Source organism: Bos indicus, chromosome 21 (genome assembly GCF_029378745.1).
Source record: "Bos indicus isolate NIAB-ARS_2022 breed Sahiwal x Tharparkar chromosome 21, NIAB-ARS_B.indTharparkar_mat_pri_1.0, whole genome shotgun sequence".
NCBI lineage: Eukaryota > Metazoa > Chordata > Mammalia > Artiodactyla > Bovidae > Bos > Bos indicus.
The window spans coordinates 45,286,140-45,862,855 of record NC_091780.1 but is presented as its reverse complement, the minus strand read 5'-3'; the positions used below and the strand labels follow the sequence as shown (position 1 = coordinate 45,862,855).

Below are 576,716 nucleotides of genomic sequence, written 5' to 3'. Positions count from 1 at the left end.
GCTTCTTCACCTGCATACAGATTTCTCAGAAGGCAAGTAGGGTGGTCTGGTATTCCCATCTCTTGAAGAACTCTCCACAGTTTGTTGTGATCCACACAGTCAAAGGCTTTGGCATAGTCAATAAAGCACAAGTAGATGCTTTTCTGAAATTCTCTTGCTCTTTCGATGATCCAGCAGATGTTGGCAATTTGATCTCTGGTTCCTCTGCCTTTTCTAAATCCAGCTTGAACATCTGGAAGTTCACAGTTCATGTACTGTTGAAGCCTGGCTTGGAGAATTTTGAACATTACTTTGCTAGCATGTGAGATGAGTGCAATTGTGTGGTAGTTTGAGCATTCTTTAGCATTGCCTTTCTTTGAGATTGGAATGAAAACTGACCTTTTTCAGTCCTGTGGCCACTGCTGAGTTTTCCCAATTTGCTGGCATTTTGAGTGTAGCAGTTTTACAGCATCATCTTTTAGGATTTGAAATAGCTCAATTGGAATTCCATCACCTCCACTAGCTTTGTTCGTAGTGATGCTTCCTAAGGCCCATTTGACTTCACATTCCAGGATGTCTGGCTCTAGGTCAGTGATCACACCATTGTGGTTATCTAGGTCATGAAGATCTTTTTTGTATAGTTCTTCTGTGTATTCTTGCCATCTCGTCTTAATATCTTCTGCTTCTGTTAGGTCCATACAATTTCTGTCCTTTATTGTGCCCATCTTTGCATGAAATGTTCCCTTGGTATCTCTAATATTCTTGAAGAGATCTCTAGTCTTTCCCATTCTGTTGTTTTCCTCTATTTCTTTGCACTGATCACTGAGGAAGGCTTTCTTATCTCTCCTTGCTATTCTCTGGAACTCTGCATTCAAATGGGTATATCTTTCCTTTTCTCCTTTGCCTTTCACTTCTCTTCTTTTCATAGGCCTCCTCAGACAACCATTTTGCCTTTTTGTGTTTCTTTTTCTTGGGGATGCTCTTGATTACTACCTCCTGTACAATGTCACGAACCTCCATCCATAGTTCTTCAGGCACTCTGTCTATCAGATCTGATCCCTTGAATCTATTTGTTGCTTCCACTGGATAATCATAAGGGATTTGATTTAGGTCACACCTGAATGGTCTAGTGGTTTTCCCTGCTTTCTTCAATTTAAGTCTGCATTTGCCAATAAGGAGTTAATGATCTGAGCCACAGACAGCTCCCAGTCTTGTTTTTGCTGACTGTATACAGCTTCTCCATATTTGGCTGAAAAGAATATAATCAATCTGATTTCTGTATTACCATCTGGTGATGCCCATATGTGGAGTCTTCTCTTGTGTTGTTGGAAGAGGGTGTTTGCAATGACCAGTGCATTCTCTCGACAAAACTATATTAGCCTTTGCCCTGCTTCATTTTGTACTCCAAGGCCAAATTTGCCTGTTACTCCAGGTATCTCTTGATTTCCTACTGAATACACATGTACCCAGGTGAAATACAGACAGATGAGAATGGATAGACCCCTGAGGGTAATATGTAGGAGACCTGCAGCCTGCCTAACAAATATTCCTAATTTTTTGGTAGGCTTCTCTTGAACGAACTTGGAGAAACCCAGAGTCCAGCCCAATTCAGTGAAGACTAAAGGGAGAGACCAGGGGTGAGACCCCCGAAAGTGAAGACCATATAAAAAACATGCTACAATTAGGAGTTGGCATTCATTGCATGCTTCCCAGGTGGCTCTACAAGTAAAGAAGCCACTTGCCAACGCAAGAGATGTAAGAGATGCAGGTTGATCCCTGGGTCTGGAAGATCCCCTGGAGGAGGACATAGCAACCCACTCCAGTATTCTTGCCTGGAGAATCCCATGGACAGAGGAGCCTGGCAGGCTATGGTCCATAGGACTGCAAAGAGTTGGACATGACTGAAGCAACTCAGCACACACACATCCGTTACATGCAGTCCTGTTATGGATCACACCCTTCTCAGCCTGCTTCAAGCTTGATTATATCAGTAAATACCATAATTGCTTTAGCATAAAGTGCTTAGACAACCTTAACCAGACTTTGAATATCTCTCACCATTTTAACTTCCTAGGTCACATTTCACCTATTGACACTTCCTGGCTCGTACATCTAGACCAACCACACAGAAACTGACCACTGTCTTATTTAAGGACTTGCCTCTTGGATGGTGATTCCAGGAGTAAACCAATTGGGGAGTGGTTAGCACACTCAGGGAGAAGGCAATGGCACCCCACTCCAGTACTCTTGCCTGTAAAATCCCATGGATGGAGTAGCCTGGTAGGCTGCAGTCCATGGGGTCGCTAAGAGTCGGACACGACTGAGCGACTTCACTTTCACTTTTCAGTTTCATGCATTGGAGAAGGAAATGGCAACCCACTCCAGTGTTCTTGCCTGGAGAATCCCAGGGGCGGGGGAGCCTGGTGGGCTGCCGTCTATGGGGTTGCACGGAGTCAGACACGACTGAAGTGACTTAGCAGCAGCTTAGCAGTAGCACACTCAGAAGTTCCCCTGTCTAACCAAAGACCTTAAAGAAAGTATTCGAAGGTTTTGAGCAAGAGAGTGGCACAATGAAATTCATGTTTTAAGAGGGTTAGTTTGACATCTGCAAGATGGATTTGAAGACAAAAGTTACAGAATTCATGGGAATGTTATTATAACAATAAAATGTGAGTGTCTAAGCTTGCACGATGGCAATGCAAAGAAAGATACATACATTAGAGATATTGTAAAGGAAAAAAAAAAAACAATGAATTTCATGAATGAAACCTTTGCCCAGAGAAAAGGGTCTAAGAGAGATTGCTAGGGGTCTGACATGACTTAAAGGTAGAGGCAGGGCAGAAGAAAATTAGATATTGAAGAAAGCTGGTATTCCTGAGGGGTGAGCAATTTTAGGGATTATTTAGATAAAGCAAATCATTAGCTATATAGACAACACCAAGCTCCATGCACCAATAGGGAAATAAAGTTTGATTTCCTTTGTGTATATGTGAATGTGCTTACTGTTTTTTAAATTCAAAAACAGCTCAGCTGAGAAAAACAATCTGAATAGACAATTCACAGAGGAAGAAATTCTAATGGCCAATAAGCATTTGAAAAAAAAAAAAAAAAACGTTCAATAGTGGAATTGCTAATACAGATTGATTTCTAGAAACAGAATGTAAGGCAAAAATCAAGTGCAGTATAGTTGGAAATCTTTTAAATCTCCCAGGAAATAAGTATACATGATTTGGTGCACAGAATCCTACCTGTACATATAAATATATAACATACTGCATCAAGGGGATTCCCAAGACCACCTCAGTTTCAATAATTCACTAGGGGGATACACAAAATTCAGAAAAGTTGTTATATGTATTGCATGGGGGACTATACTCAATATTTTGTAATAAACTATAAGGGAAGATAATCTGAAGAAGAATCTATGTCTAGACAGATAGATATAACTAAACCATTGTTCTATACACTTGAAACACTTGCTTCTTGGAAGGAAAGCTGACAAATCTACATAGCATATTAAAAGGCAAAGACATCACTTTGCCAACAAAGGTCCATATAGACAAAGCTATAGTTTTTTCAGTAGTCATATACGGATGTAAGAGCTGGACCATAAAAAAGGCTGAGCACCAAAGAATTTATGCTTTCGGACTGTGGTGCTGGATAAGACTCTTGAGAGTCCCTTGGACTGCAAGGAAATCAAACCAATTAATCCTAAAGGAAATAAACCCTGAATATTCATTGGAAGGACTGATGCTGAAGCTCCAATATTTTAGCCATCTGATATGAAGAGCTGACCCACTGGAAAAGACCCTGAGGCTGGGAAAGATAAGGGGCAGGAAGAGAAGGGAACAACAGAGGATGAGATGGTTAGATGGCATACTGACTCAATAGACATGAACTTGAGAAAACTCCAGGAGGCAATGAAAGACAGGAAAGCCTGGTGCGCTGCCGTCCGTGGGCTTGTAAAGAGTTGGACACAACTTAGCAAATGAACAACAATACTTGAAACTATACACTGAAGTTCAGTTCAGTCGCTCAGTCACGTCCAACTCTTTGCAACCCCATGGACTGCATCATGGCAGGCTTCCCTGTCCATCACCAACTCCTGAAGCTTGCTCAAACTCATGTCCATCAAGTCAGTGATGCTATCCAACCATCTCATCTTCTGATCAACTATTATGCTTCAATTTTTAAAAAGAAAAGCTCTTATACTCATGGTTATGATTTATAACAGCAAAAGAAAAATTTCATAGAGCAGAATCAGGAGAAATCAAGTGCAAGCTTCCAGGTGTCCTCTCCCAGGAAAGATAGCACTTATTCTCCCAGCAACATGTGTGACAACATACTGCCAACCAGGGAGACTCACCTGAGCCTTGGTGACCAAAGTGTTTATTACAAATCAATCATATGGACATGGAGCAGAGACATGACTAACTTCAGCTAGTCAGTCTCCAGCGCCCCCAGAGGTCTACCTAATACAGTGTGGCCCAGAACCTCAGCTGAACCAAAACAGGTATTCACCATAGATCATATGGTCAACATAAACTATCTGGCATGGCCTATGATCACTACGCTTCCCAGAAGGCTCAGTGGTAAATAATTTGCCTGCAAATTCAGGAGACATGAGTTCAAGCCCTGGGTTAGGAAGATTCCCTGGAGTCGGAAATGGCAACCTGCCCCAGTATTCTTGCTTGGGAAATCCCATGGACAGAGTAACCTGGCAGGCTATAGTCCAGGGGATTGAAAAGAGTCAGACATGATTGAGAACTGAGCTTGCATGCATGGTCATTGTACAAAGACACTCTTATCAGGCAGATATTCCAAGGGCTTAGAGGCCTCCTGAGTTAACCCTTGACTACACATGTACATAAAAATATAAGCCATGTACTAGATTATCTGTGCAAAACAGAACTGTATAACATTCTGTCTTTAGAAACTAGAATCACAATTCCACTTAGAAGACAGTGTCCAAGTAAATAACAGGTATGAATAAAGCTCAGCATTCTAGGACGACAGTAAAAGAGCAAAAATTCAAAAACAAACTCAGTGTCTAAGACTAGGAAAATGGTTAAATAAATCATGGTGTACTCATAGCCTGGACTACTATATACTCCTAGTGTAGTAGTAGCTCAGTTGTGTCTGACTCTTTTGCTACCCCATGGGGTGTAGCCTACCAGGCTCCTCTGTCCATGGGATTTTTCAGGCAAGAATACGGGAGTAGGTAGCCATTCCCTTCTCCAGGGGATCTTCCTGACCCAGGGATCAAACCTGGGTCTCTTGCATTGCAGACAGACTCTTTACCGTCACCAGGGAAGCCCTATATCTTAAAATCCATATATTGTAAGGTGAAAAACAAGATATATAATTAACGCTCATCACTCATGAATTTTGCATTGTGAATTCACCTCATTTCTAAAATTTACTTGTAATCTCAAAATCAATCATTGAGGTGCTGTTTGTGGTCATTTGTGGACTTGCGCAAAGTGGCAAAAAGTTTGAGTTGCCCAGTGGGCACATTCCCAGCTGAGGTCAAACAAGGAGACAACCGCCTTCTTGTTTATCCTTCTCATGATCTACCTCCTGCCATGCATTTCACGTTTCTGTGCTTTTGTCGGTGACTTCTCTGTCTAAAGTGGCCCCGAGCACAGTACTGAAGTGCTGTCTAGCGCTCCCAAGGCCAAGAAGCCTGTGGTGTGCCTTACAGAGAAAACATATGTGCTAAATAAGGTTCATTCAGGCATGAGTTTTAGTGCCATTGGACATGAGTTCAATGTTAATGAATTAACAATGTTTTAAACTGTCTTCAAACTGAAGCACGTACTAAACAAGGCAATGTATTAATTGACTGACGAAAATGTAGTGACCAGAGACTCACAGGAACCTAACCCAATACTTTTTCTAGGAGCAATGGTTGGATATTCGCTAACACACTGTTTGTAGTAACTACAGAACATAACTACCACTAATAATGAGAACTGTTTATGTATATACAACACAGAAAGACATATATCAAGATAATGATCGTGGCTATCTTTAATAAGAAGGTGGTTGATTTTGATTTTCTTTTTTCTAGTATTTTGCAATATTTGCCTCATTTTCTATCAGCAACATGTGTAATATATACAGTTGAGGAAAAGTTAGTTATGCAATAAATAAATGTAAGACCATGAGAAATAGATCACACCAAAAAAAAAAAAAAGAAAAGACCTTAGTTACTGAGGAAGCCATTAAGGGTGGACCCCAATATTTCTAAAAGTACCAGCGGCATAAGTTACCATATGAAAAACCACATAGATGAGTGCACAGGCTCACCTACCGAAAGGTAAGTGGGGGCAAGTAGGGAAAGGTGATTGAATAATACTATGCTTCCTCATAAAAACAAAATAGAACAAAATTTCATTCTACTCATTGTCAAACACGTGGAGGGAAAATTCTTGTTGGCTTCCCTCTTTCAGCCTGTCTCCAAACAAAGCTTATTTATGAGCAGGGAGCTGAAAAGGACCTAGAATTCCTGATTTGTTTCCACCCTGATGCTTGGTGGTAGAGATAATAAGGCTGCTGTGGGTGGGCTTTGCATAACCAACCCATCCTGCATTCGTCCATGGTCAGTTGGGCTTTAAGTGAATGTGTTATTTGAAAATCAATGCTAAGACCATGAAAACAGCATTGCAGTATCATGAGGGTCTCACCCTCCAAGTTTTCTCTGGGGATCCGTGTGTTATCAACACTTCATCCTCACATTACTCACAGGCAATAGCAGCTGTGGCAGCATTTTCTCATCTTTAGTTTGTTTCAACTCCCCTGAGAACCATACAGAATACACCTCCCATTTATGCCAACTCTTCCTTTGTGAAGGATCCCACAAGGCTTCATTAATTTCTCAGGCTAGCCCCAGAGGTCACTGTTGCTGCTTCTGGGGCAAAGCAGAACCCGATAGCACACAGAAACCCAGGACAGTCATTTGAATTAAGAAACAGAGAAGCATTCGCACTATAGGGAGTTCAGGGAAATTACATATGACCAGGAATCTAGGCATTCTCACCCTGACAAAGAAATAATGGCTGTCACTGGCTCCGAGGCGAGGTGGGAGTCCAAAAAGCTTTAGAACAGGTGGACTCCAAAGAACAAAGTTTTGATCAAAGGGGATTCTTTGGTCCAGACAAAAATTTGACACATCTTGAAAGAAATACTGATACAATGGAGTTTTCTTATCTAATGCACTCAAAACTCCAAAGGAATTTTCCTCTGATATAATACAGCTGGATATTAGCAAGAAAGAACTACATGAAAAACCTAAGGTCAAATCCATCAAGCAGGGAGAACATAAAGCAATTAACGTGAGAGAAAAAGATGTTGGCTCTAAAAGAAACGGAAACTGGATATTATCATCCTTTTGATGATCAGAGACCAAGCCCTCTTGAGCAGGAAAGGGTTTCATTAACTAAATGGCCTGGAAGCTCTTACCACAGATGAACCAGAGAATGTGTTTCCAGGGCAGAGAAGGATAATAGTCTACTGAAAATAAGAACCCCAAAGATCTTTCAAAACAAAAATTTATTAACTACCTAAAAATCAATAAGGAAAAGAAAAACACCTCGAATAGAACTATGGACAAAGAGCATGAATAGGCAAGTCACGCACACCAATATTGGTAACGAACATTAAAAGCTATTCAACTTCCCCTAAAATTAATCAAATAGAATTAAAGCAATAATGTGATTATTTCTACCTATCAGATTGCCAAAGATGGAAACATTAATGATATTCAGTGTCAGCAAGAAGGTAGGAAAATGGGACTTCCCTGGTAGTCCAGGGGTTAGGAATATGCTTTGCAATGCAGGGGATACTGGTTCGATCCCTGGTCAGGGAATTAAGATCCCACATGCCACAAAACAGCTAAGTCCAAACACTTTAGAGTCAGTGTGCCTCAACTAGAGCATCCAAGTGCCACAATGAAAGATCACGAGTCCCAAACCAAGACCAGAGGTAGCCAAATAAATAAGCTTTTTTAAAAGATGGTAGGGAAAAAATAAATAAAATTTTTTTAAAAAAGAAAGTAGGGAAACATAAATGAAGAAATACTCCTGTTGTACATATATTTATATTACACTTTAAATGTTCATCTCCTTTGACTCAACATATCTACTTCTAATAATAGAAAAATTCGTCTCATGGAAATGTTCAAGTAGTTAAGGGTGTTTAGCATAGCATTGTCTATAAAATTTTTAAAATCTAGTATAACTCAACTGTCCTTTCATTGAGGTTGGTTAAATAACTACAGTACTTATAATGGAATACTTTAAAGCTATGAAAAAGAATGAGACATATCTTTACATAGCACGTGCGTACGTGTTCAGTCGTGCCTGCCTTTTTTAGACACTACGGACTGTAACCCACCAGGCTCCTCTGTCCGTGGGTTCCCCAGCAAGAATACTGGAGTGGGTAGCCATGCCCTCCTTCAGGGGATCTTCCCCACCCAGGAATCAAACCCACATCTCTTATGTCTCCTGCATTGGCAAGTGGATACTAAAAATGGGGAGTTGATACTAAATAAGGTAACAAAATTATGTAAGAAACCAATAAGCCAAGCAAACAGTGTACTCAAAAAAATTTCATCTAGGGCAGTGCATATTATTTTACACAATCTTAGAAGAATCTGTTAAGGCGACTAAGCGCAGAGTTAGACTAAATATGCATGTTTGTGAAGACTGCCAATAGACTGCATGTTTAAAAGCCTGGAACTGAGGCAGCTATCAAAGGCTGCCTTTATAGGATACCTTATAGAGTGCCTTACGTGTAGTGCAGTCCTTTTCAAAAGAAATGTTTGAGCCTTCTAAGAAGAAAAGTTCATTCTCATTCAACTAACCTAATGTTCTTCTAGCTCTAAAGATGCATGATTTTGCAGACAACGGAAAAGAATTGTATTCCTTGCTGCCCCCTTGTGAGTTTTAAGGAAACTGTTCCTTGGTTTATTAATGTTTTTAAATTCAGGAACCATTTATGAAGTATTTACCTTGTGCCAGGTACTTTGCTGGTGTTAACACAAAAATTAAATAAGACATGATGCCTACTTTTAAGGAACTCACAGATAAATAAAAGTTACGAGTGAACTAAACATTTCTAATTCAGTCTTTCAGCATAGTCTCTGTGAACTATTTTCTATCAGTATCCCAACCACATTTCATATTTATTCTACTTCTAATCTCAACTATACTTTTCAGGATTTTATTTGTGCATTGTAATCATCATTTTATATTTGATAACTATAAGGCTGGGTAATATTCAAACCATAATCACACAAACTCTAGTGTCATGGAAGAATTTTTCACAATAAACAAAAGCATAAGCAGTGTCAGGAAGCAAGTTTAAATTTTCTTCTAATTTCTCACTTTTGCAATCTCCAGGGCCATCACAGAACCTGTGCATAGTTGGTTGAAATAATAAATTTGAACGAATGGATACAGAGCAAAGGGATTTGAATGAATAAGTGGTTTTGAAATCAGCCTGTGAAGAAAGGGTAAGACCTGGATCACTAGAAAGGACAGAGAAGAATATTTGAGAAAGGGAGAGCCACAAATAAACCAAGACCATTTATCAAAGAAAACATTAGTACATGGGTTAATTATTAATTAGTGCTGACTAGTTCAGGGGGCTCCTTGAGGTCACAAGTGTCCAGATACAGACACAATCTTACTTGGGTCTTTTCCCTCAGCCTCAAGGGATTGTTTACTGTACGTCTATTCTTAGGAATATGAAGAGATTGAAACAGTGGAGAGTGAAGGCTTAGTTAGGCCCAGGTCTCTCTCCACCACTTCCTCCCAAAATGCTGGCCTCTGATACCCTCAGCTTCAACCACTCCTTTTCAAGACCTAGTTATAAATCTTGTTCAATAAAACAATTAGCAAAAGAAAGAACATTCAACAGCTGTAATTACCTAAATGTCCCACCATTACCCATTTGAATGACTAAATCCTCTACATTGATCGTGTTAACGAATGATAATTAAAACCAAATAACCTCTAGGCTCATTTGTTTTCTACAATGACAAAACTGAACCTCTAGACATTATATCATGAGGCCCTGAATTGAGGCCGGAAGAGCAAAGCAAAGCACAAGGAAAAGTGGGTGGAAAGGTGCTGGTGCCCTGGGGGGAGAGGAAGGCCACAGACCATGGTAGCAAATACTTGTCAGTTACCAGTAGATGGGAGCCTCCCGCCCCCGCCACCACTCTGCTGTGTTGAGTCGCTTCAGTCGTGTCCAATTCTTTGCAACCCTATGGACTGTAGCCCACCAGGCTCCTCTGTCCATGGGATTCTCCAAGCAAAAATACTGGAGTGGGTTCCAGTATTCCAGTAGTCCAATGACCTCCTCCAGAGGATCTTTCCAACCCAGGGATAGAATCCACGTCTCCTGCATCTCCTACACTGCAGGTGGATTCTTTACCCACTTAGCCACTGGGGAAAGAGTATATAGAGTTGACTCACTGGAAAAGACCCTGATGCTGGGAGGGATTGGGGGCAGGAGGAGAAGGGGACGACAGAGGATGAGATGGCTGGATGGCATCACTGACTCGATGGACATGAGTTTGAGTGAACTCCGGGAGTTGGTGATGGACAGGGAGGCCTGGCGTGCTGCGATTCATGGGGTTGCAAAGAGTCGGACACGACTGAGCGACTGATCTGATCTGATATATAAAACTCAATCACCTTGCTATACAGTAGAAATTAACACTGCATTGGAAATCAACTATACTTCAATAAAATAAATAAGTTTGATCTCTATCAGAAAAGTATTTGAAGACTCCTTCCTAATTAACAATAAGTTATCCCCAAATCTTCTGTTTTCTTGGAATTTGTATGAAGAACCTCATATCAAAGAATGTATAATACCAAGTTCACAGGTAAATTATTAATTAGTCCCAACTAATGTAGGGGCCACTAGAGGGCCTAAGTATTCTTGCCTGGAGAATTTCATGGACAGAGGAGCCTGGCAGGCTACCGCCCATGGGATTACAGAGTCAGACACAACTGAGGGCCTATCACTTACTTACTCAGAGGGCTTAAGGATCCAAATATAGACAGAAAGCAATGTAGTATTGTAAAATAGTATAATTTTCACAGCTTGTGTTTTTTAACAAGACCCCATGTACAATGGCATCTATGATGCATGAAAACAAGCAAGCTCAGGAAATACACAGCACTATAAATAAAACAATCATAGAAAACACAGCTCCAGCTTCTCCCCTAGTGATCTTAAATTCAACTAAATCTGTGTTTTTCATTATAGTAAAACTTTTGGCTCTTTACATTTTTTTCACCATGTACATGTATTCCCCACACCACCATCCACCCTACCCTCATCAAATATTTACCTATAATGATATCTGTATCTTTGAGGCAACTGTCCAGGTATTTTAAAGTTGGCAAAAGCCCTATTTCTTTAGCGCAAGTCAGAAAAAAGCACTACTATTTTTTCATTAATTTTAGAAAATTTAAAGGCCTAAATGGGAAAGGTAAAACTTTTAAATGATCAGAAGGCCATGTAGGATACTCTATCTAACATCCAGACACAAATAAGACCAAAACCACAAAACACAAAGAAAAATTTTAATAAATTCAGTTATATTCCAATGTAAAGCCTCTGTATGGCAACATTTATCATAAAAAAAAAAAAAAGATTAAGAAAAGCTACAGACTGTGAGATGATATTTAGGAATGTAAATTAGCCATGATTACTTTCAAGGCAATTTGTCTAAATTGCATAAATTTGGAAACGCACCTATCCTATAACCCAGCAATTCTACTGTAAAAATGTACACCTCGAGCAGTAATTCTCAAACTCAAGCTTGCATCAGGATCACTGGAAAGCCTGTTAAAGTAGTCTGGTGGGTACCACCCCTAAGTTCTGACTTAGTAAGCCTGGGTGATGGTCCTGGAATCTGGATTTCTAACAAGTCCCAGGTGAGACTGATGCTGCTGGTTTAGATACTGTCCTTGGAGAATCACTGCCCTAGAGAAACCATCATACAGGTACCTAAGAGGACACATACAAAAAATGTTCACCATAGTATTGTCCACAATTGTGAAAACCTAGAAACCACTAATAAAGAAATGGATGAGTAAATGGAGAATATTCAAGCAATCCAGTTACATGAATGAACAACATGTATCAATATGAATACATCTCAAATCAGAATGAGGAGTGAAAGAGCAAGTTGCAACAGAATACATTCAATATGCCATTTGTGCAAATCTTTTTTTTTTTTCACTGTGCCATGTGGCATGTGGATCTTAGTTCCTCAACCAGGGATCAAACCTCCATTCCCTGGATTAGAAGAACGGAATCTTAACCCCTGGAACACCAGGGAAGTCCCCCATTAATGTAAATCTTTAACAATAATCTGTTTATGGATACACTTACAGATACCAGGAGTATGAAAACGGGGATAGGAAGGATACACATGAGTGAGGAAGTAGGGAATTGAGACTGAGAAGGGTTCAAAAAAGAGCTTCAGTTGTATCCAACATATTTTGTTTAAAACTGACCTCAAGTTCACTCCTTCCCAATTTCCTCCTCCTCACCTTGGAAAAGAGAGCAAAGGCGCAGTGAAAAAGTGAGATCCCCCATCCGGTCTAGAGGAAAGCTGCAAAGGATAGTTCAGTGGGAACAGCCCTGTCTGCAGGGCAAAACGGTGCAGGATTAAGAATGGTCTATGTCGCTATTTTTTGTTTCTTTTTCTCTGGTCTTTCAAACAACTTAGATATCAGTACCTACCTAAATGGGAAGGATGGAAGGACAGGATGGAGAGGAGGAGGGAAGAAAGGAAAGGAAGAAGACAGGAAAAAAGAACATGAATCACACCAGTACTTGTGGGAAGGATAATTCCTCTCTTTAGAGAAGAGATACATCTTATCATCATGGTGTGTGCGAGGCACAGGAGGGGCCACGATATCATTAATAACAACACAACTTGTATTTCCATAGTACTTTTCCATTTTCACACTGTTTCACTGGAGTAAAAAACAGCAAAACGGTTACATAAAGGAGAGAAACGCAACTTGCTCCGATTTGACAGCCTCAGGTTTGGGCTCTGACAAGGGGAAAGAAAGTTTCCTTCTTCCTGTGAATGCAAAGTTCAGAGCACCTTACCCTAAAATATAGTGCCTTAACATATGGACTATTTTGAGTTAAAGGCACTTAAAAGAAGATATAAGAGAAAAGCTTATGACCTTCCTTCTTTTTCTTAAAAGCCAAAGATGAAATTCCTATATGAAAGGGGTCCTCCCCTCCTCCTCTCACCAAGGATGAGAAGCTGAGACCAAGAGAATTCTACACATTAGACCTTGTTCAAGTCATTCTTCTCTTCCTTTGGCCTCCTCATGTAGGTCACTTTTCCACACTTGCTTCTCTATGTTCAAATAGAATGTAAATGCTTTAATAAAAATAATACAAATGCAAGTTGGAGGGCCATTGTTTTGGGTCTTCATTCCTTATGAGGGCTGTGGTGTCATATAATATATATCTGTATGCTTTCCTCTCATCACTCTCTTCTATGTCAGTTTAGTTCTCAGACTCAGCTGAAAACCCCTAAGAGGGTAGAAGTAAAAACATGCCTCCCCTGTACACAATGTATCTGACAACTTCCTCTGAACCAAGTCTTGGCGCAGTTCTTATCTTCCAATGACCTCAGCTCCCCAGAAACATCAAAAGTAATCATCTCCTTGAAGACGACTTCCTGAGTGTACATTCTGAAAGAGCAACTCCAGTCTCTCTCCAGTTCCTTCCCCTGGAATTCCTTTCCAGTTCTTTTACTGGTGAGGAAGTAGGGAATTGAGAAAGGAGTTTGTTCATAGTATTTATCACCACCTGACATTATCTTGGAGAAGGCAATGGCACCCCACTCCAGTACTCTTGCCTGGAAAATCCCATGGACGGAGGAGCCTGGTGGGCTGCTGTCTATGGGGTCGAACAGAGTCGGACACGACTGAGCGACATTATCTTATATATTAACTTGTTTACTGCATTGCGCTCTGTCTAGCATATAAGCTTCATCAACGCAGGGACCCTGCCTGGTAGCGAACATCACTTTGTATCTAGGGTCTTGCCTAATGCGTGGCAAACAGCAGGGGCCCAGTAAATATTTGTTGAATGTATGAAACAATCTCTCTCTGTCCATCTTTCTTCCTATTAATACTCCCTCTTGAACTGTGGGTATCCTGCAAAGGCTGGTGCATCACCAATGTCCCAAGATATTTCAACATTTTGTTTTTACTTCAATCCCACATTTCCATTGTACAAAAGGCTGCCCCAGAATCTAACACCTTCTGTTACCTGACAAATATCATCTTATTTTCTCCAAAAGAAAAAGCCCAAAACTGGGTTCACTCTTCCCATCCCATCTGCCACCAACTCTTATCACCTCTTTTCCTATATTTTTTTCAGCCTTTTATCACTATCTATCATGATTAATACAACTCAGAGTAATATGCCTTAAGTTTAAATTGAGCACTGCCATTTACAAAGTACCTTAACATTAATGATCTTGCTTAACCCTTAAAAATCTTATAAACCTGAGTATTTATCATGGAGAAATGAAGCTATGGTCATAAAAAATACACATGAGTTTTATACAGGCATACCTCATTTTACGGTTTTGCTTTACTGCACTTCACAGATAAGTGCATTTTTTATAAATTGAAGATCTGTGACAATCCTGTGTCAAGCAAGTCTATCAGCACCATTTTTCCAACAGCATTTACTCACTCATGTCTCTACATCACATTTTGGTACAACTCGCAATATTTCAAACTTTCCATTATCATTATATTTGTTATAATGACCAGCGATCCAAGATCACTGATGTTACTACTATAACTCACTGAAGGCTCAGATGACAGTTAGCATCTTTCAGCTAAATAGCATTTTTTAACTATTTTTTAAATTAAGATATATACATTATTCTTTCAGACATAATGCTACTGCATACTGAATAGACCATGGTATAGTATAAACACAACTTCTATATAAGCTGGAAAACCAGAATATTCATGTGATTTGCTTTATTGCAATATCCAGTTTATTGTGGAGACCTGGAGCAAAACCTACATACCTGTAGGTATGCCTGTAGCAGTTTTATTTGTAAGAGCTAAAGACTAGAAACCAAATATCCTTCATTAGGTGGATGGATAAACTGTGGTATACCCATATAATAGAATATTACCCATTAGTAAAAAATAGAATATTACCCATTAGTAAAAAAAAAAACAAAAACAAAAAAAAGACCATACTAGTGACAAACGCAACAACCTGGATGGGTCTCAAGGGCTTTAAATTGAGTGAAAAAGAAAAGTCAATCTCAAAATCTTACATATAATTCTATTTATATGATATTGTTGAAATGACAAAATTATAGTGATGGTGACCAGATTAGTCATTGTGGGGGGCTGGTGACAGAGGAGAGTGTGACTAGAAGGGGTATAAGGGTGTTTCTTTGTGGCAACAGAACAGTTCAATAACCTGATTGTGACAGTGGTTATACAAATATATACATTCTATAGAATTTCACAGAATTGTACCACAAACAACAACAAACAAAAAAAACCAGTATACATAAGGACTGTGAAATCTGAGAAAACTCTGCAGTTCATTATTGTTAGCATTGTACCAGCATCAATTTGCTGGTTTTGATAATGTTATCATTGGAGGAAGCCAAGTAAAGAATACATGGGCACTCTCTCTTCTACTTTTGCAACTTTTATGACCACAAAATTATTGCATAAGTTTAAATTATGTAAAATTGTACACACAAAACAAAACGACAGACTTCCAATTAGAAGGGCTACCAAGTAAAAACTTCACATCAGGACAATCATCAATTGTAAACATTAGAGCCATATTTAATATCCTATGGATCTATATGTTCTGCTGCTGCTGCTGCTGCTGCTAAGTCGCTTCAGTTGTGTCCGACTCTGTGCGACCCCATAGATGGCAGCCCACCAGGCTCCCCCATCCCTGGGATTCTCCAGGCAAGAACACTGGAATGGGTTGACATTTCCTTCTCCAATGCATGAATGTAAAAAGTGAAAGTGAAGTCACTCAGTCGTGTCTGACTCTTAGCAACCCCATGGACTGCAGCCTACCAAGCTCCTCCGTTCATGGATTTTCCAGGCAAGAGTACTGTGAACCACTCCAAAAACTTAAGAAAAGAGCAACACTCTACACTGGTACCTGGTAACCATGATTATGGAGAAGGCAATGGCACCCCACTCTAGTACTCTTGCCTGGAAAATCCATGGACAGAGGAGCCTGGTGGGCTGCAGTCCATGGGGTCTCGAAGAGTTAGACACGATTGAGCGACTTCACTTTCACTTTTTGCTTTCATGCACTAGAGAAGGAAATGGCAACCCACTCCAGTGTTCTTGCCTGGAGAATCCCAGGGACGGGGGAGCCTGGTGGGCTGCCATCTCTGGGGTGGCACAGAGTCGGACACAACTGAAGCGACTTAGCAGCAGCAGCAGCAGCAACCATGATTAAGAAGAAGTAAACTTCATTTTCCTAGCCTGGAGCTGTAGTCACCAATTGGGCTTTAAAGGGTAACTGCTTCCACTGCGATGGTCTGGTTTTCCTGTCTGGACGGCAGGAATCATCTCACCTGAAATGGGGTTAGAAGTAGGGCAGGTTTAACTGAATGTTCACTTAAATAAAACCTTGTTATACACAAAATTCTAATATAATTTTAATCTGTACTACTTCACATGGAAAGTGAATTTTGGCTACATATGTATATGTTATACAGATAATTTTGTAAATAAACACTGGTCACTGAAAAACAAAAAAGACATATAAAAGTTACCAGGGGGACTTCCCTGGTGGCCCAGTAGCTAAGACTCCGCAATCCCAATGTAGGGGCCCAGGTTTAATCCCTGGTCAGGAAACTAGATCCCACAAGCCGCAACTAAGATCCTGTGCAGCCAAATAAATTATAAAAATACATACATATATATATTTTTTTTTTTAAACTGTGAGAGTAGTGATAGCAGCAGCAGCAGCTCATATTATTAGGACTTACCAAAGGCACTGCCTAAGTCTCCCATAGATTGCCTCATCTCATCGTCACAGCAGCCATGTAAGGAGCTGCTATTACTATTGCTTTTTATAGATTAAGATATAGAGACACAGACAGGCTAAGTAACTTGATCTGGCTCACACAGATGGTATTTGGTAGAGCTGAGATCCTCAATTGGTTTACTGCTTTTGCCCCTGTAATAGTGGCCTTGATCTTTACTGCCTCCTCACCTTCAGCTTTCCTTCCTGTCCATCCTCTTTTAGTTTTCCTGAAGCTGCCATAACAAATATTACCACAAATTTAGTGGCTTAAATAATACAAAGATATTATCTAACAGTTCTGGAAGTCAGAAGTTCAAAATGAGTCTCACCGGGCTCATGTTCATTGTGGACACCCTAGTAGAGAATTCATTTCCTCACCTCTTTACAGTGTCCAAAGGCTACCTTTTTCCTTGGCTCTACCATCAAAGCCAGCGACATCAGCCAAGTTCTTTTCACATTGGCATATCTCTGGTCCTCTCTCTTCCATTTATAAGTAACCCTGTGATTACATTAGGTCCACAAGGGTAATCCAGGTTCATCTCCCCATCTCAAGATCATCTGCTTAGCAACCTTAATTCCATCTGAAAACTTAATTTCCCCTTTACCATGTCATCTCAAATTTTCACATGGATCTGAGAATTATGGACATCTTGGGGTAGGGGTAGGCACTGTTCTGTCTACCACAAGCCATAATGCTGGCATTGAAATAATCTTTTCTTATCACTTCAGGTGACCTTTCTTTTCCTTTCCTATCAATTCCAAACTTTTTCATTTATATTTTTATACTCCTGCCTTGTTCTTAAAAATTTGGTATGATTTCAGAATATGTACTACGGGATAGTAAATTGCAATTTAAAAAATCAAATCTGAAGGGAGGATTCTGAGAAGATAATAGATACAAAGCACCAGGAATATGTCTCCCCACCTGGACAACAATTGTGCTAGTAGAATCTGTCTCATGTAACTATTTTGAAACTCTAGAGTCCACTGAATGTTTGTAACTTCCAGGAAGCTATTTTCATCAATTTCAATTCTCAGCATAGCACAGACTATTTATCCTCCATTTTGGGAACCAGACATTAAACACCAGGACATTCAAAAGCAACTGTATATATAGGAGAAATGAGAAAGTCACTTCACATGCCTGAGGAAAGACACAGACTTAAGAAGATCTGAGAATTGCAATAACATACAAGGAAAAAGAACCTGAATAAGGATACATATGTCTCAATCATTTTGCTATACACCTGAAACTAACACAACATTATAAATCAACTATACCTCAAATTTTCTAATTAAAAAAAAATTTAAATTATACTCTAGGGAAAAAGAGACCCAAGACAACCACATGTCTACATTTCAGGCTGATCTTTGGCAAAGACAGACTAGAGCAATTTTTTTGCCCTTTCTTTCTAAAATTAACTTATTTTAATTGGAGTATAATTACAATATTGTGATGATCTCTGCCATACATCAACATAAATTGGCCAAAGGCATACATGTGTCCCCTCCCTCCTAGACACCCATCCCACCTCCCTCCCCATAAAAACCAAAAGCCATCAAACCTTGGGGAAGGGAGAGAATCTGATTTCCAGAGTTATCATATCATTATATTGAAATGTCCATGTTATCAACAGCAACAGAAAAAATATCACAAGGCATACAAAGAAACAGGAATGTTGGCCCATTCAAAGAAAAAACCCACACCAACAGAACTGTACCAGAGAAAAAACAGATGGTGGACCTACTGTACAAAGACTGTTTAATAACTATCATAAAGACGGTTAAAGAACTAAAAGAGGACACACAGAATGTCAATATGGAGATAGAAAACCTAAAAAGAAACTCTAGAGTTACGAAGTGTAATAACTAAAATGAAAATTTCAAAGGCAGATTTGAGCAGGCAGAAGAAAGAATAAGCAAACTTAAAGATAGGATGATGGAAATTAGCAAGTCTGAGGAATGGACTTGTGGCTTCTCCAAGCCAGGCTTCAGCAATACGTGAACCATGAACTTCCAGATGTTCAAGCTGGTTTTAGAAAAGGCAGAGGAACCAGAGACCAAATTGCCAACATCCGCTGGATCATCAAAAAAGGAAGAGAGTTCCAGAAAAACCTCTATTTCTGTTTTATTGACTATGCCAAAGCCTTTGACTATGTGGATCACAATAAACTGTGGAAAATTCTGAAAGAGATGGGAATACCAGACCACCTGACCTGCCTCTTGAGAAACCTATATGCATGCAGGTCAGGAAGCAACAGTTAGAACTGGACATGGAACAACAGACTGGTTCCAAATAGGAAGAGGAGTACGTCAAGGCTGCTTATTTAACTTCTATGCAGAGTACATCATGAGAAACACTGGGCTGGAAGAAGCACAAGCTGGAATCAAAATTGCCAGGAGAAATATCAATAACCTCAGATATGGAGATGATACCACCTTTATGGCAGAAAGTGAAGAGGAACTAAAAAGCCTCTTGATGAAAGTGAAAGAGGAGAGTGAAAAAGTTGGCTTAAAGCTCAACATTCAGAAAACAAAGATCATGGCATCTGGTCCCATCACTTCATGGGAAATAGATGGGGAAACAGTGGAAACAGTATCAGACTTTATTTTGGGGGGCTCCAAAATCACTGCAGATGGTGACTGCAGCCATGAAATTAAAAGACACTTACTCCTTGGAAGGAAAGTTATGACCAACCTAGATAGCATGTTCAAAAGCAGAGACATTACTTTGCCAACAAAGGTCCATTTAGTCAAGGCTATGGTTTTTCCAGTGGTCATGTATGGACGTGAGAGTTGGACTGTGAAGAAAGCTGAGTGCCGAAGAATTGATGCTTTTGAACTGTGGCATTGGAGAAGACTCTCGAGAGTCCCTTGGACTGCAAGGAGATCCAACCAGTCCATTCTGAAGGAGATCAGCCCTGGGTGTTCATTGGAAGGAATGATGCTAAAGCTAAAACTCCAGTACTTTGGCCACCTCATGCGGAGTTGACTCATTGGAAAAGAGTCTGATTCTGGGAGGGATTGGGGACAAGAGGAGAGGGGGACGACAGAGGATGAGATGGCTGGATGGCATTACCGACTCGATGGACATGAGTTTCAGTGAACTCAGGGAGATGGTGATGGACAGGGAGGCCTGGCGTGCTGCAATTCATGGGGTTGCAAAGAGTTGGACATGAATGAGTGACTGAACTGAACTGAACTGAGGAATGGAAAGAAAAAAGATAAAAAAAAGTTAACAGAGCTAAAGGGAACTGTGGACACCTTTAAGGAAACCACCACACACACATTACAGGAGTTTCAAAATAAGGGAAAGAAAGGGGAAGAGATTATTTGAAGAAAACAACAGCTGAAAACTTCCCAAGTTGGATAAAAAGCAACCAAGTTGAATATAAACAACCAAACTCAGTGAACTCCAACTAGGTGATCTCGAAGACAGCCACGCCAAGGGACATTATAATCAAACTGCTGAAAGACAAAGACAGAATCAGGAAAGCAGCCATAGAAACAACACATCACTTATGTACAAGTGATTCTCAATAAGTTTATCTGCAGATTCCTCATCAGAAATCTTGAAGGCCAGAAGGCAGTGGACTGATATAGTCAAAGTACTAAAAGATAAAAACTGTCAACCAAGAATCCTATACCTGGCAAAAGTAACCTTCAAAAGTGAGAGAGAAATTAAGATATTCCCAGATAAACACAATCTGAGAGAGTTTATTAACAGTAGCCCTGTCCTACAGGAAATGCTAGAGTTCTGTGGGTAGAAATGAAAGGACATTGGACAGTAACTCAAAGTCATATGAAGAAATAAATATCTCACTGAAGGTATATACATGGGCTAGTATTATTATAAAAGTGCTTTGTAACTCTGCTTTTAATACATTGAAAAAACAATTACTAGTCTAAAAGCTAGCATTATTATAACTTTGCTTTGTAAATCCGCATTTTGTTTCCTATTCAATTTAAGTGATGAATAATAAATAAAAATTATTACTGATTTTGGACACATAGTGTATAAAGATGTAATTTTGTGACACCAGTAACTGAAAGGAATGGGGATGGAGCTGTACCAGAAGAAGAGTGCTTGTATGTTATTGAATTTAAACTGGTATAAATTCAAATTAGAATGCTGCAGTTTAGGTTATCAAATGTAATCCTCATGGTAACCACAAAGAAAATAGTTAAAGAATATACACAAAAAGAAATGAGAAGGAAATTAATATGCTTTACTACAAAAAAAAAATCAGCTAAACACAAAAGAAGAAGTGTGGGAAGTGAGGGACAAAAAAGTATAAGGCATATAGAAAACAAACAGTAAAATAAAATTAGCAGTTATTACTCTGAATGTAAATAGATTCAGTCCCTGGGACCCCTGTATTGGGAACATTGAGTATTAGCCACTGGACCACCAGGGAAGTCCCCAAGACTCACTTTAGATCAAAAGACAAAAATAAGTTAAAAGTAAAAGGATGGGAAAAGACTGCAAATAGTAACCAAGAAAGATTAGAGATGGCAATACTAGTATCAGACAAAATGCTTTAAATAAAAAAAGTTTGCAAGAGTTAAAGAACAGTGTATATTAACAAATGTTGAATATATCAAGATATAACAATTATAAAATTTTATGCACCTAATAACAGACCACCAAAATACATCAATTGACAAAATTGAGGGGAAAATAGTTCCACAAAAACAGTTGAAGACTTCAATACTCCTCTCTCAATAACTGATAGAACAAATAGTAGAAGCTGGGTAAGAAGAGGACTTGAACAACACAATAAACAACTAGATCCAACAGATATATATAATAGAACACTTCACCCAACAACAGTAAACACATTCTTCTCAAGTACACATGAGACATTCTCCAGGATAAATCATGTTAGGCCACAATTGTCTCAATAGACTAAAACAATAGTATTACCTAAAATATCTTCTCCGAACAAGGAAAAATTTGAAATCAATAAAAGCAGCAAAATTGGAAATTCAGTAAACGTGTGGAAATTAAACAACACACTCTTTTAAAAATAAAAAGGAATCACAAGGAACAATAGAAAATACTTGCAAACTAATAATGAAAACACAACATACCAAAACTTATGCAACGCAGCAAAAGCAGTGCAAAGGGGAAATTTTATAACTATTAGCAGTTACATTAAAAAATAAGAAATTTCTCTTGTTAGATCAATAACCTAACTTTACAACTTACAAAACTAAAAAAGCTAGTGGAAGAAAGGAAATAATAAAGATTAGGGTGGAGATAATCATAATAAAGGGTAGAAAACAGTAGGGGAAAAAATAAATCAATGAAACCAAAAATCCCTTTTTTTAAATACCAACAAAACTTACAAACCTTTAGCTAGAATGACTAGGACAAAGGAGAGAAGACACAAATCACTAAAACAAAATAAATGAAAGTGGAGACACTATTAGTGAATCTACATAAATAAAAAGGACTGTAAGAAAGTACTATGAATAATTGTATGTCCAAAAACAGTATAACCTAGATGAAATGAACAAATTCCTAGACACACAAAACCTACCAAATCTGAATCATAAAGGAATAGAAAAACTGAATAAGGAGACTGAATCAGTAGTCAAACCTCCCCTCCCAACAAATAAAAGTCCTGGGCTTAATGGCTCAGTGGTAAATGCTACCAGACATTTAAACAAGAACCAATACCAAACATTCTCAAACTTTTCAAAAAATTGACAAGGAGGGAACCCTTCCACACTTATTCAATGAGACCAGTATTACTACAGTACCAACGCCAGAAAAAGACACTGTAAGAAAACTACAGGCTAATATCTCTTATGAACACTGATGCAAAAATCATCAATAAAATACTAGAAGCCAAATTAAGCAGCATATTGAAAGGATTACACAGCATGACCAAGTGGAATTTATTCCTGGAATACAAGGAGGGTTCAACGTATGAAAAATTGACCAGTATAAACACACCACATCAACAGAAGGAAAAAAACCTTCATGATCATCTCAATGATGCAGAGAAAAATCATTTGACAAATTCAATGCCCTTTCACTATATAAAGAAAAACCTCTCAAACTAGGAATAGAACGAAAATAAATAAATAAAAGGCATCCAAATCAGAAAGGAAGAATTAAAATTATCTTTGTTCACAGATGATACGATCTTATATGTATACAACCCTTAGAGTCCTCAAAAAACCTGTTAGAACTAATAAATTCAGCAAATAGCAGGATACAAACTTAACACAGAAAATTCAGTTGCATTTCTATTAATACACTAAAATGAACAGACTGAAAAGGAAACTGTAAAATAAAATATTTAGGAATTAACTTACTATGGAGGTTAAAGACATACAATAAAAACTATAAAACATTGCTGAAAGAAATTAAAGAAGCCATAAATAAATAGAAACACATCCCAGGTTCATGAATGAGAAGACTAAATATTAAATTTTTAATATTTAAAATGCCTATTGTACTCAAAATGATCTACACAGTCAAGGCAATTCCTATCAAAATCTCAATGACAAATGACAAATCTCAATGACAAATGACAAAATCTCAATCTCAAAATCTCAAAAATATAAAAATCTCTATTTTCAGAAATAGAAAAATCTATCCTAAAATTCATATGGAATCTCAAGGAACCCAGAATAGCCAAAACCATCTTGAGAAAGAAGAACAAAGTTGGAGGTCTCACACATCCTGATTTCAGAACTTACTACAAAGCAATAGTAATCAAAAAGTATGGTACTGGTCTATAGACATACAGACCAACAGAATAAAATAGAGACCTGGAAATAAACCCTTGCATATATGGCCAATTGATTTTCAACAAGGGTAGCAAGACAATTCAATGCGGAAAGGACAATCTTTTCAACTAGTGGTGCTGGGAAAACTGGGTAGCCACATGTAAAAGAATGAAGCTGGACTCTTACCTAATACCATACAGAAAAATTGCAGAACTAAACGTAAGACCTAAATCATAAAACTGTGAGAAGAAAACAGCAAAAGCTTTACTACATTGGATTTGGCAATGATTTCTTGGGGATGACACCAAAGACATAGGCAACAAAAGAAAAACTAGACAAGTTGGACTTCATGAAAATTGACAACTATTGTGCATAAAAGGACATTTTCAACCATGGTTTCCTGCTTCAACAATGCTTGGGCAGGGACTTCCCTGGTGGTCCAGTGGCTAAGACTCCACACTCCCAATGCAGGAGGCTTGGGTTCAATTCCTGGTCAGGGAACTAGATCCCACATACAGCAACTAAGATTTCAGTTCAGTTCAGTCGCTCAGTCGTATCCGACTCTTTGCAACCCCATGAATCGCAGCATGCCAGGCCTCCCTGTCCATTACCAACTCCCGGAGTTCACGGAGACTCACATCCATCGAGTCAGTGATGTCATCTAGCCATCTCATCCTCTGTCGTCCCCTTCTCCTCCTGCCCCCAATCCCTCCCAGCATCAGACTCTTTTCCAATGAGTCAACTCTTCACATGAGGTGGCCAAAGTACTGGAGTTTCAGCTTTAGCATCATTCCTTCCAAAGAAATCCCAGGGCTGATCTCCTTTAGAATGGACTGGTTGGGTCTCCTTGCAGTCCAAGGGACTCTCAAGAGTCTTCTCCAACACCACAGTTCAAAAGCATCAGTTCTTCGGCGCTCAGCCTTCTTCACAGTCCAACTCTCACATCCATACATGACCACAGGAAAAACCATAGCCTTGACTAGATGGACCTTTGTTGGCAAAGTAATGTTTCTGCTTTTGAACATGCTATCTAGGTTGGTCATAACTTTCCTTCCAAGGAGTAAGTGTCTTTTAATTTCATGGCTGCAGTCACCATCTGCAGTGATTTTGGAGCCCAGAAAAATAAAGTCTGACACTGTTTCCACTGTTTCCCCATCTATTTCCCATGAAGTGGTGGGACTGGATGCCATGATCTTCGTTTTCTGAATGTTGAGCTTTAAGCCAACTTTTTCACTCTCCTCTTTCACTTTCATCAAGAGGCTTTTTAGTTCCTCTTCACTTTCTGCCTTAAGGGTGGTGTCATCTGCATATCTGAGGTTATTGATATTTCTCCTGACACTCTTGATTCCAGCTTGTGTTTCTTCCAGTCCAGCGTTTCTCATGATGTACTCTGCATATAAGTTAAATAAACAGGGTGACAATATACAGCCTTGACGAACTCCTTTTCCTATTTGGAACCAGTCTGTTGTTCTATGTCCAGTTCTAACTGTTGCTTCCTGACCTGCATACAGATTTCTCAAGAGGCAGATCAGGTGGTCTGGTATTCCCATCTCTTTCAGAATTTTCCACAGTTTATTGTGATCCACACAGTCAAAGGCTTTGGCATAGTCAATAAAGCATAAATAGACGTTTTTCTGGAACTCTCTTGTTTTTTCCATGATCCAGCGGATGTTGGCAATTTGATCTCTGGTTCCTCTGCCTTTTCTAAAACCAGCTTGAACATCAGGAAGTTCACGGTTCACATATTGCTGAAACCTGGCTTGGATTAGTGCGGCCAAATAAGTAAAACAATGCTTGGATAGAACAGGTGTTAATCTCCCATGCCTGCTGGTGCTCAGAGCCAGCCCTTCAACCCTCCTTACAGAGCCCCAAAGCCCACACCCCACCGCACCCCCACGGCCCCTGCTGCTGCTCTAGCGCTGGGCAGCCTTCACTTCCTCTCCTTGTCACCTGCCCTGACCACTGAGGTCCCTCACTGGAGGGCCAGAACCACCAATAGGACTCAGAGGCCACCATCAACTGCCAGATCAACCTAGAGCCCTACACTTCCAACCTCTGCCTGTCCATGTCTCACTACTTTGGCTGCAATCGTGTGGCTTGGCAGAACTTTGCCAAATAGTTTCTTCACCAGTCTCGTGAGGAGAGAAAACATGTTGAGAAACTGATGAAGTTGCAGAATCAATGAGGTGACCACATCTTCTTCCAGGATACCAAGGAACCAGATCCTAAGGACCAGGAGAAGGAGCTGAACACAGTGGAGTGTGTGTTACACTTGGGAAGCGTCAATCAGTTGCTACTGGAGCTGCAAGAACTGGCCAGTGATAAGATCAACCCCCACTTGTTGACCTCATTGAGACTCATTACCTGAATAAGCACGGTAATACAAAGAACTGGGTGACCACATTTACACACGATGGACTTCACAATACTCTGAAAGTGTTTTTTGGGGGGTAACCTTTACTTTCTCTATAGGTTGTACCCAAACATCTACTTAAGTTCTTTTGTACCATTCTTTCAAATGAAGCAATTTGGTACCCCCTCCAAAAAAAACACTTTCAGAATGAAAATGCAACTCATGAAAGGAGAAAATACTTGCAAATCATATATCTGATAAGGGATTAATATTAAGAGTCTATAAAGAACTCTTAAAACTAAATAAAAAAAACAAATTACCCTATTCAAAAATGGGCAAAGGACTTGAATAGACACTTCTTCAAAAAAGATATTCAAATGGCCAATAAGCACATGAAAAGATGTGCAACATCACTAATCGTTATGTAAATGCAAATCAAAACTACAGTGAGGTACCCCTTCACATCCATTAGGTGCTGCTGCTGCTAAGTCGCTTCAGTCGTGTCCGACTCTGTGCGACCCCATAGACGGCAGCCCAACAGGCTTCCCCGTCCCTGGGATTCTCCAGGCAAGAACACTGGAGTGGGTTGCCATTTCCTTCTCCAATGCAGGAAAGGGAAAAGTGAAAGTGAAGTCGCTCAGTCACGTCTGACTCTAGCAACCCCATGGACTGCTGCAGCCTACCAGCCTCCTCAGTCCATGGGATTTTCCAGGCAAAAGTACTGGAGTGGGGTGCCATTAAGGTAACTACTATTTAAAAAAAAAAAATGTTGGCAAGGATATGGAGAAATTAGAACCTGTGTGCATTATATGTGTGACTAAAACATGATACAGCCACTGTGGAAAGCAGCATGGTGTTTCCTTAAAAAAATTTAAATATAGACTTGGCATAAAACCCAACAATTCCACTTCTGGATATATGCCCAAAGGAATTAAAAGCAGTGTCTCAAAGATATATTTATACACCCACATCCACAGCAGCTTTATTTGCAAAAGCTAAATTTTGGAAACAACCCAAGAGTTCACGGACAGATGAATGAATAAGCAAAATGTGCTATATGCATAAAGGGAACATTTTTCAGTCTTAAAAAGGAAGGAAATGCTGACATACTCTACAGCATGAATGAACCTGGAGCCTGTTATGCTAACTGAACTAAAAAGTGACGTTGCTCAGGCGTGTCCGACTCTTTGCAACCCCATGGACTATAGCCTACCAGGCTCCTCCATCCATGGGATTTTCTAGGCGAGAGTACTGGGATGGGTTACCATTTCCTTCTCCAGGGTTATCTTTCCTACTCAGGGATCGAACACGGGTCTCCCGCATTGTAGGCAGATGCTTTACTCTCTGAGCCACCAGGGAAGATCTAAGTCAGTCACAAAAAGACTAGTACTATATGATTCCATTTGTAGGAGGTACTTGGAGTAGTCAAAATTATAGTAAGTAGAATGGCGGCTGCCAGGGACTGAGGGGAGAGGGAAACAAGGAGTCATTGTTTAATGGCTGTGGAGTTTCAGTTTTGTAAGATGAAGAGAGTTTTGAAGATGCATTGTGGTGATGGTTGCTCAACAATATGGATGTAATTCATACCAATGAACTGTTACTTAAACATGATTAAGATGGCAATTTTTATGTTATGTGTATATCACAATTTTAAAAATTTGAAAAAAGATCAGGGCTAATTCAGGTCAAATCCAGTATGCAAATATCTAGACCTTAAGTTTCTAGGCAGTTAGTAAATTAAGCAACAAATTTGACTTACCATCCCTCTACTACCTCTCAAATTCCTGGGGCATATATTTTACAAACAAGCTTCCCTATGTATTCACCGAGTGAGAGAAAAGTATACTTTATATGGGCAAACTGTCTTCAGCTTGAGTGTAGAATAAATGTATTTCACACATGTAAAGTCTCAAAAAATGTACACCCAACTTATTGTTACCAAAGGGATAGCAGGGGATGGGGGAGTGTAAATTAGGATCCTGGGATTAACATACATACATTACTGCATATAAAATAGGTAAACAACAAAGACCTACAGAATAGCACAGGAAACTATACTCTATATCTTATAATAACTTACAATGGAAAAAATATGAAAAAGAATATATGTATATACATATATATGCATATATATGTGTATATATATGTATATAACTGAATTACTTCGCTGTACACTAACATTGCAAATTAACTATACTTCAATTTTTAAAAATTTACATCCCAACCATTCTTTCTTAGCAGACTACTATATGACAAAAGTTAGCCCTTAATTGCTACTATGAGGTATCGTGTATTTTTTCCAAACTCTTCACAGAACTGATTACAAATCTCCTGAGGAAGGGACCACAGTTTATATTTCTATTACTCAACAGGATTTTGAGACTGTATTTGTATCATGGCAGAGATTCAGTACATGTTGTTTATTCCAGAGGTATTACAAACATAAGTCAATCTTCCGTTAGCAGAGAAAAGGGGAGGAATGGAGTCAGTCAGGACGTGGGGAGTGCTAAGGCTCATTTCTGCAGCTTTTCACCCAGCGGCGCTCCATTAACTGGTCTCACCTAGTCCCGCCAATTTTACCTCTAGTTCTTGCCAACACACACCTTCCCAGAAATAATCACTATTAATATTCTCCATGATCACTAGTCATATTTAATTATAGAATTAAAAACGTGGGCAGTATCTCTTGCTTAATTTTCAAAAATCTTCTTGGAATCAGACAACAAATAGTTGTGCCCCACTTCCAAGGAAAGATGGTCTCTGCAGTTCCACTAAATCCCGGTAGGTGGCGCCGGCACAGTACAAACCAGTTCCAGTTTGCCCTGGTTTATGGAAAGAATCCATCTCCTTTTGCCATTAAGGTTATAAAATGTATTTTTAGTGTGACTTGATGGGTCATAGCTGTAACTTAACAATATCGGAATCAAATTCTGATACCTAATCAAACGGATGTAAGCTCTATTAGATTTCGATTAGCATTCATTCTGATTTGATTATAAGGCTTCAACCATTCAAATGGCTAATAAGGAGACATTTAGATAATTACAGCTGTCTGGGGTTATTGCATTTGCTATCATTTCCACAGAGTGATTCATGTACAGACTGGGCCATAAAATTTGTTTTTGTTGGTGGAGACAAGAAACGAGGGTTTATTGGGGTGGGGGCACTGTGAAACATTTTGCTGTTGTGGTCTGGCATTTGCAATTGTTTTTTCTTTTTCCTTTTTTTTTTTTTTTAAATGGCATTGTTTTTTAATTAGAAGGGAAATACGAGTGTAGGGTGCTTGCCATTTAGCTATTTTCCAAAAAGGTAGTCTTGATTCTGCATCCACAATACTGTTTCATTTGGCAAAAGAAGAGAGACATTGGCCAAGTTTCCTTTTCCTCTCTTTTAATTGAACTGACTTTCATTTGAACTGAGCAGATTAACCACATCAAAACTCAGCTCCCGCACAAAGGTCTTCTTCAGTAAGTAGAACTGGGGTCTCTCCTCTCACTTAATGTCCTTCCTAGGTACAAACACTAGAGGTGTTTTACCAAAGTTGCTAGACCACTTAGGATACTGAGACACACTTTAAACATAAAAGGAGCACTTGAACTAACTGACCTTCAAGGTCACTTCAGCCCCGACCACCTAAGATTCTAGAGATCAACAAAAAATGCCCCTGTGCCAAAGAGTCCCCAGACTCCAGGAGTGGGACAGGTCATCTAAGTTCCTAGAGCAGCCCACATGTGGTATATTTTTCTGGATGGGACAGAGTTGCTGTTCCAGAGAGGTGGTGAAACTCACCCTTTACGCTACATGGGCCACTAAGAGCCTGAAATTCAAGTCTGGAAAGAAAAGTCATCAGTGAAAACTCATTTGTTCTTAAATCCAATACTTTATCAATTTAACCCACAGATAACTTACTGATTTGTCGATATTAGTATTAGCTTCGAAACTATTCCACTCAAAGAAACAGATACGGTCTCTGAAGACTCAAAACCAAATTGTGAGGGGAGCTTAGAATTCTCTTTTGTTCTGCTAGAAAATACGTCTCATGTCCCAACATGAAAACATAAATTATCATAAATACTCCTCTATTCTCAGAGGCCTAGGATATAACCCCCCAGACCCCAGGACTACATCTTTTTGGTCCTATGTGTTGGGGCAGGACCTAGCCTGAGACTTCACAGACCACAAACACCTTGCTGTGTTATAGATCCAATCCTGTTCGAGGTCAGACTGTGTGTGTGAGAATATAAGAAAATACAAAGCTTTCTTAGCACAATGTTCCATCAAGCCTAATAGTTTGCCTTCTATACATTTGAATATAAATTCAATAATCTTCCAGAAAGACAAAGATCCTAGGCTGTCCTTTAATGCATTGGGTTTTTTCTTTCCCCAGTACAGGTGGTTGTGGGGTGGGCCAGGATCCAAAAGTCCTGACCATAAAAAGAATGCAGACTGACAAACTGAAGGTCTGAGCCACCGCCCAAGACTCATGTGGGTGGGGTCCGTTTTTCCCAGAAGTGCGGACAATGTCATTTGTAATACAGAAAAAATGTGGCAGACACTGCCAGGGCAATTCTCTCAGCATTGAGTGAAGAGATGGGGGTGGGATGGGGCATGGATGAGGAAGCGGGGATGGGGTCGTGCATATACACACGGAGAAGGTGATCAAAGAAACACATTTCCTCCTGGGTCTGTCTCTGCAGATGGGCCTGGGGGCAACTGTTTGGAGAAGAAAACAAGCAGCTGAGCAAACTCCTTAGCCAATCTGTGGAGGGAATTTCTATAACCCTTCAGTAGGGTTATAGGGAGAGCCAGAGCTCAAGTTTGGGACCTAATGTTCCCTTAGCAGTAGATAGTACGGTTTAGTACAAGAGAAATGGAGTAACTTTTTAAGGAGGAATTTCCTAAATGTGAAAAATCCATTCCTAAGATCCCGGCATTGACCCGGCTTTCTGAGATCTCTGACTTCATTTCCTATTGCTCTTCCCCTGACTCACTCCATTTCACCCACACTGCCTCCCTGCCATGTCTCCAAGAGGGCCCACCTCAGGGCCTCTGCACTCACCCAGCTCACTCTCCCCCTTCCTTCAGGTCTTTGCCGTTGCCTTCTCCTCTTCCCAGCCACCCTGCTTAAAATTTCAATATGTCCTCCTGCCCTGACATTTCTACTCCTTTCTCTGACTTCATTTTTCTCTTAAACACTCTCACTAATATATTCTATATTTTCCTTATTTATCTGGTATATTTCTGTCTCCTAAACAAGGTAAGCTCCCTGAGGGCAGAGTTTTGGACTGTACTCCCATGCCAAGAAAAGTGTCTAGAACAGCGTGGGCACTCAGGGCAGAGCTTTGAATGAATCAAGTCCAGTTCCATATTCATACTTTCCGCAGGGACACTGACTCACATGAATTTCTTTCCAAGTGAATTACTATCCTGAGAGTTTCTTAGAGAATGGTCAAGCATCCTGGGAAACCCAGCTGCTTTCTAGAATCCTCCCTACTTTTAAGGGTTTAGAAGCATCTAGAATAGTTCTGTAGTGTGGTTTTCTGCTGCTGCTAAGTCACTTCAGTCGTGTCCGACTCTGTGTGACCCCATAGATGGCAGCCCACCAGGCTCCCCCATCCCTGGGATTCTCCAGGCAAGAACACTGGAGTGGGTTGCCATTTCCTTCTCCAATGCATGAAAGTGAAAAGTGAAAGTGAAGTCGCTTAGTCGTGTCCAACTCTTAGCGACCCCATGGACTGCAGCCTACCAGGCTCCTCCGCCCATGGGGTTTTCCAGGCAAGAGTACTGGAGTGGGGTGCCATTGCCTTCTCCGAGTGTGGTTCTCTAGTGGTTCTCAAAGTGTGGTCCCCGGCCAGAAGCAATAGAGGACCTAGAGCTTGTAAGAAAGACATTTTCAAGCCCTACCCAGGACCTACTGGATGAAGATCTCCAGAGGTGGGGGCATGGGAGAAGTGGGGTGAGGCAATATAGTTTTAAAAGCCCTCTGGTGACTCTAAGGCAAGCTGCAGTTTGAGAACTAATCAGAGTAAACAGTGAAGGGCTAAATTATCTAGAGATACGGATTCTAGTCCTGGTCAACTTAGTTGTGTGACCTAAGTTGGTCACATCCAATATCCCTTAGTTGGGTACATCCCTTAACCTCATCTACCTCGTCTCTTCACCTACAAAATGAAACAGCTGCTAAACTTTTCTTCCATGCTTTCAACGTACTACTGGTAAATCTTGCAATCACAGCCCTGAAGGACCTCTTTACTTAACCTTATAAATGTGTATTAATTCAACATTCTATCATAAGGAGAACTTTCTTTTCTTTCAATCTGGCCTTTTCTCAAGTTTCCTGAATTGGTGAGCAATCTGTACAGTCACACAATCTTGCCACACTGGACGCCTCTTCTGATGACCATCTTCTCATACCTCTCACCTTTTTCAGCTTCTGGGACAGCCCTCTCTTCTGATTTCCCTCCTGTCTCTTGAGCTGGTCTCAAGTTTTTTTGCTGGCTTCTTACCCTCAGCTTCTTAAGTGCTGGTGTTCGCATCTTGATTCTTAGAATCTACACGCAATTCTGGGTGACTTTGTCCTCACCTTGACTTCAGCTATTTCTCAAGTAAGCTGACAACTCCCAAATATTTCATTCTCTTAGAAATCTCCACATTCAGCAGATGAATGGATAAGAAAGCTGTGGTACATATACACAATGGAGTATTACTCAGCCATTAAAAAGAATACATTTGAATCAGTTCTAATGAGGTGGATGAAACTGGAGCCTATTATACAGACTGAAGTAAACCAGAAAGAAAAACACCAATGCAGTATACTAACGCATATATATGGAATTTAGAAAGATGGTAACGACAACCCTGTACGCAAGACAGCAAAAGAGACACAGATGTATAGAACAGTCTTTTGGACTCTGTGGGAGAGGGCGAGGGGGGGTCATTTGGGAGAATAGCATTAAAACATGTATATCATCATATAAGAAACAAATCGCCAGTCCAGGTTCAATGCAGGATACAGGAAGCTTGGGGCTGGTGCCCTGGGATGACCCAAAGGGATGGTATGGGGAGGGAGGAAGGAGGGGGGTTCAGGATGGGGAACACGTGTACACCCGTGGTGGATGCATGTTTATGTATGGCAAAACCAATACAACATTGTAAAGTAAAAATAATAATAATAAATTTTAAAAAATAAATAAAACATATTTAAAATTTAAAACAAAAAAAAAGATTTAATGTCCAGTACCTCAGAATGTGGCTGACTTTGGAGACAGAGCCTTTCAAAAGGTAATGAAGTTAAAATTGGGTCCACAGCATGGGACCTAACCCAGTCTGAAGGGTGTCTTTATGAGAAGAGGAGATTAGGACGCAGACACACACAGAGGAAAAGACCATATGCAGACACATGGAAAGCGTCTCCAGCACCAAGAGAGGCCTCAGATGAGCACAGACTTGTTGATCCCTGGATCTTGAACTTCCAGCTTTCAGAACTGTGAGGGAACAACTATGTTGTCTAAACTACCCTCTATGTGGTATTTTGTTACAACAGCCCTAACACACGAATGCAGCCACCAATTAACATCAAATCCTTTCAATCCAGAGGCAAATTCAAAATAACTATATTTTAGACTTAGAGTGAACTGGTTATTTTATTTCACTGTAACCAATTAACCAATTAACTAGGTAATTGTCTGACTAATGGCTAGATGATAAAGATATTTTATGCGATCTCTCATCAAACTTCAACCAAAAATGTCAATGCTCTGGAATGACTCTGAACATGCATCTTTGTCACAAAAAAATCATTTAATCCAAAATAAATAACAGATTTTAAACTGGTAAAAATAAAAAAAGAAAAAGAAATCTCCACATTCAATCACCTGTCATGTGTTTCTAGGTCCCCTGAGATTAAAACATCCAACAGAGAACCCATCACTTCCCCCACCCACTCTTCTTCCAATTTCCCCTCTAAGCAGCCCAGGTCAGGAACTAGAAGCTCCTGATGCCTCCTTCTCTGTCCTTGCCCCTCATCCTCTCTGTCCCCACTCTGGGATCTCTTTAGCCATCTCTCTCCTCACTTTCCAGTCACTGCCTTTCACCGGCCACCAGCTTCATGCCTAATCCACTCCAGTCTGCTTGCCACACTGTCCCCCAAAGCACACTGATGGCAGCCACCACGTAAAACCCCCCAGGGACCTTCCTGGTGGCCCAGCAGTTGGGACTCTGCGCTTCCACTGCAAGGGGCCTGGGTTCAGTCCCCAGGTGGGGAACTAAGATCCCTCATGCTGCTCGGTGCAACCAAAAAAAAAGAAAACAATTTTTTTTTTTTAATTTAAACAAAATCCCCCAGGGGCTCTCCATAGGTTTCAAGGCACTGTTCTAGCTTCTCTGCTCGGTCACATGGATCTGCCTCATCTCCTTCCTGCCCACACTCTTGTCTCCCCACCCGACACCAGCCCACGTGCAACAGCTTGTTTCACACTTGGGTGCTTCACCACAGACTCCACCTTCTCCTGGCATGTCCTTCTCCCCGCTTTCCTAACTGACTTTCACTTGTCCCTTAAAAGCTGTCCTTTATCATCTCACACCTGTCAGAATGGCCATCATCAAAAAGAACACAAATAACAAATGCTGGGGAGATGTGGGAAGAAGGGAACCCTTTCACACTGCTGGTGGGAATGCAAATTGGTGCGGCCACCATGGAAAACAGTATGGGGGGTTCCTCAAAAAACTACAGACAGAGTTACCATATGACCCAGCAATTCCACTCCTGAGTATATATCTGAAAGGAAGGAAAACACTAATTTGAAAAGATACATGCACCCCGATATTCACAGCAGCATCAATTACAACTGCCAAGATTTGGAGGCAACCTACGGGCCCACAACAAATGAGGATAAAGAATATGTGGTGTGTATATATTTGTTGTTGTTTAGTCGCTAAGTCTTGTAGGACTTTTTGTGACACCCAGGCTTCCCTGTCCTTCACTATCTCCTGGTATTTGCGCAAATTCATGTCCATTGAGTTGGTAACGCTAACTAACCATGTCATCCTCTACTGCCTCCTTCTCTTTTTGCCTTCAAAATTTCCCAGCATCAGGGTCTTTTCCAATGAGTTGGCTCTTCATATCAGGTGGCCCAAATAGTGGAGCTTCATCTTTAGTCCTTCCAATAAATATTCAGGTTGATTTCCTTTAGGATTGATATATATGTGTGTGTGTGTGTGTGTGCAAATATATATATTCCATATATATGGAATACAACACAATGGAATACTACTCAGCCAGGAAAAAAAAGAATGAAATTTTGCCATTTGCAACAACATGGATGGACTTGGAGGGTATTATGCTGAGTGAAATAAATCAGACATAGACAAATACTGGATGATATCACTGATATGTGGGATCTAAAACAATACAACCAACTAGTGAATATAACAAAAGTAAACAGACTCACAGACACAGAAAACAAACCAGTGGTTACAGTGTGGAGAGGGAAGGGAAAGGGGCAATATAGGGGTATGGGAATTAAGCAATCCAAATTACTGTGTATAAAATAAATAAGCTAAAATAAATAAATAAATAAGCTACCAGGATATATGTACAACACAGGGAATACAGGCAATATTTTATAATAACTATAAATGGGGCATGACCTTTAAAATTGTGAATCACTATATTTTACACCTGTAACTTTTATAATACTATACATCAACTATTTCAGTTAAAAAAACAAACAAACAACTCTCCTTGACCAACCCTCACAGCCTGCCTTAATTTCCCTAATTCTATGCTCCCAGAACACTTTGTTCTTACTTCAACTTCAGTCTTTATCACTCCTTACTCAAATCATTCCTGGATCTGATTCTCTCCCCAACAGCCTATAAGTTCCCAAACAGCCAGGAACCTATTTTTTTTTTTTTTTGTATCTTCAGACACCAGCAGTGCCTGGCAGAAAAGTGCTTAACAAATGCTTGACAAATTAATGTTTATTTTTTTATTTATATACACAACACTTTTTCTCTAGGGATCTGCTTTCTTCGTATTAGTCAAGCATGTCAATATGTCACATTTCCTTTAGCATAACCAGTCCTTTGACTAAACGTAGCTGCAGGCAGTTAGGGACAGATGTCCGTGCTGGATCCTGGATCATGAACTAAGAAAGCGAATTTGCTCGGCAGGAAAGACTCTGATGGGAGGCCTGGGGTAAGAAGGAAGGCCAGCCTGTCTGTGGGGGCTGTGACATTTTAAAAACACCAAATTCACTGTCACCTCGAGCTTTTCCTGTGGGGCAAAAGGGGTGACAGGGGCGGGGGCTTTTGTCTTCTCTTGTGGGCAGATTTCCCCTGTGAGTTTTCCTTTTGTGGTGCCTGTGGCCACGAAAGAGCCTTCCCCAGGAACCCCCAACTATTTTTAGCCTCACTTCAACACCCTACAGACAGCACCCCTCTCATGCACCTCTATGCTAATTTTCACTCCTGCTGCTGCCAAGATGAATCACCCAGGGCTGGCCTGATGAACTGCAGACCTGAAGTGAGAAGACAGACTTGAAGTGAGAAGGTAAAAACCTTTAACAGTGGAAAGCTGCAAAGATGCCCTGACACCTAACGCATCTAAGCCTCCCTGTGCTTCTTTTACAAAACTGTTTTGTGTATGGTCACATGTGGTATTTGAATGAAATTCTCTGTGATCCGACTCTTGAGATTTAGAGCCTGCACTGAATGACCTGAACTCCTCACTAGGATTTGCTCTTGAAGGAAAACTCATCTGGGAAATGAATTGTTCTAGATGTTGCCTGAATGAGGTATATGACACACCATCTATGGCTCTTGGGCTTTTAAAGTACTGATTATGTTGGCTGGTGCTCGCTTCCACTGTACATATACTAAAATTGGAATGATACAGAGAAGATTAGCAGGGCCCCTGTGCAAGGATGACACATAAATTTGTGAAGCATTCCATGTGTTTTGGGCTTCCCTGGTGGCTCAGCTGGTAAAGAATCCACCTGCAATGGGGGAGACCTGGGTTCGAACCCTGGGTTGGGAAGATCCCCTGGAGAAGGGAAAAGGCTACCCACTCCAGTATTGTGGCCTGGAGAATTCCATGGACTGTATCATCCATGGGGCCGCAAAGAGTTGGATGTGACTGAGCGACTTTTTTTAAAATAGTTGCTGTATGCTTTGTGATACAAGGTCAAGCTCTTGAGATATATTTTGTGTTGAAAATGTTCCTGCTTCTAATAGATCACCCTGGAAGGACAGCTACCCCTCCACTGGGTCCAACCCAACCACGTGTCCATGGGCCTTCAGCCTTGCAATCCATTGATGGGAGCTCTGATGAGGCACCGTCCTGCTGGGCAACCTCTCAATCAACTAGGTTGATTCCCATTCAGCCTTCTTGTCCTCATTCCATTATGTCCCCCAAGGATTTCTGCCATGGGAAATACTCTAGGCAAATGCTTATCTTTCCTCTAACCTAGAGCTTCTGCCTCAACTTACTCTTTGATCTCTTATGCTGAGGAACTGGACTAAATCATAAGCAAGCTTCCAGGACCTCATCTGTCTCTGTACTGAAGATATCTCTGTACCTCATCTATCTCTGTACTCCTCTGAGGAGGAGTCATCTGCCTTCTTATTTATCCTGGGTCCTACCTTAGAGGGTACCCTCAGGGAGCAGAGAGGAAAGAAGAGAAGTGAGGCACCATCTAGGTCTATTTGCAGTCTCTTCACTCCTCTTATTAATGCTCCAGTCCCCCAATGGGCTGAGTTCTAGAGTGGCTCTGGGTTGGCCCCCTGTCCTCCTCATAGTCTTTATTCCTCAACGCTTCCTTCCCCTGTAAAATGAGAGTGGTAACACCGTACTCCACGGCAGAAGCTGGACCAGATGGGCTCTTGAGATAGTTTCCAGACAGAGAAGAGTTGATTGGATGAAGAATGAGGTATTAACAAAAGAAGAGTCAAAGAACAAGTATCGGGACTTCCCTGGTCACCCAGGGACTAAGAACCTGCCTTCCAATTCAGGGAAAGGGGGTTCCATCCCCAGTCAGGGAACTAAGATCCCACATGCCATGGGGCAACTAAGCCTGCGCTCCACAGGTACTGAGCCCAAAGTGCTCTGCAGCCCACACACCACAACTGGATAGAAGCCCCAGTGCTGCAATTAAGACCTGACACAGGCAAAATAAATAAATAAGATTTTTAAAATTACCATTTAAACAGAATCATTATGATAGCTCTGAAAAGAGGATACTTGCACTTTAAACAATGGACTGAACAAAAGAAACACAGAAGACATGAATTTTCTCCACCCCTCCCAGCAGGGCTCATGCCACCCCCATCTTTGTGTCCAACTAGAGTCGAAAGGGGACACCAAGCAATAACTAAGTAGTACAAATCAACGTGTGACCTCAGACCCCATGTACAAGCCAAGCCATAAGAATCAGAAGGATTCAAAGCTGGGCAGAGTACTGTGGGGAAAGGAACGGAGGGAAAGTCTCTTGGAAAGGGAAGGTCCTGGCAAGGAAGTAGTAGAAGGAAGCCAGTCCCTGGGCAGGGAGGGACAGCAGAGGAGATATCTCAATACAGACCAGATCCCCAGCAGCAGAATGGTGGTGCTGGGAAGAAATGGGGACCACGGTGGCCAAACTGGGCAGACTCTAACTCTGGAGGGCTGTGAATCCTGCCTGAGGAGCTCAAGACTCTGTCCTGCAGGTCATGGTAAGTCATTAGAGGTCCTGTTACAGGAAATAACTGGACAAAAATGTGTGTTAGTGAAAGGAAATGTAATTGTCTCATTGTAACCCTCTGATACTATTTGAATTTTTTAACCACTTTTTCAACCAAGTGCAAGTTCTGTGTTTATGTATTTTTATTACTACAGAAAATATAACACATAATTTGTGCCATTACCTTTGAAAAAGTTCTAAGTAGGAACAGTCAAGCCACGTTGTCAGAGTGTGTACAGGGGACGGGTCTGAATGCTGGCTTGGCTTTCTGGGTAAGTGACTTAACCTTTCAAAACGGAGAACGATCCCCATCTTGGACAACGCTTCTGAAGATTAAATAGGATAAAGTACATCAAGTGCCAGCCGTGGTAAGTGTTCAGTAAATTTAGTATACATAACTTGAGAGGCTACTGTCATTAAACAAGGCCTACAGTAATGTGGGGACAATGGAAACGGAAGGACATGGGTTGGAGTCATATCAAAAGTAGGATACACTGAACTGATCAGCTAGAGGAATTTCAGGAGCAGGAGTATGCACAGCTTTCCGGGGAACTGTGATAAATGATGCACTAGTCACACCTAAATACCCAGTCTCTGGGCACATCTTCCACCCAACTTGCCCAAAATCCCATCCTTAAGAAAATGTGGTTCCTCGGAGAAGTTATTCCACAGATGGCCTGAAGATGTCGCTGCAGACAATACCATCCATACTGAGCACCTCATCCTGTCTGGATTTTGCCATTCCAGCAGGAAAATTCCACTGTGGCTCTGTACCCAACCCTGAACTCCAGCTGCTGCTCCTCTCTCTCCTGTGAACACTCATCCTTCCCTCTCCCTCCTGCCCTGATGCCCTGGCCACCTGGGGGTGACTCTGAGCCCTTCCAGACAGCAGAGCCTACCTTGTCACCAGGCTGGACGTGGGCTTCCCTGCGTCTCTCCATCCTCACATTTGTATAGATTATTTACCGAGACCGGCACCCCTGCTCTCACCCCTGAGCACGTTCCCCCAGCCTCCTGAGTTTCAATCAGTGAGCGTAGGGGTACACCGATTCCCTGTCTCCTGTGCTCTTTATATTCTCTTCTAAATGGCCCATTTTTCAAATATTAGCATTAAAGATTTGGTGACGCATAAATTTACCTCATTTGCTGAAAATGTCGGTGTTCTTGGTTAAAATAATCCTTGAACTGTGGCCTATATAAACAGCCGTGGGATATAGGAAATGATGAGCATTTCGGAGCCAAGCTGAGTGATTTATCCAGAGGGAATATGTCACAGTCATGGGACTGGATTCTGATGGCTAAGACTCAGCAACAAAGGGAAAATGTCCCACATCAGTTTCCCCCTTTCTCCCTGCTCACGGCTTCTGTTTGGAGCCCTTCCTCTTACTCTGTCTCATTTGTTTTCAGCATCTAAAAATCAGCCTAAAGAGTATGAGATTAACAAAAATACACTACTACATATAAAACAGATAAGCAACAAGGATTTACTGTTTGGTCCAGGGAACAATATTTAGTATAATAAATATAATAGAAAATAATATGAAATATATACATTATACATGTACATATATGAATCACTTTGCTACATACCTGAAACTAACACAATATTGTAAATCAATTATACTTCAATTGAAAAATTAAAAATAAAAAGCCTAAGAGTAACATTCAGAATTAATTTTTTTTATAAGTATCCGTCATTAACAGCCTCAGAGAGAAGACTCCAAGACACATCTTGATTTTTAATACTTATCCAATACTTAGCTGGGGCTCTACTCCAGAGAACAGAGGGTCAAAAAGGAGGTTTGGGCAAGACATTATCTTGGTGATTACAAGAAAGGGCTAAGGATTAAGGTTCCTAACTCTTCACTCTATTTATAAACTGAAGCAAATCTATGATTATCTGTGATGCAGCTATGATTGTTTACCTTTGACCTAAACCATTCCCAAAACTTTAGACCACACAGGAAAAAAAAAAAAAATGTCTACATCCCCATACAGCTTCTGGAGGTGCTTTGACATTGAGAGGGATCATGACCTCCTCCCCTGATTATGTACCAAGAGCGGGAACCTCCTCTCTCTTAGGTCCCATGTCCTGTGGAGAGGCCCCGGTGCTCCGCCGACTTGTGCCCTGACTGAACTCAGAGTGAATTTACACACGAGAAACAACAGCAAACATACAGGCGCGCAGAAGAAGCAATGTGCTTTTAAACCTCCACCCCCTCCCTAATCCAAGTCCTCCTCCCTGAACACAACAGAACATGAACCACCCTCACACCTGTAGCTTGGTTACTGCCAACAAACAGCCGAAAGGGAGAACCAGGAATTCTGGCCACAGATAACATGTGCCGGCCACCCCCACCCCCATCCCTGGCAGCAGCTGGTTATCCAACAGGCAGACCTGCCGAGCAGGAACACCTCAAGGAGAGGTTTATTGAAACCATATGAGTATTTTTTAAAAACCTAAGTAATCTCTGTAAGAAAAATAGGAGTTTTGTTGAACTCGTTACACTTATTTTACAGGATAGTGTTGAAAGTTTTGGGGGAGAAGACAGAACTCTCTTCCAGTGATTCCAGCCCTGCCTGCAGGGGCAGATGGAGCTTCCTGGAGGGACACACTCCACTCTCAGCCCCTGGTTACAGTTACACAGAAGAGCAGAACCCTGATGTTGCCAAGGGAGGCGAAGGCAGGTGCCTTGCCCCAAAGTACCCAAAGTAACATCATACCTTGGCTGAAAAAGAGGTTATAAACTCAGGGCCTATACGCTCGATTTAGTCAAAGGATACAGAAATGCATTTTGCTTGGTTTTTTACAATGCTTTGAGATTTTTCACATTAAAATCCATTTTCTGATTTTTTTTTTCTTTAATAATGGAATTCCAGTGCTGAACTTCAAGTGCAGCTTGGCAAAAATTATCTGAGCTGAGTGTGACAGACACTTTCAGTCAGAGATGTCACCATTCCCTCTCGGACTCCTGTGGCCAGCTTCACGCATCTACAAAAATTGCCTGGGCCCTATTGGAAAGTAGGGGGAGGAGTTTAAGACCCTTTCAAACTTTGAGTCCCGTTAAACTGCAGGATTTATAGCTAAAGAAACCCCTAAAGGCTTTGACAGTCTTATTTTCACATCACTGCGAAAGTCCTGACAGCTGTTTTTCTATGAAAAATGCTCCAGAGCATGGGAGCCCCAGGTTCTGAGAGGGATGGACAGAAGTGGTTGCTAACCACCACAGGAGGAAAGAAGACTGGGATTCGAGGCAGAATATAAATTCAGAATTTCACAGCGGGGCATCCATCAGCAGCCTGCCTGTCTTGCTTGCCCTCCAGGGCTCTTGTCATAGCTCTTCCCTCTTCCAGCCTGGCCGCAGTAAGCCATGGACAGCCTTCTTCAGGAGCTTGGTTTGCTGGAGCTAAAACAAGTTTTGGCAACTGACACAGGACACCCTGCCCATGCTGTTAAGAAAAGTCAAATATGTTGGACCACCTGGTTGAACTTATAGAAAAATCCCTATGCTGCCAGGCCACTGGACACTTCAGGCAGGAGGTTCAGTCCACACTGTGCATTCCCCACCCAGGAAGAGCACATGAAGTGCCTGCAGCCAGCCCCCAGGCCTTAACGGTGTTCCTTTTCCCATGGGGGTGGCTCCTGCTGCCAGTGAAGCAAGCAAGCATCACTGGCCATCCTGTCCATGATGCTTGCTTCCCCAGGGCTGCTCCTGAGCCACTTCAAGCCTAACTTATTCTTTTGCCTTTTATATTAAAAAAAAAAAAGAAAGAAAAGAAAGGAATTCCCTGACAGTCCAGTGATTAGGACTTCACTGCTGGGGCCCAGGTCCAATTGGAGAGGTACTGCTGCTGCTGCTAAGTCATGTCAGTCGTGTCCAACTCTGTGAGACCCCATAGACGGCAGCCCACCAGGCTCCTCCATCCCTGGGATTCTCCAGGCAAGAACACTGGAGTGGGTCGCCAGTACCTTCTCCATTGGAGAGGTGGGGACAGAACTAAGATCCCACAAGCTGCCTGCCACAGCCAAAAAAAAAAAGGCTTTTATATGACTTTAAGAGGTTTTAACATCTTTAAAATGGTCAAGATTAGCTAAAATTCTTCACAGTGAGGTAGGGAGGACTCTTAAGTGTATAAAGGTCTTTCTAAACCAAAAGTCAGTTTTTCTGTCTTCTGCTCCATCTGTTGCTGTTTTCTGACTTCCCCAGTATGTTCTCTGTCACCCAAACTGTAATGTTTGCTGATTTAAACCCTTTAGAGCATATGACAGAGAAAACCGTTTGGATCACATTACCCAAAACTGTCTCCCTGGTTTCAGGAAAACAAAAGGTACCTCCTTGGGAATCCCCACTAGAGGGACAGATCATCAAGGCTCAGCACCTCCCAAGAGTTCCAAGTTCAGTTCAGTTGCTCAGTCATGTCCGACTCTTTGCAACCCCATGGACTGCAGCATGCCAGGCCTCCCTGTCCATCACTGGAGTTTACTCAAACTCGTGCCCATTGAGTCAGTGATGCCATCCAATCATCTCATCCTCTGCCATCCCCTGCTCCTCCTGCCTTCAATCTTTCCCAGCATCAGGGTCTTTTCAGAAGTTCCAAGGCACCATGACAAATCACTGACTACTAGGCCTGAATCTACCACTAGGTGTCACACTAAACAATCAGGAATAAAGACCCCCCAGTTGCCCAAGGCTGCAGCAGCAGCAGCTGCAGAAAACCACCGCAGGAGGTGCAAAGAAACATATTCCTGAAATACTTTGGACTTATGCAGTTTTTTTCAATGATCGTTTTCAAACCTGCAGCTGACAATTGTCTTCTAAGGTACCTTTGTAAGTGGGGCAGTCAGAGTTTGCTATTTCTGTACCTTTTAAATGTATTTTTTATATATGAAAATAGAGAGTTAGATGGGGGAACATCTACTCTCTATTTTACCTAACAATTGGAGTAGAAAATACTTTGCATATTTTTCAAATTATAGTGTATTCAGTCTCATTTTCACAAAGTGTTTTCAAAAGTGTTAATATCATGACTGTTTTGGCCAAACAGGTTGGGATAGAAACTAGATAAACTGCCATGGAATGTCAAGGTAAATTTATCTGCACCTGTTTCTTTTTAGGAAAGTGGGAACAATAGTTCCTTACTTACAAGATTAGTTCTGAGAACTAACAATGTACAGCAGAAATGTTGGAGCCCTTCAAAAATTTATACCATGATATAAGAGCCGTGGTCACCCTTAAGCAAAGATACATGAGCATTTGTGATCAAGTAATACAATTTTTAATCTGGAAAAAAAATCTAAACAGCATTAAACCCAATCTTATTATAAAAGCAGGTATCCCATAGCAAAGGCAGCTAATTTCTCCAACTAATATGCAGGTAATTAGAGGTAGAGCTGGGAACTGAGGTCTCCTCAGTTGCACCTCGCCTAATACGTATTTGTGTATCACAGGCCTGCAGAGGACATGTGGATTCTACCCTGAGAAGTTTTCATTTTAATATATGACCATTACTACCCCGACAGTTTTACTTTTTTTTTTTTTTTTTTTAGTTTTACTTCTTGATTTTACTTTTTTCTCCCCCTCATATTTTGTCTCTCACTCTCATTGACCCAGATTCCCTACATTCAGACCCTGGGGGTAGGGGAATGGAAAGGGGAGATGAGGAACAGATAAGGCTTGGTTAGTACATGGTCGGAGAAGGCAATGGCAACCCACTCCAGTACTCTTGCCTGGAAAATCCCATGGACGGAGGGGCCTGGTGGGCTGCAGTCCAGGGAGTCGCTAGGAATCGGACACGACTGAGCGACTTCACTTTATTTTTTCACTTTCATGCACTGGAGAAGGAAATGGCAACCCACTGCAGTGTTCTTGCCTGGAGAATCCCAGGGACAGGGAAGCCTGGTGGGCTGCTGTCTATGGGGTCGCACAGAGTCAGACACGACTGAAGCGACTTAGTAGCAGCAGCAGCAGTACATGGTCAGTTAAGCTGAAGATGATTGCAATGATCACCAGAAATCTTTGCAAAACTACAGAGGCTTCTTGGGACCTATTCTGAAGAACTCTGAGCCAAGTTTCTTTATTTTGCCTGGACCAATTCTAGAAATAGATGAATGCATACCGCTCACTGACTAGGAGGTGGGGGTGGGGCAGGGAGCCTAGGTTCTATTTCTGCAGGTGAGAGGAGGGTGGTGAGCCTGGAGTGGCTACCCATAGGGCAAGCATGGGGCCCATGCAGGTCTCTCCCAGGCAGGAGAGCAAGGAGCCAGCAGAGGCAGGATGAAGGGCACCATGGGCTGCCTTGAGCCCCCTGCACTATGCGTGGCAGCTAATTTCTTAGCCATCCATAAGGCCCCATCTTGGATAAGGCACTACTCTACCCATTCTTCAGCTACCTTCCCCAAATGCTTCTGCAAAGTCGCCCAGCGGAGCACCCAGAAGTAGGTTCAGGGTCTGTTCCCTGCAGCAGCACAGCGCAGAGCGGGGAACCCGACCTCCATAATGATTTCCTTATTGCAAAGGATCTACAACCTCTGCTACAAAGATTCATACCTTGCTTTCCTTGAAAAATACCATGGTTGTTTTCACCGTTTTCCTGCATACAGGGCAGAGTGCTTGCTTCTCCCCCAGTCAACAGGATTGCTAATCCCGAAGAAATGATTTGAGGGTTCCCCAATCATTTAGGTTTTTAATGCCAAAAGCTTTAGAAACTTCTACCCGACGGTCGGGGTGGAGAGTGGGCTGGAGGTGGCTATTCAGCCGGTGCCTACAATGCTAAAAGCCTGGTACTGGCAGGAAGGCAGAGGCAGCCGACCTTCCACCGACCAGTGCGTCCTCCCCGCAGAGAGCTTTGGGGAAGTGAATCCCTACACCCGGCCAACATTTCCACTCGCGTTTTCAAAAGATTAAAAAAAAAAACGGAAAAGACCTGCAGGTCGGTAAACCCCAGTGAAGAACCAGCCTGCAGGCCTGCGTCTTTGGGATCTCAGCAGCTGACGACCCTAAATCAAATCGATCAAATCGGGAAAACCCAGGGAAAGAGCGCTTCTTGCAGAGGGCCAGGATTACTGTGTGCAGGTTGCAGGGAAGTACCCGGGGAGGGGGCCCGGTCAGGAGGACTTTCCAGCCACTCAGCGTTCATCAAAAAGTTCCCTGTACATGACCCCAGTGGCTCATCACAGGGAGTTTCTCTGATGAACCCGGGCGCGGGGTTTAGGCTTCTTTTTCCCCCTAGCAGAGGACGAGGCCAGTTCTCTTTTCTGGTCTGACTGGCTTGGAAATTCCCCGCGCCTGACCCCGCCCCGGAGAAATCCCCTGCCAGCGTTTATAGGGCGCCGCGGCGGCGCTGCCGAGCCCACAACAGTCCTAGCCCGTCGTCCCGCCCGCCCGCGACTCCGAGAGCAGCCAGCGCGCAGCGCAGCCCGCGGCCCGTGCACCTGGGGAGCAGCGCCCGAGCCTTCACCGCGCCATGTTCCAGCCTGCCGAGCCCGGCCAAGATTGGGCCATGGAGGGCCCCCGGGACGCGCTCAAGAAGGAGCGGCTGCTGGACGACCGCCACGACAGCGGCCTGGACTCCATGAAGGACGAGGAGTATGAGCAGATGGTGAAGGAGCTGCGAGAGATCCGCCTCGAGCCGCAGGAGGCGCCGCGCGGCGCCGAGCCCTGGAAACAGCAGCTCACCGAGGACGGAGACTCGTAAGTGTCGCGGGCCCGGGTGGCAGGGCCGGGTGGAGGCGCCGGGCCTGCAGCCCCAAGCGCGGGGCCCGCGCGGCGGCCGCGCACCGGGGTTCGTGCACCGACCCCGAGGCTGTGCAAAGGTGCACGGCTGCCTGCGGGGCCGGGTGATGGCGAGCGCAGGGGGGGGGGGGGGGGGGGGGGGGGCTCGGGGGTTGGCACTGGTTCCCGGGGCCGTGGTCCCGCGGCTCTGCGTTGCAGCCGCGCGCACCCCGCGCGCGCACACCCCCGTGCGGGTCCCCTCGGCCGGAGGCGGGGCGGCGGCGGGGACGCGAAGTCCCCGCTTGCATAAGGGGGGCGGGAGTTTCTGCCCCGCTGGCGGGCGCCGCGCAGCCGGGAGGGGAAGTACAGGGCGTTCCGGCACGGCGAGAGGGCGGGGCGGTCTGGCCGGCGCCCGCCGCCGAGCGCGGGGGGGGGGCCCGGAAAGTCCCTGGGCGCCTGCCAGGAACACTCAGCTCATAATAACCTCGCGGAAAACACCGCGGCCTCGGCCTCCAGAAACCCCGGCCTTGCGCAATCCCCCGCGGGGCGCGCCTCCCCGGGCCCCACGCAGTGCACTCACCAGCCCTGGGGGTTTTCCCTCTCTTCCTCTCAGGTTCCTGCACTTAGCCATCATCCATGAAGAGAAGGCGCTGACCATGGAAGTGGTCCGCCAAGTGAAGGGAGACCTGGCCTTCCTCAACTTCCAGAACAACCTGCAGCAGGTACTGCTCTCCCGCCGCGTACTCTCTCTACTGCTCTGACCCTGAGATAAAACCGGGTCTTGCACATGATTTCTAGATTAACAAAGATTTGGTCATTATCTACCCTGATCTTTTACACCTGCGTCAGCCAGTATTCTAGAACAGAAAATTCCATTGATTTGGAGAGGCCTTTATGAAGCCCATCTGGGGCCTCTGGTATTTTGCCTTGCCCCTGATATGCGCCTGGGAAAAGCAGCACCCACAACCAGGATCTCTCTGGGGTTCAAGGGAACACAGATGGTGGGTTGGATCCATGGCTCATCCTTTTTGTCCCTCTTCTGTTTGTAGACGCCACTCCACTTGGCTGTGATCACTAACCAGCCAGAAATCGCTGAGGCACTTCTGGAAGCTGGCTGTGATCCTGAGCTGCGAGACTTTCGAGGAAATACCCCCCTACACCTTGCCTGTGAGCAGGGCTGCCTGGCCAGTGTGGGAGTCCTGACTCAGCCCCGGGGGACCCAGCACCTCCACTCCATCCTGCAGGCCACCAACTACAATGGTAAGTCTGGCTGCCCTGCCCATCAGAGGGCAGGTGAGGTATACACAGGGGAGGCAGGCACTTAAGGAGTCCAGGCAAGGCCTAAGCTCTCAACATGTGAAAGATGGAGAATACATATATAAAGGCCTAGTTGATGCCTTTCTAAAGTCCATTCAGAACCCAGATTCTGGGCTCTTCAAATGAAGAAGAATGTGTCCCTTAAAAGAATAGGGACATATGTATACCTGTGGCTGATCCATGTTGATGTATGGCAGAAACCAATACAATATTGTAATTATCCTTCAATTGAAAATAATAAATTAAGAAAAAAAAATAGGTGAAAGCTTCTGCTTGAGAAATGAGTGTTGAAACAAGTGGTTATAATACTGTCTTACTTTTGGTCTTCTAGGCCACACGTGTCTGCACTTGGCCTCTATTCATGGCTACCTGGGCATCGTGGAGCTGTTGGTGTCCTTGGGCGCTGATGTCAACGCTCAGGTGAGTGCCTCACACCTTCAGATGGGGTACATCAGGCCAGCCTGGTCCTCAGTGCGAGGGCTTTTGCTGCAAGCAGAACTTCCAAACTCAGCCGTAAGCATCTTGAATTCCTTATGGTTCCAGGAGCCCTGCAATGGCCGAACTGCCCTCCATCTGGCAGTGGACCTGCAGAATCCCGACCTGGTGTCACTCCTATTGAAGTGTGGGGCTGATGTCAACAGAGTCACCTACCAGGGCTACTCCCCGTACCAGCTCACGTGGGGCCGCCCCAGCACCCGGATACAGCAGCAGCTGGGCCAGCTGACCCTAGAGAACCTTCAGACACTGCCGGAGAGCGAGGATGAGGAGAGCTATGACACCGAATCAGAGTTCACAGAGGACGAGGTGAGTCCCAATTAACTTGTTCATGGCTCTGCAAGAAGGAAGAAGAGAGGCCATTCTCCCTCCCCCTTCTAAGGCTCCTAGAGTTCCTCCTTATCCTGAGGGTCTCAATGTAATGAGCCTCTCAAGCTTGAGTATGTGTAAGCAGAATCCCAAGAGCATGTTTTTTTTTTTTTTTTTTGCTCTTCTTGAAGGAGAGGATCCTTAAAGGAAAGCTCCCTCAGCCCAGAAAATTCATTTACATTCAGTGTATAGAGAATGGAGTCCAAGAACACTTGAGTTATTTCCAGTAGCAGCCCTCCCCATCATCCCAGCACCCTTGGCAAAGCCCTGCGAGTTTAACCTGCCTTTTTTTTCTCTTTTTAGCTTCCCTACGATGACTGTGTGCTTGGAGGCCAGCGTCTGACGTTATGAGCTTCAGAAAGAAGCTAAAAGAACATGGACTTGTATATTTGTACAAATAGAGAGTTTTATTTTTCTAAAAAAAAAAAGAAAAAAAGAAAAAAAAAGGGAGGGGTGTACTTATAACCACACTGCCTGGTCTGGAACATTTTACTCTGGATTAACCCTCAGTTTGTCATTTTTGTGAACTCTGGAAGAGGGGGCAAGAAAGATCATTGGAATTCAGAGAAAACCTCTTTTTTAAATGTCACCTTTGGTGGGGTTTCAGGGGGAAGGTTATTCAAAATTTGATGAAAGGACTCTTATTTATTATGCTTATTGGTTGAATCACCATGGATTCTGTGGCTGCGCCAGTTGAGTGACATGTAACCATCAGGTGTGTTGTTAAACCGGTCGGGGGGGTGGGGTTAAAAGTCACTACCTGTCAAGGTGTGTGTTCCCCTCCTGTAAATAGTGTACATAGTGTATTTTGTCAGTAATTATTTTGGTACTTTTAAGATGTATATTTATTAAACAGATTTTTACAAACAGAGTTATCCTGATCGTTTTCACTGGGCTGCTGTGGGTCTCCTACACTGAGAGTCATTCAGTTCCTAGGCGGAGGCGGAGGTGGAGAGCATGTGGGAGAACTCACCACAGCCACGGAACCCTCTCACAGAGCAGCTTCTCACACTGTCGACACCAGCCTCCCAGCTGGGCTTTGCAGGCAGCCCCGGCCCAGTGCGTGGGAGGGAGGCTGTTCTAAGGTGATAGGAAACATCAGTCTCAGGCTTGGGGCGGGCAGGCTGTTTGGCCTACAGCTGGAAGGCTCTTCATTGTCGCCTGCTTTCATCTTCTTGGTTTAAGCTATTCCAAGACCTTCCGCTTTAGGAAATTATTTTGGCCAAGAGTAGTATTGTGAAATTTACATTTTCTAGAGCCGGGAAAGATCTCCTCTATGAGAAGTTCCTGAGGACGGGGGCTTAGGAATAGGGCAGTGCTAATGTGTGTTAGCAGGTGCCCACCTCTGGGCCTGTGTTTCCTCGCTTACAAACTGGACCATCTGAAGACTGTACAAGACTATCCGCACAAAAATCATAACAGAGTGCCAGGCACCTAGCGCTGAAAAAAAAATGCAAGCCGTTGCACAACATCCTGTATTTCACACGGGAAGGAACAAGTCCACAGAGAATGTCCTGTTTGGGGTCACCTTTCAGGACAGACAGGTGGTTAACTTAGTTAATGCACTCTTATCTTCAGTGGTTAACAGCTTTTAAGCACCATCCACCTGCAAATCAGCCTATAGTACTGTTAGCAGCTGCAGGATAAAACTGACAGAGTCTGGGTCTTTTCATCAGTTCAGTCTGATTTTCCTGAATGATCCTACAGAAGATGATTTCACAAGAAATCAGTAACTTGTGAAGTTTAGGTTTATTTTATTTATTTATTTTTTTTTTTTTAATTTTTAAAAGAAAATCCATCCTGAACCCTCCTCCCTCCTCCCTCCCCATACCATCCCTCTGGGTCGTCCCAGTGCACCAGTCCCAAGCATCCAGCATTGTGCATTGAACCTGGACTGGCATCTCGTTTCATACATGACATTTCACATGTTTCAATGCCATTCTCCCAAATCTTACCACCCTCTCCCTCTCCCACAGAGTCCATAAGCCTGTTCTATACATCAGTGTCTCTTTTGCTGTCTCGTATACAGGGTTATCGTTACCATCTTTCTAAATTCCATATATATGCGTTAGTATACTGTATTGGTGTTTGTCCTTCTGGCTTACTTCACTCTGTATAATAGGCTCCAGTTTCATCCACCTCATTAGAACTGATTCAAATGTATTCTTTTTAATGGCTGAGTAATACTCCATTGTGTATATGTACCACAGCTTTCTTATCCATTCATCTGATGGGCCTCTAGGTTGCTTCCATGTCCTGGCTATTATAAACAGTGCTGCGATGAACATTGGGGTACACGTGTCTCTTTCCCTTCTGGTTTCCTCAGTGTGTATGCCCAGTAGTGGGATTGCTGGATCATAAGGCAGTTCTATTTCCAGTTTTTTAAGGAATCTCCACACTGTTCTCCATAGTGGCTGTACTAGTTTGGACGCTATCAAAGTTTTTATCCCTAAAATGCATCTCTTGCCTAGACAGAAAGAGGAGTAAAGGAAAATTTATAGCATTGCATAAAATGCAGAATGGTGTATCAATCAATACAACTCATGTACTTGGCTTATGCCTAAGAGGACATTATTCTTCCCTTATGTTGTCCTTTTCTGGACTCATAAATGATGTCACAGTGAAGTGAATATGATAATTATCTTCTTAAACCAAAAAGGGGCCAATACCCCCTGAATCTTTCATATGTAAAGAGTATTGCTGTAGACTGGACCATATGGTCAAAGCCGGCTCTATCCCCCTCCTGCAGCCTCAGTCGTCTGGAGCTGAGCACTGTGGTGGCCCCTCTACCTGTCTCATCTTCTTTCAGGTGCTGCAGGGCCCTCACTGAAACTCCTTGTCCCTCTTAGAGCACCTGAACACAGGTATTACATGGTCTAACACATGAATGTCAGGCTCAGCCCTCCGCTGACGCACACAAGCGGTCAGAGTGGTGAGGGGTGGGGACATCCACCTCCAACCTCAAAGAACAAAGGTTGGAAATTGGCTCCCAATTTTGGAATGATTCCCTTAGCAGGTCTCAGTCAGACGTGCCTCTTTGCCCCCCACGGTTGAGTGTACAAGTCACTCCAGTTCTACACTAGAGGGTTGGAGAGATGGGACAGATGTGGCCCACCTGTCCTTGGCCTCCTTGGGGACGGGCTTATGCGTAGAGGCATGACCTTCCAGGCTCACAGCACAGAAGGGCCTCTTCTGACCCAGTTGGGCCCGGCCTTCCACCTTCTTGGCTTCATTCAATCTTTCTGCTTTTCTGGATCCTAATCTCCAAAGTGGATTCCATTGTCTGCATAAACCGGGAAGTAGCTGGCCTTAGTGGATCATCTTCCTGTTCCTCCATCTCCTTTCTTTCTTTTTTTTTTTAAACCTACCCTACCTTCATACCACTGGTTGGTGGCTGGAGCCTGGAGTTCCCTAAAGAAAAATTTTAGAACTGAAACATTCTAATCCATGGAAAATCTTCCTTAGACTTTCTCCGTTGCAAATTTCTAAGCACATGAGAACCCAAGTTTTCAAAGAAAACAATTCAACAGACTGGCAGCCTTCTGTGCACTCTGATTTTCTCCAAGAAGCCAAAGGTCCTGTCAAGACAGGTAGAAGTATAGGAGCCTTGGGGAGAAGGGAAGTGGTATGAGAGAGGAATAAAAATCATGTCAGCAACTTCCTTGAATTTAGTTCCTTGATTCCTTTTGCCTGCCTCATCCTCAGGATAAGTCATTTCCAGAAGGAAGGGTTTTTCTTTAAAGATGGGACAAACTCCAGTCTGAGCAATTTGAAGACTTTCCTTCACGTGGGGCCTAGAGATGTCAAGGCCGGGTGCTGGGGGGCATTTGCATTGAAACTTCATTTGCTACTGGAAGTGATTAAGTGCTTACAGTTAGAACTGAGTCAGTGAGATGTACTTGCTTCGCCCCCTCTCCTCCCGATTTTCATCAACTCGCCCTAGGTAAAGTTGAAGTTTCACTTGGCAAGAAAGGTCAGAGTGGAACTACAGTCAGAAACATACCCAAGAAGCATTCCCCAACCTCTGGGACCTGGACGAGAATATCCCAGTTCATTTCCCCATTTTAAGGGAGCATCACAGAGACTGAAACTGGATGGCTCACGTGTGTTTCCCTCCTAGAGGGAATGCATGATGAAGCATTATTCTCCAGGCCCTGTGCTAGGTGCGAGAGACACAAAAAGGAACCCGTCATGGCCTCTGCCTCAAAGAGCTCCTTGCTCAAGTGGAGAGAAAGATAGTACATAGAAGAGAGGATGACAGGATGAGGCACAGAATGTGATGTGAACTCAGATCAGAGGCCCCCAGGGCAGAATGCGGCAGGGTAGGCAGACCAAGAGATTACACCCTAGTTAGCTATCTGCTCCCCAGGCCAGAACTATCCTCTTATATCCCAAGTGATCAGTGGGCCCCTCTCAACAAGTACAGGAAACAAAGCTGTGCTCAGAACAAAACTAACTTCTGGGATGGGATTAAACCAAGCATCCACAGCACGCTGTACTGTTCATTTTTGCATTTATGTGAGCTCTGAGATTCCAGAGCTGAGCCTGAAAGCAATGGAATGAATGACAAATGATCCGCCTGCCTTAGTCTGTTGTTGTTCAGCCGATCAGTCGTGTCGACTCTGTGAACCCATGAACTACAGCACGCCAGGCTTCCCGGTCCTTCATCTCCCAGAGCTTGCTCAAACTCATGTCCATTGAGGCGGTGATGCCACCCAATCATCTCATCCTCTGTTGCCCCTTTCCCTAGTCTAGCACTTCTCAAACTCAACGTGCGCGCGAATGTGCACTTTCGTGCCCTGGAGATCTTGCTGAAGCACAGTTTCTATTTCATTTGGTCCCAGGCTGGCCTGACACTTGCATTTCTAACAAGTCCCCAGACAAGGCCTGTGATGCTGGCCTGGGGACCACACTCTGAGGAACATTCTGAATACAATGTTATGTTGGTTATTTATTAAAGCCAGCACTCTCGGCCATCCCTCTGGGTACCACCGATAAACCTAGACAAGCGTTTCTGCAGCTGCTCCTGAGGATGATCTGGCATCCGGCAATGTGAGTCTTTTGAAAAGAAGGGCTGGATCCCGAGGGCTGACATTAAAATAGGAGCCAAGGCGAAAAAATCTGCCATCGAACCAGGTAGGTGTATTAATAATAAGGAAAGCAGCTGATACAATGCAAGGCCAAAAGTGTGATCACCTGAGGTCTAAGAAAAGGACAAAAGCATGAAGGAAATGCACTTGGTGAATAATTCACTAATTAAGAAGAAGAAAGTGAAAGTCGCTCAGTTGTGTCCGACTCTTTGCAACCCTGTATACATGTACACATGGACTGTATAGTCCATGGAATTCTCTAGGCCAGAATACTGGAGTGGGTAGCCTTTCCCTTCTCCAGGGGATTGAACCCACGTCTCCAGCATTGCAGGCAGATTCTTTACCAGCTGAGCCACAAGGGAAGCCCAAGAAGAAGAAAAGCTGGCTTTAAAAGAAGGTTATTTGTCCCTTTCATGAGGTTGCTGCAGCGTGTTGGGAGGGGCCCTGACCAGGCCTCCTTCGAGACGATGGGAGGAGGGGTTGGCTTCCCTATGACAAAGTCCCCACAATATCCTTATCAGAATATGAGATACCTTAACAAGAAAAAAAATCAAACAAGGAACAAAAAAATAGAAAAAAGGCACATGAGAAGCTTTAACAAGTACTGACTAAAATGCATCCGGGAAGACCTTAAAGAATCGCTTCCCCTTAAACATTGCCAGCGTTTCGTGTTTCCTAATTTCAGAAATTCACTGAATATAGTCTATGTGTAAAACATTCAGCCATTTGAAGATAAATTTTTGGAAAGCTTTTAAGTTGCTATAGTTTCATTTTGTACCCTCTGCTCCCTGCAGTGGAAGCTCAGAGTTCTAACCATTGGACCACCAGGAAGTCCCTAAATTTACTTTTATGTATTCAGTATTACACATGTACACAGTACTTGCTCTATGCCAGACATTATTCTAAGTGGTTTATAAATATTAAGTCCTGGAATCCTCAAACTATTCTGTGAGGTAGGTATTATTATTATTTTCATATTTTTTGTAAAGGAAGCTAAGGCACAGCCATGTTAAGAAACTCAGCTCAGGTCACACAGCCAGTAAATGGAAGCTCCAGGCTTGGGTGGGCTCTGGGTTCACACTCCCAGCTTGTGGTATAAAGCAGCTCCCAACATGCATGGAGATTCCTATTAATTAAATGACTTCAGGTCATCAATTCTGATTTTATTTCTAACACCTTTGCTACTTTTGTCCTTTCAAAATTGGAAAAATATTACTTAAGGATGGTTTGAACTTCGATGGGCTGCTTAATGAAAGATTATCTGATAAAAACTCCATAATAATGCAGAGCATATAAGATAGATTTAAGACCTTGGGAAACCTCAGTAAACCAAACAATCGCATGGGACTGAGGCAGATTTGGACCCGAATCCTAATTCATCTCCTCTGGATGTTCAGTATCAAGTTTCATATGATTCTAAATAAAAGGAAATGAGGCATGTCTCTCCTTCCAGGAGTTTCCAGTTGTGTGGTCTATGTTTGTTCCTGACTGAAGCCAGGTCTACCCAAAGTCACCACATTAGATATTTTGGTCAGACATTTAAAAACTTCGCAGTATTTTAATGTTCATCTCCAGGGGAACCCAAAACAAACAAGCAAACGCAACTTTCAAAAACCAGTGAATGATCTTCTTTCAGGTGAAACGCTCTAGTGTTGATTCAATTTTAAGCTGATTTTTAAAGTTCTCCTTTGAATGACTTTCCACCTCCATCCTTAGCAGGCAACTGTCCAGGCAGCACATTGCCACATGGCACGTCACATGGGGCCTAGCCAGTGGGGTAGCTCGGGCTCCAAAAACCTTTATGTGTATTTGCAATTAACTCAGTTGCTCTCTTCCGTGTTTTGTAACACTGAGTAAACCTCTGGCTTGGTGAGGTCTAAACTATAGATATGTAAATATCATGTAATTAACAAGTCATATGGAATAGAAAGCTGTTGCCTCTTTGAGGCTAGAACTAGGACTCTCCCACCGGCAGATTCACCGGGGAAGGGTCTGTATGGGGTGTATGCAGCATTTCCCAAGGCATGCAGCAACAGTGTCCCCAGGGAACTTCTGTACTTGGCTCTCTACCCGTGTTCCCACTGCACCCTGAGCGGGGAGAGGCAAGGGCATATATATCTCAATGAGAATTTCAAATGTGGCTTAAAACAGGTCTTTCCATTCAGGGGCTTGACTAGGATTGGGGCAACTTCCTGATATAGCAGTTTGCGGTTGAAAACAGCAAGGTGAGGATTTCGAGGTGAGGGTTTTGAAGTATCTCCAGCATGCACTATCTGTTGATGCTTCCTGTTAAAGAGCTGATGGGTCTTTCAGGAAATTTCTGTAATTTAACAACCAAGTTTATTTGTCTGGGCAAGAGTGTCCTAGAATAGCAAACTTACTGCAATGAACAATAGAAGAATAAAGTCATGTTAATGTAGACAGTAAACTAGAGGCAGGAGCGGGTAATTTCAGCCTCCACTGATTAGCCATTAGGCCTAGAGGTCCTGAGGAATACAAGGACACATGACAGGCACATTTTGATAAATTAAAAAGACTAAAAATCCAGGACATGAATCTATGAGCATAGTGAGTGTTAGGGGTGGGCCAGTAGGGAGTTTACAGAGGAGACTGTACCCAGGGAGCCCAGAGGAAGTGGAGGGGGATCAAACAACAAGTTTTACATGTTCCATCACTTCACCCATAATTGACAAGTCTTAGATACAATCACAAATCCCCACTACAAAGTACCCATGTAATCCAGCTACTGCTGACTAATAATAATAGATATACTGTCTCAATATGCCAGGCATTTTATATACATGATCACTACAGGGAGAAGGGTGACAGCAGAATTATTATCCCGATTTTGTAGATGAGGAAACTGAGGTTCAGAGTTTAGTAACTTGTTTGAGGTGATGCAACCAAGAAGAGGGGCAGCTCTGGGACCCAAACTTCACCCCTTCTGCCTCCAAAGCTCTTTCTCATCAGACTGGTCCGGGTGCCTCCTCATCTGCTGAAGACACTTGAAGATCCTCAACCACTTGAAGATCCTCAACCATTGGCATTGCCCACTGCTGCTGCTGTTTAACCTCAAGTAGCTCCACCAGCCACGTAAACCCCTATTACCTCTGAGAAGTTACTTGTTACTAGTACTTTTATTTTAGAGAACTTCCTTATCAGAAAAGTAGGAAAGGTACCTCCTAGGAGTGTTTGAAAAGTAACTGACAGAGCGCATAGGAGACTCACCCAGAACTGTGCACACAGTCTTGGCATGCCAGGCTTAAGTGTGGGTGGCCTCCAGCTGCCAGGGAGGCTTCAGACACCGGGTCCAGCTCAGGGGCTGTTCCTGAAGATTCTTGAGACCAAATGGCAGGCACCCACCAGCGAAGGAGAGAGAAAGCTCTGCCTCCTCCAAGCCTGCTAGGAAACCCTGTCCAAAGCAATTTAGGATTAAGTTTAGAACACATTTCCAGCTGACTCGGGGTAGGACATGGGTACAGTGACCAAACGCCTGTGAGGCTCCAGGGAAGGGGGCTTCAAGGATCACTTTTCAAAGGACCAGCAGATACCACCTTCGGTGGCTGTCAGCTCAGAGGCCACCCCCAGCATGACTGCCTAGCCGTTTGAGGTTCAGACCAGCCTGGATCCCACCCTGGGTCTATACCATCGCGCGACCCTGGGTTAGTGCCGAACCTCTATGCTTCTGTTTCTCACTGTAAAGTGGGGTGATGCAGCTGCCTCAAAGAGTTGCTATGATGCTTAACCATCACGAATGGTGTCCGTAAAGCTTTGGAAAAGTGCCCCATGCGTAGCAAGGGCTCAGGAGCTGACAGCTCCTGCTATTAGGATTACTCATACCAGCAGCATTGAGAGGCATCTGACAACCCTCCCTATGGCAGGGTGTCCCCTCCAAGCAGGACCCCTCCTTCCTCCGCCTCTCAGGGTCACCCAGGACCTGAGGAACCAGATCCTATAAAGACAAACTGGGGTATCCAGTCTTCCCTCATGCCCCTCCTGAACTTGTCCCTTGCCCCAGGGTTCCACCCTCGCCCAGCCCGTCTCATCCTCAGGACATGGTCCCCTGATGGGAAGGGGAACTCATTCAGTGCAGACCTGACCCACAAAAGCTGCCATAGGGCTGGACTAGGAGACACCTTGAATTAGGTGCCTGACCTGAAGTGGGAAACTAAAGGTTCTTGTGGGCACAGGCCTGGATGTGAGCTGGAGGCTCCTGATTTCCATCAGCCTCATGGAGCCATGGAAAGCGACACCTCTGCTCCCATGGTCAGCAGTGGGCCAGGCTGCCAGCTGCTCGGGGCATGAGCACAACCTGCCTATACAGTGTGAGGAATACCCCTCTCCTGGGGCCTTGCCAGGAGCCCATATGAGGGGCGGCAGCTGACCGGGCACACCGTCCAGCTGTCCCAGTCCCCACCCTGCCTCACTGAGAGGAAAGTGAACTTATATTATGACGACCCTTCCTTTCCCTCTACCAACCCACTTGCAGCAAAGGTGAGAAGGAGGAAACACTTGGTCCTGTAGCAGCATCAACTGTGTTTGTAAAAATGAAGGAGGGAGGGGGTCTGTGTACTCTCAAAGACACTTCCACATGCTATCAAGTAGAAGAGGAAAAAGACACCTCACAGAGCAGTTTGCACAGTAATCCCATCAGTATGAACAGTCAAGAGAAAAGAGCTGGTGAGCTCATCACTGCAGCCTGGCCTGTTCCACTCCAGCTGGAATGGATTCCACACAATCCCTCCCATCATTATTAGCCTGTGATTCAAGGTCTAGGCAGAAGGGTGTGATTGCTGGAGGCTTGGTCATGCGCCCGTGCAAGGGAGGCTAGGAACGTGAGTGCCTGGCATTTTTGCTTCAACTTAGGGCATCCCCCAAATGTAAGAAGTGGGTTCAGATGTCAAAACTGAGAGACAAATGTCCCAAGAAGTTAATAGGGCTTATCTCCAGGGGGGTTGGATTCTAGGGTGGTTGGGTTTTTTAGGGGTTTTTGGTAACTTATTATGGAGAATTTCAAATATATACAAATGTAGAATATTAAAAGGAACTTTCATCTCTAGCTTCAGTTATCAGCTCATGGGCAATTTTGTTTTCATTTATACCTCTCCATTTCCTTACCTCCATCTCATTAGAAGTAACACCAGTCATCGTATTATATGTCCATCCTTAAATATCTTAGTATTTATCCCTGAAAGATAAACACTGTATATTTAATGTATAACTCGAGTGCCATTATCACACTTTAAAACTTTCAGGAGAGAGAGTTCTTTTACTCTCTACTTTGTGCATTTATTACTTTAATTATCAGGAAAAGAAAAAACTATTCCCATTTTTAGTTTGTTCTCAAAAACATTAACCCCTAGTTGAGCATGCCTTAAAATTCTAGTACTGAGGAAAAAGGCATGGAGAAAGGAAAAAGGGCCTCAAGAAGAAAAATGGTGAACAACGGAGCAGGGGAAGGGGTCTTGAATAGTATTGCTTCAATTCAGAACTGTGAGGAACCACCAGCAACCATCCCAGGCCTTCTACAGATAACAGGAGCACCCCCGGGGAGGGTCAGTGACCACCCCCTCACCAAGGCAAGTTTCTGAGGGCATTGAACCAGATCCAGAGAGCCAACTCTCAGCCCCAAATTCTTGCCAGGGTTTGGACAGATGAGCAAGGACAAGGCTTTCCAGCAGCAGAATGTGCCAAGGTGGGTGCCCACCTGGCCTGACCACAGAGCTCCTATGGGCAGATGGCACAGGCAAGACCAGATTACAGAAGGCTATGCACATCTGGACTGGACCTACAGGCAATCAGGAGTCACACTAGGTTCCTGAGCAGGGAAGCCACAGGGTGAAGTGCAACAGTGATACTTAGTAGAGTTTAGGATGCACAATGAGCTGTAAGGGAGCCCAGCTAGCAAGCTGCTGCAGTTGTCCAGCGGTGAGAAAACACAGATCTGGCTGGAGGTGATGGGGGATGAATTAGGTACGAGAAGTACTGCAAAGAGAGAAGTGTGGGGTACTCCAACCAGCTCCCAATTACCAATACATCAACACATCAGATGAGTGGTTGATTCGGGCCCTGTTCTCTGTCTGTAAGCCATTAACCAGCTCTAGCTAATTTTGAAGCAAAGGAGAATTTAGTGGAAGCCCACAGGGGATGGAAGGATCACAAAATGGACAAGAGACCAAGGAGTCCAGACTTGGGGAAGCCAGGAATCGAGGGCTCTAGTCAGCCAGAAGGTCACAGCCAGGACGCCAAAGCTGCAGTCAGCTCTCCTGTAGCTGCTTCCCTAAATGACTTCTAACCACCTGCTGCCCTCAGCTCACTCACTCAGGATCTGAAGTCTTGGGCAAGAACATCTGATTGACCAGGCAGAGGCCACATTCCTGTCAAGACTGGGCTGGGGTAGGGGTGGAGCTGGAAGGATTTGGCCCCCGTGGCTCTCTTTGAGGGAAGTAGGGATGAGGCAATCTCCAAAAAGGGGGTCAGAGTGCTCTTAGGACGGGGCAGTGGACACCCCCAAAATGACAACTAGATTCCCCTTGCTCCATGTTTCCAGCCCACTGACTGCAGTTTGCCAAGACCTCTGACCATCACTATTCCTCTCCTGATACTGCTCTCCAACGTGACCGCCCAGAAGCTCCAGGACCTTCCAACTGGATCTGATGCTCCTGCCCATGAGGGAGAGCCTGCCGTGGGCAGGTGAGTGACTGGTGGGCTGACCACCGAGCTTCCAGGACTCCTCAGGATGGTCCCTGCCTCCTTGGGTCCCTCTCTCCCCCAGTTGACCTTCATAGAGCCCCCGACTGAGCCTTCCAGCATCCTCAAGATGCTTCATAAGGTCCTTTGGGTGAGCACAAGGCCCTTTATAAGCGGACCCTGGCTGCCCGACCTCCCAGTCTGTCTGTGCACCCTTGCTTCTTCTGGTCCCTCTGCCCAAAAGGCCTCTGTCCCCCACCCGGCAGCCCGCTCATCTGGCTGCAGCTGGCCAACTCCTCTTCAGCCTGCAGAACCCCTTCCTCATCTTCCCCAGGATTCTTAAGCACGCCTCCTTTGATTCCATCACACTGGTACATCTCAATCAAAGCATTTCCCCTCCAGGCATATCACATTCTGTGATCTTTACTGGCAATCCTTTCCTCCTTTCAGAATGAAATAGGACTCTGGACATAAAACAGAAACCCCCTTTAACCACCACCTGTGGCACCCGATGCATCATGTACACTTTCATATACTTAAATGGCACGTACCCAGCGCCTGGTACCAGTCTTGGCAGAGTTGACTTCATTCTCATTTGTATAACGGTCATCACGCTCTAGGCTTTGTTCCATGCTTTCATTTCTCCTGCTCAGCATCATCACAGTCAGCAGACTGTGTTGCGTAACATTCAACAAGTGACTATTGTAATGGACCTGATCACGTCTCTAACATTAGATATTTAGTTTATTTCCTTCTTTGAGTACTTGAAATGATGCTGAATATAGAGGACCTTACGCATTTAAGGTTATATACTTAGGGAGGTGTTTCACAAGGCCAAGTACTGGGTCAGAGGGCATGTGCTTGCTCAGTTCTTACATCTATTGCTAAATCAGTGCCCTCTCACAGAGCCAGTCTCCCTTCTCCAGGCAGTGGGTTAGTAAGAACACTTGTGCTGCAACAGCACTTTTTTTTCCTAATCCTGGATGGGATACATTTTTGAAGTCAGCTAATTTGATAGATGGAAAAGTATGTCTTCTTTTAAATGTGGATTTCTTTGATTATCATATCTTTTTTGATTATTTAATAATAATTGTGCTTTTATTTCTTCTAATAAAATGGAGTAGCCCTCATAGTCAACAAAAGAGTCCAAAATGCAGTACTTGGGTGCAATCTCAAAAATGACAGAATGATCTCTATTCATTTCCAAGGCAAACCATTCAGTATCACAGTAATCCAAGTCTATGCTCCAACCAGTAAGGCTGAAGAAGCTGAAGCTAACAGTTCTATAAAGACCTACAAGACCTTCTAGCATTGCTGCTGCTGCTGCTAAGTCACTTCAGTCATGTCCGACTCTGTGCGACCCCACAGACGGCAGCCCACCAGGCTTCGCCATCCTTAGGATTCTCCAGGCGAAAACACTGGAGTGGGTTGCCATTTCCTTCTCCAATGCATGAAAGTGAAAAGTGAAAGTGAGGTCACTCAGTCGTGTCCAACCCTTCGTGACCCAATGGACTGCAGCCTACCAGGGTCCTCCATCCATGGGATTCTCCAGGCAAGAGTACTGGAGTGGGGTGCCATTGCCTTCTCCCCTTCTAGCATTAACACCCCCCAAAAATGTCCTTTCCATCATAGGGGACTGGAACACAAAAGTAGGAAGTCAAGAGATACCTGGAGTAACAGGCAAATTTGGCCTTGGAGTACAAAATGAAGCAGGGCAAAGGCTAACAGAGTTCTGCCAAGAGAACGCACTGGTCATAGCAAACACCCTCTTCCTACAACACAAGAGAAGATTCTACACATGGACATCACCAGATGGTCAATACCAAAATCAGATTGATTATATTCTTTGCAGCCAAAGATGGAGAAGCTCTATACAGTCAGCAAAAACAAGACGGGAGCTGACATGATCTCCTTATTGCCAAATTCAGACTTAAATTGAAGAAAGTAGGGAAAACCACTAGACCATTCAAGTATGACCTAAATCAAATCCCTTACAATTATCCAGTGGAAGTGACAAATAGATTCAAGGGATTAGATCTGATAGACAGAGTGCCTGAAGAACTATGGACAAAGATTCGTGACATTATACAGGAGTCAGTGATCAAGACCATCCCCAAGAAAAAGAAATGCCAAAAGGCAAAATGGTTGTCTGAGGAGGCCTTGCAAATAGCTGAGAAAAGAAGAGATGTGAAAGGCAAAGGAGAATAAGAAAAATACACCCATTTGAATGCAGAGTTTCAAAGAATAGCAAGGAGAGTTAAGAAAGCCTTCCTCAGTGGTCAATGCAAAGAATTAGAGGAAAACAATAGAATGGGAAAGACTAGAGATCTCTTCAAGAATATTAGCGATACCAAGGGAACATTTCATACAAAGATGGGCAGAATAAAGGACAGAAATGATACGGACCTAACAGAAGCAGAAGATATTAAGAAGAGGTGGCAAGAATACACAGAAGAACTTTACAAAAAAAGATATTCATGACCCAGATAACCATGATGGTGTGGTCAATGGACTAGAGCCAGACATCCTGGAATGCGAAGTCAAGTGGGTCTTAGGAAGCATCACTAAGAACAAAGCTAGTGGAAGTGATGGAATTCCAGTTGAGCTATTTCAAATCCTTAAAGATGATGCTGTGAAAGTGCTGCACTCAATAAGCCAGCAAATTAGGAAAACTCAGCAGTGGCCATAGGACTAGAAAAGGTCAGTTTTCATTCCAATCCCAAAGAAGGGCAATGCCAAAGAATGTTTAAACTACTGCACAATTGCACTCATCTCACACGTTAGCAAAATAATGCTCAAAATTCTCCAAGCCAGGCTTCAACAGTACGTGAACCGTGGACTTCCAGTTGTTGAAACTGGATTTAGAAAAGGGATCAAATTGCCAACATCCGTTGGATCAAAAAAGCAAGAGAATTCTAGAAAAACACCTACTTCTGCTTACTGATTACACCAAATCCTTGACTGTGTAGATCATAACAAACTGTGGGAAATTCTTAAAGAAGAGAATACCAGACTACCTGACCTCCCTCCTGATAAATCTGTATGCAGGTCAAGAAGCAACAGTTAGAACTGGACATGGAACAACAGCCTGGTTCCAAACTGGAAAAGGAGTACGTCAAGGCTGTATGTTGTCACCCTGATTATTTAACTTATATGCAGAGTAAATCATGCAAAATGCCCAGTCTGGATGAAGCACAAGCTGGAAGAAATTGCCAGGAGAAATATCAATAACCTCAAAACCAATATCAATAACCTCAGATATGCAGATGACACCACACTTACGGCAGAAAGTGAAGAGGAACTGAAAAGCCTCTTGATAAAAGTGAAAGAGGAGAGTGAAAAAGTTGGCTTAAAACTCAATATTCAAAAAACTAAGATCATGGCATCCGGTCATATCACTTCATGGCAAATAGATGGGGAAACAATGGAAACAGTGAGAGACTTTATTTCTGGGGAACTCCAAAATCACTGCAGATGGTGATTGCAGCCATGAAACTAAAAAACGCTTGCTCCACGGAAGAAAAGCTATGCCAACCTAGACAGAATATTAAAAAGCAGAAACATTACTTTGCTGATAAAGGTCTGTCTAGTCAAAGCTATGGTTTTTCCAGAGTTGGACTATAAAGAAAGCTGAGCGCTCAAGAATTGATGCTTTTGAACTGTGGTGTTGGAGAAGACTCTTGAGAGTCCCTTGGACTGCAAGGAGACCCAACCAGTCAATCCTAAAGGAAATCAGTCCTGAATATTCATTGGAAGGACTGATGCTGAAGCTGGAAGTCCAATACTTCGACCAACTGATGTAAAGAACTGACTCACTGGAAAAGACCCTGATGCTGGGAAAGATTGAAGGCAGGAGAAGAAGGGAGCAAGAGAGGATGAGATGGTTGGATGGCATCACCAACTCAATGGATATGAGTTTGAGCAAGATCTAGAAGTTGGTGATGGACAGGGAAGCCTGGCCTGCTGCAGTCCATGGGGTGCAAAGAGTCAGACACGACTGAGCAACTGAACTGAACTCTGCTTTTATTTGTAATTTGTCTACTTGTATCCTTTATTTATATTGAAGTAATACTGTTTTTTCTTTCATACTTATTCATACTGTAAGAATTTTAATATTTTGTCACTTTGCTTATCAATATCTTTTACCAGGCTTTATTTAAATTCTTAAAGACTTTATAATTACAGCATCAGACTTAGTTGAAATGTTCATTTCAGGTGTACCACATATATTCTCAAACTGGTTTCCAAGCAGAGTGGCACATTACTTCTGTGATGTTCCTGGAAAGGGATTTTTTTCATTACCTATATCTCAATGGAATGCAGAGGACATCAGCCTTTGCTTGGAGGTGTATTTCCCTCATTGCCTCAGGAAATGGTCTTTACTCAGCTCAGTGTGGCTTAAAATATTTTTTAAATCAACTCTATCAATATTTTCTTGCATGATCATTTCCTTTTTAGACTTAGAAAGTCTTTTCACTTCCAACAATTATATTGTTTTCTATTGTTTTCCTTTAGATTTCATGAGGGCTTCCCTGGTGGCTCAGATCATAAAGCGTCTGCCTGCAATGCGGGAGACCCAGCTTTGATCCCTGGGTTGGGAAGATCCCCTGGAGAAGGAAATGGCAACCCACTCCAGTACTCTTGCCTGGAAAATTCCATGGACGGAGAAGCCTGGCAGGCTATAGTTCATGGGGTCGCAAAGAGTCGGACATGACTGAGCAACTTCACTTTCACTTAGATTTCGTAGTGCGGGTGGGGGTGTTTGTTTGTTTCATATCTGACTCCAATATATCTGGAATATATTTGGGTGGCTTGGGTCTAGGAACAGTTTGGAAATAAGCAACAAGAACTATACATATATACTCCCTGACCCACTTTAGAGGTAAGTGGGTCAGGGAGTATAAATTTATTACTTCAAGGAAATCATCTAAAATAAAAGACTTGCAAAGATGTTTAGAGCAGTACTATTTATAACAGCAACAGTGTAGAAAGCCTAGAGAGATGTTCTCCTGCAGAGGAAGAGTTAACCAAACTGTGATATGGAATAGGAAAAAGAAAGGTATGATGAATTTTTAAAAGAACAAAAAACGTACCTAGCCCATGTTTACACTTACAATATATCATGCAGGAATATGGCCACAGCCTGGGAAAAACACAGTGACAGGGCAGTGAATCACCGACTGCTGCTGGGTCGGTGAGCGGTCCTGGCTGTGCGTACCTTCTCTGAAAGGTGTTCAGAAAGGAGCTCTGTAGATGGGAGAGTTGCCACTGGGTGAATTATTTTCCTTTTTTATTTAAATTATATTCATATCAGCAAAAGATTAATTATTTATTATTGAAGTATAGCTGATCTAATATTGTGTTCCTTTCAGGTACACAGCAAAGTGATTCAGTTATATATATATATATATATATATATATATATATACATACATACATACACACATATATATACATACTTACATATACACACACTCTCTCTTTTTCAGATTCTTTTCCATTATAGGTTATTACAAAATACTGAAGATAGTTTTCCATGCTATGGAGTAAATCCTTGTTTTTTATCTATTTTATATTTAGTAGTGTATATCTGTTGGTCCCATACTCCTAATTTATCCCTCCCCCCTACACCCCCTGCAAAAACTTATTACAAGAAGACAGTTGCTACTGCTGCTAAGTCGCTTCAGTCGTGTCCGACTCTGTGCGACCCCATAGATGGCAGCCTACCAGGCTCCCCCGTCCCTGGGATTCTCCAGGCAAGAACACTGGAGTGGGTTGCCATTTCCTCCTCCAATGCATGAAAGTGAAAAGTGAAAGTGAAGTCGCTCAGTCGTGTCCGACTCTTAGCGACCCCATGGACTGCAGCCTACCAGGCTCCTCCACCCATGGGATTTTCCAGGAAAGAGTACTGGAGTGGGGTGCCATTGCCTAGCCACCCAACATTTGCAATGGATATGTTTCAAGACCTTTGCTAATCTCCAAATTTGAACATTAGGAAACAGCCAGCTCCTCACCCCTGGAATCATGTCATCACCGAGAGGTCTTGTGCTTACTCTTGCACCTTTTTCACCATCACTATCTTTACCTCTCACATGAAGTCCTCCTTCCCCAGCCGCACAAATAAAAAGGTATTGATTTCTCCCCTCAACCCCTGTCACAACTTTACAAGAGCTACCCTGTAACCAAGACAAATGGAGGCCATCCCAGCCTTGGTAAGAGTCGGGTGCTCTGTTGACAGCCAGGCTCACTCACTGGTAAGTGATTCTTACTTCTGCACTAGCCTGGAGGCACGAGTCTAATGTCATCCCTGCAAATTCACAATGCCAACATCAGGTCCGCTCTCAGAGAGTTGAGCCTGAAAATGTCAAATCCATAACCATTACTCAACTGCTGGAATAAGAAGGAAGTGGTGGCAGGCTATTCCAGCGTGGCAGATAGACTGTGCCCTCCCAGGAAGCCTGTCTTCTAGAATCTGTCCCCTTGTGTGGTCCCTCCCACATCCTCTCTGGCCTTAACCAGGTGCCTGATGATGGCCAACAAGCCCAAGGAAGCATGATAAGACAGCAGCCTTTATCAGTGCTGATGCTTTAGATCTGTTCTCTTGGAAGGTGTCTCTCTTAGGACCCAGCTGCCATGCTTCAAGGAAGCCCTGACTAGCCAGTGGGAGGAGGAGACACCTGTGAATGAGGCAGCTCAAAAAGAGGAACAGAGGTGCCCAGGAGAACTCCTGGCTGAAGGAGCCACTTGAGTAATACTATATGGCACAGAAGAACCCCCCCCCAACCCACAAGATCTTGAGGAATCATAAATCAAGGATGCTTTCAGGCACTAAATGTTGGGATAGTTTATACTACATAGTAACAAATAACTGAATCACATGGAAATGTGTGCTGTGTACACTGTAGGATGTTAAGACAGAAAGGACAAAAACACAGGATTCAGTCTATATAAAAATACATAAACATATCATGAACCAAGACTAGGGGACGCTTTAAAAGTACTGAAAACATTTGCTGCTCCCCTGGTTACTTTTAAAGTATATATATTTTTTGAAAGTGCTATAAGGAGTTTCCAAAAGTGTACTGTGGCTCCTGTTCTCGAGAACTTCCAATCCTTGGGGAAAACCAGTGCCAGGCTGCTCTTGGGAGCAATGCTTTGACTCCCAGCCCAAAGAGGGGGCAGGACGAATGCGAGAAGTTCTGGGGCCAACTAAAGGCCAGTATGGCTTCGAAGAGAAGTAACTGACATCCTCTTTTTATAGAAAGGTGGTTCTCAGTAAGGAAGAAACTACACTTGATAAAGAGCTTGCATCTGTGCATGTGCGTGTATGTGAGCAAGAAGAAATCCAGCCTTAGAAAACCCCCCTGTCCTGAGTCCCGGGGTTTGCAGCAGTGCTGGGCTCAGTTCCCTGGCTCAGGGAGATTTGGGGGGACTCTCGGACAAGTCTTGAACTCTCTCAACTCTTCCAGTCAGCTCCAGACCAAACCATGCTGTGGTTGCCATCTGCAAGCAGGTGATATGATGTGGCATGTACAGCTGGGATGTTCTAAAGCTAATTGAACTCTCACTGGCTACATCATATGTGAGGCCTGTGCAAAATTAGGAAAATTACAGCACTGGTAAGGAGGGCATGACATCTGGGAAAGTACTTTTTAAAAATAAACAACTTAAGTAACTTGGCAAAACAAGCTACTACAGAAACATAAAACTCTATTTCCACTCATCTAATTTCTTGATGAATTATAGTTAATGTTCATATACCTGTTACAAAACACATTTATAAGAGCAAATGTCATAGTGAACAAACTAGAAAACCACTGACCATGCGGTCATTAAAAGATTTTTTTGGACACTTGCTTTTGATTGGGATTTCATGTCCTATTTGGGCCTCCCAGTTGGCACAGTGGTAAAGAATCTGCCTGCCAGTGCAGGAGAAACAAAAGACTCGGGTTCGATCCCTGAGTCAGGAAGATTCCCTGAAGAAGGAAATAGCAACCCACTCCAGTATTCTTGCATGGGGAATCCCATGGACAGAGGAGCCTGGTGGGCTACAGTGCATGGAGTCGCAGAGTCGGACACAGCTGAGTATGCATCCATACTCTACACACAGGCTCATGTCCTATTTCTAGGAAAAGTTTCTGTTGGCACTCTTGCTTCTGGTCTGAGAAATGGATCAATAGTTCAACAATCTCTGGTGTTCCAGAAAAACACGCTGGCTACCAGGCCTGAACCAACTTGTGATCCTTGGCTGAATCGAGTCTCTCAGCCATTCCAGACTCAACCATCTTTGAAAAGGTGAGAGCGCTCCTCCTGCCAACAATGAATCTTCTAACTGAGCCCCAGGGGCACTTAGCAAAAAGTTTAGGTGTCAGGTTCCTGGTTCAATCCCCTTATTTAGCAAGAACAACGTTGTATTTGCGAAACTTCTGGTTCCCTTTGTGAAATGGAGAAGTGCTGAGTCATCTTTCTGAGGTATTCCTGCAATGAGCTTCCTAGATTTCCCAAGACTTTTTCTATTTCATTTTTCCTAAATTAAGAAATTAGTACAATGAGTGGGCTAGTAAATGTCACAGAAGGTTGGAAAGCACAGGTGTTGACGGCTAGGGCTGCTTCAGGTTCAGTAAGTTCTAAGCAGGACGTGCCCTTTTTCTGTGCTGTGGGCTCCATCCACAGACATAGGAAAGATGGCCCAGACCCTGCCCTGGGAAACATGTTCTTTCCTCCAACACCGTCTCCTTCAGTGGCTGCTTTGAGTTTTCATTGGAACTTTTTGTTCCAGCTGCTCCCTGAACAGAGCCTCTGTGATCTTGATAAGGGAGGTACCTTTCCTATTTTTTCTGGCTTTCCAGCCCTGCATCTTGGCTTGGTTTCCAGCCTTATTGTTTTGCAGTCTGTTTCAATAACCAAGCTCTCTGGTGAGGGTTCCATGACGACCCTCCCCCCCAACCCCCGCTACAGTAGGCAGTGCCACGGATAGGGCTGGGGTGGCTGGATGCATTCCTCATGCTGTCCTCTCACTTCTGAACTTTCACCTCAGAGGCCCACTGGGCAACCATGGGTACAGGCTGGGCAAGGACTTCTCACAGCTCAGGGGTCATGGAAGAAACACAACAAAGAAAAGGCTTTTTGATTTTGGAGTCTGCCTTGCCTGGGCAGCCTTTGTGACTCTCTGCTCAGCGGGTACCTCAGTGCCCTCAAAAGCGGGGAGGCCACCGTGGATATCACTTTGGGGAGGAGGGAGCAGTAGAACGGAGTAGTTAACAGAGGCCTCTGAGCCTCACCGCTTGCCAGCCATGAGGCCTTGAGCACACCACTTAACTTTTCTGGGCCTCAGTTTGATCATCTTTAAACTGGGGCTTTGGTAGTTCCAACCTGCAGGGTTGAAAGAAGCAATCCAAACATACAGGATCCATAAGCTCTCAATAATACAACCACTGATACTAGTCGTAGGGTAGTGGGGACAAGAGGAAGTCTTATCTGCTTTGCTTCAGAAAACAATTCCTATTAGCCCCGGCTCATCCGGCACCCACCCTCATCCCTGTCTGGGAGGTAGAAGGCCCTGTCCTAGCTGGGATGGTCTGGGCACCGGCACCTAGTCCTTCTTTAATCCCAGTCCTTGGATTGCTGTGGCTTCTGTCCTACGATGACTATGCAACCAAATTCAACACACACTGCTCAGGCTGGGTATGAGGCAGGCTGGAATGTTGCCTAGGAAGCATTGCCAACATTGTACTGTGCAGGAAGAAGGAGAACTGAAATTCTCCAGGAAATGTGGACTGACCCAGGTGAAGGTTAGAGCTTACAGTTTACTTTGGGAGATCCCGATTAACAGAAGATTTCAGAAAAGGTATGTATTCCTACAAGGCTCCTCAGGAAGGGCTTCAGGAGGCGGCATCTACTTCCCTTAATGTGCCAGGGTCGTCTCTCCCCAGCTTCTGAGCAACAACTTTTCAACAAAGCTTCTTTGACCTGAGCCTGTGGGCCTTCAGCAAGAGGTTTAGAAAAACTGCTCAGAAAACAGCTCAGTGCCAGAGAGGAGGGTTGGGTGCAAAGGTGCTGCTGGGTGCTGGGAGTCCGGGTTTCCAGACTGATTTTGCAATCCAGGTCCCTTCCTTGTCTACAATATAAGGTGATTAGGGAGGTGGTCGGAAGCTTATCAACCTCTCCTCCTGCTTGCAAAGTCTAGGACCCTTTACTCTCCAGTCCCTGCCCCCACCTGTCAAGCCATTCATCTGGGCACCTGGGGGAGAAGCCCCAACAGGACAGAACTGACTCATACATTACCATAACAGGGTGCGTTTGATATTGCTTTCTGGACCTGGAAAAAGACCAGAGTGCCAAGGAGGGACCGGCCTATGAGCACTTCCTGTTTCTTTTAGAGCTGACAGGCCGGCGGTCAGTATCCTGGCCGCAGCCCCTGCCAAAAAGGACCGCGTTCCCTGGAGCGCGGGGCGTAGCCTCCCGGTGGCTGGTCTCCGGCTGAAGCGGGAGCTGGGCGGCGGAGTCCCCGCCCTCGTGTCTGCAGAGCGGGTGGGGGAGGGGTCGTTCTCAGCTTGGACGCTCCTGGAGGTCACGTGCGCCCTGCGGCCCGCAGCAGGGCCTCCTAACTGAGCGGAGGTCTCAGTCCGACCCGTGGATGGCCCGACTGACCCGTGCCTCCCGAGGCTCCACACCCTGGAGGACTGCGCTTGGGACATCCATCTGTCAGTTTTCTGCGGCACCTCTCCCAGGAAGTAACCCGGCTTCCAGTCGCCAGGCCCATCAGTTCCATTAAACCCAATGAGCTGGGATCTCCCGGGCTCCGGGCCCCTCAGAATGGAGGGTGGAGAGTTGGTGGAGGTCACTTTGACTTGATACAGTGGGCGTGAGGAGTGGATGAGAGGAGATGGTCGGGATAACTGTTGTGCACATTAGAGATGTAACAGGCGGCAACCAGCCCTCACCCGCAGGTGGGTAATTGGAGAGCTTAATAAAGGGGCTGTTTAGAGGTGGCTCAGATGGTAAAGAATCTGCTTGCAATGCAGGAGACCTGGGTTCGATCCCTGGCTTGGGAAGATCCCCTGGAGAAGTAAATAGCAACCCACTCCAGTATTCTTGCCTAGAGAATTCCCATGGATAGAGGAGCCTGGCAGGCTACAGTCCATGGGGTTGCAAAGAGTCAGTCACGACTGAGCAACTAACACTTAGAAAGATGAGGATCATGGCCCAGGCCTCGAGGCAGCCTTCGTGTTCCCTGAGGCCTGGCCTGGCAGGAGTCTGGGCAACCTGGTGAGACCTGAGCCCAGAGAGCCTGCAGTGGGGTAAGGGAATAGGCCAGCCTCACTCGCTCCTGTGCACATCTCTGCTGTGTGCCCCCAGGCTGAGCCCAGCCTGGCCCTCTACAGAGAAGGGCGGACTGGTGAGAGGAGCCCCAGGGACAAATGTCCAGGACTGCAGTGTAGAGATAACTGTTACAAAGAGCTGCATCCAGATGCAGTCAGTTATCCTAATAGCACAGAGAACTATAGTCAATATCTTGTAACAACCTATAAAGGAAAACACTTTGGAAAATAATATATGTGTATATGTATAATGGACTCACCTTGCTGAGCACCTGGAACACTGTAAATCAACTCTACTTCAATCATATATATATGAAAAGTAATTAATTAAAAAAAAAAGTTACCCTAAAACACCGGGCCTCATGCTGGGTTGGGTTTGTGTTCTCCAGCCATTCACTGAGGCCATAGTCCTGAGGGCAGTGCTGACTGCAGCTGGTGCATGCCAGGTCTTCTGGCCAGAAAAGCCCTAGATCACGTGTCCCTTTTCCAGGTCAGGCTTGTACAGAGTCTCAGCTGATGGAAAGCACCTATGACTGCAAATAGCTGAAAAATGAAAACCCCTGTACTTCTTATCCCAACAACACAAAATACTAAAAGGAATTTTGCTTTTACAAAATCCAGTAAACCACCCTCCATTGTACCTGCCAAGCAAAAGTGCACCTTCATAAGCAGAGGGATGATACAACAGGTTAGGGACACTTGTTTTCATGTTCAGGGCACAGATGTAGGGACCAATCTCATTTTCTGCCCACAGGAGTCAACAGTCCAAAAAGAGTTGAGGGAAAGCCACATTCATTGGCTATTTTCTAACTGTGTAACCTCGGACATGTTTCTTAACCTCTCTATGCCTCTGTCCTTTTATCTGTAAAAGGGAATCGGATTTGCCTTCTAGGATTTTATGAGGATTCAATGAGTCTATCTCTGGAAAGCATGTGAAGTCTGGGACATTGTAACACGGTCGTTACCTCACTACTAGCTATGATCACGTGTTGGCCCAGAGGTGGTGCAGTTTCCCACCGTTTCCCACCCCAGGAGACCACAGCTTCTAGGCTTTCTCAACACCCAGAGCAGACCAGCCATTTAGTGGAGCCAAGGGTCTCCTGGCTTGTGTTCCCTGGGAAGAGATGTCCCCAGAAACTCTTTCTGAGCCCTGCCTCTTCTAGCCTGTGTGCCAGGCACCTGCTTCTGTGTATACCTGGTGGTAAAAAGTGGCTCTGAGTTGGGATTCAGAAGACAGAGCAATAGTTGAGTGACCTTAATCTCTGGACCTCAGGGTTCCTATCTGTAAATTACAGATAATAAATGTCCTCCCCATGTACTCACATGCAGGCTGGTTATAAAGATCACATGCAGAATAACTACCTTTTCCCAGATGTAACCATCGTGCCTCCAATTCCAAATTGCATTATTGATTTAAAAATTAATTTATTTGGCCGCACTGGGTCTTAGTTTTGGCATGCAGCCTCTTAGTTTTGGTATGTGGGATCTAGTTCCCTGAACAAGGATCAAATCTGGGCCCCCTGCATTAGTATTTGAGTCTTAGCCACTGGACCACCAGGGAAGTCCCCAAACTGCATTCTAATGCTCAACTGGGCATAAAATGGATTAAAATAAACCAACCTCGAGGGGTGTGAAAGGGCCTTAGAGTTGCTCCTTTGCTACATGGAGTTGTGGGCTATTCCCACTGCCAGGCTGATGCAGGGAGGGGCCACTAGTCCAAGAGAACCCTTGCTGGGGATGGGGGAGAAGGAAGGTGTCACATCTCAGCTGGTTCCCAGGTTCCAGGAGGAAGCAGGGATTCTACCCCATCCAGCCCAGCTTTGGTCTGGGGGTGGGGTAAGAAGGAGGGTCCTCGGAAGAAGTGACGCTGGCACTGGGGCCCCATAGGGCTCAGAGGGAGTGGGTGAGGTGAGTGGATGTGAAGCAACCAGTTCCTTTTACAAGCAAAGTTTCTAGTTGCAGCTGCATGTAGGGGAAAGTGCCAGGGGAGGAAAGGGGCCCTGTGAACAGAGCACCCTTCAGTGGGGGAGATAAAAATAGAATAGAGCTCTCCTCACCCCCACCCCTGCTGAGGAATGTACATGAAAAGCCACCCTCAAAGCAACTACACAAATGACCAAATGACTTGATGAAATGAGATACCCTGTGTAGCAGGTGCACAGTGAATCTGCATCCCTTACACACCCCCTTTACACATGTATGTGCATACACACAACTGCTTTCGGCCTCCCCACCAGACTTTCTGCAAATGCCAAGCACCCACTGTGTGCTGGGCACTGCACAAGTTTCAAGGGACCAGGCACAAGAGCTGGCCTCGGCCTCTGGGAACCCCAAGGCTGCTGGTTAGGACCGCCCTGAGCCCAGGAGGATGAAATGGCTGGATGGCATCACGGACTCAATGGACATGAGTTTGAGTGAACTCTGGGAGTTGGTGATGGACAGGGAGGCCTGGCGTGCTGCAGTCTATGGGGTTGCAAAGAGTCGGACACGACTGAGTGACTGAACTGAACTGAGCCCAGGAGAGAATTGGAACCCTGACCAGGGCCCTGGAGACACACTCCAGACCCAGGGGTGCTGGTGGATGGGCCTTCAGGCTGAAGGAAGAACAGACACACCACGAGGGGGAGGGAGCTTCAAAGTGGCGGTGGAGAGCAGGTAGGGAGGAGGCAGGGTCCTGGGCTGTGTTTTCTTGTTAGACATCTACTTGATCTATTCCTTTGATACCTCCTGGAGAGGCGTACCTGGGCCGCCCACCCTGCAGGTATCCCCATAACTGGCACTTGGTAACCCCAGCATGGGGCCCCTGTCATGGACTGGCAGGGTGCGGGCAGTGCAGCCCTTGCCCCGAGTGACAGCACAGGTGGGCTAGAAGAGTCCATAAGACAATCCTGCCCTCTGGGTTCCAGGGGAACATTCTAACCCATCAGAGTCCTCATGGGCTGAAGGCTCTCCCAGAGGTGGCTCCCAGGACTAACTCCAGACATAGGGCCTGGTGCCGCCCATTACTTCTTTCCTCCTGCTCTCTGGTCACCCTTCTCCTCCAGCTTCTGGGGGCAGGGAGTCAGTTCCCCCCACTCCAGAGTTTTCTGAAGGATGGCCCTGGGGGGTCAGATAGGAGTGGACAAGAGGAGTTTGGTAAGAACCCTCCCCAGTGGTTCGCCCCTTGCAGAGTGTCTCAAGCAAGGCCACCCCTTCACACTACCCAGAAGAATCAACTCCTTTGTGATGTCTCCTCCTCTAGCCACATATTTGCATGAAGAGTTGGGAGCCTGGATATGGGGGAGGGGCAGCTCTGAAAGTTGAGCCCTGGAGGTTGGGGCCAATCTGAAATTTGCCTCAGAGCAGACTGAGAACAAGGGCCAGGTATTAGAGCCCGACACTGTGCCGGGCCCTTTGCATACAGTATCTAATCCTCACCACAGCTTATGGTAGGCATTCTAGACCCACTTGATAGATGAGAAAACTGAGATGCAGCAAGTTTGATTTAGTTGTCCAGAGTCACACAACCACCTGAGGGGAGCGGCCTCTGGTTCTACTGGCACTGTCCTTTCTGACTGAGGGCCCCTTGGCAAGCTCCCAGGGCCTGTGTAGATTGTGGGTGAACGACTGAGGCTGTACTGGGATCTGCCACCCCAGGAACTGTGTGTGGAAGGCTGATTTGGGGAGCGTGGCAGCTCTGTCACAGATGGGCTGGGGTTATGGGTGCCCCACCTGCCAGCGGGGCACGATGGAAGGGGTTTGCACAGGCCATCTCACTCCTGTGGTCACCAGGACTAACCTGAAGTTAGTGGGGGTCCCCAAGCCTGAGCTTCCAGCGTGGGTGATGGCTGCTTCCCAGTTGATGCACTTGGAAAAGCCCCTGCCTCTATCATGACCACAGAGTGCTGTGTAATTTCCTCTGTGGGTCAGTCTGCCACCAGGAGTTATGACAGGGCCATGAGTCAGGCTCAGCTTGTCACTGACAAGCCACCAGCTGCCTAGCTTCCAGCCGACTCGGTGGATATAAGTGGCTGCCCTGCCTTCTCCCACCTCTGCCCCATCCTGCAAGGGTGGTCAAGTAGACATCCACTGGGGTCACACCAGACCCAGGGCATGTCAGGAGCTGGAAGCAGTTCTGGGCTGTGCCTGGCATGACTGTGACTGAGGCAGACCATCACCAGGTCGGCCATGAGCTTCCAGGGTCAGGAATCGAAGTGCCCCCAGCCAGCTGTTTGAACTGATTGCCCCACTCAAATCCCTCGTAAGAACATTCGTCACCTTCCCCTCAAGTTCAGAAGTCCCACAGAGGAATTTGGGCTTCCCAGGTGGCACTAGTGGTAAAAAAAAACCTGTCTGCCAATGCAGGAGACATAAGAGATGTGGGTTCGATCCCTGGGTCAGGAAGATCCCCTGGAGGAGGGCATGGCCACCCACTCCAATATTCTTCCCTGGAGGATTCCATGGACAGAGGAGCCTGGCAGGCTACAGTCCATAGGGTCGCAAAGAGTCGGACATGACTGAAGCAACTTGGCACACACACAGGCATTTACTCCTCTCAGAAAAAGGCACTTAACCTAAGTAGGTTAAAAAAAAAAAAATTAGTGGTTACTTCAGCTGCCTTCAAGGAATTCACCACGTACGGAGAAGGCCTTGAAACTCAACAACTGGCTTTTAGAAAACCAGAAGGCTCATCTTTGGATCCCTTGCTCTGTGTTGACAGTGGGTCCTCCTTTGGGGTGCGGAGGCACAGGCTGGGGTGCCAGTCATACTTCTGGGCAATTTGACGCCACGTGCTCTGTGTCACCAAGACTGTGATTCAGCCGCACGCTTGCCAAGGCTCGTTCATGTTCACAGAGGGGCGAAACTGCTCTGTAGGCACTTTTCAAAGCAAGGGCTCTCCACCTCCTGGAGGAAAAACCAGGATACACCAGAGATGGGGCCGCCCATCTCTGGTGTATCCAGCCGCCCAGGGAGGGGCTGTCAGAGCCAAGACCGGGCGGTGTTCAGCTCTGTGTCTGTTAGATGACTAAAGGAATAACAGAAAAACCATGAAGCAAAGCTGGTATAAACCCTAAAGCCCATACTTTCCCATGTAGGTGCTCCCTGCTCTCTTGCTTCTGAGTACAAAGGAGTGATGCTTGTGGGGTCCTCATGAGGAAGCCTGGACTTCCACAGAGGTCGGCCGGGGACAAAGAGGCCCGGGCACCCCAGGGGCTTGCCCTCCCTCTGCCTCTATCCACAAGGTAGGGGATGGCCTGGCACCCTTTGAGGGAATGATATCACCGTACCTGGGCTATTGCTGGAATTATCAAATTTGTGTTGGCTGAGACCCTCAAAAGAGTTTTTGTGTTTGTTTTTTTTTTTTTCTTTTCACTGTGCTCTGTACAAAGAACAAAAGCCAGCCTGCTGACAGGTGCTAAGGGTCCAGGCTAGATGAGCACGGTCCAGCTGCCCCGACAGAGTGGACAGGCAACTCCCCACACTGCGGGCTCCACAGTGCCATGGCATCCTCTCCACCTTCAGCTGGGTCTGTGGGTTGGATAGCAGCTGCCAACACAGTTCTCCACCCCTTCAGAGAGAGGGCACAGGCATCTTGGCTTGGGATGGCTTTTTTTTTCTCTTTCCTTTTCCCTTCCCTTTTCTTTTTTTTTTTTTTTTTTTGCCTTCTCTTTACTTAATCTATGTGTCAACCTGGCTGGTGGAGACCAGAAGCCAGAGAGGGTGTGGCTCACCAAGTTGAGGTGGGGTGAGGGCTCAGCAGGGAGGCCTGGGTGAGGAGCGGCTCCCCGACCAGCCCACAAGGCAGGCAGATCCTGCTTGTCTCCCTGACACTTGGTTCCCCAGGATCCAGCTGGGAGAAACCTATACGGCAGGAGGGAACAGAGGCAGGGGGAGACAGCAACATCAAGTGTATGAGACTGATTACATTCATGGCTAAAACACCAGAGTCTGTTGGGAATACAGAAATACAGAAGGTGTTGGAGCCCAGCTGGATAATTCAAGTTTGCTCCCGTGCTGGGGGCCAGGGCGTCCCCATGGTGGGATTTTTTACTTGCTGGGACCTTCCACAGAAGTGTGTTTTGACCATTCTCTGAACCATAAACAAAAACTCTCATGGTAAACAGCTTTCAAAGACAGTTATCTCTAAAAGGAAATTGGGACTTTATTTTCCCACAAGAAGTTCAAGGAATTGTGATTACTCAGAACTCCCTCTCGACATTCTTGTGAACATTTGAGAAATTCCCAGCGCCTCCTGTTGCCCCAAGAGCGGGAAGCCAGGGACGCACCAACTCACACACAGCCACGCAAGTGCTTTTGGGCTCATAGCAACTGCATAAATCATTGCATAACTGCAATTGTGAGTGTGTTTACTTTGATAATGGGAGGAAATGCAAATAAAGAAGTAATGACTTCAGGTAAAATTATGCCTAGAAAATGACTTTCTATTCTCTATCTCTCCTGTGCCCTTAAAAGTCCTCTTCTCAAGATCTCTTCTCCAGGAACTTAGCTCCCAGAGCGGTTTTCCAGGATTGCTAAGGGACATGTGACAATCTCTGTCATTAACTCCATGAGACCTCTACTTGGGGGCTCAAAGTTTCCCTCAGGCCCAGAGATGGATGCAGGGACTCTCCAGGCTAGAAGAGTCTCTGGCCAGCAGCCAACTTCCAAGGCAAAGTGCAACTCCAGTCACGAAAAAGACCTGAGAAGTCTTGCCAAGTGCTAAAGACTCTGCCAGAAAAGACGAAAGGGCTTGCATAAGCCTGCCCCCATCTCCTCATGGAGAGAGCCAGCTCAACTTGTTCACCTATAACCATGGAGGATGAGCATGTGGGGGCTGGATGTGTCCAGGGGAGTCTGATAAGGGGGCTGCCAGGAGCCTAAAGAGGGTATCTGCTCACATGTCGGCTGCAGCAAGCAGGAAGGAACAGCCCCTGGACAACAGAGAATTCCAAAAAATAAGGCTTTCCAGGATTTTCTGCGTAGGTGAGCATTGTAGGCAGGTAGGCATATGCCTCAATTTCTTAAAAATGGTATGCTTTTAAAAAGAAATATAGATGGAAGGAAGGAAAGAAGGGAGAGAAGGAGGGGAATGAGGAAGGAGTGAAAAGAAAGAAGGGGGAAGGGATGGAAGAAGGAAAGAAAAGGAGACATAAAAGTTCTAGATCTGTGCAGTTTGATATAGTAGCTTCTGTTCACATGTGACTGTTGAGCACTTGACATATGGCTGATCCAAACTGAGATACGCTGTAAGCTGGATTTCAAAGACTTAGCATGAAAAAAGAATGTTAAAAAAATTTTTTTTATCAAGTACATACTGAAATGATATTTTGGAGATTTTGGATTAAGCAAAATATATTAATTATTTTAATAATATATTATTAAAATTAATGTAACTTATTTTCCACTCTTTTTAATGTGCCTCCTAAAACCCTTACATGCGTGGCCTGCACTCCGCGTATACTTGCTGGGGGGCGGGAACCATCCGGTGCGCAGCACGGCAGTGGAAAGGAGGCGGGGCCACAGACCCACCGCTAGTTCCCACCAAACTGTTCAGGTCTTTAGCCCCGCCCCTTTCCCCAGACCGAGAGTAACTGGCCCGGGCTTGTGATCTTTGATTCCTACATTCTCCACGTGAGATCCGAGCATCTCCCTGGAAAATCCTTTCTCTTTTAAGCTGCTAATTTCTGACCTGCTTGACCTTTTAAAATCCTCAGCTTCATCTGAAGGCGCGCAGGGGCTTTCTTGCACTCTTGTTTGAGAAAGCCGGTAGGTGGCTGTGTGATAGTAACGGAAACTTTGAATAGGATGTGTGAGTCGTGGGAGGGTTTGGTTAGGTCTCAGTGGAGCTGAGGCACTGGCAGACCTGTTCAAGTTTGAATCCAGGTTCAGCAGTAAATATTTAGGAAAGTTTTTAAAAGTGGTACTGGAGAACATCATAGCAACATTAAGGAAACATTTCTTCCAAAAGCATACCAGTTGAGCGCCCTATACCTGACAGTTCATTGGGTGAGGATTTCCGCAGGCTGTGTTGGGCCCTGGAGGCGGGAGGAATGGCTGGGTGTGTGAAGCAAATGGAAAGGATCCAGGTGCCAACAGCCCAACTGCTCAGCTTCCCAGACCTCCAGCCCATGTGTGTACTCAGTCATAATTACAGTAGTACAGTTACACATTTTGCGTTATACTTCTTTCTCGAAAGTGCTCATAAGCATTTTCCATGTTACTTCTCATATACGTTTAGTACTCAAGTAAGATTCCACCAAGTGACTATCACTTTGTAAACTTCAGTGGAACATTTAAACAGTTTCAAGCTTTGTTCATTTGAATAAAATAGCAAGAAAATGCAATTTGTTTTCCCTGCTGTCTTTTCTCTGGGATTTATTTTTCTTGTGATTAATTTTCAGGAAAGAAAGAAACTACCGTGTTCAAGGGTCTAAATGTTTTTCTACTTCTTCACAGATATTGCCAAAGTGCTGTCCAAAAGGCATGTATGAACTTATGTTGCTCACAGTGATGGATGTCTGTGCTGAAGTTTCTTACAGCTTTGCCAGGATTGAAGTGTTACAGCATATATATTTATATTTTTTACAGCGTTTAAATTTGTAAATGTATATATAAATGTGTATATATTTTTTCAAATGTAAATGCTATAAAAATGGAAACTGAGATTTTTGAAGCTCTTATAAGCAAAATATTTATAGACAAGTAACGCAAAAAATACATATTATGTGTGTGTGTGTGTGTGTGTGTGTGTGTGTGTATTTCCTGCCTGAAAATGCCAAGATATTGACTTGAGCATTTCTGGACTTTACATGCATTTCTATTTTTAAATTGTTCTGCACAGGGGCTTCCCTGGTGGTCAGTGGTAAAAAATCTCCTGCGATGCAACAGACATGGGTTCGATCCCTAATCCAGGAAGATCTCACATGCGGAGCAACTAAGCCTGTGCGCTACAATTACTGAGCCTGTGCTCTAGAGCCTGAACCGCGACCACTGAGCCCCTATGCTGCAACTCCTGAACCTAGAGCCCTACTGAGCTCACGCACCCTAGAGCCTGTGCTCCATAACAAAAGAAGCCACCAAGATGAGAAGCCTGTGCACCGCAACTAGAGTAGCCCCTGCTGGATGCAACTAGAGAAAAGCCCACACAGCAACAAAGACTCAGCACAGCCCAAGATAAAATTGCTCTGCACAGAAGATATGTCTCCTATCCATTTAGGGATATATTCAATCATTTATTTATATCAATATGGACTTGTTTTAGACTTTGGGGTATAGTCAATACTACTTTATTTATTGTACTGCTCAAAATCTTCCGCTTAGCCATTGGGAACTCTGTCAGTTGACTCCTGTGCCCCTTTGCCATTTCTCTATCCATGTGTTTGTTTTGTGAGCACTTCCTTTCTCTCTGGCACTACAGGATGCTTGTTTCATCTTGTATATTTCCCACCTCAGTCCTGGAATCAGACCATTCTCCAGGGAGCCCTGGTTCTGGTTATGAGAGAATGATTCTAGAAACCAAGATTCAGGTACTTGGTGTTGCTCATTGCTACTAGAGTGTCATTTCCCAGGTAACAGAACAAAGATAAAAACCTGTTTACTAGTCTATAGACAGACATCCATAACTATTTCTATATGTAACCATCTGTGTCTATATTAAGATAAACATGAATTCTTACTTTGCCTTACTCTACTCCAGTACCACGTGGATCATTCTAGCCTTGCTTATCTTTCCACTCGGATTCGGATGCATTTTAAAGACCTCATCCCAGGGAGGGCTGATCACCCCTTTTGAAGAATTTCTTTTCTAGAAGCATGTTGTCTGTGAAGGGGGAAAGAAAAGTCATACCTAATTTCTGTCAACTGAGAGGGGGAAATATTGTCTATTGGCAAAAAGTTTTAAATGTCCTTAAAGTTATCAGTTGAATCTGTTGCTGATGGAAACACAGCAGTCTGCATAAGTCCCCAAAGCACAAGGTCTACACAGGTGATTCCAGGTCCAAGGCCTGGCTGACTTTGCTCCCAGCATCTCCCTGTTAGCACAGAGTGCTAGTGGCTCCTGACCAGAACCCACAGGACGATCCCAAACACAACTGTCCACCTTCCAAAGTCACTGCTTCTCAGTGTCCCCCTCAAAGAGGTCGTGTCTCAGACCAGAGGGGCTCCCCCAGCTTGGCTCACTGACATTGGTCACCTCAAACTGAAGCTTACCAGCATGATGACCCACAGAAAGACTGTCCACGTCAGCCCAGTGGTGCTCAGGGAGCACCTTCAGTGCCTTCTTGGCCTGGCTCCTCACCCTCCAGGAGTTGTGACTCTCCCTTTCACATAGACATACGCAGCAAGTTTCTCCCTCCCTTCTCAAGCCCTTCATGGAATACGCTTGGCCATATTGGTGTGGGATTCTCCATCCAAGCAGGCACAGACTCCTTGTGAAACAAAGTTTATGTTTAATTACATAAGTAGTGATAAATTGGAACATTTTCCATGGGTCGGCTCTGTTCAGAGCATTTTGCTTCTATGAATTTAATCCTCATTCAGTTCAGTTCAGTTGCTCAGTCATGTCCGACTCTTTGCAACCCCATGAATTGCAGCATGCCAGGCCTCCCTGTCCATCACCAACTCCTGGAGTTCACTCAAACTCATGTCCATCGAGTCGGTGACACCATCCAGCCATCTCATCCTCTGTCGTCCCCTTCTTCTCCTGCTCCCAATTCCTCCCAGCATCAGGGTCTTTTCCAATGAGTCAACTCTTTGCATGAGGTGGCCAAAGTACTGGAGTTTCAGCTTTAGCATCAGTCCTTCCAATGAACACCCAGGACTGATCTCCTTTAGGATGGACTGGTTGGATCTCCTTGCAGTCCAAGGGACTCTCAAGAGTCTTCTCCAACACCACAGTTCAAAAGCATCAGTTCTTCGGCGCTCAGCCTTCTTCACAGTCCAACTCTCACATCCATACATGACCACAGGAAAAACCATAGCCTTGACTAGATGAACCTTTGTTGGCAAAGTAATGTCTCTGCTTTTGAATATGCTATCTAGGTTGCTCATAACTTTCCTTCCAAGGAGTGTCTTTTAATTTCATGGCTGCAATCACCATCTGCAGTGATTTTGTAAGTCCAAAAAATAAAGTCTGACACTGTTTCCACTGTTTGCCCATCTATTTCCCATGAAGTGATGGGACCAGATGCCATGATCTTCTTTTTCTGAATGTTGAGCTTTAAGCCAACTTTTTCACTCCCGTCTTTCACTTTCATCAAGAGGCTTTTTAGTTCCTCTTCACTTTCTGCCATAAGGGTGGTGTCATCTGCATATCTGAGGTTATTGATATTTCTCCCGGCAATCTTAATTCCAGCTTGTGCTTCTTCCAGTCCAGCGTTTCTCATGATGTACTCTGCATATAAGTTAAATAAACAGGGTGACAATATACAGCCTTGACGTACTCCTTTTCCTATTTGGAACCAGTCTGTTGTTCCATGTCCAGTTCTAACTGTTGCTTCCTGACCTGCATACAAATTTCTCAAGGGGCAGGTCAGGTGGTCTGGTATTCCCATCTCTTTCAGAATCTTCCACAGTTTATTGCAATCCTCATAACAAGCCATTATTAGCCCTATCTTTTTAGAAAAAAAAAAAAAGTAAGGCTCATTGAGATTTAGTTCTGTGCCTCTCACACAGCTAATAACTCATAAAACCAGGATCTACACTAACCATGGCCATACCTACTGCAGCTAAGCAATACACTGATGCGGGCTCATTGTCTACAAGTAAGTAATTAAAAGTCCCCAAGCACAGAAATATATACTCTCTTTTTGTCACACCCTTCCAATTCTTCTCCTCCTCTTCCAATTCTTTTCCTCAGAGGTAACATCCTTCTAGAACTGTTTCTTTTCTTTTTGTCCATTTGGCTTGTGGGATCTTAGTTCCTCAACTAAGGATGGAACCTGTGGCCCCTGCAGAGGAAGCATGGAGTCTTAACCAATGGACCCACCAGGGAATCCCCTAGACCTGTTTCTATGTATGATACAGTCTTAGGATTTGGGAGGGTCTTTAAATACATGTATTACACTATATGTGCCATGCTTTTGACTCGTTAGTTTCATTTTTCAGTATGCCTTAGAGGTCATGTCCTGCCAGCATACGTAAATCTGCCTCAGCCCTTCAAGCATTTTAAGGATTCCATGGTGTGACTGTCCCATAAATTATTTATCTGGTCTCTGATTGATAGCCATTTGGGTTGTTTCTAACATTTTGCTTGAAAAACCACAGTGTGTTGAACATTCTTGAATATGCCTTTTTCAGAATGGCAGAGGGCAGATTCCGAGGAGCGGAATTTCTAGCTCAGGGTGAAGTGTTAGTGACTCACTCTTTGTGACCCAGTGGACTATAGCTTCCCAGGCTCTTCTTTCCATGGAATTCCCCAGGCAAGAAAACTGGAGTGGGTTGCCATTCCCTTCTCCAAGGGATCTTTCTGACCTAAGAAAGATTGGCAGGAAGATTCTTTACAGTCTGAGCTACCAGGGAAGCCAACTTAAGGTAGTGTAGTAATATCAAGCTCAGGGTGAATCCACATTTAAATTGTTGCTACTGCCTAACTGTTCTCCAAAACGATTGGGGTGATTTTTCACTTCCCTCAATGGTGTTTGAGATCACCTGTCTTTCCACATCCCCACCAACACTGAATAGCAGCGATCCTGAACATTGTTTACTAATATGATGGGTAGAAAATGAGATCTTCCTGTTTGAATTGGAATTAACTCTGCTTGAATTTATGTTTCTAGTTCCCTCATTGCTCATCTATTACTAGGCTTTAGATTTCTTCTCTTATCCTATGCAAGCATTTGCACCCTCCCCAGTAATAATCTAAAATGACTCTTTAAAACTCTTTGCTGATCTCACCTTTGAGCTTATGTACATTCTGCTAAGAATGCTTATCAGTTCTTCCCAGCCCTTCCTGGAGCCCCTTTGGGGCTCCTTTCTCAAGGATGAACTGTTCTGGAACATGTCAGCAAAGCTTGCCTTTGGAGGGTTGTGGACTTTTGTCACAGTGACTCAGCCCCTGTCCCTGCAGTCTGCGGCCATCCACGTGGAAAACGCTAATTCCCTACGCAAGAACCCGCCACCCACTAGGCCCTCGGCCAACAGAAGTACTTGCTCGGCATTCCTCCCACTGCTCCTTTCTCCTGCCTGCCCTTTACCTCAAAATGCTGGTGTAAAGAGAAGACACCCACGGAAGCTGAACCATTCAAACACTACAAAATTATCCCATGAGAACACGGATATTTGCTTAACCTCTGCAACCTCTTTAGAAATGTTCATGCATAAGCATGCATATATTTACATAATCTTTTTTTAATGCAAATGGAAGGAAACTATACATTGTATTCTGTACCTGGCTTTTTAAAAAATATTTATTTATTTATGTATTTGACTGCATCATGTCTTAGTTGGGTGCTTGGGCTTTAGAGTGCGCAGGCTTAGTAAGGGTGAGCTGGCTTAGTTGCCCCTCAGCGTATGGAATCTTTGTTCCCCAACCAAGGGTCAAACTCACGTCCCCTGCATTGGAAGGCAGATTCTTTTAACCACTGGACCACCAGGCAAGTCCCTGTTTTTTTAAGTAACAACATATCTCCAAGTTCTTTCCCTGTCAGTATACATAGACCTTTTTCATTTTGAATGGTCTTAGTATTTCATTGGTGTCATTATTTATTTATTTATCTAGTCTCCTATTAATAGACATTTGGGTCCTTTCCACTTTTTTACAAGGCTACTACTGTGAACGTTCTCGAACAAACATCCTTGTGGACATGTGAAGATGGACCTGCAAGGTCAATTCCTAGAACTGGAACTACTGAGTCAAACAAAAGAAATGTGTACTTTGATAGATCTGCTGTGCCAATGTACCCAACCATCTAGAGTCATGAGAGGTACTTCCCAGATGGTCCAGTGGTTAAGACTTTGCCTTCCAATGTAGGGAGTGTGGGTTCAATGCCTGTTTGGGGAGTTAAGATCCCACATGCCTTGCCCAAAACACAAAAACATAAAACAGAAGCAATATTGTGACAAATTCAATAAAGACTATAAAATGGTGCACATCAAAAAAAAAAAAAAAAAAGAGTCATAAAGAGAGGACTGCCTGTCTGCTCTCTCATAGGGCTTCGTTAAACTTACAAACCTTCTCCCATCTCGTAGGTGAAAAATGGTATCTCATTGTAATCTTTGCATTTTTCCAGTTATGGCTTAGGAATACATTTCAAGCATTAACAAGTCATTTGTATTTATTTTTCTGTAAACTGCTTACTTATATCCTTTATGAACTATCTTGTTTGTTAATAGGACTTCCTCATATATGAAAGAAATTAGTATTTTCATTATATATGGTATATTATTATACCCTCCAGTTTACTATTTATCCATTATTTGTAGGCTTTTTATTATATATTTGTTGTTTAGTCGCTAAGCTATATCCAAATCTTTTATGACCCCATGGACTACAGCCCTCCAGGCTCTGCTGTCCATGGGATTTCCCAGGCAAGAATACTGGAATAGGTTGCCATTTCCTACTCCAGGGGATATTTGAGAAGCAGGGATCGAACCTGCATCTCTTGTGTCTCCTGCAGTGACAGGCAGATTCTTTACCACTGAGGCACCTGGGAAAATTTGCTATCTTATAAAAGGTTAGATTTTCAATATGCACATTTGGGTGGACAAGGATTGATTTCTGTACCTCATCCTCATTTTTGCATTTCAGTCCCCACTCCCTTGAGGTGGCAGACACTTGATCATGGCAATCAAGAGATCCGCTGCTTCCCTCATCCCCTCAAGGTTCCTGGGGGATCCTGAGCCCAGGTGGGCTTACTCAGGATGTGGGAGGGGGCCTGAGCTCATTCGATCCCTCAGGCCCACTGTCCATCTGGCATCCAGAGGGATTCCCTGCCCTTACTTCTTGTCCGCAAGGCCCTTCCGAGGCTGTGCTCTCCTCCCCAGTCCCGCAGTATAGGTGGAGTGCACAGGACTCCTCTGCCGCCCACAGGGCTGCAGGGGCCCAACTGCCTGACACCCCACTTGGCCCTTCCTAACCTGGACCTTTGCCGCCTCCTCTTGGCTCATCCCAGAAAACTGGGTCAGGACCCCTTTCTCAGGGCCCCACCAACATCTCCGTATATCTCACAGACCCCCGACTCTGCTCCCAAGCCCAGGATGCTGACAAGCCTAGCTGCTCCTCCTCAAACAGTTCCCCAAATCTATTCCTGTGTCTTCCATTCCTCTGAGGAGCTGGAATTCTGGACCACAGAGATCAGGAAGACTTTTTATACTTTTTTCTCCTTTTTATATTCCCTTCCCTGAAGGGAATTCACTTCCCTTCCCTGAAGCAGTGCACACAGAGAATGGCCAGCAGTGTGTGAGAGTGTGTGTGAGAGTGTGTGTGCATGTGTGTGGCTCCCAGAGACAGGAGAGGTCAAAGCTTATCAGGAACTGCCAGGAGGAAAGAAAGCAAACGGGTATTAAACCCTGCCTCTCCTGACAAGTGCTGCCGGCCCCTCTGGCTGCCTCAGGCCTGGACTCCCTCAAGCCCCCAGCTGACTCCATCTGGGGCTTCTCTGGTCTGTATGCTCGCAGTGTCCCCTTCCCTAGAAGCCCTTTGCGGGTGGTGGGGGGGTGGCCTGTCTTCCTCTCCTCGGTGGCATCTAGCCCCGTGGGCCTTGTACATCTGGGCGCTCGGTCAGGTGCATGGCACTGAATCACCTACTGGTCATAACAGGCCGGGCTTTTTTCGTCCTGGGAGCTCTCCAAGAAGGCCAGGATGGGCGGGGTCCCAATGAGGAGGGTACTTAGGGTATCCCCCCCAAACGAACTCCCTGGCTTCTCCTCAAGGCTTTCTTCAGTGGAGCTCCAAGGAACCAGGAAAAAAGCTTTTCTCCAGAGAACTCTGTCTGCAGATAGGCCCTCCTCGCTCATCTGCCTCCCCAGCCTCTCCCCCTGCTTTGTTGGGGTTTCATCAGGCCAGGGAGCTGGACAGTGTAAAATAACCTCAGACCTGGGCTGCTCAGGATGGGGAGCCGCAGGGGCCGAGCCACAGGGAAGGTACCAGACACGAAGCTCCCTTTGAACACAACTGAAATCATTCCTCACAGGGTTTTCACCCAATGCTACTGCAGCCCTGGTGCCGCCATCTTTACTTTGCCTCCAGCCAAACCAAAGCTCCACCTCTAAGCCTTCTGGTCCTAAGGGACAAGGTGTCACATTTCCTGAATCTGGTGATTGCTGTAAAATCCAGCCATCTGCACACAAGGGGCTCCTCCCCACCCAGCACCCCTTCTCCTTGCCCCTCTTTCACTTTTCTGGACAGCACCAATTCTCAGGATAGTACAAACGTGTCCTCAGCTGTCTCCAGGCCCCCAGCCATTTCTAATTGTCCCCTCCAGCATCGTCCACGAGCTCAGCCCCCAACCTGATCTAATTTTGCTGGTGCATTACCCACCTCAGTGCCTACTACGTCCAAGGCCTTGAGGCCTATAGATCTTTCTTTAAAAAAAAAAAGTAATTGGAGGATAATTGGCTTTACAATATTGTACTGGTTTCTGCCATACATCAACATGAATCAGTCACAGGTATACATATGTCCCCTCCCTCTTGAACCTCCCTCCTACCTCCCACTCCATCCCACCCCTCTAGGTTATCACGGAGCACCGGTTTGAGCTCCCTGGGTCACACAGAGAATTCCCACTGGCCATCTATTTTACATATGGTAATGTATAGGTTTCCATGCCACTCTCTCAGTTTGTCCCACCCACTCCTTCTCTCGCTGTGTCCATAAGTCTGTTCTCTATGCTTGCATCTCCATTTTCCCCCTGCAAATAGGTTTATCAGTACCATCTTTCTAGAATCCTCTCCTCAGTAGCATCTCTGAGCAACATCATCCACCAACAGGCTTGACTTAGGGCTGAAGGTCAAACTCAGGGGTAAATGCAGGCATTAGTGGAGCCCTCGGAGAAGGCAATGGCACCCCACTCCAGTACTCTTGCCTGGAAAATCCATGGACAGAGGAGCCTGGTAGGCTGCAGTCCGTGGGGTCACTAAGAGTCGGGCACGACTGAGCGACTCACTTTTACTTTTCACTTTCATGCATTGGAGAAGGAAATGGCAACCCACTCCAGTGTTCTTGCCTGGAGAATCCCAGGGACAGGGGAGCCTGGTGGGCTGCCGTCTACGGGGTCTGACAGAGTCAGACACGACTGAAGCGACTTAGCAGCAGTAGCAGCAGCAGCAGTGAAGCCCCACCTCTGGCACTTCCTGGATGGTCCCTTGATCTCCCTGGACCTCTTTCTTCACGAGTAAAGTGGTGAAAAATACAGTACTTGCCTCGCAGGGCAATGAGGGGTCCATGGGTATCATATGGGTGCTTATAAAACACACACTATTATTCATAGTATTTTGTGAAGAGCATTTTTCATTGTAAGTGATCCTGCCCCATCTATCTAGCGTAAATCTTGAGTCTTTCTTTCTTTTTTTGGAGGGGAGATTTCTCTACTATTTTCTTTCTCTTTTTACTACAATTTTTATTTTAATTAGAAAGTGGGGATGGTGGTAGCAGTGTCAGGAAAAATAGTGTAGGATGTGGATGGAAAGACAAATAGGCTATATGGCAGCCTCACCTCCCAAAGTAGGTGTCAACAGATTCAGCTAGGACCAAATAAAGTTTGGAAACCTAGTGCTGAATTCCTGGCCCCTGCAGACACTGACAGAAGTCAGGCCTCCACCCCTGCAGGTGTAATCTGGGTGCGCTCCAGCAGCCTGTGTTAGGAAGGCACCCCCACCCATGGGCACCCTCTCCAGTTACCTTACGCCACATCTGATACACAGGCTACCAGGAGAGTACTGGCTCCAAGAGACATGCGCTGGGGTCACTGCAGAGCCAGGGTGAAGGAGCAGGTAGTCTCCTGAGAAGGGACAGCAAGTCGGGAGCCCAGAGGACTGGAAGGCCCTGAAGTCATGGGGGTGGTTGGTCTCCATGCGGGGAAGCAGAGCAAGAGATGCAAGGTCATGAACCGGGAGAGGAAACAGGAGGTTAGGAACAAACCGCAAAAGATTGAAAACACCCTCGGTTTCCATCAGTGTGGGAAAGGCTAAGCTCATGGGAATATCCAAACAAGGGAAAGCTGAGCAGAAGGATGAGAGCTTGTATTATGGATGGATGTGAAATGATATTCAAGATAGAGTATAAAGTGAAAAAAGCAAGATGCAGGTGGTACATAAAATAAGCTACCATTTGTGGTTTGACTATGCATAAAATGTCTCCGGAAGGCGTCACAGAAAGTCATTTTAGGAATTTTGTGTTTAATGGTGATGGGGTTCAGGGAAGGCCATTCCAAAACATGACACTATGGTATATTGGTTATTGTGAATTAAAGTTACTTAAGAAGTAGCCAGTGCAAGGACAGCTACTCTGACTTTCCTTTGTGCCTCTGAGAGCAAGAAAAAAAAATGCCCCATTTTGGAGATTTTGTGCCTACTTTAGTCACTTTTTTGGGTCTCATATCTTTGGGACCCTCAGAAATATAAAATTAAATTAAATCTGTTTTTCTCCTGTTAATCCCTCTTTCATGAAAGAGGTATCTTAGACAAGAACCTCAAAGAGTAGAGGAAAAAATTATTGTCCTTCCTGACAATGGGTACAGAGTCTCAGATGGGCAGGATGAAAAAGTTCTGAAGAATGATGATGGTGATAACGTGAATGCACTTAATTCCACAGAGCTATACACTTAAAAATAATTAAAATGGAAAAATTTTATATTACTTTTAACTACAATTTTAAACAACCCAAACATTTCATGAGCTGCCTGTGGGGAGAACTGGGTGTTCAAGAAAGAAAGGAAGGGAGACTTCACTGCACGTCCTTTTGTAACCATGGAAATCTTTTCAAAAAAATAAGGAAGGGAGGGACTTCCTTTGGCAGCCAGTGTTTTAAAGACTCTGTGCTTCCACAGCAGGGTACACAGGTTCCATCTCTGGTCAGGGAACTAGATCCTACAACCACGCAGCCAAGAGTTCCAATGCCACAGTTAAAGATCCTGCAGGCCGTAACTAAGATCCACTGCAGCCAAATAAATAAAAACAAATATTTTAAAAAAGAAGAGGAAGCAAACTGATAGGGCCCAAGACAAGGTAGGCCTTGCAGGATGGATGGCTGAGAGGCAGTACAGGTGGCGAACACTTCACTGACAAAGGAACTATTTACGAAGATTGTAAAGGGGGGAAGATGGTTGGATGGCATCACTAACTCAATGGACATGAGTTTGGGCAGAGTCAGGGAGATGGTGGAAGACAGGCAAGCCTGGATTGCTGCAGTTCATGGGGGTCTCAAAGAGTTAGCCACTACTGAGCGACTGAACAACAAAACCGGGAAGAGCGGTGAGGGGTGAGAGGGTAGGGGGTTGGGTGAGGCCGTGGTACAGCACCTGGGCTTAATAGCAGTGAAGCCCCATGCTCGGACAACTTACTGGAATCAAAGAGAGAATCAGTGCAAGGGGCTACCTGACAGAGGCTGCGACTTTCCTTCCAGGGTCACAGCCAGCCTGGGTGACCTGGCAGGGAGGGCATCGGTGGAATTAACACAGACCTCCCTTTCTTCCCTCCCTTTGATCTCTCCTGGCCGCTCCACTGCCCAACGGAAAGGCAGCCTGTGGGCAAGGGCGCTGGGTGAAGCAGGATTGGACGCAAAGGTCACCCTCCTCCTGACACAGGAAAAGGGTGGGGATAGTACGTAAGGGGACAGCGGGACAACCTTGGAGGCAGCCTGCCAGCGGAGGAGCCGGCCTGCCTGGGCGTGTAGCCTGGTTCGGCCACTCACCCCCTGGGCCTTGCGGGGTAATGACTGTAGGGATCCTAGATGCCGCTGCCAGAAGTACATTTGTTAATGTTGACGCAAAGTGCTTAGAACACAGTGCCGGGCGCAGGGTACACAATGTACACGCGAATTGTGACTTACGTGTGACAGCCTGCCGAGTGGAACCTCGAGCTCCCCGCGGCTCCGACCCAGGCAGGATGCGGTGGGCGGGGCGTCCTGGGAGGCAGGAGGCGGAGCCAGCCTCGAGGGCCCAGGGGAGGCTGCACTTGGTGTAGCAGGACTGTAGGTCCACTGAGCGCCTCCACGTGTCAGCCCTGAGCTGCGCCTGCAGTGTTCACTCTCACGAGACCCTCACCGCACGTGCCAGCTGGGTGCAACCGGGTGGAATCCTTGCTCCTTACAAATTGGGGAAACTAAACTTTTGAGGGGAAGCCCCGGTCAAGCGCCAGCCGCCGCTAATGAAAACTACTCCCAGCTGGGCTCTCACTGCTCCACCCCTCCCAGTTGCTAAGTGTTCCCGCAGCAACTCAGCGCTGCAAGAGTTGCAGATTGTAATATCAGAATTTAGAACAGCCATTATGTGCAGAATTTTCCTAAGCTCACCGGGCACTTATACAAAGGGTAAATTCTCATTCAAAAATATTGTGGTCAATTGAAAGAGTCGATTAAAAGTGTCCAAAATATCAAATTTATTAACTTCAAAACACAACTTTAAAAGATTTCAGGCAATTTTATGAAAAATTAAAAGTGCTAAGCCCATATTGAAAATAATGCACTTTTTTTTTTTTCTCAGAAAAATACCAGGGGCGTGGTACTTAGAGATAGACATAGTTAACGTACAGGATTAATATTAAAGTGATGAAAGTATCAAGAATAGTATTTTTCTTTTGTTATTTTAAAATACTGGACTAATTGATATAAATAAGTTTGTTATTTGCTAGAATGTACCTTATCTTTTTAAATAATCTTATTTTGAAAAAGTTTTAAAATAAATTATTTTATAAACCCAATATAATAAACACAACTTCTCAGTCAATAAATACTTAAAAATTTTTAAAAATCCGAGGCCACCTCACATTTCAGTGGAAGTGTGGATCCCTTCTTGCTCTCTGTCCCTGCTCCTTCACAAAACGAAAGATTATTTTCATCCCTATAAATCACTGTTCATGGTAAATATAAATGAACGAATGAGTGGATGGACGATTGATGTATTTGAAAGACAGACAGACCTGGCTGGAGTGGTGATGAGGTTGGGAAGACAGTTTGGGCTGCATAGGAAAGGCTGAAGAGAGGATTGTACCCAAGAGGCAGTACTGTACGCTTTGGGGTTTGGGGTTTGGGACAGAAAAATGTTGTGATGTGACCAAGACTGTAAGGAAGATTTATCTCACCAAGGGATGAGAGAGGTTATAGAAGGAACCATGTCATGGTCACCATTTGGGGGCTCAAGGTGACAGCATTTTTATTTGTGTTTATTTTTGGCCATGCCACATGGCTTGTGGGATATTATTTCCCCAATCAGGGATCGAACTCAGGTCCTGGACCCTCGGCAATGAAAGGGTGGAGTCCTAACCACTAGACCACCAGGGAATTCCTGACATTTTTAGAAGGGCCTGGAAAGGGAGGCAAGAGGTGGTAAGAGGCCTGGCAGGATCTGGTGGGTGCCTGTGTTCGGGGCCTGGGAGAGGGAGGGGTTGGGGGCAAGCTAGCCCCTTGGCAGCACCAGGGAAGTCAGGACGTGGGGAGGAAGTCTTTTCTCTCTGCATTTCTGTTAAGCCCCCTGCTTCCTGAGGGAGGGGGAAGGGTTTCCATCATCCACAGGTCCATGACTCAGGTCTGAGGCTGTCACCCCAGCACCCAGAATGGAGGACCAAGGCCACAGCACTATCACCTCCTCTGATCCTGGTGCTGTTTCCAGGAAGAGGCTCTACCCTGTCTTGAGTGGCTGGTGGGGAGCATCAGGCCCTATCTTACAGTCTCAGGACTTCTCCTACGCAGGTGGACCCTGGCCAGGACACCTGTCCAGACATGGTTTTTTGTCTCTCAGCATATTTCCAGGATACCCCGTGGAGAACTTCTCCACCACCTGCCACCGTCCTGCTGTGCTGGAACCTGAGGGATTGAGGCAGCACTGGGAACCATCCCGAGATGATTCTAGATCATCTCTCCCTTGCTCCCTGCAGTCCTGCCTCAGGTGTCAAAGTTCAAGAACTGGACATCAGGGAGAAGTAAAACAAACCATAGAGGAAGTGGCCAGCCTCCTGTTGGCGCACACAGAAGGCATGCAGGGAAAGAGGGCGAGGGGCCACCCAGGAAGCTTCTGATTCTGGTCTGCAAGGCCAGTGCTGGCCAGATGGGGTCTTTATCAGCAAGAATGTAGACCAAGTGGTCAGCAGCCCCTTCCCACATCACATGGATAATCTATGATACATGTGAGCTTCAGGCTGCTCCTCCGGCCCAGGGGTCAAGCCCCTTGCCTAAGGCAGCCTCAGTACTAATTTTCAAATGAACCTCCTGAGTGATCAAAGGACGAACACCTGTCCCTGGCAGAGAGAATGGGGCTAAACCATGGGCATTTCATTCACTCAACACATTTATGGAGCACCTGTTAACACACCACGCATTGTGTAGGAGAGGGGTGGGGGAGGAGGGGCAGAAATCCCAGTGAACAGAAAAGAGAAGGTCTCTTATGGAATGTACGTTCTTGTGGTAGAAGATACGTGATGAACAAATATCTGCTCAGTCACTTCAGTCGTGTCCAACTCTTTACAACCTATAGATTGTAGCCCACCAGGCTCCTCTGTCCATGGGATTCTCCAGTTATCTAAGATAATTTAAACAGTGGTGTGGAGGAGAGAAACGAAAAGTGTGCAGGGAGTACTTAGAAATGATGGTCGAGGAATGAACTTTTGAAGGAGATAAAGATGTCACTGGTGGCTCAGTGGTCAAGAATCTGCCTGCCAATGCAGGAGACACAGGTTCAATCCCTGGGTCAGGAAGATCTCCTAGAGAAGGAAATGGCAACCTACTCCAGTATGCTTGCATGGGAAATCCTATCATGGACAGAGGAGCCTGGTAGGCTACAGTCCATGAGGTCACAAAAGAGTCGGGCACGACTGAGCCACTAAACAGCAACAACAACATACTGTGAACTGTGAGAACTACCTAGATTTCTAGCAGTAAATTCCTCAATGAACCCTTGCAGGAAAGACCATTGTGTTAAGGGTTTATGATGCACATGGGGTCAAGAGTGCCAGAAGCTCTGACGTTCCAATGGCCTTTACTTTCAGGCTGGATGGCTGGGGAGGAGAAAGGAAATGGTGGTGGGTCCTCCTACCTCAGGGGGTTTGAAGATTCGGCCTGCGTGGGTTGTGGTACTCTGGCTGCCGGAGGGGAGACCCTAGCCAGAACCCAGATGGACCCCTTGACCGTCCCCAGTTGCCCCCAACAGTGGGAAGGGTTTGCTCCTGTTCCTTTCTGCCTAAGCACTGAAGTCACGAGCTATGGTCCAGTGTTTCTCTAAGTAGGGCATGGTCCTCGGGGAACACTTGAGGAGATGGTGTATACTGGGGGCCTCCAGGGGTTTTGGTGTCATTGCTGGGGAGTGAAACAGTATAACTGAAAGTGGGGTTTGGCTGCTTGCTGCTCAAAAACCGATAAAGAGGCAAGGTTGGTGGAAAGGAAAGTTTGCTTTATTTTGGGTGCTGGCAACTGGGGGGAGGGCAGACACTTGTCCAGAAGTTGATTGAATCCCCCTGCACTGAGAATCAGTGGGTTAGAGTTTTTACAGGCTGAGGGGGCAACATGTAGAAACAGCACAGTCAGCTCAGTTATTTTGAGATTGGTCATTGGTGGTCTGATCAGCATCAAATACAATTAGTCTTTAGTTCCAGGGTTGTTTTGTTCCCATTTCCTTGAGGCCAGTTCTGGGAATTGTGGCAGCTAATGTCCCGCCTACAGTCTGGTCATCATAGAGTTAACTTCTTCCACCTGGTGGGGCACTCAGTCTATATAGGACAGCTCCTAGGAAATGGCTCAGAATATTATCTGTAACCCTTGAGAAGGATCTAAAAGGTCCTTGACTTTGCTTAATGACTATAGTAGTATTTGATCTCCTTTGATAGTTTTGTTTCTTCACCTCTCTGATTAAACTTATTCTTTGACTCAAGTTTTTCCGCTGACAAAAGGCAGGCTGAGGATTGGGAGGGTGGGCCCATAGGGTCCTGGCTCTGTTTAAACAGGTTGTTATTGGAAGCTTGGGCTTCAGAGTAACCCCTGGCTCTGCCTGCCTTCCAGAGTTTCAGCAGAGTCTGGAATCATTCCAGGGTCAAGGGCAATGCACCTGCCAGTGCCTGTGCCGCTTTCCTGGCCACTGAAGCCCAGGGCCAGCAGCAAGGAGGTGGGAGCCAGGGGTGGGGTGGAGAACGGGGCCAGCGAAGGCCTTGGGACAGGCATGGGCAGGGGAGGCCCTTGAAGTGCTGGGCAGCAGGTTCCTCAAAAGCAAAACCACTTGAAACACCTCATCTGGGCCAGCTGAGGCCCCTGTGGCCAAGTCCCCCACAGCCCAGGACGCTTCTGTTGTAGAAACCCTCGGCCAGCGAGGGCAGCCGCTGGCCGGTGATGCCCAGAGAGGCGTCTCCCCACCTACACCCTGCACAGGGTCTGGGATGGCTGAGGGCAAGGGGCTCAGGGGCTGATGGATGAGGGGGTGACTCTGGAGTGACAGCCACTCCAAGGCCTGCCCCGGGCTCCGGGACCCAGCCCCGAGCTCGGGCCTCCCCGACGTGGCTCTGTTTCCCTCTTCTCTATCTGTTCTCAGCTCTTCCTTCCCCCCCAGTGAAGGCAGACTGGGAGGCTCGCCTATCCTGGGTGGCTGCCAACATGCTGTAGAAGGCAGGGGCTTGGCAAGCACACAGTGTCGCCTCTGTGGGAGCGGCAGGCTAATTATATTTCAGCTGGCGGCCGTGGCTTGGAGGTGGCCGGGAGTTTCCCAGCTCACTGGCTCGCTGGGCCTCCTGTGTGGTAAACACCGCGAGGAGGTGTGGGGACAGAGGGCGGGGAGGTGTGGGCCGGAGCTCAAGACAGGCCTTGAAGGGGAGCCAGGTGGGGCAGTCTGACCAGTCCCTGGTTCCAACTAGGAACCTCACTTCGAATCCTGGGCCATGGGGCAGGTCCAGCCCCGTCCAGGGCCCAGGGTCCTACTGAGGGGGTGGGTAGCCCAAGATCCGCCCAGCTGGGATATGGTAAAGCCAGATGGAATGGAATGCTTGGGGAAGGCCCGGAGAAGAGGCCTGATGGAGAATGTACTGTCCGCCTTTCCTTTTCCTACAAATCTTGGGGACTTTCCTGAGGTCAGGACTATTGTGTACAGCCATGCAGGTGTGGGCGGAGGTATGAGTGGGGGCCCATCCAGCTGGTTTGGGCTGTGACCATCTGGATGGGGGGGTCGCCTTTATTTCAAGTTCACCAAGGCCCTGTGCCCGCTGGTGCCTGGTGCCCATGGGTCAGGGTCAGAGGGGGTTACTCATCAGAGAGGAGCCCTGGGCACTGGGTAACCCATCCCCCAAGGCCAGTGTGGCACTTTCAGGACCGAACATCTGGCTTGGTCGTTAGCGCTTCAGGCTCCTGGGGTGAACTCTCAGCCTAGGTGGTGAGTGGCAGGTTGACTGAATAGCCGGAGGGCCCTTGGTGAGAAAGCCCAGACCCCACCCTAGGCTGTGTGCTTCCACAACCTCCCCTTGTTGTTGTTTAGTTGCTAAGTCGTATCTAACTCTTTGTGACCCCATGGACTGTAGCCCACCAGGCTCCTCTGTCCATGGGATTTCCCAGGTAAAAATACTGGGTGGGTTGCCATTTACTTCTCCAGGGGATCTTCCCGACCCAGGGATCGAACCCACGTCTCCTACATTGGCAGGCGGATTCTTTACCACTGAGCCACTAGGGAAGCCCCATTCCTCCCCTACCTGTGAGCTAACTTCGGCCACTGTGGCAGGTCACATCCTAACCAATCGTATTTCATCCCAAGTGGCTTGAGTCACACACGATTGCCATGAGGGGTGAGCCTGTGGAAGTGAGGTCAAGAGTCGCTGTGGTACCTGCGTCTGACCTGGAAAATATAGACCACGAGGCTAAATTACCTGTCAGATGAGTCTGCTGGGTAGGACCAATGATTTAAAGTCATGCCTATCCTTACACAATTCACAAACATGTTTAGGTTTACAAACACTAATCTCAAAGCCCTATGTACTCAGTCAACAAACATTTAGTGAACACTTCCTGGGTCTCGCTTGCCATTGTGTCTGAAGACTCAGTGGGGAAGCAAATACACCCTGTCCTCACTCACACTCTGGAAAACCAAAAAAACCGAGAAAGCAAACCAACAAAATAATGGCAAATGGCAATAAACATTAGGGAGGAAATAGCCAAAGTCGAGAGCCATGATCCTACTTGAAGTGTGGAAGGTGTGACTGAGCTGGTCTTGCTTCACCTCTGCAATGAGATAATAGAGAACCCACCCAAATCCTTGTTAGGAGGGGAAAAAAAGAAGCTTTCAACTACCTCCAGACCACAAGCCCAATTAAGAACCACCTTCCCCACACACCTACTCCCACCTGTGGCTGCTCACAGAGGCACGCCTGCAGGGGCGCTCTGTGTGCTGATGTGAGGCCCACGGCGTGAGGGACATGAGGGACGTGCCACCTCCCCACGGGAAGGGAACATCAGGGCTCTGTCAGCTTGGCAGGAGGATTAGCAGAAAAGGTGAGGGGGCGGAGGTTGATTTTGAAAGATGAATCCAAGTCTGCAGGTTGGCCAGAGCAGGCCTCCCTGGCTCTGAGTGCAGAGGAGAAAGCAGGAGGGGGCGGGTGCCACGGGATGGGGCTCAGCGGGCACCCCGAGGTGGGGAGGCCTTGGCCTGGGGCGCCAGCAGCACCCCCAGGGGAGGTGGGGTTCCCAGCCCTCACTGGCACCTCCTCTCCACCGCCTCTGCGGCTCCCACGGGGCTTTCCCATGCTGTCAACCTGGCCAGAAGCCCGCGGGGCAGGGACCAGGTGGGGTTACAAGGGTGGAAGGCTCTGGAGAGGGACTCCTGTGAGGACTGGCTGCTTCTCTGGCCTAGCCACCGGCTCCTTTGTGGAGAGCACCAGGAGAAATGCTGCTTTTCCGGAATTTCTGGCCGTTAACCCAGAAATCCGGGGGTGGGGGAGCCTCCAAGGAAGAGGAAACAGGCTGTGTGTGTGGAGCTGCCCCTGGTCTGGGTTTGGCCTGAGCACACAGGGAGATGGTTCCTAAATTGAGAGTCACCTGGGTCAGGGGGCTGGGAGCCACAGTCCCTGTCCTTCCTCCTCTACTTTGAGATCAGAACATCTAGGCTGGAACCTAGCATTGGGCAACTGTAACAAGCACCTAGGCGATTCTGATGCAGGCAGCCAGGGGCTTCAGAGCCCTGAAGTGGGGCCTACTGGGGCCTGGGAGCCACTGGGAGGCTGGGAACTGGAGGCTCACTGGGGGCATGGCAGCTCCCAAGAGCCCAGGACTTGTCCTTTGATCCTTATCAGTTCCATAGCCAACTCTGCCTCAAGTTCTCAGAAAGGGTCTTTTTCTCCCTGCCATCCCCACCGGCTCCAACTGCATGTCAACAGATAGACTCTAGACCCTGGAGTCTCGAGAGGCCCCACCCCAATACTCTCAATAACATTTTTCCCAACCGAAAAACAGCGCGAACAAAGCAGACATGAGGATCTGCGGTGGTCTCCGGTCTGGTAAGCCAAGGCTGAAACGCATTTTGCCTACCCATCAGTCCTCAGCCTCTCGGCACTCACAGCTGATAGAGATGGTGTCAGCTGAACATTCCTGAAGAAAGGCTGGAAACCACCAGGCAACAGAGAGAGCTCCCAGCTGCTAAGAACCTGGAGGCATTAGGGCTTAACGTCTCTGCTCACCCTCACAGCTGTTAGACCACAGATGCGGCAGGTGGGGGTGAGCAGCCCGGGGGGTGAGAAGGTCAGAAGAGTATGGAGCGGTCCCAAGGGGGATCTTGGCCGGGTCAAAGACATTGCCCTCTCTTCAGGGTCACAGGCACACAGCGCTTGTCTGAGGGCAGATGGGCCTCATTTCAAAAGCTTTCCGGCCTCAGTTAAGTAACTCATCTTCTCAGTTAAGTAACTCATGTCTCCTGGGTTCTGACCTGCAGTCTGAGGGCTGCAGGGCCTGAAGGCAGACAGGCCACAGGCCCATAGGCTTGGCCCCAGAGCCCTAAGCCCCTTCCGGCCTCTGGCTGGTGAGAGCCAATAATGGGCCACAAGGATAAATGTAGCTCATCCACCATGAGGTCAATTCTTCCTTGAAATCAGAAGGCACAATTACTTTGGCTTGCTTCTTATTAGGCCTTATACCTCATTTGGTCTATGTCCCAATTTGGAGGCTTAAGGTGAAAATGGGCTTCCCAGGTGGCACGAGTGGTAAAGAACCTGCCTGCCAATGTGGGAGACATAAGAGATGAAGGGTTCGATCCCTGGGTTGGAAAGATCCCCTGGAGGAGGGCATGGCAACCCCCTCCAGCACTTCAGTATTCTTGCCTGGAGAATCCCCATGGACAGAGGAGCCTGATGGGCTACAGTCTATAGGGTCACAAAGAGTTGGACACGATTGAAGAGACTTAGCATGCACACACCCAAGGTGGACATGGGACCTTTTCACCTACTTTATGTCACTTTTTTTTTTTTGGCTACTGCACATGGCTTGCAGGATCTTAGTTCCCCAATCAGGGATTGAACTTGGGTCCTGGGCAGTGAAAGCATCAAGCCCTAACCACTAGACTGCCAGGGACTTCTCATTGCCATGTAATTCTCCATTCAGCCCCAGGCCAATCCAGAAAGCCGAGTTTTCAAACACCTGTCTCTTTTAGGGGCATCCAGGGAGTCCCTGGGCTCCCCTTTGTAGGTGCAAAGATGCTATGGGACTTGGAGTTTGGAGCTGGGTGAGACTGGATGTGCTGGGTTTCACAAGGTGAGGGCTGTGTCTTCTGGTTGATGGCAGCCCCGAAACTGGGAAAGATTCCACAGCCTGGCTTTGAGTCACCAGCTACCACCTGTGTGACCTCGCTCATCTCTCTGAGCCTCAGGAGCCCATGTCAAATGGGCATGAAAACATCTACCTCATAGGATTGCAACTGAGAGAGTCGACGGGGTAGAGTTCATCTGCGGCGCTGGTCTGAGGGCTGGTACACAGGAGACGGTAGGGGAGTGCTCCCACCACCTCTGCTGCACCAGGAGCCAGAGCCCCTGGGATCCCACTCCTCTCCTGAGCAAGCATGGTGGCATCACGGAGGCGGCGGCCGTAGGAGAGGAGAGCTGGGGACGGGCCACATTCTCCTCAGCCCCTCACCCGAGTGGTGGTGAGGGGAGGGGCGGGAAGAGCTGAGGGGTCAGGCCACTGAGAGGCTTTGGGCATCACTCGATTCTGCCCCGGACACTTCCCATGCCCCCACCCCACCGCCGTTCTCCTCTGCAGAGGGCAACCCTCACCCCTGCCTTGTGCCCTGTGCCCCTGGGCGTGCAGGGCATCAGGCCACTGTGACCAAGGGGTGTAGATCAGGGCATGGCCCGCAGACACCGCCCAGCCAGGATTCGTTGCCCTCTGCCGGCCCCACCTTGGGCGCTCCCCGGGACTGTGGGGCTTGTGTGGTGTCTGTGCCCATGTCCTCCCTTTCTGCTCCTGCCAGGGCAAGGAGTGTGAATCAGATAAACAGAAACAAACGCTGAGCATGATGAACACAAACTTTTTCTATTATTAAACAGACAGAAAGGGCCTGGGAGCGTCTGAGGGTCTTGTGTGGCCTTTCCCTGGCTGAGCCTGGTTCCCTTAGACAGTGCGCCAAGGCTTTGTCTGGTCCCCAGGCCCCGTGGTGGCTGTGGCTTGTTCTTGTCCCCATCGGGGTGTCTGGAGAGGGGGGACCCAGGGGCGCCAACCTGCCTCTTCCTCCCTCTCCAGTCTCCGGAAGGCCAAGAACACTGTGGCCCAGGTAGCCTCAGGAGCATATTTGCATTATTTTGTGGCAACAAGCAAATTTCCTGGAGGGGGGTTTTGGAAGAGTCGGGAACCACCCAGAGGGAAAGCGGAAGGAAATAAGACAGCAGAAGGCTAGGAGGGAACAGGCCTGGGCAGAGGCTGCAGGCGGGGGGCGGGGGCGGGAAACAAGGCCTTGGTCTGAGGCTGGGTGCAGGTACCTGGGGCCCGAAACCGCTCCTGCCCTTGTGAGCTGCAGAGCGGAAGCCTGGGCTGAGCAGGTCCAAGCCCTGCAGGAAAGCTTGCCCAACCAGCCTGGTGTCAGTGGCAGGATAATGATCTGAGGAGGAGCCGACTGGGCTGCAGAGTCAGATGGAAAATTCCCACAGCGCTCTTGCCCCTGAGCCGCACCGGGGAGGGGGCGCTGGGCTCCAGGCAGGCCCTGACTGCATGCGGGTGGGCAGGGCACACACTGGGAGCAGCAGAGCTGAATAACTTCAAGGGGAGGGGAATGGAGACCAGGCCTCCCTCCCTTTCTCTTTATTCTTGGGAACTGGCCTGACTGTGGGCTTGGGTGATGTGTTCATTGGGTAGGACGTGGACGGTGCTCAGTCGTGCGTGCTCAGTTGCTCAGTCATGTCCGACTTTTTGTGACTCCATGAACTGTAGCCCTCCAGGCTGCTCTGTCCATGGGATTTCCTAGGCAAGAATACTGGAGTGGGTTGTCATTCCCTTCTCCAGGGAAGTTTCTTGACCCAGGGATCAAACACACCTCTCCTACATTGCAGGCAGATTCTTTACCACTGAGCTACCAGGGAAGCCCAGGATGCAAAGGCCATTAGGAAATGAGAGAAGACAGACCTATTTTCTGCATATAAAGGAGGTCCAACAACCCTCTAAAATAGGCTGAGAAACTGAAAAAACTGAAACGACCCACGTTTGTTTAAACAAATCAAGCAGCATTCCACCAGCATATCAAGATTTTAAATTTGTCACTAGTAACACTCAGGTGCAGACATTCACAGGCAGGATTCATACTGATGGATATAGTCCTTTGCTGGGCCCAGGGCCTTGAGGGAGCACATTCATGGGCACCTTTGTGTTGCCTACTGTTCAGTCCTAAGCTGGGAACAGCCCCGCCAGCAGGACATGCTCCATGAAGTTCAAAACCAGACTGGAATGCCCCTAACCAACGTTACTCCTCGGCTTCTCGCAGGATGTTTTGAGGCCCTGCAAATACAGGTGTTTTCCACGTAGTCTCCAGAGCAGGAGCCTCAGGTTCCCTGTGCCCCAGGAAGCCGAGAAGGAACCAGGTGGCAGGAAGGGTGTCCCCTGGACACCTGGCAGGGAGCCCAGCAGCCTGGGTGCCAGGTCCAGAAAGGCTGCCCCGCCCCTGTGAGGTCCAGTCAGAGGGGGTAAGGAAGGAAGCCATGCTAGCTGGGATTTCCCCACCCCAGGCCTGCGATCTTCTTGGCTCCAGTCACCTGATAAGCAGGCTGGTTTGTAAGATACCTGTGTAGTTTCCCACAGGTGACAAAGCCATGGGCAATCTGCAAAATTCTCCTGCACAGGTAGGCTTCAAGAGGCCAGTCTTCCGACAAGGATGTGAAGAGAAGGTGGAAGATCCCTGGCCATTCTGTCAGGGTGACCCTCTTCAGGGTCTCCTGGCTCAGCCCAGAGAAAGAGCTCCAGAGGAGCTGGGCAGCCGTGGAGAAGGTTCCATTTCCCCTTCCTTCCTGCTGTCCCCAGAGCTCCTCCCTCAGCCCCGCCCTCCCAGCTGGCCTTGACTCACACTCGCTGGGTGAGGCACCTGTCCTCTGGCCCCCTCCATCGACCCCACCCGGGTCCTCAGGACACCCCGTGTGAGGAGAGGGGGGTGGGGGGAGGGAAGCAGGCTCCGGGGACCTCCTAGCTGGGGGGCAGGCTGAACCAAGCACAGCTTTGCAGGCCCTGCCTGGAAGGGGAGGTGAGTGAGAGCCGACAGGAGTTCCCCTCGAGCTCCAGGAGGCTTTGGGTTCATGCAGGGTCAGAGAGGCTGGCTCCCCGGTGCCATTTTGTTCAGCAGGAGAAACTGGAGCCAGGTCAGCCCTCGTTCTGAAGGCCAGGGTCCTGCCCAAGGAAAGGCTGCGGCCTGTGCATGTTGTGGGCAGACGAGCAATGGGGGGTGCCCAGGAAGGAACCTCTTCATCCAGAAAGAAGCAGGGATTTGGCTCCCAGGCTGAGCAGCAAATGTGGCTTTGCAGGTTGCTCAGGGCCACACTGGCTCTGCTCTAGCTGAGGAGGGAGGCTCTGTAACCGCAGGCTGGCTTCTGCCTTGTTGATCCCATTACCTGGGTAAAAACATTCTCATATTTTGGAAGGTCAGGACACTTTTGAAACTTTTGAAAGCATTTAAGAGGAATGTGAAGTCAAGTGGGCCTTAGAAAGCATCACTATGAACAAAGCTAGTGGAGGTGATGCAATTCCAGTTGAGCTATTTCAAATCCTGAAAGATGATGCTGTGAAAGTGCTGCACTCAATATGACAGCAAATTTGGAAAACTCAGCAGTGGCCACAGGACTGGAAAAGGTCAGTTTTCATTCCAATCCCAAAGAAAGGCAATGCCAAAGAATGCTCAAACTACTGCACAATTGCACTCATCTCACACGCTAGTAAAGTAATGCTCAAAATTCTCCAAGCCAGGCTTCAGCAATATGTGAACCGTGAACTTCCAGATGTTCAAGCTGGTTTTAGAAAAGGCAGAGGAACCAGAGATCAAATTGCCAACATCCGCTGAATCATGGAAAAAGCAAGAGAGTTCCAGAAAAACATCGATTTCTGCTTTATTGACTATGCCAAAGCCTTTGACTGTGTGGATCACAATAAACTGGAAAATTCTGAAAGAGATGGGAATACCAGACCACCTGACCTGCCTCTTGAGAAACCTAGATGCAGGTCAGGAAGCAACAGTTAGAACTGTACATGGAACAATGACTGGTTCCAAATAGGAAAAGGAGTACGTCAAGGCTGTATATTGTCACCCTGCTTATTTAACTCCTATGCAGAGTACATCATGAGAAACACTGGGCTGGAAGAAGCACAAGCTGGAATCAAGAGTGTCAGGAGAAATATCGATAACCTCAGATATGCAGATGACACCACCCTTATGGCAGATAGTGAAGAGGAACTAAAAAGCCTCTTGATGAAAGTGAAAGAGGAGAGTGAAAAAGTTGGCTTAAAGCTCAACATTCAGAAAACGAAGATCATGGCATTTGGTCCCATCACTTCATGGGAAATAGATGGGGAAACAGTGGAGACAGTGTCAGACTTTATATTTTTGGGCTCCAAAATCACTGCAAATGGTGACCGCAGCCATGAAATTAAAAGATGCTTACTCCTTGGAAGGAAAGTTATGAGCAACCTAGACAGCATATTTAAAAGCAGAGACATTCCTTTGCCAACAAAGGTCTGTCTAGTCAAGGCTATGATTTTTTCCAGTGGTCATGTATGGATGTGAGAGTTGGACTGTGAAGAAAGCTGAGTGCCGAAGAATTGATGCTCTTGAACTGTGGTGTTGGAGAAGACTCTTGAGAGTCCCTTGGACTGCAAGGAGATCCAACCAGTCCATTCTAAAGGAGATCAGCCCTGGGATTTCTTTGGAAGGAATGATGCTAAAGCTCAAACTCCAGTACTTTGGCCACCTCATGCGAAGAGTTGACTCATTGGAAAAGACCCTGATGCTGGGAGGGATTGGGTGCAGGAGGAGAAGGGGACGACAGAGGATGAGATGGCTGGATGGCATCACCGACTCGATGGACATGAGTTTGGGTAAACTCCAGGAGTTGGTGATGGACAGGGAGGCCTGGCGTGCTGCGATTCATGGGGTTGCAAAGAGTCAGACACGACTGAGCAACTGAACTGAACTGAAGAGCCATTCTGGAAGAGCTCACGAACCCCTGTTGAGAGACAGGAATACTGTTCTTTTCTGCACTTTAAATGTGTTGTGTCATGTAGTTCTCACTGCATCTCATTGAGGTGGATTCTATGATTGTATCATTATCACGCAAGAGAAAAGTGAGGCTGGGACGCAGTCAGCAGCGGGTGAATTGAGTGAGGTTCTTCGTTAGAGAGCTAAAGTCCCTGGCACTCGAGTCAGGGATGGAAGCCCGGGGATGCAAGCAGCCCTCTCCCCACCTCTCCAGTCAGTGTCTCAATCACCTCGGTCTCCCTGAGGCCCAGTCTGGAATGGAGCAGATGCAGAGTTGGGAAGTTGGTGGGGGTGTGCCACTTTTGGGACCTGCTGTTGTTCAGTCGCTCAGTCATGTCTGACTCTTTGCGACCCCATGGACTGCAGCACACCAGGCACACCGTGTCCTTCGCTACCTCCCGGAGTTTGCTCAGATTCATGTCCATTGAGTCATTGATACTATCTATCCATCTCATCCTGGGTTATCCTTTTGCCTTCAATCTTTCCCAGCATCAGGGTCATTTCCGATGAGCCAGCTCTTCGCATCAGGTGACCAGAGGTTTGGAGCTTCAGCTTCAGCATCAGTCCTTCCATTGAATATTTAGGGTTGGTTCCCTTTAGGATTGACTGGTTTGATCTCCTTGCAGTCCAAGGAACTCTCAAAAGTCTTTTCCAGCACAATTCAAAGGCTTCAATTCTTTGGCACTCAGCCTTCTTTAGGAAGTGGCAACCCCCTCCAGTATTCTTACCTGGAGAATTCTATGGGCAGAGGAGCCTGGTGGGCTACAGTCCATGGGGTTCCAAAGAGTCGAACACGACTGAAGGACTAACACTTTCATACTTTTTCACTTTCTTCTTTATGGTCCAACTCTCACATCCGTGTATGACTACTGGAAAAACCATAGCTTTGACTAGACGAATCTTTGCTGGCAAAGTCACGTCTCTGCTTTTTAGTACGCTCTCTAGGTTTGTCCATAGCTTTCCTTCCAAGGAGCAAGCAGCTTCTAATTTCATGGTTGTTGTTGGCTGTGACCTTTTCAGCAGGAATTTCCCCACTCCCAGTTTTGCTATGTTGTCCTGCGTCCAAGTTTTTGGACAGAGGTTCCTGTGACTATTTATCTCCTTCCCTGGAAAGCCCCTCCCTCCAAGGCCATCAGCTGCCTCCCTCCTCCACTTTGGGTAAGGGAGACTTAGGACTGGGGTTTTTCAGAAATGGGAAAGGAGCAGTGAGCACCTGCGGCCTGTTCTGCTTCAGAAGAAGCTGCATGATTCACTGTTTTACAATGATGTTTTGTTTTTTAAGAACACAGAGGAGAAAAGAAAAGCCATTCCAGAAGGGATGTCCACATAGTGTATGGCAGGAAAGGAGCGTACTATGCATGTGACAATCGGAGTTGTTAGAGGCATCTGCTCGCTCATCCTGGGCAGGTGGCCGCTGGTCCCCAGGGATGCCCCTTGCAGAGCTTGTCTAGAAGGGGGCTGGAGCCTGGTTTTACACAAGAGGCCTCTGTACCCAATCTGCTTCTGTGAAGGGGAGCAACCCCCTGCCCTGCTAGATGCAGACAGGAAGTGAAGCTGCCACAAATCTCTCTCAGCTTACTTGGAGGAGACACTCTGCAAGAGATGCAAGGGCCAAAATTCTTAGTCCCTGGAGAGGCTTAGCTCATGAGGCCTTGTTCATTGCCTTATCCCCAGGCCTCAAGGCAGGGTCTGACTTGGAGGCCCCACGTTTTTGGTCATCAGTAAGAACTAAGGGGATTTTCCTTGCATTGACAGGAGGAGATGGTACAATCCCATGGCCCTTGCAAAACAGCACTCCTCCCCTGGTCCTCTCAGAGCTCATTTTCTCAGGAGACTGCTGGACACAGAGGCACAAAGAAGCTGGTGGCCTTCTCCAGGTCACCCTGCAACAGAGAGTCTCTCCAGACATTCTGTCAGGATCAAAGAGCTACTTTTGCAGAGGGAGGTGATTTTGTCTGCTGCTGCTGCTGCTGCTAAGTTGCTTCAGCCATGTCCGACTCTGTGTGACCCCCATAGACGGGCAGCCCACCAGGCTCCCCCGTCCCTGGGATTTTCCAGGCAAGAACACTGGAGTGGGTTGCCATTTCCTTCTCCAATGCATGGAAGTGAAAATGAAAGTGAAGTCGCTCAGTTGTGTCTGACTTCTAACGACCCCACGGACTGCAGCCTACCAGGCTCCTCCATCCATGGGATTGTCTGATGAGTCCATCCGAAACTTAGAGCTTGACCTATATTACTTAAGGAACACCAGCATGGCTATCTTCAGCTTTTTTGCCTTCAGTCTTGGCAAGAACTTATGACAAGAACAGTTCCCCAGTGACTGTCAGGCCCCTGGAGTCTGCCTAAGGGGAGTGACTCCAGTTATACGACCAAGGCGAACGTGGCTCTGACAGGGGTTACCAACTAACCAGCTAGATCCAGATGATAACCAAGGTGCTGTTCTCAGCTTCTATCCCTGGAAAACCCAAGCTCAGGCGGGCACTCTGAGTCTCTTAGATGGGGCTGCCCCTGGTTTATCCCTACGCTGACCAGGGAAACCAGGTCTGTCCTGTTCTTCTTCTGCTTCTCCTTTTCACCCTCATTCCAGTAGTACCCAGTGGAGGATTAATCACTGCAGTTCTCGGTAAAAACCTACCTAAATGATTGGATTAACTCTGAGACTTGCAGGTCAACTCCTGAAATAAGGTTAGCTGTTGATGTCTGTCATGCAGACAATCTTGTGGTAGCTGCTCAAAAGAAGCATCAACAACTTCATCAAAATTTCGGTAACACCACTTGCCTTCTGGGACAATGGCACGTTCCCTTCTCCTGCAAGCACTTTCCCCTATGTTCCCTCCATGTCCCCCCGGATCTGGAGGAGCCCTAATATTGCACAGGAGTGGGTGGTCTGCAGAAAGCCCTGCTGGAGCTGCTTGGAGCCTTTGCAAGGGGCCCCCAGGCTGAGGTTGCCACAAGCTGGGCTGCCCAAAGAGGTTAATTATTGTTGAATATTTGCATTTTTTGTCCCCTGACTGGCTTTAGGAGTCAAGGATGAGATCAGCAAAGACAAAGATGACAAGAATCTAAGGCATATGGGTCAGTTCCTGGAAACCTGCTTGCCTCCTCAGCACACTAGTAAGCTGCCCACTGACCAAAAGAGGGGTAAAGGTGGGATGAGCCCCAAATACCCTTGACTATGACCAGGCCGCCTGCAGTTACCTCTTAAAGCGTTTCCTAAGATTAGCAAACACCAGACCTGACTGGGGAGCGTCCTCAAAATACACATGCCCAAAGCAGCCTCCTGGGAACCCTCTGTGATGTGAGAGATCAAGGCAGGGGGCCAAGCTTGTACACTTGGGGAAAGTTCCTCTGGTGGTTCTGATGTGAAATTCTGGCTAAGAACAGTCAATCTAGCACATTTCAGTTTAAAAGTCTTCACTGCTTACTCTCATGGGATGTGGGCATAGGTAAGTGGTATTACACAGAATTTCAAACCACACGAGCTCAGTGATTTCCTTCTTGTATAGGGGTATCATTGAGCAAATCGTGCTTATCGTTGCCTTGGAGGTTCTTTTTGAGTCAGAAGCAAGCACCAACACCCATCTGATGGTGTGCTTTAAAACCAAGAGAAGCAGGACCCTCTCTTTTAAAGGAAGGGTCACTCAAGCTGGGGTCAGTCAGATGCACAACGAGTGAGAAAGGTGAGAATGTGCAGCAGGGAATTCTGGAGACTCTGTTTCCCCTTCGGAGGCACCTGCATTACGTGTAGCGTTCACAGTTTTGCCCGGGGGAATGGGAACACACTTCACGCACGTGCCGAGTTTAGGCCACCTGGGTTAGGGCTTTCCTGTAGTCTGGAACTGAGAAAAGCCAGTGTCATACACAGGGTTCGCACGAGAAGGCTTGACCAGCACATGACCAGCTGAGCAAGGCTCCTCTCCAGGTAATATGCTAGGATATGTGAACACTTCATATGAAGGTATGAATACCCACACCTTCACTTTTGGTATTTTACTGGGAAAATTTAGGCTTGTTTGCTCTTAGTAGGACTGAAACTTCAAGTTAAAAAAAAATTGTGCTTTTCAGTATAGGGTTTTTAGAATTCAGGGCTTAATTTTTGTCTGATTCTATGAATAATAACTAATCCACTGGAAAAGACTTTGAAAATACATTAAAAATAAGTGAGAAATTATTTATAAATTTGTTAAAATTTATGAACATTTTACATTTAAAAAATTAGTAAGATTTATTTTTTAGAAAGTTTTAGATGTACAGAAAAATCTAGTGGTAATTGTACTGAGTTCCCATTAACATCCAGCTTCCCACATACACGTTTTCCCTATTATCAATATCCTACATTAGTGTGATATATGTTACAATTAATGGACCAATATTGATACATTATCATGATCTAAAGTCCATACTTAGAGTTAGGTTTACCATTACGTTGTACGTTTCTTTTTTATATTTATTGTTTGGTGGAGCCACACGGCTTGCAGGATCTTAGTTCCCAGACCAGGGACTGAACCCAGGCTATGGCAGAAAGCTCCGAATCCTAACCACTGGATTGCAAGGGAATTCCTTGTGTTGTATATTTCTATCGGTTTTGACAAATGCATAATGTCCCGTATCCATCATTACAGTATCAAATAAGTTTCACTGCCCTAAACCTGTTCTCCACCAGTCTTTTCTCCCCACTCTCCCACATACCCCTTCCAAACTCCTGGCAACTACTGGTCTTTTTACTGTCTCTATACAGTTTTGTCTTTTTCAGGATGTCTTATAGTTGAAACCATACACTATGTAGCTTTTCCAGACTGGATTCTTTCACTTACAAGATGCATTTAAGTTTCCTCCATGTCTTTTGTGGCTTGATAGCTCGTTTTCTTGTTACCACGGAATAATATTCCGTTGTCTGAGTGTACCAGTTTGTTTTCCATTCATTTAATGAAGATTATCTTGGTTGCTTCCAGTTTGGGGCCAATTATGGATAAAGCTGCTATAACATTTGTGTGCAAGCCTTTGTGTGTGGGGGCACAGCTGGATGTTATAGTTAAGAGTGTGGTTACCTTTGTAAGGAACTGCTGTACTATCTCCCAAAGTTGTTGCATTTTGCATTCTTATCAGAATTCTTACTGCTTACTGCTCTGTACTGCTCTTACATTCTTACTGATGCTCTGAAGCCTCACCAACAGTTGGTATTGTTGATTTTAAAAAAAGTTTTCCATTCTAAAAGATGTTTAGTGTGGTATCTCATTGTTTTAACGTGAAATTCCTGAGGACATAGGATGTTGAGTGTATTTCACATGCTTCTTTACTATCTATATTTCTTCAGTGAGGTATTTGTTAGATTTTTTGTGAACTTTTAAATTGGGTGTCTGTTTCCTTATTGTTGAGCTTTGAGAATTCTTTGTAACTAATATGCACACACATACACAGAACTCTTAATGTATTTTGGATACCAGTCCTTGGTATCCTTTGGATACCAAACACGTGTGTGTTCTAGTCTGGCCTTGTCTTTTTATTCTCTTAAGTGTCTTCATAGAAGTTTTCAATTTTAAAAGTCTATCAATTTTTTCTTTCATGGATTGTGCTTTTGGTGTTTTATCTAAAAGCTCATTGCCAAACACAAGGTCACCTAGATTTTATGTTATTGTCTAGAAGTCTTACAGTTTGGTGTTTCACATTAAGTGAAGTTTAACTTAAAGATCCAATGTAAGTTAACTCTGTGATAGATAATGGTCTGTATCTATTAACAGATACATGTTTTTGCATGTGGATACAGAATCGTTGCAGAGCACCATTTTCAGAAAGAGTATTCTTTCTCCAGTGGATTGCTGTTCCCCAGTGGATCCCCACAGTCAAAGGCGTTGGCATAATCAATAAAGCAAAATTAGATGTTTTTCTGGAACTCCCTTGCTTCTTCGATGATCCAGAGGATGTTGGCAATTTGATCTCTGGTTCCTCTGCCTTTTCTAAATCCAGTTTGAACATCCGGAAGGTCACGGTTCATGTACCGTTGAAGCCTGGCTTGGAGAATTTTGAGCATTACTTTGCTAGCATGTGAAATGAGTGCAACTGTGCTGCAGTTTGAGCATTCTTTGGTATTGCCTTTCTTTGGGATTAGAATGAAAACTGACCTTTTCCAGTCCTGTGGCCACTGCTGAGTTTTCCAAATTTGCTGGCATATGGAAATTGTGAAATGATTCTTAACAAAATTGCGTTTAGAATCAAACCCATACCCACCAGAGATGTTCAGAGGGTTCAAACAAACCTTGTGCACACCAGGACCCAGAGATCCCACAGAGACTGAACCAGAACTGTGTTTGAGTGTCTCCTGCAGAGGTACAGGTCAGTAGTGGACTGCTGCAGGGACAGGGGCTCTGGGTACAGCAGACTGGGGTATGGCATAAGCCCTCTTGGAGGAGATTGCCATTTACCCACAATAGTGGCGCCAGAACTTACACAGGACTGGGAAACAGACTCTTGGAGGGCACAAACAAAATCTTGTCTGCACCAGGACCCTGGAGAAAGGCGCAGTGACCCCTCAGGAGACTGACCCAGAATTGTCCATGAGTGTCCAGGAGTCTCCAGTGGAGATATGGGTCAGTGGTGGCCTGCTACAGGGTTGGGGGCACTGAGTGCAGCAGTGCATGTATGGACAGTCTGAAGGAAGTCGCCATTATCTTCATTACCTCCATCATAGTTTGGCCTCAGGTCAAACAACAGCCCCGCCCATCAACAGAAATTTGGATTAAAGGTTTACTGAGCATGGCCCCACCCATCAGAACAAGACCCAGTTTCCCCCTCAGTCTCTCCCATCAGGAAGCTTCCATAATAAGCCTGTTATCCTTCTCTATCAGAGGGCAGACAGACTGAAAACCACAATCACAGAAAACTAACCAATCTGATCACATGGACCACAGCCTTGTCTAACTCAATGGAACTATGAGCCATGTGTAGGGCCACCCAAGACAGATGGGTCATGGTGGACAGTTATGACAAAACATGGTCCACTGGAGAAGGGAATGGCAAACCACTTCAGTATTCTTAAGAACCCTATGAAAAGGCAAAAAGATAGGACACTGAAAAATGAAATCCCCAGGTCAGTAGGTGCCTAATATGCTACTGGAGATAAGTGGAGAAATAACTCCAGAAAGAAGGAAGAGACGGAGCCAAGGCAAAAACACCACCCAGTTGTGGATGTGACTGGTGATGGAAGTAGAAGTCTGATGCTATAAATAGAGCAATACTGCATAGGAACCTGGAATGTTAGGTCCATGAATCAAGGCAAATTGGAAGTGGTCAAACAGGAGATGGCAAGAGTGAACATCCACATTTTAGGAATCAGTGAACTAAAATGGACTGGAATGGGTGAATTTAACTCAGATGACCATTACATCTACTACTGTGGGCAAGAATCCCTTACAAGAAATGGAGTAGCTCTCATAGTCAAAAAAAGAGTCTGAAATGCAATACTTGGACGCAATCTCAAAAATGACAGAATGATCTGTTCATTTCCAAGGCAAACCATTCAATATCACAGTAATCCAAGTCTGTGCCATGACCAGTAATGCTGAAGAAGCTGAACGGTTCTATGAAAACCTATAAGACTTTCTAGAACTAACACCTAAAAAATATGACATTTTTAATTATAGGGGACTGGAATGCAAAAGTAGGACGTCAAGAAATACCTGGAGTAACGGGCAAATTTGGCCTTGGAGTACAAAATGAAGCAGGGCAAAGGCTACTAAGAGTTTTGTCAAGAGAGCACACTGGTCATAGCACGCACCCTCTTCCTACAACACAAGAGAATACTCCACATGTGAACATCACCAGATGGTCAATACCAAAATCAGACAGATTATATTCTTTGCAGCCAAAGATGGAGAAGCTCTATACAGTCAGCAAAAACAAGACTGGGAGCTGACTGTGGCTCAGATCATGGACTCCTTATTGCCAAATTCAGACTTAAATTGAAAAAAGTAGGGAAAACCACTAGACCATTCAAGTATGACCTAAATCAAATCCCTTATGATTATCCAGTGGAAGTGACAAATAGATTAGGGATTAGATCTGATAGACAGAGTGCCTGATAAACTATGGACGGAGGTTTGTGACATTGTACAGAAGGCAGTGATCAAGACATCCCGAAGAAAAAGAAATGCAAAAAGGCAAAATGGTTGAGGAGGCCTTACAAATAGCTGAGAAGAGAGAAGCAGAAAGGCAAAGGAGAAAATGAAAGATACACCCATTTGAATGCAGAGTTCCAAAGAATAGCAAGGAGAGATATTGAAAGCCTTCCTCAGTGATCAATGCAAAGAATTAGAGGAAAACAATAGAATGGGAAAGACTAGAGATCTCTTCAAGAATATTAGAGGTACCAAGGGAACGTTTCATGCAAAGATGGACAAAAAAAGGACAGACATGGTTATGGACCTAACAGAAGCAGAAGCTATTAAGAGGTGGCAAGAATACATAGAACTACTACACAAAAAAGATCTTCATGACCCAGATAACCAAGACGGTGTGATCACTGGACTAGAGCCAGACATCCTGGAATGTGAAGTGAAGTGGGCCTTAGGAAGCATCACTATGAACAAAGCTAGTGGAGGTGATGGGATTCCAGTTGAGCTATTTCAAATCCTAAAAGAAGATGCTGGGCAAGTGCCTAGAAAATACCATAGACAGAGGAGCCTGGCGAGCTACAGTCCATGGGGTTGCAAACAGTTGGACACAACTTAGCAGCTAAACCACCATGGCCCATTCCAGAAATGCCCCACAAGAACTTAAACACTTACTCACCAGTTTCAGCAGATACTCTTTATACAATTTCTGGTGTGTTAGGCTTGCACACAGGGTTTCCTGTTCAGAGAAACCCCTGAGACAGGGAAGCAGAGAAATGTACAAATTAGTTGGATTTTCCAGAATATAAAATAAATGAAGGTTAACAGTCATCCTAGGATCATTCATGGTTTCAGTCGGAGTGCCATTATCATGTTAGCTGTTAGGACTTGTTTCTTGTATTTTGTGATTATTGATCGTCAGAATATATTTCACCTTAGCATTTCTGATTCTTTAAGAGACCCTAAAGATCCTTAATATAGTAATTTGATTGTGGCACATATCTGAATGCTAGATTTGGGGCTAGTGAGGGAGCTGAGTACCTAGTCCGTTGTTCATGTAATCTAAATGGTAAAAGATGTTTCTTCATGTGGGTACCAAAAGAAGGAAAGCTGTATGTTTACCCAAAGAGCTTCATATTCATGAATGTCTGGACATACCCCTCTGAATGTCAGTATTCAACTGCATATTTCTTACTAGGAGTTGATCAAAATGCCCTTTGGGTAAAAATGTTTAGTTTTAACATTTTTTTTTTTTAGCATTTGAATAAGACTTCCATGTTAACCCTGTTGTCAATCCAAGACTCTGTTAAAAACAGAATTAGAGCACTGAATGTTTACATACTTAAAACTCATCTCTGTTTCTTCCAGTTCTTTTAAGTATAAAATAACCAATTTAATATTGGTTAACTTAAAACTACTTCTTAAATTCATCTAGATTTTGTATTAACATTTTCTTAACAAATGAGTAAATTTCCATTTTCTACACCAGAAGATATTTTCTTATAGAAAAATCCAGTTATTGCCAGTCTCTCACCCATGATTCCAGGAGGGTGAAGCTACTCAAGGCCGTCAGGGTACAGAAATTCAGAGTCTTTTCAGGGGAGCAGTTCTTCACACAGACTCCACTTTCAAACTGAAAGCAGCACTTTATAGAGCCTAGTTGATCTGGATGGGTAATCCCAGGGCAGCAGCCTCAGAATCGGAAGAACTCTGCTTCCCTTTTAGGACACAGTACAACTCATGACTCAGTTCTGAAGAGGATGTGGTCGGTGAAGTTTCCTGCATCTGGTGGTCACAAGTTCACATTGCTCCCGCTCTGCAGGCCTGTTGGCTGCAGGAATAGGAGCAACTGACTACAGGGATTGGTATTAGACCAGCAGCCATGCTCACCTGCCTGAGGTAACAACATCAACAGCACCAGACTTACCCGGTGCAAACAAGAATATGGAATGTATTGGCCTTAGACATTCCAAGATTTTTGGATCCTCTGTAACAATTAGTGAAGCTTCCTAGGTGGCTCAGTGGTAAAGAACCCACCTGCCAATGCAGGTTTGATCCCTGGGTGGAGATCCCCTGGAAAAGGAAATGGTAATCCATTCCAGTATTCTTGCCTGGAAAATCCCATGGACAGAGGGGCCTGGCAGGCTACAGTCCATGGGGCTGCAAAGTTGGACATGACTGAGCTACTAACCACATACTTACATAACAATTAGTGGCTGAGGTCACCAGGGATCTACTCTGGCAAGTTTAAATACTTAATTCAAAAAAAGATTATTCAAAATATAGTTTGCTCTTTTTCCCTTAGTGTTGTTTATGGTGGTATCTCTCCTTTACTATAGACCAATTTCTTAAAGTCTGCTTTAAATAATCAATCTTAAGGCAGCAAAGAAAATACACTTTCTACAACTTTCTAACCCTATTGTTTCCCAAAGGTAACTACAATTTCTGCTCTTAAAAATACTGGTTCTTATTGAGTATAGATTAAATGTGTACCTCAACTACTGAAGATCAATAAAGCTAATCATTTTACTATAGTTAAAACCTCCAATGGTACTTGGAATTCAAGTTCAGGAATGAATGAGGAATTGTAAAAAAGACGGCTTCCCACGCCAAGTTACTACAGTCAGAGCAAGTTTTGAAACCAGAGTTTTAGTTTGTGATTTATTAATTATGCCATACAAACTACAGTTTAAATTTCTGGCTATTAAGTTCCTTAAGCCAAAGAAACGTGGATCCCTCAACAAAGATGAATAAAAACTACCATGTGAAGGTGGTGAACATTAATTTAACAGTGTGCACGTACCGAAGACTTAATACTCTAAATTCGAGGTAAAAAAGACAGGATGCAATTATTTTCCAAAAGCATTGGTTTTATTTATACAGACAGAGTCCTAACCATTTCAGTGGCAGCAAGAGTGGGAGAAGTTCCTTTTTCAATCGAGGGGCCCCCAAAATGTTGGTCTGTTGTTACCAAACACACAGGCAAGTGGCGTCACGGATTTGGTAAACTAACTACAGTGTCTAGTCTCTCTCTGCTAGAGCAACAAGGTGAGCGTCAATCTCTGCTTCTGTAAGAATCCTGGAAGGCAAAGGGAAAAAAACCCCACAACTATTTACTTTTTGAAAACCTTTTATTATGCAAAATAAACACACACATACAAAAGTAGGATAGCAATGACCTTTTGTGTACCTATCACCCAATTTGATAGGTTGATACCCACCTGATTCCTGATTTAGGAAGATGCCCTGGAGGAGGGCATGGCAACCCACTCCAGTGTTCTTGCCTGGAGAATCCCATGGACAGTAGGAGCTTTGCGGACTACAGTCCACAGAGTTGCACAGACACAATTGAAGTGACTTTGTGTGCATGCAAGTAGTTTATACAGTTGTTTATGCTTATTATTTAAATACTTACTATCTAGCTATTATTTATATATATAAATATATATATATTCTATTTATTATTTAAATACTATCACAATTTATAAATGATACAAGAGTTTTCTGAAGACATAGGCTCTTTGGTTTCTTATTTATTTAACTAGTAGATGAAAATAAAGATTTTAAAGGTTATAGCAGGGTCTCAGAATAGAACACAAGAACTAATTGGAGGTCCTTTAGAGAAATTGCTCCCGCTGGAATTTTACTGCTTTAAAAAAAAAGAAAGTAAGAAAAAAAAAAGGCAATCTTTTCCTCCAGGGGATAAAGGGGAATTCAATTATGTTTTTTAAAAAAGTTCTATAAGTTTTTCTTAAATCTTTCAAGTTTATATCACTTACCCGAAGGCAACAAAAAGGACAAACTAGAAAAATGTACTAAGGAAGCTCTGAAAGGTCTGGTTAAGCTTAGTTTACTACTTTTGTTCCCCAGCCCTAAACTTGACATGTGTTTTTTTAATTCTGACCTAAAAGTAAATACACGTAACAGTTAACATGCCTTCCAGCAGCTTCCTTGCATCTGTGATTTAACAGAAACATTCTCTATTCACAAGAGTATCAGGTTCATGGTAAAAGTCTGCTCGGAGGATTAAGTGAGCTGATAACATGTTAAGCACCCAGTACAGACCTGACTCATGGAAGCTGTGAGTAAGAACAGACAAGCATCCAGTCCAGCATCAGATATTCAATTAGCTGTATGCAAAATCTGGGGGTTTCAAAGATACCCAGATAGGGTCTGATGTACATCAGTATTTCATATTGTTCTTCAAAGCTCCATTTAAATAACCACTAAATAATCAAAGCTCCATCTGAAAACTACTAGTTTGGAGCTGAATTTCTATTGGCCTTAAGCTAAAAAAAGAAAAACTCTTATACTTACTTTACTCCTTATATAAAAGAGGTTATTATATATCACCTCTGGTATTAGGTATAAAATAAATAAAATGAGAAAAAAAGCAGTTATGTCTGTTTTAAGGAGACATCCAATAAGTTTTAAAACAGACCTCTCAGGACCTTGCTGGTGGTCCAGAGGTTAAGAATCCCCCTTGCAGTGCACGGGGACGCGGGTCCAATCCCTGATGGGGGAACTAAATCCCACAGGCTGTGGAGCAACTAAGCCTGTGCGCCGCAACTACCGAGTCTGTGAGCTCTGGAGCCCACACACAAGCAGAGTGTGCAACAAGGATGCTGCGTGCTGCAACCAAGATCCGACGCAGTTAAACAAACAGTAAAATAAACGACAATAACAACAAAACCAGATCTCTCAAGTGCTAGGGAAAAACCTAACTCGTTCAAAAAAGTGTTTTTTCTTCAAGTTGTAGGTCAATGAACCAACATACCTCCGCCTTTCTACACCAGAATTTATCACCAGGCAAACTTCTTTAAGTACCTTACCCAACAATATATCTCACCTGAATTTAGGATTTTCGACTGTAACTACTCCAACTTCTATTTCTGAAGGTTTGAAATCAATTGATAGAACAGTAGACAGGCATGTAATCGCAGTCTGAAAAAAAGTATCAATATTTAAAATAATATAGAATTTTTCAGAGATTCCAAGATTTTTCTCATCCTAATCTTTTTCAACTCATGAATTAACCACAAGCTATTCATTTTTGAGGTGGTAGTTCAACAGCCACACAGATTGCTTAATTCTAAGATGTTGCCTGCCAATAACAAGAAACTTGTTTATACCAAGTTGAGCTATAAATGAAAGGCATCTCACAAGAAAAACAGGGTGATTAAGACAAAACAGTCTGTTTACCTGATGATCACTACATGCCACACAATAGGCTCAGTACTTGGAGTAAGACGTGGAGAGGATAAAAGATAAATATAGCCTTCTTTTAAGGAATTTACAGTGATAATACTTTAAGAATGTTTTAAGTGGCTTTGTACGTGATGTGATTAATTAATTCACGTAACTATGAATTGCAATTAAAAAAAAAAAAACTTAAGAGACATTTAAACAGTACCTCCCACATAAGAACGAGATTCACATTTCCTGTTAGTATATGATAATACTGCCAACCAAACAAAGTATTAGATGATAATTTTTCCTTTCTTGTTTATCAGAATCATGTTAGTCTTCAGAATTGCTGTATCCCAGACCTTCTTTTCAACAATTTACTAAAATTTTGTTTTTAACTTCTTGGCAATAAATAAGAAGCTTCTTTAGTCTAAGGTTGTTACTAAGTACTTGTATAGGAATTTTGGCTTGTCCTGTCAATTTAAAACTTCCCAATTATAACCAACAATCCCCTCAAGAATACTGCTTAATGCTGACTCTAGGCATTCCAGTTATAATTTCTCTGTCAAGTTCTCCTGTGAGCATACTATTTTACTATGAAGATATCTGCTTCCCTGAAAACTTGGTGTGTGACTGCTTTTCTTTTAGGACCGTAAGAGCAACATTACTGACTCAACTTTCTCACTTCTGCTTCCGGTTAGCTTAAGTCTAATTTAAATCCCAGCCATGCAGGTTTTCGGCCTGGTCTTGACTTGACTCTCAGTTATATTTTCCCATTTTATGTGTTTTGCTGAAAGCAGTCTCAAATACAGTATGAGACAGAGAATTAGATGAATAAAGCAGTCCTCACGGTTCCCATGTGACACCAATTTTACTATTAACCTGACAAATTTGGATATCATGAATATCCCAGGAATAGCTTATAAAGATTGTCAATTATGCAACCATCTTCATTATTCTAAATAGCATTAAAAAAAAAGGTCAGCTCCTTTCAGTTAACTTACTTCCACTGTCTGTTCAAAGGTCCAATCAAATTTCTTCTTTACTTTTTTTTCAAGGAAGCTGGTTGACTCAGTTTGTTTAACTCCTGCTGCAGTTGCTTTAAACCCACAGTAGTAACCTGCAGGATCACACTTGTACACCTGAGGGCCTTGTTCTTCATCTATACCAATTAAAATCATACCTAAACAGAAAGAAAGACCCTCATTAAATATCTTAAACCTTCATACAACCAGATTTCATCTTATCTTGGTGTTGTCACATATCTGTTAATTACTCTGGCTTTTTTAGGATATATACATATATGTAATTCCTGAGAACAGGTTTTTTAATGGGTGACAGATAGTAAGTGCTCAATAAACGTGGAAATTAAATGATGTTATATAGAAAAGGAAACTCATGAAAGCAAAGAAAATCAAGTTAGCCAATTTCAGAATTCTTTAAAAAATTTTTAAAAAAATGTTTTGCTTTAAGAAAACTAGTAACAAAACATAGTTTATCTCCACAGATAAATTAGGTAATAAATCTCCACTTTGCAAAAGGTTTTATCACAGAGTTTAAAAGGTCTAAATGATCACAAATGTAACATACAAACAATCTTCTAATCCCTGCTACTACCTAAAGCATGTTCCTCTGAACCCCAACCCCTCAAGATGTTAACTGGTCAGATAAATTTGGAAAATAGACTTTTCACATATTATTTTTAGAAAATATACAGAAGCATATTAAGTGTTCTAAAATCTTCTGCTGTAAGCTGATCTACTTTACCTCAGTAGTTCTTAAATTTATTTGACCATAGAATACTTTTTTTTTTTAATTTAGGAACTACCTATTAAGGTTCCAGAGAACTCAAAGTGTATGGAACTCACCTTGGGAATGCTGGCACTAAATGAAATAAACCTAGGGACTAGTTGCTCACCTCTATCTATAATGCCCATCTTTGTTACTGTTGATATATATTCCTGTACTAGTCAGTATAAACCAAATTCTAAATTCTGTACACATAACATATTAAATGTTATTATAATGACATACAATTAAGATAAACACCACCGCCAAACTTCTCTCTACTCAGCAGAACAGGTAACAAAGAAGGGCTTAACCCCATCTGAACCTTTTTAATATAGTGTCTTATGTTATCCATAACATTTCTTTACATTTTACACTTGACATACAATAGAAAGTACCAAGGACACCACAAAAGAGATACCCACTTACTGCCTGGGGGGCGGGGTAGTTAACACTTCCTTACTCCAGATGAGCAGGGTTTAACACATGATAAGGAACCGAAGGGCAATCAAGGCAAAAGGAACACACACAAAGGGACACAATGGGTCAGGACACACCCAGGAACGACAAAAAGATCCATGTATTACAGCAGTTTCAGGACAGAGAAATGCAGCACAAGAAAGAGGCAACTTGGGAATACACTGTAAGGGACCCTGCACATCATATAACAACAAAACAACAAAACTCTAGGATGACAACTCAGGTAGCAATATGGAACAGTCTAGGAAAGAGTAAGAAGGGAGAAAGGTGGTAAAATAGGTGGCAAAGGCAAGAGATGATGGAAAAGTGACACAGATATTCTGCAGTAAAGCTTGATAGTCTGACTAAATAGAAGACCAGGGAAGGTGAGCTGGGGGTAGGAAAAAAGTTGAGGATGAGAGTAGGAAAAGAGCAATGATTTCAAGTTTGAAGTATCTGTGGGACATGAAGGAAGAGACTGGGATAAAGCTAATGAGGGAGTGACTGACATATAGATGAGATAGTAAAATAAAGCCATGAAAGCAGATGAGATTACCCAGACAAAACAAAGAGGACAGAAGGACCAAGGAGAGAAACCTGATGAACAACATTTAAGGGACCCGTAGACGAGGATAAACTAAGGAAAGTGAGGAGGCAGAGGAGAAGAGTATCACTGAAGAAATCAAGGCAGACTTTTTTAAGTAATAGGTCAATCATTACACTGACTGCTTTAATTCTCATAAATAAATGACATGCTGTCTGAAACAGACATGTTGAATTTTCCAGGCTAACTTATTCCATTAAGTTTAAATCAATAAATCTTATTTCTCTCCCAATAAAATTTTACTTGTTTTTTAAAAGAAGAAATTTATTCTTCTTTATATGACTATAAAGTATATAAAATATAAAGTATATGAATCACAGGCATACGTGTGTGACCCTGAATCTTTAGGGTGGTCAAAAGAAACAACTACAATGTTAAGATGCCTAATTTAGGCATTTTCACTCAACTAGTAATCTAGAGTTGCAGTGGAATCTCCACTACAAAAGCCTAATAGTGTCTCATGTTTAAAGGTGTGCCTAAAAGACTGCTGTGAATCCTATCCTTCCAACACCCATTTATTATAAAGATTTTTCTCACCTTTCATGATTTTCCAAACCACATGTTCAAAACCCAAGTCTTGCTGAAATAACTTTCTTAATGTATGTTCTCTAAAAAACAATCTGAATTCATTAATTATTTGGGAGACTTGTTTGCATACTTACAACAACCAAGAGGCCGCATTTCAGCATTCTGTGTGTAGACCTGAGAAATATCAGCAATTCTTTTACACAGCATGTCCACGGGAATTTCGTAACCATACTTGTATTTCCAATTAGCTGCCTCATAGCGTGCCCTCTGTACCTGGGATCTACTGTCAGCTTAGAGCATAAGAAACAAAGGTTTATTTCGTTAGAAGGAAAGCATGAACCTCAAAGCCAGGTAACTGTCACAACATATGCATGTATCTCATTATGACTTAAGGAAAGCAGAAGTGGTCCACAATGGTTTTTTCTCCCACCAACATACAGTGAATGACTCAGCAATAAGTATGTGACAAGGAAAAAAATGTAAAAGATGAAGTCCTATACATAGATAGCTCTGCTCTTTTATGCTGAACTCTTCTTCATCAGCCATCACAATAATTTCTAAAAGTGTCTAATAATCTCCCAAAGAACAAGGTATAAGGAGAAAGAATAAGGTTTCTCTCCACCTTTTTGTAGACTTGAATGTTCCCTTGATTTCAGAAAACAGAAACCCAAAGTTATTTTCACAATTGTCACCTACTTCTAACCAGTGTCACTATCACCAGGTTTGAGATATACTGACTTATGTCCCCTTAAATTAAGAACCATATCATAGATGAAATAAATTACTAAACCATTTCATAGATGAAATCAATCATTTTTGAGAGGGGCCTCGCTCAGTTTCCCTGACAGCAGCATAGATATCTAATTCTATTAAACTTACGGTTTCAAAAAAGCACACAATACTCCGAAGACTGATACTAGCCTTGGAAGACTGCAAATCAGATATGCAGGGAAGCCTTTTAAAATTAAAAATAATGTGAAGAAAATAACAAATCTAAGTAAGTATCAGCCAGTCACCTGTCATTCCTGTCATCACACAGCCAATGTTTTCAGTTATCTTGAATAAGTGAGTCACTGTGCTGGAATCCAGTAATTTGTCCTAAAGAACAAATCAAGATAATTAAAAACAAAAAAATCACAGGTCTCTGTGTAGTGATAAAAAAACATTATGGAATTATAACAATGAACTATAAATGTCTTCTGTTCATTTTACAGTTAAAACCAATAAAAAATGGAGGTGTGGGCACTACTCTGTTTTCCTTTTTAAGATGATATGTTTTCTGTGGACAAGAACTTTAGCTCACCAAAGTATGTTCTGAGGTACCTGAAGACAAAAGACCTAGAAATGCCATTTTGCTTATAGAAATAACATATACAGATAATAATATACCCTTGTACAAACTCATGAGACATTCTTACATTGCATTCTGCAACAACTGCCTATCTGGGCAGTACTACTTACAGGTACTTTCTTCTGTGTGACAATTACTGCACAGTCTTTCCCTCTGACAGCTACTGATGTAAGGCCACCCTGGTTAATAGCCTTAAAAGCATATTCTGGAAAATAGAACAGATTTTTTAAAATGTAAAATAAATGATCATAGATCCATGCAATTCAGTAATAAACAGTCATTAAAAATAAACAGCTTGATTAACATGGAATGCCATCTGAGATATGCAAAATCAAAATAATAATGATAATAATAAACCATGATTAAACCAACTGTATTTCTTTTCATTTTGATCATTTTCATCAGGAGCAAACACTAAATTTCCAATAATCAATTTTTATCATATCAAATCTTTATCAATTGTTTTATCATTAAAAAAAAAAAATCTGTTTTATAGCCATTATTCCTACCACGTCTGGTTTTCCTGGGTAAAATTTAGGTGCTTTACATTTTCTCAAAATTTATTATTTCTGTTAACTTTCGGTCAATAACTAATTGATTGTATGCAGCTTTAATTGTTGTTATCTTTTTTACCCTCTCTACCAAGGTGAAAATTTCTGGATCATGTTGTTTGCAACTTTCACGTTACTTACACTATTGGATTCTTTAGTTTATCTATAACAAACTACAGCTTGTGCACTTCTCTAGTTGCTGTCAAACCACTCCCACGTTAAAACAGCTGATCAAAGTGATTTATAAAAACAAACTACTTTGGTACCACATGGTTTAGTTGAGACTGCCTATGGAGAGCAGAATTACAGATGAGACTATCCCTTTCAATGTTATTTATTTCTGTAATATTTAAACTTAATAAAAACGTATTTTGTAAACAGGAAAACTGCAACAAAATTTAATATATGCTCACTGTAGAAAATACAGAGGAAATATAGAAGAAAAAAATCACTCACTACTCCAGTTGTTATTTACATCTGACACATAATAAATGCTTTCAAAATTCTGTCAAGTATTACTCTGCACACCAGGTCTGAGGCCTGGTCTCATTTGGTTCAAAAAGCCGCTGTGATGAGGCTCATCTAAGGAAGATATTACCTATGACACCAAAGAACTTACCTTTAATAGGAGCTGTGATAAAAATCCTTTATCAAATTATAATAACTTGTTTTTACCATCTCATTATACCACAAATAATTTCTAAAATATGTTTCATAATGCTTCTCAGTTCTGTTTCTCATATGATCAATAAAGCCTGTACCAGATCAATCCTCCAGATAAACTATAAACTCTAGCCAAAACAATAACTAGCCCAAAGATACCAGAGAGAGGCCAAAAGTACACAGATTCTAGAGAGGGAGTCCGTGCCTGAAGAAGGGAATGGAGTGGGGTCAACCTCCCATTTTCATGACTTACAGCTTGCCTGCAGGCCCTAGTCTGGGCTAAACACCCACAGAAAATTCAGTCCTTTTGACCTGAAGAGCTAGAGAACAGCTTGGGGGAGTAATCACAGCTGCTGGAGAATGAGGGAGAGAAAGGAGAGAGGGAGATCCTCAATGTCTTTATTGCCCAAATCTCTGGCTGATTCCATAACCACACATAACAAAAGACAGACTCCAAGCATCTTAGCTAGGATAAAAGAATTAAGGTGAGATTTAAGCTGCCATCAATTAACTGCCTGCTAGAAGGAGGAACATAACAAAATCCAGTCTTTACAACCCAACATTTACAAATGCCCAGGATATAATCCAGAATTGCTCAACATACTAAAAAAGAAAACAAAACATAGTTAAATGTGATCTACTTATAGGAGACCAACCCTTAGATGATCCAGATGTTGTATTAGCAGGCAAAGTTATTAAAACTATGTTCAGTGACATAATAAAAATATTCAAGATGAAGAAAGAAATTTCAGTAAAGTACAAAAGAACCAAGTAGAAATCACAAAACTAAAAAATACAATTTAAAATTAAAAAATTCACCAAATGGACTTAACTGCAGAATGGAGATAATATAGCAGAGAGTATGAAAAATGAATCAAAGTATACTTTTTGTTTTTTGCCTTGCTGCATGACAATGTGGGGTCCAGTTCCTGGACTAGGGATAGAATCCGTGCCCCTGCAGTGGAAGCACGGAGTCCTAACCAGTGGTCCACCGAGAAAACAGATTTAAAAATACAAGTCTGCAGATTAATATCAACAGGTATAAGTGTGTTAACTGGAGAGGAAAGAATGAGACCCAAAACAGACACAAAAATTTGAGAAATAATGGTTAAAATGTTCCAAATTTGGCAGAAGACATAAAATTCCACACTGAAGATCCAGCAAACTCCAAGCAGGATAAATAAAAAGGCCCTGACTCATTACAGTCCAATTCCTGAAAATCAAAAGCAGGGAAAACGTTGAGAACAGAGAAAAAGAACAGATTACATACAAGAGAACAATGATTTAAATTCCATGGATTTCACCTGAAGATAGTGGAACATCCTTAAATTGTGGAAAGAAAAACCATCAATTCAGAATTCTATTTTCAACAAAAACATCCTTCAAGAATGAAAGTAAAACAGACACTTTCAGATCTGCAACAAAAATGCTAAAAGAAGTTCCCTGGGCTGAAGGAAAATAGTACCAAGAGAAACCCAATCTTTAGAAGTAAGAAACATCAAAAAATGGTAAATACCTGGATAAATATAAAAGACTTATTCTCTTTAATTCTTTAAAAATACATAACAAAAATTATAACATTTATGGAGTTTGTAAAATATGGAGATGTATTACTTACAGAAGGAAAGGGAGTAAGTTGACTTACAATGTTTTAAGGCTTGTACATTTTTTGTGAAATGATAAACATTAACTCTAAGAAAGATGGAAAGAAGTTAAGCATATATATTATAATTCTTAAAACAAGACTAAAAAATGCTAAGATGTAGCCAAAAGGCTAATAGATTAAAATGAAATTCCAAAAACTGTTCAAATAATCAAAAAGAAGGCAAGGGAGGAGGTACTGAGGAAAAAACAAGCAAACAAAACAGAGACAAACAGAAATAAATAAAATGATAAGTTAAAATCTAGCCATGTCTTCCATGTCCTGGCTATTATAAACAGTGCTGCGATGAACACTGGGGTACACGTGTCTCTTTCCCTTCTGGTTTCCTCAGTGTGTATGCCCAGCAGTGGATGAATGGATAAGAAAGCTATGGTACATATACACAATGGAGTATTACTCAGCCATTAAAAAGAAAACATTTGAATCAATTTTAACGAGGTGGATGAAACTGGAGCCTATTATACAGAGTGAAGTAAGCCAGAAGGAAAAACACCAATACAGTATAATAACGCATATATACGGAATTTAGAAAGATGGTAACAATAACCCTGTGTACGAGACAGCAAAAGAGACACTGATGTATAGAACAGTCTTATGGATTCTGTGGGAGAGGGAGAGGGTGGGAAGATTTGGGAGAATGGCATTGAAACATGTCAAATATCATGTATGAAACGAGATGCCAGTCCAGGTTCGATGCACCATACTGGATGCTTGGGGCTAGTGCACTGGGACGACCCAGAGGGATGGTATGGGGAGGGAGGAGGGAGGAGGGTTCAGGATGGGGAACACATGTATACCTGTGGCGGATTCATTTTGATATTTGGCAAAACTAATACAATTATGTAAAGTTTAAAAATAAAATAAAATTTAAAATTAAAAAAAAAAAAGCAGCCAAAAGAAAAAAAAGAAAACTAAAGCTTTAAAAAAATGTATTGATTTTTAAAAAACTATTAAATAAGCAATTAAAAAAAAAAGAATTGATTAAAAAAAAAAAAATCTAGCCATGTCAAAAAAAGAGAAATCTAACCATGTTAACAATTGCATTAAATGTTAATAGATGAAATACTCCAATGAAAAGCATAAACTGTCAGAACGGATAAAAAAGCAAGATTCAAATATATGCTGACAACCGGAGACACACTTTACAAAATGGATGAGAAAAAGTCGATTAGCCTGGGATGGAGTGGGCACACAGGGGAAATGGATGGTATTGTAAAGTGCTAGAAACCTTATATTTTGGAAATTTTTTAAATTTGAAAATTTAAAACCATACTTCTAAATAATCCATAGGTCAAAGAAGTAACCACAAAGGAAATTTTAAAATATTTTGAATTGAGTAGTAATGGTAAAATATAACAAAACTTGCAGAATGCAGCTCAAAGTGTTCAGAAGGAATTTTACCACTATGGTGGTAGGATCCTAAGGTGGCCTCCCCTCAACAATACCTGCCTCCTGGTGTTCACATCTTTGTGTAATCCCCTCTCCTGAGCAGTTAGTATCTCTAACTCCCTTCTAACTGAATACGTCAAAGGTGATGGGATGGCACCTTCCTGATTACATTATATAAGACTATCTTGCTAGCAGACTCACTCTAGACCTTCTTCCTGCTGGACTGCTAAGTGGCTCCGTGGCAAGAACCACTGGTGGCCTCTGGTGAAGTCAGTCAGAAAGCGGCTAGGGCCCCCAGTTCTACATTGCAAACCTAAGTTTCTACTTTAAGAAGCTAAAAAAGGCAAAATAAAACTAAATTAGAAAAAAGAAATAATAAAGATCAGAAATCAATGAAATGGACATAAAAGAGGACATGAGCAAAAGTCAAAAATTGATTGTTTGAAAAATACCAATAAAATTATAAATCCTTTGGTATACTGAAAAACAGTCCCCAAATGATATCCATGTACTAATTCCTAGAACCTGCAAACATTACCATGTATAGCTCCTTTCCCCCCAAAAAACTCTCTGCACATGTGATTAAGTTAATCTTCAGATGGGGAGATTATTCTGGTGGTCTCTAAATGCATTCCTATGTATCCTTATTAAGAGAGACAGATGGAAATTTTACACACAGAGAGAAGCAGGTGCTATGAAGGAGGAGCAGAGAGATTTGCAAATGCTGGTCTTGAAGATTAGAGGGATGGAGCAGGAGCCACAAGCCAAGAAATGCTGGTAGCCTCTTGAAGTGGACAAGAGGAGGGAAGCATTCTTCCCTAGAGCCTCCAGAGATAGAATGGCCCTGCTTGAGACTCTGATCTTGGTCCAATGATACAGATTTTAGACTTCTGGCTTCCACAACTGTGAGAGAATAAATTTCTGTTGTTTTAAGCAACCAGGTTTGTAGTAATTTGTTATAGCAGCCACAGGAAACTAATACAAACCTCTAGCCATACTAATCTAGAAAATGACAGAATACAAATGACCAGTTATCAGTAATAAAATGATTATCACTATAGGTATTACAGAGATAAATATTAGGAACAACCTTTTCTATACAGATGTATACCTGGGTCTAATAACTGGGTCACTATCCTTGATCTCACTTAATTTCAGTACATTTTCAACTGCCAGCTGTTATTACCTGATTGTTCAGAACACAATTTTGGCCTAAAAAATACTCCCATCTATGGGTGTTATTGTTTAGTTACTAAGTCGTGTCCGACTCTTTTGCAGCCCCATGGACAGTAGCCTGTCAGACTCCTCTGTTCATGATATTTCCCAAGCAAGAATACTGGAGTGGGTTGCCACTTCCTTCTCCAGGGGATTGTCCCGACCCAGGGATTGAACCAGCATCTCCTGTACTGGGAGGCAGATTCTTTATCACTGAGCCATATGGGAAGCCTGTCTATGGATATGGAGGGCTACTAGTTTGCCATTTTTACCACCTCTCCTCTTACAATGTACTTTTTGCTTCTTCAAGTCCTCTCTGGACTGCGCTATCACTCTTATTTCCACCTAGCCTGTCCTTCCCCTCAAGTGTCCTCCATTTCCCATGGATACTTTCTCTGATTGTCCTAGAAGGGATTCTTCAACCCTTTCTCTGAATTCCCATAGCATTTCCTATTTCACTAGTAATTTTAGCATTTTCAACTGTGTTATTTCCCCCTCTACCGCCAGACTGGATAGTCAAAGAAAGTAGGAACCAAGGAGCTTTAAACTAAAGACCTATATATAGAAAACTATAAAACACTGGTGAAAGAAATCAAAGAGGACATTAATAGATGGAGAAATATACCATGTTCATGGATTGGAAGAATCAATATAGTGAAAATGAGTATACTACCCAAAGCAATTTATAGATTCAACGCAATCCCTATCAAGCTACCAACTGTATTCTTCACAGAGCTAGAACAAATAATTTCACAATTTGTATGAAAATACAAAAAACCTCGAATAGCCAAAGCGATCTTGAGAAAGAAGAATGGAACTGGAGGAATCAACCTACCTGACTTCAGGCTCTACTACAAAGCCACAGTTATCAAGACAGTATGGTACTGGCAAAAGACAGAAATATTGATCAATGGAATAAAATACAAAGCCCAGAGATAAATCCACGCACATATGGACACCTTATCTTTGACAAAGGAGGCAAGAATATACAATGGATTAAAGACAATCTCTTTAACAAGTGGTGCTGGAAAATCTGGTCAACCACTTGTAAAAGAATGAAACTAGACCACTTTCTAACACCATACACAAAAATAAACTCAAAATGGATTAAAGATCTAAACGTAAGACCAGAAACTATAAAACTCCTAGAGGAGAACATAGGCAAAACACTCTCCGACATACATCACAGCAGGATCCTCTATGACCCACCTCCCAGAATATTGGGAATAAAAGCAAAAATAAACAAATGGGACCTAATTAACCTTAAAAGCTTCTGCACATCAAAGGAAACTATTAGCAAGGTGAAAAGACAGCCTTCAGAATGGGAGAAAATAATAGCAAATGAAGCAACCGACAAACAACTAATCTCAAAAATATACAAGCAACTCCTACAGCTCAACTCCAGAAAAATAAACGACCCAATCAAAAAATGGGCCAAAGAACTAAATAGACATTTCTCCAAAGAAGACATACAGATGGCTAACAAACACATGAAAAGATGCTCAACATCACTCATTATCAGAGAAATGCCAATCAAAACCACTATGAGGTACCATTTCACACCAGTCAGAATGGCTGCAATCCAAGTCTACAAATAATAAATGCTGGAGAGGGTGTGGAGAAAAGGGAACCCTCTTACACTGTTGGTGGGAATGCAAACTAGTACAGCCACTATGGAGAACAGTGTGGAGATTCCTTAAAAAACTGGAAATAGAACTGCCTTATGATCCAGCAACCCCACTGCTGGGCATACACACTGAGGAAACCAGAAGGGAAAGAGACACGTGTACCCCAATGTTCATCGCAGCACTGTTTATAATAGCCAAGACATGGAAGCAACCTAGATGTCCATCAGCAGATGAATGGATAAGAAAGCTGTGGTACATATACACAATGGAGTATTACTCAGCCATTAAAAAGAATACATTTGAATCAGTTCTAATGAGGTCGATGAAACTGGAGCCTATTATACAGAGTGAAGTAAGCCAGAAGGAAAAACATAAATACAGTATACTAACGCATATATATGGAATTTAGAAAGATGGTAACAATAACCCTGTATACGAGACAGCAAAAGAGACACTGATGTATAGAACAGTCTTATGGACTCTGTGGGAGAGGGAGAGGGTGGGAAGATTTGGGAGAATGGCATTGAAACATGTAAAATATCATGTAGGAAACGAGTTGCCAGTTCAGGTTCGATGCACAATGCTGGATGCTTGGGGCTGGTGCGCTGGGACGGCCCAGAGGGATGGTATGGGGAGGGAGGAGGGGGAGGGATGGGGAACACATGTATACCTGTGATGGATTCATTTTGATATTTGGCAAAACTAATACAATTATGTAAAGTTTAAAAATAAAATAAAATTAGAAAAAAAAAAAATTACATTTGCAACCAGTAGACACTAAGTCAAAGGTTGGCCATGGACCCAATCCAGCTTACTCAAATTGGTTTAAAATACACAGTTTTCTAGGAAAATTTTAATTAACTAAAACTTTGATTAAATAAAAGCAGGTTTATTTTTTTGTAGAAAAAAATTCTGGTATCATTTGACCCTCATAGCAACTGTCCAGCAGAGCAAAAACCATTTAGGGCTGACATGTGTTCTGTAGTTTGTCACAGTTCCCATCACTCCTCCTCCTGTCTCACCAGCTGGTTTCACTCATGTGCATTACCTACCTGTTCTGCTTAAATAATGCAAAACATAAGAAGCCACCAAGGAAAAGAGCTACAGCTCTCACCACATATTAAAATTTGCTCCCACAAAATATAAAAAAAATTTTTACATATAAAAAATGTTTCTCAACAGAGAATGTGCCTATGAATCAGCAAAGATCCATTAAAGGGGTCCTAGTCCTCTCTCCCTCTCTATATAGACTACTGCTGTCAAACAGAACTTTCTGTGACGAAGGCACTGTTCTATATTTGCAAAATCCAATATAATAGGCAATAACCACGTGTGACTACTGAGCACCTGAAATATGGCTAGTGCATCTGAGAAACTGAATTTTTAAAGTTCTTAGTTAAGAATATCATCCCTGGACTTGCCTGGTGGTCTAGTAGTTGAGACTCCACACTTCCACAACAGGGGGCTCAGGTTTGATCCCTGGCTAGGAAACTAGGATCCCATGAGATGCGGCCCCCCCCAAAAAATTACTGCTATTTATCTCCTACTTTTCAGTCTCCTTCACTGCTTCCATCTCTTTAGCTGGCTCCTTAAATACTGGTATCCCCAAGGATTCTATCACTTCTCCCTATCACTGGGTGATCTTCCTATATAATCACTACTAACTGTCATCTTTAGCTCTGAATTTAGTATTTGTAAATGCTCATTTCTCCCAACTCTTGGGCTTCCCAGGTGGTGCAGGGGTGAAGAATTCGCCCTGCCAATGCAGGAGACGCGGGTACGATCTCTGGGTCGGGAAGATCCCCTGGAGAAGGACTCCTTGCCTGGGAAATGTCATGGTCAGAGGAGCCTGGTGGGCTGCAGTCCATGGGGTCACAAAGAGTCAGACTGAGCATGCACGCAGTTATCTCTGCAAACCTGCTTCTTACAGTTATCTCAGATTACTAACCACTCAAGTTTTCAAGCTACAAACCTGGGTACCATTCCTGACTCTTCACTTTCCTCTTATCAGAGAAATGTCCACTCTTGTATGTAGGATTTGCTTTAAAACACTCCAGCAGAGAGGGCTAAGTGTTTGAGATTGACAAATGACAACTGAGACTGACAAATGCAGTCATCAAAGCTGGGTTATGAATACATGTGTCATTGTACTATTCTATCTACTTTTGTTTGCATGGATTACTGGAACAACCCTCTCCAAAACGGTCTTCCTGTCATCTGTCCCTTTCTACTCTTAACTCTAATTCTATACCCAACTCTTCTGCTATCTTACTTAATAATCTTGTTCTTAACGATTTTTACTGGCTATGTCCAAAATCCATGGGACAAAGTCCAAACTGTAGCATGACATCCAAAACTTTTCAAAATTTTGCTACAATCTTTTTCCAGTTGTCACTGTCTGCTCCAGCCACAGCTGACTGATCAATACACAGGTCTCCCTAAGTTTCCTTATCTAATCTTCATGTAGATCAATTTATCTCCCCTGAGGAAACATTCCTGGCTCTATCTGTCAGTGTCACTTCCTAAAGTACCCTTCTCTGTATCAATATTTTGGTACTTACCATGTGGCATTACAGTGTAATTTTCAGTAAAATTCTGTGTAAATGAATCCCCATTATAACACTACCACCAGCATAAAATAAGCTATAAAGACACACACTGTACAGCACAGGGAATATAGCCAATATTTCATAATGACTAAAATGGGGTATAACGTTTAAAAGTTGTGAATTACTATGTTGAACACTTGAAATTTATATAATATTGTACATCAACTATACTACAACTTAAATTAAAAATAACACCACCATAAAATATATTATAGTAATTTCTATAAAAATTTCTATAAAAAATTCTATAGTAACTTCTATATTATAGCAATTTCTCTAGTAATTTCTATAATTTCTAGATTCAATTAAAGAATCTAGACAGTAATTAAAAGAAACACTGGTAGGGTAAAAGTAATATCACAGTTTACAGCAGAGGAGAGCATGAAGGCCAATTAAAAAACAGAAGTTTATAGGCAGTATTTAAAAGGCATATTTAGTTTTGAGTCAGAATTTAAATGTCAGAAACAGTAATTAAACACTTTATTTCCATCACTAAAAATTTTGCTTTTTGGATAAATTTCAGAAACTTACAAAACTAGCAAACACTGTTATGTTTACCTCAGTAATCTGTTTTTGAATGTCCAAGATAATGCAAGAAAAGAACTGATAGCCCATTTCCTATTTTTTAAATAGGAAAAATTATAATGGATTATAGTTCATCTCAAGTCCTCAATTTCTTAATCTTTAATTTAAATACATAATAAGTTACCAGTATATATGTGTGTGTGTAAATATATATATTAGGTTATATACATACATATATATGTATCTATCTTAGGTTGAACCACATGAAAGAGCTAGTTTTACAGGTAAAAAGCAGTCAAACACCAGCAGGTTCAAAGGGCTCAATCTAACAACAAACCGTTACGTTAGAATGAAAACTGCATCCTTGATTATAAATAAAATAGTTAATAAACAGTTGTCTGTATATAGAGACCTCTTTCCATAGTAATCTCTCTCACACACTTTGCTTCCTCCCCTACAATTTTTCCCAACACTTTTCAACTTTTCCAGGACTGATTTGTATAACACTAGGAAAAAACAAGGGCTAAATATAAAAGGTACTGTGACAACATGTTCAGGACAAGCGCACAATGCCCGACAGTGGCTCACAATAGGAGCTGCTCGTGTGATGCCAGCAACAGCCCAGATGCACATCCCATTTATGGGCACTCATTGCGAAGCATCTACAGGTGATTCTGAAATTCTGATAATTAAAGGAATGTAAGTCAAGATTTTTTCACCCATAATTTTGTCTAAAACGCTGTACTGAGATGGAAACTAAATTTTTGGTGGCGATCATGATGTAGTATGTTTATAATGTTATAAGCCAATGTTACCTCAATAAAAAACAAATCTAAACTTAAAGTTTAAAAAAGAATGTAGCCTCCTTGTGATTTTCAGCCTGTGTGACCCTAAGCCTACCAGACTTCTAACTTACAAAACTGGGAGAAAATAAATAGATGTTGCTTTTGAACTGTGGTGTTGGAGAAGACTCTTGAGAGTCCCTTGGACTGCAAGGAGATCCAACCAGTCCGTTCTGAAGGAGATCAGCCCTGGGATTTCTTTGGAAGGAATGATGCTAAAGCTGAAACTCCAGTACTTTGGCCACCTCATGCGAAGAGTTGACTCATTGGAAAAGACTCTGATGCTGGGAGGGATTGGGGGCAGGAGGAGAAGGGGACGACAGAGGATGAGATGGCTGGATGGCATCACTGACGAGATGGATGTGAGTCTGAGTGAACTCCGGGAGTTGGTGATGGACAGGGAGGCCTGGCATGCTGCGATTCATGGGGTTGCAAAGAGTCGGACATGACTGAGCGACTGAACTGAACTAAAAAACAAACAGAAACCTGTGTGAGATTCTGGAAAATATTTTTCCCCATATAAACACTGGCTGGAAAAATATGGCTCCTACATTCTTCAAAGTTTGGTTATCAAAAAAATAAGGTGTTCTACTGGGACAAGGCAGGTATTCTGCATGATGTGTCAACATCCAATTCGAATGCTGTACAATTAGAATCTTATTGTTAAGATTTTTTTTGAAACTGCCATTCTGTCTTTCCCTAACCTTTAAACTTAAGCAGGAAGTGCTTCTCATTTCACAGTGCCTCCTAATATTACATTCCTCAAAATGGTGATTTTTCAAGCAGGTGGGGTCATTAAAAATATTGGTGGTGTGTGTGTGGAGGAGCATGTGTGTGTCGGGGCAGATGTGAGATTGAGAACATAGCAGAGTTTGATCCCATGACTTTTTTGTATACTTTTAGTATGTGGAAAATTCTGAAAGAGATGGGAATACGAGACCACCTGACCTGCCTCTTGAGAAACCTATATGCAGGTCAGGAAGCAACGGTTAGAAGTGGACATGGAACAACAGACTGGTTCCAAATAGGAAAAGGAGTACGTCAAGGCTGTATATTGTCACCCTGCTTATTTAACTTATAGGCAGAGTGCATCATGAGAAACGCTGGGCTGGATGAAGCACAAGCTGGAATCCAGATTGCCGGGAGAAATATCAATAACCTCAGATATGCAGATGACACCAACATTATGGCAGAAAGTGAAGAACTAAAAAAAAAAAAAAAAAAGAAAGTGAAGAACTAAAGTGTCTCTTGATGAAAGTGATTAAAGTGAAAGAGAATGAAAAAGTTGGCTTAAAGCTCAACATTCAGAAAACTAAGATCATGGCATCCAGTCCCATCATTCCATGGCAAATAGATGGGGAAACAGGGGAAACAGTGTCAGACTTTATTTTTTTGGGCTCCAAAATCACTGCAGATGGTGATTGCAGCTATGAAATTAAAAGAGGCTTACTCCTTGGAAGGAAAGTTATGACCAACCTAGACAGCATATTAAAAAGCAGAGACATTGCTTTGTCAAGGCTACGGTTTTTCCAATAGTCATGTATGGATGTGAGAGTTGGACTATAAAGAAAGCTTAGTGCCGAAGAATTGATGCTTTTGAACTGTGGTGTCGGAGAAGACTCTTGAGAGTCCCTTGGACTGCAAGGAGATCCAACCAGTCCATCCTAAAGGAGATCAGTCCTGGGTGTTCATTGGTAGGACTGAAGCTGAAACTCCAATACTTTGGCTACCTGATGCAAAGAGCTGACTCACTGGAAAAGACCCTGATGTTGGGAAAGATTGAGGGCAGGAGGAGAAGGGGACGACAGAGGATGAGATGGTTGGATGGCATCCCCGACTCAATGGATATGGGTTTGGGTGGACTCCGGGAGTTGGTGATGGACAGGGAGCCCTGGCGTGCTGTGGTTCACGGGGTTGCAAAGAGTTGGACACGACTGAGCAAATGAACTGAATATGTATGTATTATATATATATATACACACACACACATATATATGTATACATGTACACATTCAATTTCAAATCCGATTGAAGGAGGGCATGAGAAGTCTGGGTTGAGAAACACTACTTTAAAACAAGAATTCTTATGGTTATTGTTATTTTTTGGCTGTGCTTGTCTGGGTTGTGGCACATGGGGTCTTCTATCTTCGTCGTGGCACACAGACTCTTTTAGTTGAGGCGTGCAGACTCTTAGTTGTGGTATGTGGGATGTAGTTCCTTGACCAGGGATTGAACCCAGGCCCCCAGCATTGGGAGCATGGAGTCTAAGCTACTGAATCACCAGGGAAGTCCCCAAAACAAGATTTTCTTTTTTTTTTAAACAGCAAAAGAGGCAAACAGTAAGTAAGTAAGTGGGTTTACTTGTGAAACTCCTGAGGTGAAAAAACTTCCATTTTTATCAGCCATGTTTCTGTGAGGGATTTTAACAGCATTCCTCACAGAAACATTTACTGACTGCTTATTAATACTATGTGACAGACACTAAGTACTTTACATCTATAGGTAAATGGGATTATATTTTACATATGTAGTATTTGTAAAATTCTATACTTCCTCTAGTTGGTGTGGAGTTAGGACTCCCCAGGAATCCTGGCTTCAATACACATTACCACTTTCTAGATTAGGAAACCATCCTCTCCAGTCTGTCTCTACCAGTCCATTTCTTTTCCGTTTCTTATCAGCATGCTCCCTTCTCAGGAACAACCAGGTAGCACTCACTTCACCTGGGAGGCAAATTCAAGTGACTGCTCCCATCTGCCTTGCCAGTCATACCCAGGAACAAGGCAGAAGACAGGGGCTCTAAAGTAGCCAGGCTTACGGACCTATTTTCCCACTGATAACATATGAAATTCCTGAAGTTGGATTTCAGACCCAAATACTCTTTATATAGCTCTACAGTTTACACACACACACCGTCTTGAACACATTAAAAGAAAATTTTCAACAATTATTAAAGTGTACAGGTAAAAATAAAAAATTTCCCTATTCCTTGAGAACAAACACCATCAACAGTTTGTTTATAATTAATATTATAACTTTAAATTTATACCTGTATTTTTTAAATGTATCAACTTTAGACCACATTTATTTTTTGAAATCCAACTATAGAAGACGAGAAACATCTTTAATCCTTTCCACTAACCTTTCCATTCCCTTGTCATCTCCTATTTTTCTTCTACTATTTTTCCACTGTCACCGTTAACAATTTGCACTCTGTCTTACATGTTTTGTCTTTGGCAGATTCTAAAGTTTAGAAACTAACAAACAATATTCACAACACTGTGACAATATATGTATATTTCATTAGAGAATCAAGCATGGATGGACCATAAAAGAAAGAGTCCATGTCTACAGAGCTACTATCTGACAGACCACACACACACACACACAAAAGGCCAAAGAATCAAATAAAAAATAGCATTTACTGAAAACTTAATGTGTTAAGCACTATACATATATTATTTATTTAATCCTCAAAACCACCACAAAGGGGAGGAATTATTAGGCCAACTATGAAAACAGAAACTAAGGGTAAAGTTGTATCACTTGCCCAGGTGAGGACTATCTATGAAGCAGAGCAGGAATCTGAATCCAATTATGGCTCCAGGGCCTGAACTCTTCACCACTATACTGCTTAATCATACTGTTCTTTCACTTTCCCTTTCCTGCTGCTTCTAAGTCACTTCAGTCGTGTCCGACTCTGTGAGACCCCATAGACAGCAGCCCACCAGGCTTCCCCGTCCCTGGGATTCTGCAGGCAAGAACACTGGAGTGGGTTGCCATTTCCTTCTCCAATGCATGAAAGTGAAAAGTGAAAGTGAAGTCGCTCAGTCGTGTCCGACTCTTCTGGACCCCATGAACTGCAGCCCACCAGGCCCCTCCGTCCATGGGATTTTCCAGGCAAGAGTACTGGACTGGGGTGCCATGGCCTTCTCCGTTCCCTTCCCCAGCAATGCCTAACCAGTGCTCTGAGGAGCAGAGGGAGTTAGCTACAAAGACTAAGCTTAGGGGGTTAACTAATAACAAAGCTTAAAGTTCTTCTGTCTAGATAGTTAACCTGTTCTGAATTGCATGCTCTACTCCAAGTCTTTTTAAACTATTAAAATGACACTATATTCAGCCTTTCAACTCACCAAATCTGGGAAGCATTAAAGCCTACTGCTGGACTTTATAGTATACAAAAGTCTAGTTTAAGTGACTTTCCCTGTTTGCATATAAAAACCATGAAATAGAACATTCAAAGCACAGCCAATACAGAAGTCTTTAAAACTCAGGGATGAAACTTTTAAAATGAAACTTCCTTGAAGATACAGGTATCATCTCAGATCATATTTTTCAACTGGGGATGAGTTAAAAGGGTTAGCGAATTACCCTATATGATGTTGTTTCTTACTACATTATATCCAATATATAGCCATAAAGTAGTCTGGTTTCATTCCAAGTTATCTTTATTTCTAACATTTACACTGTGAAGAGAACCTCATTTAAAGGCCAACTCCTCCTTATGATTTCCAAGCACAGACGATCACTGACCTCACCAAGGCACTGGGGTGCTAAATTCACTCAAAAAAAAAAAACCATCACCGGCCAGTTGTAAACCAGGTTCTCCTAATACTGACTTCTCCAATCACAGCCTAAACCCTGACACCTTTTTGATCTACCAAAATGTACTGCTATACTGAATAACGCTAACTACTTTAGGGTTTATCTCCAGTGAAGCTATTCTTCAGGAAACAGCTAGTTCACTATACCTCACCTACAATTCAGAACCAACTTTTAAATTACAGTAGCACCCAATCAGACGTGGGTTAAGACAGGATGTTAGTTTCAAGAGCAGCTCTAGAGCTGACGGCCACTCATCCCGTCTACCAGTTTTCCACAGATGTCCTGAACTCCAGTAATTTGTTATTTGGCGCTTTTTATCCATTTGTTTACGTATGTCACTCCCTTTAAGCCGCGAGCTTCAGGATAAGTGAGCGTGTGACATCTTTGCGTCCCCTAGGACCAGCACAACGTCTGACACACAGAGGTTCTGAAAGTCTACGTGTAATTAACCACAGGACCAGGAAGTCTATACTGCAAAGGAAAACGAAGAGGAAACGTTTTCACTAGAAGGTTAAGGAATCAATTACCCTTTAGATGACTACAGACGTTGGGCCCATTTGGGCTAAACAGCCCTGCTTTCCTGTAACTCTTTATAGTGACCAGGCAATGCGGCCGCTTGCCCCGGACAGCCTGAGACCTTCCGCCTTCAGGCTCCCATCCCAGCCTGCGGATAGCGCTGGGAACATCAAGGGACCTCCATATGGACTCGGCCCTCTTCCAGTCCCAGCTTCGGCAACGCTTCAGCCCGGGACTAAACTCCGGCCGCGTCTTCCTGCTGCAGGCCGTACCATGACAGAGCAATTCGAGTGGACCAAAGGCAAACGCGATTCACTCACCTACTTGGTAGAGCCGTCCCTCGGGAGAAAAAATGGTAATGTGCCGGTCAAAACCAGCGCTGGAACCTCGGGACATGGTGCACCACTAATTCCAAGCACAATCTCGGGCCCCGTAGCTCCCGCACCAGGCGTACAAGCCCCTCCGGAAGTTGCTACGACTGCTTCCGGGGCATTGGCTAGCTTCTTCCGCTCTTGCGCACCGAAGTTAAGACCCCAGCGCGGGGAGAGCTCCAAGGCCCCGCCTCTGGTGGGGGTGGGGAAGAGCGGGTTCTTCGACTTGAGCTTGCGCCAGCCCCAGTTGTGGGCGGCTTGAAGATTGCAGGTGAGGTTCGGCTTGTGGCGGTTTAGAGCTTTCATCTGGAGAATGAATTGACTGTAGCAAGAGCAGAAAAGCTTTCCGGGGTCTCGAGTAGTGATTTGCCTCCCTGAGTAATCGCGTATTGAAGTCTCTCGTTAGTTTGGGTACCTGTATATGTAGCCTGCATCCGGCTTGCTGGCGTTCTTAATGTTTACCCACTGGCTTTCTTCCTTCCTTCTTTCTTTCAACTGGAGTATAGTTGCTTTACTTTGCTGTGTCAGTTTCGCTGTACTGCAAAGTCAGTTAGCCCTACGTATACATATATCCCCTCCTTCTTGGATTTCCTTCCCATTTAGTTCACCACGGAGCACCAGGTAGACCTTGCCTGTGCCGTACAGTAGGTTCTCATGAGTTATCTACTTTATACACAGTGAAAAAAGTGCGAGAGAAGTCGCTCAGTCGTGTCCGACTCTTTGCGACCCATGGACTGTAGCCTACCAGGCTCCTCCGTCCATGGAAGTTTCCAGGCAAGAATACTGGAGTGGGTTGCCATTTCCTTCTCCAGAAGATCCTCCCAACCCAGGGATTGAACCCAGGTCTCCCGCATTGCAGGCAGACGCTTTACCGTCTGCCTGGGAAGCAATATACACAGTAGCAGTGTATATATGTCAATGCCAGTCTCTCAATTCATCCCACTCCCCTCCCTCACCCTTTGGTATCCATACCTTAGTTCTCTACGTCTGTGTCTCAGTTTCTGCTTAACAAGATCATCTTTACCATTTTCCTATTACCACATATATGCGTTAATATACAATATTCGTTTTCCTCTTTTCTGACTTCATTCTGACAGTCTCTGGGTTCATCCACGTTTCTGCAAATGACAACTTTCTATCCAACCACTTTCTTTCCTGCTATGAGAGGGAGAAATAAATGGATCGCAGCTGCTCTGGCAGTGAAAGTGAAGTCACTCAGTCATGTCCGATTCTTTGCAGCCCCATAGACCGTAGCCTACCAGGCTCCTCCATCCATGGGATTTTCCAGGCAAGAGTACTGGAGTGGGTTGCCATTTCCTTCCAGGGGAATCTTCCTGACCCAGGGTTCAAACCCAGGTCTCCTGCATTGCAGGCAGATGCTTTACCCTCTGAGCCACCAGGGAAGCCCTGGCAGTAGCCAGTTAATTTTAGGTACAGAAGGGAAAGGGTGTTGCTAGCCACTCCAGAGCAGAATTTTATTCTGGCCAGGTAAGATCTTCCTTTGGCCAGGAGCTCTGGTCAGTTTTGTCTTAAAAGTGGAACTTAAGTTGAAATATAGGTGTAATGGGGCTTCCCTGATGGCTCAGACGGTAAAGAACCTGCCTGCAATGCAGGAGACCTAGGTCTCTGGGTCTGGAAGATCCCCTGGAGAAGGGAATGGCTACCCACTCCAGTATTCTTGCCTGAAGAATTCCATGGACAGAGGAGCCTGGTGGGCTACAGTCCACAGAATTACAAAGAATCAGACACAACTGAGCGGTTAACAATAGGCAATATAGGTGTAATAAAGGAATCAGTAGCCTTGATTGATAATGAACAAGAACGGAAGGGACAAGGCTCAAAGCAGGCTTGTGGTAGATGAAGTAATGAGAATAATTTCCAAACAGGCAAGGTAGCTCTGGGAGAACAGCAAGTGACTTTTGAAACTGTAAAATGTGCCTGTTTTGACCTACCCCAAGACACACACTTCTGTTTAGTGACTGTAAAATGCATATCAGATGTTAAACTAGTGTAGCTGGCCCAACAGCTTGTGTACTAGGAAAGCCAGCTATAACAAGAGTCTGGCACTTCAATACCAGTTGCAAGTAATATTGAAGAAGGAATCTTACCTCTTTAATGTATTTCCTCTTAAACTCACTTTCCATTTAAAGGAAAAAAATTTTAAGAGCCTCCTAAGGAGTTTCTTAAGGAAGTTCTAGTTTCTCAAGAGTATTTTTTAAAAAATAAACTTGTTTCATTACTAAAAAAGAAAATCCAAAACTGAAACTCAATTAAGAAAATACTAAGTGCAGACATCATTTCTGGCACACAGGGTACTTTCCGGCTCCCTCTGATTCCCAAGTGTCCTGATGAAAGGTGTTCCTAGGTTTAGGTCCCTATCCTCAGGACCAACTCCTCCTGACACTGAGTACTTTTTTATCTTAGACTCTGAGCAAGCCCCTTAGACTATAACTCCAAAAGTTCACCTGAATAGTCATAGATAAAACGACCTCTCTGTAAGGTTGCTTGGAGGGTGAACTCACTCAACAACCCCCTCTATGATGATATTTCCTCAAAACTAGGTCTCTGGCTGTATCAGTCTCTAGTGCTGAGTCTTCTCTAATCGCCTATGGGGTATTTTTCACTTTGAGACACACAGTACCTCCAAACCTAACATGTTTAAAACAGAACACACCTCATTCCATCTCTTTTCTCCCAAGCCAGTTAGTTCCCTTCCCTCCCAACACATTTTCCAAGTCCTCAGAGTCAAACCCTTGCAATAGTTGTCAGTTCTCCTAAACCTCCCCAGGTAATTCTGATCCTTCTTATTCTGCTCTCCTCTTTTCCATCATATAATTCATAATTTTTCTCACTGTTTATTGTCTCTCCTCACCCAACCCAAGGGCCAAGAGGGCAGGAATCTTTGTTTTGTTCACTTGTACAGCTCAGGCAGCTTGAACAATACCTAGCATATATTAAAGTGCTCAATAAGTATTAGCTGAATGAATGAATTCCCTTATAGCACAGGGGCTAGGAGTGCATCCCTTTCTATTTAAACTTGAATTTAAATCCCATTTGTGACAGTTACCAGATATCTGACCTTATGCAACCTCCTCAAGGGTGGATTCTCTTTATGGGGGCTGTTTAGGAGATTAGATGAGAGAAGGCAATTAACTGAGGTACCAGACAAGATACCTAGCACATAATAAGCACTCATTAAATGATGACTGTGATTGCAGCCTTCCAGTAACCAAATCCTGTTGATTCTCCCTATGAGATAACTCCTGCTTCTCACTCCCACTGCCACTGCCTGGATTAAGACCAGTTGGCATGGTCTGGCACAGTAGAGTCTCTTCCTGTTGATCACACTCTTGGAATCATTTTCCTGAGCAACATCTCATTGAGTTGCTTCTCTGCCCAGACTTCTTTGAGGTACTCAATAAAATTTAGTCTTGAACTTAGCTGACCTGTGCCTTTCTTTTCAGCCTTGTCTTGCAATTCATCCTCCTATTTCCACTGCAGGGCTACATTCCATGGCACAGCTCTGAGATACACTGCCTGATCCCTCCTCAAGCTCTCCAGTTCCCTCACACCCCTATTCCTCCTGTAAGGATACTCATTCCCATCTCCTCAGCTAAGAAGCTCCGATTCACCGATCTGCCTCTTTCCCCCTATATGCCCAGTGCATATAATTTGAATTTTTATTACTCTGAACCAAATAAAATGGCCATTTTTATAGGTCAAAAGCATCACATATTGGTAATCATGTGATTTAACTTAAAAGAGCTCTAATAGGCTTCACTAAAGATTGCCAAAGCAGGACTTCCCTGGTGGTCCAGTGGTTAAGAATCTGCCTGCCAATGCAGGGGATATGAGCTCGATCCCTGGTCTGGGAAGATTCCACATGCTGTGGAGCAAGTAAGCCTGTGCATCAGAGCTACTGAGCCAGCAAGCCTAGAGCCTATGCTCCACAACAAGAGAAGCCACCACAATGAGAAGCCCTCACATTGCAACGAGAGTAAGCCCGTGCACAGCAGCAAAGACCCAGTGTAGCACAGAAAGAAAGATGAGCAGAGCCTGAATACCTTTTATCTTTGTATTCTCTACGACCCTTGCTATGGGGCTTGGCTCATAAAAGTTCAGTAAATGAACTGAAAACTGTAGAAAGACAAGGGAACAACTGAGAAATTTTTTCATAATTGCCTTTCCTTCCCACATAGACATGACTCTCAGTGAAGCACCCTGGGTGTACCCTGCCATGCAGTGATGGAATATCTAAAATCACACACACATTGGCTATGAGAATTATTTCATAGGTTCAAATAAATTCTGATCCTCTGTTGAGGTTGCATTTAAGCTGGGCCCTAAAAGAGGCCTAGGATTTTGCACGGCATATACTTATTAATGGTGAGGGACAGAGAGGCCTGGTGTGCTGCAGACCACGGGGGTCACAGAGTCAGACAAGACTTGGTGACTGAACAACAACAACACAATTACCCTAAAGGATACTTCCTGCAAGGAGGCAACTTCATTTTCAATACAGTGCAAACTGAAAGCTAGAATTAGAATATCAGGCTCCTTGAGGGCAGTGGCCATATCTGCTCCTGAGTGTATCATCAGTGCTTGGCATGAAGTAAGCACTCTGATCATTCACTGAATATGCATTCTCACCACTTGGGTTTTGTACTATGTTGAACCGTTTTTATTCGAAGAGATTTGTGAATAAATGAGAAATCCGAACTCAAAAACCTAAAAGGCCAGAGATTTTATATTAGAATTTGAGGTTTTTTTCACAGGCAAATAGATTTCCTCTGGGAAACCTTTCAGAAAGACGAACCCTTTGCTAATTCCATTGCTAAGGGAAATCCCCAGGAAACAGAGACTTCAAGAATATGTGCCTTGGGTGTCAAGCAGCAGCTTAACTGCTCACCCAGGTGGACTTCCCCCTGGGCTGGGGAGCTTTCATGAAAGTCTGGGTACGAATACTCCTGCAGCTTTAACACAAGCCTATGGGGGCAGACTTGCTGTGTCTGTGTGGAAAATTTGATCTTCCTCTCTGTGGGGCCACTAAGTTAGACATTCTGAAATGACTTTCTGGTTTTTTGAAAAATTTTAGAGATGACTTGACATCTCGTGAGTCTTGGAAAATCTCCTGGGGGCCTCCATTTGGCAAGGCCCACATTCTCCCCTGGGGGTGGAGGTAGGTGGAAGGTAGGGGTTACCCACAAGGCAAAGGTAAAGAAGCAGCGTAGATTCCCAGGGACTGCAGACACGCTGAATCACATGGTGTTTAAAGGCAATATAAGAATTTAGCCCTTGGCTTAGGATGCTCTGCTGGTGGTTTCAGTGAGCCAGGGAATATACAAATGAAGCGTATCTGTGTTTCCGTGTGATATGAGCAGGTGTTGAAACACTGGTAGGTAGAGTATCTTAGGAGAGTCAGGATGCCCCAGAAGTCCACTGTGGCCATGAAAGAGCTGGACACATAGCGGCTCTGGCTGATCACCTGAAGCGAGGTAGCTCCCTGGTCAGACCATCACCAATCAGGTGCCTCAGTAGAGGACTGAGGGCAAGAACCTGGTTCTATTTGTATCTTTCTCATACCAATCAAAGTCCTTAAGTTCTTTCTGTACCCCAGCAACTATGGTAGGGTACCTAAGAGCTGTCATTCTGGCTGAGTCCTGGGGAAAGAGAAAACGGTGATTTCTCTGTACTCCAGTTCTACTATACAATTTATGGGCAAAGGAGAGCGACAAATGGAGCCTCAAATGTGGTGTGGGATGTGCTACTGTGACTTACATGGGGCACATGGTTATGCTTCTGCTCAAAATCTCTTCAAACCACATTCCAGTAAAGTAATATTCCCCAGTGCTCTTGGCCATAACACCCAGCGTGTGGTTCTCTCACTCTCCAGTACCAGTGGTGGGTACAATATGGTGTCTGTCGACACAGCAGTCACAAATTATCATTGCCCTGCTACTCCGCCCTTTCCTTACCAGTCTATATAATTCTGTGCCTGGAATTCGATCAGTCATCTCCAAAAATGGTAACAATGTCCTTTGATTTGAAAGGGAATAAACTTGTATTGGCTCAACCCAAAGGACATTTTACTTAACTATATCTATCCAGGAACTCCTTCTAGAGAGCCAAAACCTTTAGCTTTCAGGTCACCCTTGATTTTTAGCTGTAACAACTTTAGAATTACCCTCTTACAACTTTTGATGCTTCTCTTGTTTTTCCAAACTCCCCCTTTAAAGGAAGACCCAATGCTTGACGGATGACTGAGCTCATTTCTGAAAGCCAAGGACTTAGAGAAACACTAAGAATTCTCATGGGTCTCCCCAGAGTACTGGAAGCAGCAATGGAAGACCCCAGCTGGTCTGGGCTTAACCGTTGGTGGTTTTTTAACATACAACTTCCCCTTAGGCATGATAACACAGGAAGCCCTTCAGAGCTTGAGAGAACAGCAAATGTTCCAGTGAAAAATAAGATTGGGGAAGGGAGGGGCCCGAGTCCTGAACAGGGTCGGGCTTTGCTCCAAGTGTCAAGCACTGGATTTGGATCTGACGCTGGCCAGAGATCACCTGGTGACCACCACCTTGATGTCTTCTCTCAAACAGGTGAGCATGCTGTACCTACCCTTAAAGGCATGGAGGAAAAAAATATTAAGCACTACAAAGAAAATAAGTCACCTACTAAAGACTTGCTTCTGCCTTTGTGAAAGGAGGGGACACTGGTGAATAAAGCCTGGATCGGTGGTTGTTTTGCTCTTTCTCTAGCAAGAAGGAAGCCAAGTACTGCACCAGGCTACACTGTATGCTGCGACTGTTCAGAAGTGAAACTCAGTCTGTTTTGTTAACTTTGAAAGCAGCCAGTTCTTACCCACCCTGTCCTGCACACATGTAGCCTCAGCCATGAATGTGGACAGAGGATGGGAATTGTAAGCATCAGTCAGTTCAACGAGACTTTCACACCCATGGCGCATCCCTATATCTTGGGGTCTTTGTGAATGTTATTTGACTTCCTTCACTCTACTAACTCCAATTTCACCTCACACCCATTCCAGCCCCCTGATCAGGTGGGGAAAGGGGGGTGCAGAAGTTGGTCAGGCACTGAGAGGATGAGTCAAGAACAGAGAGGAAATAAGACTCAACAGCCTTCCCTTCAGCCTGGAGATACTTCCTCTTCCTTGAGGTTTCCTAATTGGCTTCCTCTCATTCCTATTTTCTCACCGCAAAATTAAGTCATCGCTGGTGCTCAGAATAAGCCCAAGTTCTCTTGAGATAACTGGGGGAGAGAGAGCAAATGAATGAGGTGTCTAATCATTATAACCAATATTTTCAGTCACTAATTTAGGAACTAGTTCTTGAGAACCCAGGTACCGATGGGAAAGCAGCAGAGTGCTCCAGTTTTATTTTCTGCTTGCTTTGATAAACCGCAGCTGAGATCCGCAAACTTCTCCTAGTGTGCAATTCATCCATCGTGGTGAGAAAAAGGCAAGTTTCAAGAATTAACCATAGACAACAGATTAAACACTTTTCCAGACTAGAGACTCTGAAATGATATCTTACAGGTGCAGAGCAAATTTTATTCCAGTTTTCATAGTCTATGTAGATGCCTAATAAATATTTAATTCTTTTAAAACATGGAGGGGGTTAAATAGTATGATCAAAGAGGGTGGCATTGAGAGGTTATCATTATTTCTTGAAGATCAGTCAAAGCACCAGACGCCAAAGACTATGCTCCTGAGCTAGCCAGCACACACACAAAATACCAAGGAGCAAGAGGGGGAATTCACTCAAAGGAGAAGTGGGAATCAGAGGTAAAAATCAGGAAGACATTTTCAAACAACTTCTCCAAAATAATTCAACCAGCATTTATTGAGCCTCTTCTATGGGCAAGCAGCTGGACCGGTTGCTCTGGAGACACACAGATGAGACAGATGGGGCCCCGCTGGAATTCAGTGGGCAAGAAAGATGAAACAAATGAGAGCAATGCTAAGTACGGGGCAGCTCATGATACATAAGGTAGTGTCCAACAGAGCACGGCAGATGGGAAATGACCATGGCCACAGGGAATGCAAGCTGCCTGCTGAAAGAAATATGTCTTAGCTCAGCCTGGGGGGACAAGAACTCTGACAGATTTGTTAGCTGTTAGGGGCAGTTTGAGTGGCACCATGATGCAACGTGGACTGGGAGTGGCCAAGAACAGGGAGACAGAGGAAGAAAAAAAGAGTCTGTGTTTAGGTCATGGCAATGGCTTAGCCTGACTGGGACACAAAAATGTTCTGGAGTACAAATGCAGGGAGGAGGCCTTGAATGCCAAGTAAAGGAACTGCCGTGGCTGGAAGGTAATGGGGAGACATTTAATGTTTCCGAGTAAGGAAAATGGCATGATGAGCATTACACTCCCAGAAGATAAACTTGGTATATTTATGAACTGTAGATGGGGATATCAATCAGGAGGCTACTGCTATTAGTCCAAGTGAAAGTTTGAGAAGGTGTGAACTGGGGTGGTAGTTAGGGGAATGGAAAGGAAATAAGATGCCAGAGATTTTAAAATAGCTCTCTGCTCATTAAACATGATAAACTATTCATAGCACTATTTCTAATAGGCAAAGCCTAGAAGCTATCCAAATGCCCATCAAAGCAGAATGGATAAACTGTGGTATATTCACACTGGTGTTAGTCACTCAGTTGTGTCCAACTCTTTGTGATCCCATGGACTGCAGCCCCCCAGGCTCCTCTGTCCATGGGATTCTCCAGGCAAGAATAGTAGACTGGGTACCCGTTCCCTTCTCCAGGGGATCTTTGCGACCCAGGGATCAAACCTGGGTCTTCTGCATTGCAGGCAGATTCTTTACTGTCTGAGCCACCAGGAAGTCCATATTCAGACTATAGAACATTACAGAATAATGAAAATGAATGAGATACAATTACATGTGACAATACAGATGAACCTCCCACAATACTGAATGAAAGAAGCCAGGCACAAAAAAACACATCCTGAATGATTCCATTTACATAAAACATAAAAACAGGCAAAAAAAAAAAAATCTGTACTATTAGAAGACTAGACAGTGGCTACCTTTATGAGGGCAAGAGATGATGGAAGCGAGCACAAGGGGGCACCTGGGTTCTGGTGACAAGCATGATGAACAGGCTGATAAAACTACAATCTGACTTTCGTTCTCCCACTCTTCCTTTCATTTTTCCTGCCTTAGACAAAAACTCTGGAAAGCCCCCTTACTTTTCTGTTCCTCTTAGATAATATGCAGTGCTATGGTCACTTTAAGTCACCAATGCAGTATCAGTTCAGAAATTAGAATACACAGTTCTATACCAACAGATTCTAAGCAGTACTGTATCATTTTTTTCCTGCCAGCTTAGGTCAGTTTCACACTAAAGCTTCCAGTGGAAAGGGGTGGGGGCATGGTTGACTTTTCCTTCCTGACCACTCCTGGCTCAATTTTACACCTACTTCCCTCATACCAGCCACCTCCACCAGCCAAGGTGGAGGACAGGTAAGGCTGGGTGTCTTAATGCTTTCTAGGCCTAGCAGCTGTTTATAGCTGGTGTCTCTGGTGAGCCTGACAGATAGTTAAAATGGATGCTTCCTGCTTGGCCACTTTTCTAGGCTTTTTGGTGGTTCTCTGCTGAGTCCATCTATTTTTATATGTAGGTGGCTACCTGTACTCTTTCCTCAACCCCTGGCCATCTAGAAGTTCCCCTCCAGGCTAAGAAAAAGTAAGGCAACTCTCTTTCCACCCAGCTGGCCTCCATCTGGCCCTTGGGGCAGCTTTAGGGCAGCAGCCCTCTCTGGCTCATTTCCAGTGTCCCTCGTCAGCTCTGCTATCATCTTCTAGCTTCGCTGGCAGAATCAGGCCCATCCAAAGAGGCTTCAGCTTTCACTGAGGTTGGTGACTTCCCCAGACTGCTGAAGGAGCCCCAAGTCTTCCTATTGAGGCGATTTCCCAGGGTCCTAAGGTCAGAGGGCACCAAGGAACCGGAAACCTGGCCACAGCTCTCTATAAAGAAACATCTTTATCTTTTTCCTTCTTCTGACTCTCTTACATCTTTGGCCTGGTTGAGGGGATTTCAAATCCTAAAAGATGATGCTGTGAAAGTGCTGCACTCAATATGCCAGCAAATCTGGAAAACTCAGCAGTGGCCACAGGACTGGAAAAGGTCAGTCTTCATTCCAATTCTAAAGAAAGGCAATGCCAAAGAGTGTTCAAACTACTGCACAATTGTACTCATCTCACACATTAGCAAAGTAATGCTCAAAATTCTCCAAGCCAGGCTTCAACAGTCCATGAACCATGAACTTCCAGTTGTTCAAGCTGGATTTGGAAAAGGCAGAGGAACCACAGGTCAAATTGCCAACATCCGTTGGATCATTGAAAAAGCAAGAGAGTTCCAGAAAAACATCTACTTTTGCTTTATTGACTACGCCAAAGCCTTTGACTGTGTGGATCACAACAAACTGTGGAAAATACTTAAAGAGATGGGAATACCAGACTATCTGACCTGCCTCTTGAGAAATCTGTATGCAGGTCAAGAAGCAACAGTTAGAACTGGACACGGAACAACAGACTGACTCCAAATCAGGAAAGGAGTATTTATTTAACTTATATGCAGAGTATATTATGCGAAATGCTGGGCTGGATGAAGCACAAGCTGGAATCAAGATTACCGGGAGAAATACCAATAACCTCAGATACGCAGACGACACCAGTCTTATGGCAGAAAGCAAAAAACTAAAAAGCCTCTTGATGAAAGTCAAAGAGGAGAGTGAAAAAGTTGGCTTAAAACTCAACATTCAGAAATGAAGATCATGGCATCTGGACCCATCACTTCATGGCAAATAGATGGGGAAACAATGGAAACAGTGAGAGACTTTATTTTTTGGGGCTCCAAAATCACTGCAGATGCTGACTGCAGCCATGAAATTAAAAGACACTTGCTCCTTGGAAGAAAAGCTATGACCAACCTAGACAGCATATTAAAAAGCAAGACATTACTTTACCAACAAAGGTTCGTCTAGTCAAAGCAATGGTTTTTCCAATAGTCATGTATGGATGTGAGAGTTGGACTATAAAGAAAGCTGAGCACAGAAGAATTGATGGTTTTGAACTGTGGTGTTGGAGAAGGCTCTTGAGAGTCCCTTGGACTGCAAGGAGATCCAATCAGTCAATCCTAAAAGAAATCAGTCCTGAATATTCATTGGAAGGACTGATGCTGAAGCTGAAACTCCAATACTTTGGCCACCTGATGCGAAGAACCAACTCATTGGAAAAGACCCTGATGGTGGGAAAGATTGAAGGCAGGAAGAGAAGGGGACAACAGAGAATGAGATGGTTGGATGGCATCACTGACACGATGGACGAGTCTGAGTAGGCTCCAAGAGTTGGTGATGGACAGAGAAGCCTGGCGTGCTACAGTCCATGGGGTTGCAAAGAGTTGGACATGACTGAGCGACTGAACTGAACCGAGGGGCCGGATCTGTGAGGCAGAGTCTTCTTTATTCCTTTTGTAAATTCTGCATGTGCAGTGTCTGCCTCACACTCACCTGGGAATCTTGGTATGTACTGACATTTGTGCCTCAGTGGAAATGGAGACAGAGAGAATCCTAATGGTCTGTTACTCAAGTATCTGTTTCAAATTGTGCAGAAGACAAAGAGAACTAAAAATCAACTACAATCCCAGAACCCAGAGATTGTGGAATCAACAAAATGTAACACTGTGGAATCAACAAAATCTTAACCCATGCCAAGACACAGAGTATCATTTTAATCACTGTAACATTTAAAATTATATTTGTCTCTTCCTTACCTTGTTTTGAACATTTCATTATTCCCAATTTTGTTATTCTTCTCAATAACATTATTATGAAGAATATCTTCATGTACAAACCTTTTTCAAAAAGAATTATTTCCTTTGGAGAGGTAGTTAAGAGTTGAATAACTAGCCTGTGACAGATATTTTGAAGGTAAAATCGACATGATTTGCTAATTGAGTAAATAAGTAAGTAAGTAAGTAAGAGGTAAGGAGCAGGAAAAATAAAGTAAGGCAGGAGATCACTTTGTGGGGGTGAAGAGGAGTTGTTTTCATAGTGGTTGAGGGTCCACAGGCTACCAAGGTAGAAATGCTCAGCTGCAAATGGAGAACTGGAAAGAAACCAAGGGTAGAGATGGCTCCTTCCTCTGAGAAGTCTGGCTGTTACACTATGCCTAGGGAAGTACATGTCAGGCTAGAAGCCCAAAAGAATTTGTAGTTAGATGAGGGAAAAGTGAAAGTGTTAGCTGCTCAGTCGTGTCTGACTCTTTGTGACCCCGTTAACTGTAGCGTACCAGGCTCCTCTGTCCATGGAATAGGTAGCCAATCTCTTCTCCATGGGATCTTCCAATCCCAGGGATTGAATTTGGGTCTCCTGTATAGCAGGCAGATTCTTTACCATTTGAGCCACCAGGCAAGCCCAAAGATGAGAGAAAGAGCCCATGAAAAGAGATTACCTGAGAGGACAAGTTCTGAAGTTAGCAAGAAAGGATAGTATGGATGCAGGTAGAAAAACTAACCTAGAAAAGTAAGAAAAAGGTGAGGGCAGAAAGTTGTTGGAAAGAGCAAAAACTGATGAGGCTCTTAACAGATGGTTCTTAGTTCCTGCTAAGTTCATCTGCCGAGAGTGAGAGTGAGGCTATGACTCAGGACATAGAATCCTGAGTGTTGTATTATAATTATTTTTAAATAACCTTGGAGCTCATTTGAGACTACTCAAAACATGGTCTGTAGCATTGGCATCACCAGGCACATGAGACCTGAACCAACTTTTTAAACAAGATCCTACATCCATCAGAGTGTGAGAGGTATGCTGACTATCTTCCCCACTGAACAGAAAGGAAATGAAGGCTGCAGGAGAAGAGCTACTTTTCAAGTTAGGATGAAGAAGATTGGGAGAGCTCCTTCAGGAAATTAATGGGAATTCACTGAAAGATGAAACAAAGAACCTTCAAATGGGAGTGAAGTTCCAGCAGTGTAATTTCATGACTTTTGTAGCAACACTGTGGTGTGTAGGAGCAGAGGAAGTGGACAGATCTCGGGTTACCCAAAGTTAGGTTTAAAATTGGTAAGATGGACACCACAGGAGGTAGAATGAGTAAATGAATCTGAAGTGTTACTGAAAGTGAAAGTCGCTCAGTCGTGTCCGACTCTTTGCGACCCCACGGACTGTGCAGTCCATGGAATTCTCCAGGCCAGAATACTGGAGTGGGTAGCCTTTCCCTTCTCCAGGGGATCTTCCCAACCCAGGGATTGAACCCAGGTCTCCCACACTGCAGGCGGATTCTTTACCAGCTGAGCCACAAGGGAAGCCTTACTGGAAGCACAAGGGAAGTGTTACTGAAGCATTCATGCAATGAATAGTTTAAGGGTAGGGTGGGATGAGAAAGAAAGCAAGCAAAACCAGATGGGAATGGATGAGAGAGGCCTCTAGGTGAGGAAGGAAGAGGCTTAAGAACAGGTCTAGGAACTGAAGGTAGAGATGAAGCAGTGGGACAGGTAAGGAGGGTGTGCTCAAAACGAAGAGCTTGAAAGTCTGACATCCTGAAAGTGGAGCACTTTTACATAGTTTAAAAGATCCAGGTTGGCATCTCCCAGGGGGCATCATCAGAGCTTAAGTGGTTAAGAAACCATGAGAACAAGGACTTCCCTGGTGGTCCGGATGGCTGAGACTCCACACTCTCAATGCAGGCAGCCTGGGTTTGAGCCCTGGTCAGGCAACTAGATCCACATGCCACAACTAAAGGTCCCATCGGTTGCAATTAAGACCTGACACAGCCAAATAAATAAATACAAGTATTGAGGAAAAAAACAAAAGAGAAAGAAATGATGAGACCAGAATATGGAAGCTGTTGAAATCTCTGGGGGTAATAGTAGTGGAAATGGGAGAGAAAAAAACTGCCACTTATAAAGCACAAACTGTTCAATACTGATTTCCTCACAGAAACCTCCCGATCAAAGAACAAAAAGAGCCACATGATTGACTTTAAAAAATAAAAAGCTCTCTTAGTTGTGTAAAGCAGCAAAACTTCCTCAGGCTTTGCCTTCAAATAATTGGTCTGACCAGAGTTTATTTCTTTAGGAGTTGGAGATCAGAGGGCCTAATTTGGAAAAGACCCATTTCTTTAAGGATTTGATTATTCCTGCCAGAACATGGCTAAGGGCCAAAGGACATGATCTTTAATTTGACCCAGTAGCTATCATCAGGGTGACAGTTTCCTGGAACACAAATTTCCTTCTGAACACAAGGAAACCTTGATTAGTGTTTTGTGAGTACACCACCACGTGAACAGGATTTTATGGTGTACAGCAATGCCCTAGCTTAACTTGACTGCCTCGTTTTATGAATTTATATTATGATGTTTGAAGTACATGAGGAAAAAGTGCTAGAAGACTATGAGAACAAGGAAAAGTTTGTTTTTTGTCTGGTGGGAAAAAAAAAAGTATTACAAAAGAGCTTACAGAGAATGAATGATCTTTTAAAAATTATGTGGATAAATGTGTAATATATGGGACTTCCCAGGTGGCTCAGTGGTAAAGAATTTGCCTGCCAAGGAGACTCAGGTTCAATCCCTGGGTTGAGAAGATCCCTGGAGAAGGAAATTGTAACCTACTCCAGTATTCTTGCCTGGGAAATCCCACAGACAGAAGAGCCTGAGGGGCTATAGTCTGTGGGGTCCCAAAGGTCAGACACAACTAAGTGACTAAACCACCAACATATATATATGTATATGTGTATATATATAAAACAGGCATAGATATGTATAAAAACTTAATAGTGTTAGACTACTGAGCTTTGCAGCAGAGGACAGAAAAAAATGAAGCTTTGGATTCTATGGCACGGTCACTGGAAAGAGGAAGAAAATACAACGATTTATTTTTAAAGAATTAATAATACAGTACATCTTAAGTAATAAGTCTGGGTGAGGAACTTACCTTTGGTTTGACCTGCCATATCTACTTCCAGAGGAACCTGTTTCAGGAAGGTGGAGGCCCCATACTATCCTGCCTGGCCAAGATGTCACTCTGCCCCTGAGAGCCAAATGAGGAGCGGAACTGTCAGGGAATTCCAGACATTGACATTCTTGGTTCTGATGCAGTCACAGAAGACACAAGAGAGCTGTATTATTAATGGACTTTCATAAACAACAAAGATCTACTGTATAGCACAGGGAACTATATTCAGTATCTTGTGATAAACTATAATGGAAAAGAACCTAAAAAAAACACACACACACATATATATTTGAATCACTTTGCCGTACACCTGAATCAATGTAATTCAACTATACTTCAGCTAAAAAAAAAACCCTTTTTTAATAAAAAAGAAAAAAGTGGAATTTCAATATTCAGATGTGAACTAAACTTGATATGTAGTAATGTTCTAGCCCAGCTGAGAGTGACAGGATGATCTTAACTGATCTCCTTAAAATGAATTTATGTGTCTATCATATAACAAATTATGATTTCTCAAGCCTTTGCTTCTTGGGTTGGACTTTAACACTGGAAACATTAATGTTGTGATCATTTAAATGTGGTTGAAATTAATCCTACATTGTCAGAAGCTACCAAAACCCTGTCACATAACACTGCTATTTACAATAAATTAACAAAGGTCCATCTAGTCAAGGCTATGGTTTTTCCAGTGGTCATGTATGGATGTGAGAGTTGGACTGTGAAGAAAGCTGAGTGCCGAAGAATTGATGCTTTTGAACTGTGGTGTTGGAGAAGACTCTTGAGAGTCCCTTGGACTGCAAGGAGATCCAACCAGTCCATCCTAAAGGAGATCAGTCCTGGATGTTCACTGGAAGGACTGATGCTGAAGCTGAAACTCCAATACTTTGGCCACCTCATGTGAAGAGTTGACTCATTGGAAAAGACCCTGATGCTGGGAGGGATTAGGGGCGGGAGGAGAAGGGGACGACAGAGGATGAGATGGCTGGATGGCATCACCGACTTGATGGATATGAGTTTGGGTAAACTCCAGGAGTTGGTGATGGACAGGGAAGCCTGGCATGCTGTGATTCATGGGGTTGCAAAGAGTTGGACACAACTGATCGACTGAACTGATCATTGTTATTTGAATAACTTAATCCATTTGATAAGAGTGTACTTTTTAAAGTACTATGGTAGCAAAACAGATTATTTTTAGCTCTTATCTGTGACTAGATAATTGGCTTCCTGTTTACTTCAATTCCTGGTTGAGAGCAAGTTGTATATATGTAGTCTCTGGAAGTATCTGTCAGATACTGCCAACAGAGACAAAATGTGGGGACAAAAGTCTTCAGGGAATCTTGAAACACCATAACAGAGGCATGACAAGAGAAAATTGAAGATTATTTCTCAAGATTTATTGCATTTATTCATTGGTGATCCCATCTCTTTTCTTTTGTGGCATTTATTTTCATTAAATACTGTGTGGATCACAATGGAACTGCAGAAAATTCTGAAAGAGATGGGAATACCAGACCACCTGACCTGCCTCTTAAGAAACCTTAATGCAGGTTAGGAAGCAACAGTTAAAACTGGACATGGAACAACAGACTGGTTCCAAATAGGAAAAGGAGTACGTCAAGACTGTATATTGTCACCCTGCTTATTTAACTTATATGCAGAGTACATCATGAGAAACGCTGGGCTGGATGAAGCACAAGCTGGAATCAATCACTACCGGGAGAAATATCAATAACTTCAGATATGCAGATGACATCATCCTTATGGCAGAAAGTGAAGAAGAACTAAAGAGCCTCTTGATGAAAGTGAAAGAGGAGAGTGAAAAAGTTGGCTTAAAGCTCAACATTCAGAAAACAAAGATCATGGCATCTGGTCTCATGACTTCATGGCAGATAGATGGGGAAACAGTGGAAACAGTGGCTGACTTTATTTTTTGGGGCTCCAGAATCACTGCAGATGGTGACTGTAGCCATGAAATTAAAAGATGCTTGCTCCTTGGAAGGAAAGTTATAACCAACCTAGAGAGCATATTAAAAAGCAGAGACATTACTTTGCCAACAAAGGTCCGTTTAGTCAAGGCTATGGTTTTTCCAGTGGTCATGTATGGATGTGAGAGTTGGACTATAAAGAAAGCTGACGGCTCAAGAATTGATGCTTTTGAACTGTGGTGTTGGAGAAGACTCTTGAGAGTCCCTTGGACTGCAAGGAGATCCAACCAGTCCATCCTAAAAGAGATCAGTCCTGGGTGTTTATTGGAAGGACTGATGTTGAAGCTGAAACTCCCAATACTTTGGCCGCCTGATGCGAAGAACTGACTCACTGGCAAAAACCCTGATGCTGGGAAAAATTGAGGGCAGGAGGAGAAGGGGACAACAGAGATTGAGATGGTTGGATGGCATCATCAACTCAGTGGACATGAGTTTGGGTAGGCTCTGGGAGTTGGTGACGGTCAGGGAGGCGTGGTGTGCTACAGTTCATGGGGTCACAAAGAGTTGGACACAATGGAGCAGCTGAACTGAACTGAACTGAATACTGAGAGAATGTTCTGTCTCCTATATTTTCTTTCATCTCACTGATCTGTATGGCTTCCTCTAAGTAGATCTGTGAATGGAACTTACTTCATTTGTATCATGTAGACTCAAGATTGTCATTGGCTGGGATAAAGCAGAAAAAATCTGGTCTTCTCTCCTCTGCCCTCAGCCCCACCTCCTGCTCAGGCTGCCTTTTACTTACATCTTTTCTTATCCTTGCTTCCCTCCAGTCTCCTGTGGTGCTATGGGCTTTATAGATGCCTCATTTCCCACTACCCCTCATCTTCCCATCTAATTCCCACCTAGAGTTTCCATATGGAGCAAATAAAAATGTAAGATGCCCTGCTAATTGTGAATTTCAGATAGGCAGTAAGTAATTTTAGGGTAAATAAGTCCCTGCAATACCTGTGACATATTTATACAGAAGAACTGTCATTTATCTGAAATTCAGATTTAACTGGGAGACTGTTAAATTTCAGTCCCAGCCCTGAAAGAACTCAGACCTAAATCCCACAATGTCATCACACTGGTCTGTGTTCCTCCACTCCCAGTCATTCCCACAAGGGTTCCCTAGATGTTTATCACTCTAGAAATTCCAGGTTGCTGAAAGATGGGCAAAAGTATCAGGCCCAGGACTCCGTTTAGCTTTGCCCTCAACTATCCTGGTAATTTTGATTTTTAGCAAAGACTCACCATGATGGGCCAGAATTCAGGTGCCTACCTAACATATCCTTCCTTTCTATGCCTCCTTTAGAATGAAGTTATCAGGGAAAAATAAATCTATTAATAATATGAACACATATGCATTATATAATATCTTAGGACAGTTTTTTTTTTAAAAAGCAAGAAACCTGCTAGAGGACCAGGGAAACTAATTATATTTAAGTACAAACTTGAAGAGAAAAATTCATTTAATGTGAAGAACAAGGCATCTGAGGTGAGACAGTCCCAGCGGAATCCTAAGAGAATGAACTCAGGCTTCTCCTTTGAGATGTTCTCTTTATTGGGTCTGAGAACAGCAGGAGGAAAAGAGAATATAAATTCAGGAGTATGCCAGGGGGAAGTACAAAGCACTTTAGAAATACTTTTCAGTGGCAGAGTTTCAAAGCCTTCGTTGTTCACGGCTGGCTGACTCTAAAGATACTCTCAATCCAGGGCGCAGGTTTTAAAGAATTCCTTCTTCCCACAGTGTCTGGGACTTTGAATTAGACAGGTAGCTTTTGTTTCACTCAGGTGATCAGAATACAAAGGTAGCCTAAGTGCTGGGTACCAGCTGTCTTCATTCAGAGAAAAATCTGTACTCCCCAGGGTTCCATGTCAGTGCAATTGACCCTGAGCAGCCTAGAATTCCCCTCCTTCTAGACAAATGACAGATGCACCTCAATTTACCTCCAGCAGAGATTAGGGGTTTTGTTTTGGAATGGCATCAAAGAGTTCAAAAATCATATAATTTCCCTACCACAATTTTCTACCCTGATGAGCCGCTATGGAAACATGGGCCCTTTAAGAGATTGTCCTCCCCGTTCCCTTTCTCTTGTTTCCTACTTTCTCTTTTATAGCTAACAAAGTTTCTAATTCTACACACCGGATGCTCTACCATTCAGGCTGAGTTTTTATGAACTACTCTAGCCTAAATCACAGTGTACAGTACAAGAAAGACTATTTGGCTGAGAATCAGAAGAGCTGGATTATAGCTGAAATGTCTCCACTAACTAGCTGTGGGATCCAGGGGAGCCATCCCATCTTCCTCATCTATAAACTGCAACTGTTTGGCCTTACATCATTCTTCAAGGTTCACTTCTGCTCCAAAGTCCTACATTCTTTCTGCATCCTACCCTGTCCCTAGGAGCAACTTGGTAGGAATCTGCATTAAGCTTTTAGACAGGCTTATTTAACAAATGCATTTCCCCCTAATTTTCTTAAAACTAGGATAGTTCCTTTAAAAAAAAGTTTAGCTCACTGAAAGCCCAGTGTTCTAAGTATGTAGTTCATGAAATTTAGGAAAAAAGGTTGCATTTGAGAGCATTCTGACTCTTAACATCTTTCAATGCCCTCAATTTATCAGACCCTCGTCTGGAGAGCTCCTTCCTCTGGGGGCAGCAGTGTTGAATCCAATAATGGGTAAGGAGATCAAACATCCCTGCCTCTGTTTTTCCTGGATTGTTTCCCTGTGCATAATATATACCCTACTTATATCTGTGTACCTGGTCTTATGTAAATTAGGTCACTGTTCATTTCACGTAAATAACTTTTTAATGCTAATATACTTTTTTCAGTTATGTTGTAAATGCATCAATTTTAAGTGTTTAGTGTGATGAATTTTGACTAACATTATATACACTATGTTAGCACCACCCAGAACCTTCCATCACCCCCACAAAGTAAGTTCTCTTGTGCCCTTATCCTCAGGCAACTACTATTTTGATTTTTTCTAGCATAGATTGGTTTTGCCTATTCTTGAATATGAAATCATATAGTATGTACAAGGAAAAATCTGTTGTAGTGTTGCAGACATGAATTTTTTCAGTTAAAATCAAGAAGTACATTGCCAAAAAAGGGGGAAAAAATACACTGCTGAGCAAGCAAGTAAAACAGAAACGCAATTATGAAAATTTACTCACTTTGGTAAAGTAAGCCAAACTTGATGAAATGAAACAAATCTATATGATTTAGAAAACCCTCATCCCAAGTGATGGAATTAATCAAAGTGAAAGTCACTCAGTTGTGGCCATCTCTTTGCGACTCCATGGACTATACAGTCCATGTAATTCTCCAGGCCAGAATACTGGAGTGGGTAGCCTTTCCCTTCTCCAGGGGATCTTCCCAACCCAGGAATCGAACCCAGGTCTCCCACATTGCAGGTGGGTTCTTTACCAGCTGAGCCACAGGGCAAGCCCAAGAATACTGGAGTGAGTAGCCTATCCCTTCTCCAGGGGATCTTCCCAACCCGGGAATTGAACTGGGGTCTCCTGCATTGCAGGTGGATTCTTTACTAACTGAACTATCAGGGAAGCCCGATGGAATTCACAAAATGCTGAATTAGTCCTGAAAAGGCATTACAGGATGAAGAAAAATGATCATAGTCTAAAAAGAAGGAAGTGCCCCCTTTCCTCCAACCCAAATCATTGGATACTAAGTAAAAGTTGCTAATAAGCCTTTGACATCTGAGCCAGTTCATCACAGGATCATAAGTGATTCAGTGTGGGTAGGAGATAACATGTAGAGGATGAGATGATACCAGAAATGGAGAAGGGGTTTACAAATAACCTGGAGCCCAACAGCAGATGGACTGGTTCTGCTACTGATGGACCTGGAAGGGCAGCAAAAAGGATACCAGAAGACCCTGCTGCCCATGTAAGTGGAATGGCTGGCCCAATAAGAGAAAGGCAGGCATCACTCTGTCTTCCCTGGTGGCTCACTAGTAAATAATCTGCCTGCAATTCAGGAGTTGGAGGAGACTCAGGTCCGATCTCTCGGTTGGGAAGATCCCCTGCAGGAGAGCATGGCAACCCACTCCAGTATTCTTGCCTGGAGAATCCCATGGACAGAGGAGCCTGGTGGGCTACAGTCCACAGGGTCACAAAGAGTCGGACATTACTGAAGTGACTTAGCATACACCAATGCAGGCATAACTTCGTATTGAGTTCCCCAACTTCAGATAAGCCTCAAATCCTAACAAATGTTAGGGGGAAAAATGCAACGAGTTATGAAAAGATATTATATCTCATTTAATTAAAAAGTCAACTTATTGATATATAAACCAACTGGACCAAACAGGAAAAACTGAATCAAACAGAACAGAAGCAATGCTCTAAAAAGCATCAACTTAAGAGCTCTGATGCCAACCAGGAGGACACCCAGACACAAGCTTAGCATGGGATAAGAGTCTTTACGTCTTCCGGTGAAGGCAAAGCCATTTGGTTGGCACTTCGTAGGAATATCTTTCCACCAGGTCGTCATCATAAGGTATGTGCCACGAGTCTCCAGTTGTTTGCACCACGGTGTCATAGCTGAGAATATGCTGTTGAATTAAAAAGGGAACCACACATTGAGAACAACACTATAGGAATATCTGGCCATTTCCCTTTCTTTTCTGACGATTTCTTAGTTTGCTTCAGAGATGTATTCTTTGTCTTACTTTAACAATGGATTTTCAAAGAGCAGCCAGCTCTGTGAAGATGAATCCTGGTGGTAGGAACGGTGGGGGTTGGAGGGTAAAACAGGAGTTAGGATTAACAGATACACATTACTACATATAAAAGAGAAGACTTCCTTGGTGGTGCAGTAGATAAAGAATCTGCTTGCCAGTACAGGGAACATGGGTTTGATTCCTCATCTGGGAAGATTCCACATGCCAAGGAACAACTAAGCCCATGCACAACAACTGCAGAGCTGTGCTCTAGAGCCCTTGAGCCCCAACTACTGAAGCCTGCACGCTCTAGAGCCCAAGAGCCAAACTAATGAGCCCCTGTGCCCCAACTACTGAAGCCTGTGCATCTAGAGTCTGTGCTCCACAACAAGAGTAGCCCCCACTCTCCACAATTAAGAAAAAACCTGTGTGCAGCAATGAAGACCCAGTGTAGCCAAAAATAAGGAAAAAAGAAGAAGGAAAAAAAGGACTTCCTCACTTAAAAAAAAATAGGTAAACAACAAGAACCTACTGTATAGCACAGAGAAAGATAAACAGTATAATAACCTATAATGGAAAAGAATCTGAAAAAGAATATATATATATACATACGCATATACAAACATCCACACACACACACATATATATATCTACCATTGTATTACTGCTGCATACTTGAAGTTGACACATTGTAAATTAACTATACTTCAATTAAAAAAAAAAAGAACCCTATTGTTAGGAGTTCCTTTTTGGGGAGGTTTCATTTTTAAGGTTAAAGATCTCTATAAGAAAAAAAAATGTATATTCCTTTTTTGTCTTTAATGATTTTGAATGAAACAGAGAAAATTTTCAAATATACAAAAATAAAGAAACAGCACAATTAATTCATATATACCCATTACCCGGCCTCAAAAATCATCAAAATTCATGGCTAATCTTACTTAATCCATTCATCCAAAACCCCTCAGATTATTTTGAAATAAATCTCAGATTATCATTTTTTATATAATTCAGTATGTATCTCTGAAACATAAGAACTTATTTTGTAAATATAAAAGGAATATTATTATTATACTTAAGAATTAACAACTCCTTAACATCATCAAATTTCTACTGTTTACATTTTTCCAATTATTATATGTGTGCAATTATATTTTATAGTTTGTCTGAACAGGAATTGAAATAAGGTTGTTACATTGTGACTGCCTAAACTCTCTCTCAAGTCTCTTACAATCTAGACCTTCTCTTTTCAACTCTATTTTTCTTGCAGTTTTTTGTTGTTGAGGAAACCAGGTCCCATACTGTTTCTGCTGATTGCATTTCTGTGGTATCATTTGATACCATATCTCCTACAAATGCTGTTTTTGTCTGTTTGTTGAGCCCTGGACTGTATTTATCATTGGCTAGTATATTGGCAACCCACTCCAGTACTCTTGCCTGGAAAATCCCATGGACGGAGGGGCCTGGTGGGCTGCAGTCCACGGGGTCGCTAGGAGTCAGACACGACTGAGCGACTTCACTTTATTTTTTCACTTTCATGCGTTGGAGAAGGAAATGGCAACCCACTCCAGTGTTCTTGCCTGGAGAATCCCAGGGACTGGGGAGCCTGGTGGGCTGCCGTCTATGGGGTCACACAGAGTCGGACACGACTGAAGTGACTTAGCAGCAGCAGCAGCAGCAGTGTATTTTTCTGTAGTAAATTGCCTTTAGATTTTCTCTTTGCTTTTAAACAAGAGACATCCTTGTACTTACAGGTATTTCAACTAGAATCAAAAAAGAACTCAATTGAGACTGTGCCACAAAAGTGGATTAAACAGGAAAAAGAGTTATTCAGCAGAACAGAAGTATGATGAGACATAAGACAGAATTTTGAGCTATGGCAAATAAATAGGAAAATAAAAAACACATATAGGGATTTGTAACTGATAACATAACTGAAGTCACAACTGATGACACTTCAGGGGTTTTCAATACGTCAGTTAACCTGGGGTTGGCCTAGGAAAACATTGCTCTGGCAGACTCTGTGTTTTTAGGATCTGGCTAATTCCGAATACCAAACTGCTGCTGCTGCTGCTAAGTCTCGTCAATCGTGTCCGACTCTGTTCGACCCCATAGACGGCAGCCCACCAGGCTCCCCCATCCCTGGGATTCTCCAGGCAAGAACACTGGAGTGGGTTGCCATTTCCTCCTCTAATGCATGAAAGTGAAAAGTGAAAGTGAAGTCACTCAGTCGTGCCCAATTCTTAGCAACCCCATGGACTGCAGCCTACCAGGCTCCTCCGTCCATAGGATTTTCCAGGCAATAGTACTGGAGTGGAGTGCCATTGCCTTCTCCGAAATACCAAACTAAAGCTATGAAAAACAAAACATGGAGAACTAGTTGCACCGTTCTTGGACTATGTCACATTCTTACTATATAGTTGGCTCTGCTGATGTTATAGAGAGGATGGATAACATACCTGAAAGGTTATTTTTGCTCCTGGATGCTTACTAACAATTGCCAGCTGATGTCCCTGCTGCCACTTAAAGAACAGGCGCTGGGTCTTGGCATCAGGCAGACAGGCCTTGTGGTCTCGCATCAGGTCTTTTGTGATAAACTTGCAGTGGTTTCCCGAGTGCAGTGTGGCATACAGAAGGAACGGATCATCCTCAGAGCTGAGCCGGACAGAAGAATGGACACAATCAAACACACGTCCAAAGAGGCAGAGAACAGCATTCTTCACCGTGCTGTTTACTTCTTTCTCTACTTTCCTCAGAATTATTCTTTGCTCTTAACTGATATGATCAATCAAGGATATTTATGAACTACCTGCAAGTCTTCAGCTGGTAGACAACATGATCGAGAAAACAGATGGACAGCTACAGGGAAAGGAATGCTAATGCTTAGGATTCTTAGCAGTTCAACTGGACTCTACCACTAGAACGGAGAATTCTAACAGTAATTCTCTCTTCATACTTAAAAGCTGGTTCTCTGTGTCCCCACGGAGTTTTCCTCATCTGCCTCATCCACTACAGAGCACATCTTTCCCCTACCCCTTTCTTCACCTGAATTCAAGAAACATTCATAATACTAACAGGGCAAGAGCACACTTTCTTGCAAAAGTAAGGGGCTAACCTCAAAGCTGAAACTGGTATCTCCAAGTAGCTTCTGGGTAGCCATCCTGATCAGCACCCAAAGGTACCTCCAGTCTGAGAAGAGCCAGGAGCTCAAAGTCTCCAATGAGCCCCCAACATCAGTAGTGAGTACTTGAATACATGTGCTGTAAAAACAGCAGTAGTTATCTTGACTCAGGAGATTCAGATGGCAACATGTGATTAAGTCGTATACCTTGATCCAAATGACCCAAAGTGGATCCTTTACAGGATGCTGCTACTGCTGCTAAGTCACTTCAGTCGTGTCCGACTCTGTGCGACCCTGGAGACGGCAGCCCACCAGGCTCCCCCATCCCTGGGATTCTCCAGGCAAGAACACTGGAGTGGGTTACCATTTCCTTCTCCAATGCAAGAAAGTGAAAAGTGAAAGTGAAGTCGCTCAGTTGTGTCTGACTCTTTGAGACCCCATGGACTGCAGCCTGCCAGGCTCCCCCGTCCATGGGATTTTCCAGGCAAGAGTACTGGAGTGGGGTGCCATTGCCTTCTCTGCCTTTACAGGATACCTTATACTAAAGTATTTCAATTTCAAGTGAAATGATAAAATAACTGGAATCTGTCTTTAAAATAATCTTCAGGAAAAAGAAAAAAATGTGGGGGTTACATGGAACAACATTAACAAATGAGAGTAGTTACGGGAGCTGAGTGACAGTCACGGGGGCATTCACTATACTATTCTCCCTAGTTTAGGTTTGAACACGCTTCTTTGGCACATTAGTGGCAAACAGAGTTAATGTTAAAAATTTAAACACTCAAATCCAAAGCCATAGAAGGTGGCTGAATCAATCTTTACCACTGGGTTTGGAATTTCAGCATATACAATAAATACAGGCTCCAAACCAAGCACAAGACCAATTTCCAACAGGCTTCTTGGTTATAACACTACCGTTACTCAGTTCTTCTACCTATGAAAAATAATGATGATGGTGACAGCAACAAATACAGATGCTTTCCATGTACTTGGTGCTGTGCCAAGAGTTTCACATGTACTATTTGCAAGTATTTTCTCACTGAATCCCCATAGGGTTACCTATGAAGAAAAGAAGACACAGAGAAGGGAAACACTTCCCAGACAGGAAGTGACAGGGCCATGATCTGAACCAGGGTAGACTCATTCTCAAGCCTGCGATCCTCAGGTTTAGCCAATGCTGCCTAACATGACTGAAGGAAGGGCATTACTATTATCTTAGAATCTTGGAAAGATGGAAGTACCCACTCCATGAATAAATAAAAGAACTTAGCTACAGAAAAATGAGATTTGATTTGGGATCTGAAGGAGGGGTTAGTTTCCAGCCTTATGCATTGAGTGCCATTTGACATTTTTTTTTTTTTTTTGGCTGCAGTGTTTGGCCTGTGGGATCCTTAGTTCCTTGACCAGGGATTGAACCTGGGCCACAGCAGTGAGACTGCCATCCTAACCACTGTACTGCCAGAGAATTCCTCCATTTGACCTTTTAAAGAACAAACGGTTTGGACAATACTGACAAATCTTGAAGTTATCACATTCAACCCAACGAAACCTAGACTCAGGACTGAGGTTCGCTCATGATCCATGCTAAGTTGTAAATAAACCTTTGTCAGCATAAACAGTATGAGAACCTAAATGCGTGCTAACAGTTAATACGTGCTAACAGTTAATACTCGGTGTTGTAGATCTGTGCTCATCCTGACTAGCTACTTTCTGCATACTCTATGGACACTGTGTATTTCCTTGCTGATCATGTTTTCCACGTTCCTTTGGTTTCCTGGGAAGCTGTAGCTCCTAACAACATTCCCTTTATATTTAGAATAAAATCCAGAGCCCATGAGGTCCTCTGTAATGCGGTCCCTGCCTTCTCTGCGACCTCAGAACTGACCATCCACGCTGGCCTGCCAGCTCCCCTCATTCCTGACTGACAGCCCTCTTTTCCCCCTCCCCATCTGCAGTGGGTCTTAGTTGTGACACGCAGGATCTTTAGCTGTGGCATGTGAACTCTTAGTTTTAGCATGTAGGATCTAGTTCCCTGACCAGGGATCAAACTTGGCCTCCCTGCACTTCGAGTGCAGAGTCTTGGCCACTAGACCACCGGGAAGGCCTTTTTTGGTGGTGGTCTTTTTTTCAAAAGGTGGGCCTTTTGAACACCTCCTGTTCCTTCTGCCTGGTAGTTTCTTCCCACTACCTCTCGTCCTTTCTCAAACAACTCACTTGTTCCCTTCAGCTCTGCACCCTCCCCAAGGCCTTTCCTGATGATCTCTCCATTCACCCACCGTGATATCAGACCTAGTCCCCTTCCAGCTCCCCACTCTGCCTCACTGTCTTCACAGCTTTGGTCACTGCCTGTTTATCTGTTTACCTGTCTACCGTTACGTTCCAAGATGACAGGGACTTGGTTTTGTTCACTAGTGTTTCTCCGAGAACACAGATGGTGCTCGTATTTGCTAAATATTTGTTAAATGATCTGTTCAGGAATTTATGGCATGCATTCTGTGTACTAATCTCATTTGGGCTTTAACTTATTTCTTCTTTAAACTGATTTTTCATCTATTTAAGTTTATCCTGCTATAAAAACTATATTTTTATAAGCTGCCTCAAATCTTTTTTCCTTTTTTTTTTTTGGAATGAGGCTGAGTATACATATATACTCACACACACATGCACTTTAAAAATAGAGAACAGGTAACAAGCAGATGACTGGAGCCTAGTGTAATTCACTTAATAACTTCAATACCTACATGTTGTCAGCAAAAAAAAAGCTGGCTTGCTTTTGCATCTTTTCCATCTCAACTCTTCTCCACCGGGAATTTTGCGTTAACATGTGCTTCCGGCCCAGGACCAGCACTTGAAGATTCTGCTTGGCGAGGTGAGAGACCACATTCAAGAGCTGAAAAACACAAAGCCAGTCCCCAAGAAAGTCAGGGAAGAATCTCAAGTAAGGGGAGTGATTCTCCCAGATGGTAAGCTCAATGGGTCAAACAGTCTTTTCTGGTAAGAGGTGAGAAAACATTCCTAAAATCTTTTCTGGTAAGAGGTAATTGCCCATCTTTGTAAATAAGCCCGAGGAAAATGCTTCCTTGTTACAAATGATTATCTAACACCTGCCAGGCTACATGGGATACCTGGGGAGGTTTCTAAGCATAGACAAGATGAGCTATTTTTAAACTGTGTTCCGTAGGGCCCACTGGGAGAGAGGTAAGAAGGATGGGGTTTGGTTCCTATACACTCCCAACCCTGTTTCAACCCAAACAGCTCAGTTTTTGTCTACTTATATATTGGTATTCTGCACAGATTTTTATTTCAATAAAGGATGGCTCAGATGGTAAACAATCTGCCTACAATGCAGGAGACCTGGGTTCAATCCCTGGGTCAGGAAGATCCCCTGGAGAAGGGAATGGCAACAGAGGAGCCTAGCAGGCTACAGTCCATGGGGTTGCAAAGAGTCAGACACGACTGAGAGACTAATGCTTCTTTTATTAAAAGTTTGTAAATGGCTGGAATAGATACTTCTTTTTTTTTTTTTTACTTAAAGTTTTTTAACTTTTAACTTTGTATTGGGATATAGCCGATTAACAATGTTGTGATAGTTTCAGGAGAACAATGAAGGGATTCAGCCATATGTATATATGAAGATACTGAATTTTCAGTCAACTTTTCCACATCATGATTCTGCTAAGACTGCTACTTTTCACTGAAATCCCTCTTTCCTTCAAAAGGTCTGTCAGTTGTCATCCTCCAGCTTATTTTCCACTCAGTGAATGTACCCCATATTCTTTCCACTTCCCACATGTCTTGTGTGCACATGGATTCCTCTTGAAAGTTTAAAGAGGGATTTTTAAAATCCTGCAGTTTGGTGAGCTTGCTTACATTCAATCTTTCATAAGTAAAAGTCTATGGACTACTTTCATGTACAACCTATTAAACTAAGCTATAAATGAATATTACTAAGTATAATATGTAAAAGCTAATAACATATTTTAACTTAAGTTATACAACAGTGTATCAGAAATATAAAAGTTCTATAATTTATAAAAACTCCAGGGCCTATGAAAATCACAAGTTGAAAGTCATTGAAGAAATCCTTAATTTTCTTGGGTCTTGGTTAGAAAGGCATTTATTTTAGCCTAGCTTTCCTTAACTCATAAATTTCTTCCCATGTAGACTTTCAGGATATTAGTTAAAATTCTTTACTCAATAATTTTTCATTCATCTGGTCAGTTGTCAAATACTGCTTGAGTACCTGTTAGTCTAACACACATGGATTTTCTCTGTTAGTCTAATAATGAATTAGCGAGAGCTAAACTTTTAAGTACTATTTAATGCTTTGGATTTATATGTATTTTTAGCCCATTCTACCCATTCTACTCCATTACTAATCTTATTATTTTAGGAAACAGTAGTTAGTTATAGGATCTCTAATTCTTAGTTCTAGAATGAATGGACAAATGGACACAAGTTGGCCACTGAATGACAGCAGAGAAGTGTACCAATACCACTGTGAGGACTCTGACCCAAAGCTTTACAACCAGAAAAAGTTATGAGTAATGGCTTCTGTTCACTCAATAGTTATTTCCCAGAACTCTCCATGTATAAGGCACATGGTAGGTATCATAGCTTACAAAGTTTCGAAAGATAGGGCCCCTGACTTCAGTGAAGGAGTGCCTAATAATTTTCTTATCCAACTCTCAAGCCTGGAAAGATGTATATGCTGGTTCCACATATACTGGATGGTTAATAGACATTTTCTGATTAGCTGAAGAAAATGCATACCTCTATTTTTAAATAGAAAATGCCTACCTCTATTACTGAAAACTTGAAAAAGATAGGCAAGAAGAAAAGTGAAAGAGGAAATCACTCATAACCTCACTACCCAAAGATCTAACTCTATTTGCCAGTCTATTTATCCTAAGCATTTTTATATAATCTTATAAGGTTTTACTTTAAAAGCTGGGTTGGTAATCAAACATCTTCACTATGGAAGTTTAGTTCAGGGATTCAAACACCTCAAAACATTGAGAGTGAATCTCTTTCTAAATGCACTTATAAACTTCCTTTCTTAAAGCTATGCTGAGATTACAGATTATTTTCAATGAGCCCAGATACAAAATGGCAACTGAATTCATTAAAAGGAATGACAACTGCTTTCTAAAAATTCCTGTATGAATTCCCATAAAGTTACTCTCAATACCAAAAAAACCCCAAAGAAAACCAATTTTTGATACTGATTCCATACATATGAGAAGACATGGCTTAAAGAAAAACAACTGGGTCTTCACATCTGTGTGTGTGTGTGTTTAGTCACTCATATCTATACCTCGGTTTAAATAAATAGCCTTGAGTTTACTAATATTAAGTTAAAGACAGGGGCCCAAAGAAGAGCAGAAAGGGCTTAGGTTAGCTTGAACAACTCTGGGGCACCATCGTGTGGCTGAAAGGTCTCTGCTAGTGGCAGCTCTCTGGTAATGATGCAAACAAGGGAGAATAAAGACACAGGAAAGAGAGATGAGTGTACAGGATGGAATAGAGGCATTTGCCTGAAACTCTGTAACAATCTAGCTATGAGCCTACTTCCTGTGAGGTAAATTCCAAGACTGGATCCAATGGGCTGGCCCAGAGTCATAGACAGAATAGTAAAGAAAAAGAAAACTGACCTTAATTCTATGTTAGATCAAAAATAAAACTGGGAGAAATTTCCACTTCTGGGAAGATGGGGTGGATGTACTTTTCCCTATTTCTTCCACTATGTACAACCAAAACCCTCAGATGTTTTATATATAAAACAAATGCAAGACTTTGTAGAGATAAAAAGGCAGACTGGCTAGGGACCTTGGGATTTCCTTTTCGCCTCGTATATCCTATACTTGGAGACCAAGAAGCCAGCAACCTGGAAATGCCATGGATGCAGACAAAAAAAGACCAACAAAGGCCAGTTCTCTCTAGCCAAAGGACTAGAAAAGATGAAGTCTAGCAAAACAGAAAACCTGTTAAAGTGATAACACCAACAGACTGATGTTACATGTGTGTGTGTGTGTGTGTGTGTACATATGTGATGCTTTCAGCAACCATTAAAAATGCTATACAAAGATACATATTCAAAAACACTATGATTTTTTTTTTTAAAAAAGCCAACTTATAGACACATAAAAATGGAATTCTAAGAAAAATTCAAGGAACCCACAGGAAGGCAGGAAAAATAAAACAGAAATAGGAAATAACGGTGATAGAAAACAAAAAATAAAATGGCAGACATAACGCTTAACATATTAATAACAACATAAAATATAAAGGATTTTAATACATCAATGAAAAGACAGGGCACACCTATCAGAATTTTATTCATTTTTAAGGCTGAATAATATTCCATTGTATCTATATACAACATTTTATCTATTCACGTCCATGGACATTTGGGTTGTTTCTAAAACTTTCCTTCCTGAACTTATCCTATAATGAGGAATATCGATCATAGCTATCTTGCTTGGGAAACTAGCATAGGACTTCTATAATGTCTGTAGACGTCAGATCCTAAAGGCTTTAGAGTTCTGAAGATCTACAGTCCATAAAACCCAGGAAGTGCCAGAGACTGCAGAGGGGAGGTAAAAAGTTAAAAGACTAGGGAAAGGAAGTTACACTTGCTATTTAGGTTTACTCAGAATAGCTCTTGCTCTCATGACCCTCTCCCACCTCTCAGGCAGCTTTTCTACTTCCTGAGCATCCCTACCCACTTATTTCCAACACATGTAGCTCAGCCAATTGTATTTTTACCCTAAGCTCAGGAACTACTTTTCAGGTTTACACCAAAAGTAAGTCATGTATGAGTAATGTCACTTATGAATTAAAAAAAAAAAAACTTTATCTATTCCTACTGGAGACAAACCAAATTAGAACAGAAGCCAAGCCAGAAATTGTACCAAATATTAAGCTGCAATCTGTGTTTACTCTTCTGGTTTTTGGAGAATTATCCTTTAGACATCATAAAGAGCAATGTGGGAGGGAGCACGGTGAGAATGGATCTCAGCTTAACCTTGAGGTGCCAAGTACCTGGAGTTCTGGAAGCAATTTGGAATTTGAGATATTCTCCAGAATCAGCTGTACTATGTATTTTGCTCTGCTGTGTGGTTCAGACTCCAGACCCCTTGGGCAGGTCCAGAACTGTCCTTACCATCCCTGGATTCTCCAGGTTGAGAACTTCCCAGAGTGGATCTCAGCTTCTCTTGTCAGAACTGCCCTGAGCTCAAGGAAACTCTTCCACAGCTCTCTCATTTAAACCTAATCCCTGTTCAGAGTCTCAAGGGGAGAACTGCCTCTTCTACGGTATCGACCATTCTGTACACATGGATATTTGTCACATACTCCTTGATCCTTCCTATGAAGGCCTAGTTTGGTCTTGGATGAACCTTGAAGATAAGTCAACACAAAAGGACAAATATTATATGATTTCATTTATATGAGTTACCTAGAGGAGTCAAATTCAGAGACAGAAAACAGAAGGGTGTTTGCCAGGGGCCAGAAGAGAAGTGAATAAGGAGATACTGTTTAACGGTACAAAGTTTCAGTTCAGGTGATGTTCTGGTGATGGGGATGGTTGCCCAACAATGTAAACTGCTTAATGCCACTGAATGGTACACTTGAAAATGGTAAAATGATATATTGTATGTTATGTACATTTTACTACAATAAAAGTTTTATTACCAAAAATTTTAAATATAAACAAAAGTAGGCAGAATAGCATAATGTGCCCATCACCCAGCTTCAATAATTATCAGCTCGTGGCCAATCCAATTTCATCTATATTTCTACCAACTTCTGCTTTGGATTATTCTGAAATAAATCCTAGGCATCACATCATCTGTGAATATGTCAATATATTTCTAAGTATAAGGACTCTTAAAAAAATAAGCATGACACCATTATCACATCTAAAAATATTAACAATTCCTTAATATCAAATATACAATCAGCATTTATATTTGTCTAGGTTATGTTGCTTTTTAGTTTTAAAAAAATCAAGATTTAAAAGAACTCAATACACTGTGATAGCCTGACTACCATTAAAGAAATGTGGCTGCTATTCTGATGGAAGTTCCCACATTTAGACTTTGCCAACAGCATCCTTGTGGTATCATGTAACATATTCTCTAGTCTTCCTTGTTTCCTATAAATTGGCAGCTGGATCTAGAGACTTCATCAGATTCAAGTATGTATGAGTGTGCATGTGTATATTTTAAATTGTGGCCCTGACAAAGTGAAAAGGGTAGTTTATTCATTAAAAATGAATGACAACCTTCTCTGTCAGTCATTAGGCAGAGGGTACTGGGGATGTGAATACCAATATGAAGACACATTATTCCCAGCTCCGGGAGTTTGCCGTCAAATGACTGTAATGTGATGTAAAAAGTGCTAAGACAGAGGTTAAAGGACGGGCACCTAAATGAGACTGGAGGTGGGGATGGTGGTCAGGGAAGTCACCACTAAGGAAGCGATGACTGAGCTGAGTTTTCAGATGAATTATTCAGGCAAAGAACGGGAGTTTCCAAGGACAAGAAGCAGCATGTAGTTTTTTTTTTTTTTTAAAGCAGCAGCATATTGGTTGAAGGTGAGGGCTCTTTATTAATGCACTGAATTCAGGGAACTGCAAGCTGTCAAATGGGGGAGGATGACACAGGGAGTCCCAAAAGAAGGCTGGAAATGACTACAGGAGTCAGATCATGAAGGTCCTTGTAAGTGATAAGGAATCTTTTACCAGCTGAAAGCAGTGGAGAACAACAAAGCATTTAAATAGGCGCATGACATGACTACCAGTTTAGAGAGATCAACCCTGTGGATTGCAAGGAGGCTGGAATAGGGAAATCAAGTAAGGGAGCTTCTGCAGTATTTCAGGTAACAGATGATGAGAACTGAGATGCTGGTGGTAAGGATGGAGAGAAGAGAGCCTTCTGGAGTAAAGCAGAACTGAGCAGACTTAGTCACTGACTGAATGTGGGAAACAAGGAGAGAAATAAACCAGAGAAGAACTGGACAACTGGATAGATGATGGTAGCAAGCCAGGGTCTGTGAGAGGAGGAGCTCATGATATGTACCAGGGGGTAAACAAGCCAGTGGGCAGCCAGTCAGGAGACCCTATCCAGGAGAGGGCTTTGGGATGAAATAAAGATTTGAAGTCATCAGGAAACACACATTGGCAGGAGCCATCAGCAAGTGGAAGAGGTCTCCAGTTCAGTTCAGTCACTCAGTCGTGTCTGACTCTTTGCGACCCCATGAACCTCAGCACGCCAGGCCTCCCTGTCCATCACCAACTCCCAGAGCCTACCCAAACTCATGTCCATTGAGTCAGTGATGCCATCCAACCATCTCATCCTCTGTTGTCCCCTTCTCCTCCTGCCCTCAATCTTTCCCAGCATCAGGGTCTTTTCAAACATCAGGTGGCCAAAGTATTGGAGTTTCAGCTTCAACATGAGTCCTTCCAATGAACACCCAGGACTGACCTCCTTTAGGATGGACTGGTTGGATCTCCTTGCAGTCCAAGGGACTCTCAAGAGTCTTCTCCAACACCACAGTTCAAAAGCATCAATTCTTGAGCAGTCAGCTTTCTTTATAGTCCAACTCTCACATCCATATATGACTACTGAAAAAACCATAGCCTTGACTAGATGGACCTTTGTCAACAAAGTAACGTCTCTGCTTTTTAATATGCTATGTTGGTCATAACTTTCCTTCCAAGGAGTAAGCGTCTTTTAATTTCATGGCTGCAATCACCATCTGCAGTGATTTTGGAGCCCCCCAAAATAAAGTCTGCCACTGTTTCCCCATCTATTTGCCATGAAGTGATGGGACCAGATACCATGATCTTAGTTTTCTGAATGTTGAGCTTTAAGCCAACTTTTTCACTCTCCTCTTTCACTTTCATCAAGCGGTTCTTTAATTCTTCTTCATTTTCTGCCATAAGGGTCGTGTCATCTGCATATCTGAGATTATTGATATTTCTCCCGGCAATCCTGATTCCAGCTTGTGCTTCTTCCAGCCCAGCGTTTCTCATGATGTACTCTGCATATAAGTTAAATAAGCAGGGTGACAATATACAGCCTTGACGTACTCCTTTAACAAACCCAAAAGGAGCAGAGGATGAAAACTGAGGAATCCTATTCTTTAAAAGATACAGAGCTATAAGAAAAGCCATTAATGGAAGCTGAGGAATGGCCTGAGTGATAGAAAGAAAACCAGGAGAGAGTGATGTCTCAGAAAGACTATAAGGACCACTTCAAGAAGGAAGGGAAAACTAAGTAACAGCACTACAGAAACACCAAAATGTGGCCTGCACCCCAGAGGAGACATCCTGATGATGCCATGGTGGCAGGAGGGAGATGTCACTTGCCTTCCTTAACTCTCTTCAGCTAGTTACAGCCCAGCACTTGTGGACACTGTACCCAGCGTCATTCCCTGACAGGTTCTAATGCTGTTATTAGATGTGTGAAATGAATGTCAGTTGCTCTTCAAGAACCAAGGGAAGTTTGAAGATAGTTTTCTTTAACAGATCTGATGTAGAAGGGGAGGCTTGATAAAGTAGAAAAAATTATTCTCCCTGGAATTGTCAGATGCTGTTATAGGTGCAAACTGCAACCAGGTAAGGGTGTTTGAGAAGCAAGGCCTCATGTATTTGATAAGTCTAAGCTTTTGGAGGCTTCACTTTTCTCAGATAAAACCATGCAAGTGTTCACACCAAGGAGGCTGTGAAGTGATTTCATCTTTGACGTGCCCTTCTTTACACACACACACACACACACCCCCCTGCAGTTCCACACCTGAGCTGAGAAAGGAGATCAAATTAATTTTAAACAGAATGCTGACATTAAAGAAACTATTTTTATTTATAGGTGGAAAAACTTAAAATTCCATTAAAGAAAAGAAGAGAAATTCTTAAAACAACCACAAACAGCCTGCGTACTGTTCCAACATGAAAAGATATCGATTTCTCATAAGAGTAACACACTGGTTGTCTGGAACACTAAAGCCAGGAAACACGTCCACTTTTTATGCCATTGTTTTACTAAAGACAACCCCATGGTAATGTGGTACTTGATCTAGGATGGAAGGTGGGGGGCTTCCTATTTGAGTCTGGGTGGATTTCAGGATATGATGAGATTAAGTCAGAGACAGACAAGAGAAAGCAAGAAGGGAAACGAAAGACCCTGGATCCTTTAAAACCACTTCAGGTCACAATGACTGATGAACTCTATGGAAGGCAGTGTTCTCAGATTCAAAAGACCACAAACACAGTGTTTATAACTGATGCACTGTGCTTTCCACCAAGTTTACAGCAGAAGAAACACAGGAAGTTATAACTTACACTACATCCCTGGAGTTTTCTACTTGTTTCTATGTTCCTACAGTCTGCAGGTAAGCTAATATTCAGTTTCAATCCCTTCTTTGTCTTTGTTTCTACCATTTTTCTCCTGAACTACGTTTTCAGAAGAGAATCCGTGTTTTAGAAATAGTCCTTGAGTGACTGCTATAGTCAGCATTTTTCCGTGCAGCTCTGGAAATGCCAACTAGGAAGAGAGTGCAGGCAACCCACCGCCATTGTGGCTCAAGGCTTCTCATCATGTTTTCATCTGCCAGCTACCCACTGGTACTGTTTCAGCCTCAGTTCTACGTTTGAGAATTATTGCTGCTTGCTAGACAGAATGGAAGGGAGTAATATCACTTTCTATTTAAAGAATGTTAATGACACTTCCTTTTAAATAAAAAAAATAATTTTATGTATTTCGTTATTTGGCTGTGCTGGGCCTTTATTGTTGCAGGGCTTTTCTCTAGCTGCAGCAAGTCGGGGCTACCCTCCAGTTGTGGTATGCGGGCTTCTCATTGTGGCGCCTTCTCGTGTTGTGAAGCATAGGCTCTAGGTACATGGGTTTCAGCAGGTGCAGCTCTGAGGTGCTAGAGCACAGGCTCTGTAGTTGTGGTGCATGGGCTTAGTTGCTCCAAGGCATGTGGGATCTTCTGGGATCAGGGATCGAACCTGTGTCTCCTGCACTGGCAGGAAGATTGTTTACCACTGAGCCACCAGAGGAGCCTAGAGATACTTCTTTGCTGGACTTGTTTAAGTGTTGTATACCATGTAAGATCCAGATTAACATCTGTTGAGGATGAGAGTATTGGAAGAAGGTAAGAAAAGGAAGTGTTTTAGAGAAGCAACAGAAGCTGGGGCAAGGAGGGAGACGGAAGCTTTCACTGGGTGGTATTCAAGGAGTGGAACCTCGTAAGCCTGATGGCGTAATTTCAGAGAGTAGAGACTGACACTGAGATGGAGTCCTGCTCTCACCTCTGGGACCATGTGCTTTAAGTACAGCTTTAAAACTCTGATTATTGACCAATATATAAAGCTCTTTGAATCTGTTGGGAGAAATTACATACACAAAATACTACTACTTTATTATGTCATAAATGATCCCATTGGTTTACATGAGACTCACCATGTCTTGTATCCTGCTTTCGTCAGTCATTGGTATTTTAGGGAGATTTCAATGATCTCATGTTGTCTTTAGTCAATGAAACAATTCTACCGAGGAAGAGAAATGCCCTTCCTGCCTTGGGAACATCCTGCCAAGTGTGGGATGTGTTTCCTGCCTGCCATGTCTTCTCTGATGCCATTAGCACCCACACAGTTATCCAGCCTTTTAGAAAATGATTAAATTATTGGTCTGGATGGATTTCCCCACTCAGCCGAGAGTCAGAGCTGTCTAGAAGACAGAAGATTTGGCTCCTGACTCATAGTGTGACTTGTCTGCAAACATTTACACACATTCTTTGGTCTTTCTAGTTTTTCTGTAAAATATCTCTTTCCTTTGCCATTGTAAGGCAGGAAAGCATAGTATTTTGAAGACTGAAAACTAGTTTCAAGACAATTAAATTAACTTATTCTGATACATATTAATTTCCACTTTTTTTTTTTACTGCTCTGCACGGCTTGTGGGATCTTAGTTCCTCAATCAGGGATTGAACCCAGGCCCCTGGCATTGGAAGCTCAGAGTCCTAACCACTGAACCACCACAGAATTAATTTCCACTTTTAAAAGTTTATTAAAAACTTCTCCCAGGGTTCTAGATCCAGTCCATGTACAGGAAATAATTTGCTCATTCTGGGAAAGTATATAACCACTTTCAGGCTCATAAGCCACCATTTAATGACTAAAAGAGAAAGAATATGGTGAGCAGGGCTCTGGAGGATTGAAAACTTATGTTTTCTCTTCATGGCTGCACAGCTTCACACAGCTTTTGTCTTGGCAGAGAGTAACACACAACTGTACACTATGGCTGTGCTTAGTCGCTCAGTCATGTCCGACTTTTTGTGACCCTGTGGACTGTACACTGCCTGGCTCCTCTGTCCACGGGGATTCTCCAGGCAAGGATACTGGAGTGCGTTGTCATGCCCTCCTCCAGGGGATCTTCCTAACGCAGGGACTGAACCCAGGTCTCCCACATGGCAGGCGAATTCTTTACCATCTGAGCCACCAGGGCTACTGGTTTTGTTTTCTGGAAAAACCGTGTCAATTCAAAATATATAATAGACCTACATATATAAAAAGACAACTTGGACATGCCCAGTTAATGCTCCAAGCCATCTATCTATCTGTGCAGTAGAAGGGCTTACACAGTGTGACTCTAACAGACATAAAAAAAGACTTTTCCAATTTATATCTACTATTTAATAGCATAGTGATTAATAAAATAGTAATAACAATAGTAATGAAGAGCACAAGCTTTAGCAGCAGGCTGCCAGGCTTCAAATTCTAGTTCTCCTAGGACAGAGCTGTGTGACCTCTGATACATTTCCTCTTTGAGCCTCTACTTCATTGTTGGTAAAATGGTGATGTGATTCCATGGTGGCTCAGAAGGTAAAGAATCTGCCTGCAATGCGAAAGACCTGGGTTCAATCGCTGGGTCGGGAAGATCCCGTGGAGAAGGGAATGGCTACCCAATCCAGTATTCTTGCCTCAAGAATTCCATTGACAGAGGAGCCTGGTGGGCTGCAGTCCTTGGTGTTGCACAGAATTGGACACAACTGAAGCGACTTAGCACATGCACACAAAATGGACATACAAATTGGGTTATTGTGAGGATTAATTCAGATGCATGTAGATACAAAGCACATGGAAAAGTATTCAATAAATATTAGCTATTACTAGACGGTACAGCCTGGATTAGTAAATTTAGACCTCAGAAGCCTGGCTGTTCTAATGCCCCCTGCTCCCCATCAAAATAAATAAATAAATAAAAGGAAAATGGAAGGAAAGAGAATAAAATTTAAGAAGAGAAAGAAAAGAAAGATTCTTTCAGTATTATCACAGACTTGGATGATTTTTGTGTTACTCTCTCAACATGTTAACAGTAGAACATAAACTTTCAGGATCAGATGGCAAAAAGAACACGTGCCTCTAATCTTAATCCCACTTGAAACTCCTATTAAAATTATCATACAGAGTCTTTCTAAAATGACAAACCCACAGAAACCTGAAGAATAAGAGGGGGGGGCAATAGCAATAAAATCTGGAAGCTGGCGACACAGGTGGCAACTACCTTGCAGATCCAACAGTCAAATCTGAAGAGGGGTCAGTTAAGATCCAGTCCAGCCTCTCAAGACCCCAGGATTGGAAACAAAGGGGTGAGGCCAAATGGGGGTGTGAGGTTCACTAAGGAGAAGCAGGTAAACACTGCTGAAGAAGCATTAGATTCCTAGACTGGTGTGCCTTCTGCCTCCATCCAGCTTCCTTGATGGCTCAGCAGTAAAGAATACGCTTGCAATGCAGGGGATGCGGGTTCAATTTCAGGAAAATCCCCTGGAGAAGGAAATGGCAAGTGACTCCAGTGTTCTTGTCTGGGAAATCCCATAGACAGAGGAGCCTGGTGGGCTACAGCCATGGGGTCAGAAAGAGTAGGACACGACTGAGTGACTGAGCATGCAGGCACGCCCCTATCCATGTTGCCTCTGATAGGTGGGAAGGGAAGTCTGAAGATTCATTACTTGGATGCGGTAAATGAGAGGAAATCTAGACTAAAGCACCAAGCACATGTGACAGTGTGGTCACCACACTGAAAGTAGAGATTGCATGAATGCACGCATATTGAATACAGAATGCAGAGAGACTCAGATTATTTCCCCCTGTACTTGGCTCTCAGAACACTGGCAGGAAGGCCTTTACCTTGCAGTCAAGAGACTGAAAACTCTCCTATGGGGAATCTGACCAGTGAAAGAGGAAAAAAACCCTAAAGAGTCTGATTACTGGGAATTCCCCAACAAATGATCCACCAGTTCACCTGGCTGGTAAAGTCAACCGCAAGAAGCCCCATCTACATACATACTCAAGAGCTTCCAACGAGCTCTTGAGATCATGTTTAATGGTAAGCAGACAGTAGAGTTATCAGAAAGCTGTGAAGAGAACTCCGAAAGGGAAGAGTCTAAAACAAAGAAAACCAACCAAACAAAAAAAAACTGAAATAGCAAGGACTGTAAAGGGAGAAGGCAAACCCCCTGCAAAAACCTCTTGTAAAAATCCTATGAGGGGCTTCTCTGGTAACTCAGTGGTAAAGAATCTGCCTTCCAATGCAAGAGACATGGGCTCAATCCCTGATCTTGGAAGATCCCACATGCATGGAGCAACTAAGCCTTGTGACACAACGACTGAGCCTGCGCTCTAGGGCCTGGGAGCCACAAGTGCTGAGCCCACGTGCTGCCACTACTGAAGGCTCACGTTCCTAGAATCCGTACTCTGCCACAAGAGAAGTCACTGCGAGGAGAAGCCCGTGCACCACAACTAGAGAGTAGCCAACACAGCAAGGAAGACCCAGCACAGCCAAAAATAAATAAATTTAAAACAATCCTATGAGGTAACAGTGCATTCATGAAACAGACTCTTTTTAAAGGAAGAGAATAAAGAAAAGCCCTTGGGAATTAAAATATACCTGCCATCCTTAATGATAATAATAAAAGTAATACACAGAAGACCCTGAGGAAGTCTGCCATGAAAGGAGCAAAGAGACAAAGAATAAGAAACTCAGGAGGGAGGGGGGTTCGGGATGGGGAACATGTGTATACCTGTGGCGGATTCATGTTGATGAATGGCAAAACCAATACAATATTGTAAAGTAATTAACCTCCAATTAAAATAAATAAATTTATATTATAAAAAAAAATTCAGAACTAGTCTGGGAGGTCTGACATCTGAGTAACAGAGAGGAAGGAGTCATCAAAGAAACAGCCAAAGAACACTTCCCCAAACAAAAAGATGTCAGTTTCTAGAATAAAACAGTCCACTGCATATCCAACTTCATGGATGGCAAACAGACAATACCAGGTTGTTCTACTGTAAAATTTCAGAATACCAGAGAAAAAAATTTTCTAAAGCTTCGAGAGAAGGAAAAAAAGAAAAGCAGATCATACAAAAAAGATAAGGAATCAGAACAAACTTCAAGGGTAATTCTGGAAACACGATAACACTGTCTTCACAATTCTGAAAGAATGTATCTTCAGGGAGCTGTCATCTAATAGTGACAACAGAGCCCTTTCCTCACACAGCTGGGGTTAAGTTTGCTATTCAGGTTTCCAAATCTAAACAACGAAAAGCAAGACAATTGTTTATACTATAGTCAAGGTGGTGTTACCTGGCTGGGTTTGGGGGTGGGTAGGGGAAAGGAGAGGTTTAGATAAAGAAAAGATTAGTCAGGGCACATGGGCTTCTCAGGTGGCCAAGCGGTAAAGAATCCGCCTGCCAATGCAGGAGATGGAAGAGATGTGGGTTCAATCCCTGGGTCAGGAAGATCCCCTGGAGTAGAAAATGGCAACCCACTCCAGTATTCTTGCCTGGAGAATCCCATGGACAGACGAGCCTGGTGGCCCTTGGGGTCAGACATGACTGAACACACAGGGCACATAAGGAGCTTCTTAACTTGGTGGGTACAGGGGTGCTAAGTTTTATTGTCAGTCTTTACATTATACATTTCCATTTAAAGTCTTCTTTATATGTGATATGTTTTACACACACACACACACACACACACACACACACACACACACACACACTTTGTACTATGAACTGTATGAAGTTACCAATATTCTACCATTTTTGAAGTACAAAAAATAAGCCCAGAGGTTTAAACCAAATAGTTCAGGCTCAGCAATGTAACTTGTGCTCTTGAGGCAATTAAGAGTCTAAGTTTCCCCACAGGCAAAGTGAAAAAAAAAAAAACCCAGAGGATTTCTTAAAGCGTCATGAGCTCTCATAACTATATAACTCTCCTATTGTGTATGTGCGATACAATAATTCCTGTCCTCTAAAATGTTAAAATGTAAGACTTGAATGGGGAAATTCCTTTGTGTTTCCCAGAGAAAAGATCTGGCAAGTACTATATTCGCATAACTACAGTTTAGTATAATAACAACAATGAGGACTTAGGAACAGCTTTTAGAAATCCCCAAGCCCTCACATTTCCCTCACTTCTGCTTTTCTTAGCAGAAATGGGGACACAGAAACTGGAAATGACAGGAAGCAATAAAGGGGATGTGATGTGAGGGACAGATGTGAGAGGAGGAATTAGATAGAAAAGGAGACAAGGGCACTTGCTATTCTCTAATCAAAGTAGAGACACGGGTGGACCTAGTGGGTTTGGGGAGAAGAGCTGTTTTGAGGCTCTTTATTTCAGGCATATTGATTAAAAATTAACATAAACCAAAAAGTAGAATCTTTGTCTCCCTTAAGCTCTGATTTATCTGGCAATTATGATGCATCAGAAGCACCTTATAAATCTTTGTATATACATTATCACTTCATCCTCATAGGTGCCCTATGAATTTGAATCATTGTTACCACCCTGCTTCAGACACCCTTTTAATATGAGGTAACTGAGGCTCAGTAAGGTTAAGGAAGTAGCGCAAGGTCACAGGCCAGTAAACAGCAGAGGTAGCCTTCTACCCTGAAACCCACCTTAGTAATCCGTAATCTTATGGTGATTCAGATGGTAAAGAATTTGCCTGCAATGCAGGAGACCTACGTTTGATTCCAGGGTTGGGAAGATCCCCTGAGAAAGGAATGGCAACCCATTCCAACATTCTTGCCTGGGAAATCCCATGGACAGAGGAGCCTGGCGGGCTACAGTCCAGCAAGTCACAGAGCCAGACACAACTGAGTGACAAATGCTTTCACTTTTCACAATCTTATGCAATAAACTCTCTATCCTAACTCCTTTCTTTTCAAAATGTTCCCTTCTTAATCTTGCTCCTTATTCTTCAGCTATCTGTAACTATGATTTTTCCAGCAGCATCTACTGCCCCATCCTTCCTAAGTGAGTTGTGGGAAATGCCTAGGTACTTTTGTTTGAAAGCCTAACACTGTATTTCTCACACTGGGCTATATATGAACAGCACTTGGCAATATCCTCCTGAAATGACAATTTACTGCAGGTTTTATTTTGCGGGAGAATCTTGGTTATAACAAACACAGAGATGCTGTGTTATCTTTAAATGCAAGATGTGCACTAACTTTTAGGATAAAACAAGTAAGGCTGCAAGATACTTTGTATTACTTCCACATGACTTGAGTCATGGGAGGTCAAATCTTCCTTTACGTTCATTCAGTACGAAATACCTTCACACAGACATGTGTCAAAAAATAAACCAAAATAAACCCTCCCAAGTATGTGAGGTTGTACATTCCAATTCCAAGGTAACAGTTTCTTCCATTAATAGTGCAGCCATAATCTTCAATATTTTTGAAGATAATAAGATTTTTTGAAATGTTCCTAATTTAAAAACTGACGTAAAAAATATGGTCTCCAAGGCATTTTACCCGCATTTTACCCTATTTTGTAAATACAGACCTAAAGTGGGATTTTAAAATTTAATCAAAATTATGTCCATACTGTAGGTGAAGATATTAATTTCTAAGAATAATCTAATAGAAAATTCCCAAAACCTTCTGATATGCTAAAGATTCAAAAAGTGAAAGGATCCAATCTGATTAGTCTGATTCTATAAACTAATTCCAGAATATTTACTTGAACTTAATTTTGGTTTCCCCTCTAGCAGCACAGGAAAAATTATACCCTTTAAAGGGTAGGTGACACCACAGCTGTCCCTTAGATTATCTGCCATCTCAAAACACAATCGGTTGCCTTGGAAATGGCTGTGATTACACACACACACACACACACACGTGTATGCAGACATGCAATAAAGGTATCCATGTACGAATTGGAATAAACAAGCAAACACAAAAACCAAAAAACCCAAAATCTGTTTTTAAAGGAATGATCTTCCATAATAGAAACAGGTAAACTGAAAAAAAACACCCACCTGAGTAAATTTTAAAACAAAGGAAAAAATGGTTGAAAAGTTGACCACTATCTAGGAAGTAGGAGCCACGATATTTTTAAAGGACGCTAAAATTAGAATGTATATATACAGAATGCAAGGAAAGACTTTTGAGGAGTCACTTCAGGGGCAGTGAAATGATTTATGAACCATCAATTCCCTGCCAGTTCATATAACATTCCTGGTTCAACATTTTGTTTCAAAAACTTTTTTTTTTTTTTTAAACAGAGGCCAGAGCAGAAGATCCTTGGTTTTCCTTAGTTAGACAAGGCATGACAATTCATGTGAGTAGGAAACTTGCTTCAAAGTGACATGCCACAGAGTTAATGTGATGCTGATATGCCTTCATTTACATACTGCTAATAGGCAATATGAAATGCAGAAGAAATAATGTGTCATGCATGCATCAAAGGGAATGTGTATCCTGTTTATAAGACATAGACCAGGCATCCGGAGAAGGTACTGGAGACCCACTCTGGTACTCTTGCCTGGAAAATCCCATGGACGGAGGCGCCTGATAGGCTGCGTTCCATGGGGTTGCTGAGAGTCGGACACAACTAAGCGACTTCACTTTCACTTTTCATTTTCATGCATTGGAGAAGGAAATGGCAACCCACTCCAGTGTTCTTGTCTGGAGAATCCCAGGGACGGGGGAGCCTGGTGGGCTGCTGTCTATGGGGTTGCACAGAGTTGGCCACGACTGATGCGACTTAGCAGCAGCAGCAGACCAGGCATCTAATTCTTGAGTATACTGCACTTGGGAGTTATCACGAGAAAATAATCTTATGAACTATCTTATTAGCTCAGGCTGCTGTAGCAAAATACCATGGACTAGGCAGCTTAAACAACCTGGACGAGGTTCAGGTGAGGGCTCCCTTCCTGGCTTGCAGATGGCTGCCCTTTGCTGTGTCCTCACATGGCAGAGAGAGAGAGCTCTGTGTCTCTTCCTCTTCTTATAAAGACACTAATCTCACCAGAGGGCTTCCCTGGTGGCTCAGATGGTAAAGAATCCACCTGCAATGAGGGAGACCTGGGTTTGATCCCTGGGCTGGGAAGACCTCCTGGAGGACATGGCAACCTCACTCCAGTATTCTTGCCTGGAGAATCCCTATGGACAAAGGAGCCTGGCAGGCTACAGTCCATGGGGTTGCAATAAGTTGGATACTACTGAGAGACTAAGCACATACAATCTCTCCAGAAGAGCCCCATCCTCATGTCCTTATCTAAACCCAACCACTGGGGGTTAGGGTTTCAACACACAGATTTGGTGGAGGTGCACAACTCAGTCCATAGCATAAATCATAAACACTTCCCTGTCCTCACCTATTCATTAGCTGATCTAACAAAATTATAAGATGCTGCCAAGCTGGCATTCAAATGCTGAGAAGAGGCTTCAATTTGATCATATGCTTTAAAAAATACTTTTGTTTTCAGCAAAGCAGAACATCTCTGACAGAAGGATGTGGATTCAGTGTAGTACTAGAGAGCTGTTGCTGCTGCCAAGTTGCTTCAGTCGTGTCCGACTCTGTGCGACCCCATGGACTGCAGCCTACCAGGCTTCTCCGTCCATGGGATTCTCCAGGCAAGAACACTGGAGTGGGTTTCCAGAGAGCTGTTACCACCCTGAAAATACTTTTTGCTTCTAAGCCAGTTTCCTCATACATAAAATGACAAAAATACATAGAGATATGTGAGGGTAAAAATGAGATAATATCTATGAAAGGGCTTATAGAAGACTACACCATTATTGTTAGGCCATGAAAGCACAAATGTGGTACATTTATATATAGCTTTGATATGCCCTAAAAGATTAAGATTTTAGGACACTTAAGTTTTCATGAAAACAAAGTTGACACATATTTTCAGAGATCCTTTCCTTTAATTCCTTGACTTAAGCACATTCATCTTTTTTAGATTCACTGTCATTACTTTGGTTCAAGGTGCCATAAGGTCTCCAGATTGGTCTCCCAACCAGGTTCTTTCTCCCAACACTTTCTTCCTACAACACTGCTTTATTTGATTCATTTTCCTATTCACTCCAGCTTCTGGGATTTGTAGGCTGTCTAACCTGCAAGTGGGAACAAATCCAGAGAACTACCTGGCTAGATATGTGGGTTTGGAGATTATAGCTGCATACTACAAGTCATTATAATGTGACAGAGTGGGAAGACCATGGACTTTAAATCAGATTGGCTTTGAATTCTGGATCTAGTACTGTAGTTTTGACCACTGGGAAGTGAGTTAATTGCACCTCAGTTTTCTTATTTGTAAAACAGAAATGTAATCATTTACTTCATAGGGTTGCTTAAGCACAATCCACCTCATGCGAAGAGTTGACTCATTGGAAAAGACTCTGATGCTGGGAGGGATTGGGGCAGGAGGAGAAGGGGATGACAGAGGATGAGATGGCTGGATGGCATCACTGACTCGATGGACATGAGTCTGAGTGAACTCCGGGAGTTGGTGATGGACAGGGAGGCCTGGCGTGCTGCGATTCATGGGGTCGCAAAGAGTCGGACACGACTGAGCGACTGATCTGATCTGATAATATGTTTTAGTTTCTGACCCTTCACATAAAACAGAAACATAAGATGTGTTTTGTGGGAATGTAAATTGATAACAGCCACTATGAAAGACGGTATGGAGATTTCTTTAAAAACTAGTAATAAAACCACCATATGACCCAGCAATCCCACTCCTAGGCATATACCCTGAATAAACCAAAACTGAAAAAGACACATGTACCCCAATGTTCATTACAGCACTATTTACAACAGCTAGAACATGGAAGCAACCTAGATGTCCATCAACAGATGAATGGATAAGGAAGCTGTGGTACATATAGACAATTGAATATTGCTCAGCCATAAAACGGAGAAGGCAATGGCACCCCACTCCAGTATTCTTGCCTGTAAAATCCCATGGATGGAGGAGCGTGGTAGGCTGTAGTCCATGGGGTCGCTAGGAGTCGGACACGACTGAGCAACTTCGCTTTCACTTTTCACTTTCATGCACTGGAGACGGAAATGGCAACCCACTCCAGTGTTCTTGCCTGGGGAATCCCAGGGACCGGGGAGCCTGGTGGCTGCCGTCTATGGGGTCAACACAGAGTCGGACACGACTGAAGTGACTTAGCATAGCATAGCATAGCATAGCAGCCATAAAAAGGAATGCATTTCAGTCAGTTCTAATGAGGTGCATGAACCTGGAGCCTATTACACAGAGTGAAAGATAAACATTGTATACTAACACATATATATGGAATCTAGAAAGATAGTACTGATGAAATTATTTGCAGGGCAGCAATGGAGAGACAGACATAGAGAACAGACTTATGGACATGAGGAATTGGGGAGGAGAGGGTGAGATGTATGGAGAAAGTAACATGGAAACTTACATTACCATATGTAAAATAGATAGCCAACGAGAATTTGCTGTATGACTCAGGAAACTCAAACAGGGGCTCTATATCAACCTAGAGGGGTGAGACGGGGAGGGAGATGGAAGGGAGGGGACATATGTATACCTATGGCTGATTCATGTTGGTGTCTGACAGAAAACAACAAAATTCTGTAAAGCAATTATCATTCAATTAAAAAACAAATTAAAAAAAAACCAAAATGGTTATATGCATTATATGCATAGAATTTTCTTTGCTCTGCTTAACGGGTAGTTATTATATCTAATTCAATATGATAAAAAGGCCAAATTGGAAGGGGGAACTATTTAACAAAAAACTCATACCAGTGACCAAAATAAATCTTTTAATATATTCAGCTATCTCCATGATCAAAACCTAAAATGTAAATCTATAGTCAAACTATAAATCCATTTCAGTTTCAGAGTCAGATGGATCATTCTGGCCTAAGGAAAACAATGGATTTGAAAGACACAAACTGGAGATGAGAAACCATTTAGGAGGGTATGGAGCTAGTAACATTCAGAAAATGAAGATCATGGGATCCAGTCCAATCACTTCATGGGAAATAGATGGGGAAACAGTGGAAACAGTGTCAGACTTTATTTTTTTGGGCTCCAAAATCACTGCAGATGGTGACTGCAGCCATGAAATTAAAAGATGCTTACTCCTTGGAAGGAAAGTTACGACCAACTTAGATAGCATATTCAAAAGCAGAGACATTTGCCAACAAAGGTTCATCTAGTCAAGGCTATGGTTTTTCCTGTGGTCATGTATGGATGTGAGAGTTGGACTGTGAAGAAGAATTGATGCTTTTGAACTGTGGTATTGGAGAAGACTCTTGAGAGTCCCTTGGACTGCAAGGAGATCCAACCAGTCCATTCTGAAGGAGATCAGCCCTGGGATTTCTTTGGAAGGAATGATGCTAAAGCTGAAACTGCAGTACTTTGGCCACCTCATGCGAAGAGTTGACTCATTGGAAAAGACTCTGATGCTGGGAGGTATTGGGGGCAAGAGGAGAAGGGGACAACAGAGGATGAGATGGCTGGATGGCATCACTGACTCAATGGACGTGAGTCTGAGTGAACTCCGGGAGTTGGTGATGGACAGGGAGGCCTGGCGTGCTGTGATTCATGGGGTCGCAAAGAGTCGGACACGACTGAGCGACTGAACTGAACTGAACTGGAGCTAATAAAGATCTCATGAGAGGGCTACAGAATAGAGGGAGAAAAGAGAATTGACTTAAGAAATAATTAGAAGGAAAAACTAGCAAGACTTGATAAATGACTGGATAGAGGGAAGAGTCAGAGATCATTCCCAGGTTTCTAGGGTGGATAGCTGGAAGAATGGTGGTACCATCTGTGGGTGGAGAGGGCTGGAAGAAAGACTCTGAGTTCAGCTTCGGATATACTTAGCCTTAAGTACTTTAGAGCAGAGATGAAGATCTTGGCCTTGATAGCATACAAAGTGGATGAGGTCCACCACAGTGGAGCCTGAGACAGAGCCTCAGGTTAATACCAACATTTAGGGGGAAGAGGAACTAACAGATAAGCCAGAAATGACAAGGAATGGTCAGAGTATAATGAGGATAACATGGACTTACAGAATTCAAAGACAAGTAGTTTCACGAAGAAAAGAATATATAACAAACACTGAGAATGGGTCTGAATGTTATGTTTCCTCCTAAATTTACATGTTGAAACTTATTTCCAATATGAAGGTACCAAGAGGTGCGGGTTTTGGGGAGATGGTTAGGCATGAGGGCAGAACCCTCATGAAAGGTTTTGGTGCCCTTTATAAAAAGTGGCCCAAGAGAGCTCTCTTGCCCCTTCTGCCATGGAAGATGAAAAGATGACTATTTTTGAACAAGGAATCAGGCCTTCACCAGACACTAAATCTGCAATGACGTGATCTTGGACTTCCTCAGCCTCTAGAACAGTGAGAAATAAATGTTTGTTTTTCATAAGTCACCCAATTTATGATCTTTTTCTAATAGCAGCCCAAATTAATACAAGGACTAAAATTTGTCCACTGGAAGTGGTGATTAGGAAATTATTGATGGCTTCAGTGAAAACAGTTATAATGGAGTGATGGAGGCTAGGCTATCCCTTAGGGGTTAAGGAACAAATGGGTAGCAAGAAAGAAACTGTATGCCAGTCTTTTGAGAAGTTTAGATGAGGAAAGAGACTAGAGCAAGCTAGCTGTTTAATGACTAAAGCTGTTTAGTGATTAAGCTAGAGTTAGTGATTAAAGCAGTGGTGATCCAAGAGATCAGAGAATCAGAAAAGCATGTCTGCAATAGCCCAGGGTGGTATTTCAACAAAGAAGGGATAAGCAGATCTGCTACAGAAGAAAGAATTCGGATTTTGGAAACAGGTATGTCTAATCCTGTGACTCTGCCACTTATTGGCTATGAGGCAAGTTACTTAACCCTTTTTGAGCCTTAGTTTTCTCATCCTTAAGAAGGAAACACCACTATCTATGGGACTGTTGGGAGAACTAAAATGAGACTGCGTATCAAACTGCCCAGCATACTTGATCCACAGAAGGTCCTCAATAATATGAGCTCCCATTTTCCCATAGAAGTCACTGATTATCACTGAAGAGTGTTATGCCAATGTAAGCAGTAAAAATATATGCTGAGTTGCCCAGGATTAAGGCATTGAGTTATGAAATATTAAAAACAGGAACAAGAATCGAAAGAGGAAAGGATGTGAGAGCATTAACCATGTTTGAAGTCTAAAAAGGATGCAGCAAGTGAAGTACCAAGAGGGAAGTGAGGCCAGGGGAACAGCAGCCTTCGTGTTTTATATGTGATTCATATACATCCAAAAATTACTTGAAACAGAGGTCCCTCATAGGCCTATAAAGGATGAGATCTGCAACAGAAGTGAAGTTTTAGAAGGCTGGACATGGAAAAGACCAAAGGACAAACTTTCTTAGGGAAGAAAGTTGGTAGAGGTGATGTCTGATGTTCATCATTTCAGTAAAGATCTAGGAAACAAAATATTTGGGAAAATTAGTTTCCAAAGCAGATTTGAATCCCAGCATACTTGAGCCTAATTATTAATGAACGTATAGTACCCAGCTAGTGAATTTGTGGATAGAAAGCATTCCCTAATTGCACAATCTCTAAACCTTTCCATCTGACCATGGAAAGGTTTGTTATTAAAGGGGTATTATTAACAGGCATTTTAACTCCATATTTTGATCACAAGGAAAACCTGAGCTTTAAAGAATTTAGAACTGAGCTGTTACAAGGCAAGATAATGGTATAACGAAATTCAATGCTATTCTTTTCTCAAATCTCTCTTCCTAATACATACATAAAATGCAACTTTGTCTTCAAAATACAGGGTACAGACTCCTTACCAACTGCACATTTACTGGCCACAAATCAAAGTGGCAGAACCACTACACAGCTCAGGAAAAAAATGCTGTAATCATTGTGAGGGAAAAGAAGTTAGAAAAAACACTTCATGTTTCATGATACAAAGAAAAAAAAAAAAGAACTGCTCAAAGCAAAGGAAAAAAGTCCTTCAATTACTACTGAAGGTAAAGAAAGAAGTAGTAAGTGTATTTTAGAGTGGCTCAACACAGGTAGTCTGAGGAAAAGACAAAGGCTGGTTCCCCACAAAGTCCTCTTCTACCCCACAGGAGAGGAATGCGTGCTTTCCTTTAGGAAGGGGTTGCATTCTGGGCGCTGTTGGAACACGGCAACTAACTGACTTTACCATAACAAATGAATTTTGACTGACAGTCAATTCAGCAGGGTAGACAGGACCACTGTGTGGAGCTGAGCTGGCCATGCATTGCACAACTCTGGGGGCAATATCCACAGAGACGAAGATGTGAGAGGAACTGGGAGGTTATCCACAGCAGCAACTCTGATGGTAGGCATGCAGTAAAAACAAGGTGAGCTTCATGAGGGCAGGGAGTCCTCTCTATTTCGTTGACTGCTACATCCCTGGCACAAAGAACAGGACCTGGTGCTTAAGACGATCAATCAATATCTGCTGACTGGGTGAATGAATTAATGAATCAAAGAAAAGAGAAAACAACTTTGAGAGCAGAGAAGAGAAAATGAAGTATATGTCAGAACAGGATTCCTTACGATTGGAAGATATCAAGCCGGTCAAAAAAATTCCACCACTTTAAAAAGGAATCCTACCTGCTATGAAGGAGCAGGAGGAAGGGGTGGCAGAACCAGTTTGGAGAGTCTTGCCATAAGTTACAGTGTTCCGGCATGGACTTATAAAGGGCAGAGCTTAAAGTATATAAAAAAGGGGTGGAAAGATGGGATGTTACCGTAGATGTGAGTTTTTTTTCTCAGTTAATAGGGTGAGTACATCAAGAAAAGTCCACTCAGGTGCCTTTTTTTTTTTTTTCTGTCAAAAGCACCTGCATGGTCATAACCATATAGAGAGATGGGAGTCAGATGAAAAAATATGATTTTCATTACAATATGAACCTACCCCAAATAAATTCCTTAACACATGATCAAGTGAGATAAACACTGCAAAAGTGATCTGCAACCTGTTATATGCAATCATAATGTTAGCGGTTTTATTATTCAATTAGTAGTAACACAGTTCTTAAAGATTAACCAGTTAATGTCCACCAGCCATATCTTGAGCTTTAGCATATATGCATTTATATAAAATATGTAACTTGTACTATTCCTTGTATATACTTTTCATTCTGTTTTATTTATCAGGTTTCATCTAGACCTAAAGTTGTTTCTTTACAACCCCCAATATCATCTTTACATGAACCATAAACATACACTGAATTTCTAAGGACATGGGCTATGGCTTCTTCAATGGGATTTCTTTTAGAATACTCAGTATTTGAAAAATCTTTCAACTACAGAAATTTATTTCAAGAGAGCTGATGCTGCTACACATCCTATTATGAGTCCTCCAATGACATATCCCAAACAATTCATCTCAAGAAGGAAATCTGCTAAGCTGCTCCAAATTCTAAGCAATGCATAGGGACTTAACCACATTTTTCTGTTTACAATCTGTTTTGTGCCAGGGATTCTGGGCCCACACCATCTGCAATTTCCATTAAAACACAACCAAACAAAAACACACAGCTCTTCACTACATTAAAAAACAAAACAAAACTCTAGTTGGCTTCTCTGGGAGGAACCACTCCCACTCAGCCACTTGATGTTTATCAGGATATACTTACTAGTTGAGCTCTATGAAAAGTAAGAGTGGGAAGTTCCCTGTAACCAAAACAAAAAATGTTACAGATGCCTAAGTGATCCTTAGCAAAACTTTTTTCTCCTGTCCACTACATGTTTAGGAGTTTAGCAGGTTACACAACCCACCAAATAAAAGACAACTAGTATATATTCTCCTCAAATATGGTAATGCGATGTACCAAAAAAGGAAAGCATTAACTTTATTTTTGTCTGGGTAATAAATTCACATGGCTCAAACTCTAAAAGAAATCAAAGGTACTCAATTAAAAGTTTCTCTCTCATGCTATGTCCCAGCCACCTAGCTCCTCACCCCAGAGGCAACCAACATTGGCCATTTCTTAGGCAACCTTCTAGAGAGTTAAGAACAAGGAAGTGTGTGTGATTCCCTTACCTCCTTTACACAACCGGTCGCCTAACTTACGGGCTTCCCAGGTGGTGCAGTGGTAAGGAATCTGCCTGCAATGCAAGACTCAAGTTCAATCCCTGGGTCAAGAAGATTCTCTGGAGTAGGAAATGGCAACTCACTCCAGTATTCTTGCCTGGAGAATCCCATGGACAGAGGAGCCTGGTGGGCTACAGTCCACAGGGTCATAAAGAGTTGAACACAACTGAGCACACATGGCCTAACTTATACCACTTGTAGTTAGACTCTTAGGCACTTCTCCCTCTGTGCTATGGACAGGAAATAGGCTTCTTCTTGTGTGTCTTTTTTGATAGAACAATAGTAGCTTCCTCAAGTGCTGTGCTTTGAAGGAGTTTGACGCCAGCAATCTTGGAAGGACAGTATTTTGTGATTATTTTTATGTCTGTTACACCCATCTATTTCTCTTCTATGTCTTATTGTATCTTCTACATGCCTCTAATATAAGAATTACCACACTTTATACTTGGGAAGGGTGTCTGAGGGTAGGTACCCTGTCCTTTCATGTACATAATGCACGATATGCCTACCCAGCACAATGCACAGCATATAATTAGCATTCAATAAATATATACTGAAAGAATCCGGCAGCAGAATTCCCAATGCTTAGGGAGAACAAGAGAGCTTTTCATATTCCTGAGTCAGCTTCTTCCCCTCCATGCAAAGACAGACTTCACTGACCCTGGAACTGTAGATTTGTAATGAACGTGTATTTGAAACACATGTGACAGTGTTTCCCTGTCCCTGTTAGAATTTACAACAATGCCATCTGTTACTTGACCTGCTTGAGAAAAAATACTCAGGACCCCATCATGGGCCCGATCAACTAGTTTCCAATCACTGCCATCTAAAGAGAAAATGGTTGTATAAGCATGTGATTTCTGAAACCAAAGTGGGGTGAAGAGGGAGGTCAGGTGATGGTGGGAGAAAACTTGAACGAAAACAGTATGAGTGAAAAAGAAAGTTTATGATTGTTTAAAAAAAATCCAGTGAGTGAGAAAAATTAACAAAGAAAGAAAATTTCAATTGAACGTTACTCATTAAGACACCCCTGCTAATCATTCTCAAATCTCTTGTATTGCTTATATTTCCACCCAAGTACTGCCATCTATAGTACATGGAGGAATTATGGTTTTCTTAAAGGGGCCAAATAACTGAAATGAAAGCATGGCATATTATATAGGCTTACATTTCTGTACCCTTTAAACATATGCATTCATCAAAGTTATATGCTATATTTTCTCTTTATCACATGTAAAAAAAGGCAATAATACTCAATGGGCTGGTTATTAACTTTTAAAAATTAATGTTGTAAAGCTACAGCTTATGGACTAAGTCTTCAAATAACACGTTATGTATCTATGAACAACAAAGAAAACATAATTTATAATTTGAACTATAATTTTAAGAAATGTTTTAAATATGCCCCAATTTCCATTTATTTCATTTTGCTGTGAGATACAAACTGGGACTCTCTAAGAAGTAAAAAGAATCTCTTATTTTTGGTGGGATTCCTCTTTTCTGACCAGTAGGTTAGCCTAGGGATAGACAGGACATAAGAGGAAGAATATAAAAAGCAAACAGACTAACTCAGATTTACAGACAAAAGCAGAAAAACCTAAATGAAGATATCCCAGACCACAGATGGCTTTCATGCTCCCAAGAGGACTTTATACCAATGTGTTATGTTATTATAACAGAACTTTTAAGGTAAATAAGCAGACTTCATTAAAACTATTTTTTAGAGTAAAAAGAAAAAGAAAATGTGATTTTGGAGACAGATAAACATACTAGTGGGCTTCCTTGGTGGCTCAGTGGTAAAGAATCTGCCTGCCAGTGCAGGAGACACAGGTTTGATCCCTGGGTCAGGAAGATTCCCTGCAGCAGGAAATGGCAATTCACTCCAGTATTCTTGCCTGGAGAATTCCATGGACAGAGGAGCCTGGTGGGCTGCAGTCCATGGCATGGTGTTGCAGAGTCAAGACATGACTTAGCAACTAAAACAAAAAGCCAATAATATTAAGAAGACAATGAAAAATTTTCTGCTTTGTTTAACCAACTATTCTCAACTGGGTATAAAATTTCATATTTCCTCTCAAATTACATCACATTAAGGTTGCCATGTGTTGATAAAAGAAAAAGAAATTAGGTGCTATTTATTACTTTCTCTCGACTCTTTACCCTGTATCTCCTAAGTACTACTTGGCTACATGGTGCTATTTGAATAGTGTGGATGTGGAATCAGCCTCTCTTCTTTCCCATCTCCTAACTCTAGCTCTCAAAACCTAATTGTGTTGACTCAAATTAAATGCCTATGTCTCCATAAAGCATTCTTTGATTCCTCCTTAGCTAGAAGTAGTTTTCTTTAGCCTATGCATTTTTTTTTAAAGCTCTTTCCTTAAACATTTCTTAAGGTCCTTATAAATATTCTACATATTAAGAATTTAAATATTTACAGGATTATAAACTCCGTGACAAAGAAAGAAATGCATTTTGTTCATCTTTGCATGTCATAATACCTAGCACAGTGCCTGGCACAGAACAGGAAGTCAATCTAATAAATAATAAATGTTTACATTTGAAAGTTAAGATGGCTCATAATAAACCAAACAGTTCTTTTGAGAAACATCATAGCACAAAAATCAACAATAGAGGGTCTTCAGTAAATACTTCTTGTACAAGTAAAGCTAAAACTATGGCAACTAATGTAAAATATACATATTTAAATTCATAGGTTTTATGAGAGTAATAATTAAGTCATAATAATTGGCATTAAGTCACCAGCATTCTAGTGACAATGCTGCAGCTTGTTAGAACTTTGGTCAGGCTAAGGTATGTGATTCACCAGGAGCTAAATTTCTTAAGCTCTTTTCTAATCATACTTTAATTTATAGATTAGGCAGGTTGTACTGTTGCCAGAGAGATGTCACAACTACCAAAAAGGAAAGCATAAACAAATGTAAAAATATGTGAAATGTTGAGAGGAAAGGCAAGTATTAAAAAGAATCCTTAGCTTAACGTTGACTAACTTTGTTTCTTGGGGCTCCCTTTACTGAAATAGAAAAATGGCCTATCAAAGTAGCCAAGCCCTTGTAGATTTATTCAGAATACCTGGTAAGTTTATGTATGTGGTATGTGATACTCTATGAAAATAACTGTAAGAGTTTCCATTAAAACAATTAAGATTAACACACTTAGAAAAGAGGAACAGAAAACAGATGCAGAGACATATAAAAGAATTAATTTCTGATACTAGCAAAATCTACATGAAAAGTAAATTAGATGTGAACATGGATATATACAAAAATTAGCCAACAAGAATTACAATTAAGCTAAAAGAGAAACAGATGAAAGGACATTATTCCTCTAACCCTGAACATAATCAATTTCACACAATCCCATAATATACCACAACCTAGAAAAAGGAGCTTGTGGTCAAAAACACCCACAAAAGAGCTAGATATAAATCATGTCATTTGAAAACTGGGATACACGTGGAAGAACCAAGCAGACAACAAACAACAGGGAGGGAACATTACTGTAATTAGCAGCTTTGGGGGAAGTTATAACTACAAAGATAAACGCACTACACAGATGACAAAGTCCTTAAGTGGTTTGTTTTTTAAATAATGTTTCATGCTCATCAGTATTTTCTGATATAGGCTATAACATTGTTCTCCATTGGAATTTTAGGAAGAAAATAAATTGGAGAGGTTACATTATACAGTGTTTAGGGCACTAGACTCAAAGTCAGATTTCCTGAATTCTAATTTCAGCTCGTCTACTTACTAACTGTGTGACCTTAGAGATGTTACCTAACCCAAGTCTCAGTTTTCTCAGCTATAAAATGGAAACTAATACTAGCTCTTCCTTGAGAGGAGGATTTGTTATGATGATTAAATACCAATTTACTAAAATATCATTTATAAAGCACCTTTGATATATATCTCACAATAAGCATTAAATAAATGTTTGCAATATAAAATCTGTTGTAAATAGTTGAGATTTCATCTGATTTAGGAAAAAGTTTGGCCCCCATGAGTGAGAAGGTCCCCAGATATCATGATAACACTAGGCAGAACTTTCAAAGTTCTTTATTTTAGAAGAAGCTCTGATTTGGAAAACTCAGCAGTGGCCACAGGACGGGTAAAGGTCACTTTTCATTCCAATCCCAAAGAAAGGCAATGCCAAAGAATGCTCAAATTACCACACAATTGCACTCATTTCACACGTTAGTAAAGTAATGCTCAAAATTCCCCAAGCCAGGCTTCAGCAATACGTGAACACTGAACTTCCAGATGTTCAAGCTGGTTTTAGAAAAGGCAGAGGAACCAGGGATCAAACTGCCAACATCCGCTGGATCATCGAAAAAGCAAGAGAGTTCCAGAAAAACATCTATTTCTGTTTTACTGACTATGCCAAAGCCTTTGACTGTGTGGATCACAATAAACTGTGGAAAATTCTGAAAGAGATGGGAATACCAGACCACCTGACCTGCCTCTCAAGAAACCTGGATGCAGGTCAGGAAGCAACAGTTAGAACTGGACATGGAACAACAGACTGGTTCCAAATAGGAAAAGGGGTACGTCAAGGCTATATATTGTCACCCTGCTTATTTAACTTATATGCAGAGTACATCATGAGAAACGCTGGACTGGAAGAAACACAAGCTGGAATCAAGATTGCTGGGAGAAATATCAATAATCTCAGATATGCAGGTGACACCACCCTTATGGCAGAAAGTGAAGAACTAAAGAGCTTCTTGATGAAAGTGAAAGAGGAGAGTGAAAAAGTTGGCTTAAAGCTCAACATTCAGAAAACTAAGATCATGGCATCTGGTCCCATCACTTCATGGGAAATAGATGGGGAAACAGTGGAAACAGTGTCAGACTTTATTTTTTTCGGTTCCAAAATCACTGCAGATGGTGATTGCAGCCATGAAATTAAAAGACACTTATTCCTTGGAAGGAAAGTTATGACCAAACTAGACAGCATATTCAAAAGCAGAGACATTCCTTTGCCAACAAAGGTCTGTCTATTCAACGCTATGGTTTTTCCAGTGGTCATGTATGGATGTGAGAGTTGGACTGTGAAGAAAGCTGAGTGCCGAAGAATTGATGCTTTTGAACTGTGGTGTTGGAGAAGACTCTTGAGAGTCCCTTGGACTGCAAGGAGATCCAACCAGTCCATCCTGAAGGAGATCAGTCCTGGGTGTTCATTGGAAGGACTGATGCTGAAGTTGAAACTCCAATACCTTGGCCACCTCATGCGAACAGTTGACTCACTGGAAAAGACCCTGATGCTGGCAGGGATTGGGGGCAGGAGGAGAAGGGGACGAGAGAGGATGCGATGGCTGGAGGGCATCACCGACTCGATGGACATGAGTTTGGGTAAACTCTGGGAGTTGGTGATGGACAGGGAGGCCTGGCATGCTGCGATTCATGGGGTCGCAGAGAGTCGGACATGACTGAGCGACTGAACTGACTGCTTTGACTTTATTTTCTGCCCTTCTTTTTCTTTTCCCCTGTATGATTTCTAACTCTGCCTCTATAATGCAAGTTAAAAGACAGTTATCCAGGAAATAGCACTATTCTTGATCAAGTTTCCTAAGTGTTCATTTCCTCAAAATCTGCCACACCCCCACAGGAAATGAGAGAGGAAAAGAGGATATGTATCATTTCATATTAGGTATATGACAGGAAGTGTTAAAGTAGATGATTGGGTGGTGTTTGAAGTCTCAGTGTGCTCAGCCATTCAGTCCTGTCCAACTCTGCAATCCCATGGACTGTAGCCTGCCAGGCTCCCCCATCCATGGAATTTTCCAGGCAAGCATAATGGAGTGGATTGCCATGCCCTCCTCCAGGGGATTTTCCTGGCCCAGGGATTGAACCTGCATCTCCTGCACTGGCAGGTGGATTCTTTACCACTGTACCACCTGGGAAGCCCCTAAGAAGTCTCAATAAAATAATGTAAAATCAAGAAGAGCTCCAACATAGAGGTGCTGGTGTGATACGTAAAGAATACTATAGTGAAAGTGAAAGTGACATCACTCAGTCGTGTCTGACTCTTTGTGACCCTGTGGACTGTAGCCCGCCAGGCTCCTCTGTCCATGGGATTTTCCAGGCAAGAGTATTGAAGCCATTTCCTTCTCCAAGGGATCTCCCCAACCCAGGGATCGAACCTGGGTCTCCTGCATTGCAGGCAGATGCTTTACTCTCTGAGCCACCAGGGAAGCATGGACTATACAGTCCATGGAATTCTCCTAGTCAGAATACTGGAATGGGTAGCTTTTCCCTTCTCCAGGGGATCTTCGCAACCCAGGGATCGAACCCAGGTCTCCTGCATTGTAGGCAGATTCTTTACCAGCTGAGCCACAAGGGAAACCCAAAGAATACTATGGTAGAGCCTTTAAATAATTTATCAACAAAAATATCAAGTAGAGAGCAGGCTATGGCCTCATTCCTAATTAACAATCTCTAGAACATGAATAATAAGAAAAGTAAACTTGAAAGGTTAACACAAGGAGGCAAGTGTCACCGAGACCCACGACATTGGAAAGGTATGTTCTGTTCTAATGATGCTATTGTGGTCGACACACAATGATGCTTTCCTAATACAGATTACAAAACAGATACAGACACAATGTACAGCAGTAACGGGAAATGTCACCTCTCCTGGCACTGGGGAGAGGTTTCATTCTGGTAAAAGTAGAACACCTGATAAATTGATACCATATTGACAATTTCTCAGAAAGCAGAGGAAATGACAGAGAAAACTGCTATTTAGGACTGACAGGGAGGAAACTGTAGGTGATGCAGGAGTGACAAATGCTTGCTTGCTTGGACTTTGTAACAGCAAAGGAAGGAAATCTTTCACATGTGAGGACCTCAGACTCAGACAGAGTAAACGTCAAAGTGTTCACAGATTAGATGGAGATATGGGTTGGAGGTGCAGCAACGGAGACCCAGGACAACCAAGAATAATAATTATAAATTTAAAAAACAGTAAATAATAGGGTCATGCTAAGTTGGACTGAGGGTGCCAAATGCTCTACAGAAGTCAGGGAGTCAGGACAGGCCTCATCAGTGAACCTGGTGAGGAGTATCGATATTTCTCTTGACCTTTCCCTCAGGTAATTGTTGTTAAGCTTCTTGTTGCTTTTACCAAATATGTTTGAATTTTTATTTTCTGAGTTTTGCTATGAAGTTCCTGAACCAGACCTGTAGTTACTGCTGAATATATGACAGCTTGGGGACTATTCTTTGCCAAGACTGGAGTTTGGACATAAGTTCTTACTGAATAATGTCTCTAAATCTTCCAGCTGTTTCTTAGTAAACATTATTGTTTCCTCTATGGATGCCTCTGGCACTTGTGAAATCCTCTGAGTCTGGAACTCATTAATCTCTGCTGTTCACATATTCAGGGCCAATGACTAGCTGTTATTATTATTTTTAAGTTATAGACAGCAAAAAAAAGTCATTTTATTTATGTTTCAACAGTTAGTATAATGTTATGAAATGATGACTAAAAATAATAAATGTTCAAAATTATGTTCCAGCTGGAAATTCTGGTCAAAGACTGAATGAGAAAAGAAGTACAAGGCAAGGGGACGTGACTGAAAAAAAGTCATCTCAAATGAGTTCGTTTCTCCAGCCCTGGCTGAATTTCATCCTAAGGTACCAAGAAAACTTATATATACAAACAATCATGCAACCATTACTGGTTTTCTCTAAAGAAGGGAGGATAAAAGTCTGGAGATAAACAAAGATGATTGTGATTTTCAAAAAGGAAGGGAATATGGATTCTGAACACAACACCACCAGCTCAGAAAAGGAGCAAGACCAAGAGGGGGCCACAGTAGTACATGACCAAGATCATGGCACAGGAGGGGCGTTACACACGGCCTCCGGGACAGCCTCTAGAGGTGTGCCCGAGCATGCACATCACACGTCACAACAGAGTGGAACACAGATGTCCACTGCCATTACTGTGAGGTATATCTAACCACATCTCTGTCTTTACACCCTCTAGACTCAAGCCCCAGAAGAGACTGCCCAACAGGCTAAGCATGGATCCTGTGTGTGTATCTTAGTTACAGGGCTGGGACCCGGGTGAGGTGACTGAGGAACTTATTAGCCTTGAACACACAATATAAAGGGGCACCAAAACACTCACTAATCAAGATAAGTAGTATGTTAATGCAGTATTTTTAAAAGTCAAAATTGATGCAAAAATCTATGATGAACAAAATATTAAAATTTAAAGAAAGCCACAAAACAGTACCATGCTGAAGAATTGATGCTTTTGAACTGTAGTGCTGGAGAAAACTCTTGAGAGTCCCTTAGACAGCACGGAGATCAAACCAGTTATTCCTGAAGGAAATCAACCCTGAATATTCACTGGAAGGACTGATGCTGAAGTTGAAGCTCCAACACTTTGGCCAACTGATGTGAAGAGCTGACTCATTGGAAAAGACCCTGATACTGGGAAAGACTGAAGACAAGATAAGGGGCAACAGAGGATGAGATGGTTAGACAGCATCACTGACTCAATGGACATGAGTTTGAGTAAACTCTGGGAGACAGTGAAGGACAGGGAAGCCTGGCATGCTCTAGTCCATGGGGTCACAAAAAGTCTGACACAACTTAGCAAATGAACAACAAAGAACAACAACAACAATGCCAGACTGTATTGGTGCCTGAGGCAAAAGAGAAAATCAATACTACTGATCCTTCTTTCTTTAAATTTTTGTTATTTTCTTCATGGATTTTTTACATTAATTGTAATTCTTAAAAATACTGCACTAAAATAGTCCTTAATTACTGAGGTTTTCTGGCATTCCCTGAAATGCTACAGATGAGATGAGTGACTCATTCTCTTCACCCCAAGCTCACACCTGCCCCTACTTGCTAGGGAGCAACAAGAGGAACTGTCAGCTGCCATTTTTGATTTCTCCTGTAGGAGGTGTGGCTCTAAAACAGGAAGTGAGTACGGATGCTCCTTTCTGCCTGGAACACTAATCTAGCCACCTCCTTTCTCTCTCCTTCCTTTTGATCTTTTGGTTTCAGTTTAGATATCACTTCTTCACTACTGATTTAAGTGTTCCTTCTCTGTCTTTGGAGAAGGAAATGGCACCCCACTCCAGTACGCTTGCCTGGAAAATCCCATGGATGGAGGAGCCTGGTAGGCTACAGTCTATGGGGTCGCAAAGAGTCGGACACGACTGAGCGACTTCACTCACACACTCACTCTCTGTCTTAGCATTTAATACAGTTCAGTTCAGTACTCAGCCATGTACAACTCTGTGCGACCCCATGGTCTATAGCACTCCAGGCTTCCATTTCCATCACCAACTCCCAGAACTTGCTCAAACTCATGTCCATCGAGTTGGTGATGCCATCCTACCACCTCATCCTCTGTCATCCCCTTCTCCTCCTGCCTTTAATCTTTCCCAGCATAAGGGTCTTTTCCAATGAGTCAGTTCTTCACATCAGGTGGCCAAAGTATTGGAGTTTCAGCTTTGGCATTAGTCCTTCCAATGAACACCCAGGACTGATTTCCTGTAGGATTGACTGGTTTGATCCCCTTGCAGTCCAAGGAACTCTCAAGAGTCTTCTCCAACACCACAGTTCGAAAGCATTAATTCTTCAGGGCTCAGCTTTCTTTATAATCCAACTCTCACGTCCATACATGAGTACTGTAAAAACCATAGCTTTGACTAGACGGACCTTTGTTGGCAAAGTCACATCTCTGCTTTTTAATATGTTGTCTAGGTTGGTCACAGCTTTTCTAAGGAGCAAGTGTCTTTTAATTTCACAGCTGCAGTCACCATCTGCAGTGATTTTGGAGCCTCCCCCCGCCAAATAAAGTCTCTGTTTCCATTATTTCCCCATCTATTTGCCATGAAGTGATGGGACTGGATCCCATGATCTTAGTTTTCTGAATGTTGAATTTTTAGCCAACTTTTCCACTCTCTTCTTTCACTTTCATCAAGAGGCTCTTAGTTCTTTGCTTTCTGCCATAAAGGTGGTGTCATATGCGCATCTGAGGTTATTGATACTTCTCCTGGCAATCTTGATTTCAGCTTGTGCTTTCATCCAGTCCGGCATTTTGCATGATATACTCTGCATAAAAGTTAAATAAGCAGGGTGACAATATACAGCCTTGACGTACTCCTTTCCCGATTTGGAACAAGTCTGTTGTTCCATGTCCAGTTCTAACTGTTGCTTCTTGACCTGCATACAGATTTCTTAGGAGGCAAGTCAAGCGGTCTGATATTCCCATCTTTTTATAAGAATTTTCCATAATTTGTTGTAAGCCACATAGTCAAAGGCTTTGGTATAGTCAATAAAGTACAAGTAGATGTTTTTCTGGAACACTCTTGCTTTTTAACACATCAGCATATCAAAATACTTATCACCAAATACTTATCAATGTTTCACAATTTGTTAGCATGCTGTAAAATGAACCTGGCAGAATGTGGAGTGAGACTGGGAGTGCAGTACTGAATAGTGAGCCTCAGAAAGACATATCCATGGCCTTAATCAGTGAATGAGATCTTATTTGGATAAAATTTCAAGTGTAATCAAGTTAAGGATCCCTGAGATGACATCATTCTGAATTATCCAGGTGAGTCCTGCATCCAATAACCTTGCAAGACACAGAAGGAAAGAAGCCAGGAGACAGATAAGGCAATCACATGAAGACAGGCAGGGGGAACTCAGACAAGTAGACTTTTAAGATCTTCTAAATCTAAGAATCTTTATTCTAGTCACTTCCTGCCTAGTGGAAAAAAGTAATAACAACAGGGTCCATGTGGAAAGCCACCACTTAGGAAAGTTTTTCTGCAGTGTTTCTAGAAACTGATACCTCTACTTTCCAGGCAATAGACAAAAGGAGATACATTTTGATACAAGCAAGTAAGCATACAGAAATTTACCAGTATATTCACTGTGTATTATAAAATTCATAGTACCAGCCTGTCTCTAGAAAATACATGAAGCTGTGTCTAGATGTGGACTCCATTCAAATGTCATGGTCACACAGGAAATCGTAGCTGAGCCAAATTATGCAGGTAGGGTCCAAACTATCTTCTGAGTGGCCATAAAACACTTTTCAAATGTAGAAAACACTTTCAAATGTTACAATCTGTTTACACCCAGAGTCTAAACACTTTTAAATGTAGGCCCTAGCTTTCAAATATGTTTTATGTCACTTTGTAGAAAAAAATGTCACTATAGGTCCATCTCACTCTATCCTTAACTTGCTGTTAATTTACAAAAGGGGCTTAGAAAAGTCTGTGAGTAGTACTTCACGAGTTCTTGAAGAAAATGTAAATATTCCAAAATAATGAAGTTCCAATTTAATACCTATTTCCTAGTGGCTAATTAAAAGGGGGGACAGTACAACTAAAACAAAGGGATATATCTTGATTGTATGGCACCAAAGAGTGTTATTTACATCGCTAAATTACTTTTATAAGACAAAATACTTTGGATAAAAAGAATTTTTTTTCCTACTAAAGTTTTATTTGCTGATCACAAAACTATTTTATTGAACACTCCAGTATATGGTGAGTTGGGTTGCACACAGATAATAAGTGGTAGATCCAAACCCCCAAGTTACTATTCTGCTGGTGTTAAAATAAGTTACCTTTGTAATAGGGAAGAACAAATCTAAATCCTTATTGTATTTGTTTCTTTTACATTGACCTCTGTATTCTATTGCTTTTGCTGCCTTCCCTAAAGGGATGTTGCCTGTAGCTTAAAGTATATATAATGGTCTATTTCTGGGAACCCTGCCTCCCACGCCTATATTAAACTAAAATCTTTAAGTTCACAGGAAACATCCTGGCCAGGCCCACCTGTGAATGGCTGCAAGAAAGAAAAAATTAGCACATCCCCTCTAAAGTCTGGCTAGAACCAGGAAATATTTGCAACAACTTACTATTATGCAGATGACACCATTCTTATGGCAGAAAGTGAAGAAGAACTAAAGACTCTTGATGAAAGTGAAAGAGGAGAGTGAAAAAGGTGGCTTAAAGCTCAACATTCAGAAAACTAAGATCATGGCATCCAGTCCCATCACTTCATGGCAAATAGATGGGGAAACAGTGGAAACAGTGGCTGACTTTATTTTTCTGGGCTCCAAAATCACTGCCGATGGTGACTGCAGCCATGAAATTAAAAGACACTTACTCCTTGGAAGGAAAGTTACAACCAACCTAGACAGCGTATTAAAAAGCAGAGACATTACTTTGCTAACAGAAGTCTGTCTAGTCAAGGCTATGGTTTTTCCAGTGGTCATGTATGGATGTGAGAGTTGGACTATAAAGAAAGCTGAGTGCCAAAGAATTGATGCTTTTGAACTGTGGTATTGGAGAAGACTCTTGAGAGTCCCTTGGACTGCAAGGAGATCCAACCAGTCCATCCTAAAGGAGATCAGTCCTGGGTGTTCGTTCATTGGAAGGACTGGTGTTGAAGCTGAAACTCCAATACTTTGGCCACCTGATTCGAAGAGCTGACTCATTTGAAGAGACCCTGATGCTGGGAAAGATTGAGAGCAGGAGGAGAAGGGGATGACAGAGGATGAGATGGATGGATGGCATCACCAACTCGATGGACATGGGTTTGGGTAAACTCTTGGAGTTGGTGATGGACAGGGAGGCCTGGAATGCTGCAGTTCATGGGGTAGCAGAGTCGGACACGACCAAGCGACTGAACTGAACTGTTTTTGGGGGGTTTTTTTGGCTTTACTTCTTAATCCTTCTCTCTGTTCTATAAAAGAACTAGCATCCAAACTTGGAAAAAATGGCTTTGGGGACACCAGTCCACTATCTTCTCAGTCTGCTGGATTTACCAACAAAGTTGCTATTCCTGGCCCCAACACCTCATCTCTTAATTTACTGGCCTGTTTTGTGTGGCAAGCAATAGAGCTTGAATTCAGTAACACCCTGAGCTTGTTCACCAGTTCAGTTTCTAAATTTATTTACTTATTCAAAATATTTACTACTACTGTACCATGTGAGAATGTGTTGGATAGACTATGAGGGTAAAAGATACATTGAGAACTGTAAGGAGTAGAATGACAAGTATAAAGAAAAAACATGTACATTAATAACTGTAACATAAGGTAAAGAGTGCCAAGGGATACAAGAAAAAGAGAAAATACTTTTCCAAGGAATTCCAAGGAGGAGAGACTAGTTTTAGCTTGAAAGAATAGCGTGGTGCAATCAGGGACAATTTTTGAGATATGCCTATGTGCCATCTCAAAGTCAGCTCAATAGAGGATGTGAGCAATGGAGTAGTGATGATGGTAATACAACATCTACTCTTAATTGAGCATTTACAATGTGGTCAACAATTAAAAAGCATTGTTTTATTTTTGTTGCTGTTTAATCATTAAGTCTCACCTGATTCTTTTGTGACCCCCATGGACTGTAGCCCACCAGGCTTCTTTGTCCATCAGATTTCCCAGGCAAGTATACTGGAGTGGGTTGCCATTTCCTTCTCCACAAGATCTTCCTGACCCAGGGATCAAAACTATGTCTCCTGCATTGCAGGCTGATTCTTTACCACTGAGCCACCAGGGAAGCCCATTCTTTTGTTGAATTCTCATTAAAATCCAATGAGTAGGCAGCCATTAAAAAGAATGAAATAAGACCATTTTCAGCAACATGGATGGACCTAGAGAGTGTAATACTAAGTGAAGTCAGACAGAGAAGAAATATCATATGACATCCTTTAAATGTGGAACCTAAAAAGAAATGATACAAATGAACTGACTTACAAACAGAAAGAGACTCACAGACTTAGAAAAGAATTCATGGTTGCCAGGCGGAGGGATAGTTAAGGACTTTGGAAAGGTTATATACACACTACTATATTTAAAATGGACAAGCAAAAACTGATTGTATATAGCACATGGAATTCTGCTCAATGTTAATGTGCCAACCTAGATGGGAGAGAGGATTTGGGGCAGAATGGATACATGTATGGCTGAGTCCCTTCACTGTTCACCTCAAACTACCACTACACTTTTAATTGGCTATATATACCCCAATACAAAATGCTTTTGGTGCTAAAAAAAATTAAATTAAAAAAATCCAATGAGTAGGTATTTATCCTCCTTTTATAGATGAAGTTATCAGAGAGATGTAAGGTCACTCAATTAATAAATGATCGCTCATGGGTCAAGTACATAATGCCAAAATGTATGCTATGGCTAATATAAGGGATGCTTCTGATAGAGCATCAAGTTATAGATCTAATGGGTAGCAAGGAAGAATTTTATTTGGCTCTAGTTGGGGAATAGGTAAGAAAAGGTAGTGAAGAAAATACAGTTGAGATAGGAATTTACATTTTGGAACTAGAATAGTGGTTTGCTTTGTCAATTACAGGATTCTTAACTGAAGGATAGTCTTGCCCCATGATATCTGGCAATGTCTAGAGACACTGGTATTCACAACTGAGAAAGGTGGGGAGGCAATGCTACTGGCATTTAACTGGGGAGAGGCCAGGGATCCTGATAAACATCCTACAATGAATAACATAACCCCACAACAAAGAATTATCTGGCCTAAAATGTCAGTAGTACCAACGTTCGTTAAGATAGAACCAGGAATGATATACTTTAGAAAGTGAGTCAGAATGAAGGTGAAAGGTCAACACATGATGGACCTAGAAATTATCATACTAAGTAAGTCAGACAAAAAAAAAAGACAAGTGTCACATGATATCACTTATATGTGGAATCTAAAATATAATACAAATGAACTTGCAAAACAGAAACAGACTCACAGACACAGAAAACAAACTTATGGTTACCAAAGGGTAAAGAGGGGTGAGGGGTAAATTAGGAATTTGGGATTAACAGATACACATTACTATATATAAAATACACAACCAACAAGTACCTAATATACAGAACAGGGAATGATATTCAGTATCTTGTAATAATCCATAATGGAAAATAACATGAAAAAAAATATACTACATATAAATGAATCACTTTGGTATATACCTGAAACATAAATCAACTATAAGTCAATTAAAAATTAATTTTTTAAAAAAAGAATGAAGATGAAAGGGGTAGTGGGTTAATTCAGCACACAAAAAAGAAGAAACTCTGTAGCTCAAAGCTGGCCAATTAGAATGAAAAGCAAAAGGAAAGAACAAGAGAAATAGAGAAAAAGAGAATGAGAGAGAAAGAAAAGGCTGTAGTTGGGGGGTGGGGGGCGGGTAGAGAGAAGAATACTCTTCTTTTTACAGTTTCCAATGCATGGAAAGAAGTAAGAACAGAGTGCATAGGAAAAGAAAGCCAAATGAAAGTCTTTTTTTCAGAATTAAAAGTATAAATAGGAGAATCAAGAATATACTCTTCCTAAAGGAGGCTAGATGTAAGAGCTTGAAGTTACACTGTTGTGCTGAATGAACAATAACAGGAATGTGCATAGAATACTCTTTTATCATAGCAAATATTACAAATAATAGCAAGATATTTTGGTGAGGTTTGTGGGAAAACAAAAATAAGACAAAAAACCCAACCCAAGGGATTAAAATAGATTGATCTATTATAAATTATTTAAAAAAAATTTTTTAATACTAACAAAACATGTCTATTACATATATTTTAAGAATAAGTGAGTTTAAAAATATAATAATCTAACTTTAAATTGTTTAACTAACCTGGCTTTCTGGACCAAGGTGGCCAAGGTTCACCTGCTTTACTAAGAATAAATTCAGGAAGAAGCAAGATTTTCTAAACTTAAAAAAAAAAAAAAAAACTAAGGAAAAAAAAATGACCTGACTTCTTAAAAAACTCAAAATTTCTATATACCAAAGTTCATGAAAAAAAGTGAAGTGTTAGTTGCTCGTCATGTCCAGCTCTTTGCAACCCCATGGACTGTAGCCCGCCAGGCTCTTCTGTCCATGGAATTCTCTGAGCAAGAAGACTGGAGTGGGTAGCCATTCCGTTCTCCAGGGGATCTTCCTGACCCAGGGTTTGAAGACCTCTCCTGCATTGCAGGTGGATTCTTTATTATCTGAGCCACCAGGGAAGCCCTAAGCAATAGGAAAAGGCAAATTGGGAAAATATCTACAATAAATATCATAAGGGCCAATAAGTTAATCTACAAAGAGTGCATACAAAGTAAATAAATATTAATAAGCCCAACAGAAAAAAGCATAAACATATGAACTTCGAGAAATGATATGAATTCAAAAAACTGTTAACAAACATATAAAAATGTCAGTCTCATCATTTATTTTCTAAAACACCTAAAAATATCTAGATTCAATGCAATCCCTATCAAAATCTCAGATGGCTTCTTTGTAGAAACTGACAAGCTGATTCTAAAAATTCACATGGACTCAAAATAGGCAAAACAATCTTGAAAAAGAAAAAGTTGGAGGACTTATACTTGCCAATTTCAAAATCTACTACAAAGCTACAGTAATCTCCTCAGAATAAACATTAAGATCAATAAAACAGAACTGAAGGACTGTTAAAACCTTCACTTTTGTGGTCAATTGATTTGGGGAGGGTGGGGGTTGGAGGGAGGGTGTGGTAAACTGGTTTTTAAAAAGAGTTCTAAGGTAATTCAATTGGGGAAAGAATTGCTTTTTCAACAAATTATGCCAGACAACTGGAAATCCATAAACTAAAGAATGAAGTTAGGTCCATACTTTATGCCATATATAAAAATCAGTTCAAACTGATCAAAGATCTAAATGTAAGAGCTGAAACTATAAAACTGCAGAAAACAAGGCACAAATTTTATGATCTTAGATTAGGCAATGGTTTCTTAAGATATGAAAACAACAGGAAAATAATAGATAAACTGGACATTATCATCATTCAAGATTTTTGTGGTCCCAAGGACACATTAAGAAGGTAAAAAGAACCATAGAGTGGGAGAAAATTTTTACAAATTCTATATCTGATAAAAGTTCAGTACCCCCCCCCCCCAAAAAAAAAAAGTTCAGTACCCAAAATATATATAAAAAATTCTTACAACTCAATAATAAAATTAACCCAATTTAAACATGGGCAAAAGATCTGAATAGCCATTTCTTCAAAGAAGATAAGCAAATAGATAATAAGCATATTAACAGATGATCAACATCATTAGCCAACAGGACACATCAAAACCACAATGAGATACCACTGTACACCCACTAAGATGACTAAGACAGTAACAACTGTGAGTGAGAATATGGAGAAATTAGAACCCTTATATATTTACTAGTGGGAATGTAAAATGGTGTGGTCACTTTGGAAAACAGTCTGATAGTTCCTCAAATGATTAAACAAAGAGTTACCATACGACTTGGCAATTCAATTTCTAGATATACAGCCAAGAGAAACAAAAATACATATCCACACAAAAGTCTGTACACAAATATTCATATAATTGTTATTCATAATAACCCCAAAGTAAAAATAATAAAATTGATAAATGTATAAACAAAATGTTGTGTATCTATACAATGGTGTATTATTTGATGATAAAAAGAAATGAAGAACTGATACATGCTATAACATGGATAAACCTTGAAAACATGCTAATTAAAAGAAGCCAATTGCGGTGATCATTTCACACTGTATACAAGTATCCAATCATTTCATTGTACACCTGAAACTATGGTGTTATATGTCAATTATACTTGAATTTAAAAAAAGAGAACGAAGCCAGAGACAAGAAGTCACACATTGCACAATTCCATATATGATTTGATCAAAGGGGCTATATTTCAGGAAAGCAATTTGACAAATGTATCAAGAACCTTAAAATGTTTATTGCTTTTGATTCAGAAATCTGAACATATTATGTCATAGATTCACATCCAAGATATTCTTCACACCACTATTTTTAATATTAAAATATGAAACAACCTAAATATTGAATAAGAGTGTGGCTATATAAACAATAGTTCCCAAAACAAATTCCATAGGAAGTCTCACCAGATGGGAAAAGCCAAAAACAAAATAAAATCTCTACTCCTTCTCCCATTCTCTCTAGATATAGATATGGGAAAAATTAAATGATACCAAAAAAAACCTCAGAAATACACCAAAATGTTAATACTGAGTGGTAAGACTGTGTATTTTTTATTTTTTCTTAGAAATTTTATTTGCCAGATTTTCTAAATCAACATATTAAAAAAAGCTTTAAAAAGTATCAATAACATCAAGAATTAGTTTACATCACCTCAACTAAACAACTAAATAAATTTAAGGAATCAGTATTTCTCAAAAGTGGAAAGTCTAAAGACAGGAAATTAAGCTGAGATTGCACCTCTCTTCAGTTCCTCTCAAGAAAATGCTAGAGCACTGAGAAAAACCACAGCACCCTCTTTTGGAAGAAAGGCATTGCTGTTCATGGGGAGCCTGATGGAATCCTTAAGTTTTTTAGAGCTGAGAGTCTTTAAAGAATATTAAGCCTGGTCTTCTCATTTTATAAACAAGGAAATTGGGGTTCAAAAAAAAGAGATCACCCAAGATCACAAAGGGAGGTAGCAGCAGAGTTGGGAACAGAGCCCCACATCAGATCTTAACCAGAGTTTATTTTTCCTGATCTTTCCATTTTTTAGTCAATAAATTTTTTTAAAGACAAAAAATAATAACTCTTACAATCTTTAGTAAGTATGAAGGCCTATACTCATTAGGCAATCTAGGCACCCAGCCATTTAAAAGTATTGTTTTAGAAAGACATGTCCATTCTTGCCTATTGCTTGACACAAATCAGAATAAGAATTTATAAAACTTCACAACTTCTGCATTTGTCTACTGATAATAGACATTTGTCTATTGATAATACCTTCTTCTAAAACAGTACATAACTCTTTCCCAAAATATAAAATACTATAGGTGTTGCTATTTTGGCTTTTCCCAAAATAATATAGGTATTGTTACTTTGGCTTTTATCATTTTCCTACTTCTAGATGTGAATAGTACCCTGCTTCCCTGACAGACAGTATTCTTTGAAATACCCTGTTTTTCTCATCATCTAAAGATGATTGACAAAAGAAACAAATGAATATTTTGATAAGTGAAAAGGATAAGGTATAGCTTTTATCATGAACAACACTGACAGTCGTTAAAGTATACAGAGCAGATATCCTGGCGATATTTTCTCTTGGCTGACAGTTTTCTACTGAAGAATCTATAAAGATAATCACTCATTCTTTTGACAATATTTACTGAGTAGTCATTATGTGCAAGGCATGGTTTTAAGTGCTTGGAATACAGCAGTGAACAAAAGGGGTAAGGTCCTTAATCTCATGGAACTTACATTCTTGGTAGGTGGGAAACTGTTAGGAAACAAAAACAAGTAAATGAATAAGGTGATTGCAAAGCATGAATAAAATGATTATCTAAGAAAAACATTAAAAAATAATCTTTTCAGTGTTATACACCCACTAAAAATGCTCATCAGTTTCATGGTGGCATCTGAGCCAGTTCTATTAAGATGTAATGTGAGTGCTCGCTTTGGCAGTACATATACTAAAATTGAAATGGTACAGACAAGATTTGCATGGCCCCTGTGCAATGATGACACACACATTCGTGAAGTGTTCCATATTTTTACCAAAAAAATAAAAAGATGCAATGTGATGTGGTCATGAAGCCTACAGTGTGTGACTTGCTCTGCTCAAGAAAACTGGAGGAGGGGAACTGTTTTGCTCTTCTTATCAGAAACTCAGTAGGCATGTCTTAGTCTTCCAGGGATTTAAATCAATCTATTTATCCAATACCTGAATTAGGCAACATTTAAGGTGTTTCTAGATAGTCACACATGTATATTTTTCAAGACAATTAATACTTATTAACATGAGCCTCTTCCTCCAAAACTGTGTCACTGTCAGAATTACTAGTTATTTTTGCTACTCCTGCCAAATTCCCAATCTAAGTTTTTGCTATGTGCTGGTCAACACATAACTAGAAGCTAAAAGTTAAAAATAAAAACCACCCAGATGTATCTGAAATCAGATAAATTTTGTATGACCTATGTGTGGCTTCTCCTCACCCACTTTCTGGATAAAATATACTAACTGAAATCAGAGAATGAGATGAAGCATCTTCATGATCCAAAATTAAAAACATTCTGTGAATGGTGAAAGAAAGCATACAGCTGTCTTCTGACAAATAATTAAGAGACCCTTTACTCTTCATAAATAGGAACATCTTTCCAGTTACTCAGACAAAAGTCTTTCTTCTAGCCAATAAGGTAAAAACTTCAATTTATAACAACTAGTCAATTTCTTCATTTGCGCATGTGTATGTGTGCATGCATGCATACAGGTGCACATACACAATTTTACAACTTTTAATTAATACTGCAATCAGGATATAGAAAAATTCCACCAGAGATCAGTTTTTAATTTTTATAACTAGACTCATTAATATTTTAATACTAGCATGTAGTTTTAATTTTTACAAGTGAAATTTAAAGATCTTACCTGTTCTAGAAAGAGTGTTCTAGCAAAAAATGAGAGAAGACAAACTGGTAAACCCTGAAATTAGAAGAAGGGCAGCAGAAAAGTAATAAAATACACTCGATATTGGTATAGGGAATGTAACTTAACTCTGAGTGTAGATGAGAAGTGATTGAAAGAAAAAAATTGGGAAGTTTCTGACAAGGAAATGAATAAAAATGGCCTCAATGTGAAAGGGTATAATTAGGGTTTGCTGTGATGAATATCACTACTTCTTTCACATTCATTAGGAAATTTGACTGCTCTGTCAGCACTTTCAGACACTAGAAATTTAGGAGGAGGAATGATATAGCCATTAAGTTTGAAGGTCTAGAACTATACTGTTCAATATATTGGCTACAAGTTACTACTGAGCACTTGAAATAGAACTAATCAGAAATGAGATGTACTGGATTTCCATGAAAATTACTATATAAATAGAATATAAAATATTTCATTAGTAATTACTAAAGTATTATTACATGTTGAAATGACATTTTGGATTACGATGGGTTAATAAAAAAGCTAAAGTTATTTTACCTAACAGGTGAACTTTTTACTTTTAACATTTTTAATGTGGCTACTAGAAGATTTTAAATAACATTATATTTCTATTGGATAGTGCTGATTAGAATGTCCCTCTAGAATGTCACTGGTCTGTTCTGTGAAAACCACTTCATACAGGCCAACAGCACTGTAGGAAAAGACTTGTGATATTCAATAGCCTTGAATGAGTCAGGCAGAAGTGGTCATGCCTACACACTAGAGTTCAGTCAGTTTTGGCAGAAATGAAAATACTGATCAAGAGAGAATAGGTATAAATATAGATATCTGTAGTCTATTTTGAAATGCATAAAAAGTCCACATGAACTTATAAATGGACAAAAGACAGAAAAACAGACACCTAAAGAAGAAAGTATAGTAAAATGGTAATGGTAGAACCAAAGAGCTGAGTATGTAGATATCCACTATAAAATTCTTTAAACTTTGATGTATTTTTTAAATTTTCATAATAAAATGTTAAAAAAAAACCCCAACTAACAGGAAGGTTGCAGTTGTATGGAACAGAAGAATAAGGATAGAGTTGGGGGGGTTAGGAGCCCATTGACAGATACTCTCTCTGTTAAAATGTTGTATACTTTGCATTTCTTTCTTGGTGGAGAACAATGATGTCCTTGGTGGAGGACAAAGATCTATTTATGTATTTATGGTAATACCGAAGGAGATACTTTTTTTCTGATGACTATAGTTCTTAACTCTTAAAATCTGATTTCTGTTTTCAGGAAGTAAGGCTTTTGGTAAAGTGTAAGGGCTTTTATATAATGCTCAAGAACTTTTTTTTTAAGAGTAGAGAGTTGAAGGGCCGTGACAAAAACATTTCAGCCTTTATCTCATGTGTTGATTGATGTAACATGCCCCAAAGGTGCTAGGTGTCCTTAGGTAAATAGTCTGGCAGTATATTCTTGCTTAGCATATTAGGCCCTTATCCCTAAAGAAAAACAATCACCATAAGAGGCCTCCATGTGATATTAATAATCCTAATACCAGGAAACTTTGGGGTTAAAAATAACACACTAAATGCAATACATTCATGAGTTAGAATTTGAGCACTGCTAAATGGCAAACAAATGGCAAATACATAATCTCTAGAGGGGAAAAATGTTTTGATCAACCCTCTCAGTGAACAATGGCACACTGATAAGTAATTCATATAAATTATGTATCTTAAAATGGATAGGGAATGGACCTTGAGAAATAATCCAGTTTAGTTCCATGGTCTCAGGAACACAAAAAACTTAGGACTCTCACTTTCAAAAGGAGAGGACTGAGGCCCAAAGAAGCTCCACTGTCTTACTTACAGTCATCCAGTCAATAAATGGTGGGGGAAGGGGTACAGTTTTCCTGCCATCTGATAGATGATGGTGCTGCTAGTCTACAAACTTATGATAAAGATGAGAGGGATTTCAAGTTAGGGGTAAACACTTAGGAATGATCTTTACAATGAGCTACAAAGGTTCAAACTTGATGCTGATTGGTGGGGATATAAAGTTGCATTAAAAAACTATGGGCCCGAACACTGTGGACCTGGCCAGTACCTGCCAGAGGTCCCAATCAGTCAACAGTGAGCTACTGAAAGACTCTGACGTTACATGTTGACACTATCTTACCCCTAACTTTAAAGCATGGCCCTGTTCTCACTAGGGAGGGAAGGAAGCAGAACACTAGTATCCTCCATCCCACTCAGAGAATTCACTAGCAGCATTCCCTCCTTCCTCCGCCATCTATGACCTCAAGGCTTCAGGGAAATGAAAAGCACTTGTTATTCACCAGAAACCCTGGAGAATCAAATGGTACATTGTCCCCAATAAGCACCACTATCAAAGTGATGTGAGATGGCTTCCAGAGTGTTTTGCACAAGCCTCAAAACACTTGAGTCAAACATTCATCCATTCAACAGTTTTTGCATACTCACCACAGGCCAGACACTGTGTTGGACACTGAGATTGCTAAAATGAAGAACAGTCCCTTCTATTAAAAAACTTAAAGACAATTCAATCACATGACTGGTGCTATGACAGGGATGAAAGCAGGCTGCTTGGAGAGCACACAGACGAAGACAACGTAGTGGGAGAAAGAGGACCTCCTGGGCGGTGGGGCAGACAGAGAGATGGGGGAACTTCCTAGAGAGGGTTCCGAAGCTGAGCTATGAAGAGCGAGAAGAAAGAACCACACTAAAGAGGCTGTGTGTACAAGGACACACAACCACGGTGATAGTAAGTGTGAACTCTTTGGCAGAGTATTTTCTGTTTTAAGATCACGTCAACAGCTAATTAAAATAAATGAACAGACACTGTTGATGGCTTTCCTTTCAATCCTGAAGCTGTTTTCCTCTGTTAAAAGAGCAGAGGTATTGGCAAGGTCCATAGAGAGAGAATGTAATAGAGTCTTTTAAGATAAGCCTCTGGCATTAGACAACCTAGGTCTGCAGCTCAAATCTGACATTTACTGGTTGTAAATTTATCACAGGCAAGTTTCTTGAATTCTCTAACCCTCAGTTTCTCCATCTGCAAGGTGAAAATAATAAGACTCTTATGAGGATTAAATGAGATAATGTATGTACGGTACTCAAGAGTAGTTCCTGGCATGTGTGAAATTCTTAATAAGTGTTAGCTAAAACTAAGAAAAACAATATTAACAACATTATAAATAAACTGGAAACACCATAAATGTTTATTACTTCTGAGTAACTGGACAGAAAGAGTAGTTTGAACAATTAGGAAAATCTAAGAAATGTTACTTGCAGTTTCTGTGCAGAGTTATTGGTACAATTAACATGCTGATCGTATTCTGTCTGTAGACATTTATCTTTTTCTCTTATTTCCCCTAAGAGACTATAAAATCCTTCAGGAAATAGACTATGCCTCTTTCACCTTTGTACTTTGGATACACTCTGTACAGGGCCTTAAAACAAGGAAGCTTTGATGAGTAATTGAAGAATAAAATGATTACAACATTCTGATTAATATAATTGGAATAAGTGGAGACAGACTAAATGATAACTGAGTTTGGTATCACTACTCCATGCTTTAAAAAATATACTGAAGTCATAAAGTGATTAGAATGTGATTTATTAAAGAAAAGAACAGTATTCTTAAGAAGTTACTTGGTGACTAAGAAGGCAGGAGACTTAACATATGCCTTTACTGTGAGCACAGAATTCAACATTACATCTTGTGGTCTATTGACCCATTTCTTTTTCAGTAGAAAACACTTTTTTTTCTCCTTTCTTTCACAAATCTCCCAACATTACTTTCCAGTAACATGATCATGTGGCATGAGCATCACCTTTAACAAAGGTTTAGGGTAGAAGAAAAAAAATTAAAAAGCACAAATGTAAGCAAGCAAAATGCTAAAATGTAAGTTGTTTCTCTGCAGGAAGTTTTTTGTGGTTGCCAGATTAAAGGAGATAACAGATACTATTTATGAACTACAAAGCTCAAGATTTAGTGGTTCAGAACTTAATGAACCAATTCAATTAAAAAAAAAACTTTAGGTGTTCTAACTTTATTTTCAAGGTAAAATTTTCTTTTAACCTCAATATAAAATAAATTCTATCAAAAGAACATCTTTACACTAAAATCTATGTTATTTAAGAATCAAGCAAAAGTGAATAAAATGTAAATCTACATTAATATATAATTTCTTTGCTCTTGTAGACTAATCTTAAGAAAGTACAAAGAGCATTTCACTATTTAAAATTACTCTTAATTTACTCTAAAAAGAATTCAGGATTAAAATGCACTAAGGAAAAAAAAGAAACAATTTTCAGTATCTGTTACAGCTTCTTGTGTAACAAGTGAACAGTAACTGATGCCTTAGAAAGTTCAAAAGATGGTTAAGTTTTAGGGTAGTATTTCCCCAAGTATATTTTGAAGGACTGCTGCTGCTAAGTCGCTTCAGTCGTGTCCGACTCTGTGCGACCCCATAGATGGCAGCCCATCAGGCTCCACCATCCCTGGGATTCTCCAGGCAAGAACACTGGAGCGGGTTGCCATTTCCTTCTCCAATGCATGAAAGTGAAGTCGCTCAGTCGTGTCCGACTCTTCGAGACCCCATGGACTGGAGCCTACCAGGTTCCTCCATCCATGTGATTTTCCAGGCAAGAGTACTGGAGTGGGGTGCCATTACCTTCTCCGTCTGAAGGACTAGTATGTCCTTCAAAATGCTCTGTGAATAAAAGTTCCGTAGTCAAATAATAGATCCTCTTTTGGAAAATATATGCTGCATACACTGTATTCTCCTTCCCTCCATACCTCTTGTTTTGGCTAATTCCTCCATCTATGAGGTGGACCTATCGCTTTCTACCCTCTCAGATACTCTACACTCCCATTCACTCCTTTTCTCTTACACAGTCAGCTTCAACCCTTCATCTGGATCCTCTCCTACCTGACCACACACCTCATTCCCCCTTCAGATACCACCCTATTCCTATACTCCTTGCCCCACTGTCCTGCCTCAATTTCCTTTACTCTTTGTAAAATAAGAAATTATATATTGTTTTCTGCCTTTGGTTCCTGTCACAGAGCTCCAAAAACCCTTATAATTTCCTAAGTGATAAAGGTACTAAGGTCATCTTTTGTTCTAATACTTGGACTTTGATCCCAGCTCCTGAAACAGAGCTTCTAAATCCCTTGGAATTTCCAGGGTGTTAGACGCATCTTTTATTCTCATGAGATAGGCTCCTAGAGTGCTTCAGGATGGGGGCTGGTCACCAGAAAGACCAAGCCGTGTTTAGAAGCTTGAGATTTTCAGCCCAGCCCACTTCTATCCTTTAGGAGGGCAAGAGGAGCCAGAAATTAATTCTATGATGATGGATCATGCCTGTGTGATGAAGCCTGCACAAAAATCCTAAAAGGATGGGGTTTAAGAAAATGTTTGAGCTGGTGAACACATCCAGGTGCAGGGAGGGTGCTATATTTAAAATGTATCAAACAAATGTTATAGTAAAACAAACTTCTTTGGTTTTGAGTTATATAAATGTTTGGTTGTTCTGTGCTGTACTGACATAAAAATAAGAACACATGGAGAGGACAAAAGGGCATATTTTATGGTTTCTAAAGTGACACAAATAAACGTAAATAAAGCTCTATCAATATTTTACTTTTTCTTTCTACTATTAAATCTTGGAATATCTTAGTTTCTAAATGGGGTAGCAACAGCCTAAACTTTTAGATTTTTTTTTTTGGCAGGGGGCAGTGGGGCGAGGTGGAGAAATAAAGAGAGTGGAGTTGTTTTGTTCTGGAGCCTGAAAGCACTTAGGTAAGTGGCCACAGGGCACTCTCATTTTGAGACCAAGCCATATCCCATGAAAATCTGGAAAACGCTTTCCTTGGGTTGGCAAGTAAATGTTGGAGAGTTAAAGGAGAGAGAAAGGACACAAAATGTAAGTAATTTCAGGGTGTTAAGGTTCAGCAGGTATGGAACAGAAAAACCAATGGCTATAAATAAAAAAGAAAACAAATCTCAGGACAGCATGGAAAAGCAGCAAAACAAAGAACCAGTAGGAAAGATTCCTACCTATTCCTTTACAGCAACACACCAAGATTACTGTCTTTTTATGAGAAATACATGAAGAATGGTCTCTACATGTAATGTATTTATAACCTTGCTAAAGAGAAGCCTTACATACTTGAGACAATCATCACAGAATTTCAAGTAATCTTTAAATCTAAATATAATCTTGCAGTTACATAAAGTAACTGTGCAGATGTGCCAGTTTCACTAATACAGCTAAACTAGTGAAAAAACACAGGTAGAGCTAAAGAAAACTCATGCAAAATAACCAAGTGTTCAATATATCAAGTGTGGAAAAAAGTTAAGTTCTAAAGCTCTTCAAACCACAGAAAGGGTAAGTTCTTTTCTTTGCATTTCCACTGACTCTAAAAATAAACCTCTATTATTTTCCAGATTATAAAAGAAATATAAGCTCATTATTTAAAAAATTCTAACACGACACAAATGCATCATAATGAAAACCAACATTCTATATAACTATTCCCTTTGGAGGTAACAAGTGTTATCAGTTGGGAAATAGCTCCTGTGGAAACACTTGAGACACAGGAACAGGAGAGCCACTCTGAACAAGTGGATACTATTACTTCAGTTTCTCCTTTGACTTGGACCCTTCATACTCCACTGCTAAGAAGAAAGAAAAGGAAAAAGAACATCCAAAACACATGCTGATCCTCCAAAACAGGCAAACCACAAAGATTAACCCGTGGGGGAAAAAAATCAAAGGTGACTGGGTAAAATCATTATACTACGTGGCAGAAATAAATATTACTTGATTTTGAGAAATGAAGTAAAAGTACAAAAAATACTACCCTTTCCTTTTCATTGTCTTCAATAGTCAAAAAAGCAGATAGCACATTTTTCCTTCAAAGAAAATTGAAGCAGCCTACCTAATTAGCTAAGTTTTTAGTTTTTTAAAAAATAACATTGTACCAGCAACGAATTTTGCCAGAAGAAAGAAAGTACTTGAAAAAACATACAATTATGGGGTTCTGTCAAAGGAACATGGGAGAAAACAAAAAGCTTGTAGTTGCCAAAGCTAAAATAAGTGAGCAACAAAATAAAGTAATATTAGATTATAAACCAAGTATAAAATAAATATCCATGAGTTCATAATACTATAAATAAATTACTAAAGAAATAAGTAAGTAGGGGAGAACAGACAAATTTCTGGATCAGAAGAATTCCAAACAATTTGTGTAAATATTTTGCCCCCAAAGAGATGGAGTATGACCGCTCGCTCTTTAAGTGTGGGCTGCACACTGACTTCTTTCCAAAGATTACAGTATGGAAAGCGGGAAAAAAGAATAACTTCACAGTGGAGAAACCTGACAAACACTCGCACAACCAGGTGATTGAAGTTAACATCAACAGTAGTTAAGTTATGTTGATAGTGTCTACTTTCACTACAATGCTGTGGCAATGGCATTTTATCTCTGCAACCTTCTTCCCTCAAACCCATACCCTAGGCTAATCATGAGAAAAATATATAAATCCCAACTGAGAGACAGTCTACATAATACCTGACCAGTACTTCTCAAGACTGTCAAGGTCATCGAAATCAAGTAAAGTCTGAGAAACTGTCACAACCAAGAAGAGTCTAATGAGATACAACAATTAAATTTAATTTGGTTTCTTAAAAGGGACTCACGACATAAAAAGGACAGCAAGTGAGAACGAAGGGAATCTGAGCAAAGTATGACCTTTGGGTAAAGAAAATGTAGCCACACTGGTTCATTAATTGTAACAAACGTACCACACTAACAGCGGATGTTAATGGTGGAGAAAACTAGATATAGGCATATGGGAATTTCCTATATTCTTTTTAACTTTTCTCTAAATCTAAAAATACTCTAAAATAAAACCTTATTCATAAAAAGCTTTAAAAAATCTAAAAAAGGGGGGAAGAATATCTTTTTTTTTGTATGAAGAGAATAAATGTCATATCAATTTTTTCTGAATAAAAATAATGCCAATAAAAATAATATTTACATGAGATATAAGATGATGCTATACTTCTGAGTTGAATCAATAAACAGCCAATCTTTACTTTTTTTAATCTCTGTAACTTAATCCTCCTTTTTATTACCCAATAAGCTTAAGCTTCCCATAGACTGTGTAACCAATTTCTTCATTTTCAAAATATATTTAAAAGAATTATATAGCAGCTTGAGATCCAAGCTGGGTGTCAAGTCATGACGGCAGTAAAGGAGAGTCAGGATATGAGCAGACTGTGGAAGCAACTGACTACTTTGAACACTGACCCTCTCGTTATTAGCAATGTGACAAGCTAACTTAATCTTTCTGCTTAGTTTCTTCACTGTAAAACAGAAATAATAATAGTATCTGCCTTATGGAATTATACAGATTACATGAGATAATGCATTCAATTTTTAACACAGAGAGAAATCAAAGTATGTTAGCTCCACCTGTTGTAGTTCTCATCTCCAGGGTCAATGTTTACAATGAATAGGTTAAAATCATGAACAGAACCTGTAATTAGACACTACCCTGTGAGCATGAGTGACTGTGTGTGTGGGTGTGTGCGTGGGGATGGGCAAGGACTGGCTAAGGCCTGCAGCCTGACATCCTAGCACAAAGTGGCTCCCTAAAGCTAGGACTTAATTAGAATCAAAGTGTAAGGAACCAAATATTATAATGTCTATATGTCATTCTTTCTCTCTGATGACAAGTCAAAGTGATAACCAACCAGGTGATGGACACTGAAATGTAACTGATAAAACACTGCAAACAAGAATTTGGTATACTTAAAATGTTTTTACAACCATAGAACTACACAGCTTTGTGATTTTCCCTTTCAAGTTCTTATTTTAATAAAAGATTGATATCGATAAAACATTTTATGTATATTTTGTGGGGTCATTTTGGTCCATTTGAAGAGGAACTACTGTTTCCATTTCTCTTCCAAGCTTAAATCCAGTAAGATTTGCCTATTACCTCTTCCCTAAACAGATGAGAAATTTTTCAAGAGGTTTTCCTGCTATTCATAACATAATGTGTATATATCTTTTTCTGGAGTTGTAGACCTATTACATATAACTGCAAAGCTTCAATTGGAGAAGGCAATGGTACGCCACTCCAGTACTCTTGCCTGGAAAATCCCATGAACGGAGGAGCCTGGTAGGCTGCAGTCCATGGGGTCACTAAGAGTCAGACATGACTGAGCGACTTCACTTTCACGCGTTGGAGAAGGCAATGGCAACCCACTCCAGTGTTCTTGCCTGAAGAATCCCAGGGATGGGGGAGCCTGGTGGGCTGCCATCTATGGGGTCGAAAAGAGTCGGACATGACTGCAGCGACCTAGCAGCAGCAGCAGCAAAGCTTCAATTAAGACTAATTCTATAACTTTATACACACAAGAAAGTTCTTGGTATTTATAGTTCAGACAAGACTGAGAAAAATGCTCTACTGATTGAATGATGTCATGTTGAGTTTGTAAGTTTCTTTTTTCACATTAAAGAAATGGTACTTGCTTTAATCACTTAACAAAATCCAAAGGCAATTCTGATACTCAAACTCACCTATGTCTTCAAATCTTATTTACTACAAATGAGATATATTAAGGATATCTGCTTTCCGACCAGATTTTTTTAACTGCAATGAAATTATAACTATAAAAATTTAAAACAAGATTTATTACTGCTATGAATTACTGTGGACCAGAAGTGAAAAATCAGCTTACCCATTTCCCAAAGAGATCAAGAAGCATGAGTCCTGTCACCAGGCCTTCTGACCAACTGGAGAGAGCATCAGTGATACTGAATTACTGAATCAGAGGCCTCTCTTAAGGTCATACATGTCTGATTGCTTTACTGCTGATGTTTATACAATTCATTCACAAGGATGCTGTGAAGGGCATGCACTGAACCATTAGGGCCCACAGGAGTAATCTGTTTGGCTTATGTTAATACATTAACAGTACCTGTCCTAAACAATTTGTTTCTATTTGAATTTATGAATTATGTGAATCCTACAAATCAATGAATCCTATAGTGGAAGTAACTTCCTTGGAAGAAATCTTGGAACTGGATGTCTTCAAACTTCTCCACTTTCTGCTCTCTCTCTCCCTCCTCGTCCCTAGCCTAGCTCCCTTGAGTGTCTCTTTAGGAAAAAAGAAATGTTATAATGGGGTTATGGGGTGCTTATGAATGATGTGCAGGCAGATAAAAGTTTGGATCCCTGCTCATCAAGGATTGTGTTTTCATCTTCAAGTTTGTCAACCGAATTTACAGTCAAATTAATAGAGCACTTACTTCATGGTACGAATTTCGTGCACCAACTTCAAACCTCTTATTTTTCCTAAGCTTATTTTCCTTTTGCGCTCTTAAGTTTATTTTATTTTCTGTATGTTATTATAAGCATTTTATATCTCTTATAGAACATAGTTGAGCAGAAAATAATCTATAAATAAATAATCTCCACTTCAGAGGGCAGTGAATACTTCATAAAAATACCCAGGGAAAAAAGCCACATCTAAATGAAACAATGCAATAAAACCTAAGATCTGAATCGACTGATCTTAATTGTATCTGACTGGGAGAAAAATCAGCCTTTACAATGATGAAAGGTCTGAAATAGAAACTATTTTAAAAAGAAAACCATTTTTATCTTAAAATAAGTATCTTAATACAAAATTAATAATGAATAAAGTGGTATCACTGTAACAATAATTAAGTAAGAATAATTTATATAGCTTCAAAAACATATTTAAGTAAATTTACTACTCACTCTGGAATTGCTGCTCACCAGACTTAACAAATATTTAAAAATTTTCTTGGTTAAAGTGAGTACTCTACCTACCACATTCCTGAGATGCATGTTTTAAAATACTGTCATAGAAGTAAAGTACACACAATAATGATTCACAAAGACAATCTCACCACATCCTAAATAGTTATCACACAAAAATTATCAGTGACACAAGAGGAGAGTCAACTCGCCATTAAGATTTTGCCAGAGAGAAAACAGATACAGGAACGTGGCAACACTGTTTTCCTAACAATGACGTTTTCAGATATGTGATCACTTGACTAATGCAATTGGGGAAATTTCTGTTTCAAACACTATGCAGAGTATATCTTTTAGGGATATTTGGAAAGAAAATGACATGAGGCCAATTCATTACCGAAATTTTGCCTGATTTCCTCATCTTTCTACTTGCTTCCTTGATCACTTCACTAATAATATTACCCACTTTTCTGACAATTGATCATTCGCTTCATTAGCAATTGGTACATGTAAGAATAATTCTGAGTGGTGCATACCATTCTAGCGGTCACATGACAAGACAGAACTCTTATACCTATCAAGCAGGTGAACTGGGCGGAATGGCACGTGGATGAAAGGAAGCACCTCCTCAGTTTGGTACTATTTGACCTAGGGCAACGTGACTTCTCTGACTTATCAAGTCATGAAAGATAGATAGTAAGAAAAAAACCCAAGAACCATTTTTTGTGTTCAGTGAATTCTGGATTGGCATCATCCAGTAATGCCTATTTATTTCCCCAAGTCACTTGGGGGAGTCACTCCTGACTAGCTAAAAGTAACTTAAAAATGAGGAGTCCAGATTAGGTCTATCACCCATGCCCAAGTAATAAATTTGGGCAAAGAAATAGGACTTCTTAAAATCCAAAGAAATAGCACTTAAATGCCACTTAAATCCCAATGAAATAGGATTTAAACGCCACCAGATGAGTTGCCTTGAGTTTCAGTCCAAGTTTATGGTTTCCACTGATTAACAAAAAATCTTCAGGCTTATAAATACATACTAACAGTGACTTATTTGGGTGATTATTTCAGATGCCTTATAAAGAAACATGCAATTCCAGTGCTTTGATATTCCACATAATTACTTTCAATCTCAGGTTTTCCCCAATTAACATATTCTCTTTGGATCATTTAACAGAGTTTTCTTTGAAGTTATTCTCTAGGCACAAAATGACTTTAATCATTATAATGCTAATATAACTACTTGATAACATAGCTGTTGGTTATGGAAACTTGACAAACTTCTATTTTGAAAGTGGAAGAAGTATATTATTCTTAGGACAGGTTTCAGTACTGTAAAATAAGTTTCATATATCTAGTTTAAAAAATAGATTCCTACTCGAAGAATCATTTAGACATCTAATAATTTTGAGTATGTGACTTCTATAATTGCTTGTTTTTGTAAAGCAGTATGAGTGCATTTCAGAAGAAATGTCTTTCTATAACAGTGGATCTCAAAATGTGGTCCCCAAACCAGCAGCATTAGCATTACCTAGGAACTTTTAAGAAATATGAATTCTCAACCCTAACCTAGAACTTCTTAATCAGGAACTCTGGGTGCAGGGTCAGAAATCCTCTAGGTGAGACTGATGCACATTAAAGTTTGAGAATCAATATTCTAAAATATAGCAGAAACATTAGTAGTTAAGTTTAAAGATTTTAAATTTTCTTTTCTTTAAAAATATATGAATTTAAAAAAGAAATCTAATGAGTACTCATAAATATATATAATTCTATAAAGTAAAAAGTGAAGTCCCTTCCTGGATTAGAAATAACTGGATTAATAATTGTTCCTGTAATCCTTCACCTTAAAAACACTGAATGAATCACTTTTTAAAATTCACTGGAAAGAAACTATGGTTAGGTAGTTAACTACGATTAAAATGTTTAGATGTAACCTCCAATCACTTATTTCCAATCATTAGCAATGAGCAAAATGTATGAAAGTAAACTGGGAAAAATGACACGTTCTTGATTCCAGATTTCAATACAGGAAAAAAATCACTCAAACACCTCAGAGCAGACATGGGTCAGCCTTCTTTGAAGGCAATAAAAGCAGCACGACCCCCAAGTTCTGAAACCCCAGGAAAAACACCTTCTACCTCTAAAGGCAGTCCTTAAGAGCTAGCCTTTAAGCAGGAGAAACAATTACATAGAGAAGAATATTAAAAGTTGAGGAGGTGTAATAAAAATTTTACTTCAATACTTAATCTAACATTTGCACTTACAAACATAATAAGGAGTTTCCTTGTCACTATAACATTATTGAAACATAATTTCAAGCACAGCTGGTGTCAAACTCCAAACATTTCTATAATTTGGTTAAAAAAAAAAAAAAAAAGCACAGGTTTTATAAACGCATACCAAAAAGCACTGAGCATAGTTTATTTTATCTTAGGTTCTTTATGGTATTGAAACATTTACAAGGGGTTATGTAAATCAATAGAAAGAAATAAAATAACTTGGGTGGCAGGAAAAAAATGAGAACTCACTGCCAAGTAAATGCTACTGCCGAATGACTTTTAATGGCTAATACCCTTTCTTCCATTTTTCTCTCACTGTAGTAAAACCAAAAGACATGGCAATCAAAACAAATTTTGCAGTGCTTCTATCAAACTACTTTCTATTCAATGCCCTAAGCATGCTGAAAAATGAACGCATTTGGTGCTGATGCCTGAACATAATTCTTTTAAATTACATTATAAATTTTCTTTCTGTGGAAGCTATTTTAAACCAATTCTCTGTTATCTACAAAAACAGGGAACAGAGTTTGGAACAGCTAGCAAGATTAACTAAAATGATGTACTTTTTCCCCTATACACCCTCCACTAGAGGAGCTTATGAACAACTGAAAACCCTAAATGCAACCTGCAAAAGGAGCAAGAAACAAAAACATTAGAACTAAATCCTGGGTAGGTACGTTTATGATGGTGACGGGGGAAGTGGTTAACAAGAGGGGAAAATGTAGGGGGAAAAAAGAGGAAGTTTTCTACTTTATATCCTTTTGTTTTCTGGGTGAAAGCTCAGTATTTCCCTGTCCCTGCAGGCAAACTTACGTCACCAATTATGAACAATGACTTGATGGCTCAAAAGTTACGAAAGTATGTGTAAAGTATGAGTTACACAGACTTTAGAATTCCTACTTGATCATTCTAGGGAAAAGGATCAATAAAAGCATCAGTTCTTCTCACATAAAACCACAGTAAAGGAATCTGATACTGAAAAAAAAAAAAACTAGGCACAGACAGGTTGCGTGGATAAGATAAACCTCATTTCTGGTTCCTGGACTTGACCATTGTAACAGGCAAGACATCACTAACTTCAGTGTGGTAGTCATCAGAGCTGTGAAAAAATACTAATCCTCTTTCTCCTTCTACATGCATGGTAGGACTGTCTTTCCTATCATGCTGAACTCAGGTCAGCTATGTAGCTGTGTTTGCTGGAATCACAACTAAGCAGAAGCTCTGAGTCAGTGTGTACTTCACGACTTTCCCTTTTCCCTCTGCCACAGTGACTGGCGATATTCCAGTAGGTACTTAGTGAATGATATTCAGAATGGTGATGACAAAGATGACCTAAAATGGACATACAGCATGAACAAAAAGTGGTTCATTTTAAGCCACTGAAAATTTGAGTTTATTACTGCAGCATTACCTAGCCCATCCTGACTAATATAGTCAGTCTTTTATTTTCTCTATACTGTTGGTATATTTCTTATTTACTACTATACAGAGAAGTTAGCCATTTATTTACAGACTAAGTTTAGGTTCTAAGCATCAGTTCAAAAAGAATGAAGATCTCAAACTGAAAAAACTACTAGATAGTCAGTTATTTAAATTAGGAGACTAAACACATTATAGAAGAAAACTATGCTTTTATTTTTATAAAGTTAAGACCATGAAAGAACTAAATACACTCACAGGGTTGTTATGGCTTTTTCCCTTTTTCATTTATTGGAGTAAATGCCAGGCGCTGCAATAGTGCTTTTCAAGAATTAGCTCATTTAATCATTACAAAGGAACCAGGAGGTTATGTAACTTAGCCTAGGTTCTATAGCTACTGCGTGAAGTAAGCAGCCAAAAGTAAAACTCAAGAAGTCTTTCAGTTAATCCTGAAAAGCAGGTAAGTAATTTCTAACAGGTTATATGAATTCCTTTACATTCATTTGTTCATTCTTTCATTCATTCACTAAGCACCTACTGAGTACGTATTATGTTTAAGGCCCCTTTCTCAGTGCTGAGGATACGACAGCAAGCAAAGTACACAAGACATTGAATCTCAGGGTATTTGCATTGTAATGGAGGACACTAATAAAGTAAATAGAGAAATGTATAGATAACTATAGATATACTAAGTGCTATGAAGGAATTAAATCAATTATCTACTGCTGTGTGATAAACCACTCAAAAACTTGGGTTAAAATAATCACTACCTTTCTCACAACACTATGGGTTGGCTCAGCTGGATATTATTCTGTTCCACATATTATAGGCTAGGCTAATTCATGTGCTCACAATCAGCTGGCAGGCTGCCTGGACGTTGTCTGGTCCTAGATGATTTTACTCATATCATCCACCACAGAAACAAATAAGTCTGTATAACTGAAAATACAGGGAGAGGTCGGGTGAGTAGCGTAATGTTACTTCAGAAGAATCAGGGAAGACCTCTGGTATGTTTGAGAAATAGGAAAAGTTATACTGTATCTTTAATTCAGTGAAAGGCAAAGAAAAAACACAAGAAATGAGGTTAAAAACAGAGGTAAAAATAAGATGATGAAAAATACTACAATCCATGAAAAGGAACATGGCTTTTATTCTAAGTATCCTGCAAAATCAGTGAGGCAAGGATGAAGAAGCAAGGAGGACACTTGGGGGTTTAGGTGAGAGATGATGTTAATGGAGATAAGATTATAGGATATACTTGGCAAGTATGATCATTAAAATTTGTCAGTCAACTGGATGTTGGGTTACTGAAAAAAGTAGCTGAGGTTACAATCCTTGGAGGATAGTGGTGCAAATCACTCACTCACTGAAGTTTTAAAAAAATGGCTACAACTTAATTTCTACATAATTTCTAACTTAATTAAATTTAATTACTTAAGTTTAGCTAATTAAACTTAATCTCTAAGCATCATTTTTGCAGTGTTTTTCCTCAAAAGTATCTGTAAGAGCCAAAATAACATGTTGTTGGGAGATGACTGTTTATAAAATAATCCATGCTGCTCCATAAACGTAGTTTATTAAAAGAAATTGAATTCAAGAAAATCCAAAACACTACATCTTGCAGCAGATAACAAAAAAAGAGACGTTAGTCTAAGTGCTACATAAAGGCTGGCTCAAGTGCTACACAAGGGTTCATACCTAACACTTTCTAATCTAGTCATTCTTTCTCCAAAATTACAACATGTTCTGGAGAAAATGTTACAAAACCGTTTTGTAATACTTGGAATTTTTTAAAAAAAATCTTACCCCATGTATTTTGGGTAAACATTATTCTCCATTCTGACATTCCAAGTAAATTTTTAAGAAAAGAGTTATATATAAACACAAGAATCACGGTCATGGACAAAAGGATTCAAAGTATACTATGACTTTCTTGTTTACATAACATAAGCGTTAGCCTAGTCATGTTCCAGCATTCATAGCATTTATCAGCCTGCAGACACATCTTCACACTTCAAAACCTTTTACCTGGCACTGAACAGTGCTCAGTAAACAGTAACTGATTCTACACTGGCATTCCCTGCTAAGATGCTCTGTTCTTAAAATGAAAGCTATATAATTAATCTACCAGTTACTCAGAACCCTTCCTTCTTCCTAAAAGTAAAAATGCAAACCAAAACCTTTCTTCTGAAAACGTGCAACAAAAAAAGTACTGTTTAAAAGTAGAATACACTTAACCCTTGAAAAACATCTAAAAGGTGAGTAGCAAGTTTTATTAAACAAATGAATTGGGCTTCCCTCATATTTCAGTTGGTAAAGAATCTGCATGCAATGCAGGAGACCTCAGTTCGATTCTTGGGTCAGGAAGATCCCCTGGAGAAGGAAATGGCAACCCATTCCAGTATTCCTGCCTGGAGAATTCCATGGACAGAGCTCTGGAGCCTGGCAAGCTACAGTCCATTGGGTCGCAAGAGTCAGACACAAGTTAGCAACTAAAGAGAGAAACGAATTAGAAAGGGTTAAGGCTAGTCCCGTCTAAATCTCACTGTACACTAAATTATGTTGGTTTATCATCTATTTAATATTGTTTCCCTAAAAGAGAACCCTCCTACACTGTTGGTGGGAATATAAATTGGTATAGTCACTATGGAAAACAGTATGGAGGTTCCTTAAAAAACTGAAAACAAAGTTACTATATTATCCAGCAATTCCACTCCTGGGAAGATATCTGAAGAAAACTCTAATTTGAAAAGATAAGTGCACCCCAATGTTCACAGCAGCACTATTTTTTTTATATAATTTATTTTATTTTTTAACTTTACAATATTGTATTGGTTTTGCTACATATCAACATGAATCCACCACAGGTATACACGTGTTCCCCATCCTGAACCCTCCTCCCTCCTCCCTCCCCATACCATCCCTCTGGGTCGTCCCAGTGCACCAGCCCCAAGCATCCAGTATTGTGCATCGAACCTGGACTGGCGACTCGTTTCATATATGATATTATACATGTTTCAATGTCATTCTCCTGAATCATCCCACCCTCTCCCTCTCCCACAGAGTCTAAAAGACTGTTCTATACATCAGTGTCTCTTTTGCTGTCTCGTATACAGGGTTATTGTTACCATCTTTCTAAATTCCATAAATATGCGTTAGTATACTGTATTGGTGTTTTTCTTTCTGACTTACTTCACTCTGTATAATAGGCTCCAGTTTCATCCACCTCATTAGAACTGATTCAAATGCATTCTTTTTAATGGCTTAGTAATATTCCATTGTGTATATGTACCACAGCTTTCTTATCCATTCATCTGTTGATGGACATCTAGGTTGCTTCCATGTCCTGGCTATTATAAACAGTGCTGCTATGAACATTGGGGTACATGTGTCTCTTTCAATTCTGGTTTCCTCAGTGTGTATGCCCAGCAGTGGGATTGCTGGATCATAAGGCAGTCCTATTTCCAGTTTTTTAAGGAATCTCCACACTGTTCTCCATAGTGGCTGTACTAGTTTGCATTCCCACCAACAGTGTAAGAGGGTTCCCTTTTCTCCACACCCTCTCCAGCACTTATTGCTTGTAGACTTTTGGATACAGCAGCACTATTTACAATAGCCAAGACATGGAAGCAGCCTAAGTGTCCAATGACAGATGAACAGATAAAGAAGATGTGATGTACATATACAACGGAATACTACTCAGCCACAAAAACAATGAAATAATGCCATTTGGAGCAACAGGGATGGATCTAGTGATTCTCACATTAAGTCAAACAGAGACAAATATCATAGGATATCACTTATATGAAGAATCCATTATTCCACAGAAAAAGGCTGGAAGATTCTGCACACAAAGATGAAAAAATCAAGAATTAGGACTCCTAATCCTTTCCTTTGTGCACACTTAAAGGCAACCATATTAAGAGACAGAAAGGACAAATAAAATGGTCAAGAATATTTCCTTTCCCGGCTATTTTATTAAACTTTGTTTACAAATTTTAAAAATGTTTCAGCTAAGGAATCTGGGTTAAAAACTGTCCAGCTCTATTCACTTAGCAGATTCATAGCACAAATGCAACTAAGTAGTTGAAGCAATCATGTAATGAGCAACTTTGAATAAATGTATTTTATTTGGGCACTTTTATAACTGTTGGTGGGAATATAAATTGCTTCAATCATTTTGGAAAGCAATTTAGTAATATATAGTGAGACCTTTCGGAGAAGGCAATGGCACCCCACTCCGGTACTCTTGCCTGGAAAATCCCATGGGCAGAGGAGCCTGGTAGGCTGCAGTCTATGGGGTCGCTGAGGGTCGGGACTGAGCGATTTCACTTTCTCTTTTCATTTACATGCACTGGAGAAGGAAATGGCAACCCGCTCCAGTGTTCTTGCCTGGAGAATCCCAGGGACGGGGGAGCCTGGTGGACTCCCCAATGAGTGAGCAGCAGTGAGACCTTTAAAATTATCCATACCCATTGACTCAAGAGTCCTATTTCTGGGAATCTATTCTCAAAAAATCATCTGAAACATCCTGAGATCTTCTTCCAAGCATTATTTACCATAGTGAAAAATGAGAAACAATCTAACATGCCCTGCTGCTGCTGCTGCTAAGTTGCTTCAGTCGTGTCCGACTCTGTGCGACCCCATAGACGGCAGCCCACCAGGCTCCCCCATCCCTGGGATTCTCCAGGCAAGAACACTGGAGTGGGTTGCCATTTCCTTCTCCAGTGCATGAAAGTGAAAAGTGAAAGTGAAGTCGCTTAGTCGTGTCTGACTCTTCGAGACCCCATGGACTGCAGCCTACCAGGCTCCTGCGTCCATGGGATTTTCCAGGCAAGAGTACTGGAGTCAGGTGCCATCGCCTTCTCCGCTAACATGCCCACCAACAGGCAAATGATTAAAAAATTGTGGTACATCCATAAGATACAGTTGTTTTAGAATATTTACCAAGAATGCCTTTTTACTTTTCCTAATGATAAGTTTTAAATTTTAAACATATATTATGAAAAAAATTTTTTTAAATAAAAATAAAAAATTGAAATTCTCTTGTTGTCTTATACTATATCCCCAATTCCTAAAGTTAACTATCCTAAAGTTTTTATGTGTAACTTCTGGAATTTTCCAGTCATATACAAATTTACCTAACAAACATTTATATACGGGTAACCCTTTGGTTTGCTTTTAACACAAGTGGGGCCATACAGCTGCTGTACAACTAGTTTCTTACACTTACTTTGGCTATCATTCCATGTCAGTACATATAGATCTATCTCATTCATTTAAAATAGATGTTTCAATATATTTCAGGTCCTAGACTGATAGATATTTAAGTTGATTAGATTCTCTGCTTACAAGCAATGCTGTAACTAACACATTGGGACATAAAATTTTACATACTAGTATGAATATAACAGTTCCTAAGAGAAGAATTTCAGCATTTTAGGCATTCAAAGTTATTGCCAAATTACCCACCAAAAAAACACTGTGCCTAACAGCATCTAAAAATGCTCAAACATTTTTAAAATTTGTAAATAAAGTTTAATTAAATAGCCCAGAAAAGAAATATTCTTAACCTACCCATTTGTCCTCTTTCTCTCTCTCTCTTAATATAGTTGTCTTAAGGTGTGTACAAAGGAAAAGATTAGGAATTCTAATTCTTGTTTTTTGTTTTTGAATCCTAACCCTCCTCTCTACGTCTCTAAACCAATCAAAATATAGGATACTATTAACTTTTAAATTTCTGCCAGTCTAGAAGACAAACATTTTCATTTGCATAACTATAATTATGAATAAGGTTAAACCATTTTTCTACTGCTTGGTTCTTTTTCTTACAGACTTACTTATAAGAAACCTTGGTACAGTCAGGAAATTAGCCCTTTGTCATTTGTGTTACAAATTTTTTTCAGTTTGTTTTTATGTTTAAACAATGTTATAGCATTTTTTACTGTCCAGCAAATTTCTCTATTCTTCCCATTAGGGTTCCTGAATTTTATATATGCTTCAAAGGTCCTTTCATCTTAAATATTTTAAAAACAGTCCTGATTTCTCTTACTCCTTTTATAGTTTCACTTTTATTGAGAGTTTTCAAACTATAAATTAAAATATAGATATATAAGCTCACTTAGGTTAAAAAAATAGAAAAATACTGCAAGGAAATAAAACATTGACCGTGATTATAGTTGAATGTTAGGATTATATATAATTTTCTTTTCTGTAACTTCCAAATTTTCTATAATGAACATGCATTACTTTTATAATCATAAGAAAATAACATTTCTTAAAATCATATTTTAAATTTTTCTTAAGTTTTTGATGGAACTGGCTTCAATTCTCAATCAAGTATTATTTGAGTACCTCACCTAGAGTCTAACACTAATACTAAATCTAATACTAAGGCAGAGATTTGGTATTTCCTTTTAGCTCCATTGACATGGATGACAAAACAGGAGAAAATCTTAAACTGCTCAACAGGGGATAGCTGAAAGCAAGAATTACAGTTCCATTTGGGAAGTTACTTTGAATAGTAATCAATAATAGTGACACCTATTAGGAACTTAGTATATACCAAGTATTCTTCACAACATCTTTAAGAGATAGGTACTATTATTAGGTCTGTTTTACAAATTGGGAAAATAAGGCACAGAGAGGTTAAATAAATCACTCAAACTATGAAAGCAATTTAAAGTGGTAAGTTGATTATAAAGAGCCTGGTTCCAGAATCCCCGTTCTTAACTTCTAATCTAAAATGCTACTTTAAAGCTATTTAAAATGTTATTAAATGCTTTTCAGGTTGTGTCTCTTAAGCTGAGTCTCCAAGCTGAAATTTCCCAAATATAATGCCAAGTGCACTGCCACAAGTTCTCTGAAAAGTTGGGTAATAACAACTACTTGTCACATAAGCTGTTGCTTACATTAAATTATTTAAAGAGTAGAAGCTAAAAGTAGTGGCAGACATCATGATTTCCCTGGCCTGTCATTTGTTCTCTGCCTCTGTACTTGCCAAAATCTGCTAAAATCTTCAAAAATGTGCACGGTTTTCTCCCACAAAGCTGGAAGATGTGTCCACTACAACATCTTAAACATGGTACTGGCAAAAGTGAGCCCATTTGGGCTACATATTTCTGGCAAGCTAATCTTTTGCTTCGTTTGAAGCTGAAAGTCAAACAAAAAGTACACAAACAAGAAACTTTTTATTCTCACAGATTAGATGGGAATGAACCCTTCTGATTCTGAGCTCTACCATGCCTTAGTGATAATAGTTTCATGTTTCCTATTCTGGCTTTGTCTTTGTCAATGTTACTGCTTCAAAAGGCCCTTCAAGTACCTAAGAGACAAAAATGATGTCAACTTACTTTTGTGCTTTTTAAAAATAAAGCAGTAAAAAGTACATACCTGACCATAAAAATGCAGCCACAAACAAAGAAAAGGCATATAAAGAAATTTCTATAAATCATCCTTGTCCTTTGTGAGTACTTATAAGCTTTTCTGAGTATAAATGGTCAAATTGGACCAGTATTGATAGCATCTCTGAGAAAAAGCTTTTAAGTTGGCAGCAATTTTTACGAAATAATAGTTTAACTACAGATAAATGGCCATAGATTGCCAGTGGTAAGACCCACAAGTCTGAAACCCAGAAGCCCTCTACAATCAAATTTTGATGTTATGACTGCTTTCTAAGGGTGTACTGTACAAAATTGGCCTTCATTTTCTAATCTGTAAAAATGAGAATGAAAATAATTGCTCACTGCTAAGTCACCTCAGTCGTGTCCGACTCTGTGCGACCCCATAGACGGCAGCGCACCAGGCTTCCCCGTCCCTGGGATTCTCCAGGAAAGAACACTGGAGTGGGTTGCCATTTCCTTCTCCAATGCAGGAAAGTGAAAAGTGAAAGTGAAGTCGCTCAGTCATGTCCGACTCTAGCGACCCCATGGACTGCAGCCTACCAGGCTCCTCCGTCCATGGGATTTTCTAGGCAAAAGTACTGGAGTGGGGTGCCATTGCCTTCTCCGAATTGCTCACTATGCTATAAAAAAATCCTTATATTCCTATTAAAAACTACTACGACACTTAGAAATTGATAGAACGAACGATTATCTTACCAAAAAAAGAAATGCTTAGTTTAATTTATGAACATAGTATGTCTGCTACGCTATGCTACGCTAAGTCGCTTCAGTCATGTCCGACTCTGTGCGATCCCATAGACGGCAGCCGACCAGGCTCCCCTGTCCCTGGGATTCTCCAGGCAAGAACACTGGAGTGGGTTGCCATTTCCTCCTCCAGTGCATGAAAGTGAAAAGTGAAAGTGAAGTCGCCTAGTCATGCTCGACTCTCAGCGACCCCATGGACTGCAGCCTTCCAGGCTCCTCTGCCCATGGGATTTTCCAGGCAAGAGTACTGGAGTGGGGTGCCATTGCCTTCTCCGTAGTATGTCTGGAAGAACACAAATGTGAATAATGGATAGCCTATCCCTTCTCCAGTGGATCTTCCCAACCTAGGAATCAAACCAGGGTCTCCTGCATTGCAGGTGGATTCTTTACCAACTGAGCTTTCCAGGATGCCCCAATGAGTGATTAACACCTCTTAATAGTATAAGTTGATAAATTTCAAGTGGAGGGATGTGATCCATGGGGACAAGATAGAATAACCCAAAGATTAGAGACCTATAAGGTTAGCTAAAGGTTACACAAAAAAGGCTGAACTGGCCCTTTATTACATAGACTTTTGAGTCTCTCACTTTTGCCCAGCCAGTAAGAGCCACTTACTTGTCAGAAACAAAAACACTGATTGATTTGCGGATATTGAATCCTTGCATCCCTGGGATAAAGCCCACTTGGTCACGGTGTATGATCTTTTTAATGTGTTGTTGGATTCTGATTGCTAAAATTTTGTTAAGGATTTTTGCGTCTATGTTCATCAGTGATATTGGACTGGAGTTTTCTTTTTTTGTGGAATCTTTGTCAGGTTTTGGTATTAGGGTGATGGTGGCCTCACAGAATGAGTTTGGAAGTTTATCTTCCTTAACAAATTGAAAAATAAAACCCATATAGATAAAAACCATAAAAACCATCTCAATAGATGCAGAGAAAGCCTTTGACAAAATTCAACAACCATTTATGATAAAAACTCTCCAGAAAGCAGGAATAGAAGGAACATACCTCAACATAATAAAAGCTATATATGACAAACCCACAGCAAACATTATCCTCAATGGTGAAAAACTGAAAGCATTCCCTCTAAAGTCAGGAACAAGACAAGGGTGCCCACTTTCACCATTACTATTCAACATAGTTTTGGAAGTTTTGGCCGCAGCAATCAGAGCAGAAAAAGAAATAAAAGGAATCCAAATTGGAAAAGAAGAAGTAAAACTCTCAGTTTGCAGATGACATGATCCTTTACATAGAAAACCCTAAAGACTCCACCAGAAAATTACTAGAACTAATCAATGATTATAGTAAAGTTGCAGGATATAAAATCAACACACAGAAATCCCTTGCATTCCTATACACTAATAATGAGAAAACAGATAGATAAATTAAGGAAATAATTCCATTCACCATTGCAACGGAAAGAATAAAATACTTAGGAACATATCTACCTAAAGAAACTAAAGACCTATATATAGAAAACTATAAAACACTGGTAAAAGAAATCAAAGAGGACACTAATAGATGGAGAAATATACCATGTTCATGGATTGGAAGAATCAATATAGTGAAAATGAGTATACTACCCAAAGCAATGTATAGATTCAATGCAATCCCTATCAAGCTACCAACAGTATTCTTCACAGAGCTAGAACAAATAATTTCACAATTTGTATGGAAATACAAAAAACCTCGAATAGCCAAAGCTATCTTGAGAAAGAAGAATGGAACTGGAGGAATCAACCTACCTGACTTCAGGCTCTACTACAAAGCCACAGTCATCAAGACAGTATGGTACTGGCACAAAGACAGAAATATTGATCAATGGAACAAAATAGAAAGCCCAGAGATAAATCCACACACATACGGACACCTTATCTTTGACAAAGGAGGCAAGAATATACAATGGATTAAAGACAATCTCTTTAACAAGTGGTGCTGGGAAAACTGGTCAACCACTTGTAAAAGAATGAAACTAGATCACTTTCTAACACCATACACAAAAATAAACTCAAAATGGATTAAAGATCTAAACGTAAGACCAGAAACTATAAAACTCCTAGAGGAGAACATAGGCAAAACACTCTCCGACATACATCACAGCAGGATCCTCTATGACCCACCTCCCAGAATATTGGGAATAAAAGCAAAAATAAACAAATGGGACCTAATTAAACTTAAAAGCTTCTGCACATCAAAGGAAACTATAAGCAAGGTGAAAAGACAGCCTTCAGAATGGGAGAAAATAATAGCAAATGAAGCAACTGACAAACAACTAATCTCAAAAATATACAAGCAACTCCTACAGCTCAATTCCAGAAAAATAAATGACCCAATCAAAAAATGGGCCAAAGAACTAAACAGACATTTCTCCAAAGAAGACATACAGATGGCTAACAAACACATGAAAAGATGCTCAACATCACTCATTATCAGAGAAATGCAAATCAGAACCACTATGAGGTACCATTTCAGGCCAGTCAGAATGGCTGCGATCCAAAAGTCTATAAGCAATAAATGCTGGAGAGGGTGTGGAGAAAAGGGAACCCTCTTACACTGTTGGTGGGAATGCAAACTAGTACAGCCACTATGGAGAACAGTGTGGAGATTCCTTAAAAAGCGGGAAATAGGACTGCCTTATGATCCAGCAATCCCACTGCTGGGCATACACACTGAGGAAACCAGAATTGAAAGAGACACATGTACCCCAATGTTCATCACAGCACTGTTTATAATAGCCAGGACATGGAAGCAACCTAGATGTCCATCAACAGATGAATGGATAAGAAAGCTGTGGTACATATACACAATGGAGTATTACTCAGCCATTAAAAAGAATACATTTGAATCAGTTCTAATGAGGTGGATGAAACTGGAGCCTATTATACAGAGTGAAGTAAGCCAGAAAAAAAAACACCAATACAGTATACTAACGCATATATATGGAATTTAGAAAGATGGTAACAATAACCCTGTATACGAGACAGCAAAAGAGACACTGATGTATAGAACAGTCTTTTGGACTCTGTGGGAGAGGGAGAGGGTGGGATGATTTAGGAGAATGGCATTGAAATACGTATAATATCATATATGGAACAAGTCGCCAGTCCAGGTTCGATGCACGATACTGGATGCTTGGGGCTGGTGCACTGGGACGACCCAGAGGGATGGTATGGGGAGGGAGAAGGGAGGAGGGTTCAGGATGGGAAACACATGTATACCTGTGGCGGATTCATTTCTATATTTGGCAAAACCAATACAATATTGTAAAGTTTAAAAATAAAATAAAATTAAATTAAAAAAATAAATAAATAAAGGTATTGAGCCAGAAAAAAAAAGAAACAAAAACAGTGCATCTTAGATGACTGGTTGGTCACTGTGGCACTTTTGAGAACTTATTTTTAGAGGAAGGGAAAATGGGGAACTAAGAGAACCAAGAAAGATCACAAATGAGTCCAGTAAATATTTCTAGAGATGTGGAATAACAAAACTTGTACTTACAACTTGAGATTCACGAGCTTTAGGAAACATCTTGGCAACATTGAGCCCATCAATGACAACATCAAAAGGAGGATGGTATTTTACAAAGTTCTGAAATCTCTTAAGTTCCTAAAAAAAAAAAGTCAGATAAAATAATAAGAACCTACTAAGGTCTTTATCATAAACATACAGCCATAACTTTCATTATTGTTCTGGAAAATCAAAATACTCATTCCTTAAAAATAAACAAATACACACACATACCGAAATATGCTTTCAAAATGAAATCTGTAAAGACCAGCCTACCAGGTGCAACTGCATGTAATTATCTGATATCTCTTATAATCTCATAGTGCTTTACACTTCACAAAGTACATAACATGGTATTTCAACTGAGCTGTAATCAGTTATCTAGCCTGCTAAACTGACACATACAGCAGTAATGAGAATAAAATGTCAAAATCTCTATGCTCTATTCTTTAAGCCAAGGAGAAATGGATCTGAGATATGCCAGTCTACCAATGTAACTATGTGGAAAGAACAAGGCTCTATAATTTGTACTCCTCTTTTATCAAGAGGATTTGGTTACTCATGGCTGTTTTGAAGAGCTGAAAATTCATTCACCATTCATTCAACAAAAATTTGTTCAGCGCCTACTCAATTTTTTGCCTAGCAGTTACCAAAGAGAGAAAATCCCAACTTAATGGAGCTTGCATTTTAATGGGAAGAGACACAATATAAACAAGTTAATATATGAACGGCAAAGGTGATGAGTGCTATGGGTGGAAGAAATGTAGGAGAGGAAGTTCTACTCCCGGTAATGATGAAGTAGTCTATAATGGACTACCAGATAACATGATGTTATCTACATAAATAGTAATTATTTGAAGGTACTAGAGAATGACCAAAAGCAAGGAGAAATTGAAGGGAACACAACATTTAAAAGAAGGTTTGATAGTTTTAAAACATGTCTGAAAAATTCTTTGACACTCCTCACCCTCAAAAGTGTAGTTGCTCAGTTGTGTGTGACTCTCTGCAATCCCATGCATGGTAGCTTAGCAGGCTCTTCCATCCATGGAATTTTCCAGGCAAGAATACTGCAGTAGCTTGCCATTTCCTTCTCTAGGGGAGCTTCCCGACCTGAGATTCAAACCTGGGTCTCCCAGGTTGCAGGCAGATGCTTTATCCTCTGAGCCACCAGGGTGGAGTCTAATTCCCTCCACTTGAGTAGAAGCTTTTCTTTGTGACTGCCTCAATGCATGAATGTGGCAAAAGTGACACTATGTGACTTCCAAGGCCAGTTAATAAAAAGAAATACAGCTCCATCCGGCTCTCCCTCTTGGGATGCTTGCTCTTAGAAGCCAACTAGTATTAAAAAGCCCAGGCAGAGGTCATGCACAGGTATTCTACCTGAAAGTCGAACCTAGTCCCAGCCAAAAGCCAATATCAACTGTCAAACTGATGAGAGTGAGGGAGATTTCAAGATGACTTTAGCCTCCATTTGATTACAACAGTAGAAGAGCCAAGCAAGAACCACACAACTGAGTTCAGTCAAACCCTAGAACCATAATAATAATAGGTGATTGTTTCTGTTCAATGCCACTATATTTGGGGTGATTCGTTACGCATCTATGGATAACCAGAAAAGAAGTGAACTGCAGCAGGAGAAATTTGCCTGTATACAGCTTTTTGCCAGAGGGGCACTCTATTCAGCATGGTAGGGAGGGGCAACTGAAAATCAACCAGAAAACTGTAGACTGATTGGTTTGAGAAATCATAATCAATTGGTTTGAGAAGATAAGAGTTTCAGGTTGTCAGAGAGGCTGGAAAGTTATAAAAAGAATATTAGAAAAGAGGGAACTGCAAAAATCTGTGTATAAATCTGCTAAATCCTTAGCTCTTGATCTATTCATGTACAGAAGAGACTCCAAGGAGCCCGGGGTGGGGGGTGGAGGGAGAACAGGTGAAAGACTTGAAAGATTTGAACAAAAATTTCAATTACTATCCACTGCAAAAACAGCTTCCCTGGTTGCTCAGATGGTAAAGAATCTGCCTGCAATGCAGGAGAGTGGGATTTGACCCCTGGGTCAGGAAGATCCCCTGGAGAAGGGAACAGCAACCAACTCCAGTATTCTTGCCTGGGAAATTCCATGGACAGAAAAGCCTGGCGGGCTACAGTCCACTGGGTCAAAAAGAGTCAGACAGGACTGAGCGACTACACTTTCACTTTCAGCAAAAGCAGCAGAGTTTAGACTTTTGAGTCTAACCAAGTTTAACAGTCTGGCAAAGCAAAAAATGAACAATCTCTAGAGGAAGATAATAGAATCCAGAGCCTTTGAATTTTACAACATGCCCCTCACAATGTCCAAAACACAATGAAAAAATTAATAAACAAGAGAGAAAATAGGAAATTGTGACCCACAGTCAAGAGAGAAGAAAGTCAAAAGAAATCAACCCAAAGTCCAACCCTGCTAACTGTTGGAGTTAGCAGGCAAGAAATTTAAAGTAGCTATTATAAATAGATTTAAGAATTTAAAGGAAAATATAGTTATAAATGAATTCAAAGCAAGGACCTAACAGAAGCAGAAGAGATTGAGAAGATGTAGCAAAAATACACAGAAGAACTATACACAAAAGATCTTAATAACCACAGTGGTGTGGTCACTCACCTAGAGCCAGACATCCTGAAGTGTGGAGTCAAATGGGCCTTAGGAAGCATTACTATGAACAAAGCTAATGAAGGTGATGGAATTCTTGCTGAGCTGTTTCAAATCCTGAAAGATTATGCTGTTAAAGTGCTGCACTCAATATGCCAGCAAACCTGGAACACTCAGTAGTGGCTATAGGACTGGAAAAGGTCAATTTTCATTCCAATGCCAAAGAAGGGTAATGGCAAAGAATGTTCAGACTACAATACAATTGTACTCACTTTACATGCTAGCAGGATAATGCTCAAAATCCTTCAAGCTAGGCTTCAGCAGTACATGAACTGAGAACTTCCAGATGTACAAGCTAGATTTAGTAAAGGCAGAGGAACAACCAGAGATCAATTTGCCAACATCCACTGGATCATAGAAAAAGCAAATGAATTCCAGAAAAACATCTACTTCTGCTTCATTGACTATGCTAAAGACTTTGACTGTGCAGATCACAACAAGCTGTGGGAAATTCTTAAAGAGATGGTTTAATTCTTAAAACCACTTTACCTATCTCCTGAGAAACCTGTATGCAGGTCAAGAAGCAACAGTTAGAACTGGACATGGAATAAAAAATGGACTGGTTCAAAATCGAGAAATGAGTTTGTCAAGGCTGTATATTGTCACCCTGCTTATTTAACTTATAGGCACAGTATATCAGGCAAAATGCCAGGCTGGATGAATCCCAAGCTGGAATCAAGACTGCCCAGAGAAAATATCAACAAGTTCAGATACACAGATGGTTACACTCTAATGGCAGAAAGTGAAGAGGAACTAAAGACCCTTTTGATGAAGGGTGAAAAAGAAGAGTGAAAAGGCGTTCTTAAAACAACATTCAAACAACTAAGATCACGGAATCTGGTCCCATCACTTCACAGCAAATAGATGGGGAAAAAGTGGAAACAGTGACAAATTTTATTTTCTTGGGCTCCAAAATCACTACAGATGGTGACTGCAGCCATGAATTAAAAGATTCTCACTCCTTGGAAGTAAAGCTAGGACAAACCTAGACAGTGTATTAAAAAGCAGAGAGATCACTTAGCCAACAAAGGTCCATATAGTCAAGGCTATGTTTTTTCCCATAGTCATGTATGAATGTGAGAGTTGGCCTATAAAGAAAGCTGAGTGCCAAAGAATTGATGCTTTTGAATTGTGGTGCTAGAAAAGACTCTTGAGAGTCCCTTGGACAGCAAGGAGATCAAAGCAGTCAATCCTAAAGGAAATCAATCCTAAATATTCATTGGAAGGACTGATGCTGAAGCTGAAATACTTTGGCCACCTGATGCGAAGAGCTGACTCATTTGAAAAGACCCTGATGCTGGGAAAGGTTGAAGGTGAAAGGAGAAGGGGGAAGCAGAGGATGAGATGGTTAGAGAGCATCACTGACTCAGTGGATGTGAGTTTGAGCAAACTCTGGGAGAAAATGAATGTAGGCAAGTCTGGCGTGCTGCAGTCACAGTACTGCAAAGAATCGGACATGACTTAGCAACTGAACAAATAATCTACACTCTAAGTGGACTAGATTAAGAATTCATATTATAACCCCAATTCATATATTTAAAAATATAGAAAAAGTATAGATAATAAGCCAACAAAAGAATTCAATGAAATTTTTAAAAAAACATTTGATTAACCCAAAAGAACATAAAAGTAGGAATCACCTAAGTCACTTCAGTCGTGTCCGACTCTGTGAGATCCCATAGACGGCAGCCCACCAGGCTCCCCTGGGATTCTCCAGGCAAGAACACTGGAGTGGGTTGCCATTTCCTTCTCCAGTGCACGAAAGCGAAAGTGAAGTCGCTCAGTCATGTCCGACTCCTAGCGACCCCATGGACTGCAGCCTACCAGGCTCCTCCATCCATGGGATTTTCCAGACAAGAGTACTGGAGTGGGGTGCCATTGCCTTCTTTGAAAGTAGGAATAAAGGAGCCAAAAATTTTTTGGATAATAGCAAAATAAAATATTTAAATTCAACATTATCAAAAATGCTGTATATAAGACATGTACTTTGTTTTTTCTTCCAATTTCATTGCAATATAGTTGAAATACAACACTGTATAAGTTTAAAGTATATGGCATAATGATTTGACTTACATATATTATGAAATGATTACCACAGTAAGTTTAATGAACATTCATCAATGAGAACTGTTAGGACTTACACTCTTAACAACTTTTATGTATGACACACAGTAGTGTGAACTTGATAAACAGAAAATATAAAATAAAATAGATAATAAAACAATTATACTTGTAAAGTTTTACATTATATCCCTAGTACTTATCTAAATAACTGGAATTTTGTGTCTTTGGACTAACTTCATCCAATTTGTCCTCTTTCCATTTCATGCCTTTGAAACCACAAATCTGATCTTTTTCTTAAATTTGTTTGCTTGTTTTTGAAATATAGTTGACCATAATAAGTGTAGACAGGTTGACCACAACCTGTCTATTCAGGTTACTATCTGTTATTGATTATATTTCCCACACTGGGAAGTGTGTACCTCTTAATCTCCCTCAACCTATTCCTCTCATCCCCACCTTCATCCCCTCTGGCAACCACCTGTTTGTTCTCTGTATCTATAACTCTGTTTTTGTTTTGTTATATTGGTTAATTTGTTTTTTAGATTCCACATATAAGTGAAATCATATAATATTTGTCTTTCTCTGTCTGACTTATATCAGCATAATACCCTCTAGGTACATTCATGTTGTTGCAAATGGAAAATTTCATTCTTTTTTAAGACTGAGTTAGTATTCTTTTGTGATACACATACATGCCACATCTTCTTTATCCATTTATCTACTGATAGGCACTGAGGTTGCTTCCATATCTTGGCAATGTAAATAATGCTGCAGTAAACATGGGTGGGCATTTATCTTTTCAAATTAGCGTTTTCATTTTCTTCCGATAAATACCTAGGAGTGAAACTGCTAGATCATATGGTAGTTCTAGTTTTAGCTTTTTGAGGAACTTCCATACTGTCTTCTATAGTGGCTGCACCAATTTACATTCCCACAAACAGTGCACAAGGGTTCACTTTTCTCCACATCCTGCCAAACTTGTTATTTGTTGTCTTTTTAATAATAACCATTCCAACAGTTGTGAGGTGATATTTCACTGTGGTTTTTATTTTCATTTCCCTGGTAATTAGTGATGTTCAGCATCTTTTTATGTGCCTGTTGATATCTGCACATCATCTTTGGCAAAATGTCTATTCAGGTCTTCTGTCCTATTTTTAATTGGGTTGTTTTTTTAATGTTAAGGTGTATGAGTTCTTTGAGTATTTTGGATGGAATTCTCTGGGTAAAAATACTGGAGTGGGTAGCCTTTCACTTCTCCAGGGGATATTCCCAACCCAGGCATCAAACCCAGGTCTCCTGCATTGCAGGAGGATTCTTTACCAGCTTAGCCACGAGGGAATACCAAGAATACTGGAGTGGGTAGCCTAACACTTCTCCAGTGGATCTTCCCGACCCAGGAATCAAACCAGGGTCTCCTGCATTGCAGGCAGATTCTTTACCAACTGAGCTATCAGGGAAGCCCCGTATAGTTTGGATATTAACCCTTTATCCGATATATCCTTTGCAAGTATCTTCTCTCATTCAATAAGTGGCATTTTCATGGTGTCGACAGTTTCCTTCACTGTGCAAAAGCTTTTCAGTTTGATTAGTCCCACTTGTTTTAAATCTGAATTCAATCCTATTTAAAAATACTGCTTATAAAAGATGTACTTTAAATATAGTGATATGGATAAGCTGAAAGTGAAAAGTAGGAAGAAAATACATAGCACACATGCAGTGGCATGCTTGAGAAAGTTGAAGTAGCAATACTAATTTGAGTCAAAATAGATTTTTTTTAAAAGGGTATTATAAAAAATAAAAAGGGACACTTTGTAATGACAACAAAATCAATATATAAGGAAGTCATAGTCATAAATAAGAACAGAGCTTGGAAATACAAGAAGCAAAACTTGACAAAACTGAAAGGAGGAACACAAATGTCTATAATTATAGATGGAGACTTCAACACTTCTCTCTCCATAATTGATAGAAAAGGTAGACAAAAATCAGTAGGGATACAGAAGAGCTAAACTATAGTATTAACCACTTTGACTTGATCGATACCTAAAAGAGAATACATCCAATAATGGCAGAATATTTCTTCCTTTCAGGAATACATGGAACATCAAGACAAACCACAGCTTCAGGTCATAAAAGAAGTTTCAATACATTTCAAAATATTAAAATCTGAAACATGTTTGCTGATTACTCACACATACACACACAAAAGTGAAGCCCTGTATACTGTCGGTGGGAATGTTAATTGATGCAGTCACTATAGAGTGTCAACAGCAGCAAGATACCTAGAAAAGTTCCAAATATTTCTGAATAATAATTCCAAATAACCCAAGGGTTAAAAGAAAATTACACAAAAAATTAGAAAATATTTTGAACTAAGTGATAGTAAAATATTCAGTTCAGTTCAGTTCAGTCGCTCAGTTACGTCTGACTCTTTGCGACCCCCATGGACTGCAAGCACGCCAGGCTTCCCTGTTCATCACCAACTCCCGGAACTTGCTCAAACTCATGTTCATCAAGTCAGTGATGGCATCCATCCAACTCATCCTCTGTCATCCCCTTCTCCTCCCACCTTCAATCTTTCCCAGCATCGGGGTCTTTTCTAATGAGTCAGTTCTTTGCATCAGGTGGCCAAAGTATAGGAGTTTCAGCTTTGGCATCAGTCCTTCGAATGAATATTCAGGACTGATTTCCTCTAGGATGGACTGGGTAAACCTCCTTGCAGTCCAAGGGACTCTCAAATCTTCTCCAACACCACAGTTCAAAAGCATCAATTCTTCAGCATTCAGCTTTCTTTATAGTCCAACTCTCACATCCATACATGACTACTGGAAGAACCATAGCTTTGACTAGATGGACCTTTATTGGCAAAGTAATGTCTCTGCTTTTGAATATGCTATCTAGGTTGGTCATAACTTTTCTTCCAAGGAGCAAAAGCCTTTTAATTTCACGGCTGCAGTCACCATCTGCAGTGATTTTGGAGCCCAAGAAAATAAAGTACCTCACCATTTCCATTGTTTCCCCATCTATTTGCCATGAAGTGATGGGACCAAATGCCATGTCCTTAGGTTTCTGAATGTTGAGGTTTAAGCCAACATTTTCATCAATATTTGTCAGTTGCTACCCCTATCTTGTCCCTTCCCTGCTTCCCTCTCCCCATTGGTAAACACCAATTTGGACTCTATATCTGTGAGTCTGTTTGTGTTTTGTTATAGTTATTTCATTTTTTAGATTGTATATATATAGTTGTATATATAAGTAATAACACACACACAAATATTTGTGGACTGCACTAGACTAATACTTAGTTTTAACTGATTACACGAAAAGAAGAAAGGTCTAAAATCACTGATCCAAGTTTTCACTTTAAGCTAGAAAAAGAAGAGCAAATACATTTCAAAGATAATAGAATAATGAAGAACAGCATCAGAGAAACAGAAAACAGAGAAGAAAATTAATAAAACGGTGGGAAAAAATGCACCTCAATCTCTAGCTCACATCACAGTTAAAAATTAGTTATAGATCATAAAAGGTTAAAAAGTGAAAGTCTAAACCCAAAAGCCAAAACTATGAAATCTAAATGTAAGAGCCAAACCTAGAAGAAAATAGAATTCCACATAACATCAGGATAGACAAAAATTTCTTGGGCAACACAGTCATTACCAATATTCACATAGTATGCCTCCTGACACGATGCCTCTGACAAGAAGTATTGTTGTTTAGTCACTAAGCTGTGTCCAACTCTTTTGCAATCCATAGACTATAGCCTGTCAGGCTCCTCTGTCTATGGGATTTCCCAGGTAAGAATACTGGAGTGGGTTGCCATTTCCTTCTCCCGAGGACCTTCCCAACCCAGGGATGGAATCTGAGACTCCTGCATTGACAGATGTATTCTTTACCAGTGAGCCACCAGGGGAAGACCCTGACAAAGATACAACAGCATTTTTGTGATATCTTGCCAAAAATGCATGAATCTAATCATAACGAAATATTAGGTAAACCCAAACTGAGAGACATTCTACAAAACACTAGGTCTATAGTTTTCAGGGAAAAAAAAAAGGTCAAAGTTCAAGAAAGACAAAGAAAACAGAATTTTGTTGCAGATGAAAAGAGACCAAAGAAACAAGACAACTAAACTTAATGTGTAATCCTGGACTGCATCTGGGTAAAGGAGAAACTTACAAAGGACATTATTGTGACAAGTGACAAAACCTGAGTAATCAACTGTGGATCAGATAATATCACTGTGTCAAAATTACAAAGAGGAAGTTTCCCTTTTAGGCCGATAAGCACATGATCAGATACTCAACACTGTTAGTCATTAGGGAAATAAAAATTTAAAACCACTGTGAGAAATCATTAACCACCCACCAGCATGGCTAAAATTTAAGAGACCGACCATAATAAGTATATGGAGCAGCTGGAACTTCCAATATTGCAAAATGACACAACTATTGTCGGGAAGGAGATCTAACCAGTCCATTCTAAAGGAGATTAGTCCTGGGTGTTCTTTGGAAGGAATGATGCTAAAGCTGAAACTCCAGTACTTTGGGCACCTCATGTGAAGAGTTGACTCACTGGAAAAGACTCTGATGCTGAGAGGGATTGGGGCAGGAGGAGAAGGGGACGACAGAGGATGAGATGGCTGGATGGCATCACCGACTCGATGGATGTGAGTTTGAGTGAACTCCGGGAGCTGGTGATGGACAGGGAGGCCTGGCGTGCTGCGATTCATGGGGTTGCAAAGAGTCAGACATGACTGAGCAACTAAACTGAACTGATAGTCAGGAAGACAATTGAGCAGTTTCTTAGAAGATTAAGGGCTTCCCTGGTGGCTCAGACGGTAAAGAATCTGCCTGCAACACAGGAGATCTGGGTTTGATCCCTTGGTCAGGAAGAGTCACCTGGAGAAGGTAATGACAACCCACTCCAGTATTCTTGCCTGGAGAATTCCATGGACAGAGAAGCCTGGTGAGTTATGGTCCATGGGGTCTCAAAGAGTTGGACACAACTGACCAACAAATACTTTATAAGGTTAAGCATATATTTATCCTACATCTCAACAAATCTACCTCTAGTATTCAAAGAAGAGAAATGAAAACATGCATCCACGTGAAGACTTAAGTGTGACTGTTAATAATGGCTTTATTTGTAATTACCCCAAAGTGGAAACAACTCAAATATCCATTAACTAGTGAATGAACAGAAAAACTGTGGTATATCCAGACAATGGTTTACTATTCATCAATAAAAAGAAACTATAGATACACAAAAACATATGAATGGGTCTCAAAAGAACTATGCTAAATGGAAAAAAAAAAGGCAGACAAAAAGGGCTAATCCATACTGTATAATGTCATTTATATGAAATTTAAGGCAAAACTATACCAACAGAAAGGAGATTAATGGTTCCAGAAAGGAAGGAGAGGGAACTGACTGCAATGAATGCAAGGGAACTACTGGGGGTGATATATCCCATATCTTGTTTTTGTTTTTATTTGGCTGTGCAGCATGGCATGCAGGATCATGGTTCCCTGATCAGGGATTGAACCCATGTCCCCTGCAGTGGAAGTGGGGAGTCTTAATCACTGGACCACCAGGGAAGTCCCTAAACATACCATATCTTAATTGTAGAGGTTATGACACAACTGCATATATTTGTCAAAACTCACTGAATTGTACATTAGCAAGTTTTATTACATGTAAAGCTGATTAAAAAAAACAAAAGAAAATCCTAATAGTAACATGCATTTCATCATTAAAATAACCACTGATCTATAAACATGCTTTCATATGTCACTTGGCTGCTTTAGCTTTTCTATCCCTGCCAACTCCAATTGTGTGGGACCATCCTCTTTCCTTTCTACTCAGCAAATACTTTGTTTAAAATTTCTCTGCTCAAATATATTTCCTACACAATGTATAGAAAGTTTCAATTCATATCAAAACTAACTAAATATTGGTTGGAATACTATTTTTTATAAATGGAAATAAAACTACAAGGAAATTAAAAGTTTACATACAATGTGACCATTTCCTATTTAAGTCTGAATAAACCAAGGAAAATAAGTGCATTAAATTTCTAAAATTCAAGTTTCACTAGTAATTCACATGAAAAATATTTCCCATTATATTTCCAATTTATCATCTTGGTGCTATATTTGGTACTCATTATATTCACTTCAGGAGTAATGATAAACAAAGGTAGTTCAGTATTACTGGAAAAATGGACATTTGTAAAAATCAAGAGTTAAACTAGACAACGTATAAAATCCCCTTCCAGTTCTGATATTCTATGTTAACAACTTTTGGAAATCCCTTAAAACCACAGAATGGAAGAGGGTATACTTGAGAAGCTTTGTTTGAAAGGTGAGTCTCTGGAACCTCTGTGCAATCACAGAATGTGTAATATAATCTCAGCCAAAGATTATCCTCCCAATCCACGTCTTCTAATAAAAACCAGAAAAATCTAAGATGTTGGGTTGTTTTTTCTCCCATTATGAAAGTTCTGCTTAGTAAATAAATTACTAGTCAGAGAGTAATACTTTCAATTACTTTGTAATACTTTTGATGGGTCCCCAGGATGTTGCCTTTCCAAACTAAACAAATTTATATCATTGCACACAAAAGCCCTTGAATACCTGCTGAGAAGGCATGAAAAAGAAAGAGTTAACCCACTGAGACAGCGCACTTACTTACTATGGCATGTGCTGCACCATGCTACGTCGCTTCAGTCAAGCCTGACTCTTTGCAACCTTGTGGACTGTAGCCCCCAGGCTTCTCTGCCCCTGGGATTCTCCAGGCAAGAATGCTGGAGTTGGTTGTCGTGCCCTCCTCCAGGGGATCTTCCCCACTCAGGAACTGAATCCTGCACTGGCAGGTAGGTTCTTTACTACTAGCACCACTTGGGAAGTTTACTATGGCATAGGGCAATACAAATATGAATGCTTATCTGTTTTAATGGGTGGTACATTAAAGCGAGAAACAATTATTTCTTTCTAGGGCTACTGCCAAAATTGTAATTGATAGATGATTGGCTCATGATCTGGGGTATGAAAATTCACTGATCCTTTGAACATCTGTTTCTTGGCTATTAATAAAAGAAGTTCTAACTAAAAAAAGAATTTTACAGAGACATAATTCATATACCGCACAATTCACTAGTTTGAAATATACCATTCATAGGTTGTACCACATCACCAGTTTAAAACAGTCTGTCCCTCTTAGAGAAACTCCAGGAATTCCCTGGAACTCCAGGGATTAGTACTCTGCCCTTTCATTGCCAAGGGAGTGGGGTTCAACCCCTGGTTGGGGAGCTAAGATCCTGCAAGCTGTAGCACTGCTCCCTCAAAATGAAAGAAGAAAGAAACTCCATACTCATTAGTGGTCAATCTTCATCCCCAGTCCCTGCCCCCCAATCACTCAGTAACCACTAATCAATCTACTGTGTTTCTATAGATATAACTATTCTGGACATTTCAGATAACCAAATCACACATTTATGTGACATTCTATGATTGGTGGTGGTTTAGTCACTCAGTTGTGTCCTGCTCTTAGCGACCCTATGGACTATAGTCCGCAACACTCCTCTGTCCAAGGAATTTTCCAGACAAGAATACTGGAGGAGGTTGCCATTTCTTTCTCCAGGGAAACTTCCCCATCCAAGGATTGAACCCGGCTCTCCTGTACTGCAGGCAGTCTCCTACACTGCAAGTGAATTCTTTACCAACTGAGCCACCAGGGAAGCCCAACTCTATGATTAGCTTCTTTCATTCAGCATAAATCTTTTCAAGGTCTATGTTGCAGCACATATCAGTACTTCATTCTTTTTTATTGCCAAGTAATATTTCATTGTATGGATATTGTGCTGTGCTGTGTCAGTCACTCAGTTGTGTCCAACTCCCTACAGCCCCATGACTGTTACCTACCAGGCTCCTCTGTCCATGGAATTCTCCAAGCAAGAATACTGGAGCAGGTTGCCATCTCCTACTCCAGGGGATCTTCCCAACCCATAGATCTAATCTGCATCTTCTGGTACAAGAAGATGGTACAAGAACCTGTATCTTCTGGTATCATCTTCTGATACAAGAACTTTGTATCTTCTGCATTGACAGGATGGTTCTCTACTACTTAGCACCTTCTGGGAAGCCCCTGTATGAATATATCATATTTTATTTACTTATTCATTAATGGATGAACTTCTGGGTTATTTCCACCTTTGGGCTATTATGCAAAATGCTGCTATGAACATCTGTGTACACGTTCTGCATGGATGTATGTTTTCATTTCCCTTGAGTATATGGATCTAGGGAATAAAACTGTCAAGCTACCATATGTGGTAATTCTGTTTAATTCACTGAGGAACTGCCGGACTGTATTTCAAAGTGGCTGCACCATTTTATTAATATATCCTGACTGCAAAGTATGAAGCTTCAAATTTCTCCATATCCTCAACCAAAACTTGTTATTGTATGTCTTTTTTTATTACAGTCATGCTTGTGGGTGTGAAGTGGTACCTCACTGCAGTTTTGAGGTACATTTTCTTCATGACAAATGATGTTGAACATCTTTTCATGTACTCATTGGTCCAAAGGGAGTTCTTCATTTTTGTAACATACAGGTTTTATAAATTCAATATATATCTCCTTCAATAATAGGCACAACTTCTATTATCTTTACTCATTTTATAATTTTAAATTTAAACCTGAGAAGTTTAACTGCATAGGAATTGTAAAAACTATAATTTTTTACTGTTAGTCAACTGTTAGTCACTCAGTCGTGTCCTATTCTTTGCAACACCATGGACTGTATGGACTGTAGCCTGACCAGGCTCCTCTGTCCATGGAATTCTCCAGGCAAGAATACTGGAGTAGGTTGCCATTTCCTTCTTCAGAGGATCTTCCCAACCCAGGGATCAAACCCGGGTCTCTTCATTAGAGGCAGATTCTTTACCATCTGAGCCACCAAGAAGTTGTAAACTCAGATGTCTACAGGGACTAGACAGGTGGTATAAACAGGTAAAGTGAACAAAGCTGAAGAAAGCAGAGCAAGCAAAATCATAATTAGCAAATAACATAGATCTCATTGTCCAAGATTGTACAGAAAGAGGTGACAACTGTGACAAAATGGGAGAAAGTAGGTCCATTAAAATAGAGGAAACAGCCCAGTGTTCAGTCCAGATAATTGTTGCCACATAAAAATACAGATGCAGAGTTAGCAGGTTTGATTTTTTAAGGAAAATAAAAAATTTGGCATTTTGAAATATGTGAAATAACTTTTTTAAAGAGTAAAACACAAAAATGCTCAAACAAAAAAAGAAACTTATAAGGGCTAGATCTCACCCTTAGGCCACAAGTTCATAATATATTCACTTGGTCAGTGAGTCAACAGATGTTCATTGAGCACCAATTGTGTGTGTAAAATAATGTACATATTCCTAGGAACAGAAAAGTGAAAACATTTCCTGCCCTCAAGGAACTTACAGTATATTAGCTAAGGAAACAAAGAACACCAAGGTCACAAATACTTAATTTCAGGTAGAGGAAAGTGCCTTGAAAAAAAATTAAGACAGGGAGGGTATTAGCATCATTGTGTGTGTGTGTGTGTGTGTGTGTGTGCATGCGCATGCACACACACCTGACTCTTTGCAACCCCATGGACTGTAGTCCACCAGGCTCTTCTATCCATGGGATTTCCCATGCAAGGATACTGGAGCAGGTTTCCATTTCCTACTCCACAGGATCTTCCCAACTGCCTAGCCTCTATTTAAGATTTGGTGAAAGGGCCTTTCTAATGAGGTGACATTTGAACAAAGATCTGAACAAAGTGAGAGAGTAAACCATGTTCCCCCCCTGGGAGAAGAGTCTTCTAGGCAGAGGAAAGAACCACCAAGGTCCTTAAAAAACACCAAAGAGCTTGGCATGTTTGAGGATTAACAACTAGGCAATTTGGAAACTCCAAAAATAAGTATAAAATCTTCATGTAATTAAAGTTTGAGCTTAAATTAAAAAAAAAACACTGCTTATTACTACAATATGGAAAAGAGTAAATAAAAGTTTTAAATTCTTTCTTATCCAACCTCTTATTAGAAACAATTATGAAGAACTGATATTTTTTGCTTTGTGGTCATCACCTAATCACAAATGAGTAGCAGAAAGATCCAAAGATGCACAGTAACAAAGAGAAATAAAAGACTGGCCCTTACACACCAGCTTTCTACTCAGAAGAGGTTAAGATTTTCAAATTTGGGGGATGATGATCCATATGTTTATGACAGTTTACTTCTCTTCTAAGACTTTCATACAGGTTTCACAAGGAAATTAAAAACAGATCTCTCATTTATTTAATTTCCTACTTTAAAACAGCAACTAAAGGGAAACAGAACTATAATAATATATACTCAAAATTTTATATCTTAAAAGAAATAGTTATCTTAACATGTTAATTATATCCAATGTGCTGCAAACATCAGACAATATTTTCCAAAGATCAGAAGAAAGGGAGTGTTAAAACAACTGGCTTTAGTCACAGTGGATATGGAAAAACAGGGGAATACCAGTTATTTTGGTTGGAAGCACTGTTCTAAACATGGGAACAACAGTAAAAACCAAATTTCTTAATGTGCCTTCTTTAAACCATGGGATCCAAATAAGTCTTCAATAAAAGGAATACTAGTATGACTGCCTTAAATTAGCCAGGGAAAAATGAAGTCACATGTCTGGAAAATGCCACTCTAACTAATAATTTTAGAAAGTTTATACTCATTTAATAGCAAGTTATATTCTAGACGTTTTTTCATTCAGTAATTATAGTTATAATTACTATTGTATAGACTCCTATTTAAGAACAGTTATAATTTTATGTGAATTTTCTGATTCCACTAAGATGAAAACACAAACCAAAAAACCTTCCTGCTACAAATATGTAAAAAGGCTGGATAAAATATGATAAAAATACTTAATACATGGTGAACTTTTAAGAAAATAAGTGAAATAAATCTCTAAATGCCAGAGATGAAGCCAGATCTGAAAATCAGAATGGTACAGATAAGAGTTGATGCGAATGTTATCCAGGAAGGAAGTTAAAAAGTAGAAATGGACTGGGTATCAGCAAACAGGGAGAGATCTATCAAACCTCGGGCTCAAATGAGAGGGGGAGTCTGGAAGTCAACTCTACAATAAAAGAAGAATCTTTACAAATGAGCACATTGATGTTCAAACACAATATATCAGCTTCTCCACCTTTACCAGGAGTCTGTGTGCTTGCTCAGTCATTTCAGTCATGTCCAACTCTTTGCAACCCTAGGGACTATAGCCCACCAGGCTGCTGTGTCCATGGGATTCTCCAGGCAAGAATGCTGGAGTGTACTGCCATTTCCTTCTCCATTACCAGAGGTCTAAGTAGGAAAAAAAAAAATCTCTTCAGAAAAAGAAATTCCAAGAATTCCCTGGTGGTACAGTTGATTAGGACTCCATGCTTCCAATGCAGGAGACATGGGTTCAATCCTTGGTCAAGGGACTAAAATCTTGCATGCCATGTAGCATGGCCAAAAATACAATAAAATTTAAAAAAATAACAGAAACTCCAGGCTTACATCTTAAGTAAGTTTGAAGTACAAATTTAAACAAACGGTATGATACAAATTATCATGCTCCATTAAAAAATTACGTAACAAAGGGTTCTGGTCCAATAATATCTCTTGGGCACTTGGCAGAAGTAAACACAAAACTTCCCTGGAGAGACACCATCAACAATCCAAACAATAACGGTAATCTCATAGAAAAAGCAAGCTCACCAATTAAGAATTGTAAAACACAAGAGAAAATAATCCACCCTGTGTGAGAGTCCTCTAACACAACAGAAGGATTAGAGCCCAAAGAACTCAGGATAAAGGACAACAGAAAAATCTAAGACACAATATAAAATAAGTACATAAAAATAACTAAAACATAAAAGAATCTGAACTTAAGACAGAGACCATGAAAAAACAAAGGAAAAAACTGCAAAGAGAAGTTCTAAAATTAAAATTACAAAGTAAATGGAGTTGGATGGACATAAACTCCAATATCCGTGAGCTGGTAAATAAACAAATTGTGGTATATTCATCCACTGGAATACTATTCAGCCATGAATAGGAACTATGAATAGATGTAACAGCATGAACTCAAAAACATTCTGTTTAAAACTAAATATAATATACTGCAAAAGAATTATGTTAAGTGAAAGATGATAAACCAAAAAAGTAAAGATTATATGATTCTATTTATATTAAATTTTTAATAAAGGCAAAACTACAGAGACAGAAAGCAGGTCACTGGAGCTGGGAGGAGGAGTAGGGATTGACCTCAAAAGGACATGATGAAACTTTTGGGGGTAACAAATATTCTAAAACTGAATTGTGTGATGGTCAGACAAGGGACAGATTTACTCAAAATCACTGAACTGTATACTTAAAATGGGTCAGTTTTATGGTCTGTAAATTATTGAAACATTAGGGGGGAAACCCTCAACAAATGGGTAAGGAGAAGAACAGACACATCTCAGATGAGAAATGGTGAACTTGAAGATAGATCTGAAGATGTTACCCAGAATGCAATTCAGAGAGATAAAGAGATGAAATATATGAAAAAGAGTAAGTGACATGAAGGAGAGTAAAAGGATCCAATAAAAGTCTATTAGGAATTTCAGAAGTAACATTTAAACATACAAGGTCTGAGAATTATTCAGAATTGATTCAAGACATGAAACTTCACATTCAGGAAGCTCAGTGAATCCCAAGATGGAAAAATACATTCATACATACCCATCACAGTGAAACAACAGAAGTGAAAAAAAAAAACAAAACCTTAAGAGCAACAAGATGTATGGAGATGGAACAAAGACTGGACCAAAAGCAAACTTTTCAACAGTGACTAAAACAGAGGCCAGAAGACAATGGAATACTATCTTCACAGTGTTGAGGGAAAATACGTAGTTAAGCTGTCATTCAAGTAAATACTTTCAAAAAAGAATAAAATAATTTACCACCCTTATCCTGTTACTGAAAGAATGTTATTCAGGAAGATGCCCAACAGGAACTTTGGGGTTCAGTGAGAATGCACGGGCTGAAGCTATAAAGATCTGTGAATCACCAGCATACAGGTGCTAAGAGAGGCATACAGAGAAGAGGGTGAAAATGAACAAGGAGAGTGGGTTGAGTAGGAAAAGAGGAAGGAAGCTGTGGGAAACTGGAGCCTTGGGAATCACCAAAAACTCAAAGGGTAGGCATAGGACAAATCGTACTATTGTCCTTTTAACATACGGGGAAAACTCAGTTGCATCTATAAAGAAAGAGCAATGAACTTTAGGGAGAGAATGACAACAGATGGAAAGGGATCTGACAAAAACAAAGTAGAAGAGCAAGAAAAAACAAAATGCAACAGAATTAAAATCTTCATTGAAAGCATTAAAAATAGTTAAACACTAGGATATGGATTCTGTGAAATCCAGCACAAACTTAGAAAAATTCTACTAGAATGAAGAGAACAAAAGATAAGAGAAAAAAACATTAGAGATATGAAAGAGAATAGAAATCCAACTTAAGCCTCATAAGGGTGTTACGGAATAAATCAGAACAAAAAGATGAGAACAAACCATTTTTTAAAATTTTCTGAAGATAAAAGTATGTCTTTAGGAACTCACAAGTTTCAGGGAAACAATGAAAAAATTCATCTAGTCCTCTTCCCACAAAATTTTTAATACTGAAACTGAAGAAAAATTTCTGTAAATATCCAGGCCAAATAATAACAATAACACAAAGACATTTATAGTGCTTTCTACATGCTATGTAAATCACAAAAATATAGAAAAATAAGAATTTTAAGTGCTTTCCATGGATTTCCACAAAAATCCATGTTCTCACCAGAGGTACAGTGGAATAGAGCAACAACAATCAAGCTGGGAGCCCTAAAAGCCAGAACACAATAAAACAACTCTGTTTAAAGATGGTAGAATCATCCTCACATGGGCCTGAACCTCCTGGCACCGGCAGTCTAACAGTTTTTCCTTTTCCTGAACAGTACATATGAATAATCTGTGGCCTATGTTTTTAAGAAGGCATGCCAATCCAGACTACTGTCCTTCCTTACAAGGTACTTGCAAAACGGGAGAGAAATGCAAATGCCCTTCATGAGTTCTTTAGTTGAGAAGTCCTACTTGCTTTGATGTGGTCTTCCTAGTTTACATAGGAAGAGATAACCCTTTTTCTCCTGCTCCCTACTCCAAAAAAGACTGATAAGGACTACTGGGATTTCGCTGAAACAGAAGTCCAATGAGTTATTTTTCAACTGCAGGTCACAACCAGTGACTGGGTCATGAAATCAATTTAATAGGCTACAATCAGCATTTCTGAGGTTTACAATGAAATAACAGTTAAAATGCAGTCCAACACATGTATCAAGAGCAGGTAAATGTTTTTATTGGTTATCAAATGAGTTGTTACCCAGAGTGTATTTTATACTTGAGTTGTGGTCAAAAAAGTTTAAAAGACATAGGACTGTCATATTTACAAAACACGATTTTGCCCCAGGGAACATTATCAGTACATTTTATCCTGGGCCTATAATATTTACTCCTTGAAAGTTTATAAAGAAAGGGCCAGAACCCCAGTTCTAAGGATTAGCTTCACCAGATATTAAGACATATTATAAAACTACAATAGTCAATATAGTATGATCATGTAAACAGATTAAAGGATGAGAATAGGTAAGTCCAGAAGCAGACCCAAATATACTGGAAATTTGATGTTTGATGTAAAGTGGCAACCCAAACTCAAAGGAAAAAAGATGGGTTGTTAAATAAATGGTGTTGACACAACTGTGTAATTAACTGAAGAGAAAAAAAAATCAAATTGGAACCCTATCACATTTACTTCAGAAAAAGACCCAAATGTATCAAAAATGTAAAGGAAAAACAACAAATGTAATAGGGGGCAACAGGAAGCTTTTATTTGTATTTATTCATTCTTAAATAATCTTATAAAGGAAAAGGTCTTTCTAAGTATGGAACCCAGGAGTCATAAAAGTTTAATAAATTTGACTATTTTAAAATGTGCAGAAGGAAAAAAATTATAATTCAAACCACAGTTTTTCAAATAAAGAGCTTCTACAAATCAACTAGGATTTTCCTAGGAGTTCAGATGGTAAAGAGTCTGTCTGCAATGCAGGAGACACAGGTTCTATCCCCGGGTTGGGAAGATCCCCTGGAGAAAGAAATGGCAACCCACTCCAGTATTCTTGCCTGGAAAATCCAATGGACAGAGGAGCCTGGCGGGCTACCATCCAGAGGGTTGCAAGGAGTCAGATACAACTGAGCAATTTTCACACAATTCAACTAAAAAACCTCAATAACTCAAGTGAAAAGTAGGTAAGACAGAAGCAAGCACTCTGCAGAAAAGAAATACAAATGAATTTTAAACCTAAAGATCCTTGACTTATCCATTAAGAAAATGATAAATTAACCCAATACTGAGGTTTCATTTTTCACTTAAGATAGGCAAAGATCCAAATGTTTGATGACACACTGGAACACAAAGATGTGGAGAAACAAGACTTCTCATACTTTGCTGATCAGTATGTGTGAATATGATCAGTATGTGTGAATACTGACAAAATTTCCACAAAGGCCAATCAAAACTGACACAATCTCCACTGCCCCAGCAATTCAATCTGCAGGAATCTTACAGCTGTGTTAGAATATGTGAGAAATCACAAATGTGTAAGGTGATTCACTGTTGCATTTTTGTAATAGTAAAAGACTAAAACAACCTAAATATCTATTAACCAAAGACTGAATAAGTAATTAAATTATGGTCACTCGACAAAATGGAAAACTATACAGCTTACAACAGAAAAAAGAGGAGGAAAAGGAGGAGCAGGGGGAAAGAAGGAAGAAGATAATCTATTTTGGTCTTGAAATACAAAATGATAGCCCAGTATCAATTACATAAAAGACTGAAAAGTTTCACTAAAGAATCCTCAGCCATTCAGAATCACAAGTTAGAGACAAGTTCTCTAGCAGCCAGTTATATTTCCAAGTAGATTTTTCTACTCAATACCCCAGGCAGAATATAATTTACTCACAGGATAAAGTTATTTCTTAAATTTTGCTTGTGCTTTATGGAAATAGAGGTTATTCAGGTAAAGATAGTTTAGAAATTAGATGAAGAGGTAGAACAAAAAGCTATGTTCTTTTTAATCCCACTCTCCTTCCCTTTCATATCATATCCTGAAAGACAGAGAACAGTTAAAAGAAAGGCAAAAAGACAACATGTTTTTCATCATAGAATCTTGCTCCCAAATTAGAAAAGAACAAATCAGGCAAAGAAAGGCAATAACGTGGCTTGGATCCTGGAAACCCAGAAATCCTGTTAACCACTTTTTAAAAAAAATTCTGCTTTCAGTTCAAGGAGTGCATCCACACTTGCACACCCTGGAAATCCCCACTGGTTCACAATCAACCAAGAACCGGCTCCGAAACACCAACTCAAGGCCTAACTTCCCCCATTCCTTGGAAGCAAACATGCAAAATATTTAACTCCTTTCACTGGATGATCCCAAAACAAAATAAAAATATCACACCAATAAACCTCACTGGGAAACTCCTCCTCCCCAAAATCTGAAAGTAAATACTTATTTTTCAAATACAAGAGAGAACAGTCTTATAGAAAAATTGAGCACTATACACAGATAAAACTTAATTCAGAGTCCTCAAAAAGAATTTCCAAAGAAAAGCAAATATGGAGAGCTGCCCAAGGCTCTTTTTTTAAGAGTCTTTATTGATGTTTCATTGTTCACCCTGAAAAAGTAACCAAATTCAAAATGCTCCTTTTAACAATAACTTTGGATACCATATTATTATCCTCCTCCTCAGGTACACAGCACAAGCCCCTGGGTGCTAAAGGAGCCTGGGCTAGTCACGATAAGCCAGTTTGGGTCTGTATTATCTCTGCTGGGGCATGTACAAACTGATATGACTTTGGTCAAGTCTCTTCACTTTTCTGGGCTTCAGTATAAAGTGGGGCTAGTACTTACTGAGAAGGGCTATTATAAGGACTCAGTAAAATTAAATGAGCTGACTATAAAAAGTCTATACTCCAAAGCCTCCACAGGTGCCATGGTAAGCAGTTAAGAGTACAAGTTGTACCAAGAGTTTGTCACCATCTCTAACTCTTTCGTTTTCAAAACAGGACACCAGGAAAATGACTTTCCCATGCTTTCTGTTCCTGACTCAGAAATGGGTTTCTCTCTTCATATGGTGGCAGGATATTTGAATCCCTAAAGTAGTAATAACCCAACTGCCTCTATATGTGACAGATTTTATTTTCTTGGGCTTCAAAATCACTGAGGACAGTGACTGCAGCCACAAAATTTAAACATGCTTGCTCCTTGGAAGAAAAGCTATGACAAACCTTGCTGACAAAGGTCCAAAGAGTCAGAGCTATGGTTTTTCCAGTAGTCATTTACAGATGTAAGAGTTGGACCACGAGGAAGGCAGAGCACCGAAGAATTGATGCCTCTGAACTGTGGTGCCAGAGAAGACTCTTGAGAGTCCTGCAAGGAGATCAAACCAGTCAATCCTAAAGGAAATCAACCCTGAACATTTACTGGAAAGACTGATGCTAAAGCTGAAGCTTCAATATTTTGGCCACCTGATGCAAAGAGCCAACTCACTGGAAAAGACATTGATGCTGGGAAAGATTGAAGGCAAAAGGAGACAAGGGTAGCGGAGCTCAATGGACATGAATCTCAGCAAATTCTGGGAGACAGTGAAGGACAGGGAAGTCTGGCGTGCTGCAGTTCATGGGGTGGCAAAGAGTCGGACGTGACTTAGCTACTGAATAACAACTTTATATATGTAAGAAAGGTATGTTTACATATCATTCATTTCCATGTATTCTGATTCAAAGGCCAAAGAGACAATTCAGCCCACCCTCTTCAGAAAGGCTAGATCCACTGCTCTTGCAGTACATATGTATGTACAGATGATTCATAAATCAAGTGTTCTCTGCTGGGGATTGCTTGAAGCACATGCTTGCAGATTACACTTTACAACATGTATATATCTTCAGATATATCCTCAAAACAATCTTGTGAGAAAACTGAGATGCAGAGGGGGAAAAAAAGGGCCACATTAATGACGACATAAAAAATATACAATCTCTAGTTCTGACTCCTACTTAATTCATTACTTCATTGAGCTGAAAAAGTTATTTATTTTGTTTATAAAACAGAAAAGAACAATTTATCAGTTGTACCTGCAAAAGTCACCAAAGTTTAAAATTTTCTCATAGCAATGAAGCAGAATCTATTATCATCCAAACTCAGTTTTACTGCTAATATAAAAAGAAAATGGTTTACACTGTCTTTTCATCCTCTTTTAATGAAAAAAAGAAAAAGAATAGAAGAGAGAGAATAGAGAAGGAAAAAATTTAAATCTTGGAATTTCCAGTGCTTAAGTTAAACAATACTAAATCTGCCTCATATTAAATAAGCATATTACTTACTGTCTTTGTGCACTGCAGGAGTGAGAAAGTAGCCAATGGAAGTTGTTCACGTGGAGGGCAGGGAAAAAAATGGGAAGTGATTTTACTCTGAAAGAAACTCAGAAGGCCAAAGAACCAAACAGTAAATGGAAACGGCAAGAAGACAGGTAGAAATCTTGGGGATATCCCGGGAACACTCATGAACTCAGATGACGTGTCCTGTACATCTCATCAGTGGTTTTCCCTTCCATGTCTAACTTATATAAATATTGAATAACTTAGCAGCAATGTACAACTGGAAGATGAGTCATCCCACCAGTAATAAAGGAGATTAAGGGAAATTCTATCTTCCTGTGAACTTTGATACAGTTTGCATCTGTTTCATTATTCCGGCTAGCAGTTACTGCTAATTCATGTCTGCACACTTTCCCTTCTGCTGCTGCTAAGCAAGTAATAGCAAGCTAAATATTAAGCAACATCATGCTCAAAAGTGTACACCAGACTATCAGCGACATAAAAGTACTGTGTACTTTTTACAGGTACAGGTATATGCTGTTTACAGGTACAGTGTAAACAGCATGGGTGAATGGAATCCAGAGATCAGGGTTTGAATCCTGGCTCTGTAACTTAACCCATGTGGCTTTAGCAAGTCAATGAACTTCTTTGACCCTCAGTTTCCTCTCTGTAAAGTATATAAAATACTCCTTCCTTTAAAGTTATTGTAATGATTAAATGGTATAATTAAATAAATGGTAACTATGGCATAGGTAATATAAACCTTGGATGACTTAATGTATAAATAATACTTACTGCACATCTACTGATGCCAAACATTGTGGAGAATACAGAGAAGGGTGTCCTGCTCCTCAAAGAGGGAGAGAAATGTACTCCTGCACATTTGAGGTGAAGGAGAAAAGCAGACAAAGAAAAGAGCAGAGTAGTCCACAGCCAATGAGTAGCCAGCTCTGCCTGAAGCAAGTGTTTGTAAAGGATAGTAAGAGGAGATGAGGCTTGAAAAGTTGGTTGTAGCAAAACTGTGGAGAAGGAGTTACTTTCAGGGTAGGAAGGAAAACTGTAGGTTTTTGGGCAACGGAATAATATGATTAAACGAATGTTTTAACAAGACTGATTTAGGAAGAATATTTTTTTTTAAATGAAAGGAATAGACACAAGAAAACCAGTTAGGAGGTAACACAGACATTGAGGCTCAGATGCAAAAGGCTTACACAAGATAGAAGGAGTAGAAATTGAGCAACAGGAGCAGATACAAGAAGTGCTGCACAATAGGGTTACTGATGGATTTGACACAAAGGTTACGGATACGAGAGGTCAAAAAGTTAGTTTTAATTGCCTCAGTCTGGGCAGCAAAAAGGAAAGACACAAAAGGAAACTCAATGGTATGTGATCAGAGACTAGAAAAAAAGAAGCATTTATGAAGAACTTGACTTTTGACACCTTGAATTTGAGTTCATAATGACATATTCAGAGACACCACTTTGCCAACAAAGGTCTGTATAGTCAAGGCTATGATTTTTCCAGTAGTCACATGTGGATGTGAATTGGACCATAAGGAAGGCAGAGCGCTAAAGAATGGATGCTTTCGAACTGCAGTGCTGGAGAACTCTTGAGACTCCCCTGGACTGCAAGGAGATCAAACCAGTCAACCTTTAAAGAGACCAACCCTGAATACTCATTGGAAGAAACTGATGCTGAAGCTCCAATATTATGGCAAATCTCACGTGAAGAGCCGACTCAATGAAAAATACCCTGATGCTGGAAAAGACTGAGGGCAAGAAGAAAAGGGGGCGATGGAGGACATTATGACTGGATGGCATCACTGACTCAATGGGCATGAGTTTGAGCAGACTCTGGAAGATAGTGAGGGACAGGGAAGCCTGGTGTGCTGCAGTTCATGGGGTCACAAAGAGTTGGACACGACTTACCAAGTGAATAACAACAACATCATATTCACATAGAAATGTCTCACAAGCAGTTAGCTGTATTGATCTAGCATTTAAAAGAATAGCCAGGATAAAAAACAAAACAACAACAACAATCCGGGAGTCCCTTGGATAAGAAGGGACTAAAGCTGAGGAAGAAATCCCACCAGGGTCACTGAAAGGCCCTGGGTATTCTTTCAGGAGAAAAATACACCTGCTCATTGTAGGAAAATGGATTTTCTCTGGTGAGGAGAGGACATGGATTCCAAGAAAGTCCAATATTCATAAAAGAGGCACACAGATTGTGGCTTAAATCTCTGTGAATGCTGGTGTCAGTCTAACTATAAAAGGTATGTGATCCAACATGAATTAAGATAGAGAGCTTACCTTGAGTGGACACTGTTACTAGCTATTCAGCTCCACTGGGGACTCCAGGGGCTTGAGAAAACACACTGAAATATACTGCACCTGCTTCTTCTCTAACTGGCCCCCTTCTGATATATGTTTTACTTTATAAACTAGGAATTAAATCTAATTTTACCCTGGATGTAATGTATGGTGTCTGCCCGCTAGTCCATAACCCAATTGAAATACTGCCCATGAATTTGCACAAAATGTTGCCAACATTTCTGGGTGTTCAGAATCCCATAGAACAAAATCTGAAAATCACCATGACTTATCGTAAGACAAGGAAAGGAAGAAATGTGGACCTTGCCTCTTCCCAGTAAATCCATTATTGTTCCTTTACTTAGAGGGGTATTCTACTTTAAAAGTTTTACACAATAACAAGAAATACATTTGGATTGAAATACCAGCTTTATTGTTGTTGAGTCGTCAAGTTGTGTCCAACTCTTCACGACCTCAAGGACTGTACCACGCCAGGCTTCCCTGTTCCTAGCTCAGCTTCACTGGTAACATGGCTGACAGTCAGGACCAAGAATGCTGTGCTTCAGCTGTGTTCTGGAAGTGGTCTGTCAGGTTATTTTGGTACATAACAATAATCAGTTTCTTACAGATAGCATATCATTTATTGTGTTACACCTCAAACTAATACACTTATATGTCAATTATACCTCAGTGAAACTGGAAAAATAAAATTATAAACATTTACAAATAATAATAATAGTCAGTTCTTATTTTCTGATAATCATATGGAGTTTCTCTGAAAGTCCAGAAACCTTGTACCATCAACAAAATAGTGAGCAAACTTGGAAGAGGTCACTTCAATAATTTCTGTCTTCAAAGGTCTGGCCCATGTGTAGACGTAGTCCTGCCTGACTGCTAAGTTGCTTCAGTTGTGTCCGATTCTGCAACCCCATGGACTGTAGCCAGCCAGGCTCCTCTGCCCATGGGATTCTCTAGGCAAGAATACTGGAGTGGGTTGCCATGCTCTCTTCCAGGGGATCTTCCTGACTCAGGGATCAAACCCGAGTCTCTCTCCTGCACTGGCTGGCAGGTTCTTTACCACTACCTCCACCTGGGAAGCCCCATGAATGTAGTACAGGCCCCTAAATGTATTTTGAAAAAATGAATCACAGTTATCAGGCCATGAGACATTGACAATGACTGAAGAGGAGGTATTAACTTATAATAAGTCCTTTCATCTTTCACCTAATGTTGAATAGCTCCTAAGCATTTACTAAGTTCTTTTCATTTCCCAGTGACACTGCATGTGGGCACTGCATGATAAGGCTGTCCCTGAAAAAAATACCTCCTGCTCACTACTCTCATGCTGGAGAATTTTACAGGTTAAATAATCAATTCAACCCAAAACATAAGCATTTATATGGCATGAATCTACAAAGAAAATACAGTATTTTTATTAATATAGGAGAATGTAATTTTTCAATTCTTTGTTTTTTAGTCAGCTTGCAAAGAATCACATTTCTAATTACAGCAATGGTCCATCAAGACGGACATCTGCCTTTGAGAAAGCCTGAGTTTGTCTGCTAATTCAAATCATCTGAGCAGATCTACCACTGACACAAATGCAGGGAGTCAAGTTTTAAAAAAAAACAGTGTTTAAATCATCTGTGTAGCTAGCTCAATCCACACACATTCCACTCTTCCAATTATAAATCTCCAAAAAAAAAAGCCAGCACTCCTAAGTGCAGGAAATCACATTTGACTTCCCTGCAGCTGCTGCACAGCTGAGGAAAATGCAAAAACAAAGAGGAAATGTGTCTGGAGATCTTATTAACAAAGAGTGGAAATCCCCTTCCTCCACATCTCCCAACCAGCACTGCTGAGGATGCATGAGCTCTCAGGTTCAAATTTCCTTTCACGGAAGGCCTCACCACCCAGAATCAAGCTGCAGCTGCTGCCTGCACTAAAGGCAGGAGTGGATGCACATCTGAGCACGCCAGATTGCCACTTCAGCTACAGTTTTCACTACAAATTGGATTCACATGTACAGGATTTTTTTTCAACTGCAGAAAAAACATTAATAACAAAAGCAATGTGGTTCAGTAGGAAATCTCTCCAGCTCTGATCTAAATTTCACCTCTCACGCGTTTCGTGAGTGGAAAAAGAAATGTACTACCATGCGCAAATGTTATGACAATTTTCAGTATTTTTAAAATATTTTTTGACTAAAGAAATGGACTTTCACTTTCTATGACGACATTTCTAAACTATTTTCATCTTTTATAATGATTATGTTTGTTTGGGGAAAATACACTACAGGAGGATTTGCCTGCCTCTGCATGAAATTCACTAAGGATGCATTATTTTATAATCTCCCTCTTCATAACTTCTCCTGAAAACATATAAGCATTTCTTTAACATGTTGTCATTTTGAGAAGATTTTTACAATGGAAATTTCAGACATATACTAAAGTATACAGAATAATATAATAAGAAATCTCAGTGAATCCATACTAACTTTATCAATTCATGGCCAGTCTTGTTCCATATGTAACCCTACCTACTCCATCCCCCAATTTCCAGTTATTTTTGAAGCATATCTCACCCATCACATCATTTCATCCATAAATATTTCAGTGTGTAGCTCTGAAATACTTCTGGTTTTGGGGGGTGTTTTTGGTCATGCCGTGCGTCTTGTGGGATCTTAGTTCCCTGACCAGGGACTGAATCCAGGCCCTCAGTAGTGAAAGTGCCAAATATTAACCACTGGACTGCCAGGGAATTCCCTAAAATCCAGAGTTTGAAAACAACTCACTGGCATTATTACATCTTAAAAAAAAAATCAGCAATAATTTCTTATCATCCAACAACTACGTTCAGACTTGATTGTTCAAATGAGGAATATAAGGCACAATACAGTCCATACACTGCAAATGATGGATAAATCATAAATTGCTTTGATCTACAGGTCTTTTCCTTCTCCCTCTCTCTGGTTCTCTTTCTCTCTGTCTGCAATTCATTTATTGCGAAAAACCTGTTTGTCTTAGTTTCCTAGTTTGGATTTGGTGACTGTATTCTTGAGGTATATATGGCCCATATATTTCCTGTATATGGAATTATATATGCAGGATTATATATAAATTAGTGGTTGGGCCCTAGAGGTTGATCAAAGTTTGATATTTTCACATACCAAATCTTTAACTCTTCTATTTCCTATTTCTGGAAACCCCAAAGGAGAGAACCACTTCACCCTTTAGATAACAAGTACTGCTGGATTCTAAGGACGTGTTATGTGCTCTGTTCAAGACTTCGTTTATACTCTGTAATGACCTATATGGGAACAGAACCCAAAAAGAGTGGACATATGTATATGAATAACTGATTCACTTGCTGTACAGCAGAAACAACACTGAAAAGCAACTATATTCTGATAAAAATTAATTTTAAAAAATATATAAAGGAAAGGCAGTGAGGTAGTCTAAAAAGCTTCACACTATCAAAACCACAGCAATGATTTGATGTCCTTTTCTTCCTTTCCAGACTGACACCATGCTAGACACAGATTCTGTACTTTTATTCACCTAAATCACAACTTCCTCTTCTACCCTGCACTGTCTTCAGGGCTCTACCCTCATCTCTGCCCCCACTAGGAAAAGATGATCTTATCTGACTTAAGACATAATTAGGTTGCCTGGCAACAGTCAGAACAAGAATCATGAAGTAACTTTCTCATGGTTATTATAAAGATGATATTAAATGAGCTAACAGTTGTAAGGTACTTATAGTAGTGATTAGTGTACAGTAAGCCTTATACAAATGTTTGCTTTAGAAAAAAAGGAGTTAAAACAAATCAAGCAGAATTAATATCTGAAAAGATCTCTCAAACTTCTTCAAGAATACAAATATACTTCTTTATATCTTGTATTTTGGTGGAATAATGTGTTCTACATACAAGTAAACCGCATTATTCCACCAAAATAAGGGCTTCCCTGGTGACTCAGACAGTAAAGAATTTACCTGCAATGCGGGAGACCCAGGGTTCAATCCCTGGGTCCCCTGGAAAAGGGAAAAGGCAACCCACTCCAGTATTCTTGCCTGGGAAATCCCATGGACAGAGGAGCCTGGCAGGCTGCAGTCCATAGCGTCACAAAGAGTTGGATACGACTGAATGACTAACGCAACAACATAGAGGTAAACACTGCAGATAACGAAGGCGTGTTCTTTTAGACGTTTAATTTTATTTCATTTTAATCTTTTAAAAGTCTAGATAATGCAAAATGGAAACTATTGTTAGAAATGCACTACATACTTTCCTTTATCAAATGAATATCAAACAGTATCTTTGAAAATTTCTTAGGGACCCAGTACATCATTATGAACATAAGGAAACTTAATGAACAAAACTCAGATTCTGGAAACAAGAGAGACAAATCTTAGCTCTGCTACTAACAAAGTTGGCTCAGGAAAGCCACTTAACCTCTCTGAGGCCTAGCAAAAATGAGATGCTGCCTTCCCTATAGGATTAACTCAAGGATTAGAAATAAAGACCCTTGGGGAATCTCTGGTGGTCCAGGGGTTAGGACTCCATGCTCTCACTGTAAAGAGTGTGGGTTGACCTCCTCGTTGAGGAACTAAGATCCCACAAGCTGCCCAGTGAAGCAAAAGCAAAAAAAAGAAATAACAAAGATCTTAGCACACTGCCTGACATACAATAAGCATACTGCAAGGTTCAAACAGACAGAAATTTCTACTCTCATGGAGCTTCTAATATGGAGAAAAGATTAATAAAAGCATATAAAATACATAATATGTCAGATGGCGGTAAGTGTTATGGAGAAAAATAAAGCAGGGACCAAAAACAGAATGCTTGGGTGAGGGGATACAGGCAATTTTGAATAGGGTGGTCAGGAAAAACCACTCTAAGAAGGCAATATTTAAGAAAAGAGCTGAAGCAAGTAGATGAATAATCACACAGATATCTGGAGGAAGAGGAAACAGCTAGAACAAAGGTCCTGAGGCAGGAGCATATCTGGTAGGACCAAGAAACACCAAGCAGTCCAGCCAGCTGAAATGGAATGCAGTAAGATCCGAGAGGCTAACAGGGGTTTTAGAAGTCACTGGAAAGATTCTGTGTTTCAGCCTACTGGAGAGTTTTAAGCAAAGGGGTAACATGATCTGACATGGATTGACAAAAATCACTCCAGCTGATAGCAGAGTGATGGGAAACAAGAACGATTAGATAGATGGCTATTGTAGTTGTCTAGTCTAGAAATGATGTGCCTTAGATCAAAAAGTGGTAGCAGTAAAGGTGATGAAAGTGAGTTGCTCAGTCGTGTCTGACTCTTTGTGACCCCATGGGCTATAGAGTCTATGGAATTCTCCAGGCCAGAATACTGGAGTGGGTAGCCATTCCCTTCTCCAAGGTATCTTTCCAACTCAGGGATCGAACTCAGGTCTCCCACATTCCAAGCAGATTCTTTACCAGCTGGGCTACCAGGGAAGCCCAAGAATACTGAGTGGGTAGCCTATCCCTGGAGAAGGCAATGGCAACCCACTCCAGTACTCTTGCCTGGAAAATCCCATGGATGGAGGAGCCTGGTGGGCTACAGTCCATGGGGTCACAAAGAGTCGGACACGACTGAGTGACTTCACTTTCCCTTTTCACTTTCATGCATTGGAGAAGGAAATGGAAACCCACTCCAGTGTTCTTGCCTGGAGAATCCCAGGGACGGCGGGGCCTGGTGGGCTGCCGTCTGTGGGGTCGCACAGAGTTGGACATGACTGATGCAACTTAGCAGCAGCAGCAGCCTATCCCTTCTCCAGCAGATCTTCCCGACCCAGGAGTCAAACCAGGGTCACCTGCATTGCAGGTGGGTTTTTTACCAGGTGAGCTACCAGGGAAGCCCAAAGGTGATGAGAAGTGTCATATATGCCCTGGAGAAAATTGATATATTTTCTGGTAGACTGGAGGTGGGTGGGGTATGATGCAAAGAGGGAAGTTAAGGTTGACTTGCATTTTTGATACCTGAATAACTAAAAGAACAAAGTTCTATTTACTGAGATAAGAAAGACTGCAAGACGGACATCATATAAAGATCAGAAGTCTGGTGCTGGAGAGAAGGGAGGAGGCCTTTGCTGTTATTCTCAACATCTCAGCAGCTGCTCTTTCACATTGGTAGTTTTCTCTTCCCTCAGAAGCAAGCTCTCAGACTTCAGTACCCATGTGTTACCGTTTTTATTCTTCTGTCTTATTCACACTATTCTATTCGCTTGGAAGAACAAATGAAAAGGCAATGGAAATTGATACCTTTAGTCAACACTGAAAGAAAAACTGAATCAGAAATCTGAGGCAACATTTTCTAAGCAAAACAAAAACTTAAAACTGTGGCCACCCTGGTACTACCTCACCTCACTCCAACACACTGCTTCTATAATTCATTTACAAAATGCTCACTTAGAACTCACTTTTCTCATAAACACAGATTTATAAAAAAAATGACTTGGTTTTCAAGCCAAACTATGTCACGGGGCTATATTATAAAAATAAAAGTACTAGCCTAGATCTGAGGGAGGAAAGATCACAGGATATAAGAAAAACCAGACCTTCTTGCCCTTGGCTTAAGAAAAAAATTAGTCAAGTTTCTCTTCGCACACTCCTACCTTGTCCAAACCTCCTCAACTACAGGTGCCCTGTCCCTCTGCTTCACCACTGCCACCTACGTGAGACCTACCACTTTAGCATCCGACTCAGAAGTTGCCCCCCAAATGTCCTCCATGTCTAAAAATCACCCACCCAACTCTAAAACAGCAGTTACCACTACAGTCGCACATAATTCTCCTTCCCTTATAGAACAGAACTCAGCTAGCCATCAGGAGGAAATGCACTGCTTCAAGCTAATTCTCATAAAAATGACTGGATCCCAGTTGGAAGAATTTCAGTAAGTGCTATCTCAGAGCAAATGAAGAAGGATGAAAAAATGGAGATGTTTGATGTTGAGAAGGCCACTGAAAGGAGTCAGCTTGCTTTTCTTTTTACATTTTTACCCTTCCTGGGCCTCTGAACTCATTGATCTTTCTAGAAGTTTCACATTTTTAACCACAACTCTTGCACCAAACCACCTGGATGATCCAGAGATCACATGCACAGTTTTTAACTGTGGAGCTGAAGAAAATGAAATGGGGAATAACATTAGTGATTAAGTATACATTGGGTAAAATGTTCGTAACTTGAGGACCATTTGTCACAGTACATGATTTTAAAACTACACCTGGGAAACAATTACATTTCTCAGGTTTTTTTTAAACTACCAAATCCCCAAAGTTTGCCATTTACCACTAGACTTTAAAAAAAAAAAAATTCTGGGGGAAAACCTCCTATGCATCTTAGAGATAATCAAATCTTCAAACCCACAGAAGATGAGAGTGGAAGGTTCTGAACACTGTGATGAAGAGCTCAGTTGGTTCACATCTTTCATGGTTTGCAGCTGCAACTCTCAAATTAAAAAAAAAAAACAAACCTACATTAGATCAGTTTTATACAGACATTTCATTTAGGTCACGTGTGCTGTTTTAAATCTGTAGTTAGAGAAACACCAGAAGGCCTCCCTTTTGTCAATTAACTGAAGAGATATTATCAAGCAGAACAAATGGTTTGATTTAAACTTAACCCTAAAAATTCAATTAGGTGGACTACAGGCAATTTGCCTTTCTCCAATTTCTTTTCTAGAAAACAGAATCCTAAGTCATTAAGGTTTTAACAAGTTCTAAATCACAGGATTATGGGGAACTGTTATCATGATTAAAGTTTCATTAAAAGTTACAAAAAAAAATAGCTTCATTAAAAGTTCAAAATGAGAGGACCATGGTGGGCTATTCTTTCTTTCTTTAGAGCTATCTATTTCAACTGCAAATTTTTTATAATTAACAAATTATTTTTATTTTCCATTTTAGAAAGTGAAAGATGATGAAATAAGAATAAGAATTAAAAGAAGAGATGAAACTAAATACAAGACACACTGGGTAGTAAGGCTGCTGTCTTTGTTTTGTTTTTAACTTCCTTTTTAAATGCCTAATAAAGTTGAGGAAAATAAATATTACTGAAACTTTTAAAGAGAAAGAAAAAGCAAACTACATCTAAAGCAGAGTATTTCTAGAGCAGTGGTTCAACTGTGGTGTGAGGACCCCTGCACATCTTTAAGACTTTTTCAAGCTTAAAAATTATTTTTAAGGCTTCTCTGGTGGCTCAGTGGTGAAGTATCCACCTGCCAATGCAGGAGACACAGGTTCGATCCTTGATAGGGAAATATCCCACAACCCCCAGAGCAATTAAGCCCAAGCGTCACAACAATTGAGCCTGTGCTCTAGAGCCCGGGAGCCACAACTACTGAGCCCATGCGCCCTAGAGCCCATGCTCCACAACAAAAGACGCCGCCACAATGAGAAGCCCACGCACTGCAACCAGAGAGTGGCCCCCGCTGGCCACAGCCAGAGAAAAGACTGAGCAACGACAAAGACAAAGACCCAGCTCAATAAATAATTTTTTTTTAAAAACTGTTTTAATAATAATACTAAGATATTATCTGCCTTTTTCAAACTCATTTCCTCACAGGTGTACAGGGGAGACTGGTATAATATCAAAGAAGAAAAACTATCTGAAAATGCCAATAAAATACTTTCACCCTTTCAGACTATCTCTATGAGCCTCCATTGTCTTCATATGCTTCAACCAAAATAACAAACCACAAGACTGAATACAGAAGCAGATATGAAAATTCAGCTATCTTCTAGTGAACCAGGTAATTAGAAAAATTTACAAATATGTAAGATGGTGCCTCTCTTCTCCCATAGCGTTCTTGTTTTAGATGATAGAGCTATTATTGAGAAAAGATATTATTTATGTTCATGTGATAGTTTTTATTTTGTTATTTTAAGTTAATATTACTCTTAAAGGTTCTGGTTTAAATTTCTAGCCTAGTAATTATCAAAAGATACAATACCACATGAACAAAAGCTCTCAGGAATCCTTCATTTTTAAGAACATAAAAGGGTCATGGGACCAAAAAGTTTGAGAACTGCTGTTCTAAAGGGTTTCCTACTCTGTCAGAAAAATATCACTTTACGAAGGAATATTTCTTAAGATAAGAGATACAAAGAAAGTTGCTTAAAATTGAATTTATAATTTATAGGATAAGTGATTAAGCTCAAATTTGCTTTACAATGATCTGAGCGGCAAGGGAGGGATGGTGGGAGTTTAAATGAAATAAGAGTGGCCATGAGTTAATAATCATTGAGTAGGAGTTCGTTATTCTAATCTTTCTACTTTTGCATATGTTTGAAATTTTCCCTAGTAAGAAGATTAAAGACAAATTCATACCTGGACCACTGAATATGAAAAAAAAGGTGTAATTTAATATTATCACTATAAGAATGAAGGAAAATGAGAGGGAAAAAATATTACTAATATTAAACTAACACTTTCCTCATAGCTCCAAATTTTTTATCTTTATTGATGTCAATGAATTTCACGTAGTTCAATCAGTAGTACATGGATATTATTTAGAGTTCTGCCTCATTCACTTAAAATTTACATATTCGGTTCCTCTCTTTACTATAACTAACTTGACAAAGAAAAATTATACAGCTATCTTTCAGTTTAATATTAAAAGCTCATCAAATCCTTTTAACCTGACTGACCTGGCCATAATCTAGAATTTTTTTTATTAATACATGTTACACTATTGCCATCTGCTGGTTGTGATGTGGAAGTACAGTTTTAAAACATAAAAACTGACGATTTACCTATAACTATGGTTTTATCCCAAAATTATCCTGTAGAAAAGAAGGTGTCATACACACATTAGAGTTCTTCAAAAGCTCAGATTAGAAGCAGTGGTTCTGAACCCCACTTGCACTTTAAAATCATGGGAGTTTTTGAGAGTCCTGATGCCTGGACCCCAAACCAGAGCAATTAAATCAGAACCTATATTCTGTGAAAATGAAAGGCAAGCCAGACTGAGAGAAAATATTTGCAAAAGATACATCTGCTACTGCTCAGTCGCTTCAGTTGTGTCCAACTCTGCACGACCCCATAGACGGCAGCCCACCAGGCTCCACCGTCCCTGAGATTCTCCAGGCAAGAACACTGGAGTGGGTTGGGACTTATACCTAGAGTCCACTTTTCAGTTCAGTTTAGTTGCTCAGCTGTATCCGACTCTTTGTGACCCCATGGACTGCAGCATGCCAGGCTTCCCTGTCCATCACCAACTCCTGGAGCTTCCTCAAACTCATGTCCATTGAGTCGGTGATGCCATCCAACCATCTCATCCTCTGCTGTCCCCTTCTTCTCCTGCCATCAGTCTTTCCCAGCATCAAGGTCTTTTCTAATGAGTCAGCCCTTCGCATCAGGTGGACAAAGTATTGGAGCTTCAGCTTTAGCATCAGTCCTTCCAATGAATATTCAGGACTGATTCCTTTTAGGATTGATTGGTTTGGTCTCCTTGCAGTTCAAAGGACTCTTAAGACTCTTCTCCAACACCAACTCAATAATAAGAAAAAACCCAATCTTTTAAACATGCAAAAGATCTAAATACTGCCTCACCAAAGAAAATAAATGGATGGCAATTCAGTACATGAAAAGATGCTCTACATTATTAGTTAATAGGAAACTGTTCATTAAGACCACAAGAGATATCACTTCATATCCATTGTTGTCTAGTTGCTAAGCCGTTTCTGACTCTTAACAACCCCACAGACTGTAGTCCCCAGGGGATCCTCCTGACCCAGGGATCAAACTCGTGTCTCCTGCATTGGCAGGCAGATTCTTTACCACTGAGCCACCAGGGAAGCCTCTTCACATCCAAAGAATGGCTAAAAGTGAAGAGACTGACCTTAATATTAAGTGTTGGCCAGGATGTGGAGCAACTATAAGCCCTCTCACACCGCTGACAGAAATGTAAAATGGGACAACCACTTTGGAAAACAGCCTGGCGGTTTCTCAAAAAGCTACACACATACCTACCATAAGATTCAGCCATTTCACTCCTACATATGTACCCAACAGAAAGAAAAGTTGTAGTAGGTTAAACAGTGTCCTCTCTAAAATTCACGTCTACCTGGAATGTGACCTTATCCAAACAGGGATCTTCACAAATGTAATTAGTTAAGATGGGGTCATACTGTAAAGTAGGTCCTATGTTCTTACAAGAAAAGATGACACCCAGAGAAGAGGAGGCAGAGAGTAGAGTGATTCAGTTAAAAGCCAACAGACGGCAAGGATTGCCAAGAGCTGGGAGCTTCTGAAGCCAGGGAAAGGGGATAAGCTCCCCCAGAGTCTTCAGAAGGAAAATGGTCCTGTCAACACCCTGATTTCAGACTTCTGGCCTCCAGAACTGTGAGATAATGAATGCCAGTCATTTTAAGCTACTCAAGCTGAAGAACATGGTTACAGCACCCCTAGGAAACAAATACAAAAGCTGAAAGTGCACAGACATGTACAAAATGTTATTAGCTTTATTTTTAAAAGCCTCAAACTGGAAATAACCCAAACACCCATCAACAGGTCAATGACTATACACAACTGTGGTATAGCCACACAGTGGAATTCCATGTAGTGGAACTCCTCCATCCATGGGATTCTCCAGGCAAGAATACTGGAGTGGGCTGCCATTTCCTTCTCCAGGGGATCTTCCCGACCCAGGGATCGGACCCAGGTCTCCCGCATTGCAGGCAGATGCTTTAACCTCTGAGCCACCAGGGAAGCCCTTTTCACAGTGGAATACTGTTCAGCAATTAAAATGAATCAATGATTGAGACATAAAATATAAGTGAAATCTCAATTATGAATTAGAGAAGTCATACAAAAAAGATTATATAATATGATTCCTATGGTGTTTATCTGAGGTGGCAAGAGTGAACAGTGGGTGGGTACAGAAGGGGGTCATTATAAAGTGGCAGCACACTTTTGCATTGACAGATATATTCATTATCTTGATAGTGCTGACAGTTCCACAGGTGTATACGTGTGTGTGTGTGAAGTTGCTTCAGTCATGTCCGACTCTGCGATCCTATGGACTATAGCCCACCAGGCTATAGGAATTCTCCAGGCAAGAATACTGGTGTGGGTTGCCATGCCCTTCTCCAGGGGATCTTCCCAACCCAGGGATCAAACCTGTGTCTCTTCCATCTCCTGCATTAGGCAGACAGGTTCTTTACCAATAGCGCCAGCTTCTCCATGTGTCAAAATTCATCAATTTGAAGAGAAGATGGCAGAGAAAAGTGCACCAGAAATCAGTCTCCCTAGAAAGACTAGACAACAGTGCATTAACAGAATCTCTGTCTGATTCTGTAACCACTTGGCAACTCTGAAGCCTGTTAAATGCTTGCAACTTTCAGGGGAAGCCTTAAATGATGAATTGTGGTTAATTTCATCAGTTTTACCTCTCTGAAAAGCAATAGCTACCCATCTCTCACCCCAACCCACATGGTATGTATACATGTTCCTAAAGCAGTCTGCACACAGCTTATGGGAGCCAGGGTGAGCAAAAAGGACCTTGTCCTCCAAATATTGGGGATTTGATATTTGTGCTCTGATTGCAGACTGCTGCTTCTGGTCACAGAAGTGCAAACAAACAGGCATAATCATCAAGAAAAAGAAAATTTGAATATACACTATAATGAGAAAGTAGAGTGAATTATTAATTTAAAAAATCTCTCAAAAAAATGTCCTGGATCTGATGATTCACTGGTGAATTTCACTAAACATTTAAAGGAGAACAAATACCAATCTTCTTAAACTTTTCCAAAAAATTAAAGAGGAAGGAATACTTCTCAACTCATTCTACAAGGCCAGCACTACACTGATACTACAGTGTCTTTATGCTACAAAAGGAAAACTATGAACACTGATGCAAAAATCTTCAACAAAATACTAACAAGCAGAATTCAGCAGCATGTTAAAAGGAGTTATACACCATGACTAAGTGGGATGTATTCCTGGAATGCAAGGCTGTTTCAATATATGAACACTGATCAATACAATACACCACATAAACAAAATGACAGAATAACACATGATCATCTCAAATAACGAAGAAAAAAGCATTTAACAAAATTTAACACTCTGTAAAAAAACTAGACAAACTAGCAATAGAAGGAAACTAACCCAACATAAAAGCCATATATAAAAACCAACAGTCAACATCATGGTGCTGCTATTGCTAAGTCGCTTCAGTCGTGTCCAACTCTGTGCGACCCCATAGACGGCAGCCCACCAGGCTCCCCCGTCCCTGGGATTCTCCAGGCAAGAACACTGGAGTGGGTTGCCATTTCCTTCTCCAATGCATGAAAGGGAAAAGTGAAAGTGAAGTCGCTCAGTCGTGTCCGACTCTTAGCGACCCCATGGACGGCAGCCCACCAGGCTCCTCCGTCCATGGGATTTTCCAGGCAAGAGTACTGGAGTGGGGTGCCATTGCCTTCTCTGAGTCAACATCATACTCAGTGGTAAAAGACTGAAAGCTTTTCCTCAGGAACAGATCAGGACCAAGGGAAGGATGTCCCTGCCCCTTGTACCACTTCTACTTATTGCAAGTTCAAACTGGAGCAATTAAGCAAGAAAAAGAAATAAAAGGTACCCAAATTGGAAAAGAAGATGTAAAATTATCTTTGTTTGCAGATGATATGATCTTTTATACAGAAAACCATAAAGATTACACACACACACACACAGAAGTAATAAATCAATTCAGCAAAGTAAGACGCTATAAAGTCAACACACAAGAATCAGTTGCATTTCTATAAATAGTGAACAATCTGAAAAGAAAACTACAGAAACAATTCTATTTATAACAGCATAAAAAAGAATAAAATTCCTGGGAATAAACATAACCAAGGTGGTGAAAAACTTGTACAATGAAAACTACAAAACACTGCTGAAAGAGTAAAGGCATAAATAAATGGAAACAAATTCCATGCTCATGGATCAGAAGACTTAATATTGTTAAAAGTCAACACTACGAAAGCAATCTACAGATTCAATACAATCCCTATCAATATCCCAATGACTTTTTTTTTGCAGAAAAAGAAAAACCCATCCTAAAATTCCTATGGGGGACTTTCCTGGTGGTCCCCCAGGTTGACCCTTAATCTGGTTAATGATTAAGAATATGCCATGCAATTCAGGGAAAGCAAGTTTCCATGGAAAGGGATGGAACTGAGATCCCACACGCCGTGGGACAACTAAGCCCATGCGCCACAGCTAGGGAAGACAAGCACTGCAATTAGAAAGTTTGCCAACTGCAAAAGAAGACTCAGAACAGCCAAAAAATAAAACGCATTTGTTTTAAAATAACTAACTAATGTTCATATGGACTCTCAAGGGATCCTGAAGAGCTGAAACAATCTTGAAAAACAAAACCAGAGGATCCATACTTAATGATTTCAAAACTTACTACAAAGCCACAGTAATTAAAAATACTGTAATTTTGGCATAAAAATAGACATACAGGCCAATGGAACAGAAATAAATTCAGATCCTCCTATATATGTTAAGAATGACTTAACAAGAATGTTAAGACCATTCAATTGGGAAAGGACAGCTACGAACAGTGCTGAGAAAACTGGCTACCCACTCACACACACAAAAAATAAGTTCAACCCTTTCCAAATACTATATACAAAAATTAACTCGAGATGGATCTAGGACCCTAAATATAAGATCTAAAGTAATTAAACTCTTAGGGATGAAAACAGAACAAAAGCTTTACAACACTAGATTTGGCAATGACTTTCTTAGATATGATGCCAAAGGCACAGGAAATGAAAAAATAACAAACGGGACTTCATGATAATTTAAAAAATTTTGTTCATCAGAAAACACTATCAGAATAAAAAAAGGCAACCCACAGAATCGGAGAAAATATCTGCAGATAGTATATAGGGATCAATATATGTCAAAATATACAGAAAAACCTACTCAACAAAACAACTCCAACTCCCATTCAAAAATGGGCAAAAGACTTGAACAGACATTTCTCCAAAGAAGATGGATGAATTGCCAATAAGCACATGAAATGATCACTAATCATTACAGAATGCAAATCAAAACTATGAGATACCACCTCACACTCATTAGGATAGCTACTACCAAAAGGAAAAGAAAAACCACCAGTGTTGGCAAGGATGTGGAGAAATTGGAACCCTTGTGCTCTATTGGTGTGAATGTAAAATATCTATAATACAGCTACTGTGTTATGTACAGAACATAGTATGGAGATTCCTCAAAATATTAAAAATAGACATAACATATGATCCAGCAATTCCACTTCCCAGTATATACCCAAAAAATTGCAAGCAAGGTCTCAAACAGGTATCTGTATACGCATGTTTATAACATTACTCACAATAGCTTAAAATGTAGAAGCAACCCAAGTGTCCATTAATTGATGAACAGACATACAAAATGTGATATAAGCATTATATGGAATATTATTCAGACTTGAAAAGTAAGGGAATTCTATAATATGCTACAACATGGATGACCCTTGAGGACCTTATACTAAATAAGACAGTACCAAAAGACAAACACTGTATGATTCCACTTATATGAGGTATTTGGAGTAGTCAAAATCATAAAGACAGGAAGTACATGGTGGCTGGCAGAGGCTGGAAGGAGTGGAAAATGAGGAGTTCCTATTTTATAGAGTTTCAGTTTTATAAGACGAAGAGAGTTATGGGACTACATGATGGTGATGGCTGCACACTAATATGAATGTATTTAATACCAGTGAACTGTACACTTAAAACCAAAACTTCTAGGGGGTAGGGCCCAAGCATCAGTAATTAAAAAAAAAAAAAATAAGCATAACTCAACATGGATTTTGTTTTGTTTGTTTTTTGGGGTTTTTCTGGCCACAGTGCACAGCATGCAGGGTCTTAGTTTCCTGATCAGGGATGGAACCTATGCCCCCTGCAATAGAAGCTCAGAAGCAATCAGAACCACTAGATTGCCAGGTAAGTTTCCATCAGTGATTTTTAAACATCCCCTAAACTATTCTAACAAGTAGCCATGGATGAGAACCATTTCATTAAAGGGTACCATTTCATTTATTTTCTTTTGAACAAAAGAGTACTTCTTGGTAAAAACATATAAACCTGAAATCATTTTTTTTTACTTTTTATTATGTTTTGGGGTATAGCTGATAAACAGACAATGTTGTGATAGTTTCATTAACCTGAAACAATTTTGATAATGCTCTTTATGGATACTGATGGAGATCAGCTGAAACTATAAATTTTTAAAGCAAGCAAACTCAACATGGATTAGTACTTACTCCATGCTTTATACTCACATTCCCAAATTATAAACAAGCTTTTAAAAGTAATATTGAAAGACGTTCCAACTGTTTACTCCTAGTACAAAATAATTTAAAATGCTGAACACAATACAGTTTTAATACATATTTGCAATGAATGGTATTTATAGACTGAACTATGGCCTCCTCAGAATCCTCAAATTGAAGTCCTAATCCTTAGCACCTCTTAAGGTGACTGCATTTGAAAATAAGGACTTTAAAGGAGATTAAGATGAAATGAGATCATAAGGATGAGCCCGAATCCAACCTGACTGATGTTCTCAAGTGAAAAAGAAATTCGGACACATAAAGACACACCTGGGATGCCCTGGCACAGAGGAGGTCTTTATGAGAACAAACCAAGAACCATCTGCAAGCCAAGGAAAGGAAAAAAACTTCAGGAGAAACCAAACCTGTCTATACCTTGATCTTGCAACTGTGCAGAAATAAATTTCTGTTGTTTAAACCACTCCGTCTATTGTATTTTGTTATGGCAGCTCTAGCAAATTAACACAAATAGTAAGCAAAAAAAAAAAAAAACACACACAAGATGAAGAACCTTTGGGCAATGACACTCTGCAGCTGAACTTTATCCTGGGGCACAGGCCACACTCTTGGAGAGCACCCCCTGGATCGGGACGGGGCTCAGGATGGCTTGTCCTCTGAAATTTTAACCTCATATTTTTATTCACCTGCTCTCTGATTTCAGCCTTCTAGCTTTCATTCCCTTACTGGCACAGTATCTCCTCTTTTGCTCCACATGAGACTGCGAGGCCCTGGAGCCCTCCCAGACAAGTGTTCTCTGGCCTGCCTTCCTTTCCTATCTGGTCTGGGTCCCATGATGATGGTGTTCACTATTCTATCAGGACTACCGTCCCTTGCTCCCTGTTACGTTGCCACAACTAACCAACAAAACCCAAAATCTGAACCAACGGTGCATTTTGTCTTTACTACTACCACTCTAGATGAGTCAAGCTCTGTTGGCAAAGTACTAAACCACGTACTTATGCACAGTAATGTCTACAAATTCACTGATTCAAATCTCAGCACCCACCCCTTGCCACATCCTTCTGCTGGAGTTGGCATCTCTCAAGGACCACTCCTCTCAAGAACCACCCCGAGCCTCTTCATTCTCTTTAGTCCTGCATGGATGCCCGTCTCTCACCATGCACCCGCTTTAACACAGCAGATGTCATTTCCTTCCGTCTTCTCGCCTCCTATCTATATATTTATCTGTATCTACACCCATCCTGACTTTCTTTTCTAGTCTCAAAGAAGTTTCTTCCATTTCTAACCTATCTGTGCTCTTTTTGTCAACCCTTCCTACTTCTGAACCTTTTCATCCATTCTCTCCCTACTTGCCCTGCTTATTCAACACTTATCTTTACTAAGAACTCTTACTTCATTCTATGAGTATGCACATCTCTCTCACCTCCCTAAACCCTTCCTTGACCTCTATCAAACTCGAGCCACCACTATCCCATCTGTCTTCTTTTCATCCAAGCTTCTCAAAAGAAGAGTTTACCCTCAATGTGTGTTCACTGAGTTACAATAACCTGGATGGCTTTGGCCCCCAGTGTACTACTGATATCCCTCTTCTTATGGTCATCAATGACTCCTTACTTATTCTTAAGTGATATCTAATCATTCTCTCAAAGCATGCTATAAGAGACTTCCCTGGTGGTCCAGTGGTTAAGACTCTGCACTCCCAAGGGGGCAGGGGTTTGAGTCCCTGGTCAGTGAACCAAGTTCCCACATTAAAAAAAAAGGCACGCTATAGAATTGAGAGGGAAAGAGAGGCCCTCTTCTAGTCCCTGCAAACCTTCAAAGTTGCTACTTTTCCACCTCAACTGAGGTTCATGAGGTTCATCTAGACCAGGGGTCAGTAAATTGTTTTCTGTAAAAGGCCAGATGGTAAATAGTTTAGGTTCTGTGAGCTGGTCTCTTTTGTACCTTCCCAACTCTGCAGGGCACAGGAAGCCACAGAAGAGACCAGCATACCTGTCTGATTTGGTCCTAGATCCCCACAATAAAGCAATATCACAATGATGTGAGTCATACAAATTTTCTGGTTTCCCAGTATGTATTAAAAAGTTACATTTACATTATACTTTAGTTTATTCAGTGTGCAATAGCATATCTTTAAAAAATGATGTATATACCTCAATTTAAAAATACTTCATTGCTAAAAAATGCTAACCATCATTTGAGCCTTCAGTGAGTCATCTTTTTGCAATAGTAACATCAACAGATCACCCTAACAAACACAATAAAAATGAACAAGTCTGAAATATTGCATGGCTTACCAAAATGTGTCACAAAGACATAAAGTAAGCACATGTTGTTGGAAAAATGGCACCAGTAGACTTGCTCAGTGCACTGCTACCACAAACTTCCAATCTGTAAAAAGACAAAACACAATAAAGCAAAGAGCAATATACTGATATACACCTGAACCTAAGTGAATGAGTGTGGCTATGCTCCAATAATACGTAATTTACAAAAACAAGCAGTAGGCTAGTCTTTGTCTGTGGGCCATGGTTTGCTGACTCCTCTTAGCTGTGATCTGTGTTGTTCCCGTGACCTGTACATTTATCAAGAATTTGGCCTCCAACTCACAGTCTTCATTGCCAGCCTAAGGGACAAAGTGCAGTGCCAGGCACCTGATAAGCATTCTATAATGTGGTTGCAATTATTATTTTTTAAACTTATCCCATGGACACTGTAATTAGCTTTGTGGATGACCACCTAGCACGTTAGGCCTCTCAGTTTCTTCATCTGCTTAACTCTCATACTGTGGCTTTTGTCATCTAGAGCCCTCTATCTCTCAGATCAAATACTTAGTGGACACTGATCACTCTCACTCCCTTTATACTTGCTCTCCAACCTCAGTGAGTCTCCAGTCCACTTGTCTCTCTTGTCTCCTAAATCCTGAATACTCACTGGAAGGACTGAAACTGAAGCTGAGGCTCCAATGTTTTGGCTACCTGATGCAAAGAGCAAATTCACTGGAAGAGACCCTGATGCCGGGAAAGACTGAAGGCAGAAGAGGACAACAAAGGATAAGATGGTTGGATGGCATCACCAATTCAATGGACATGAACTTGGGCAGACTCTGGGAGATGGTGAGGGACAGGGAAGCCTAGCATGCTGCAGTCCATGGGGTCACAAACAGTCAGACACAACTTGTCGACTGAATAACAACAGCAGCAAAGAGTTGGGCATGACTGAGCAACTAATACTTACTTACTTACTTTGTCTCAGAAAGAGTTGGTACTACTTCAATCTACCAGAAATGATCTGGATCCATGTCTGTCCCTTCTGCTTCACCAATACTATTGTACAAAAGCTAAATTCTGAACTAATCCAGCCGTATGTTTTCCTTCACTGCCTGTTAACCATGGATATGGTTCTGATCCTGAGCTTCCCCATCTTCAAATGGGTGATATCCTTTCAAGACTGTTACGTGCTATGAGTTTAACAGGTCTAAAAGTGCTTGACATAAGGTAATCATTCCATAAATGGTGGCAATGTTCTTATGTTAAGATGAAAGGTGGATGACAAAAAATTAAATATGGGATACAGATTTGGAGAGCTACAGGAGGGAAAGGGGAGAATATCTGGAAAGAGAAAGGGAGAAAATTTCCCTTGTCATAAAATGTCCCAATCCTTCTGTGAATATATTCAGTTACTTTGTGAATTACTGGTAACCAAATGTATGATTATTCTTTACTAATCTCACCAGTCTGGAGCCTGAAGCTTCTGTAGTACAACACTCTCCAAGGAGAAGGTTTGCTCCAGAGTCTCAGTCTCTGTAAGGAAAAAAAACTAACAAATCTTCCTTCTATTAATCTAGACTTATAGTGATATCGTTAAAAACGAATTATGATGGGGGACTTCCCTTCTGGTCCAGCTAAATCCAAGGTCCCAATGCAGGGGGCCCAGATTTGATCCCTGATCAGGGAACTATATCCCACATGCTGAAACTAAGAGTTTAGCCATGGAGAGTGTTAAACAAAAGTATTCAACTAGTGATTCCATGACTGAGGCAGAAGCTATTCAAGGCAAAAGCCTAGGACATCTTGTGCCAGAAAGCATAGAAGTGCCCCCAAACTGATGTGTATATTGGGGGGGAGTGCATGAAAGGGTGTCAAAGAGACAGAGAAGCTGGATTGCAAGAGGTTCCCACAGGCCACATTTGGGAAAATTTGAGCAACAAAAAGAATGATGATGGTAATGGAATCTAACCCCATTCATTTTTTTTTTTTATGAAATAACCAGAAAATCATCACTTTGCATCCTTCCAAAGGCAGAGTTCATTTTCATGTTGCAAAAAACACCAGGTGAGGTGTTAACGGGTTACAGAATATCTACATAGTTTCGAACTATTATTCCACAGATTACTTAACTTTTAACCACAAAAATTACAAAGGGAAATTATAAAGGGGAAAAAATGAGCCTTTACAATGGAGATATCTGGCAGTCGCCTCCTTAATCAAGTGCTCAAACAGCATCAGCAAGAGAGAGCAACCTGATATTATGTGGCTGCTGTAATGCACTAAGAAGCACATAGCATCGTCTATGTAATACACTCCGAAAGCTTATAAACTGAATTAATGGAGAGAAAGCAATCAGACAATTAATCCACAGTCCTGTTACTCAAAAGTGGTCCAAAGACCAGAATTCCATCACCTGGGCGCTTGTTCAGAAGACAGAATCTCAGATTCCTCTTGGGACAAGTGAATCATAATTTGCATTTTCAACAGATCCTCAAGTGACTCTGAGGTACAAAGTATGAGAAGCCCTGAACAAGACAAACCATCTAGACTTTATAAAAAATCAATGTCATAAAAACAAAAAAAGGCAGAGAGGCCAGCTCTGGATTTAGAGACATGAACAGTCAAAAGCAGTGAGTGAATCTTGATTGAATCCTGGGTAAGAGAAAAATGTTTTAAAATACATTTTGGGGGAACTGGAAAAATTTGAATATGTGGTCCTTACTAAAATGACACTGAATTAATGTTAAGGCTCTTAATCTGATAACAGCATTTAGTTATACAGAATGTTCTTATTCTTAGAAGATACAAGGAGTTCCCTGGTGGTCCAGTGTTAGGACTCTGCTTTCACAGCCATGGCTCGAGTTCAGTCCCTGGTTGGGGAACAGAGGTGCAGCTAAAACCAAACAAACAAAAAAAGATACATACTGATATATTTAAGGTAATATGTCTACAACTTACTTTTAAATGGTTTATAAAAACACACAGAGAGAAAACATATGTGGAATAATAACTGGTTATTCTAGATGAAGAGTATGTGTCCATTGTGGTTTTTTTGTTTTTTTTTTTACCTTTGTTTTAGGTTGAAATTTTTCTTAAATAAAAAGTTGGAGGATGGGAAGAATATTCAACTAACCCACAACAGAAATGGTTAAGTCTTTAGGAGCAAACAGCATGATTTACACAATCCTATATCTATCTTAACATTTACTTCAGAAGATACACATAAGTGTTCAATAGATGTTGGATGAGAGAAAGAAATTTGTTTAAATCAGTTTAGCTGCAGAAATTCCCAAGGCATTAAGAGCTGCTACAGCCAGTCAGCTGTCAAGTACATAGAGAACTACAAACTAAATTTTCATTCAATGAGAGGCAGCAGAATGTAAAGGCAAAAATGTGGGGGTCACTATGACCTAATTTTATTAGTGGAGCATCCTAGGGCAGATTTAACCTCGCAAAGTCTCAATCACTCTATCTGTAATACAGAAATAAACCAACATCTTATAGGGTAGTGTAAAGATGAAATACGATATAATGAATATAAAGCTCTAAGCATCATTTAATAAATGTTAACTATAATTTTATCAATAAAGTCAGCTAAAAGGTATTCCATAAAATGAACATAATGTTTTCAAGGACCCAATTTTGACTTCATTCTCAGGATCAAAGGTCTTCATATTAGCATTTTCTAACAATTTTAAGTCAAAGTGAGAAGGCAGAACACTTTACACTTCTTTTTATTTGGTATTTGGAGAAAGAGCATTCAGTAAGATGACAGGCCAGCCTCCCCCCAAGGTAAAAGCATTTTACTTCAACTTAATCTTAGTAAACCAGCATAAAATACTGAAGATTAGAAAAATACATCTATTAAGAATGACTTCAAGAATAAACAAATTCAATATGAAGAAGAAGAGTCAAGTTATCTTAGACTCTCTTGACTAGAAAACTTATGAGAAACCTGTTTTCATGGAATTTTATTAAAAACATCTTTTGGAAGCACTTACACAAAGAATAACCATCTATTGAGCACTTGTGCCCAGATGAAATAGAACTGAACTCAACAGATGGATGATAGTCTAACCCAATTATTCTATGAAAGTCTAAAGCAATCTCTCCTAAGGGTTGGCAACTATGGCCAGCCGAAAAACCCAGCCCATGACTTATCTTCATGATACAGTTTTACTGTATTCATTTATGTACTGTCTGTGGCTGTTTTCACTACAACAGCAGAGTAGCAAAGTTGCATCAGAGACATTATGACCCACAAAGTCTAAAACATTTACTATCTAGTCTTTTAGAGAAAAAAATTGTCAACCTCTCCTCCAGACAAGCAATCCAAGAATGAAGTTAAGACCTGTCCCAGACTCACCTGAGGTGTCGTCTTTTTGTATTGGTCACCTCCATCTATAACATCCCTCATGATTTTTGCCTTGAGAAATTCATACTCTTCTGAACTCAGGTGAATAGACTCTACAGTTTTTCCACAGCCCAAACACTGACCACTGTAATTACAAATGAATGTGTTAAAGAATGTCCCGGGAAATAACTTTTTCTAAAATGAATAATTCTAGGACACGAGAAAATTTGAAGGTAATTTAGAAAAAGAACATCATAACCTTTGCGATTATCATACACATCTCATTTTTTGTAACCCAGACAATATAACAAATTAGTGTCCCAGAAAAAGCCAAAAGAGTAGACTGCTGACCTCCAGATAAAGTTTTTAAAGTCATTCTTAAAACACAACTGGGCCCAAATTTTAGGGAAAACATGTCAGAGAAATCACACCAGGCTCACAGCACCTACCAAGAAAACTATTTTGGATACTGCAAATTCTCCAAATGAGAAATATGACCTTTTTGGCAATCCTAAGTAACATAATCTATCCTATTTCTAAGATGTTCTTAAATTCTTTTTAACCAGTAGCAACACAACCTACTAAACCTGAATTGAACAGATTAAAAATAAAACATTCGTCTTTACCTTTGCTGGATTGTGGTAAATTGTCCTTTCCATTGTTCTCCAGGAATACTACAAAAAAAATTGCAAAACCAAATCACCAGAGGGTCAAATCCCTACTGAAAGATATTAATTGTAGGAAAGAACTCTGAAAAGTTTGGGATATTTTCTTAGAACAGTTCAATTAGAAGAGTGGATGCTTAGCGATGGGACACTACTCTGGATCTCCTCTTTGCTGCTTCTCTCATCATCTGACCCTCATCTTTAAGTCTAAATTTACCTTCACAGGACCTACCCAGAAAGGAGCTATAACTTCTACACAAAACTCAACTCTAGGGACTTCCTTGGTGGTCAAGTGGCTATGACTGGACTCCCAATGCAGGAGGCCCAGGTTCTATCCCTGGTCAGGGAACAAGTTCCCACATGCTGCAACTAAGACCCAGCACAGCCAAATTAAAAGAAAAAACTCAACTCTAACCTTCTCCATAAAGCTGCCAGAGATTGTTTGTGACCCAGAATCATTTTTTCTCTTACACTATCAAATTTTATATACCACTCTTAGATAACTGACTACTATTGCATTCCCAATTAGCTCATGAATGCCATTATAATAGATCTTACATCACAGAACACCCACAGTGCTTAGTCTAAAACTGGAGGCATTCAAAACTACTTATTCATTTATTTGCTCAATCAACTTATCCTTTCTTCTTTCCTCTTTCATACACTGCTGTTGCTGCCAAGTCGCTTCAGTCGTGTCCGACTCTGTGTGACCCCATAGACGGCAGCCTACACTACCATCATTTTTTTTTGGCAGGGGGGTGGGCTGTGCTGGGTCTTTGATGCTGCATGGCCTTTTCTCCAGTTGCAGCGAGCACGGGAAACTCGCTAGTTGCAGTGGGCAAGGACTTCTCGCTGTGGTGGCTTCTCTTTGTGGAATGGGCTCTAGAGTGTGCAGCATCAGTAGTTGCGGCTCATAGGCTCTAAAGCATAGGCTCTAGTTAGTCGTGGTGCAAGGGCTTAGTTGCTCTGCGGCCTGTGGGATCTCCTGGATCAGGGATCCAATCCGTGTTTCCAGCACTGGCAGGTGGATTCTTTACCACTGAGCCAACAGGGAAGCCTCATGGATTCCTATCAATTCTACGGCCTTCTCTTCTTTCTCAGTTCTTAATTCAAGATCTCATCATCCCTTACTCAAATCTACAATTGCCTCCAAACAGATCTCCCTGTTTCAAATCTTAATCCCTCTCCAATCTTCTTTTCTCACTGCTTTGGCACCGTCTTTTAAAAACTACTCCTAGACCAGCATTCTTGATAACAGAATAAAATTCAAAATCCTTGGCCTTCAAAGACTGTCATTATCTAGTTCCTCTGCAGATATTCAATAAATGTGGTAAGAAAGATAATTAAGCATGATTGCTACTGCAAAGCTCTGTAAAAATAACATATGGTAGAAAAGCAAGAGAAAAACAGAGATGAAAGGAAAGAACCTGGAGGAAAAACCCTGAGGCAAATTAGCAGTAAAGAAATAAAGACCAAAAGACCATCAAGCTGATAACATGAAGGAAAGCAAAGGAGAGAGTTTTGGAGAGAGCAGTCACATATGGTATGATCAAAACCAGGACCGGAGAAGGCAATGGCAACCCACTCCAGTACTCTTGCCTGGAAAATCCCATGGACGGAGGGGCCTGGTGGGCTTCAGTCCATGGGGTCGCTAGGAGTCAGACACAACTGAGCGACTTCACTTTCACTTTTCATTTTCATGCATTGGAGAAGGAAATGGCAGCTCACTCCAGTGTTCTTGCCTGGGGAATCCCAGGGACGGGGGAGCCTGGTGGGCTGCCGTCTATGGGGTCGCACAGAGTCGGACACGACTGAAGCGACTTAGCAGCAGCAGCAAAACCAGGAAAGATGAAGATTTTCTTTTTTAATGCATATGAGGTTTAAGCAGGATCCCTCTCTCTGCTCTAACTACTCAAGTTGGTGAAATGCAGACAGTAAACAGAATATATATGTGCATTATATACATTATACCAATCACAATTAGGTTTCAGAAGAACTTCTGAAAATAGTAATACGACCCAAAGACAGCTCCAGTTTTCTTGCTATGAACTCCAGCCACAAGTACGTAAATACTCATATACTAGACACCTCAGAAAACAAATGAACCTTCTAAAAGGAAAAAATACATTAAAAACAACAAGTGTTCTATAATCTCCCTTTTCTGTGATGAGCAGAGATTATCACAACAGGTTTTTCAAAGAGAAAGAAAACTGTCTTAAACGGGAAACAACCTTACTAAGAGAAAAAAATATATAATCTGAATAGAACAATCCTCAGCAACTAATTTTAAAAAAAAGGAAGAGGCTACTTTTAGGTATCAGTATTAAAATAAAAATACACATATAAACAGAAATCAGAATTACCTCTCAAACCATGTTTTTATACTATGTGCAAATGACTCCCCAGGATAAAGTTGATTATTTCTTAGATACAAAAGAATGTTGTGCAGTTTGTTTGAATACTGATCATCTTTCATGTCTTTTCCAAAATCAAAGAAGGCTTTTAAAGTTTCCAACATAGGAACAATATCATGACTTAACAACTCCTGATACAAATTCCAAGCTACATTTACATCTTGATGAAACAGGGCTCCCTGGATACAGTCATCATAGTTCTTTTTTGAAGGAATCATGACTTTTTTGAGGTCCTCTAATAGCAGCAAGGCCTCTCTCCATCTGTCTGTATAGATTAATCCCCGCATGAGAAGAGTGTAGGCTCCAGATTCTAAACGCTTGTATCTGGCTTTCATGATTTCATAGACATCAATAATTTCTGATGTCTGCTTATGAAAAACACAGAGATACAAATACTTGACCAGTAAATCATAACCTACAATACCACTGTTTTTTGCAGCTACCCAGGCCAGCACAGATTTGGCCACATCTACAGAGCTATGGCATTTAACCATCTGCAAAATAATCCAATTTTCAAAGTTAGCCTTTTCTTTGAACTCTTCCTTAAGTTTATCCCACTCCTCTGAGTTCAAAGGTTTTGTGGGGAGCTGAATAATGTTCTCCACAGGTGGCAAGACAGGATCTTTACTAGAAGGATTCATCTGTGATCTCTTCTTAGCCGCTCCAGCTGCAAACATATGAGAAGAATCAGCAGAAACCTGCTTATTACTACTCTCATCTAGTTTCCTGACACATCTGGCCTTGGCAATCAGCAGGTTCATTGCTTTGGTATTTTGTGCAGACATCGTTTTAACAGAAAAGCACTTCTCTTGATTCCTGATGCCATAACAGTCTTTGAGAAAGAGAGAGAGGTAAGAGTGACTTGAACTTAGCCCAAAGTATGAGTTGCTCTTCCAAAGCTTAGGAAAGCTTCGAATACCAGTGAAATAGAAAGTCATTATGCAGTTAAATCAGCACTAGATTGTGAGAAAAATGTTCAAAAAATCCCAACTTCTGCAGGCTGGTGGCTGGGGGCGGAGAATCGAAGGGCAGCTTTCTACAAGGTGATTTTCAGCTTCTCACAAATCAAATGCTTTGGGAGCTAGCAGCAACGAAGCTTGGTTGAGTTCTTTCCATTAAACAAAAGTATGGGGATATCCAACCTCTCTCGCAAGTTCCAGGACTAGGAGACAGAGCAGGAATCTTCTGCTGCCTCTTATATTCCAGTCAGCGAACCTGAGAGAAAAAGCACAAAGACCCGCCAGCTGACTCACGCAGAACACCCCTCTTCTTGAAAAGGGGCAGGAACCCATGGGAGATAGGCTGCATAAGGGGCGAGGAGTCGGAAGCCTCCTACCTCAGGCCCACCCGTAGCCAAGGAAGAAGCTAAAGTCTAAGTCTAAGGGCCCTGGCCGCCAAACTCTTCAAATGGGGGGATGAGAGGGGGCGGTAAGAGAGCCGAGCCAGAGACACAAGGAAGAGAAGTCCACGAGGGCACCCCCTCTGTGTACGGGTCGGTCACAAACGAAGTTCACTAGATTCAATCACCCACCTCATCACTCACGCTGTGTGCAACCATTAGCGGCGAAACTACGGCGTCCACAATGCACCGCGACGGCCCCTGCCGCGGAGGCGTGGCTAAGCTGGTCGCAGGCGTTCCGTCCCGCCTGGAGGCGAGAAAAAGGCGACTTGTGAACATTTTAGTGGCAGGAGGGGGTACAGGCGGCTGCTGAGCCCACCTATTACATTCAGGGAGCATTTAAAGCCTCCAGATATCCGCAATAAACAATGAAAAGAAACTGAAATTAGAAAGCTCTTCCATCCAGCCGCAGGAGCCAAAGGAACCCCTGGGTCACGTGGTGCACATGTGCCAAAGGGCCAAGATGAAATAAAAGCGCGCGCTCCCTTATCCGGCGCCTTTAGAATCAAGCATGGTGAGGCTGGGAAGCTGCTTTAAGGAAGCAGCTTATCTTTTTCACGTCTGCCCTCCCTGTTGTGACCGCGTCCCTACCTTTAGCCTGATCGTGGTATTCTCCGCAGTGGCCTCTGGGATCGATTTACCACCACTTCCGCCCGCGTCCAAGATGGCAGTTACGCGGCCTTCATGACTTTTTACGGGACTGGGCGGTGTTGACGCCGGAGCTGGCAGGGGGTGGAGCGGTTAGTAAACAGCAAATGCGGGAACTGGTGGGCCGGAATCGGCCATGGACTGGAAAGAAATTCTTCGCCGGCGGTTAGCGACACCCAGCACCAGTCCACACAGTGAGTTTGGGAGGAGCCGCCTGCTGAGAGATCCTGGCCCCAAACACCGGGAACTGGGGGGACGATGGATGGGGAGGAGCAGCACCTTTGGTAAAACCTCTCGACAAAAGAGGCTGACTGGGATGTGGTTGAGCGATCCAGAGGGGTTTGACCTACACTTCTCTGGGAAGGGATTTGCAGGAATGAAAAGCTACCTAGAAACTCACTTGCTTGGTCCTAACCTCGACTTGTGAGAGATAATTCAAAGTCGCGGGGCCAACAACCGTTCGATCCTACCGTTGCTCTTACCGCCTTTTTATTGTCACACTTTTTACTTCCCTCCTTGCCCATTTTAGACTTCATAATCCGTTTTTCCTTGTCTCTTTCCCTCTGCTTCACACTTGTTTGTTAATCAGTCTGGTTAAAACTATCATTCCTATTCCACACCTCCATCCAGGGCAGCTGAATTGTTTCACTTTTAATTCATGTCCACTAACCTAAAGTAGATGTTTCAGTCATTCAACTACACTTCTTTCGTGTGTCCCTAGACATTGACTCTCCTACACTCCAAGGCAGTTCCTTCTGTCACCTCCTAAACTGCTGCTGCTAAGTCGCTTCAGTCGTGTCCGACTCTGTGCGACCCCATAGACGGCAGCCCACCAGGCTCCTCTGTCCATGGGATTCTCCAGGCAAGAACACTGGAGTGGGTTGCCATTTCCTCCTCCAATGCATGAAAGTGAAAAGTGAAAGTGAAGTCGCTCAGTCGTGTCCGACTCTTAGCGACCCCATGGACTGCAGCCTACCAGGCTCCTCCGTCCATGGGATTTTCCAGGCAAGAGTACTGGAGTGGGGTGCCATTGCCTAAACCTCTAATCCTCCAGTATTTCTTATCTACTCCTTTATCTGCTCTCCCTCATCTGCTATTCCCTCTGGCTCATTCTGCTGCAGCTCACTCCCGCCTCCCCCTTCCCTGCATACACCAGGCATAGTCCCATTTTCGTGCCTTGGCACTGGCTGTTTCTTTTGCCTGGAATGCTCTTCTGCCTGGATATCTGTATACCTTCTTCAAATTTGTTGTTGTTCAATTTTATCTCAGTGAGAGTCAGTATCCCTGACTCTGGAAAGATGCATGTGTGTATATCCCTAGAATAGGTGAATGGTAGAATGAGAGTGACTCTTGGGATTTGGGCTCAGGTGATCGTAGTACCACTTACTGAGTTAGAAGAAGAGTAGTAAGGTGAGGGAAAGTAGGTAAGGTAAGGAAATCAATCCTGAATGTTCATTGGAAGGACTAATACTGAAGCTGAAGCTCCAATACTTTGCCCACCTCATCATGCAAGGAGTAGACTCATTGGAAAAGACCCAGATGCTGGGAAAGATTGAGGGCAGGAGGAGAAGGGGGTGACAGAGGATAAGATGGTTGGATGACATCACCGATTCAATGGACATGAGTTTGAGCAAACTCCGGGAGATAGTGAAGGACAGGAGAGCCTGGCGTGCTGCAGTTCGTGGGGTCACAAAGAGTCAGACACAGATGAAGCGACTGAGGACCCAGGCATGCCCAGGATACTCAGTTGTTGGTGAACTGAGCGGGATTCTCATCTGTTGAGGGTGAACACAGCACGTTTGAGGAATGCAGTGAAAGTTTGGAACAGTCATTCACCAAGAGGAATAAGCAAGAGGACATCAAGGGCAAGTAAAATATGTATTGGTGGTTTTGAGCGGCTGAGTTATTAACTACCATGAAATAAATTTGTGGGACCAAATGTTTACATAGTTCGGCAGTTTTCTCCAACAGTTATTAAAAACAAGGCAAATCCAGGTAGAGGAGAAACGCTGGCAGAAGAGTTTCAGGAAAAGAACTACGGGCATATTGAGAAGGAAGTGAGACCAGGAAGAGGAAAAACTTTTGAGAAAATAAATCATAGAATCAAAGACCTCAGGTTGAAGTGCAGCAAGGTTTTGGTAACCGTAAGTTTGTTTCCTATGTCTGAGTCTTTCTATTTTGTAAATAAGTTTATATGTATCTATTTTTAAAATATGCCACATGTAAGAGATATAGTATGATGTCAGGCGGGCCTTAGGAAGCATCACTACGTGCAAAGCTAGTGGAAGCGATGGAATTCCAGTTGAGCTATTTCAGATTCTAAAAGATGATGCTGTGAAAGTGCTGCACTCAATATGTCAGCAAATTTGGAAAACTCAGCAGTGGCCACAGGACTGGAAAAGGTCAGTTTTCATTCCAATCCCAAAGAAAGGCAATGCCAAAGAATGCTCAAACTACTGCACAATTGCACTCATCTCACACACTAGTAAAGTAATGCTCAAAATTCTCCAAGCCAGACTTCAGCAATATGTGAACCGTGAACTTCCAGATGTTTAAGCTGGTTTTAGAAAAAGCAGAGGAACCAGAGATCAAATTGCCAACATCCACTGGATCATCGAAAAAGCAAGAGAGTTTCAGAAAAACATCTATTTCTGCTTTATTGACTATGCCAAAGCCTTTGACTGTGTGGATCACAATAAACTGGAAAATTCTGAAAGAGATGGGAATACCAGACCACCTGACCTGCCTCTTGAGAAACCTGTATATAGATCAGGAAGCAACAGTTAGAACTGGACATGGAACAACAGACTGGTTCCAAATAGGAAAAGGAGTACATCAAGGCTGTATATTGTCACCCTGCTTATTTAACTTCTATGCAGAGTACATCATGAGAAATGCTGGGCTGGAGGAAGCACAAGCTGGAATCAAGATTGCCAGGAAAAATATCAATAACCTCAGATATGCAGGTGACACCACCTTTATGGCAGAAAGTGAAGAAGAACTAAAGAGTCTCTTGATGAAAGTGAAAGAAGAGAGTAGAAAAGTTGACTTAAAGCTCAACATTCAGAAAACTAAGATCATGGCATCTGGTCCCATCACTTCATGGCAAATAGATGGGAAAACAGTGGAAACAGTGGCTGACTTTATTTTTCTGGGCTCCAAAATCACCGCGGATGGTGATTGCAACCATGAAATTAAAAAGACGCTTGTTCCTTGGAAGGAAAGTTATGACCTACCTAGACAGCATATTAAAAAGCAGAGACATTACTTTGCCAACAAAGGTCTGTCTAGTCAAGGGTATGGTTTTTCCAGTAGTCATATATGGATGTGACAGTTGGACTATAAAGAAAGCTGAGTGCAGAAGAATTGATGCTTTTGAACTGTGGTGTTGGAGAAGACTCTTGAGAGTCCCTTGGACTGCAAGGAAATCCAACCAGTCCATCCTAAAGGAGATCAGTCGTGGGTGTTCATTGGAGGGACTGATGTGGAAGCTGAAACTCCAGTACTTTGGCCACCTGATGTGAAGAACTGACTCATTTGAAAAGACCCTAATGCTGGGAAAGATTGAGGGCAGGAGGAGAAGGGGACGACAGAGGATGAGATGGCTGGATGGCATCACCAACACAATGGACTTGGGTTTGGGTGGACTCTGGGAGTTGGTGATGGACAGGGAGGCCTGGCATACTGCGGTTCGTGGGGTCGCAAAGAGTCAGACAGGATTGAGCGACTCAACTGAACTGATGATATTTATTTTTGTCTGACTTATTATGATAATCTCTAAGTCTATTCTTATTGTTGTAGATGTCATTATTTCATCCTTATGACTAAGTAATATTCCATTGTATGTATGTATGTGTGCATGTATATACACACACACACACCCCCACATATTTAGCTGTACATCTGTTGATGGACATCTGGGTTGCTTCCGTGTCTTGCCTATTGTAAATAGGGCTGCAATGAACTATAGAGTGCATGTATCTTTTCAAATTATAGTTATCTTAAGATACATGTACAGGAGTGGGATTGCTAGATCATATGGTAACTCTATTTTTAGTTTTCTAAGGAACCTTAATACTGTTCTCCATAGTGGCTATATCAGTTTAAATTCCCATCACCAGTGCTGGAGGGTTCCCTTCTCTCTATACCTTCTCCAGCTTTTATTATTTGTGGCCTTTTTGATGATGGCCATTCCAACTGATGTGAAGTGAGATCTCATTGTAATTTTGACTTGCACTTCTCTAATAAGTAGCAATGTTGAGCATCTTTTCATGTGCCTGTTGGCCATCTGTATGTCTTCTTTGGAGAAATGTCTGTTTAGATCTTCTGCCCATTTTTTAATTGGATTTTTTTTTTTGATACTGAGTTGTATGTGCTCAATGAGAACTTTTGATTAAATGAACTAGAACATGTCAGGTCTATAAGAGAGGCAGTGACTTGAGGAAGAGCAAGTACAGTGATAAGAAGAAGTGGGAGCATCTGAGAACTGGTTGAAGATGTAGAAGAGGCTATTTCAGGGGAAGGTAGTGATTCTTGGTGTTTTAAGAAAGTTAATAGATGCTCAGTATCTAAACAGGAGAAGGCAATGGCACCCCACTCCAGTACTCTTGCCTGGAAAATCCCATGGCGGAGGAGCCTGGTAGGCTGCAGTCCATGGGGTCGCAAAGAGTCAGACACGACTGAGGGACTTCACTTTCACTTTTCACTTTCATGCATTGGAGAAGGAAATGGCAACCCACTCCAGTGTTCTTGCCTGGAGAAGCCAAGGGAGCCTGGTGGGCTGCCGTCTATGGGGTCGCAGAGAGTCGGACACAACTGAAGCGACTTAGCAGCAGCAGCAGCAGTATCTAAACACAATTGTGAAGGCCTTTTTTGTGCTATAATTAGAGCATAGTGTATAGATGTCTTGAAAAAATGTTGTCTGATTTTAAAAGTTCTTTCCCTCCTTAATCTGTTTTGTTACCAGAAAAAAAAAGTGAACAAGAGTTAAAAGATGAAGAAATGGATTTATTTACCAAGTATTACTCAGAATGGAAAGGAGGTAGAAAAAACACAAATGAATTCTATAAGACCATTCCTCGGTTTTATTACAGGGTAAGTGATATCTAAGCAAATGTCTTGCAGAGTTTATAAATTAAGTGTAATTTTTTTAAATGGGATAAAAATCTTTTATTTTATAAACAGATAAATTGATTATATTTAAAATTTTGTATATTGTTTTATTATAGTTGACCTTATTATTTTTGACCTGGTTAAATCTTAGTTTTTCATGTAAATTGGCATAAGAACACAAAGTTGTTACTTGCCACTTTTTTAAAGTTCTTGCTTCCTAATTTTTATTATGGATATTAGTTGTGGTATTCTATTGGATTCTGTTGTCAGGCTTTCTATAAGACTTAGATTTACTTGGTTGGTCACAATTTTTAACTTTGTCTTTTACTCATATGGTGTAAAATGTTTTGCTCAAGGCTAAACTGAAAAATAGATTGAGAATGGAAAACTTTAAGAATTATACTTAATTATATGTTTCTTTGTGCCAGAATGGTAAAGAAGGCTTTGAAGAGCATTGTAGATAAAACAGTAAGACTTTCAGAAAGTTATTTACAGCTAAAATCGAAGGCTACTGAAAACAATAAGACCTATTTAGTATTGTGGAAACTGTAGCTACCATAATAAAGTTAACTTTGGAATTTTAGCTGAATGTCTCTTAAACCTGTTGTCTTCTAAACTCAATTAATTATAACATTATTTGCAAAGAAAGTAAATATTATGTTTTACTTGCTATTATGTTTTACTTGCATTAAGGAGTGAGGTATTGATATAAGTGGATTATCCAGATAATTTTAACTTATTTCTTCAAGTACAAACTTTTTCATTTGAATCATTTTACTGCAAACTTTTTTGTAATACTGTGTCTCCCAGCCTTTGAAAAATTATGAGACTAATCCATATATGTTATGGAAAAGAGAAAAAGCAGCTAATGCCAGAGACATAAATAAAGATTTTTATATGTGTGTGTTTAACAAAAATGAGGTCACAGCATACATACTTTTCTTTTTGCTTTTTTGCATTTCATAGTTTTCTTAATCAGAGGCAGTTAGACAACTGAGAATTTTTTGTAGTCTGAGGGAGTGGGAAGGGAATTGACATTTATTGAGTATCCACCTACTTCAGAACATTTTATATTCATTATCTCATATAATCAGGATTGTGAAATTGTTATCTTACTAACCCAGAAGCAGCCCTCAGATGCTGACGTCACTCCATTCCCAGGACTCCACTTTCCTGTACTTCCAATACCGGCTGTCCCCTTGTGGTTCCTGAGGGAATCCCCTTTTCCCTCATTTCTGTCTCTTCTCTGACCTCTTCCAGATCCCAAATGGTTGCTGGTCTGCAGATGTGGACTTGTGGGATGTTCTTTCCCTGGTTTCTTCTTCTCCTTCCACTCTACTGCTTCAGAGAAACTACGTGTCATCTTTGGTCACCACTTCTCTCCTTGGCTGGTTACCCACTGGCACATGGTTCCTGTCTCAACCCCAGCCTCACCTCCTGATGCTTATTTCTTCTCCATCCTCTTTGATGGGAAAGGATGGCATCTTAGTTCTTAGAAATAAAGTAAAATCATAGCCCCGAATTTGGATTATGGATTACACAGCTACATTTGATGGGGCAAATAAAAGAAAAGATACATAAAAGAAAGAAGAAATTCTCAAAGCAAATTATTTGAAGTTGTTGGGATGAGTCATTTTAAAGCCCAGCTTAGGGAAATCACCACAATAAGGAGAACCTCTGCCTTGGAGGCCAATTAGTAGATTTTGTCTTGACCATCTCTGAGAAGTAAGGTGATCCAATCTCACCAGGCATACTTGGCTAAAAGTCGCTCTTCAGCTAGTCCTGATTTAATTCTCTGTCAGGCTAAGGTTACACTGGGAACAGTTCTATGAATATAAATTGAAACTTGGGCTACATTGAGAACATAGAAAAAGTGGTGGGTCATAAAGGAAAGTAAGAGCATGACACATTCTGATACATTTAGTTTGGGGATGGTTATCTTCCGTTGATTACCTGTCTTAGTACTTTACTCCTAGCAGTCACTAGTAAGTAGCATTGAAGTCTACTTAAGGGAGAGATAACCTAACTACCCAGTAATGGAAATGAGATGGAGAAGAGAAAATACACTGAATCCCTGATGTCAGAAGACCCAGATGCATGTTTTTACTCTAGTTGCACAACGTTGGGCAAGTCATTAACATTAGGACATGAGGACATAGGGGAACAAGGAACCAAAGAAAACAACTCATAAAAAATTAAAATAGACTGGAACCCCAAAGATTTAAATCTTGGGTCTGGGACTGACTAATGGCATATGCATTCTTGATAGTCATCCATCTCTTGATTTCCTTACCTCTAAATTGAGTGTGATGAAATCTATCTCACAGGGCTAGTAGGATTAAATTAGAATGTGTGTATTGATGTTTGATATATTGTGGACACATACTAAATGTTGTGTTTATTTTTAAGTAAACTCTGAATCAAAAAAAGAAACTTGGGCTAGATGGTTAGCTTTTTCCAGGCAGAACTGGCCTTGTGATCACTGAATTCTCTGTGGATCTCTTTTTGTTAAATGAACTTTTTAAATAAATGATGACTTGAAGTTAAGCAAAATTGAGATACAAAAAAGTACTTTTGAGACAGTGGCATATATAGTTTTTTAGACCAAATCGGTTCAGTTCAGTCACTCAGCTGTGTCTGACTCTTTGCCACCCAATGAACTGCAGCACGCCAGGCTTCCCTGTCCATTACCAACTCCTGGAGCTTACTCAAACTCACGTCCGTCGAGTCAGCGATGCCATCCAACCATCTCATCCTCTGTTGTCCCCTTCTCTTCCTGCCTTCAATCTTTCCCAGAATCATGGTCTTTTCCAATGAGTCAGTTCTTTCCATCAGGTGGCCAAAGTATTGGAGCTTCAGCTTCGGCATCAGTCCTTCCAATGAATATTCAGGACTGATTTCCTTTAGGGTTGACTGGTTTGATCTCCTTGCAGTGCAAGGGACTCTCAATCAAGAGTATTCTCCAATACCACAGTTCAAAAGCATCAGTTCTTAGGCGCTCAGCTTTCTTTGTAGTTCAACTCTCACATCCATACATGACTACTGAAAAAAATCATAGCTTTGACTAGACAGACCTTTGTTGGCAAAGTAATGTTTCTGCTTTTTAATATGCTGTCCAGGTTGGTCATAGCTTTTCTTCCAAGGAGCAAGTGTCTTTTAATTTCATGGCTGCAGTCACCGTCTGCAGTGATTTTGGAGCCCCCCAAAATAAAGTCTGTCACTGTTTCCATTGTTTCCCCATCAATTTGCCATGAAGTGATACATTTTAAATAATCCAATGGTCTAGAATTTAAGTGTAGAAATTAACTGCAGTGTATTTTTAGCTGCCAGCTGAAGATGAAGTCTTACTACAGAAATTAAGAGAAGAATCCAGAGCTGTCTTTCTGCAAAGGAAAAGCAGGGAACTATTGGATAATGAAGAATTACAGGTAAGAATGGAATAATTCTTGGCCATTTCCTATTTGTACTACGTGTGTCATGTGGGATCCCAGGGCGCCTAAATGGAGACAGTAGTGCAGAGTGGCTGAAAGCACAGGCTCTGAAGTGACGATTCCCACAAGAATCAACTGCAAAGCTTATGTGTCCCAAGGAGAGTTTTGTCTTGTTTTTTAAAGTTCATAGGTAATTTTAATGTGAGGCCAAAGTTGAGAACCACTATTGTAGGGAGTCATATTAAGAAGAATATCATCTTCTATTATCCTTTGATTACTAATAACATAATAAAAATAGCTGGCATTTATTGAGTGCTTACTAAGTTCTAAAATTTTCATATACAGTTCCCCTTTAATCCATATAGCTGTATGATGTAGGGACTGTTATCCCTACTTTACAAATGCGATTTGAAACACAGGAAGCTTAAGTCCACCATCCAAGATTAAAGACAGGGCTGGGATTTTAACCCTTGCAGTTTGACCCTACAGTGAAAGTGAAAGTTGCTCGGTCATGTCCAACTCTTTGTGACCCCGTGGACTATACAGTCCATGGAATTCTCCAGGCCAGAATACTGGTGTGGGTAGCCTTTCCCTTCTCCAGGGGATCTTCCCAACCCAGGGATCAGACCCAGGTCTCCCACATTGCAGGTGGATTCTTTACCAGCTGAGCCACAGGGAAGCCCAAGAATACTAGAGTGGGTAGCTGATCCCTTCTCCAGCAGATCTTCCTGACCCAGGACTTGAATTGGGATCTCCTGCACTACAGGTGGATTCTTTGCCAACTGAGCTATCAGGGAAGCCCCAGTGATAGATGGTAGTCTATCATTTTAATGGAAATAACACATTTTTAAACTATTTTTAAAAATTTTGTTCTGTTGATAAAAACATCTTAAATATCTTAAAATTTTGCAATTCTCCTAAGAACTTATGGTTTTTGCTGGACAAGCACCAGACACCACCCATGATTGGAGAAGAAGCAATGATTAATTATGAAAATTTTTTAAAGGTTGGTGAAAAAGCTGGACCAAAGTGCAAGTAAGAATAATATAATTAACATAAGAGTATGTTACATTAAGCATTTTAAATGCATCAAATAAATGTTAATGAAAATTTAAGTCAATGATATCATTTAAGTCAACTTTTCATTAAATAAAGTTTAATAAAATTACTTATAGTCAAGACTATTACTTAGTATAAAGTTGTTAAAAGAAATAATATAGTTTATTTACAACACTATAGTCCCTCATTCTTAAGGCAATAGAATTTAAAGATGTATGACTTAATATTTTAAGTTTTGAACTATAGTTCTCACTTTGATTTTTTCCCTCTACTTTGATTTTTAGTTGTTTGAATTTATGCTATTTTCTGCTGAATCATATAGAAATCATTTTTTTATTGGCAGATGATTTAACATTTATTTTCTTTTCTTAGGCAATTTTTCACAGCAAAAGTCTTTGCTAAACTCCTTCATACAGATTCTTATGGAAGAATTTCCATCATGCAGTTCTTTAATTATGTCATGAGAAAAGGTGATTCCATTTTCATTTTGCTTCAACTCCTTCTATCTGAGAATAAAGAATTTGGGTCTTTGCTTTTATAATATCCCTTCCATGTCAAACATCTCTTTTATTAAATTTGAATAGCAGAATTTCTTGTCTTTTGACCAAGATTTGTTTTCCTATTATTATGATTCTCTCCTGGAACTTACTAGAACTGAAATTTTCTACCATACATTTGGGTTCACTATTATAAAAAAGTTTATAAAAAACAAAACAAAAACCTCTTCTGAAGATGCTAGCTAACTAGACATATCAAAAGCTGAACCAAGAATTTTAATAGATTGTTATTTGAAATATTTTAATTCACTGGTAATTCCATTTCACCAATATATTACAGGTTGAGTTGCCTGAGAGGATAGTTTCAAACTCACAACTGTAGCCGCATACTCAAGGAGCTTTTATTAAACAACATGGAGTTGTTATGATTCCTATAAGTTCCATAATGACTTGTCAAATGCTGTGTGTACCATCTTTAACTGATATTTGGTTGCAGTAATTAACCTCAGTAGAATAAAATCTGCTTCACTGAAGGCATAACATTACACTGCTTTTTGGTGGAACACAAGGATTCTCAAGGGCATCAACTTTAGTGTCACTTTAGGCATGGTAGAATTGTTGATATCTGCAGTTAATTCTATGGTATATTTATTTCAAACAGTTTTTGGATTAATGAATAGTATATGTGAGAAAACAGATGTTTATGGAGTTATAAATTAGCTTGTCCTTCTAATCTCTTTATCTCCTTTTATGCGTATACATACCAAAGGATAGATCTTAATAATTATTGTATTTCATTTTCTCGTTTACTGTCAGTTTGGCTTCATCAAACAAGAATAGGACTCAGTTTATATGATGTTGCTGGACAAGGATATCTTCGGGAATCTGTAAGTATTAACCTACTTTCATAACTACTCTAGACACCAAAATGCTAAATAATAGTTATCACTGGATGTTGAGATTACAAATAATGTAAGGGCAAGGAGTTTTTCCTTTTTTAAGAGATATAAGAAAAATAACGTGACTGTATTCCCACCTATAGGTTTGGGTCGTAAGGTCAGTTACCAAGAGGATATTTATTACCCATTAGGTGGTTGCGAAGAGTTGGACATGACTGAGCAATTGAGCACGCACAGACACACACACATATACCAATGTAGTTAAGCCAGGTTATCAGCAAAGAATTATATTACAGCCTCATGATACAAATCATTATTTTTCTTGTAAGTGTAACTATCTTAATTATATGGACATGTTTCTTTTCAGTTCAGACTTTTTTCCCAAATATATATAAAATGGGAATGGAGTTATGCATAAATATGAACCAAGATAATTAATCACTTAGATATATGTTCAAATATAAGATTTAAAGAAATGCAGATTCCCTGTTATAGTTTGTTTCCTGTTATAATTTGTTACACTCTGTTTTATCCAGATTTATATAGATAGAATCTGTTAGCTCATACTGAACATTTACACTTAAAAACCTTTCTAGGGCCACAGTACTGTTCTTGTCCATTAAGGTTCAGATCGACTTGACAAAAGGTTCTTGGTTCTATCCATTTCTCTATAGCAAGGAAGATATATTAACCATTTGTTGATACTTACTCAGGTCAGATATTGGAATACTTCTATATCTCTCAGGATTCTCATCAGCCATTAGCTGGTTTACAAAACACACTATCTCTTCTTGCCTCTTGCCATGAATGGAAACAAAAATTTAAAAAGGGATGGGGAGAAGGGAGAAAAAAGCAACAGTGTATCGCTACAGTTGTGATTAAAAGGGAATAATCTTCTCTTCTGTCAGTGAAAGGAAACACTTCTCTCAAAGGGAGAAAAACCTGTCTCCTAACCTTGGTGCTTTGCCTTTTGAAACCAGACCTTGTGTCTCCCTTATTTAAAAGATAGTGATTTCCAGTGCCAACATCTGTAATTTGAGTAGTATAGGCAAACTTTCATTCAACTATTAAATCTTAAATAACGAATTACCAAACACTTAATTTATGCCAGGTACATTGCCAAGCCTTACCCTTATGTATAATAAGGTGCTTTTTTCCTAACAGAGTGAGGAGGCAGACGCTAAATTATCTGCAATATGATTTCAAAGACTGACAAGTTCTAAGGAGAAAATAGGGTCCTAGAAAGAGTATGACTGGGGTTGCGGAACTATTTTAGATAAGATGAAAGGTGCCTCTTTGAGCTAGTGACTGAGTTTCAGCCATGAAGGATGAGAAAGAACCAGCCTTATGAAAATGTAGTACAAAGGGAATAGCAAGTTCAGTGTCCCCAAGGCACAGTTAAACCTGATCTGTTTTAGAAGCAGAAGGAAGCCAGTGTGTCTAGAGCATATGAGCAAGGGTTAGTGTAACAAGAGGCTTCCCTGGTAGCTCAGCTGGTAAAGAATCCACCTGCAAAGCAGGAGACCCCAGTTTGATTCCTGGGTCAGAAGATCCCCTGGAGAAGAGATAGGCTACCCACTCCAGTATTCTTGGGCTTCCCTGGTGGCTCAGACAGTAAAGAATCTGCCTGCAAGGTAGGAGACCTGGGTTCGATCCCTGGGTTGGGAAGGTCCCCTGAAGGAGGGCATGGCAACACACTCCAGTGTTCTTGCCTGGAGAATCCCCATGGACAGAACAGTCTGGTGGGCTACAGTCCACGGGGTTGCAAAGAGTTGGACATGACTGAGCAACTAAGCACAGCACAGCACCAGAGTTGACAGAAGGGGAAGTTGGAGAAGTAGGCAGAGCCACTTGTATTAGGGTATGGTAGGGAGTTTGAGTTTTATTTTGAGACTAATAGGAAGCCACAAGAACTTTTAAGCTGACTCTGTCAGATATGGTTTATATTGTATTTATTTATTGGCCACAAAGCATGTTAATCTTAGTTCCTTGACCAGTGATTAAACCCAGGCCACAGTAGTAAAAGTCCAGACTCCTAACTACTAGACCATCAGTGAACTCCCTGGTTTACATTTTAAATTTTCTTTTTTTTTTTTTTGGCCATGCTGCTCAACCTGTGTGGGATCTTAGTTTCCTTACCAAGAATCAAACCCATGACCCCTAAGAATCAAACCCGTGGCCCCTGCAGTGGAAGTGCAGAGTCTTAACCACGAGACCACCAGGGTACCTCCCTGGTTTACATTGTAAAAGATGACTGGATATGTGGAGAATGAATTGTAAGGAGTCTAGAGTCAATGAATAATTAGGAAACTACTGTAGTTGTCCAGGTGAGAGATGATAGTGGCCCAGACCAGGATGATGTCTGTGAAGAAGCCAGTAATAGATCAATTTAGTATTTATTTTGGACACACACCCCCCAACAACAACAAAAATTTGCTGCTGGATTAGATGTTGGGGGTAAAGTATTGGGGCCTTCATAAAGAAAAGGTAGGAACCAAGTTTAAATTTTTTACTTTGAATAAATAGTGGAATAAGGGGAAATAGGTGAGGACTAGGTTTGGGGATGATAAGAGTCCTGTTTTGGACTCACCATGTATGAGATGCCATTGGTTATACAACTTAGATTATAAAGTATCTCAGAGGAAGTAGAAACATTATATATCAGGAGGGATAAGCAAAAGTAACAAAATTATACAATATAAGAAACCATGAGAGACACTTAAATATATAATCTTGGAATAGGGAAAGCTTTTCTGAATATGACAAAGCTGAAAAGTCTAAAAAACAAGTTCAGCTAATTTTTAAAAAAATCTGTAAAGCAAAGACCATCATAAACAAAGTAAAAACAAGAAGCTGGGACTTCCCTGGCGGTCCAGTGGTTAAGACCTTGCCTGCCAGTGCACGGGGTGCAGGTTTGATCTGTGGTGGTTGGGAAAGTGGTCTGGGATCTAAGATCCTACGTGCCTAGCAGTCAAGAAGACAACATACAGCAGAAACAATATTGTAACAAATTCAATGAAGACTTTTAAAAACAGAAAAGAAAACAGTAAGCCAAGAAAAATATCTGCAACTTACTCACAGACAAATGACCAAATTACTCTAGTGGAGAAAAAGCTCCTAGAAATAAGAATAAAATGGCTGTTAACCCAGTAAAAACTGGGCAAAGGATATAAATAGTTTGCAGAAAGTAAATACAAATGCTTCTTAATCACAGGGAAAAAAATGTTAACCTCACTTTATATGAGAGAAATGCCAAATAGATCTACACTAAAATATCATTTTTCACCTATCAGATTGGCAAAGATCAAAAAGTTTGATAATGACTTTAATGAAGGAATGTAAAATAGACCATGGGTTCCCAAACTTTTCCACTTCACTGAGGTGCCCTTATTGTCTCAGTAATTTCCATAAAAAAATGGCCAAAAGAAATACCTAACAACTCCATTTATTAACCAGTTGATTTTGTCGTTTAGTCACTGTCGTGTCTGTGTTGTAACCCCTACTATAGCCCACCAGACTTTTCTGTCCATGGGATTTCCCAGGCAAGAATAGTGGAATGGCTTGCCATTTCCTTCTCCAGGAGACCTTCCCGACCCAGGGATTGAATTTGCGTCTCCTGCATTGGCAGGCGGATTCTTTACCACCGAGCCATCAGTGCTGTGTGCTCAGTCATGTCCAACTCTTTGCGAGCCCATGGACCATAGCCCACCAGGCTCCCCTGTCCAGAGAATTCTCCGGGCAAGAATACTGGAGTGGGTTGCCATTTCCTTCTCCAAGAGCCACCAAGGAAGCCCATTAACTGTTAGTTTTAGCTGGCACTGTACAGTTACTCAGCCCTGGGTTGGACACGGTCATCTTTGATTCCTTTGCCACACAAATTTTCACGTGATACTTGCTTTATCACAGCAACCACCAAAAACCTAGCTTTGCAAAGATGAAACGGAGTCAAGTGAAAGTAGCTCAGACATGTCCAATTCTTTGCGACCCCATGGACTATAGCCCGCCAGACTCCTTGGTCTATGAGATGTGGCAGGCAAGAATACTGGAGCAGGTTGCCATTCCCTTCTCCAGGGAATCTTCCCGAACCAGGGGTTAAACCCAGGTCTCCCACGTTGTGGGCAGATTCTTTACCGTAGATGTTATCAAAAGGAATAAATTTCAATCTAATGTGATTGAAATGTGAATGACCTTGAATTCATAGCTCTAGCCCATGGTGATATGTTGTGCGGTATCCAATAGATGTCGCTGTGTTTCCTTTAATTTATAGTATCTTGCTGCACCCCCTTGAGTTTAGTGTATCACTCCTGGGGCACAATTCGGAAGCTGTTGATAAAGCCATCACAGTGCTGGTAGTAGTGTGAAATCAATATATCCTTCCTGGGGAAGTGTGAAGTTTGCTGTTGTCTATCAAAATTATAAATGTGCACATGCTTTTGACCCAGCAGTTCAACTTACAGAAGTTATGTCCTGTATTCTCCCATAGTCTCTATGAGTGAAAAATTACCTTGGCCCCTATAGTATGTTATTTATTTATTTATTTTTGGCCATGCTGAGTGGCATGTGGAATCTTAGTTCTCTGACCAGGGAATCCAACCTGTACGCCTTGCAGTGGAAGCATGGAGCCCTAACCATTGGACTGCCAGTGTATTCCCTATAGTATTTTAGTGTCGCAAAAGATTATAAACAGTGTAGATGTCCGTTAGTAGAAGACTGGGTCAATAGATTGTTACATTCATACAGTGAAATAATAGACAGTTACTATTTCTTTGCACAGAGTAGAGTAGAAGTTCTTTGAGAGCCAAAATGGAATGACTGCAAAGTATATTGCTAAATGATAAAGGAAGATAGAGAAGAATTTTCATGGTATGCTGCTACATCCTGTGTAAAAAAGGGAAAAAAAATATACATATATATGTATTATCTTATATGTGCATAGATTATCTTTGGAGAGATGTATCAAAAACTAATAATGTAGGTTACCTCTGCGGAGAAGAAATAGGTGGGAAGGAAACTTTTCAATGAATACTTTTTTTGTTTCTTTTGTATTTGGAACTATGTAGAATGTGTTACCTATTCAAAAATATATTAAGATGTAAATAAATGGCATATATAAAATAACTTCACCACTAATACAGTTATCAATTTATTTCATTATTATAGTTTCAATGCTGAATAATTTTAGGACTGAAATTGTATTTTAGTATCTAATGAAAAATCAAGATCAGACATTTAACACTGTAAAATTGTATTTTGTTTTGTTCTTTCAGGATTTAGAAAACTACATATTGGAACTTATCCCTACTTTGCCACAGTTAGATGGGCTGGAAAAATCTTTTTACTCCTTTTATGTTTGTACAGCAGTTAGGAAGTTCTTCTTCTTTTTAGACCCTCTAAGAACAGGTAAAAGAAAATCTTATCTCACTTAGACATTTTCTAAATCTCAGTAACTAGAGATAAGTCTTTAAAATGTAATTTATTTTCCTAACATGTCATTAACACTGATATATAAATATTTTGATATATAGATCTTTTGATTTACTTGCACCAACCACCATCAGCTATGCGACAGTGGACATGTCACATAACCATTTACAATTTGTCTTTAAAATGAAGTATCAACTAGGTGACCTATGGTTCTTTCCAGTTTAAAGAAGCCAGGTATTGATATATTTGCTAGCCCTAATAGGTAATATACTGGAAAATTATTCTTTTTGATGAAAAATATGAATTGGGAGATAGGAGGACCATTTAGCCATAATGTATTTTTCTCATTCTCAAGTTAACCATCCTATGTGAGGATCAGATTTGTAAATTTTGCCTCATGTTTAACAGTACACTCTATCAACTGTTCTAACCTGCTAGACTGGGACAGAGAAAGGGACAGAAGGCCCAAACCAAAGTCCTTGGTTCTTTTAGGTCCTTGAAAGTGGCAGCTGTGTGAATCCATCACAGTATGGGGTAGCTGTCAGTCTTTTTTAAATGCCTTTGTTAAAGACATACACATCTTTTCCCTTTGAAATTTACAAAATAATAGCCAACAGTTTTGACTGTTTATTATGTACTGAGTATTGTGCTAAGCAGTTTACATAGATTCTTTCATTTCCTTCTCAACTCCATAAAGAAGGTATTATCCAGATTTTATGTGTAAAGCAACTGAGACTTAGATAGATTGCATGTCTAGAAATGGTATTTAAATCCCATCTCTCTACTCTTAACCATGCTTTATATTGTTTTCTATTCCAGAACCTCCAAAGGAAAATGGAGACAGTCTCTTTATTTGACTACTAACAGTATCATATCCATAACCACAAAAAAAATTAACTTTTTTTGGAATCTTGTATCACTGTAATTTTGGAATTTATCAATTGGACATATATTTGGTGGTATATAGGTAGACATATCTATATGAGATTTTATTAACTATTCCCTGCAGATTTCCCTTTTAACATCAATATATAGTGAGGACTTTGGAACATGAGAGCTAGGAAGCTTTAAAATACCAATTGTGTGATTGTTCTTCTAAAACAACATTTTTATAAAATTGAGTTGCTCTTGTTTTTAAAATTAAGTAATTGTGTTTCTCTTCTTTAAAGGGAAGATAAAAATTCAAGATATTTTAGCATGCAGCTTCCTAGATGATTTATTGGAGGTAAGTATGTTTTTAAATTACTTAATTCTATCACTTGATAGTTGCTGTCTTCTAATTATGTTTCTTTGTTCATCTAGTTAAGGGATGAGGAACTATCCAAGGAGAGTCAAGAAACAAATTGGTTTTCTGCTCCTTCTGCCCTAAGGGTGTATGGTATGTTCTTATCATAATGCTAAAATTTGAATTATCTGTTCCTCAGTAAATGTTTCATTAACTTCTATTCAAAGAACAGTTTTATACGTAGCCTGATTACCTTAGGGCGTCGCTGGTGGCTCAGGCAGTGAAGAATCCACCTTCAATGCATGAGACCTGGGTTCAAATCCTGGGTTGGGAAGGTCCCCTGGAGAAGAGCATGGCAACCCACTCCAGTATTCTTGCCTGGAGAATCCCTGTGGACAGAGGAGCCTGGCGGGCTACAGCCCATGGGATCACAGAGTCAGACACAACTGAGCGACTAAGCACAGCACAGCAAAATTTACCTTAAGATCAAATTATCCTAATTTTCTTAAGAGCTTCTATGCTAAATTACTAAATTTTACTTGTTTAAATACCAACCTTTTATATATATGTGTGTATATGTATATATTTTTAATATAGTTGATTTATAATGTTGTGCCAATCTCTGCTATACAGCAAAGTGCCAGTGTTTTATATTTTTGTGACTCTTAATTTAATACATTTCTAGCACTTTAATATAACATAAGGAATGTGGTTTGACTATTGTTGACTCAGGAACATTAATATCAACGTCACCTATGATCTTGCATTGTGATAAAATGCTGCTCTCAGGGTCCACAGAAGGATGTCTTTGGACCTAGTTTGCTTTTTTCTTGAATTTCATTAGTCTGTTACACTGTTCTATTGAGTGATCTTCTGACTTGTTTTGGCAACCTTGACCTCTGCTTTCAAGTGCCAGCACTGCAGTGCTTTATCTTGGTTGACCCGCTGCTGCTGCTGCTGCCACTGCCGCCAAGTTGCTTCCGTTGTGTCTGACTCTGTGCGACCCCAGACGGCAGCCCACCAGGCTCCCCTGTCCCCAGGATTCTCCAGGCAAGAACACTGGAGTGGGTTGCCATTTCCTTCTCCAATGCATGAAAGTGAAAAGTGAAAGTGAAGTTACTCAGTCGTGTCTGAGACTTCACAACCCCACGGACTGCAGCCTACCAGGCTCTTCTGCCTATGGGATTTTCCAGGCAAGAATACTGGAGTGGGTTGCCCTTGCCTTCTCCGGGTTGACCCCCTACCTCCATCTAATTTAGAATCCTAGGAAAGTTCTAAAAGGTTGCAAACTGAAAACAAATAATGTAAGTGACTTAGCATAAAGGCATGAATTTTCTTTGACTGGTTTCTGGCTTATCATTGTTCTAATAGAGATTAAAGGAATAGCAGGTGTCTATCTTGACTGTAACATTAGTTTAAAAATCAAAATATTAACCAATAAAAATAACTTTTTGTTTCTTTTGGTCGTGTCTTTTTATTGTCTTTCTTCCCAAGGCCAGTATTTGAATCTTGATAAGGATCACAACGGCATGCTTAGTAAAGAAGAACTCTCCCGCTATGGAACAGCAACCATGACCAATGTCTTCTTAGACCGTGTTTTCCAGGAGTGTCTCACTTATGATGGAGAAATGGTAGTAGTTTAAAACTCTGAGTTTTGAAAATTTAGACTCCCACAATTTCCAAAAGCCTTTTTTTAAAAATAGAAATATAGTTGACTTACAATGTTAGTTTCATGTATACCCCATAGTGATTCAATATTTTTATAGATTACATACCAAAGTTATGGCAAAATATGACTATATTCCCTGTGTGAAGATTTCATTCTTTTTATGGCTGAGTAGTATTCCATTGTATATATACCATGTCATCTTTATCCACTTATCCGTCGATGGACACTTAGGTTGCTTCCATATCTTGGCTTATGTAAGTATTGCTGCTGTGAACACTGGGGTGCATATCTTTCCGAATTACTGTTTGCATTTTCTTCACATAAACATCCAGGAATAGACTTGCTGGATCATCTAGTTCTCTCTTTAATTTTTTGAGGAACCTCCATACTGTTTTCCATTGTGCTGGACCAATTTGCATTCCCACCAACAGCGCATGAGGGTTCCCTTTTCTCCACATCCTTGAACACTTTCGTTATCTTTTATTTGGTTTTTTGTTTTTGCATGCGGGGTCTTAGTGGGATTGAACCCATGCCCTCTGCAGTGGAAGTGCCAAGTCTTAACCACTGGACTGCCTGGGAAGTCGTTAGTTCTTTTTGATGGTAGCCATTCTGAACAGTGTGAGGTGATCTCATTGTGATTTTGATCTGTGTTTCCCTAATGACTGGTGATATTGAGCATCTTTCCATGTGCCTGTTGGCCATCTGTTATCTTCTTCAGAAAAATGCATGTTTAGGTCCTCTGCCCATATTTAATCACAAAAGCCTTTTTCTTGATGTGATACAGCAGTATTTTCTTGTCAGTGTATAACAGTATCTTAAGAAGTATGAACTGATCAAATTGTTTGAGATTCGGAGCCTTTGATCTTAAGGTAAATTTGCTCAAAAACATTACTTCCCTTATTGACTCAGGACAAATAGAAATTTTTACTATTTTGTTCATTTCATTATTGGTGCACCTATTGTAGAGGAATGTTGTAGGCTAGTAAAAAAAAATAAAAATCTGAAAAACAGGTAAATACTATTGACTATTTTCATATAGATGGTTCACTCATTGAGTTACCAGGTCAGATACAGTACCATATATGCCATGATTTAAATTAAGAATCAGGTTGTATTATTCTAAGTGACTACCTTAGTAGCTAAAGATTTGCTAACATGCGCCTGTCCTTTTATCACAATTCAAAATATATACTTGAGAAGAAAATTCTAAATAGCATTTTTTTTTAAATAGCATTTTTAAGTCACCATTCTTGCTGTTAAAAATATGTTAAGGATTTGATAACTTTTTCAAACCAATGATGCTTAAGAAATAGTCACTGTCAGCAGAGAATCAGGGTTTTATCATTTAGATTCAATAACAGTTTTCTAAATGAAACCATTGTTAACCAGCTGCCAAAAGAAAAGAGGGAAAAGGCACAGAAACTGCTTCATGACTCCCACAGCTGCCTAAACAGTGAGGAGCTTGGAGTATACTAATGATGTGATAAAGAAAGAAAATCAGAAGCTACCGTTAGGCATGGAGTTTAGACCATGGTAAGGTCTAGCTCTTATACAGAGTTTATCAGAAAAGAATTCTTAATCTTAGCCTAAAAAAATCCTTTCCAAGATTATAAACATTTTTTTCCCAAGTGAAAATCTCTGAAGTACTTTACTTCTTTTAACCATGCAAAAAAAGTAATCTGTGACTACGCTTTTTTTTATAGAAAAAGCTTTCTGTCCTCTTCATGTCTTTTTAGCCTTCATTTGTATTCGTTTGCTCCCTTTTGGATGAAAACAGTGTCAGATCACTGTAGAATATCTGGCACTCTTAAGATGACTTATTGGAAATCATCTGAATTAAAATTTCAAAGCAGTATTTCATACGACCACATGAACTGAAAATATAAATTTAGTGGCAATACACAATAGCTGTCACTCTCCTGTCCATTATAAAAGCCTAATGAATGAAAATTATGATTTAACACAGCAAATCTCATAAGAAAATGAGCTGTGCCCCCAAAAACTATCTGTACAGGTTAACTGCAGTGTATAGAATTCCTAGAAAACAACATTAAGTATGAATTCGTATTTCATATTAAAAAATTGCCATCTGTGATTACAAAATAGCCTCCAATCATCATTCATTCATTTGAACAATGAATTACAAATTACAAATAAGGATTCTAACGAACATCATTTTCTTTTCTTTAGGACTATAAGACCTACCTGGATTTTGTTCTTGCATTAGAAAACCGCAAAGAACCGGCAGCTCTGCAGTATATTTTTAAGTTACTTGACATTGAGAACAAAGGGTATCTGAATGTCTTTTCCCTTAATTATTTCTTTAGGGTAAGTCTCATTCGTGTATCTTTGTTATACAGTTTGGTTTAAATTACCTACCAAGTGACAATTTAATCTAACTTGGGGTGTTCAAATTTAGCAAAAGGATTTATATAACAGATTTCAGAAGGAAATCAAGTCTGGTTTTAGTTTTTTCTATTTTTGAATATATAAATGGGCTAAATCAGTGCTGATTTGATTAGTTGTAAGACACTTTAGAAGTGTGTAAATACATGCCAGGCTTATTAACCAGTGCAGATAAAAACATGCCTGAGAGAGTCTGTGCTCTTGGTGATCAAAAACTAGTATGTAAAATTCTATAGAAACGTTAATTACACATTCAGAAAAGGGAACTCCTTTCCACAGTTTTGCCAACCTGGTGTAGATTCTTTTAATTGTTATGCTATAACAAATATATTTAAAAGTTGGCTAGAATTCACATTTCAGTGTGAAACAGATTTGCTGAAATACTTATTCTGTGCCATAGGTGGTCTCAGAGAATAGCATGATGAGCTCTGAAGTAGAATTTGATTGTATCTGATAAGCATTCAGCTGTAGCAGGTGTAAATGTAGGAATGTCCACCCCTTTAAGATAAATCATTCCTCAGTTTCAATGGTGGCTTTTCTACTTGATGGAATGGTTTTGTACAGTACTGTTCCACTCTGTTGCCACATAGCTAGTTTTCAGAAGACCATCTGGTTTTTATATGGTTAAGATCAATGGTAAGAAGACATTTATTTTTTCTTTTTGACATTTTTTTAAAACAGTAAAAATGGACACTTTCACATTTTTGTCGTAAACCATTTTCCTCTGGAAGCTTTTTTTTTCCATCTAAAAATTTTGTGATACTCCTAAAATAACTTTGTCTGATGTCTGAGTTTCAGAGTATATACTTCATAATTTCATGTTAAATTCCCTGAAAGGCTTTCTTTCTCTTATGATTTTCTAGGTAGTAATGACTATAGATTATTATAAGGATAAAATAAATTACATCCAGTATGAGGATGCATTTTCTAAAAACTGAATACCACATGGGACTTATATCCATGACTAATCTGAGAATCTGATACCACTTATCATAGGTATGCCCCTGCTTTAAGCAGACCTATTAAATGAAAATTCAGTTTTAGGAAAACACAGTAAATATATCTTTCAAACTACTCAATCCCTTTTCACAACTATTTCTTTATAGTATCTTCTACTCTTATTTTATTTATTAAATACTTTGAAAATATTTTACAGATTTGTTTTAGACTTGGTTGTATGGGCTAAGGTAAAGTTACTGGTACAAGCCTGGCTGTGTGTAAAGCCTTTGTGCATCAGTATCCCAGTGATAAAGCTAGGCCCGCATTTGTGCATTTGCACTCTAGATCACTTCATCCATATCTGCTGCTCCAGTAGGTGAGAGTGTATTCAGATTCCCGTGTGCTGCAGAGATGCCCTGTACACACTGGGATCAGTGGCACTACAGAGTGGCACTCAAAACATATTTCACTGATTATTTTTCAAGAATTTTAAGCTTTCACATTTTCCAGTGAATGACTCCCACCTAAAATATTTGTTAGTCCAACTGGATCACCGCAGTTTCTTCAGTCTTTTTTTTGGTTAAAGTTCATAAAATAATTTGAGGGAGGTTTACCTCCATTTTTTTCTGTCAAGAATATGAAGTATAGGGTGGGAGGGGAGGTGGTAGACTGGGTGCCTTACAGAATGGTGAAGGTGTGAACAGCATTCCTAGAAAATGGGAGGAGCAGGTCATAACAGAATTGCAAGGCCATGTTTTAAGGCCTGTCTGGGGTTGGAGACTATTCTTACATAATAGTAATCTTACATAATAGTAATCTGTACTCTTGTATACTTTCCTTATGAAGTTCTCCATGTGTAGATCTAGAAAAGTTAATGACTACACCAATCCAGTGTTTAGGTTTTGCTCAACAGATGTAAACCAAGGTCAAGGAATTTGAGAAAATTCACAAGGATGGTTAAAACAATGCGATTTATGGTCTGATAGGATAGGAAACAGAACTAGAAACAGGGCCATGGGAACAGGACAGGGAATGTTGTGTATTTTATTTTTTGTTTAAGGATTTATTTCTATTAAATACAGGCCATACAAGAACTAATGAAAATTCATGGACAGGATCCTGTTTCATTTCAAGATGTCAAGGTTACTTTTTTCTTTAATTTACATAATTTACAGCAGATAACCTGAAAGCAACTTATGATATACTGAACCAAATATTTTCAGTTATTTGATCTGAATTAATATTTAGGTCATTAGAAACTGAGACAATAATGGGACTAATGATTTACACAGGTTAACATTTTAACATTGTCAGTCTTGTGTTCTCATTGGAAGCATTCATTCAGATTGAAAATTAAGAGAATCAGTACAGCCTGTATCTTTTGGCAGTCTGTTCCACCATAAACTGAATTTGGGCAAACTTTAGGTTCAGGCACTTTTTTAGTCCACTCCTTCAGAGGGCTTGCTTGCTTTGGTATTATTTAAGGAGACATCAATCTTACTGTATGAAAACTACTACTCTTTGAAACACATGCCACTACTTAACATTTTAGTAATCAGACCTTCATCAGCTGTAAAACACATGGGGGCATCCATTACTGGTTCAGGTGAAGTAAGGTAATAAAATAACGCATCCATTGTAACCAAATATAATAAAAGGTTATGTCGGTTTAATATAAATGAGACAAATTTAAAACTATGCAACTGGCAATTTAAAAACGAGTCATTTTATATGGCCACCAACGTGGAAAGGGAAATTTCACATACACACCAGATTAAAAAGTCATACGTTTACCTGAATTGTTCTAATCTTTAAAAATGTAATTTAAATACTACTAAATAGATTGAGTGATTTAACTATAAACAGATTAGAAAACATGTACTGATACCCTATAAGTAATCTTATAGTGCACTTTATATAGAAAAGGTTCTTCCATCTGTTCTAGTTATTTTTATCACCATTTAGTGTCATTGTGGAAGACTAATTCTTTAATACTCCCCCTATCCATTCCAGGTCCAGAGTAAAACGTTGACATTATTATTGGAAATGAAGTTTTGTCCCTGTCTTGGCTCTAAAGCATTTAAGTTTTTACTTTGAGCCAAGTCTGCATTAAATCAAGGCCCTGCTTTACCCCTAATTAGAAGACAATAGGAAAATATAAGTAGTTACCACATATACAAAGAACACTACATTAGATAGTTTTGCCACTAATTAGCTATGTAGCTTTAACTGAGCTTCACTTTCTTTATAAGAAACATACAGGCATACCTTAAAAAAAATTTTTTTTAATGAATTGAAGGTCTGTGGCAACCCTAGTCAAGCAAGTCTATTGGTGCCATTTTTCCAACAGCATTATCTCTGTTTCACATTTTAGTAATTCTCACAACATTCATTGTTATTATTATTAGCTATATGTTGATCTCTGATGTTTGACATTACTATTGCAAAAAGATTCCAACTTGTTGAAGGCTCAAATGACAGTTTGCATTTTAAGCAATATTCTTTAATTAAGGTATGTACATTTTATTACATATAATGCTGTTGTACACTTAAGAGACTACAGTGTAAAGATAAACCTTTGTAATGCACTAGGAAACAAATTCACAAGAGTTGCTTTATTGCAATATTTACTTTATTGCAGTGGTCTGGAACTGAAATCAGAGTATCCTCAAGGGTATGCCTCTACCTAAGGAATCTTCCACTAAAATTCTGTGTATATAGAAAAGAGATGGATTGCCTGTTAAATGAAAAAGGAAAACCTAGAACAAAAAATTTTACATAAGCTCAAGTGCTAGCCCTAAATTTTAGATCACTGTGTGATAGAAATTAAATGAATGAGATAGCAAATTTCATTGTATTTTTTCTTCCTCTCTTGCAGGATGAAATCTTTGACATGGTAAAACCAAAGGATCCTTTGAAAATCTCTCTCCAGGATTTAATCAACAGTAATCAAGGAGACACAGTCACCACTATTCTAATTGATCTGAATGGCTTTTGGACTTATGAGAATAGAGAAGCGCTTGTTGCAAATGATAATGAAAACTCTACAGACCTTGATGATACATGATCTCTCAAAGACTAGACTGTATTCATTAAAGTAATCTTGGATGCTGCATGTAAATCTTTTGACACAGAATCCTTAGAAACGGTCTAAATAAAATACTTCATAGGCCTACAGAACACAGCAAATGTTCTGGTTATTGGAATTTTGGTTGCAGTGGCCTGGAAGAAATGGGACCAAATTAGGAGCAGTAAATTCTGGTTACACTTAGCTCAGATATGGCAAGTGTGATCTGGTGAAGGTAGGAGTCCATTTTAAACATACATAATCTTTAGAAATAAAGGAAGTTTTCCTGGAATATTTCTGACATTAGTCGTTAAGAATTTGAATACTTGAAAGAAAGTTTAAATTATATCATTTAACTTTGAATCTTCTTCTAAAGTATTATGTATATCAAAGATTACAGAATTCCTCATTCATCAGAGAAGGGTCATTTCATTTCTGGGAAGTATTTGGACATGTTTATTTTAATAGAGTATTTCAATAAAAAGTATTCTAGTATTTTACTTTAATTAAAATCATTGGTATAAAAAAAATCTGTCTAGCTTGATTAACCAGCACCAGGGTTACATTTCACAAAATTTAACTCCATTTTGTTAAGAATTTTTGTTAGAGAATTTGTTAATGAAGTGTAAAGATTCTCAATTATACTGTTTAGTTTTTAAGAGATGAAAGAATAGAAAAGGTAGAATTGCATGAACTATGATTCAGAAGGAACAGTAATTATTCAAAGGGTTGGAAAGGAAGAAAAAGTGAAAGAGGCTTAAAAATAAGACAAAACCATTTAATGCATTTATGGGAAATTTTATACTCTGCATAAATAAGAAGTATAAAAGTTTAAGGCACAGTGAATATCTATATAAACATTACAAACTGGCCATTGTTGGACAAGTAAAAATAAAATTCAAGAAATGTAACACCTTCATAAATCATTATCTTCCTTCTACTACAATCAGAAAACTTTCTGAGTCAACTCTTTTACATCTGGTACCTCTAGAGAGAGAAGATTCAGGTCATCTTTAGATATGCTTGCCTTTACAGGATACCCAAATAAATATGAGTTTGCATATCTTCTTGAATGAAGATAAAAACAAGGGGAACACATCAGATTATCATTCTTTACTGGTAAACTATAATTTATGATGACATTACATAATCTGAAGATTAACTCTTTAAGCACTAAATTATATAATTTATATCCATGACTAAAAAGATTACCATCACATGCCATGAACCACCATACTATGAATCCATGTAACAGGATTCCAAAAAAGAATTATCTTCCTAAATCCTTCAAATTTCAATTGAAGAGCTTAGTGGCCAGATGCTCACTGCTAACAGACTTCCATAATAAGCCCAATGCACCTATGTTGTTTGTTTGAAGCTATACTTTAGGCAGATATATTTAAGACTGAACTTAACGCTATTTAGAAGACTATTAACAACGATTAATCTCTAAAGGCTCTTTAAGTTTGTGAATAGGTTTGTAGCAGCCCCATATCTAAAATATACATTTCTCCTTACATTAAGTTATAAATCAAAGTCATACAGATACCTCTTAAGATTCTGAACACATACAGGAATATTTTCAAAATTAGTTTCATATTATACTTTTGTGAGGTCTGCTAATGGCACAGTGGGTACAGGGATGGCCAACCAGGTCAAGCAAACCCTCCACTGTTGCTACTTCCAAGTGGTTAGTGACTGTTCATTTCATTATGCCACCACTGCACCTTGTACAATATTTAACAGTGAACCCCTGGACGGTTAAGTCTTCATTTGTCCCCCAATATCACCCTGCAACTACATGACCCAGAGGAGGCATTCAGGATTGAATGACTGACATAACCAGAATGCTATGTGGATAATCACTAGGTATTACTATTTGAATACAAATACAGTAATAAATTTATCCCATAACTAGTGTTCAAACTTAGCTATTTAAATCTGAATAACTACTGAAAGAGAAAGTAAGATTAAATAACCTTCATTAAAAATGGAAACCCATCTTAATATTTGGTGTTATAAACTCAATCACCTTCCCATGAAATAAAGTTAATTCTCAAGGAAAGAAAATCCAAAATGCTTTTATCGTGCTCCTTTTATTACACTCAGTAAACCATCCTTAGTATGAAATGAATGGTTAGATATATAAATATAAGACATAACATGAGAAAATCGAGGGCAAAAATCCTCATTTTAATCCAAGACCACAAATATCAGCTCCAGTTAGTCTTCATCAGCAACTTACCCATTTTTTTTCTTACACAAAGACAAGCTTGATAATTTAACTCTTCCTAGTTGGTGGTTAAGGCTCTAGAATGTCCTTACCTTTTTTAAAGATCATTTTAAAACCAAAGCACTAATTTGACACAGTAAAAGCACAATACAAAGATCCAAATTTCAAATCTGGCTTTTGCTAGATAGAGTTTAAGAATAAAGAAACATTCTTCCCTTTCTTGATAATAATTTAAAATATAAATAATTGTATTAAGTCCCAAGACCCATTGAATAGAGAATGTGAAAGTTTCTGGTATAAAAACTACCTTAGAAGTCTGATAGTCATTTCATTCTACAGAGGGACAGAGACTGGATTTTGTTTGCTTTCTGTAATTACTTCACAATCTCCCTCCATTTCAAAATTGAGATTCACAAATGAACTGGATGCCAGCGTTTCTGGTTGATCAGACTGAACAACGGAATCAGCCTGCAGCTTATTTTGTTGGTATTGTCTTTCTGCTTCTTCTGACATCCTATTTTCTTCTTCTTCTTCTTCTTCCTAAAAAGAAGTAACAACAATAGTTGAAACAGAAATGTCCAAATGGAACAGTATTTTTCTCCCACTTTCAGCACCCAGCACAATGACATCTAGCTTAATTGTGCACATCAATCCTAGGAAAAGCTAAGTATTACAAAATTCTAAAATGCATGCTAATCTGATAAAGAATGACTAGAATGAAGCGCCTAGTGTTAGGAGGCTATCTCTGGGACAGCTAGAGGATACACGTCTTCATTATGCAACCCATTCAGTCCACAACAAATGAAACTGAATCAAGAAAATGTAAAAAGGAGACACACCTCCTTCTTCATCCGGTAATACTCATCAATTGCATACTGGTATTTTGGGGTGCTGATGCCCAAAACAGATGCAATCTTCTCTCCAAGAAAGTCACACACTAAAAATATAAAAGTTATAAAAAAAAATACAAAAGTCAAATGGTTTACATAATTCCATGTACATTTCTTGAGCCCTTTCTATGTGCAAAGCACTGTAGGAATACAAAATTTACAGTCCCTGCCCTCGGAGAGATTATCAACATTTGGTACATCTTATCTGTGTATCTTCCTTGATTTCCCCAAGAAACACTAGTGGCTCCTTCTGGGCTCCCAATAACACTGCTGGGAATAAATAAGCAGTCAAATAGAATGAGAACAATGTCAGGGAACGAAATGGCAAAACAGAAAAATAACTGCTAACAGACCTTTTCTGTTCATGTTCACAAACATGAAAACTGTATCTAAATGAGTATAGCTGTTTTTCAGTCATTTTTTCTTCAAAGCACATCCAGAAGCTAAAGAATGTATTAAGGTGAAGTATAGGTTAGATTAGTATCTCCAGTGGTAGCTAGCTAGCTGCTGAGAAGGGCGTGACTAAACTCCCCATTGTTTCTCCTTCATTTCTGAAACACCCTACTTGGCCAAGTTCCTGTTCTGGGAATATATGATACTGGTTATACAACATTCAAACAAAAAAGCAATACCTGAGAGGGTGGATGTGGCAGCACGAAGCATGTGAAACCATAAGTAGGGGCCCCAGGTAAGTTTTGTCTGCAACAAGAGGTTAGGTTAGCAACCTTCATACTTAAATTTATTCCATATATTTAGGCCAGGATGAAGCAGTCAAATACTTGGTGGGTACACAGAATATTCTATAGATAGTATAACAAATAGGCTACAATCCAATAAAAAAAACTAAAAGCTTTGTAGACAGAATGTCACAAAGACATTTAACATTCACCCATACAACTACCATCACCTTAAGTCCATGGAATAACCCAAAAAAGTGGCAGTCACTGAAATGGAGTTGTTAAGTCACAACCTTGATTATTTACGAACTGATAATCCAGAGCCTTCCTTTCTCCTGTCTTGCTGCTTTTTTTTTTCTGTCTTCATTGTTCAGAAACACATCACAGTGTGTATACAGTCAATTGAAAGATTTGTAAGGAATCATACATACAACACACTTCTGGTTTAGTGGTGAACTGAGGTTCAGAGAAATTAAGGATAAGTGAGGGCATATCAAATGAACTTTCAATGGTAAGAAAATAAGTAACCAGTAAGTGGCAAGATGAGTTCTTTTGTTAATTTAAGGATTAAAAAGGGACTAGACCATGCAACCCAAGAAAAGTTTAACATATAACTGGCAGGCTAGAAACACTGGCAGACTGCCATCCACACTACACACCTCATAGTTAACCTTGGTGCTGTAATTCCATAGAAGACTTCTATAAAGCCTGACACATGGATGACAGTTTGCCTCTATGGAGGAAACTAGTCATAGGAGCATGCTTCAATATACCAATATTTTTGTTTATGAAAAGAAAACACAGTTATAGAGCATAGGCTCTATCAAATACATTAGTATTGTTTCCATATTGGTTTCTCAGAGAGAAGAAAAAGATAAGCCTTAATCCATAATCTTCTTAGATAAGATATGCTGATGATTACAAGAGCATTAAAAAACCAAATACAAGAATATCTGCAAGACTGAAAACCACAGACACTAGAAACTGCTTCTTTTCTGTTGGTGAAATGGAAGTATGGTCCTTTCCTGATATCCGAAGCTGACAAGGTTGCCAATTTCAGTGTTATTTCCTTTCTTCCTGGTTAAGGAAAAATTTTCACCTGAGGGCTTTCAAGTCATTTTGAGTGGACACTATGTGTCTAATCAAGTTCTCATGCAAATTACTTTAAAAAATAGCATCATATATTTCAAATATTATTTTAAAAGGATATATCTAAGACTGGGCAGACAGGCTAAAGCAGAGGAGGAAACAAAATGAAAAGTAGGTGACACTATTTTTGAAAGGACACACAAGAAAGGTACCTCCTTTGTCTCTCTTCACACGAGAATGGATGTCCAAGCAAACAAATACATTCAAGAAAGTACTGTATATTTCTGGCTCCCTGATCAAATCTGCTATATCTTCTGTATTCAGAGCAGAAGGCATTTCTCATGTGGGATAAGGGTTAGTTCAGGGGCTCTGTTTAATATGCTCTAACACTAGCGTTTACATATGTCTTACAGCAAGTGGGACAGTGCAGAAATAAAGGGAATAGAATCAATTTCTATAACACATAGTAAGTGATAGGGCCAAGAAATTACTTAGAAAAAGATTCAGCAAGATTTTGAAGGAAAGTACATAACTCCCACTGGAACAATTCTCTTGAGGTTGTTTCTACAGAAAATAATTGCTAACGTCCAGATTGTAACTACCAATGGGTCAAACCTGTTCCAGAGCTAAGACACTGGATAAGGATTCCTGAAAACCATCTATCATTATCACACAAAATTATACAGAATGAATGAATGGGGTGTTTTGTTCAGACGCTGACCTAGAGTCTGGAACCCTGACACCACTACCGGCATCACTACTGCCCCCACTGTCCCAGTTAACAGGAGAACTGAAAGATCTAGTCTTCAAGACTTCCAGGTTATGGGTGCAAACTCTAGTAGGTTCATTCATTTCTTCAAAAATTTAAGTATCTATTTCTTCCTGAATAATTATTCACTTCCTTAATAACAAACTATTAAGCCTTGCTATTTTGGGACTTTCCTGGTGATCCAGTGGTTAAGAATCTGCCTGCCCATGCAGGCACACGGCAGGTTCAATCCCACATGCCGCAGGAAGATCCCACATGCCGCAGAGCAACTAAGCCTGTGTGTCTCAACTTCTGAAGCCTGCGTGCCTAGAGCCTGTGCTCTGCGCAATGAGAAGCCTGAGCGCTGCAGTGAGAGAGTAGACCCCGCTCTTAGCAACTAGAGACAGCCCACATGCAGCAACAAAGACTCAGCACAGTCAAAAATTAATTAATATTAAAAAAAATTTTAAACCTAAGCATACATGTGTTTTACAACATTATTACACTTTTTCTATCTTGCTGGTTTTCCCATTTACTATATTGAAAATATTAAGCATATTTCTTAAACGCTTCTATTTCTACAGGCAGAAAAACTAGGCCCAAAATATAATCATTTGGAAAGCTCGCCCTTCACAATGTAAAACTTCACAACAGAAAACTTACCAATAAACATTCACCAGCAATATATGAGACTGTCCATTCCCTTGTGCCCTCACTACAGTATACTGTCCTTTTCCTTTTTATTTATTTTTATTATTTTGGCCATGCCTTGCATCATGCAGGATCTTAGTTCCCCAACCAGGGATTGAACCCATACCCCTTGTAGTGGAAGGGTGGAGTCCTAACCACTGGACCACCAGGGAAGTCCCACATCCTTCTCCTTTCTTAAAATTTGATAGGCAAAACTGAGCCCAGATCATTTTTAGTTCTGACTATATTATGAAAGGTATCAATCCATTTATATAGGTAGCAATTATGTGCATAATCAAAGTTTTTAATGTGTATAGTTAAATACACATATATATGCATATTTGAGGAACCCTAAACAAAACTACCACAGGTTAAAGGAATTACTGGAAATATGTCTATTCTTAAGACACATCTAAGGTAAAAAATCTAAGGAAAATTGTAAAAAGACCTAGGTCTCCATTTCTTACTTTCTATCAGGTACCATATGCCAGGAGTATTATTCTTAAATCTTTATTTAAAATATCTGGGCTTATCTTTAACTGGGTCAGTTCTACAAATCTTCTATATAAACATACCAATACCAATGCCAATACCTTTCCCAAATTTCTTTGTTCTCAGATTTATGATGCAATAGAAACAAACAGATGGAGAAGGAAATGGCAACCCACTCCAGTGTTCTTGCCCGGAGAATCCGAGGGACGGGGGAACCTGTTGGGCTGCCGTCTATGGGGTCGCACAGAGTCGGACACGACTGAAGCGACTTAGCAGCAGCAGAAACAAACAGAAAATGGACAGTCTGCTCTTCACATTAAGTGAAGCTAGATCTGTCTTCAGTGATTAACACCTGAGAGGATAATTGGTACTTTGCTAAAAAAGGTAACAAATGTTGGTGAGGAATGCAGAGAAACTGGAACCCTTAGTTGCTGTCGGTGCGAATGCAAAATGGTGTAGCCATTATGGAAAACAGTATGGAGGGTTGCTCAGAAAATTAAAAACAGAAATACCATATGATCTAGCAATCCCACTTCTGGGTAGTACCCAAAAGAACTGAAATTAGAATCTCAAAGAGGTATTTCCACTCTCATGTTCACTGCAGCATTGTTTACAGTAGTCAAGGTATGGGAACAACAGGAAGCGCAGTGGGAGTCCAGTCTTGGCCACAGCAAGGTGACTACTCCACGACTGGCCAGACCTGAAAATCAGCTCGGACTAAGCATGCTGCCTTCCGGTGAAGGAAATACAGACAGGTTTCTTATCACCCAGGTTTCTTGTCTTAGTTTAGGCTTAAGAATTCAAATAAATTCCAACGACAACATGCTACATAGAGGGTAACTTACAATTTTAAGAATGGATAGGGACTTCCAGCAAAAGAGTGGGAGGAACCCTGAGAACCCACAACCCAGTGAAACTGGTGAAAATTATTTTAAATGAACATTTAAAGCCTCTGGAAATGGTCCTAAGGGTATATGACAAATGAGTAAATAACTAATCAAGAAAATAAAGGAAAATGTGATAAGAAAATGAGTATGCAGTACGTGAACCAAGATCATAGGCCTTCCCAGCAAAGTGAAATGGAAAGTCCACTGCAGACTGGTGCAACTAAGAGCACAGGGCTCCTTCCACCCCCAGCTTCCAACTAGAGGCGTTTCTTTCCAGAAAGAATGGGACATTAATCAGCATTTCTCAACCTGCCCAGAAGCCATCTATTCCTGAGACTAACTCCCAGGTGAGTGCAGTTGACAGGGGAGGGCTCCCTTCTTCCATCAGCTTCCACTAACATAATGGAGGCTCTACCTTGAGCATGGTGCAAGTGAGAATACGGCGACACTGACCCCAGTTCATTAGCCAGTGGTTCCATGCCAGAAGAGATGAGCCATGACCTAAGGCTTCCTTCTGCTCCCAACCTCAACTGAGCATTCAGCTCCTAAAGTAGGGGGGTCACGAAGAAATGCACTACTATCCCTAACCCCCACTCTGGAGCTCTCTACCTAAGAGATTTTGCCCAGGAGGAAAAGCAGGCCATCAGACAGATTGCTCCTAATTTCTGCCGTGTGAACTGACTTCATCTGCAACAGAAGTGGAAAAGTCCAAGCTTAAGGGTACTCTCAAAATCAGTGAAGATTTTGGTAAAAGGTACTTGGGAAGAAATTCTTCGATTCTATCAAGATACAGGATCAACTGTAGTTGATCAGCTAGTTTGAAGCAGAGAACAGCAAGTGAGGAGGAAACAGAATTTGTTAAAAGAACCCATCAACTGACTAGACAAATAAACAAGCAAATATTACAACAAAATCAAGATCCTGGGTAGTGGAGATTTGGGAAGACGGAGAGGGGCCCACCCAGAGTTGTTACAATATATTATCTAAAATGTCTAGTTTCAAAAAAAAAGTATGAGACATGCAAAGAGACAGGAAAGCATGACCCATACACTGGGAAGAAAATTAAAAAAGCAGACAACAAAACTACTTGTGAGAGTGACCAAATGTTGGATTTAACAGGAAAAACTCAAAGTAGCCTTTATAAGTATGTTCAAAGAATTAAGGAAACCATAGGGCTTCCCTAGTGGCTGAGATGGTAAAGAATCTGCCTGCAGGGAGGGAGACGCAGGTTCCTGGGTCAGGAAGATCCCCTGGAGAAAGGAATTGCAACCCGCTCCAGTATTCTTGCCTGGACAATTCCATGGACAGAGGAGCCTGGTGAAATATAGTCCATGGGGTCACAAAGAGTCAGATACGAGTGAGCGACACACACACACACAAACACACACACACACACGTGTAAAGAAATAAAGGAAGGTATGATAGCAATGTCACATCAAATGAAGAGAAATTATATAATAGAACCAGATGAAAATTCTGGTGTTGAAAAAGTACAATAACTGAAATGAAAATTTTAATAGACGGAAAAAGAAACTGACAGAAATGAGGGGAGAAATAGACAATTCAACAATCACAGTTGGAGACTCCAACACTCCATTTTCAATAATGAATAGGGCAACTAGGCAGCAGATCAACAAGGCAACAGAAAACAAAGAACACTATAAAGCAACCAGACCTGACGGACACCTGTAGAACACTCCACCTAACAGCTCTACCACTGCAGGAGACACTTCTACAGTATTCTGCAAGCATTTGGAATTGCCCTCGATGTACAGTTTTACAGTCCTTTGAATGTTTGCTACAATAGAGAATGTGCATCTGATTTTTTTAATAACTAAAATTTATTAGAACCAAATCTGAAGAAAAACTAGTAATAACACTTTTTAAACCAAATCTAAATGAATAATTCTCTATTCTGCTACTCTGCTTTATTTTCTTCATAGAACTATCCATAGTCTGATAATTATATTGTTTATTACCCTTCTGTCTACGGTGTAAGAGCATAAATTTACACTGTCCATTGCTGTATCACCAGCACCTAAAACAGTACCTTTTACAAAGTCAGTAAATATTTCAGCAACTGAACTCTCAGAATGACTACTTAGAAGGGCAACATTCCCTTTTTAAAAATGTACAACTAATCGTAATTTTATAGTCACATCTTTAATAGTTTAGAAGTTCTTAAGTTCAGCTGGTGAGGAACACAGGAACTATACACTCCTAATCAAAACGAGGCGATATAAAAAAGAAGTGACAACCATCAGCGGCATATAACATTTAATACAAAGGGACAGGAATTCAAGCACTCTGCTTAGTGAAGTAAATCTGAAAGAAACTTATCCATGCTGACAAAAAACTTCTGACTCTCAAAAATAAACCATTCACGCTACTCAAGACAGGGAAGAGGTCCATCCATACTGTGTAAAAATACTGCTTTCTATCAAAATCAAAGCACAATGTTATAACCAGAATATAGTTTATTTAAACCTATCCCATGGACAGAGGAGCCTGCTAGGCTGCAGTCCATGGGGTCTCGAAGAGTTGGACACAACTTTTCACTTTCATGCACTGGAGAAGGAAATGGCAACCCACTCCAGTGTTCTTGCCTGGAGAATCCCAAGGACGGGGAAGCCTGGTGGGCTGCCGTCTATGGGGTCGCACAGAGTCGGACACGACTGAAGCGACTTAGCAGCAGTAGCAGCAGCAAATGGTTCCTTCCATTCAGTGATTAAGGGAAACAAATCAGCTAGAACAAAACCCACTGACAAAAGGCTCATCAGTCTCACACCTACCGGATCAACAGGAGGCAGAACGTCTTTCTTCTCCAGGCTGTCCACTTCATCTTCGTCTGTGCTGTACTCTTCCATTGTTTCACCGCTAACAAAGTGGATGACTCTCCTTGGGACTTTCTTCTTTTTTCCTATGACTCCCAGTTCTACATTTTCAAAGCCTCTTTCATTACTCATCTAATGTCAATAATAAATCAGGAAAAGGAGAGTTTCAAGTGAGATTAATTTTCTTCCATATAACCAAAAAAAAAACTATTTGGGGTTGCTTTATTTAGGGAATAAAGAAATACAAGCCAGTCTATAAACAGTTTTTTTAAAAAATAAGACAGGTCACACACACAAAAGAATATCGACAGCAAAAATGAAGGGTTTAACGAACTGAATAACAAAGCAAACCTCTGCACACTCACCACCAAGGTTAAAAAATAAAACTTAACCAATTAAACTTTTTAAGTCAAAAGCTTAGAAATCAAGCAGCACACTTTAGGTCACAGCATTCCAATGCTGTATAATATGTGAAGATATGCTGGACATCAATAATTTTAAAGAATTATGAAGGAATTAATGTGTAATATCAAAGGAAAATCATACAGATACATATACATGTTAGATATGTAGTATAAAAAAACAATTTGTATTAGGTAACCACGGTAAGTCTTTAGATTTGAGTTAAGCTATGTGTGAGCAAACCAAAACCAGTTCAGCTTAATTCTGAACCTCTCCTTTTCTCAAAACAGAAGTCCCAAATGCAAATGCCTTTTAGGTCCAAGCAGGTACCACAAATGAGTAAATACTGCTATCGATGAAGAGTAGAGCTTTAAACAAAAGCATGCCCCAACTAAAGACATTAAAATTGAAAAACTTTAAAGCACCATGCAGGTCAAATAAAACTCATTTGTAAACCAAATCTGGAAAGCAGGCCATCAGTGTTCTATATGAGAACTTCCAGACTTCTCAGGCACTAATACATACAGGGCAACAGTTTTCCTGATAGTAAAAATATTTTTACAAATTTTAAAACTATAATAGTCTAAGGAATTCTAATTATATCCAAACTTCATTCCTAAAGAAACACTAAGTTTACCGCATACATACAGCCAATGTTCCAAAACTTAGAGCAAACGCATTTTGTGGGAGAGGATGAAGAGCTTTTCCTTGTCATCTTGTCGCAAGTTTAAATTCCTAAGAAAGCCTCTCTTGTATCTTCTTAATAAGAAGATTTCAAAAAAGCACAGCACAAGTAATTGTGAAAAAAAAATCTGACAACACTGGTTACCCCTCGGGTTAGGTACAAAGATGGGGAAGGAGGTACAGGTAAAGGAGAGGTCAAGTGGGCTTTTTATGCTTTGTGTATTTTGTTGTTGTTTTATTTTCATGATGAGAATGTTCCTGTATTACTGGTTCAAATTTAAACCTAAACCTAAAATGACTAGCATGCTTAGACTTCATGTTGGTGGGACTGTCCAGGACGGAGTCCAGAGTTCAAAAATTTCATCCTCTATAAGGATTCTCTGTGACCCCAGGGACTGCAGCTTGCCAGGCTTTTCTGTCCATGGGATTTCCCAGGCAAGAATACTAGAGTGGGTTGCCATTTCCTTCTCCAAGGGAGCTTCCCAACCCAGGGATCAAACTCACATTTCCTGCATTGGCAGGTGGATTCCATCTACTAATGCAAGAGATGTAGGAGACACAAGTTTGATCCCTGGATCAAGAAGATTCCCTGGAGGAGGAAATGGCAACCCACTTCAGGACAGGTCACAGTCCACGGGGTTGCAAAGAGTCATATGTGACTGAGCACGATGATACGGTTGGAGATATGCCAACACATAATTTAAACCCATGATTGTTGTTCAAACCTAGAAAAGTTTTTTGAATTGCACCTGCAAAGATATGGAGTTGCACTGATAAAATAATGGACTTGCCCAGAATTGCCCAGTTATGCAAGTATAAGTAACTTTATTCTTATGAATTATTTCCTGTTAACCCTCTAAAGTCCTTCTTAGAAAACAGATATGGTTCTTCTCTTTCCTTCACTTTCCAAAGGTAAGTTTAGTCATAGGCCAGGATTTGAATCCAGGTATATCCAACCCAAAGAACCCATGCATTGTTCCATGACACACGCGAACATCACTGACAGCAACTATAGCTGATGTAGAGCAAACTGAGATAAAAATCTTGACAACATGGCCTATCTATAAAATAACCTGAAAAAACAAAACCACAATTCTCCCTAGCTGTCCTGAGGTTTCAAATATATCCTAGTCCTTAATAAAGGAAAACCACCCCTTTATAGTGTCCATAAATAAGATGGACAACAAACAGCCCACCCACACCATCATTCTTCTGTCACCAATCCCTAAGCATGGTGAGCCGTTCCTACCCAATCTCATTTTTCCCCCTTCACATCAAATTTGGTTTATGCTTGTCCTGACACCAATGTCTCCTTTTGGACCAAGACTTTATAGGCAAGGAAAAGTCAGAGGAGCTGGGTTAGATCTCCAGTCATCATATGAACTGGGTGGATCTGATGCTAAAGCACCAATCCCAATCAATGAACAGAGTTGAGACCTTCTGTAGTCCATCATGATGCCTTATTCCACCCCCACCCCACCCCCATCAGAGCTGAAGAAGATTTTCATTCTCCCTCTAGCAATCTCTCATTGGTTTAAGTTTTCTTTTCTAAGACACAGGCAAAGGAGAAAGGGTGTCTCTCACTGGTTTAACTATTTTGTCTTCTTTAGACAGCTTTAATGAATAAAAACATTCTGGCTGGGTCATAACAACTGGTATAAACTTACCTACTAACTCCATTAACTGACTCTTGGCTATATTTTTTTCAAGAAGATAAAAAAAAAAACTACAAAGAGGAAGGCTGAAACATGATTCACATTTTTTCATTCTAATGCCAAAGTTAGTTAAGTACAAACAGAACTTTGAGTAATACTCTATACATGACATGCAATTTCAAAAGGCATTTTATTTATTCTAATCATCACATTCCATATAAAGATCTTTACTAAAGAGATTTTCATTTAAGTTTTCTTTGAAATTTTTAATATTCATTTTTGATACAGTAAAACCCAAGCTTTAGGTATAGCAGCTTAAACAGGAATGAGTAAACTTTTCCCACAAAGGAGAGAGAGTAACTATTTTAGGCTCTGAGGGCCATGTAATCTCCGTGACAATTACTGAACTCTGCAAAAGCAGCCATGGACAATACATAATGAATAGGCTATGTTCCAATAAAACTTTATACAAGTTAGTGGCTGGTGGGATCTGGCCCACAGGCTATAGTTGGTCAATAGCTCTTCATCTCTCTTAAGGAGTCAATAGCTCCTTAAGTTCCTCATCTTAAGGAACCAGATTATCAAGTAGAAAAAAAAATCTGTGAAAGAACCTATGCCATGTGATTCCAACCTCTGCTTGGCAAGAAGTAGGGGGGCAGTTAGTTAAGGAAGATACTGATAGGTAAAACCAACCAGAAAATAATTCGATTCAAAATTTCCAACAATTACGAAAGCTATTCTCTGAATTTGCAAAGGTTTCATTTTTACAGATAAACAATAAATCTGCTGGTAAGAAAACTGTCACTGCCAACTACAGAAACTCCATTTCAACAAATGCCAATGATCTGACAAAACAATTTTCTAACACCAGGAAATTATGAACTGCAATGTCAATTAACACTTTATTATCTTTCATGGTTAACGGTACTGTTTAAATCTGCTTATCTTATTTCTTTGGCCTGTTTTCAACGGCAATTGTCTTTTTATATACTCCCATAGTGCCCAGAACTTCTTAAAAACATGTATTACGCTTGGAATTTATTCTGCATCATCTTCGCTAGAGAGGTGATCAGCAACATGGAAGCAGGCACAGTGTGTATCCCTCACTGCTGTATCCTTTAGCCTACAGCTCCTGGCACATCGTGCTTGGTGCAGGCGTGCTAATAAAACAAATGAACAAGCAGTACTGAAATTTTAACTCCTTTAATAATACTGAAGCTGAGATTCTGCTTAAAAGTCTAGTTGGAGCAGATGCTGAACGGCCTGGTTTGAAGCCTAATTCTAAACACACACCCAGGTTCCTGTCTCTTACTTCCTTCCCGACATGACCCTTGGGATTTCTCAGTTCTGATAAACAGAGGATGGCAGGCTCTCCTTCCACCCAAGTCTCCACCTCAGTGGCCTCTCCCCTCTTACTGTGGTCAACTGGGCATAGATCTGGGATTCCCGGAAACATCTCTGCTACAGGAATGTGCATGAGAAAGCACAAAGGGAAAGTTAGAAAACTGTGTGTATATATGAACCCACTTGTGTATAACAGGATTATATATGCACAGGCAATCCCAGAAAGAATACACCAGAAACCTAACAGTTACTTTTGGGGAAAGTGAATGTGAGAAACGAGTGATGGGGGGATCCCTATGATTTTTTCCTCTTTGCTCTATGGGACTTCTCTACGTTTGAATATTTATTTTATTATTTTTTAACCAAGACTGCAAAAATAACATAACAGTACTAAGTTGCAACAAAGAGCCTCTCTTCCAACATTCATCTGGTAAATCAGTACAGATATGTATACTTTGCTACTAGAGAGATTCAAAGCTGAAATCATGACCGATACAATTCCAGTAACAGAAGGAAGAATCAAATGGAAAACACATCAAACACTGTGGACTAAAAGGGTCAGCTCAAGTATACCTCCTGTCAACAAGAGGTCTGGACTCAACTGAACATGGCAAGTGGCTTTGTAACCATTTAGCGTTACCCTTGAATTCCTTCTTGCAGGTTACCTTCCTCCTTCCTAAGCAGGAGAAAAAACAACTCCATATATAGTCTAGCCTCTGGACAACTTTTTTTTTTTTTAATGCAAACTACTTAAAATATTAGAACAAACATTTGGGCACCATTCTCCAGGAATCTGGAGTTTGGGGGAAATGTCTTACATTCAAGTAGTTATTCTTAAAAATGAAGCCACTCAAAAGCTCTCCTCTCACTGAGGACGGGAAGATTTTACACAGAAGCAACTAGGGTTTTTAACATCAAAACTGCATACTCCTGGGCTGGTTTCTCCCCTGAAGTGGGAAATGGCAACCCGCCCCAGTATTCTTGCCTGGAAAATTCCATGGAGAGAGGAGCCTGCCGGGCTAGAGTCCATGGGGTCCCAAAGAGCTAAGCACGACTCCGCACACGATTGAGCACACGAGCTGGTTTCAGGTAAAGCCATTCCTTCATTAGCCAAAGATCCTACTACTACTATTTTAGACACGAAATCCAAAACAAACAAACCTCCAAACCTTACCTAATGCTCTAAACTTATGCTATTCAATACATAAGTTAACCACGTGTGGCTAAGACTCTTGAAATGTGGCTAGTTCAAGAGGAGATGTGTTGAACTACACGAAGGATTTCAGACTAGCACAGAGAGACAATGAAATATCTCAGCGGTAACTGTCATCTAAATTGCAAGTTGTTGTTTTTTTTTAACAAACTAGGCTAAATAGAATATCAAAATTAATTTCACTGGTTTCTTTTTAGTTTTTAAATGAAAATACAACTTACAATGCAGATAGCATTATGTCTATTGGACAGCGCAGCTCTGGGCCTTAGTTATCTCGTTGGAGAAATGCGGATAAACGTACACCTTGTGCACAAGTAATAAGGATTAAATGCCGGGGAAAAGCCTGTAAACGCGTATTACCTAGCTGCTATCTGCTAACTAAAGGGCAGATGCCAAGTAAGGCGCTCCCAAAAGGAGAGACTGAGAAGTGACTGTAGCCATCGCCACCTGGCTTCCTGCTACTCCAAGGACAGCCTTTCGGGTACACGCCTTCCTTCTAGCTATCACAGACTCGAAGCCGCAACCTCACCCCGCGACACTCGAGGCCTCCCTGGAGTCTGCGGCGCTGTCAGCGGAGGCGTTGCCCAGCTGCGCCGCGACTAAAGGGGCGTTCGCCCCTTCCCTCCAGCCGACGCTGAGAGGCAGGGACACCGTGAAGAAGAGCTCCATACGGAACCTCCAGCGGACGGCCTGCTCGAAGGAAGGCCGGACAGGCCGAAAGGGCAGGCGGCGGACTAGGCAGACAGGAGGCGGGGCTTTCTGGCCTCACTCAGCCTCGGGGCTGTCGCAATCGTCTGCGGCCCCACCTACCTGCTGTGCCGATTCCCTGAACGCCGAGGCGGCCGCAGCTCCGGAGGCATTCACGGCTTCTCCCTCCTCACGGCTCGCTGGCTCCCCCTCCATCGTTGTCGCCGCCACAGGACTGCTGGCGCTGGCGAGATACAAGGTTATGGTCGATAAGCCCAATTCCATCCTCCGCCTCCCCGCCCAGCTGCGGACCGAGCCAGAGGTCAGGAAGTGGGACTCACCGGCAGGGCCCGCCTAGCGCCGCGCCCCGCCACGCCTCGGCGGGAGGGGCGGGGCAGGGAGGCCTTGGGTGGGGCTTGTGTGGGGCGGGGCTACTGGCGCCCCGCCCATCCAGCTCGGCACCCGGGGCTTTGCCAGAAACGGCCTAGACTGCACAACTGCGGGGCGGGGCGTTATGCTGCAGCGTTTCCGGTCCGGCCCAGGTCCGGAGCTCGCCGCCTGGCACCACCAGTGACGTCATGTCTCGTACCTGTACCGGGAACCTGACTTCGGGATCTTCACGCAGCCGCTCACCAACTGCATCCCGGGCAGTCATTCCCAGACCTTGGTTTCAGTACTTCTGAAATATGAGCAGCTTCGTAGTGTGCTTCAAAGACTTATGATGAGATGTAACTGCTGAAAATATATTTTTTAATGAAAGGTTCATACTACGTATTCCATTTCTTTTATGGATGGCGATCTAGCCAAGATACCTTGAAATAAGAGCCTCGAAGGCGAATTTTGTTTCCACCTATATGAAATACTTTATATGTAACTAAAAAAGTGAGACCTGAAGAAGAGCAAAGGGCAGTAACAAGCTTCTATTTTACAATAACAAATGTGAGGAATAATTTATTATCTGTTTAGGTGTGTATGTGTGTGTGTAAGAGGGAACATTTCAGACTTTTACAGTTTTTCCCAGTGTTCAACCAAATTAAAAAGTTATGATTGCAATCATTATTGCATTACTGTAGTTGGAGCATTTCCAGGTAAGTGGTCTTTTATTGTAGTTTTTTAGTATGAGAATTTTCATGCAATTTTTACCAATTGTAGAGGTCAAAAATAAAATACACTATTTTGGTCATGAAGAGGAGTTTCATTTGATACTTTGAATTTGATTTTCAAGCCAGTCAAATTTCATAAATACTCCCCAAAGTTATGGCCTACAATATCTTCTGTGTCTGCAGGCCCAACACGGCTACAATCTTAGTTATTCCTTTCTCTCCTATGCAAAATTCTTTTTCTGCTTAATATTCTTGTATACTTTCTATCCTGAATATAACTATGATGACCTAAAAACCAAATTGAAAACCTTAAAAACAGAAGTTGATTATTTGACAACCATCTTTATTTTTTAAATTAGATGGAAATTCATCCTCTATTGTTGCTAAGGTACACAAGTGCTGTCTAGTGGCAATAGGAAGGAGTTGAGACAATCCAAAACAGCGAAAACAAACTGCAATAAGTTGAAAAGAAAAATAAAGAACCAATTGTTAAAGGCTCCATGGATTGGCTGTCAAAAACAAGCCAGTTGTTCTACGTTACATGTATTCAAAAATCCCTTTCCTGTTAACTGGCAAGAAGGGTAATCAACAGCTTATATCGTTAAAAAAAATTAGCGGAATGTTTTTAATTGCATGATTTTATTTTGCAAATTGGCAATTAAACATCAAATCATAATTTTCACTGCCACAAAACTTATTTTCATGGTTTACAAGTACATTTCTTAGTTTACTGAAAATTCAAAATGCAAGTCACATTCCAAGAGGAACTAGAATAGTTACTTTTTAACACAAATATGCAACTGAAGAGCAGTCTTTTGCAAAAGAACAACTTATAGCAAGAGAAAAGCACATCGATTCTAATGGTTTTATTTGGGGCATTGACATTTTTGTCCTTATCTCCAGACTGTCACAGGTCAACTAAAAGTAGACAACAAAACAACATGCCAAATCTTTCTTTCACTTTGTAATATAAGTTGTATTGTATACCTGTGACAAAAAGATAAATTTGGGTATTACTATAATTTACTTGAAAATGTAACTGTTACTTAAATTTAGTTATCTAATGATGCATGTAGAGCTAAAAAGGTAAATGTAGTTATGCCTATTTCTATGAAAGGCTGGGAAAACAAAAACTCAATAACCAGGAGTGTCCATCAGATAAAAAACAAGACATTTCATGGTTTTGGCATAGGTACATATATATTTTAGTAAAGAATATTTATTTCAAGGTATAGTTTCATAATCAATCATGCACAAGAAAAAATGTTTAAAAGGTGTTAAAGATGCACTTTTTTGATTTGAAGCAATGGCCACTCCTGATTTGGTGAATTTAGTGAATAATCTCTCTAAAACAATCCTACACAAATGCAAGACCACTAAAATCATGAATTTGCAGCTGCAGCATCTGACCACTGCCACTCAGCAGCCACCTCAACAGAAAGACCAAAATTCTCTCCAGGGTTCCTTTCAAGGCTAGGTCCCTGCCACTATCATAATCAGCCTGGCCACTGGAAGAATTACCCAAAGTTCAAAAGAAGGCCTTATTCACAGCCCAAAGCTACCCTCTTGGACCCTTTTCATGAACATTCTGGGAAATTTGAAATGCACCTCCCTTTTGTAAACAAACACTCATGAAGTCCTGAGAAAAGTTTGGGGTCTTTCCATTGGGAGAGCTGGACCTTCTTTTATAGTAGCTGAGGCTATTACCACTCTTGTGGACATAGAGACATACCACTCTTGTGTCTTGAACCCCACCAGCCTTCAGGCCCTCTTCCTTAGAGTGCCAGAATGGTCCAAATGGTGTGAGTTCCAAACACGGTTGTGAAGGTAAGTCAGTTAACCCCCTTGCCTTCTGAGATAGGTTCTTTTCAGGGAAGTCATTAGTTACTTCTGTCCCTGTACATTTTGGGGGGCCAAGACCTCCTGGGAAAATTACACACTTACATTTCCTTTTCCCTAAAAGGAGAAATACACTTTTATTTTGACTCCTCAGGGTCTACCTCCAACTCTTGTCCTGATATTGAGATTCCCCATCACAAGGATTTGTTAGATTCTGTTCCTTCTACATTATGGTCTACCTCTTCAAACAACATTGAACACATTCATTCAGTTCAGTTCAGTCACTCAGTTGTGTCCAACTCTCTGCCACCTCATGGACTGCAGTACACCAGGCTTTCCTGTCCATCATGAACTCCCGGAGCTTACTCAAACTTATGTCCATCGAGTTGGCGATGCTATCGAACCATCTCATCCTTTGTCGTGACCTTCTGCTCCCACCTTCAATCATTCTCAGCATCAGGGTCTTTTCAGATGAGTCAGTTCTTCACATCAGGTGGCCAAAGTATTGGAGTTTCAGCTTCAACATCAGTCCTTCCAATGAATATTCAGTACTGATTTCCTTTAGGATTGACTGGTTGGATCTCCTTGCAGTTCAAGGGACTCTCAAGAGTCTTCTCCAACACCACATTTCAAAAGCATCAATTCTTCGGCACTCAGCTTTCTTTATAGTCCACCTCTCACATCTGTACATGACTACTGGAAAAACTAAAGCTTTGACTAGACAGACCTTTGTTGGCAAAGTAATGTCTCTGCTTTTTAATATGCTATCTAGGATGGTCATAAGAAAAGGCAATGGCACCCCACTCCAGCACTCTTGCCTAGAGAATCCCATGGACAGAGGAGCCTGGTGGGCTGCAGCCCATGGAGTCGCTAAGAGTCAGACACGACTGAGAGAATTCACTTTCATTTTTCACTTTCATGCATTGGAGAAGGAAATGGCAACCCACTCTAGTGTTCTTGCCTGGAGAATCCCAGGGATGGGGGAGCCTAATGAGCTGCCGTCTATGGGGTTGCACAGAGTTGGACACAACTGAAGCAACTTAGCAGCAGCAGCAGCAGGATGGTCATAACTTTTCTTCCAAGGAGCAAACATCTTTTAATTTCATGGCTGCAGTCACCATCTGTGATTTTGGAGCCCAAAAAAATAAAGTCTGTCACTGTTTCCATTGTTTCCCCATCTATTTCCCATGAAGTGATGGGACCAGATGCCATGATCTTGGTTTTCTGAATGTTGAGTTTTAAGCCAACTTTTTCACTCTCCCCTTTCACTTTCATCAAGAGGCTCTTAGTTCTTCTTCATTTTCTGCCATTAGGGTGGTGTCATCTGCATATCTGAGGTTATTGATTGGACTTCCCTGGTGGCTCAGATGGTAAAAGTGTCTGCCTACACAATTCAGGAGACCAGGGTTTGATCCCTGGGTTGGGAAGATCCCCTGGAGAAGGAAATGGCAACCCACTCCAGTACTCTTGCCTAGAAAATCCCATGGACGGAGGAGTCCATGGGGTCACCAAGAGTCGGACACGACTAAGTTTATTGATTAGGTGCTATCAATTAAGATCCAGGTAGATTCTAATAAACCTTTGCCTCACCTCAGACAATACTCTCTCAGGCCTGAGGCCCTAGAAAGAATTCATCTGACTGTCAAGGCACACTTCCAGAAGAGACTCATCATCCCATGCTTTGGTCCCTGTAGCCCACCAGTCCTTCCCACAGGCAAGTCTCATTCCTGAGGTTGGTATTTCGTTCAGGATCTCTAAGCCATAAACAGTATAGTTATACCACATCACCCCATAGCCCCCAACCTCACAGCAACCTCGATTTAATCCCTCTGAGCACACTGCTGCTGCTGCTAAGTCGATTCAGTCGCGTCTGACTCTGTGCGACCCCATAGACGGCAGCCCACCAGGCTTCCCCATCCCTGGGATTCTCCAGGCAAGAACACTGGAGTGGGTTCCCATTTCCTTCTCCAATGCATGAAAGGGAAAAGTGAAAGTGAAGTTGCTCAGTCGTGTCCGACTCTAGTGACCCCATGGACTGCAGCCTACCAGGCTCCTCCATCCATGGGATTTTCCAGGCAAAAGTACTGGAGTGGGGTGCCATTGCCTTCTCCGTCTGAGCACACAGTTCTTTACAGTTAAAGATTTATGTAGTGCTTTCTTCAGCCTGCCTGTCCATCCAGATAGCCAGTACTTGTTTGTCTTTACTTGGGAAGGACATCAAAATACTTGGATCATTATGCCTCAGGGCTACACAGAAAACCCTACTTACTTTTCACAGATACTGAGAGGAGACTTGGCCAGTGTGAATTTTGCCCACAGCTCTACTTTTCTTCCATATGTTGATGACTTTGTTATGTTCTCCTTCTAAGGAAGCATGCCTCAAGGAGAGCCTATTCCTTCTAACTCAGCTAGCACACAAAGGCAGAAGTCTCAAGGAGAAAGTTGCAGTTTGTTCAAACCCAGGTAAGATACTTGAGTCACGCGTCAAGGGCACATCTGTTTCCCACTTCTTCCCACCAAGTGCCATTTGAGTTGCTTCTTTGGACTAACAGGCTATTGCAGAGTTGGGTTCCTAATTTCTGCTTGTATGCACAAAACCTTTTTCCCTGCTAAAAGGCAGAGGCCCAATCCTCTTGATTGGAATAATGAGGCTGAATCAGCTTTTCAAACTTTAAATGTTCAGTTGGCCACAGCCCCTGCTGTAGGGGACCCTAACTATTTTCTTCCCTTTCTTCTATTTGTTCATGAAGTTATTAATAACAGGAAACACGCTTGGAGAGCTCATTCAGTCCCATGGGGGGAAACAGAGACTATTGGCTTTTAGGGCCAACAGTTGAAGCCTGTAGGTCAAGATCTTTCACCTTGCCTCCAAGCAATAGCAGCTACCACTGCCCTTCTGCAGGTTCTAGAATAGACAGTTTTGAGGTCTCCCTTATGGATTTTTGTCCCTTAACTGGTTGAGGCACTCCACACACTCTTATCTGCTCACTGACTGACATTCTATGACATCTTGCTTTTCTCTCCAAATGTCTTTTTGTGTTATGGTAATGCCCTAAATCCTGCTACCCTCTTAACATCAGCAACAGATAAGACCTCACATGGTTGCATAACCACAGTTGGTATTTTGCCTAGTCTGCATCCAGATTGCAAGAAACGCCTTTAGACAAGCTTGACATCTTCTGCTGTATCTATGAAGTAGTGCTGGACAACTGAAATCTGGATACGCTGTCAGTATTCCCGTCACTATAATAGAATCCAATGCTCTGCCCCTACTTTCTTCAGCCCAACAAGTTGAACCATACACACTAACTTGCACCTGCACACTGTAGCCTCTGGCAAAGGTGCTAACATTTACACTGATAGCAGTTGTGTTTTTGAAGGATCTCATGACTTTGAAATGCTTTGGAAACAGAGAGGGGGAAGTGAAATTGAAATTGAAAATGGCCCCTTTGTTAAGGCTTTGCTGGATGCCATCTTGCTGCAGGACAGTTGGCAATGGTAAGTTGCCAGGCCTTCCAAAGACAGCACTGAAGGAAAGAGAAACTGACTGGCTGACAGAGTTGCTAAGGCCGCAGCATTACAAGACTCAGGCTTCATAAAGAAACTTCTGTTGGTCACTGTTCACACCAAGTTAACTGTGTACTACTTGGAAGGACACCCAAGATTTAAAGGATATTATCAGAAACGGGAAAGCGCATGCTACAGTTAGGAAAGAATAGTGATGGGCTTCTGAAGGGTGCACGTTTGACCAACATCCTTGGCTTTGGTATGGGCCAGACAACCATCCGGCTCTTTCTGCAGTTGCTCAAGAAACCATTTTAAAGTTAATACAGGCAATAACTCGTTAAAGAATTGATAAAATGATAGCCTGAGGGAAACAATACTTTTAGAGACCTCCCATAGTAGCAGCTCAAATATGTCAACAGTATCAGATCTGTCTGAGGTACAACCCACCAAAACCTATTCATATTCTCAAGGCCACTTTCCTTTACCTGCTGGTTCCTCTACTATCCAGCAACTGAATTTTAGCCAGCTGCCTCCCTCTCAAGGATCCAAACATGTTCTTGTGATGGTTTGTATGTATTGTCATTGAATGGAAGCCTTCCCTTGCAGACAGGCAGCCAGCCTTGCAGTGGCCAAAACATTATTGGAAGAAATTATTCTCACGTGGGGACTTCTCTTGGAATTACATGATAAAAGTACCATTGCACTAGACAAATTCCAAATGTTGCTTGTGAAGTCTAGCCTACAACATTTCTGCTGTACCCATCAGCCTCAATCCTCTGGTCAAATGGAAAGAACTCATGTGTGTGCGTGTGTGCTTGGTTGCTCTGTCATGTCCAACTCTTTGTGACCCCGTGGACTGTAGCCTGCCAGGCCCCTGTCCATGGAATTTTCCAGGCAAAAATACTGGAGTGGGTTGCCATTTCCTCCCCCAGGGGATCTTCCTGACCCAGGGATCAAACTCCCATGTCTTGTGTCTTTTGCCTAGGCAGGCGGAGTCGTTACCACTGTGTGCCACCAGGAAGCCAAAAGAACTAACAGCATAATAAAAACATGGAATATTACTCAGCCATAAAAAGGAGCACATTTGAGTCACTTCTAATGAGGTGGATAAACATAGAGCCTATTATACGGAGTAAAGTAAGTCAGAAAGAGAAAAATACCACATAAAAGCATATATTTGGAATCTAGAAAGATGGTCCTGATGAACCTATGTGCAGAGTAGCAATGGAGATGCAGCCATAGAGAAAAAGACTTATGGATACAGTTAGGGAAGGAAAGGGAGGGATAAACTGAAATAGTAACATTGAAACATATACATTACCATATGTAAAATGGATAACCAAAGGAAATTTGCTACATGACACAGGGAGGTCAAACCCAGTGTTCTCTGACAATCTAGAGAGGTGGGGTGGGAGGTGGGAGGCAGGTTCAAGAGGGAGGGGACATATGTATACCTTTGATTCATGCTGATACATGGCAAAAACTAACACAATATTGTAAAGCAATTATCCAATTAAAATGTAAAAAACCACAATTGGCAAAACTCTCAGTGTCTTTCAGTCTCCTTGGCCCAATTTACTACTCATGGTTTTATTAAACTTAAGATCTACACCCTTTGGAAGACACAAATTGTCACCATTTGACATAATTACTTGATGACTCACAATTCTTGACTCACAGTTATACAAGCCCCTTCTAGTCAAGGGATATCTTTTACATTATTGCCAAAATCTCATTAAGACTCTAAAGAAAAATGAGCACCTGGTTGAGAAACCTTTACATAGGAAAGCACTCCCGGGAGATGAAGAACTCGCATACCACAGTTTACAACCAGGGGACTATGTTTATTGGAAAAGACAACTTTTATAAGGACTCTTTGCAGCCCAGGTGGAAGGGACTCCATCAGGTACTCTTTACTGGCACAAAGTTGTGCCAGTAAACCTAAAGGCACTGACTCTTAGATTCATGTTTCTCATTTGAAAAAGGCTTCCCTACCTGAATGGGCTTCTGAAATAGTTGGAGACTTAAAGCTGAAACTGACCGAGTGAAGCAAATGACACCTGACATAGACAACTCTCCCAAGATTCAGGTTAGGCCAGTATATTCCACGATCACTATTAATGAAGTCTTTGTTTTTCTTTGTTCTAATTGCTATCACAAAGTTGCTTTATCTCCTTCAATATGTAATAACTGATAACAGCAACTTGCAGCTCTTCTCCTTATAGACACATTATCTGGGAGTGAAAATCTTCATGCTTGGGTGCATGCTTGGAATTAAAGTTTAAAGGAAGTGACCCAGGTCCTTTGGTCCCTTAAATTCGACTACGAAGGACTGGAGAATTGAACTTTTGGGACTCCTTCTTGTAGCTTCAGGTTTATTAATACTCTTTACCTTACTACATACAGTGAGCATCCTCCATTGGTAGTAATTCTATGAAAACCATATATCTTGTCAGAACTCTCCTGGAAAGAAGCCTCTAGCTCCAATTTTTGGCCATTCAACTAATCTATTCAGCTTAGTATTCTTTATTTAACCAAGGCCATGAGCCACCATTTCTTCTCTTTATATTAAAATGACTGATTTTACTTGGATAGTTTTTTTACTTCTGTTATTATTCTTTCTTAAAACCCATCCAGAACCTTTATGCCTGGAAGAATAATGCCCTAGTCTGCATTTTCCAGTCTAGCCCCCGAAGGAAATCCAACAGATTGTTGACTATACTATGGGAACCCCAAACTCATTCATCAAACAATGGGATTCCCCTGCCTTAGCTATTTCCAATCTTATTAATATCCCTCCATCATATCCTGTATAGAATTAACTATTTTCCCAGTATACCATGTTTGCCTACTTGAATTCACAGCTCCTTTTCCCTGTTTGGTCAACAGAATCAGACAAAAACCTCAATTAGTTCTTAGAACATTTGTTCCAATAAAACCGAGAAACACTGGCTCTCATCTTTACCTTGCTGTGCAACAGAATATATCCTCATGATGATCCCCATGTTCCTACAAGGAAGGCTTCTAAGTTCAGTTCAGTTTAGTTGCTCAGTCGTGTCCGACTCTTTGCGACCCCATGAATTGCAGCACGCCAGGCCTCCCTGTCCATCACCAACTCCCGGAGTTCACTCAGACTCATGTCCATCGAGTCGGTGATGCCATCCAGCCATCTCATCCTCTGTCGTCCCCTTTTCCTCCTGCCCCCAATCCCTCCCAGCATCAGAGACTTTTCCAATGAGTCAACTCTTCGCATGAGGTGGCCAAAGTACTGGAGTTTCAGCTTCAACATCATTCCTTCCGAAGAAATTCCAGGGCTGATCTCCTTTAGGATGGACTGGTTGAATCTCCTTGCAGTCCAAGGGACCCTCAAGAGTCTTCTCCAACACCACAGTTCAAAAGCATCAATTCTTCAGCACTCAGCTTTCTTCACAGTCCAACTCTCACATCCATACATGACCACAGGAAAAACCATAGCCTTGACTAGATGGACCTTTGTTGGCTAAGTAATGTCTCTGCTTTTGAATATGCTTCTAAAAGCCTGCTCAAATATAACTGACCCATGATTTAATCTCACGTTGACTCCTTTCCCTGTGCCCCATCTGGCTGTGTCTCTATTTGTGGGTGGAAGATGTCCTGCCTCAACACCGCCCAACCCCAGGTTCTCAATGTGCCCCAGGGCTTTTACTGGCCCCTTTGTGTTCAGTTCTCCAGAAATTAGCAGGTAGCACCCATGTTCTACTTCCCACCTCTGCTGAGATATCTCTTTTAAGGGATTTCAGAACTATCTAAGAATTCTATTCCCCAAGTTGAGAATTGGAACCCTTGAGAATATGGTTTGAAATTTCTCTGCCAAAGCAGCATAGCTAATGCCATAGTTAATAGCATTAAGTGACCAAAAAAATTTTCTTTTTTTTTTTACTTTTATTTGCATTTATTTTTTGCAGCATTTATTCCCGGGCCATAAGTTTTTGTTTCTTCAGTTTCTTCTGGGATATCTTTTTCTTCTGTGCAACCTCCTCTTCTGGTTTAGGAACAATCTGTTCTTTTTCAGTAAGGATCATCTCAATGTGGCAGGGAGAGCTCACGTAGGGGTTGATCCGACCGTGAGCTCTGTAAGTCCTGCGCCGCATCTTGGGGGCTTTGTTCACTTGGATGTGCTCAATGACCAGACAATCTACATCTAAGCCGTTAAGTTCAGCATGACTCTCTGCACTTTTGAGCATGTGTAGTAAAAATTCAGCACTCTTTCTGGGCCACCGACCCTGCGTCCAGCCCCACTGTTTGGCCTGTGCACACCTACCAACTCCACCGTTGTAACGACGGAATGGCACACATTTGCTTCTTTAAAGTGACATCCTTCAGGTACTTGGTGGCTTTTCGGATATGCATACCCTTTATGGCCTGGGCAGTTTCACGAGTGTTCTTAAAGTGAACACGAAGATTTGAACCTCTTGATTTGCATGATTTTGTGGGGTTTTCTGGGTCAAGTGAATAGCGCACCATTTTTAGGGGTCACCTCAGGCCGCTTACCGGAAAAGCCAAAAAAAATTTTCTAAACTCACTCACATGTTATATTAGATAACTGATTTGCCTTGGACTGCCTTCTGGCAGAACATGGAAATATCCATGCTATCTTAAACACCACCTGCTATACTTGGGTAAGTATTTTTGGTATCAGTTCAGTTCAGTCACTCAGTTGTCTCCGACTAGAAACTCAAATTGAAGTCCTACAAAAGAAACTCACTTGGCTTCATTCTGATTCCCTTAACATTCCCCTAATGTTTGATCTGTTCAGCTGATCACCCTTAAATATTGGACTTGGCTCAGAACTGTTCCGGAAACTGGGATATTACTCTTAGTAACTTAGCTTCTGTATATTGGTAAAGCACTTGCTTAAATTGTTTACGTCTATACCTAATCATTCTTCTGCTTGGTTAAGGATTGCACAGATCACTGTATTTGAGGCAGCACAGTATCACAATGCTGCCAATGATTTTCCTGATCCATTTATTGCCTCTTACACCCAACCCCTGCTTTGAGGGATATGATAAATCCTGAGCAGGCAACCAAGCCACTCCAGTTTTGTGGGACTAGATGTTGCTCCCATGATGTTTTCTCCAGGAAGAATCATAGGCAAAAGGGGGGAATGTAAAAGGTACAACAGCATAAATGACTGATACTGAGGACATCCAGGTTTGCTGCCCATGCTGAACTTTTGCTGAATTCTCTATAAATTTGTTGATATTAGCTCAGTGTCAAAAGGAAAAAATCCTGAGAACAGTACTTTTTCTAGACTAAGAAAACCATACCTTTCCCTAGTAACAGATGAGATGAACTTGATAATCCAATTGTATATAAAATACAAATTTACCCTCCAATCCAAATTCTTGGGAAACAAGAAACTTAAAAAAAAAAAAAAAAGACACATCAACTTATGGGCTTCACACTCCCTGTATTTCCTGTCAAATGGAATGTCAAGAAACAGGTGGGTATTTCTTACACCACTTCTGCCAGAAATAAAATGTTGAACCCCTTAATTGATTCCCAAAGTCAGAAATTATGGGTCCATGAATATACCTAACTCTTAGCCTATTTTGGGTTACCTCTTTATTTTCTTACATTCTATTTTAAAATCATAAAAAGCAAAAAAGCATGATTCCTAAATTATGCAGCTATGCAGGTATTGCATCTCCTCATGACATAGATATAGGACTTTTCCCTGGAAGGTCACAAAACTTTTTCATGTGTTTCTTAAGAAAAATAAATCACAATCACCAGATATTACTCACTTCTGCTTCCGATGAGAAGCAACTCTTTATGTCAGAGGACGCTCAGGCCTCACATAGGGGTTTTCTTAGTGTCAGACTCATCTACATTATCCCTCCTACAAACAGGTGCTGATGTGCAATTTGATTGTTTTTCCATTTATGATCCAACTGGTACCAAAAAATGCATGTTTTAAGGCTAATGAGAGAACACTTTAGGCCAAATGAAGCTAAAAGATATAAATGCACTTCAAATAATGATTCTGAATGAAGAGAAAAGTAACGAGAGTTGCAAGCAGGAGCACAGGCCTGCCAAATTAAAGAGCCTGTGTGTACCATATTAATATTACTGAAGGAAACGTTCCATTAGCTTACAATTAATATTACCAAAGGAAATGTACCACTAGCTTACAACTTGTATTTTCAAAGTATCCAAAAATTACCTTGTATGCAGTATGCCCATATTACAAACAAGAGGTCAGTAGAGAAGGGACTAGAGTCTTGGGTTAGCAATTACTCAACAATGAACACAAATAAATTGTTATCTGCCCCTAATGACAAAGTGTGGGGAAAAAGTCATAGCAAAATTTCATATCACATCAATAACAAGACATAGACTATACAGGTGATCTAGAAGTAAAATTTAAATTAATACCCCGAAATTTGAGATACAGATTCATCATTCTTATAACTTGTGGTTCAGAAGCAAAGGAGGTATTAGGTTCAACCATAATGCAATAGCTTAATGTTCAGAACATAGTAGCTGGAGTTTAGAGCAGAGTTTTGAAGATGACTCCGTTCCTAATCCAGTGAATGCGAGGAATGAACAGAAGAGATAAGAGCTGTGGTGATGGTTTTCTAGTTTTGAATATGATAACTTACTTGGCTTTATTAATAATTATTGCCAGGTTTTAAGAAGACCAAAACTTACTTACATTTCATTGTTATTTAGCCATGGTTCTCACTGACACAGTTTTTATTAGAGCTCATTCAAATTCTGTGGTTGTTATTTTACTATAATAAAACACTTGCTTTTACTGCATACAATCAGTAAGCTGAAATTTCTTCACATTTAAACACTGTGTTCCACTTTTTACTCAAAATATTTGTTTTTATGTACTAGAGCTACTTAACCTCTACATTCACTGATAATAGGTATTAATATATTCATTTTACCAGTATTAATATGAGACTTTAGTTCTAGTAAATTTTCTGGCTTTGTTGCCTTGTCTATATCAGTATTTCTGATAATAATACATTTCTTTTTAGACATGTGCACTATACTTCTATTCAAGGTTAGTATAATATTATTGCATATCAGAATTTAGGACTTCTCACATTTTGATATACTATATTTATTTCAACAATATAATGGTTTATGTAACGCACTTTAAAAAATCACTTTTACTATATGATGAAAAGTAATTTTTTCCCCAAAAAATGCCTCCATAAAGTTTCAATGCATTGTGTATGTATACCTTATATCCTACATGCCAACAAATATGATACTTTCAGAACACTGACATCCATTAAATTATTAATTTGCCTTTTCTTGGTACTATAATTTTTTTGATTACATTGTTTTCGTTATGAAATTACATAAGCACTGTAAGTAAAATAAATTATACCTAATTTTACATTTGTACATATTTACATAACATTATAATCAAATCCAGGAAGAATCCAATGTTGTATGATATTAGATCTAGCTAGTGCTCTAAGTTGGTAATAGAAAATATATCAAAAAGCTAAGGAACTAATTTTAACAATAGTGAAAAATAAAAGGAAATTTGTTCAGATTATTAAAGGATTTTAGTATACTCATGCTTTCAAAAAATCAGTACTTTGATAAAAACTGAGAACTGAGGATAATTTTTGTAACAAAAAAGATGCCAGGTTGAGGCATTAATGGAGTCAGAGTATCTCCAATTTCCTCGTTCTATAGATGAGGAAAGAGAAACAAAAGCTGAATGACACATTCTGGACTTTTACTGGCTTTTGCCACTGTTATTTTTGCTTCTGAAAAAGATAATTTGCATCAGACACAAAAAATGCTAAAAACAATGCCCCAATCCATAAAGTCTGGCCAAGTATCTATCTCATTTTTTTTTTTTGGTCAAAATGGAAACGTGGTCCCTGAGGACAGAAATCACAATAATGCATGCCCAGAAAAGGTGGCATGCATTAAAGACTAATTTGGAGAACAGTATTTTCTATAATGTCTAATTTCTGTAGCTGGACCTTGTGATGACATTTCTGCAAAAGAAAAGATACATAATTCTTACAGTTTATACAAATATTCCATAGGGATATTAAAGTTTTTATCTGGTGAAAATGATTTAGTGGGATACAAAATCTTTACCCAAGTAAATAAGAAAATCAGTTGCATTCTCTATGTATTTTCTGAAGACACTGTGGCTCTTAAGATCTTTTTAAAACACTCGAGACATAAAAAATTAATACTACAAAAACTAGCTATTTCTTTCACTCTCTTCTGTGCTGAAGATCAGTTTGCGCAGGTATGCTCAGTCACTTCAGTCATATCTGACTCTCTGCGACCCCATGGACCATGGCCCGACAGGCTCCTCCATCCATGGGATTCTCCAGGCAAGAACACTGGAGTGGGTTGCCATTTCTTTCTCCAGCAATAAAGTATGAAGTGAGTGAAGGGAGTGAAGTGAAGTCATTCAGTCGTTGTCTGACTCTTTGAGACCCCATGGACTGTAACCTATCAGGCTCCTCCATCCATGGGATTTTCCAGGCAAGAGAACTGGAGTGGGTTGCCATTTCCTTCTCCAGAAGATCAGTTGATCCTAGTTCAAAATACATCGTTATAACAGTGTATCTATTATCTTCACGGTGTGAATAATGAATAGGTATAAGAATTATGGTAGTGTTTTAAATTAATTACATAACTTACTTAAAAGCCATTGTTCTAAATGAACTGTACAGCAATCCAAAGTAACCAACAACCAAGTCAATCTTGTTATGGTCTCATTATTTTTAATATATAATAATGACATCCTAATATCTGCAATTATATTCCCATTAGGAGATCTATACATCAGCTATTATCACCAAAGTATATCAATTTCTTCAAGCAGATTTTTGGTATGTAAGAAACATAACAAAATTGGCTTTGCAAGAAAATCAAATATTGCCATTAAGGCTTCAAAAATATGAGGTAAAAAAAATGAAAGTTATATACAAAACATTAAATTGTGAACTATAACCAAATTCACAATTTCAATTTAAATGTCAGAGTTAAGATTTTCTATGGCAAAATTATCTTCATTATTCCAAGTTAAACAAAAATTCCTAATACTAATGGTTAGGTTACTCTACCATGTGTCCCAATAAAGGTATACTTCTGGGAACAGTTTTAAATATTATTTTTGTCTGCCTTTTAACATGATACACTGATCATTTCAAACCATAAAGAAAGTTAACAACCCCTTAACTTATAATGACTTTGAAGTTTATTGTATAGCACTTTTATTGAGACATCATGTAACTACTGACCAGGACTGTTTACAAAGGTAATGGTTGGCCTTTGAGACAATTAAAAACTTTTAAGTACTAAAATTTTACATCATGATTTAACTTCAGAAGTGTTAGGATGGTTGAAACTAACAGAAAAGAAAATCTAAAGCAAAAATATAATTATTTCCACAACAACCATATATTCCTCCCATATGAAAGGGAGGAAGGGAAAAAGGAAGAAAAGAAAAAGAAAAGGAGGGGGAAAAAGACAAGAAGAGAAAGAAAGGGGGCAAGACAGGCAAGAAAAATACTTTTTTTTTCCCATTTGCAAAAAGGAGGGGAAATTCTGAGGTCTCAGCAAATAATGTAATCAACAGAGTCACTTTATATTAAGGCATCTTCTTTACATGTTATTGAATCCCATCATGCCTTTCATATTGCCAGCAGCACCCTGTTGAAATTGCCTCATCATTGACTGAAGTCCTGCCATACCACCTAGAGTGAGAGTGGAATAAAATCAGATAATTATTATACAGAACTTGAAACATCTGCTACTTTTGCCTAATAAGTAGTTAAACTTCTAAAAAATATACTGGGTTCTGACTGCAATTTGGTCACCAGCCGTGAAGTACATAAAAACTGGTATTATCACCAGTATCCTCATCTATAAAAGAGAATAAATAACTTACTTCATCTCATTATGAGGAATACAAACTACATGAAAAGATCTTAGAACAAACAGTACCTATCACACAGTAGGGAGTCAGTAAATTGAAACAAAAATATTTCCCTCTGGGAAGTCTGAGTCTTACAAATAGTAATAAATTGGAGCTGTAGTTAATGCAGTGCTTCAAGTAAGAAAACAATTCATCATTATTGAATATCTACTATATGCCCAGAACTGTACTAATTTCCTGCTAAGATATGACCTGTGATTTTACAGGAGAAAGTGAGGTTCAGAAAGTTTAAGGAACTTTTCATAGGTTACATGGTAAAAGTGGAACGTGGTTTTCAAAATTGTTATGTAATTTCAAAGTCTCATCACTAAAACTATCCAGTTTCTAAACTAAGGCAAAAAGTCACCAGAAGAAGCATTAACAAAAGATGATTAGGGACTTCTCTGGTGGTCCAAGGTGGTCCACATGGCCATAAAATGAAAAGAAATAAAAATACAATTTTGGGACTTCCCTGGTAGTCCAGTGGCTAAGACTCCGTGCTTCCAATGCAGGGGGCATGGGTTCGATCCCTGGTCAGGGAACTAGATCCCATATGCTACAACTAAGACCCTGTGTATAGCCAAATATATATTTTTTAAAAGAAGATGATTAAGTAGCTTGCTCAAAAGTCACAAACAGCAGCAGGGGAGTGAATGAAACCTCAGCTTATACAACACTATTACAACCATTCCACTTAGAAATTAGATGGGCCTTTTCCACCATACGCTGTTTGATCTGATTTTCGATTAACAACAGAAGGCTTATTAAAACTCAATCCTTATAAACTAAACCATGTATTAGCAACTGGCAACAACTCTGTAATTACCCATATGATGAAGAACTCTTGGATCCATCATTTTGGCCATTTGTTGATTCAATTTTGCCATCTGTGACTGGCTCACATTCTTAGACATGTCACCACCTAAAAAAATTTTTGTGTCAGTACAGACTGTAATATAATCAGGATATCATAGAAATTGAGTAAATATGAAGAAAAATCCTATAATCTTACTCTAACAAAATTATTTCTATTTATACATATTCCCTTCTAATCTTTGTCCCAATTACATATGTATTTTTAAGAAAGAAAAAGTGAAATTCAATATTAAGGGACATTTAAGGGGCTTTTAAGGACTAAAATTTTTAACACTTTTACTTATACCTGTGAAATGAGCCACTATAAGCAAAACCATATCCAATGGTTATTAATAGTAAGCTGTAACAATTGTTCAGTAGTAATATGGTATAATGCTGAACAAAAAATTTTAAAGATATGGGTTAACTGGGAACGAGAATGGATTACTGATAAATGGTTATGAAAGAAAGAGTCTGAGAGAACCTCAAGATGTATATATCTAAGAAGTTACTATAAATAAAAAGCTTCAGAGAATAGAAAAAAATATAATGAAACTCCATTTATCAGTGAATTTCTACACACTCAGTGAGACTCTACAGCAAAAAGGCAACCATTGAAAGAGATGCACACTGGGGCAGAAGAGAGAAAAGCATCCTTTAGAGAATAACTGCTGTGCTCTTAATACACAGAAAATCAAAGAGATCATTGATGCAACAGCAGTGAATAAGTAGAGCTTGCTTCAGCAAAACTATTTCAAAGAAACATTAACTCCGGTACTTCTCAGGAACATTTGTGAAAATTCAAATCAAAGCTGACCCTGATTCTCTGATCAAAGCTGGCTAATATGAATAAATTAAATGAATTAAGAACTATGAATGAAAGAAGATATGTTTTTTATAAAACATGATAAAAATTTTTTAAAGTTTCATAATTAATAAATCTGTGTAAGATGTGAATTCTATGACCACTGGTGAGTCATTATAAGTTTTTGTCTCTGAGGACTTAAAACTTCAAAACATTATTAAGGCTTTGGTGTGACAAGGATGTGCACCAAATTCACTGCCCACTTCATCTGGTTGTGCCTTTATTGAGTAGTCAAGGCTCAGACTTAAGATCTGACCAACGGATCTGCAGTAGTTCTATCATGAACAGTCAGGGTCATTTGGGAAAGATGTTAAACTGACTTAATGTATTTATAAATCACTATCTGAAATAGTATGTGGTGTTAGGAAATATAACCAATTTTAAACAAGTTTGTCTAACTTTTCTCCCTTGTCACAAAGAAGAAAACAGGATATAGCAGGCAAGAAAAATAAGGAAACTGTCAAAAGACGAAAGGTGATATGTAAATACTCTTCTGTTTTAGAAACCTATTCAGGGATACTATTCATCTTCGGAGCTTGCCTAATCAGGATTTCTTAGATAATAAATTCACTTAATAGTGTTTAAGATAGAGAAAAAAATTTAAAGACAGGGCTAAGACAGTTGACTTTAACTCTTTGGAAAAACAAACTTATCTTTTTACCTTAGATAATACACAGCAAAATACATTCTAAGTGGGATAAAAAGTAAAATCAAAAAGAAAAAGAAAAAAAAAAAACAGAACGAGTAGAAGAAAACATAGGTATCAGAGCTTCCCTGGTGGCTCAGACAGTAAAGAATCTGCCTGCAATACAGAAGACATGGGTCTGATTCCTGGGTTGGGAAGATGCTGGAGAAGGGAATGGCTACGCACTCTCTTGCCTGGAGAGCTCCATAGACACAGGAGCCTGGGGGCTACAGTTCATGGGGTTGCAAAGAACCAGACATGACTAAGTGATTACCACTTTCACACTGTGGTACCAACATGGGGAAGGCTTTTACGAGCATAAAAGAAATCACACCAAAAGGTTTGGCTGCATTAAAAGTGAAAACTTCAGTTTTAACTAAAAATATAAAAATGAAAGGCAAATGAAAAACTGGGGAAAATATTTGCAGATATAATCCAAGAATTTTAAAGAGTTATTACAAAGCAATAAGGCAAAAAATAAAACAAATGGGACAAGAAACCTAAAAAAGAGGGGATTCACCAAGAAAATTTAAACTAGCAAATGTACAAAGAGATGTTAAATATGAGTAATCTAAAACACATATTGAAAAACTGACCATTAAACTGGAAAATACTGAATTATTACCAAACTTACTCAGCATCTCCTATGTTTCTGATCAAAACAGAAAAAATACCTGGCTTCATCGGAGACTGAACAGAAACTGACACAAGAACTGACACTGATATAGAACTGACAGTGATACATCAATCAGCCTAAACATCCAACAAAGATGCACTTGTGCTAAACAAAGATACATACATAACTGGAAAACTACTATCTGTCTAAAGGGTATACTTTGAAGAATACTTGACAATATGGAAAAGAAGTTAAGATCAGAAGAAACCCCTAGTTATATCAAGTGTTATTTGCAGTAAGACCCATGGGATTCACTGGGCAGTGAATGTAATGGGTGTTTTAAACTTTTTTCTTACATTTTCTCATAGTCTCTAAATTTTCCTTAATATATAAATTCACACAAAGTCATTAAGTGTGATTTTTTAAAATATTAGTGTTTATTACCTTGAATCTGAAAACAGATAAATCACAGATCACATTATAAATTCTGGAAGGACTTGAATAAAACATGAAATTCAGCAGTATATTTTCTAATACTGGCAGTTCTTCCTGACTTTAATTTTTAGTTTCTCAACCTCTTTCTTTCCTTTCAGAGTGTCAAATAATGATGTGCTTATTATTCCTCTTACCTTTGAAAAGTCCTTTGATACCTCCCATCTTTTTTACCATCTGTGCAAATTTGGTATACTGGGTCAGAAGTTCTTGGACATCTCTTGTTGACACACCGGATCCTCTTGCTACTCTCTGGATCCTTCCTGGTTGCTTACTGAAAACCTTGGCACCATCAGTACTGTCAAGCTCTGCAGGCAAAGGTCAGTTACGTTCATGTACACACAACTATCATTCACTGTCGAAGCACTTACATCTAAATGTCTCACATACAGAAAAACAAATACAATGGTCAAACCACCAACCAGACTTAACAAATGCTGTTATCATCTGCTGTGTCTGCCTCTGATTTTTAAAAACTAAACATGGAATATATTCAAAAGAGTATTTATAATATTCATAAGCTATAAAAACAATAAAGCAAATACACACATACTCACCTTACAGAAAAATGTCTTTTCTTTGAAAAAACTTTCTGTCCATCCTTTCCATATTTCAAGTCCAAGTGCTCCTCAGAATATATACCAGAGGTATATTTCAAAGAGCAACAAAAGTGCTCACCTTAGCTCTAAATAACTATTATCTTTTAAATCATACATTTAGGCAAATAAACAAGTAGAAGTAGGTAGGTTCTATCTATAATCAACAGAATAACTTATATTTCCTATATAATCAAGTAATTACTACTAGTAATTAATTCTTTCTGTAACATAAAGAATGAACGTAACACAAACACCTCCACTGTTTTGGTAACTCTTAGAATACAAGGTCCATTTCTCATGGCGGTAGTTGCATACAATCTCAGGTACAAAATTTCTATTATGTCTGCATTCTCTCCACAATATCCCCTAATAAGTGATCACCTAACCTTGATCTTAACAACCACAGGAGAGATGACCCACTATCCAAAATAATTCAACCTATGTCATTCTATTATACCTGTAATTATGGAAAATATTTTCCCATATTAATATGAAATACGTTTGTCTGACACTTCTTCCTATTTTGCATAGATGTCTCCTTGCCAGGCACAAAGAATAAGGCTTTCAAATTATTTCAGAGTCATCATGTCTCCTGTGAATTTTCCTCTAGGTGACAAATATCCAACTCTTTTGACTGTTCCTCTTATAATATGGTTTAACACCCCATTTATCATGCTGATTTCCTAAATACATCTTCTAATTTAGCTATGTCCACTAAGCATATTGTCCAGAAATGAACTGAAATCCAGGGCAAGACTGATTACCAATGCAATACAAACAAAGATCAAATTATCTCACAGTAAACTTACAGTCCATTAAAACCTCTAAATCCATTTCATAAATGCAGTTTTAAGCCACATCTCTATGATAAAATATTTTGAAAATGTATATCATATTCTCCTAAGAGCTCAGATGGAGTGAGAGAATGAAAACAAGCTAATAACAGCACATCCTGGTAAGCAGTATGACTAAATTTAACAAAAAGCAGAAGGGACATAACTCAAAGAAGAAAGGAAGTCAAGAAAGGCTCCATGCTGGTGGTTTCTCTTAAACTGTGTAGTCTTGAAGGATGAGTATGAGATAAGAAAAGAAGGAAAGGAGCAAGGGACATTGTAGGAAGCAGAACATGGATTCCCAGAATAAATGAAAATAGTTTTGTGTAGAAGGAACCAAGCATGGATAAGAGCTGAGAAATTAAGAGGTTATAAAAATAAGGACAAGATTATAACAGAACTTGTGTGCCAGGCTATGGAAGTAGCTCAGCAGTGTCCGACTCTGTGTGACCCCATGACTACAGCCTGCCAGGCTCCTCTGTCCATGGAATTCTCCAGGCAAGAATACTGGAGTGGGTAGCCATCTCCTTCTCCAGGGGAATCTTCTAGACCTAGGTATCGAACTCAGGTCTCCTGCATTGCAGGCAGATTCTTCACCGTCTGAGACACCAGGGAAGCCCTATGCCAGGCTGAGGAGTTCGAAATTAATCATTAAGTCAATAGATTTTGATCCCAGAATTGTTATATTTAGAAATATTATTTTTATGGCAGTGAAGAAGACAGATTAAAAGAGGAGACAGATTAAAAGAGAAAGGGAAATGTCAGGAGGCTACTGTAGCAATCCAGGTAAGAAATGTTATGTGTATGAACTAATGCAGGTAACAAAGAGGAGAGAGAAAATACAAGAAATATTTAGGAAGTATAACTCACTAAGTCTAAGGTGATGTTAAGGTTTCTATATTCTACCTGAAGCGAAAAATACTGATATGAATAGACTGGGATAAGTTAAATATGTATATATACTGTAATACCTAGAGCAACCACTAAGAAAAGTAAAATATACCAAAAAATATACAGATACAATAAAACAGAATAATAAATAATGTTCAAACAATCCATAGGAAAGTAGAAAAAAGAAAACAGAAGAACAAAAATCAGAGTGAACAAACAGAACCAAAGATAAAATGGCAGAACTAAATCCTAATATATAAATATCAGTTAAAAGAGGTTATCAGAATTATTAAAAAAAAAAATTACCATGTTGTTGATACAAAATTCATTTCCAACATAAAACAGGTAGGTTAAAGGTAAAGGGATAGAAAAAGACATACAATGCAAACAACTAATTAAAGAAAGCTGGAGTGGTTGCATTAATAGCAGATGAAGTGGACCAGGACAAAGGAGGGCATTACATACATAATGATAAAAGAGTCAAGTCAATTCACCAAGAAGACAAAACAACCCTAAATGTGTATGCACCCAACAAAAGAACTTCAAAATACATGAAGCAAAACTAACACATCTGAAAGGAGAAAAGTCAGGCATCTCAACACCTCTATATCCATAATCAATAAAACCACTAGATAGAAAATCAGCAAGGATGTAAATCTAAGTTGACACCAGTTTCTAGCTTGGATGACTGAGTACATGGATGGAAGTGTCACTCACCAGAGGAGAAAAACTACCTTTTGGAACTTATACTCCTCAAAAAACTCTCAAACATGTAATAGAGATACTTGTCCACCATTTAGTGAGCGTCTAGACAGCAAGTAATCCAGAGTACAGACTCTCAAGCCAGAAGCCCAGCCTCTCCATCCCCTAGCTAGTGACTTGGGCAGATTACTCAACTTCCCTGTATCCTAATCTGTAAAAGCTAGATTGGATTTTGACCCAGAATTGTCCCTTAAGAGTTGTTGTTGGCTGCAGTCCATGGGGTCGCTACGAGCTGGACACGACTGAGCGACTTCACTTTCACTTTCCACTTTCATGCACTGGAGAAGGAAATGGCAACCCACTCCAGTGTTCTTGCCTTGAGAATCCCAGGGATGGGGGAGCCTGGTGGGCTGCCATCTATAGGGTCACACAGAGTTGGACACGACTGAAGCGACTTAGCAGTAGCAGCAATGTATGTAAAGTGCTCATGACAGTTCCTGGGATAGAGTAAATACTCTAGATATGGCTGCAGTTATTAATTCTACACACAAGAATTTTTGCAGTGTTGAAGATAAAGAGATGAGAAAGACACAACCTTATCTGGGTTACTATGAAGGCCAAGAGATCAAGAAAGAGGTAGACACTATAAAAAATAATCAGGTAGTATATATAGAAGTGGTATTATTCAACAAAAGGAACACAATAATAATAAATACTGGCTGAGAACAGACCCTTTTAGCATATATTCCTTTAGGCTGATTGAGGATGAGACCAGTGAAAGAGACTGCAGTTAACAAGAAAAGTAAGGGTAAAAGTGGAAATAAAAAAGTAATAGAAAATAAGAAGAAAACGTCAATGAACATCCAATGTTGCAAAGGTAAAGAAAAAGACTGAAAAGTCTCTACTGGAGTAGACCCAGTAGAAGGTTGTTGTAAATCTTTGTATAATCTATTTCAGAGCAATGGTGGGTACAGAAGTCAGATTTCAGTAGTCTGAGGACACAAACCATTTTTTTAAGAAACTTGACTGAAAAGAGACAGAGTAAAAGTATGAGTGAGAAGTAAAGCCCAGAAAATGTGCAACTGTGAAGCTAATGTTTATATGCTGATGGGTGAAAAAAATAAGTAGGTAAGGAGAGACTGGAGACACAGGAGAGGATTTTACTGATGGAGAAAAGTCCTTGAAAAAGTTTGAAGAATGGCTTGTGGCTGTCACAACCTCATCAGTAAGTTAGCCAAAGACTGAAAAAATTCAACGCCAAACACGTGTATTTCTTTGTAAACAGAGGTCAGATGATAGAGTAGAAGACGTGGCATGCTTGCTGCACTGAATTAGAAAAGGTGCTAAAAACTGGGAAAAAGATAAAGGGGTCATGAGTCTAGAAATACTCGTGGGCTGAGGACCCAGAAGTATAGGAGGGAGGGATAATCTAGGATTACAGAGAGCAGTATACTTGAGAAGACTGAAACCTTAGAGTTTCAGAGCAAAGTTAAGTTGGTCAATATTGCTTAAACTGTCCCTCTCTCACAGATTCCCAACTCCTGTGAGCATATTAGAGGTCTGAGAAGACATGCAATAAATAAATGTACCAGTTTTTAAAAAAAAAAAACCCAGATTATCTGACTACAGGACTCCCCTTTCAAGTTATTTCTATCAACACCCTGAAGAACTGGTGTTCTCATCACAGAACTCATTTGGAGAAGCACTGTACTAGACATTTCTCTCAAAGATGAAGTCAACCCAATAATTGTAACTTTTGAGCAAGAGCTTTCAAGCAACTATAAATCTCCCAAATAACAATCACTCGTTCTAAAATTTTTCCCATCTTGTCCACAAGAACACAGTGAAAGTCTCAACTTGCTGATATTGAGAACACAGTCCTCCAAGTCAAGAAATCTTACCTTGATCATTCATACTATCCATTATTGTCATTAATTTCTTTAGCCTTGCCATAGACTCTTGTTCATTTCCTTTGCTCATGAAATCTGTTCCAAAACCAGGGATCATCCCCTAAAACATATATTTAAACATAAAAATCAGTAATAGCTTAAGATTAATTGTTCACATTTAACTAATGGCTTTAATATTAAATTTTAAAAGTAACTATTTTTACCCAAATATTAAAATAATTAAAGCAAGTGTATCCACTCTTAGAAATTATAACAAAGTTAATAGAGGTTAGAAAAAAACTTTTTAGGATAACTAACCAAGATCTGACTGAAGGGGCCCATTTTCATGATATTTTGAAATTGCTCATACATGTCTCGCAACGTAAACTGACCTGAAATACAATATAAATGATGCAAATACATTAGAGAGTGACATTTCCATTCAATAAAACTAATATTTTCCTTAATCATGGGCTCATCTTGAAGCACACTTATAACATAGCCAATCAATAAATATTCACTGAGAAGTTACATAAGATTACAGGATGAATGCCATGGAGACATCCTATCCTATAGAAGCTCATATTTTATCTGATAAAATGGATAAATACACACAGGAAATGTGAAAACAAAGGAAACAATCTATACATACTAGGATAACTGAAATTAAAGTATCTGACACCACCAAAAGTTAGAGGATATAGAACAAGCAGAACTCTCATATATTGCTGATGAGAATGTAAAAATGACAAAACTGTTTTAGATTATTTGGAGCTTCTTAAACAGCTAAACTGTCAATAAACTGGAAAACAGGTCAACTCTGGATGAAATACTACTCAGCTATAAAAGAACAGGGTACAGATAAGTAAAACCACTTGGATAAATATCAAAACTATTATGCTGAGTCAGGGAAACCAGGTGGGGAAAAAACTTATATATATATACTCTAGGATTCCTATATGAAGTTTTACTGGGAAGGGGAATAAGCAAACTTCCTAGAGTAATGGAAATGTTCTGTTTCCCAACGAACATCTGTCAAAATTAATGGAATGATATCCTTAGAATCTGAGCATTTCATTATTATGCAAATTAACTTGTTAGAGAAAGACTATTTTCAATTTTTGTGCTACGATATAAAAAAGAACGTACTTGGTTTTAGGCATTCTGAATTTGAAGGAGCAGTAAAATACATCAAAAGAAATGTTCTAGGCAGCTAGAAATATAGAATTAAACAGTGGTAGAGCAGGTTAAGGCTGAAATAGATATTTGGCCATTATACAGAAATGACAATGGAAATTAAGACAATAGAGGAAGTCCACTGTCCAGTCATGGAACACAAGTGTAGAGTTTGAAAATGTAAAAGGCGGATAACACTATTAAATTTGGGGAGCCAAGAGAAAAGAGAAAGTTCACTACATTTGGAAGTAAGGAGGCCCCTGAAGCAAGGGCACACACCTAAAGAGAGACCTAGGCGTTCGAAAGCAGGCTGTCTGGGAATATATTAGAAACCAATCTTCAACTTCAAGCAGCGAAGACAGACATCAAAATAATTATGATGAATAATACAATAATTACAGGGTCCAGTGGAAACACATAGCAGGGGTTCCAAGTCTAGGGATAAGGCAGTATGTTCCTGAAGCATATTTAAGTAGAGACTTGGAAGTATGAGTGAGCCAGTTTGGCTGGGGGTAAAGGAGGACAGAAATAGGAAGAAGAGAGGATAACTACCTGACAGGCAGAGGGCCAGCAAGGTAAAAAAGACTGTAGTGTACATTTGAGAAACTGACAGAAATTCAGCATGACTGGCCCATGGAATGCTAAGAACAACGGTGTCAAAACATGACTCAGAAGATGTGGATTAGATGGTGGAATCATTCAAAAACACTACAGGGGCAACGGGAAGACACTGAAAGATTTTAAGTAGTAGTAATAGGATCAAATCTGCATTTCTGAAAGATCATTTTGGCTGGAGTTTAAAAAAACAGGACCAAAAAAAAAAGAAAGAAAAAAAAAAACAAAAAAACAGGACCAAGGGAAATAATCCAAAAAACTGTAAAACCTGTTAAAAAGCCTTAGAATAAACAATCTAGAGAAGAGATTAATTTAAATAGCTGCTGGGAAGTAGGGGATGGAATGGAGATAATTAAGAGGTAGAATCACTAGAACTAATAATTATTGGGAAAAGGATTGGGCAGAGTGAGGAAGACATGAGTGGATGACAACACCCAAGTTTCTGACTTTGGAAACAAGACAAATGATGTTAACTTTCATAGATGGCAACACTGGGGTGGGAGGTTGAAATGGGAAGATAAGGACAAACTGAAATCAGTGTCTAAGGAACATCAAAGCACGGTCTGGCAAACATACAGATATGAGTCTGAAGCTCAGGGAAAGATGATGACCTAGAAATGATCACTAGAAAACACCACCATCTAGGATGGAAAGACATAGGTACCTGACAAGATGAGTGAGAAGGAGCAGAGGTAGGATAGTATGTGGTCATGGAAATTAATAAGAGTCATGTCATTTTGAGAAAAACAGAAATGATCAATAATAATATATGTTAAATGTTCCTGATGTGCTAGACATTTTATATATATATCAGCTCATCGTCACAACTCTATGAAGAAGATACTTAGTATTATCTACTTTTTAACACAGAAGGAAACTGAGGTTATTTTTAAAAGTTCTATGTTGGGTTAAAAAACTTAAGCTCTTAAACATACTTTCATAGGAGTTGTCTTCAATGTGAAGAAAATGTGTATTTAATCTCTTTAAAATTTATGTTTTATTATATAAATATAAAACTTATAAGTAAACAAACAAATCAGAAGAGAGTATTTCAGCTTACTTTTAACCTGTTTTACTCCAAGGAACCCAATGAAAGCTTCAATACTAATCTTAAGGCAATTTGATTATAAGAAAGAAAATAAAACACTCAATTCTACAGCTGCTTAGATGACTGAGATTTACACCGATCTGCATATAAATCACCTAAAAAATAAACACTGGAAGAACTGACTTTAACGGACTTATCACTTCAAAAAATTATAGTAGCTCTATCAAAAGAAAACAAGGGAAGTCATCTGAGATCAAATGCTTTTTGTTACTCATATACCATGTTTCAACTTCTCTATAAGTGCTTCATTGTCATCCAGCTTCAGCTCGTTGACTTTATCTATCAATCCTTCAATGTCACCCATACCTATAAGAGCCAAAACAGTAAAATTAATAACTTATACTTGTTATATTGCTACATTACGCAAAATGCATGCACATATAGTAATAAACCTGTGAGATAGGCAGCTCAGGTATTTCTACAACACTTTACAGGTGTGAAATTGAAGCTAGAGAGGTTACGTAACAAAGCAGTGACTGCAGTCCAGGGTTTAATTTCAAATTCTATGCTCTCAAACATGAAAGTTCTGCTGTCATTATCACTTCTGTTACTACAACCACATACTTCCATACTGTGCTCTAAAACTTCCCCAAGAACTTTCTATCCAACAGCTCATTATTACCACTCTAAACATGGAAAGCAGGTTACCATCATCCCTATTTTGTAGGTGAAGAAGATAAATCATAGAAGGAAATTATTTTCCTAAACTAGTCAGTGAGAGGGCAGAATTAAAATTCTAATCTGTCCTAAAAAGCCACACTATTTCTTGGAGATTTGTCTATATCCCCACCACTGTACACACCAAGAAGTTTGCTGATGAAAGGTTGTGTTTTGAAAGGTTCAAAGTCATCTATGTGTTCCCCTGTACCAATGAAAATAATCGGACTTTTTGTGGCAGCAACTCTGCAAAGAAAAAGAAAACACAAAATAACCTCAAAAAGGAAAACAAATTTCTAGATGTCAAAGCTTATTAGACAAAGGTACATAGCTCAAGCTTCTTTTCACTAGCTAAAACAGAACTATAGATATATCAGAGGGACTCAAAAATTCTGTTTCTATTTACACTTTCTTCATGGACTATATTAGGTCCACTATTGGAATAGATTTTTAATGATTAATAAAGTCATAAACATACACACACACACACACACACACACACATAGCATGTAAGTCCAAGGCACAGGACAACAGTGTTAATGATACTTACGCACTAAGAGCACCACCTCCTTTTGCATGGCCATCAAGTTTTGTCACTATTACTGAGGCTACATCTACTTTATCTTTAAAAGCCTTAGCCTGGGCTTCACAAGCCTGTCCAATGGAGGCATCCATCACATAAACAATGTTATCTGGTTGCTAGAAAATTTAAATAGAAAAGATATGTATTTTAACTGACCTTAGGTAAATTTCATCAATAGAAGCTATAAAAAGTATTTACTATAATTATTCAATCAATAAACATTTACTGTAGAAGTAGTATGTATTAGGCACCATTTAGGTCCTCAGATAGAGATGAATAAGAAAATCCTTGTCTTTATGGGGCCTAAATTGAAGTCATTGGAGACAGATTTAAAAATAGGCAAATAAACATTTCATCTAGTCAAGGCTATGGTTTTTCCAGTAGTCATGTATGGATGTGAAAGGTGGACTATAAAGAAAGTTGAAAAGAATTGATGCTTTTGAACTGTGGTGTTGGAGAACACTCTTCAGAGTCCCTTGGACTGCAAGGAGATCCAACCAGTCCATCCTAAAGGAAATCAATCCTGAATATTCATTGGAAGGACTGATGCTGAACCTGAAACGCCAATACTTTGGCCACCTGATACAAAGAGCTGACTCATTAGAAAAGACCCTGATGCTGGGAAAGATTGAAAGCAGGAGAAGGGGACAATAGAGGATGAGATGGATGGATGACATCACCGACTCAATGGACGTGAGTTTGAGTAAACTCTGGGAGTTGGTGATGGACAGGGAGGCCTGGTGTGGTGCAGTCCATGGGGTCGCAAAGAGTTGGACGTGACTGAGAGACTGAACTAAACTGAACTGAAACATTTTGAATATACAACAATTAAAATGGGATGGAGAAAATCAGTTATGAGGTGTGGAAGGCTTCTTTCTTAGGGTGGTCAGAGAAGGCCTGTCTGGAGGTAAAATTTGAGCTGAGATCTGAATAAAGAGGAAAAAGTTAAGCAACAATCTCGAGCAATCACACTCCAGGCAAATGGAACAGCAAATGTAAATGAGAAGAAGAAAAAGCAGAAGAGTGTGGGCTGAAACCAAAATGGATAAAAACAGAGGTAAGGCTATTTCCCTTAGATCTGCTCCACTAAGTCAAAATAATGGCATGGCTAAAACCCAACTTATTAGCACTAACCATTAACCAAAGAATTACTGCCAGCACCTCAATGGCAAATATGGGCTCATAATAGGTGCTACAGATTACCTATAAACCATTTCTTATCCCCAATTTATCTCCATCACGATTTTAAAGAGACACTGAATGATGATGAATACTTTTAAATGCTTCATATCTTTCAAAATTCACCTAAAGCAAATGTTTCTAATTTAAAGAATTTACAGAAAGGAAATGCAATAGTTACTAACGGTTATTCTCAATTTGTTAGTTTTTCTTATACATACTAATAAGATGATTAAGCAATGAAATTTCCAATACTCATGAAAATTTCATATTAATGTAGAGAAGATTAAGTCCTTATCATATAGATAAAGGAGCCCAAAATAGAAATAAATTACTTGGAATCTTACAGGCAAAAAATAATTTATATGGTTCACAAACTCAGTTAAATTTTAACTGAAGTCCTTATAATGTTGTTAAATTAAAGCTACTTACTATAGCATTAGCAACTTGAAGCATTTCTTCAAACAAAGAGTCTTCTTGTTTATGACGGCCACTTGTATCAACAATAATAATTTCAAAGTTTTCATTTTTGAATTTTTCCACTCCTTCAGAGGCAATGATAACAGGATCCATTTCTGTATAGCTATTTAACATGGAAATAATGATTTAACAACCACAACAGCAAAACGTTCAAATACTAGTAATTTGGAAATTGCTAGTATATCTTTATTCTGAAAAAGTCATATTGATCACAATTTCAATTAAGTATAAAATCCAGTAAGTATTAAATATGACAAGCCACTTAAAGAGCAGCATGAAGCAATATCCAGTCTCCAAATTATGAAATCCTGTATGATCCTGCTTTATATCTTTTCTGAATGAGTTGCGTATCCCTCAATTTTTAAAATTTTCTTTAATAACTGAACTTGTATTATATAGTGTTTCATATATGCTTTTCCACTGAACAGTCTTTTGAAAGCATTTTTAAATGAAGTATAGTTGATGTACACTATACATTACAGCTATACAATACAGTGAGTTACAATTTTTTTTTTCAGCTGAAATTGTTGCAAATGGCAAATTTTCATTCCTTTTTATCTGAGTAGTACTGCATTGTATGTAGGGTGTGTGTGTGTGTGTGTGTGTGTGTGTGTGTGTGTGTGTCTCAATCTTCTTCATTTATCTGTTAATGGACACTTAAGTTGCTTCCATATCTTGGCAATTATAAATAATGCTACTATGAAGACTGGAGTGAATGTTGCTTTTCAAATTAGTGTGTCTTTTTTCCTTCCTAAATATATACCCAGGAATGGAACTGTTGGGTTATATGGTAGTTCTATTTTCAGTTTTTCGAGAAACTGCCATACTGTTTTCCACAGCTGTGGTACCAATTCACATTCCCACAGTGTACAAGGATTCCTTTTTCTCCACATCCTCGTGATCATTTGTCATTTGTGTTCTTTTTGATGACAGTCATCCTTCTGTAGCACTTTCTAAAACCATTAAATATTCCTGTAACACGTGACTTTTAAGTTATATAGCGTTCCATCAGATGGCTATGCTATCATTTATTAAATAAATGCCCTACTGTTGGCCATTTAAGGTTTTCTAACTTCCTGGTATTAAAAATATAGCCAATATAAATAGTATATAATGTTGTTTCTTCTAAACTATGATACACTCCCCTACAAGCTGAATTTGGATCAAATGGTTTGATCATTGAGGCTTTTGGTTTTTAAAAGGAAAATGTCCTTCACAAAACTTTAATTTCATTGCTATTTTATTATATTTTCATAATCCTCGAAACTCTACTCAACTTGAAAATCAAAAAATAAGATTTCATTTTAGTTTGCATTCTTTTGATTAGTGGCAACTTTTAACACAGATCAATGTTGTCAAATGAAAGGATATATAATGTTAACAAAAAGTTTTTCCCCTAAATTAACAACAAAAATCAAGTAGAAATACACAGAGTAAGAATATATATGAAACTTAAAAGAGGAAAATTAATATACTTAAGGGCGAAATTTTTAACAAAAAAGACCTAGCAAGTTTCTACATGGAACTATACAAATAAGTAAAGATTTCAGTTCTCCCCTAAATTAATTGGCTTCAATATAGTTTTAATCATAATCTTACGGAGATTTTTCTTTCTGGAACTTGATTAAAGAAACCAACACAACATTATAAAGCAATTTTCCTCCAAGTAAAAAGAAAACTAAAATTTACTCAGGAAAATAAGCAGGTGAAAGAGGCAAGAAATGTTGAAAAAGAAGAAATTAGCATTACCAGCTATTTTAAAATATGATAAAGATACAATTAAAATAAAACATAAATATATAAAGAAATAGGATCAAAGATGTTCATAAAGAGATTACTTACATATATGCATACAATGGAATACAGTGATTTCATAAAAAGATTTCTCTTTAACAGCATATTGTCCAGAATTATTAAGATCCCATTATTATAATATGTATTTTAATGAAATATAACATACATATGAAAAAGCTGCACAAATTGTTAAACTCAGTAAATTTTCACAAAGCAAACACACCCAGACCAAGGAAAACAAAATAATCAGTATTTTACTCTCTCCCAAGAATAATCACTATCTTGTCATAAGATCCCATTTTTAATCAAGTCTATAGTAGTATGTTTACATAAAATGCACTATTTTAAGTATTCATTTTAATAAGCTTTGACAAATTTATATAACCCATATAACTACTACTAAAGCAATCAAGGTTCAAAGCATGAAAAGATTCTATTTCAATTTAAAATTATCTACCTCTTGTATATTTGTTTATATATAGCACATCTGAAAAAAGCACAGATGGACTTGCTAAAAGCTGGTCATCGGGAAGTGAAACTGTTAGCACTTTCACTTCTTTAAAATTTTTTATTAAAATAGTGTTTATTTTTTTTTTAAAGACAGAAAAAAAAACATATCTATTGTCCCCCCAATAAATGCTAACATGTAAATTTAACATTAGAGACCATTTCAAATCCTTCCTTCCCCAGCCCTATCCACTTCATCTCTCCCAGAGGAAACGATGATCACTAATATTTTACTCTATACACATAAGCAAAGGAGAGATTATTTAATAAACAGTACTGAAAAACTGGTTAAAAATTAAGGCTCTGGTTTTGGCTGATAGTTCAAGTAAGTAGCCTAAGCTACTTGCTCAGTTGTGTCTGACTCTTTGCAACCCATGGACTGTAGCCAACCAAGCTCCTCTCTCTGTCTATGGTATTCTCCAGACAAGAATAATGGAGCGGGTTGCTATTTCCTTTTCCAGGGTATCTTTCCAACCCGAGGATTGAACCCAGGTCTCCTGCACTGCAGGTAGATTCTCTACCATCTGAGCCGCCTATCAGCTCATACCCATCACTGTGCAAATTTGAACTCTAAACATGTATTATCCTTTAATTTTTAAATCTATGTTAGAAAAAGTTCTTAACCTAAAAATTAAATTCCTAACATTATTCTTTAATCTATTTGCTAGAAATTATCATAAAAAAATAACTAAGAGAGAATTCCCTGGTGGTTCAGTGGTTAGGACTCTGCGCTTTCACTCCCAAGGGCCTGGGTTCAATCTCTGGTTGGGGAACTAAGATCCTGCAATCAGCGTGTTGCCGCCAAAAAAAAACTAATAAAAGAATTTAAAGAGCATACCATAGCCAAAGTTCACTAGTTTTTTTGGCCAAAAAGTAGCAAATAATGATTTATAAAATGATATCATTCATTTAATTACTTCAAATTTTAGCTTAATAATCTTATATTAATATATTAGTAACATTAAGAAAAATGTTATTCTCTCAAATAAGTCTTTCTAAATTTAATCTTGACTCAATTCTTTTAATCAGTCATTTTAACATAAATAAATCATCTAACTGAACAGCAATGTAGCAAATGAAGGTTAGCAACGATCAGACTCTGAGATAAACATAGATTATAAAGCATTTTAGGATGATCAAACACAAACTTTTAAAAAATGGTGTACCAAAGAAACAGACAATATAGAATTCACCAGGGTATGCTGAATCGAGAAAAGGTTCAGACATGTCTTAGAAGAAACAACTGTAATAGAAGCAGGAAGCTGGAAAGCATGCAAGGCAGGGTAAGTATAGGAAGAATTATAAGCTAAACAGTATCTGCTCTGATTGATCAGGCTGGATCAGAAAAATCATGTTACAATAATAAAAGGTAACATTGTAATAATTATACCCCTACCTTATTCCAAAAATGATTCAAGCTTATAGGTACATATTAAAATGTGGCCAGATAGCATAAAGTAAAAAGTCAGATAGATAAGGTAAGACATACGAATGTAAGAATAAAAACCGGAACCCACCTTCCATAGAATGGAATTCTTGCTTTGGTTGCATTCTGTTTTAGTTGGTCAAAAGCCCCTATGAAACAAAAAAGTTAATGAGTCCTTAAACTTGAAAATAAAAATTTCAGGAAATAATTTTCAAATTTCAGCACAATACCTGCTCTGAATGTGTCTGCACATATCAAACAGGTCTTCCAACCTTTCCTCTGATAATAATATGCTAACTGGGAAAGGAAGATTTTAAAAATCAATAAAAACAAATTATTACACATGTAAAATAAAACAGCTCATATTCTCCTAAAAAGTAATATTACTGCATTCTGAATACTGAAGATTTCCTGAAGAGTTTAAACTCTAAGTGCCAAACAGTCACATTCAAAGGATACGAAATGACGAAGCAACAAATGACTATGGTAAAAAATGTTATTAACGTTAATTAAAAACAAACAATAACATAACCCTCTAAGAAATGATCCTGGTTTTTTTTTTCTTTCTAAACTATACATAGTTGAGGCTTCTGAAGCAAAATCTGATAACAAAGTTGAGGCACCCAATTATGAAGGAAAGGGTGGTAGAATGAACTTAAAATTAGCAAAATGATATGTAAAATGAAGATCCATACATATTATACTGGGTTAGACATTGTGAAAAGGGAATCCTGAGCCATAGGATATAAGGTAAACTTTCCCCCTTTACTTCTCCAAAAATCATATCCTCATCTCCTTAAAGAATAGGAACAGTTTTCTTGGTAAAAGCACTTGATTTACACAAACAGCTTCTCCATGACTTTGTTTTTTTTTTTAAGTATAATTTACCTTTGAACATGTAGTTGTTTTACCACTCCCTTGCAATCCAACAAACATGATCACATTCTGTTTTCCTTTAGTGGGTGTCCATGCTTTAACTCCAGGGTCTACAAGCTACATACCAAAAACAAAGATAAAATCAGGTTAGCACATGGTTACATTCAAAACCTCTCTCCCCACAACTTTCAAACTGTAAAAATGATTTACAGACATTTCAGTGTAAGAGGCAACCATAATCCTCCCATTCTAACACAACTCTATTTCCCTCTTATATATACACATAGTGAAATTTAAGAGTTTAAAACAGTGCATTGTGAAGTTATAAGCAAGCCTATACTCCCAAACCGATTCAGAGGTAAGGATCTCAAAACATTTTTTAGAAAAAGTTGAAAGGGTATGAATGTGAAACCAAGTTTGAGCAAGGGAGCAATCTACAACAGCACTGTAGAAATATAATGTATGTGCAGGCCACATAAGACCTTTTACATTTCTAGTAGTGACATTTCAGAAAGTAAAAACAAGTGATATTAATGTTAATCCTTTAACTCAATGTATCTAGAATATTATAATTTTAACATGTAATCTATATTTAAAAATTAATGAGCTAGTTTATATTTCCTTTTCCCATGCTGGGTCTTTTTTTTTTTTCCCTAAATAAATGTGCCATGCTAGATCTTAAAACCTGGCATGGATCTCTTATCCATCTACTCCATATCAGATCTCAGCAGACTAGCCACATTACAAGTCTCAATAACCACATGTGGCTAGTGGCTACAATACTGCAATGGCACCTACCTTCCTGTTCAATTTCACCAGTGTTTATACATGAGCAAAATTACAAACTACATGTGGAAGGCTTTCCAAGTGAGTCAAACGTTAAACTGTCCAATGCCATTGGATATACTCCTCTTTAAAGTTATTAGATTTAAAGTAAAAAATAATCACCAATTTTATAATGACAATCAGTGGAAAATAAAGGTACGTATACAGACAGTCCCCAAACTAACAAGCAGGAGGCATTTTTAACGTTCATTTAAAAAAATAATACATTTCCAAGTCATCATTTGGAACTTGAAACCTCTCTCTCTATATAATCAAACAGTAATAGTAGTTAATATCCTAGACCAGAGGACATAGACCATATTTACAACTATGTGTAAATAAAGTCTTAACACACACATGCCCACTCATTTACTGCTTTTGTGCTAAACACCAGACCTGAGTCATAGCAACAAAGACCATATGACCCACAAAGCTGGAACTATTTGTTCTTAAGAGAAACTTGCTGAGCCCATGCTAGATGATACCATAAAAGTTACATAATCCATATTATATCTGATTTCAAGGAAAGCCATGTGGTAGAAAAGGGAGGAAAAGAAAATACATTTTGTTATCTTTTCAGGCATAGAGCTACCCATAAGCAAACTTCTGAAATAAACAACTATCTTAGACATAAATCCACTGCCCTTCCTCTTAGACCCTTTCAGAACACTAATGCTGCCCTATATTCTCCTCCATCCTCTATATCCCATGGCAGAATCACTCAGCTCTCTATGAACCTACTATTTGGAACATATATTTTACTGAATAATGTTTTTATTATATCTTCTCTTCCTCCTGCATCCTAGAACTGCAGTACTGAATTTTCATACCACATTAAAATCAGTTATCCTATCTTGGACTTTGAATCGATCTTATACTGGTGCATGCTTCTGTAACATTATACACTAGTCATTTAGAAAATACTGGTTTACTGAGTTAGGCAGATCTCCCATTGTTGACACATGTCACTACACAACATCGAAAATTTTATTTATTAATATCTATACTGATCTCACCAGACGAGTTAAGAATCAGGACATTGTCAAACTCATGGCGGGGGTGGGGGGATTCAAGCTTCCAGTTTTCACTTGAAAGCTAAAATTTTATCATTGGGTACACTATTGTTAGTTGTTTGCCTTAAAGTGACAGGACAACTTTATTTACTTCAGAGAAAATGTCTGCCAAAGGTTCGAGGCCAAATAAGCACAGATTAACTGTCTGTTGCTTTCCTCAAGACAACCATCAAATTTGGTACACAGCAATATAGCTTTCTGCGTACTTTCCATTTCATCACACAAAATCTTACAAACACATATACATTTAAGGGTCAAGATTTAATACCACTAATAATTTCCATCAAGGACACATTTGAAAAAAAAACTTATTTTTATTTCACTGCAAGTGTCTGGGAGTAAAGGGTACAATGACTACCAGTATAGTTTAGTATCACTGCCTTGTTCATGCTAGGGAGTTTTACCCAATGGTTTTATCTGCCATTGCTTTTGCACTGATATTTGCAGAGCAAATATCAACAAAGTAAAGAGGGCAAAAAAAGGCAAATGATGTCTTAGTGTTATGAAAACAGTTTTGACCTTGCTTTGTACACCACTACCCTAGACCATGAGCTTCTGAGTGTAAGGCCCAGTCTTCTTCATCTCTTGTTATCAGCAGTATGTGGATACAGCCTGGAATAAAGTAGGCACTCAGTAAAGGCATCTTAACAAAGCACTTGATGTTCCAGAATTGCCTCAAAATGCCAACCCCTAAAAATAAAAATGTTCACTCACTCTGTGCTGACCTCAGGTGTAAGATGAAGAGCAAACTGGAAATACTGGGAGGAGGAGTCCACACAAGTATGGAGATCAGGCCTGGGTCTACCACTAACTGTCTCACTTTTCTCAACCGCAAACTGAAAAGACAGACTGGCTAAATTTCCTGACCTCTTTCAGGTTCTGAATTTCTTTTCCAATTGATTAGTCTACAGGACTAAAGTGAAGTGTCACAACCATCTGAGATACTAGATTTTCTTAAAGTACCAATCAGTTCTGTTGAACTAAAGGAGTAAATGAAACTATTCACACAATATAGGGAAAAAATACCTGGAGACCACTAACAGGTACCTGTTGCTCCTTAAAAAAAACTTTTTTAGTTCCTTTCTTTTCTGCCCCTACCATTCGACTCAAACATATTTTCTAATGCTCTAAGACTCTCATCATAATTTTCACATCAGCAGCAGCAATATCAGTTCTAATAAGGACAAGGCAATAGAGTATAACTTGTAAAATAAAATTTCACTGATTCAAAATTGCTTAAAATCTAGGCAAGTGTAGGATATTCAATCTTTTAGACACAATAAAAGTGTAGAAAAGAACTCTTTCCAAGAGTGATTTTCTGTACAAAAGTAGGACCTTCAATAGGCAAAACTTGATATTAAAGAGAATAAACTCAGAGAGGCTCTTCCATCAATTAATATATAGTGAAGCTGTACTTTCTATAACTTGCTTTAGCATTTTTTTGTAGGAGTAAAATACCAGCCTTCACATCTGTACCCAGAATTTTAGTCTACAATTAAAAAAAGTCTACAATTTTGTATTCAGAAAAGTTAATTATCTATTAATATTTTTAATACAGATAAATATTCCATTAAACATTAAAAAGCATTCTGAAATACATTCCTGTTTGCCATGCTAATACAGTGAGTGTATAGAAAATTAAAGCACAAGCTAGATATACTTTTACCTTCACAAGTTCTTTAAATACAGCATGCTGAATCATTTTTCTTTTGTTAAGACCAGATGCCATCTCTTCCAGATCAATAGCAGACCTTCATAATGATGGTTTTTGAGGATAAAAAGGGGGAAAAGTCAGTTAAGACACTTAAAAAAATTACCTTTTGCCCCAAAGAATGTAAGAATATCCAATCATTTATATTAATATTTTTCTAATTAACATGCATATAATTACTACAGAGTCATAAGTTCATACCATGAAGAATTTACCATGAAATATTAGATATATGACTTTGGTTAGTTTTTCAAGGCTTATTTTTTTAAAGTCCAAATATTAATTTGTCCAAATATTAATACTTCACATTATTGTAAAGTATTATTAAATATTAATACTTCACATTATTGTGAAGTATTAATTTTATTTTTCTTGCAGCATACAAAATTTATACATGTTTATACCAAGCAGCAAATAGGATTACTTCTTGTGGTTCTAAATGCTTAAATGTTAGTAGTCCTGTACTTAACACCCAATACAAGACAATACAAGAAGGAGGGGGGATGGTCTGAGCATGAGGAGGGCTAGGACTGAAACAGCTAACCGAAGTGCCCTCCGTTATTCTACGTGCTCCGCCCCAGCCAGTGCCTCTCCCAGTTAACACAATAACTAAGACCACACACACTACTCCTTTATCGAATATGGACAGAGAAACCAAAAGGGGATAAAAAAGAATATAACTCTCCAATAGTGAAAGAGGCTGATTAATGCCATCTTTAGTCTGAAGAGGATTAAAATGGTACCACTTTTCTTTAAGGACTCTGAATTGCTAACAGGCTTTTCTGTTAAAATACTATACAGTATATGATTGAATCCGTTCAGATAAAGGAGTAGTAGAATGGAAAGAACTTCATAATTAAATGAAAGCCACATGTAGTTTATTCTTTGAACCATTATTATGGAAACGCATTATAAAAGAAGTCTTTCAACATATGAGTTCTATTCGTTTCCAGTGCTATATAGCAGAAACGTTTCATAATGCAGCAGACTTTTCTAGTTAGCTCCTCATCCCAGTAAACTAAATTTAGTTTTGCCTGTTTTTTACCTTTAGCTTAATTAACTTACTTTACATTTTCTCTTAGTTGCTTCACTAGTTTAATATTAACATCCGCTTCCAATAATGCTGTGCATACTTCTTTTAGCATAGCATTTAACACCTGCAAATAAATAAATAAAACTTTTAAAAAATTCATTTCAACCATATAAAAACAATGACCAATCATCAACCATACAACCATGACTAATTAAAAACCATAGTATACCATTAGAGAGGGAAAAGGTTTTCAGTTAGCCTTTGAGAGAGATTTTATTAAATATCTAGTCATTTTGTCAAAATAAGACATTCCAGGGAATTCCCTGGTGGTCCAGTGATTAGGACTCTGAATTTCCACTGCAGGGAGCATGGGCTAGATCCAAGATAGGCGAACTAAGATCTCACAATTTGCAAAGCACCACTTTAAAAAAAAAAAAAAGACATTCCATTTCATTTTATTCAACCAGGTATTAAACACAATTTTATCCCTATATTAAAGTAATAATAGTAAAGACAATATACAAGTCAAAGAAAGTTACTATACAATACATGTTGCCACTGAAGTTTTCTATGCCACTGAATTCCTGTTGCTAATATGCAGCAACATCTTCTCAACTGGACTAACATGGAGGAAAATATGACAAAAGAAAATGACCCAGTCTGACCTACTAGCCTTTACTATTTCCACTCAGAGCAGAGGAACAAAGGTGAAAAGAAAACCATCCTCCATTAGTAACTCACTATCATCACATATTTGTTGAGTTGCAAGGCATTGTAGTTAAAAGATCACAAACTATAAAAAAGTCTTTAAAAAAGATGAGCCTTAGCTGCTCATGGAAATAGCTGTTTACACATTAGAATGCAATACACTCCACGAGGGTAGGGATTTTAGTCTATTTTGTTCACTGCTATATCCCCGATGGCAGCAAAAAAGTTTGCAAAAATGTGGGCCCTCAAACACTTTCTGAATGAATTCTCATCTTCAACTTCTGTCATATGTCATATAGCAGCTTATCAGATTTCTCTATCTCTCACTGAAGGGATTTGATAAAAATGGAACTGATCTTTCATTAGAGGGATTTCTCCTTGTTAATTCCCTAGTAGCATAGTATCAAGAATAGAGAAGCTACCATTAAGCAACAGCTGTTATTACTTCCCACCAACTTCATTTCCTTGGTTTCTTTTCTTTTTCTACTATAAATACAAACAGCATAACGGTTATAAACAGGGAAAACTATTTGAAAAGCTGTCATTTTATTTATTCTGAATTCCAAAGACTAGTGTTTTAAATTATGATTTATTACTTAATATTAATTATAAAAAGCTGTGTATGTGGAATTAGGAACAAGATTTTAATACTGGTTCTTCCAATAAATAAATATGTGAAACTGACTTCCTACTGCTGTTAAAAGAGAGGCTTGACTAGCTGAGCTCAAAGATGGTCCCCAAATTATTTCATTCCACTAGCTTATTAAAGTATTGATATCAAATTTTATATTAGAATTTTCTTTAAACCTCCAAGTTAGAAGATACTTTTAATCTATTATGTCATTTAATCTTTAAAATCATCCTGAAAGGTAAATGCTATTTTCTCATTTTAAACATTAAGAAATTCTGAATTTGACTTGCTCAAATTTCTATGACTTGTTTAACAGGACACTAAACAAGGTCTTCTAAAACCAAAATCAGTACTTTACCACTGGAACCACAAAATGTAAAATATACTTGTGGACTATAATCATCTTCTTTCAGTTGACAAACCTTTAATATACAATGAGGGGGGATGGGAGCAAGAAATACCTTATACTTAAAACCAGGAGGAAAAGTATTTCAGATATCATATTAAGGAGTCAGCTCACAAAACCTCCAAAAAACTAAGAGAGGATTTCAGAGAAAATGAATCAAAGTAGCCAAAATGGAAATATTAGCCTTATATAAGAATGTCAAATAAAAGTCAAGGAAAAAAGATCAGATATATGCATGTCTAATCAAGAAGGAAGAAGGAGGATACTAAAGTTATAGGCCTGTATTAAGAGGAAGCAAAAGCATATTTCCAGACCTAAGCCATTTTTGAAATATAAAACGAAAAAAAAAAAAAAGAAATATAAAACGTTATGTCATTATTACATATAAGTTAAGGTGGGGTTTTTTTGGTAATTCATTATAGAAAGTTGAAATTAACATAGTCAATTTCTCATAAAACACATTACTATACCCATTTATGGGTTTTATCTAGAAGTAACTATATATCTGCAATGCTAGTGATGATGTGCAATCACATGTATTTTTACATACCTCTTCATTGATAATGGTGGCATTGCTCAATGAGCGCAATGCTGATGTTATTTTTCTTCCAAGGTCTGCTAATACCATCTTGAATGCTTTAAGATGTAATCACAAGAAAATCTAGGAAGGAAAAAAACTAAATAAAAACATCTGAAAACAATATCAGTTCCCATAAATGAAAACTTCTAAAGAAGAGTAAGTTCAAATTAAAGTACTTGAGTGTTTAAAATACAGTAACTTCAAATTCTACAGCCTCAACCTGCATCTTCGATACTGTCAGGTCCAAAAGCTAAAGGTACCACTTGGTTACAATGCCTTATATTTGAATACTTAACTGGAATATTCTTTATGAATCAGTAAATTTTACATAATGCTTTATATTTGAATACTTAACTGGAATATTCTTTATGAATCAGTAAATTTTATATATCAGACAATACAATTTGAAGAAATGACATTTCAAATTAAACCTGTTCTCATTTTGGACATACTTGTCAATATGAATAACTGACTACTGTGCTATGTACATTCTTTTTTTTTATGTACATTCTTAAATGAAAAAAAAAAAGGTGAAAAAGAAAAAGGTGAAATCTCCACCCAGGAAATATCTTCTAATTAAAGGACACATTCTGATTCATGCTCTAAGCAAAAATAAAGCTTTAAAATTAGTAAATCACTTAACTTTTCATAGATACTACATTATCTCATTCATTTTCTTAACAACTAAGGAAAGAGGTATATATTAATAAGTTGTTCTTGATTCTCCAACTCTAAAACAAGATAACCTTCAAGGCGCCTTCTAGCCCTTAAAATGATACGATTTCATAAAATACGGAGATGTACCCATTACATGTGAATCAGGATGGACAAAGTTATGGATGGTAAGCAGGTAAACATGACTTGCCGTTCCTGCCCTCAAGTTGTTTACTAGCTAGCAAGACAAGGCACATCAGTGAGCAGCAAAATAAAGTAAATCTAAAAATTCCTCTGCCTGACTGCCTAGGCTTCTTTCTGCCTTCAGAATCAAATTGAAACATCAGCTTTTTCTGGGTCTCAAGCTTGCCAGGCTGCAGACTGGAAATATGCCATCTGCTTAGCTATCTTGGATCTCCAGCTCGCCAACTCACCCTGGGGATGTCAGGACTCATCAGCCTCCATGATTGCATGAGCCAATTCCATATAATATATATAAAAAGTTTCATGTATGTGTATGTGCATGCACATGCATGCACATGTATACACACATCCTATCAGTTCTGTTCTGTGGAGAACCTTGACTAATACCAGTTAAGTAGTAGTTCAAAGCTAGAAATAAATGCTTATGGTCAAAAAAAACACCTTATGGTCAACTGCCAATAATTACAAAAATTATACATATATGTAAAAATAAGCTCAGGTAGACAGAACAGGCTTTACTGAGAAGGCTGTCATGAATTTGATCCTGATACAGGGAAGAAGTTAGGTGAAGAAGAGGACAAAGGGAAGTTTGAAGGAGGTGAAATGGTACAAGCAGAAATGGAGACATGGAAAAGCCTGGGACATATTTGTACTTTATGTATGCATGTACTCAAAAATTATTGAGTACTATTTGGAAGATAGTAAAAAAAACATTCCAGTCAGGACAGAAGGCTATACAGTTAGAAGGAAATACAGGGTGTAAAGGGCTCTGAAAACCAGGCATCAATTGTCCAACATAAGCAATACTGGCAGAAGAGTTCATTGTTCAAAGCAGCTGTTTTGGTAACTATTCCAAGCTAACTGGTCTAATTTAGTAAACCAAGATTATCTAGACTAGATCCCATCTACAGACTAAACAGCTGACTCATTCAACATAGAGAAAGTGGAAAGATGAGGGAAGTCAAAGGAAGCAGGCAGGGAAAAGGCACTCAAGGACCTGTCACTGGCAGAGACATTCCAAGCTGAGCTCTACATTAAACATCACACTTCTATTCAGGTAAAATCTGATAATTTAAAAACTAAATACTACCAATACTTAATGGAACTGAAAAAATACCATGTTATACCAAAAATACTTACTTTTTTTTTTTTTTTAACAATTACATGGTTATTTAAGCAGGAAAAGCAACCACTTTGTAGAAAAGATCCAGAAGTTTTAACTTCTTATCCCAAATCATTATACTAAATTATTATTGTTTAAGTTAGTACTCTTTAGGTAAGAGATAGGGTTCAGGGGTTTCAGCTTATATCCTTTACCACAGCACTACCAGGGGTAATATAATCCTAATTATGACACCACAATTAGCTCTTTTAGAGATCATATCATAAACAGACCATCCTTCATTTTACTTATTTTTTCATCCTCCATTTTAAAAAGCTATACTAGCTAAATCTTATCTTCCTATGTTGACTGGCTCTTTTAAATTGAAAAAAAATTTTCTGTGAAGTTTCCCAACACAGTTTTCCTTATATAAATTACTTATTGATAGCATATTTTTAAATATATTTGCCTGATTACAAAAACCTACACTTCAGTAGGGGGAAAATAATATCTAATAATAGCTTTTATTTATAAAGTGTTTTCTCCACAATTTCCAAAGATGTGTTTCTGAAAACTCTGGTATCAAAATTCTGTTCAAAACCTCAATGACTTCTCATTTCACGCACAGGTAAAGTTCTCAGAATGGACTGTAAGGCACTTACACACTTCTCTCTCTCTCTCTCTCACACACACACACACACACACACACGATTCACTTACTCACTTCTCACACACACACACACACACACACACACACACGATTTTGTTCCTTGCTGTTGATGCTGTGCTAAAGCCCTAGCCGGCATGTTCATCCTCTGGTTAACAATATAGCTCCCTCCCTCATCTCCCTCATATTGTTGTCCAGATGCAACTTCTCAATGAGGCTTTCCCCTACCACTTGTTTAAAATCGCAAACTCCCTTCTCTTTCTCTCATTGTTTTGTTACCAACATGATTTACTGACAGCTGACCCTTTAGCAAAGGGAGGTTAGTGGCACTGGCTCATCCCCCATCCTAGTAGAAAATCCAGGCACTGCCGTCTCTGCCTCAAAAACCAAGGAACTGACAAATGACTTACCCAAAGAGAGGCAGGAAATTGAAACAGCTTGGAGGCAATTGTCTCAGATCCTAGTTCTTATGATTCCACAAACCGTGGTCTCTAATTGAACAAACTTTTCCCCACACTTAGTTAATTTAAAGGTCTATAAACTGAAAATACAAGTACTGGGTTGCCCAAAATGTTTGTTTGTTTTCCGTAAGACACAGTAGAAAAACCCAAACAAACTTTTTGGCCAAATAATACTATATTTATTGAAAAAAGTCCACACAAAAGTCAACACACACAGCTCATACCCTGGTCATCAAGGATTAACTACACGTTATTGCAGTCTATCTCCCTCAACCAAAATGTAAGTTGCATGAGGGCAGAGATGTTTGCCTCTTTTGCTCTCTCCTGTGAGCTCACTGCTTTATTTACCCTCAGTCTTTACTAAAAATGAACTTTATGGATGAATAATGTATTTAAGACCTTAGTTAAATAACAAAACTAGGGAGCCAAAGTCACAAATGGCCTTAAAAATATCTCTCAAAAGACCACATAAATTAACCGATAAAGAAAACATGACAATCAAGAAAATCAACAACCTAGATAATTGATATTGTACAATTAGTTTTCATTTGCCTTATTATAACTTTTCAGAAGTTCCAACAAGACTCTTAAAAACTAACTTCGCTTTGTTCTAATATGCACACTAGAATACATATATCTTTTACTGTTAATGGCTAACCCTATAGCTCAAATTCGGATAATTTACAATTCAAGCACGCTCACTCAAAATTCTCTGGGCTAACTAAAAAGATTTAGAGAAGTAAATATGTGTATACATGTACTAGAGTTTCACAAAAGAAGAATCTCTACTTAGATGGGGCTGTTGGCAAGGTAAGGGATTACACTATAGCAGTTCATACAGTTTAACATCTATTATCTCATTCCACCCTCACAACAATTTTACCATATAAGCAGGTGAAAGAATGGAACAGCCATTCCCTACCCAATAAAAAGCATAATGACGTCCTATAGTCCCTTGGGAATACAACCTTAGGTCTGAGAGTATGAATGATGCTTTAGACAACTGAGTTGAAGATCCTTGCTGGCAAACTCCTGGAACAAATTTTGCTGCCATAATACAAAAGAGGAAATCATACTTTGAAAGCAAAGATGCACATTCCTCTTCATGAAGAGTAATAATTGCAATATCCAGAAAGAGCTGATAAGTCCACTGCAATCAGGATGCACAAGGACTGATCTTGGCCCATCACACTTTCTCCTAACATGAATCTAAGAGTTGGACAGTGAGGCAGTAGAAACAGGCTCAAGTTTGGGATGCCCTAGGTAAGGCAGGCACAGGGCCAAGTATCATACTTACCTGCTACAGTGTGAAGTACTGGAAAGAGCATGGGCTTTGGAGTCTGACAGACTTGGATTCAAATCCCAGCTCTGTTACATACTGGCTGGGTTACTTTGGGCAAGTTACTTAATATCTCTGAGCCTCACATTCCTCACCTGCAAAATGGAGATAATACCATTATCAAGGTAGTTACCCTGAAAGGCTGTTGTGAGGATTAAATGAGACAGTACGTATAAAACTGCCTGCAGGTGCACAGTATACTAACTCTTATTTTCCTTCCTTTCTTGATGATGTCAGTTGCCTTTCCCTATAATGCTGAGTTGTGAATAAAATGGAAAATTTCTGAACATTACTAAAGTGTCTGTCCCACTACCCAGGAATCACTCCCCCAGAATCTTTTAACATTAAGTGCCAATTTCATGTACTTGGTTATTCTTCAACAGAAGCTGGAATGCCCAAGCAGCCATTTTTCTCTGCATAAACAATTAAAAATAGTCCTGCCAGAACCCTGCCCAATCTTGGATTATATAAACAGACTCTAATGCTTAGATATTCCAAATCTTATTATTTTATATATCTTATTATAATGAAAATCTTATTATAATGAAAACACCTATTAAAAAATTCTTCTACCTACTAGGCTCCTCTGTCCTTGAAATTCTACAGGCAAAAATAAAAAAGTTCTTCTATGCCCTAATTGATGACTAATTTATTGGATCAATATTACACTAAAGAACTAAACATATAAATATACTATTATTAGTAAATATCTTTAGAAAAATGATTTCTACATTATATACTTTCCTGTAAAATAGTCAATAGGCCAAACCAGTATATGCTTTCCTGATTATAACATTAAACATATATATATATTTTAAATCCTACATAGCATATGTATTTATAGTCTATAACCACAGAAAAGTAAACTCTCTAACAAAGCAACCTATTGGTATTTTACTTGGTAAATGATTATATCTGAATAACTAATACAAGTTAATGCCTTTCGAATTTAGGAATATTTTTCATTCTGAATATACTCAGTCCTCTAAAGAAATAATTCATTTTTAAGTTTTGTGATTACAAGAGGATACACGTTCATTAAATTCAAACACTACAGAAACATTAAAGGTAGAAATACAGTTTTCCTAACCCTCTTTTTGTCCTTTGATAACCACCAACAATAATTTGGCATACACTCCTATAGACTTTTTAACGCATTATAATTTAGGCAAGTTTTCACAAGAATTATGGTTTGGGAAGGAGTGAAGAGGAAAGCAGAAATGAGGGAAAATCTTTTGTAAATATGTTTGCTAATGCTAAAAATATGCTTAGAGGTAAAAGCCAGACTACAAAACTGCACATAATGTATTTTGTTTAAACAAATATCCAAAAAACGCATTACCCAGGAGGGAAATGTAAATCAAAGGCACGATCAGATACCACTTGACCCACACTGAGATAACTGTAATAACAAGTTTTGGTGAGAACGTGCAGAAATTGGAACTCTCATACACTGCTAGTGGGAACGTAAAATGGTACAGCCCTAGAAAACAGGTTGGCGATTCCTCAAAATTTTAAATGCACAAAGTTACTGTATGACCCAGCAATTCCACTCCTGGGTACATCCGAGAAAAAGGAAGATACACATCCACACAAAGAATTATACTTAAATGGTCACTAGAAGCATTATTCACACTAGCCAAAAAGGGAAGGGAAAAAAGCGCCAAATATCCCTCAACTGATGAGTGGATAAATAAAATGTGGCATACCCACCAAATGGAATATTATTTGATAATCAAAAGAGATGAAGTACTGATACATGCCACAACACGGATAAATCTTGAAAGCGTTGTGTTAAATGAAAGAAACCAGTGACAAAAGGATATTTGATTTCACTTATATAAAATGTCCAGAAGAGAAAAACCTATAAAGAAAGAAAGTGGATTAATAGTTGCTTAGGGTTTGGGAATTAGGGGGAAATAAGAAGTATTAGTGGGCATGGGGTTTCTTTGTGGAGTGATGAAAATGTTCTAAAATTGATGGTGGTAATGGTTGTGCGTGCTCAGTCACGTCTGACTCTCTGCGACCCCGTGCACTGTAGCCCGCCAGGCTCCTCTGTCCATGGGATTCTCCAGGCAAGAATACTGGAGTGGGTTGCCATGCCCTCCTCCAGGGAATCTTCCCCAGGGATCGAACCTGTGTCTCTTAAGTCTCCTCCATTGGCAGGCGGTTTCTTTACCACTAGTGCCACCTGGGAAGCCCTGGATGGTTGCACAACTGTGCAAATACATTAAAGACCACTGAACTGTACCCTTTGGGTGAGCTGTATGGTATGTTAACCTTATTGTAGTAAAGCTTCTAGAAAATAATAACATTTGTCATCTTTGATGGTGAACAGTAATTTAAATTTTCTAATACATTCTTGTAATTTTCAAATTGTTGGTAACGACTATGAGAATTCCTTTTGGTTAAGGGGAAAGTTACTTTTCAAAGTTCTCTTTATGAGAATTAGAATAATGTTATTCTAGAGGTTGAGACAGAATGGCCCCTTGTATTCAGTTAGTCAGTCACTCATTAAACACCTACTATGTGCTCCAGGAATTGCTCCAGCAAGCAAAGTTCTAACTTCAAATCAATAAATTACATCAAGTTAACACAGACAAGATTCCTCTGTTAACTTCAGAAAATAAATTAGGTATCATGCCACCACTGACTTCTCTGTCTTATTTTGCACCAATCAATATTAGGAAATATTCTCTTCAATACAATGATTCTGTTTTCAAATTTTAAAACAACTTTAAAACTCATTTTAACATTAAGGATAAAACCACTGCAACACTTCATGGCTTAACAGCAGAAAAGGTATACCAAAAATTCAATTAGCAACAATAGCTAATAATTCAAAAGCACTGGGAATCAATTCTCTAAGATACTTTCTGGCTGTCAAGTTAATCATAAAAAGAATCTTTATGTAAACTGTTACCAGGAGGAAAATTAAAACAAAGTCAAAAGAACTCTTTGGAAATAGTTTGCCTTGAAGCTAAAATGAACACAGCCTGAAAATATGGATGAGGAGGGATGAGGCATATGCTCAAGTAATGGGCAATTTCAATGGCATTCAGCTAACACCTGTCAGCTAAAAATGAAGTAATCAATCAGAAACTTCAGGGATGGTAACATTATAAGATTATGGGGGAAGTGGCCTCATCTAAATTCTTGATTAGGAGAGCCAAACGAGGCACCTATGTTTTGAAACACTTCACTAGCTATACTGATGTGCAGCCAGGGTTAATAAGCACTGCATGAAGCAACACTCATTAAGGCAAACAAGAGAATGAAAAATCTGTTCTATAATTTAAAAATTAGAGACAATGTAACAAAGGCATTGAAGGGAGAAAAACTGGAGTAAGGAGACTACATATTCTAAACATACTCCAAAAGTCTATTCAAGAGATGTGAGCTTGAACTAAGGAAGAACACAAAACAGAGGGACAGGGCTCAAGTTAAGGGTTAATCATAAAGCAGAATCTATAGGACCTAATGATCAAATGGTTATGGAGAATGAAAGAGAAACAGAGGCAAAAATGACTCTGAGGGCTCTCCTTTGAATAACCATGTGGTTAGTGATGCCATTAACCAATGAATGGAATGCAAAAAAGAGAAGCTGATTTGAAAGTTAAATAGAGGCAAGATTCAAGGGGTTTTAAAGGTTATTTACAAAATTCTACTACTAGGTTGGCAGTTAGTGTTGACTTTATTATTCTTTTAAAAATTGAACAAATACCACAAAATTCAACTAGAAACCCAAGGTCAAAACTCTGAGATAAACTAGGAAAGTGTGTAGGTTATATGTAATAAAAAGGGGAACGAAAAGAAGGTGGAGAGAGTGAACTTGGTTTTAGACCTACTGAATTTGCAGAAACTAAAATACTATTTCATGAAACAAGGGCTAGAGAAAAAGATGTGGAAATTGTTGGCATACAACGATAATACTATGGAAGCAGATGAGAACTCTCAGAGACAGCTTATGGGATAAGGCAATGGTGAACCGCCAACTAAAAGGAGTCCATTGAGACTTCGAGAATAATCAGGAGGAGAGACGCTTTTACCAATTCCCTTTGCAAAGGCATACACAAGAAAATCAATTGAAAAAAAAAAATTAAAGCTACCATTTATGATTATCTTACTGTATTCCAGTGGCAGGTCCAGAATTTCCAGATAGGTGGAGTTACAGGAGTAATCAATCTCTTTGAAGGAGGGCTTGAAGATGCTTTTGCACAGGACTTCATATTTAGTTAGAAAATACTGACCAGATCAAAAAATCAAGGGAAAGAAGTTTGAAGGAAATAGTTCCCCTCCCCTTTGGCACCACCACTGCTGTATTCTAGGCATGGTACCAAACATGTTACCTAATCTTCCATTCTCAAACTAAGGTGGATGAGGAAACTGAGGCTAGATTGGAATATCAACTTGCTCAAGGTCACAAATCTTCTAAGGAGCAGAGCATATCATCTTTGTTTCCATAGTTCTCATGGCTCTTTACATCTTACTAGAATTTCTCATCACTCATCTTGATTATAATGTATATTTATGTGTCTCTGTATCACTGTACTGTTAGGTCCTCAATGCCAGGGTTCAAGTCATTCATTTCTGTATCCTTATAGCTAAGAAAGAGTAAACATTTTGTTGAATGAAGCATATGAAAGAACCATGTGAGAACAGCATCAACAACGTCAACAAGGGAGAAAGAGTTTCAAGAAACGTCTAGTAGCACCAGATGTTACGGACAGAGCCACCAGTATATTTTAGGTCGTCAATGGCACTGAACTGATATCCCTTAATCATTTTTGAAAGCCTACTACAGGCGGGACACTGTGTTAATTAGACACAAGTTGACGTGGAAAAATAAAATCTGGTACAAGTCAACAGATTTTCGGAGTAGCAGCCACATCTAAATTCTTGATCAGGACAGCAAAACAGAGTCTGGCCTGACATCGCTTACGTTTAATTTGGCTCTGGCAAATCTGAAGACAATTTTAAAGGGTCACAGCGCATCTTTTAACAAAACTTCTGGTGAGGGACAAGAGATGAAAATGGGCCAGCGCACCTCTGTCTCGATGACGACAGCTGGTGGCCAAAGCAGCCAAGTCCCTCCGGAGTGTCTACCCCGCTGAGCAGGACTGGGGCTGCCCCCAGCTGCTAGTCGGCAGTCTGGGGCGGGAAAAAGCAGACACTTACCGCAAAAGGCACCGCTACCGCCGTGGCCCAAAGGGGCCCGAGAGACCTTCGCGAAGCCCCACGCCGGGGAAGGAAACCAGGGAACGCGGGGATCAGACAGACAGGTGCGACCCCACAGCCCGACTTCCCAAACTGGGTAAACTAGGGTTCCAGCGCCCAGCACCGCAACGCCAACTCCCACCAGCTGGAAACCCGACGACTGCCACCGAACCTTCCGCCCAATGAGGAAACGTCACCACTCGGCGTAGTCCAGCCTTTCAAGAAGGGGATACACTTCCGCTTCCGGGGCACTCGGCGCGTCTCTACAGAGTGTTTACCGAGAGTGTGTTGAGATGTTTCTTTGCCTTGATTGGCCTTTGACATTCGTTTCCTATCGCTTAATAACTGCGGCATTAAAGTTAGTATGAAGATAGGAGGCTTTCTAGGGATGCGATCTCAAGAAAGATGTCCAGCCTCCAGGCGCCACCTGACGAAAAATGACTTGGCTGAGCACCACCAGCTAAGAGGGGAATTATGAAAGGTGGGAGATGTCTCAGAATAGGGAGTCCCAGGAGCACGTGAGAACTCCAAGGAGGAGGCGGGGCTTAGGATTTTGGTAGCCGAGGGAGGCGGGTTCCACGCCGGGTCTAATCGGGTGTCTGAACCGGCCTCTGCCTGCGTATGCGCAGTGCGAACCTTCCGCTGATCTGCTTTCTCCAACATGGAATTCCGCGCCGCGCGGCTCGCAGTACTGCAACTCCTCCGTACGGTGGCTCCGGCAGACCTCCCAGCGCTTCTGCAATGGATGCGAACTACCCGTAAGCGATCAGAGCCAGAGTCAGGCGGTTGGGGCAAGGATATGCTGTGGGTCCTGACCTTGGGGACTTAGGGTGAGGCCAGAAGCCTTCCATGGGGTAGCGGTGCTGGTCTCTGCTCTGCTACCGGGCGGGTTCACCGGGCACATCGCAAGCATTGACAGAGTAGGAGTCCAGTTTAGGACTGTATGCAGAAAGACCCGGCTCTGGGTTTTATGATTCCGCTACAGACTTAGGCAGCTAGAGCCGCATTGTGTCTACCCTAGTTCCTAAAGGAAAAAAAAAGTGGGAGGAATGGGTTAGCCCAACTCCCCACTACTCCCACAAATTTGGGACTACCAGTAGGATACTACCTGAAAAAGCCCTTTGCAAGATAAGTTTTAGACTGTAGAACTGGAGGTTTTTTACCCTGTAGGCAAAGTCTCATGTAGGTAATCTCAGTGTGTGTGTTAGTCGCTCAGTCGTGACTCTTTGCGACCCCCATGGACTGTGTAGCTCACCAGGCTTCTCTGTCCATGGGATTCTCCAGGTAAGAATACTGGAATAGGTTGCCATTTCCTTCTCCAGGGCATCTTCCTGACCCAGGGATTGAACCCGTGTCTCCTGCATTGCAGGCAGATTCTTTACCATCAGCTACAGGAAGTCCCAACTAGTCTAAATAGTCCATACATTTAAAGGAGTTGTTCCAGGGTGGGGAGAGAGAGAAAGAGGGGAGGGGAAGACTTTGTTTTGAATAATATTAATAGTAATACTAAAAAAGCACATGTTAGAATTGAAATGTGGTAATTAGGTCGAGTTATTGAAGAATGGAGGTAGATCTATTTTAGCAAAGTGAAACCTGGTGAAAAAATAGGATATTCCTCGTTTGAGAACTCCTCCAAACCATGCTCTGCTTTTGTACTTCTAAATGTTGATTCCATGTTTATTTTCAGCCAGACATGAACTATTATTCCTGTTTGCTGATGACTCCCAGTTTTAGACTTTCAGGCATGAGGTTCTTCCTGGAAATTCTCTCTCTTTGTGTTGTTAGAGTCAATAATCATTTGGGTGTTATCATTATTGTTATTACTATTACACATTTTGGAAGATCATTTTAGCTACTGCTACTGCTAAGTCACTTCAGTCGTGTCCGACTCTGTGCGACCCCATAGACGGCAGCCCACCAGGCTCCCCCATCCGTGGGATTCTCCAGGCAAGAACACTGGAGTCGGTTGCCATTTCCTTCTCCAATGCATGAAAGTGAAAAGTGAAAGTGAAGTTGCTCAGTCGTGTCGGACCCTCAGTGATCCCATGGACTGCAGACTACCAGGCTCCTCCATCCATGGGGTTTTGCAGGCAAGAGTACTGGAGTGGGGTGCCATTGCCTTCTCCATCATTTTATCTAAGATGCCAAAATAAAATTACTTTGGACATCTGCTAGTGAGATTAGCCTGGAAAGTAGAGAAAACCAAAGAGGTAGCTTCATATTTTTACACACAGACAAGATTCAAGATTGTTGTTCCTTGCCTTAAAGATTTTTCAGTTTTGTGGAACCATTTGTAATCTAAATCTCCAATTTTAGAGGCATCAGCTGAGACTCCATTTTTCCGAAATCACAGAAAGCATGTTTTGGATGATGATTTTGTAAACAAGAAGACCCAACACTATTGCCTAAATAATATGTGTCTACTTTTTCTAACACCATGTTCTGTCTTTCTCCAGCAGATCCTGTAGTCAGAGGTACTCAGGCAGTTTGTTAAACAATTTAGAAAACAAACTGAGTTTCTGAAAAATGTTTATTACAATGAATATCTTAAGAAATAAGTGTCACTTATTCTTGCCTGAAGAATCCCATGAACAGAGGAGGCTGGTGGGCTATTGTCCATGGGATCACAAAGAGTCAGACACAACTGAGCAACTATACTTTTTTTAACTTAAGACGAAGGAGTATGTTTTAATATAAATCTTAAAAAGTAGTGTAATTTATTGGTAAACCTTTTTTAGGTGGTAATATATACATAATATAAAATTTGCCATTTTCAAGTGTGCAGTTCAATGATATGAAATACATGTACATTGTGTAGCCATCATCATTATTGCCTCCAGAACTGAAACTCATAGTGTACTTTTTTTTATTAAATACAGCACAAAAGATTCTTCCAATCAGCAATTTTTCATTTTCCTAATTCCCTTCTTCCAGGGGGAAAAAAAATTATTGCATGATGTCTTACTTTTATGACATTTGCTTAGACCTTTGTTAATTATAACTCTCCTTGAATTTTTATACTATTTAGTGGAATAGCAAGAGTTAATAGTAGGCTTTATGATTTTGATTTTGAGCTTCATAGAGTTTATTGAAAGTTAAAAAACTACATATTGCTAACAAGTAAAATCATAATAATTTTAAATACACAAAAGAAAGAATAATATTGTTGGTCTCTGAAGGAATAGTGGAATTATCATATCTAGACCTGGGGTCATTTGGAATCAAGCTGATAGAACCAGAATCGTAGACCAGGACAGAAATAAGCACATATCAACGTCTGATATAAACTGAAGATGTAGAAAAAATAAAAAAATAAAGATAGAGCCTGTATTTACTTTAGTACAGCTTAGACCAAGGTCTAGAAACAAATGATCACTAGTATAGTCACTTCCCTTGTGACTCAGACAGTAAAGTGTCTGCCTACAATGCGGGAGACCCTGGGTCGGGAAGATCCTCTGGAGAAGGAAATGGCAACCCACTCCAGTACTCTTGCCTGGAAAATGCCATGGATGGAGGAGCATGGTAGGCTACAGTCCATGGGGTCGCAGAGAGTTGGACACAACTGAGCAACTTCACTTCATAGGAGGGATGAAACAAAGATGAGGGACAAAGCACACACAGACAACTCCCGCCTCAAATAAATAAGAGAGTAAAAAAATACAACAGGACCTCAGTGCATTGACTCTAATCTCATGGTAGAGCATCTGTTCTTTTCTACTTCTTTATATACATACTACTTCATGTATGTATGTGAAATGGACTCTAGGCTTAGCTTTCAACATATAGGAGAGTAACTACAATCTCTATTAAGTGAAGAGAACTGAGAGCCAGAACTTTGAATGTGGTCCCCATTAGGCATATTAAAAATTGCATTTTGTTAACAGTTGTCTGTTAATGAACACTATTCTGAAGCCTCTGAATTTTTCCTGAATATTCATATACAAATGAGGATGTCAAACCAACAGCATGTAAAAGTTTCTATTGAGTCAAGTTACAAATACATACATTACCATGTGTAAAATAGATAGCTATTGGGAAGTTACTATAGCACAGGGGGCTCAGCCCTGTGCTCTGTGATGACATAGAGGGGTAGAATGCAGGGTGGGGTGGGTGGGAGGGTCAAGAGGGAGTATATATTGTATACTTAACACTGATTCATATTGTTGTATGGCAGAAACCAACACAACATTGTAAGGCAATTATCCTCCAATTAAAAGTAAATTTTTTAAAAGTTACAAAGGATAGAAAAGTGAGGTATGCTATAAGAAAATTAATAAAATCATCAAGAAAATATTTTAATATTTAAGGAAGATAATTGTAGATGAATAGAAGCTTTTAGAAGCTTTTTTGCTTCCTGTATTTTAAATACATCCTCACTAAACAGAATTGGACTTGCTGCTTAGCAGCAGCTACAAAGTTGTTAGAGGTTCTTTGAAATTCCTACTAAATCTAAAAAGCAAAGGCTGGGATCTAGTTACATTTGTCAAACAGCATACTATTCCATTTCTGTATTGTATTACCACTGAGGAAGTAGCCACATAACTTACATGTTTTCCAATCTTTATTAACAGATTATGAATTTGTGAAAGTTATCAAGTATACGAGGTAAATAGGTTGTTTTTTCCAGAAGTTAAAAAGATACACTGGGCAAATGCATACCTCTTAAACAAAATTTTTCTGTTAAATAAGTAAAAATAATTGTACTTTTCATCACATTTATTGTATATTAAAAATGGGCACAATATATAAAAAGAATAATATGAACAAGTAATTTATTCCAAAATGCACTATTAGGTTAACATTAGAAAATCAAGCAATGTAATTCACTATATTAACTAAAAAGAAAAACTATATGATTATCTCAAGAGACATAAAAAAGCATTTGACGATATCCAACATCTCTTCCTGATAAACACTTACCAGACTAGGAATAGCAGGCAACATTCTCAACCTGATAAAGGGGATCTATGAAAAATCTACAGCTGACATCATACTTAATGGTGAAAGACTGAATTCTTTCCCCTAAGAACAAAAGAGGGATTTGTACTCATCACTTCTAGCCAGCATCATAACAGAGCTGCTGAAAGTGTTAGTCGCTCAGTCCTGTCCGACTCTTTGTGACCCATGGACTGGAGCCCACCAGGCTCCTTTGTTCATGGGATTTTCCAAGCAAGAATACTGGAGTGGGTGGCCATTTCCTCCTCCAGGAGATCTTCCAACCCAGAGATCGAACCCGCGTCTCCGGCATTGCAGGCGGGTTCTTTACCCTCTGAGCCACTGGGGGATTATGTGTAAGAGCTTCTAGCCAATACAATACAGCAAGGAAAGGGGGAGGAGGAAGGCATCTCCTTTAGAAACAGGTTAATGGATAAACAAATTGTGCTGTATTTTTATAATGGAATATTACTTGGCAAATAAATGGAATGAAGTGTTTGTATGTGCAACAACATGGACAAATTTTGCTAAGTGAAATAAACTATACTGAAAAAAGACTTCATACTTGGATTCCATTTATCTAAACCTCTAGGAAAATGCCAGCTAATCTATAGTGACGGAAAATAGATCTCTGGTGGCTGGGTTGGTAGGGGATTAGAGAGAAGGAAGGATTACAGAGGGGCAGGAGGTGATACTGGGGATAATGACTATACTCACTATCATGGTTATAGTGATCTTTCATACTACATGTTATATATATATGTTAAAACTTATATAACTGTGCACTTTAAATATGCACAGTTTATTGTATGTCCGTTCTACCTCTATAAAGTTGTTTTTTTAATTCCATAAGAAGTCAGATCTGTGTTCTCTCTCCCCTTTGAATTTGGGTGCTCTCTGTGACACCTTTGGCCATTAGAATTTGACAGAAATGACACTAGGCCAGTTTCAGACCTAGGGCTTAAGAAACTGACAACTTCTACTTCCTACTTCTTGGAATACTTGCTCTGGGAGAATCTGGCCATCGTGTGTAGTCTGACTACCCTGAGATCGTCACAGTGTCAGGAAGTCCCAGCTAGCTTATGGAGAGCAAGCTGTCCAACCAGCCTACATGTTTCTGCTGTCCTAGCCTGGGTACCACACATGTGAGTGAAAAAGCCATATGAGGTATCCAGACCAGTAAAGCCTTTGTTACAAATACTGTTTCTGTGAACATTCATGTACATATTTTTGTGTAAACGTAAGTTTTCATTTCTCTGTGATAATGTCCAAGAATGCAATTGCTGCATCATATGGTAAGTGCATTTTTAGTTTTATAGGAACTGCCAGACTGTTTTCCAGAGTGACTGTAATCCTGTTTCTCTGCATCCTCACTATGCACCACGAACTCAGTCATGTCCAACTCTTTGCTACTATATGGACTGTAGCCCGCTAGGCTCCTCTGTCCATTGAATTCTCCAGGCAAGAATACTGGAGTGTGGGGACTTCCCTAGTGGCCCAGTGGATAAGACCATGTTCCCAATGTGTGGGGCCCAGATTTGATCCCTGGTCATGGAATTAGATCCTACATGCTGCAGCTAAGAATTCACATGCCACAGCTAAAGATCTCACGTGCTACAAGGAAGGTCAAAGATTCTGCGTGCCACAGCTAAGACCAAGCACAGCCAGATAACTAAAGGTTAAAAAAAAAATACTGTAGTGGGTTGCCATTTCCTATTCCAGGGGATCTTCCCCCGCCAGGGATCGAACCCACACCTTCTCCTATGTTGGCAGGCTGATTCTTTACCACTGAGCCACTTGCTAGTAAGGAAGACCTGTATCCTTACTAGCATTTGGTATTTTCAGTATTTTTATGTTAGCCACTCTGAAAATTATATAATGATATATCATTGGGGATTTTTTCCAATTTTTTTTTTTAATAATTTTGTTTATTTATTTTGGTTGTGCTGGGTCTTCATGGCTTTTCTCTAGTTGCAGAGACCAGGGGCTACTCTAGTTGTGGTGTGCAGGCTTCTCACTGCAGTGGCTCCTCTTGTTGGCAGAGCACATGCTCTAGGGCATGAGGGCTTCAGTAGTTGTGGCACGTGGACTCAGTAGTTGCAGCTCCTGGGCTCGAGAGCACAGGCTCAATAGCTGTGGCGCAAGGACTTAGTTGCTCCATGGTATGTGGGATCTTCCCAGATCAGGGATCCAGCTTGCGTCTCCTGCATTGGCAGGCTCTTTACCACTGAGCCATCAGGGAAGCCCTATCATTGGGTTTTAATTTCCATTTCTCAAATGATGTTGAACATCTTGTCATGTGTTTATTTGCCATTTGTATATCCTCTTTGATGTAGTATCTGTTTATGTCTTTTGCCCATTTTCTATTGTAAACAGAAATAATAAATAGTTATTAATAAATAATATAAATATAAGTATAAATATATTTTTGTAAATATGAATATGTATACATTTATATTACATAATATAAATTACATTTATGCTGCTGCTAAGTCGCTTCAGTTGTGTCCGTCTCTGTGCGACCCCATGGACAGCAGCCCACCAGGCTCCTCTGTCCACAGGATTCTCCAGACAAGAATGGCACCCCACTGCAGTACTCTTGCCTGGAAAATCCCGTGGGGTCGCTAAGAGTCAGACAGGACTGAGCGACTTCACTTTCACTTCTCAATTTCATGCATTGGAGAAGGAAATGGCAACCCAATAAATATAAATAATAAATCAGTTCAGTTCAGTCGTATCCGACTGTTTGCAATCCCATGAAGCGCAGCACGCCAGGCCTCCCTGTCCATCACCAACTCCCGGAGTTCACTCAAACGCACGCCCATCGAGTCAGTGATGCCATCCAGCCATCTCATCCTCTGTCGTCCCCTTCTCCTCCTGCCGCCAATCCCTCCCAGCATCAGAGTTTTTTCAAATGAGTCAACTCTTCGCATGAGGTGGCCAAAGTACTGCAGTTTCAGCTTTAGCATCAGTCCTTCCAAAGAATACCCAGGACTGATCTCCTTTAGAATGGACTAATAGTTCTTTATTATTTTAGATATAAGCCCTTTGTCAGATGTATGTATGCAGTATTTTCTCCCAGTAATTTGCCTGTTCATTCTCTTAACAGAACTTTCAAAGCAAAAGTTTTTAATTTTAATAAGGTTCAATTTATCCCATTTTTGTTTTTTGATGTCAAGTTTAAGATCTCTTTGGCCCTAGATTCTGAAGATTTTCTCCTATGCTTTTTTTCCCTCTTTATTTAAAAATTACTCAATACTGTGTTAGTTTCAGGTGTTAAGGTTTCTTTTACAAACCCTAAAAGAGTTTTGTAAAAAGGTTTTTTCACAAAATTCTAAAAGAATTGTCGTTTTGTGTATTACATGTTCTTTGACCTAAGTTAACTTTTGTATAAAGTGTGAAATTTAGATTGAAGTTCATTTTTTCCCCTGTAGATGTCCATTTGCTCCAGCACAACTTGTTGAAAAGGCTCTTCTTTCTCCACTGAATTGCTTTTGAATCTTTGAAAATTATTTGTGCATTTTTGCCTGGATCTGTTCTGTATCTTTTTGAATGCTCTATTCTCTGTTGATTATTGTAGCTATCATTATTTAAAAATATGTTGTTTACTTTCTGAGCATTTGGCTATTTGCCTATTGTATTTCTGTTACTTTGGCTCCATTATGTTCAAAGATACTCTGTATGATTTAAATTCTTTAAGAATTTTTGATATTTGTTTTATGACTCAATATGGTCTATCAGACTTTTTTTTCCTCTAAGTGTAATGTAAAGCTGATGACAGCTCATTGGCGGTATCCAGTGTATTTCCTTTGTCGAGGTGAAGAAATGTTGGTTTACAGAAAGAAATTGAATGTAATTTTAAGCAATTTACTTTTAAAGATGAACACAACTATTTAGCAGAGGATATTTTAAGTAAATGCAAAATAACAGCTGAATGGCTTTATGTCAAAGACTAAGATATATGTTGTTTATGGGTGTCCAAGAGACAGAAAATATTTCTTTTGTATTCAGCCTATGTTTTTCCTATATGGTGTATTTTGCAAAAAAAAAATCCCACACAGCTTGATAATTTTTCTACCTTTTATAAAAGATAGACCCTGTTTATTCATTTAGTAGATGTAGAAATTTGGTCTATAATTGAACATCCTAGTACTCTTGCCCGGAAAATCCAGTGGACGGAGGAGCTTGGTAGGCTGCAGCCTATGGGGTCGCTAAGAGTTGGGCACGACTGAGCGACTTCGTTTTCACTTTTCACTTCCATGCATTGGAGAAGGAAATGGCAACCCACTCCAGTGTTCTTGCCTGGAGAATCCCAGGGACGGGGGAGCCTGGTGGGCTGCCATCTATGGGGTCGCACAGAGTCGGACACGACTGAAGTGACTTAACAGCAGCAGCATGGTCTATCTTGGTGACTGTTTTGTGGGCACTTAGTAAAACTGTATTCTATTGCAGTTTCGGAGAAGGCAATGGCACCCCACTCCAGTACTCTTGCCTGGAAAATCCCATGGACGGAGGAGCCTGGTGGGCTGCAGTCCATGGGGTGGCTAAGAGTCGGACACGACTGATCGACTTCACTTTCACTTTTCACTTTCATGCATTGGAGAAGGAAATGGCAACCCACTCCAGTGTTCTTGCCTGGAGAATCCCAGGGACGGGGGAGCCTGATGGGCTGCTGTCTATGGGGTCGCACAGAGTCGGACACGACTGAAGCGACTTAGCAGCAGCAGCAGCATTGCAGTTTAGTGGAGTGTTCTATACATATCTATTAGGTCTTGTTGATTGGTGATATTCTTCAGTTCCTCTATATCTTTGCTGATTTTCTGCCCTGTAGTCCTGTCAGTATCGTGTTGAACTCCCCAGCTGTAATTGTGAATTTTTCTATTTCTTCTTTCAGCCCTGTTAGTTTTTGTTTCATTCCGCCCACCTCTCCGCTGCCATGCTGCATGTGGAATCTTGGTTCCCTAACTGGGGATCATGGAAGCATGGAGTCTTAACCACTGTCTGGACATCCAGGAAAGTCCTTGTTTCATGTATTGATATTTTAAGGCTCTGTTGTTCAGTGTATGCACATTTAAGATCACTGTGTGTTCTTGATAGATTGATCCTTTTATCAGTATGTAATGTTCTTCATTGTCCCTAATAATTTTTTCTTTTGCTTTAACGTCTATTTTATTTCATATCTGTATAGCTACCCTATTTTTTTTTTAAACCGTTGCCACAATTTTTTTCCCCATCCTTTTATATTCAGTCTTCCTGGCATGTTTAAAGTGAGTTTCTGTTGACAGCATAATAACACTGGAGTGGGTTGCCATTTCCTATCCCAGGGGATCTTCCCAACCCAGGGTGAGTTGTATTTTTTAAATCTGTGTTGCTAATCTCTGTCTTTTGATTGATGTGTTTAAACCATTTACAATTAGCTTACTATATGTTAGCACTTAAGTATAGCATTTTATTGTTTGTTTCCTTTCTGACCCTCTGTTTCTCAATTTCTTGTTATCTCCTCTTGCCTTCCTGTGGGTAAATGGAACAGTTTTAGCATTCTGTTCTTCTTTGTAGTGTTTCTGAGTGTATTTCTTTGTAGAGTTTTCTTTGTGGTTACTCTGAGTATGACAGTATACATATGTAACATCACTGCTGCTACTGCTGCTAAGTCGCTTCAGTCATGTCTGACTCTAGTTATCAGTGTTTTATCTGATCCTTTTACCTGTCTTATCTGTTTTACTAGAAGCAAATATTGAAATCTTACTTCCACATAGGTCCCTATACCCTCCCCCACTTTAAAAATATGACTGTTTTATGTATTTCCTGTATACATGTACATAGAGCACCATTACAGGTGGTTTTATAAATTTTGATGTAACCATCACATATGATTTAAGAAACTAATGAGAAAGATAGCCTATTTTTACACATTCTGTTCTTTCCTGTCTGAAGTTCCAAGCCCTCTTCTGCTATTTCCTTTCTGTTGAAATTTCCTATACCCATTCTTTAAGGGTAGGTCTTAAGGCAACAAAATTTTTTGTTTTTTAGTTTTTCTGCATCTGATTTGTCTTTACTTCTCCTTCATTCCTGAAGGATAATTTCATCAGATAGAAAATTTACAGCTTGTGGTCCTTTTCTTCCAGCATTTGAAAAGTTTTGTAACCTCCTGGCTCCTTGGTTTCAGATGAAAACTTCACTGTTGTTTGGTGTTTCCCTGTAGGGAATGAATCATTTCTCTTTGGTTGTTTTTAAGATTTGTTCCTTGCCTCTTGTTTTTAGAAGTTTATGATATGTTCTTAGTGGATTTCTTTGCGTCTATCATATTTAGACTTTGCTTGGCTTCTTAAATCTGTAGGTTTAGATCTTTCACCTAATTTAGGGAGTTTTTAGCTGTATTTCTTCAATACTTTTCAGCTCCACACTTTTCCCCCTACTTCTGGAACTCAGATACCAATGTTAGCTCTTTCGTTATTCCAAAGATCCTTAGATCTCTGTTCAATTTCTTTTTTAATTTTCTCTCTTTTGTTCAGATGGAATAAATTTTATTGATCTGTCAATTCAAGTGAACTGGTTCTATCCTCTGTCATCTCTACTACGGAGCCCTTTCAGCAAGGGATTTCTAAATTATTTTATTTTTCTGTTTTGCAGTTTCTGTTTCTTTTTCTATGACTTCTTTGCTGAGATTTTCTATTTTTTTCACTTATTACAGGATAATTCATAACTACTTATTGAAGCATTTTCGTTATAGCATCTTTAGAGTCCTTGTCTGATCATCCAAACTAAGTTGCACAGTAGCATCTAGATTGCGAGAGTCAAATTAATATTTGTCCTGTTCTTGATGTAAATGATGTTCTGTTATATCGTGAACATTTTGTTTGTATGCTAGGATAATTTTTATTTTATCCTGGATATTTTAGATATTATGCTGACTTGATCCTGTTCAGATTTTCTGTCTTAGTAGGCAGTTGCCCCGCTTAAGTTTAACCTGTTGATTCTGGCCTGCTTTTGTGAGCTGTAGCTCTGACAACATTTAGTTTTCAGTGCCCTTGCAGTGCTATTCAGGCTTGTTTCATTCTTTGGTACTGCTGGGGCTTCCTGCTCAATCTATGCTGGTGTTTCCTGCTTGGAGAAAGATACCTGTGTCACTGAGCTGCCTTCCACCAGTGGGGGTCGGGGGACGAGCAGTACAGGGCCTGGTTTGCTCTTGGCTTCTGGGCAGAGGGCTGAGAGGCCTCAGGCCTGAGTCTGTCCTGCTGGGCAGAGGGCCTGGAGACAGCAGCCTCCTACTTTGTTACCAGATAGCCTGCCTTTGCCCCAGGTGTGGGCTAGGGATTAGGGTTCCCCAGTACACCTCTGTTATTCTTCCCCTTTACTGGTCTTTGGTGAGAGAGAGCAGACTTAGTTTTTGTTTTGTGTATTCAGTCTATAGGTGTTGGTAGTTCTGGTTGGTAGTCACCTCTCCAGGGCCCAGTCCAGGCTACATGGAAGATGAAAACCCAGGAGGGAATTCACTGCGGTGACCTTCCGTCCTTAATTCCTGACATCCCTAGACAGTTTACCTTTTTTCTAGCCTTCAGAGTCCTTTATGGCATCCAGGATATTTCATTGTATTTAGAGGGGAGGAGCTGGGGAAATTGAGGGAAGTAGCCATCTTGTCTAAGGCCAGAAGTCCCCTCAGTAAATTTTTAAACTTTGAATAAGAATTTCAAAGTAATATAAAATATTAATGAATAATAGGAAATATATGGCCCAGTGTTTAATTATATATTATAAGTCATTAGAGATAAGGATATGGGTGAATGACGGCCAAGGGCTGAAGGTAAGACTTCCTGGAGATGAAGTAACTTGAGAAGGCCCTTATTGTGAAAAACAAGGTCATAGTTGAAAGGAGCAATATGAACAGGAAGGAATATGGAAAACAACTGAGGGAATTTGCCTGTCTTAAGCAAAAATTATGTTAGTGAGTAATGAGAATAGAAAATAGGATGGTTAGACTCTGGTGATATAGAGGGCCGTGAAAGTCTACAGTAATATTGGATACATTGAAAAGTGGAAAGCTGTCCCAAAATTGTAAGGAGAAGGAGTGACATGAGTGAAGTTTAAGCAAAATTAGTTTAAAAAAAATACAGAGAAGGCAATGGCACCCCACTCCAGTACTCTTGCCTGGAAAATCCCATGGACGGAGGAGCCTGGTAGGCTGCAGTCCATGGGGTCTCGAAGAGTTGTACACGACTGCGAGACTTCACTTTCAGTTTTCACTTAGATGCACTGGAGAAGGAAATGGCAACCCACTCCAGTGTTCTTGCCTGGAGAATCCCAGGGACGGGGGAGCCTGGCGGGCTGCCGTCTATGGGGTCGCACAGAGTTGGACACAACTGAAGCGACTTAGCAGCAGCAGTTTAAAATAGATGTCGTGTGGTGTTAGTCACTCAGTCATGTCCGACTCTTTGTGACCCCATGGACTGTAGCCCGCCAGGCTCCTTTGTCCAAAGGATTTTTCAGGCAAGAATACTGGAGTGGGTTGCCATTTCCTTCTCCAAAATACATGTGTAAGGTAACTTATATTGGGGAGAAACTGATCATTCAGGAGCCAATTATGAGTTTCTCCTGGTTTTCTAAGTGTGAGGTGGTACCTGTGACTATGAAGTAGTTGAAGCGGTAATAAAGAGGAAGTGGATTCAAAAGTGAACATGATGGGACTTGATACCTGACTAGATATAAAAAGTGAGACTTGATTCATAGACTGTCAGCTTTGGTGAGTTCTCTTTTCCCAGGTACTTAATTAAATATAAGTAGGAAACTTTTAAAGAATAGATTTTGCTCTGCAGAGAAACTCTTCTTTCTCTGTTCCCTTCCCACCTGCATATGTAATTTGAGAAAAACCTAACTGTCCTCAGGCAACTGATTAACACCTTTAATCTTTTTCCAAGCAACATACTGTTACCACACATTCCGAAATTGTTATTATACATGTTAAAAGATGTCCAGCCTCACTAGTAATTAAAGAAATGCAAATTAAAACAACAAAGTTTGTTTTTATAGTACAGTTCAATGCTGTAAGGCTTTCATGAAGTAAGGCTTACACATATTCTTATTTTTTTCTGATGGAGTAAATTGGTATAATCTTTCAGGAAAGAAATTTAGCGGTATGTAGCAAGTTCAGTTCAGTTCAGTCGCTCAATTGTGTCTGACTCTTTGCGACCCCATGGACTGCAGCACACCAGGCCTCCCTGTCCATCACCAACTCCCGGAGTTTACTCAAACTCATGTGCATTGAGTCAGCAATGCCATCCAACCATCTCATTCTCTGTCGTCCTCTTCTCCTGCCCTCAATCTTTCCCAGCATCAGGGTCTTTTCATATGAGTCAGCTCTTTGTATCGGGTGGCCAAAGCATTGGAGTTTCAGCTTCAACATCAGTCCTTCCAATGAACACTCAGGACTGATCTCCTTTAGGATGAACTGGTTGGATCTCCTTTCAGTCCAAGGGACTCTCAAGAGTCTTCTCCAACACCATAGTTCAAAAGTGTCAATTCTTTGGTGCTGAGCTTTTTTTATAGTCCAACTCTCACATCCATACATGACTATGTATGTTGTAAAAGCCTTTACAATGTTTAAGTACTTCTGCTAGGAATTTATAGTAAGGAAATAAATGCAAAAAGGCCAAATGTTATGCAAAGAGGCCAAAGTATGCCAAATGTTAGCAATGTCCCTAAATTTTCACAGTTATAATTGTATATAAATGTATAGTAGTAGGAGTGAATGGTTAATACAAATACGATGGAATATTACATAGCCTTTAAAAATAATGTTTTAAGGAATTTAATTTTAATAACAAAGTAAATACTTCCAGTTTTTAAAAAACTGCATCACAGATGCTATTTAAATTCCACCTAAAACAATTTGAGGACTTCCTGGCAATCCAGTGGTTAAGACTCAATGTTTCTACTGCAGGGGACACAAGTTCAAACCCTGAGCAGGGAGCTAAGATCTCATATTTCGTGTGGCATTGCCAAAAAGATAATAATCAAAATTTTTTTAATAAATAGAAGAATTTGGAATGAATCTTCATAATATTTTTGTTTGTCTATAATTTATATTCGGCATCCTCCTATAAATAATTTGAAGCAACATTTAGATCACTGTCACAGGTAGGTGTAGAAAGAAAAAATAAAAAGAGTTAAAAGGCCTTTCTGCATTAGTTCAGGGAGTCAAATAATGTATCTTCATGTTAACTACTATTGCTCAGAGAGAGGTTATGCAGAGAAAGAACCTGTGTATGTAGGGACACAGTGGAAAGAGTGAAAAGAAAGAGTAAAAAACTTAGGTTTATTTCTTTTGCTGCTGTTGGCCTGCTTTGTAACTTTTCACAATTCATGTCGCCTTAATTACCTCCTCTGTGAATCAGAAAAGGTAATCTTGCTTTGTCTTCTTCACATGGATGTTATAATATTTAATTGATGTAGTTTCTACCTGAAAGAACTTTGCAAGCTAGAAAATATTATCCAAATTTTAATTGTTATTTGTGACTTGAGAATAGCATTCTGACCCAACACAAGAATTATTATTAGTATGTTTAAGAAGGAAATCATGAACTTATTTAAAAACAACCAAAGACTTGAGGGATAGGGTATGTGGAAATGGATGGTATTTTCTTCACAATCTACCTGTTTTCCTTTTATAGCTATTTTAAAACAGTAAGGAAAACACAGTCCCCTTGAGGTCCTTTTACTCTAGCAAGAATTCAATATAAGATAGTTTTTTAAGAAAAAGGTAAAATGTTTTCATTAGTTGTTCTTTCCAGTCTATATTTGGCATTCAGGGTACAGCTAACTTTTACAGTGTTTTACTTCAAGGTGAGTCTGTTCTACTTAAAATTATGTATGAGCTTCTTAGAAACCATTCTTTTGTAGAGCCAATTAAAAAAAAAATTTAAACACAGATAAGTTGAAAAAACAGAACAATGAAAACCACTTTTACACCCTTACATAGATTCACCAAGTGTCACTTTCTTCATCTTTATTTCTATATACATTGGCATACACGCTCACTCCCCTTTTTCCAGTGTATCCAAAAGTAGGCCAGAGCCATCAGAAATGTGCTGTTTTAATGATCATTTTTCTGCTGTTCAGATGCAGCAGAGCAACATGCTTCTTATAAAGTTTATTCTATAGTTGGTGCCATCTGTTTGTGCTTATTATCTGAAGTCTTGGGTACATTTTATTGGAGGCAGGGATGCTCGGATTAAAGTTATCCCTATGCAGTGCCTCCTAAACTTATAAAGTCTACATGGTCACAAAAGGAATATTTGACTACTTCTTAGTAACTTTAAGTAGTAAGAGTACTACATACTTTTTAAATGTCTTTGTTGTTCTGTAACAGGCTGAAATAGTCAAGTTTTATATTTTCAAGCAGCTTAGAAAAAGAAAAAACTCAATGTTTTCCATGGAACATTTGTTAGAATTTGAATATTTCATTGGACCTAGAATGTTTGTTTATTGTTATAAATCGATGCTATCTGATAGAAGATAACCATCCATTGTAATCACTTAGTCTAGGTATGACTGCAACCATAAAAACTATACTTTTTTTTTTTTGGCAGGAGATTTTGATGAATTCACTCAAGACAATAATGACATTATGTTGAAAAACATAGCAGAAGACCTTCGGAATTGCTTACCTCTAGAAACTATGCTTTCCTCAGAACATCTAGCCCTCCAAAAAGTAAATATATTAAATTCATTTATTCCTAGTGCTACTTGAGGTTTCTCCTATTCTTCTCTAACCCCATTAGCCTTTCCAGTCTAATCATTAGTCCTGAATTCTGCTTTTTCATTTGGTGCTTCATCCATTTCCCCAATTCTTTTGAGTCAGTAATCCTCTGGTTCCCTAGTACCATTCATTCAAAAGATATTTTTTGAGGGTGTCCTGTTTCCCAAGCAGACCCCACCCCACCCCAAATCAAGGCCCAACAATACAACAGTAATCTGTCCCTGCCTATGTAATTGTCTTGGTTTTCTCTGCCCTGTTCCATTTCCCTGACTTTTATCAAGGGTGAAGTTCACTCTTTTGTTGATTCTTTATTATCGTTGAAGTAGAAGGGATCAAACTTCTTTTTGCTTTGTAGCTGCTTGCTGTTATATCATGTACTACCAGCATTAAGTGTTATTATTTGTAAGCATGGAATTTTACTAAACATTTTTTATTATTTGAAAACTTTGCTTCTGGGAAAAGATTACTTGCCAAGTATTTTGATGGATAAGTCCCTGTCATGTAGGACTCAGAAGACGTGGTATTAGTTTCTATTCTCCCTCTGAACTAACTAGTGTCGTTTCTTGGGAGAAATCTCTCTGGGTATGTTTCCTTATTTGTAAAGTATATTACTTAGGATGGACAAAATGATCTCAGAATACTCCTTTCAACTAAAATTTTTATCTGTTTCTCATAGCCATGTTTTGCATCATGACATGGTCAAATAGCAAGTTGCCAGTGTCTCAAAAATAGCATGAAAGCAGAGCTGAGTTGCTGACTTCCATAAGCGAAACTCGTCTTTCTGGTTGTTGTTGCTCTCAGAACTTCAGCATATGAACCACTGATGTTTTGCCTTATTTAGCAATAAAAAGAGACTTCTTTGTACTCTGTTTCTTTTGATGTTTTTCTTCTTTCCACCAGATACAGCAGCAGCCAGAACCCACAGTTCACGTTGATGCATTCCTTTACGATGAAGACTTTATTGATTCATTATGTGAGGAAGGAAAAATGAGCAGAAACTACTGTGTTGTGTGCGGCTCACATCAGACGGCACCTCTAGGTGGGCACTCCAGCCTGCAAACCTGACGACTTCGTGTGCGCTTTTCCTTACATGTCATGACTATGCAGATTCTTGACCAGGCATTCACTGTTTTTGGTTTTTTTTTTTTAAAGCAAAAGGCCAACCTGCAACCTAGCTATTACCAATTACTGAAATCAGAGAAACTAAATAGAAACATTGTCCAGGGAGGTTAGGCCACTTCATGTCCCCCACGGGAGTATTTCTGCTTTTTACTGAACATATTTAATAGGAGGTGACTTCTCAGGTCCTGAAACTAATTGGAAGTGGTTGAATATAGGAAAACTAACTCATACTTTATATACTCAAAAAAGATTTACATTTATCCATAGCGGTGATTTATTTATAGTGATATAACTGCCAAGGGAGCTGAAAACTTTCTCCCCATAAAACTATCTACTTGTGAAGTCAGATAGTAATCCAATATTGTTGGATGGGCGTGAACTTAGAGGACAGAGATGGATAATCTTGAGAGTTTATGCAGGCGGTGATTTGACCACATGGAGCATCTCCTGTCTGTAACACAGGACAGCTCTAGTAATAGTCTCCTGCATGTCTGTCCCTCAAATGCAACACCTGTGTTTCAAACAGGAAACTAGACTGACTCCATGCTGCTAAGATGTAAACTCTTCTGTTACTATATCTTTTGTTCAAACGGGATATGATTGTCTAGGGTATACTTTAAACGTGCTATTTCAGTCTCCCTGCCAACCTAGATGTTGAGGCATTGCTTAGAGTGGGTGAGTAGTAATGTGCTCATGTTACTAATCTTAGATATTATTATTCTCAAAAGTTCACTACTACCAAATTTGTAATATGTAGCTAATACAAATTTATTGTACCTGTATTATAGTTGGGGGTGAAACTACCCTGGTTTACTGCTTTAAGATTCTATTTTTAAATAGTGCTCATAGTTGCCATTTGAAGTGGTTGAAGTTCACAGAATAGAAAAAGACTTAGACAAGAACAATAGAGGGGAAATTAAAAACTGAATTCTAACTATAACACCGTATCAGGTCTGATGTACAGAAATTTATAGAAGAGCTATGTTCGACAAAGAAAAATTTGGAGATTAGGATGCATTTTCTCATAAAAATCAGATTATAAATAGTGACTGGGTGCCCAGACCAGCCCAGATAACTACAGTGACTGTGAGAAAGCTGTGACGGTGTGGGGCTCTTCTTCCCTATATGAAAGGAGCTTGTCAGCTTTAAGACACTAATGACGACTGTAGCCTAGGGCAGAAGCACTGATGTGGCAAAGAGGGCAGTGAGGACGAGGGGAGATAAGGACTGTGGTGCTCAGTGCCCTTGCACCCCACCACCTCCAGTGTTACTTCTGAGGCCTAGTCACCCTTTTTTTCCTTCTAGGGATTAGCCTGCTTGCTTCCATTTTATTTGCCACCATTCATTAGTTATGATCAAAATTTCCTGACCATTAGATTATGTACTAGCACACAATAAAGAAAATCTTTGGGTTACCTCCATATCAGAAAAAACAGACTCAGGCTCTCCCAAGTATTTCATTATAGAAATAATGGAGTGAGAAAATGGGCTAGGAGGCTAGAAATTATAGCAATTAAACTAAGGGAAATAACAATTTAGGAGTGTCTTAACCTCCTCCCATACCACCCATCTCCAGCTTTTCAGACCACGCTTTTAGGTTGGGCAGGGTGCCACACTCCAGAGATGGTCATTCATTTGGTAGTTTACAGTCTATGTAGCGAGAGGTGGCGGCTCTGTGGATGGCTCTGGGGTAGAATGAGGAAAACAGGTGCTATGGGAATTAGGAAGCAGTCTCAGGGAAAAGCGGTTCATTGGGAGACGAGGAAGGGAAAGGCCTAGGCCACCCTAGAGGGTGGTAGAGAAAGAGATGAGAAGCATGGGGGTAAGGACAGCCAGCTGAGTAACCGTTTTCTAGTGCCCTAAATGTCAGAGATTGTGCGTTTATTCTTGTGTCTTACAGTTCAGAGTGAATGAGTGCAAAGTTATCACACTAATGTTTTCCAAATAACCTCTGAATGGCTTTCATCAATTAAGAAAAGCATGAAATATACTTTATAGGTGAAAGAATTAGAAGTACAGAATGGAATTGTTAATCCTCAAGCAAAATTTAATATTTGTTCTCATTCTCCAGGATTTATTTCTCATTCCTTCTCTCTCATGGAATTGAAATTCATTTATCATCACGTACTCCCCGATCTGTCGGGAAAGGTCTTGGTTGACGTTGGCTCCAGGCTTGGCACCGTCCTTTATGGGGTAAAGTCCAACTTGTGGACATAGGCAACATTTGGAAATACTTTCTTCTTCTAGCAACAGTTTTGCCTGCCACCATCTAAGGTGACAGCTTGGCTTTATTTATTAGAGTAATAGAGTAATATGGTTAAAATAGTGTATTGAATTGGGACTTTTCAAAGGCCAGCTCTCTGATCTCCTTTTCTGGTTTGTCTCTGTCACACAAGTGAAGGAATTTCAGCAAAACAGGAACAGATGGCCCTCATAACACTTTGGTATTCTGTCACTCACTCACCGTGCTTCTAACTCCATTTTCTGTCCTGTCATAAAATAGTATAGCACACTGAGCTTTGATAAGAGCTCTTATAAAACTGACAAATTCGCTCGACTAGGGAATTGCTTACAGCCATGAGCAAATCACTCCACACCCCTGGCATCAATATCCTCACCTGTAAGTGAGCAAGGCAAATGATATCATCTTGGACACAGGACACACCGTGGTTTTCAGTGATTCCAAAGTCTGAACGTAGATTTTTGTGTCTGAGATATCAGTTCAATGTGACTCTTTAAAAAGAATTCAAATCATGAATATTTTTAATATTCTTAAATGGTTTTATCAGAAAAACTGAAATGTGGTTTCTGGTTGTCATTAGCAGACGTGTTAAAACATGTGGCCAGCAGCAGTAGAAGTTCATGCCAGGAACAGGCTCTGTCTGTTCCCAGCATCACTGCCTGCTCTAAACAGAAACAGTTAACCCTTTCATGCTTCATTTATTTTTCAGCATTGACTTTTATTCTACAGTTAGAAAAGACAGCCATAATAGAAAGTACAGTTTATCTGCTGATTTTGCTTGGCGAACATTAGAGATTATGATTGTTTACCATATTTTGTCCACTCTTGTTTATTTTTTTATTTGTTAGAAACAAATATAGCTGAATAATTGTGACTGTGCAAGTGTTTGGTAGCATCAATGAGTTTAAACATATGGTCATTTTCCTCTATAGAGGTCCCTGATTCCGTCAACAATATTTTTTTTTTGAGTACATGCATAAGCTTTGTTGAACATACTCTAAATATATGTGGTGAGCTATAAATATAAATTGAGCTTACAAATAAGTGTTAGTTGATGTAAAATGATCTTCAGAATATGATTTGACCTCTCCTTCTAGATTGTTTTTGTTATTACAACCAAAAATAGATAGGTAATAATACATAGTCTGTTTTTGATGATCGTTGTTAACCGATGGCCAGTTATCTTTGATGGACTTACCGAACAGCAAGCTGGCTTCCATAAGCTAAACAGGACACACCTCCTGCCACCCACATCTTATGTCAGACTGTGCTGAGTGTCCATCATATTTCCGATAGGTTAACACCGTCCTTACTTTGCCCTGATGTAACATTCCAAGAAATTACAGAAATAGGGTATTAAAGAAAGAATCTATTTGTGATCACTTTCCTTATTTCCAATTTTGTTGAATGCAGCTTTATTGAGAAAAGTAAGAAATCAATCCTTAAAACCATTATTACTTTATTTTTATGCTTTTAGGAAGTTTAGCCTTTATTTGGAAAAAATGTATTGTTCTACAAATATACATAAAGGGAGGGCTTAAAATAGTAATATTTGATAAATAAGATAAAATTACTTTTAAATAATGGAAATTAATAAACTACAATTGAGGTCTTGATGAGTAAGAGTCTAAGTTCTTGAAGTTGTTTTATATAAATTATGTAATGTTATTTATCTTTACTTTTATTTTTAGTTTATTGAATTCTGTTTTAAAAGTTTGACTTTTAAAATTTCAAGTAGAAAGAAATCCACAACTAAAAGTTAATTCTTTTGTATCATGTGTCTTCATATTTTAGGGTTATCTTTACAGTTCAGCATCACAACTGTATGGAGTAGAACTGAATGGAGACTTTTGCCAGTTGCAGGAAATGGTCATAAAAAAGTATCAGTTCACTGACAGAATAAAGGTACTTTTTAAAATATTTATTCTGTTATCCATTGTGTAGCAAATTTAGCCAAGATTCTTCTGCATTGGAGTTGGAAAATTTTTGAACCTATCCTTCATTGCTGTTGTATGGAAATAGATTGAGTTAATATTTTATAACAATAATGAAGATGAATTATTATCATTATGTTCCACTCACACTTTTCTCTTCCTCCTCAATTTATTAGAAAGTAGAATCTTTTTTCTAAGTTTTTTCATATCAACTATAGATTTGTTAGCAGCAATTTTAAATATCTTCATGTTGTCAGATGTGTATTTAATTAAACCCTGAATGTTGCAAGTAAGCAAAAAGATTAAGTAATGCTCGCAGTTCTTTATCGTCTTTTATAAACTTGCAAGAGGAATTGTGGGTACCACAGAATAACAGTTCATGGGAGAAGGATCCCCTAAGTTGGGCTATGACAGAAATTTTCTGTTTTTTATAGGTAAGGGAAAAAATAACCAGAAAGGGGAAAGGAAGTTTTTTGGTTAATGCCATAGTCCTTATCATTTCACTAGTGATCCTACACTTCTAATGGCTGTGCAGAGAAGTACTGAGTATCTAAGGATCTCTGGTGTTCAGTTCAATCTAATATTCAAAGACATATCTTAGTAAGATTCAGAATCTAGCCTTCCCCTTTTTATAGAAGGAAAGCTTTTCATTCTCTTCCTCCTTTCATCCTTCCTTTTTTTCTCTCTCTCATCTTATAAATTGAGAGGCAAGTGATCAAAGAGAATTCATTGTCCAATATTAAATTTATAGATTTTTCTCACTATTCCATATTTAGTGAACAAAAACACACTGCTGTTACATAATAAATCACATAAATAACAGGAATATCAATTTAATTAGAAATCAAGAGGGTGGGAAGATTTGGGAGAATGGCATTGAAACATGTAAAATATCATGTATGAAACGAGATGCCAGTCCAGGTTCAATGCACGATACTGGATGCTTGGGGCTAGTGCACTGGGATGACCCAGAGGGATGGTATGGGGAGGGAGGAGGGAGGAGGGTTCAGGATGGGGAGCACATGTATACCTGTGATGGATGCATTTTGATATTTGCAAAACTAATACAATATTGTAAAGTTTAAAAATAAAAAAAAAAAAAAAAAAAAAGAAATCAAGATTTAAACATTCTGAAAAATACCTCTGAATATTATTTATTTGTAAGACTAAGTGTTTTTTTGGAAAAAAAATCATATAATACAAAAAACTTTTTCTCTTCTTTTAAAATAAAAGTTAATTTGCTTTGCTCTTGAGTAAATAAATATTTCTTCATGTTATCTTGCGTGTGTTCTACAAGACTTATTGATTATAGTCTAAGGTAATTTTTTGAGGTATATAATTTTTTAATAAATTATTTTGTTTGCTTTCTTGGATAGATAATATATTCAAGTAAATTTTGGATGAAGAGTCAGACAAGGCCAGTTAACATATTTGTATTAACATTTTACAAATTACTTTTTAAACTTTACTTAGTCCCGTTTGATTCTGTGAATCAGGACAGATATTACTCCATTTTATTTGTGAAGACACTTGACTACTCAAATGTATAAACCTAGTTGATAATGCAGCCAGATTTGAACCTAGGTCCTTTGACTCATAACTACTGATACAGTAGAAACAGCTCTGAATTAGGAGTGAGGAGAGTATAATTATGACTATATAAACAAGTCTATCTAAAAAATAAAGTTTTCACAAGTTTATGGTTTTTATTAGATATTAAGTATCTTCCATAGGCATTAGTATTAAATATACTGTACTCTCATTTTAAGAAGTGTGAATCTCCCTTACTGCCTGTCTCACAATGTCATTGAATGAACAACTATTTCTTAAGTGGTTATGTGATATGGTGTCCTTGTTCTCTTCCATGAATTCATTCTTTAGGTGCTTCATGCAGACATTTGTACACAAGGTTCACTTCTGCAGAATGCTGATGTTATTATAATGAATAATGTCTTCGAATATTTTCTTAATGAGGCAGAACAGGCCAGGTACGTTATTTATTTATTTATTTTGGCATGGCCAGGCTTGTAGGACTTTCATTCCCCTACCACAGATTGAACTTGGGGCCCTGGAGTGGTATTAAACTTTTTAGAAATGACCTCAACTCTCAGGAGATTATATTAAAGAAAATGTGTTATGTCTAAGTGAAAATAAAAATAAACTTTGGTTGTCTAACCTTGTAAAATATTACATCTGATTTTGAGGAGATAGAAAATGGTGTCATGCAATGTATGGTAAAAACCACTACAATATTGTAAAGTAATTAGTCTCCAATTAAAATAAATAAATACATTAAAAAAAAAAGAAACTGGTGTCATGACCCAAGCTTTGGCTTTGCGGTCAGGGATGCAAGAAGTTGTCAGTTCCCAGTGAGTCTTAAATTTTTTTCTGCCTCAGTTTTCTTTTCTTTGAAAAAACACATGTCCTTTGCTATCCTATCACAAAATGATGGGAATTAACTGCGTAAATGACTACAGAACAAGATATAAGAATATTCACCTAAAAAACAATGACTGACTACCAAATTTTTAAAATGTTCTTGAGATAGTAATAGTCGGTTCCTAGACTTTATTCCACTATTTAAACAATAGAAAAATTAGCAAATCTGTGATCAGTTTTTTATGTTTGTTTCTTTTTTTTTTAATTTTTGACTATACTACATTGCTTGTGGGATCTTAGTTCCCCAGGCAGGGATCTTACCCATGCTCTAGGCAGTGAAAGCATGGAGTCCTAACCACTGGACCGTGGGGAGTTCCCTGTGACTTTTCTGACTTCTCATCAAGACTTACAGGCTCCTCTAATTTGAAAATTCTTACAGTCCAAGACACTGATTTTCTAGTCAGTTAGGCTTATTAACTTATTTACCATGACATACGTGACTCTAGATATAGGAAACCACCTTTCCATACGCATGAAAGGACATTACATTCACGTTTGGATTAGTGCATCAGGGAGATTTCTACTGCTTAGAAATAAAAAGGTGTATAATTATAGACCATAAACAGTTAATATGGAGTAGATTCTTGAATGACTAAACCTCTGTCTGCTATCCCTTTACCTTCTCTCTCTCTCTCTCTCTCTCACACACACACACGCACACACATCTATTACTTCTAGGTTAAGATCTGTACAAAATTGGCAATGTAAATTGTTTATAAAGAAACTTGTTCAACAGAAAACTAATCATATCATCAAAGAGCAGCCAGAATAGGTAATGATTTTTTGTTCACAGGGTAAAGACCAGAAACACAACATGAACAGTTGTTTTAATCATATTGCACTCTTTAAACTTAATTTCCAGTGGACAGAGTTTGTGTAGCTTTTTACCTTTTCAAGTTCTTGTTCAGTCCAGTTCAGTTCAGTCGCTCAGTCTTGTCCGACTCTTTGTGACCCCATGAATGTCAGCACGCCAGGCCTCCCTGTCCATCACCATCTCCCTGAGTTCATTCAAACTCAGGTGCATCAAGTCGGTAATGCCATCCAGCCATCTCATCCTCTGTCATCCCCTTTTCCTCCTGCCCCCAATCCCTCCCAGCATCAGAGTCTTTTCCAATGAGTCAGCTCTTCGCATGAGGTGGCCAAAGTACTGGAGTTTCAGCTTTAGCATCATTCCTTCCAAAGAACACCCTGGACTGATGTCCTTTAGAATGGACTGGTTGGATCTCCTTGCAGTCCAAGGGACTCTCAAGAGTCTTCTCCAACACCACAGTTCATAAGTATCAATTCTTCGGTGCTCAGCTTTCTTCACAGTCCAACTCTCGCATCCATACATGACCACTGGAAAAACCAACTTCATGACCAGTGGTCAAAACATTACATAATGGTTAGAGAATGAAATAATACCAACATTGCTGCTGCTGCTGCTAAGTCGCTTCAGTCGTGTCCGACTCTCTGCGACCCCACAGACGGCGGCCCACCAGGCTCCCCCGTCCCTGGGATTCTCCAGGCAAGAACACTGGAGTGGGTTGCCATTTCCTTCTCCAGTGCATGAAAGGGAAAAGTGAAAGTGAAGTCGCTCAGTCATGTCCAACTCTTAGCGACCCCATGGACTGTAGCCCACCAGGCTCCTCCGTCCATGGGATTTTTCCAGGCAAGAGTACTGGAGTGGGGTGCCATTGCCTTCTCCAAATACCGTTATAAGAAGTTAAAAGAGAAAAGCACCTTAAACTCTTGGAAGATTCATAAAGGAAGATTTTAAATGCTGAAGAATGACAGATATTACTGGTCAGCTTGATACTGGAACTGCCGCATGCTTGTGCTATCTTGGAAAATTCATTTGCAAACTCTGCATGACTCACCAAATAGGTATTGACCCCATATGTTCAGTCACTTCTCCAAATTAGTAAAGTGCAATGAATTTTAAATATATATAATTAATTATCTTCATGAATGACAATACACAGGAGAAAATTTAGAAGATAAAGCATCCTGATATTAGAATCATTCTGACAGAACTGATCATTTACTTATATTATTCTATATTGTAGCAAGTAGAGTAAGTCTTAGTTTAAAAGGTACCTCTGTGTATTTTTCCAGTAAGTAAAACCTGTAAACTACTGCAATGACAACTTCTCAGAAGCAGCAAGTGCTATTTTTAGAGCCATGCCAAATCATGCTAATCAGCTTCTTCAGTCTTACTAAACAGACTTGAAAAAACATCATTTTTAGGGAACTGCATCAAAACAACAGACAGCTCTAGCCCAAGCACAGCAATAATTATTATCAAACATTGCTAGTTGGTTTTAGATCTAACCTGAGAAAAAAAAATTTGTTATCATTTTGCCTAATAAGCTCCAGAATGTACTAAACCCAATAGCCATTGCTGTAACTAGAGTAAATGCAAACAACATTGCTGCCCACCTGCCCCACTGCAAAGGGTGCACTTCCTTGCTTTGCTTGACCCCTGCTCCCCAATGGGGTGTACTGTCAAGACTCCTGCAGTGTAGAAATTCCATTCGTGTCTGCACTACAGGCTAATCAAAACTGGTCAGATACTGCCTTCTGACATATACACGTGCACATGGCCTGCCTTTGTGCTTTAAACCTAGCTGATCACACTGAACTTCTCGGGTATCATATTGTCCACAAGGCTTTCCACTGACTATTTCTGACAGCCAAATAAAGTATGATTTTACTCTTGATGTTATTTTAAAAGATCTATATATTATATTCTTATTATTAGCCTTTGCTTGTTTTCTGGCTTCTGTGGCTTTTCTCCATGACTCTTTCCCACCCACTCCCCTCAGCTCTGTTCCATTCTGTAGAAAGTTTGACAGATCATAAAGAATTGAAGGGGCTTTAACCATGATCCAGCTTCGACATCTGTATCAGTTCTGAAAACTTTTTTTGTGGTCTTACTCACAATTGCTTGTATTAACCCTAATCCCCCATCTTGTTAAATCTCTCTCAGTATTGTAACTCCACGATTTTACCAACATCTCTTCAGGAACTGAATTTGCCGATTACTAGTATGTTGCCGCAGGTCAGTTTCCTGCAGGCTAACGTCTTTGCCCATCTGGATTTCTAGATATCACCTATGCTGCATATTCTTTTGTCATCCTCATTTTAAAAAAATATCCAGTACCTGGTAAAACCTAACATAGAAGTTTTTACTGTGTTATAGAGCCTGGGAATATATCTGCCATAATGTAAGGAAACAAGGGTCATTGTTAGTGACAGTGCCAGGTCTGGAAGATTCTCTCTCAGGTCTTCAGGTATGTAAGCTTCTTTCCCAGCATTTTTATTGTCAAAACTTTTCTCCTGCTTTTTTCTGATAGCTGTTACACGCTATCCTAGAAATGTTCAGTCTGAACACAGTGACAACACTAGAAAGAGTAGCAAAACCTTATGGCTTAAGAACTGTTTTGTGGTTTGTTCACATTCCTCCAGAGCTCTGAGAGTGTCATTCGGATCCTGATCTAGATTCCTTTGCTTCTCCACCCAATTTTTCTAACTGTGGAGTTACAGTTTTAGGTTAACAAATGCTATTAAATATTTGTAAGAGACTGAAAAACACCCACATCATAACTTTTTCTCCAGTAAGTGGGCTGGAGGCCACATCCTGAGCACAGTTTAGCTTCTAGGTCAGTTTGGAATCTTGCTCAAGCTGCTTCTATATTCCTCAGATTCTCCATGCAAAATAAGGTTGATACTTAATAATAAGATTCATCCTGATAAATTGACTCTTTTATAAAGGTTAATTAATATTTGTAAAGCTCTTTGAGACCCCTCAATGAGATACTGTAGCATTTCTTAATACAGAATCATATTATCATTTTCTTTCATAATGCTTTCGTTTTGTATAACCTGCCAAATTTAAGTATCTTATTTCTTCCTTTAAGAAATTAAAGTATCATGAATAATACCTTCTTTAAAAATTGTTGTCAGTCATCTAAATTACAGTCATGTTTACCATAACAGGAGAAATAATCCAAAGATACATGAAGACATGATGGTAATCTCCCCAGTTCCCTCCCCTTGAGATCCCAACCCCGTGAGTGGTGTGATTCTGCCGTACTTTTCCATACTCATAAAAACACACCTTTAAAATGCATGCTCTCCAATTTATAATGTTTCTATGTATTGAAATAATTAAGTGATTTTCACTTACCAAAGTAAAATGTTTTTGAAAGAGTCCTTACATACGAATTCTTGAATAACATTATTGCTTTCCAATTTAATAAAACTTCTTTAAGTAGGTATATCCATTGGTGGCTCCAGAATTTCTGTGTCTTGGAGACCCAAGTTTGCAGTGTGAAGAGAAGAGCCTGATGAAGGTTATAGAGGGAGATTAGCTCCTTTCATGCAACTTGTTAGCACCATCACTGTGTTTATATGAAGTTTCTCTGTGTACTCCCATTGTTGTTTTAATCTTTTATTGTTTAAGCTAGTTTATTAAACTAGTTACATTAAAATAATTACTCTATTCTATATTTTCTTTATCCCTTCAAGTTCCCAAATCAAGGTAAATTAATTAAGTCCCTGAATCCACAGGCCTGCCATTTACTATGACAAAGAATTGTTCATGTGGCACCGTGTAAAACTTAGTCCCTCTCATTGTAATACTAATCTGATTTCTTGAAATTGAAAAGAGTAGGTTCATTCTGTAATTTTCATATTTGTTTATAATATGAACAACTTTTTTTTCCCTCAGGTTAATATACAGTTATCTCCTTGGGTTGAAGAGATACCTCTGAACTATGATGTATTCCCAGAAAAGGATATTGACAGAGAAGCTCTTGAACAAATACATTTATACAAGATTCTCTGAAACTAAAATAGTCCTGCCTTGGTGTAAAATAATTACAAAATAATTTAAAAGAAACAGAATTTCATATCCTAATACACACTATTTCCTGTGTATTCCTTTCTAGTGTGTGTACATATGCTTGCATATTTGTAAATACTTATATGTATGTATATACAACTTTGTGTGATAATTATATTAAAATTTTATCTGAAAAAAAGGTTTCCCCTGGTTTCTTTGATTCTGTCAAAAATATAAACTTGTATCCTTTAGTCACCAACTCTGTATATGAAGTCCAGATATGACCAAAAAAAAAACATCAGTAGTTTCTATCATGAAAGAGGGGGCAAGGGTAGGTAGAGATCTCATTTCTTAGATCTCTATTCTGTAAGATTCCTGTTGTACACACCTTTATCTGAGGAGACTAGCACAAAGACTAAAATAAAAAATTGCAGTTGCTAGGAAAAAGCAAAACTAGAAAGGTAAACTCTAAAATATAAATTGAGGTGATTTCTGTGGTAGAACAATTACTGGTAATTTATTGTTTTTTCTGTTCTTTTCTGGATTTTCCATTTTTTTCTAAAATGACTGTACTTTTGAAATCAAGAAAAGCAAAACTTTTTTTTAAAAACAAGAATACAATGAAACATCAAAACTTGAACACTTACTAGTTCTAGTAATTTATATTTAGTATTGCATATAAGTTACTTTTTTATACTAAACTAATCCACATTTTGGAGTTGCAGAACCTTTTGGAGATCTGTCTTTTGAAAGGGATTTATTATACTTTTTGTCATCACTTGCTTATGAAAAATTTGCAGTGGTAGTCAACTCAAACTTTTAAAAGAAAATTATAGACCAATAACCAAACAAAATGCTAAAATAAAAAAATGGGAGTTTGGAACTTTACTATTGATATTAGTAAGGTTAATATTTGGGACCTGGTTAACTGTGGTGTTGGAGAAGACTTTTGAGAGTCCCTTGGACTGCAAGGAGATCCAGCCAGTCCATTCTGAAGATCAGCCCTGGGATTTCTTTGGAAGGAATGATGCTAAAGCTGAAACTCCAGTACTTTGGCCACCTCATGCAAAGAGTTGACTCATTGGAAAAGACTCTGATGCTGGGAGGGATTGGGGGCAGAAGGAGAAGGGGACGACAGAGGATGAGATGGCTGGATGGCATTGCTGACTCGATGGACGTGAGTCTGAGTGAACTCCAGGAGTTGGTGATGGACAGGGAGGCCGGGTGTGCTGCGATTCATGGGGTCACAAGGAGTCGGACACGACTGAGCGACTGATCTGATCTGATAATATTAAATATCAGAATAAATGCTGGATTTCCAATAATATCTTGTTCATTTCCAATAATTTATTAATGGTAACCTATTAAACACTATCATGCTAGTCATCTAAAAAGAAATCACCATAAACTTCTAGCATCTTTGAGTAACAATTGATGGATGTTTCCAGCAGGCTGTGCAGATTTTCTGAGATTAAAGTATTTTAAAATAGCTGGAAGCTGTTATTTATGTGATTGTTTTAATCTATTGGTTTATTATAGTGAAGTTGCTCAGTCAGTAGTGTCCGACTCTTTGCGACCCCATGGACTGTAGCCTATCAGGCTCCTCCATCCATGGGATTTTCCAGGCAAGAGTGCTGGAGTGGATTGCCATTTCCTTCTCCAGGGGATCTTCCTGACCCAGGAATCGAACTCGGGTCTCCCTCATTGCAGGCAGACGCTTTACCGTCTGAGCCACCAGAGATAGTAACTTACATTTAAGCACTTAAATTTCAGACACAACAAAGCATACTAACAATAGCAAATAGAGTATTACATAAGAGTCAATAATCATTCATTAAAAAATGAGTTTACTAATATGACATAATTATAACACTTAATTGAATTTCACTTTATGCTGTGCCTATTCGTAAGAAACTGGTCGCCAAATTCTGAATCCCATCTGCCTAACGTTGATTCAGCTGCTCCTCAGAAGCGTGACCCTCTAAAGCAAAATCTGATGCTGTGGCCCTGGGTGAGTGGAAGAATGCCCATTCCACAAGGCCTTGACAGGACGGAAAGAGCAATAGCAACACTGGATCATGGTGGGCAAGTCTGTAAACCTAGTTTCAATTCATTCAGCCCTCATCTGTAAAATTAAAAGTCTTCAGTTGTTGTTAGTGGAATACAGTCAAGAGTAAAGATTATAGATGGTTTCCATAGAGATGTGATTTAAATTACAGAAAAAATGGATGGTTGTTTAAATACTGTTGTCACGGCTATGATTTTAGATGTTAAACTATGGATCTTTAAGTTGATAGAGCAGAAAAAAAGATGTAAATGGTCTAACATACTGGAAAGTATCCTGTGTGATATGTATATGCTTAACACATTTTTAAACGAATGCTTGAGGCAAATATTAGAACTATAAGATATTGAAGAGACATTCCTATGCCAGTATTAATAGTCTGTAAGTGGAATTATTTAATCTTTAAATGTCTTATTTTTCTGGAGATGATTACTGTATATGCAGAAGCATAGAGGATAATATTGTACTGTGACTATAGTCTGGAATGGGGCTACGTGAGTCTGGCAAAGTGAATGCATGCCAGATCAAAAAGGGCATGGTATGCCAAGGAGATCCCATCTTACTCTAACTTAGGGTGAGCCATTCAAAGTTTTTAAGCAGCATACAGATATGGTCAGAATTAACCTATAGAAACATGATTCTGTAAACATTATCTATGATGATTAAAAACAACAGGCAGTGGGACTTCCCTTGTGGCCCAGTGGTTAAAAATCCACCTTGGAGCTTCCCTGGTGACTCAGTGGTAAAGAATCCGCCCGCCAATGCAGAGGACACGTGTTTGATCCATGGGTCATGGGTCGAGAAGATCCCACATGCCTTGGAGCAATGAAGCCTGTGCGCCAGAGCCTGGGAGCTGCTATACTGAAGCCTAAATGCCCTAGAGCCCATGCTCTGCAACAAGAGAGCCCACTGCAGTGAGAAACCCGCACAACGCAACTGGAGAGGAGCCCTCGCTTGCCACAACTAGAGAAAACCCTGTGCGGCAACAAAGACCCAGGACAGCCAAAAATAAATTTTAAAACATTTTAAATCTCTATAAAAAATAAAGGAATTGGCTTTGCAATGCAGGGGACGTGGGTTCAATCCCTGGTTGGGGAACTAAGATCCCACGTGTTGCAGCTGCTGAACCGGCACACTCTGGAGCCTGCAGGACACAACTAGAGAGTCCATGAGCTGCAATGAAAGATCCCACATGACCCAATAGAGATCTCACATACTGCAACTAAGAAACAAAACAGCCAAATAAATATTAAAAAAAAAAAATAGGCAAAAGGATACCCTTTTCAGAAAGCCACTTGGTGGTCCAGTGGGTCTAGTAAGAATGAACTAAGACAGCATCTCTGTGGATGGAGGGAAAAGGAATCATATTCAGGAGGACTTCGCACTTTGTTGGGGGAGTACACAAACCTAGAGTGAACAGAATATTTTAAATTACATTTCTAAAGATACACAGGGCTTCCCTGGTGGCTCAGACGATAAAGAATCTGCCTGCAATGCCTGAGACCTGGGTTCGATCCCTGGGTTGGAAAGATTGCCTGGAGAAGGGATAGACTACCCACTCCGGTATTCTGGCCTGGAGAATTTCATGGACAGAGGAGCCTGGCAGGCAACAGTCCATGAGGTTGCAAAGAGTCAGTAAGAAAATCAATGAGGCCTTATAGCAAAATTATTAAGTCAAGAGACAATAGCAAGAAATCTAATGAATGGAATCTCATACTGTCAGCATAATAGTTAAATACTAAGATAAGGCAAAAAAAAAAAAAGAATGCTGGGAAGCAAAACTTAAGACAATAGCTTGAAAAGAAACCTACTAAGAGTGAGAAACACACAAGATAATGTTATTAGCATTGAAGAGAAGGATTTGGTTGAAGCGTAAGATTTCAAGCATTTTTCATATAAATAAATAAGAACCTAGTGAGAAACACAAAGACAAAACAAACACCCTTAAGGGCTTCTCTGGGGATGTGCTAGAATGGTAAAAGATTTCTGCTTTTAAGAAGAACTCATTTCCTGGATACAATATTAATTAAACGGGGCTTGGAGCTTGAGCTGCTGTTAACTTCCCTAGACTTGTCTAGATGCCTTAAGCAACTCAACCATTTTAGGCTGCAGTTTATTCACTTGTAAAATAAGTTAATTAATGTTTCTGGTCCATGAGTTTCAGAGGAGTATTATGTACATTGAATGATAAACATCTTGAATTACACATATGAAAAAGCACATAAATAGAATTGATTTTAGTCTTTTTATCTAAAGAAGCATCCCAAGAAAATTGATAGATATAATAATCATAATTGTATCAAGCAATTCTATCAATGCTCTATTTCTAAGAACATCGAATTTCAAGTTGTCAACAACGATGATCATCTTGTTGTTAAATTGTCTAAAACTTAATTAACTTTCTCAAATTTCTGCTTTCTTTGAGGAAGATGAGCATATCCTCAAACTAAGCTCCTAGGAATAAATTCAATGTGGATTACTGAAAATGTAATCCTTTAGACTAAGAAGAAACAAATGTATGAAAACCTCACCTAAATCTAATGGACGGAAAATATCACAAGTTAAGGAATCAATTTCTAACTAGGCTCTATTAAAACACTTCCATACTGACCTAAATCAAAGACAGATTCCCAGACCGGAAAAGTGATTATATTTAAATCCTGAGTCCTCAAGGAACATTTTCAGGCAAAACAGAAAAACCCTAAAATTTATTGACACATATTTTATATCTGACACTTTACCTATTGATCCTGTTAACAACCCAATGGCATAAGAGCTATTAATCTCATTTAGTGAGAATTTCTGTAAATGTGGCTCAGCAGTGAAGAATCTGCCTGCAATGCAAGAGACGTGGGTTGGATTCCTGGGTTGGGAAGATCCCCTGGAAAAAGAAATGGTGACCCACTCCAGTATTCTTGCCTGGAGAATCCCATGGACAGAGGAGCCTGGTGGGCTACTGTCCGAAGGGTCGTAAAAGTGGTAGACGTGACTGAGCAACTAAACAACAAACAGCAGATGAGTAAACAGTTTTAGTGAAGGTAAGAAACTTTCAAAGTCGTTCAACTAGTAAATCGCAAGGGCAAGATTCAACCCTGTTTTCTACCAACTCCAAAACCTATGCTCTTTTGCTATGCTGCCTCTATATTTTACATTTCATAGTCTAATATTAATGGCAAAATCAACAGATTCTAGTGGAGAGAAGCCTCTTCGTTTTTGCCTTTGGATTCCTCATGAATGTGAGAGTTGCTTGAGTAATTGTCAAATGTATGAGCTATAGCTGTAATGTGTAGATCTGTTGGGTGTTTAATCCAAGAGGAAAAATGACAACTAGGTCATAGTTTGAATTTTGTGGCTTTTGAATAAAAGAAGAGCTTTAGTATGGCTTTAATATTTTTGGTGGTATTGCTTGATACTATGAATACAACATCCTAGATGGTAATTTTTAATGTGATTCTATTTTCACACAGAAAGTTACTTCAGTAGAAAGTAGATTCAGTTTCTTCCTTTTCCCCTCCATTTACTAAATTGTATATACATTATAAAATAATACCTGAACTTTTCAAAAGCAACTGAAAACATGGAAAATATGCCATGATTTTGGCTTATAAGCAAAGAGGGCAACTAGCAGAGAGAGATTTACTTAAAACAATGACTCAGTTTTTGGACTTCAGTTTTGTTTATTTTTCCTTGCCAAGCAGACATCATTATTTAGGTCAAACTGTAAGATGTAAATAACATGAGCCATTCTTTCTGATGGAAGATGAAGGGTTCAGAGAAGCATATACTTTTAGAGTTAGAGGACACCCTAAGATAAACTAGTCTAACTCCATTTTCTTAGAGAAAGAAAAATCATATCTGGAGCTTCTTTGCAAAGTGGGGAAAAGGAACTTCCTTAAAATATATCTGTATTCTGGCAACACAAGACCCACAATTTATAGCATAAAATGAAACTTGAAAAGTACTTTAGGTTATTGTTAAGACATTGGAAGCTTTTTGTATTGCTGGTAGGAATATAAAATGGTGTAGATGCTTTGTAAAAGTTTTTGTAGTTCCTCAAAATGTTACCGTATGAACCATAATTCCACTCCTAGATATATACTCAAGAGAAAGGGAAATATACATCCAACACAAAAACTTGTACTATGAACAAATATTCACAGAACATTATTTATGACATCCAAAAAGTAGGGTTGTTGTTAGCCTGTAACATGTCCTTGTGATTTCCCAGGCAAGAATACTGGAGTGGGTTGCTATTTCCTTCTCCAGAGGATCTTCGAAACCCAGGGATCAAACCCACGTCTCCTGCCTTGGCAGGCAGATTCTTTATAACTGAACTACCAAGGAAGCCCAAAAAGTAGGGTAGGGGCAACAAATATCCATCAACTGATTAATGGAGCTGATTTATTCAGAATAAAAAGAAATGAAATATTCATACATGTTACAACATGGATGAATCTTCAAAACATTATGCTAAGTGAAAGAAGTGAAATTGCTCAGTTGTGTCCGACTCTTTGCGACCCCATGGACAGCCTGGTGTAGGCTCCTGTCCATGAGATTTTCTAGGCAAGAGTACTGGAGTGGGTTGCCATTTCCTTCTCCAGGGAAAGAAGCCAGTCACAAAAGATTGAGGTATGATTCTATTTATGTGAGTGTCCAGAACAAGCAAATCTATAGGGACAGAAAGTACATGCGTTGTTTAGGGCTGGGAGTGGGGCAGGGGGAGGATGGGAAGTGACTATCAACAGATAGGTTTCTTTTGAGGATAAAAATAGTCTAGAATTAGATCCCAGGGACGGTTGTGCGACTCTGTGATTGTACTAAGAACTGTTGCTGTACACGTTATTTGGTTAAAACAATATGTTGTATGGTGTATGAATTACACCTCAATAAAACTAGTTCCTTTTTTAAACAAGGAAATGAAGTTAAAAAAAAAAAGTACCCTAGATTATAAGCGGTATCTGTGGCTTTATCCTGTAACAGTTGGGTAATTATTAAGCACAACAGTGTTTATTTGATTAAATCATGAAGTGAGAGAACTACCTATATTTAAGTTTAACAAGTACACGCTTGATTTTCAGAAAGCAAATAATTGTATTTAAAATGCTGCTAATCTCAGTAGACTCATTAGGAGAAATGAGATAATTTTAGTAAGATCACTACTATTTTACATGTTGTTGTTGTTTAGTCACTCAGTTGTGTCCAGCTCTTTTTGAAACCCCATGGATTGCCTCCCTAGGGGAGCCTGGTGAGCTACAGTCCATGGGGGTCACAAAGAGTCGGACACAACTGAGCGACTAACACACACAGAGGCTTCTCTGTCCATGGGATTTCCCAGCCAAGAATACTGGAGTGAGTTGCCATTTCCTGCTGCGGGGGATCTTCCAGGACCAGGGATCAAACCTGTGTCTCCCGCATTGGCAGGCAGATTCTTTACTACCTGCAAAGCCCACTATTTTACATGTATGTGGACATAAAGTTACAACTCTGTAAACACTGTGAACCAGTAGTCTTCTATTCCTCATTTCATATATGTCCACTGAGGCCATTGGATAGATAGCTAGAATTTTCAGAGCCTTCATATGTTTTTTAGCACTAAAGATAATTCTTATATTTATGACTGTAGACAGGAAACAAGATTTTGAATATGTCTGGCTGACAAATTTCTAAAAGGGCAAATTTCCCCAAAACCAAAGAGGCAGCAGGCTTAAAAGCAGTGGAGTATTCTGTCCTTCTTTTCTATTTAGTGACAGTTTGCTGGGAAACTGATCATCAGTACTGGAACTGATGCATTTATACTCAAAACTGAAGGGTCAGAGTGACTCATATGAGAAAGACGTGGCACTGACAAAATATGTCTCTGATTACTACAAAAGGACTACAGTGTTTGCAGGTAAAGCAATTTGCAGAAACCAACTAGTAGGGCTCAATTAAGAAACACATTTAGAATTCTGACTAGTTCTTCTATGCACTACAACTAATTTTAATATTGGTATTAAGCCATACAGTTTTATTGAAGTATAATCAACATACAATGAAGTGCAGTAAGTATAGTAAATGCATCATGACATAAGCCTACATCTTTGAAACCATTACCACAATCAAGATGATAGACACTTCCATCCCCTCTAGAGTTTTCTCTCTTTGTCATCTATCACACTCTTGACCCCCGCCTTGTACAAACACTGATCTGATTTCTGTCATAATAGATCAGTTTGCTTTAAATCAATGAAATCATACTGCACGCACTTTCTTTGTCAAACTTTTCTCATTCAGCAAAAGATTTTAATATCCATCCATGTTGTTGAGTATATCAATATTTTTTTTCCTTTTTATTGTTGAATAGTGTTCCATGGTGTGTGATGTGTTAGTTGCTCAGCTGTGTCCGACTCTTTGCAACCCCATGGTCTGTAACCTTCCAGGGTCCTCTGGGGATTTTTCCAGGCAAGAATACTGGAGTGGATTGCCATTTCCTTCTCCAGGGAATCTTCCTGACCCAGGGATTGAACCCGCGTCTCTCACATTGCAGGCAGACTCTTTACTGTTTGAACCACCATATGGATATATTAATACTACCATTTTCTATCCATTCACCAAGTGACAGACTTTGGGTTCCAGTGTGGGCAATTACAAAGAAAGCTGCTATAAGCATTTGTGTATAAGTTTTTGTGTGATTATATGCTTTCATTTCTCAGGTAAAATCCTAGGACTGGAATGTCTGGATTATATAAGAGATATAAGTTTATCCATATGTAAAATAGATAGCCAATAGGAATTTGCTCTATGGCTCAGGAAACTCAAATAGGAGCTCTGTACCAACCTAGAGGGAGTGGGATGGGGAGGGAGACGGGAGGGAGGTTCAAAAGGGAGGGGATATATGTATACCTAGGGCTTCCCTCATAGCTCAGTTAATTCCCTCAGGCAGTAAATCATCTGCCTGCAATGCAGGAAACCCAGGTTCGATTCCTGTGTCAGGAAGATCCCCTGGAGAAAGAAATGGCAGCCCACTCCAGTATTCTTGCCTGGAGAATCCCATGGACAAAGGAGCCTGGCAGGCTACAGTCCATGGGATCACAAGAGTCGGACACGACTTAGCAACTAAACCACCACCATATATATACCTATGGTTAATTCATGTTGAGGTTTGACAGAAAACAACAAAATTCTGTAAAGCAATTATCCTTTCATAAAAAATAAACAAATTTTAAAAAATATATAAATTAAAATTTTTAAGTTACTGACAAACCACTTTCCGAAATAGATATAACATTTTGTATTGCAAACAACACTATATAAAAGTTACAGTTCTTCTGCCAATACCTAGTATAGTCAATCTTCTTCATTTTAACCATTCCAATGGTTATATGGAAATATCTCAAAAAATGTTTGCCCCTTTTAAAAGTCGGTTGTTTTATTATTGAGTTCTAGGAGTTTTTTTTTTTTTTTTTTAATATATTCTGAATACAAATTCTTTATCAGATAAGTTTAGTAAATAATTCTCCTGGTCCATGGCTTGACTTTTCACTTTCTCAATAGTGCCTTTTAAAGAGCAAAAGTTTTTAATAATGTCTACTATATCAATTTTTTTTCTTTATATTTTGTGTCTTTTGTGGTGCTTCTTACATGAGAAATCTTTGTCTAACCCAAAATTACTAAGATTTTCTCCTATTTTTTGGTAGGAATTTTACACTTTTAGCTCATACATATGTTTGTGGCATAAGGTAAAGAACTAGATATTTTCCCCTGCATATGGATATTAACTATTTAACACCATCTATTTCTTCTTCCAGTGACTTGCTATATGGTCATTTAGCCATATAATGTGTGCTTGTTCCTGGACTCTATTTTGTTCTACTTGTCTATTCCCCTACTTTTTTTTTTTTGCCAGTGCCATACTATCTTGATTACAATAGCTTTATTATGTCTTGATATAAGGCAATGTAAAACCTGCAACTTTGTTTTTCTTTCAAAACTCTTTTGGCTATTTTAGGTCCTCTACATTTCCATACAAATTTCAGAATCCACTTGTAAATTTCCACGGAAAAGCATGCTGAGATTTTCATTGGCATTGCATTAAATCTGTAGATCAATTTGGAGAGGATCGACATCTCAATAATATTGAATCTTCTGACCCATGAAAAAGGTATATCTTTCCATTTACTTAGGTCTTCTTTAATGTCTCTCAGCAATGTTTTATAATTTTCAGTGTACAAATTTTGTACTTCTTTTGTTAAATTTATTCCTGAGTATTTTGTGTTTCTAGTGTTTTCTATGAACAGTATTTAAAACTTTTTCAGTTTCTGATTGTTGCTAGCATATGGAAATATAGTTGATTTTTGTATATTGACCTATATTCTGCAACCTTGCTAAATTCACTTATTACTTCTAGTAGGTTCTTGTTGATTTCTTTAGAAAAGCAATTTTATTTCTTTTCTCCCAATCTATATACATTTATTTCTTTTATTTGCCTTATTGCATTAGCTATGATTTCCTGTTAAACTCTAAATCTAAGTGGCACAAACAAACCTTGTCTTGTTTCCAGTCTTGAGGGAAAAGCATTTAGTCTTTCATCTTTAAGTATATTAGCTATAGGTTTTCTGTGCATATCTTTTATTAGTTAAATAAAGTTCCTTCCATTCCTAGTTTGCTGAGAGTTTTAGCATGTGTGAGTATCGAATTTTGCCAAATTATTTTTCTTCATTTATTGAGATAATTACCTGATTTTTCTTTTTCAGTTCATAAAAATTATGAACTGCATTATTTGATAAACCAATTTCATATCCCTGGGATAAACCCTACTTGGTCATGATGTAGTACTGTTTTTATAAATTATTTGGTTTGATTTGCTAGCATTTTTGAATCCATGATAACAAGGGATCAGTTCAGTTCAGTTCAGTCACTCAGTCGTGTCCGACTCTTTGCAACCCCATGAATCGCAGCACGCCAGGCCTCCCTGTCCATCACCAACTCCCGAGGTGTGTAAATTGAAGTTGTTTCCTTGAAATGTCTTTGTGTGGTCTTGTTAGCAGGCTAATACTTGCCTCTGACAATAGTGATAGTGAAGTCGCTCAGTCTTGTCTGACTCTTTGTGACCCCATGGACTGTAGCCCACCAGGCTCCTCCATCCATTGAATTTTCCAGGCAAGAGTATTGGAGTGGGTTGCCATTTCCTTCTCCAGGGGATCTTCCCAGCCCAGGGATCCAACCCAGGTCTCCCGCACTGCGGACAGATGCTTTACCGTCTGAGCCACCAGGGACAACATCTGCCTTCAAATTGTGTGTTTGGACTATTTACTATAATTATTGATAGGATTGAATTTAAATTTACAACTTTTCTAGTTGTTTTCTATTTGTCTCATCTGTTCTTTGCTTTTTCCCTTGTCCTAACTTCTTCTGGATTAATTTGAATACTTTCTATGACTTTATTTTGTCTGTATTTGCTTATTAGCAATACATCTTTGGCTTTTTTATGATTGCTGTAAAGTTCATATATATACATCTTTAACTCATCACAGTCTACCTTATGTAATATCATTACAAATCCTGGGGCTTATTGCTGTGGCTTCTCTCATTGCAGAGCACAGACTTTAGGCATGTGGGCTTCAGTAATTGCAGCACACAGACTCAGTAGTTGTGGCTTGTGGGCTCTAGGGTGTGAGCTTTGCAGTTGCGGTGCACAGGGTTAGTTGCTGTGTGGGATGTGGAATCTTCCTGGACCGGGGAAGTCCTCAGGCTGCTTTTTAGATTTCTCTTTGTTTTACTGGTCCTCAACAACCTCATTTTGATGTGCATTGGTGCTTTTTATTTTGTTTCTTTGACTTAGGATTTATTGAGCTTCTAGGATCTGTGACTTTATACTTTTCATCAAATTTGGAAAATTTTGGTCATTATTTTGTCAAGTATTTATTCATCTCTCCATCTTTCTCCTCCCCTTTTGAGACTAACTACATATATGTTGTGCTGAATAACATTCCTCAGTCCAAAGGCGCTTTACTCTTCTTTTCCTCCAGTCTTTTATCTTCCTGTGCTTGATTTTCAATAATTTCTCTTGATATGTTTTCATAGCAATAGTTTACTAATCTTTTCTGTAGCAGTGTCCAGTCTGCTGGAAAATCCCATGGACGGAGGAGCCTGGTAGGCTGCAGTCCATGGGGTCGCTAAGAGTCAGACACGACTGAGCGACTTCACTTTCACTTTTCACTTTCATGCTTTGGAGAAGGAAATGGCAACCCACTCCAGTGTTCTTGCCTGGAAAATCCCAGGGACGGGGGAGCCTGGTGAGCTGCCGTCTATGGGGTCGCACAGAGTCGGACACGACTGAAGTGACTTAGCAGCAGCAGCAGCAGTAGTCTGCTGTTAGTCCCATCCAGAGTGTTGTTCATTTTAGACACTGTTGTTGTTGTTGTTGATTCTAGAAGTTTGATTTAGATCTTTTATATATTTTACATGCTTCTTCTTATCATGCTTGTACTGCCTAGTTGAATATCTCTAGCTAAATACATCATCTGTATCTTTTCTGGGATGTTTTTATTGATTAATCTTTCCTCACTAAAGATTGTATTTTCCTGCTTTTTTAATATCTCAAATGGCATTATTTCATTCTTTTTAATGACTGAGTAATATTTCGTTATATTTATATACCACATCTTTATCCATTCCTCTGTCGGTGGAATATCTCCCAATTTTTGACTGGATGCCATTGTGCTGGAGGTTTTGTATTCCTTTACATATTTGGGGGTTTTGTCCTGGGATGCAGCTATATTATTTGAGAACAGTTTGATCCTTTCAAAACTTACTTTTAAGCTTTGTTGGACAGGTGCAGACCAGCCTTTAATATAGGGCTTATTTGGCCCTACTACTGAAGTAAGAACCTTCTGAAGATTATTCAAGGCTCTATGTGTTGGGAGGTCTTTCCATTCCACCTGATTGGAACACAAATGATTCCTGGCCTGTATGACTCCAAGTTGTATCCTATTTATTATTTTCCAGTGATTCTCCAACCTTGGTAGTTTTCTCACATACTGAGTACTGATCAGTACTCAGCTAAAGATCCAAGTTTTTCTCTAAAGCTCTTTCCTCTGGTTTTCACCATCAAAATGCTGGTGCCTTCACCTCCCCAATTTTCAGATTCTGTTTCCTCAGCTCAAAGAGGTAGCTGATTTCAGTTTGTGTTCCTTCTCCTTATGCTTTTAGGCTGCAAAATCTCCTACAGCCAGGGACAATCATAGGACTCAGGCTGTTTATTTTCTTTCTGAGAAACTGCTGTCCTGCACAACCTGTGGTCTACAAACTATTACATCACACAGTTTGTTCAGTTTTTAAATTATTTTAGGTGGGAGACTAGTTCTGGTCCCTGTTATGCCATCTTTGCTGATAATAGAAGTCATACCACAAATTTTTTATTTCCTAATATTTTCTTTTTTAAAAAATTTATTTATTTATTGTTTGCTTGTGCTGGGGGATCTTCTTTGCTGCCTGGGCTTTTCTCTAGTTGTGCTGCTTGGGCGATTCATTGCAGTGGCTTCTCTTGTTGTTAAGCGCGGGCTCTAAGGCTTGAGGGCTTCAGTAGTCGCAGCAAGTGAGCTGAGTAGCTGCAGTTTCCAGACTCTGGAGCATAGGCTCAATAGCTATAGTGCATGGGCTTAGTTGCTCCATGGCATGTGGGATCTTCCTGGATCAGGGATCAAACCCATGTCTCCTACGTTGGCAGGAGGATTCTTTACCACTGAGCCACCAGGGAAGCCCCCTAATATTTTCTTAATTAACTAAACCATCCACATTAAAATTTTTTGAATCATTTCACAAGATAGATGAAGTTAAAAAAGTGGGGGAAAAAAAAAAGACATCACATGGATATTATATCTTTGAATTGTTGGTAATGATTTGGGCAAAATGTAACATTTTATTGTATTTTAACTATATATATATTTTTTATACATAAAATTAAAAATAAGTGAATTATTTTAAATGTTAGAAAAAATGTGGGAAAGGAAAAAAAAAAGCCTAAAACCAACAATTGAGAAGTGAAAAAAGTAATTATGATTTTTTGCCAAAATATAGTACCAGCTAATCATTAAGCTACTTACGTAACACCTCAAAGGCTTTTTTTGAAAACACATCAAAAATTCTTTGAAGTCATCATATCTTGATTTTACAGCTTCAAGTATTAAGCACATTGTAGATCTAGCAGCTTTTTAAAAACCTAACCTTCAATTGCAATTTTGCTCTTAAGTAAAATTTGACAAATTTACTTAAAATTATGGAAGGCATTAAGCATAAAACTAAATTTTCAAGTAGTCAGTTTTTACTTTAATGAAGCCCAAAACAAGTAGGATCATTTTCCAGCACAAGTTACAGAATGACAAAGCAGAGATGGCAACTCAGAAGAAATTATTTTGAAAGAAAATTTTCAAAGTGAAAAAATACATTTTTCCCTGTATTTTTAAAAAATCACCTCAGATGAGTTATCTCACATTTTCCAAACAGAAAAATAATCATCTCTAGGTTGGTAAAAGGCCTAAAAAATAGTTTGACCAAAAAAAAAAAAAGGCATAACAAAAAGTTTGAAACAGTTTTTATATAGGATGGTGTAGCCAGTAAGGGACTGTAATACAGCGACCTCTCCAGTAGGGCATTCCTGGATAGTAATCACCTAAAAGCTATACGGTCAGCATTCCTGTTAAATGAATGGAATGAGCCCACAAGGCTACTGATAAAAGTAGAAATGTTACTATACAAGGGCTTTAGTGGCCGGAAGATGTGGTTATTATCCTCCACCAATTGCCCAAGAATAAAATAGCTAGCTCTGCTCCTTTTTGAGGCTCCTAATGATCCCCATAGATTTCACCTCCTTGTTGCAATTCCCTCCGATTGTGGGTGGAGTGGACCCAGTATCTTGTTTCTAATGAATAGAATATGGCAAAAGTGATGTCCTATTTGAGATTAGATTGCAATACACTATGAAGTCCATCTTCATCTCTCTCTTGATCTCTTATATTACTTACTCATTCTGATGAGAGAAACTGCTATGCTGTAAACTGCCCAATGGATAAGTCTAGGTGACAAAGAAGAGAGGGCAGCCTCCAGTCAACAGCCAGTGAGGAACTGAGGCCATTAGCGCAATGCTCTGAGAGGAGCTAAATGCCCCCCAACATCCTCCTGTGTGCGATGGAAGTGGATCCAGGTCTAGTCAAGCATTAAACACATTTGAATCAGTTCTAATGAGATGGATGAAACTGGAACCTATTATACAGAGTGAAGTAAGCCAGAAAGAAAAACACCAATACAGTATACTAACGCATATATATGGAATTTAGAAAGATGGTAACAATAACCCTGCGTACGAGACAGCAAAAGAGACACTGATATATAGATCAGTCTTATGGACTCTGTGGGAGAGGGAGAGGGTGGGGAGATTTGGGAGAATGGCATTGAAACATGTATATCATGTATGAAACGAGTCGCCAGTCCAGGTTCAATGTACGATACTGGATGCTTGGGGCTGGTGCACTGGGACGACCCAGAGGGAGGGTATGGGGAGGGAGGAGGGAGAAGGGTTCAGGATGGGGAACACAGGTATACCTGTGGCGGATTCATTTCGATATTTGGCAAGACTAATACAATATTGTAAAGTTTAAAAATAAAATAAAAAAAAAAAAAAAAGAAGACTGTAACAGCAACCAACACTTGACTGTACACTTGCAAGAGCCCCAGAGTCAGAAGACCAAGTAAGCCATACCCAGCTCCTAACCCACAGACTCTGTGTCTGACTCTTTTGCAACCCCATGGATTGTAGTCTGCCAGGCTTCTTTGTTCATGGGATTTCCCAGGCAAAAATACTGGAGTGGGTTGCCATTTCCTTCTCCAAGGGATCTTCCCGACCCAGGGATTGAAGGATGTGTCTGCTGCATTGGCAGATAGATTCTTTACCACTGAGCCACCTGGGAAGCCCTCACAGACTCTGTGAGGTATACTTAAAACAGCTATTATAAATATACTCTGTACCTTCACAAAGGTAGAGGGAAGTACAAGCATGATAAGAAGATGGACATAAAATGTAAAAAAACACCCAAATCAAACCTCTAGAGATAAACAACAACAATATCATCTAAAAAGAACAACACTCTGGATGTGATTAACAACAGACTGGACACTGCTGAAAAAAATATTAGTAGACTTGAAGATATAGCAATTTAAATTATTCAAAATGAAATTAATCTATGAGATCATAAATTTTCAAACCACTGTTCATTGTTTCAAACCCCTAAGTGGTGATTTGTTATGCAGCAATTTTTTGTTTATTATTATTTATTTTTTGTTTATTTTTGTTTATTATTGTTTGTTTATTATTATTTATTATTGAACCTGTAATACAGATTCCATTTGAAAAAATATTAACTTACCCTTAGCTCAAATCTCTCTCAAAGAAGAAATTAATATTCATCTGTGATTTATTCTTTATTCAGTTAAGATAGTTATTAACCAGAAAAATTTTAGAAACTTGCCTATTGATTGTGTCATGACCTTACTTTTGAGTTTAGAAATTAATCTTAAAGAATTGTAGTTTCCAGTCACACTTTTCCATTAAAAAACAAACAAGGCATAGCTAGCTATCTTATTAGCTCTCTGCTAATCAGAAAAGTAGTATACTCCTAACTCTGTAGTGGGCTTCCCAGATGGCTCAGTGGTAAAGAATCTGCCTGCCGATGCAGGAGACGCAAGAGTCGCAGGCTTGATCCCTGGGTTGGGGAGATCCCTGGAGAAGGAAATGACAACCCACTCCGGTATTCTTGCCTGGGAAATCCCATGGACAGAGGAGCCTGGTAGGCTACAGTCCATGGGATTCCAAAAGAGTCAGACACAACTTAGTGACTAAACAACAAACTCTGTACAACTACCTTCAGTACTGGAAATAAGTACCCTGTAGTAGAAATTATAAGAGCTGAGGATTTTAATAAATATATGTTATTTAATTAAACCATTTTGAGAAAGCTGAACATGAGAACAGAAATTCAATTGGAAGATTTCATAAATAGTTAATTTGAGAAATTATTCTCAAACTGGTGGGTACATAGATGTTTTATTAGTTATTATTTTTAAATATTTATTTTTATACACCATTTGGTGTCTATGATATTTCATAATAAAAATACGCTTTAAAAACCTACCTTTTTCTGATATTAAAAACTGCCTGAAAGTTCAAGTTTGAAAAGGTGAACATGGTAATAATCATCTGAAAAAATGATAGGGCTTTTCAAGCTTCTATTATGTTTAACATATTTTAATTAATTCTCCTAAAATTATGTAAGTTATCAATTTATAAAAATCAGTTACTCAGATCCTCCAGAGTTAATCCTCTAGGTTTGGGGTGATAAGGGTGAAAAATAAAAGTTAAATAGAAGCCCACAAAATCAGAAAAAGAGAAATTACTCCTACAGTTACTACCTTTTTCATCTTCTACAGACTTAAACACCTTCCCATACAGACTGATGCTTTGCTGCTGCTGCTAAGTCGCTTCAGTCGTGTCCGACTCTGTGCGACCCCATAGACAGCCCACCAGGCCCTGCAGTGCCTGGGATCCTCCAGGCAAGAACACTGGAGTGGGTTGCCCTTTCCTTCTCCAATGCATGAAAGTGAAAAGTCAAGGTGAAGTCGCTCAGTCGTGTCTGACTCTTAGCGACCCCATGGACTGCAGCCTACCAGGCTCCTCTGTCCATGGGATTTTCCAGGCAAGAGTACTGGAGTGGGTTGCCTTTGCCTTGCTTTACCGTTTCTCAAATGTTCAGTCAGAACCCCAAAGGCCACCTTCGACACGTATTATGAACCCCTCTATGCCTTTACTAGTCATCTGCATTTTCACTGTTAGAACTAATATCCACTTAAATCATTCACTGAGAACCAGTAATGTGTGCTACCACTTTAAGGTTTGGAATTAAACATTCAACTCTGTTGAGAAGTCTGGTTTGTTTTATAATTGGATGCTTTTCCAACTTTTGTTTATAGCACTTTTATAAATTAATGCCATTTTTCATTCTTTTAAGATTATGTCTCTATTTTTCATTCATTCGGCAAGTATTTACAGGCCTTTTACTACATATCTAGAACTGTTCAGGATAGGAATGCAGCAGTAAAGAAGACAGACAAGATTATAGTCTTTATGAAGTGTATATTCTACTTGGGGGAGGAATGGGAGGGGCAAGTACTAGACAGGCAAAATAAATCACCAGGTTGAAATTTTGCTTGACATAGTATTTTTCATTATTAAATAATATATTGTTATATATAATATATTAATTGTTAATGATGTAATTATTGTTATATATACTATTAATATATTATAATATTTTGTTATTCAAGGATTACTCTATATACATCTTATATTACTATGCATCTCTTAATACAGGTTTGTAATAAAGTTGCAATATACTTTGTTCCCTTTTGTAAGAGTGTCAGTTTAAACCACTCACATGTGACACTTATATATCTTATAATTAGCATCTTAATTAATAGTTTAGAAATTTCTCAAAGACAGGTTGCACTGCACTAAAAATTGAGATACATTTATACACTTAATACCATACTCATTGAAACAGGAAGGGATTAACCCTCATCATATTCTCAAATCAAGCTAATGCCATTTGGTTTTCTTTTTCTTTTTTTTAATAAAAGTTACATAGTTTACAATTAAATACAAAAAAAACCTAACTTTGCATTGATCTGATCTTTCACTCATGAATATTTAATGAAAATTATGATATTTGTTATCTTTAAAGGGGAGAAGATTCAGTTAAGAAAAATAGTAGACTGCTTTGTATTGTGCTGAAGGCATTAAGCAAAAGCAAACTGGAGATGAAAAGAATTGCCCCAAACTTTTCTCCTCGTTGATCTATGTATTGTAGCTCATGTGACAAAGGTGTGATGCCACCTTAAACACAAACGGACCCTTCCCAACCCAAACACCAAGGTGGCAGGGTAGAATGGACAGAACATTGTGTTTCTTTCCTGGCATGACATGCCAAGAAAGAAAATCTCTGCTACACAATTTCTGCATCTTCAAAACAAATCAAGTTTTCAAAGAAGAGATACTGTCACCCCTAGAAAAGTTTACCCATCAGAATAAGAAATCCTCACATGTTGTTGGTAGGAGTGTCATAAAAGCCTTAAAATGCTTAAACATATAAATAAGTGGTTCAACTTTTAGGAACTTAAGAAAATAACTTAATATTTACAAAATGATTTACGTATGGTAGTTAACAACAGTGTTGTTTATAATATTTGTAAATCGGAAACAAACTAAATGACTAACAGCAGAGATTAAGTACAGACCATCCGTATTCTGGAACTGATAATCAGATATACAAGAATATTTAAGGTGTGAGTAAATATTCACAATATATTATTAGATTAAAAAATGATGTTACAAGGACTTCCCTGGCAGTCCAGTGGTTAAGACCCCATGCTTCTATTGCAGGGGGCAGGGTTTTGATCCTTGGTCAAGAAGCTAAGATTCCGTAAGCTGTGTGGCAGGGCCAAAAAAAAAGAGTGTGTTACAGAGATAAGATCCCAGTTGTACGTGTGTGTATTGATTGTTGTTGTTCAGTATGAGTATGTAAATGAAATGTCAAAATGTGTATTCCAAAATGTTAATAGTGATTTTCTTAAGGTGGGTGGGTATCTTTTTTTTTTCTGCTTTTCTGTGTTTTTCAAACTTTTAAAAATGAAAAACTGGTATTCCTTTTATCATCAAAGAAAAGAATTGTAATTTTTTTCAAATGGAGTTCTACTTTGCTAAAATTCCATCATTCTTATTTCGATTTGTTCTCTCCTGATGTTACTTTCTGAGTGTCTGTTTATTGTCTGTACCTTTTTAATATTATCTATCGATGTCTGATATTTATCATGGTTTCAAAGTTATAGAGGATTATGAGCTTCCAATTTATCTCACTGTATCTCTGTTTAACAAGTGTTTACTAAATTAAAATGAATACACTTATAAGGATATTTCTGAGACAGAGTTGCAAGGTGGAACTCTGCCTAATGGGAACTTGTGGGGGCTATCGATCAATATTATGCCAAATACTAACAGCAAAGCCACAGTCATGATGCATTTGTTTGCAAAACAATATTATGAGGATGCAATACTTCAGGCCAGGAAGAGACAGAAAATGTTCCCAAAAGGAGTGTTCCACATTTCAGTGTTCCATATCCAGCCAACTGAATATGGAAATGTTGGGGATGAACTCTAGGAGAAATGTGCTTGACAGGAGAGCAAAGCAGCCTTTCCTGCTCTGGTTACAGCCCTCCCCCTAGAAGACACCTTAAGAAACTGGGATGCCTTTAATTATTTCTTTTTCGCCCCTTCCTTCCTCCCTTCCAATCTTCCTCCATCCTCCCCCTTCCTTCCTTCCTTCCTTTCTTAGCTTTTTAAAGTTATTTACTTTTTTTTTTGGCAACTGTATAGTAAGAAAGGTTTTTTCTCACCGCCACCCCATCCCAGCTCACAGGTTTTAAGGTCTCAAGCATGTGAAGAAGTGAATGAGTGTTTGTGCTCTGTCAAACACTCAAGACCAAGGGCAATGTATGTGCACCGGAGATAGTAATGGAACTGGGTTCTCTACTCTTGGGAAACAGTAGAAGCCCTCTACAAGTGGAATTACTAAAACGATAAGAAGACCTGTGGCTTAGGAGAGAACAGGAATAGTGAGAGTTACAGATATGCATAACAGAGGCTATGTGATGGTTCATAGCCCCCAGAGACAGAGTTGGGGCACAATTCACAAACAACTTTCATCAAAAAGCAGACAGCTACAACTCTTGAGGGGCGGGCAATGTGCTGGCAGTGACAAGAGCAGCTCCTTCCATTGAGGGAACATAGAACTGAAAGCTGCAACTTATACTTTTTCTATTCAGTGCTTTGATTTCCAGCAAGTCACGTGTTTACTAGACTTCTCTTTATTTAGAGCTGGGTAAATACTTCTTTCTCACCTTACAGGTGCCTCCTGAAATTTAGTCCACACAAAGCTGTGCTCCAGGTACTTTTATTTTTTAAGAACAATCCCAAATCAGCATTTTTCATCAGTCACTTTGGAACAGATTGAGAGAGAACGACCAACGTTTTCCAGTAGCCTTGTTCCCCTTTATGACCAAGCAGGAAGTTTCAGAGCAAACCTCCACCTCTCAGGAAATGTACGTCAACTGGGTATTGACATCCTGTTTAATACAGTCTTAAATTTTTGTCCTCAATTCTAGATGCTCAGTATTTGGATTAAGATGTTTGAGTAATCTGTCCTGAAGTTGTGTTTCCTTTGACTTTCAAAAGATTCCGTATATCTGTTTCTAATGACAAATGGAATATCTCTATGACTATTATTGATAAATGTTGAAGTTTTTCTTAGTATTAAGTGCCTATAATTATAACTCTATTTATTGCCCTATTCCCTACCCCTTATTCATTTGATCTCTCAAGTAGGTCCTTGTTAACCACGTTCTGAGTCATTAGGTATACAGCTTCTACACTAAAAACAAGCAAATAAAACCTTTCAATGGCACATCCTGGGGCTTCCCTCCAGGACATACAATGTGATATTGAAGTAAGGGAAGTGACAGGACAGTGGTTCTGGATCTTCTAGAAACTGGCTGTATGGCTTTGCCTAAGTTCCTTAACCTTTCTGGCTTCAGTTTTCTCACCTCAAAATGTGAGGGATGGGTTAAGTCTTTAGTACATCCTGTGCAACTGTACTGTGGGGAAGTGGAAATCTTTATCTCAGATACTGTAAAGTCATACTTCTTAAGTTAAAAAAGTTGATAAACCATAATGGAAAAAATATTTTAAAAAACCAATGTACATATATATATAATGAATCACTTTGCTATATGGATGTAATTAACAAAACATTGTAAATCAACTATACTTCAATTTTTTAAATTTTTTAAAAAAGAATAAAGGATAAATATGATTTTATCTTCCTAGATGTACTGATGAGGATTCGTTATGGTTGCAAGTAATCGAAATCCAAATGAATCTTGTTAAGGTAGGCAGATGAATTTACTATAAAGGCATAGAAGGATCTCCCAAACCAAATGACAGGAATTCGGCTGCATATAAGAAGCCGGGAATGTCCACAGGACTCTCCCTGTCCTGTGTCTCCCACTTTTTGTACACCTGCTTCACCTTACCTTTTCTCTGTAGACCAGGTTCTTTCTGCTACACCTGATTACATGATGGAAAACAGGACACCCTGGAAAGTTCTTGAATTCACAAGGTATAGGCACATGAAGAGAGACAGCTCTCAGTGCAAATGCCATTTTTTTTTTTCCCCAGAAGAAGGCGCTAATCCCCTCATCAGGATAGATGCCCACCCCTGGGCTAATCAACCGCCATCCAGGTTTGGGATTGCTTGGACTGAATGTAATAGTTGTCACCACAATCCTGAGTTGGGGGAGTAGGGAAATTTCTAGAAAGGGGATATAAGTAGAATATTCAAAAGATGCTCACATACTAAAATACCACTTTACACTATTGAAACTTTATTTTGAAATAATTATAAATTCACAGGAAATTGAAAAATCAGTACAGGAGTTTCCACCCAGTTTCCCCCAATGGTAGCATCTTACATAACTATAGTATAATATCAAAACCAGGAAATTGACATTGCAATCCACAGACGTCACCACTCAGACTCAGACGTCACCATGCATTTGTTTGTATGTGTATATGAAAAATCTACACGATTTCATCACATCTTTGTAGATTTGTATAACTGCCGCCAAAATCAAGATACAGAACTATTCCCTCACCACAAAGATCCTGTGCATAAAAACACAGCTAAATGAATTTTCATGACGTAAATGGACTCGTGATCCAATTCAAAACACAAAACCACTGTCGCCTCGGAAGACCTTTTTATACGCCTCTGAGTTACTGCTGTCCCTTAAGAATGAATCACACATCATGTACTCTTCAGTATCTGGCCTTTTTTGCTGAACATTAGGTTTGTGGCATTCATTTATGTTGTTTTCTGTAATTATAGTTCACTCATTCTTCCACAAACTTATGTTTTTTAATAACTTTATTAGGATATGTGAGGGGCTTCCCTCATAGCTCAGTCGGTAAAGAATCTGCCTGCAAAGCAGGAGACCCGGGTTCCATTCCTGGGTCAGGAAGATCGCCTGGAGAAGGAAATGGCAACCCCCTCCAGTAATTCTTGCCTGGAGAATTCCATGGACAGAGGAGCCTGGTAGGCTACAGTCCATAGAGTCACAACTTAGCGACTAAACCACCATACACCATACATTTTAAGTGTATAATTTGATGAGTTTTGACATACGTACATACTTGTGGCAATACCACAATCAAGATACTGAGCATCTCTATTCTGGCAAAATATTCTATAAATTTTCAAAGCTAAAAATAGGTCTTGAAAGACATCTTAGGACTATGTTGGCTTCCAGATCCTTTGTGGAAAGTTGGAATAGGTAATATTTACTTTTCTCTATTCTTAGGCAGACTTTAATGAGAAAGATTTATATGACATACATTCTATCAAAAAACAAATCTAGCTTCACAAGACCATAAATTTAAGTAATTATTCTAAACCACCTCCTAAAGTGGCTCTGTGAAGTACTGTTATTTGTGACTGCCAGAAACAAATGAGAAATCCCGACATGAGAGAAAAAATTTACATACAAACATGCACACACCCATGCACACATGTGGGTAAGAGCTATCTAGACCAAATTTCTGGATTAACCAAAAGGTCAAAATCCCAAATTGTAGGTATAAAAATGCTGCTTAGAATGACAAAGACTAAAGAGGATTTGTCTATTTTGTATACACATAAAATTTACACAGCACTATTCTTGCCTGGAAATCCCATGGATGGAGGAGCCTGGTAGGCTGCGGTCCATGGGGTCACTAAGAGTCCCACACGACTGAGCGACTGAGCGACTTGACTTTTCACTTTCATGCATTGGAGAAGGCAATGGCAACCCACTCCAGTGTCCTTGCTTGGAGAATCCCAGGGACGGGGGAGACTGGTGAGCTGCTGTCTGTGGGGTCGAACAGAGTCGGACACGACTGAAGCAACTTAGCAGCAGCAGCATTCTTTTCTTAAATGTGTACAATGTCTATGCAGTTGTTATAATGAATGGTTTTTCACATTTATTCACCTATCCTCAAAACTTTCTTGGTAACCTTACTTAACTACCTTGGCCCATTTTTTAGAGAGGATATTAAGAACTTAGACTAAAGTTTAAGAGCAAGTCAAATGAGTAAACATGAAATTTAGTTCTTCATTTCATTACTTAGGCCATGAAGAACCGCCTCTTCATCTTCAGACCACATTTGCTCTCCAGAAGTAATAAACACAAACATCTGTGAAGAAGATGTACTAGATGAAGTGAGTGAAAATCTTTATACACCCTCTTTTGTTCTGTTCTCTTCATATAAATGATCTGAAAGGTAACGTTCTCATTTATACAAGATTTACTGAGTTCCTCCTGCCCCAGGTACTGGGGATATAAAGACAAATAGTACAAGGTTCTATGCTCAGAGAGTTTATGCTCTAATGAACGTATCTACCTAGAATTTTAAGAAAATAGTCTGCATTTTAATTAAAAGCATAGTGCTATCCATGCACTAGGTTTTTAAAGTTTTTCCTTACTGAAATGTATCATAAAAACTAAGAAAAACAAGTTGAAAAAATCTAAAAAAGTGCAAAAACATCTTTCTATCTAAAGAATGAATTTTCTCTTTTATGTATTTTTCATAAAATATTTTATGTATTTTATGTATTTTTTCATAAAAGTATAATATTTAGAAATGTCTATGGCATCTCATCACAGTTAAGTGTCTCTGAATCACTTAACAAATACCAATTGGAAGTCTACCATGAGCAAGTCTTCCTAAGAGGAGAATAACCATTTCCAAAAATCTCATTTTACATTTAAAAGTCAGTTTTTTTAAATTAAATTAATCTGTGTCCAATATCTATATATTCTTATATTGTGGAAGCAGACTAAATTTATAATCTCCACAAAAGTTTAAGAGCACCAGTACCCGAACCAGGCATGTCCCTAATTGTGCTTATCACACTAAAAGTCTTTCACCAAATTATTTATTAAAAATCATCAGAACTGTAGATTACACTTCTGTTGTCATATCTTTTAAATTAATGGTAGGAGTATAAACTATTCATATGTAAAAATAAGGATTTTTAACCTGAAAAGTGATAATTGTGATTAAAGACCTATTCACCATGGATTGTGTTGGCTATATATTGTGTGTCTATTGCCAATATGTACTTGATCAAAGATCTCTACGTTTTAAAACAAAAAGTTTCCTATTTCTCTTCTAGTCACCTTCCAACTTCTTTGTAGACTGGTCAGGAAGCTCTTAAGCAAGTAAGCAATTAAATTGAAAACAATGGGATTTTTTTAACAGTGGAATTTATTTTGTACTTTACCATTGATACAGCCTCCATATATACCATCTACCCCATTCCTCTCACGTAAAGAAACTGCTCTTTGTGTTCCGAACTATCAGTCTCTGAAGAGTTGAACCTGCCTCACAACCCAGCCTGGACCAAAAAGGTTTCCATGTGAGGCCATTCCTGTTGTACATCATCACAGTGACTCATAGTTGAGGATCTGTAACGAAGAAAAGAAGGATCAAAAGACTGTAAAGTCAGAACAAAGCAATTTTTAACAAAAGAAGGAAACTATAGTTGGCAACTATATTCTGGCAAACTTAATATTAGTATCAGGAAAACGTCTAGACTGGATTTTCACTGGTGATTTGAGAGCTCTTAAGGAGGAGACGATGATCATTTATAGCCAGCCTGCTAAGTGCTAAGTCACTTCAGTCGTGTCCGACTCTGTGCGACCCCATAGACAGCAGCCCACCAGGCTCCCCCGTCCCTGGAATTCTCCAGGCAAGAACAGTGGGTTGCCATTTCCTTCTCCAATGCGTGAAAGCAAAAAGTGAAAGTGAAGTCGTTCAGTCGTGTCTGACTCTTAGCGACCCCATGGACTGCAGCCTACTAGGCTCCTCCATCAATGGGATTTTCCAGGTAAGAGTACTGGAGTGGAGTGCCATTGCCTTCTCCAATAGCCAGCCTGAGTTTACCCAAAAAAGTTACGCTACACTATTTCTTTCTCAGAGGGTATTGGTAGATTGGTAGTCAAGGAGAATGCAATACAAAGAGCATAAAACATTGAGCTCCTTTTGGACAAGATGAAAAACTGTGGATTAGATTATAACACAGATTTTGTTTGAAGGACTTAGACCTAAGAAAGCAGATAAATGTTCTCTTGGACAAGTCCTTCAGTTATGCTGCTGGGCTCTGTCACAGACTGCATCACACTTAACATTTTTATTAATGATTTAGATAGAAACTTATATGTAATTAAGTGTGTAGATCACATGTAGTTAAGAATTATTAACATGCTCATTGACATTAAAGAGTCATTTAATAAACCTAGTTGTAAAAGCCAGTGTTTCAATTAAAAATCAACTTTATAATTGTACTTCAGGTAAACATGTCCTTCAGTCATATTTGGAAAAACAAAAATTTAATAGACTGCAATCATGTTAATTAAAATTCAGTGCTTACAGGGAACTCAGCTGGGTGCTCTGTGATGACCTATAGGGGTAGGATGAGGGTGGGTGGGAGGAAGGGAGTCTCAAGAGGGAGAGGATATCTGTATACTTACAGCTGATTCACATTGTTGTACAGCACACATTAACACAACATCATAAAGCAATTATCCTCCAAAAAAAAAAAAAAAAAATCCAGTACTTAGAATCAGAGGAATATTGGCTCTACCTACTCTCGCTTGATCAACTCACACAACATTTTCAAATTAACATTGATAAACCAAAGTTTTCCATAGGAGGCCAACCAAGATAATAGGATTTGGAACTATCCTATCAAGCTGGTTTTTTTGGGAGAGAGTGGGGTCAATATATCTTCAAGTATCTGAAGGAGAGTTATACGGCAGATGTTAAACTTAATATTTGTGACTTTAAAGGACAAAGCCAGGCCAATGCACAAAAACCAAATGTAGGCAAAGTTTAGCTCAAACTTTCTAGCCATTAGGATGTGGGCTACTTTGGGGCTGTGGTAGTCTAATGGCCCCCAAAGATGTTAATCCCTGGAGTCTCTTCATGTATTGCCATAAAAAGCAGAAGAGACTTTGTAGATGCAATCAAGTTAAGGAAATTATTCTGGATTACCCAGATGAGTCCACTGTAATCACAATGGTCTTTAAAAGATGAAAGAAGCAGAAAAATTGAAGAAAATATGACGATGGAAGCAGAGGGTCAAAGACAAAGGAAAGTGTGAAGATGCTATGTCAATGGATTTGAAAATGGAGGAAGGGGCCATAAGCCGAAGAATGCAGGCAGTCTCCACACGTGAAAAAGGCAAAGAAGCAAGTTCTACACCAGAGCCTGTGGGGGGAACTCAGCCCAACCAGCACCTTGATTTTGGCCCCATGAAACTCATTTTGGACTTCTGACCACCCGAATTGTAGGATTGTATTTTTGTGTTGTTTAAGCCACTAAATTCATGGTAATTTGTCACAGAGACAAGAGGAAACTGATGCAGGAGATAATGAGCTCTCATCACCACAGGTACAGCAGTAGAGCTGAACTTTTTTGTTCTGGGGCGTTGAGAATTATTGAAAGGACTGGACTAGAATTATCTATAAAGTCTTTTTCCACCTGAACTGAGCTATCTTTTTTCATTTTTGGAATATTTTCCCACAACTTCAACAATAACCTCTTGATCATAACCCCCAAATTCTTATCTCTAGCTCTAATTTCTCTCAGTTTCTAGCTCTACATATCTTATTTGCTGACATTTTCATTTGGACATCCTAAAATCCCTTTAAAACCAATAAGGCCTCCAGAAAGAAAAATGAGGGGATTGAGAGTTTAGAATACAGACAGATAAATGTGGTCTTTCCATGAAAGAGGAACAATAAAGCCAACTTGCCTTCCATAAATGAACAAAACTGAGCAAAATCTGCCATGAAGAATTCTGATGACAATGTTTCAAGTGCTTTGGTGCAGCAAACTACGTAGAAGCTTTTAAACTGCAAAGAAAATGAAGTTAAAATGTTTTCCCTTAAGTTATACTTCTTAAAAATTTTTTTTAATATATTCTTCACAAGAAAAAATACACTAAATACTATCTGGACCTGATATGCATGTCTTCAGCCATCTCTCTCAGGGCTGAGTCCAGAGAAATGATAGATAATAAGCATGAGTTAAAACTGCAGGAAGCCATGTCCTACAGTGGTATAGAGTGAAGGCTCTGAGGTCTGCCTGAAATAGAGTCACATTTACTGGGTGGGTAATGTTTACTGGGTGAGTAACCTTAGACAAGCTGGTTAACCTCCTTTGCCTCAGTTTCTTCTATAAAATGCAGAGAAACAGACTGTCTACTTCATAGGGTTGTTATAAAAATTATGGGAGATAATACAAATAAAGTGCTCAGAACACTGATGGTACATATCAAGTGTCCAGTAAATATTAGGGTTTTTTTTAAAAAAGGAAGACTTAAAATGGAAAGCTTTTGACATCAACTCAAAGGAAGATTCTAGTTTCCAAGTGGCATTTGTTTGCATGCAAGATTTAATACAAGGATACATTGGCATTTTCTCTTGGCAGCCTGACTCATCTTGGTCCCTAATTACTGTCATGGTAGGGCATCATTTTTGGTGTCCTAATTTCCTGGCTCATTTTGGTGCTTGACTTGATGTCAACATTCTCCCTGACATCCCAGTGACTAATGCTGAGCATACCACAACTCCCTTCTGGTTCTTACCTTACCTGCTTTACTTTGGTGACCTGACCCACCTGTTCTTCAGGGCTTTCAGGAATGTATCACTCCAGTAGCCCTCTACTGCCTTCACCTTTCATCCATTTTAATAGTGCAACATTCCAGCTCTGACCTCAGCTCCAAAGGACTCTTTGATGGTTTTGGAAAGTTGTTAGGAAAAAAGAGTTGAAATTGAGGGAGAGGCTTTGAATGTAAGTGCTTGTGTGTCTCTATATCTTATTGACTAAGATGTCCAATATGTGCCATTAATTATTAAATTGGTCATGCTTTTAGGACTATTATTTTTTTCAAAAAATAGATACAATAGAAAAAATTGGTTAGCTTATAGACTAACTATATTCTCTTATCCAAATCAGAGAATATGCTAGAGAGTAAGTCCATACGATCATAAAACAGGCACCACTATCCACTTGGTGGCACCTAAACTGTAAATGTCATGGCTCACAGAAAATAATACATTTTCATAAGGTTGGCCGTACCAAAATTAAACCTATAACATGACCACAAAAAGTCATTTTAAAGTGGTGTCCAGTAATCAATGCAATAATGTAGAGAAAAGGATTAACTGTAAAGGTAAAGAAATAGAAATAAGTGGTTATGGGAATAAATGGTCACAGTATAAGTTGTGAACAAAACACAAATTTGTTGAAAAATTAATATTTGTATAGCACTTTACAATATGCTTTTTTATATACTCTACTTCATTTATTGGAACAGTATTATAACATTGATGCTGGTTATAGATTGTACACTTTCATTGTACAATAAGAACATTGTTCTTATTTTAAAGAATTTTTGGAAAGACAAGGATTTAATAGACTAAATTAAGGGAGGGGGAGGTTAGATGATTTGTTCAAGTGGACAATTTAGAAAGAGGCAGAATCGGTACTTAATTACATTTGCTCTGATTCCAAGTTCTGGACTTTCCCCATTATATCACGCTGCTTTCCTAGCACATGGACTACATTTACAAATGTGTTGAAAAACTATCTAAATAATCTTTTAAAATCTTCATTCTTACGAATCTTCAAGAAGAGAATACGTTTTACATGATTTTATCCAGTGGGTAAGCAGACTCTTTAGGCATAACCATCTTGAGGTTCTTTTTAATTTTTGATGACTATCAGCCTACTTCTCACAAAAGTTTGCGACTTATGATATCCACCCCACACGTATATATTAACAGAGGCGGCCAGAGCATCTGCTCTGAAAAGATATCATTCAATCAAAGGCAGGCCTGTGTAGGTGACCAGGTAGGTAATTGTCTTACTAGGTCATAACCGTCTGACCAGGCCATAATTCGTAACCTCACAAGAGGCTGGGTTGTCAACATGTTCAGGGCCTTTCAGCTCCCCTACCTGCCCTAACCCCACCCCACCCCACCCCCAGCGACCCAGCGACCCAGCCTCGCTTGCTGCCCCGACTTCTGAAGCTCTGCTCGGGGTGGGGGGGAAAGGCAGAGTTAAGCTTCTGCAGTCTTTGGCGAGAGCCACTCCACATGTTGTCCGCAGAAATCCTGCCCTGAAAGAAGAACGGTGACCTCAAGAGATCTGCAGGTCTCTTGGGGCTCACATTCACCCTCCAGGGTCGGGGCCCACGCCGGAGGCCTGGCCCTGCGGGAGCTGGAGCTACGCATGCCCGCAGACCGCCCGGCTTGGTTGGCACGGAGCGCTGGCCCCTGTCGCCGGCGGCGGCTGCCAGGAGCCGCGAGGTGCGCGAGTCCGCGGCTCAAGAGGAGCGGGGGGCTCTGGGGAGGGCAGAGAGGATGGCAAGGCCCGCGGAGCAGTGGCGGCCCCGGGGCAGGATGCGAGGACCGCGTTTAGGGCGACCCGGACGCAAGAGGTGAGCGCCGGGCCTGCGGGGAGCGCAGCCGCGCCTCCCACCCGGGGTGAGTAGCCAAGTTCTTGGGCTAACGCAGGGCAGAAAGCAAAACTGATCTGCTGCGAACACCCAAGGAATGCCTTTATTCCACAAGAGCATCAGAAGACTCCTCTCTAGACTCACTTTCTAATTATAAAAATCCTTAATGGTATAGGCCCGCTGGGGTCTTAACACCACTTGTTCCCAAACCTCTTGCTGAATCACAGTGCTCATCTCTAGAGTTGACTTCTCTTCTTAACAACCTCTGTTTTGGTTTGTTTGTTTAAATTCAGCCCGTGGTCCAGTTCTTTTTTTTTCCCCTCACACTTTATGTCTTGTTTTATAGGCCCCTAAGATGCCGTGGTGGAGAGTGTAGTCAGCCTATGATATACAATCAACAAAAAATGTCTTATTGAATTAAAACTTACTTTTTAAATTGCCCACAGTGTAGTCATCTTATTAACAATATCATGTTAAATATTTGCTGTTGTTCAGTCGCTAAGTTGTGTCCGACTTTTGGCAGCTCCATGAACTGTAGTAGGCTACGCTTCCTTTTCCTTCACCATCTCCCAGAGTGTACCCAAACTCATGTGCATTGAGTTGGTGATGCCATCTAACCATCTCATCCTCTGTCTCCCCTTTCTCCTCTTGCCCTCAATCTTTCCCAGTACCAGGGTGTTTTTCAGTGAGTCGGCTCTTCACATCAGATAGGTAAACTATTGGAGTTTCAGCTTCAGCACCAATCCTTCCAATGAATGTTCAGGGTTGATTTCCTTTAGGATTGGATGGTTTGATCTCCTTGCTGTCCAAGGGACTCTCAAGAGTCTTCTCCAGCACCATATTTCAAAGGCATCACATTTCTTTGGCGCTCAGTCTTCTTTATGGTCGAACTGTCACATTTGAATATGACTACTGGAAATGGCACCCCACTCCAGTACTCTTGCCTGGAAAATCTCATGGATGGAGGAGCCTGGTAGGCTGCAGTCCATGGGGTCGCTAAGAGTCGGACACGACTGAGCGACTTCCCTTCACTCACTGGAAAAACCATAACTTTGATTGTATGGACCTTTGTCAGCAAAGTGCTGTCTCTGTTTTTTAATACACTGTCTAGGTTTGTCATAGCTTCTCTTCCAAGGAGCAAAAATCTTTTAATTTCATGGCTGCAGTCACTGTCCACAGTGATTTTGGAGCCCAAGAAAAGAAAATATGTTGTTTCCCCATCTATTTGCCATGAAATGATGGGCATGATCTTAGTTTTTTTAAATGTTGGGTTTTAAGCCAGCTTTTTCACTCTTCACTTTCACCCTCATCAAGAGGCTCTTTAGTTCCTCTTCGCTTTCTGCCATTAGAATGGTATCATCTGCATATCTGAGGTGGTTGATATTTCTTCTGGCAATCTTGATTCCAGCTATGAGTCATCCAGCCTGCCATTAGGTTTAAAAGATAATATAAGATGTAGCTATTTTGTGCATGCTCAGTCGTTTCAGTCGTGTTGGACTCTTCGCAGCCCAATGGACTGTAGCCTGCCAGGCTCCTCTGTCCATGAGATTTTCCAGGTGAGAATATTGGAGTGGGTTGCCATTTCCTCCTCCAGGGGATCTTCCCAATCCAGGGATCAAACCCACATCTCTTACATCTCTTGCATTGGCAGGCAGTCTTTATCACTGAATCACCTGGGAAGCCTCAGTCATTAGGGCAACACAAACCAAAATTACAATGATACTACTTATACTACTTAACACTCACTGGGATGTCTATTATTTTTTAAAAAAATAATAAATGTTGGTGAAGATGTGGAGAAATTGGAATTCTCATGCATGGCTGGGGGTTGTAAAATGGTACATACTAGGGAACAATATGGCAGTTCCTCAAAAAATTAAACAGAATTGTCATAAGATCCAGCAATTCCAATTCTGGGTGTATACCTAAAAGAATTGAAAACAGGAACTCAGATACTTGTACTTCAGTATTAATAACGGTATTATTCACAATAGCCAAACGGTAGAAACAATCCAAATGCCTATCAACAGATGAATAAACAAATGTCATATATACATAGAATGGAACATTATTCAGCCTTCAAAAGAAATGAAATTCTGATACATAGTACAACATGCATGAACCTTGAAAACATTGTGCTAAGTGAAATAACATGTTTTTATTTTGTTTTGATTTGATTAATTGAATAAATGGCAGCCCACTCCAGTACTCTTAACCTGGAAAATCCCATGGATGGAGGAGCCTGGTAGGCTTCAGTCCATGGGGTCGCTAAGAGTCAGACACGACTGAGTGACTTCACTTTCATTTTTCACTTTCATGCCTTGGAGAAGGAAATTGCAACCCACTACATTGTTCTTGCCTGGAGAATCCCAGGGACAGGGGAGCCTAGTGGGCTGCCGTCTATGGGGTCGCACAGAGTCAGACACGACTTAAGTGACTTAGCAGCTTAGCAGCCCCATATTAAGTAGCCACTTTTATATTCCAAATTCTTTTGTTTTAAATTGTATTTCTCTGCTTACTATTCAATTTAGCTAATTTGCCTTTTCATAATCCATTACCACAATGTGAAATTATTACTGCTTTACAATACAGTTTAATATCTTATTTCAGAGTTGTATTAGCTTATAAGATAGACTTGAGATGGTCTCTGTTAAATAACAAATTTCCTCTTATTTACTTCAGCTTATGAAAATGGGTTTTTTTTGTTTGTTTGTTTGTTTGTTTTTGCAATCCCATGGGCCGTAATCCACCAGGCTCCTCTGGCCGTTGGATTCTCCAGGCAAGAATACTGGAGTGGGTTGCCATTTCCTACTCCAATGAAAATGTTTTTTAATCTTAATTCTGAGATACTATTTGCTACCTCTCTTTTTGTATGACCATATTTTATAACCATGCCTATAGATCTTAATTCAAGATAATATTTTCAGCTAGAAATAGAGTCCTATAGCATTGTCCTAGAGCTTTATTTATTACTCTCAGGATGGTCTATGGACCAACCCCACTAATGTTGTTTGGGAACTTGTTATAAATTCTGAGTCTCAGGCCCTAACCCAGAATTACTAATTCAAAATCCGCATTTTAACAAGATTCCCCAAGTGATTTGTATGCACATACAAGTTTGAGAGCAGTGTACAATAGAGATTTCCCTGTAGGATAGAAATTCACAACCTTCACTGAACATTAAATTCACCTGGGGGAGCTTTAAAAAAATACTGATAGACTGCACCCCTAGAAATTGATTTAATTGATCTAGGGTCGGGACCCTTAGCACTGGTATTTTTTTTAAACCCCAATTGCAGCCAGAGTTGAGAAGCAGTGCTCTAGATTACAGCTGGCCATTGTCAGGGTCCCAGTTACTTTAAAAGCAAGAAGGATGCCTTTATTATCTGATGTGGTGTCATTCAGTTCAGTTCAGTCGCTCAGTCGTGACCGACTCTTTGTGACCCCATGGATTGCAGCACACCAGGCACCCCTGTCCATCACCAACGCCCAGAGTTTACTCAAACTCATCCCCATTGAGTCAGTGATGCCATCCAACCATTTCATCCTCTGTCGCCCCCTTTTCCTCCCACCTTCAATCTTTCCCAGCATCAGGGTCTTTACAAATGAGTCAGCTCTTTGAATAAGATGGCCAAAGTACTGGAGTTTCAGCTGCAACAACATCAGTCCTTCCGATGAATATTCAAGACTGATTTCCTACAGGATGGACTGGTTGGAACTCCTTGCAGTCCGAGGGACTCTCGAGTCTTCTCCAACACCACAGTTCAAAGAAGCATCAATTCTTTGGCACTCAGCTTTCAATAATGAAATCAGATTAATTACATTCTTTGCAGCCAAAGATGGAGAAGCTCTATACAGTCAGCAAAAACAAGACTGGCAGCTGACTGTGGCTCAGATCATGAACTCCTTATTGCAAAATTCAGACTTAAATTGAAGAAAGTAGGGAAAACCACTAGACCATTCAGTTCAGTTCAGTTCCGTTCAGTCGCTCAGTCGTGTCCGACTCTTTGCGACCCCATGAACTGCAGCACACCAGGCCTCCCTGTCCATCACCAACTCCCGGAGTTCACTCAGACTCACATCCATCGAGTCAATGATGCCATCCAGCCATCTCATCCTCTGTCGTCCCCTTGTCCTCCTGCCCCCAATCCCTCACAGCATCAGGGTCTTTTCCAATGAGTCAACTCTTCGCATGAGGTGCCCAAAGTACTGGAGTTTCAGCTTTAGCATCATTCCTTCCACAGAAATCCCAGGGCTGATCTCCTTCAGAATGGACTGGTTGGATCTCCTTGCAGTCCAAGGGACTCTCAAGAGTCTTCTCCAACACCACAGTTCAAAAGCATCAACTCTTCAGCGCTCAGCCTTCTTCACAGTCCAATTCTCACATCCATACATGACCACAGGAAAAACCATAGCCTTGACTAGACGAACCTTTGTTGGCAAAATAATGTCTCTGCTTTTGAATATGCTATCTAGGTTGGTCATAACTTTCCTTCCAAGGAGTAAGCGTCTTTTAATTTTATGGCTACAATCACCATCTGCAGTGATTTTGGAGCCCAGAAAAATAAAGTCTGACACTGTTTCCACTGTTTCCCCATCTATTTCCCATGAAGTGATGGGACCGGATGCCATGATCTTCATTTTCTGAATGCTGAGCTTTAAGCCAACTTTTTCACTCTCCACTTTCACTTTCATCAAGAGGCTTTTGAGTTCCTCTTCCCTTTCTGCCATAAGGGTGGTGTCATCTGCATATCTGAGGTTATTGATGTTTCTCCCAGCAATCTTGATTCCAGCTTGTGCTTCTTCCAGCCCAGCGTTTCTCATGATGTACTCTGCATATAAGTTAAATAAGCAGGGTGACAATATACAGCCTTGACATACTCCTTTTCCTATTTGGAACCAGTCTGTTGTTCCATGTCCAGTTCTAACTGTTGCTTCCTGATCTGCATATAGGTTTCTCAAGAGGCAGGTCAGGTGGTCTGGTATTCCCATCTCTTTCAGAATTTTCCAGTTTATTGTGATCCACACAGTCAAAGGCTTTGGCATAGTCAATAAAGCAGAAATAGATGTTTTTCTGGAACTCTCTTGCTTTTACCATGATCCAGCAGATGTTGGCAATTTGATCTCTGTTTCCTCTGCCTTTTCTAAAACCAGCTTGAACATCAGGAAGTTCACGGTTCATGTATTGCTGAAGCCTGGCTTGGAGAATTTTGAGCATTACTTTACTAGCATGTGAGATGAGTGCAATTGTGCAGTAGTTTGAGCATTCTTTGGCATTGCCTTTCTTTGTGATTGGAATGAAAACTGACCTTTTCCAGTCCTGTGGCCACTGCTGAGTTTTCCAAATTTGCTGCCATGACCTAAATCAAATCCCTTACAATTATCCAGTGGAAGTGACAAATAGATTCAAGGAATTAGGTCTGATAGACAGAATGCCTGAAGAACTATGGACAGAGGTTTGTGATATCATACAGGAGGCAGTGATTAAGACCATCCCCAAGAAAAAGAAATGGAAAAAGGCAAAATGGTTGTCTGAGGAGGCCTTACAAGTAGCTGAGGAAAAAAGAGAAGCAAAAGGCAAAGGAGAAAAGGAAAGATATACTCATTTGAATGCAGAGTTCCAAAGAATAGTAAGGAGAGATAAGAAAGCCTTCCTCAGTAATCAATGCAAAGAAATAGAGGAAAACAATAGAATGGGAAACACTAGAGATTTCTTCAAGAAAATTAGAGATACCAAGGGAACATTTCATGCAAAGATGAGCACAATAAAGGACAGAAATGGTAGGGACCTAACAGAAGCAGAAGATATTATGAAGAGGTGACAAGAAAACACAGAAGAACTGTACAAAAAAGATCTTCATGACCCAGATAACCATGATGGTGTGATCAGTGGACTAGAGCAGGACATCCTGGAATTCGAAGTCAAGTGGGCCTTAGAAAGCATCACTACGAACAAAGCTAGTGGAAGTGATGGGATTCCAGTTGAGCTATTTCAAATCCTAAAAGATGATGCTGTGAAAGTGCTGCCCTCAATATGTCAGCAAACTTGGAAAAATCAGCAGTGGCCGCAGGACTGGAAAAGATCAGTTTTAATTCCAATCCCAAAGAAAGACAATGCCAAAGAATGCTCAAACTACCGCACAATTGCACTCATCTCACACGCCAGTAAAGTAATACTCAAAATTCTCCAAGCCAGGCTTCAACAGTATGTGAACCATGAACTTCCAGATGTTCAGGCTGGATTTAGAAAAGATAGAGGAACCAGAGATCAAATTGGCAAATTCCACTGGATCATGGAAAAAGCAAAGAGAGTTCCAGAAAAACATATACTTCTGCTTTATTGACTACACCAAAGCCTTTGACTTTGTGGATCACAACAAACTGTGGAAAATTCTGAAAGAGATGGGAATACCAGACCATCTGACCTGCCTTCTGAGAAATCTGTAGGCAGGTCAAGAAGCAACAATTAGAACTGGACATGGAACAACACATTGATTGTTGGGAAAGGAGTACATCAAGGCTGCATATTGTCACCCTGCTTATTTAACTTATATGCAGAGTACATCATGCAAAATGCTGGACTGGATGAAGCACAAGCTGGAATCAAGATTGCTGGGAGAAATATCAATAACCTCAGATATGCAGATGACACCACCCTTAGGGCAGAAAGCAAAGAAGAACTAAAGAGCCTCTTGGTGAAAGTGAAAGATGAGAGTGAAAATTTGGCTTACAACTCAACTAAAACTAAGAAAAATGAGAAAACTAAGATCATGGTGTCTGGTCCCATCAGTTCAGTTCAGTTTAGTTCAGTCACTCAGTCGTGTCCGACTCTTTGTGACCCCATGCATCGCAGCACGCCAGGCCTCCCTGTCAATCACCAACTCCCTAAGTTTACCCAAACTCATATGCATCGAGTCAGTGAAGCCATCCAACCATCTCATCTTCTGTCGTCCCCTTCTCCTCCTGCCCCCAATCCCTCCCAGCATCAGGGTCTTTTCCAATGAGTCAACTCTTCGCATGAAGTGACCAAAGTATTGGAGTTTCAGCTTCAGCATCAGTCCTTCCCCTGAACACCCAGGATTGATCTTCTTTAGAATGGACTGGTTGGATCTCGTAGTCCAAGGGACTCTCAAGAGTCTTGTCCAACGCCACATTTCAAAAGCATCAATTCTTCGGCGCTCAGCTTTCTTCACAGTCCAACTCTCACATCCATACATGACCACAGGAAAAACCATAGCCTTGACTAGACGGACCTTGGTTGGCAAAGTAATGTCTCTACTTTTGAATATGCTGTCTAGATTGGTCATAACTTTCCTTTCAAGGAGTAAGTGTCTTTTAATTTCATGGCTGCAATCACCATCTTCAGTGATTTTGGAGTCCCCCAAAAATAAAGTCTGACACTGTTTCCACTGTTTCCCCATCTATTTCCCATGAAGTGATGGGACTAGATGCCATGATCTTCGTTTTCTGAATATTGAGCTTTAAGCCAACTTTTTCACTCTCCTCTTTCACTTTCATCAAGAGGCTTTTTAGTTCCTCTACACTTTCTGCCATAAGGGTGGTGTCATGTGCATATCTGAGGTTATTGATATTTCTCCCGGCAATCTTGATTCCAGCTTGTGCTTCTTCCAGCCCAGCGTTTCTCATGATGTACCCTGCATATAAGTTAAATAAGCAGGGTGACAGTATGCAGCTTTGACGTACTTCTTTTCCTATTTGGAACCAGTCTGTTGTTCCATGTCCAGTTCTAACATCACTTCATGGCAAATAGATGGGGAAACAATGGAAACAGTGATAGACTTTATTTTGGGGTGCTCCAATTCACTGCAGATGGTGACTGAAACCGTGAAATTAAAAAACACTTGCTCCTTGGAAGAAAAGCTATGACCACCCTAGACAATATATTAAAAAGCAGAGACATTTTTTTGCCAACAAAGGTTCGTCTAGTCAAAGCTATGGTTTTTCCAGTAGTCATGTATGGATGTGAGAGTTGGACTATAAAGAAAGCTGAGCACAGAAGAAATGATGCTTTAGAACTGTGATGTTGGAGAAGACTGTTGATAGTCCCTTGGACAATAAAGAGATCAAACCAGTCCATTCTAAAGAAGATCAATCCTGGGTGTTCATGGGAAGGACTGATGCTGAATCTGAAGCTCCAATATTAGGCCACCTGATGAGAAGAACTGACTCATTAGAAAATTGATGCTGGGCAAGATTGAAGGCAGGAGGAGAATGGGATGACAGAAGCTGAGATGGTTGGCTGGAATCACCGATTCGATGGACATGAGTTTGAGCAAACTCTGAGAATTGGTGATGGACAAAGAGGTCTGGTGTGCTGCAGTCCATGGGGTTGCAAAGAGTCGGACACGACTGTGCGACTGAATTGCACTGACTGAGCTCTAGTCTCTTTTTTTCAACTTAAAGTCATATAATTCCCTCAAACTGTAGGCCTATTTCTGTTTGAAATATTTGTTTCCACAACCTTCTGAAGAGAATCTGCAGGTGAAAAATACAGAGAATTTTATTATCAAGACAGAAATTTAACATCCTTGTTATTTTGGGCTTACAGTTAGAGTGCTAATGGCAGACTTGGCTTAACAAATGTTTATCAACAAGTCACTTGTAACATATTTTGTCATCTGTCTCAAAAATGTGTCTTTCCCAACTTCAGAATAGTAGAAGGGGAGAGAGTTAATTATGATGACTGAAAGGCTAATATTTACTCCATGCCTGGAGCCCATTTTATTTGATCCTTAGAACAACCCTCTGAGGAAGGCACTAACTCCCATTACAGATCAGGAAGTAGGCACAGGATCAGGAAATAAACAGAGACACACATTGTTTAGTTGCAGCTATTAAAATGCCAGAGTTAGAATTCAAACCCAAGCCTGCCTGACTTCAGGGTATAAGTGAGAAACCATCACACAAACTGCTCTCTTATATGTTGCTGTTCTTTGCTACACTAGAAAGGAAAGGTACCTTCCTGCCTGCCTTCCTGTTGTCAGGGGGATAGTGAAAACTCAGATTTGAAATGGTGCTTGGAAGCTGCTAACTAAGCAATTTCATCTCTTGTTAATTCCATCCCTATTGTGTGTCTGGGGCTCCTCTGGTAGCTCCGTGGTAAAGAATCTACCTGCAATGCAGGAGACCCAGGTTTGATCCCTGCATTGGGAAGATCCCCTGGAAGAGGGCATGGCAACTCACTCTAGTACTCTTGCCTGGAGAATCCCATGGACAGAGGAGCCTGGTAGGCTGCAGTCCATAGGCTTGCACAGAATCTGACATGACTGAAGTGACTAAGCAGCAGCAGCATTGTGTGTCTGTGGTCATGGGTTTTGGTTTTTTATTTTGTTTTGTTTTTAAAAAACACTCTGCTTTTCTCCAGGAACATGTGAAAAAAAGGAGTGGGAGAATGGTCCTTTTCTAGGGCCTCTGCTCTATTTTTGGAGGAACCAGAGATCAAATTGCCAACATCCGCTGGATCATCAAAAAAGCAAGAGAGTTCCAGAAAAACATCTATATCTGCTTTATTGACTGTGCCAAAGCCTTTGACTGTGTGGATCACAATAAACTGTGGAAAATTCTGAAAGAGATGGGAATATCAGACCACCTGATCTGCCTCTTGAGAAATTTGTATGCAGGTCAGGAAGCAACAGTTAGAACTGGACATGGAACAACAGACTGGTTCCAGATAGGAAAAGGAGTACAAGGCTGTATATTGTCACGCTGTTTATTTAACTTATATGCGGAGTACATCATGAGAAATGCTGGACTGGAAGAAGCACAGGCTGGAATCAAGATTGCTGGGAGAAATATCAGTAACCTCAGATATGCAGATGACACCACCCTTATGGCAGAAAGTGTAGAGGAACTAAAAAGCCTCTTGATGAAAGTGAAAATGGAGAGTGAAAAAGTTGGCTTAAAGCTCAACATTCAGAAAACGAAGATCATGGCATCCGGTCCCATCACTTCATGGGAAATAGATGGGGAAACAGTGGAAACAGTGTCAGACTTTATTTTTCTGGGCTCCAAAATCACTGCAGATGGTGACTGCAGCCATGAAATTAAAAGATGCTTACTCCTTGGAAGGAAAGTTATGACCAACCTAGATAGCATATTCAAAAGCAGAGACATTACTTTGCCAACCAAGGTCCGTCTAGTCAAGGCTATGGTTTTTCCTGTGGTCATGTATGGATGTGAGAGTTGGACTGTGAAGAAGGCTGAGTGCCGAAGAGTTGATGCTTTTGAAATGTGGTGTTGGAGAAGACTCTTGAGAGTCCCTTGGACTGCAAGGAGATCCAACCGGTCCATTCTGAAGGAGATCAGTCCTGGGATTTCTTTGGAAGGAATGATGCTAAAGCTGAAACTCCAGTACTTTGGGCAGCTCATGCGAAGAGTTGACTCATTGGAAAAGACTCTGATGCTGGGAGGGATTGGGGGCAAGAGGAGAAGGGGACGACAGAGGTTGAGATGGCTGGATGGCATCACTGACTCGATGGATGGGAGTCTGAGTTGGTGATGGACAGGGAGGCCTGGCGTGCTGCGATTCATGGGGTTGCAAAGAGTTGGACACGACTGAGCAACTTCACTTTCACTTATGGGCTCAACAGTGCCTAGAGGGCCTATTTAAATGCATGCTTTCTTTTCTGTCTTTGGCATCCCTGCAGATATCTGAAACATGAAAATATGGATATATACCCTCCCTCAAATATTTTATCTATATTAACTATATCTTTGTTTAAAAAAATTGTTTATTTTTTAAATTTCTGGCTGTGCTGTGTCTTCGTTGCTGTACAGGCTTTGCTCTAGTTGCAGAGAGCAGATGCTTAGTCACAGTCGTGTCCGACTCTTTGCAACCCCATGAACTGTATAGCCTGACAGGCTCCTCTGTCCATGCGGATTCTCCAGGCAAGAATACTGGAATGGGTTGCCATGCCCTCCTCCAGGGGATCTTCTCAACCCAGGGACTGAACCTAGGTCTCCCACATTGTAGGTGAATTCTTTATTTTCTGAGCCACCTGGGAAGCCCAAGAATCCTGAAGTGGGTAGTCTATCCCTTCTCCAGGGGAATTTTCTGACCCAGGATTCAAACCAGGGTCTCCAGCATTGCAGGTGGATTCTTTACTAGCTGAGCTACCAGGGAAGCCCTATATTATCTGTATCTTTATATTTTGAGCGCAACACCTGATTATAGCCATATATCAAAATTAAGTACAAAGAATAACTGAGAAAAGAGAGTAAGAATATGCAGAGAGCAGGGATCACTCTCTAACTGTGGTGGACGGACATCCCTTGGCAGCGGGCCCTCCTGTTGGGGAGTACAGGCTCTAGGGCACGTGGGCTTCAGCAGTTGCAGCACATGGGCTCAGCAGTTAGGGCTCCTGGACTGAGTTGCTCTGCAGCATGTGGGATCCTCCTAGATCAGGGATCAAACCCATGTGTCCTGAACTGGCAGGCGGATTCTTTACCACCAAGCCACCAGAGAAGCCCTATATTATCTGTATCTTTATATTTTGAACTCAACACCTGATTATAGGCATATAATCAAAACTGTGTACAAAGAATAACTGAGAAAGGAGAGTAAGAATGTTTTTCTCTAATAACTTAAATGTTGAGTAATCTCAGCTTTCCTAATAAAAGAGATTGAAAACACAAGTATATCTTTACTTTACTGTAATTGTCAGTAAGTCACCTTTCCCACTTCGGTATTGGCTCAGTTGCTGATGATGGGCAACTTTAATAGAATGTTGAGATTATACTGCTGCTTTCCGGTAGGTTACTGGTTTTTAACTGCTGGGAGGAAAAAACCAGTAGAATAAATAGAATACATTCACACCAATATGAAATTCAGCCTGTAACTTTCCAACACCAAAAAAAAAAAAAAGGTAATTAATTATTTCTTGGCTGTTTAGAACTTTTGTTATCTGTAACTGCATTTAGTATTTATGATTTGACTATTTTGAATACTGTTTGGAATCAACTGTCTAATACTCCAGCTTGTTTGAAAAACTGGGAACGAGGTGAATTTTTTCTCATGAATCCTTTATCTCCTTTTCTGTGGCATCTTTCTGCATTCTCCACTCTGCCAGGGACTTGTGTTCCGCCGCTGCTCTCCAGACTGCCTACTGTCCCCATTGCAGACTCATTAGCTTGGCAGCTGTCCTTTCCTTCCCTTTCGGCACTGAGCTCCTGTTTCCTGCAAGTCTTCCTCAGGTTGGTAACTGATAAACTAATTCAAAACTAACATGTTAATGGCTGACAGCTGCCTTGGGAATCTGGGGCAGCGGTTTGGGGAAGATGTCTCCCTATGGCTTTCAGATCCCACCTGGGAAACAGATTAATTAGCTTATCTCTAAGAGGGGTCTTGTTCCTAACCAAATTAATTGACAAGTACTGTATGTTTGGAAAGCCTGTATTGTTTAAATATAAAATATTTCTTTATTATGAGGTAGGTTATTTGCTTAGATTTGATTGTGTCTTCCATGTGTGAATTTTTTTTTTTGAACATCCGGATTTGAAGTGAGAATTAGGAAACTGATCCCAAAATCACATAGCAGAAACTCATCTTTTTTCTGGCTTTGTTACTATTAGATATATCCTTATATGCAGTCTTATATTAATCTTTCATAAAATAGGAATAAAATGTGGTTATATCCATAGAAATGTCATGGAAATTAATGATTATTCGTTACAAATATAAAATAAATAATAATTATAATTAAAATCATAATCTTGTGGTTTCTACAATATTACCATTTATAAAAGTACACAGGTTTAAATATATCATTATAAATTTATCCTTTAAAATGTATATAATGTTAATTCATATCAATATTAAATCAGGATGGATAAAACTTTGGAAATGTTAGACACTCAAAATGAATTTGCTGTAGAATTTAACTTTTGTGTATGTGAACTGATTCCCTACTTAGCAAGTCAATAAAATAAGAAAATGATTGGAACTTCAGCACTAATTATTGGTTCTAAATCAATACTGCTGATTGATACAAACTGAGCTATAATTTTGTTTCATATATATATTTCAGTATATATATATTTTTTCAGTATATATTTCAGTTGCAGACCTCATGAATCTGGTTTTAAACTGTAGTACCTAATTTGGATTTCTCCTTGAGGGAGAAATCGGGGGAAATTTTTGCATTGCTCTGAAAGCAGAATTGTTTTCAGAATATGTTGAAAGATTCTTGTATATTTTTACTATCATCCAGATACTTTAATTAACTTTCAATACTTTGTGGACAATTTTGGAATCATATGTACTTCTTTCAGTTAAATAAAAAAATGTTTGGACTATCACATGAGCATGATTAAACATTGTGCATCATTTTAGCAAACATCATATTTGCTCATTTATTTTGCTTATGTGAATGATGAATCATAACTTTTTGACTAATCGGTAATATAGACTGAAATGTGCAGACAATGGGGTTGCTTTTTCATTGTTGCATCAAATTGTAAAAATTAAACTGGATCTATATTTTCAGAGCTTGATAAATCAGAGACAAAACTCAGAGGTAATTTGTGAATTCTGCTTATTCTTTCTGACCCATTTTAAGTAGATTTTTCTGTTTACCTGTGAATTCTTTAAACATTTGCTGTACAATGATCACTCAGTTATTTAGCATGGATTTATTAGGTATCCTTTATAGGCATAGCACTTGGCTAAAGGATATTTGAGTATAATGATCTTATTTTCTAAACCAAAACAAATAGGACTCATGCTCAGACAAATATCTCTGGTGACTGTGCTTCTGTATCATAGAAATGAAAACTATCTAGGACAATCTCAAGCACAATGCTGCCAAATACACATTACTTGAAAAAAAAATAAAGACATCTATAAGGTAATAATCAAATGACTTAATGAATATCAATTATATGTCAAGCACTTTGCATACAGTATAGTGTACCTAATTTTTACAGCAACCCAGCAAGATAGGTGCACTTATTTCCATTTTATACTCGCAGAGGCTGATGTTTGGAAGTGGGAGTGAGATGGTTATGTAATTTGCCTGATATCAAATGGCTGGTCAGTGCCAGAGCAGTCAGAGCTGATCTAACATGGCCTATGGTGTCCCAGTATCTCAGTGTACTGATACTCGTGGTTAGAAAAGAATGAGGAACTCAAATATGATACTAGGTGTGGGTGAAATGTTTGATAAATGAAGCAACTAAATTAAATTATGTTACTAAACAATTTTGAAACTCTGAAATGCACTAGTAATATTCACATTTTTCTTTTACTCAATCAGATCAGATCAGATCAGTCGCTCAGTCGTGTCCGACTCTTTGCGACCCCATGAATCACAGCACGCCAGGCCTCCCTGTCCATCCCCAACTCCCAGAGTTCACTCAGACTCATGTCCATCGAGTCAGTGATGCCATCCAGCCATCTCATCCTCTGTTGTCCCCTTCTCCTCTTGCCCCCAATCCCTCCCAGCATCAGAGTCTTTTCCAATGAGTCAACTCTTCACATGAGGTGGCCAAAATACTTTTACTCAATAAGAAGGCTTATTTATGAGATTCTATTGTTGAACCTTCTTTTCTAGAGTAAACCTTGTAGAATTTGTACCAAAAAAAAAAAAAAAAAAGGAGGAGGAAAGGGAAGGAAAGGATGGAGAAGGGAATCAGGAGTCAGACAAATCTGGGCTGACTATTGTGTATATGGCCTCCACTACTAAGTAGCTGTCTGACTGAGCAAGTAGACTTAACTCCTCTGAGCCTTAATTTTCTCATGAGTAAAATGGGTTTAATAATACCTATATTGAGGGATTATGAGGATTGAATTGAGATAATACATATATAGCACTTAACGCAATGCCTACACATCAGTTCAGTTCATTTCAGTCACTCAGTCGTGTCCGACTCTTTGTGACCCCATGAATCGCAGCACGCCAGGCCTCCCTGTCCATCACCAACTCCTGGAATTCACTCTAACTCATGTCCATCGAGTTGGTGATGCCATCCAGCCATCTCATCCTCTGTCGTCCCCTTTTCCTCCTGCCCCCAATCCCTCCCAGCATCAGAGACTTTTCCAATGAGTCAGCTCTTCGCATCAGGTGGCCAAAGTACTGGAGTTTCCACTTTAGCATCATTCCTTCCAATGCACATCCAGGACTGATCTCCTTTAGGATGGACTCGTTGGATCTCCTTGCAGTCCAAGGGACTCTCAAGAGTCTTCTCCAATACCACAGTTCAAAAGCATCAATTCTTTGGTGCTCAGCCTTCTTCACAGTCCAACTCTCACATCCATACATGACTACTGGAAAAACCATAGCCTTGATTAGATGGACCTTTGTTGGCAAAGTAATGTCTCTGCTTTTGAATATGCTATCTAGGTTGGTCATAACTTTCCTTCCAAGGAGTAAGTGTCTTTTGATTTCATGGCTGCAATCACCATCTGCAGTGATTTTGGAGCCCAAAAAATAGAGTCTGACACTGTTTCTATTGTTTCCCCATCTATTTCCCATGAAGAGATGGCACCAGATGCCATGATCTTCGTTTTCTGAATGCTGAGCTTTAAGCCAACTTTTTCACTCTCCTCTTTCACTTTCAAGAGGCTTTTTAGTTCCTCTTCACTTTCTGCCATGAGGGTGGTGTCATCCGCATACCTGAGGTTATTGATATTTCTCCCAGCAATCTTGATTCCAGCTTGTGCTTCTTCCAGCCCAGGGTTTCTCATGATGTACTCTGCATATGAGTTAAATAAGCAGGGTGACAATATACAGATAGGAGCATTCAATAAATGTCATCTGTTATTTGTTGTTGTTGTTGTTATTTTTATTATTATTTCATAGTAACAATTCAAAGAAGAGTGACATTGATATATGCTAGTAAAAATGTTATTGCTGGTGAAAATTTTTATAACATAGATCTTCTGATCTCATGTAATTCTCTTTTATCAGATTTAATAATTACTAATAAAATTATTTCTGAAAGATAATTTCATTTTTTAGGATTCTGCTTTTTAAGAAGTTTATTACTTTTGTGCTTATAGTAAATCTAGATGAAGCAGTAATAGAATAGAATTAACAAATATTTATTGAGCAACTATGTGCCAGGCACTGTTTAGGAGTTGGGTCTCTAAGGCTGAGCAAATGGTGCCCTCATGGAGTATACAGTCTAGTGGGAGAAGCAGAAGAATCAAATAATCACACAAATAAATGTAAAGTGGTCCTTGTAGTAAGGGCTACAAGAAGATGTAGATGGTGCTATGAGAGACTGTAGAAAACATATTTAATTTAGCTAAGGAAGTTATGCTAGGCTTCCATGAGGAAGAGACAGATAAGCTCTGAAGGATGGGTACAAGTAACTAGAAGAAAACCCTGGGAAGAATATTCCCAGCAGAGAAAGCAGCATCAGGAAAGTCAGGAGCACCAGGGACTGAAAGAGAGTCTGGATAAGAAGGATGCCCAAGCAGTGATTGGAATAGGAACTGGAGTAGGTGAAGGTCTAGAATGACCAGGATTTCGGAGGCTGTGCTAAGGAGTGTGGGCTTTAAGGACAATGGAAAGACAATGAAGGTTGAAGAGTTGAAAGTGACATTCAGTTTTCAGTTCAGTCACTCAGTTGTGTCCAACTCTTTGTGACCCCCATGAACCGCAGCACGCCAGGCCTCCCTGTCCATCACCAACTCCCGGAGTCCACCCAAACCCATGTCGTGATGCCATCCAACCATCTCATCCTTTGTCATCCCCTTTTCCTCCTGCCCTTAATCTTTCCCAGCATCAGGGTCTTTTCCAATGAGTCAGCTCTTTGCATCAGGTGGCCAAAGTACTGGAGTTTCAGCTTCAACATCAGTCCTTCCAATGAACACCCAGGACTGATCTCCTTTAGGATGGACTGGTTGGATCTCCTTGCAGTCCAAGGGACTCTCAAGAGTCTTCTCCAATACCACAGTTCAAAAGCATCAATTCTTCTGTGTTCAGCTTTCTTTATAGTCCAACTCTCACATCCATACATGACTACTGGAAAAACCATAGCCTTGACTAGACAGACCTTTGTTGACAAAGTAATGTCTCTGCTTTTCAATATGCTATCTAGGTTGGTCCTAACTTTCCTTCCAAGGAGTATTTAGTCAGTTCAGTCGCTCAGTCATGTCCGACTCTTTGCAACCCCATGAACTGCAGCACGCCCAGGCCTCCCTGTCCATCACCAACTCCCGGAGTTCACACAAACTCATGTGCATCGAGTCGGTGATGCCATCCAGCCATCTCATCCTCTGTCATCCCTTTCTCCTCCTGTCCACAATCCCTCCCAGCATCAGAGTCTTTTCCAATGAGTCAACTCTTCGCATGAGGTGACCAAAGTATTGGAGTTTCGGCTTTAGCATCAGTCCTTCCAATGAACACCCAGGACTGATCTCCTTTAGGATGGACTCGTTGGATCTCCTTGCAGTCTATGGGACTCTCAAGAGTCTTCTCTAACACCACAGTTCAAAAGCATCAATTCTTCGGCACTTAGCTTTCTTCACAGTCCAACTCTCACATCCATACATGACCACAGGAAAAACCAGAGCCTTGACTAGACGGACCTTGGTTGGCAAAGTAATGTCTCTGCTTTTCAATATCCTATCTAGGTTGGTCATAACTTTCCTTCCAAGGAGTAAGCGTCTTTTAATTTCATGGCTGCAATCACCATCTTCAGTGATTTTGGAGCCCCCCAAAAATAAAGTCTGACACTGTTTCCACTGTTTCCCCATCTATTTCCCATGAAGTGATGGGACCAGAGGCCATGATCTTCGTTTTCTGAATGTTGAGCTTTAAGCCAACTTTTTCACTCTCCACTTTCAATTTCATCAAGAGGCTTTTTAGTTCCTTTTCACTTTCTGCCATAAGGGTGGTGTCATGTGCATATCTGAGGTTATTGATATTTCTCCCGGCAACCTTGATTCCAGCTTGTGCTTCTTCCAGCCCAGCATTTCTCTTGATGTACTCTACATATAAGTTAAATAAGCAGGGTGACAATATGCTGCCTTGATGTACTCCTTTTCCTATTTGGAACCAGTCTGTTGTTCCATGTCCAGTTCTTACTGTTGCTTCCTGACCTGCATATAGGTTTCTCAAGAGGCAGGTCAGGTGGTCTGGTATTCCCATCTTTTTCAGAATTTTCCAGTTTATTGTGATCCACACAGTCAAAGGTTTTGGCAGTCAAAAAGCAGTCAATAAAGCAGAAAGAGATGTTTTTCTGGAACTCTCTTCTTTTTTCCATGATCCAGAGGATATTGGCCATTTGATCTCTGGTTCCTCTGCCTTTTCTAAAACCAGCTTGAACATCTCAAAGTTCATGGTTCACGTATTGCTGAAGCCTGGCTTGGAGAATTTTGAGCATTACTTTGCTAGTGTGTGAGATGAGTGCAATTGTGCTGTAGTTTGAGCATTCTTTGGCATTGCCTTCTTTGTGATTGGAATGAAAACTGACCTTTTCCAGTCCTGTGGCCACTGCTGAGTTTTCCAAATTTGCTGGCATGCTGAGTCCAACACTTTCACAGCATCATCTTTTAGGATTTGAAACAGCTCAACCGGAATTCCATCACCTCCACTGGCTTTGTTCGTACTGATGCTTTCTAAGGCCCACTTGACTTCACATTCCAGGATGTCTGGCTCTAGGGCAGTGATCACACCATCGTGATTATCTTGGTTGTGAAGATCTTTTTTGTACAGTTCTTCTGTGTATTCTTGCCACCTCTTCTTAATATCTTCTGCTTCTGTTAGGTCCCTACCATTTCTGTCCTTTATCGAACCCATCTTTGCATGAAATGTTCCCTTGGTATCTCTAATTTTCTTGAAGAGATCTCTAGTCTTTCCCATTCTGTTGGTTTTCCTCTATTTCTTTGCACTGATTGCTGAGGAAAGCTTTCTTATCTCTCCTTGCTATACTTTGGAACTCTGCTTTAGATCTTACCAAAAAAAAGAAAATCTATAGCATGGAGAGCTGCTAAGAAAGAAGGAAGAATAACTACAGGTGGAACAAGAGGGCACGGAACTATTTGAAGCTAGGCATGATTGGTTTGCATTTGGATGCTCTCCATGGTGGTGGTAGGAAAATTAAATTCGATTTGAGTGATATTTAAAAGAAACAAATGGAGTAGGAAATGGCAACCCACTCCAGTGTTCTTGCCTGGAGAATCCCAGGGACGGGGGAGCCTGGTGGGCTGTCGTCTCTGGGGTCGCACAGAGTCAGACACGACTGAAGCGACTTAGCAGCAGCAGCAAAAGAAACAAAAAGTTTTTTATGGAATGGATCATAAGAATTAAAGGACAATGAAGTAAGTGGTTTTACCATGAAATATAGGCATGCTTTAGAGATAAAGTAATTTGGGAGCTAATTGTATTCACAACCACCACAGCAATAAATCAAAACAAAAACGTTCCTAGAATGTAACTGAAGACTAAGTGCTATTAACAGATAAAATATTTTATCTACACATTATTGACTATAAAAAGCATTAGTAAAAATCTAAATTATTTCTGTTTTGTGGTGGTAGCCGTGATGTGGAACATTTACATGTCTTCTTATAAAATTTGAAATGGTATGTTAGATGTACTTTCAGATTTCCACATGCAAATTGTGATTGTACTCTTCTTAATGATGCATTAATCTTGATCATCTTTCATCCCAGCATGGTAAAAACCTTTGCAGATATTAAAATTCACAACCCCTCTGACAAACAGTTCATAGGTAATTAAATGCTGTTATCTACCCACTTGATATATAAATTGTGTGTGTGTGTGTGTGTGTGTGTGTTCAGTTGCATCTGACTCTTTGCAACCCTATGGATTGTAGCCCGCTGGGCTCCTCAGTACATTGGATTTAGGTTACCATTTCCTACTCCAGGGGATCTTCCCAACCCAGGAATTGAACCTGAGTCGCCTCTGTCTTCCACTGGCAAGCAGATTCTTTACACTGAGCCATCAGGGAAGCCCCAATATATTAATCATTTCCTGGTTAATATGCCCTCTTACCTATTTAGAGTGAAATATTAAAGTTTAAATAACAATAATGACACAAGTCACAGAGAAATACAAAGGAGTTTAAAATAACTAGGAAAACTCTATTCAACCACAGAGCTCCTTTAGAAATATGTGAAATCTTAAGCTTATACTAGTTCATGGTGGACCTAAGACACTGAAAATTAATTCATTCTTCAAGAAATATTTATAGATGTCTATAGTGCATCAGACATGTGCTGGAGCGGGTAATACAAAGATGCATAAATACAGCAGCACTGGCCCCTGTCCTTGAGGAGCTATGAGGGAAGCCATCAAGTAAGCAAATAATTATACTACAAAGTGACAAGGGCTATAACAGGAGTGTTTACAAAACTGCTATCCTACTGATGCATAAGGCTATTGTTACGTGAAAACAAAAAATACGTTCCTAAAAGTAATAACAATGACTTCAGAGACTCTGTTCATGACACTAATTTTTCTAAAGCACGAAGCTGTTTTCGTACTATGAAATAATGTGAGGGGCCTCACGAAATCTATGAATAAGCTGGTTCTTTGTCAAGCATCTAATTTAAACCTCTGATTTTATAGATTCGTTAACCCACCACTGAGAAAACTGAGTGCCTACCACTACCAGAAGTTTAGTGAATAGAGTTAACAGCAGAGACTACATCTCTTTGGAGTGGGTAGCCAATACCTTCTCTAAGGATTCTTCCCAACCCAAGGATCAAACCCGGGTCTTCTGCATTGTGAGTCTTCTGCTTTGCAGGCATATTCTTTATCATCTGAGCCACCAGGGAAGTCCACTGTTTAAAACATGTACTTACTTCAACCTTGTTCTTGGTTAAAAAAAGGAAAAAGTACTTCAAATCTCTGTAAATTCATACAATAGAGATGCAGAAAATACAGTCCAGATTATTTCTAGTGTTCATTCGTTCATATTCCTTTACTCAGGATATATTAAATAGGGTCAGGTCTTATTTTAGGGGAGGAAGGCCAACTCCCATCCCAGGAATACTGACGTAGGAACAAGTGGATACAATGTGTTACAGGAGCTCTGTAAGGGAGTAAGGAGAAAAAGAAAGAGACTTTCAGCATTATGGGTGTTTGGGGGCGGGAGTACAGGAAGTGCTTCCTTGAGAAGATAGTGCTTAGTCTAATATGTATTCTTAATCTGTACTTGCAAAACAAGGGCATGGTCTTTGCAATTATATCTGACTTGTACAAAATTTGGAGGCAATAGTTGCTTTTTTTCGGGCCAATTAAAGTTATGTAAGAACTTTCCTAGGTCCTGCTTATTTTGGAAATTTTAGCCCTAAGTTATTGCATTTATGTTTTCTCTGACTGTTGACACACACTAATGAGCTTTTGTTCTTGAACAGACTGGTTGCAACAGCTTTGGAATGTGTTTGTTAAGTTAAAAGACAAACAGAAACACTACAGTTCAAATTTAGCTTTCTATTAGACCTGCTACTTTGCTTCAGACTTTAAACTGTGCACAGATAATGCAAAAAACAGATAAGTGCAAGTTGCTGAGAACCTTCTGTGCTGATTGCCTCTTGGGAATCAACATTTGAATATACTTCCCAAGGTCTGAACATACAGTAGGAGTGGACTCTGGAAGATACAGGCGCCTACCTAGTTGTGAAACCCATTATTATGAAGAACAGAGTCACAGCCAAATGAAATTTTAGGCTGTCCTTGAGGACATGCATAGAAAGTTATGTTACTAATAGATGATTTGTAAGCCTGAAGCCTTCAAAAGATTCAAGCAATATTCAGGCTAAAACAAAACCTGCTACTTTGTTAGAATAGAGAGAATATGCTTTTTGTTGTGAAGCTAAGTCCTAGGAGAGTCAGAGACTAAATAAATATAGATAGCAAGTCCCAAAGAATCTTATTTTATACTGAGTGGCATTGAGCTACCATATGAACCAAGGTGGCAGGTGTTTAGTTGCTCAGTCGTGTCCGACCCTCCTGTGACCCCGTGGACTGTAGCCCTCAAGTCTCCTCTGTCCGTGGGATTTCCCAGGGGAGAATACTGGAGTGGGTTGCCATTTCCTACTCCAGGGGATCTTCCCAACCCAGAGATTGAGCCCACATCTACTTCATTGGCAGGCAGGTTCTTTACCACTGAGCCACCAGGGAAGCCCAAGACTCAATGACCTTCCTAGAAAAGTGAAGTGTTGCTGTTGCTATAGCATAGAAGCATCAGAGTGGTGTTTTTAGTGGGTTAGATCGGGGGCTTACAGGAACTCTGAGGAAGAACAGAACCAGCATAGGCATAGAGCTGAAATGTGTGAGTGGGGGTGTAACTTTGAGGGGAAAACACTAGAACAACGTATAGACAAGGTTGGGCCCAGATTGTGTTATAATGGGTGCCTGCACAGCCTTTTTTGGCCCAGCATTTTTTTAAAGGTAAAATCAAGTTAAAATGAACATGAAAGCCTAAAAGTAGAAAAGAGATCTCTCAGGTTGCACAGATAAGGTATGATTAGTCCCACTCTTGGTGGGAGGGTGACTAAAAACATTGACCACTGATTTTGCGCCTACGTGTAATAGAAAGAACAGCGTGTCTATAGTAGAAAAGTAGAGAGTTCATGATGGTATGGGCTTCCATGGTGGCTCAGGAGTAAAGAATCTGCCTGCAGTGCAGGAGCTGCAGGAGACCTGGGTTTGATCCCTGGGTAGGGAAGATCCCCTGGAGGAGGACATGGCAACCCACTCCAGTATTCTTGCCTGGAGAATCCCATGGACAGAGGAGCCTGGCGGGCTACAGTTCATAGGGTCACAAAGAGTCGGACACGACTGAAATGACTTAGCACACACAGGATGGTATGATAGTTCGATTTAGAATAGAAAACTTGCATTCCGGAGAGGGCAGTGAACCCATCTATCTCTATGTGTTGTTTGTTAAGTTCCATTTTTCATTGGAAAGAGCATTCTAGGTGCATCTGGTAAGGGTCTGGCACACCACAGATTCTAGAAGTTCTTTTTCTTAGCTTCCACTGGTGGGCTGTGTAACATCTTAAACTTTTTATTTTGAAATTATCGTAGAGTCACAGGAAGTTGTTTTTAAAATGTACAGAGAGATCCTATGTACCCTTCACTCTCAGTCTGGGCACTTTTTGAGTGGGATCTTTCTTCCCTTATATTTTCCAAATGGTTACTGCTACTTTATGGGAAAGTTCTCTTGTAACCAAACATTTTTCTGAAACTCTCTTATTAGTAGTAACACTTTCTTAGTTGACTCTTGGTTTTCTGGTTTTACATCATCTACACACAGTCATAATTTCTCTTTTTTTTTTTTGAGACTATACCTCTTATTTACTTTTTTTATCTCATTTATTAACTAGCTTCCTGAACAAATATGAGGAATAGCAATAATTATGGGGATTTTTTTGTTTTCTATTTTGGTGGAAATGTAACCAAAATTTTAATGTTAAGTTTGAATTTAAAAAAAAAAAAGATGAGTTTTGCTTTGCAAAACATAAGCTTTATTGTGTCTTCATTTACCCTTTTGTTTGTTTACAAACCAGGAACAGACATTGAATCTGATCAAGTCCTCTTTCGTTCTGTCTCAAAGCACTCTTGGATTTTTACTCTTTTGATCCATTAATGTCGTGAAATTAATTTATTGATATCCTAATGTTGAACCATCTGTTCATTCTTGAAATAAGCCCCACTTGGTTAGGGTGTGTTATTCTGATACTTCACCACTGAATTTGGTTGCTAGTATTTTATTTGGGAATTTTGGCATCGGTTTTCATAAATAGTGTTAATCTGCTGTTTTCTCTTTTTTGCCACTTTATTTTTTTTAATTGAAGGATTATTGCTTTACAGAATTTTGTGGTTTTCTGTCATACACCAGTAAGAATCAGCCATAGGTACACCCATGTCCCCTCCTTCCTGAGTCTCCCTCCCACTTCCCTCCTCATCCCACCCTTCTAGATGGTCACAGAGCCCCTGTCTGAGTTCCCTGAGTCACACTGTGGCTTTCTTTTGTGTGTGTGTATGCTGAGTGCCTCAGATTTTGTTCTCAAATTATTCTAACTTTATAAAATGAATACCAATAAAGCTTTCCATAGCATTCTGTTTTCTAGATTAGATATTATTGATTGTAATCTACGTATACCTCAAAGTTTTGGTTGAATTTGTGTGGAAATATTTATGAGCCTGGAATCTACTTCCACTCTTTCTAGATAAGGAAACTTCATTTCCCAAGGCTTTGTGTACCAAATGGAAAATTAACACTCCCATCTTACCAAGGCATTTGCTATCTGCAACAGCCTGTTGTTTCTCCAGCATGATGAATTATCCTGAACTATTATAAGGATATCTGGCAAATAAGGGATTCTTTTCATCTGATAGGACAGACTTTACCAAAAGCTTCAATAATCTGACGTGGAGGGGAAATGAAACTTCTGTATTTGTGAATTTCCCATATATGATCACCCAGTGGTTAGCTGTCCCTCCCATCCCAGCCCCCACTTGCAGCTTCACTTTTAGCCTATGGGGGAGAACCAGTCAGGCTTATATTCTCTCTTGAAAATACTCTTTCTGGCTTTGAGACTCTCTGCTGCTACCGAAAACCACTAGAAACTGACTGAAGTCCATTCTTTAAGCTAATGCCTTCTCTCTCAACAGTATACCTCTGGCTCTAGCCTCCTTGTTCTTTTAGACTCCACAAAATTTACCTAGTAAGCTTTGAAACATAGACAAATTTCATAGACAAATTTCTGTAACGCCTATTAACAAAATAACATTTTCTCTATATTTGCTGGCCTTAAGCTGAGTCAGTAGAAACAATGACTCTCCTTTGCTGTACAGAGAAACTTTGGGTCTTTTCTTGCCTTGCTCAGAGAGCCCAGAAGCAAAATTAAAGCACTTTTAATAGCGGTTCTTTTGCCCCCTTCCACCTAACAAAAATTATTCTGTTTATTTCAACCACTTACTATGAAAATCTTTTAAAATGTGAAGAAATATCACCAAAGAAAAATCTAAATGGCCAATAAACATATAAAAAGATAATTAACTTCATTAGCAATCAGGAAAGTGTAAATTTAAGCTACAGTGAGGTGTTACCACACACTCACCAGTATGGCTAAAAAAGAGACAATACCAAATATGAATGAAGGTATGCAGTTACTAGAACTTATATAATGCTTCTGATGAGAATGCCAATTTGTATGACTACTTTGAGAGAGTTTGACTATCTAATAAAGCTAAAAGTAGTCCTATTTCACTCTTATCTACACACTCACGTGTCCAAGAAACATGCATAAGAATATTCGTAGGTAAAAACTGCAAACAACTAATATTCATCAACAGAAGAATGGATAAATTATGGTGAATGCCATATAGTGATGAAAATGAATAATCTGCAGCCATATGTGAAAACATAGATGAATCTCATAAACAATGGAGTACAGGCTACCTTCTCTTTCTTTACCTGGGTAGTGGTTTTTTCTTTCTTTCTTTCTGTGTGTTTGTGTGTATATGTATGTGATAATTCATTGAGCTATGTTTATTTTGTGCACTGTTCCATGTAATTCACAATGGAAAGGATTTTTAAAAAGTGCACATGTATACAGTATATATATGTACTATATGTAGTATATAACACTGAGACTCTTGAACAGCATGTTGAATATCATTTTGTCTTTTCTTAATGATTTAGAGGCACTAAGTTCTTGTGATACTGGGCTGAAATAAACTTTATTTATGTGGAACTTTTTGTCCTACCACTAAATGACTCCATATCCATGCTTTTTAAGTTCTTGTATCTGGTTCTTGAGTGTATTGAGTCAGAAGCAGTCTGAGTCACCTTCTGAGTGGTAGAAATGATATGTGATTTTTATACTAGCTTGTAGTTATCTCTACTTTTCAGGAAAATGTATGATACAATAAATATGAATATGTATTTTCTTGTTTGTATTAGAAAGCTCTTAAGATGTAAAAGGAAAAATTCCTCTAGATGATTTCAAGAAAAATTTAGCTAATTTTCTGTCTTATTCAACATCTTACTGTGATGACAGGAGATGGTCCTATTTCTCTCTTAAAGATACTCTTATGGATGTGGAAATACAGTTCTTTTAAAGCTAGGATAAACTGACTTCTTATCAGTCAAGGAAGGAGTTTTCAGGAGTGGTCAGAATGCTTAAATGTTGTAGACAAATTGAGAGGCATGAGGACTGCAAACAACCTTTGGAAGGAAAAAGAGGTAGCAGAGGGTTAGAAGAGTGCTGTGGAATATGGAGTATGGTGTGGAATGAGAAAAAGAAATGAAAATAGGGACATAGAGTTATCTTTCAAGATGAGACATGACATGTATATTTAATGTGGTTGGATGGATCCAGTGAAAGAGGCAATAATGAAGCTGGGTTTCAAAGGAGACTTGTGATAAAGGTGATAAAATCAACAGCCTCAGTAGAAGGGTTAATCTTGGGAAAATAAATTCATCTTTACATGTGTAGATAGGTGGCAGGCGAGAAGACAGAGGCGTTGTCGGCTAACAAATATTAATGCCAAGAATGCAGGGATCTTGTTTTCTTCTCTGATGAAGCCCAAGTCTCTAGAACTGTATCTAACATATAAAAGGCACACAGAAATATTTATTGAATAAATGGACTTTGATATCTAATCGATCTGAATTCTAATCCCAGCTCTTCTACCTACACAGAAGAGGGATCTTGGGTGATTTCTTTACCCTGCTATACCTCAGCTTTATTATCTCTAAGACAAGAATAATAATATGGAATGTAGTTCTCCTATACACGTTTGTGACATAAACCTTTAATCTGAGCCATTATGACTTTCTTATATTTAAATATTAAGCTCAGTGCTTGGCAAAGACCTTTACACCTAAAAGTTGCTCTCTAAATGATTTAAATTTAATTTTTATACTTAATTAAGAGGAATAAACTTGATGTATTATAGATCATAATATCTTTAGATATTTTTCAGGAGTTTTCTAGCTGTGGGGCCTTAATTTTGTTGCTGCTAAGCTGCTAAGTCACTTCAGTCGTGTCCGAGTCTGTGAGACCCCATAGACGGCAGCCCACCAGGCTCCCCATCCCTGGGATTCTCCAGGCAAGAACACTGGAGTGGGTTGCCATTTCCTTCTCCAACGCATGAAAGTGAAAAGTGAAAGTGAAGTAGCTCAGTCGTGTCTGATCCTCAGCGACCCCATGGACTGCAGCCTTAACATTAAATACACATTTTATTTTTGTGAAATTACAAAAATAACTTTTTCTAATAGTTGGTTATACAGTTAGTTTTTACATAGCTCATTCTTTAGCTCTTAAATCCAAATACTTAGCAATACATTCCGGCATTTTCTCTAGCTTCATCAACAATTAAAAAGGCAGTATAGTGGACAAGGGTGAAAGGTATCTATTTTTTTTAATTTATTTGTTTTTTAACTGAAGAAAGGTAGCTTTGTATGCTAGAAGGAGAATAAGGTGTATGTGTAGAGCAGAGAGGGGAAAGCACTGTCAACTTTCCTGATAGAAAGTTCTAAAATGTAAATAACCTTTATGAAGTAAGATTAATTGTATCTAAATTAATAATGGAAAAAATTAGTATTCTCATGATGCCTTCTAAGTTTAAAACTGGAATGCCCACTTCTCGTGCTAGCATCTACATTTGTTGCTATAGGGATCGCCCAAGACTCATGTTTATGTTCTTAAATGAGTATAATTGCTATTGTTACAGACATCAGAAAAATTCTGACTTATGACCAAGAGATAACCATCACATGACAACTCTAAGTACATTTACAATTTTAACTCCTTGGAAACAGATAAAGGCAAAGTAGTACTATATTATTTATTGTTTCTTAGAAGTCAGCCTCCCAAATCTCACAATTATTTCTTGATTAATCATAGCTGAAAACATTTTATGATTAATTTACCATATGATTTCTGCCCTACCGAAACTTAAATTTTGGAGTCTGCGAGACAAACATATAGGATATACATAAATAAAACTGCTCTAGTGAGAATCAAGCCACTATCAAGATGACGTGGTAAAGTTTATATTAATAACACCAAAAAAGAGCAATAAGTTGACAGTTCTGAGGGAATCAAAGTGAAGGAAAAAAGGTTTTTTAAAGGATAACATGGGCTTGAATTTGTTAGCAGGTCAAAAAAGGAGCAACTGAGGGGAGATACTAAAGAAACAAGCATGGGATAAGATCTTAGAGGTTGAAAAAAATATGGTCAAAAGCACAGCTGTAGCCTTGGAAAGAAGACAGCAGAGGAGGAAAAGGGTGAGGTGAAAAGAAAATTTGGGTTGAGAACAAGTCATACTGAGTGGCCCAGATTTTGTAAATAAATGAGGAGGCAAGATGCAGCTAAGAAAGGAAGATGAGGTTGGAGTCTTGAGAAAAATGAAGAGGTTTGGAAAAACTGTTGTAGCGTGGTCAGTAGAGATGGCTTTAAAAGACATTAGCGTGTCTATGAGGCCCTACGATTAGAGGGCATGTGTTTCATAATACCTTCCAATGATAGATCAGGAAAAGGCAGCAGAAAGCAAATGCTGGGGCTGATTCACGGTGCGAATACCAGTGAGGAATTCTGGAGTGCCGGTGAGGCTCTAGAGCATCCTGATACTTGGGTCAAGCACCTGAAGAGCAGAAAGAGTATCAAGAGTTTTATTTATTTAGTAAGTATTATTTACTTTTGTATACTGATCAACTTTGCGTGTATGTGTGTGTGTGTGTTCAGTCGTGTCCAACTCTTTGTGACCCCATGGACTGTAGCCCGCCAGGCCCCTCTGTCCATGGAATTCTCCAGGCAAGAATACTGGAGTGGATTGCCATTTCCTACTCCAGGGGATCTTCTCGACCTAGGAATCAAACCTGGATCTCTTGCATTTCCTGCAATGCAGGTGAGTTATTTCCCACTGAGCCCAGTCTTCCCAATACCTGGAGGGCATCACTGCTTTGATATTCCATGTCTAAAATCCAGTGCTTCATCTTCTTCCCAAACCTATTTCTATACCTGATTGCCTCAACTTTGTTAATTATGACCTTCCTAGTCTCCTATGTCTGAAATTTCTGACTCATTTCTGACTTTTCTTCTCTCTCCCTTGATGTGTAATCAAGTTGTCACTAAATACATCCACTGAAATATTTCTCCTGGCTTTTCTTCCTTACCATTGCCAAGGCAATATTCAGGCTGTTGTCATTCCCTACTCATCCTTCTCCAGTGTCCTCTCAACTGGTTTCCCTGCCTCCAGGCTCCACTCAACACAGTCAGTCTTACCTACCACACCTAGATTAATCTTCATAAAATTTCAGTTTGTTGACTCACTCCTCATCTCAAAAAATCTTCAAGAAGCTGTGGTGGAGTCCCCAAGGGAACAGGGAGACTCTAAGAAAAGCTCATGTTTCAGTGAGAATAGGAGTAGTTGATGTCGTCAGGAGGAGATGTTGGTTTAGAGAAGGCTTCCCTGAAGAGTGACAGGTGAAGAGAATGGATAGAAGAAAGCTGGGAAGTACCAGGATTTAGGGAATAGGCTGAAGAGGAAAAGGTGATGGCAGAGACACTCAGGACAGTTCAGAGAGGTAGAAGGAAAGCCAGAGTAGAGTGTGTCACAAAACCAAATGTAGGAGAGGATGCCAAGGAACAGAATGAATAAGGTGGGCTCCTCCTTGGTTAGAGTCTATTGGATTTGGCAGTTAGGGGTTTAGAATCAAAAGCAGTTTCAGGGAGGAGTATGGGGAAGCTACAGAAGGTTGAGAAATAAAGAAGTAGAAACAAGGAGCATAGGTTTCCTTTTTTAAATGTTGGTTGAGAAAGAGAAATAGTGCTGAAGATCAAGAAAGATGTACTTAATCTCCTCCCCACCCCCACCCTCAGGAAAGAAACTTGCAGCTAGATTACAGTCGAAGGGCAGAGGTCTCAGTAGTGAAGGAAAGCCTAATATTGGATAGAGGGAAGATTGATGGATCAAGACCCTAAGGAGGTCTGAGGAGATAGAAACTAATGAGGGGGGAAAGTCTTTGTTCACTGATAATCCTCTTACTATATTCTGCTGCTGCTGCTAAGTCGCTTCAGTCGTGTCCAACTCTGTGCGACCCCATAGACAGCAGCCTACCAGGCTCCTCTGTCCCTGGGATTCTCCAGGCAAGAATACTGGAGTGGGTTGCCATTTCCTTCTCCAACTATATACAGCTTATTCTAACTGTATATATATTATGGTTGTGTATGGTTAGGTAAAAATGCATTATGAAATAACTAGATGAATTTTTGCAACTTGGAGAGGTAGCAGTTGGATGAATCATGACAGAAAACTCTAGAAGTAGGAATTGCTAACAACCTCAGCTTGAAAGAGCCAAATCATTCATTAAAGATCAAAGGTATCATTCATTATTGCTGTGAAAATCAGCTGAAAATTAAGAATATTTTCATCACTGGATATATTATTTTTCTATTGCTTTTCTAAAAACTTACCAGAAACTTAGTGATAGGTCCACAACACAGGTCTCACTGGGCAAAATAAAAGTGTAGGCAGGTTTATGTCTCTTTCTGGAGGCTTTCAGGGGAGAATCCATTTCCATGCCTCTTCTAGCTTCTAGAGATCACTGCATTCTCTGGTTTATGGCCCCCTTTCTCCATTCCACACCAGCAACATCATATCCCTCTGACCTTTATTTAGTCCTCCCTTCTATCTGACCACACCCAGAAAAGGTTCTCTACATGTGAGCAGTCACATGATTAGATTGGGCCAACCTGGATAATCCAGGCAGCTTGGATTGGAGATGCTGCACCTAGAGATGCAGCAAGCTGCCTGGATTATCCAGGTTGGCCCAATCTAAGCATCTCTAGGCCCTTAACTTTAATCATACCCGCAAGTTTCTTCTGCCATGTACAATAGCATTCAGACTCTGGGAAATAGGCTGTGGACATCTTTGGGGGCTATTATTCTCCCTACCACACTGGAACCAAGAGAGAGGTCTTTATTTTAAGAGGGAAGATTGAAATGGAAAAAAAGAGAGGTATTTAGTATTGGGGAATTTGGGTTTTGTTTCTAAAATAGGCAAGATGTTTATTCTGGTAGGTAAACTCACTCCAGCACTCTTGCCTGGAAAATCCCATGGACGGAGGAGCTGGTGGGCTGCAGTCCATGGGGTCATGAAGAGTCGGACACAACTGAGCGACTTCCCTTTCACTTTTCACTTTCCTGCATTGGAGAAGGAAATGGCAACCCGCTCCAGTGTTCTTGCCTGGAGAATCCCAGGGACTGTGGAGCCTGGTGGGCTGCCGTCTATGGGGTTGCACGACTTAGCAGCAGCAGCAGCAGCAGCAGCAGCAGCAAACTAGTTTCTAGATGCCAGGAATGTGGGGTCTAGATGCTAGGAAGTCATTAAGAAACATCTTACTGGTAGTTGAAAAAGCTTTTTCAGCTGAAAAAGATAAATTTCACTTTTGCTAAGACAATAAAAGATGGGTGTTTTGACCTAAACATTTAGACTAGAGAAAATAGGATAGCAGCATGACTGCTGGGTTCTAGGTCTGATGATGGATACGGAGGTAAGAGGGAGAAAAGCCTAAATGTCTTAGAGTAACATTAGCATGTTTCACCAGGAACTCTTAGATTAGAATTAAATGTTCAGAACTGATTTCTGAATTTTAACTGTCTTAATTCTATCTCTTCATCCATAATCGCCAGGCAGTCCATGAATACATTGCAATATGGGGCTAGTTATTGGTGTCAAACTTACAGTATGCCATGAATACCATGCTTCAACCACTTGAGCTAACTAGTAAAAAAGATGGTGGTCCTAATTACAAATATTATAAATAATAATCATTTAAATATTTTAAGGAAAAATTGAAAGAATTTAGTACATTTCTATAATAGGTTTGAGTGCCTACAGTGTTCCAGGCATGGTAGTAAATTTTTTTAAAAGATTTTTTAAAATACATAGCAATATTTTAAATTATATCTGATGATAATAGGTTGTAGCCTGAACCCTAAAGAGGAGGAAAAAGTAGTATATTCCAGTATTTTATATTCAGTATTAACAGAAATTAGTAAATGAGATGGCAAATATTAATGCAACTTTTATCTGGTAGCTATTTACTACAGATAAACTAAAACTTAAAAATTAGTTTTGCAATTGATAAAAATAAGAACTCTGTAATTCAAATTTTAAAACTTTCTACTTGTTCATTATATGTCTTATTTTTAAAAACAATAATTAATCTATTTGGCTGAATATAGTATAACTTTTTCTGTAAATTGATATAGAGATAATAATTAAGGTAGTCTCTCTAGAGAGAGTTTCTCGGTTGTGTGTAATCTAAATTCTATTTCTAGGATAAGATGAAAGCAGCCACCTATCCGACTCTGTTTCTTTCACTGTAATCAAATTAAGTTTGTATTTTATATATCCATTTAACTTCTCATCCATCCAACAAATATGTATTGAACTCCTGTCATGGAAAAAGCACTGTGCTAGGCCCTGTGAAATATTTAACAGACATTTTTTACTTTGTATTTGCAATTCTAAACTTATTTCCAATTGCTGTGTTGAAGACTTTATTATATTAGCTATCTGTCCTGACCTGCCAGCTTACCATCTAATCTCTGTATCTTAAAAATGTTTATTCAACTTTCTACAAGTGAGAAAAATCTTCCTTTGACCCCTGTCCCCAGCAACTCTTTTCCCAGAGGCAACAAGTGTGTTATTTTACAGTATCTTTCCAGATGCATTTTACGTATCAAGCAAATATATATATACATTAAGTCTGCATTTAATATACACTAAATGCATATTTTAATGAACTTTTTAAAAAATTTTCTTATTCTTTCTTATGTCTGCATACCATTCCATTGTATGAACACATCATACTTTAATTATGGACATTTCCATTAAGATTATGCTATTTCTAACAAAGCCAAAATAGAGTCTAATATTCAAATATGTGATATTTTCCTAGAGATGGAGATTTTATGTACATTTGTAACTTTGGATAAATATCACCAATTTGCCCTTTACAGAGGTTGTACCTGTTTCCCTGGACTTACCAACATATGATGATGATCTTTGCAAATCTGAAGGATGAAAAATGTCATCTCTGTGTAGTTTTAATTTGCATTTCTCTTATTATGGGTGAGGTTGAGAATCTTTCTATATGTTTTAAAAGCCATTTATGTTCTTTTTTCTGTGTATCTTGGCTTATTGTGATTTATTATTATGACAGGAAAACAGGAAGTTATACATTAGGGAAATCATCCCTTTGTCAGTGAGTTGCAAATAATTATTTTCCCAGTTTGCTATTTGTCTTCCAACTTTGTGGTAGCCTTTGTCATGCAGAGACTTTTAATTTTTATTTTATAGAATTATCTTTATGGATTTGGGACTGTGAGTTATAATACTTAGGCTTTCACTGCTCTGAGATAATTTTAAAAATTCTCCATGGTTTCCTCTAACAAACATTCTTGATCATTACAAGTTCTAAATGCATTGTTTAGTGCATTGGCTCAATTTCCCTGCTTCAATTTATATCTGAGCTAGATTAGCAAATCAGTCCCTTGGAAATATAGAGTAGTAGTAAGGAGTTTGGACTCCATAGAGTTGATAATTTCATTTTTTCTGCTCCTGAGCTATCTGACCTTGGGCAAGCTACTTAATTATCCTCTCTGAGCCTCAGTGGCTTCATCTGTAAAATGGAAGTGATAAATAGTACTTTGTTGAGAGAACTGCATGAGATGATTCATTTAAAGCCCTTAGCACAATGCTTGACAAGCTGGAAGCATTCGTTAAATGTAAACTATTTCTGTGATGATGATGATAGCCACAGACATTCTTTCAACTCCTACTTACCATCCCATAATTCATATCTTTAAGGGGTTGAATAAAAAATGAATTCAAAAATTGCCAACATTCCTACTTCAGCATTAACGATCCAATCTCCTCTTAGTAGTTCTCTAGTTGGCAGTACATTAGAATCATGAGTTGATTTTTTTTGAGTTGATTTTTAAACCCCCCAAACCAGGGTCCCTACTCCAGAGTTCCTATTAATTAGTCTAGGATATGACCCAAGCATCAGTGTCTTCCAAAAACCCCTCTGGTGATTTCAGTGGGCAGCTAAGGTCTAGCACCTCTATCCTAATACAAGGCCAATGGTTTCGGGTACTCATTGCTTCTAAAGAACAATATATAAAAATCTTTTATAGGCAAAATTGCCGTGAATTATAAAGACATTAAAAAGAGAGCAAGATCCCCCAGAGGAGTGCCTGGCAGTTCACTCCAGTATTCTTGCCTGGAGAATCCCATGGACAGAGGAGCCTGGCGGAATACAGTCAATAGGGTCGCACAGAGTCAGGCATGACTGAAGCAACTTAGCAAGCATGCACGCATGTAAAAAGAGATCACAGAGTTGAGACAGGCGTCAGAGATACTAAGGAAAGGAGTTATGAAGTTGAAGATATTCCTTGAATAGAATTATAAGACACCTTTCTCAGCTATCCTCTGAATATTTGTGTAACTGCTACTTAGAGGCAAGGGACATTAAGTGTTTATATTTGTTAGATGTGTTTACTGAAGCATGGAGATAGGTCTTGTCAGCTCTTCAACTGGACAAATTTAGGATTTGTATTACCCCGATTGCTTTTCTGGATAATTCTCAAAAACTACTGTTTCTGATCATGAGTAGTATATCTTATCCCCTTACACATTTTAGGAGTTTAGGAAGGATTTGTAATAGTATTTTAGCTCATTTATAGATACAGTGCAACTAGGGTATACAAGAAAATTAAATATTATCAAATCCACGTCTAAAGAGACTAGACAAGGAGTCAGGAGGCCTAGATTTCAGTTCCTGAACTTCCATTTCTTCAGCTGCAAAATGAGAGAATTGAGTTCCCAAAGCTTAATAAAAATAATTTTAAAAAATGTGTTAAAAAAAAAAAAGTTCCCAAAGCGTTCTTTCAGTTCCAGATAACTACTGTCTCACCAAATCACCTAAGTAAAGCCTTTCTTAATCAGTCAATAGAAGACAGGCAAAGTATTCTAGCTCAAGCTTTTTAAAAAATACATATTTCATACCCTTGTCTTCACCTATCCAAGGCAGTATACCTTCTCAAATATTTAGTCTGGATGGTATTAGATTGGTGTATGTCCTGCCTTACTAGAATATGTACACTTTACATTTAAGTGGGGGCCACTGATTTCTTCATCCAGAGGGGTAACGGAGTGGAGGGTGGCATCTTGAGACTTGAGAGGAGGATATGCTGGAACATGAGCTTTCTATTGCCATGCAAATCATGCCCTGTGAATGACTTCATTTAGGACCCACCCTGGGTCCCCCTTCTATATTTTCTTTTAATCTTTTCTACGTCTCCTTTTGCATTGTATTACTCATGGTCATTAGGACTCACACAATTCTTGTATTAGTTATTTGCCCTTACATCATCTCTTTCCTATTGGAGAAGGAAATGGCAACCCACTCCAGTGTTCTTGCCTGGAGAATCCCAGGGATCGCAGAGCCTGGTGGGCTGCCGTCTATGGGGTAGCACAGAGTCAGACACGATTGAAGCAACTTAGCAGCAGCAGCAGCAGCAGCATCTCTTTCCTACAAGATTATACATTTTTTGAGGTCAGGATACATTTATATTGTATCCCTTACATAAGCTAGTACAGTGTCTTGGCACATAAATGGAGGACAAATGTTTAACAGAATTAAATTGATAAAATTTTAAATTAATTTGTTTTCTCTTTTTTCCTTTGTGATACTCTTTCATAGTTTCCTTTACAATGTTTTTAATTTTTTAAAAACACAAAGTCCTATTTCATGACAGTATCTTTTAACTACTTTCTGAATACAGCAATCAGCTTTTCACTCTCAAGTCTAGAAGTAGTAAAGAAGCAAGAAGGTGATCATGATACCAATATATGAAATTAATAATACATTAGGTAAGTTTTCAGTAGTAAACATGTAGGATAATTTTAGGAGAAGTGTTATTTTGAGGTACGTTAGCCATGCTATTGATTTGATCAAATATAAGCATATAAAAATAAACTTTGAATATGTTAATTATAATTTATTAAACATGTTCTAAAATAATAACTATGTATAACAATGATTAAATATCAGAAATTAAAGTAAATCCTATGTATGTAACTCAGAGAACTGAGTTATGATGGTACTGAAATTTGGGTATGGTAATTGAGAAAATTAGATGGTAGTAGTTTGAAGTAAAGTAAAATTTTAATTTTAGGTTAGTATAAAGAATCCAGTTGTTTAAAAATTTATATTTAATAAAAGTAAAGTCAACATTACTATTTTTGATCATGATTTTAACAAATTAGCTTAGCAAATAGAGCTAAGAAATATAAAGATTATATAATCAGACAAAATTTCATCTAATTTTAGCTTAACAGTTAAGGTGGGATTTTGAGTTGTGAGAGTGATGGTTTAATATTGGTTGAAAATTATCCATTCTCCTTGTCCTCATTTTGAGTTTATCTTTGTGGGTTCTAACATTTTTATCTGGGAAGTTACTTTATAGGTAGGGAAATCTATATTGTCACTCAGTGTACTAATTGGAGACCAGTTTAAAACACCAAATCTTTGAATTTATAATTTTTTGAAGACTTTATCCGGGCTAAAAAATATACTTACTACTGAGAGCACTTTCAAGCTTCTTCAGCTGTACACTAGGTGCATTAATTTGATTAATGATTTTTGAAGCAGGAAGTTTTATTTTGCTAGCCACCATAGAAGTATCTTAAAAGAAGTTTAAAAATAACTCGAGTCTTGGATAGAATTCTAACATTTTCTGCTCCCATGTATATATGTACTTAATTTGAAAATACAGAGATGATCCCACATTGTTTCTATAACTGAGATCATTTCATAGTATTACTGCATCCTTTTTTGAATGACTTCTTCAGACTTACTGTCTTTTAGACCCATTCTTACATGTTAATCTGCAAATAAGCAAATGTCAAGGGCAGCAGCAAAAATGACCATTTAATACAAAGATGGCAAACATATTTTGACAATTCTTTTAAATTCATGAGTCACATGTACTATATGCATTAAAATTAGTTTCACAAATGGAAATCATAGATATGAGAAAGTTGTTTTAGGGGAAATTTCACTAGTAAATTCATAATCTTTGAAATTCTGGATGATTGAACTAAATATTGATCCCTTGCATATATTTTCAGCGGCGTATTCTAAACATTACTTTTTAAAGGTGTGGTTTTTAAATATGTGGGGGTCGTTCTACAGACATGACATTTTCTGACGTATACTTTTCTTTTTGGTCTTTTCTTCTGCTAAATCTTTGAATTATCCTAAGTATTAAAGAGCACGGCTGTCAAGAAAAGTATCTTCTTTTCGAGATGAATGTTTACACTAGCAAAGTATTTTATTTTAGACATGAGAATTCTAATTCTGAAGAAGAAAATTTCAAAAGGTTATTCATTTCTTATTCCTTATCTCTCGTCCCATCCTTAAAATACTAGTTAAATCTTAATCGGAATCCTTTTCCCATCGTGGAACCAAGCGCTGCTGCCAGACTTGAAGAGGAAGGCTTTTACTTTGTTAGCCATGTGTTTATGAAACCCCAGCGCTCTCCCCAGATCTTTGGGCTGATAATCGCAAACATGGAGGATGCTTCTGATTCTTCACTAGGGGTTGCTCCATTAATTAATAATGTAGCTCTCCCAGGCTCTCCGCCGTCTCTTCCTGTATCAGTGACAGGCTGTAAAAGTCATCGAGTAGCCAATAAAAAGGTAGAAGCGAGAAGTGAAAAGCTCCTCCCAACAGCTCTTCCTCCTTCAGAGCCGAAAGTAGATCAGAAACTTCCCAGGAGCTCCGAGAGGCGGGGAAGTGGCGGTGGGACGCGATCCCCCGCGCGGAGCCAGGCCGTGGCAGCGGGAGAAGCGGCGCCCAGCGGTGCGGCGGGGCGGCGAGAAGCGACCCCCCGGGGGGACAGAGCCTCCCCTCGCCGCCTTTGTAGTTGAGAAGGTGGAGAAGTGGCAGCCGGCGTGCTCGCAGGTGAGGGGCTCGGTGTGGTCGCTCGGTAGCCGGCCAGCGCCGGCAGGGAAGTGTAGGCGAGCGGGGGAACAAAGCGGAGCGGCGCCGGGGTCCGCCCGCAGCGAACTCCCTCGCGGCGTCGGGCCGGCCGGCTGCGCGCCGAGCACGTTGTGAGCCCGGCGGCGGCGGCAGCGGCAGCAGGCAGGGAGCGGGCGCTGGGGGAGGGGGCCGCCGCTCCCGCACCGCCCGCGGCAGGGCGTCCGGCCCCATTGTGAGCCGGCAGCCGGGTGTGCGGAGGTGGGGCGGCTCCGCCGGTTCACTACCCTGGTCGCGACAGCAGCCACCTCGGCTCGGGTGGCAGCCGCGGTCGGTCAATCACACAAAAGGCAGCCGAGTTTCCCCCGGCGCGCGGACCGGCCCACGCCGCCGCCGCCAAGCGCTCCCTACCTTACCGGCTTTCCTTTCCCTCCAATTTTGATAGGGAAGCGGGGCCGGCGCGGGCGGCCGAGGGTCCGGGTGAGCCCGCGGGCGGACGCGAGATGCCGCTGCTACACCGAAAGCCGTTTGTGAGACAGAAGCCGCCCGCGGACCTGCGGCCCGACGAGGAAGTTTTCTACTGTAAAGTCACCAACGAGATCTTCCGCCACTATGAGTAAGGGCCGGGCCGGGCGCGGGGGGTGCGAGGGAGTGTGGGGACTCCCTCCCCAGCGTCCTTTTGTCTCTCTCCTTTTCCTCGCCCCGGGCTTCTGGCGGGGCGACTCGAAAGTGACGGGTGGCTGCGGGCCCGTGTTTCTCTGGCCCCCAGAGCCCGACCCGGTGACTGCGCGGGGGCCCCCGGCGGCCCGAGCGGCCGCGGCGCGCGTGAGGGACAGCCGGCCGGGGCGGAGGAGCCTTTGGTCCCCGCCGGTTGCGGGGACCGCTTCTAGTCGCGGCTGCCACCCGGCCGCCGAGCGGCGGAAACTCCCCGCCTCGCCCCTCCCCGCCGCGGCCACACGCGCGCTCCGGGGCCAGTTCCGGGATCCCCGCCCGGCGGCCGAGGGGATCCCCTTTCGGGTCAGCGGCACGGAGTTGCCGTCCCCCGGCCCGGGGAGGGAATCCCCGCCCCCGGGGGCAGGAAACGGCCGGGGCTGGGAGTCGTTTTGCCCAGTCTGGAGTGGAGCCTGACGTTGGAGCTGCCCCGGGTAGGGGCGGGGGTGGAGTGGGAGCGGAGTTGAGACTCGGGGAAGGTGGGGCGGGGGGGGGTCCCCGACGGGCCGGGGGCCGTGGAGCGCGGGACGCCAGAGCCTCAGCCGGCCGCCCCCGGTCCCGTGCAGCTAGGCCTTTAGTGTGCGAAGCGAGCCGTGCGCTCTGTCACCGCCTCTTCTTGGTGACTAACTCCCGGCCCCGGGGAACTTGGCGTCTCCGCCCCCGGGAGACCGGGTGAGGAAGAAGTCGGGGCCGGGCGGGGGAAAAGGAGGGGGAGAGAGCCGGGCCCTGGGCGCCCCCTCGTTTTCACTTTCCCGTAGCCCGGAGTGCGGCGGTGGGAGTTGGGGGAGGGGGTTAAGACAAGTTCAACTCCAACCCTAACCAGCCTCTTTATCCCCTTGAGCATGTGGGCCGCCTGACATGTGCCACTCGCTATTGTTTTGATAAGAATCCGGAGCTGCTGCGTGTGTAGTTGCAACCCCTAAAATTTTAGTCCCTTGCCTGGTGTATCCCAAGAGATCGCCTTGTCCTGTGACACCTAACAACAGGGTGTTTCAGATCTCTGTGTTTAAGCAGGATCTCCAAGTGAGAACCTGAATTGATCAATCGCTGAAACAGCCGGACCCTCCCTTTTTCTTATGCTTTATCCTCTCCACTCAGAAGCAATCCTTTTGTGGCTTAGAAACCGAGTGTTATAGCAACCAAATAAATTGTGTGTAGGAGGCACCTTTTCTGAGTAGGGGCTTGATGGAAGGAGGGCTTTAGGCATCTGCACCTGTCTAAGGAATGAGCAGTGGTTAGGAAAGACGTTTCCTTTAAGCTTTTATTTTTAAGCAAGTCTTTTTCTCCAGCTCCACAGGAGTTACACGTAAACGTGTTACATCTAAACAAGTTTTTCAGCACACAATACTTTTAAATAAATAAGAGTGCACATCTTACTCTGCTCCTGTACGGACTTGTTTTGTTACTCAAATAGAGTTCACTCTTGTAACTACTTAAGTGAATTTGGATTAAGTAACTTGACAAGGATGTTGTCTTATTTTTAAGGAAGATTTAAGTTAAAATCCTTGGTAGTTCTGAATTTTTTCACACAGTTGTATTTAAAAGTGCCAACAAGATAGGAAATGGAGTTAAATTTCAAACTTTTCTTCTTTCATGTAAGCAGTCATAATTTTTGAGACACTCTTCTTAGAAGGGTGTGTAAATATGACCTTTATCCTCTTTGAATTAAACACTTTTCAAATACTTAGGTTCTTGATAATTTATTGTTAATATAATCATGGAGAAATCCGAAATGCCAAATAAAGGAAGAGACTTTGGTATTCCAAACCTACCTTCCATTAATGTTAAGGAACTGCTTCCTTTATTGTCTTATGACATTAAAATTTAAAAAGAAAAAAAAAAACTAGTTTTTTTTTTTGTTTGTTTATTTGTTTTCTGTTTTCTCTGTGCTGAAGTGTTTGGATTTTTGGAAATTACGAGCAGTTTAGAGGATAGGATTGGTTTGGGAGCAAAAATACTTAATCATATATCCTGAGCAAAGCAGAACTGTTTATGACTTTGAATTGCAAAATTGGAAGAAGATTGCCATTTGTGTTAAAATTTATTTGAATTACTTTCTCTTATATGACTACAAAGAGATTTTTCTAAAAATGCATTCATGATGAATGGTATATGGTAGTCTGCAGATTATGGTAATCTGACCCTTGCCACAAGTCTGGAGAAACTGTGATGGAAGCTTCTGTTTTCACTAATTCATTAAATTACATATTGATTTATGTGAATTTGTTTGAAGATTATCCTTTAAGTGCATAAATTTGAATATTCTTTTGTATTTGTCTGAAGATCACTATGCTTACCTATTTGCTCAGGTTTTTGATTTCTTGAATATAGCTTTAATCAGTCTTAAAGATTTTTACAACAGCTCCCCACCTCATTCACTTCCTAGCACAAGGCAAAGTAACTGCCTCTAACTCTGGTTAATAGAGGTTGCCAGTGACCTTTTAATTGCTAACTAATGTTTTGTCTGTCTTACTTGATATTATAGCCTAACACTTCCTCCTTTGTCCTTCCAGCAGCAGTGGTCACCACCTCCATTTTATCTAGTGTAACTTTTATCTGCAGTTATTGCTCTGTAATGTAATGTGTTTGTTGCATCACATTTTCTCTTTTTCTAGACTCCAAATTCTTTGAGACAGGGACTATGACAAAGATGTATTCTTATCATAAGTGTAACCACTTATACAGCTCAAACTCCTTTATTTTTGAACTATGTACTCTAATTAATTGCTAACTCTTGTTTGACCTGCTTTCCACAAGTAAAGAAGACCTAAAAAATAGCACATTAACTGTAGGCAAATGCATAAGCTAGAGTGCAAAAGAATGAAACTGAGCCACTGATAAGATGCCATAAACAAAAATTAACTCCAAATGGATTAAAGACTTGAACATAAGACATGAAACCATAAAACTCCTAGAAGAAAACATAGGTGGTAAGCTCCTTGACATAGGTCTTGGCAATGATTTTTTAACCCAATACCACAAGTAAAAGCAAAACTAGTGGGACTACATCAAACTGAAAAGCTTTTGCACAGCAAGAAGTATTAACAAAATGAAAAGGCAGGCTACTAAATGGAAGAAAATATTTGTAAGTCTTATATCTGACAAGGGGCTAATATTCTAAATATATAAAGAGCTCATACAATTCAACAGCAAAAAAATAACAAAACAATTAGATTTTAAAATGGACAGATCTGAATAGTTTTCCAAAGAAGATATTCAAGAGCCAACAGGTGCTTTACATCATTAATCATACGGGACAGACAAATGAAAACCATAATGAGTTATCATCTCACACATGTTAGAATGGCTATTATTATAATATCAAAAAGACAAAGTAATAAGTGTTGTGGAGGATGTAAAGAAAAACAAAGTCTCATGCACTGTTGGTAGGAATATAAATTGGGACAGCCATTTAGAAAATAATATAGGGGTTCCTCAAAAAATTACAAATAGAACTACCATATGATCCACTTCTGGGTATTTATCCAAAGAAAATGAAAACACTAATTCTTTTTTAAAAGATATATGCCGCCCCAGTGTTCATTGCAAGATAAAGAAACAAACTAAGTGTCCACTGATGGATAGATGGGTAAAGAATACACAATAGAATATTATTCAGTCTTTAAAAAGAACAAAATCTTTCATTTGCAACAATGCCTATGAACCTTGAGGGCGTTATGCTAAGTGAAATGTCTGACAGAAAAGCAAATACTATATGATCTCACTTATATATGAAACATAAGGGAAAAAATATAAGAAAAATGAAGCTCATAGATAAAGCAAGCCAAATAAAGTACATAATTTACTCTCTTAAATAAACATTTATTCTGTAATTTAGTTAGCTGACAACAACTTCATTAAAATTTTTTTTTTTGGTCTGTGGAAATGTAACAGTTAGGTCTGAATCCCAGAAATCCTAGTTTTGTAGGATAGGAAAATGATTTGTATTACCTAGTGACTTAAACCTCCTTAATAAAGTGACTTCTTTTTTGAGGCATTTATACTCTTGGAATGTATTTCCCATCTTTATGTGAGTCATATTTTTCATATACAATGCAGGAGTCTCTTCCACAACATCACTGACAAACCAGCTTTATGTTTCAACCTGACTGCAATGAAAAGTGTGACTGGTTTATAAAACATCCTGTTTTCATTGTTCATCAGCTCTTCCCTTGTTGATTCAGTCCTTGCTGTACTCTTTTTGCAGATGAGAAAGCTGGGATTGGGGTAAGAAGAATTAAGTCCAAGATCAGTGTCCAAAACTACCTATATAGCAATTTGGTGACACTAGAGTTCTCACTCACATACCTAAGACTCTAGAGCTTGTGTTCCTATTTACCAACACGTAATGCTTATTATATGTTCCCTGGTGGCTCAGATGGTAAAGTGGCTGTCTGCAATGCGGGAGATCCGGGTTCAATCCCTGGGTGGAGAAGATCTCCCGGGGAAGGAAATGGCAACCCACTCCAGTATTCTTGCCTAGAAAATCCCATGAATGGAAGAGCCTGATAGGCTACAGTCCATGGGGTCGCAAAGAGTCAGACAAGACGAAGCGACTTCACTAATGCTCACTAGTGAGAAGTGAATGTGTGTCTGGAACACAGTGATATAATTCACATATGCTGTGGAGCCAGTGTAATGGAAACATAGACGATGGAGCTGAAAACTGCTGGGGAGATGAGGAAGCCCTCAAATAGGAGATAACATCTAAGTTGGGTCCTGAAAGATGGAGCCATATGTTTCACCTTTGTTGATTTGTGCTTTAGGCTTTGTCTAGATTTTAAAATTCTGTATTGCTATTCCTCACCTTGCACTCACGCAAAGTTGCTTCAGTCGTATCTGACTCTTTGCGACTCTATGGACTGTAGCCCACCAGGCTTCTCTGTCCATGGGATTCTCTAGGCTAGTATACTGGAATGGATTACCATGCCCTCCTTCAGGGGATCTTCCCAACCCCAGGATTGAACCCTGGTCTCTTGTATCTCCTGCATTGGCAGGCAGGTTTTTTACCGCTAGCGCCACCTGGGAAACCCATTCCTCACCTTAGTGTCATCGGAAGATTTTAGAAGCTTACCTTGTATGTCACTATCTTAAGTCTGACTGAGGCAGCACTAATTGCAAAGTAATATCTTGTTAAAGTGTCTTTAAACTTTATATTTTTAATTAATTGAACTCCCCCTCATCAAAACAAACGTAATTTTCCTCTTGCAGCTTTTTCTGTCTATAAGACATGTTTAGTCTACAATGGCCATAGTTAGCACCTAATCTGCTCTTGTAACCCCTTTAGTGAAAGCAATTGTTAGACCAACCCACGCTGTCTGTTTTAAGTTCATAAACCATACTTTCCATCCATCTATTGCATGCCATATGCTGTTTTAGTCGAGTTATGTTAGTTTTTAACCTATGGATGGGTTTCTCAGTTACTAATTATTTTGCAGATGGAGGAGTTTGTTTATGTCCCTTAGATTTTTTCTGCAGTTTTGTGCTGAATCTTTCTTGTTGTATGTCTAGTTAATAGTTTGGGCCATTAAGTAAATAAAGTATGCTTTGCATTTATCTTTTCTTAATTGTATTTGGTTTCTGTTTTTTATGTCACTTCATTCTTAACCTTATTCTACTAGGTTTTTGGTTTTCCAGATACTCAGCAAGTTAACAGAAATATTGCCCTTAGAAGTGTGTTCTTACCAGTACTTGACCTGGTAACTCAGAAGCAGTTTTTCCTTATGAATTAATAGTAAAGGGCAGGGGTCATCAAACAATTTGTTAAAGGGTCAGATAGTCAATATTGTAGGCTTTCCAGGCTGTTAGGTGTCTGTTGCACCTACCCAACTCTATGGATATAGTGAGAAAGCAGTCATAGGCAATACCTAAATATATTGTGTTCCAATAAAAATAGAAAAACAGGTGGAAGTCTGGATTTGACCTCTGGGCTAGTACTATGCCCATTTCTAGTAAAGAGGATTGTTGAAGGAATGTATTATAGCAATCAGTTGGAGACATAATAATCTATATTAGTCTAAACTGATATAAAATAGTACTTTGTATTTTATAAATTTTTCCTCACAATAATAAAATGTGCTTCTTGGAAATTTTTCATTATTTATAGCCTTATAATATTGAAATTGAAGAGGCACTGTAACCTATCCCCTAGAGTTCAGTATTATTAACAAACCCCCACACATTTGAATGAGTATGATGAATGGGTGAAGAGCAGAATTGCAGAAGTGGAAGAAGTGAAGGTGTATAACGTTAGAGATGGTGCAATGTTGGCAGGGGTGTTGAATAGGGAGACAGAGCTTTGGGCTTTATTTCCCCTTGCTTCCCACACCACTATGATAGTGTGTCCTGCCTCCCTCCTCCTAATGGTGGATTTTGTACATAGCAGGGCTATAATGTAACAGCAGCTTTGTAGAATAGATAAGCACAAAGGAAACAGTAGAAACCCTTTACAAGAGGCTGTGGAAACCTGGTGAAGTCAGGTAGCTCTACATCACTGGTTGTTGTCTATTGACATGTTTAGTGGAGGTTTGTGGTACTTACACCATTCCTCTCCTTGGAACTTTGAACAGTGATAACAAATCTAAATAACGTTTATTCAGGGAGCTTAGCTCCCTGCTTTTTGATGACCTGGAGGGGTAGAATGAGGGATAGGGTGGGAGGGAGGCTCACGGATGAGGGGGGATATATGTATACATAAGCTGATTCACATTTTTGTACAGCAGAAACTAACACAACATTATAAAGCAATTATACTCCAATAATAAAAAATTAATCAAAATAAATAAGTAGTGTTTTTTGCAGCTCAGTCCAAAGTCTTCCCCCTGCCATGGCTGCAAATACTCCAGCCTGTTAGATACCGACCTACAAAGGCTAGAGCTGTGTTGTCTAATGCAGGAGCCATTGGTTATTAAGAACTTGAAATGTCACCTGTCAGAATTAAGATGCACAATAAATGTAAAATATTTACTGGATTTTGAAGACTTAGTACCAAAAAAAAAAAAAAGTAAAATATTTCATTATTGATTACATATTGCAATATTTTGGAATATATTGAATTAAATAAAATGTATTGATTTCATTAGTATTTCTTTAAAAGTTTTTAAATGTGGCCACAAGAAAATTTTAAATTGTATGTGTAGCTACCATTTTGTTTTTGATAGCAGTGTCTTAAACTAGTTGGGCTTCCCAGGTGGCTCAGTGGTAAAGAATCCACCTGCCGATGCAGGAGATACAGGAGACTTGGGTTCGGTCCCTGGGTTGGGAAGAGCCCCTGGAGTAGGAAATGGCAACCCACTCCAGTATTCTTGCCTGGAAAACTGCACGTGGACAGAGGAGCTTGGTAGACTACAGCCCATGGGGTCACAAAGAGCTGGACGTGACTGAGCACAACCAGAGACTAGTTAATGTGTAAAATAGCTAGATTTGAAGTATATTTTTCCTTAGAGTTGGGGCTTACCTGGTAGCTCAGTTGGTAAAGAATCTGCCTACAATGCAGGAGACCCTGGTTCTATTCCTGGGTCGGGAAGATCCACTAGAGAAGGGATACGCTACCCAGTATTCTGGCATGGAGAATTCCATGGACTGTATAGTCCAAGGGGTTACAAAGAGACTGACACAACTGAGCGACTTTCATTTCACCTCACTTCCTTACAGTTGACTATGAATAAGGAAAACTGATTGTAAAGTTACACGCAGATTTTTGACTGTGTGGAGATTAGCACCCCTTCTTCCTCTCCTCATAGTGCAGAGGTCACCTGTGAAAGTGAAAGTGAAGTCGCTCAGTCGTGTCTGAGTGAGTCGCTACAGTCACGTGTCTCAGACCCCATGGACTGTAGCCCACCAGGCTCCTCCGTCCATGGGATTCTCCAGGCAAGAGTACTGGAGTGGGTTGCCATTTCCTTCTCCAGGGAATCTTCCTGACCCAGGGATTGAACCCAGGTCTCCCGCATTGCGGGCAGACGCTTTAACCTCTGAGCCACTAGATACAGCTTAAATTACTAGAATATCTCATGCACATTAAATGTGTGGCTTGGGAACCTATGTTTGTTTCTAAAGGAAAAAGTTCAAGACTTTTTATGAAGCTTTCTAAGTGAACTGCAGGTTTAGGCAGTAAAAATTGAATAAGACCTCTTCCAAGATCTGTCTGTTCATTCATTTTATTCTGCACTATTGATAACCCTTGATTGGGTAAGTCTCTTGCCTCTCACTTAGCTAATAAATTATTTATCTGACATAGATTTTATTATAAAAATCAGATTATATTCATTGTTTTTTCTCTCTCACATATTTTTTCTTCAACTCTACTTTTCCATTTCATCCTAACTTTTAATGCCACTTCCCCCCAAAGATGTTTCCTAGCATTTCTTGTTTGTGCCTGTCTCTCCTTATTCCCTTCCTCTGAATTCCCAAAGGATATCTGCCTCTGTCTAGTAAAGATAATCACTTTTTACTTTGTATTTTAACGATGTGCACCCATTATCTCCATTACTGAAAGGTACATACTTCAAAAGGATTTTCCTTTGTACTGAATTAGTCTGACCTTTCCAGACGGCGCTAGTGGTAAAGAACTCACCTGCCAATGCAGGAGACCCAGGAAACGCTGGTTCAATCCCTGGATCAGGAAGATCCCCTGGAGGGAGGGCATGGCAAACCACTCCAATATTCTTGCTTGGAGAATCCCATGGACAGAGGAGCCTGGCAGGCTACAGCCCACAGGGTCTCAAAGAGTCAGACACAACTGAAACAGCTTAGCATGCAGGCACAGTCGTATAACTTGGCTTATGTGTGTTATCTCTTTAGATCTCATTTATGTTAAGGTATGATTAGTTTCTCTTTACTTCTGTAGGTTTTATTTTTTGTTGTTCTTGTAGACTACAGACAAATACACAAATGAAACTATCTTAATGGAATTATTCCAAATCTTCTTTGAAAATCAGACCCTACTGTAAGGGTAACCTGGACAGATATACTGATGAGGAAATACGCATGTAATAGTTTTTAACAATTTTTAGAATGACAGTAGAAGGGAAGGTGAATCTCAGGAAGGAGGAGAAGTTAGAGAATTGTGAGTTATGTTGGTTACACATAATTGTTGAAAAGGAGACCAAAATATAGAAGAGGGCAAAATATTTACCCAAATTTTGCCACTTAGAGGCAACTATTGTTAATCTTTTTGCATATTTCTAACCTTTTCCATTTAAAGATATTTTTGTTAGAAAAACATGAATACTCATCATAAAAATTCAAATAGAGACTTCCCTGGTGGTTGAATGGCTGAGACTCCACACTCTCCATGCAAGGGGAGTGGGTTCAGTTCCTAGTCAGGGAACTAGATTCCACATGCCACAAGTAAAGATCCTGCATGCCTCAACAAGAATCAAAGATCCCGTGTGTTGCAACTAAGACCTCGAGCAATCAACTAAATACTTTTACAGACGCAAACAATATGGAAATATTTAGAATGACAAATTTTCTTTTCTTCCTTCCCAGTTCCTCCCTTTCTCCATAGGGAACATCTGTTTATGGTATTTGTATAAATGCAAACCTTTGCACATTTTTGCTATTACTATATTAATGCATGTGGAATTATATCATTCAGTGATTGAGTTTTTTCTACTTAATATACCTTAGAAGTCTATCTCTATACTAGATCGCTTGCATTTTAAAAATGACCAAATTAAAGTTTTGAAGAGAAATCAGTGCCGTAGTAAGAAATCCCAACAGTGTAGAAAAACACTGAGTAGAATGGTCCCTTAATCCCATCCCCATTCTGTAGCTGTTACCTTGATTTTTGTATTAATATAACATATAATATATTTTGTATTACAATTCCAGAAATATTTTATGCTTCCTTAAGCCATTTCTCTACTTTCCTTCCATCTTTCTTTTTTTAATTTTAACACAAGTGGACCATATTCTATATAGTTTTGATAAGCTTTTTTTATATACTTATTACATTTTTTTTGGAGTATAGTTGATTTACAGTGTTGTATTAGTTTCAAGTGTGCAGCAAAGTGTTCAGTTATACATGTATGTATATCTACTTTAAATTCTTTTCCTATAATAGGTTGTTACAGAGTATTGAGTAGAATTCCCATGCTATTCAGTAGACCCTTGTTAGTTATCTGTTTTATATATAGTAGTGTGTATATGTCCATCCCAATCTCCCCATTTGTCCCACCTACTTTTTCCCTTGGGAACCATTAGTTGTCTTGGTAAGCTTTTACTTTGAAAAAAATATAGGATGGAAGCAAACTGGAAAGTTGTCTTTCCTGTTTACATTATTTAAGAACTCTCTTACTGTTTCATGACTGTGAGTTTTCATTGTATGAAGTACTATAATTTATTTAACTTTTCTCTTATTGTTAGATGCTTAGATTTCCCAGTTTTTCACTATTATGTTAAACCCTTTCAAAATTCATAGCCAAGTGCTTGAATTCAGTGTTTTGACTGCTTTGGAATAGAAAGCTTAGAAATTAGAAGGAAAAAGAAAGGCTGAGTTTATTTTGTTTCACGCAGTTTCAAAACTGATAGAAATCACAGTCCAATTTTGGCCAAATGTACCTTTAAATTGAAAACTATAAATGTCTAGTTTAAATATACTTTTTCTTATGTTTGTATTAATGTATAAATTGACCAGTCCCTAAATTTTTGTATGAGTTATATGATTCTGTATAAAATTTTGCAATAAAGGCTCAATCCTTTGTCAGCTTTTAATATAAAACTTGTGAATGACAGGTAATGCATTTTTGTTTGTGTTTTTGAATCAGTGACTTTTTTGAGCGAACCATTCTGTGCAACAGTCTTGTGTGGAGCTGTGCTGTGACGGGCAGACCTGGACTCACCTATCAGGAAGCACTTGAGTCAGAAAGAAAAGCGAGACAGAATCTTCAGAGCTTTCCAGAACCACTAATTGTTCCAGTTTTATACTTGACCAACCTCACCCATCGTTCACGCTTACATGAAATTTGTGATGATATTTTTGCATACATCAAGGATCGATATTTTGTTGAAGAAACTGTGGAAGTCATTAGGAACAATGGTGCAAGGTAAAGTACTTTTAATTTTTTCTTTTGATATACATACATTCACATTGCTCAGATTCAAAATACACAAGCAGATGAAATGAGGGAAAGCTTACCTTTTACTACTTTCCGGCTACCATTTTATCCTCCCCCCAAATAACCCTTGTGTTAACAGTTTCATATGTATTTTTCCAAAGCTGATTTTGGTATAGACCACCAAAAGCGTGTACACACACGCACACACACACACAGTCTCCTGCCCCTTTCAATGCGAAAGGTATCATACTGTATTTTATACCTTTTTTCACTCAAAATATCTTGAAGATTGGTCTATTGCTTTATAAACCATTTTCCTTCTCCTTTTCATTTACTGTGTGTTCTATTATATCAGAGTTTCATCTCTCTTTTTTACCAGTAAAAAGATCTTAGATAAATGTATCTACTGGGTTGTCATTAGGTTATCTATTAAATATGCCTATATTTCTTGCTGGGTTTTAGTAGTTCTTGATAAGATGAGGACTACATTTTTGATAAGATTAAGATAATTTTTGCTAAGTTCTCTTCTCCTTTACCCAGAAAAAAGTAGATTTTTCATATATGAAATTTAAAATGAGTTTTTCTGTGGCACTTAAGTTAAAAATTATCTGCTTTTCTGAAATGTTAAGAATTTATGATTGGCTAGTCACTGATACTTATTATAGTAATCTTTATTTGCATTAAAACTTTTTATACCCTCTTTTGAGGCAGTGACTCTTTTGGGATGCCTTTTTTCCCCTTCTTTGTTAACCTGAATGCAGATTTATTTCTTTTTGAATTTTAAACTTCAGCAGCCAAAACTTATTATATATGTTCTTAATTATATGTCAATAATTATGTTCTTTATTATTTTATTTTGGAGAATCATCATGAATTTATGTGTAATTTCAGAATAATGTCTTTAATATAATCCATTTCACTTATTAAATGCTACTCTATGTGAATGTTAAAAAGCCAAAAGATATTTATGTTTGAATTTGATTTTTGTGAATTACTGAACAAGTTCTTTTTTTAACTGTAGAAGTAAAAAATGGTAAAAATTGAAACATTTTTTATTTGTCTCCTGACATTTAGTAAAAGACATATCTTTATTTTCAAGAGGAAAGATTGGTATGTCACCAATAATCCCACCAAGAACATACCAATCTGTATTACGAAAAGGGCCTATTTGAGGATGAGTGCAATTTTTTTCTCCTTATAGTCATTATTTTATTTGACTTATGCCAATAGTGTTTTTTAACTCACAAATCATTGCGATACATTAACCTTTAACACTAGGTTAAATATGGCTTACATCTAGGAATATAGTTGTTTAGTGTTTTTTGCATAGCTTTTTTAAGTTGTACCAACTATCTTTGGCTTCAGATAATTACTGCTTTAATGACAGTAGTAAACTAGGATACATTGTAGAAATGGGAAATCTGAGAGTCACCATTTTGTTGATTATTCATTAGAAACACTCTTCTGCCTTATGAAGCTTTTAAATGGTAAAGTATAAGAAATTGATATTTTTCTGAGTAATTTAAGGCTTTATTTTCATAATACATATTGGCTGTTCTTAATCTGCGTGTGAAAGGAGAAATCATTGATGACTCAATCTTTATTTTTTGCCTTTAGCAGCTGGGTGGATGATAAGATGCAGAGGCCTCAGGAAGTAATACTGTCAGAGTCTAGCCTTCTTCACTGTCATCTCAGGCCCAGATATTTCTGATTGCTCTGATTTTGTCTTTCATCCACATACTGCTTAGTGATTCATGAGTGTCACTTAGAGGGTAGACGCTAGTTATTGGGGATGTAAAAAGGATTAAGATGTCCTTTAAGAGTTCAGTTAAAGGAGAGACAAACATGCCAACTTGTGGGATATTAAAAAAAAAATGTGAATGAGGTGATTCAGGAGCAACCAGGTCCAGAGTGACCGTAGAGGCTAGGCCTGGGTTTCTTCACGTTAACATTGATTATTTTGGTCTTTTCTTCTTTGCCAGATTTGATGATATCTCAGTGTTTAATATGCTTTTCAGGTCCTTTGCTCATTTTTCTTTTGGTTTGTCTGTGATTAGTAGATTTGTGAGAGGGCTGTTAAATATGAGGCATATTAAACTCTTTGTCACTTCGTTGCAAATATTTTTGTTTCATTTTTTGCTTTTTTTTAAATGTTCAGTAAATGTAAAGTTAAAAAGACTTAAAAAATATGTAAAAGGAATACTAGTAGAATTAAGGAATAATGAATAAAAATTCAATAAATACACATTCACCACTTGGTTTTAATAAAATATCTTTGTCTTTGATGTTTGTTTATGGTTTGAGAAAAAGTATAAATTTTTAGTTTTATAGGAAGCAGAATTGTGTGATACTGAAGGTTTAGGCTTTGGAGTCAGACTGACCTTGCTGGACAATGACATCTTTTCAGGTTTTTGTGAGACTAAAATGAGAGCGTGGCTGGAGCAAGGGCGGGGGGTTTGAATTGCTGTATAAATAGAATATAGTGGCATTTTACTGGGGAAATAATGCTGCTTTTGGCCCACAAGTCTTATATGCAAGTTAGTATTTTTCTTCTATTATTGGCTAGTTTTTCTATTACTTTATATTGTAATTAAGCTTCAAGCCTGACTTGAGATTTCTGCAACTTTAGGTACTATTTTCTGAATACACCCTTATCTTTTCACCTTTTTCACTTAAATTTCAGTTTAAATAACTGTAATATATATTAAACTTGACTAAATTTCCTTTGGTTGGAATTGTACCACCGCCATCTATTTATTATGGGCATGAACTTGGACAAACTCCATGAAATTTAAGGGAGAAGCCTGGTGTGCTGCAGTCCATTGGGTCGCAAAGAGTTGGACATGACTTGGTGCCTGAACAACAACAACGTGTATTTGTTACTTGTGCCCATGTCTCCTGTATTGGCAGGAGGATTCTTCACCAGTGAGCCACCAAGAAAGCCTTTGAATTCAGTTTTGAGGTGATGATGCTAGTGGTAAGGTTCTGGTGTCCTCTGGGTGGGCTAGGGCAAACCTGGCTTCAGTGATGAGAGAAGCGTCACATTGAGTTTCCTCAGTATCTCTGTTGACTTTAACTGCAGGCTCCTGTGACCTTTGTACCTAATTGTGTCTTGAGGCTTATCCTTAGGGGACTTATTTGGAGAATTCAATGGATTTCTCACAGTGCCTGAGAAATAGCAGGCTCTATCTTCAAGGGGAACCATAGGATCCACAGTATGAGATATCTGTGTTCCTACTTCCACTTGCCACTCTCTGAAAGTTAGAGTGTGAAGTTAGGAGAATTTTCTTGCACAGTGCATAAATTTTTATCCACCTTTGCTTTTAAAGTTTATTGAGATATAATATTCACACACTGTAAAATTCGCCCAGTGTACAACCCAGTGGGTTTTAGTTATATGACTGTTTCCACTATCTAATTCCAGCATATTTTCATCACCCCAGTAAATCCTGTACCAATGAACAGGCCCTCCCAACTGCATTTTCCCTCAGCCCCTGGCAACCACTAATCTATTTTCCGTCCCTATGGATTTGTCTATTCAGGATATTTCATATATATGAAATTATAAAGTATGTACCTTTCTTTTCTGTGTTTGGTTTCTTTCACTTAGTACAATGTTTTTCAGGTTCATCTGAGTTGTAGTATGTATCAGTATTTTATTTCTCTTTATTAATAAATTCTGCTGTATGGATTTATCACATTTTGTTTATCCATTCATCAATGGATAGATAAATTTGAGTCATTTCCACTTTTGGACAATTATAAATAATGTTGATACAAGCATTCCTGTACAAGTTTTTGTGTGGGCATATGTTTACAGTTTTCTTGGGTATATACATAGAAGTAGAATTGCTCAGTCACATGGTAACTTAGCATTTAAGGCATCTTCCAACTTTTCTAAGCAGCTTCATCATTTTACATTCCTGCTAGCAATGTATGAGAGTTCCAGTTTGTCCATGTCCTCACCAAGCCATACATATTTATTATTGTAAATCTTTTTTAAAAAAATTAGTTTATTTAAATTGGAGGCTAATTACTTTACAATATTGTAGTGGTTTTTGCCATACATGGGCATGAATCAGCCACAGGTACACATGTGTCCTCCGCATCCAGAACACCCCTTCCACTTCCCTCCCCACCCTATCCCTCTGGGTTGTTCTAGAGCCCTGGCTTTGAGTGCCCTGTTTCATGCTTTGAACTTGCACTGGTCATCTGTTTTACTTATGGTAATGTACATGTTTCAGTTCTGTTCTCTCAGATCATCCCACCCTTACCTTCTCACACAGAGTCCAAAAGTCTGTGTCTCTTTTGCTGTCTTGCATATAGGGTTGTCGTTACCGTCTCTCTAAATTCCATATATGTGCATTAATATACTGTATTGGTGTTTCTTTTTCTGACTTACTTCATTCTGTGTAATAGGCTACAGTTTAATCCACCTCATTAGAACTGACTCAAATGTGTTATTTTTCATAGCTGAGTAATATTCCATTGTGTATATGTAACAACTTCTTTATGCATTTGTTTGCAGATGGACGTTGTCCATCTGTTTTGTTTTACCATCCTAGTGGGTGTGAAGTGGTTTCTCTTTGTAGTTTTGATTTGCATTTCCCTAGTGGCTGATAGGAGAAGGCAGTGGCACCCCACTCCAGTACTCTTGCCTGGAAAATCCCATGGACGGAGGAGCCTGGTAGGCTGCAGACCATGGGGTCGCAAAGAGTCGGACACGACTGAGCGACTTCACTGTCACTTTTCCCTTTCATGCATTGGAGAAGGAAATGGCAACCCACTCCAGTGTTCTTACCTGGAGTATCCCAGGGACGGGGGAGCCTGGTAGGCCGCTGTCTACGGGGTTGCACAGAGTCGGACACGACTGAAGTGACTTAGCAGCAGCAGCAGCAGTGGCTGATAATGTTGAGCATCATTTTATGTGCTTATTGATCATTTGTGTATTTTCTTTGGAGAAATGTCTACTCTGGTCCTTTGCCCATTTTAATATTGGGTTATTTATCTTTATTACCGAGTTCCAAGAGATCTTTGTGATTTTGGGTACAAGTCCCTTAGCAGATACGTGATTTGCAAATATTTGCTCCCTTTTTGTGAGTTGTCTTTTCATATTCTCAATGGTACCATTTGCAGCACCATTTCCCTTTGCTTTTAAGCTTTTGTATCAAAAGTATCTACCTTTTGTTTCTATCTCTGTTGGCAGAATTTAGCAGTGGTCCTAAAGACCTCTTCATCCATTAGAATTAGATTTACTGGAAAGAACATGCTACTTTACAGAGAAGTGGATGGGCCCCTTCTTAGGCTGAATTATTTCAGTATGGGTACTCTGGATCTCCTCACTTCAGTATTCTTATTGTCTTATTTATCTTTAGATATCCCTCCCTCCTTTCTTTTTTGCATCTTAGAGATTAGGTGCTTCCCTCCCCAGAACTTTCTGTTTTGAAATTAGCAAGCAAGCTGACAGATTCTTCTAGAAGATCCTTTGTCATTTCTGTGTTAGATAAAGAGAACAGCAGGCTACCTTATTGAACCACACCAGTTTAGTTCTTTATACGCCCATCTGCATTACCACTAGCTTGCCTGCCAGTCATGCTGAAATATGTTGCTACTTCCTTGGAGCCTATGGGAGAAGTGAAGGGATGAGTGGTCTTGTGAAAAAACCACCAAACAGTCAGGTCTGTGAATTCTTAAATAACTACCAGATGTTTGTATATACATTACATCAGCAGATATGAAGCAGGGACTTATGGTTTCCATTTACAGATGAGGAAACAGATCCAAAGAAGTTGTGATTTTGGGGGGGGGTAATTTTTTTTAACATATATTTACTGATACCTACTATTTACTTACACTGGTTCCAGACACTGGAGATTAAGCAGTGTACAGAGCGGAGTCATGGACTGTCCATTCCAATCTTACAAGTCATAAATGGTAGGATTTAAATTCAGATAGGCCTGACTTACAAAATTATTTCTTTCTCTGTATCACTGTGTCCTTGGTTTTGGATTCTGCCATTTGTGATTAGCTGTATGGTTCTGTGCAAGTGATTTAAACTCTTAAGTTTCGGTCTTTTTTTCATGTGTTAAATGGACCCTTGACTTACAGGGTGGCCTCATGGGATAAAATGGCATAATGAATGTGAACTTTTAAAAGCTATATTAATATAATACTGTCTTTGCTGTAATTGTCTTGTTAGCATTTGAATGTGTTTATCAGTGGCCATGGAGTTGTATTTTTTTATTTATTTTTAATTGAAGGATAATTTCTTTACAGTATTGTGTTGGCTTCTGCCATACCTCAACATGAATCAGCCATAAGTATACATATGTCCCCTCCCTCTTGAACCTCCCTCCTACCTCCCACAGCATCCCACCCCTTTAGGTTACAGAGAGCCATGTAGTTTTAGTGTTTTATTTTTGTTTGTTGTCACATGCTAGTAGTGATGTGAGGCTAAACAGTAGGCACCTGGGACACTGTAACTTGGAATCAAATTTCTGTTACAACTCTGAAAGGAAACCCCACAGTTAAGAATTTCTTAGAAAGACATAGTTGTTTGTTTTTGAAGACAGTCATCCCACATTTTTATGTTATCTTCTAACAATGCTACACAAGCAGATTTACAATGCTATAGAAGCAGATTTCAAGACATCCAAGTTTCAACTAACTTTACCATCTTTTTTTTTAACCACCTTGATAACCATTGTTTAATGAAAGGTTAGGAGGATGATGAGCTAGAGCTCAAATTCTTGCATGATAAACTCATCTTTTGTCCCTAATCCTAGAACTAGAGAATTAAATTAGGAAAAAGGAGGTAGAAATCACACAACAAATAAACATTTTGGACTGTTGAGTCATCATTCAGTGTAAAGAAAAAACTATAGAGTTTGAAAGAATTTTAAAAAATGAGTCAGAATTATAATTTTATATTTGATAATTTTTTTTTTTAGTTAAAGTAGGCTTTGGGCAGCTTGTTTTCAGGCATTTTACAAGCACAGTCAAGATGTTCTGGGAGCTGAAAGATTCATAGGAAATGCGAAACAACAGGTGTGAGAAGGTACTTTTAAAAGCAGATATACTGACAGCAGCAAGAAATGGCGCCTTAAAGGAGGAGATGGACTAAACATTAACTCCAAAATATACTGGCCTGGCTCAGTGTATATTTTGATAAAGTTTGAAGACATTGCAGAATGGCAGTACGCTGGATGCTTTCATTTTAATTCTCATGATATTGATGGGTGACTCAGAACTTCTGAAAGGTTATTTGCATGTTGGTATTTACCTTAAGGAGTTGAAAACTTATGTCTACATAGAACCTGCACGTAATTGTTTCTAGCAGCTTTATTAATAATTGCCAAAAGTTGGAAGCACCAAAATATCCTTTAGTCAGTGAATGGGTAAATAGATGGCAGCACATCCAGACAATGGAATATTAATTCAGTGCTAGAAAGAAACGAGCCTTCAAGCATGAAAAGACACGAATGAACCTTAAATGCATATTACTAAGTGAAGCCAATCTGAAAAGGATACATATGATAGGATTCCAACAATATGACTTTCTAGAAAAGGTAAAATGTGAAAAAGATCAGTGGTTGCCAGGGGTTGAGAACGGTGAAATGGAGATGAATAGGTTGAACTTGGAGGATGTTTGAGGCAGTAAAAATATTCGGTGGTGCTATAATGACATATTTGTCCAAACCCATAGACTATACACCACCAAGAGTGAAACTTAGTAACTCTGAACTTCAGGTGATAATGATGGTCAGTGTATGTGCATTGATTATAGCAAGTGTTACTTCTCGGTGTGGGGTGCTGAAAGAGGAGGAGGTTATTCATGAGTTGGGGCAGGGAGTGTATGGAGATTTTTGTGTCTTCCTGTCAGTTTTGCTGTGAATCTAAAACTGCTCTAAAAAAAAATGGTCTTTAAATTTTAAAAAGTTATATACTCTGCTTATTAAGACTGAACTTTCTCATTTTTTAAAAATCTGCTTTTTTCCCCTATAAAAAAAACTCACATGTAGCAGAGAAAAGTAAAAGGTGAACGCCTGGAATACATTTCCCAAATGCTCCTCTCAGAGGAGCCTCTCAGAGGAGCCTCTCAGAAAACCACGCACACCGTTTCTAACTGATTTTTGCATAAACTAGCTAAACTGTTTAAAAAGCTTAATTGGAATATTGCTTTTTCTGAGGGTGGAGAAAGTTATTTCGTTTGTTAAACTTTGTGTGAATTTGCTCTTTGAAAACAATGACCTACATTTTCTTTCACATAATCTGTGACTTAATGACAGACCTTTTCTCCAGTGTAGGTTAAATCAGTACAAAAGCAGAATTGGATTTGCACCAAAGAGTTTCCCCTGTAGCTAGATTTTCCAAATACTATCCCCAAACTAGATTTAACATTTCGAAATGTTCTCTAATTAAGTGTAAGAGACTATAGTTCAGTATTGTTTTTAGAACTGCTTTGTAAAATGCAGGTTGTGAAATTCCTTTTAATCTTACAAACTGATATCAATTTTGTCATGAAATAGGGACCGACCACCTAGTTCCTAGAACTCTTATCTATTCAACTATCAAGGCGCATTCCCTGTGGCTTTCTGTGTTTCATTGGTGCGTTGCTCCAAGCACTTTAGTCTAATGAAGTAAGAGAAGATTAGCACATAAACCTAAAATATAGAGAGTAGTACTTGTTATATATTAGAATTGGAAATGAGAAAATGAACTTTTTTTTTTTTTTTTTGAGAAAATGAACTTTTTATCTTTGCGCTCTTTTTTGTGCTAACCTAAATGATATTAGTGAATCATAATGCATTAATTAAAATGTGTTAATATTAGGACAAAGGGAAATACTAAATATATTGAGGAGATAAGAGGAACATAAAAGGTGTAAGTAAGGAACAATACAGTTATTTTGATTTAAACAATATGTGCTTGGATATCAGTGACTGGATCCAGATGAGATTAATCCAAGGAGAAGTTTTCGGAAAAGGGTTTTTTGACTAGAAATTTGAAGACAGAGAAAAAATTAGCAGAAAGGATTGAGGGGGGGAAGGCTTATTTAGGTGCTAAGATAGAGTGTATAACTTTTATTGGGCACACCATGCAGCATACGAAACTGCCCTGACCAGGGAGAGAACCCATACCCCCTGCAGTGGAAGTGCAGAGTCTTAGCCACTGGACCACCACGGAAGTCCATAGTATATAAATTTTAACAACATATATTAGTTAAGTTTATTATAGTTCTTTCAGATAAAGGCTTTCTATTGGTCAGCTTACTCTGCTGCCCTTTTAAGGTCAAAGTTCCTGGTTCTTAGGCAAGGAGAATCCTAAGGAACATCCCCAAATTGATGTTTCAGTCTTTAATTGCTGATGACCCTAGTATGTTGATGATATAATTATTAATAGGGTAAAAAAGACTATTTGGGACAGCTGTTATTTCTTTGGAATTCTAAGTTAGAATGGAACCATATTCTTTAGATGTATATTATTGTATATACCAGAGACCCAGACTTACAACCTGACTACCATATTGTTGCAAGCTTAACAGTTAAAATTTAGAATTCTTATTTACTTGTATAATAATGTAAATTGAGAGGCCATCCTGGAAAACACTTTTTATACCCTAAAAATCCCTATTAAGTAGTCACAAAGACAAATGAATTTGTCTTTCTAAACATGTTTAATTCAAATAACATATAAAACTTCTGTTGTAAATTTTCTGTATGGACTCAACTGCCTGATGCTTAACAAAATAGTTCAGTTAAGTTTGGACTGATCATATAAACGTATTCATCTTCTTCAGTGTTCTAAGGACCTTCACATTTGCATTGGCCATTAGGAGCATCTGTCTAATGCCTCTCAAAAGTCTTTGATAAATAGGTGTGTGTGTGCATGCTGAAGTCTCTTCAATTGTGTCCAACTCTTTATGACCCTATGGACTGTAGCCTGCCAGGCTCCTCTGTCCATGGAATTCTCCAAGTAAAAATACTGGAATGGGCTGCCATGCCCTTCTCCAAGGGTGGTTGGTATCTGTGGCAGTTTCTTTATTAATCCCTTGTGCTAACGCGAAGTCCAAGAGTCAGCTGAGTCTCTGCCACGACTTACGATCTCTATCAAGGGAGTCTTACTTGTAGTAAGACAAGTGATAAAAATGGGGGACGGCAAGTAAATTGAGGTCACCTCTTTTCTTACATAAAAGGAAATCAGTGTTTACTTCAGTTCATGTCTTGTTTAACTGATTAGCAGCAGGATGTCAGTAGAATGGTAGTAGTCCTAAAGTTCTTAGTTCACTGTGGCCAGAGAATATTAGAGACAAATCTCACAAAAGAGAGGAGACTATAGCTACTTCTGCCCTGAAATCTCTGTTAGGAATAAAAAGGAAGTCCATTTCTATGTGGTTGTTACACAGGCTCAGGTCTGGGAAATTAGAGGCCTTCTGAATAAAATCTCTCTCCTACATCATCTTCTACTTCCTGTCTGGTCTGTTCCATTTGGCCAATATAAGATCACAATGGTTCCAAATAACTGTTTTGAAAATGAAGTTATCTGTCTGTCTTAGACCAATTCAGAGACTATCCAAAAATAAAAGTTAAAGAGAACCTAGAGAAATGACATAAGCTAAAATAATTTCCAGTGAACGGAAAAGGGGTGATAAAAGTACAAAAAAAGTCTACTCATCACTAAAGGCCAGGCAAGGTCCTTTGTTTAACTTAAAAACATATGCCAAGAGAGTAATTCTGAGCAGATATTGGCATACCTTTTTAAAAATAAAGAGCCAGATAGGAAATAGATAGACTTCGATGTCCATATGGTCTCCAGCACAGCCAGCCAACCCTGTTATAATAGTGCAGAAGCAACCATACGTAATATATACGTGAGCTTGGCTCTATTCTAGTAATTATTTATGGACACTGAAATTTGAATTTCATATTATTTTCATGTGTCACAAAGTATTCTTATTTTTATTTTAAGCCATTTTAAAATGTAAAAGCCATTCTTGGCTCATAAACCACACAAAACAGTCAGTGAGTTGAATCTGGCCCTTTGACCATAGTGTGCTGATTCCTGGTAGAGAGGAAAGATTACTTACTGCTTTAAAAACGGTTCTAGAAAAAAGTTTCCAGAGATCCCCTTTTAATCTGGAACCTCAGAGTATAGCATAAAGAGGTGGCTTTGTGTGGTGGAAAAAGCTTTTGGAACCAACCTGAGTTACTAGTGTTGGGAATCTTTGCTCATCTGTAAAACAGTGTCTCCATTCGTATAGAGGTTGTATTTGGTTAGCTTTTGCTGCATAACAAACCATCCCCAAAACTTAGTGGCATAAATCAATAAACATTCTCATGTTTCCTAGTTGACTGGAATGTTCTTATTATCTGGAGCTAGATTGTCTAAATTGCTTACTCTGGCCTTACATGTCTGGGGCCTCAGCCCGGGGTGGGTATTTTCTTGTGGCCTCTTATCAAGAGGCTAATCCAAACTTGTTCCCAGGGTAGGAATAGAGTTCCCAGCAGCAAGAGAAGGCAAAGCCGCAGTGTGCAAGCACATATCAAGCCTCAGCTTGCTCCATGTTTGCTGGTGTCATAGACCACTGCAAGTCACACGAGCAAATCTAGAGTTAACGTGCGAGGGGATCAAGGAGGTGGGGGCCATAACTGCAGTAGTCTGTCACAGAGGTTAATATTTTTTGGCGCCCAGCATAGTGCCTGGCACATAAAGCACTCTGTGGATGCTAGGTCCTTCCTGTACTTGTCAGAGACAAGTACTGCTAGCTGTGATGACTCATCTTTTCTTGTAGCCAGTCACTAATTTTCTTACATCATAGTTACTGTTCTTCCGAGTTCACTATATGACATTTTAGGGAGATGATGGCAATACCACTAAGCTTTTGAGAACTTACTATATGCCAGGCAGTGTTCTAAACTTTTAACTTAGACTATCTTATTTAATTCCCACAGCAGCCACATGTGATAGGTGCCCATTTGCTCATCTTACAGTTGAGGAGTTCATGCACAGAGGTTAACTAACTGAAGCTTGCCTACAGTCACAAGCAATGATGTTATCAAGCCCAGGCAGTTCTCCTCTGTAGGAGGAATGAATGTGAAAAATTACTAAAAGAGAGCCCTGAAGCAGGGTTGAAAGATTATAAATTGAATGTGCTTATTGATTACTGTTTACTTTTCACTTTACTTAAGCATTTTATAATTCTGTCAAAGTGTGAAGCAACATAGGATTGTATATGATGTGGTTAGATTAAGCTTTTGATCATTTACTCTTAAGACTGACCCATATTGTTGAATGTCTGAAAATTAACACTGTCTTATGATTGTTGATTCAAAATGAAAAAAGCTCCTGCATTTAAACAGGTTCTTCTGTTTATATTTTTAACCATTGTACTTATCAAGGTGCCTTAATGATTTTACTTCTGCATTCTGGGCTATATAAGCTTTCTTCTCTTCAAATATTTTGCTTGCAGATGAAAGAATGCTTTTGAGTGGCAACAAAAGATGAAAATGACTGCAAACATGGGGAAAATAGAATTTTTATTTATGTATTGTTTTTCTGTCTTTTGGCACAGTTTCAAGGGATGAAAAATACAACAGTGTATGACTTTTTCTTAGAGGTGGTAGGGAATATTCTGGTTTAGTATTATATAAAGCCAGATTTTTTGTAATTCATTTATTGAACATTGCATGCTCAGTTTTGTTGTAGGTGTTGGGAAGAGGGTAGTGAATAAGACAAGGACTAGGGACTTACATTCAAGTGCAAGAGGGAGAAACACAAATCAGGATAATTTCAGATACTGATGAGTGCTGTAAAGAAAGTAAAACTTGATGGAATAATTTTGAGTCATTTTTTGTTTTAGTCACTTAAATTCAATTCTCTGAAAATCACTGTGTTCGATGCAAGTGTTAATCAAGTGTCAGAAAAGCATAGTACTTATTGTTCTCTTAGCATTATGTAGCCTGTTGGTAGTAGGAGTAGAATTTTTAGGGCAAAGATAAGCAAAATACTTACCTTAAATACAAAATACTTATCAAAATACAAAGATAAGCAAAATATGTGTGACTAATGAAAGACTGAATAAGATAAATGCATTACGAGGACATAGAGGGAAGGAGAATGAAGGAAGGGTAGTCAAAAGGTGGGCTTCCCTGGTAGCTCAGTGGTAAAGAATCTGCCTGCCAATGCAGGAGATGCAGGAGACGTGGGCTTGGCCCCTGGCTCAGGAAGATCCCCTGAAGAAGGAACTGGTAACTCTCTCCAGTATTCTTGCCTGGGAAATCCCATGGACAGATGAACCTGGGAGACTACAGTCCATGGCGTCACAAAGAATCAGACAGGACTTAGCAACTAAACAACAACACTCAGAAGGTACACACTTCCAGTTATAAGATAAATAAGTACTAGGAATGTAATGTACAACATGATGACTATAGTTAACACTGCTCTATGATATACAGGAAAGTTGTTAAAAGTAAATCCAAGAATTCTCATCACAAGACGAATTTTCTTTTTTTTTTTTTACTTAGGAAATGCTGGGTGTTATATGAGGTGCTGAATGTTAGCTGAACCTATTGTGGTAATGATTTTCACTATATATGTAAATCAATCCAGCATGTTGTATGATTTAAGCTTATATGGTAGTACAGATCAGTCCAGTTCAGTTCAGTCGCTCAGTTGTGTCCAACGCTTTGTGACCCCATGGATTGCAGCACGCCAGGCCTTCCTGTCCATCGCCAACTCCCGGAGTTCACTCAAACTCATGTCCATTGAGTCAGTGATGCCATCCAACCATCTCATCCTCTGTCGTCCCTTTCTCCTCTTGCCATCAATCTTTCGCAGCATCAGGGTCTTTTCAAATGAGTCGGTTCTTCACATCAGGTGGCCAAAATTTTGGAGTTTCAGCTTCAACATCAGTCCTTCCAATTAATGTTTAGGACTGATTTCCTTTAGAATGGACTGGTTGGATCTCCTTGCAGTCCAAGGGACTCTCAACAGTCTTCTCCAACACCATACATAGTTCAAAAGCATCAATTCTTCGGCGCTCAGCTTTCTTTATACTCCAACTCTCACATCCATACAGGACTACTGGAAAAACCATAGCTTTGACTAGACAGAACTTTGTTGACAAAGTCATGTCTCTGCTTTTGAATATGCTATCTAGGTTGGTTACAGCTTTTCTTCCAAGGAGCAAATATCTTTTAGTTTAATGGCTGCAATCACCATCTGCAGTGATTTTGGAGCCCAAGAAAATAAAGACTGTCAGTGTTTCCATTGTTTTCCCATCTATTTGCCATGAAGTGATGGGACCAGATACCATGATCTTAGTTTTGTGAATATTGAGCTTTAAGCCAACTTTTTCACTCTCCACTTTCACTTTCATCAAGAGACTCTTTAGTTCTTCTTCGCTTTCTACTGTAAGGGCGGTGTGATCTGCATATCTGAGGTTATTGATATTTCTCCTGGCAGTCTTGATTCCAGCTTGTGCATCTTAAAGCCCAGCATTTCTCATGATGTACTCTGCGTATAATTTAAATAAGCAGGGTGACAATATATAACCCTGACGTACTCCTTTTCCTATTTGAAACCAGTCTGTTGTTCCATGTCCAGTTCTCACTGTTGCTTCCTAACCTGCATACTGACTGGCATTACGGTACGTTTTATTCATTCTATTTGAATGTTAGTGATATATTCACTAGCCAAATAAGACTTCTTATGCCCCTTTTTTCCAGTTTTATCGAGAAATAATTGAACAAAGCTAGTGGAGGTGATGAAATTCCAGTTGAGCTATTTCAAATCCTAAAAGATAATGCTGTGAAAGTGGTGCACTCAATATGCCAGCAAATTTGGAAAACTCAGCAGTGGCCACAGGACTTGAAAAGGTCAGTTTTCATTCCAATCCCAAAGAAAGGCAAAGCCAAAGAATGCTCAAACTACCGCACAATTGCACTCACCCCACACACTAGTAAAGTAATGCTCAAAATTCTCCAAGCCAGGCTTCAACAGTATGTGAACCATGAACTTCCAGATGTTCAAGCTGGATTTAGACAAGCCAGAGGAACCAGAGATCAAATTGCCAACATCCGTTGGATCATTGAAAAAGCAAGAGAGTTCCAGAAAAACATCTACTTCTGCTTTATTGACTATGCCAAAGCCTTTGACCATGTGGACCACAACAAACTGTGGAAAATTCTTAAAGAGATGGGAATACCAGACCACCTGACTTGCCTCTTAAGAAATCTGTATGCAGGTCAGGAAGCAACAGTTAGAACTGGACATGGAACAACAGACTGGTTCCAAATCAGGAAAGGAGTACGTCAAGGCTGCATATTGTCACCCTGCTTATTTAACTTATATGCAGAGTACATCTGGGCTTTTTGTTTTCATCAAGAGTCTCCTTAGTTCTTCGCTTTCTGCCATAAGGGTGGTGTCATCTGCATATGTGAAGTTATTGATATTTCTCCTGGCAGTCTTGATTCCAGCTTGTCCTTCATCCAGCCCAGCGTTTCTCAGATGTACTCTGCCGAACAAAGCCTTGATGTACTCTGCAAAGCCTTTCTTTGGGATTGGAATGAAAACTGACCTTTTCCAGTCCTATGGCCAATGCTGAGTTTTCCAAATTTTCTGGCATATTGAGTGCACCACTTTCACAGCATCATCTTTTAGGACTTGAAATAGCTCAACTGGAATTCTGTCACGTGCACTAGCTTTGTTGGTAGTGATGCTTCCTTCCTAAGGCCCGCTTGACTTTGCATTCCAAATAAAAGGTACTGTAATGCCAAATTAATGTAGTGCTTCATTAATAATTTCCTGTGATTAACACTAGATGGGCTCATATTTACCTTTTATCTTTATAAAGATGTGTTTGTATTTTTCTTCTTAGCAAGTGATTCAGCATGTTGATTTCATCGTTATCATATTAAATATGCTTATTGACCATAAGAATAACAAAAAATATTCAGATTATTTTGTTTGAGCTTCTAGCTCAAAGAATCTGAGAATGCAGGGAGTAAAAGTATAATTTTGTCATCTTAATTTGTTATATAAAAATCTCTTTGCAAATTCTTATAGTTTTTTATGCCCTGTATTTTATATGTGTAGAAGTCATCTGATTTTGTTTGATTTGGCTATCTTGAACTTCTTTCTATGAAAAATAGGGATTTTAAGATGAATTTTTGTGATGTTGAAATGGAAACAAATTCTAGAAAAGGATTTGTTACTCCCTTTTTGCATTACAAAGGACTCTCTGGCTATCTTCTTAGTAGGACCCATCTATATACTTCCGTGAGATCTAACAAATAGACCTACTTCAATTACCCATTTTCATATATATTGTTTTAAGAAAAGCAATAAATATTTTTCTTTTATGTTAAAGAATAAAATGAATAAGTTACATTCAGATAGGGCTTTATCCCAAGTAGTAAACTAATTAATTTTAATTAAGGTACATTGGGCTTCCCTTGTGGCTCAGCTGGTAAAGAATCCACCTGCTGTGCGGGAGACCTGGGTTTGATCCCTGGCTTGGGAAGATCCCTTGGAGAAGGAAAAGGCCACCCACTCCAGTATTTAGGCCTGGAGAATTCCATGAACTGTATAGTCCATGGGGTCGCAAAGAGTCGGAGAGGTCTGAGAGACTTTCACTTTCAAGGTACATTACTTTCTTCTAATAAAATTTATCCTTTTTACTGTATGCTGATGCTAAGTCGCTTCAGTCGTGTCCGACTCTGTGCAACCCCATAGACAGCAGCCCATTAGGCTCCTCTGTCCCTGGGATTCTCCAGGCAAGAACACTGGAGTGGGTTGCCATTTCCTTCTCCAGTGCATGAAAGTGAAAAGTGAAAGTGAAGTCGCTCAGTCGTGTCTGACTCTTAGCGACCCCATGGACTGCAGCCTACCAGGCTCCTCCGTCCTTGGATTTTCCAGGCAAGAGTACTGGAGTGGGGTGCCATTGCCTTCTCCATTTTAGTGTATAGTTCTGACTTTTGATGCATAGTTGTGTATAAAACATTTATAGTATTTCTTTGTGCCTCTTGTTACTGACCGCACGATCTTAGTTCCCCAGGCCATGGATCGAACCCCTGCCCCCTGCAGTGGCATTTGTGCCTCTGTGTGGTCACCCTTTACCTCCATCTTCTAGACTCAGGCAGCCAGCGATCTGTTTTCTGTCCTCATAGTTTTGCCCCTTCAGAATATGAATGTAAATAGAACTTTGGGTCTATCTCTGAACTCCCTTCTATTGAACTGTATGGCTGTCCTGCCAAAACTACAGGGTCATTCTTTATTGTAGCTTTTTAGTGATACATATATATTACTTCCATCTTTTACTGATTTTTCCCCCATGATGTGAAATGAATGCTTTTAATTGGAGTTAATATTTTCCTAATGTTTATCATTAGCATTTTTAAACTGAACTTTCTATTTTGAGATAACTGTTGAATCACATGATGTTGTAAAATAATACAGAATAATACACAATTTCCCCCACTGGTGCAGTATCACAACCAGGATATTGACATTACTACAGTCATGGTACAGAATATTTCTGTCACTGTAAGGATCCCTCATATTGCTCTTTTATGCCACACCCACAAATCAGAGGTTGTTAAATTTACTTTCCTATTTCAGACTTTGTTTTCTGAAACAAATCTGACTTGAAAAATCTGTATTGCCCATGACAAGGTAACTTTCAAGTTTGAAAATCTTAACTCAGCTTTTTTGGCTGAATTGAAGAATACAGTACTCTGACTCAAAATAAATTTAACATATGTCAAGTTATAAACTGATTACTGTTTAATAAATAGAATACCTGATGGATTGCTCATATCACTTTTCCTTATCAGCTGGTATTTGACTCATGTGCCTATAATAGGACAAATATTAGTGGCATTAACAAAATAGGAATTACTGTCTCGCACAGAACCAAGTGCAGAAGTTGTAGTGTAAGGGCAGATCCACAAAGCTGTCAGGAGCCCAGGCTTTTTCCCGTGTTCTACTCTTTCATCCCACGGTTGTGACATTGTTTTTTTGTTCAGGACGGCAGTAAGACAGAGGAAAGGCAAGAAGGCCTGCTTCTCTTCCTTGCCTAGCCATCCTTCACACTGAGGCCAAGTGAAGTGCTCTAAAGTACTACTAGCATTTTGAAACAGAAGTCACTTGCTGCTGAGTCTGTCATGGCTTTTCATTATGTTTGATGTTTTGTTTTTTCTGATCTGCATTATGTTGGTCTTTTTTCCTCACAAGTTATCGTTTCTGTTGGTGTCAACATAAAGCTGAGCCCACAAACACCTTGAATACCTATTAACTTGAATACACTAGTTGGAATTTTGTATAAAGTATTTTGGTGAGACTTTCATTAATTTAATTGAAATTAACCAAACTTAATCATGTGGCTTTAACATGGTAATTTTGAATACTAAAGAGTTTAAACAGTATATTGATACTATCCAAGTGTTTGAAACTTTGGAGATACATAGGATATAGCCCATATCTTAAATCTAGAATTCTTCTTTCTAGAGATTTTTATTCACTATATGTATCTTTTAATAAAAGATTTAGTCTTTAGTAAGTCTTTAGTAAGATCTAGTTGTCTTAGGATATTTAGGCTTATAATAAGTCAAATGCCAATTGGAGAAGTAAGAAGATGTGGTTCTCAGGTCCACAAAGAGCCTCAGAGCAGTTCAGGATGAAACATTCTTTGAGCTACTCTGATCAATTTGTCTAAAAAGAGAAATTACAAAGCAACCTTTCCTGACCTCTTCTTCCCCACTGACAAGTAATCAACATAATTCACAGTCTTTTTGTTTGAAGTAGCAAACTTGTTGAGTAGTCTAGTTTCCTCCACTTAAAATGAGGTATCACTTAACCTTTAGTTTTTTTAAACTCTAAACTTCAAATTAAGCAGGTTTTACTCTGTTTCTACCTATAAACTTGAAGTAATTATTCAAGCATAACATTTTTAAAATAAATGTTCTTGGCACCTGGATTTCAAGGAAATAAAAGGTAGCACAGGTAAGCAGGTGTGAAACACGCCATCAGTTCAGCATTTTCCGTTTTTAGAGACCCAAACAGAGAAGGACAATCTTCTATGTCAAGCAGGTCTCCCCAGGTTTCTAGTCTTCTTATCTTTTGCTGTTAATTATTTATCTTCTACCCAAATGCCTTGTAAATGCATGTTTCTTCTAGAATTTACTTTTATATTAATTAATTTGTATTTTGGGATATAAATTGAACTATGTGCATGCATGTGTGCAGAGTTGCTTCCGTCATGTCTGACTCTGTGGCCCACCAGGTTCCTCTGTCCTTGGGATTTTCCAGGCAACAATACTGGAGTGGGTTGCCATGCCCTCCTTCAGGGGATCTTCCCAACCCAGGGTTCAAATCCACATTTCTTAGGTCTCCTGCATTGGCAGACATGTTCTTTACCACTAGTACCACATAGGAAGCCCCAAATTGAACTATAACTATTATTAAATGACTGTTAAAACAAAAACAACTTTTTTGGGGAAAGACATATACCATTCCAGAATATTCTCATAAAAGACTGTTTGCATTTTAGGTGGTCACTGTTAGAAATTTATGACTAACTTCGGCTATATCCTCATCCTGTGCTTGCTGCTGTTCCACAGACTTGCTTTCATTCTGAACCATGTTTTAAGTTTGAAATGCGTTTTGGAGAGGCTCCAAAAGTGCCTCTTGACTACCTGGGCTTAAAGCTCTGAACTACTCTTGTGTCAGTGTAGTGTTGTGTTCCCCTTACCTCCAGTAATAGAGTGGAAGATTAGAAAATATATGGGCTTCACATATATACCATTATTGGTTGTGTGACTATAAGCAAATGATTTAACTTCTCTGACTCTGAATTTCATCTTCTGAAAAATGTGTCCCTTGAGGAGCTGATACAAGGAGAGCACTTTGTGTCAGTTAGGTACTTATCTGGCACACAGGAGCTCTAGTCATAATGAGGACCATCTCTTGATTGTCATTCTCTACTCTGTCCTCAAATAATGGAGCATCATTTTAGAGTTGCCATACTCTCCAAGACCCACTAGCTTGGTCTTAATTCATGATCCTTTAACCTTTTCTTAAACCCCAGTCTTTTTTGAACTCCCTAGAACTAAGAAATTACAGCAAGTGGATTTGAAAGAGAGTCTCTTTGGAAATCTATTAGAACATGTTGACTTGACATTTTGCAGTTAACTGAAGTTTAGACAGGCACCAGTGAGAGGCCCAGCCTTGATTAGATTAGCAAAACTTGACCTATGGTTTGGGTGTGGTGCGAAGTTATAGTAGCACTGATAGTAACTAATATAATTTATATATAAAATGTTTACTACATTATAAGCAATGTCTGTTGGAAAACTCAGCAGTGGTCACAGGACTGGAAAAGGTTAGTTTTCATCCCATTCCCAAAGAAGGGCAATGCCAAAGAATGCTCAAACTACCACACAATTGCACTCGTCTCACACACTAGTAAAGTAATGCTCAAAGTTCTCCAAGCCAGGCTTCAGCTATACGTGACCTGTGAACTTCCAGATGTTCAAGCTGGTTTTAGAAAAGGCAAAGGAACCAGAGATCAAATTGCCAACATCTGCTAGATCATCAAAAAGCAAGAGAGTTCCAGAAAATCTATTTCTGCTTTATTGACTTTGCCAAAGCCTTCGACTTGTGTGGATCACAGTAAACTGGAAAATTCTGAAAGAGATGGGAATACAGACCACCTGACCTGCCTCTTGAGAAACCTGTATGCAGGTTAGGAAGCAAAAGTGAGAACTAGACATGGAACAACAGACTGGTTCCAAATAGGAAAAGGAGTACGTCAAGGCTGTATATTGTCACCCTGCTTATTTAACTTGTATGCAGAGTACATCATGAGAAACGCTGGACTGGAAGAAGCACAAGCTGGAATCAAGATTGCCAGGAGAAATATCAATAAGCTCAGATATGCAGATGACACCACCTTATGGCAGAAAGCGAAGAAGAACTAAAGAGCCTCTTGATGAAGGTGAAAGAGGAGAGTAAAAAAGTTGGCTTAAAGCTCAACATTCAGAAAACTAAGATCATGGCATCCAGTCGCATCACTTCTTGGCAAATAGATGGGGAAATGGTGGAAACAGTGTCAGACTTTATTTTTTTAGGCTCCAAAATCACTGCAGATGGTGACTGCAGCCATGAAATTAAAAGACGCTTACTCCTTGGAAGGAAAGTTACGACCAACCTAGATAGCATATTCAAAAGCAGAGACATTACTTTGCCAACCAAGGTCCGTCTAGTCAAGGCTATGGTTTCTCCAGGAGTCATTGGAGAAGACTCTTGAGAGTCCCTTGGACTGCAAGGAGATCCAACCAGTCCATCCTAAAGGAGATCAGTCCTGGGTGTTCATTGGAAGGACTGATGTTGAAGCTGAAACTCCAATACTTTGGCCACCTCATGCAAAGAGCTGACTCATTTGAAAAGACCCTGATGCTGGGAGGGATTGGGGGCAGGAGGAGAAGGGGATGACAGAGGATGAGATGGTTGGATGGCATCACCAACTCAATGGACATGAGTTTGGGTAAACTCCAGGAGTTGATGATGGACAGGGAGGCCTGGCCTGCTGCAGTTCATGGGGTCTCAAAGAGTCAGACACAACTGAGCAACAGAACTGAACTGAACTGAAGCAATGTCTCTATAAAGCTGTGCTGATTTGCTTCTCCCTTATTTCTCTGCCAGGGAATTGTATTTCTGTCTGTTAATTTTCTATTAGTTTTAAATTAATTAGTTCTTAAATTATTTTAGCTCTGTGGGCCCTACAGGACTGTTCCCTTCAGTGGGCTGTCAGACCATTTAGGCACCACACCAATGTCCCTGTGCCAAGCATAGATGCATTTATTTTTTCTCTGATGGCCACCACTCCGGCCACTTAGGGACACGCACCTGGACTCTGCCAAATGAAAACCACCCCTTTTTCTAATCTGAAGAAGCTTGCTGCAGGTTCACGAAAAGCCTCCTTTATCACCTCCTGTAACTCTGAGCCGTATAATCCCTGAATGTCATACCTAGGCCCTTCAGAGTTGGTTCCATTTGATTATTGCTTATTTTTGTGCAGTTCATGTCACTAAATTACAGAACCTTTTAACCATCAGACTACATAATTTCCTGTAGATGTTCCTCTTTAGAAACACTGTTTTGTTTCTATCAACCAGTGGTGAAAGTTGACCTGCAGTTCTTTTAACACCATTTCCATTTGCTTGGTAGGCTTGGTAATTGGGCCTTCTTCAGCTTTACTGTTGGGACAAAAAAATAGTTTTTTTTCTCAGTTGTGGTAAATAAACATAAACTTTACCGTTGTAATCATTTCTAAGTGTATAGCTAAGTGGCATTAAGTACATTCACAGTGTTGTGTAACCATCACTACTATTTCAAGAACTTTTTCATCATCCCAAACAGAAACTCTGTACCCATTAAGCAATAACTCCCCATTTCTCCCTCCTTTCTGCCCCTGGTAACCTTTATTCTACTTTAAGTCTCTGCGAATTTGCCTAGATACTTAAATAAGTGAAGTCAGACAATATTTGGTTTTTTGTGTTTGGCTTATTTCACTGAGCATAATGTTTTCAAGGTTCATCTGTGTTATAATATGTATCAGAATTTTATCCCTTTTTATGGCTGAATACTATTCCATTGTATGTGTATATACTTTTTTTAATCTATTCATTTGTTGATAGATACTCGAGTTGTTTCTACCTTTTGACTATTGTGAATAATGTCATTATGAACATTGGTGTATAAGTATCTGTTGAGTTCCTATTTTCAGTTCTTTGGGGTGTGTGTATGTGTGTATATATATATATATATGTATACATACATATATATGTATACATATATATACACATAGGTGTATATATCTGTATATATATACATGCACATAGAAGGGGAATTTCTGGGTCATAGGATAATTCACTAATTTTTTTAGGAACTTTCATATTGTTTTCCATAGCAGCTGCATCAGTTTACATTCCTACCAGTAGTGTACAAGAGTTCCAGTTTCTCTATCCTTCTCAATACTTTCTTTTTTTAATAATAGCCATATTAACGGGTATGAAATGGTATCTCATTGCAGTTTTGATTTTTCATTTCCCTTATGACTAATGATTCTGAGCATTTTTTCATGTACTTATTGACTGTTTGTATCCTTTTTGGAGAAATGTCTGTTTAGATCCTTGGCCCATTTTTGAATTAGTTTGGTTTTCGTTTGGTTTTTAGTTTTAAGGTTTCTTTTGTTCTTTTGTCTGGTTTGTGCATGAGGGTAATGCTGGCCTTAGGAAATGAATTAAGAACTGTTCTCTCCTTTTCAGTCTTTTGGAAGATTTTGAGAAGAATTGATATTAATTCTTTAAAAGTTTGGTAGAACCTACCAGTGAAACCATCTGGTCCTGTACATTTCTTTGTTGGGATGCTTTTGATTACTGATTCAGCCCTCGTAATAGTTATAGATCCATTTAGATTTTCTGTTTCTTCTTAAGTCAATTTATGTGTTTCTAAGAACTTGTCCATTTCATCTAGGTTATCCGGTTTGTTAGCATATAGTTAGTGCATGGTATTCTCTTATAATCTCTTCCAACTTTTACTTCTGGTTTTAATAAATTGAGTCTTTCCTCAATTCTTTTTTAGAAGTAGATTAGTAAGGAGTCATATATGATGCTTGAAATGAATTGAGGGAGGAAGATGAAATGCTTGAGGGTTTTGTATTCACCCACATAGTCTTTATTTTATTGATTCTTAAACCTCAGGGTTCTGTGAAACCAGTTGTTTTCCTCTATTTGTGTACAGTGCAAAATTCCTAGCAGAGAATCCATGGTCTTGATTTCCTTTGCCAACCCACTCCAGTATCCTTCCCTAGGAAATCTCATGGACAGAAGAGCCTGGTAGGGTATAATCTATGGGGTTACAAAAGAGTTGGACATGATTTAGTGATGAAACAACAACAAATAGCAATATTAGATTTTGTTGGGATACTTAATGTTCTCCTAAAGGAGAATATAAGCAAGCATATGCTAAAATGTACACTAATGAAAATAAGTTCAGTTATCTTGGAAAAATCAATCAGCTTCCCAAAATGAATCAGCTCTAAATATACTATTTGTCTTTCTGGAATTGTATGCTTCTGTTTTGACTATAAATACAACATTTTATTTTGAAAATGTAGGCAAAATGCCAAATTATCAGTTTATAGGATAAAAGGAAAGATTATAAACAAGTAAACGAGATTGGGCTAGGTGCAGCAGGAATAAGAGAACGAATTGCCTCTAGAACCCTTGCTGTCTGTCCTGTCTTCTCTCATGGCACTCACTGCACCTGTTGCACATGGCAGAAAACATGGCTGCTGGCAGCCCTGGAATTTTACATCGTACAGATTCCATGATGGGAGAGGAGCTGATTTTTACTTTCTTGATTGCAAATGTTTAAATCTTGGAAAAGATATATTGACTCAGCAAAAAGATACCCACTGGGTAGCAACTGACTCTGGCCAGGGTCTTGTGGAAGCATGTCAGCTCTACTATTAATAGAGGTCCAGTACTCTTGCCTGGAAAATCCCATGGATGGAGGAGCCTGCTGGGCTGCAGTCCATGGGGTCGTGAAGAATTGGACATGACTGAGCGACTTCACTTTCACTTTTCACTCTCATGCATTGGAGAAGGAAATGGCAACCCACTCCAGTGTTCTTGTCTGGAGAATCCCAGGGACAGAGGAGCCTGGTAGGCTGCCGTCTGTGGGGTCGCACAGAGTCGGACACGACTGAAGCGACTTAGCAGCAGCAGCAGCAGCAGCAGCATGGAGGGAATGAAGTTCCTGGAAGAGGAGGGCTGAGTGGGCAGGCAGCTTTAAGAATGCCCACAATGTATCAAAACTTGTTTATGGTATGGGATAACCAAATGAATGATACAGTGAGTAGATTGTCTAATTTTGAGCCACTGTTTCTCAGAGACTAGGGGTTTATCCCATTTTTAGGTGTATATATGCCTTATATATTCTTAGTTAGTTAATACCTTGGATTGCCTGAGACTTGTAGAGGTGCCATAGATAAAATTCCAGAAATGCCCTCTCTTTTTTAGTTAGTGTGTGTTAGTCACTCAGTCATGTTCGACTCTGCGACCCCATGGACTGTAGCCCGCCAGGCTCCTCTGTCCATGGGATTTTCCAGACAAGAATACTGGAGTGGATTGCCATTTCCTTCTCCAGGAGATCTTCCCAACCCAAGAATCAAACCCAGGTCTCCTGCACTGTAGGCAGATTCTTTACTCTCTGCACCACCTATACCTTGCTATTACTTGTGACTTTTGTTTTTTAGCAACTTAAGATATATTTCACATACCATAAAAGTCACCCATTTAAAGTATATAGTTCAGTGGCTTTTAGTATATTCATAGAATTGTACAACCATCACTACAAACTAATTTTAGAACATTTTTAACTCTCCGCAAAAGAAGCCCGTACTCATTAGCAGTCACTGCCGATTACGCTCCTCTTTGACCTTTTCCCTTATTCCCCTTTACCTTCAGGTTCCTTGCAACCACTCATCTACTTTCTCTGTTCTGAATGTTTCATATAAATGGGATCATATATTATATGACCTTTTCAGTCTTTTTTCCTTAATTTACCATAATGTTTTAAAGGTTAATCCATACTATAGCATGCATCAGTATTTCATTCCTATTTTTTGCTGAATAATGTTCAGTTTTAGGGCTTACCAAGTTTAAATTACTTATCAATTGAAAATTGGCACAGTAAAAATGAGATTGAGGAATATTTCAGTTGTGGTGAGTGAGTCTGAAATTGCAGCCCATAAAATCCATATTCCGCAGGCAGAGGTAAGGCAAGCCAAAATGTTACTATGATAAAGGTTATGATCAGGAGAATTTCAGAATTTAAAATATTGAATGCTTAAAAAAAAACTCTCATAATACCAATCTGTATAATGAGATATTATGCAATAATTGATTTTCTAAACTTTAGTGATAAATTGCTAGGAATCTTGATAAACTGACTTTTAAAATAAGTTTGTATTGTTTTAAATTGTAGCTAACCTTTACTTAAATTGGCTGTTTCTTAAATTGACGGTTTTCTTTTGTACTAAATTGGTTATATTAATCAGCCATAGTTTCTGCAAAATTGCTTTTTACTTGTTCAAAATAGATTGCTCTGAAATGTTTGATTATAAAATATCAAATGACTTACATTTTTAAATGTCCCATTTTCTTTCAGATTACAGTGTAGGATTTTGGAAGTCCTTCCTCCGTCACACCAGAATGGTTTTGCTAATGGGCATGTCAGCAGTGTAGATGGAGAAACTATTGTCATCAGTGATAGTGATGATTCAGAAACACAAAACAGTTCTTTTCAAAATGGGTAAGCGATTTTTATCAACTTTTAAAATGTACGAATTCTTTGGCTGTCCACACACTGCCAGGGGCCCAGGTTCAATCCCTGGTTGGGGAACTAAGTTCCCACAAGCCACACACAGCTTAAATAAATAAACAAATGTATATGTTATGTATGTATGTATGTCAGATTGGGTACTGATAACCCACTGAAGTAACTTTTTCTTCTTTCTAGCCATACATGTATATACTGTGCATCTAGACCATGTGGTTCAACAACACGTTAGAGTTTGCAAAATTGAAATTTACCTAGTTAATTCTAGTCAGCTATTGAAGAGCGAGTGAAGCTCACTTCATTCACTTAACACTTATACATTCCACTTTTGTTTACTTGGAAAAATTCATTCTGTACTTTATTTTTCACTTTATGGTGTATATAGTAAAGAAACTCGGAGAAGGCAATGGCACCCCACTCCAGCACTCTTGCCTGGAAAATCCCATGGATGGAGGAGCTGGGAAGGCTGGAGTCCATGGGGTCGCTGAGGGTCAGACACGACTAAGCGACTTCCCTTTCACTTTTCACTTTCATGCATTGGAGAAGGAAATGGCAACCCACTCCAGTGTTCTTGCCTGGAGAATCCCAGGGACGGGGGAGCCTGGTGGGCTGCTGTCTATGGGGTCGCATAGAGTTGGACACCATTGAAGCGACTTAGCGGCAGCAGTAAAGAAACTGTAACTTTCTGAGCTTTATGTTTCACTTTATAGTGCAGATAGTAAAGAAACTAACTCTGAAATTCAGTCAATTGACAGTTTTGGTCAGCTGAGTGTTCTCCGAGAAAGTTATATAAATCCAGATAGATTGACTCTGCAGTGTGTGTACTATATTTGTATCACTTTGTATCTTACTTTCGTTGCCCATTGCTTCTCTTTATCATCCTTTCATATCATTTTTTTCTCTATAACCTCCACTTATATCCCCTTTACATTTACACTGGCATTCTAGAGGCAGCTTTTCTTTTATCTAACCATTTCTCTCTGCTGCTGCTGCTACTAAGTCGCTTCAGTCTTGTCCAACTCTGTGCAACCCCATAGACGGCAGCCCACCAGGCTCCCCCATCCCTGGGATTCTCCAGGCAAGAACACTGGAGTGGGTTGCCATTTCCTTCTCCAGTGCAGGAAAGTGAAAAGTGAAAGCGACCCCATTTCTCTCTACTACCGTCTTCTTCTGTCCTGCCAACATTTTTTCCCACTTAGTCTATTGCATTGCAGTTTTCTAACTGATATCTCTGTTTTCACTCTATCCGCGTGTTCACAGCCAAGATGATCCTTCAGAAGTATTAAGTTAAATCATCATCACTCCAGTATTCAGAATCCTCTGGTGTCTTTATTCAGAGTAAAATTAAAGCCCTTCATGGTGACCCCATCATCGGTCCCTGCTTTTACCTCTCTGACTGGACCTTCTTTTTTTTCTCCCTATTTATTCTGCTTCTTGTGCAAACCATGCATGCTTCTCTGTCAGGACCTTAACACAGTCTTTCTCTCTTACTTTAAAAACTCATATCCCCAAGATTTTTCTCATGAGTTGCTCACTCATTTTTTTCAGATTTCTGCTTACATGTCAACTTTTTGGAAGACCTACCTGGTCAATTTATTGGGGACCATCACCCTATATGAAAGAGGAACCTTTCACTCTGTGTACTGTATTCCCTTCATAGCAGTTAACCACCTACCCTGTTGTGTATTTTGTCTGTCTCCTTACTGTATTTCTATTTTACTCACCACTGAATCCTTAATCTTTATTAGTATATGGCACATGGTTGGCTCTTAACTATTTAGTGAATGGATGGATGGATGGATGAATGAATGAATGTACCCTCAAAGGGCAGGAAAAATGAGAAATTGGTGGGGGTGGGAATTAAATGTGTAGGCTTTTTGCTAGTTCTTGAAACAAGGTAAACTATATTATCTCCACTTTTGCTCTTGGATTACATAGCTATGAAGAATAAAGTAAATCCAATGTCTATGAAGAAGAAAGTAAATCCAAGAAGAAGTAAATCGAGAGCTATTTGTTTGTTTATAAATTTATCTAACCTAAACTGGGTATTCTGCTTATTTATCTGTAGTTAATTTCTTCACTCAGGAAAACTTATTGAATGAGCAATTAAAGTACCTATCTAACAAAATAGCGCTTTGTACTATTTTGGCTAATAAAATAGTGAGGCATATCAGTAACATACAATCATAATTAAAAGTTAAATGCATTAAATTCTGTTATAGTATGTTTTTCAAAACTAGATTTCATTTAAAATATCTTGTTTCCAAACAAATTATTAACTTATTCATATCTTTGCTTTTTTTAGAAAGAAAAAAGATGCAATCGATCCCTTATTATTCAAATACAAGGTGCAACCCACTAAAAAAGAATTGTATGAGTGTGCTATTGTTAAGGCAACACAAATCAGGTAAAATTCTGTATCTTCTCTATGCTGGTTTAAAGTAGAATAATTATATTGTTCAGTTTATGGGCTAATGAATAGTATAGTTGAGGTGACCAGTATTTTCCTTATTCATTACTGAGTTTCTTCCTTTTTTTGCTTTTAGCTCAGAATATGTGTTTTTTTTTTATTTTCTGTTTTCTTTTTTTTTTTTTAATTTAACTTTACAATATTGTATTGGTTTTGCCATATATCAAAATGAATCTGCCACAGGTATACATGTGTTCCCCATCCTGAACCCTCCTCCTTCCTCCCTCCCCGTATCATCCCTCTGGGTCGTCCCAGTGCACCAGCCCCAAGCATCCAGTATCGTGCATCAAACCTGGACTGGCGACTCATTTCATATATGATATTAAACATATTTCAATGCCATTCTCCCAAATCATCCCACCCTCTTCCTCTCCCACAGAGTCCAAAAGACTGTTCTATACATCAATGTCTCTTTTGCTATCTTGTATACAGGGTTATTGTTACCATCTTTTTAAATTCCATATATATGCGTTAGTATACTGTATTGGTGTTTTTCTTTCTGGCTTACTTCACTCTGTATAATAGGCTCCAGTTTCATCCACCTCATTAGAACTGATTCAAATGTTTTTTTTTTTTTTTTTTGCTTTTATTTCCAATATTCTGGTAGGTGGGTCATAGAGGATCCTGCTGTGATGTATGTTGGAGAGTGTTTTGCCTATGTTCTCCTCTAGGAGTTTTATGGTTACTGGTCTTACTTCTAGATCTTTAATCCATTTTGAGTTTATTTTTGTGTATGGTGTTAGAAAGTGCTCTACTTTCATTCTTTTACAAGTGGTTGACCAGTTTTCCCAGCACCACTTGTTAAAGAGATTGTTTTTAATCCATTGTATATTCTTGCCTCCTTTGTCAAAGGTAAGGTGTCCATATGTGTGTGGATTTATCTCTGGGCTTTCTATTTTGTTCCATTGATCTATATTTCTGTCTTTGTGCCAGTACCATACTGTCTTGATGACTGTGGCTTTGTAGTAGAGCCTGAAGTCAGGCAGGTTGATTCCTCCAGTTCCATTCTTCTTTCGATAGCTTTGGCTATTGGAGGTTTTTTGTATTTCCATACAAATTGTGGAATTATTTGTTCTAGCTCTGTGAAGAATACCGTTGGTAGCTTGATAGGGATTGCATTGAATCTATAAATTGCTTTGGGTAGTATACTCATTTTCACTATATTGAGTCTTCCAATCCATGAACATGGTATATTTCTCCATCTATTAGTGTCCTCTTTGATTTCTTTCACCAGTGTTTTATAGTTTTCTATATATAGGTCTTTAGTTTCTTTAGGTAGATATATTCCTAAGTATTTTATTCTTTTCGTTGCAATGGTGAATGGAATTGTTTCCTTAATTTATCTTTCTATTTTCTCATTATTAGTGTATAGGAATGCAAGGGATTTCTGTGTGTTGATTTTATATCCTGCAACTTTACTATATTCATTGGTTAGTTCTAGTAATTTTCTGGTGGAGTCTTTAGGGTTTTCTATGTAGAGGATCATGTCATCTGCGAACAGTGAGAGTTTTACTTCTTCTTTTCCCATTTGGATTCCTTTTATATCTTTTTCTGCTCTGACTGCTGTGGCCAAAACTTCCAAAACTATGTTGAATAGTAATGGTGAAAGTGGGCACCCTTGTCTTGTTCCTGACTTTAGAGGAAATGCTTTCAGTTTTTCACCATTGAGGATAATGTTTGCTGTGGGTTTGTCATATATAGCTTTTATTATGTTGAGGTATGTTCCTTCTATTCCTGCTTTCTGGAGAGTTTTTATCATAAATGGATGTTGAATTTTGTGAAAGGCTTTCTCTGCATCTATTGAGATAATCATATGGTTTTTATTTTTCAGTTTGTTAATGTGGTGTATTACATTGATTGATATGCAGATATTGAAGAATCCTTGCATCCCTGGGATAAAGCCCACTTGGTCATGGTGTATGATCTTTTTAATGTGTTGTTGGATTCTGATTGCTAGAATTTTGTTAAGGATTTTTGCATCTATGTTCATCAGTGATATTGGCCTGTAGTTTTCTTTTTTTGTGGCATCTTTGTCAGGTTTTGGTATTAGGGTGATGGTGGTCTCATAGAATGAGTTTGGAAGTTTACCTTCCTTTGCAATTTTCTGGAAGAGTTTGAGTAGGATAGGTGTTAGCTTAATGGCAACGGAATCATACTTATCAATAATTACCTTAAACGTAAATCGGTTGAATGCCTCAACCAAAAGACAAAGACTGGCTGAATGGATACAAAAACACAAGACCCCTACATATGTTGTCTACAAGAGACCCACCTCAAAACAGGGGACACATACAGATTGAAAGTGAAGGGCTGGAAAAAGATTTTCCATGCAAATAGGGACCAAAAGAAAGCAGGAATAGCAATACTCATATCAGATAAAATAGACTTTAAAACAAAGGCTGTGAAAAGAGACAAGGTCACTACATAATGATCAAAGGATCAATCCAAGAAGAAGATATAACAATTATAAATATATATGCACCCAACATAGGAGCACCGCAATATGTAAGACAAATGCTAACAAGTATGAAAGGAGAAATTAACGATAACACAATAATAGTGGGAGACTTTAATACCCCACTCACACCTATGGATAGATCAACTAAACAGAAAATTAACAAGGAAACACAAACTTTAAACGATACAATAGACCAGTTAGACCTAATTGATATCTATAGGATATTTCATCCCCAAACAATGAATTTCAGCTTTTTCTCAAGCGCACACGGAACCTTCTCCAGAATAGATCACATCCTGGGCCATAAATCTAGCCTTGGTAAATTCAGTAAAATTGAAATCATTCCAAGCATCTTTTCTGACTACAATGCAGTAAGATTAGATCTCAATTACAGGAGAAAAGCTATTAAAAATTCCAACATATGGAAGCTGAACAACATGCTGCTGAATAACCAACAAATCACAGAAGAAATCAAAAAAGAAATAAAAATTTGCATAGAAACGAATGGAAATGAAAACACAACAACCCAAAACCTGTGGGACACTGTAAAAGCAGTCCTAAGGGGAAAGTTCATAGCAATACAGGCATACCTCAAGAAACAAGAAAAAAGTCAAATAAATAATCTAACTCTACACCTAAAGCAACTAGAAAAGGAAGAAATGAAGAACCCCAGGGTTAGTAGAAGGAAAGAAATCTTAAAAATTAGGTCAAAATATGTTTTTTATATAATGTAACCCCCTGTTTAATATTTTTCACTTTTCTATTTAATTTTTGACTTATACTTTGAATATAATTCTGCTAGATCTTGGTTAGTCTTATTAACTCATTTTCTTCTTAATTGGTGAACCAGAGATTATAAGATGGGAAAGTTATGCTTGATAATAGAAGATTTAATTGACTTGCAGCTCTTTGTTAGCATCAAATGATAATACTACTCCTATAATAAAAGAGATAGTAATATTCCTCTAAGGTAGCCTTACTATGATAGAGTAGCTCTGACAAGGAGGACTTCCTTCAGTAATAGAAAGGTTATATGTGTACTGTCTAGTATGGTGGAAGTGTGGCTAGTAACAGTGCAGAACTGAAGTTTTTATTTTAATTTTATTTATTTAAAAAACATATGGCTAATAGGTGCCATGTAGAGCAATACATTTCTTGAGGACTAGTATATTTAGTTAACAGTCAAAAGAAAATTACTCTCAGCTAGTGTATGGTGCTGGGCTCCTTTTTCAGACCTTTTTTTTCATGTAGTCCTTCCTATAGTTTAGGAAAAAATACATATTTTGAGGAGGGCCACTACTTAAGAACTCCTATATTGTTTGTTTACTCATAGAAATTTTTAACTTAGCTTTTTCTTAAAAGGAGTACATTAAATTCAATTGAAATATTTGCTTTCTTTCCAGAACCTTTCTAGAAATACTTGTTATGTTTATTTTTTTGTCTTCTGTGTGTGGTGATGGTACTATTGTGGTTGCTGTTTTTTAATTGGGGCCTAAGGAAAATGAAAAATAGTGTATTTTTAAAGCTTTAATCATTCTAACTCTTTAATTTTAATCTCATGAATTTGCTGGCTTACATATGAAGTTTAAATACAAAATATTTTACAATTTGATAAAACCCATGTTCACTTCTGTTCACAATATCCATTTGAATGTTGATTTATGTAGCACTATGTGATACATGGTAGTCTGTGAATTTTGATTATGTTAAGAATTTTAATGGTAATACTTATAGGGATGATCATCTAATTTTATAAAATTTGGTTTACTCTGTGTAGTATATTTTCTTTGAGGTTTATTTGATTTCTAAGTGGTTCCTAAGCAACAAATGCATATACTGTTTTTGTAATAGACTTTTATGGTAGATCCACTCAAGTAGATCTTATAACATTCTACATAAATACTTCTTTACATATAAATATATATATATTCTCTCCATCTTTTTTGTTTAATGAAGTAGTAACGTAAATACTTCTGTATAAGTTTCTTGTAACTTATAAATACTATTGGAAAATGAAATGTTCTTTTCCTAGGTTTGAAACTGAATTATGGATCTAAAGAGATTATGGAGCTCAGATTGAATTCTTGGATATTAACACTTTCTTCTTTCTCCTCCTTTTCCTTATAGCCGGAGAAAACACCTATTTTCTCGTGATAAACTAAAGCTTTTTCTGAAGCAACACTGTGAACCACAAGATGGAGTCATTAAAATTAAGGTAGTTAGAACAGTGATATTATTTGTTGAAAAGAAGGAAGAAAGATAAAAATGAGTAGTGTTATAAGGTTGTAACATTGCAGAAATGTTACTCCAAAGTTGCTTGAAAATAGCTCTCTCTACCTGGAGCCAGTTTTTAGTTTCTTTGTATTCATTGGATTAAATACAGTTTTTATGCAATTGCTAGAAATGCTAGAGGCCTCAGTTACTTCTACGGTTCTCCTTGTATAAAAAGGTCAACCACGATAGATGAGAGTAAATGGAAGACTATGGGGGAAATTCCCTGGCAGTACAGTGGTTAGAACTCTGCATTTCCACTACAGGGAGCTCAGGTTCGATCCCTGGTCAGGGAACTAAGATCCCACAAGCTGCATGGCCAAAAAAAAAAAGGTGAATGGATAGGGCAACTAGAGTTTTCTAATAGTAATGCTGGCTCAGAAAAACAGATTCAAAGAACAATGCTAAAATAGATCCTACTAGGTAAGAAGATAATATATATAATAAAAAGAATCTCAGAGACCAATACTAAGCAGATAGATTATATTTCATTAATAACTATTTAGAGGGAAAAAACCAAGTTTAGGAACCTCATATTGTACACTCCAGTAAAAAGTTAAATGATAAAACTGAAACTAATTTTTTTAAATGAGAAATACTTATATTGGGAGAGAGACATTAAGTAAAACAATAGAATGGATTAGAGAAATGTATGCATGTATCGAAAGTCAGCTACTGTATGCCTAAGATTTGTGTATTTCATCATATGTATATATTACATCAAAAGAAAAGATACGAAGGAAAAGGGTATTTGGTTTATGTGAAGAGTAGTATTTCACATGTCTAGAGACAAAGATAAATAGAACTGGGACACTTGGTTAACTACTTGGAAAATAGTTGGAACTACTTGGAAAATAGTTGGGTCTACTTGGAAAATAGTTGGCTCTATTTGGAAAATGTTGGGTCTAACTCAAAAAATAAAAAGGACATAAAATAAATCTTAATGTTATTTATGCTAAAGTACTTAGGTGGAGCAATATAAAAGAAATACCAAGGATGAGATTGATTTGACAGTATGAACTTATGTAGGATTAAAAATGTCATGAACAGATTTAAAGGGCAAGTGCTAGAGGAAAGATACTTTCAGTGAATACATTGAGGAGCTCAAATCAATTATAAAATATGAGAACTCCATTAGAAAAATAGACATGATCAAAATTTATAGTGGATGAAGTATAAAACTTGAAAACATGTAAGGTAAAATCATCTGAAAGAATTTTTAAAGTATTTGTCTTGATAAGAGAACATGATTTAAGCATTCTTCTGTCTATAGTATTGAACAGGTAGTCATGTAAAATGATGCTTAAAAAAGTTGATGATTTAGACACTTGTGATAAATGGCTAGAACAGTACCTAACATTTGATAGACAGTCAATGAATATAGCTGCTTATGTGTATCATAAATAGCCAGTTGGCCAGTTCACCTAATTTTATAAGATTTCTTCCACATCAGCGAATAAAAATAGCCCAAATAAGGAAAAAATGGTGACAGACATAAGTTTTCACCCAGGAAAATAAAGTCAGTAAGTTTGAAAAGTTCAACTTTACTTAATAAGTAAATAAAAATTAAGGTTTTAGTGAATATTTTTCTCTTAGGAGTATAATGAAAGATGGTTAGTGGCTATTCTAGTATACTTATACACACACACACACTCCCCCCCCTTAAAACAACCAAGTTTGATACACAGTTAGTAGATATTCTAGTACACACACACACACACACACACACACCCTTAAAACAACTAAGTTTGATACCCAGTATGGTGAATGTAGTAGACTGTTGTTAGGAATACCTGCAAGAACACAAAGATGTGGGATTTTTTTTTATTGTGTGTGTTGTGTGTGTGAATAAGGATACCTTGGCAGTTAATATAGTAAAGCCTATTTGATCCTTTTTGGGTATGTGTTTCAGAAGAAGCCATCCACTTATACTTAAAGTACTGTTGTCTATAAAGTGAAAGTTGCTGAGTCATGTCTGACTGTTTGCAACCACATGGACTATACAGTCCATGGAATTCTCCAGGCCAGAATATTGGAGTGGATAGCCATTCCCTTCTCCAGGGGATCTTCCCAACCTAGGGATGGAACCCAGTCTCCCACACTGCGTGTGGAATATCACAGGTTATTTAAGTGGGACAGTAGACAGCCATCTTAATGGAATTTAATGTGAAATCTTAATGAATTATTCATTTACTGTGTTAGGTATTAAAAGCTATGTTCTACCAAAAGTAAAAATATTATTATAGTAAATTGAATTCCCAGTATAAGCAATCCTATTTTATTAATAACTTAAAATTTTATATCATCACATTTTCTGTATTTCTGTAAATAGCATTTTTTTTGGAGAGGAAGAAAGAAGATAATCTTTGCTGTTAGACCAAAACTTATCTTCAGAATTGCTAATCGAAAATAAGAAGTTTAGAGTTGGACATGGATGAAAGTAGAAGGAAAGAAACTCTTGATTTTAGCAGATATCCAGGAACCACACAACTTACAGTAAAAATGAGGTTGACTTCTATGAACTTAAATTTTGAGTTGAAACTTTATAGAAATTTATCAGTATTTCTGCTTTTATCCAGACCAGCTTTAAAATTTGATACATAAAGTATTTAAGTTATCATTTCAAACTGAAGGGGGAAGTCTAAATGTTCAGCAGTTAGGCTAAGAAAAATTTATTGATTTAATATAGTGGATTTTTTAATATTTAATATATGGATTATTTATTTACTAGAAAGCCTCATACAAAATTAGTCAAAAGCAAACAAAAAAGATTATTGTATAAGTGAAATTTTGAGATAGTTTTAGAATTCAGGAAACTGTTGAAGCATTCTTAAATATTTTATGGTGAAGGAATCCTTTGAATTGTGGATTTCTTCCTGGTAAAGCTGATTAATTATGTAATTTTTAAAAGGATCAAGAAATAAAATGTATGTTACTACACAATACACATAAAATTCTAATGCTTTTGACCTGGTTTTTAACAGTAATCATATGACATGTTAAAGCTTATATACATATGATTTACTAATGTGTTATTATACCCTGTGTCGTCTTTTTTTTTTTTTTTTTTAATGAAGGCATCATCTCTTTCAACATATAAAATAGCAGAACAAGATTTTTCTTACTTCTTCCCTGATGATCCACCCACATTTATCTTCAGTCCAGCTAACAGAAGAAGAGGGAGACCTCCCAAACGAATATCTGTTAGTCAGGTAAATAGAGAATAGATAAAAAGTGCACAGTAGTTCTTAATAAAACTAACCAAAATTACGAGTAGGGTTTGGCTCGCTTCACCCCTGGACCCTGTAGGAAGGAACACTTTCCTTCACACAAGAACAGGGTGTAGTGTATTTTGACAACTGCTTAGCAGTGAGGCTTGTAGAAGTTTCAGGTGTGAGTTAGACATGAGTCTCATGCCACAGGGGTTTCGTACTGAAATGTAAGCAGTTACTAAAATGTAAAGCATGATAGACTACAAAAATGTCTCTGACATGTGTTTACTCTGCCTCTTTCTTATTTGATGTCTACACCAGCTAGTTTAAGTACCCTGGAATATTTTTGTTTGTTTTTCTAATGCATATTTTTAAGGCTCCTCTTATGTATTATTGGTTTTTTTTTCTGGGAGGTTTTTGTACTAATTTGTAGAACTATAGAATTAACTTATATTCTATATGTTACTATGATTAGAGTTACTAAAAGTTCAATTATATTTTAGAATAAAACCTTAGTATAAAGAAAGTATAATTGATGAGGGCTTTACATTTTTTCGTTTTTTAAGTGTAAGGAAAAAGTAGACCAGTTTGTAAAAGTTGTGGTTACAACTTTACTTTCTTGGTTTTTATGTGTGTGTTTTGTTTTTATTTTTTTTAGGAGGACAGCATTGCCAGTAAACAGACTATTGCAGGCTATAGGAACAAAACTACTAAAGAAAGAGACAAACTTTTAAAACAAGAAGAAATGAAATCACTGGGTGAGTTTTAATGTAAAGAATATACCAAAGATTTTGGCAAACAGAAGAGGCTTAATAAATGTCTCCAATTCCTTCACCTTCATTTGTTGTCAGCCCTCTTAATACCTTTTTTTGTCTCCAAAAACTGTTTAGTTACAGGAAAGTGTATTTCTCTGTGCCTAGGTAGGGGATGTTTCTAAAATGGCTTATTTCTGGTTTTGTCTTTCTTAAGATTAGTTTTTTCCCTCATATAACTATTAATTTCTTTGATAAATGAGACCTCTGTTTATCTCTTAAAACAACATTTCAAGGTATAACATATCCTCTATTAAACTGACCTAATGCTAGATTAAGCACAAGTTGGCAGTTTCTAGCCATTTTTGTTTGATTCCTACAGCCTTATAAAACATTGTTTCCCAAATGTGACTATATACATGAATCATTTGGGAATCTTACTAAAATGAAGATTCTAAATTAGTAGGCCTGGGTGGGAGAAAAGATTCTGCATTTCCAACAAGGTGGTACCTTGCTGCTGGTCTTAGGGCCACACGCAAGTCTTTCAAAGGCAGGTTTGTGTTTGTCCTATGGCAGTAGTTTGTCTTAAACAGAGAGGACTTGCTCTTCCCATTTTAATCACCAGCTGACTCCCTCTGTGAGTGTCTCTTGATCTCATTTAAACCTTAAAATATTTCTGAGGTTCTTTTGTTACATTTAAAAAGTGTGGTATTTTCTATCTGTGTACAATTCTAAGTCTGATCTTCTCCACAGCTTTTGAAAAGGCTAAATTAAAAAGAGAAAAAGCAGATGCCCTAGAGGCAAAGAAAAAAGAAAAGGAGGATAAAGAAAAAAAGAAGGAAGAATTGAAGAAAATTGTTGAAAAAGAGAGACTGAAGAAGAAAGAAGAAAAAGAGAGGCTTAAAATAGAAAGAGAAAAGGTATATCCAAGTATATTAGTTATACTCTCCACAAATAGTAAATAGTATTCAACACTTTATATATTTAAGTTCATGGTTAATTTAAAAATACTTTTATCACTTTCATTTACATTTATAGTTGTGCATAGAGCACTGATAAATGGTATTGGGATATCTCCATTTTCCTTGGAAAATTTAATGAATGATTTAAGGTTCAACATATATGAGTGACTTTACGTCTCAGAGCCTCTTCCGAAGTACAATTCTAACGTTGCTTTTCTTCATTGTTTAGACTTCATATTTAGGGAAATAAAACTTTCAGAAGTAAAACTACATTGTTAGAAAAATACAATAAAATGTATGAGCGATAAGAATTAGTGTAGTGTTGTTATTTTCCTTGAAGAATAAATTATCTTTGTTTCAGCAAATCTTTTATTATCATCTTCAGCGGTAGATATTTCTTAGAGAATTCCATAGCTGGTTTCTTCTGAAGTCCATCGTTGTCATTGGTTTTCTGGATGTTCACAAGCACCCTTGGAGAAGGACATGGCAACCCACTCCAGTATTCTTACCTGGAGAATCCCATGGACAGAGGAGCCTAGTGGTCTACACCCCATAGGGTTGCAAGAGTGGGACATGACTTATTGACTAAGCCACCACAAGTACCCTAGATGATCATGTTATATATTATGTTCATTTAAATTGCATGTGTTTCTTGAATTATTTCAGATAGGCCCTTGCGTGGAAGTAGGGAGTGTCTGATATGTGTTCACTCCAGAAAGTGTAGAATACAAGGAAAAAAAAAAAAACCACTTGTAATCTAAATGGTAATATTTAGAGATAGCATTATTGCTTTGATTAATTTATTTCTAACTTTATTGTGGCGCTTAAAGAATAAGATCCAGCATTTATAATTTTGTATATATATATTTTAACATTATTATAAACATTCTGTCCTGCTACTAAATAAACTAAGTAATGTGAAATTTTTAGTGACTGCATGTAGTATTTAATCAAATAGATACAGGTAAGCACTTTACAAATTTTTGCTCATAAACAAGGATACTTTGTTCAAATTTATGAACAAAAGTCTTTCCTGTTTTTGGATTGTGTCTCTGGATTAATTTGTAGAATTGAAATACTAGGTCAATGGGTAAGAACATGTTAAAAACTTTCTGTACCTAGTGAACATAGGTATTTGTTTGTCAAATGTGTTGTACTTATGTATACTCTTAGCAACAGTGAATGAAAATACCCATCTTATTACACCCTACAAGAATTATTTGGGTGGAGGGAGGGCTTATTTCAGCAGGCCACTCAAAGCACAGTTAAGTTCTGTAACTATCTAGGTGTTTTCTGTTAAACTTGAGAAGTGTACATCTGTTTACTTTCAGTGTTAATAAATCTCAAAGAATATTAACATGCATTAAACATATATATTATTACATAGTTAACATATTTATTGGAAATAATTATAACAAAATATTTTGTTTACATTCTGCTTTATCAGAGACTTTTTAGGGTCAGTATTTATCCTGCAGTTTCAAATACCAGAACCAAGAAGAAAAGTTGTCAAAAGACCAACTGAGCAAAAAGTTCACCAATTGTACTCTAATATTGCTTTTACTTACTGTCCCCTCTGTGTGTCTCTAGGCAGTTAATTTTTAAATGAATCTTGAAAACTAATGTATTACAAATATAAGGGGGGGGTAGTTATGTTAGGTACTCTAATAATTTCTTATCTCTTCACTTGAGATCTCATTAATTTAAAGTGGAGAAAGCACTGCTATAGACAAGGTCAGATTGAATTAATATTTACCCATGAGTTGCTATGTGTCAAACGTCTTTCATCTTTGTAGCAGTTGTATCAGACAGGCATTGTTTTGATCAGTGGTTTTAACCCTTTTATGTACAGCAGAATCCCCAAAAGAGCTTAGTAAAACATCAGTTGCTGGGTCCCAACCCTGGAGTTCCTAGTCCAAGAGATCTAGGTAGGGTGCAAGTATTTGTGTTTCCTACTAGTTCCGAGGTGATGCCGATGCTGCCTTATAAATATCTTATAAGAATTTTTATTGACCTTTCATTTTAGGAAAGAGAGAAGTTGCGTGAAGAAAAGAAAAAGTATATGGAATACTTAAAACAGTGGAGTAAACCCAGAGAAGATATGGAATGTGATGACCTTAAGGTATAAGCACGTTATGTGATGTTTCACACACCTGTGTAACAGAGGAGATAGCCAATTAGGCAAATATGTATATTTAGAGTTCTAGGAGAGCATTGTTAGTATTTTATAACAAGCTTTGATAATGATTCTTATCCTGTGGAAATAGTTGGTCATCTGTGCTATCCTTGGTAGTCCAGTAACCACTGGAGCCAGGCAAACATTTAATGTGGTTACTGGACAAAGATTCTGCCTGTCTCCAGAAATAACCAAAGTATCTATACCAAACTCATTCATCTCATTTTATATGGAACCATTTCTAAGACAATAGATGGTAGATTAATTTTGTTCCATATCCTAAGGAAAATACCACATTAGAGATCATACTGATATGGCTAATGCCTTGGCCTCAGAATCTAGGTTAGGAGTCACTCGTAACTAGGAAATGTAGTCAGAAGTACAGCTCAACCTAAATTATGCTGTTAGTTGAATGAAAGAAAAAATGATTTAGTAAGTAATTTAGAGACTGTGATTTAGTATAAGGTATAAGGTTGAATTAAAGCCACCGCATCTATAATTTTTAAAGTTCTAAAAGTGATTATAATGAACATCCAGGGTTGAGAAATGTGAAATAGTTCTTAGGTAAAGAATATATCATATCTGTCTTTGTACAATTTCCTGTACTTGGTTCAAATAGTTATATAAATTGTTGAATCTTGCAGGAACTTCCAGAACCAACTCCAGTGAAAACTAGACTACCTCCTGAAATCTTTGGTGATGCTCTGATGGTTTTGGAGTTCCTTAATGCATTTGGGGAGCTTTTTGATCTTCAAGATGAGTTTCCTGAGGGAGTGACCCTAGGCAAGTGCTATTGCTATGTGATAGTTCACCCTAAAATTAGTGGTTTAAAAGAACGAATTATTCTCTCTCAAAGTTCTGTAGAGTCACTGGACCCAGCTATCCAGTCCTCTCTTGGGGTCCTTCATGTGATTACAGTCACAGTGGCTGGGACTGGAGTCACCTCAAGGCTCACCTGGCTCAGTGTTCAAGGTGGCTTCTTCACACACATGCCTGGTACCCCGGTGTTCCTCCACATGGTGTCCTGCTTTGTCAGAGTAGCCTGCACTTCTTATGTGGCAGCGAGTGCTCCAAGGGGCTGGAAACAGAAGCTATCACTTTTCTTAAAGGCCAGGCCTAGAACTGCCAAGCCTTGCTTCTGCTGTATTCCATTAGTTAGGCCTCCTGGGATTCAAGGGGGTGAAGGAATAGACCTCATTTCTTGAGGGTGGCATGGTATGTAAGTGCAGGGAAGGGAGGGATTGACAGCCATATTTGAAGACAAGTTACTGCCTAACTTTAACTTACCATTGCTTCTCCTCTGCACTTACATACTGTTACTTTGTATGTACATCATAAGAGCTAAATTAGTATGAGAAGGGCTTTAGATCCCATTTTAGATTTTTAGCTAACCAATAGAAAAATAATCTTCTTTAGATCCAGATAAAAATTCTAAAAGAATTTTAATGCCACTCTTATTTTATCGACTGTATTCTTCAGGAGGGCTTTCACAGTCCCTTAGTTTTTCTTTATGAGCTAGGTGAGGCATGAATCACTGTGCCTTACAGATCAAGAAGGTCTAAACAACGCTGGTTGAGGTAAGACATTTAGGGTAGGTGAATTAGATGAGAATTATTTATGACCTGAACACAATATTAGGATTACAGCTAATGCTGATGATTACCTCTTATGTGTACTGTTTGGTAAACAGTCATGTCCCATATAGCTCTTGAGAACACTGGGACAACAATAACATCTTTGGTGTCATTACTCAAATTAGAGTAAGATTATAATTTTTAATATATGACTAATTTGCATCTCAGGTTTAAATTTAGGTGAAATATTGTATCAACTGAGGCTAATTTGGCTTTCTTTGAATGCAGTGATTTTTGGCTTATGATTTTGTTGTAATTACTAAAAATTACTTTGTGATACTTGGCTTTACCTGATGGGCACTTAAGAAAATAGTTACACAGGCTATTGTTGATTAAAATGTTTATTGTTCCAATGGAGTTGTTTTTCCAGTATGTGACCAGAACTTTAAATTCATTTTAAACATTTTATTCACAGAAGTGTTAGAGGAAGCTCTTGTAGGAAATGACAGTGAAGGCCCACTATGTGAATTGCTTTTTTTCTTCCTGACTGCCATCTTCCAGGCGATAGCTGAAGAAGAAGAGGAAGTAGCCAAAGAGCAAATAACTGATGCTGACACCAAAGGTCAGAATTCAATATTATTGCTGGCTGATAGTAGCTTTGTAGTGAAATAAACTTGTGATTAAATTTTAAATTAACTTGGCTTTTACAGTTATAAAACATGGTCGTTCAAGTTACTTGGTTTTTGAGTCATATGCTAGCAACACATTATCAGTTGTTTTACAGAAGCTTTGTTTTAATATATCCTGTTTCTGATGACCTTAAAAATGCTGCAACCCCCACCCTGCCAACCTATCTTGTTTTTTATTCCTCTAGATTTCTCCTGTGATTTAGGAATCTTACAAATTTCATTGACCAGTATGTGTAATTCCAGGAAATTTACTGAATAGCACTGAGTTTTTGTCCCCATCCGAGAAAATACTTCAGTTGTTGTTATTAATACTTTAAGTTAAAAGTATTATTACTGATTTCATTTCATTCTGACAATTTTTAGATCAGAGTTAAGGAACATTTAATTTTTAAATTTTGCTAGTTTGAACTAGAAATTTTGCTCTTTAATTTCTGTACAGTTAAGTATCTAGAGTCTGTATGGTACATATTAATGTAAGAATAATTCTTGGGGAAATCTTATTTTATTTTCAATACAGAGTAGAGTGTTCATTGTTTTATTTAGGATTTACCTCAATCCAAGGAATTGTTAAGCATTTATATTAACAGGTTGATTTGACTTCCTGAATAAAATTCTCTGTGAATTTTGCCACCTATGAGATCGGACCATTAAATAAACTTTAGTGTATTATGTAGAAATACACGATAAGAAATAGTTTCGAGCCATCTTGATAGCATAATCTTAGTAGGAAAAAAAATGGGACATTCCTCCATTCAGGTAGCGTGGTTGGCCTTAGATACTTTGAGCTAATTTCCTTTATGCCTGGTCGATGGAGCAATAGGATAGTCATGAGGATGTAGTCAGTTCAGTTGTCTTTTGATTTTGCAGTCAAAGTTCAAGCAAAATATATTCTCTTGCTTGAGTGCTAATCACTCTAGCTCCCTTATCAAGGCCATTTTAGCAATGTGGTCTTCATTGTCATCTTGGATGATTTAGTCAGTTTCATAAAAGGGAAGGGAGAGGGGTATATCCATTTATAAAACATCCAAAGATTTTCTATTGACAAGTACCACCACTAAAGATGGATGATCTAAGATAGACTGTGTAACATATATTCATTCTTTTAACCTTCAGGTTGTCTTAATGACCCATAACATAACAAGGTTATTGACCAAATTCTGACCTTAATACAAGACATAAAGCTTTCTTTAATTCAGGATTTGAATTAGGTGAATTTTGTAGTTTTGGAAGCCTTAATGACAAAAAGTGGGGTCAAAAGGAAATTATATTGGAAAAGCAGCTAATGTAAAGGAAAAACTGTTGATGTTTGTATTGCCATTTTATTTTCCATTCATGATTTGTCATTCCTGTAATTTTTATAGCTCTACTTCTATACCAACTGTCTATAAAGTCTACCTCGGAATAAGTATTGACCATTAATAATGCTTTGTTTGAAACTATTTAAATGTTATGGAGGGAGAAAAAATTACTTCAAAAATTTCACCCTTCTCTCATTTGCCTATTACCACATTTTAAATGGTGACTTCAGTTTCATTAAGGGCCCCAGACTGTTCCCCCAGGTATTTTTCATGTATTCTCCCATCTCAGTAACAAAAAGGGTTTTCTGTAGTCTTCCTGAAAGCACCTGACATAATCACATGGGATTGAATATTATTTACTTCTTCATTAGCTGGCCTTCCGTAAGGTGTTTCTTGCTCCTTTTAGAAATGGGGAAATTGGGCAGACAATAAAAGCGTGTATTTACCTCAGTGGTGAAACATGAGGTCCAGTGAGGTCATTTACTGAAGATCACATAGAGATTAAGTGATGGCGTAACGAGAAAGACACCATGTATGTGTTGTTTTATCTTCATACCACCATTATAAGGAAGATGTAATTATTTTTGCCTTTATATGTAAAAGAAGCTTAGTCTTAAGGAGTTTAATTAACTTGCCTAAAGACACGTGGCTAATAAGAAGTGATGGATACAAACTCAGGCACTCTGGACTGGAGCCTCGTAATGATTACATTTTATTACCTTATAATATGGCAAAGAAGTAATTATCTGTCAAGAACATGTAATTTTTTGGCCTCCTTGTTTTTATATTGAATCTTGGAAATTTTGACCAGCAATTTTTTAACTTAGATTATAAATATCAGTTCCTCTCTTTAGTCTTACATCATGAACTTAAATGCCTTTCACAAGTATAGAGACAAAAGCATTCTCCTGATATATAATAGTTATGTGTATTGCTGAGATGTTATTGTTTAGTGTTGAAATTATATGTACCTGATTCTAGATTATGATGATGATAAATGTATGTTTCAGGTGGTCATCCCCCACACAGTTTAGCTGTATTCTCTTGGTATGATGTATCCAAGTGACTATCTCAGCAAATAAACCCTAGAATGATATTTACAGTTTCTTGAAAGAGCAATTTGGTAGATAGATGAGTTGAAGAATATGTATTTTAGCATGTTAAACACAACTAAAAGTAAATTGTCATTTTGTTGGTTGTCCATTTCCTGAGGCCTTTACAGCCTTTGTCCCAGGAAATGATAGCTTACTATAGATAAAATAAGTTGAATTGCTGCAAAGGAAGAGAGCCAGTACACTTATACAGCTTTTTAACTAGGACTTGTTAATTTTAGAGTGCCTATATTAATTTTAAGTTTGTTTGGCTTTGTATGTAAAATGAAAATTGAAAAAAGTTTTACATCTAGTATTTCCCTGGTGAGGAACATTATAAATGTCTGTCATTTCGACTAAATTCATGGCCTTGTAGGAATAACTTATGTATATATGTAACATTTAGTTAGGTAACTTCTCCTGTGTGGTACTGTTTATGCTTCAAATGCTGTGGAATTGTCAGTAACTGTAATCTGACATAATCCCAAAGGGCCTTTTTCCTTTAGTAAAGGACAGCAGTTCTTTTCTCTAAGGTTCATTTTTTCAGCTTGTGAACTTTGAGGAGGGAAAGTAGAAAGTGAAGGAACCACAGAACCAGGTTAGCTCAGTGATTTCCCAGCTCTAATCCATGGAGGCCTACAAATTGTACAGGGATTCCTCCCTGCTAGTGTAGGAGAGTTGAAAAGATGAATGGGCAGGATTATCATCTCCATTCACTTTATATGGTGCTTCCAAGAAATACTTGAGGAATTTGAAAACTGCTGATCTTGACTTAGCGCTGTAAAAAAAATGAAGCCAATTAAGTGCCTGATCTAGAGGCTACGTAAGTAGAAACTAGGGATGGACAGAGCTAAGAGTAGAATTTACATTATCTGAGACTTAGTCTGAAGCTGTGTCTACTGTGGTAGAGCAGAAGGGCTTTTTATCAGCTTAAAAGTTTTTTCATTGGTGACATTTTATTATCTATGTAAGGAATAATTGTATATCCTAATGGTTTAAATATATTTATGTCAGTAGACTTGCTCTTTGGTCCTATTTGTAGCTTAAGCACTGTTTTCAAAGCTGAAGCAGTTTACTTAGAAAGTACAGGGATATCTTCCTATTGTTTCATGGATCAGAGAGTTTGCAAAATAAAAACAGGCAATTTAAATGAAGAGATAAATCTGTGGTTAAGTGACAGTAGTATTGTCTTTAAGTTCTTCTAGCTCTTTTCCTGCGTTGGTTTTGTGATGATTACAACTTATACTTTGTTATGATTCAGTATTTGTAATTGAATATTTATGAAAGATTTGGATATCTTCAAATAGATTCTGATTTTCAAAGTAGAGTTTTTTTAAAGTTATATTGAGCAAGGAAATTTGTCTTTCATTTTAAAGTGTATTTTACCATATTTTTGGAATGTGTATGTGTATCTTGTTGGTAACTTGGAAATTGTCTTCTCTATGTTAAGTAAGGGGAAAATTAGTGTGTAGTACATGTCTTAGGATTTATAGTTTTAGGTGGAGCCTAGGCAGAATGTGAATGATGCTTGTGGTACCTAGTGTCAGTTCTTTTGAGGTTCCTGAATGTTAAGCTGTTTGCTGTTTCTTTCATCATTTTAAAAAGGGCATTATTCCCAAATATTCAAGCTTTGATTTGCACTAGAATAAAGTATTTATTTCCTTAAAGATCTAACAGAGGCTTTGGATGAAGATACAGACCCCACAAAATCTGCACTGTCTGCAGTTGCATCTTTGGCAGCTGCATGGCCGCAGTTGCATCAGGGTATGTGTGGGTTTTTGTTTTTTTTTTATTGCCTTTTTATTTTTATAAAGGTATATTTTACATTACTGAGGATTTATTGTTTACATTCTAAATGACTGTTTCGTTTTTAATGACTATAGGCTGCAGTTTGAAAAGCTTGGATCTCGATAGCTGCACTCTTTCTGAAATCCTCAGACTACACATCTTAGCTTCGGGTGCTGATGTAACATCAGCAAATGCGAAGTACAGGTATCAGAAACGAGGAGGGTTTGATGCTACAGATGATGCTTGCATGGAGCTTCGTTTGAGCAACCCCAGCCTGGTGAAGAAACTGTCAAGCACTTCAGTGTATGATTTGACACCAGGTAAACTTTGCAAGTTAGAATTTGTATAACCTTCCTACTTATGCCCAGAATACTTGGTAGCCGACGAGAAAATTTTAGATGACATTTAGTTTTAAAAGAGAAAGGAAGAAAACAGTCTTTTTAAAAAAAATTATCAGAATACAAATAGTGACCTAAATTAACTACAGTTGTTATTCATATTAACTTTTAATTATTTATGATTTTCTTGTCTTTTTTCTCTTTGGATTTTCTATTAATTTAAAAATGTGTGGTTAGTTTACTACATCTAGCAAGTCTAGAAAGATAAGTGGGAATTAGCTAGCTTTAATTTTTATTTATTAATATATCAGAAATGTAAGCTGTAGCTGCAGAATGCTAACATTCAGTTGAGTAAATGTTTGAGCAGTGAGGCACAATATGTAAAATTAAGAGTTTTTTTTACTTCCTTTTATAGATAAAAGTAAAAATTGAAATGTACAATATATAGTATTGAATTTATTATGCTTATTTAAGGAAACATAAGAAAACCTAATTCCTAAGAGTCATGTAGTTTAAAAAACTTTTATTGTGGTATAGTTGAGCTAACATTCATATAATTTTTAAAATTTATGGTAGTGTTTTTGTGCAGTCTTTTCTGAGTAGCAATTTGCCTATTGCCATTTGTGTGTGTGTGTGTGTGTGTGTGTGTGTGTGTGCATGTATGCATGCTCAATCACTTAGTCATGTCTCTTTGCAACCCTGTAGACTGTAGCCCTGTCCAAGGGATTCTCCAGGCAAGAATACTAGAGTGGGTTGCCATTTCTTACAGGGATCATCCCGTACCAAGGATCAAACCCACATCTTGCGTCTCATGTGGTTATAACTTAGTTTTGATTTGTTCTTCACACATAAGCTACATAAGCCTAAAATTAAAACTTAAAAGTTAATTCTTTGCAATTAGAAAGTTTTTCATGTCTGTTTAGTAGTTATTAGTATTTGAAATGTGTTGTATATCACATAACTGTTAATTGGATTCAAAGTTGCTTTTTTCCATAAATGCCACTAGCTTAGTTGATCTTAAGAGACTCTTCCCTAGTCTTTATTAAATATTTTCACATTGAGCCACAAATTAAATTTTTTCTTGTCATTGATAATCCAGAAGTTATTTACCAATTTTTGGCAGGAGAAAAGATGAAGATACTTCATGCTCTCTGTGGGAAACTACTGACCCTAGTTTCTACTAGGGATTTCATTGAAGATTATGTTGACATATTAAGACAAGCAAAACAGGAGTTCCGGGAGTTAAAAGCAGAACAACATCGAAAAGAGAGGGAAGAAGCAGCTGCTAGGTGAGAGATAATTATAGTCCGTTGTGCTAATGAAAGCTATTTATTTCTTTTCCTCTAAAAACATGTTGGGGACTTTCTTGGCAGTCCAGTGGTTAAGACTCCACACTCCCAATGCAGGGGACATGGGTTCAATCCCTGGTCAGGAAACTAAAATCCCATACATGCTGTACAGCACAGCAAAAAAAATAACAATAATAATAATAAAATTTATTAAAAAATAAAACCATGTTGGGCTGTTATGAATAGATTACTTTGTAGTTTGTGATAACATTTGGAGCATTTTCTGTAATTGGGTGGTTAAAGATAAAAAGTTAAAAGTATCATATAGACTATAATATTTTATTTTAACTTTCAGAATTCGTAAAAGGAAAGAAGAAAAACTTAAGGAGCAAGAACAAAAAATGAAGGAGAAACAAGAAAAACTAAAGGAAGATGAGCAAAGAAATTCAATTGCAGATATATCTGTTGGGTATGGTTTGAATTACACTGCTTATCTGGATGACATAAAGAATAAAAATCAGCACCTTAAACTCTAAAATGCTTTCCAAATTTTTAGAAAACGAATTTTCTGTAGTTTTGTAATAGTGTCAGCAAGCCTATGAAATTTACATACAAAGAGTCCTCAGATATACATGTGTTGTTTTTTTTTTTTTTTTAAAAAAAAAGCACTTTGAGGGAATCTAAAACTGCTAGCATTACTCATTCTAGCATTACTAATAGTATCTCTCCCTTCCACCACCATCATCACAGTTGTACTCTGTGTTTCACAGAGTTCCTTCAAGCTTTTTAAGGAAGAGATTGGAGCTTTTGGTAGAAGGTGGAGGGAGAAGATGTCAACACCTTAAATAATTCAGTGACTGCCTAAAGTATTTTATTACATATTGACATATTAGGGATGAAGATTGGCTGTGAAGACAAGTGGGGACTTTTCCTATATTGTAGATGGCAAATCATATTCAAAATTAGCAGAAATAATCATTATAAAATAAAATCTGAAAAAGAAATTCTAAAAACCTCAGTATTCCAAATTCAGCATATTGACTTTTGATTATACTTACATATAAAAATACCTGTTACATTCATAGGTCACAAACTTGGAACAGTTGTATTTTATATGGCCATCAGTAATACTTTAAGAAATTTATTTGGATACCTTGAGAAAGTTAATAATAGATATGACACCTAAACTACAAGCAACCAAATAAAAAATAGACTTCACCAAAATTTAAAACTTTTGTGCTTCAAAGAACACTGTTGAGAAAGTTAAAAAAACAACCCAGAGAAGAGAAAAAAATTTTTATAAATCATATATCTGATGATGGTCTGACATCCAGAATGTATAAAGAACTCACACAACTCAATAGTAAAAAGACAACTCAGTTTTTAAAATGGGCAAAGGATTTTAACAGGCATTTCTTCAAAGAAGATCTATATGAAGCACATAAAAGGTGCTCAACATCGTTAGTCATTAAGGAAATGCATATCAAAACCACGATGAGATATACTTCACACTTACTAAGATGGCGGTATTTCAGTTGAGGGATGGTAACGTATGTTGGTGAGAATAAAGAAATTAGAACTCTCATACATTGCTCACAGGGATGTGTAAAACAGTGTGGCTGCTTTGGATAAGTTTGACAGTTCATCAAACAGTCTAAACCATGTGTTACCATGTAGCCAGCAATTCCACTCCTAGGTATGTACCCAAGAAAATTAAGAGCATACATTCACCCAAAAATGTATACATGAAAGTTCATAGCAGCATTATTCTTCGTAACCAAAAAATAGTCCAACCCAAATGTTCATCAGTCCGTCAGTTGATGGATAAACAAAATGATATACTGCTTCTGTGGTATATCCTTATAGCAGAATGTTATTCAGAAATAAGAAGGAATGAAATTCTGATACATGCTACAACATGGGTGAACTTTGGAAACATGCTAGGTGAAAGAAGCTAATCAAAGAAGACCGTGTGATTATTCTATTTATAGGAAAAGTCCAGAATAAGCAAGTCCAGAGCAGAAAGTAGAATCAGTGGTTACCATGGGCAGTGGGGAAAAGGAATTGAAAATAGTATCCAGCTTTTCTTCTGAGATGATGAATTAGATAGAGGCAGTAATTGTACAGCCTTGTTAATATTACTAAAAACCACTGAGTTGTACACTTTAAAATGGTGATTTTTATGGTATGTGAACGCTGTCTCAAATTTTTTTTTACACTTTATAAATATTTTTCCAATTATGTCAGTTATACCGAAAATACTGTATTCATTTAAGGTATATAAAATAATGATTTGATAAATGTATATATTGTTAAATGATTACTATAATTTAGTTAATATTCATTGCCTCATGTAGTTGCAATTATTTTTTCCGTGTGATATCTTCAGTTTTTTAAAAAAAGAAATTAGGCATGTAATAGATCCCACCACTTCATATGTTTGTACTCATCTAACCTCACTCATTTATGTTATCCCTCTGGCTCCTGAATACATTGAGTTTGCAAAACTCTTTGAATGTAGAACATAAGTGGTGGAATTCAAATTCCATGCAACTTTAATTTTGATTTGGACAATACAGTGATTTGGACAATACAGTGATAAAACATCCATATTGTTCCTACTTACTGTATCTGAATTTGTCTACTTCTCCCCCCTACTGTTTGTCTACTTATCTCCTTTTATACTCTGAGCCACCATTACCTCCCAGCCAGCTACCTGGATTAATTTCAGTGGCCTCTTTACTAATCTCCCCTCATCTGCTTTCTATCTCAGATGATTTTCCACATAACAGCAAGAGTACCTTCTAATCATGTCATTTCCCTTTTCTAAACTCTTCCACTTTTTCCCTGTAGCTTCTCCCCATCCACCCCCATTGCTCTTTGAATAATGCCCTAAAAGGCCCAGTATGATCTTGCCCTGATTTTTCTCATTCGTATCTTAAATTGCTTCTTTTTTGTTTATATTCTTGTCAAAATTACAAGCTCCTTCCTTTTCCCTTGAGCTCAGTGCATTTGCAGGTTATTCCTTCTTCTAGAAACAAAGATTTTTTCTTAACTGCCACCTCACCCCTCCCAGCCTCCTTAGTCTTGCAGTTTAAACGTCACTTCTTATAAGCGAGCGTTACTTGATCCCTGAGATTAGGGATCAAGTTCTCCTCAAAATGCTTTCATAGCATTTTGAACTCCTTCTTTTTTAGTATTTATTACATATTTTAATTGTACAATGATTTATATAGTTATCTGCAAGACTATAAACTCTGTATTATCTTGTTCACTACTTCTCGAAGGATAAACCCTGGCACTTCATAGGCAGGCAATAAATATTTCATGAATGGAATTATACATATTTTTTTCTTATTAAGGGAGGAAGAAAGGGAAGATTTTGATACTAGCACTGAGAGCAAAGAAATAGAGCAAAAGGAACAAGATCAAGATACAGTTTCTGAAGATGAAGATGACCCGGGACCACATAAAAGAGGCAGAAGGGGTAATACAGAATTTCATAAGGGCATGCTTGCTTGCTTTTAATTGATAAGGCATTTTATTAATTCACTATTCTGAAATATATATTAGGTTACTTCCATTTGTGATTCCAAGGTGTGTTGTTGATTTTTTGTATTTGCTACTTTATGTTGACCAAGTAGAAATTTTTATTCTGTAATGTACCAATTCAACATTGAATGCCTCTTAGATGCTAGAGATACAAAGATCAGTAATGCTTGTAACTGGTGTCATATTACTGAGAATGGAAATCTATGCTGCCTTAAAGTAATCTCATAAGTTGCTGGATCAAAGGAAATGCATTTTTTGAAGCTTGTGATACAAGTTACTTCTGAGGATCTCTAACCATTTTCATTTGATAACTATTAAAGGAGATACTTAAGTTTATTCTGTGCCTCTAATTTGGACAGTATCTCTTTTTTTACATTATTTTTAAAGTGGTTATTGTAAGTGGACAGAAAAATCTCTTATACAATATCATGGAGGCTGTATTCTCTGACTGCAATGCAATTGATTTGGAAATCCAAAACAAATCTTATGCCATTAGAATTTAGAACATATTTCTAAGTAATTAGAGTTTCAAAGGAGAAGCCCTAATAGAAATTTTAAAATATTTAAAACTAATTAATACTGCGTATTGATGGATACAATCCATACGAGTCCATACTTGTTGGATACAGTCCCTCTACTTAAAGGAAAATTTATAGCTTTAATACATATTAGGAAAGTAGAAAGGCAAATTACACTAGGCATTCATTTAAGAAGTTAGAGGTAAAAACTAGAATAATCTCCCGAAATATAAGGAGACAATAAACGTGAGTGAAATTAATAGAAAATAAAACTGTAATAGAGAAAAACAACAAAGCCAAAAGCTTGTTCTTTGAAAAAGACACAAACTAGACAAACCTTTGTTGAATTGACTTTCGGGGGGGTGAGGGGTCACAATAAACAAAATTAGGACTAAAAATTGAAGCAGTATAACTAGATAGAGTAGAAATTTAAAGATAAGGGGATAACATAACAATTTAATAGCAGTAAATTTGAAAATAGAGGGCAGAAAGCTAAATCCTAGAAAAAATGCAAATTATAGAAATGAATTAATACAAAGATTAAAAATATGAATGGTCCTAAACTGTTAAAGATCTTGAATTAGTATTAAAAACCTTCCTATAAAGAAAACATCACTCCTAGGCGACTTTATGGTGAATTCTGCCAAATTTCAAAGAAGCAGATAATTCCAATCTTACACAAACCCTTTCAGGCAAAAGAAAGAGAAGAAACACCCCCCATCCATTTAAACAATTTGACAATGAATGAAACAGGAGAGAAGTCTAATGCTTCAACATAGCATACAAGGCCAGCCAGGAGGAGTCTAGGCTCCTTCTGTCTTGTTGGTACTGTCATCCTTGAGCATTTGCTGCCATCCTCATGTTCCAAAATGATTTATCACCCTGTCTCCATTCTGTCTAGGGAAAGGGGAAAAAGAGGCATAACCCAGAGGTTACAGACAGTGCTTCTGCTTCCATCTCTTTGACCAGTAGTTTCTAATGTAGCCATATTTACTGGGGAAAGAAGGTCTGGGAAACGTTGTCCTTCTCTTGGATTGCTGCTGCTGCTGCTGCAAAGTCCTTTCAGTTGTGTCTGACTCTGTGTGACCCCATAGATGGCTGCCCACCAGGCTTCCCCATCCCTGGGATTCTCCAGGCAAGAATACTGGAGTGGGTTGCCATTTCCTTCTCCAATGCATGAAAGTGAAAAGTGAAAGTGAAGTCGCTCAGTCGTGTCCAACTCTTAGCGACCCTATGGACTGCAGCCCACCAGGCTCCTCCGCCCATGGAATTTTCCAGGCAAGAGTACTGGAGTGGGTTGCCATTGCCTTCTCCATTGGATTGCTGCTGCTGTTGCTGCTAAGTCGCTTCAGTCGTGTCCAACTCTGTGCAGCCCCATAGACAGCAGCCCACGAGGCTCCCCGGTCCCTGGGATTCTCCAGGCAAGAACACTGGAGTGGATTGCCATTTCCTTCTCCAATGCAGGAAAGGGAAAAGTGAAAGTGAAGTTGCTCAGTCATGTCCGACTCTTAGCGACCCCATGGACTGCAGCCCACCAGGCTCCTCCGTCCATGGGGTTTTCCAGGCAAAAGTGCTGGAGTGGGGTGCCATTGCCTTCTCCGATTGGATTGCTAGGTGCCTGCTAATAATTAAGGCTTCTGTTACCTTAAAGCAGTGGTTGTTAAAGTACAGCCCATTGGCCAAATCCACCCTGCCCCCTGTTTTAATATCACCCATGAGCCTGAAAGGGTTTTTACATTTTTAAATAGTTGGGAAAAAAAAATTAAAAAGAGTGATACTTCGTGACATGTGAAAATCACATGAAATTCAGACTCAATGACCTTAAGTAAAGTTTTGTTGCGTATAGCCATGCTCGTTCATTTGCATATTGTCTGTGACTGTTTTCATCCTACAGTGGCAGAGTTGGGTAGCTGGGATGGAAACCGTATGACCCAAGCAGCCTAAAATATTGACTAGCTAGCCCTTCATAGGGGAGAAGGCAATGGCACCCCACTCCAGTACTCTTCCCTGGAAAATCCCATGGACGGAGGAGCCTGGTAGGCTGCAGTCCATGGGGTCGCGAAGAGTCAGACACAACTGAGTGACTTCCCTTGCACTTTTCACTTTCATGCATTGGAGAAGGAAATGGCAACCCACTCCAGTGTTCTTTCCTGGAGAATCCCAGGGACAGGGGAGCCTGCTGGGCTGCCGTCTATGGGGTCGCACAGAGTCGGACACGACTGAAGCAACTTAGCAGTAACAGTAGCCCTTCATAGAAGTGGTTTGCTAACTTCTGCCTTAGAAGAAGGACTGAATGTATCTTGCAAAATAACTAACAGACTCTGGCACACTCTCCAGTATGGAGATAGAAGGTTTTTGTGTATCTCTTTATATATAAGTGTGCCAATTTCTTATTAACATAGTTTATTAGGCTATTCATGTTGCCATAACAAAATGTTACAGACTGTGGCTTAAACAACAAAAATTTTTATCACAGTTCTGGAGACTGGAGGTACAAGATCAGGGTGCCAGCAGGGTTAATTTCTGGTGAGGCCTTTCTCAGCTGGTAATAGCACCTTCTCACTGCGTCCTCATATGACCTTTCTCACTCACAAGTGGAGAGAAAGAGTGCCCTGATCTCCCTTCCTCTTGCTTAAAGACACCAGTCTGACCTTAATTACCTCCTTAAAGGCCCTGTCTCCAAATTCAGTCACCTTGGGGTTTAAGACTTCAACCTACAAATTGGGGGTATGTGGGAGTGGCACATAGTTTACTCCATAATGTGTAGTAACTTGGGGTAGCTTGTCATGTTTTTCTAGTGAAAAATTAAAATATGATGGTGGTTTCAATTACAGGAAAAAGGGGACAAAATGGATTTAAAGAATTTACAAGGCAAGAAGAGGTCAACTGCGTAACAAGAGAGCCTCTTACTGCTGAGGAGGAAGAAGCTTTAAAACAGGAACACCAACGAAAAGAGAAAGAGCTCTTAGAAAAAATCCAAAGTGCCATAGCATGTACCAATATCTTTCCCTTGGGCCGTGACCGCATGTACAGACGGTACTGGATTTTCCCTTCTATTCCTGGATTGTTTATTGAAGAGGATTATTCTGGTCTCACTGAAGACATGCTGTTGCCTAGACCTTCATCATTTCAGGATAATGTACAGTCTCAAGCGCCTCAGGTATCCACTAAAACTGGAGATTCATTGATGTCTGAATCTACCTCCAGCATTGACCACGGTCCGTATGATGATACTGTGCAGCTGCCAAAACCGGTGCATAAGCCAAATCGGTGGTGCTTTTACAGTTCCTGTGAACAGCTGGATCAGCTGATTGAAGCCCTTAACTCTAGAGGACATAGAGAAAGTGCCTTAAAAGAAACTTTGTTGCAAGAGAAAAGCAGAATATGTGCACAGCTATCCCGATTTTCTGAAGAGAAATTTCATTTTTCAGGTAAATTTTCAATGACACCTATTTCCTTTATTTTTCTTTTCCTGTAATCTCTGGCTCAGGAGTAAACATTTTTCAAACTTATCAAGAGCTGTATTTAAAACACTTTCTCTTTCATCTGAACAACGCTCTCAGTTCTTGAGTTAGAGAAATTTGCCAGTTAGAGAAATAAAGTTTTCTAGATTCTCCTGGGTTCCACTTGGATTATGATAAGCACATCTTAACAATATGAGAAGTTACATATTCTTTCTGAGCTCATTGTTTGGATTGTTTGATCAGTAGATCGAATACTTGTGGCACTAGGGTTACCATCGAGTTTTGAGATCTAATAGTGAGTGAGGTCACTCACTGAATGTATTAGCTGAGGGTCCAGGGACAGGTTCTATTAGTGATCACACCTTAGGAGATGGGCAGCAAGGACAGTTCAGGTAGCAGTATTTCCTATTTGATGGCTGGTCTGTTGACGACAAATAAGAGAAAGAAGTAAGACATTTTTAGGTGTAAATGGGGTTTTCTAGGTAGAGTGATCTTAAATTTAGGGTTTTATTATTACCATGACTACTTTCAGTTCATTTCAGTTCAGTTCAGTTGCTCAGTCGTGTCCGACTCTTTGCGACCCCATGAATCGCAGCACGCCAGGCCTCCCTGTCCATCACCAACCAACTCCCAGAGTTCACTGAGACTCACGTCCATCGAGTCAGTGATGCCATCCAGCCGTCTCATCCTCTGTCGTCCCCTTCTCCTCCTGCCCCCAATCCCTCCCAGCATCAGAGTCTTTTCCAATGAGTCAACTCTTCGCATGAGGTGGCCAAAGTACTGGAGTTTCAGCTTTAGCATCATTCCTTCCAAAGAAATCCCAGGGCTGATCTCCTTCAGAATGAACTGGTTGGATCTCCATGCAGTCCAAGGGACTCTCAAGAGTCTTCTCTAACACCACAGTTCAAAAGCATCAATTCTTCAGCACTCAGCTTTCTTCACAGTCCAGCTCTCACATCCATACATGACCACTGGAAAAACCATAGCCTTGACTAGACGAACCTTTGTTGGCAAAGTAATGTCTCTGCTTTTGAATATGCTATCTAGGTTGGTCATAACTTTTCTTCCAAGGAGTAAGTGTCTTTTAATTTCATGGCTGCAGTCACCATCTGCAGTGATTTTGGAGCCCCCAAAAAATAAAGTCTGACACTGTTTCCACTGTTTCCCTGTCTATTTCCCAGAAGTGATGAGACCAGATGCCATGATCTTCGTTTTCTGAATGTTGAGTTTTAAGCCAACTTTTTCACTCTCCTCTTACACCTTCATCAAAAGGCTTTTTAGTTCCTCTTTGCTTTCTGCCATATGGGTGGTGTCATCTGCATATCTGAGGTTATTGATACTTCTCCCGGCAATCTTGATTGTTGATCACAATTCTTTAACAGCTTTGTTGAGATTTAATTCATTTATCATACAGTTCACCCTGAAGTGTACAATTCAGTAGTTTTTTATATATTCTTAGATATCTTACACTGTCAATTTTAGAACATTTTCATTATCCCCAAAACTGGTATTGTGTAATATATGGTCTTTCGTGACAGGCTTCTTTTACTTAGCATAATGTTTTCAAGGTTCATTCAAGTTGTACCATATGTCAGTACTTCATTCTCTTTATGTTCATTGTATACTACATTTTAGTACATTTTACTTATCCATATGTTAGTTAATGGACATTTCTATTGTTTCTGCCTTTTGGCTGTTATGCTGCTTTGAACATTTGTGTATAAATTTTTGCTGACATATGTTTTCATTTCTCTTGGGTATATACCTAAGAGTGAAATTACTGGGTCATATGGCTTCCTCAATGGCTCAGGTTGTAAAGAATCTGCCTGCAATGCAGGAGACTCAGGAGACTCAGATTTGATCCCTGGGTCGGGAAGATCCCCTGGAGGAGGGCATGGCAACCCACTCTAGTATTCTTGCCTGGAAAATCCCTTGAGGACCCTGGTGGGCTACAGTCCATGGGGTTGCAAAGAGCTGGATACAACTGCAGCGACTTGGCATGCATATATCATCACTACGCACTATGGTAATTCTGTTTAATCATTTAAGGAACTGTCATCAGACTGTTCCCTAAAGTGGCTCACTATTTTATATTGAAGGTTAAATTTCTCCACATCCCTCTCAATTCTTGTTATCAGACTTTTTTATTCTAGCCATTGTAGAGGTGTGAAGTATCTCATTGTGGTTTTGGTGTGCATTTCCCAAATGACTAATGATGTTGAGCATCTTTTCATGGTTTTATTGGCCAAAGAAAAATGTGTTCAGGGAAATTCCCTGGTGGTCAGTGGTTAGGACTCAGCACTTTCACTGCCATGGGCCTGTGTTCAATCCCTGGTTTGATAACTAAGATCCTGCAAGCTTCATGGCACAGCAGGAAAAAAAGAGAGAGAAAGGAAGAAAAGTGTGTTCGGATCCTTTGCTTATTTTTTAATTGTATTATTTGTCTTTTTATTGAGCTGTAAGAGTTCTTTATATATTCTGTTGGATAGATACAAGTCCCTTATGAGATAAATGATGTGCAGACATTTGCTTCTTTTTTTCCCCATACTTCAGGACTTACTGTTTTTATATCCACTGTCTCACAATCATACAGTCATATGGGTAATTATGTTTTTTAATGAGAAAATCATAATAAAGATGTTTGCTAACTATTTCAGACAAACCTCAAACTGATAGCAAACCTACATATAGTCGGGGAAGATCTTCCAGTGTGTATGATCCATCCCAGATGTCTGCAGAAAGACAGCTTGAGTTGAGGCTGAGAGATTTTCTTTTGGATATTGAAGACAGAATCTACCAAGGAACATTAGGCGCAATCAAGGTTTGTACCTGTTCCCATTTTTAACTTGCCTAGTTACCAGAATTTTGGTAACTTATTTGATATTTTATGTTTGTTAACTTATTTGATATAGTCAAGGCATGTATGTTCTGAATAAATAGCAGGAGTGATGCATTTTTATAATAACTGACTTTATTTCCCTGTATCAAATTATATATATATATATAGATCTTTCTTAAAACCTTTTTTTAATATTAACTTTTGGTATTTAAAAAATATCTGTTTTACGGTATTTTCATCCAAGATGTTGAAATGTATAAGGATATTTTCTTCTTCCTTGACTAGCTCCTGCCTGCTCTGCTGAGTCTGGTTTGTTTATTGGTTTCTTTGTTACCTTTTTAAAATCTGTAAGTAATTCATGCTTGATCTGTGTGTTCTGTTCATTCCTTTGCTGTCATCTGTCACTCTTTTGCTACTGTCAGGTGACCAACCTTAGAGTCATTTATAATTTCACTATATAGAGAGTAAGGTATTAAAGCTTCCATCTATGAATGATATGAACTCCATTTTGGCCACTTAGTACCTTATTTTTAGATCTCTTTTTGATTCACAATCTGTTCTAGAATATTCATGAATTTTTCATATGTACATTGAACTTCATACTTCTTAGGAACAGTACATGCCATTTTTCAGAGTTAGTAAATTTGAGTTTTGTTACAGGTTACAGACCGACACCTCTGGAGGTCAGCATTAGAAAATGGACAGTATGAGCTGTTAAATGAGGAAAACAAGGAAAACGGTATAATTAAAACTGTGAATGAAGATGCAGAGGAGATGGAAATTGATGAGCAAGCAAAGGTCATAGTAAAAGACAGGTAGGAAAAGGATTTTTCTAAAGTAACCATCACTTTTTCTTGCCATTTTATGTTTTTAAGAAACTGTTTCTTTTTCTTCAAAAAATGGTCTTAAAATCTTATTGTGAGGACATTAATATTTATAACCACTGAAATGATGATTTTGCTAAACTGCAAGTTCTCTGTTTACCTTTCTTAGTACTAAAGCAGCCGAAAGACAACTTGTTAAGATGATGGTAGTTATTCAAGTTTTTAAAAAGACTTTGAACTTAAAGTTGTATTAATTTCAGAAAGTAGCTTTACATTATCATTTTTCTGTTCTGTAATAGACTAAAATATTATTTGAGCTATTAATCAGAACTGATTTCTCTATAGACAGATACTTTTACTTTTTCAGATAGTATCTGCCCTTAGAATAAATTTATTGTCTAGAAGGAAATGGTGGAGGGACCTTAAGCTAGCAATTATAGAGCAGTGTCAGTGTTCTGGTAGAAGTAAATACCCAGTGGAAATGTAATATTGATACATAGGAGAATATAGAAGACAGCAAAGGAAATGCTAGAGGAAGTGACTGAAACTGAGACCTAAAGGTGGAAAGGATATGAAACTGGGAGGGAAGACATTACACAGGTTTTGAGTAAATGAGCCTACATTTTTAAATGATCGTTTTAAGTGCAGCATGGAGATTTATTGCAAAGGGAGTAAGATTGGAGGCCAAGGAACTAGTTAGTTAGGAGGCAGCTATAAGTAAAAGTTGAAGCACGAGAAATAGAGATGAGCTGCCTAAGCTACTCTTCCCTTAAGGCCCATCTGATACCCACCTCTCTAAGGAAAGGTCAGAGCCGTCTAAGGCTTCTTTCCTAAAGCCTTCTAAGCCTTCTCTCATCCACCTTCCCTCCTCTCTCTATTTGCCCTTGTGATGTGCCTAAATGACATGATAGTTTAGCTCTTGATTCATGTTTTTCTCTCCCTTTCCTGGTGGCTTATGAGAACTCCTAGAGATTGAGGAAACCATTTCTTACACAGGTATAAGTAAGGATTTGGGTAAGTCAGTGGACTCAAGTTTCATCTAATAGTGGTTTTAGGTACTATAAACTCTTCAATGTTTTAATTGTAGACTTTTGGGCATAAAAACAGAATCTCCAAGTACTGTCTCAACCAATGCAAGTACACCACAGTCAGTGAGCAACGTGGTTCATCATCTTGCAATGGCACTTTTCCAAATAGAACAGGGTATTGAGAGGCGTTTTCTAAAAGCTCCACTTGGTAAGTATCTGTTTTTAATTCAAAATATGTTACATTTTAAATGCTTTTCAATTACCCCTTAATTAATAGAACTTTACTGGCTGACAGAATAAAATTGATCAACTAATTTGAAAATTTTGAGATTACGTTTTCATTTTAAAATATAAGTTATTTCAGGTGAGATTTATTTAATAATACTTTAAAATTTTATTCTAGGTATTCATTCATTTCAATGAATGTCTAACTATTTCTGTCGGTCTCTTTTATGAATGTTTCTTCCAAAGACATTACCAAGTTCTATGACTCGCCAGACCCTGAATAATCAAACACTGTACATAAATGTATTGCCATTTAAAACAGAACCTCAAAGAAACTACTTAAATGCCCCCCATTAAGGGTATGGTTTAATAATGTGGGTCACTCACCTGAGCATGTGTACGAAGTGCTAAATCAGAAATACCAAGTGTTTCAGGGTACATAGATGAGGAAGTGCTCTACAATCTATGGTTATTAGGGCTAATCTAGGAAACATAATCCTTATGTTTTTAGGAAAATATGTGTCAAGTTCCAGATCAATTTTCATATCATAACTGCCTCTATTTGCTGTGGTCTTTCTGAAAAACTGAATTAATTTATAATTTATTATATTGAGATAGTTTATATCTCAATAGTGAGGTACTAGAAGAAAGAGTTGTTTTATTTTTTTATTTTTTTTAAAGTTGTTTTAAACTATATCTTTTTGATCTCATATTGAGAGAGTCTTGAGTAGACTAAAATCCTTTAAAAATGATTTGAATGTTAATGTTTTGAGTAGTAAGAACAAAGTTTTCATAAATATATGGTGCTTGAAACATTAGTATATTCGTAAATTATCTATTTTTAAAATGAAGAATTTGTAGTTAGTATCTTATTGTTCTAATAAGCCTGTCCATATTTTAATTTTCTTATAAATTGATAATTCCACCATGAGCTTAATAACTCACTTTTCACATTGAAAGTAACATTTGTAAGAAATAAAATACATATAAGCACAAAGATTCAAATTTGTGTTTGTTGTATCACTGTTATTTTGTCTTCAGTATTTCCTAATACTTTGTGTCAAAATCAAATTATGTATATAAGGGATGTCTGTATTGTTCTTACAAACACATGTGAATTTATAGTTATTTCAATTAAAAGTTATTTGTAAGTCATAGGACTCTTATAAATGTAAAATATTATTACTACTATTAATTCTATTAATTCTGTGATTCCAAAAGGGGTGTGGGAATAAAATGTAATTCTGCTGATTTTTCCACTTCTGAAATTGCCATCAATTAAAGCTATTTATAGGTTTGGTGAGGGGGGATCAAATTTATTATTTAATGTTTGAATTTTCATCAGTACCTTTTATTAACTATTTAGACAAAGGGAAAAAGTTGACACTGAGAGATATTGCAGTTTACACCTAATAGATTATACAAGAGCAGAGAACTATAGTGTTCCCTATGCTTGTTTGTATACAGCAGTGTTTAGACATTCATTTCATCCTGAGACATATAAAAGAAAAAATAAATGAAATAAGACAAGTTCAACTTACCTTACTTATTTTGTAAGTGTTCAGCTTACCTTACTTTGTAAATATTAATCAGAGTCAGATGTTGATCATTTGTAATAATGGATGTTACCATCTACCATTGCTGCCTCAAAGTTAATAGAACTGGTGTCTGTAATTCTTAAAGCCTTTGAATGATCTATTTTGAATGAGACAGCAGGAAATGGAAGTACCTCTAGGGTTTTAAGGTAGTCTAAATATTTGGAGAAAGGTAATCAAGAATATATACTTAATCCAGGAGAGAAAAGGGTGTTCCACTTTATAAATGCTTAAGATAGAAAACATTAAAATTCTCTATTTTTGATAATTTTTCAACATAGCAAATTAACTATAGTAGGAATTTTCCCAGTTTAGCTTTAGAAATTATTTCAGTTTCTTGAAGAATCAAGTAAGAAATAAAATTTCTGCTTATGTTCCACCTTCTCTAGATGTCCCTCTTATTCTAGTGATCAATCACATTGATAAAACTTGGCTTTTTTAACTTGGGGAACATAATCATATTTCACTTAATTTTAGGTAAGATGTGATAATTGTTTTAGGTTGATAATTTAATAATTTATTAAGTCATGCTTAAGGTTAAGCCCTTAAGTTGTGGGGGGGGGGGGAAATTGTCAAATTAACTTGATTAATTTGAAACTTGGTAGCACAGAAATTCGGAGAAGGCAATGGCACCCCACTCCAGTACTCTTCCCTGGAAAATCCCATGGATGGAGGAGCCTGGTAGGCTGCAGTCCATGGGGTCGAGAAGAGTCGGACACAACTGAGTGACTTCCCTTGCACTTTTCACTTTCATGCATTGGTGGAGGAAATGGCAACCCACTCCAGTGTTCTTTCCTGGAGAATCCCAGGGGTCGGGGAGCCTGGTGGGCTGCCATCTACGGGGTTGCACAGAGTCGGACACGACTGAAGTGACTTAGCAGCGGCAGCACAGAAATTAATAAAGATCAAAAAGGGAGATAGAAAAAAAAAAGGGACAAGAAAAAAAGGAAGATCAATCTAGTGTGAGAGATGGTAAATATTTAACTTTTTAAAGAATTTTGTATTTTTAAGGAATTATAATTTTACTTTACTGCTGAATATTGATTTACATTTTTAGCTTTTGAAGGAAAAACCTTAAATTTGGTTTTTTGGAGAGAATAGGGTTGAGGGCAAGCTTATAAAACAATATCTTCCTAAAATTTTTCTTGCTCTTGATACATTTCATACCTCAGCTAATCAAACTCTTTTACCCTGTTATATAAAAAACTGACATTGTTGCACCTTAGTATACTTAGTTATTGTTAAAGATTGAGCATCTATGGAATTTACGTGTTGTTTCACATATAGTATTTATTCACATTGTTTTTCCTTTATGAGCACAGGGAGAATTCTGGAGTAGGAGATGTTATTGTTTTATTTCCTAGGGAAGCCGGCATGGCATGGTGACATGAATTACTGTATAGTGGCAGTTAACAGCATAAAATCTCCTGGTGTGATATTTGATCATATGAATCTACCAATATTTTATATTAGTAAAATACATTTAATTAGCAATATCTTGAGGAATTTATCTGTGCTAGCTTAATGGAAAATGAAAGACATTTCTGCCCTTGAGAATTGTATAATCTGGAGAAGCAAAGTTTAAAATGAGAAAACAATTAACAGAAAAAATGGTATCAATTTTATATACTGTTTTTTATCCTTTTTTAAGTAGTTATATGAAAATAGAAAAATATGGACATCCATATATATTTCATATTTAGAATATTTTAAATGGATTGGAGTAGGTAGAATAAAAATGGAGCTACCACTGGGTTAATTTTCTTAAAGCACATCTTTGATCAAAACCCATAGTTTCACCAGCCGTTGAGTCAAGAACCAGTCAAACTGACTTTTAATGTTCCAATTTGTCGTAATTTTTCTTCCATTCTTCCACATTGGTCTCTGCAATCTTATTTCTTGCCATTACCAATAAGAATACCCTCTGATTTACCCAGAAATATTTCTTTAAGATCTTTGAACTAGCAACTCTTGTTGCCTTCTTCCTTGGAGAGTCCCACTTAGGCCAGAACTTTCCATGAAGACTTACATTAGAAAATTAGGATAAATAGAAGCACAAAATGAGAGGATGGAAGTAAATTACATGAACTATATTATTGCATTTATGTCCCTCTTTGCTAATATTTCTCTTTAGCTTTGTCTAAAGAGTCATTTGACCCATCCATTTTTATCCTTCTCTCATTGAGTTATAAATCTCAATTATTTTTAGAGATCTAGATGCTTTTTCAAATTGCTTGGTCATTTATGGATATTTTCAAATGTTTATTTCTTAAGACATGTTAAACACAGTTATTTTATATAGTGTCTAATTCTGTGTCTCATGCCTCTTTATGGATCAGATTCTGCAGGCTCTTGATTATAGTGTTTTGTTTCCACATGTGCCTCGTGGGTGTTGACTATTAACTCTCACTCTGTAGAACTTAATCTGCAGAAGTTTCTTCATTGCAGAGATTTGCCCTTGTTTCTGCCATACCTGAGGTCACCAGTTCAGTTCAGTTGCTCAGTTGTGTCCGACTCTTTGCAACCCCATGGACTGCAGCACTCCAGGCCCCCCTGTCCATCACTAATTCCCAGAGTCCACTCAACTCATGTCCATTGAGTCGGTGATGCCATACAACCATCTCATCCTCTGTCGTCCCCTTCCCCTCCCACCTTCAATCTTTCCCAGCATCAGGGTCTTTTCAAGAGTCAGCTCTTCACATCAAGTGGTGAAAGTATTGGAGTTTCAGCTTCAACATCAGTCCTTCCGATGAATATTCAGGACTGACTACCTTTAGGATAGACTGATTGGATCCTTGCAGTCCAAGGGACTCTCAAGTTTTCTCCAACACCACAGTTTGAAAGCATCAATTCTTCAGCACTCAGCTTTCTTTATAGTCCAATTCTCACATCCATACATGACCACTGGAAAAACCATAGCCCTGACTAGACGGACCTTTGTTGGCAAAGGAATGTCTCTGCTATATGCTATCTAGGTTGGTCATAACTTTCCTTCCAAGGAGTAAGCGTCTTTTAATTTCATGGCTGCAATCACCATCTGCAGTGATTTTGGGGCTTCCAAAATAAAGTCAGCCACTGTTTCCACTGTTTCTCCATCTATTTGCCATGAAGTGATGGGACCAGATGCCATGATCTTATTTTTCTGAATGTTGAGCTTTAAGCCAACCTTTTTACTCTGCTCTTTCACTTTCATCAAGAGGCTCTTTAGTTCTTCTTCACTTTTTGCCATAAGGGTGGTATCATCTGCATATCTGAGGTTATTGATATTTCTCCCAGCAATCTTGAAAGCAGAAATAGATGTTTTTCTGGAACTCTGGTCACCTGGACCACTGTAAAATCTTAGCTTGTGTTTTTTTAGGTTTTAAACCTGTTCAAGATTTTGTTTGTAGTTACATAAAATAGATTTATTTCCCCTTTCCACCCAACATCACGGTCCAGATGAGCAGATTTCCTTGCCAGCTTCCTTCTTTGTGGTACTTGTTTCCGCCCTGACACTTACAGGTGTGGCCTTTTGGGGCCCTAACTTTTAAGGGAAGATTCACCACATTGAGTGGGCCCTAGGTTTCATGTCCTGTCTCTCTCCTGCCTAACAATCAAAACAAAAGTTCAAGATCTGCTAGTGTTTGACAGGTCTCTTGCTTTATGACTTCCCCTCATTGTGTACATCTTCATCCTCCCAGCTGTATTAAAATTTTCTTAAGAGCAGGGGCCATAGAGTAGACTTGTTTCTTATCTTCTAAAATGCTGCATATTGAAGGGAAAATACAATGCAGGAATAATGATAACAAGTAGCATTTACACTGTGACAGAGTTTACATGTCTTATGTGTATTATCTCATTTAATCTTCCCAATAGCACTCAGAGATATAAGCTGGCCACATACTGCTGCTGAGGCACCTTAAGTAACTTGCCCAAGCTATATAGGGGAGCTAGTGCTCACCTCAAGGCAGATTGACTCCATAGCCTATGTTTTCTTAACTGTCATGCTGCTATCCATGAGATTCCATTTGAGGATATATCTTGCAGAATTTTGATGTGATGTGGTAGGCACTTTATAGTTAAGTATAATGTCTTAGGAAAACTAAGGTAGTTGCAGTAGTGAAGATCAATTCGAGGTCAATATCACATGCCAATATAAAATGATAGACTAGCTAGATTAATAGCATCCAGTCAAATGATTCTTAATAGATTCAAATGTTTCTGTATAAAAAAATTACCTTATTTTAAAAATAATATTTTCTTAGATATAGAAGGCAATGTAGTTGGCATTTATCCATAATTGATATTTTTAGTAACAGTTTTATTGAACCGTATTTCACATATATAAAATTCACCCTTTTAAAATTGTTCAGTTCAGTGGTTTTTAATATATTCACAATAGATCCACCACTATCTAACTTCAGAGCATTTTCATTAGCCCCAAAAGAAACCTCAAATATGATTGAGACTTAAAGAGCAATCCATCTTTATCTTTTATCTGCAAATGAGGCAGTGACATTCTTGATTCATATGAATAGTAGCTGACTTGTTATTGTATTTAGCCAAGTTTCTAAATAAGATCAAGATTTGATACAAAGAACTAGATTGCTAGATTGAGAACACATTGCCCTAAGTTATTTTTCTCTTTTAACTGTTGAAATCCCCAAGCATTTGTTTTACAGATTTAAGTAATTCTTCATGTCATAAGCAAGGTGTGGCTCAGCAAATTTTTTTTATCATGAATTTTTTATTTTTAATCTCAATATTGTCTTTTTGTGAAGTATTAGGAGAGAAGAACTCTAAATTCTTACCTATTTAACAATACCAAGAAAAAATAGTTCTAGGAGATGTCTAGGGTTTTCCTAGGAAGTTTTAATTACTTTCCCTTTCATTTAAGATGCCAGTGACAGTGGGCGTTCTTATAAAACAGTCCTGGAACGTTGGAGAGAGTCTCTCCTTTCTTCTGCTAGTCTATCCCAAGTCTTTCTTCATCTCTCCACCCTGGATCGTAGTGTGATATGGTCTAAATCTATACTGAATGCCCGTTGCAAGATCTGCCGAAAGAAGGGTGATGCTGAGAACATGGTACTTTGTGATGGCTGTGATCGGGGCCACCATACCTACTGTGTTCGACCAAAGCTCAAGGTATTTTTATTTTCTTCTTCTGCTTCTCAGATTAGAATTGAGATTTTGAGTGACAGATGATTACTGATCATTTATGTGATTTATCAGACTGTGCCTGAAGGAGACTGGTTTTGTCCAGAGTGTCGGCCAAAGCAGCGTTCTAGAAGACTCTCCTCTAGACAGAGACCATCCTTGGAAAGTGATGATGAGATGGAAGGTAGTATGGAAGGTGAGGATGATGAAGTTGATGATGATGAAGAAGAGGGTCAAAGTGAAGAGGAAGAGTATGAGGTAGAACAAGATGAAGATGATTCTCAAGAAGAAGAAGAAGTCAGGTAAATCCTAACATGCAATAAAATGAGAGTTCGTGAGTCATGACTAGGCAATCTCTTGACTTTTCAAATACAAATGGAATGGTTTGGCCTCTAATTTTTAAAAAACAAGTGTGCAGTATAGTGTTGTAAAGTTCCCCTTGTTTTTTATGTATTATAAACATATGAAATTATTCCCAAAGGCGTATAGTCCTTGTGTGAACTTAGCCAGATAACAAAGTCAAGTATGAGTTTAAGTTTGGATAGGATGTCAAGTCAGAGCCTCATTAAGGTCGACATTACTTACTTTTTCACTTTAGCAAATAAGCAGTCCAGAGGACAGCTAGGAGATACAGATGAACACAGCTCTGGATGCATGTTTTGCTTTCTCAAGAAGTTATACCCAAATATTGGTGATCTTGGTAGTCAACAGAGAGAAATGCCAGGAAGCACGTTGTATTTTTATACTCCTGCCACGTCAGCATCTACTACGCTACTATAGTATACTACTGCATAGCCAAGTATTTGACAACTTAGCGCAAGCTGTGTCACCCAGGCCTAATGCGTGGATTTGGTTATTCCTGCTGGGCAGTCTCTTCTTGTTTGTCTCTAAGACTTTCCATCCCTTTTCAACATTTGAACTCCATTCATGTGGAATCGCTTCCCAGATGGTTCAGTGGTAAAGAATCCACCTGCCCACACAGGAGATGCAGGTTCAATCTCTGAGTCGGGAGGATCCCCTGTAGTAGGAGATGGCTACCGATTCCAGTATTCTTGCCTGGTAAATTCCACGAGAGAGGAGCCTCGAGGGCTGTAGTCCATGGGGTTGCAAAGAGTTGGACAGGGCTGAGCGACTGAGCATGCACACATAACACACGTGGAATCAAGAAAATGAATGTGCAGCAAGGGCGACTGGAACTGACACAGTCCAAAAAGGTCACCGCCTGAGGAGATGAGAGAGAGCCAGCCCCTCTATTTCAAGCAAGTTGTTTAGTAGCTCCAACTCAACAGTATTATAGAAGCATAAAGACAATAAAGAACTTGGAAAATTCTTGGAAATATTTTAGGCAAACCAGAGGTTCAGGTATGTGGGGAGATGGATATAGGAGGCTTAATGGGATTGTATCATCTTTGTCTACAACATAAAGGCAAATAAAAGGTTGAATATAGTTTTGTATCTTACAGTAAACATCAAATACAACAAAGAGATTCTTGGCCTGGTGTTGAGGAATAGTAGGTTTAAGGCCTACTTTTGTGGGACCCATTGGCCAAAACTGTAGGTTACCTCAGTATCAGTAATAAGGAAGAGTGACAGTCTCCTGAAGCATGAGGAAACTAAAGATTTGCATTTTAAGTTTTCAACATGATCAAGTCCATTTTATTCAGTTCTTCTGAGGATCTGATTGCAATTTATTCATGACTTAGGATTTGATTTTCATGATGATGTCCTGGAGTTATACTGAGAAATTATTACATGTTCTCCTTGCATTACAAAGAAATAAATGAAAGCACATTTTAGATTTCGTCAGTTCTAAGTTTAAAGAAAAAGTGAAAGTTGGTCACTCAGTCATGTCCCCCTCTTTGCAATCCCATGGACTATAGCTCTCCAGGCTCCTCTGTCCATGGAGTTCTCCAAGAAAGAATACTGGAGTGGGTTGCCATTTCCTTCTCCAGGGAATCTTTCTGACCCAGGGATCAAACCCAGGTCTCCTGCATTGCAAGCAAATTCTCTACCATTTGAACTACCGGGGAAAAAACTGAGTAATAAGGATGTTACTTATCCACGTGTTACTGAGGATAAGTCTCAGTAACACATAAGTGATGTGTATTGAACTCATTGGCTGAATAGTAGAACAAGGGGGATAGAAGTATCATATGTGCATCATTGCTCTGTACAGTAACTGTTTTCTAACACTGTTTATAGCCCACCAAAACGAGGAAGACCACAAGTTAGATTGCCAATTAAAACAAGAGGGAGACTGAGCTCTTCTTTCTCAAGTCGTGGCCAACGACAAGACCCTGGAAGATACACTTCACGGAGTCAGCAGAGTACGCCGAAAACAACTGCTTCTTCTAAAACTACTGGTAGAAGCCTAAGAAAGATAAAATCTGCTCCTCCTACAGAAACTAAATCTTTAAGAATTGCCAGTCGTTCTACTCGCCAGAGTCATGGTGCACTGCAAGCAGATGTATTTGTGGAACTACTGAGTCCTCGTAGAAAGCGCAGAGGCAGGAAGAGTGCTAATAATACACCGGAAAACAGTCCCAGCTTCCCTAACTTCAGGGTGATTGCCGCAAAGTCAAGTGAGCAGTCAAGTCCTCTAAATGTTGCTTCAAAACTTTCCCTCCAAGATAGTGAATCCAAGAGAAGAGGCAGGAAAAGACAATCTGCAGGTATGAAGATTCTAAATTAATGTTTTCACCTGAGAAAATTGAGTAATCTGGAACGATTGAATGTTGAGATAGTTTGTATCATTTTTGAAAGGCTGTCCACTATACGGAGTTTTTAGGGAGCAACCTGACCTGAAGCATAATGTTCAAGGAAGGGGCAGCTCTTTGGGGAATAAAGGTAAACTACACTGCTAGTGTTTGTAGTAGTGTAGCAGAGTACTTGAGAAAAATTTGCTAACAGCATTTTGTGTTTAATGGAGAGATTTGGCCAAAACTTGAACAACCTCAGTATATCACATTATAACACATTTCATTCTCATCCACTTTTGCTTCCTTCAAAATGCACATACTCAACATCACCTAGACAAGCTACCATTGGTAATTTGGTAAGGTTCCCACCTGATATACTGAATTTGGGGGCAAGGGAGAGTTGGGAACATTAATATTGTTAGGGAGTAATTACCAGCTATTGTTTTTATTCTGATAATTTTTTTAATATTTATATATAATATATAAATTGTTTACATACTATATAGGGTTATGTTGTTTTATCATATTTATTATATGATAAATTATTTGTCATATTTATCTATGTAATAATCTGTTTACCCATTAATCTCTTTTTTTTTTTTTAGATTTCTTTTTTTTTTTTAATTTTATTTTATTTCCATTAATCTCTTTAATGCTATCCTCTTTTTTCTTTATCAGTGGTAATAAAACCTTGGTATTTCAAAAAGAAGTTACACATAAAAATTGCTACTAGTCATTGACATAAATACACTACTATTTGTAAAATATGTAGCTAATGGGAAGCAACTTTATAGCACAAGGAGCTCAGCTCAGTGCTCTGTGACAACCTAAAGGGGTGGGATGGGGGAGGCAGGGCAGGTGTGAGGAAGGCTCAAGAGGGAAGGGATATGTGTGTACTTATAGCTGATATACATTGTTGTACAGCAGAAACCAACACAGCATTGTAAAGCAGTTATCCTCCAATTAAAAAAATTTTAATGCTAGTTACTGTTCTTTGAAGAATTTCAGGTAGCTTGTACTGCATAAACACATGACAGGATTAATTCACTGGGGAAAGAATGCATCATGATGCAGTCATTGTTGTCAGGCTTGGTGGGTTGTGGATATGAGGTAACTTTGTACCAAGATCTAATTGAGCTTTTCCTATCCTCTTACATGCTTTGCTCTTCCACAATCCTGAACCCCAAGCTATTTGGAAAATAATACACCTGAAGCATTTTTATTAAAAAAAAAAAACAAAAAACCTGCTGGAAAAAAATGTTTTTAACCAATTTATAATGTGGTTCTAAGGACAAATAAACAGGGAAATGTGTGGATTTACATTTAAGCAGGGAATTTAAACACCTAGATTCATCTATGGACTATACTACCTTTTTCTACTAATTTATACACCTTAGATCTCATTATGTACCTTACATTTTATGAAAAAGCATTTTGCTTTAAGAAAATTCTCCATATGAAGTTAGATTTATAAGAACAATCTTTTATTTCATCATTGAGAAATATTTTCTGTTATGCAAGGTAATTTATAAAGAGGCCAGGTTTCTAGATCTGAAGAGGTTATTTTCTTAAGGATGTATTTCAGAAAATACCAGACGATTGCTTGCTTTCATCTTACTGTAGTTGAAAACATATTTTTAGAACAACGCAAAAACTTTGTGTTCTAGAATTACCTTTTGTATTACACTCTTTATACACCAATCTGTTCCCAATGAGTGTTTATTTCAATTTGAAATCTTTAAGATCAAAAGGAAATAATGAACACTTGGTCCAGATTTACTTGTCTCTCAGAATATATGTTAGTTTAACATCTCAGTGTGTAGAGTGTTGATTTTCTGTTTGAATGTCGTTTGTATTTATATGCCTTATTTATAAGTTAAATATTGTTAGGGAGTGATTACCAGCTATCTTTTTTATTCTGATAATTGTTTGTATTTTCCAAATATTTCATTTTATCATCACCTAAAGTTAATATAATTATTTGTTCAGAATCATCCCCTATGACACTTAATCGAAGGAGTTCAGGTCGACAGGGAGGAGTTCATGAACTGTCTGCTTTTGAACAACTTGTTGTGGAATTGGTACGGCATGATGACAGCTGGCCTTTTTTGAAACTTGTTTCTAAAATTCAGGTAATAATACTGGACTGTATAAAATGTATTTGTGTATATGATCTGATTTAGTCTGCATAGCAACTTGAGGTGGTCAAAATGCTTATTTAGTCACTGTCTACTTAGAAAACAAGGCAAAACTTGGACAGTTGGTTCCTATATTGAAGAAAATGAAGTTAGCATAGTCTCCTCAGTCCCTTCTAGTCCTGTGACTGATGCTTAGAAACGATGGCAGTGTGTTGCAGTAACCTCACTGTTTTTATTCTGTGTAATGAATATGAATCGAGTTGATTCAACTAAGTACCATTTTTGGTACTTCCCTTATGTAAAACAGTGTTTCTTAAACGTTAGCATACACCAGAATCAACGGAGGGCTTGTAAAAACACAGCTGACGGGGCCCCACCCCAGGGTCCTTGAGTCCCTAGGTCTGGGATGATGCCCAAACAATGTTGTTAGTGCTGGTCCAGGAACCACATTTTGAGAAACACTGACATAAAAGGTACTCTTAACAGAGATGGCATAACCTAACTAAGGGGTTTGAGATGGTGCTGTGGTTATTTATATATGTATGGCAGAATATGATGTGCCGTAGCAGAGACAGGACAGTGTTCGAGTACTGTACTGGAAGTTATACTGGTCTTGCAGAAGTAGAAAAGAGAGGATAGATTTGAGCATTTCAGAGGGAGGAAATAGCAGGAATTAGAAAGTTTTTTTATGGAAGAAAAATGGCAAGTTAAAGACCTAGAAATGAGAATATGGGAATGAGGGATATAGTTTGAATGGAGCAGAGGGTGTATTAGAGGGGCTCAGACACAACTGGATTGTAAGGGGCCTCACTTGTCAGTATCAGGTGAAGGTTTCTGAATGAAAAAGTGACATCATCAGATTTCTGTTTTGAGACTTATAGAGCCAAAATGTGAAGGGTTAATTGAAATAGCATCTTATAAAAATTAGCTCTCAGTTGGACTGTAACTTGTTTTTCCTGAGTAGTTTTTTGTGCCAAATTTTGTTATGCATATTTTATTCTTCATTACAAATGTAGTCGTGCTCATTAAAGAAGTTTTTTATAGATACATATATACAGAGAGAGACTTTTACAGTATTAAATAATCTTTTACAACATTATAATGACTAAAATGTATTATGTAATTTTAATGGAATAATAGTATTCAGAGGCTAATATTCAGTTGCTTTCAAGTGCAAAACTTGCATATATTTGACTACTTATCTTCAATAAATTGTCTATAGGAGAGATATATTTGAATTATTTTACAGGTCCCAGACTATTATGACATCATCAAAAAGCCCATTGCCTTAAATATAATTCGTGAAAAAGTGAACAAGTGTGAATATAAATTAGCATGTGAGTAATTTATGTTTTTCTCTGATAATTATTTTTAAGGAAGTAGAGGCTGTTTTTCTTTCAATGATGCATATTAATGTAATTGTGTATATGGCACCCCAAGAAATCCCTAAAATACATATACATGCATATATGGAAATGAAAGATGGATGGGGGTTAGATGAGTTAAAGATATTTTATAGAATCTGATCTTAATAGATGTTCTGTACAGTTATATAAAATACATCTAATTAAATATTAAGCTTCAGTTTTGCCACCTTCTAAAAAAAAAGTGGACTTACATTTTCTTAATGAGATTTCCAGATATGATACCAACAAAGATTATATTTATAATTGACTTTCATCTAATCTCATTTGTTTTTTTCATTCTAGCTGAGTTTATTGATGATATTGAATTAATGTTTTCGAACTGCTTTGAGTACAACCCTCGTAACACAAGTGAAGCAAAAGCTGGAACTAGGCTTCAAGCATTTTTTCATATTCAGGCTCAAAAACTTGGACTCCATGTCACATCTGGGAATGTGGATCAAGTTAGCACACCACCGGCTGCAAAAAAGTCACGAATCTAGTTTTGTCCTTCTGAAGGATATGAAGAAATCAAATTGTTCATGAAAATGGAACATTAAATCATGCTCTAAAGCAGACATATATGTATAAAGCAATAACAGCTGATTGACCACATTGAAGTGTGGCCTGCACTATATTCTCAACTTTAATATTAAGCACTCAGGAGAATGTAGGAAAGATTTCCTTTGCTACAGTTTTGTTCAATATCTAATAAGTTTGATATATGTATTGGATACAGTACTGGTTTACAGAGGTTTTTGTACATTTTGAGATCATTCATGTGTCCCAATATCTCAGAAAATATTTTTCCACCTATGATTTATTTTGTCATTGATCTTTTTTTAGAAGTGTGGTATTAAGGGAGATTTATCTACACAGAAAAATCTTCCATTATAGCACAGATTAGGAAAAAGTATATACATCTAAGAATTGTTTAATGAGCACATTCTTACAACACTACACATGAATGAATCCAATTTTATATCCTTGAAGTGCTGTACCAGTGCTGGCTGGAGGTATTGAGTCTGAGTTTATTAACTAGATATTTATTTAGCATTCAAAGTAATTTTGTGAATTTGTTTTGTATTTATAAAATTTGTACCTGGAAAATGTTCTTTAATTTTTTAAACATTTATTGTGTTTTTGTTTTATTTCTCTAACTTCCTTAATGATCAGTCAATAAAGGTAACACCCTTCCTTTCCCTTGACAGTTCTTTCAGTTTTACACAACTGTATTATAAGTTTCTATGTACAACTTTTTAAGTGTACAAATAAAATGATGCATTTTTTTTTCAAGAATTCTGAGTTTCTGGAATTTTTTACAAATCAGAATTGGTCTTCTACATGTGATAAATACAGACCATAGGAACCAATGTTTTATTGTACCTGAGTCTCAAGCTGTGAGTTGAATCTCTTCTGCCCAAAGCCTTTAGGAGTAAGATACCTCCTGTCAGAACAGTAACATTCTATCCCAGGGATTCTTATTAAAAAGAAAAAAGAAAGTTTGGAATATACCCACCTATGTTAAGAAACACAACTCTGAAAATTTTTTTTTTAATAAATGTTATTTCCTATTCAGACAATAACCAGTCTGTTCCAGCCATAGAAAAAAACTGGCCTTATTCACACCCACACCAGCAAAGACAAAATAGGGAGCCTAGACCTCACCTTCATAAGGATAAAATGAAGTGCCAACACCCCCACTGGTGTAGGGCCCCAGATGACCAAGTAGAGATCCTGGACTTTCATCCCCATCAGCCAGGAATGACGGGTCCCTCTATCCCTGAGCAGTGTCAGTGGAGACCAGGTGCGGGGCCAGGACTCACCCAGCAATAACGAGAAGCACCCAGTTTCTGGTGGCAACACAGGCTGAGTGGATAACCTTGACTTAACGCTTACATCTGGCAGTCACAAGGTTCAGCCCCAGCTTCTCCTGTCAGTGGGGTCAGGGAAGGCCAGCTACTGACAGTTTAAATAGCATCTGGAGTCTCATAATGCAAAAAATGTCCATGATTCCATCAAAATTATACCAAGAGCCAGGAAGAGCTCAAATTGAAGGGAGAAAAAAGACACCAACACCAAGATAACGTGTTAGAATTGACAGATTTTAAGCCAGGATAAAAATGCTTAATGAGCAATTTTAAACACACTTGAAACATGAAAAATACAAGTTTCAGTGCACTAGATTTCTATTGATACTGTAACAAATTACCACCAATTTAGCAGCTTAGACAATCCAAAGTTAGTTCTAGAAGTCTGACAGGAGTCTCACTGAGCTAAAATAGTTTCCAAAGGGCTGCTTTCCTTTCTGGAGGCTCCATTTCCATGATTGTTCTAGATTTTAGAGGTTACCCACATTCCTCGGAGAAGGCAATGGCACCCCAACTCCAGTACTCTTGCCTGGAAAATCCCATGGATGGAGGAGCCTGGAAGACTGCAGTCCATGGGGTCGCTGAGGGTCGGACACGATTGAGCGACTTCACTTTCACTTTTCACTTTCACGCATTGGAGAAGGAAATGGCAACCCACTCCAGTGTTCTTGCCTGGAGAATCCCAGGGACGGGGGAGCCTGGTGGGCTGCCGTCTATGGGGTCGCACAGAGTCGGACATGACTGAAGCGACTTAGCAGCAGCAGCAGCAGCAGCAGCAGCAACACATTCCTTGGCTCATGATCCCCTTCCTCCATCTTCAAAGCTGCAACGTTACGTGTCTTAGTTTCGCAGTGGTTTCTGTGCTTTCTTCAGTAGTCACATCTTCCTTGACCACTGCCAGGAAACGTTCTCCCATTTTAAGGACCCATGTGATTGGATTACACTCACTCAGACAATTCAGGATAATCCCCCCATTCAAGGTCCTTAAAATTTTCACATTTTTAAAGTCTCTTTTGCCATGTAAGGGAACATATTCATAGGGATTCCAGAATTTGGACATGGATATTTTTGGAGGACTTACTCCAAAATCTACAAAAACTCTTTAAAATGAAACAATAAAAAAATGAACAACCCAATTTAAAGATGGGCCAAAGACCTTGAGACATCTTATCAAAGAAGACACATAGATGGTAAATGAGCATATAAAGAGATGCCACACATCATATATCAAAGCCATACAAATTGAACAACAATGAGACACCCACAGACGTATTAGAATGGCCAAAATCCAGACCACTGACAACACCAAATGCTGCTGAGGATATAGAATAGCAAGAACTCTTGTTCTTTGCTGGTGGGAATGCAAAATGGTTCAGCCGCTTGGAAGAAAGTTTGGCAGTTTCTTAGAAAATGTATCAATGTAACAACTACACTCCTTGTTATTTACACAAGGAAGTTGAAAACTTAAGACATATCCACATGAAGATCTATATACTAATGTTTATAAGCAGTTTTGTGCATAATTACAAAACCTGGATGCAATCAAGATATCCTTCAGTAGGTGAATGAATCAACTGTGGTACAAATAGACAATGAAATATTCAACACTAAAAAGAAATGAGCTATCAAACCATCAAAAGACATGGAAGAACCTTAAATACATATCACTAAGTAAAAAAAGCCAATCTGATAAGGCTCCATGCTATATGATTCCAACTATACGACATTCTGGGAAAGCCAAACCTATTGAGCTAGTAAAAGGATCAGTGGTCACCAGAGATTAGGGAGGAGAGTGGGATGAATAGGTGGAGCTCAGGAGGTTTAGGAGGCAGGAAAACTACTCCATATGATACTATAATAGTGCACGTGGGCTTCCCTGGTGGCTCAAAGGTAAAGAATCCGTCTGCCAATGCAGGATACACAAGTTCAATCCCTGGTCCAGTAAGATCCCCTGGAGAAGGAAATGGCATCCTACTCCAGTAATCTTGCCTGGGAAATCCCATGGACAGAGAAGCCTGACTGGCCACAGTCCATGGAGTCGCAAAAAAGTCAGACATGACCTAGCAACTAAACAGCAACAACATATCTTTATATTACTATTTGTCCAAATCCATAGAATGTACACCAAGAGTGAACCCTAATATAAACCATGGACTTTGCGTGATAATAACATGTCATTGTAGGTTCATCAATTGTAACAAATACATAACTCTGATGGGGTATGTTGATAATCTGGGAGACTATGTATGCGTGAGGATAGGGGTATATTGGGAATCTGAATCTTCCATTCAATTTTGCTATGAACGGGACAATTTTTAGGACAGGAAACTAATCTGTATGATACTATAATGATGGCTACATGTCATTATAGATTTTTTAAAACCCATACAACACAAAAAGTGAATCCTAATATAAACCATGGGCTTTAGTTAATAATAGTGTATCAATAGTGACATCAATTGTAACAAATGTACCACACTAAATGGAAGAGACTAATAGGGGTAACCAGGATTAGGAGCTATATGAGAATGCTGTACTTCCTGCTCTGTTTTTCTATAAACCTCCAAGTGCTCAAATAAATAGTCTATTAATTAAAAAAAGAGAGTGGTAAAATGGATTTAAAAATATGATCTAACAATATGCTGATTTCTATAAGAAATCACTTCGAATTTAACTATATAGGTAGCTTAGAAGTTAAAAGGATGGGAAAGACATAGCATGCAAACATTGACAAAAGAAAACCAGGAGTGGCTATTTTTAAAAAATATTTACCTATTTATTTGGCTGCACTGGGTCTTAGCTGGGGCATATGGGATCTTCGTAGCAGTATGTGGAATCAATGGCATTTGAACTCTTAACTCTTGGTTGCAGCATGTGGGGTCTAGCTTCCTTACCAGGGATCAAACCAAGGCCCCTGTGTTGAGAGCACTGAGTCC

At 39.5% G+C, this 576,716-nt stretch overlaps 7 protein-coding genes, 4 long non-coding RNA genes, 2 other non-coding genes and 1 pseudogene across 26 annotated transcripts; 7 read left to right on the top strand and 7 right to left on the bottom strand.

Moving 5' to 3' along the window:
• Positions 1-37,038: 37,038 nt before the first annotated feature.
• Positions 37,039-37,145, top strand: LOC139178521 (U6 spliceosomal RNA). The gene has a single exon (XR_011562904.1). It is a non-coding gene; the product is annotated as a U6 spliceosomal RNA (small nuclear RNA).
• Positions 37,146-46,246: 9,101 nt separating this feature from the next.
• Positions 46,247-49,665, top strand: NFKBIA (NFKB inhibitor alpha). The gene is made up of 6 exons (XM_019983808.2): positions 46,247-46,592; positions 47,227-47,335; positions 47,663-47,873; positions 48,262-48,350; positions 48,474-48,734; positions 49,098-49,665. The coding sequence occupies exons 1-6, from the start codon at positions 46,366-46,368 to the stop codon at positions 49,143-49,145; spliced, it is 945 nt and encodes a 314-aa protein (XP_019839367.2). The 5' UTR covers positions 46,247-46,365; the 3' UTR covers positions 49,146-49,665.
• A 20,279-nt stretch (positions 49,666-69,944) lies between these two features.
• LOC139178231 (uncharacterized) lies at positions 69,945-81,560 on the top strand. Its single transcript, XR_011562665.1, has 2 exons — positions 69,945-70,421; positions 80,717-81,560. It is a non-coding gene; the product is annotated as an uncharacterized lncRNA (long non-coding RNA).
• Positions 81,561-108,425: 26,865 nt separating this feature from the next.
• Positions 108,426-115,322, bottom strand: LOC139178230 (uncharacterized). Its single transcript, XR_011562664.1, has 2 exons — positions 114,474-115,322; positions 108,426-111,694 (listed from the first exon to the last, which is right to left on the bottom strand). It is a non-coding gene; the product is annotated as an uncharacterized lncRNA (long non-coding RNA).
• Positions 115,323-116,643: 1,321 nt separating this feature from the next.
• PSMA6 (proteasome 20S subunit alpha 6) lies at positions 116,644-155,365 on the bottom strand. Of its 2 annotated transcripts, none has more exons than XM_070775458.1 (7): positions 155,261-155,365; positions 123,822-123,916; positions 123,377-123,458; positions 122,495-122,650; positions 119,986-120,164; positions 118,644-118,738; positions 116,644-116,873 (listed from the first exon to the last, which is right to left on the bottom strand). In XM_070775458.1, exons 1-7 carry the CDS (start codon positions 155,277-155,279, stop codon positions 116,816-116,818), a joined length of 684 nt encoding a protein of 227 aa, XP_070631559.1. In that variant the 5' UTR covers positions 155,280-155,365; the 3' UTR covers positions 116,644-116,815. The 2 variants fall into 2 exon arrangements, with proteins under 2 accessions (XP_070631559.1, XP_019839354.1); XM_019983795.2 differs by lacking the exon at positions 155,261-155,365 and adding an exon at positions 140,238-140,414.
• A 6,148-nt stretch (positions 155,366-161,513) lies between these two features.
• On the bottom strand, positions 161,514-293,427 carry PRORP (protein only RNase P catalytic subunit). Of its 3 annotated transcripts, XM_019983541.2 has the most exons (8): positions 293,289-293,427; positions 291,707-292,972; positions 289,305-289,352; positions 288,691-288,823; positions 240,117-240,224; positions 167,801-167,949; positions 164,398-164,593; positions 161,514-161,830 (listed from the first exon to the last, which is right to left on the bottom strand). In XM_019983541.2, exons 2-8 carry the CDS (start codon positions 292,693-292,695, stop codon positions 161,699-161,701), a joined length of 1,755 nt encoding a protein of 584 aa, XP_019839100.1. In that variant the 5' UTR covers positions 292,696-292,972; positions 293,289-293,427; the 3' UTR covers positions 161,514-161,698. The 3 variants fall into 3 exon arrangements, with proteins under 3 accessions (XP_019839100.1, XP_070631553.1, XP_070631554.1); XM_070775452.1 differs by lacking the exon at positions 240,117-240,224 and having other exon boundaries at positions 293,289-293,403; XM_070775453.1 differs by lacking the exons at positions 161,514-161,830; positions 164,398-164,593; positions 167,801-167,949 and adding exons at positions 181,871-212,785; positions 213,935-213,988 and having other exon boundaries at positions 293,289-293,403.
• Positions 212,955-213,061, top strand: LOC139178527 (U6 spliceosomal RNA). Its single transcript, XR_011562910.1, has one exon. It is a non-coding gene; the product is annotated as a U6 spliceosomal RNA (small nuclear RNA).
• Positions 293,428-293,862: 435 nt separating the features above from the next.
• On the top strand, positions 293,863-319,645 carry PPP2R3C (protein phosphatase 2 regulatory subunit B''gamma). Of its 2 annotated transcripts, none has more exons than XM_019983546.2 (13): positions 293,863-293,998; positions 298,771-298,898; positions 302,240-302,344; positions 303,270-303,382; positions 303,779-303,876; positions 304,720-304,790; positions 310,070-310,202; positions 311,396-311,451; positions 311,529-311,604; positions 312,946-313,082; positions 315,311-315,448; positions 317,548-317,607; positions 319,344-319,645. In XM_019983546.2, the coding sequence occupies exons 1-13, from the start codon at positions 293,941-293,943 to the stop codon at positions 319,530-319,532; spliced, it is 1,362 nt and encodes a 453-aa protein (XP_019839105.1). In that variant the 5' UTR covers positions 293,863-293,940; the 3' UTR covers positions 319,533-319,645. The 2 variants fall into 2 exon arrangements, with proteins under 2 accessions (XP_019839105.1, XP_019839106.2); XM_019983547.2 differs by having other exon boundaries at positions 293,941-294,088.
• A 1,964-nt stretch (positions 319,646-321,609) lies between these two features.
• On the bottom strand, positions 321,610-388,076 carry LOC109575474 (protein FAM177A1). Of its 5 annotated transcripts, none has more exons than XM_070775455.1 (17): positions 387,871-388,076; positions 378,236-378,346; positions 375,973-376,064; positions 374,863-374,947; positions 371,311-371,415; positions 370,653-370,719; positions 370,514-370,571; positions 366,648-366,798; positions 365,004-365,152; positions 364,599-364,699; positions 364,016-364,102; positions 361,216-361,289; positions 360,910-361,018; positions 356,121-356,291; positions 353,297-353,392; positions 322,605-322,702; positions 321,610-322,305 (listed from the first exon to the last, which is right to left on the bottom strand). In XM_070775455.1, the coding sequence occupies exons 2-17, from the start codon at positions 378,311-378,313 to the stop codon at positions 322,099-322,101; spliced, it is 1,728 nt and encodes a 575-aa protein (XP_070631556.1). In that variant the 5' UTR covers positions 378,314-378,346; positions 387,871-388,076; the 3' UTR covers positions 321,610-322,098. The 5 variants fall into 5 exon arrangements, with proteins under 5 accessions (XP_070631556.1, XP_019839108.1, XP_019839107.1 ...); XM_070775454.1 differs by lacking the exons at positions 321,610-322,305; positions 322,605-322,702 and adding exons at positions 351,728-352,249; positions 382,651-382,787 and having other exon boundaries at positions 387,871-388,075; XM_019983635.2 differs by lacking the exons at positions 321,610-322,305; positions 322,605-322,702 and adding an exon at positions 351,728-352,249 and having other exon boundaries at positions 387,871-388,074.
• LOC139178229 (uncharacterized) lies at positions 331,364-336,164 on the bottom strand. Its single transcript, XR_011562662.1, has 2 exons — positions 335,900-336,164; positions 331,364-335,236 (listed from the first exon to the last, which is right to left on the bottom strand). It is a non-coding gene; the product is annotated as an uncharacterized lncRNA (long non-coding RNA).
• On the bottom strand, positions 346,408-347,064 carry LOC109575476 (large ribosomal subunit protein uL22-like; annotated as a pseudogene).
• A 92-nt stretch (positions 388,077-388,168) lies between the features above and the next one.
• LOC109575475 (uncharacterized) lies at positions 388,169-417,381 on the top strand. 5 transcript variants are annotated; one of them, XM_019983638.2, is made up of 8 exons: positions 388,169-388,390; positions 404,427-404,548; positions 405,497-405,635; positions 407,790-407,911; positions 409,755-409,865; positions 411,776-411,882; positions 415,518-415,608; positions 417,048-417,378. In XM_019983638.2, exons 1-8 carry the CDS (start codon positions 388,384-388,386, stop codon positions 417,162-417,164), a joined length of 816 nt encoding a protein of 271 aa, XP_019839197.1. In that variant the 5' UTR covers positions 388,169-388,383; the 3' UTR covers positions 417,165-417,378. The 5 variants fall into 5 exon arrangements, with proteins under 5 accessions (XP_019839197.1, XP_019839198.1, XP_019839196.1 ...); XM_019983637.2 differs by having other exon boundaries at positions 388,170-388,667; positions 417,048-417,377; XM_070775456.1 differs by lacking the exon at positions 388,169-388,390 and adding an exon at positions 388,674-389,193.
• A 27,780-nt stretch (positions 417,382-445,161) lies between these two features.
• On the bottom strand, positions 445,162-447,276 carry LOC139178358 (uncharacterized). The gene is made up of 3 exons (XR_011562777.1): positions 446,967-447,276; positions 446,060-446,198; positions 445,162-445,320 (listed from the first exon to the last, which is right to left on the bottom strand). It is a non-coding gene; the product is annotated as an uncharacterized lncRNA (long non-coding RNA).
• A 39,147-nt stretch (positions 447,277-486,423) lies between these two features.
• On the top strand, positions 486,424-573,208 carry BAZ1A (bromodomain adjacent to zinc finger domain 1A). 2 transcript variants are annotated; one of them, XM_019983689.2, is made up of 26 exons: positions 486,424-486,556; positions 497,421-497,699; positions 523,950-524,093; positions 526,426-526,527; positions 531,176-531,263; positions 534,397-534,531; positions 535,190-535,289; positions 536,037-536,203; positions 538,272-538,367; positions 539,066-539,204; positions 540,471-540,617; positions 544,742-544,837; positions 544,957-545,181; positions 546,323-546,488; positions 546,844-546,957; positions 549,851-549,975; positions 553,393-553,989; positions 556,680-556,843; positions 557,522-557,676; positions 558,773-558,921; positions 565,410-565,657; positions 565,745-565,971; positions 567,872-568,341; positions 570,358-570,500; positions 571,756-571,843; positions 572,216-573,208. In XM_019983689.2, exons 1-26 carry the CDS (start codon positions 486,444-486,446, stop codon positions 572,410-572,412), a joined length of 4,674 nt encoding a protein of 1,557 aa, XP_019839248.2. In that variant the 5' UTR covers positions 486,424-486,443; the 3' UTR covers positions 572,413-573,208. The 2 variants fall into 2 exon arrangements, with proteins under 2 accessions (XP_019839248.2, XP_019839249.2); XM_019983690.2 differs by lacking the exon at positions 544,742-544,837.
• The last annotated feature ends 3,508 nt before the right edge of the window (positions 573,209-576,716 follow it).

Coding starts and splice junctions, on each gene's coding strand:
- NFKBIA (XM_019983808.2), top strand. CDS start 46,366: ATGTTCCAGCCTGCCGAGCCCGGCCAAGATTGGGCCATGGAGGGCCCC. Junction 46,593..47,226: donor CTCACCGAGGACGGAGACTC/GTAAGTGTCGCG, acceptor TCTTCCTCTCAG/GTTCCTGCACTTAGCCATCA. Junction 48,735..49,097: donor CAGAGTTCACAGAGGACGAG/GTGAGTCCCAAT, acceptor TTCTCTTTTTAG/CTTCCCTACGATGACTGTGT.
- PSMA6 (XM_019983795.2), bottom strand. CDS start 140,313: ATGTCCCGAGGTTCCAGCGCTGGTTTTGACCGGCACATTACCATTTTT. Junction 122,651..123,376: donor TGTGATGACAGGAATGACAG/GTGACTGGCTGA, acceptor TTATGCTCTAAG/CTGACAGTAGATCCCAGGTA. Junction 116,874..118,643: donor GTCGAAAATCCTAAATTCAG/GTGAGATATATT, acceptor TTTGCCTTCCAG/GATTCTTACAGAAGCAGAGA.
- PRORP (XM_019983541.2), bottom strand. CDS start 292,695: ATGACTTTCTATTTCACTGGTATTCGAAGCTTTCCTAAGCTTTGGAAG. Junction 288,824..289,304: donor TTTACCACAATCCAGCAAAG/GTAAAGACGAAT, acceptor TTGTAATTACAG/TGGTCAGTGTTTGGGCTGTG. Junction 167,950..240,116: donor AAGCTCGTGAATCTCAAGTT/GTAAGTACAAGT, acceptor TGTGTTTTTCAG/CTCTTGAATGTGGTCTCTCA.
- PPP2R3C (XM_019983547.2), top strand. CDS start 293,941: ATGGACTGGAAAGAAATTCTTCGCCGGCGGTTAGCGACACCCAGCACC. Junction 298,899..302,239: donor TTCCTCGGTTTTATTACAGG/GTAAGTGATATC, acceptor GTGTATTTTTAG/CTGCCAGCTGAAGATGAAGT. Junction 311,605..312,945: donor TTCTGCCCTAAGGGTGTATG/GTATGTTCTTAT, acceptor TTTCTTCCCAAG/GCCAGTATTTGAATCTTGAT.
- LOC109575474 (XM_070775455.1), bottom strand. CDS start 378,313: ATGGTATTAGCAGACCTTGGAAGAAAAATAACATCAGCATTGCGCTCA. Junction 370,720..371,310: donor AAACAACTACATGTTCAAAG/GTAAATTATACT, acceptor TTCCTTTCCCAG/TTAGCATATTATTATCAGAG. Junction 370,572..370,652: donor TGCAGACACATTCAGAGCAG/GTATTGTGCTGA, acceptor TTTGTTTCATAG/GGGCTTTTGACCAACTAAAA.
- LOC109575475 (XM_019983637.2), top strand. CDS start 388,571: ATGGAATTCCGCGCCGCGCGGCTCGCAGTACTGCAACTCCTCCGTACG. Junction 388,668..404,426: donor GCAATGGATGCGAACTACCC/GTAAGCGATCAG, acceptor TTTTTTTGGCAG/GAGATTTTGATGAATTCACT. Junction 415,609..417,047: donor ATTCTCTCTCAGGTCTTCAG/GTATGTAAGCTT, acceptor TTTTTCCCTCAG/GTTAATATACAGTTATCTCC.
- BAZ1A (XM_019983689.2), top strand. CDS start 486,444: ATGCCGCTGCTACACCGAAAGCCGTTTGTGAGACAGAAGCCGCCCGCG. Junction 558,922..565,409: donor TTTTCTAAAAGCTCCACTTG/GTAAGTATCTGT, acceptor CTTTCATTTAAG/ATGCCAGTGACAGTGGGCGT. Junction 570,501..571,755: donor AACTTGTTTCTAAAATTCAG/GTAATAATACTG, acceptor ATTATTTTACAG/GTCCCAGACTATTATGACAT.